The 562,997-nt window shown below is 39.6% G+C and overlaps 1 protein-coding gene across 3 annotated transcripts; it reads right to left on the bottom strand.

The window, feature by feature from the left end:
• Positions 1-92,060: 92,060 nt before the first annotated feature.
• VAV3 (vav guanine nucleotide exchange factor 3) lies at positions 92,061-527,675 on the bottom strand. Of its 3 annotated transcripts, none has more exons than XM_061411006.1 (27): positions 527,169-527,670; positions 438,632-438,748; positions 332,602-332,660; positions 330,124-330,189; positions 325,195-325,303; positions 321,956-322,048; positions 319,326-319,394; positions 316,373-316,476; positions 314,650-314,749; positions 308,975-309,070; positions 305,509-305,577; positions 303,763-303,849; positions 300,468-300,553; positions 298,807-298,939; positions 297,995-298,104; positions 256,433-256,534; positions 256,025-256,125; positions 239,963-239,988; positions 233,229-233,274; positions 181,194-181,330; positions 148,215-148,280; positions 133,788-133,822; positions 124,900-125,016; positions 124,231-124,318; positions 116,698-116,827; positions 94,975-95,126; positions 92,061-94,306 (listed from the first exon to the last, which is right to left on the bottom strand). In XM_061411006.1, exons 1-27 carry the CDS (start codon positions 527,370-527,372, stop codon positions 94,265-94,267), a joined length of 2,544 nt encoding a protein of 847 aa, XP_061266990.1. In that variant the 5' UTR covers positions 527,373-527,670; the 3' UTR covers positions 92,061-94,264. The 3 variants fall into 3 exon arrangements, with proteins under 3 accessions (XP_061266990.1, XP_061266992.1, XP_061266991.1); XM_061411008.1 differs by lacking the exon at positions 527,169-527,670 and adding an exon at positions 446,891-447,141; XM_061411007.1 differs by lacking the exons at positions 92,061-94,306; positions 94,975-95,126 and adding an exon at positions 112,572-113,289 and having other exon boundaries at positions 527,169-527,675.
• Positions 527,676-562,997: the final 35,322 nt, after the last annotated feature.

Genomic DNA, 562,997 nt, shown 5'->3' with positions numbered 1-562,997 from the left:
CCTGGGTGTTCTTTGGAAGGAATGATGCTAAAGCTGAAACTCCAGTACTTTGGCCACCTCATGCGAAGAGTTGACTTATTGGAAAAGACTCTGATGCTGGGAGGGATTGGGGGCAAGAGGAGAAGGGGACGACAGAGGATGAGATGGCTGGATGGCATCACCGACTCGATGGACGTGAGTCTGAGTGAACTCCGGGAGTTGGTGATGGACAGGGAGGCCTGGAGTGCTGCGATTCATGAGGTCGCAAAGAGTCGGACACGACTGAGCGACTGAACGGAACGGAACTGAACTGAATCCTACATTGTCACCAAATATGTAGCAAACATAATGCCTCATGCATCATGTTTCTCCCCTGTCTTCTCCCTGGCTCCAGGGTTTGAAAGAAAGGAGGAGGAGGGCCTCATGGCTAACCAGCCGGCTCCAGAGGAAAGCGCACCCGGATCTTCTTACCTTCATTAGCACAGCCCCTCCCCAGGCACAGACTGGAGTGGTGCGAGGGTGACACTATGCCCGGATCTCTCCCCAAATTGAATTGAGGGAGATAAGAAATAGTGCTGTCTTTATCCTGTGCTTATATGTGTAACTTCTAAGGAAATTAACGTATGAGTTTGTGACAAAAGCCCTTAATCTACATATGGCATTTCCTGTCTTCGGATGTTAACACTCAGTCACTCAGGTGGTGTGATCATTTGGTAGGTCCCAAGAGACTATGCTTTCCGAGTTACTTTGTGCCAGAATGACCCTATTGATGCTAAATAAGGACAAAGTGAAACAGGGAATGCTGCTTTCCGTTTGTAAAACTTCTTTCAACCCAGGCTTTCCAAGCGTGGTACAAACATTAAGAGAAATTATTATCCCCACTCTACATAGAGAAACGTTTGATTTCTTTAGTAATAGCCTCTTTAGCAGTTTCCAGATGTAATTACATTGGTTAGAAATGCCAACTTGTGCAACGAAATTGTCAGCACATTACATGAAACAAATAAAGGAAAACAATACTCCCTAGAACATATCAAGTACAAAAGGAGTTTCCTGCACATCCTGACTCCCACTCTAGCTGGGGGGTAAAACACCAGCATTGCTGTGATGAGGAAATCTGTTGCATCTTTTGGGGGTTATGGTCCAATATTTTAACATTATCATTTGAACACACACGAGTGGGAGGCTCCCTCAGGAGTAAGGAGAAGGCTGCCGCCTGCCCCTCAGACATTCATTCTCTGAGTGAAATAATGAGCAAATAAATTTTTAAGCACCGCTCTGCTCCTGGCGCTGGGTGCATCCACACACCGCATTTCCTTCAGTCACATCACAGCTCATTTTGGAGAACCCTGGGACTGTGACTTGATCTTGGACTCCAGGCTTGGTGTCCTTTCCACCGGCTGCAATGCCAAGGCCAAGAGAGGACTCACTACCTTCCTCCCAAGCAAATCCAGTTCCTCATTTCTTCAGCATCCTCGGGGGACAGAAAGCCAGCCCTCCAGGACTGCAAGGAGCATGGCTGAGTCACTGACGAGCTCAGCTCCTAGGAACATGCTGAGGGGTAGACATGACGGGAGCCTCCTGACTGTCACAGGCCTTCAGCACCCGTCTAGATTCCAGAATCTTTCCTTGCCTAGCAGAAGAGTTGGGAGTGTGGGCTAAGAGGTCCAGTTAGCCGGGTTTGAAGCCACTTTATCCACTTATGAGCTGTGCGACCTTGGTCCCTGACTTAACCTTGTTGTGCCTCAGTTTCTTCACTGATGAATGGGTTTAATAATACCTACCTCACATTGTTGTTATAGGAATTGAATGTATCACTCGGTATTTGGTTACAGAGGTGCTGTTCAATCAGGAGAAACATAATCAAAAGGATGACCATGGAAAGGTTTCAGTACTACTTTGATTTCCCAGTTATAGGCAGAGTTCAACATTCTAAATAAAGCCATAAGCAATGACACCTGGGTTCCTTTGCTTTCCACACCCTCCTTCTTTTTCCCAAGACCTTTTTCTCCTTGATGTTTTAATAGCTGCCTACAGATAATATTAATAAACCAGTCACAGTCTAGATGCTATTCCATCCCTGACCTACTCCTGTCTCTATGAGATGGGAAATTGTTCTCTGAAGACAGAAATATGCTTATGTAAGTGCATGTACACATTCTCATCCCCTTCGGCAATAATGCCTTAAGGAAAAAAATGTGTTTCTCAAGATGTGGCCATAAAACTATTTGGTAGGACCTTATAATCTCAGGGCCAGAAGTAAAAAAAAATAGCACAAAAAGGGAAATTTCCACCAATGTCACAGAACCGCAGCAGCAAAGAAGCTGTTTCCCAAACAACATAATCACTAAGCCACGTGACCTTTGCTGCCATGTGACAAGTGAGAAATCCTCTAAATTAAATCAGTCGGAATGGCGAACCTGAGAGGCGCCCCCTGACTGAGACCTCCGGCGGCAGGGCAGAGGGCCAGGCAGGGAAATCAAGCAGAATTGAAGCTCCCCTGAGAGAGCAGTAAAGAATTGAATTGTTCGAATGGTAGGTGTTTATAAGTTTTGCCAAGTCTCCTCTTGCTGACAGACTGTGTCTTCTCAATTGAGTATTCCACGTATGTTCTGTGCTTCTGCTTCTGTGCTGCGGCCTTGCAAAGTTGTAATGTAATCACAGTTTGTTTCTGTCCTCTGAACCTGTAACAGAAGGTAACTCCCAGCTGTGTGTTTGTGTGTGTGTGTGTGTGTGTGTGTGTGTGTGTGGTGGGATTAAAGATAAAATAGGTTCAGAGGCTCATGATACTCAAATGCACTTCTTTTAAAACAAGGCATTTGAGCAGAGCAGATCTGAACTCCAGATGTAGCCGGGAAGAATAATAAGTGACCCCTCTCTGACCTTATTTACATCTGGCCGAGCTGGAGCTTGGAGGCTGTTCAAAGATAGTTTAAGAGGAGTAAGGCGAAGTCCTCCATGCTTGGCCCTCCCCATCCCCATGTACCATTTTGAGTCTCCAATTTAGTAGAATACTGACTTGGAATGGATCACACCCAAAATCAAATTCCAAGAAAGGATCACATAAGGGTGCATGAGAGGAAGATGACTTTGGATGCGTCTCCCAGCCTAAGATGCAGGGGAGAGGGTGGAGTCCAGCTTGGCATCCTCCTGAGGTACGAGTGCTTTGGGGGAACGGCGCTGGTATAGTCAGGGTTCCAATAAGAAACAGCTGGCACTCTAGGGGGGTAGCTGAGGAGAATCTAATGAAGGGACTGTGATCAAAGATGTGAGCCAGGTTAAGAGAAAAGAGGTGGTGAGGTATCTGGGCTTGGGGAAGCAGTGCCTCCCCTTGTCCAGAAGGGCAAAAGTAGTGAGCCTTCCGCAGAACCTAGGGAGACTGGGGACTTCGGGAGAGGGTGGGCTTTCATAGAGGAACCAACTTCTGCCAACCTGCATGAGAGGATCCCAGGGGACGTTCCAGTTCTTCTCTGACCTTGAGTCTCTGTCACGGCCTCCCACTGGCCAAATTCAGTAGGAATCAAGAGGGCAAAGGAGACTGTATGGTGCATGAAGGTTTATCCAAGGAGAGTGGCGTGCGGGTCTGTAGGGGCAAATGGAGAGCATGTGGCATCATTCTTCTCACTCCTTAAGGGCCCAGCCCATTGGGACAATCTGAATATCCTCACTCAAGCCAAGTGACTTGATTAGGCTTATCCCTGTGAGACTATCAAGGGCTGTTCTGTCTTGTCTCACAGCCCACCAGAATGTTCACAAGTTTATGGTTCTACCAGTAGCACCTGGGACATTTCGCAACACAGCAGCCAGTGAAGAAGGGGCAGTGAAAGCTGTGATCAGCAGGAGTGAACGATCCTGCTGGGGTGGCGTTCTGCAGGGCCAGCACTTTCTGAACCTGGCCTCAAAGGACACGTGCAATCTCCCAGGTCCCCAGAAAGGACATCTTTAGAGCATGACCAGAACCAACATATGAGTGCCCTGGAAGAACCTCTAACATTCTGGTGATGTGAGACTAAGCAAAATCCTGTAGAGAGCCATGTGGTCATACTTTGCGCTTTGTGAGCTACGTGTTCTCTATTGTAAGTATTCAGTTCTCTCATTGTAGCACAAAAACCGCAGACAAGTGAACAAATGAGCATGCTGTGTTCTAGTAAAACTCTACAATAGGTGGTGGGCTGGATCCAACCTTCAAGTAATAGTTTTCTGACTACTGGTTTAGACTACTGAGATTTAGGGGGTTCATATAATCCTGCCCTCATGGGTACCCACAAGATAGTGAGGTTGGGGTCATATCTGTTTTACATATTGGCATTTTTTAATTTCTTTTACATTGTTACCAAATGAAAATAGGATCCGTGTCTTATTGTTCTATTTGTAAGGCCTGCTCAGACAGCCATTTTGCTTTTTTGCATTTCTTTTTCTTGGGGACAGTATTGATCCCTGTCTCCTGTACAGTATCACAAACCTCATTCCATAGTTCATCAGGCACTCTGTGTATCAGATCTAGTCCCTTAAATCTTTTTCTTACTTCCACTTTATAATCATAAGGGATTTGATTTAGGTCATGCCTGAATGGTCTAGTGGTTTTCCCCACTTTATTAAGTTCAAGTCTGATTTTGGCAATAAGGAGTTCATGATCTGAGCCACAGTCAGCTCCTGGTCTTGTTTTTGCTGACTATATAGAGCTTCTCCATCTTTGGCAGCAAAGAATATAATCAATCTGATTTCGGTGTTGACCATCTGGTGATGTCCATGTGTAGAGTCTTCTCTTGTGTTGTTGGAAGAGGGTGTTTGCTATGACCAGTGCATTCTCTTGGCAAAACTGTATTAGCCTTTGCCCTGCTTCATTCCGTATTCCAAGGCAAATTTGCCTGTTACTCCAGGTGTTTGTTGACTTCCTACTTTTGCATACCAGTCCCCTATAATGAAAATGACATCTTTTTTGGGTGTTAGTTCTAAAAGGTCTTATAGGTCTTCATAGGACCATTCAACTTCAGCTTCTTCAGCGTTACTGGTTGGGGCATAGACTTGGATTACCGTGGTATTGAATGGTTTGCCTTGGAAACGAACAGAGATCATTCTGTCATTTTTGAGACTGTATCCAAGTACTGCATTATGGACTCTCTTGTTGACTGTGATGGCTACTCCATTTCTTCTGAGGGATTCCTGCCCACAGTAGTAGATATATTGGTCATCTGAGTTAAATTCACCCATTCCAGCCCATCTTAGTTTGCTGATTCCTAAAATATCGACATTCACTCTTACCATCTCCTGATTGACCACTACCAATTTGCCTTGATTCATGGACCTAACATTCTGGGTTTCTATGCAATATTGCTCTTTATAGCACCGGACCTTGCTTCTATCACCAGTTACATCCACAACTGGGTGTTGTTTTTGCTTTGGCTCCATACCTTCATTCTTTCTGGAGTTATACCTCCACTGATCTCCAGTAGCATATTGGGCACCTACCGACCTGGAGAGTTCATCTTTCAGGTCCTGTCTTTTTGCCTTTTCATACTGTTCACGGGGTTCTCAGGGCAAGAATACTGAAGTGGTTTGCCATTCCCTTCTCCAGTGGACCACATTCTGTCAGACCTTTCCACTATGACCCATCTATCTTGGGTGGCCCCACATGGAATAGCTTAGTTTCATTGAGTTAGACAAGGCTGTGGTCCATGTGATCAGATTGGCTAGTTGTCTGTGATTGTGGTTGCAGTCTGTCTGCCCTCTGATGCTGTGAGAACAAGAGAAGCGAAAAGCAAAGGAGAAAAGGAAAGATATACCCATTTGAATGCAGCGTTCCAAAGAATAGCAAGGAGAGATAAGAAAGCCTTCCTCAGCGATCAATGCAAAGAAATAAAGGAAAACAATAGAATGGGAAAGACTACAGATCTCTTCCAGAAAATTAGACATACCAAGGGAACATTTCATGCAAAGATGGGCTCAATAAAGGACAGAAATGGTATGGACCTAACAGAAGCAGAAAATATTAAGAAGAGGTGGCAAGAATACACAGAAGAAATGTGCAAAAAAGATATTCATGACCCAGATAATCATGATGGTGTCATCACTCACCTAGAACCAGAAATCCTGGAATGTGAAGTCAAGGGGGCCTTAGGAAGCATCACTATGAACAAAGCTAGTGGAGGTGATGGAATTCCAGTTGAACTATTTCAAATCCTAAAAATTGTTGCTGTGAAAGTGCTGCACTCAATATGCCAGCAAGTTTGGAAAACTCAGCAGTGGCCATGGGACTGGAAAAGGTCAGTTCTCATTCCAATTCCAAAGAAAGGCAATGCCAAAGAATGCTCAAACTACCGCACAATTGTACTCATCTCACACGCTAGTAAAGTAATGCTCAAAATTCTCCAAGCCAGGTTTCAGCAATACTTCTTCCAGATGTTCAAGCTGGTTTTAGAAAAGGCAGAGGAACTAGAGATCAAATTGCCAACATCCGCTGGATCATTGAAAAAGTAAGAGAGTTCCAGAAAAACATCTCTTTCTGCTTTATTGACTATGCCAAAGCCTTTAACTGTGTGGATCACAATATACTGTGGAAAATTCTGAAAGAAATGGGAATACCAGACCACCTGACCTGCCTCTTGAGAAACCTGTATGCAGGTCAGGAAGCAATAGTTAGAACTGGACTTGAAACAACAGACTGGTTCCAAATAGGAAAAGGAGTACGTCAAGGCTATATATTGTCACCCTGCTTATTTAACTTCTATGCAGAGTACATCATGAGAAACGCTGGGCTGGAAGAAGCACAAGCTGGAATCAACATTGCCGGGAGAAATATCAATAACCTCAAGTATGCAGATGACACCACCCTTATGGCAGAAAGTGAAGAAGAACTAAAGAGCCTTTGATGAAAGTGAAAGAGGAGAGTGAAAAAGTTGGCTTAAAGCTCAACATTCAGAGAACGAAGATCATGGCATCTGGTCCCATCACTTCATGGAAAATAGATGGGGAAACAGTGGAAACAGGGGCTGACTTTATTTTTGGGGGGCTCCAAAATCACTGCAGATGGTGACTGCAGCCATGAAATTAAAAGATGCTTACTCCTTGGAAGGAAAGTTATGACCAACCTAGACAGCATATTAAAAGCAGAGACATTACTTTGTCAACAGAGGTCTATCTAGTCAAGGCTACGGTTTATCCAGTAGTCATGTATGGATGTGAGAGTTGGACTATAAAGAAAGCTGAGCGCCGAAGAATTGATGCTTTTGAACTGTGGTGTTGGAGAAGACTCTGGAGAGTCCCTTGGACTTCAAGGAAATCTAACTAGTCCATCCTAAGGGATATCAGTGCTGGGTGTTCATTGGAAGGACTGATGTTGAAGCTGAAGCTCCCATAGTTTGGCCACCTGATGTGAAGAGCTAACTGATTTGAAAAGACTCTGATGCTAGGAAAGACTGAGGATGGCAAGAGAAGGGGACGACAGAGGGTGAGATGGTTGGATGGCATCACCGACTCAATGGACATGAGTTTGGTTAAACTCCCGGAGTTGATGATGTACAGGGAGGCCTGGCGTGCTCTGGTTCATGGGGTCGCCAAGAGTCAGACACAACTGAGCGACTGAACTGAACTGAACTTATTGTTCTGGACATCCTTAGTACCCAGGGTTACATAAATGAATGAAGGAGTATCCACAGAAGGATACATTGCAGTTTCATTGAGGTTTCATTGCAGTTCATATTAATTTGAACCTCCTGCCTTGTTCATATATATAAAATATTGAATGATCAGAAGGTAGGTAGAGAAATTGAAGCTCTGTGTGCGTCTTAAATTTCTCATAAACTTGAGACACAGTTTCGTGCGCCGACTGGTACTACTTTACCTTAATGAAGGTAGAATAGGTTAGCTCAAACAAACAACTGTTGACAGTAGGAAAGTAAACAGGATCCTAATTAATGTGTTTGCTAGTGAGACTCCCTGGATAAGTGTTTAACCACAACACGCAAATTAGGTGTTTATTCCTAACATATGCTCAACTTATGGGGTTGGGTATTCTGTGCACTATTTGTCACATATGGCCTTCAAAAACTCCAGAAAAAAAAATTCTTGCAACTCTGTTTGGTTTTATTTAATTTTTACTGGAGTATAGTTGATTTACAATGTTCTGTTAGTTTCAGGTGCATAGCAAAGTGAATCAGCAACTCTATTTTTATGATCTTGTGTAAGTTCCTTTTCTATTTTCCCTCCCTCCCACCCCCAGGGTATTTAGGCGCACCTGCTATCATTAGTGCTCTCATAAAAGGTAAATTTGCAACTGGCTGTGAGACACTAGTCTTAACATGCCAACCACTAGTGCAGATCCAGGACTATATAAATCCGTTTGCATAAGGTGGAGATTGCTGAAGAGGAAGAGAGCAGATAGTGTCAGTGGTAAAGAATCCATCTGCCAATGTAGGAGGCTTGGAAGATACAGGTTTGATCCCTGGGTTGGGAAGATCCCCTGGAGGAGGAAACGGCAGCCCCTCCAGTATTCTTGTCTGGAGAATCCTATGGACAGAGGAACCTAGAGAGCTACAGTACATGGAGTCACAAAAAGTTGGACATGACTGAGTGACCGAGAAAGCACGCACACAGGAGAAAGCTTGACCACCAGCCTCCTTTACAAGTGAAAAGCAAAAGCACGAGTGCCTTCCACGTAGTCTGATGCTTCTTTGTGATGATTCGACTACAGCCAACAAAGCAATGGGAGACTGCTTTTGCATTTTCCTTAAGTAAATGGTAGTTTGATTGGGTTCACTTCAGTCACTCATTCATGACCGACTCTTTGCGACCTCATGAACCACAACACTCCAGGCCTCCCTATCCATCACCAACTCCAGGAGTTTAACCAAACTCATGTCCGTTGAGTCGGTGTCCCCTTCTCCTCCCATCCTCAGTCCTTCCCAGATCAGAGTCCTTTCAAATGAGTCAGCTCTTCACATCAGGTGGCCAAAGTATGGGAACTTCAGCTTCAACATCAGTCCTTCCAATGAACGCCCAGCACTGATACCCCTTAGGATGGACTGGTTGGATCTCCTTGCAGTCCAAGGGACTCTCAAGAGTCTTCTCCAACACCACAGTTCAAAAGCATCAATTCTTCGGCGCTCAGCTTTCTTTATAGTCCAACTCTCACATCCATACATGACTACTGAATAAACCGTAGCCTTGACTGGATAGACCTTTGTTGACAAAGTAATGTCTCTGCTTTTAATATGCTGTCTAGGTTGGTCATAACTTTCCTTCCAAGGAGTAAGCGTCTTTTAATTTCATGGCTGCAGTCACCATCTGCAGTGATTTTGGAGCCCCCCAAAAATAAAGTCAGCTGCTGTTTCCACTGTTTCCCCATCTATTTTCCATGAAGTGATGGGACCAGATGCCATGATCTTCGTTTTCTGAATTAGTTGAGCTTTAAGCCAACTTTTTCACTCTTCTCTTTCAGTTTCATCAAAGGCTCTTTAGTTCTTCTTCACTTTCTGCCATAAGGGTGGTGTCATCTGCATACCTGAGGTTATTGATATTTCTCCTGGCAATCTTGATTGCAGCTTGTGCTTCTTCCAGCCCAGTGTTTCTCATGATGTACTCTGCATAGAAGTTAAATAAGCAGGGTGACAATATACAGCCTTGACGTACTCCTTTTCCTATTTGGAACCAGTCTGTTGCTCCATGTCCAGTTCTAACTGTTGCTCCCTGACCTGCATACAGGTTTCTCAAGAGGCAGGTCAGGTGGTCTGGTATTCCCATCTCTTTCAGAATTTTCCACAGTATATTGTGATCCACACAGTTAAAGGCTTTGGCATAGTCAATAAAGCAGAAAGAGATGTTTTTCTGGAACTCTCTTACTTTTTCAATGATCCAGTGGATGTTGGCAATTTGATCTCTGGTTCCTCTACCTTTTCTAAAACAAGTTTGATCATCTGGAAGTTCACAGTTCACATATTGCTGAAACCTGGCTTGGAGAATTTTGAGCATTACTTTACTAGCATTACTTTACTAGTGCAGTAGTTTGAGCATTCTTTGGCATTGCCTTTCTTTGGGATTGGAATGAGAACTGACCTTTTCCAGTCCCATGGCCACTGCTGAGTTTTCTAAATTTGCTGGCATATTGAGTGCAGCACTTTCACAGCATCATCTTTTAGGATTTGAAAGAGCTCAACTGGAATTCCATCCCCTCCACTAGCTTTGTTCATAGTGATACTTCCTAAGGCCCCCTTGACTTCACATTCCAGAATTTCTGGTTCTAGGTGAGTGATGACACCATCATGATTATCTGGGTCATGAAGATCTTTTTTTTGTACAGTTCTGGGTATTCTTGCCACCTCTTCTTAATATCTTCTGCTTCTGTTAGGTCCATACCATTTCTGTCCTTTATCAAGCCCATCTTTGCATGAAATGTTCCCTTGGTATTTCTAATTTTCTTGAAGAGATCTTTAGTCTTTCCCATTCTATTGTTTTTCTCTATTTCTTTGCATTGGTTGCTGTGGAAGGCTTTCTTATCTCTCCTTGCTATTCTTTGGAACTCTGCATTCAAATGGATATATCTTTCCTTTTCTCCTTTGCTTTTCACTTCTCTTCTTCTCACAGCTATTTGGAAGGCCTCCTCAGACAGCCATTTTGCTTTTTTACATTTCTTTTTCTTGGGAATGGTCTTTCTCCCTCTCTCCTGTACAATGTCATGAACCTCCATCCACAGTTCATCAGGCACTCTATCAGATCTAGTCCCTTAAATCTATATCTCACTTCCACTTTATAATCATAAGGGATTTGATTTAGGTCATACCTGAATGGTCTAGTGGTTTTCCCTACTTCCTTCAATTTAAGTCTGAATTTGGCAATAAGGAGTTCATGGTCTGAGCCACAGTCAGCTCCTGGTCTTGTTTTTGCTGACTGTATAGAGCTTCTCCATCTTTGGCTGCAAAGAATATAATCAATCTGATTGGTGTTGACCCTCAGGTGATGTCCATGTGTAGCGTCTTCTCTTATGTTGTTGGAAGAGGATGTTTGCTATGCATTTGACCATAAAATCTTAAAACAAGAGAGTTCTTAGCCTTCCCACCACAGAAACAAACTTATTGGGGATGGTGGAGTTTAGGAGGCCCAGAGATTCTAGCATATATTTCAGCACGAGTGGCTGGAAGTATCTATGATTGAGCATCACAAAGGAGACGTAACCTCCGTTTCTAGGTCACTGAATTGATTCAGTAAATACATAGTGTGCATTCACCGAATACCCAGCAGAGGTGAATCCAAATCTGAATGCTGTTACTTCATCCAGTCCTTTGTTGAGCCTTCCTACAGATGATTTTGCAAGCTTTTTAGAAGGTATGTAGTTGATAACTGTTTGACAGTCCTCACAGAATCAGAGACAAGGTCCCCGGACACTGACACTCATCTGTGTTTGTGCCACATTTTGCCATGTCTTACCTTGACATGGCTAGCCAATAAGATGCAAAAAAGAAAAATTGTAGTTTATTGATAAGCAATTGGTCAAATATTGTTCTCACTTTTAGGTGAAAACAATTTTTTATCTAAATAAAATATGAATTGCATCTTTTTATTTTTTAAAGGACAGTAGTTAATTCTTCATAAAGCCTGTGGTCCTGGTCCAAGTATTCCTATTGAGATAAATTATAGAATGACTTTCTCTTCTCTCAGTTTTTCCTGCTTCGATCTGGCAGAACCTAGATCTTGCCTTCTGCCCTGTGACCCCGGGTGTATGTCTGTTATTCAGAGCACTAAGTGAAGGTCAACAAGTTACTATAAAAAAACCAGACAAATGAAAGAAATCCTTGCTTCTTCTCAGTGATTGCTGGCCTGAAAGCACAGTGATTCATTTGACACTGGGGGCACAAATTACTGTATGTCAGCCTATGTGTGGCAATACATACAACAAATGGGTGAGACTAAGGGTAATATTCAGTTGTTCAGGTGCAAGTATATTTAAAGTTCTATGAAATAAAAGAGGCACAATCCTTATTCTTCTGCTAAAATTAATTCTTATGAATAGTATGACATGAACACAGACCATGAAAAATACTAGACTTTTAGATCAAACAACTAACATAACTAGAATTGATAGGTGGCAGATCATTATTGAAAGACAAACTTAAATTACTTACTTTCGTGCTGTTTCTCAATTTCTCATTTACTTTGAAGAATACTGTTTTAGTCCTAAATGAGCTAAGAGCATAAATATTAATAGTAGAAGACAGTTTCAGCTGTGGGTCTTGAACCACCAGTGAACAGTATTATTGATACCATTAGCTGTGAATTAAAAGCTCTTTTAGTAAGAAAACTGGCAGATTTTCTGTTCAAATTGACACTATTCCAAGATTACAGGCATAACTGAAATCCTTTCAGTAACACTGTACTAAGATATATCATAGGATCTGAGAAAATGTCTGATACTTAGAGGAAGCATTAAGTCAAACACTGGGAAAAAATACATTCCAACTGCTACAGATGTTTCCAGCAAAACTGTACAGGATTTTCAGCTGATGAAAAATTCAGCATAAAAGGACCATTTGATGAATTAGATTGTATCCTTAAAAAACATCAACAAGGTTTCTGTGTGATGTAATTCTTTGTTTTGTACTTGCTAATAGGGGATAAGATATCAATGTCAGTCCTCATTCAGCTATTATACTCCTCTCAATCATCTTTAAGAGATCCTGTGGGAGAGAAGGAGTTTTTAGATACCATTTTAATCTCTCTTTGGGAAGATGAGGCAGTGGGCTAAAGATATGGATCTGACAAAAGTGTTTGAGAATTAGCTCAAAATCCGATTCTATGATTGCATGAGCTCATTCTAGCTTGAGTGTGTGGCAGAATTAGCAATATTGAATAATATAGTTACACAGCACAAAAACTGTTTGATTTGGGTAGCAGGTTAAGACACTAGAGAGCAGAACTCAGGTGATCAGTCAGGGGGCAAAGATTGCACTAGCAAATCCAGCACATGGAATGTGATTCCTAGTTGCCAAAAAGAAAAAAATAAATAAACACCAAACCTGAAATTAGAAGCAGCAATAACTGAAAGAATGTTGGTTATATATCACCTCCAGCCCTTTTACCCTACATCCATTATTTTTGCAAGTAAAGAAACCAAAGACAAAAGAGGGAAAGTGATTCCTCTGATTGTATTGTTTTCATTCATTTGTTCATTCAATAATTATTTAATGAACACCTATGATGAACAAGGTGCCATGCTAAATAGTAGGCAGAAGTGGATCTGTTGCTGAATCAAACTTGGGTCCGCCTGCCTGCACACAGTAAGGCCAATCTACCGACACTGGATTGTGTTGAAGGAAAGGGCAGCCAGCATTTACTGCAGGGAACCAAGCAAGGAGCTCAGGACAGCTAGTGCTCAAAAGGCTTGAACTCCTCAGTGGCGTTGAGGGCAAGGATTTTAAAGAGAGAGAGAGGGAGAGGGCTGTGGGTGTATGTGATCAACTCATGAACATCCTTCTGTTGGTTAATAGTGAGGTAATTAAGAGTCAACTGTATTATTTCAACCAGTCTAGGGTCTGCGTGATTGTGGGCAGCATACATTCAGTTAACTTCTTCCTTCTGGTGGGGGTTTCAGTATCTGCAAAACAGTTCAAAGGATATGGCTCAGGATATCATGTAGAGCCCCTGAGGGGGAACTAAACGTCCTTGACTTTGTTTAATGACTAAACTATTATTATTTGTCTTGACTGTTTTCCTTTCTTTCTGCATTTTCTCACTCCTCTGATTAAATTTATTTTGGGAACTGGTTGATGGCCAAGGAGGCTAAAGTTTTCTTCATGTAGAAGGCGGGCATGGGGGTATCTGTCCCAGAAAGTGCCCATAGGGTCCTGTTCGGTTACAGATTCAGCTTTGTGTATCCTGAAACTTATGTATTAATAGTTTTAAGAAAATAATGTAAAACTAGGTCAAAAAGTAAGTACTTATGTAGAATAATAGAAAGACACAAATGAAAAATGTATTAAAGTGGACTTCCCAGATAGTGCTAGTGATAAAGACCCTGCCTGCCAATGCAGGAGATGCAAGAGATACAGGTTAGATCCCTGGGTCAGGAAGATCCCTCGGAGAAGGAAATGGCAACCCACTCTAGTATTCTTGCCTGGGAAATAGCATGGACAGAGAAGCCTGGTGGGCTAAAGTCCATGGGGTCTCAAAGACCTCCCTCTATTAATTAACTGCCTATGACACTTTTATAGTATCTTCTGACAATTTTGGCTGCATATTTGTCAATCACATTTTCAATGACAATAATTTTACAATATTTTCTGTAGAAAGGAGAAATGTTAATATCTTAGGCCTTCCTTCAGCATCATTGATCAAAATCTGCTTCTGATAATTGTCAATTTGAAATGATTTTTTTCAGCTTCACAGCTTATTGTTAGTTATGTAATATATTAAATTTCAGAATTATTATCAAATTTGGGAAAACATATATCAAGGAGAGACCTTCTCATTTGATTTAATTCCAGCAATGAGAACAAAACCCCCTATGATTTTATACAGCTAGTGGTTGGAAGAATTTTTCATAAACTAACTTCTGGCACCATATAGTTCAAACCTAGTTTCTTTTCTACTACCCCCTTACTTTCTCTGCTTGAAGCTGTAGTAACACACTCATTTCAAAACACAAGCTCTGGTCCTTCATCATTATATCCCAACTCTCGATGAGTGCACTCAGAAGGCAGTAGGATCCTAGCTGGAAGCTGTTCTTAGACTGGATCAGCAAGCAATAACTTTGTGATATAAAAAAGTGAACGTGAACCACATAAACATCTCTCATTAAACCAGAATTAAATATCTATGCAACTCACCTCTCCCTTGATAAACAAGAAAGATCAGCCCCAAATTATTTATCATCTGCCAAGCAAATTTTCCAAGAATTACAAGAGATCAGCATCTTGTCCGTTATACAACTTCCGTAGCCTCTGGAACCCTGCCACCCATCGATAACCCACCTGTAACTGCCTGGTATTGACCACTCACATCAACAGGCTCTGGGCTGAGGGCTAAACATGCTGTGTTGCATTTCATCCATCTGACAACCTTCTTGTTTTGAGATTCTCAATCTCTTTCCAAATGTAGAAAGTGATGGCTTAAGGAAGTTTAAATGCTTTGTGGAATATACAGATATTAAGTAGTGAAATGGAATTTGCGATAAAGACTTTCTGACTTCAAAGCCTGTTTTGGACTTACTATGGGCTTCCCTCATAGCTCAGTTGGTAAAGACTCTTCCTGCAATGCAAGAGACCTGGATTCAATCCCTGGGTTGGGAAGATCCCCTGGAGAAGGGAAAGGCTACCAACTCCAGTATTCTGGCCTGGAGAATTCCATGGGGTCGCAAAGAGTCAGACACAACTGAGCAACTTTCACTTTCACTTTTCATGTGTCAGGCACAGTTAAGGCTACAGGAGATGTATCAGTAAAGATGATACAGTTCCTGTCCTCACAAAAGAAAGGCTAACAAGGAACAACAATAAAACGCAGGCATGCTGTATATCATGGGTGGTGAGGGCTGTGAGAAACTGCTCATCCCCAGCTCTGAGCATTCTGGTGCACTCTAGACTTTTGTTACTTGAAAGTGAAAGTGTTAGTCACTCAGTTGTACCCGACTCTTTGTGACCCCATGGACTGTAGCTCTCCAGGCTCCTCTGTCCATATGGAATTCTCCAGGCAAGAATACTGAAATGGGTAGCCGTTTCTTCTCCGGGGATCTTCCCGACCCAGGGACTGAACCCAGCTCTCCTGCATTGCAGGTGGATTCTTTACTGTCTGAGCCACCAGATGTTCCCTAAGTATATAAAGACTCACATCTCAGGGCATTTGTGTTTGATGTTTTCTTTCCCTTAGAACAATCTCCTCCTAGTTTCCATATAGTTTATTCCTTATCTTACTGAGGTCTCTGCTCAGATATCCTTTCCTTAAAGAGAACTTTGACCAACTGCCTGCCTTTTCACTATAATCTGCCTCTGCTTTCTTCATATCACTGAGCACTGCCTGTGTGCATGAGTTTACATATGCTTACTCATTTTTCAACACTGACTTTCCCACCAGAATTTCTCCTTCATGAGATCAGGGTTTTGTTGTATTGTCTCTTCTGTCTCCAGGGCTCAGAACAACATCCAGGGCATTGTAAGTGACCAGTGAATATCCGAGAATAAATGGCTGTGCCTCCTGTGTGGTCTGATGTCATGAATGGTCAGTGAGATAGGCTGTCCCTGAAATGCAAAAGTAAAAGAAAGATACAAGTCTCTGTCAACCTGTCTTTCCACTAAAGTCTTTCCATCTACAGTTGTTAAGGGTCCCGGCGAAGCCTCCTGATTCTACAAGACAGTGTTCTTCTTGTTGGTCAGGTAAACTCTCTCCCTGTGAGAGGCCCAGATTTAAGACCCAAACTGGGGTTCTTGGCAGCACATTTGGTCCTCACACAGCTTTAGTTCTTTGCCGTAAGTCACACGTATCTCTTCTTGACAGCGTCTGACTCTTAAGATACACTTATTGTGTTTCTCTGGGAAGCTATTTGTGATATTTAGAACAACTTTATCTACCATGTAATAAAGTAGGCATGTGCTATGGAAAAAAAGGCTAAAGTTAGTCATAAATGCCTACCGGAAGTGGGACTAAGGATTTACTTGACGAAAAAGCTGGCTTACAAACTATTGTTTCTTGGGCCTTATAGTGACATCCTTCTAGTAATAAAACGTTTATCAAAGAGGATGTGTTCCAATGAAACCCTTAAAGACCACAATTCATCAGAGGAGTAATGATCTATAAAGTGGCAGGGTGTGATCCAGCATTAGTGACTAGTAAGTCACTTCCATTTCCCAAAGTTCCCTACGAACAGAGTGGGTTCAGTGAGGCCTGGGTACACAGAAACACCGCTGAAGGTCCACTCCTCAGTATAGGTCTCAGACTCATCCTCTACAGTCATGGCTGCCAAGAATCTGTGTTACAAAACAACAAAATACCTTTACCTTTTAGAACAATGAAGTACTTCATAGACACTGAACGCTCCTGGAATTGTTATTGGTGAAATCTTATCTCTTGGCATTTGACCCAACCCTACTGGGAAAATACATTTACATTCCATAGGCATACATACTGACTTAAAAGCTTCATTTAGGGGAAGGATCTCCATCACCCCACAGCACTAGAGAAACCCTCCCATGCCCTGCAGTGGTCACGTTCTGCCTGTACAAGCTCACAGGCAGAGCCCTTATCTCCCTGGGCTGCACCACATTCAGTCATAAGGATGAAAACAGCTACTGGGCCCTTGTCTGCATTCACACTATTCTTGTGACTGGGCAAGGACTACCTTCTTGATAAAATCCCTGCGTCTTCAGATGTTGCTTTGTTCACCATAACCTCAAATGTGTTTAGACATCAACTGGAATTGAATATTCGGCAAATTCTTTATGATCTAAGACCAGAAATTCTCTAGTGAAGTGAAGTCGCTCAGTCTTGTCCAACTCTTTGTGACCCCATGGACTATAGCCCACCAGGCTCCTCCATCCATGGAATTTTCCAGGCAAGAGTACTGGAGTGGGTTGCCATTTCCTTCTCCAGGGGATCTTTCCTACCCAAGGAGTGAACCCTGGTCTCCCGCATTGCAGGCAAACACTTTACCATCTGAGCCACCAGGGAAGTACCTTCAGTAGAGGAGCACTTCTCTAAGCCCACTCTAAACCCTGAATTTTGCATCCAAAGAGTTCTAAGCAACTCTTATTTACTGAGCCCTTTACCATGTGCTAGAGTGGTTTGAGTATAGCAGGCAAAGGACAGAAAGGTACCAAGTGAGGTCAAACAGGTGGTTAGGAGCCAGATCAAGAAGAAATTGTTCATGAGGATCTGGGACATCTCCTTTTGCACTAGGTCACAAAACTGGTTATTGACAAAGCTGGGACTCAAATCCAGGCCAGTCTGACCCCACTGCCCAAACTTTTAACAATGATGATATACCGCTAACTATAGTAATTACAAGTTGGTTGCCTATAGACATTTCAAAGTTTTATTTGTACTTTATTCTTATTTCTGTTTCCAGTCTATTTTTTCATTTCTTTACATCCCTTCATTGACAAATTTCTTAAATATCTCTCCCCATTGCTTCCCAATTCTCACCATCCTCTTGTTTGCTGTCTTTTAAAATCTGTCCTCTAATCTCAATAATCATTTATGAAACCTCTTTCTCAAAAAGTTCCAGTGTGATTATTGTACTTCAGCTCTAATGGGATTTCTTAGTCCTCATTTGTCTGTGTCTCTACAGTGTTGCATACCCTTTCCATGCAGAAAGTCTATTCTCTTTTAGCTTCTATGACATAGCAACACCCCCTCCTTTTGTCTGCTCTTCTGTTCTGCCCCTAAATGTATGATTGTTGGGTTCTCTTCCCAACACTCTTCTCTAGGTCATCATTTTCTTTACTTCATCACCCACCAAGACGTAGATGATTCCTACCCTCTGAACTCTGTCCTGAATTTGTCAGTTGTAATTGACCCCTGGACCAAATTCTCCTTTCCTTCCCAACTCATTGTTCTTACTACATTTATTATTTCTACCAAAGGCAATTTAATTATTCTAGTGGCTCAGGCTGGAAAACCTACTCATCTTAGACATTCTGCTCACTTCTCACAGCTAACCACCCAACAACCCTGTCTGTCTATTTCTCTTATCATCTCTTATTCCACTGCAAGCATCCTAATTTTTATTCTCATTATCTCTCACCTGGCTTATTGAACATATTTTTCTGCTTTCTTATAAACAGTCATGAGAGCAGTCTTTCAACTATTTAAGTTATGAGCACATATTCCACTCCCCTGAAAAGTGAAAGTGGAAATCTCTCAGTCGTGTCCAACTCTTTGTAACCCCACCAATTGTAGGGCACCAGGCTCCTCTGTCCTTGGGATTCTCTAGGCAAGAATATTGGAGTGGGTTGCCATTTCCTTCCCCAGGAAATCTTCCTGACCCAGGGATTGAACCTGGGTCTTCCACATTGCAGGCAGATTCTTTACCATCTGAGCCACCAGGGAAGCCCCCACTCCCCTACTATAGAACAAACAAACACTCCAGTTCATCCTTACTGCCCTCATAACAAAATCCAGACTCTTAACTGATAATTTGCATAAAAATCAGGACAGGCTATAATCTGCTAAAGTAACAAAATATCCCCAATGTCAGAGCACCTTAGAATAATGCATTTATTTCTCATTCATGCAGTTTGGTATGGCTTCAAATGGCCCTACAAGAATGCTGACCTCCATGTGATACCTCAGTGTTGAATTTTCATGTTAACACATATTTTTGTTTAAATTCTCAGGCTTCAGAGGTAAGGTCATCTAACCAATAAACCTTTTCTGACCCCTAAAGAATATGTTAGGACCCTTGTAATGTGTCTGCATAGACCCTGCATTTTTTGTATTTCCATGAGTTTTTCTTTTTGTACTATAATTGCTTTTTGCATTGTGATCTTACCCTCAGAAAACTGAAATTTCCTTGAAAGTTAATAGCATATCTTATTTATAGTGTCACCCATCTAATAGGTGCTCAGTAAAAACCAGCTGCTGCTGCTACCGCTGCTGCTAAGTCGCTTCAGTCGTGTCCGACTCTGTGTGACCCCATAGATGGCAGCCCACCAGGCTCCCCTGTCCCTGGGATTCTCCAGGCAAGAACACTGGAGTGGGTTGCCATTTCCTTCTCCAATGCAAGAAAGTGAAAAGTGAAAGTGAAGTCGCTCAGTCGTGTCCGACTCTTTGCGACCCCATGGACGGCAGCCTACCAGGCTCCTCCGTCCATGGGATATTCCAGGCAAGAGTACTAGAGTGGGGTGCCTTTGCCTTCTCCGATAAAAACCAGCATTGTTTAACAAATAAAGTCCAGGTTTTTTGGCTTAACCATAATCTGACTCCTACCACCTTATCAGAGTTGTTTGTTATGTGTCTTCATGAACCTTATTTTATCATATAATTCTGTTACTTAATATTTCCACTACATGCCCCACATTTTCCCATCCTTGTGTCTTTGTTTTCACTGCTTCCTTATCCTGGAAGCTTTGCTAACAACATTTTTAAAAATTTTCAAGTCCTACAGATATTTCAAAGACCAGCTCTAAATACAATTCTCTTTGCATCCTGAAATAACGTCTTCCTACTCTGAATACCTGTCAAATTTTACTCATAGCCTATAATACCACTTTATCATACAAAGTGCTCAATAAAGGTTTGTGGGATGAATGTTGAATGTTTTACATAGTATAAAATTCTTTCCATTTCCTCCCCACCTCAGAAACAAGAAGTGGACATCAAAAATCTATGAAATATTCAATACTCTATTCAGTCCCTATTAACAAGCTGCTGGAACAATGACCCTAGAGTGCAGAAATATCTGTGAAACTTTAAATGAATTATCAGCAATCAACATTTTGCCAAGGAAAACCAATAGGTATATCTATTTGTCGTTTTGCCTTATTCTTTCTTCTTGCTGGATTTATTAATGCCCATATCATCAGAGCTATAATAAGCCTTAAAATTAATGTCTGATGTCTTTTGTAGCTTAAGACTTAATTTATTCCTCAAGCCTTAGACTCTGGCACAATTAGGTTTTGATACATGGACATTTCTGCTTACTCGGGACTTAGTACTAAAGGAGTCCACATTTTGAACGGCCTCATAAATATATATTGAATTTAATTTTCTAACATGCAAAACCATTTTCCTGTTGTTTGGATGTTTTTCAGGCTTGGAGTAGAGCAAGTTTCTATAAGTATTTTTGTTGTGTGCCATTAATTAGTTCATAAATCAACGTGTCTTAGAATTGCACAGATTACCCTAAAGCCAATACACTTAGCATCGAAACATTCAACTGCATTCTTCACTCTCACCTAGGTCTTGAAAGGTTTTGTCCTAAGCAATTAATATTTCTAGAGTCTCTTGGACATTAATAAGAAGTTAGTGATACTACAACAGTTTTTACTGAATTTCTTTTTTTAATAAGTTACTATTTTTGTTTTTTTGTTATAAAATTTTATTTATAAAATTATGAGCCACTAATTTTCCAGCGAGTAACAATCAAATGTTATTTTAAGTTACACAATGACCTAAGTTTTCAAAAATAATCACTGGAGAAAAATAGAGAAAATACTGATGGACTAAAAGATAAAAAATTGATGTCTCCCAAGCTTCTCCTACCCAGAAACAACCACAATTAAAATACATATATTTTATTTGATCTCTTGGGCCTTTGTTTTTTCCTCCCTTATTTTTGGTCTAAATGCCTATGTGCTTTGCTACCCACACTCATATGTTGGTTGTTATGCATATTTTTGAAGAGACTGTGAAACTGTGAATTCTCTCACTGGGATAATAGAGGTGAGTTGGAGCAAGACATTGAGAGAATAAGAACTCTCTTACATTGGATATTCTCTATCATTTCCAGTTTCACCCAAGCAACAAACAGGTCTGACTCCATCACGTCCTTCCTTGGTGCACACACTTCCCTCACCTGGGCACACGCGATGACTATGCACGGAGGCCACGCACGCATCTCATCCTTTCCGGGCCTGCTTTTCACTTCTGAATTGATAGCTTCATTGAAAGTAGGTTAACCTAGAGACAGATTTCTTTCTTTTTCTTCACCTCCAGCTCCAAAGCTCTTAAAGAGTTGCTGCTGCTGCTGCTAAGTCGCTTCAGTCGTGTCCGACTCTGTGCGACCCCACAGACGGCAGCCCACCAGGCTCCGCCGTCCCCAGGATTCTCCAGGCAAGAACACTGGAGTGGGTTGCCATTGCCTTCTCCATTGTGTGAAAGTGAAAAGTGAAAGTGAAGTCGCTCAGTCGTGTCCGACTCGTAGCGACCCCATGGACTGCAGCCCACCAGGCTCCTCCATCCATGGGAGTTTCTACCAAAATGATAATCACTGGGTGCTGGTCATTATAAACAAGCATGCATGTGTTCCACATATTGCATCTGCTTAACTACCCCAACTCTCCCTCACCTGCCCTCCTGAAGTATGATTGCATAGAGGATCTTTAAATGGGCCTGAAAAGCTCAATAATTCAAATCAGTTTAATAGAAGCATAGAAGATGAGGCCCATTCTCATTTCAGGTCATCCCCAAAATAGAGGCCCAAGTTTTCTTGACATCTAGGCCCACATAAAATTTACTTTCTAATTTATGAAATAAATTCCCAAACTTATAAAATTTATTCTTTTCTTAGAGAAGGTAAAACTGATATTTTCTCTTCAGTCATTCACTAAGATATATTAAAGTATTCTCATTGAAGATTAAAAACAAGGAGGCAGAAAACAGAAACATTTGAAATAAAGATTTACCAAGTATGAGCCAACAGAAACTTCTTCATGAGAGATACCAGGCAGCATGGCTGCAGTACAGGGTGGGCTGAAAGAGATTCAGATGCAAAACTGAACAGGAGAATAACGAATGAGGAAGAATTGTAGGGGAGCAGAGCAAGGCAGGTTTAGAAGTATTCAAACAGTTGGTCAAACAGAGAGATACATGAGAGTCTTCAGAAAAAAAAAAAAAAAAAAACTGACATACCATGGGAAGGCAAATATTACAGCGCAGGGTGCCATATGTCAATAATTGAAAGAAGAGGAGAAAGAAACTGAAGGGCAGAGTGAAGCAAAGAGACTGATGAAGAAGTAAAAGTGAGAAGGCAGTAGATGGGGGAAATTCCCTAGCATTCTGCACACTTCTATACATGAGAACTGGCTTGGGATGCTGCCCTTCACGTTCTTACCCAGGACTTGAAAGAGAAGCTTCATTAAGGAAGAAAAGCACTGGTCTTGTCTTCAGTTCAACTTAAAGTATAAATTTTCAGTATGGCCTATGAAGAAACCCATGGTGTGGATGCTGTAATGTCTCCTCTTACATTTTTCCATATATTCAGCATCTTTTTTTTAATATATATAATTCTCACTCTTTAGGTAAAAAAGAAATAATTTTCTAGGCCAGAGAGGCCTCCTTAAGTGACAAATCCATATAAAATAAACAAGTAAGGGGAAACATATACTATGACCTATGGAGAATCATGAATCCATTCAGCTAGGCAGCCATTCTTTATTCATTTATTGTCTGTTCTTTATTCTTTGTTGTTGGTATTGTTCAGTCACTAAGTCATGTCTCATTCTTTGCAACCCCATGGACTTCAGCGTGCCAGGCTTGCCTGTCCTTCACCATCTCCCAGAGCTTGCTCAAACTTATGTCCATTGAGTTAGTGATGTTATCCAACCATCTTTGTTCTTTATCAACTCTTATTTATTCATTCTTTTTTAATATTAATTTTCATTTGAGTACAGTTGTGTTAGCTTCTGCTGTACAGCAAAGTGAATCAGTTATACATATATTCCCTCTTTTTAAGATTCTTATCCCATATGCATCATTACAGAGTATTGAGTAGAGTTCCCTGTGCTATATAGTGGTTCTTATTAGTTCTCTATTTCATGTATGTGAGTGAGTGAGTGACTGACTGAAGTCGCTCAGTCGTGTCTGACTCTTTGCGACCCCATGGACTGAAGCACACCAGGCTTTCCTGTCCATCACCAACTCCCGGAACTTGCTCAAATTCATGTCCATCGAGTCGGTGATGCCATCCAACCATCTCATCCCCTGTCATCCCCTTCTCCTCCTGCCCTCAATCTTTCCCATCATCAGAGTCTTTTCCAATGAGTCAGTTCTTCGCATCAGGTGGCCAAAGTATTGGAGTTTCAGCTTCACCTTCAGTCTTCTCCAACACCACAGTTCAGAAGCATCAATTCTTTGGAGCTCAGCTTACTTTATAGTCCAACTCTCACTTCCATACGTGACTACTGGAAAAACCATAGCTTGACTAGACAGACCTTTGTTGGCAAAGTAGTATCTCTGCTTTTTAATGTGGTGTCTAGGTTTTTTAATATGGTATCATAGCTTTCTTCCAAGAAGCAAACATCTTTTAATTTCATGGCTGCAGTCACCAACTGCAGTGATTTTGGAGCCCCCCAAAAATAAAGTCTCTCACTGTTTCTGTTGTTTCCCCATCTATTTGCCATAAAGTGATGGGACCAGATGCCATGATCTTCATTTTTGAATGTAGTTTTAAGCCAGCTTTTTCACTCTCCTCTTTCACTTTCATCAAGAGACTCTTTAGTTCCTCTTCACTTTCTGCCATAAAGGTGGTGCCATCTGCATATCTGAGGTTATTGATATTTCTCCCAGCAATCTTGATTTCAGCTTGTGCTTCATCCAGCCCAGCATTTCTCATGATGTACATCACATGTACATGATGTACATGATGTACATGATGTGCATGTAAGTTAAATAAGCAGGGTGACAATACACAGCCTTGACGTACTCCATTCCCAATTTGGAACCAGTCTGTTATTCCATTATGAGGACCAAAGTTGTCATAATGGGCTTAAGGTGAGATGCCACGAGGCCCTCAGTCTTCTGCCACCACCAACCCCAACTGTCTCTGCTCCAGCCACACAGGCCCCTTGCTGTTGTTCCTCAGAACAAGCTAGGCCTGCTCTTGCATTCAAGCCTTTTCTCTGTTTTCTCTGCCTGGAACACTCCTTTTCCCAAATATTCACATGGAATCCTTCTACACTGCCTTTAAGTCATTGCTTAAAGTCATTTTTTTCATAAGCCTCACCCTGTCCATTATATCCTTTATACTTCAGTGTCACTGAACCCACCCCTGCAATTCCCCTTTTTCTGTTTTTTTTTTTTCCATAGTGCTTATCATCTTCCAAAGTATGTAGTTTGCTTATTTATTATATGTATTATTTATTGATGTCATCTGTCCCCATCTCCTTTGCAAATCTTATTCGAAGACATATCTAAAGTGGCACATAGGAAGTATTTATTAAGTTTTTGTTGAATGGATGAATGAACACATCCCTAAACAGAAGTCAGGGAGATGATTAAGATGGATGCCTGGGAGATCTTATTCATACACTCAGATTCATAGGAGGACTCAAGTCTTTCAATCTGTACTTTTTATAACTAATAGAATTACTTAAATATCTTTGATTCCATTTTTCCCTCATGAAAATAATTTCCAAAGGGGTCCTGCATTCTCTTAGTCCCGCACTGTCTCCTGTAGGAGCCATTTCCCCCAGAGCTGCTGGCATTTCAATGCAATCATCGCACAAATTGGTGCTCATTCCTGCCCCAACCTGAGACAGCAAATGCCTTCAACCTACAGGCAGTCTACCTGCAGATGTACTTCAGTGCTCAGTCAAAGCCAGTACACCTGAGCTTGCCTTGCCAGCAGCATGTTTTGCTGTTCAATCCATGTCAACATTCAGTGCAAGCTCTCCTAACCGGCAAGATTCTGTCTGATAGACCTAGCCTTCCTCCTTCCGGCTTCTGTCTTTTCTTTTATAGAAACATTACTTATTTATAACATATTGTAATAGACAACTATATAACTAAAAGGAAAGCCTACTTCTTTCTCCCTAACAATCCTTACGTAAGATATTAAGGGTGATACTTCCACTTGCAAGATATGGCTGGGAAAGCTGCGTAAGTTTGACAGGAACCAGAGCTGGAAGGGGAAGATCTGGAGAACCTAGAAACCCCTCCATCAGGGTAGATTTGCCAAGCCGTCTCCCCACAGAGCTGGCTCCACATGCCTCGGCCTCCAAAACACTCAACATGCTTCCTCCTTCGTGTGACTGGTGAACATTTGGACGTGGAAAACACTGACCTCTCTGATCTGTTTGACTGTGCCATACCTCACCCTTGCTGGGAAAGGAGCAAAAAAAGCCTTTAATTTTCTTTAATTTGTCATGGTTTTCACTTCCATTTGAATGGTAGGTGTCAGAAGACCTCTGCGTGGTGAAATGTCTTGCCCTTGTCATCACATCCTCTCCACAGTCAACCTCGTGTCCATGAACTACACCTTTAAGTCACTCTGGCAGGAACCCATTTTTCTTGAACTGCCTGGAGATCACTTACTAATTCACCTTTCTTAGCATTATTACAGAGCTGGCTTGTGAGCATTTTTAAGGGAGGGGACATGTGCTTTCAGGATGGTGCTTTGCTCGGCACACAGTAAATAATTATTGACCAACTGCTTAACCACCTAAGTAAGACATTTGTAATCTTGCCACTATGTTGCATGTCTTGAAGGCCCCAGGATCCAAGAGAGTGCGGTCTTTTTTTATATATAATTTTATTTAGTTAGTTTTGGCTGTGCTGGGTCTTCATTGCTATGAAGGCTTTTCTCTAGTTGCGGCGATTGGGGGTTAGTCTCCATTTGCAGTGTGCGGGCTTCTTATTTCGGTGGCTTCTGTTGTTGCCAAGCACAGGCTCTAGGGCACACAGGCTCAGTAGTTGCGGCACATGGGCTCAGTAGCTGTGGCTCCCAAGCTCTAGAGCACAGGCTCAGTAGTTGCGGCACATGGGCTCAGTAGCTGAAGCTCCCAAGCTCTAGAGCACAGGCTCAGTAGTTGCGGTGCATGGGCTTTGTTGCTCCACTGCACGTGGGATCTTCTTGGATCAGGGATTAAACCCATGTCTCCTGCATTAACAGGTGGATTCTTTGCCACTGAGCCACCAGGGAAGCTTGAGAGAATCCGGTCTTACACTAAACCAATCTCAACTATAATTAGGGGCCAGAGAAGGATGCAAGCAATATCTTTATTGCTCTCTTTGGGTTCAGAGGGAAGCCTGAATTTCTCTCCTTTTTCCTTTAGGTCTCTCTGCCCGCCCCCTCCCCCAACCCATGGTCCTGGCTTCATCTAGCTGTGGCCCCCATGGTACAAATCTATGGGATGCATTCCTAGCTTCATTTATACAATTGGAAACTAGGTAGATAAAGACACTCTTCAGCATAAACATCTAAAAGATGGACTTTCATTTGCTAGCATCTATCATCTCTCAAGCATACTATTAAGAGCTATAAATCAATGGAGTTCTGATTATGTGCCAGGCGCTGTCCTAAGCCCTTTACATGTATTATCTCATTTACAGTTCATGAAACCTAAGAGTTGAATGCAATCATTTTTCTGGTGATTTCATAGACTAGAAAGATGAGATGTGAAGAGTTATACAGCTGAGTAGTAAAGAATTCAGAATCCAAACCCAAGCTGTCTAATTCAAGAGCTGGCATGCAGTAGGGTCTAGAGCAGTGGAGAGAGTAAAAGAGCTGACACAGGTAAAGCCCTTAAAACATTGCCTGGAACATGGTGAGACTCAATGTCAATGTGTGGTCCCCATTAGGAAATGGAGCCACATGGTAAACAAAGGTAAGGAGTAGGGGTGAGTGCTGCCACACACTCATTACTCGGAGAGTTTACATAAAAAATGAAGATGAAAAAAAAGTTGCATTGGGAAGATTTCTTTCACTTACCAAATATGTATAGAATTACTACTGATGGCCAGGCCCCATGCTAAGTGGAAAGATTCAAAAGAGACGGAGGAAGACACTGCTAAATGGATAAGTCCATGAAGTGCTGTATGCCTTATTAGAGCCAGATTCATAGAGAAGGAGTGGTTGATTCCTAGACAGGATTTCACATGAGTGCTATTGGCTAGAATAAGGACCTGCAATTTGTAATACAACTGCTGTAACAATAGGGGATGGAAATCAACATTTTCATGAATTCCATCTGCCAAGCCTGGAAGCACCCAGAAGCCACTCACAGATGTCTGAAGGATATTCCTGGTCACATCCTCCCTCATCAGTACAGTGGAAAGCAGACGTTGTTCACTGCCATATGCTTAATGAAGTGTGGAGATTAAATCCAAACATAGTCACATACCTACTTCAGCTTCAGTGACTAAATCATCTCTCTCTCTCTCTTTTTTTTTTTTGTTCCAGAAAGGTCATGTTTGCTCTAGATATAAAGAGGGTGTTAGGCAGTGAACTTGGGTTTATATTTCAGTGTTATTTTGTGTGTATATAAGTACACACAAAATATAGCCCCCAAATGCTAGTAATTTTCTGTCATACACACATCATCACATTTTCCTGCTTGTCAGTACACACTTGATAAGTTGCTTCAGTCGTGTCTGACTCTTTGTCAGTACACTAAGCTAAATTGACTATTTCCCTGTCTAAATTTTTTATTAACAGAGTTCTAATAAGCTCAGGACAATGTGACAGAGTGGAAAGGATGCTGGACCTGGAGTTGGATGGTTTGGCATCCAGTCTCTCCTGTCCCATTACCAGCATCACTTTAACTTGGATTGCTTATCTAGAAGATGGGTTTTATAATAGATACAGAGTGAGTTGCTGCTCTGGAGACTGGAGAGACATAAGATTGGCGTCTGAAAACTCAACTAGTATTGATAGAATTCCACACCATAGATGTGACAGGCATTTGTGGTAGCATGCAAGAGATTCTCTGTGACTTATATGTAGCTTTAGAAAGATCACAAATTCCAATCAGATTGCTCTCAGGGAGGATAAACTTGAACATAATTAAGATTTAGTAGTAGAAAAAAAATCAATACTATTGAACTATTTTTGGAGAAAGATTCTGTGAACAAAGAGATAATCTAGGGCAGGCTGTTTGTTTGGGGGGTAGGAGCAATGGGTCAGTCAAGTATGGCTCATGGACCAAATCCAGCTTGTTGCTTATTTTGGTAAATAAAGTTTTATTGGAACATTTGTTAACATATTGTGATTAGCACTTTTTGTGTTACAATTACAGAGTTGAATAGTTATGGCAGAAATCATATGGTCCACCATACATAAGATATTTACCATCTGGCTTTTTACAGAAATATAGCTTGCTTATCCCTAATATAGAAGGTCAGTCTTTGATGGCTCAGTCTTTGATCTCTTCTGGCTCATCTCCATAATAACCTCTCATTGGTTCCCAAAATGGGGCTATGAGGGGCCATCAAAATCCTCTTCTGTGGGGTATAATTATAAACATCACCTGGTGTGGGCATAGGGAGAGAAACTCCAGAGTTTCCAAGTTTGGAAATGTTTAGGACGAGATGCCTGATGAATCCAACATAAGAAGTTAGGGGACCTACTAGCCACATTCCCACCTTTGAGATGAATGTGTCAAACTATCAGAGCTTAACACCATTTCATATTCAAATATATAATTTCTAGGTCTATTCCACATCCCTAAAGCAATCTTCTAATAATTTGGAGAATGCTGCCCAGAGAGCTGGTCAAGTTGACATCTTCCTGCCCACCTGTCGCCTTGCTCAGTACACATGGATTTTGGCTTGTCTTCGTCAGTGGTTTTTGGGCCTCAGTCCCTGAGGGGGAGACACAGTCTCAGTGTACCAACACATTCAGGGTTCCAAACTCACAGGGTTGTCATAGAGCTTTATAATGAACGTGGACCCAACTTGGTAAACCATAAAGACCCACTGTGCTGCTTTGATTTCCCGTGTGCATATTTAATAGAAGCTGGGGGAGGGAGAGGGGGGGGGACTACTATCCTCTGTGGAAGAGACTTTGTTAATAGCAGAAATAACGTCCTATGGTTTGTTAACACGGTTTAATTGAGGTGGCTGGTAGAAACTCTTATCAACAAGTTTAAATTCTTGTTTAAATGGCTCTTAAATCTATTTTCCTCTCCCTGTTGGCCCCATTCAAAGCCTTCATCGTATTTGACCAGGGCCTGTGACACCTGCTCACCTCCAATCTAACCACTCACCACTCAACCACTGGGTATTAGATTGTTCTACTCAAACATGAAGCTCAGCATGTTGGCGCCATTCAATATTTTCAGTAATGTACTTTTTTAAAGTATTTATGTATTTATTTTTGCCTGTGTTGGTTCTTTGTTGCTGTGCGGGCTTTTCTCTGGTTGTGGTTGTGATGCATGGGCTTCTCATTGCAGTGGCGTCTCTTGTTGCAGAGCATGGGCTCTGGGGCACATGGGCTTCAGTTGTTGCAGCCCCTGGGTTCAGTAGTTGTGGCTCCTGGACTCTAGAGCCCAGGCTTAATAGTTGTGGCACAGGGAATTAGTTGCTCTGTGGCATGCGGGATCTTCCTAGACTAGGGATTGAACCCACGTCTCCTGCATTGGCAGGCAGCTTTCATTGCCACTGAGCCACCAGGGAAGCCCAATAATGTACTTTCAGACTCCAGCACATCCTGGCCCCAACCCTCCAGACCCATCACCAGCCACACCAGCCATATACAGCTACCCTCCACCACGTACAAATTCTGCAACTCAACATTCCCATTAACTCCTTTGCTATGACAGGCTGTTGGTTATTCCCCACAGCTCATTCTTCCCTTTTTCATCTTATTAAAAACACATTCCCCTTCCTCCCTCTCCCCCCTGCAGCTAGACGTGGTTGTATGTCTCTCCTTAAAGTCATTGAAGTGTAGGAGGAAAAGTGTGCAAGTTCTGCCTCACTTGACTCAAATGACCTAGCTCACCCTTGGACCCTCTTCTCTCCATCCTTCCTACGGTTGGAACTTGCCCTTAGCAGCAAGCCAGGTGATACTCCACTAATCCCAGAGGATTGTGGAGCTGCAAGTAAGAAGGATCTTGGTCCCTGAATGACCTGGTGGAGCAAAACTGCCCCATCTGAGTGACTTCCCATTTTTAGACTGTGATGTGAGAGACATATGGACTTATTTCAAGTCACTGTCTTATAGATCTGTTACAGCAGTTAGCCTTTACCCTAATGTGCATGTGTGCTACGCTGCTCCAGTCGTGTCCAAGTCTTTGAGACCCTGTGGACCTAGCCCACTAGGCTCCTCTGTCCATGGGATTCTCCAGGCAAGAATACTGGAGTGGGTTGCCATGCCCTTCTCCTGGAGATCTTCCTGACCCAGGGATCAAACCTGTATCTCTGACATCTCCTGCAGTGGCAGACAGATTCTTTACCACTAGCACCTCCCTACCCTAACACACGCCTTCATATATTCTAACCCTCAGGAAGCCCCATTTCTGTTCACTTGGTAAGCTCTAGGTCTTCCCTGTAGCTCAATTGGTAAAGTTTGCCTGCAATGCAGGAGACTGGAGTTTGATCCCTACATCAGGAAGATCTCCTGGAGAAGGGAATGGCAATCCACTCCAGTATTTCTTGCCCGGAGAATCCCTGGACAGAGGAGACTGGCCGGATACAGTCCATGGAGTCGCAAAGAGTTGGACACGACTGAGCAACTAACACTACACTACTGGTAAGCTCTAGTTCAGCATTTTTGTGAAGAACCACGACACCCTCAGGATGAAGCAGAATGAATTCCTCGCCTATGTACTCCACACAGCATTTACTCGATTAGATCACCAATACCCCCTGAAGGAGGGCACGTCAACCCACTCCAGTGTTCTTGTCCGGAGAATCCCATGGAGAGAGGAGCCTGGTGGGTTATAGTCCATGAGTCACAAAGAGTTGGTTCGGACACAACTGAAGTGACTTAGCACACACTCATTCTGTGGCACACACTCACCTGGCCCTCTGCAGGACACAATAACTACTTACTGATTGGACCCAACCTTTGCTTATCATTATTGCTTCCTTTTGTAGGATCCCAAGGAAGCTGTTACAGAAAGTCAGTCAGGAGACTAAAAGAATAGTGGGGGCGGGGTGTCAGATTGGCTGTTAATTAACACCCATCCATCAAATCATCGAGTAAACAAAGCTACCTTAGATGTATGCACATGTTTAGACAGATGGCTTTACTTCAGTATCTTTCAGTGGATAACATGTCTCACAATTACATGATAGTTATTAAAAACCCATTTCTTCATGTCATTAGATTTTCAAACAGAAACTTTCAAAGGAAACTGCTTCTCTCACTGATTCTATTTCTTTCCCATAGTCACGTTCTCATGGTAAGTATGGCACATATTTCATACAGTAACACAGGCTAGAGAAAGAGCTGAGAACTCAATGGCCTTTAATGATTCAGGATTTAATCATGCAAGCATGTACAATCAATATTTGTTCATCTTAATCTGATTACCAGCTAGTGGTGTTCAGTGCCTCCATCAGCAGGATAACCATATGACACATCTCACAGACTTGCCCTGGACTCTTCTAACAAGCTGATTGGGAGGATTTTAATCAGTTAATGAACTCATCAATGGCATTTTCAGGAGCCAAGGCACCTTCCTGCACTTCCATCCCATGACCATATTTGCCTGACATCTTGTGGCTGCAAGGAACATGACAGTCTATAAACCCAACATCTGTACCCAGTGTGAACAGCATCTTTGAATACTAATGTCAGCATTACAATTAGAACAAATATGAAACTGCCTACAAGATGTGTGACATGTAATTATTTCATCTAATTAAAATGGAAACTAGCCTTTTCTTTTTATATTTATGAGGCAAGTTGGAACGTGTGGTTCAATTCTTCTAAGAGAAGGAATGGGGCATCTATCTGGGCTGTGCAACATCTGGCTTGGATGTCAACTGCCTTGGCCACAGAACATTTCTACTGTGAAAGGCCCACCAAACAGAGTGTGGCACACTCGGCTGAGGAAAGAAAGAGTAACTGTGGTCAGCTCCTCTGGGAAAGAGGATTTCAAGCTGGGATTGCTGGAACAGAGTGAAGACTCCTCTGAAAGAGGGGACTGATAATAGGTTTTATTTTCAATACATACAGTATAAATTTGTGGCTCACAAACTTTATTGTTTAACACTAGAAACATTTTGTTTAAAACCAAGATTAGGGGCTTCCCTGGTGGCTCAGTGTTAAAGAATCTGCCTGCCAAAGAGACACAGTTTCAACCCCTGGTCTGGGAAGATCCCACATGCTGCAGAGCAACTTAGCCTGTGCGCCACAACTATTGACCTGTGCTCTAGAGCCTGGGGACTCCAGCCGCTGAGTCCACGTGCAGCCACCGCTGAAGCCCATGCACCATAATGCCCGTGCTCCGAGACAAGAGAAGCCACGACAGTGAGAAGCCTGTGCGCGGCAACAAAGAGTAGCCCCTGCTCACCACAACTGGAGAAAAGCCCTCACGGCAACAAAGACCCAGAACAGCCAAAAAAAAAACCCCACAAGTTTAATGTGGGGTCCTATAAAGTACAACTGGGGGGAAAAAAGGTGCCTCAATTGAATCTGGGGGTCTGAGCTCTACTGGCTTAGCTTCCTTTACCCACCAGAGAGACACCCCCAAACCCAGACCTTTGAGGGAACAGCTTGGATACTAATGGAAAGATAGCAAGAGTTTAGATTTGAAATCAGAACTCCTAGCTTTGTATCTCAACTCTATCCCTTAGTAGCTGGAGCATCATTTAATAAGTCATTAACCTTTCTAAACCTCAGGTTCTTCATCTGTAAAATAGAGGAAATAATATTTATTCCACAGGGTTATTGGGAACATTAAAAGAGGCAGTAAAAATGAAAGTGCTTTGTAATTACTAGACAAATGATCATGTTGTCATCATTAGGCAGCCGTAATGGGTAGTCACACAACCAAGAGGAACAAGTGCCAGACAGTGCCTCGTATTGTCCTCTTGCCAAGTTCCCTGGGAATCCAGAGGAATCTATTGAAAGTCTTGATTAATGAACATGTCTCTGAATAGCTTCGAAGATCTGAGACACAGTAGAATGCTCTGAACACTGAAATACAGGGTTTCCAAACACATGTTGGTTCGCTATCATCACCTTGCTTGTGAAAGACAACTTTCCCTGAATCTGTTACCCACTCCCACCTTACGTGATAATCAAGTCAGAAGGTGTATACTTGTATGTCTACGAAGAAAGTACAGATACAGAGTCACAGGCTGTAACCTGTCTCTGAGCACACGACAAGTTCATGACTGAGCTGGGACTAGATTCCATTTCTCTTGTCACTTCAGTGATCATCCACCCACCTAGGACAGCCTGTCTTATAAAGGATACTTGTCCATGTCAGAGACGGGAGGCAGGGGAGCTAGTCCTGCCCTGGAAAAACCCAGTGATGGGCAATTCCAGAGTCACTTCTAGGAGCTGGGAGCTGTCTGGGGACAGCAGGATAAAACAGTATAGAAAGGAAGCATTTGCTTCCCTTGAGAATTTAATGAGTGGGAAATGGAATCCATTCTCTCTACTGGGAATAGGCAAGAGATATTTCTAAGTGTGTCCAAGGGAGGAACAATCTTCTCTGATCAGCAGTAGGATATCAGCCCTTGGAGTCCATGACTCTGAATACCCACAGTCCCATGAGGGTGTGATACCAGGTGAGGAGGTGAATCAGGAAATGTTGCTACCATGACAGACAGCTGGCTGTTACCAGTGAGCTAGGATACAGTCAAACACAGAAGACCAGGCTTATCCCAGTCTGAACACAGAATAAATTCTCAAGGAAAAGTGTTTCATTTCCAGTGGAGAACTTTATAAATAAGCTGTCTGATGTGTGATCCTGACCCCCAAAAGAGGCTATAGGCAGAGTCAGCTTAACATCTTCTTTTTAAGCTGAAAATTATATGCTTGTATTGTGCCATTAAAGATAATTTAAGAGAAAGTGGATATTTAATTTAAAGATCCTTTCTGGCAAGGCTGAGCCCTGTCTTAACCAGTATTTGAAGCCATTATATAAACCACCGAAATCAGAACCACAGCAATCTTGTCTATTAATGGTTCAGACTCTTGTGCCTTTTCTCTCATACTCTTTAATGTTTGCTATTTCCTTTATTTGAACAAAAAGAAGAAAAAGCTCAGTCACAGAAATAGAACATGTCACACTTGAATTCAGTAGACTTTTTTTTTTTTTTAAGAGAGACCCTTCCAAGGCAAAATGATAAATGGCTAATAAGAAACAGGGGTGCCTGGGGGCTGGTGAGGAGGGCCTAAGTGCGCACCGGAGAATTCAGGATTTAGTGATAGGGAACTGATGTTTGTACCCTTGAAGAAGGAGCTATCAATTCCCCTTTAAGGAGAACAAGTTGGCTCCCGGTCACTGCTGAAGGTGGAGCTGCAGCTTCCCTAAAACTGCCACACCGAGTGACCTTTGCAGGGAGCCATAGCAAGAACAATGGAGAGGCAACACTCCAAAATTAGTCACCGAGGCTGTTGGATTTGTTTCTGAGCCAGATGTTTTCTGGTTGATCCCTGCCTGGCCCACATGTCCTCCATGAGCAAGAAGAGCACGCAGAGCCAGCGGCCAGCACTTCAGAAGCAGCCACCAGAGCGGCTGCTGGAGTGCTTGGCAGGAGGTTACTGCCTGATTGGTTCTTTACCTTTTCTCTTAGAGATCAAGGGCATTATGCAGACGGCACACCTGCCCACTCCCAGAGCCAGGATCAGGGCAGCCAGGAAGCCTTGATTCTCACTGAGCTCTGGTGAGCTCCAGAGAGCCCCTTAGCGGTGTCCCTGTCCTGCTCCCTCTTTTCATCTCCTTCCCAAGAGGCCCCTGTGGAATTTAGTAAACAGTCATTGCCACGTTCAAAGTGGAGCTCAATCTGGCCAGCAGCTATCTGTTCTCAGAAGCAATATCCATCTGCTGTGTGCTGAGCTGAGGTTGGGAGCAGGGGACTCTGCCACGCTCTTAGTGAAGGGTGGAGGGCAGATTACCATTTCAAAGTGGCAGGTAGAGACAAGAGACTTGAAGGCTTGTTCATTTGGGGAGTTGACTGGGTTTGTCCTTTGTACCAACAAGAACTGCATTGTGGTTGTAAAAGGCGAGTACACCTTCCCCAGCTTCTCACACGGCCAGTAAGGGACGTCTGTTTTGTCTGCCCGCTTCATGCCCTTCATCTGGAATATCTGCCTACCCCTATTCTCAGGCACTTTTCCCATGCTGGACAATCAGAGAACTTTTCTGCAGTTTTCAAACCAAAACTGGGCCAAGAATCAGTCCTACTTGGAGTGGGAGCTGTAGGATGTGGGTTTCATGGCAGAAGCCAGAGTGCCACAAGCGAGGCTGGGTGGACACCAGCAGTGGGCCTGCCCACTCCAGGCCAGAGACTCCTGAGGCCCCAAGGCAGCTCTGCCCTTCCCGCTTAGCTCTCTGATCCCTCTTTCAATTACATAGGATATTCCCATATTCTTGCAGTAAATTACTATTTTTGCCAAAGCAGTTTTGAGTTTCTGTCCTTGAATCGGAGAGTCCTGACAAATAGTGTATGTATGTGTTAGTCTTTCAGTCGTGTCCAGCTCTATGCAACCCCATGGACTGTAGCCCGCCAGGCTCTTCTGTCTATGGAATTCTGCAGGCAAGAATACTGGAGTGAGTTGCCATTTCCTTCTCCAGGGAATCTTCCTGACCCAGAGATTGAACCCAGGCCTCCTTTATTGCAGGCAGACTCTTTATTCTTTGAGCCACCAGGGAAGCCCCTGGATCGCATCAAATGGAAACAGGACAGGACTCTTGAATCACCACACTTTTGAAAGCCAACTCTCTGATAAACCAATTTGCTGAAAATTAATTCCTCAAATAATCTGTTTGCTGGGAGACCTAGTCACAAAGCTGAGTCCAGACTTTGGTTTAGCAGTGCCTTCTCTGAGGCTGTCACTTCAGATTTTAGCTGTAATGTCGTTCAGACTCTTCTAAGTCTGAATGTCAGTTTCCTGTGGATTCACATCTTAAATGTCCAGGATGTTTGGAAGAGTAGAAGTTTTATATAGGCAAATGAAATGTATCCCTTAAATATAATTTGCTGCCTTTCTAATGTGAGACCTTATGCCCTATTTCTGCCAATTTCTTTTCTTCATTTTCTACTGCTCCTGCTTTGCACCCCATCTTTGTCCCACAGAATGGCTGTGACAAACTGTTTGAGACCCAGTTAAAGAATCTATCTGATCAATTTTAGTAGTTTGATCATTCAGCATGTTAGACTTCAGGTGAATTGTGAATAATTTACTTTCAATGACTTGATCAAGATCCCAGTCAAATGCCTTAACATCAACGATAGGCTAGAAAAATGAAACCCAAGAAGGACCTACCTAATCTAGATTTTATTTGCTCCTTTACTCTTCCCGTTCAGTAGACTCATTCATTTACGCCAGTAGGAGAGCTCCCCAACCTCTAAGACAAAGTCTGGACCTCTGATCTGTAGTCTGTGTTCTGGTGCTTTGAGAGGGCCATGGCTCCCACTGGGCTAGGCAATGTGAGTGCATCCCCATTCCCTCCTTATAGCTTGTACTTCTCCTTCACGGTACATCAGTCAGCTGTATTAGTTAATTCTTAGTTGTGGTTATGTATTTACTCTATCCTTCCCCATTAAACTATAAACCCTTGAGTGCAGGAACCAATTCAGTCTGGCATCATCACTGTATCCCAGGTACTTGGCCTGTCAATGGCACCATTTGGGAACCATCCTGTCTTTGTCTTCCAACATGGACTCTGTTGCTGCTCACTTAAACCTTCTGAGTCTCAGAAGCCTGAGGACCAGACCTCAGTCATTCCTGCCCTCTCTAGCAATTCTGGCTCTTCTGATGGCCATGTGATTGGAGAGCCTGGTCTCACCCCCTGGACAAGCCCAACCTTCTGCTTTCACTTATTTGACCTGAGCAACTGTTTCCTTCACCAGTCAGGTCTCTGTCTCAGGGCAAATCTTGTGACTTCTGGATCCAACCAAATGAGGAGGATGAGACACCTGACACCTGTGATCTGCTGTGACAAGAGAAGGGGACTCAGTGGGATGCTTCAGAAAGAGCAGGGACTGCTGCTGTTGAATGAATTGCGGTCAATTTCAGGTTATACCATTTACTTGCTATGTGATGTGTTGTAAAGGAGAGTTAATAAGAACAACTGTTTCACAGGGGCTGTTGTGAAAATAAACACAGGAGCAAATAGAGAATGTCTGGCTCAGAGTAGATGCTCATTAGTATCATCTTCTCCTCGGCCCCTGGTGGGTCACACTTACCAGCTAGCTAAGGAGTCTTCACATTTAGAGTCTCTGCATGAGTGACCTTGGCCCCTAGGACTCTTACCCTTCTCTTGCTTTAAGGAAAAAATTTAAAGCCCTGGAAAAGTGTGAAGGGTTTTTAAATTACCATCTAAAACCACCATATTCCCATCAGTCAACATCAGGCTGAACCCAGAAGTGCTGCCTACAGCTCTCTCCCCAGACCTGGTGAAAGCCGGTGTCCTGACCTCCTCACTGACCAAGGGGGCGCTGCAGCTCCGCAAAATAAGTCTACCTCCTGAGCAGAGCCCAGGTGTCCTGTGCAGCCCCGCTTCTCCAGGCTGCTGCCCATCTGCTTTATCTGACCTTGACCTCTTAATTTAGGGTGTCCAAATTTAGCAAATAAAAATGCAGGGTATATATTTAAATTGCCGACAAACAACAAATACTTATTTCATGTAAGTATGTCCCAATAATATTCATTGTTTATCTGAAATTCACATTTAACTGGGTGCCTTGCATTTTACCTGGCAATATTCAGCTTTGCTTATTTCATTCTCTGATGTGGCTTCCTAACTACCCCCTCCCTTGCTCCTCCACCCCCACCACTATCTCTGTCTCTCTCTATCACACACACACATATGCACAAACACACACACACATGCACACAGACACGCACACTTTCTTAATCCAAGCAGAGCCATGGACAGAGCTCAGTACAATTAATCCTCTCCCCACCCTCATCTGTCTGCTTCAGTCAGGAATTTCTAACCACAGTTCTGTTCTTACTTGTTTATCCCACTGCCAGCCTCAGTTTCACACGTCTGATCATTTACACTGAGTATTAGCCTGGCCCAGGCCCATAACAAACCATGCCCTTGGCTTCATACCAGCAGTTTCTGTAGCCAAAATGGGCACTGTTTTTGCTTATGCACTGAAATGTAAGAGTAATAACTTAGCCCTTTCCATTCCAAGTCCCTGTTTGCATCTCCCTCTAAAAGAGCGGTTACCCAGTAAGCAAGGAGTCGTCCATCATCTTGCGTTGTTTCATTTTCCCCCTCATTTCTAGGCACCAGAAAACTTCTCTGGCCCTCACTTTCTGTCTCTGCTGAACTCTTTGTACTCCTTTCTTAAGGTGTTTCTGTTGTTTTGGCTTGTTTCCGTGAGTCCACACTCTGGAGTGCCTCACAGAGGTGAGAATAAGGAGGGGCAGACTGTATTTGGAATTCTCAAGTTTGAGAATTGGTAAGCCTTGGATCCGGAGAAGGCAATGACACCCCACTCCAGTACTCTTCCCTGGAAAGTCCCATGGACGGAGGAGCCTGGTGGGCTGCAGTCCACGGGGTCGCTAAGAGTCTGACATGACTGAGTGACTTCACTTTCACTTTTCACTTTCATGCATTGGAGGAGGAAATGGCAACCCACTCCAGTGTTCTTGCCGGAGAATCCCACGGACGGGGGAGCATGGTGGGCTGCCATCTATGGGGTCGCACAGAGTCGGACATGACTAAAGCGACTTAGCAGCAGCAGCAGCAGCAAGTTTTGGATCTCGGACCAGAAGAATGCTGAAGTCTGTTCCTGTATCTGTTAGTGTATTCTTTCATTTAACTTCATGATTTCCAGAAGCCATAGATTTCCATCTGAGACTAGAAGAGCTACAGTTCAAATTGTCAGAGATCCCCAAAGCACCAAACAAGCCCCAGGCCCTATGACCTCATGATTCTGAAGGGAAAGAGTGAGAAAAGATCAGAGAATCTGAGCCAGTGCAGCCTGCCAGATGTCAGAGAGAAAGAAACACCTGCTTGAACCACATTGAAGACGAAACAAAACAGTGCTCAAATTAGAGAAAGGAGGGAAACCCTTTGTCACCACACAGGAAATGTTTGGCAACTGAATGAACTTTTGCATCAAGCTCATTTCAGTGAGGGTTACAAATATACACATCAAAAGATTTTTTTTTTCAGAGAGCCCAAGAGAAAGCAGATGTTAATTAGAATGCAACTGTAGCAAGGCAGGCTGAATTTTGTTTGTCCTGCTGTTGCCTTATTAGTTCATCACATCCACTTAGTCAGCACTGCAACCTGTGCAGAAAAGACTGCAAATAGTCTGGTCTATGGAAGCCATGATCAGAGTGTGGTCCTGGGTCACGGGCATTGGCACCACAGAGCAACCTGCTAGAAATGCAGTTTCTGGGGTCCCCCACCAGGCCTGCTGAACTCGAGCCCTGACCTCGAGGGGTTTCTGGTGTAGAGCAGCCACTCACACCGCCTCCATGGTTCATGGTGATTTCTCAGAAGAGCTTATCCTCTCTAAGGCTTTTGGACAAAAGAAATGGCTAGTAGATTGGTTTTGTGGAACCTGGCTTGGTCCCTTCCAAGTTAGACGTTGCTTGCATTAATATCAAAGTCCACGTGGTGTTATTTCCAGATATAGAGAGTTATTTAGTCACCCACAAATAACAAAAGCATTGTTTTTTTACTCCCTCTTGTGTGGAGTTTTTGGAGAGAGGGAACCAGGCTAGAGAGGGAGAGACCCAGATTCCTGTCAGTTGATATGGAGCAACAGTAAAAGAAAACAGGTCTCATGGTGGTTGCTGAACTGCCTTTGTGTATTTCCCTGACCTTCAGCACAACTGACGTACCTGTCAGTTTACTTAAGAAAAGCAAAAGGGAGACAGTGGAAGAACACCTGTGCTGTTCACAAGTTTTTAAAACATTTATACTCCCCACTTGATGGCAAAAGAACTCTAGGTTTCTCCTGAGATGGATTGACATTCAATGTAAATTTGATTAAGTGCATACGACTTCTACGCCATCTACTTTTCCCCTACATACGTCACTATAATATTTCTGGAACACTCTTTACATTAGAAAAAAGACTTGAATTATGATTTTTTCAAAGACCCTTTTTTCAATTAGTGAAAATCAAACACGTTTGAATGAGATTTAAGCTGGCATTCTAGAATGTCTAAATGTCTCTGTTTTCACAGTGGGAGACTTGTGGCTTTGGTCTCTGCCTCAGAGATAGAGAAGTGAGGGTGAGGTTACTATGCTTGAGATCTGGTGCATGACTCATTGCCCCTGACTTGAGCCCCATCTCAGCACATACAGTTTCAATATAGATGATGTTTGCCCTGTTATATGGCTCTTAATTAGAAGCCCATACATTAAAAAATTTTTTTCTTGGGGTATAGTTGTTTTGCTGCATTGTGTTAGTTTCTGGTATATAGCAAGGTGAATCAGCTGTACATATACATACATCCCCTCTTTTTGGATTTCCTTCCCATTTATGTCACCAGAGGCACTGAGTAGAGTCCCCTGTAATACAGTAGGTTCTTCTTAATTATCTATTTTATATATAGTAGTTTGTATATGTCAATCCCAATCTCCCAATTCATCCCACCCCCTCCTCTCCCCTCTTGGTGTCCATACATTTGTTCTCTACATCTGTGTCTCTATTTCTGCTTTGCCAGTAAGATCATCTATACCATTTTTCTAGATTCCATATGTATGCATTGTCCTGTGCTTAGTCACTCAGTTGTGTGCAACTCTTTTCAACACCATGGACTGTACTCTGCCAGGCTCCTCTGTCCATGGGATTCTCCAGGCAAGAATACTGGAGTGGGTGGCCATGCCCTCCTCCAGGGGATCTTCCCAACTCAGACCTCCTGCATTGCAGGTGGATTCTTTACCGTCTGAGCCACCAGGCAAACCCATATATAGTATATGATATTTGATTTTCTCTTTTTGGCTTCTCTCTGTATGACAGACTCTAGGTCCATCCACATCTCTACAAATGACCTAGTTTTGCTCCTTTTCATGGCTGAGTAATTTTCCATTTATATATGCACCACATCTTCTTTATCCATTCCTCTGTTGATGGACATCTAGGTTGAGAAGCCCATACATTTTTAAGCCTTGGGCAACAGTATAGATCTTAAGCAACAATTCTTGGTAGGGCCTGACAATGAATGAGTCATATCATACTCTATGGCCTTCCCAAATATAACTTTGCATTAAAGTATGCTCTCAAGTTCCTAAACCTAAGTACATTTATCAAATACTAAATACACACACAATGATCCCTGAGATTTAGGGTTTTGTCAGTGAAATTGGTAAGATTTTGGTTTTCTGCTTTATACTTACTCTTGTGTCAGAATGTAGGTTCAATCCCTGCATTCTGATCCAAGATCTCCTGGAGAGAGAAATGGCTACCCACTCCAGTGTTGTTGCCTGAAAAATCCCATGGACAGACCTGGCGGGCTCCAGTCCATGGAGTCTCAAAGAGTCAGACACGACTAAGAGAGACTAAGCATGTTGTCAGAAGAAAAAAAAAATAGCTTTAATTTTAAAATAATAAAAGTATTTGGCTTCAAAGTAACTTCCCCCCAATTTTTATTAATTTCTGAAATATTTTAGCATATGTCCACAAATTCTTTGATATTCCTCCTTCCTCCACCCCCAGTGTGAACTGGAATTAATGTCTGTCTTCAAAGAAATAAAGTAGGGAAAAGGAAGGACAGTAACTTTACCATGGTGAGTCCTGGAAGGAACCCCCTTAACCAAGCCACAGTGAGCATCACCAGTAAAAAGTCATGATGACGCCGTGGTGGAAATTTCATTTCACCTCAGTTGCATTCTTCCCTGAAATCCAGAACCCTGGTCTAAACATGATAAAACGTCAGACCACACAAAATACCTGAACAGCAGTCTTCCAAAGTACCAAGGTTGTAGAAAATAAGAAAAGACTGAGAAAATACCACAGGCTGGAAAAGACTGGACAACTGAATGCAATGCTGCATCCTGAACAGGATCCTGGAACAGATAAAGGACATTAATGGAAACAGCAGTGGAATGTGAATAAAATCTGACCAGATGTGAATTTCTGTGCTTTGAAAATGTATATGGGAACTCTCTGTACTGTCCTTACATCGCAAATGATTTCAAAATAAAAAGTTAAAAATATAATGAAGGCTAGGGGCATTTATAAAAACACCATGCCAACCACAACTCATGTATCTAGGCAGCTATTATGTAAGGGCATCGCAGTCCGTCCTTACAGACACAAGAGCTCTCAAAACTTCAAGTATCATTTTTGACCATCTCCCCCTGGAACATCACGTCCCAGGAAGACGTGAAATCGCCCTCTGCTTAAGTAACAGAGGCGCTGGAACAGGAACTCTGCTCTCAGCATTCTCGGCCTGGCTCCATTGTTGAGCACCCCCTCTCACTGACCATCCCACTGTGGCATTCACTGCACCTTTCTGGAGGCTTCCCTAGAAAAGAAAAGGTGCATCTGAATATTCAGCCATTTTACCTCTTCCAAGCAAACTCAACCAGACAATCTGCTTAATTCTCCGGTTGTCATAAACACATGACAAGGACATTTTAAATCCCCCCTTTTTTTCCTGCTTGGTTTTGTTTTTTCCTCCCAGAATGAAAAGAGCTCTTTTACCTCTGAGGGTTTATGTTCCATTATTTCATTGGCATTGATTTCCTTGCCACAGAGCCCAGCTTATTTCAAACGCATGAAATCTGTCCTCACTACACATTGCCACTGGAGTTTATTTCCTATCCTCGTTCCCAGGCATAGCTTCTCTTTTTTGAAAAACAAAGGATGCTGCCAGTACAGCAACCTTGCTCACAACCTATTTCAGGATGACATCTGACCCGGGAGGTTTGCATTTTAGCTCAGCTCTTGCTTGTACTGTCATCACACAAGATTCCCCTCTGAGCAGAATCCCATCCCTCCCCCTGTGGATTGCAGAGGGTGTCATTGAATAGACAAGATCCGCAGCGATGGACACCCAGTGCAGGGCACTTGGGCTTTGGAAACCCCCGGCACTTCATCTTCATGATCATTTGCAAATATTCACCGAGTAGACTCTGATGAGGAGGTGGTGAAAACATAGAACCAAACAAAGGAGAACCTGTTCCATACATTTGGCCATGAATGCTTACTATGTTTCTGAAGCAAGTCAGGAAGAGAGGGAAAGAGTGAGGGGAGATTAATCATGTATTTGATTCCCTAGTCTCTAGCGATTGGAAAGCTATGGGGAAGAAAAAGGATCTGACCCTAAAAAACTGAACCCACAGGAACCTGGTGGATACACACGTGCTCCAAGGAGCTCTGACTTTTTTTTTTTTTTTTTTTTTGGTGGAGACATTAGGATATGCTCAGAAACAGGACTCCTGAGTCATTGTGAGCTAGCCTGGGAGACAAGATCTTTGCTGACAACGTCCATTGAGCCATGTACAGCTATTGAACTCCATGTCTCCAACTCAGCAAGATAGTGCCTATGATTATATAAGAGGGAAACTCATTTGCTGCAAAAACAAAACAAGAACAAAACCATATTTATCTTACTTGCTTGCATGCTTAGTTTACAAATAACATTTCAACATTTCAATTATGGTGTTTTTTTTTTTTTTAATTCCAAGTCAACTCTTTGTTTGCTCAAGTACTCTTCTAGGAGTTGTTCATGTATGATCATTTTTTACAAAATTATAATGATAGCATAAACAGATTTTTGAATTTTGTTGTTTAGTTTTAAATGACAGCATTTTTCTAACCTGCTATAAAATATCCATAATTACCGTTTTTAGTAAATGTATAATATTCTATTTTGCTGGTATACTGTAATTTATTTAACTAGCCCTTCTTGTTTGGTATGAAATGTTTTCCAATATTTTGCTATTATAAACCAGAATTCAATGCATGTGGCTTTTCTCTTTTTTCTGGATAATTTATTTAGGATAATGTCCCAGAGGTTGAATTTAGATGTTAAGGGATACCTTTTAACTTTCATTTTTATAACTCGTAAGTAATTTAAGTTGCTCAGTCATGTCCGACTCTTTGCGACCCCATGGACTGCACAATCCATGGAATTTTCCAGGCCAGAATACTGGAGTGGGTAGCTTTTCCCTTCTCCAGAGGATCTTTCCAACTCAGGGATTGAACCCAGGTCTCCTGCATTACAGGCAGATTCTTTATCAGCTGAGCCACAGGGGAAGCCCAATTTCCCAGAGGTATTACTTATATGTTTCTTTGTCTAAATAAATGAGTCAAGAAGTCTGGAGATAAAAGTGGAGTAGGTAGGCAGCCATGTTTCTGTTGAGCACCAGAGACATCTCCATTTGGCTGTTTCATCAATATTTTAAATTCAACATTTCCACAACTGCAGTTGTCCAATTCCTCCCACCTCCCCAGACGTGCTCCTCCTCCAGTGAACCCCAGCCCCGTGAAGAGCATCACCATCCAGCCACTGCTGAAGCCAGAAGCCGACAAGCCATGCTTGGCTCCTTCTTTTCGGTCACCTCTCCCTCCGTCTAATCACTCATGAAGTGCTGTGGGTTCTGTCTCCTGGGAATCCCCTGAACCTGGTCATTTCTTTAAATATCCACATATACTGTTCTAGTCCAAGCTCCTGCTGTCTCTCACCTGGACCACTGCACTAGCCAAGTAACTAGACCCCGTACCTCTGGTCTTCTACCCTTTGACTCATTCTCATTCTTGTTGCACACAGGCAGATCTTTCTGAAGTATTTCATTCTTGTGCTTAGAATTGTTTTCCCATTTTCCTGTGTATGGTTTTAAACCCCTCATCTGGATTACCAGGGTATGTAGGCTCTGACCCCTTTCAGCCTCTCCAGTTTCATCATGAGTCATTCTCTTCTTGTTTCCTCTACACCAGCCATTCTTGTCTTATTTCTGTTCCTGAAATGTCCCTTATTCCTTCTTGCCCTGGGGCTTACACACATACCTTTCTCAACTTCTGGCCCCCAGCTCCTAATCCTCCTAAATCCTGCCCACCGTTTGTATCACATCTCAAACGTGTCTTCCTCAGGGAGGGCCCTGGCATCAATCACTCCCACCACCAGGACTGTCATACTGAAGCAATGTTCTCTTGTAACACTCTACTCCTCTTCTCCCACCGTGTTAATCTCACCTGTTCAGTTATCAAACATCTGTCTCCTCCCCCAGTTTGTTAGCTCCACGAAGGCGAGAACTGGTTCTTATCTTGGTCACCACTGCGTCCTCAGTGTTCAGCATGCATTTGAGGCATAGTAGGACTCAGAATGGAGAAGGCAATGGCACCCCACTCCAGTACTCTTGCCTGAAAAATCCCATGGACGGAGGAGCCTTGTAGGCTTCAGTCCATATGGTCAGGAAGAGTCAGACACGACTGAGCGACTTCACTTTCACTTTTCACTTTCATGTATTGGAGAAGGAAATGGCAACCCACTCCTGTGTTCCTGCCTGGAGAATCCCAGGGACGGGGGAGCCTGGTGGGCTGCCGTCTATGGGGTCACACAGAGTCGGACACGACTGAAGTGACTTAGCAGCAGCAGCAGCAGGCACTCAGTATATATTTGTTCAATGAATGAACAAATGAATGGATAGCCTAACCATATTCTCAGGCCCTGTTTTAAGATATTTCCCATCACGTTAAACAGGATGTTCCAAGAATCCCACTCCTAAGGATATTGCTTATGATTCACACCTATGCATTTTGTACTAAATGTGCACTAAGCTGTAAGAGGAATATTTTTTATTTTTCTTCTTGCAAGTGGATAGATTATTCATATACCAGCAGACCAGTAACTAGAGGTAAGGCTAATCCTACATATTTTTTCCTCTACCCTGCTTCTCAGACTTGTCTTTTTGGAGAGGAGTGATAAAGCAGATGGATTTAGTTTTTATGTCAGTCATCATCAGCTGAGTGCAGGCTTTCTGTGTGAAAGGAAAGGCTAGCATTAAATTGATTGATGGTTCATTTTTTCCTATTTGCTCCTTGGCCGTTGGAGTGACACCAGGAGGGCTGTCTTGTTAGAGGTGTGTGAGACAATGGCTCTGACAAAGGCCGTTACACACACAGAATTCATTGCTTGTAACTGACCCCTGGAAATGAGCATGTTCACACATCGTCACTTGCATGTTGAGCTGCTTGGGAAAATCTATCCTGCACTTATCCAAGGGCTATAAGAAATTAATATTAGCATGTAATCTCACAAGGAATGTTTGGAATTGTATTTCTCTAACAAATGGGAGATGACAACTAATTAGTGTGAGTGTTAATAATTTTACCTTTGAGTTGTCTTCATTTCTGGCCACACACCAGGTGTGCAAGATATGAAAATACGTGATTTCCATGCACTGCCGGGGCTGTGGGCGGCACAGGTGTTGTGTCCTTGCAGTCTTCAGCCTTAGAGCCTATTGCTGTTATCACTTCCCTTATTAAAACATCCAGCTTTCTGCCCTAGAAGGTGAAGCTCCAGGCAGAAAGAAAGAATTCACCAAGAGGACCCAATATTGTCTACCAGGGTTTATGTCCCCTCTGGGACTTGCTCACAGAAAATTGCCCTGCCACCAGCCTGCCACCGGAAGTGGCTGCACCCTCTTGAATGCTCCTGCACCAGTGGGAACAAAATCTCCTGCCTGTGGCTGTCCTTAGCACAGCTAGGCCTGGCTGGGCCTGTCCAAAAAAAAAAATTTTTTTAAAGTACAAAAGGAGCACACAGGAGGGATAAACAACGAAAAGCAAGAATGATAAAATGTCCTGCTTAGAAAGTACAGATTTCTGAGCCTATCTCGGCCACCTTGCTCTGGAGGCTCAAGGGCCCTTCTCTTTCTGTCATTTTCTCCTAAGGATGATATTGTGCTTTCACCTGAAAAGGGAGCGGTGCGCCTGACTTCCTGGCTTCTCAGAAGCAGTGTCCCTAGCTAGAGATGAGCCTCCGTCCACAGTCTGAGTTCTCCCTTTGTTCCTCCCTTGCAGACAATGTCAACCATCTCATCTTTCTCCTTCCAGCAGGAAATGTGAGTATATGAATAAGACCAACCATTTTTTTGGGATTCTGTTTCTGGGCCAGCATCATGATTAGTTTCTCAGGGTGAGAGGCAGGGGTACAGCGGAGAGGTAATAGGGGAGAGCTTGTTTTGTGACTTACAGGAAAGTGAAAATTCGCAAGAGATGTGGTGCAATTCTGTGGGAGTCGTTAGTAACCAGGTCTCGTGTTTCTCTCTTCCTCTCCCTTTCCCTCACTTTCTTTTTCTTTCTTCTCTCTTTCTCCCCATCTACCTATCATCAGAACTGCTAGTGGGAATGGATACTGATCCAAATGTGACAGTCAGATCATGCCAAACCTACTGGCCTGCTGGAGGGAAACAGTCTAGACCAGCACTGTCCCAATAGGACTCACTGTGATCAGGGAAACGATCTGTATTCAATGACGCTGCCCAAGATGGTAACCACCAGGCTCATGTGGCTACTGAGCGCTTGAAGTGTGTGACCAAGAAAGTAAATTCTAAATTTCATTTCCTTTTAGTGAAACTTAAATAGGCACACATGGCTGGTAGGTAATGTGTTAGTGCAGCTCAAGAGGCTAAATGCGGCAGGGACCCAACGGAAAGTAAGTCCAGCATCTCTGCCACCTAAGTGTAGCCCCACAGCCGCCACCCTGCTTGTCAAGCCGTCTGACCAGTGAGAGAGACCCTTCAGGACCCCCGTGTACATCGTGAGGCCCGCACACCCCCTTGGCGATGTGCTCTCACAGCACTCTGTGGTTTCTCCTCTGGGGCACTTTTCACAGCTGGACTTTAGAAACTCTGTGAGGTTCATTCATTATTTGTTTACTAAATAAGTTTATTTAGTTAATAAATTAAGTTAATAAATTTAGTTAATAAATTAAGCTTAATTTATTAAGCATCTACACCAACTGTCCCAGGCATGGTTTCAGGCATTGGGAGCACAAAGTGAACACTGCAGGCCAAGTCCCTGCTCTCAGGAGCCTGCTTTCTAATTGGTAGAGTCAGACCGGAAAGAATAAATACATGTATTTACTTATCACTTACTAGATTGCAAGGGTTTTATGAGTTTTGTGCCTGGAGCCTGGGATGAAAACCATGTATACATTAGTGACATTACAATATCATTACCTCGGTGTAAAGTGAAAGTGTTAGTTGCTCAGTCATGTCTGACTCTTTGGAACCCTATGGACTGTAGCCCACCAGGCTCCTCCGTCCATGGAATTCTCAAGGCAAGAAATCCGGAGTGCGTTGCCATTTCCTTCTCCAGGGCATCTTTCCGACCCAGGGATAGAATCCGGGTCTCCTGCATCACAAGCAGATTCTTTACTGTTTGAGCTACCAAGGAAGCCCCAGTAATCAATAAATATCTGTGGAATAAACGATTTTCAGGTGAGCGCAGGGGCAGGGGGGTCTTTGCACCTTCTAGTCCACCCTCTGTATGCACTGTTGCCTTCACATTGACCTTGCCTCTCAGTCAGATTGTGTGGGCCGTGCCCACCATGTGAGGAGGCTCACGGTGGTTGTTCTGACCGAGGTAGAAAGGCAGAAGTGGACCTGGAGTATCCTTCAGGTACCGAGCCTCTCTGGATCAATTGGCCCTGCACCTGGTTGATTGCACAGTGGGACACTGTCATGAGAAAGCAAATGGAGGCACACAGAGGAGGCGGCGTCATGGCTCACGCTGACCACTGAGCTCCCCAGGGAAATGGATGCTGACAGCTCGGGGGAGTAGAGGCCAGGGAAGCAATGTAAGAACTCACTCTGCATTTCTGTAACAACAATGATAGGATGGTTTTCCTGGTGGCTCGGTGGTAAAGCATCCGCATGCAGTGCAGGAGCCACAGGAGACATGGGTTTGCTCCCTGGGTTAGGATCCCCTGGAGTAGAGCATGGCAACCCACTCCAGTATTCTTGCCTGGGAAGTCCCATGGACAGAGGAGCCTGGAGGGCTACAGTCCAGGGGGTCACAAAAGAGTTGAATATGACTTGGTGATTAAACAACCAACCCTATCCAGCCATGAGGAAAAAGGTCAGGTATGTTCCGGCCTCCCATTCCCTCTTGTCTTCCTCCTGGGCATGACAACGTCTTCAGCGTGCCTGGGTCTAGAAGGTAATGGGGAGACCTCACGTGGGGGTGAGATCTTTCCATCCTCTGGTTCAGGAAGGATGGAGGGGGGGGGACCCTTTTCCCAGGAGCCTGAGGCAAGCACAAGATTGAGAAGGCAGAGCTGTAGTTACCCTGCCTGGCCTCTCCCTCCTCCAGGAAGAACAAGGTGTTGTGGGTTCTGCTCCTGCTTCACTTCCACCCTGACTCTGTCGGCAGCTGTCCACTGGCAGAAGGATCAGTTCCAGAGGCCAGGCCCAAGGCCACAGGTGACTGTAGAGTGCAGTGATGCATGGTGATTAAACAACAGATTTCAGGGCCATCCCCAACCTGCAAGGGGTCCATGAGTTTACTAGTTATCTGGAGATCGTAATGACCCCAAGAGGTCTGCGCAAATGACCCTCTCTCTGCCACCCCACTCCCAACCAGAAGCAACCAGAGGGTAAGACGCGACTTCCCATGGGACAAAGGTGAATTTGAGACATGCAAGACCAGACAGACCCTGGGAAGTGCCCTCATCACTCAGCACAGGGCTTGTCCTTCAGCCCAAGCTTGGCCCCTGGACTGAGAAGTTCCCAGGCTGCAGTGCAGGGAGGAGGGCGAGGGGATGCTGAGATGGAAGGGAGGCTGGAGTGTTGAAGAGGAGCCAACAATGGAGGTGCCTGGATGCCCTGCGGGGAGAGTCTCCCTAGAGCCTTGTGGATCTCAAAGAAAACCCGGCAAAAAGCAGTGTTTAAAGCTCCCCTTTCTCCTAAGTTTTCACCTACCCTGTAGCTCTCATGGACCCCCACCTTTCCCCTGCCCCATGGCCTCACTGCACCCTGCCATGTGGCCTCCAATCCTCTCCTGTGCTTTGCACCTACTGCCCAGCTGAGTGATTATCAACAGCTTTAGGGTCCCCAAAGGGAGGCTCATCTTCCATTTTATCTCTGTTTCTAGAACCTGCTGCATTATCATGGTGGAGGCCCAGAGCTGGTACCCACACCTGGGGAAGCAGACCAGGTGGAAAGGAAGAGGATGCTGAGGATGGATTGTGGAGCATCCTTCTCTCTTGCTGGAGCCCCACCACCTCAGTTCTCACCATGTGCCCTCTTGTGGGTGCTGAAACAAGGATGAAGATGGAGTGTGGTGGAAGACACACCCCTTCTCTGTGGGCTGCACAGTCATGGATGGCCTCCTCTCAACCCAGATCCTGGACCCCCTTAGCCTCCGACCTTCAGACATCCGATGAGTCCCTGACTTTAAGACCTGCAGGATGATGCTCCTCCCTGTGGAAGAAAGGGTCCAAGGAGGAGCTGGGAGGAGATAGAAACTCAGTTCAACTGGGTGTCAAGGTCAGGGACCCCACCTCTCCTCATATTAAAGAGGAGACTCTGTAAGCAGAGGAGGGAAGCCAGCCAAGTGACCCTTGAGTGGAAATCAGAACAGAAATCTTTTGCCACACAATCCCCATGGGAAATATGACAAAATTAGTAACGAGAATGAGGTCTCCCTCAGAGGATATGAGAATCACTGACTTGAAAATAACCGCAAGGGCATCTAGTCCAGCTGCCACCAGCTGCCTGAAGTTTTCCAATAGATTTTTGGACAAGCAGGCATCAAGCCTCACACAGCAGCTCAGTGCTTTGATTTCCAGCAGAGACCCTCGGTGAGTCAAGATTCCTTTACTCTGGGCTATGTATTTGGCTGCTTTAGTGAACTAGCTTTAAAACATTCCCCAGGACAGGTCATTCTTTTGTTGTTATGGGCTTTTATTCCTGTGAAAGCTCTGAGATCATGATTTCAGAACTGGAAGGAACCTAGTCATTTAATCCAGCCTCCTCATTTGACTTATGAAAACTAAAAGGAGCCTTGAGCCTTGGGCTAGAATTCAGACAGCATCCCCACTGTTGTCCCCCAGCACATCCTCTGAGGTTTCAGCCTCTAGCCCTAGGACCCTCGTGGCAGGACTCAGTAGACTCCTTGTCTTCTGTTACCTGATCCCCTGCAGCCCTGGTCGTGCTGACGCTTCCCTTGTCTTCAAAACCCTCCTCTCTTGGTCTTTGCATCAGCCTTCCTGGTGTCCACTCACCTTTTCAGTCTTCTCAGTTGGACGTTTCTCTACCTGCCCTGTAAATAAATGCAGGTATTCCCTACAGCACGCACTGCGCCCAGCTCTCTCACTCCGAATATTCTGTTAGTTACAATCACCTCCTGCGTATGGATAATTTACCAATATCCATCTTCAACCCACAGCTCTCTCCCCAGCTAGTACTTTATACTCTATAGCTAAAGATCCAGCTATTGACTGATCATCTCCTTGTCAGTGTCTCATAAGCATCTCCACTCAGTATGTTAAAGAATGAATGTAATTCACTATCTGCTCCCTCCAACCCTGTTCCACTCCTGCATTCCCCACCTCCCCAAAACATCCCTCTATCATAATACTCAAACCCAGGAGTTATTCTAGACTCCTCTATTTCCCTTAACTCCTTCCTCCAGTCTGTGCCTACCAGGAAGAAATGATGGAAGGAGTATAGCAAACAATCGCACCAGGATTGAGGAAGGTGGCCTTGCCTCCCAAACTCAAGGGATGTCAAGAATGAAACAAAGAGCAGACTCCTGGTAAGATCAGCAGACACACCTGTGCCCATCATGAGTGGGACAGCCATGGCTTCAGTCTATCCTTAGATGCTTTCCAAAATTCACCTCATTAACATAAACCCAGGTATGAGGTAAAGGGGCTTGTTATGAATAACAGGACATCTGTTTCACTTATATGGCTCTGAAGAGACTTCAGGAACTGAAGACAAGAAATCAAATATTACAACAAAAGATGCTCCCATTCCCCTTACTGCTCAGAAAGTTCCAGAGGTTTTGGAAGCTGTGAGCCAGGTACCATGGAACCAGTATCTATGAGAAATACATTTTGGTCATCTGAATGACCAAATATATATTTTTATAAATCACAATATCTCAAGCTGCTGAGTCTATGCAGCCACTCCCTGATCACTGCCTCCTCCAAACATTTTTCAGCCACTTAAGGTTTATTCACTTTAAAAATAATGTGCTCATATGGGCAGCTTTGCTGCAATACCTGTGCCTTTCACAGCTATTATGCATTCTTATCTACCTTCGGCTTCTATGTCCTCACCTTCCCTTCTCTCATCACTGCTTTATTTATCTTAGGCTTCCTGAAACTGCTCTCACCAGTGGCCTCCATGCTCCTAATTAATTCCAGTGTATACTTTTAGCCCCTGCCTTGCTTGATCTCTTAATAATAGTTGGCACAGCTGGCCATACCCTCCTCTGTACCCTTGGCCTGCTTGACACAATGATTTTTCTCCTAACTTCATGGTAGGCTCTTTTGCCTACGTGACTGAGGCCTTGAAACACTGGAGTCAGGTGGCATTCTGCCCCAGCCCTCCTTCCTTATTCATCCTCAAGTCTTTCCTTGTGACCCCATCCACCCAGGGACTTGGATCACCATCTGTCTGTAAACTAATGGCTCTTTAATCTGTGGCACCTGCTCAGACTTGCTCCTAAGCAGAACTATCACCACGGGGATGTTGCCTGTGTATACGTGACACTCAGCGTGTCAGACGCTGACTCAGAGCCTGCTCCCCGTTCTCACCCTCACCATCACATCACTCAGCATCCCAAACCCCACTTATTCCAACAAGCCTCCCAGAAATGGCATACACCGGCTGTTCAAGGCAGACACTGAAGTTCATTTTTTACCCCTCTCACTTCCTAACCACCCAAATCCTATGCAAACAGGCTCTAAATTCATGTCCTTCCTTCTAATGCGGGCTGCCCCAGGCTGTGACCATCATTTCTCAGCGGCACTCCAGAACACACCTCTCATCACATCTCCCTGTGTCCACTCTTGGCCCCTTTCAATCCATCCTCACACTGCAGCCAGAGAGGACTTTACAAAATGCAGTCAAGTCACCAAGGGGCTGGGTCACTTGACTGCATAAAAGCCTTCAATGGTTCCCATGGTTCAGATAATGCTCCAAACCTCAACATGGCTTGATTTCTGTCCCACAGTGGCACTTCTCAGACCCAACTCGCCAGCTTAATTAAACATTTTCACTTCTTCAAGTGCTTCAGCTCTTTCTAGTGTCTAATTAATTAATTTATATACATTGGCCATTAGACTTAAAGATCCACAAGGTCATGAGTCTGTCTGTTTTGTTCACCACAATATATGTAGCAATAAGCACAGTGCCTGACACCTATTTGGGAAAATATATGATTTGTTCATTCAGAAAATAGTCTTTAAGTGCCTAATGTGTGTCAAGTTTTATTATTGGTTCTTTGTGATATGGAAATAATATTTTTTTAAAAAGGGACAAAGTTCCTTGCCCTTAAGGAGTGTATATTCTAGTACAGAGAGACAGAATAAACACAGTGAGAAAAGTATATATCTGATGGTGATCAATGCCATAGGAAAAAAAAATATGTGGGGAAGGAGGAGGGAAAGAGAAAGAAAAGAAGAGACAGGGAACGAAAGAAAGGAGAGAGGGGTGGGGAGGGAGGGGGAAAACCAAGTAGGTATTTGGAGGACGAATGCTGCAGCAATGGGAGCAGGCAAGTTCAAATGTCCTGGATGGGCGTACACCTTAAGAGTTCATTGGCCAAAAAGAAGGTCTGTGTGGCTGGAGTGGGAAGAGCCAGAGGAGAGCAGTGAAAGATGAGTGCAGAGACACAAGAGACTCCATCACACAGGGCTGGACAGCCTGAGGGAGCTCCATGAAGGTACCTAACGTGGAGCCACTGGGGTACCTTCAGTGAAAGTAAAAGTGAAGTCGCTCAGTCATGTCCGACTCTTTGGGACCCCATGGACTATAGCCCACCGGGCTCCTCCATCCATGGAATTTTCCAGGCAAGAGTACTGGAATGGGTTGCCATTTCCTTCTCCAGGGGATCTTCCTGACCCAGGGATTGAACCTGGGTATCCCACATTGCAGGCAAACACTTTACCATCTGAGCCACCAGGGAAGTACCTTCAGTAGAGGAGCATTAAGGTGGGACAGGGCTTCCAGCAGTCTTACTCAAGATGCTATGTTGGTAATAGACTGAATGGGAGTAAAGATGGGAGCAAGAGTGCCAGGGAGGAGACTCCTGACACCATCCGGATGATAAACTATGACAGCTCCAACCAGGGTGGTAGCAGAGAGGCTGAATGCCATACAGATTTTGAAGATAGAATTGACAAGGTTTACTAATGAGTGGATGTTGCATATGAGGGGAAGAGGAATCAAGAATGATTCTCATGGGTTTTGGCTTGAGCAAATGAAAAGGTAGGATGGCCACTAAGATGGGGAAGACTGTGGAAGTTGTAGGTTTGAACATATTAATTTTAAGCAACCTATTAGACAATTGAGACATTTTGTGCTGATCAGAGTTACATTTTTTTTTAATTAAAATATCACTTGTCAAAATGCCTCATACCTTTTAGCATGAGTCTCATATTTTTCAAGCCCAAGGCTCTGGCCCTATCCCAGACTTTATAGATGTCGTAAAGCTGTTCTAAGGGGATACATTATTTTGGTACCGTCTGTGATGCCAGATCTCCAGAAGTGCTTCTGTCTAGATATTTACTCTGAGCATCGTTTTAAAAATTTAATAAGCAAAACATTCCTGGGTGTGCAGAAGGACTGGAGCTACTCTTCTCTCTAAAGCTTCCCAAACTCAGAGGTATTAGATGAGGTTTTCTTGGCCAAACCATGTGCCAGGTCCTCTGATAAACCATCTGCTAGGAATCTGTCCTTCCCTCACACTGAGCCAAGCGCTCCAGATGGGGTTGTGAAAGGACGCTAGTCTGGATAACGAAGGCGAAGGGAGAACCATGGGCATGTTTTCAAATCATTGCGCCTGGGCCATCAAGGACATCCTGAGATAATGTCCTTTCAGGCCTTCCTGGAGTGGTCAGATCACTGCTGGCCCAAGGATGGAATATTTAAGCCCAGCAAGCCCCTAAAAGAGCCTCTGTGGGTAAATTGGGGGCAGGTGTTGCCCCCGTGAGTAAAGTGAAAAAAAAAGAAGAAAAGATCACAGAACTCCAACCTGCTGAAAGACAAACATTTTACCGCAAATCTACAATATTAAATGACTAGAGAGAACTTTCTTTTCTTAAAATAACTTGCTTGCTAAGGAAAAAGATGTGCACAGTTCTCAGACTCAAAAGTGCATCCAAGGAAAAAAGCCAAGTTCTATAGATAGTGCATAATCCACCTGCAGCCTCTTGTGACAGGCCTTCGGCGATTAAAATTTTCGTGTCTCTATTTGGAATGGATTTTCCCATCTCAAAGAACTCAAGCAGCAAGGGGTCCAGCTGAATTCCTAGGGTGGTTCTAGACAGTGCCTCTTTTGCTATTCTCATATCGAATGGAGGAACAGGAGGAACCTGATGACTGATTTAAGTGTGTGTATTCAGTGGCTCAGTAGTGTCCAACTCCTTGCAACCCCATGGACTGTAACCCACCAGGCTCCTCTGTCCATGGGATTTCCCAGGCAAGAATACTGGAGCAGGTTCCCATTTCCTTTGCCAGAGGATCTTCCTGACCCAGGGATTGAACTCACGTCTTCTATGTCTTCTGCTTGGCAGGCAGATTCTTTACTGCTGAGCCACCAGGGAAGCCCGCCCAGTGTAGGAGTGGCCATCGAATGACAAGCCTGGTTTCTCTAAGAATTAGTTCCCAAGACTGATTAGCAACAAGATTTCCAAACCCTTCAGGGGAAAAGGCAACAGCAATGAAATGAGGATAAAGCTCTTCAAATGTTCAAATGATAACATGCATTTGAACATTTAGGATCACTATAAGTTTACTGTTTAAAACTTCTTTCATTTAGAATAGTTAAGTAATGCACTGGGTAAATAAGAATAGCTGGAGTGATTTTTATTAGTAAATGTATTAAATAACATGATACTCTCTTCTACTTAAATCTCAAAAATCAGTGTAAATAGTTCAGGTAGATTCTGTTTTCATCAGTATCTAGGAGTTCAAGTGGGGAGCCCTCTAGAGCAATGCATAAGAATATCAGAGGGAGTAGTTACTTGTAGAAAACATGCTCGTGTCTCCCAGCCTGGAAACTGATCCACTGCAAGTATAAGGCCCACATCTCTATACCCATAAAGATACCCAGGGGAGCATGGGGATGCTGCAGCTTCACTGGTGCAGATAAATGTTTTGAATGAATCGATGCATATTCACCATGAAGTACATTTGTAAATTTGTCTGTGATGGTAGGTGGCAATGACCCTGTCCTGAAAATCACTCTGGAATCATGCCCACAACACTGACATGCTAATCATGTGTTTTGAGGTCTAACCAGAGAGGCAGCAGGGCATGAGGTTACAGGAGGCTGGGGTCCTGGCTGGGTCACTTGCTAGCTGTGTGACCTTGAGCAAGTGAAGAAAACTTTATGTACCTGATCTATTCACTTATAAAGTGAAGAGTAGTAATTGTATAGCTCTTGGAGGAAAGTAAAGATGGAATGGTTAGTATGTACAGAGCATTTTCTCCAGTTCCCAGCCCATAATAAGGGCTGTATAGTGTTTGCTATCTCAATATCCCTGTCATTGTTGACAGAGATGAGGATTCTATACCGACTCTGGCAAGAAATGGATTAAAAGGATGCAGGCAAACAAGTTGCCAACAGTGTCCCATATCTTCAAATGATGTCACCAGAGGATGCAGGAACCAGGGCAGAACAGGAAGTCACAGCGCAGCTTGGGCACTTTTAGACTCTGCTGTGCAGGGGGAATGAACTGGCCGAGCTTCGTGGCTAGAGAACAAAGAGGGAGTCCAGAGGGCTTTTTGTCTTTTACAGAAGCTGAAACATGGCAGTATCATTCTCTCTTCCAGCATCCTCCACCAAAAAAGAAAACAACTCTAAGGATTTGTGGCACCAATGTGTAAAGTGTAGAAAAACATGAAATTCTCAGCTTTTTCTTAATCTGCTGATGTTCAGGACAAACATAACCCATTTAAAGATTTTGCATTTTAATGATCTTAGTAGCTTGAGCCATATAAAATTGCTGATTTGTGGATCAAAGAAGATAAACTATCAGCAGTTTTCATAGGGGTCAGTTCATAATATGCCCAGGACACTGCTATTCTGTGCAGTACACTTTAATTGTTATTTTTTATGCTTTGTACTCAAGGGAAAATTTATTAAAGGGCATGTTTACAAAGATGTGTAAGAAATAAAAACATTTCAGGGCTGACCTTTGGCTACATAAAGATTGAATTTGCATAAAACTTCCAACCATTTTGTCTAGCTAATACCTGAAACTTCTAAAATTGGAACGGACTTTAGGGAATGAAAACCTTTTCTAAACTTTTTTTTTAATGATGAAACTGAGGTCTGGGACTTCCCTGATGGTCCAGTGGTTAAGACTCCATGCTTCCAAAGCAGGGGATGTGGGTTCAGTTCCTGGTTGGGGAACTAAGATCCTGCATGCCTCGTGGCATGTCCAAAAAAGAAAAGGGAGGAAAAAAAGCAGGTATAGAGAGGATTTTCTCTTGTGAGAAAACTGAATCTCTATTGTCTGAGAATTTGTCAGGGTGTGTTCATAAAGAAGCTACATTCATGGTGTGGATAATACAGGTCTGAGCAGATTTGCTCTGACCACCTTCTTCTTAGCCAGGTTCCTGATTCTGGGTATGATAAAGCTTGGGAGAAAAATCCTTCTGTATCTAAGAACTCTCTGACCCCCTAAATCAAGTGACACTGCCAAGTTACAATCAAGTTACAATGTCCAGGAAAGAAATATTAAAAAAGAAGGTGTTGGGGCATCTATCTTGGTTCCATATTAGGTACCTGATGTTACCCCTGCTTTACAGGAAACAGGTTCAGAGAAGATGCCTGCACCCACACTGTCCGTATTCAGTTCAGTTCAGTCGCTCAGTCACGTCTGCATGCGACCCCATGGACCGCAGCACGCCAGGCCTCCTGTCCATCACCAACTCCCGGAGTTTACTCAAACTCATGTCCATTGAGTCCGTGATGCCATCCAGCCATCTCATCCTCTGTCATACTCTTCTCCTCCCGCCTTCAATCTTTCCCAGCATCAGGGTCTTTTCAAATGAGTCAGTTATTCGTATCAGGTGGCCAAAGTATTGGAGTTTCAGCTTCAGCATCAGTCCTTCCAATGAATATTCAGGACTAATTTCCTTTAGGATGGACTGGTTGGATCTCCTTGCAATCCAAGGGACTCTCAAGAGTCTTCTCCAGCACCACAGTTCAAAAGCATCAATTCTTCGGCACTCAGCTTTCTTTCTAGTCCAACTCTCACATCCATACATGACTACTGGAAAAACCATAGCCTTGACTAGATGGACTTGTGTTGGCAGAGTAATGTCTATATTAGCTTATAAAGAAGGGGCCACCTTCCTGAGGGCTTCCAAATCTCAACTGAGTGTATCTGATTGGGAGAATGGCCACAGGAGAAACCTGGCCTCAAGGAGTTTTGAGAATGCAGTGAGTATTGAAAATCCACCTCCCGAACTGAAAAAGCACAAAATAGAGATCAAGGCAATCCTTGGAGGAGGCACTGTAGGGAATGCGTTATACGAATTGGTTTTGGCATCTTTTCCTGGCCAATAACTGGAGAAGGCGATGGCACCCCACTCCAGTACTATTGCCTGGAAAATCTCATGGACGGAGGAGCCTGCTAGGCTGCAGTCCATGGGGTTGCGAAGAGTCGGACACGACTGAGCGACTTCACTTTCACTTTTCACTTTCATGCATTGGAGAAGGAAATGGCAACCCGCTCCAGTGTTCTTGCCTGGAGAATCCCAGGGACGGGGGAGACTGGTGGGCTGCCATCTATGGGGTCGCACTGAGTCGGACACAACTGAAGTGACTTAGCAGCAGCAGCAGCAGGGCCAATAACAGGGGCATAGCCCCATGGGCTTAAACCAGCCCTGGTTTATTTCTTCAGTTGACAGTTTGGTCATTTCTTTAAGTACAGTTGAGCCTTGAAACACATGGTTTGAACTACAAGCCCACTTACATGTATATGTATATTTTTTCCCCAAAAAATGCTTCCCTGGATTTCTCTAGTGGTCCAATGGCTAAGAATATGCCTTCCAATGCAGAGAGTGCAGGTTCGATCTTTGGCTGGAGAGCTAAGATCCCACATGCCGAGGAGCAACCAATCCTGCACATTGCAACTACTGAACCCATGCACTCTGGAGCCTGTTTGCCACAACTAAGACCTGACAAAGACAAAAATTTTTAAATACATATACACATGGGTAAATTGGGGGGATATTTGTGACAATTTGAAAAAACTTGCAGACAAACCCTGTGGCCTGAAAATATTGAGAAAATTAAGAAAAAGTTATGTATGTGAATGATATTTAACATAAAATTAATAATGTTAGTTTTCTTACTGTTTCATAACTTTGCTTTCAAAAAATTACATTATATGGTTTGCCTCTCTCATAATTGTGAAACTGAGGGTTAAATCCATTTCATTTGCCCTCCCTAATCAAGGAGGATTTACATGTCCTCCTATCGGCACCATAATCTAAGCAATAAGATGTTTTCCTGGGGTTGTTTTGTAGTGATTTGGAGCCAGTTGCGTCTGGTTGGAGCTGAACTGGTTAAGACTGGATAGGACCGCCCACCCTTCAACTGGGCTTGTGCGAGTGACCTTTGCAGGCGCCCCACCTGTAGGCTGGTTACGCCTGCGCAGAATCACCCGTTACTTCACCTTTCTCAAATCATTATCCCTGCATCCCCGGGGCGTCCCACTCCTCAGCCCTCAGTGCTGCTTGATTCCTCCCGCACTCCCTCACCTTCGGAGGAGAGGATTTGTTCTCCCATCTCATGGGTTCACTGCCTTGTGAATAAACCCCCTCTGCTGCAAACCTTGGCGTCTGGGCGTTTTTGGCTTGCTGTGCATCGGGCAAGTGGAACCTGGTTCTATAACAATTGAAGAAACTGCGTATCTTCACAGCTAAGTGTTTTTTGTTTAATGTAACATGTTTCTAGTATGATATTATGAGTATGGCTATAATACTGCATTAATGATTCATTCATTAGTATATAGGCTAAGCTACCATGAAGCTAATCGTATGAATCATACTAGGCTTCCATAATGCATGTTACCATTTCATCATTATCAATGCATGAATCATTACATCTGTAAATACAAGTTTTTCACGTTATTTTTTTCATTTTTGATCCCTTATGTTAGTAATATATGTAACATTGACTGTCTTTTGTATCACAAGACAGTGTTGATGTAGGTACTGACTATCCTTGTGAAGAGGTGACAAATCACAGTACCGATAAATAGAATACAGTTCTCATAAATATACTTTCTTATGATTTTCTTAAAACAGTTTCTCTAGTTTTATTGTAAGAATATAAGTATATAATACATGTAATATATAAAGTATGTGTTAAGTGTTTTATCAGTAAGATTGCTGGTCAAGAATATAAGTATATAATACATGTAATATATAAAGTATGTGTTAAGTGTTTTATCAGTAAGATTGCTGGTCAACAATATGAGTATATAATACATGTAATATATAAAGTATGTTTTAAGTGTTTTATCAGTAAGATTTCTGGTCAACAGACTACCACTAGTTTAGTTTTAAGGGAGTCAATTGACTGTGGGGGGTAGGGAGTTGGGTGAACTAATCCCCACATTGTTCAAGGGAAAACTATGTATGAGAAGGTGCTGGGGTAGATAGGAAGAATACCCTAGCAAAATCGGATATTTTTAGGGGAAATGGGTGCTGGGTAGCCAGCCGACAGATCCCGAGTACCGTAGCGCATGCCACTGTTGGGTACCTATGTTCTGATTTTTCAGTCTTGTGAGTTGGCTGTCTCTACCTCTGTACGCATCTGCGATTGTTTTCCTGGAACAAATTCTTAATGTTGAGTTGCTGGGTCAAAGTAGACGAACGTTTGATTTGGTCTTGATAAGCTTTCTGGAAGAAAGTTTGTTTCCTGGCAGGCCGTGCCTCCTTACGCTGGGAGCTGCACGTGTTCACACGCGACGTGCAGCTGTGTTTTAAGTTTTGCTAATTTGATAGGTAAACGCCTGTGCTCCTCAGATAACACTTCACAGTGGTGCACTAGGGTGTGTGAGGCCACAGGAAAAAAATGTCACATCTTTGTGCAGCTGCAGTTCTTTTAGATTTACAGAAGCTGTTTTATATTTCTTGATACCTGACACAAAATGAAAAATCCATACAAATTTTACTGATAAAACATGAATCTTCAAAGAAATTTCCTGTTTACAATGGGATGTCCCTATCATCTCCTCCTTCCCAAGAGTCTCCCTAATTCCAGAAATTCACCTTCCTCTGCATTTAGTGACCTTGGTAGAAATCTTGAAATAATTGTCCTTCACTGGGAAATCATGAAATCTTGGTAGAAATCTTGAAATAATTGTCCTTCACTGGGATTCTCTGATTATAGTCATTGATTAAATCTGTGAAGATGCAGATAATGCTGACCCTGAGTATAAAAGTCATATTCAGAGGCAAGAAGTAGAAGAAGGAGCAAATGGAAAGAAGATGCTAAAACCTGACATCTGAGGACAAGTAGTTTCAACAAGGATAAAGAAATTACTCCAGAGGTTTAATGCTAGAACCATAGCCTACCAGTTCTAGAGATAGATAGAATCCAAGGCTCCTGCTTTTTTGCCACAGGAAATCCCAGCCTACAATGGCCAGCAGATGGCAGGGAGATGAAGCCTGCCTACTGCATGTCCCACCACCATAGGGAAACCCTTGTTAAAACAAGCCACAGTCTCTTTGTGATTGTTGAATGGTATTTGGTTAAAATGGTATAAATTGTCTTATTCATTGGAATCATGTGGTATTTGGAATACAGTGATATTCAGTGAAAACTCCAGTGGTAAATGGGGAAAACGTAGTATCCAGTTAAACTCATTTAAGAATACCAAGTGTCATTGTGAAGGCATTGTTCATGGGTATTGTGTGCTTCAATTATCCTAATGACCAAACAACTGTTTTCTGGTTTATTCTAAATGTAGGAGTCCCCAAACAATTCAATTTTATTTGATGCAATGCAGCTAAATTAAGTCTGTGTCCTTATAGCTCTTAAAGACAAAATACAGACAGACAGACATTCAAGCCAAGTGATTTTCGTCTGAATGAATACTTAACACATCAGGGTTAGCAAGATAGTAACCAATGGAGCTTGACTACATATTACTGAGTGAAGAGCACCCTTTCAGGTATGTTCATGCAGGAATATGTCTCTAATAACATGTAATAGCATAGTGCTTATGTCTGGGATATGATTACTTTTCTCCCCAGTGAACCTGGATTCAATAGTCTATGTGGACGTTCTCTTTGCCTCTGGATCCACTTTTTACCCTGCCCATAGGCAGCAGATCTTTATGGACAGCACTAAACAGAGGCCCTTGACCTCTGGCCTGTGATAGTTTGTGAGAGGCCCTGGAAGGGATGGAAGGGTAGAAGACATTGAAGCAAAGGTATTTGTTCCCCAGATCTCTCCATTGGGTGTAGGTTGGCAGTGACTCATCTTAGGCCCTCTCCCCAGCTTCCTCCAGCAGTTCGAGTTCCTGAAACCACTCATTACTCTTGCTCCTTTGAGCCCTGTTCTGCATTGCTTCAAGTCCGGAGATGCTTCCCAAAGCTTCAGTGGTATCCTTTAACCCTGCCCTGGGCTCTGTAAACAGTCTCTCCATTAGTCATGTGCCTTATGTTCCTTGCTGGGAGGTGACAAATGCAGCTCTTGTAGATTCTGTCAAGCAGCTTGAAATGTAATTCCATGAAACGCACAGGAAAAGCACTCAATTCCCCCAATCCACCCTCCAAATAGAAATGAGCACTTGACCAACCAAGAATTTATTTGGGTTCTTGAAAATGTTTTTGCTTTCAGAGATGACTCCTTATAAAATGGGTCATCCTGTTCATGACTTGGTGTCCTTTCCAGTTGTACCCCAAGAGATTGATAATTAGCACTGATAACACAAACTTCATCTCTGAGGCCAATGGTATTGCTTTTATTGGAGGAGGTGGGGGGGGTGGGAAGGGAGTGCCTGATAATAAGGGGGAAAAAATCTGACATTCAAGAATAAGTGTTAACACACATTCCGTAAAGAACAATTAGTGTCACTACCACTACACTCCTCACTCTGGTGCAATAAAACATTAAATCCTTGACTGTCCTTCTGATGTCTAGTAACTGAACATGAAAAATCCAAAGTTGCTTGAAATTTTTACAACTAAATACATTCCTTGCCTTTCTCGTAATCAGTCTCAAGAAGCAAAGTAAAATGCTTTCAGATCCTTCTCATATGAGAACTTACAGAGCTACTATGAGAACATGTAGATGGTCAGGGCATTAGATATTGGACATAGTGAAAGTTAGTCATGGAGAATTTTAGGTAGTCAATCTGCCAGTCAGAGAAGTGGAGTCACTATGAATACCATGAGATAAGAGCGAAGACGAGCTAGAGACACCGTGAAGGGGTATCAGGAGGAACTGTATGTAACCTCCCGGGTTCTCCTGTGCTTGTTCAGCACCATTTATCTAACATGACTTTTTCTGGGAGTAATGGCCACTGTTTTCTTTCTTCTAGATCTCAGGCAAGTTCCTTGGTTGACTATCACTTAGAAGCATTCAGAAAAGGGGATTCTAGGCCATGTGTTTCCCAAATTAGCCAAATCAATAAAGCATAATCCAGCCCAGTTCATTCCTGTTCAACTATACATTCCTCATCAAGCAAATTTAACTTCTAAATAAAGACAGTAGAGAAAATAGAAAAACCATGGTTCTTCCTAACATGGTTAACATGGTACAATCATTTGAAAGTGTTCATCCTCTCCTCCAGAAAGGACATATGCAAAATCTCCTATGCTACTTTATCTGCCTTTTGGTGGCATTCATTCCTCTTTGAACTGAGTCACTCCCACTCTGATAGCCTGTAACTTAAATATTGAGATGTGAGGTTAATTGCTATGAATATATCTTATGTTCGATAGTACAAAAACTAGTTAAATATGTCTGTCATTTACATGAATACATTTATATTAAAGCAACAGATTTATCACTATTTTATTCCTCATTTCTGCAACTGGCCATGTGATTATAACTGGTATTTCTAACTTCATCCACTATTTATTCCCTATTCATATAATTTTTCTTAGCTGGTCATAGTTCCTTGATGGGTTCAGTTCAGTTCATTTCACTTGCTCAGTTGTGTCCGACTGTTTGTGACCCCATGAATCGCAGCACGCCAGGCCTCCCTGTCCATCACCAACTTCCGGAATTTACCCAAACTCATGTCCATCGAGTCTGTGATACCATCCAGCCATCTGTCGTCCATCCTCTGTCGTCCCCTTCTCCTCCTGCCCCCAATCCCTCCCAGCATCAGGGTCTTTTCCAGTGAGTCAATTCTTCACATGAGGTGGCCAAAGTATTGGAGTTTCAGCCTCAGCATCAGTCCTTCCAATGAACACCCAGGACTGATCTCCTTTTGGATGGACTGGTTGGATCTCCTTGCAGTCCAAGGGACTCTCACGAGTCTTCTCCTTGATGGGTAGGAGTCTCTAAACTTTATGCATGAAGGGTTTGAACATTTTATACTGTCCTGATGTAGCTTTTCATTAATTTTTATCACAGGTTATATGAATACTAATACACATCTCAGGGGAGCTCTGGTTCTTTTTTATTTACCTTATTATTTTGTATTAGGGTATAGCCAATTAACAAACAATGCTGTGATAGTTTCAAGTGAACATAGAAAGGATTCAGCCATAGGAATACATGTCTCCATTCTCCCCCAAATCCCCCTCCCATCCAGGCTGCCACATAACATTGAGCAATAACTTTTGCTATACAGTAGGTCCTTGTTGGTTATCCACTTTAAATATAGTAGTGTGTACATATCTGTCCTAAACTCTGTAACTATCCCTTTCCCCCATCCTTCCCCCTAGCAACCATAAGTTCATTCTCAAAGTCTGCGAATCTGTTTTTTAAGTTCATTTGTATCATTTCTTTTTAGAGTCCATATATAAAGGATGTCATATAATATTTCTTCTTCTCTGACTTCATTCAGTATGACACTCTCTAGATCCATCCACGTTCATGAAACTTGCATTATTTCAGTCAAAGGGCTGAGCAATATTACATTGTATTAATATACATGTACCACATCTTCTTTATCCATTCCTCTGTCAATAGACGTTTAGGACCTTTGCTTCCACGTCTTGGCTATTGTAAACAGTGCTGCAATGAACACTGGGGTGCTTGTATCCTTTGGATCATGTTTTTCTCCAGATAGATGCTTAGTAATGGGGATATGCATATATGCTTATGCAGGGTCATATGGTAGCTCTGTTTTTAGTCTTTTAAGGAATCTCTATACTGTTTTCCATAGTGGCTCTACCAATTTACATCCCCACCAACAGTGTAGGAGGGTTCCCTTCTCTCCGTACCCTCTCCAGCATTTATTGTTTGTGGATTTTTTTGATGATAGCCATTCTGGCTGGTGTGAGATTATATCCCATTATAGTTTTGATTTGCATTTCTCTAATAATTAGCAATATTAACATTTTTTCATGTGCCTGTTGGACATTTGTATGTCTTCTTTGAAATGTCTGCTTAGGTCTCTGGCCCATTTCTTTTTACTGGGTTATTTGTTTTGATGCTGTTAAGTGTCATGAGCAGTTTGTAAATTTTGGAGACTAATCCCTTGTTGGTCACATCATTTGCAAACATTTTTTCCCAATTTGTGGGTTGTTTTTTCATTTTGCTTATTGTTTCCTTTGCTGTGCAAAAGCTTTCAAGTTTAAGTAGGTCCCATTTGTTTCCTTTTGTCTTTATTTCCATTATTTTGAGAGATAGATATTAAAAAAAAAAACATTACTACAATTTAAGTCAGAGAGTATATTGCTTAAGTTTTTCCTCTAGGAGTTTTATAGTATCTCTGATCTCACATTTAGGTCTTTAGTCCATTTTGAGCATATTTTTGTGTGTAGAGTTAAGGAATGACCTCATTTAATTTCCTTACATGTGGCTGTCTAGTTTTCCCAGCACAATTTGTTGAAGAGACTGTCTTTTCAACATTGTATGCTGCTGCTGCTGCTGCTAAATCACTTCAGTCGTGTCTGACTCTGTGCGACCCCAAACACGGCAGCCCACCAGGCTCCTCCATCCTGGGATTCTCCAGGCAAGAACACTGGAGTGGGTTGCCATTTCCTTCTCCAATGCATGCATGCATGCTAAGTTGCTTCAGTCATGTCTGACTCTGTGCGACCCTATGGACAGCAGCCCACCAGGCTCCTCTGGCCACAGGATTCTCCAGGCAAGAATACTGGAGTGGGTTGCCATTTCCTTCTCCATCCAACATTGTATAGTCTTGTCTCCTTCATCACAGATTAATTGACCATAAGTGCATGGGTTTATTTCTTGATTTTCTGTCCTATTCCATTGATCTATATTTCTGTTTTTGTGCCAGGACCATATTGTTTGGATGAATGTACCTTTGTAGTATAGTCTGAAGTCAAGGAGCCTGATTCTTCCAGCTCTGTTTTACTTTCTCAAGATTGCTTTGGCTATTTGGGGTCTTTTGTGTCTCCATAAAAATTTTGAGGCTTTTTTTTCTGTTCTAGTTCTGTGAAAAATGCCATTGGTAATTTGATAGGGTTTGCATCAAATCTGTAAATTGCCTTGGGTGGTATAGTCATTTTGACAATACTGATTCTTCTAATCCATGAACATGGTATATCTATCCATCTGTTTGTGTCATCTTCAATTTCTTTCAGCAGCATCTTGTAGTTTTTGGAGTCCAGGTTGTCTCCTTAGACACAAACCTAGATTTATTCCTATTTATTTTTATTCTTTTTGATGTGGTGATAAAGGGAATTGCTTCTTGAGTTGTTCTTTCTGGTCTTTCGGTTGGTATTTAGGAATACAACAGATTTCTGTGTATTAATTTTGTAGCCTGCAACTTTACCAAATTTATTGAGTTCTAGTAAGGCAATGGCACCCCACTCCAGTACTTTTGCCTGGAGAATCCCATGGACAGAGGAGCCTGGTGGGCTGCAGTCCATGGGGTCGATAGAGTTGGATAAGACTGAGCAACTTCACTTTCACTTTTCACTTTCATGCATTGGAGAAGGAAATGGCAACCCACTCCAGTGTTCTTGCCTGGAGAATCCCAGGGACAGGGAAACCTGGTGGGCTGCACAGAGTCGAACACGACTGAAGCGACTTAGCAGCAGCAGCAGCAGCAGCAGTTTTCTGGTAGCATCTTTGTATCTTGTATGTATAGTATCATGTCATCTGCAGACAGAGTTTAATTCCTTTTCCAATATGGGTTCCCTTTGCTTCATTTCCTTCTCAGATTGCTGTAGCTAGGATTTCCAAAACTATGTTGAATAAAAGTGGTGAGGGTGGACATCCTTGTCTTGTTTCTGATCTTAGAGGAAATACTTTCAGCTTTTCACCAATGAGTATGTTGTTAGTTGTAGGTTTGTCATTGTAAGTATTATGTTGAAGTATGTCCCCTCTGCTTATTTAACTTGTACGCAGAGTACATCATGAGAAATGCTGGTCTGGAAGAAACACAAGCTGGAATCAAGATTGCCGGGAGAAATATCAATAACCTCAGATATGCAGATGACACCACCCTTATGGCAGAAAGTGAAGAGGAACTCAAAAGTCTCTTGATGAAAGTGAAAGTGGAGAGTGAAAAGTTGGCTTAAAGCTCAACATTCAGAAAACGAAGATCATGGCATCCGGTCCCATCACTTCATGGGAAATAGATGGGGAAACAGTGGAAACAGTGTCAGACTTTATTTTTCTGGGCTCCAAAATCACTGCAGATGGTGACTGCAGCCATGAAATTAAAAGACGCTTACTCCTTGGAAGGAAAGTTATGACCAACCTAGATAGCATATTCAAAAGTAGAGACATTACTTTGCCAACAAAGGTCCGTGTAGTCAAGGCTATGGTTTTTCCTGTGATCATGTGTGGATGTGAGAGTTGGACTGTGAAGAAAGCTGAGCGCCGAAGAATTGATGCTTTTGAACTGTGGTGTTGGAGAAGACTCTTGAGAGTCCCTTGGACTGCACAGAGATCCAATCAGTCCATTCTGAAGGAGATCAGCCCTGGGATTTCTTTGGAGGGAACGATGCTGAAGCTGAAACTCCAATACTTTGGCCACCTCATGCGAAGAGTTGGATCATTGGAAAAGACTGTGATGCTGGGAGGGATTGGGGGCGGGAGGAGAAGGGGACAACAGAGGATGAGATGGCTGGATGGCATCACTGACTCGATGGATGTGGGTCTGGGTGAACTCCAGGAGTTGGTGATGGACAGGGAGGCCTGGCGTGCTGCAATTCATGGGGTCACGAAGAGTCGGACATGACTGAGCGACTGAACTGGACTGAACTGATATTCCCTCTATGCCCACTTTCTGGAAAGTTTTTAATCATAAATAGTTGCTGGATTTTGTCAAAAGCTTTTTCTGCATTTATTGAGATGATCATGTGATTTTTATTCTTCAGTTGATGTGGTGTATTACATTGATTTGTGGGTATTGAAGAATTCTTGCATCCCTGGGATGACTTCCACTTGATCATGTTGTTTGATATTTATAACGTTGTGTTGGATTTGGATTGCTAGTATTTTGTTGAGGATTTTTGCATCTATGTTTGCCCTGTAATTTTCTTTTCTTCTTCTTTTTTTATGGCACCTTTGCCTAGTTTGGTATCAGGGTGATGGTGGACTCATAGAATGAGTTTGGACATTTTCCTTCTTCAACTTTTGGGAACAGTTTCAGAAGGATATGTATGAACTCTTCTCTAATTGTTAGAATTTGCCTGTGAAGCCATAAGGTCCTGGACTTTTCTTTGTTGGGAGATTTTTTTTTTAAATCACAGTTTCAATTTTAGTGCTTGTAATTGGTCTGTTCATATTTTCTATTTCGTCCTGGTTCAGTCTTGGGAGGCTGTATCTTTTTAAGAATATGTCTGTTTCTTTCAGGTTGTCCATTTTGTTGGCACACAGTTGCACATAGTAGTCTCTCATCTTTTGTATTTCTGTGGAGTCAGTGGTAACATCTTTTCATTTCTAATTTCACTGGTTTGAGCACTTGCCCTTCTTTTCTTGGTGAGCCTGGCTAAAGGTTTATCAATTTTATTTTTTCAAAGAACCAGCTTTTAGTTTTCTTAATCTTCACCGTTGTTTTCTTTGTCTCTAGTTCATTTCTTTCTGCTCTAATCTTCTACTAACTTTAGGTTTTTCTTGTTATTCTTTCTCTAGTAGTTTTATGTGTAAGTTAGGTTGTTTGAGATTTTTCTTATTTTCTTGAGGCAAGATTGCATTGCTATAAACTTCCTCGTAGAACTGTTTTTGCTGCGTCTCATAGGTTTGGAATTCTGTGCTTTCGTCTTCATTTGTTTGTAGGTTTTTTTTTTTTTTCTTTGATTTCTTCAGTGATCTATTGGTTATTTAGCAGCATATTGTTTAGCTACCATGTGTTTGTGTTCTTTTATAGCCTTTTCCTTGTAGTTTATTTCTAAAACCATGATGTTGTGATGAGAGAAGATGCTTGATATGATTTCAATTTTCTTAAATTTACCAAGGCTTGTCTTATGGCTCAGCATGTGGTGAATCCTGGAGACTGTTCTGGGTGCAGTTGAGAAGAATGTGTAGTCTGCTGGGTTTGGATTGAATGGTCTATAAATATCAATTAAGTCCAACTTGTCTAAGGTGTCATTTAAGACCTGTGTTTCCTTATTAATTTCCTATCTGGATGATCTGCCCTTTGATGAAGGTAGGGTATTAAAGTCCCCCACTATTATTGTGTTTCTGTCAATTTCTTCCTTTATGGTTTTTAGTATTTACCTTACATAATGAAGTGCCAGAGTAGCTCTAATTCTAGATATATTCTTCCCTGCTGCTGCTGCCAAGTCATGTCAGTCGTGTCTGACTCTGTGCAACCCCATAGAGGCAGCCCACCAGGCTCCCCCATCCCTGGGATTCTCCAGGCAAGAACACTGGAGTGGGTTGCCATTTCCTTCTGCAGTGAATGAAAGTGAAAGTGAGACCCATTGTGAAATAGTAACTTAACTTCCCTTGGTAATCAAGTCTCAGTGTAGTAACCTCATTTTTGCTTGTTAGCTCAGTTGTTTGAAGAGCACAAAGTGGCCAAGTGGTAGCTTCAACTTCCAGCTTAATGGATTTGTTAGGTCCCCAGTGGAAGCATTCTGTCTTAAACTAAGAATGAGTTTAGCTTAAAGCTAAAGGAATGGGAAGCAAAATTTCACTAAAGGGCAATAAGGATAATTGTGAAAGTACTCACACCCATGACATTCCTTAATTACCAGACATGAAAATCTTGACTATGGGAAAAACAACTTATGTTGGTCTCTAATTTGGGGGTATATACTATATACTGGAGGATAGTACCCCAACTTTGTAGTGTTGCTAGCCAGATGGATCAGTAACTGAATCTTTAGTTCTGTCAGGTCAACCGCCTCAGTATGATGGGAAATATGGTAATACCAGTAAAATCTGAACATAGGACCATTGTTGCACTTAATTTGCTACAAAATGAATTCCTTGATCAGAAGCAGAGCTCTGTAGAGTAATGAATAAGACACTCTGCAATTCCATAGATAGTGATTTTGGCAGAAGCACTCTGGGCAAAGAAGAAATCTGTATCCAGTGTAAGCATTTATTCCAAGGAGAACAAAGCACTGCTATTCTATAATGGAAGCCATCCAGAGTAATCAGGTGGCTGGCTGGTTCCCTTGGGGAATGGTACCATATTTGGCAGTCGGGGCTGCTCCTTGTTGGTAGATTGGGAGTTCAGCATAGGCTGTGCTCAGATCAGCCTTGAAGAGTGGAATTCCATGTGGCTGAGCCCATGAATAATAATGCCAATAATCAAGATTTAATCAGGGAACTGGAGCCACTTGACTGTTATTGGATTATTGTTGTTGTTGTTCAGTTACTAAGACATGTCCAACTCTCTGAGACACCATGAACTGTAGCCTACCAGGCTCCTGTGTCCATGAGGTTCTCCAGGCAAGAATACCGGAGTGGGTTGCCAGTTCCTTTTCCAGGGGATCTTCCCAGACCAGGGATTGAACCTGTATTCCCTACTTGGCAGGCAGATTCTTTACCACTGAGCCACCAGGGAAGCCCATGACTGTTATTGGATATCTTATATCAATACAACTGCGGCAAATACTAGACAAGTTACATCCTGAAGGGAATGTCAGAGGAACCAAGTCACGCACCAGCCAGTCCTCCTGAAACACAGGGGCAGGGTGGCAAAGTCCAGGCTTCAAGGGAAATCTAAGTGATCCTATAAGAACTGCAAAAGGGAAATTTTTGATAGTTCTGTGGGAAGCTGTGGCGCCTCTACTCCTGCCTCTGTATCCTCAGCCCAAAGTCTGGTTTTGAATGTAGGAGTTAGGTCTAGTAGTTGGAAAGAAGATCTGGATAAACAATAAAGAAGAAAGATGACAAGCAGTATCCCCTGGGCACTTCTGAATCTGTTCTTCTCCACATTCAGTAAGTTTCCTACATATGAACGAGTTCCATTCCAAGAGCATGTCTGTGAGTCCAGTTTGTTTGTAAGCTAAACAAAGTTAGTCTAGGTACCCAGCTAAGACAATCAGCTATGTATAGTACTGAACTGTAATAGGTTTATAATACTTTTCAAACAAATAATGCATAAAACAAAAAAATAAAACTTTTAAATTTATTTTTTTTATTGGAGGAAAATTGTTTTACAATGAGGTATTGGTTTCTCCCATACAACAACACAAATCAGCCATAATTATACATATATCGCCTCCCTCCTGCCCGCAATCCCATCCCATTAGGTCATCACAGGGCACGAGGCTAGGCTCCTGTGTTATATAGCAACTTCTCACCGCTGTTTCACACGTGGTAGTGTGTATATGTGATGCTACTTTCTGTTTGTCCCACTCTTTCTCCCCCCACTTTCCACAAGTCCATTCTCTATATCTGAATCTTCATTCCTTCCATGAAATAGGCTCTTCAATACTAGTTTTCCAGATTCCATATATATGTGTTAATATACGATGTATGTTTTTCTCTTTCTGACTTACTTCACTCTGTGTAACAGGCTCTAGGTTCATCGACCTCACTACAACTGACTCAAATTCATTCTTTTTTTAATTGCTGAGTAATATTCAATTCCAGGTTCCTATGCAGTGTTGTTCTTTACAGTATCGAACTTTACTTCCATCACCAGTCACATCCACAGCTGGGCGTTGTTTTTGCTTTGGCTCCATCTCTTCATTCTTTCTGGTATTATTTCTCCACTCTTCTCCAGTAGCATATTGGGCACCTACCAACCTAGGGAGTTGATCTTTCAGCGTCATATCTTTTTTCCTTTTCATACTGTTCATGAGGTTCTCAAGGCAAGAATACTGAAGTGGTTTGCCAATGCATTCTCCAGTGCTGTAAAGGACAATATTTCTTTAATTGTTCAATATTTCTTTAAGTGAACAAATAAGCAGTTTTTCTCCAATTAAAAAATTAAATTTAAAAGTTTGGAGTCCAAAATGGCGGTGGCTAAAAGACAAGGAAGGGAAAAGCCAGCGAAAATAGAACAAAGGAAGGTCAAAGGAAGGTCTGAGGACCAGAGTAAAGACTTCAGGTAGAACAAACAGCACTCCTGGTTAAGCCCAATTTGCATAGGGCAGGCCCAGGTAGAGGAAAAAACATATAAAAGGAGGAGCCAAAGCGCTTTCTCCCTCTCTGTCTCTCCCACGTGCATGTGCTCTTTCTCTCTCTCACCCTCTCTCTCTCTCTCTCTCCCTCCCTCCCTCCCTCCCTCCCTCCCCCTCCCCCCACCCACACACTCCTCCACTCTCTTCTCTTCAAGTCTTTGGGTTGGCATGCCCTCATGCTTCAAGGATTGATTCTACTGCTATCTTCTAAATAAAATAGAGCTGTAACACTGAAAAAAAAAGTTTTCTTTTTTTCTTTTATTATGTACTGTTTGTGTGAAAAGTACTATAAACCTATTACAATTCAGTTCAGATGCTGTAAAGAAAAATATTGCAAAGAAATATTGTAAAGAAAAATAGAAAAATAGGTTCATGAATCAAGGTACATTGGAAGTGGTCAAACAGGAGATGGCAAGAGTGAACGTCGACATTCTAGGAATCAGAGAACTAAAATGGACTGGAATGGGTGAATTTAACTCAGATGACCATTATATCTACTACTGTGGGCAGGAATCCCTTAGAAGAAATGGAGTAGCCATCATGGTCAACAAAAGAATCTGAAATTCAGTACTAGGATGCAATCTCAAAAACGACAGAATGATCTCTGTTCATTTCCAAGGCAAACCATTCAGTATCACAGTAATCCAAGTCTATGCCCAGACCAGTAATGCTGAAGAAGCTGAAGTTGAATGGTGCTGTGAAGACCTACAAGACCTTTTAGAACTAATACCCAAAAAAGATGTCCTTTTCATTATAGGGGACTGGAATGCAAAGGTGGGAAGTCAAGAAACACCTGGAGTAACAGGCAAATTTGGCCTTGGTATACAGAATAGTGAAAGAAAGTGAAGTCATTCAGTCGTGTCTGATTCTTAGCGACCCCATGGACTACAGCCCACCAGGCCCTCCATCCATGGGATTTTCCAGGCAAGAGTACTGGAGTGGGGTGCCATTGCCTTCTCCATTAACAGTGGCTAGGCATATGAAGCAAGACTAATAGAGTTTTGCCATGAGAATGCACTGGTCATAGCAAACACCCTCTTCCAACAACACAAGAGAAGACTCTACACATAGACATCACCAGATGGCCAACACCAAATCAGATTGATTATATTTTTTTCAGCCAAAGATGGAGAAACTCTATACACTCAGCAAAAACAAGACCGGGAGCTAACTGTGGCTCAGATCATGAACTTCTTACTGCCAAATTCAGACTTAAATTGAAGAAAGTGGGGGAAACCACTAGACCATTCAGGTATGACCTAAATCAAATCCCTTATAATTATACAGTGGAAGTGAGAAATAGATTTAAGGGCCTAGATCTGATAGACAGAGTGCCTGATGAACTATGGACGGAGGTTCGTGACATTGTACAGGAGACAGGGAGCAAGACCATTTCCAAGAAAAAGAAATGCAAAAAAAGCAAAATGGCTGTCTGAGGAGGCCTTACAAATAGCTTGAAAAGAAGAGAAGTGAAAAGCAAAGGAGAAAAGGAAAGATATACCCATTTGAATGCAGAGTTGCAAAGAATAGCAAGGAGAGATAAGAAAGCCTTCCTCAGCGATCAATGCAAAGAAATAAAGGAAAATAATAGAATGGGAAAGACTAGAGATCTCTTCAAGAAAATTAGAGATACCAAGGGAACATTTCATGCAAAGATGGACTCAATAAAGGACAGATATGGTATGGACCTAACAGAAGCAAAAGATATTAAGAAGAGGTGGCAAGAATACACAGAAGAACTGTACAAAAAAGATCTTCATGACTCAGATAATCACGATGGTATGATCACTGACCTAGAGCCAGACATCCTGGAATGTGAAGTCAAGTGAGCCTTAGGAAGCATCACTATGAACAAAGCTAGTGGAGGTGATGGAATTCCAGGTGAGCTATTTCAAATCCTGAAAGATGATGCTGTGAAAGTGCTGCACTCAATATGCCAGCAAATTTGGAAAACTCAGCAGCGGCTATGGGACTGGAAAAGGTCAGTTTTCATTCCAATCCCATCACTTCATGGCAAATAGATGGACAAACAATGGAAACAGTGACAGACTTTATTTTCTTGGGCTCCAAAATCACTGTAGATGTTGATTGCAGCCATAAAATTAAAAGACGCTTGCTCCTTGGAAGAAAAGCTATGACCAACCTAGACAGCATAGTAAAAAGCAGAGACATTCCTTTGCCAACAAAGGTCTGTCTAGTCAAAGATATGGTTTTAGTCATGTATGGGTGTGAGAGTTGGACCATAAAGAAGGCTGAACACTGAAGAATTGATGCTTTTGAACTGTGGTGTTGGGGAAGACCCTTGAGAGTCCCTTGGACTGCAAGGAGATCCAACCAGTCAATCCTAAAGGAAATCCATCTTGAATATTCATTGGAAGGACTGATGCTGAAGCTGAAACTCCACTACTTTGGCCACCTGATGTGAAGAACTGACTCATTGGAAAAGACCCTGATTTGGGGAATGATTGAAGGCAGGAGAAGAAGGGGATGACAGAGGAAGAGATGGTTGGGTGGCATCACTGACTCGGAGCAAGCTCCAGGAGTTGGTGATGGACAGGGAAGCTTGGCGTGCTGCAGTCCATGGGGTCACAAAGAGTTGGACACGACTGAGAACTAAACCGAATGTTCCATTGTATATATGTACCACATCTTTATCCATTCTTCTGTCAACGGATATCTTAAACCCCAAAATAAAGTATTTTAATCTTATAGTACAGTACTTTGGAAAATACGGTAGTACAGTAGAATAGTTGGCATACAGGAACTGGCATTGAATGAAAAGGCAGGAAGAGTTACTGACTAGGGGAGGTGGGAGATTGTAGAACTTAAGGATTGTCAGCAATAAAAGACAGGTCAGGTTGCAATTTCACTCATGCTGATGATAGCATCTTTGAAAGTTCACAACTTGAAGTTTCTTCAAGTAATGTAGAAGACTTACTGTCTTTGATTGTGAGACCTTCTTCAAGTAATGCCCGTTGTTTTACTTTTACTTCCAAATCTTGTGCTAGTTCTTGTTTTGCAAATTTTACTCCAGGGAGACAAAGGGAATGGCATTCTGGGAAATGTAGTTCCATTTAACCAAATTGATATGGCACAGTCCACCACAGTCCCAGAGGAAAAGACTAATCATTCTTTGTTCATTAATTCAAGCAAGAACTTCATTGTGCCAGTGACACTCTAGGTATTCATTTTGCAGGGCTTAAAACAGCCTTAATGAACTTGAGTAGTGGGATATATAAGTGAATTTCAAACACCTAAATCCATAATTATAAACATGGTAGTGTAATAATGGCAAATGAGCCCATGAGAGAAAATGACAGAGGAGGAAAATGTAAATTCTCAGAAAATGTTTTGCTAAAGAATGATATCTAACCTGAGACCCGGAAAAAAGTTCAAGACAATGTTTCAGAAAACAGAGAAAGATATTTCACAATGTCTTGAGAGGAGTTGAGGACACTTGTTACAGCCTACTCCTCACCTGCCATTTTATCTAGAATCCCAGAATTTTAATTTAACCCTCCACTAAAACTTGCGACGTCAGGGTTACCACCCAGGCCCTAATCCAAGCCTGAATCTAAAGTCTGGTGGTTAACTCACAGTCCTCGTCTCACTTGATCACTCACTCGATCACTCAGCATTACTTGTGCAGCAGATCACCTCCACTTTGAAACATTTTCTTCACCTGGCTTCCATTGTTTGTCTGTCTATTAGGATGTGCCGTGCTCCATGATAGCAGGGCTTTGGCCTGTTCACTGCCATATCTCTAGTGGCATGGACGATGTAAGTGGAGAGTAGACACTAAGTAAGTACTTATTGAATGAATTATACTCTTTTTAAAATTTTTTTACATTCTCTCCCATTGCATGTTGTTATAAGACACTGAGTATAGTTTCCTGTGTTATATAATAGGTCCTTGTTGGTCATCTATTTTATATATTGGAGTGTGTATATTTTAATCTCAAACTCCTAATTTATCCCTCTTGCCACCTCCCCTTTTGTAACCATAAGTTTGTTTCCTGTGTTTGTGAATGTATTTCTGTTTTGTACATATGTTCATTTGTACCATTTTTTTGATCCACATATAAATGATAACATGATATTTGTCTTTCTCTGTCTGGCTTGTCTTAGTATGGTAATCTCTAATATGATAATATGTTGTTGCAAATAGCATTATTTCATTCTTTTTATGGCTGAGTAATATTCCTTTGTATATAGGTACCACATTTTCTTTATCCTTTCATTTGTCAATGAGATGAACACTTAAGTTACTTCCATATCTTGGCTATTGTAAATAATGCTCCTATGAACATTAGGGTCTATATGTCTTTTTGAATTATGTTTTTCTCTGGATCATATAACAGTTCTATTTTTAGCTTTTTAAGGAACCTCTGTACTGTTCTCCATAGTGACTATACCAATTTACATTCCCAGCAACAGTATAGCAATCCCCACACCCTCTCCAGCATTTATTATTTATAGATTTTTTGATGTTGGCCATTCTGACTGGTGTGAGGTGACACCTCATGGTAGTTTTGATTTGCATTTCTCTAATAATTAGTGACATTGAACATCTTTTCATGTGTCTTTTGGTTATGTGCATGTGTTCTTCAGAGAAATGTGTATTTAGATCTTCTGCCTGTTTTTGATTGGGTTATTTGCTTTTTTGATATTGAGGTATTTGTATATTTTATTTTACTTTTTGTTGAAATATAGTTGATTTACAATGTTATTTTCAGATATACAAAAAAGTGATTCAGTTATATATATATAAATGTAAATAGATACTTTTTACATTCTCTTCCATTTCAGCTTATTATAAGATGTTGGGTATAATTACTTGTACTATACAGTGGGTCTTTGTTGATTATTTATCTTATATATAGTAGTATGTATATTTTTATCTCAAACTCCTAATTTATTCCTCTCTTTCCTCTCCACATCCTCTCCAGTATTTATTTGTAGTTTTTTGCTGTTGGCTATTCTGACTGCTGTGAGGTGATATCTCATTGTAGTTTTGATTTGCATTTCTCTAATAATTAGCAGTGCTTAGCATCTTTTCATGTGGCTTTTGGCCATCTGTGTATGTCTTCTTTGGCTAAATGTCCATTTATGTCTTCTGTCCATTTTTTTATTTTTATTTTTTTTATATTAAGCTGAGCTGTTTGTATATTTTGGAGACTAATCACATATCAGTCACATCATTTACAAATATTCTCTTTGATTCTGTAGGTTGTCTTTTTCTTTATGGTTCATTTGCTGTGTGAAACATTTTATTTTAAAATTTAAATTAGGTCCTATTTACTTTTGTTTTTATTTCCATTATTCCAGGAGATAACTGAAAAAGATGTTGCTGGCAATTTATGTCAAAGAGTGTTTTGCTTGTTTCTTTTAAGAGTTTTACAGTATCCAGTCTTATATTTAGATCTGAATTCCATTTTGAGTTTAATTTTGTGTATGGTGCCAAGGAGTGTTCCAATTTCATTTTTTTGTTGTTTGTTTGTTTTTACAAGTAGCTGTTCAGTTATCTCAGCACTATTTATTGAAGAGACTGCTTTTTCTCCGTTGTGTATTGTTGCTCCTTTTGTCATAGAGTAATTGAACATATGTGCAGGCTTATTTCTGGGCTTTCTGTTCCACTGATCTGTATTTCTGTTTTTGTGCCAGTACCATACCACTTTGATGACTGTAGCTTTGTAGTATAATCTGAAGTCAGGGAGCCTGATTCCTCCAGCTCCATTTTTCTTTCTCAGATTGCTTTGGATATTTCAGGGTCATTTGTGTTTCTATACAAATTAAAATTTTTTTTTGTTCTAGTTCTGTGAAAAATGCCACTGTTAACTCGACAGAGATTGCATTGAATTTATAGATTTCCTTGGGTAGTATAGTCATTTTGACAGTAGTCTTCCAATCTAAGAATATGGCATATCTTGCCATTTGTTTCATATCAGATTTCTTTCATCAGTGGCATAGTTGTTGGAGTACAGGTCTTTTGCTTCCTTAGTAGGTATATTCCTAGGTATTTTACTCTCTGTTTTTTAATACTCTGGCTAGGTTTGTCATAGTTTTTCTTCCAAGGAGCTAACGTCTTTTAATTTCATGGCTGCAGTCACTATCTGCAGTGATTTTGGAGTTAATAAAATAAAATAAAATAAAAGTTTGTCACTGTTTCCATTGTTTTCCCATCTGTTTGCCATGAAGTGATGGGACCAGATGCCATGATCTTAAGTTTTATGAGTGTTGAGCTTTAAGCCAACTTTTTCATTCTCCTCTTTCACTTTCACCAAGAGGCTCTTTAGTTCTTCTTCACTTTCTGCCATAAGGGTGGTGTCATCTGCATATCTGAGGTTATTGCTATTTCTCTTGGCAGTCTTGATTTCAGCTTGTTAGTCATCTAGCTTGGCATTTCACATAATATACTCTGCATGTAAGTTAAATAAGCAGGGTGACAGTATACAGCCTTGGGGTGGACGTACTCCTTTCCCTATTTAGAACCAGTCCGTTGTTCCATGTCTCATTGTAACAGTTGCTTCTTGACCTACATATAGGTTTCGCAGGAGGCAGGTAAGGTGGTCTGGTATTCCTCTCTCTTGAAGAATTTTCCACAGTTTGTTATGATCCATACAAAGACTTTAATGTAGTCAATGAGGCAGAAGTCAATGTTTTTCTGGAACTCCCTTGCTCTTTCTATGATCCAATGGGTGTTGGCAATTTGATCTCTAGTATGTCTGCCTTTTCTAAATCCAGCTTGTACATCTGGAAGTTCTTGGTTCACGTATTGTTGAAGCCTCACTTGAAGGATTTTGAGCATTACCTTGCTAGCATGTGAAATGAGTGCAATTGTGCAATAGTTTAAAATTCTTTGCATTGCCCTTCTTTGGGATTGAAATGAAAAGTTTTCCAAATTTGCTGGCATAATGAATGCAGCATTTTCAGCCCATCATCTTTTAGGATTTGAAATAGCTTAGCTGGAATTCCATCACCTCCACTAGCTTTTCTCATAGTAATGCTTTCTAAGGCCCACTTGCCTTCACACTACAGGATGTCTGGTTCTAGGTGGGTGACCATACCATCATGGTTTTCCAATTTCATTAGACATTTTTGTACAGTTCTGTGTATTCTTGCTCCTCTTCTTAATAGCTTCTGCTTCTGTTAGGACCTTGACATTTATGTCCTTTATTCTGCTCATCTTTTCATAAAATGTTCCCTTGGTACCTTTAATTTTCTGGACGGGATCTCTGGTCTTTCCCATTCTTTTGTTTCCCTCTATTTCTTTACGTTGTTCACTTAAGACTTTCTCTCTCCATGCTCTTCTTTGGAACTCTGTGTTCAGATGGGTGTATATTCCTTTTGTCCTTTGCCTTTTGCTTAATTTCTTTTCTCATCTATTTGAAGGCCTCCTCAGATGACCATTTTGCCTTTTTACATTTATCTTTCTTGGGGATAGTTTTGATCACTGCCTCCCATACAGTGTTATGAACCTCTGTCCATAGTTCTTCAGGCACTCTGTCTATCCCTTGAATAGGATCAAGATCTAATCCCTTGAATCTGTTTGTCATTTCCATTGTACAATCGTAAGGGATTTGATTTAGATCATACCCTGAATGGTCTAGTGGTTTTCCCTACTTTCTTCAATTTAAGTCCGAATTTTGCAATAAGGAGTTCATGATATGAGCCACAGTCAGATCAAAAACCCAGTCTTGTTTTTGCTGATTGTATAGAGCTTCTCCATCTTTGGCTGCAAAGAATATAATCAGTCTGATTTCCGTATCAACCATGTGGTGATGTCCATGTGTAGAGTTGTCTCTTATGTTGTTGGAAGAGGGTGTTTGCTATTCCCAGTGCATTCTCTTGGTAAAACTGTCATAGCCATTGTTCTGCTTCATTTTGTACTCTAAGGCCAAACTTGCCTGTTACTCCAGTTATCTCTTGATTTCCTACTTTTGCATTCCAGTCTCCTATGATGAAAAGGACATTTTTTTTTTAATGTTAGTTCTATAAGGTCCTTTAGGTTGGTTTAGTGTATAGTATGCAAGAGATTTGAGTATTAATTTTGCAGCCTGCAACTTTATCAAATTCATTAATGAGCTCTACCAGCTTTCTGGTGGCATCTTCAGGATTTTCTATGTATAGTATCATGTTACCTGCAAACAGTGACAGTTTTACTCATTTTTCAATTTGGATTCATATATTTTTTCTTCTCTTATTGCTGTAGCTATGACTTCCAAAACTGTGTTGAATAAATGTGGTGAGAATGGACATTCTTGTCTTGTTCCTGATCTTAAGAGGATATGCTTTCACCACTGAATATGATGTTAGCCGTGGGTTTGTCATATATGGCCTTTATTACATTGAAGTAGGCTCTCTCCATGCCCACTTTCTGGAGTTTTTATCAGAAATGGATGATGAATTTTACCAAAAGTTTTTTCTGCATCTGTTGAAATGATCATTTCATTTTTATTCAATTTGTTAATGTGGCATATCACACTGATTTGCAGATGTTAAATATCCTTACAGCCCTAAGATAAATCCCCCCTGATCATGGCATGTGATCCTTTTAATGTATTGTTGGGTTTGGTTTCCTAGTAACGTGGAAGATTTTAGAGGAAGTTTTGGGGGAGTCTTGAGGTCAAAGATCAGATTGGAGTAGGTTTAAGAGACACTGGAAAAAGAATTAATGGTAGCAACTTTAACTGTTTTGAGGAACGTTGCTTTAGAGGAGACATAAAACAGACAGTAGCTAAAGGGAGATATGGCGTGTAAAGGAGCTTTATTTTTTTTTTAAGAAATTTATATCTTGATGGGAAGGGTCTGATAAAGAAATAAAACCTGAATTTTCTGAATGGAGAGAGAGAATCACTGGAGTGATGTCTTTGAGGACAGGAGAGGAATGGGATTCTATGCATAAGTGAATTGGTGGGCTTTGAACAGGAGCAGGGATGGTTCATGTAATACCAAAAGAGAAGGATGTTGGTGCAGATGCAGGTACGTGAGTAGTTGTGGAAAAAGCCTATGAATGGCTCCTGTGACGTATCTCCAGTGCTGGTGTCTTTTCTACCCTACCTGTAAATGCTGGAGTGTCCCAGGGCTCAGTCATTGACTTGCTTCTCCTACATTCGTTTGCTAAGATGATCTTATTAAGTCCAATGACTTCAAATATGCTGCTCATTTCCAAATATTTTTATCCTCCCGTAACTTCTCAAACCACAGACTCATACCCAACTTCTTACCTGGTATCTATGCTTAGATGGTGAGCAGGCATTTTAGACTTTATGTATCTACAAGTGAGCAGTTGACTTCTCATCTCCCTTCCCAAAGCATCTGCTCACCCTTCACCATGTATGCATGACACCATGCACTTGCATGACACCATTTAAACCAAAATGTTGACATCAGTCCTAATGATTCTGTTTTTCTCATCATTCCACATTCACACTGTAAATAAGGCTAGCAGTGACTTCAAAATATATCCAAGATCTCAGTACTTTCTTACACATCCTGTGGCATCATCCCAGTATGAGCTACCATTGTTTCTAATCTGGGTTATACGATCATGCTTTTATGATCTCTCTGGTCTCTCTGCATCTACTTTTGTCTCTTTAGTAAAACTTCCACCAATAAGCCAGAATGACTCTTCAGAATGCCACTTTGCTGCTCAAATCTCTTCAATGGATTTTTGAAAAAATAAAATCTAAAGTTCTTTCCATTATCCACAAGGTCCTAGGTGATCTGGTTCAAGATTAGCTTTCTCTCTCATCATCTGCTCACCTTTCCCTTAGCTCACTTTACTCTATAAACAGATCCACCTGCCAAACAAAGCACATCCCACCCCAGGATTCTGCACTGGCTCTTCTTGCTGCCTGCCATGCATTGCCCTGATATTCACATGGCTCCCTCCCTCGCTTCTTCAGGTCTGTGTTCAGATATTCTCCAGAGGGGCCTTCCGTGGCGACCATGTCTAAAGTAACACTTTCTCTATCTCCTTCCTCTGCTCTGATTTTCTTTGCTGTATTTATCACTTACTGAAATTTTCATTTGTATTCATCTGTCTCCCTGTTCTTGCCAATAAAAAGTTAGGCTCCACCAGAACTGAGCGTTGTGGTGTTTTACCACCACATACCTACAACACCCATGCACATAGGTCAGTACTCAATACATGGATTGAATGAATGGGAGCTGTTAAAATTTGAAAACAGAAATGAAGTGATATGATCAGAATTGGATAAAGGCAAAAATAGGAGGAGGCATTGCAGCTGGGGGCTGGGCTCTTACAATAATCTCGGTGAGATAAGGTTGACTTGGTTGACTTGGTGTATGGTAGAAGCAATAGGGCTATTAAAAAGAGACTGATTTAAGTCTTCTCCCACTCAAAGTTGTACACCCCAATTTTGTTCAAGCTTCACTTCTCTGACCCATTTACAGATTTGGTCTCCTGGCAAAATACTTGTCAAATGTCTTGGCACATAATGAGAGAATGCTAAAACTGGAAGTAGGCACAGATATCATTAAATTTGATGCCTTCCTCCTACAGAAGAGAAAACTGAGCTCCAGAGAGAGAGAGATTCCACTCAGAGTCTCTTGTTGGTGAAAGGAGCCAAGACTCAACCTGCTTTGCCTTATTCTCCTGTGCTCTTTCATCTCCCAACTCATTGTATTATAGAACTGTAAGAAAAAAAATGCATGTACTTTTTAACATCTTAAGGACTTTGAAACTGCTGTTTTAAAAATAACTTGCTATGTGATCACAAGTTCAAGTTTGGCTTTTTGCAAAACTTTAATTGTATTTTGGGCTGTGCTAAGAAGTCCCAAGAGAGTATATCAGGTTTTCACTAGAGTCTTTCTATTCAGTGGCTTCAGACAGTGGGGCAGCAAGCAAAGGCATCATTCCAAGGTTGATTCCCTATTTGCTTCATGGTCCTCCTGGATAGCTACTTAATGTCATCTTTAAGGCAGGATCTCAAAAAGCAGACTCTGTGCAATGTTTTAAGGAAAATGCAAAATAAATTGAGTAGTATCAGTAAACCAGCATGAAGAAAAATAAAGAAAATAACTTTTCCACACTAATGTAGATTCATTTCAACACATATTATTAATGTAAATTTTCACCTTCAAAGTGTCCAGGCAACAATATCTCAACATTAAGTGTAATAACTGCTGAGGGCACTTTCCCACCTCTCGACAAAACCTCAGCATGCTTTCCCTCCCTTCTTCATATATTCAGGTCTAATTTGCACAGGATTCAGAAGCACTTCACTCGTTCATGTAAATAGGCTGCTTGTTCCTGATGAGCTCATCACACAAAAGCTTCTTAAGAGCTTTCCTCTCCTTGGCAAGGTAATGTGTGATCCTGACACGCAGAGTGAGAAGAGAAAAGGGGTCATTCACTTGGGACTGATGGCCTGAGAAGCTAAAGAACACATGGGTAGAAGCGGTATTGTTTCTAGTGGCAACTACTTTCACGTCTACCAAAGTTTGTCTGGTTTGTACCCCTTGAACCTGAGCAGTGCAGAATCTGAACAGGTTTGAGAGGTGTGGTTTTGGCCTCCCTTTGGTTCACTTTGGGCTTCCCTGGTGGCTCAGATGGTAAAGAATCTGCCTGCAACCCAGGAGTCCTGGGTTTGATCCCTGGCTTGGGATGATCCCCTGGAGAAGGGAATGGCAACCCACTCCACTATTCTTGCCTGGAGAATTCCATGGACCGAGGAGCCTGGCAGGCTACAATCCATGGAGGGCTCACTTTTTCTTCCCATGCTGCATCCTCTCCCTTCCAGTCTCTGCTGAATCTGTTTATTTTTTAGGAATCTGATAATATAAGGAAGAAAGTTGTTAGGGGTTAAATTGTCTCCTTCCAAAATTCATATGTTGTAGTTCTAACCTCCCAATACCTCAAACTCTGACCTTATTTGGAAATAGGATCCTTGCATAGGTAATTTAGTTGAGGTCATACTGCAGAAGGTTGGGACCCTAACCCACTATGACAGGTATCTTTATAAAAGGGAAATTTGGACACTCACAGGGAGAGTAGCATATGGAAATTCATGTCCCAAACCAAAGAACTACTATTAAACTCTGGGAGAGCCCTGGAACAGATGCTTCTCTGGGGCCTTCTGAGGGAACATGGCTCTGATCACACTTTGATCTTGGATTTCTGCCTCTAGAACTGTAAAGACAAGAAACTCCTACTGTGTAAGCTGCATGGTGTGTAGTATTGTTTTTACAGCAGCCCTTGGCAACAAAGGTCCGTCTAGTCAAGTCTATGGTTTTTCCAGTGGTCATGTATGGATGTGAGAGTTGGACTGAGAAGAAAGCTGAGTGCGGAAGAATTCATGCTTTTGAACTGGGGTGTTGGAGAAGAGTCTTGAGAGTCCCTTGGACTGCAAGGAGATCCAGCCAGTCCATCCTAAAGGAAACCAGTCCTGGGTGTTCATTGGAAGGACTGATGCTGAGGCTGAAACTCCAATACTTTGGCCACCTCATGCGAAGAGTTGACTCATTGGAAAAGATCCTGATGCTGGGAGGGATTGGGGGCAGGAGGAGAAGGGGACGACAGAGGATGAGATGGCTGGATGGCATCACTGACTCAATGGACGTGAGTCTCAATGAACTCCGGGAGTTGGTGATGGACAGGGAGGCCTGGCGTGCTGCTATTCATGGGGTCTCAAGGAGTCGGACATGACTGAGCGACTGAACTGAACTGAATGGAGGAATTTGTTGTTGAGTTGCTAAGTCATGTCTAAGTCTTTTGCGACCCCATGGACTGTAGCCCACAAAGCTCCTCTGTTCACGGAACTTCCTAGGCAAAAATACCGGAGTAAGGTTGCCTATTCCTTCTCCAGGGGATCTTCCCAATCTGGGGATCGAACCTGCATCTCCTTCTTTGGCAGGCAGATTATTTTTCACTGAGCCACCAGGGAAGTCTAATGGAGGAATGGCAGAGTGTTAATTTCCCAGGTTTAGCTCTGTCTCAAGCTATAGCATCCTCTGTGAGCTTCTGAAATATACATGGGATCATGTCATTGCCCAGTATAAAGCCCTCCAATGGCTCTCACCTCCCTTATTACTGGGCCCTCAAGACCAACCCAGTCTGCCCCAAGAAGGTCTCTGACATGATCTCCTATTACTCTTTTCCTTATAACTCTCTGCAACCCCACTGCACCTTGTTTGCATACTCAGTCATGTCTGACTCTTTGCCACTCCATGGACTGTAGCCTGTCAGGCTCCTCTGTCTGTGGGATTATGTCCACAAGAATACTGGACCTTACTATTCTACGAACTCTAAGCACATAGATATTCACACCTTTTTTTCTTCTCTCACTTAAATTTGGTTTTTGTTCAAAACTAATTTCCTTGACCACCCTATGAAGAATAACACTTATTTTGCTTTTTTCCTTCTTCAATAACACCTCTCAGTACCTAATTCCATGTATCTCTTTATTGCTTGTCATCATCTGCAAGCAGGTAAGCTTCTCAGGCGTAGGACCTGGCAGGTTTTTTGTTGTATCCTCAAAGCCTTTGAATGGTGGAATACATCAAAGGAGCTCAATGTATATTTCCTGAATGAACGGAGGATTTGCCCGACACTTGGAGATATTATAATTTTAAAATTTCAGCAGCTATATTTCCACGGCATACTGGGCTGCTGCTTTCACGTTCCTGTTACTGTGGGATTGATTCCACTTCCTATGTGTCTGAAAACACTCCTCCTTCTCTCATCCTTTCCCAGCACAGACTCCAAGGAAAGGCATTTCCTAAAAGAGAAAGGACAGAAAATGAGCACCTCTGAGGAGTCATTCCTCTTATTGTCGCCTATATCCTCTGCAGTCTGGAACACAACAAATAATGGACTTAGGGAATCAACAGGAATCTTTTTTTTAATTTTTTTTTTAAACAAAGAACTAAATTTTAATCAACTAAATTTCACCAAAAGTAACCTATGCTCTTCAGGCGAACCTCCTACTTGGCTTAAAAGATCTTCAGTTTACCCAGTTGCTAAGATGGTCCCCAGTGATCGAGTTGTCCAGGTGTTCAGGCTGCTTATAATCCCTTCCTTCCCCTTGAATGTGAGGTGGTTTAGTAGCTCACTTTCTAAGGAATAGAATAGATCAAGGTGATGGGCTGTCACTTCTGAGATTAAGTATGAAGAGGCTAACTTACACCTTGAGTGCTCTTGCTCTCTCCCTCTTGGATGGTGCAATTTTGGGAAAAGCCAGCTGCCATCTTGTCAGTCAGTCATGTAGAGAGGCCCACGTGACTGAGCTTGAAAGCTGACTGTCCCCCACTTGAGCTGTGAGATGACTGCAGCCCTGGGTGACTGTTTCGAGGGCTTATGGGAGATTATGAGCCAGAGACCCCTACTAATATATTCCCTCCCTGATTCCTGGCCCCCAGAAAATGTGGGAAAAATAGGTGTTTGTTGGCCTCCATAGATAAGGGTTGGATTCATTTGTTACATGGATGTAGACAACTCATATACCATGTGCTGTGTTTGATTTGTGGTCATCAATTTTAAAGGACTGCTAATGTGAAACGTTACCTTAAGATGATTCTTTCAAAGGCAAATATACATACATACAAGAGGTTTTTTTTTCACATCTGAATTTAGCCTGCAATGTTTATTTTTGTATATTAAATGGCCAAAATGCAAATATATGAAAGCTCTGTTTATACATGTTGCTGCATTTAAGCCTCATGTCTGAAATAAGGTGCTTCATCACCCCATCTTAACTAAAGAGAAGCTGAGGAACAAGCAGTGTAAGCAGCTTGCCCAGGGTCATTCAGCCAGTATGTGGTGGAGCCCGACAGTCCAGTTTTAAAGCTGAGGCCTTGACCATTAATCTGTGCTGTTTCTTAGACAAAAAGGTTGATTAGGCTATTAAAATAGGTCAAATTGCTTTAAAAACTAGTTCTAGCTCTTGTTTAGAAGAGTTATTCAACCAGAACAAGAGTTTTCATGATTCAAAGATGCAGTGTTACCAACCTTTGAATTCTCAGAATTAAATGAGATGAGATTTTTAAAAATATTCAAATGAGGAGACAAAACCTAAATGATCATTGGGAAAAAAACAAAAAATTTACCCTCATGGAGGCAAGGACATTCAAATCACTAGAAAATCCAAACGCATTTGCTGATCAGACTTTGAGACATTATTAGATTTATTGACACATTTCAAACACGTCAGTATGTGCTGACAGCAAGAAGTATGAGGATTTTGGCCCAGTTGTGCTGCCTCTTGACCTAGGACGTCAGCAAATGCCCACAGTGTAGATAGAAGCTCCTCTGGAGAAAGGCCTTAGGGATTCTGAGAAATTGGAAGTTCCCGTGCACTTTCATTTCATAGATGAAGGTTGCCCTACCTGCCTTTCAGGGTTGTGCTGCGCCAGATTCAGTGAGACGAAGTCTGAAAAGATTCCAGGAGCTGCAGATCCCAAATGTAGGGATGCTTACTTTTTTTTATCATCAGCAGAAGGAAAACGTACTAAATGCAGATCGTGTGCATTCTGCTTCCTGTGGGCACAGAGCAGTAACAACTGCAGAGTACTGTTGGAGCAGCCCAGGTGGTGTGATGTCCACAGCACACATGCCCAAGCAGTTAATTCAGGAGAGAAAGGTGGTGGTGTCATGACAGCAGCCAAGAGCTGGCCAGTCTCCAGTGCCCCCTCAAGGAGCTGTGGTTTCTGAGGTTCAGTTGCAACCATCCACACAGAACTCAACTGCTAGAGTCAAAGTCAGAGCACATTTAGCATTTCAGCCACAGAACCTAGGGCCAGTGCCTGCCCACAGGTCCCCACGCAGGAGTGCTGGGGACCTGTTCACTCCACGAACATTCCCCGGCTTCTGGCATGTGCCAGTGGATGGGTACTAAGGGTACCATGGTGCATACAGCAGACCCAAAGATCTGCCCCTGTGCCACTTACAGCCACGAAATGATTGTGCAAAGAATTTTGAGTACAGCTGAAAAGAGATTTGACTATCCTAGTTAGTACTAGCATATTCTAAAACCTCTATACGTTGGTGAAGTCGTTTGTTTCTTCTGTGGTTCAGAATAACTTCATAAAACCATGGAGCTTAGATAGAAATAATGGTTTTCAACTGGTTAACCCCTTCATTCTCAGAGACTGTGATTCAGGGGCTCTGTGTGCTTTCCCCAGGCTTGCTCAGCTGGAGAGGGGGCCAGGACTGTGCCAGCAGATGGGGGTCCACTATTCTGGGGTTTACCCCCCACCCCCGGGCTCAACATGCACCCCAGTGTCCATTAGCAGACAGGGCGAGGAGTGATTTGTGTTCATTCTGTTTCTGCTCTGCAGTCTCTCAATGTCTGGGTCACTGTGGTTGTACTGCGCCTAGAAATTCTGGAACTTCCTGACAGAGCCAGTCTAGAGTGCTTCAAGAGTTATTTTTCTGTCACTATTTCCCTGAATACTGTCTAACTGATGGCACCTAACTTGAGAAAGGATTCCGTTTGACCTTTTTTAGGGACTGGTTCATTACTTACAATAAGATACTTTTTAAAGTCTGCCAGACGCTAGAGCATAACATTTCTAATCAGAGCTCAACCAATCCCAGAAAACTAGTTTCAGTGAAAAATGAAGTGACTAATGGACTAAGTCTAAATGATTATGAGATGGGTGATAATCCTATTTTCCTAGTCAAAATAATGTAGAGCTGTTAAATTCAACTTCTGAGGTTGTTTGTGGGTTTGAATATTAATCTTCCTGAACACACACCTTTTTATTCCATCTGTAATTTGAATGCTCAAAATGTGATTATGTGTAAGAAAACATGAGCTTTAGTATTTAAAATGAAAGCTTCCAGTCCATAATCTGGTCCCTAAGCATTTTACAATTCATCAGGGGAAGGGGATCAACATTTCTTGAGTACCTACCGTGTGCCAGGCTCTTTACTGGCATCTTTTTCTTCATATGTTATGATTTATCCTTCAACTCTCTCAGACACTTATAATTATCCCTTTATTACAGAAGATGAAATTGGTGCCCAGAAAGTCACTGGTGGTGCTGGGGTTTGAACCCAGGTGCAACTGCTAAAACTTCTACTCTCTCTGATACCAGATGATTTAACATCATTCCTAGAAAGACTGTCTAATTGAGAATCTGTAGTTTTACCCCTTAATCCAATAAGTGAGCCTGATTTACACTGAAGGAATTCAAAGATTCATATAGCAACTACCCAAATTTGACAGCAAATCCATCTGACAGTGACCACCATAATGACAGTGATAAAAATGGTTCAGTGCAAGCCAGACACAATCACACTTTATATGTACAGTCTCAGTTGAGTCCCACAACCTCCGATCAAGTACCTGCTCTTATTATACTGATTGGCTGAGCCCCTGTGTGGTGAGGATGGGATGGGAACCCAGAGATGCTGGTGTCTGGGGCGACGGTTTATCACTCTTCTGTACAGTTGTCAAATTAAATAGAACAAAGCAAGGCACCTAAAGACTGATTATCAATATATTTTACTTCAATTACTTGATGGAAGACAATATTTTAATGATTTATAAGGGTTATTCCCATGCACCAAGCTCCTCCGTCCATGGGATTTTCAAGGCAAGAGTATTGGAGTGGGTTGCCATTTCCTTCTCCAAACTAATAAATAAAGAGGGAGTTCTTATCATGATTGGTAGTGGTAAGAGTGGTGATGATAAGATACAAGGTCTAAAGTCCCATCAATGATAACATGTTGAAGAGATATCCAAAGGAATCAGCCCTTCAAGCAGTGGGAGTCAGGACTAGGGTAACCCACCATACTATAATGAAATAGGGGAGATTTTGTATTTCTAAGCGCAGTGTGCTGGTGACATCAACCAGACGCTATTACCTTGGAACTGGCCTTTTCTGCTCTCTAGAAGGAATGGGTTTCCCTGCTGTTCTGAGCCAACCTGCCTCCACCACTGGGGACAACCCACAGGTGTGCTCTGCCAAGGGAAACTTGCCTCCAAGTCTCTCTGGCTTAGCACTTCTTCATTTGCTATGGAAAGGTTGAATCAAAGTAGATAAAGGTCAATCTCTGACACCTCTCCCTCTAGGCAATATCTATTTGAGGCTCTCTTTTAGGAGGCAGGAATAGGAGACTGTTTCTGAATTGTGCTCATCTTCAATCATTTAAACCACTCTTTGGTATCACAGCTGCTCAACTATGCAGTCTGACATCCCTAATCTCCCTTTTGTCCCTGTTGACTGCGAAACTGTGGACTGTGGCCCACCAGGCTTCTCTGTCTAATGGGATGTCCCAGGCAAGAATATTGGAGTGGGTTGCCATTTCCATCTCAAGGGGATCTTCCTGACTCAGGGATCGAACCTGTGTCTCCTTCATTGGCAAGCAGATGCTTTACCGCTGAGCCACCAAGGAAACCCTTTTGCCCCTATTAAGTGTGGTGGTACAGGCTCTGGAGTCAGACCACCCAAGCTGGAACTCTCTGACACTTGCCAGCTCTGTAAGGTGGGTCAAGCTACAGCCTCTCAAAATGCCTGTTCCTTTATCTGAAAAGTGGAGATAATATGGGGTTATACCTCGTGGGGTTATTGTAAATTAGAGCACATAAAGCATTTAGAACTGTGTGGCACGTGGTAAGCATGTCAATGATATATTATCTGCAACTATTGCAGATCACAGTTAGGGCTTCTAGTCTTGTGTTTATGATGAGATCTGCACATGTTGAATTATGTATGGAACTGTTCAATGGAAAGACTTCCACTCTCAATCGATGTAATGCAAGTAGTAACTATTTATTATATTGACATATTTACAAAATATTACAAAGTGAAATACCACTCTAATTCACCATATTACACAGGGCTGCATACAGGCAAGACAAAGTATATGGAAAACATTTACTTCTGTCTTTGGTATTAGAAATCTACACAAATCGGCAGCATTTAAAGTTTCCAATATGAAGTATTTAACATAGACAAAGATGTAAATGGTAAGGTCATGAAAAGGGATGCTAATATCCTCTGCTGGGAAACCCCCAGGTCCATGAAATGTAGCAAGAGAGGGAGTCTATTGGCTAAAAAACAACAAAAGAAACAGCACAAGCTACAGTACTTTACACAGGAGTGTTTCAGTTTGTATGAAGCTGCTCTCTGGTAACAGTTGGCAGACAGTAACAGACAAAACATTACCCAGACACAATGTTGCAGATAAGACTTTATGGGAGAGAATCCACTCCAAGAGACACCTTGAGTGTGTAACTTCACTATACAGAACATCTTATAAAACTCAATTTCATGATCATTTACACATATACAAAAACTTAACTGGTTTTAGCAAGTAACTTTTCTAAAACACAATCACAGTTTACATAATTCTGAGGTAAAGGTCCTGAATCTATCCTATTTGAGAAGTCCTAGCCCACGAGGGTCTCTAAAGGGAGAAGTATCCACCAAACATCAAGTTCTGGCCCTCAGTGGGTTGGGGAGAAGGCCAATCGCACCCACCTCATTTTAAAGATGAACCAAGATTTCAGAACTAAATGTTCCTAATTTGGCTCTATGCAGTTAATGCTTCTAATGTTTTCTGTAGATACTGAGTCTTGTCAGAACATGACTTCTGCTATGAAGAAAATATTTCATCAGGAAAGGGCCAAGTTAGTGTCTTAACTTGATTCTCTTGACTGGGCACTCTGTACATCCCAGGAAAAATGTACTTAGACTCCTCATATAAACAGTGAAGACTTGGTCAAATAAATGCACTGCAGACTTATCTTCCCACCAGTTAATACAAACCCGGAAATGGACTCAGATGGGAAGAGCCTCAGTGAGTGCTGGGAGCCCACAGTGGATAAGATCAGAAACAGAAAAGTCTAGTGACTCTCCTTTGTGTCCCGGAAATGCATAAAGGACCTTAATGTGCTTTCCTTCAGAAATCCTCAACGAGGTTGTTTGTGCTACTGTAAATACTCCAGGAACATGTGGGAATCAGCATGTATGTCCCAGGTCTTTTTCATTTGGGCAGGGGAGTCGGGGAGGAGGAAAAGGCATATGTTAATAATGTTGCTTCTCTGAAATGACCTACTATAAATCATAGTCGTTGGTCTGTCTATGTAAACAATGGCACCTTAACTCAGGTTACTTGTAACTACCTAAAAAAACATACCCAGCCCAGATTATCTCATAAAGTGAAGTACTACATTTTCTAAAATAACCCTATGAAATCATGGAGGTTGTAAAGATTTAACATGAAGATATTCTTTTATCCACTTTTTGGCGTATGTCTTCTTATGAAAAAGTTTGCAAATATAATCAGGTTTTCAAATGAATACTTGACTCCTCCCTCCCACCTATGTCACTTACTAAGCCAAGCTGAGCATTTGCCTCTTAAACTTTCACATGAGGAACACCGGTGGTGGTGGGGAGGGGGGGTACAAGTGTTTGCCAGGCACTGAGTCACCTTGCCGGGCAATTTAAGACAAGTAATGCTGGACCTTTTCAGTAAGCTGCCCCACTGGCAGAACTCCCATTTTTCTTCATGCTGAAGAAAGCAAAATTAAACTTCTGCTTCTTTGTACCATCAAAAATTCTGGAGAATGGCACAGGAGAAGAAAGTAAATACACATTAAACATTTACTAATGGCTGGCATTCATGACATCTGACTGGAGAAATAGAAAGAAACATGAACCAATGTGCTTTCAGGGCTTTCTGGGGGAAGAAAGCTTTTGGCTTTGCCCTGGTCCCTGACGATGACAGACGGGCAGGCTGTTTCTTGCATAGCTCTAGGCGAGCCATTAATCTGTCAGTACCAGCATCTTTAGAAATCCCAGCATTAAGACTTAGGAGGGGAAAGAGAGGGAAGATGTTGAATAGCCAGAAAGGCAGCTTTTTAAACACTTCAGTGAGTTCATAATGCTGTACAGGCTGCTGTTAATCCCGTCTCTGAAATTCCTGGTGCAGTGCAACGCTGGACTGGAATTTATTCGTCCTCTTCCACGTACGTGGATGGAAACCAGCCCACCTAAAAAGGAAGAGCAACCAACACAGCAATGTGACTCTATCCAGCACTTCAAAAGGCTCTACAAACAGAGCATTTCATTTTCATAACACCCAGAATTAAGCTGGGGTTTAATGCCCACTGCAGATGAAGAGGATTGGTTTAAACTGCTCCTAAAAGCCCAATAGAGTGAGTGGTAGAAAGGGTGAAATAAAATACGCTTCAACAGTGTTCTAATCTGCGAGGACACAAATATGTAAATTAAGGGGTTCTACTACTTAATGCTCTCTCTTTCTGCTATAGAACAGGATATAAAGACAGAGGTCCTATGCTGCTCTTTCTAATTTAGATCAGTGGCTCTCACAGGTATTTTGTGCTCCACATAAAGCTGATGCTCTAGACTTAAAAAGAGGTTTACAGACTCAAAAGAACTGACATGCTCCTAAACCCTTTTCCCAATAGGAAGCCATCAAATTTGCCTAAGTAAACTTTATTTATGTCAGTATCCTAGCCATGCAATGCATTTTTCTGGAGTCCCTGTTTTCAGTAAGGACCACCACCCATGTGGAGCCAGGACTCTGGGGGGGTGACAACTGTCAGGTGGTGTAGGGGTTCCCCCCCAGCATCATGGGTGCCAGTGGCTGCCCAGCCCCCTTCATTTACATGATGGTCACATTGAGAGGGACGCTCACCCTGCCGTTCACTTCTCCTCTCCACCAGCCGTTCGCACTCATCTTTGTGTAAATCTTCACCACATCTCCTTTCAGCAGGGACAGTTCTCGCATATCTCTGGCACAGAAGTCATACCGAGCAATAGCGATGCCCAGCACCTTTGGACTTAAGACTGTAAAGAAATGATGGGGCGTCAGAATGGCTTTGCACTTTACCAATCATAAGAAGCTAGTCAGATGGATGCTATAGATGCTATCAAGATGCACAGCCGTGATTTCATTACAGACTAGTGATGATGGCAGAGGGGCTTGAAAGCAGCAGAACTGCTGTTTCAATTCAGTCAGCGGTAGTCAGGTTCACAAAGTTTAAAGACTCATTATTCGGTGTTCATGTTCTTCATAGGAACTTCCAAACAGGGACTAGTTTTTGTAGTTTGGTGGGAAAAAAGGTTAATATCTAAGTTACTATCTAGGGTGACAGAATCTCAAATAACTAGCATAAATTTCCTATTGACGGCATAGTAATCCATTTTTAACTAGAACCTCTATGGTAAAAGCTTCACATTTTTATCTTGTAAGCTTCTCAACTAAGACTCAAAACAATCAACATTTTTTTTTTTTTTTGCTCTGAAAGGCTCCTACTGAATCCATGTCATCATTTCTAGTCAAATGGCATCTCCTCCCCACAAATAGCCTTTTTTTTTAGTTAAATTTATTTAGAGACAGTTACGCTTTTATATATAATTTCACTTGTGAAGAAGCTTAAATCATGTTTCATAGAAAAAAATAATAAACACCATCCATGTATCTTCTTTGTTTCAAACAAATCTTATGGAACTGCCCTGGTGGCTCAGATGGTATAGAAAATCTTTACTGAAATACATAACCAAAAACAAGATTCAGCGTGTTCGCCTCCTATACTTAGATTTTTTTTTCAATGGTAGGAGAGGAGCTAACCTCTTCTTTGCCCTCACCTGCCTGTCCTGAAAGGAAAATTCAGTTCAAGCTAGACATCTGTTCGTCTCTGGTGTTTCGGAACACATGTCATATTAACATCTCTACCTATTGCTCCTTGGGGTTATAAAGTATTTTCAATTATATTTTCCGTGATTCTGAGAATCACTCACCTGGGATTGGTGGAACTTTATAAACCTTAAATGGTAGAGAAACTGAAGTATAAGAAAGGAAAAAAAACCATGGGAAGTGCCATACATCATATTTGTAACAGTTCCCAGAGTCTAGGCAGCTACAGTTATGACTGTCACCCTGGAAAAGTGTGCCCTCTTGGAGACTGGGATCTCTGGCCTATTTTCCAGAGCTTTGCAATGATAGAAATTTTTTAGTCTCCAGGTGTCCATCATAAGATAAACGAATGGCAGTGCTGTAGATTTCAGAACTGTAAAGGGAGCAAAAATAGGTCATTTTATTTTACTGTTCGGACACAAACCACTTTAATAGTTTCCTTACTGAAAACCATCCCATTACTGGGGCACTACTCTTAGAGTCGTGCACATAAAAACACCCCAGTGATGGAAAAACCCATCATCAACTTAACTGTGCGACCTTGTACAGTTCTCTTAACCCCTCTGAGCCACATTCTTCTCACCTATAAAATGAAAGGTCTATACCAGATGACTTGTAAGGGCCTTCTAGTACTATATTTTATTATTCCATTGGGGTTTACAGGTTAATTTTTAAAAATCTGTAAGAAAACATACTTTATTCAGTCATCATGTACTCCCCACATGTCACATAAACAGCCCTTACATTCTCTGGCTAATGACAGAAATTAAGACCAGAATGCCCTGCACAAGCAGATGAACAGTCATCCTTCAAAGCAATATGAACTAAATTCTATTCTTATATTTGGAGATAAAGTTGGGATTTTGGTCCTATTTATTTTCTTAATGGAAAGACATGAACACTGGCTTTTCCCAACTAAAACTTCTGATCCTCAAGAAAACTGGTTTTATAAAGCACTTCATTCTCCCTTTATATTTTCACCTCTCAATTCTTTCCAACTGATGAAAGAAAAAATGTCTTGCTGAAATATAACATGAGCACACACATAAAACTGGAGGATGGGAATGTCAAGACAAACGATGACTTGATGACAGAGAAAAGGAGAGTGCATGGTGGGAATGTGACTGGAGGGGCTGCTTGTGAGGAAATGTATCTATATGAGAAGCCATACACAGAAGTCAAAATACTTGCAAACAAAAGCAAGTTGAAAAGACATATAAAAGCAGTAAAGTAGTACCTGACCAGAAAGGAGTGGAAGAAGGGGGGACAAAGCTGTAGTCTGGTGGAGTTACAAAAGAAAACCCACAGAACAAAGAAGGGGCTTAGAGAAGGAAAGAAAAAGAGAGAAGCAAAGAGCATTTAGGTGTTGGCAAAACATATCTTGACACAGCTATTTCATTGTCTATAACCTTAAGAAAATTGTCACATCCAAGTTGAAATATCAAGCTTCATTTTCACCCATTTGTCTCCTATCACCATTTCTAAATGAAGAACAAGCCAGATTTTTACATTTTGATTGACATTAATGCAATTCATTGTGACCCATCCCTTTACAGGTGAACACAGCATACCCCTCCATGCTGCCATCGATGAACCCCTTCCACCCAAGGATGGCCTTCTCTTGATGTAGTGCACAATTCCTACTCTGTCACATCAGTGGAGATGGCGATCATCTAAATTCTTAATGTAATACACTTCACATTATAACTGATATAAAGAAGAGACATAAAGAGCCTATATAGGGTGGCATCAATGAAATATGCAGAACCCATAGAAAATTCAAGAAAATCATTCATAAAATTTGTTAGGAACCACCCTCACCCTCCAAACAAGCATGTGCATGGTAGCTTATTTCCAAAAATAAAATATGTGGAAAAGACAGTAAATATATCCCCCAGTTGTAGGAATGTACAGAAAATATCTATGCTTTTAGATGCTCAAAAACTGCTCAGTGTTTTCTATTCATTTAATTATCATAAAAACTCAGAGGAAGATACCCATTATATTTCTTCTTCATATTTGAGAACAGCCTAGACTCAAACCTACACAGTGTGACTCGAGTCAAGGCTCTTCACTGCTGCCTACTCTGCATCTATCCCTCTGCTTCAGGTACCACCTTAGACAGTTTTAAAACTCTCCCTGCTGATGCCAAGGTACCATTGTAATAGAATAGGAAGTGTGATTGTAAACTTTCTCCCAATATTTATTCTCCCCTTAATCCATGTAATAAGTTATTTGGTTGAGCTATGTTTGCCCAGAGACTCTATTACTAAGTTCTTGCTACTGGGATGGGATATAAGCAAAAATATCATGAGGCATCATTTCTGGGAAGGCAGCTGGCACACAACTCCACCCTTCTCTTGTTCTTTATTCTGCCCTGCTGTCTGGAATGCGATAGTTACCATCCTGGTTCTTGAGAAGGCACACCTCACCTTAAGGATGAACTTGAAAGAATCTGGGTTATTAACATACTCTTGTACCTAAGAATAGCAGTAGCTCATTAAGGGGATGCTTAGATTCCAACCCGGAGAAGGCAATGGCACCCCATTCCAGTACTCTTGCCTGGAAACTCCCATGGATGGAGGAGCCTGGTAGGCTGCAGTCCATGGGGTCGCTGAGGATCGGACACGACTGAGCGACTTCCCTTTCACTTGTCACTTTCATGCATTGGAGAAGGAAATGGCAACCCACCCTGGTGTTCTTGCCTGGAGAATCCCAGGGACGGTGGAGCCTGGTGGGCTGCCATCTCTGGGGTCGTGCAGAGTCGGACACGACTGAAGCAACTTAGCAGCAGCAGCTAGATTCCAACCAAACAGATGGGGCAGAGGAACTGAAAGGAGGGGTTCAGTGGTTCTTGGGTTCATATATAAATTGATGCATGCATGACACTTTTTTAGTAAGTGGCCACCCATATTTAACCTACCCTGAAGTGTATCCTTGTTGATAATCAAGGTTCTCTTCTAGTCCACTGCATGTTCCAAGTTATACTTTTTTTTTTTAATGTGCAGTATGTGCCCATACAACTAATTTTATAATCTATGCAATTGACTTTATATTACCATGCAATGCAACTGGTTTGTTTGATTTTCAGGTCATTTTATATCTATTGTTAAAGAGAGGAAAGGACGCCATCTCTGAATGAGGAAAATGGCACCCTAACTCTACTATTGGCAGAAAATCTGGTGCCAAGATTCCTATCCAGCGTTTGGGAGAACTCTTCATTCTACTCGTTACTTCTGTGTAATGAGGAGAATTTGTTCCTTAAACTGTTTTCTAAGTGTCCATCCTTGATTCTCTCTCTGGGACTATTTATCCATGGAGTAATAAAAAGAAGTGGTATATTCCCAAAATTTCTAATGAAAGTAATTCAAGTCAAGAGTCTGAAAGATAACAAAAGATAACTTAACTCTAGAAGGAAGAAATAAGAAATCAATGAAAACACAACTAAATGGTACTTAAATCTCAAATTTAGGTAGATAGCTCCTCCTCCTATTTGTTGAGCTCATCTTTGCTCACTTAACTGCTCAACTTCCAACAAAAACCAGCACAACACAAAGGAAAGAATATGAAATATGTTCATGTCTTGTTGCTCAGGATCCCTGAGAGCCATAATCTATCAGTGATATTCCTACAACAACTATCATTTTTTCCTGAGATGCTGAACAGCTATTAAATACAGTAGGTTTCATGGCATTAACCATACCATAGGCCTGAGAATCTTCTCAGGAGAGAAACTGATTAACCTCTTACATCCCAATATGTAGCTCTCAGCCAAACATTGTAAGTGCTGGTACGATGCTTTCTAGTTTCCTACACATTGTAGCATGACTTATTGTTGTCACTCTTTCCACATATCAATTTTCACTGCCTTTGGGTCCTAAATTCTTGTATTGATGGCAAAGCAGCATTTGAATGCCTGGAGATAAGAGTGTAAAAGAATGTGTCTCCCTAGGAAAGCATGGACTTAAATCTAGATGTAAGCAATATCAGAATAAAGTATTTGATAAAGATATTTTGTGAAATGGTTTAACCTATAAAACATTTATGCCCACAGTGAGACTATATCCACCTATTTCTACACACACATACAGATAGACATTTTCTACATCATACTCCTCCAACTGTACCAAGACGCTAATGTAAGAATTATTGGTAGGTGCATATCCTGGAATGGAATTGAAACAGCTGAGTAACAGTGACATTCAAATGGGAACATTGAGGGGTTATAACCTCCCATTCCTTTTACTTCCTAGCCTAAAATTCATTCACCACCTAGTACTATAGAGAGCCTGGTGCTAGTATATCACCTTATTCCAGGAAGCTTCTTAAGAACAAGAACTTTTATTCATATCTGTATCCACTGAGATAATATTAAAAATCTATGTTGAGACCTTTTTCATTAAAAGAATCATTTACAAACTGCATGCCTTAGTTTAGGGCCTAACTTTCCTCCTTCCTCAAATACTTTCAACTCCTTATTAGCACAGACGGAGAACATTGCTCAGGGAGACCATCACACCAGGTAGGTCTCTCTGGTTAATTTCATATGATACCTGGCATTCAAATGGGCTAATGTTTATGGAACATTAGCAAATAAGTAGCTCATAGTCTAGGGACTTAATAGTTCTCATTAGGAGTTATTTAAAGTACAGTCGAATATTAACTCTTCGAAGTTAAAACTTGAAATACTGACATTTTCTAATAGAAACAGAAGCTATTGGCATAACCATCATAAACTGACTGGCAAATCACTACTGAATATTATTCAGTTCTGAGACTTGACTGAGAGGACAGAGCCACAGAAGTATGTCAATTAAAAAAGGAACACAATGTTCACAGTAGAATAAAAAGTACTAGTGAACTGGTATTGACACACATGTTTCTGTTGTCAAGGTTAACTTAGCATTGCTTTAAAATGCTATGCTCTCCCTTGATTAGGCTATTCATGTTCATGAGCAAATGAAAATCCACTTGATTTTCAATAACATTTGAAATTTGTACACTGCAGAGACCAAGCTCAATCAACACTTGTCCTTAAGGTATTGATTATCAAATCAAGGTATTTTTGAACTACCACTTAATTATCCATCATTTGTATAACTGAAGATGAGGCTAAGCATTTGGTAATTATTCTCTGGGGCAGGAATTACCTAATGCTGAACCTTTAGTTGGAACAACCACAGGTATTCACACTCATTTATGTTAACAACAAAAAAGTTATCAGTAAAAAATATCAGACAGTTGTACCAATGGTACCATCATCAACACAGCTGTCCCTGAGTTTGGGCCCAGTGGCCTAGAGATTTTCCTGAAGACCTGTGTTCCTATGTGGACCCACTATGAAGGATCCAGGAATTCCTTTTACCAGGATCATCTACAGATGGCCCAGCAACAGAGAACATGTTGAGAATTTAATGAATATTTAAATTTGTGATCCTTAACCTAGTTTTATTTTGGAACCTAGTCATGTCTTCTTAGACTTGCAGCAACATTCATAGACATAGTATCAAATATCTGTTCCCCCAATCTCTCTCAAGTACACAGTGTTTATTCTGTATTTTATATATTGTCACTGAAGAAACTAATTCAGATTGGTTGAATTCTGACAGTAACCTAGCAGGACATTCTGACACATCAGATGTGAGATGGAATAGCAAGAGAATATTCTAAGATGACTGTAAGGTTTTTGGCTTAAGCAACTGGAAGATTGGAGTTTTGGTTTTTTTTTAGGGAAGTACTCAAATGGAGCCTAAATTCTACTCTCGGCACTATCTAAGATGAGTGATTTCTGTGTCTCAGCATCAACTCTCTCTCCACTATATATAATATTGGTTTTACTTAATTGAATGCTGACATCTGGTAAATGGACAAATCTCCTCTAACCTAAAATTCAAAGATATGACAAGGAATACTTAAACTTATTATGAATATAAACAGCTACTTGGTATTCAATACTGCACAATCTAAATATATAAAGCCATTAACGAGAAAAACTGAGTATAATAAGGCCTTATTGTTATGGAAAATGAGATCATTTGACATTTCAGGGGACTTCAGATTATTTATAGGCATCTAGTTTACCAAGATGTGAACTTTATTCTAAATGCTTACTCTTTAAGACAGAGCATCAGACTTCAAAAGAGCTTACAAATTAGTTAAGAGAGAGAGTTGATACTGAGATACAGAAATCACTCATCTTAGTGCTGTGAGTAGAATTTAGGCTCCATTTGAGTACTTCCCTGAAAAAAAAATCTCCAATCTTCCAGTTGTTTAAGCCAAAAACCTTACAGTCATCTTAGAATATTCTCTTGCTATTCTGTCTCACATCTGATGTGTCAGAATGTCCCTCTGGGTCGCCATCATAATACTGGGTTGGCCAAAAAGTTCGTTCAGGTTTTTCCATAAGATATTATATAAAAACCTGAATGAACATTTTGAGCCAGTGAGTGAGTGAAATCGCTCAGTCATGTCTGACTCTTTGTGACCCCGTGGACTGTAACCCACCAGGCTCCTCCGTCCATAAGTTTCTCCAGGCAAGAATACTGGAGTGGGTTGCCATTTCCTTCTCTAGGGGATCTTCCCGACCCAGGAATCAAACCTGGGTCTCCTGCATTGGAGGCAGACACTTTAACCTCTGAGCCACCAGGGAAGCCCCACATTTTAGCTAACCCAATGTATCACCTGTCTGGATGCGTGTTGGTCCAGGCTGCCGAACTGCTGCATAAGCCTCCTGACTGGTCTTCCTGTTTCTACACTGTTGCTGCGCTCATATGCTCAGTCGCTTCAGTCTATTCTTGGCAATCCTATGGACTGTACCCAGGCAGGCTCCCTAGAACAATCCTATTACAGTCAGACCACGTTTCCCCTCTGTTTAAATCCTTCCAATGGCTTCCCATTTGTTCCAGAGTAAAAGCTAAAGTCTTCCACAGCTGCACATAGGCTGATCTGCTGTCTCCATCTCTGCTGCTCTGTTCACACTGCACACGTCATATATATGCCTTCCTTTGCACTGGCTCCTCTGTGCGCACTTCCTTGAGTTTTTATTCAACAGTTACTTTCACAATGAGGCCTACCCCAATGGCCCATAAAAGAGCCATGGACACATGCCAGTTGTGCCATGTGATACAGAGAAAAACCTGAGACTATTGCGGGGGGTGGGGTGGGGAGCGATATACAAGCAAAGAAGTAGTTAGAGGGCACACAGTCCCCTAAATTCCCACCGTCCTACTGTTGACGATGAGCATGGAAGTTCTGCCAATGTCATGGTCAAAGTTCAAGTACCTGCTCTTCAGATGGATTAGGGTATTTATGTGAGTTTATAATAGTAGAAACTCCCCGTTTACTCTGGACCAGATATTTGTGACCCCTTCACCATCCCCCAAATTCATACGTTGAAACTTAATGCCTCATGTGATGGCGCTAGGAAGTGAGGCTTTGCGGAGGTGCTTAGGTCATGAGAATGAAGTCTGCATGAATGGGATTAGTGCTCTTATAAAAGCAATCCCACAGAGCTTCCTCATTCCTTTCCACCAGCTGAGGACACATGGCACCTTCTGTGAACCAGAGAGCAGGTCATTACCAGATACCAAATCTGTCACCATCTTCACCTTGAACTTTCCAACATCCAGAAGCATGAACCATACCTTTCTAGGGTTTATAAGACACTTGGTCTATGGCATTTTGTTACAGCAGCCCAAAGAGACTACAGCACTGGTCATCCAAGTGACCTTGTTAGAAAGGGGAGCTTGTGAAGCCAGCAGCTGTTCTACTATGAAGAAAATTCAAAGCTGCTGAACCAGCTTTCTACTAAACAACCAAAAGGAAGAAAAACTAATCTCTAGTTTTGTTCTTCATCACCTGACCACCTAAGTTAAATTCATAAACCACTCCCAGAACTCCTAAGTAGCATTACACTGTTAAATTATTTTTCCAAAACACTCACCAACTTCTAGTATCAGTTCAGTTCAGTCACTCAGTCATGTCCGACTCTTTGCCACCCTATGGACTGCAGCACGCCAGACTTCCCTGTCCATCACCAACTCCCAGAGCTTGCTCAAACTCATCCTCATCAAGTCAGTGATGCCATCCAACCATCTCATCCTCTGTCATCCCCTTCTCCTCCTGCCTTCAACCTTTCCCAGCATCAGGGTCCTTTCCAATGAGTCAGCTCTTCGCATCAGGTGGCCAAAGTACTGGAACTTCAGCTTCAACATCAGTCCTTCCAATGAATATTCAGGACTGATTTCCTTTAGGATGGACTGGTTGGATCTCCTTGCAGTCCAAGGGACTTTCAAGAGTCTTCTCCAACACCGCAGTTCAAAAGCATCAATTCTTCAGCACTCAGCTTTCTTTATGGTCCAACTTTCACATCCATACATGAGTACTGGAAAAACCATAGCTTTGACTAGACAGACCTTTGTCAGCAAAGTGATGTCTCTGCTTTTTAATATGCTGTCTAGGTTCATCATAACTTTTCTTTCAAGAAGCAAGCGTCTTTTAATTTCATGGCTGCAGTCTCCATCTGCAGTGATTTTGGAGCCCAAGAAAATCAAGCCTGTAACTATTACCATTGTTTTCCCATCTATTTGCCAGAAGTGATGGACTGTATGCCATGATCTTTGTTTTTTGAAAGTTGAGTTTTAAGCCAGCTTCTTCTCTCTCCTTTTTCATTTTCATCAAGAGGCTCTTTAGTTCCTCTTCGCTTTCTGCCGTAAGGGTAGTGTCATGTGCATACCTGAGGTTATCAATATTTCTCCAAGCAGTCCTGATTCCAGCTTGCAGTTCACTCAGCCCAGGATGATGTACTCTACTTATAAGTTAAATAAGCGGGGTGACAATATACAGCCTTGACATAATCCTTTCCCAATTTGGAACCAGTCTGTTGTTCCATGTCCTGTTCTAACTGTTGCTTCTTTACCTGCATACAGATTTCTCAAGAGGAAGGTCAGATAGTCTGGTATTCCCATCTCTTGAAGAATTTTCCACAGTTTGTGGTGATCCACACAGTCAACGGCTTTGGTGTAGTCAATAAAGCAGAAGTATATGTTTTTCTGGAATTCTCTGGCTTTTTCTGTGATCCAGTAGATGCTGGCAATTTGATCTCTGGTTCCTCTGCCTTTTCTAAATCCAGATTGAACATCTGGAAGTTCTTGGTTCATGCACTGTTGAAGCCTATATTGGAGAATTTTGAGCATTACTTTGCTAGCATGTGAGATGAGTACAATTGTGTGGTAGTTTGAGCATTCTATGGCATTGCCTTTCTTTGGGATTGGAATGAAAACTGACCTTTTCCAGTCCTGTGGCTCCTGCTGAGTTTTCCAAATTTGCTGGCATATTGAGTGCAGCACTTTCACAGCATCATCTTTTAGATTTGAAATAGCTCAACTGGAATTCCATCACCTCCACTAGTTTTGTTCATAGTGATGCTTCCTAAGGCCCACTTGACTTCACGTTCCAGGATATCTCACCTTAGGTAAGTGATCACACCATCGTGATTATCTGGGTCATGAAGATCTTTTTTGTACAGTTCTGTGTATTCTTGCCACCTCTTCTTAATATCTTCTGCTTCTGTTAGGTCCATACCATTTCTGTCCTTTATTGAGCCCATCTTTGCATGAAATGTTCCCTTGGTATCTCTAATTTTCTTGAAGAGATCTCTAGTCTTTCCCATTCTGTTGTTTTCCTCTATTTCTTTGCATTGATCACTTAGGAAGGCTTTCTTATCTCTCCTTGTAAAACTCTGCATTGAGATGGATATATCTTTCCTTTTCTCCTTTGCCTTTCGCTTCTCTTCTTTTCACAGCTATTTGTAAGGCCTCTTCAGACAACCATTTTGCCTTTTTGGCCTTTCTTCTAGTAAACTATATAATTTATTTTTATCTGTTATCCACTGTCCCCACTACCATGTGAGTTCCACAAAGGCACAGACTTGTCTTTTTTTTTTCCACCACGGTATATCCCCAGTAATTTGAACAATGCTCATCCTGCAGTAGGCCCTCAATAAAGATCTGTTTTTTCAAATTTATTTTTAATTGGAGGGTAACTGCTTTACAATGTTGTGCTGGTTTCTGCCACGCAACAACGTGAATGAGCCATAAGTATACAGATGTCCCCCTCTCATAAGCCTTCCTCCCACCCCACCCCAACACCCACCCCTCTCGTGTTAACACCGCCCGGGTGTTACCGAGCACCAGGCTGCTTCCCTCGCGATACAGCGGCTCTCTCCTAGCTGTCTGTCTGGCAGGTGGTGGTGTGGATATGTCAGTGCTATGCTCGCAGTTTGTCCCGCCCTCTTCTCCCCACGCCATGACCACAAGTCTGTCCTGTACGTCTGTGTCTATTCCTGCCCTGCAAATAGGCTCATCAGTACCGTTTTTCTGGATTCCATATATATGTGTTAAGATCTGTCAAATGAATGAATGTGGGGACCTGTGGGGCTTAATGGTGAGACTGTAATAGCTAAAGAAGGGATGAGGAAAGAAGTTCTTTAAGAACTTCCCTATGAGGGAGAACAATGAAGAAAAAGAGGGAAAATTAACTGGGAAGATGGAGCTTTGGATAGAAAGACGGAGCTCTGAATAGGAAAAGATTTGAATGAGCAAGTTAGCCAATCCTGAAATGCTTGTGCTCAATTCTTAAAAACTTGAATGTATTCATAGCAGGGTGGCCAGGATGGTGACAAATTTGGCAACCATGTATATGACAAGGGGTTGATAAATCTGAGTAGTTTATTGAAAAAGAAATACGGCAAGGAAGGGAACAAAGCACATCATGTGAAAGGTTATCGTGGTAGAGTCTGCATATAGTGTATTTAACTTGGAGTAGCTTTGAAGAGACAGGCAGGCTTCCCGGGTGGCACTAGTGGTAAAGAATACGCCTGCCAATGCAGGAGACACAAGTTTGATCTCTGGGTCAAAGGAGGGCTCTGGAGGAGGGCGTGACAACCCACTCCAGTATTCTTGCCTGGAGAATTTCGTGGACAAGGAGCCTGGGCGGGGGGGGGGGCGGCTAAAGTCCATAGGGTTTCAAGAGTCAAAGAGATAACTAATGATGATAAATAGCTACAATAAGTCAAGTTTCTGGAACAAAAAATAGTTAGGTGCTTTGTGTAGTTGTGGACATGAAGTCACCTGAGTATAAGCGAAACCTGAAGATGGCCTCTCAGAAATGTCTCAAAAGGTATTTGCTTTAAAAAGCCTCTACCAGGGTTGACGTGAAGTCTGAGAAGCCTCCATCCTAGAATCCCCCTGCATTGCCCTGTTGTTCAGCTGTTAAGCTAGCATGTAACACCCAAGGGGTATGTGTGGTAGAGTGTCTGATGTAAGTGGAGTCTTAAAATATTGACTTAAAGCTGTGAATGAAACGAAACCTTGACCAAGTTTGTATTCAACTTCTCATGCTATGAGGAAAGGTGAGAGTTGCAGAGTTAATACTGGCTCCCTGATGCAGATCTGGAATTCAGCAGGGAAAGCTGGACACTGCTCATAGATACGAGGCAAAAAAGAGCTCTAGCATTGTTCCTCAAAGCTAGGAGCCTAATCCAAATTTTAGCGAGGGGAAAGAAAAAAAAAGAATTCTTCTCGGTTTATGTTTGTTTTAGAAGAGAGAGACCAGAAAAACCAAAGCCTTGGGTCAGGCTGGCACATGAGGATACCATAGTCAGTTGGGGAGCATTACACATACTGAGAGCAGTTTTAACTTTAGAAAATAAGGTTTATAGAAAGAACGGTATACAAAATGAGACATGTTAAAACATATAGACTGCTTTTTGAGCTTTGAAACACGAAAAAAGATAGCATTGAGTGAGGTTACTTGTATCTGTAGAATTTCAGTCTGTAAGCTATAGATTTCTGAAATGACCCTGGGTCCTGGCTGCTGCTGCTGCTGCTACTGCTAAGTCGCTTCAGTCGTGTCTGATTCTGTGCGACCCCAGAGACGGCAGCCCACCAGACTCCCCCGTCCCTGGGATTCTCCAGGCAAGAACACTGGAGCTGGTTGACATTTCTTTCTCCAATGTATGAAAGTGAAAAGTGAATGTGAAGTCGCTCAGTCGTATCCAACTCTTAGTGACGCCATGGACTGCAGCCCACCAGGCTCCTTCATCCATGGGATTTTCCAGGCAAGAGTACTGGAGTGGGGTGCCATTGCCTTCTCCGGGGTCCTGGCTACTAACTGTTAAAGCTATCAAGTTCAGGATAAAAATGCCTTACAGTAGCTAGTAAAGCTCCTGATAAAAGTAAATAAAAAAGGGAAGCCCAACATGACCTAATAATGAAGATGTGCGGCTGTAGTTGATCAGTTGCCCAAGAACAGTAAATTCTGTGGATGTGATAGACATCCTAAGGAAAAGAATATACAAAACGTCAGCAGTATGTTGGACCCACCTTAGCCCAGGAAAAAGTGTGTATTTTGCACTTCTCACATGCCAGACATTGTTCTAAGTACATCACATATTTAACTCTCTTAAAGCAAACGATGCAAACATTACATATGCTGAGACACTATGATACAGAGTTGCAGGATGCGATAAACTAGGGAAACTTGTCACTTTGCTATATCATATAAGCAGCACTTCTGGTACATGTATTTAACCAATGAAACCTTCCCTGGATGCTTCTCATGGGGCTGGCAGTTCATGAGACACTAGGTTGGAGACATTAATATATGTGAAAGGTGTGTGAATAACATAGTATTCTGTTAAAAATTAAATTATTAAATATCAGAATTACTAAGTTCTCATTATGTATCAAGTATATTTTATAATACTTCAGACAATCACTCATGTAGGTTTTTGGGGAAACTTTCATTGGCTAGAAGTACCCTCTCTCGGGAGCACCATGCATTTCACTGTAGGAAAGTCACAAGCCATTGAATACACTTTGCAGTATTAAGGTAATGTTTCCCTTCTAATTCCCTATCCATTGACTACCTGTCTACCCTAATAATGCAAAGTCTTCTGATAACTCCAACAAAAAAAGAAAAAGATGGAAAAATTCAGAGAAAAATTAGTACTGTGAGATTATAGTGAGTTGAAGGGTGCCTCATCCCCACCCATCCCTCCACTGCCCTCAACCTCTGCAAAAGTTATGTCCACCTAAAACCTGTGAATGTGATCTTATTTGGAAAATAGGTTTTTCATCCTGTTTTAGGATGAGCTGTAAATGAAATAAGTTTCTTTATAAAAGAAGAGAAAGGGAGATGGCCCACAGAGGAGAAGGTGATGTGACCACAAGGCAGAGATGGGGAGTGCTGTCTGTAAGCCAGGGGCACCAAGGACTGCCAGCGGCCATCCAGAAACTAGGAGGGAGGCGTGCAGTGAATTGTCCTTCAGGGACTCCAGCAGGAACCAACCCTGCCAACATTTTGATTTCAGACTTGTGGCCTCCAAAACAGTAAGAGTAAATTTCTGTCGATATTAATCCCCTCAATTTATGATAATTTTTATGGCAGTTCAAGAAGCTATTTTATGAGATTAAAACAAATATTTAAATTACCAGCATAAAATTAGATTAAATCAAAGTCACACCCCACATGACCAAGGAAAAAGAAGATGAAAGACTGAGGATAAAATCAGGAGATCAGAATGTGAGTGGGTAAATATGGGTATGTTGAACTACAAGGGCAAGAAGTTAAAAACTCAGTGGATGTTTGAGGAGTTAGTATAAAGGAGATAAATATTATCCACTATTAAGACTGTGACAAAACTAATAGGCTAAGATATTATCAGGATATTTAAAGAGTTATCAGGAATAAGCAAGTTACATTACAGTGAGTTAAATATATATGAATGATACAAATTCTCCAAGTTTCTAAAACACTGGCTAAAATGAAGTTTAAGCACCTTGTCAGATGGCTAATAGAATCACAGAGGTACCTGCATGAAAGGAAAGCAACCGCACTAGGAAGAAGCAGCCTTGGCTCTGGCTTTTACTTTTTCCTGCAAGCTCACTTGTATGGTCCCAAAGACCCAGGAAGCCTTTGTCAATTTTTGAAGAATTGCTATAAGATTTGTCATAGCTTCAAAATGATTGAGCTGTTCTTTATTTGTTTTCAAACCCACTCATCTTTCCCAGTTTTTTCAAATAACATAGTGCTTTAATACCTGCTGTGTTTCCCAAAGACCTGAGGCTCTGACTTCACTCATTTAGCCCTTCCTAAACATGTGTTTTATGAGAGGCGCTGTGCAAAGTGCAATTTGAGAATAAGAAGCAAAGGAACCTGGTTTCCAAGGCTTCAGGGAGCAATACACTTGAAGAAATTGTTAAAACCTATATAAAAACAATACTATTAATATATATTCTATGGAAACTGTGAGATGAAGTATGAATGATTCATAACTCTTATCTTCAACCCCAGCCACTCTTCTTAGTATCAGCTGCCTACTGAACCACTGAGTATGCACAGATACTAAAAATTTGTGCAAAACTGAATATATTACCTTCTCCTTTGTATGTGTTATATCCCTTTTACTTCTTGATCAGGCCATCATTTCACCATTTGGGTCATCTAAAGCAGATATCACACATGTACTATTTCTACCTCAATTCCTTTATCCAGTCAATTCAATCTCCAGATTATATCTAAATCAGCCCATTGTCTTGATTTACTGTCTTTATTCAACTTTTGTCCAAATGTCCATCATCCCTCCCCTGGACATCTGTGGAATTTTCCTCACTCCCTTCTTCTGTCCATGCCTCTCTCCAAGCCATTCTCACAGAGTAGGCAGTGATCTTTCAAAACAATGTAAATCAGTTCATATCATTTTCTGCTTATAATGCTCTACTGCATTTCCATTGTACATATTAGAATCCACTCACTATGTTCTAAACATTTGGCCCCCTTCCAGTTCTTTAAATGTATCAAGTTATTTCCTGTTAATGTCCTTCACACAAACTGCTTCTTCACTCTGGTGTTTTCCTACCCTTCAGTAACCCACACCCTGCCAATTGTCTGTAGATCTTGTAAATTTCACCTAGCTGCCACTTCTTCAAAATGTCCTTCCCTGACCTTCCAGGTTAAACAGGTCCTCTTGCCGTACCCTTTCACCTATGCATCTGCTTCACAAGACTTAGGAGAATTTGGTGGCTCAGATGGTGAAGGATCTGCCTGCAATGCAGGGAGACTGGGGTTTGATCCCTTGGTAGGGAAGATCCCCGGAAGAAGAGAATGGCAATCCACTCCAGTATTCTTGCCTGGAGAATTCCATGGGCAGGGGATCCTGGCAGGCTATAGTTCTTGGTGTCGCAAAGAATAAGACACAACTGAGCCACTAACACACACACACATGAAGTTATTTGTTTTACATTTGTTCGGTGGCATTAATGGTAAAGAACCCATTTCCCAATGCAGGAGACTTGAAGAGATACAGGTTCAATCCCTGTTAGGAAGATCCCCTGGAGGGAGGGCATGGCAACCCACTCCAGTCTTCTTGCCTGGAGAATCCCAAGGACAGAGGAGCCAGGCGGGGCTATAGTCCATAGTGTTGCACAGAGTCAGACACAACTGAAGCGACTTAGCAGCACCACTGTCCATCTTATTCATTGTTATATTTAGCATCCAGAACAGAACTTGGCACATAGTGTTGAATAAAATATTTGTTGATTAAAAGAACGAATGAATGAATAAGTAAATACAGTATGGTCACAGGTAAAGAAGAGATGGTTTCAAGTACAATGTACTCAGTACTCTACACATCCTAAAATCAGTGCACCAAGCTCCCCCTGTTCCTGGAGCAGGTGGAGGAGGAGAATGCTGACATTTTCCTCCAATTCTGTTAGTTCTCTTCAGCTAAAGGCACCATCTCTAAATTTTATTACTTCTAAAATAATTCAGATGTAAAAATTGCAAGAATAGTACAAAGGATTCTAATTTTTTTTCACTCAAACTCCTCAAATGTTAATATTTTACATTTGCTTTAAGCTCTTTAGTTTTCCTGAACTATTTTATAATATGTTTCAGATGTAATGCCTTTTATCTCTAAATATTTCACTCTTGTTGTTTAATTGCTAAGTCCTGTCCGACTCTTTTACCAAGGCTCTTCTGTCCATGGGATTTCCCAGGCAAGAATACTGGAGTTGGTTGCCATTTCCTTCTCGAGGGGATCTTCCCAACTCAGGGACTGAATCCACGTCTCTTGAGTCTCCTGCATTGGCAGGCAAATTCTTTACCAGCTGAGTCACTGGGAAAGACCATTTCAGCGTGTCCTTCCTAAAATCAAAGGGATTTTCTTCTCTTACACATTAACACTACAATTATCAAAAACAAAAAATTACTAATCTAGAAACATTCAAAATGTGTTAATTGTCCCATATGTGTCCTTTATAGTAAAAAAGAAAAAAAGGAAAATACTTCCAGGTACAAGATTCTACCTGTTGTGTCCAGCTGTCATGTTTCATTAGTCTCCTTCAGTCTAAAACAATTCTGCACTCTTTCTCTGTCTTTCATGACACCGATATTTTTGAAGAGTAGAGGCCAATTATTTTGTAGAATGTCATTGAATTTGGGTTTGTCTGATGTTTCCTCATGATTAGATTCCATCTGTGGACCCTGGAGGGCAGGAATACCACCAAAGGTGGGCAGCCTCCTGAAGGGCAGCCTTCTCAGGAGCATCACATTAGGAGGTACATGATATCAAGTTGTCCCATCATTGGTGATGCTAATTTTGATCACTTTTATGGTTTTTCTGTCCCTTTTGTAATTAACAAGTTCTTGTGATGAGAAACTTTGAGACCATGTAAATATAGAGGTAACCAACAATTTTTAAAACATTAACCAACTCTTTGGCCCAACTAATCTTCCATTTACTTGGGAAATACCTAAGGTCTATTAATAAGTTATGAAATAGCTAACTGTGCCACTTTCCCAAGTATAATGGTCCATTACCATTCTACCTTACCTCCTTTTTTCACGTGTACAAAGAAAGAAACCTAGGAGCTGCTTTTGAAAGAACATAATAAAATATCTAATCTCATTCCTTATTCATCAGATGAGAAAGCTGGGGCCCAGACAGGCTAAGTGACTTGCCTAAGGTCAGACAGCTTACTCAGTAGCAGCCCTGAAAATAATTAAGCGCTCACTGTAGAGCAAGAAAGGCAAAAGTCAACTCAGTATATACAAGCCCTAAGGGTACACCTGCAGCAGTCTAAGGCAGTTTTTCTGTGACCATTTTTGGAAAGTAATGAGATTCTTACAGAGATCCACAGGACCGGGCAGAACATCTTCCACGGGGCCACTGCATGAGGGGTCTCTAGGGAAGCACAAGAGCTCACTGCTGTGCCCGAGTTCTCTTTGTTCTCTTCCTTCCTCTCTCCATCTCTAGCGGAAACACTCAAGTCATTGCAAAGGCAGAAACAGTCTCACAGTCCTAGGACACAGCATTGCCTACTCCTCACCTAGAAATGCTAATATGCTCCTTGCTCAATACTCTGGATATCTGTTTAATTCTAAGTAGTATCTTTATATATGTTATTTTGAAATTACATGAGGTAGGCCTGTCATAATCTTACCATATTTTACACATTTGAGAATAGTTTTTAATTTGCCTAAGAACATTCTAACCTAGGGGCTTCTGAGATGGCACTAGTGGTAAAGAACACGGCTGCCAATGTAGGAGAGATAAGAGGCACAAGTCTGAGGCCTGGGTCAGGAAGATCCCCTAAAGGAGGGCATGGCAACCCACTCCAGTATTCTTGCCTGAAAAATCCCATGGGCTATAGTCCATAGGGTTGCAAAGAGTCAGATATGACTGAAGCAACTTAGCAGACATGCATGCATTCTAACCTAGGCTAATACAGAAGCAAGCAGCCTCTTCCACAATGCCTCAGGTCTTTCTTTTCCAGGGTGACTATGTATTTAAGAGAAAAATAATAATAAGTAGCAGGCACCGGGAGCTGGAGCTCCAATCTTACCCAGAACATGGGTACTCCTTGTCTGTGGCTTGTCTGCTCTGCTTTCTCCGTTACTCAGAAGGAATGGAGACACCATGCCCTGTCCAAGCCAATGTCCCCTAGTATTTACTACTTCTTCATAAAAGTTATTCTGAGATGATATTTGGCAGTACACCCAAAGCTATGAACCAGAGGTAATGACTCTAAAGACATCCTACACAAACTTTCTATACAGAGTATGTAGTTTCCTCTCTACCACTTCTTGAAAGGCACATGTATAAAAACAGAAGCAATGCTTTAAATAAGAGTCCATCTTTAATCAGGACTTGGCATAAAATGAGCAAGGGATATTTTAAAAAATCATAAAAACAAAGATGTAAGTTGCTATGAGTTAAAACTGGTAATTCAACTATTAGAAATACATGGAAATGTTTGCTGTGTTAGAAGATGAGGGCCTGGTACTAGTGGGGCGAGCATCAGCCACAGTGGAAGTGCAGAATCAGCAGTAGCTCAGCTGACTTCTGTGTGTGTTTACCATGTTATCAGCACTCTGTGCAACGCTGTATGTATAGCACCTCATTTAATCTTCAGAATGATCTTAGTGTTCTTCTCATTCCATACAAAGTTAGCATCAAGCGAATAAAACATTGGGATAATATAAATCTAATCTAAGATTGTAATCCCGCTCTATGGTAACAACTGAATAATCCTGGAGTGTAAGATCTTGGAGACCATGGAGAAATTATTGCTGACTGACGCACCAACTCACACCCTCACTGCTTTCTGGTCACTTTGGGAGTGAGATCTTTGCTTCTCATCCTGTATAGAAATAGGACTTGTCAGAGCCTCCTCATTAAAGTATACGCTCCATAAGGTCAGGGCCTTTGTATTCTCGACTACTATTTCCCATACCTAGAACACTGCCTTGTCTGTGGTAGGTGATTATTATATGTTGAAGGAATCAATAACTGAATAATATGTGAACAAAGGCTAGCTGTAACAAAGATTAAATTTTAAATGAATGATTCTCTTTTACTTCTCAATTATAAACTGGTTCTTATATCATGACTTGCCAGAGTCTCTTAAAAAGACTGGGCTTACAATGTTTGAACTCATGACTCTAAAAATCTTCCTGTGGCTGGCATGGATGTTCATAATCATGCTGTTGGATATGCTTTAAAAGACAAGAAGAATCTGTATCTCCATCCCTAGTGACTAAACAAGTTTAAGCGTTAAATATTTAGTTAAACACTAAACAAAAATTTAAACTAGGCAACTTCATTTGCTGTTAACAGTATTCTCTGAGCAACTACGCGTGTCAAGCACAGGGAGTGCCGGTGCTTTCCCTGACTGCCAGCCCCTCTCACCTGGACTTTCTAAAACTGAGTGAGTGACTCAAACAGGATTTGTAGTGTAGCCGACCTCCTTGGCAACTTTTATTATCTTCTGCTACCAGGAAGGCAAACTAAAAGAACTGAAAATTATACTTTTCATGTAGGGAAAATGTCATAAGCCTGGTAAATTTTTAAGGAATTTTGTAGAAAATTTGGTGTTTTTTTTTCCCTTTTTGAGGGAAAAGGTCCATTTCTGAATTAGCAAAAATTATGTCCTATATGAGTGTCTAAGGTAATTGGGTAACAGAGGGCTAAAAGCATAGAAAGATAAATTTTAATGTGTTTTCAGTTTCAACAAAAAAGTGTGCTCTGACTACTCTCATTGGACAAGCCTGTTCATTTATCACTGATCTCTGTGAACAGAACAGCTATTAAGTTATTCAAATTAAAAAAAAAAAACCTGTCAGTTGATGTGACAAATTACTTGTATATTTACTTTATGGAAGTGCTATGAAATTTTACTGGTGGTGTTACTGCCCTGAGCATTATTTGTTTCCCTTTCAGTTTCTGCTTTTAGGGAAAAAAAGGTAAAATTATATTACCTGACGCAAATTCTTTTTCAAACACTCTAGATATTCTCATTTTGATTAGGCTAAACATTCTGAGGGCAATAAAATTGTATTCCTTTTTCTCTAAAACAGTTTATTAATACTTTTAAATGCTATTAAAATAAGGGAATGAAAGCAGTTTATTCACAGCATTTTTTTCAGTGTTCTCTTTATACACTATATCTACTCACAGGAAGATTATATGACAGTAAATGATGAGAAAAGTTTTTGACTTGAACTCGCATTCAAATTATAATTGGGGACATATGTATAATTATGGCTGATTAGCATTGTTGTATGGCAGAAACCGACACAACAGCATTAGAACAATTTTCCTCCAATTAAATTTAAAGATGCTTTTGGTTTGTATGTTAATCTCTGTGATTATGTGTGGCACAGTGCTCATTCCAAAAGTGCCTAATGTATACCTTTAAATATTGGAATCGGGAAATGTGCTTTTGGTTACTTCAGAGTTCCAAAAGTAATCATTGAACTGGAATCGATAAGCAGACTTGGGGTACAAAGTTAGATGGAGTCTTGCTTAAATCCTGTTAATAAAACAGGATTGTGACCATAAACATGTGTCAGTTAAAAAAGAGTTTGGCTAATATAAAAGTCATGGAAAAGTACAAAACTTACATATCAACATACCCTTCATTTCTGATGGATTTGACACAAACATGATTTTTAATTTGGCACAAAGAACTAAATCTAGGCATGTTCATAAACCTGTTGGTCCATCTGATTCTACTTTGCTCTAGAAAAAATAATTCTTTGTTAAATTCATCAGCGTATAAATTGGTTCTGTTTCAAAATTTGGAATGAAGATGTTCAATGTTATCATGCCTTCAGTCCTTAGGTGTCAGCAATTGTATTCTAAATTACAATACTCACAGCTGATGCCTGCTCTATTACCCCTCTGTCCAGTTGAATGTTCTGGCTCCTTGTATGGAAACTGCAGAGTTGTATCCAAGGTTCTGAATCCTTCTTTAAGAGAATGATGCTTGTAGTACTCCACAAGTTCCTTTAGGAGAAAAGAATCAAACACACAAACTCCTTGACACATAATGATATGCAATGAAGGGATAATCAACTTAATGCTAAATTTTCCATAAGCCCCCTGGTGCCTCAGTGGTAAGGAATCTGCCAGCCAAAGAGGAGATGCAGGTTCGACTCTAGCCTGCCACAGGCTTCCCTGGGTCAGGAAGATCCCTTGGAGAAGGAAATAGCAACCCCTTCCAATATTCTTGCCTGGAAAATCCCATGGATAGAGAAGCCTGGCGGGCTATAGTCCATGGGGTCGCAAAGAGCTGGACACAACTTAGTGACTAAACAACATATTACAGTAAGTAAATGGTAACCTCTCCCTGCTTCCTGGTGTACAATACACCCAACTAGTAATTGTCCTTGTTACCCAGGCCATTTATAATGTGAGTTACCCCCCATTGTTACTCAATATCCTGTTAGTCTTCAGTCGGATGTAGTAAGTAAAAAGAAGCCATAATAAACCTCAAACTCAGAACAGAAATTCTTGTTCTTACTTATGAAATACTTTATTTTTGTTTAGGGAGGCAAGGGCTGTTTTATGAATATATAGTAATCTATAGTTTCCTGCATTTTCTTTCAACATAGCAGAAAAACAAACTTGATCCTAAATATGCTTTTCCACTGTAAACCAAAGTTGTTAAACCATAAATATCGCTTTCTTGACATTGCTTCTGGCTTACGAGGAAGTGTTAGTGACCTTCTCTTAGCTCTGTATGTCACCTCGTACTCACAGAAGTCAATAATGTAGTTCTTTCCAATTTTCTCTTATACCTAATTTGCCTTAAATACATCCAAGCCTAATATAATAACCACCCACCATCTTTCATACTGCGATCTCAGAATATTTCTTTTGCGATGTCAGTTTCACAGATTCTGCACAAATCTTAATCCCTCTACTTTAAACAGAAAATTAATAATGGTTAATTCATAATATAAAATGCATATTATCACTAGATGAGTACCAGTTATGTTTCTTAGAAAAACCTGAAATGAAAAGAAATGCAAAATAACTTTTAACCTAATTATTCAGTGCTTATTCTACAGCACTATTATTTAAAACTGTATAAAAGCAACTCATTTCTTAAAAAAAAATCACACTGTCATCAACTCAGCCCTTCCATTCAGTGCTCATGTTCAAAGTCCCCCAAACAAATCAATCGAGTCAAAAATCACCTGAAAGAAGAGAAAGAGAATCATCGATTTATTTATTATTTATGACCAAATTTGGATAAGTTGTGGGATACATGGTGTGGGGTGTTCCAGGGATCACAGAGATTATGAAGATAAGGTTCCTAAGCATACACACCGTGGAAGGAAAGAGAAAGGTTATGGGAGTTTGAAGGCAAGAAGGAAAGAGAGCCTCCTTTTCAGAGTCCAGAGGGAAGGAAGAGGGACGAGTTCATGAGAGGAGGTAGCTTGGCTTAAATTGAATAAAAGTATAATTTCAAAAGCCAAGAAGGATGAAAGGATTGTTTTAAGTAGAGCAGACAGGCTGGGAACAGACAAAGATAACAAAGACCATCTTCATAAACTAAAACCAGCATGGTTTGGTTCAAGTACTGGATAAAGCAAATGGAGAGGCTTTACCTTTCACATCTGTAAAATGGGATAATAAACCATTTCACAGACTATAGCAAAGAAGGGATAAAGTATCTAGTACCTGTGAATAATCATGAGAGCTACCATGATCACATGTGCTACATAGTTTTATATAGTGTGTGTGTGTATATATATATATAGTTTTATATAGTATATGTATAGTTTTCTATAGTTTCTTACAATCTTCAGACAAGAAACAAGAGATGGGTCTTTTCCCCACTGATGCTCAAGGCTCAGTGAGATTAATCAGCTTGGGCAAGGTTGTATAACTGGTGTCTGGCTCCAAAGTTTCTGCTCCCAACTACATTGTACTATTACCAAATAGTAACCTGGTAAATGTAAATATGCAAAACGGGAAGCAGAGGGAAGGAGCATTTTCTAAGTATCTTCTTGTTTTCTTAGACCCAAGATGATATGGTTTTACACATGCTATAACTTGAATTTTTTTTTCTTCCATTCTTTCTTCTTTGCTTGGGCCCAGATTATAAGTGTACTTGCTGAAGCAAAGGAGTAGAATCTGACCACCTTAAAAGAAAAAAAGCTAAAATATCAGAAGTTTTCAGTTCAGTTCAGTCACTCAGTCATGTCCAACTCTTTGCAACCCCATGGACTGCAGCACACCAGGCTTCCCTATCCATCACCAACTCCCAGAGTTTACTCAAACTCGTGTCCATTGAGTCGGTGATGCCATCCAACCATCTCATCCTCTGTCATCCGCTTCTCCTCCTGCCTTCAATCTTTCCCAGTATCAGGGTCTTTTCAAATGAGTCAGTTCTTCGCATCAGGTGGTCGAATATTGGAGTTTCAGCTTCAGCATAGTCCTTCCAAAGAATATTCAGGACTGATTTCCTTTAGGATGGAATGGTTGGATCCCCTTGCTGTCCAAGGGACTCTCAAGGGTCTTTTCCAACACCACAGTTCAAAAACATGAATTCTTTGGCACTCAATTTTCTTTATAGTCCAACTCTCACATCCATACATGACTACTGGAAAAACCATAACTTTGACTAGATGGACCTTTGTTGGCAAAGGAATGTCTCTTCTTTTTAATATGCTGTCTAGGTTGGTCATAACTTTTCTTCCAAGGAGCAAGCATCTTTTAATTTCATGGCCGCAGTCACCATCTGCAGTGATTTTGGAGCTCCAAAAATAAAGTCTGTCACTGTTTCTATTGTTTCTCCATCTATTTGCCATGAAGTGATGGGACCAGATGCCATGATCTTAGTTTTCTGAATGAGTTTTAAACCAACTTTTTCACTCTCCTCTTTCACTTTCATCAAGAGGCTCTTTAGTTCTTCACTTTCTGCCATAAGGGTGGTGTCATCTGGATATCTGAGTTTATTGATATTTCTCCCAGCAGTCTTGATTCCAGCTTGTGTTTCATCCAGCCTGGCATTTTGCATGATGTACTCTGCATTAAGTTAAATAAGCAGGGTGACAATATACAGCCTTGATGTACTCCTTTCCCTATTTGGAACCAGTCTGTTGTTCCACGTCCAGTTCTAACTTTGCTTCCTGACCTGCATACAGATTTCTCAAGAGGCAGGTCAGGTGGTCTGGTATTCCCATCTCTGAAGAATTTTTCAGAGAGTTTGTTGTGATCCACACAGTCAAAGGCTTTGGTGTAGTCAATAAAGCAGAAGTAGATGTTTTTCTGGAACTCTCTTACTTTTTCGATGATCCAGCGGATGTTGGCAATTTGGTCTCTGGTTCCTCTGCCTTTTCTAAATCCAGCTTGAACATCTGGAAGTTCATGGTTCATGTACTGTTGAAGCCTGGCTTAGAGAATTTTGAGCATTACTTTACTAGTGTGTGAGATGACTACAATTGTGCGGTAGTTTGAGCATTCTTTGGCATTGCCTTTCTTTGGGATTGGAATGAAAACTGACCTTTTCCAGTCCTGTGGCCACTGCTGAGTTTTCCAAATTTGCTGGCATACTGAGTGCAGCACTTTCACAGCATCATCTTTCAGGATTTGGAATAGCTCACCTGGAATTCCATCCCCTCCTACAGCTTTGTTCGTAGTGACACTTCCTACGGCATTAGAAGTTTATATCCCCAAAATGGCTTCACTGATCAGAATACAGCGTTTATATTATGGTGGTTTTAACATGGTTTGCGAAGGCAAGGTCTGGAATTAAATTCTGCTCAGAGACCAATATTATCATTTAAGTTTTTTATTTATTTTTTTTTTTATTATTTTTTTCTAAATTTTTAAAAGAAAATCCATCCTGAACCCTCCTCCCTCATTTAAGTTTTTTAAATGCAAAATTTTGTAAGGTCTCTGAAAGAATCATACAGTGTATCATTTGCATCAGCAACACACTTCTCTTAGTTTTATTATTGAACTGAGTGTGTTCTTTAGAAAAAAATGTGAAAATAAACCTGAAAGTAATCATAAGCCAATAACTTTGAACTTTAATGTAACTGAAATTGTTATAAATGTTATCAGTAATTTGTTATAAGTAACATGAATTTTATGCATGATATATCATGAGTAGTATGAATTAAAGTTTATGAGAAGTTGGGTAGAAAACACAGAATTACCATACTGAAAAGGACTTGTTAATCATTTAATACCTATCCACCTCCAGATTTTATGGGAGCAAAAATGACTTTTCCAAGGCCTAGGGCTGTATGGCTTGGTAAGCTGCAAACACTTCAGTAAGCATCAAAGACATCTGAGTTCCATTTTTACCGTCTTATGAGGGTAGATCTTCCTACATGTTTCTACTAGGTGGAATTAAATAGTGCCACTGTGCAGCTCTTCTAATTCATGCCTTTCTGCTTTCTATATTTTAGTCTAATCCGCCCCCGCTTTAGCAGTCATTGACCTTCAGGTACTACAAGTAAATAAGAAGACGCTAAACAAAAGAAATCACTAAGCTTTCCTTATCTCACACTGACACAGTGGTGTCAACAATTCAAGTCTCTCTGAAAAATAATGAGTGAGAGCCAGTTATTCCAATTACCAAGGAAACGGGCAATGGAGATGATTTATAAACAGCATTTGGACATGGATTGTCTGGCATACATGAAAATTAGAACAAAATTAATGCCTTGTAATCTGGATACAGAAATTCCTTTAGAATTTAAATGTAATGACTAGAAAAACAAAGATTTCGATTAACCAAGCCACTGAAACCAGAGGGGGTGAAAAAAGGTTAGGTTATAACAACCTGAGGTCAGTCTTCTTGAGAAACTGGCTGATTTAAAACAAATTCTGGATTTTGTTTGCATTTTACACCCTTTCCCAATTAAATTTAATCCTAGAGTGTCATTAGATAAATGAATATTACGTAGGTGATATAATGTTACCAGTCACCATGGGAGGAAACTGAACTATACTTAAGAAATAACTCAATTCCTAGACCAAGATATAACGGCAACTGGGTTATCTCCCAACAACACAAAAGGCATGATAAAAGGTAACTCCTTAAAGTTGCAGAGGGAAGCCCCTAGCTCCCAGAGAGAAGTGCCTATTAACCCTTTATCTTCTTCCAGAGGGGCTGGTACTCAGATAGGAGCCATTCCTTCCAATCAGGTATCCAGGTGTGGCATTTCCTAGTTTAGGGTCTAAGTATAGATTTATTTGAGGCTTTGGTACAGATAGATTTACTAATTTGAGAATTTTTTCAGAACTGAGTCCTTTTAGAATTCTGCAGAATCACAGCGATTTCACACAGTGAGGCCTCAATATGAATTTGTTGAAGAAATGAACAGAAACAAAGAAGAGGTAGGTCCAGGAGAGTTCAGTGGTCTCTTCAGCATTTTTTTACAGTGATTTTCTTCCTGACAGAAGTATTTATCTAAGACTGAGATTTTTTAGCCTCTTGTCTGTCTTTTCACAATCATATCCATTTGCTTATTTTTGTTTTCAGTTTCATTGTAGTTTTGCAATTAATTCTTAATCCCCTCCCTTTAACTATCTGTATTATGTACTTCCTTACAAAAGATCCCCTGATATGGAGGGAAAAAACACATGTATATGTCTCCAGCAGTGACATTTCTGATGTCTTACACACACCATGTAATAAGCTCTGTTAGCTTATGTGAACTCTTTTACTTCCCTTTCTGGAACATCACTGAAAAAACTTTTACCGCTCTCAGATACAAATTACTTGAAATCTTGGTCTTTATGGCGTATATTATAATCACAGCTTTCCATGCACATAGGAACCTGAGGATCTATGATCACTAATCCAGATCATGGTGTTATCTACTGGCTTTTCACATCTAACCTTAGAGGATGAAGAACTTTCTTGAGCTGAATCCAGGTGACACAAAGTTGAATTGATTGGTTCTTGCCAGTGATTATTCCTTTCATCCTCTTGTGATGGGAGTCCCTTTTGTTGCTTTCAAAGTCAGCAAAGCTGGTAGTCAACTTTGGCCCTACAGCATTTTTTTTAAAGTCTCATATTAACCATGATACCACAGAGCAGCCTCATTACCAAGCACCCTACGTTCTGCAGGTGAGAGTCAAGCTGGTGTGTCTTTGCAGTGATGTGGAGACGCCCTGTGCATGCTTTGTTCATGTCTCAGCTGGGGCTGTCACTCATTATTTGTGCATCCACTTGCCACCTACCTGCTAGGTTTTCCTTTCAGGAAGAAACCTCCTCAGGTCCTGTTCTCTCTGTGCACAGCTTGCTTGCTCCAGCAGAATATAACTCGCTGCCAGCAAGGAGAATGCCTGGATCTTGGCTGCCAATTTGACAGGGTTTGCATTTTCCAGGACACATCCTTAGGATGCTGCCCATCCTTAGCTTTTGAATTGGGAATGTGATATTTATGTCAAGACAGGTTTCCGTACTTTTCTTTTGACTCAGTTCAATTCAGTTCAGTCCCTCAGTCACAAGATGCTTCAATTTCTTTAAAATGCTGATTCCTGTCTTGATCCAGTTCTAAATTTTTGGGTAAGACTTTTAAGCTGGACTATTTTGTAAGACTGTCTTACACTAAGTTTTAACTTTAGTGTTAACATCTGCAAAGTGCTCTGAGATGTTTTCCAGATGGATGCAGTATGTATCATTTGATTGATGGTTCAGTCAATGACTGGTCCTTCCCAATGTTACTCATAGTACTTAACAGAGCTCTACAAAGGCATCTTATGTCCTATATCCAAATTCTTCATTATCTTAAGAGACTCTCCAACTTGAGAAACAGGCCTGAGACTACTTTTCAGGAAATAAGAACTTTTTTCTTTACTGTTAACAGTGCACATGTAATGATATGTATGTATTGTTTATGTGACAATACATAATATTCTTGTATGCTAAGTTGCACTTTTAAAAATCAGAATCATCTTTATATGAAGCAACTTGGTAACAATATACTGTTTCAATTTAAATATAAAATTGCTATGAAATCACTGTCCTATGGTAAAAGTGTGATCTTGTTAATGTTTAATTGTCGAAGGTAATGAAGAAGAACTGTAGCACAAGTCACTTAGACTAGAAAATACAAAAAGGTTTTCCATTTGACAGTATATTGTATTTTGCATGAAATGAACCTGAATGTGTCTATGGTTCTAAGAATCATATAGTGTGGACCCTGAAATATTATCTTAAACTTGCAAACTTAGTTTACAATGAAAAATATGTTTAGAGTAATATAAAACTTAACTAGAATTCTTAAAATTTTCAGGATTCTGCTGCAAAAAAGATATTATTCTCTTTAAATGTGTCAGCAAGCAAAATTTCCAAGAAACTATAGAACTAAACTGACCTTTCCAATAAGAGAAAACTAAGGACCACAGATTGAAAAGAACTAATCAATGCTTACCATTAAACTTTTAAACTTTCTATTTTCCGCAATGTGAAAAAAGCCATCTCTTGTTAAAATCTTGATGTGCTTTGCTTCATTATTGTACCTGTGGGCAATGGATAACTTATGAATATAAATGTGTTTTTAATCAGTAGAAATCAATAATTACCAGAGGGCATGCCCCAATAACATTATAGGAATTAATTCCGAAGACAAAATATATACCTGTGCCAATACACTGGTGACAGCTAATTAACAAAATACATTCACTAGATTGGTTGAAGATACAACCAATTTTTTTTTTTTTTACAACCAATTTTTGAAGTGAGATTGGGGGGCAGTAGATTTGACCAATCATTCTGCCCAATTTATTTATAAGATCAGTTTGAGAATACAGAAAACAAAATAAAATCTGTTAATTTATAATTCTTAGGATTTACTAGAAACATACATGCATCAAGTCACCAAAGCACAGTGTTATGAAAGAAATCTGGTATGCCAATTAGCAGCCTATAACACTTAATACCATTTTTTTCTAACAGATATTTTCAAGTATTAATGAACTGTCTAGAGAGATGATGCATTATTTCTGCTGCAATTAGAACCTTGGTTTCAGCTTCAGTGTTGTACACGTCAGATGATCTATGCAATTATGAAAACAGGAAGGCTATTTCTTGTCCTACTTACTTAATGCTAATTGCGTATTCTCCTGACTCTCTGGTCCTGTGTCTCACAAGGTAAGTACTGTTTACCCTGTTAATAAGTTCAGTCTCTGCCTGCAGTCTTTCCATGGCTCCAGCATACCTTTGAGAAACAAGGACACAGAAAATTTAGGTAATGTACCTGAAAGAGAACAGAGGCTAAAAATAAGTATCTGTCAGGATTTTAATTTAGTGGCAGATCTGAACTGTTTTTACTGCTATACTAATTCAAAAAATAATGCAGGAAAATGTCCTTTAAATACATTCAAACAAAGATACTTTAGTCTCTACAAAGATTACAACAGTGAAGTGAACAATGCCAAACACACTAAACATTTATCAATAAATAAATGGAACAAAGGGAGGAATTTAGTGGGTATTGGGTCAGAGAGGGACTTCCCTGGTGGCTCAGACGGTAAAGCGTCTGTCTACAACGCGGGAGACTGGGGGTTCGATCCCTGGGTTGGGAAGATCCCCTGGAGAAGGAAATGGCAATCCACTCCAGGACTATTGCCTGGAAAATCCCATGGACAGAGGAGCCTGGTAGGCTAGCGTCCATGGGAGAGGGCTGTGGAAAGTTTAGTGTCAAGAAGGAAAAAGGCTTTAGGGAAGGATGGCCTATGTAAGACACACTCAGACATAGACACGTGCACACGTATACACACATTCCTCCAAAATTTCACATTTTCTAGGTAAAACAGTATGAAATAACATCTCCTTTGAGTATTAAGAAAATTTAGGGACAATTTAAATTATTTTCAAATAATTATTTTTTAGATATAAGATTAATTCTTAGTCCACAATTTTGATAACCAATTTTCTTAAGAAACTACTAGTAGCAAATAGAATTTTTAAAAGATATTTTCAAAACCAAAATTCTGTTGTTCCCAAACTCTGCTGGCTTAAGCATATAAAAATTCCACAACATTAAAAGGGACAAATTCAATGTTAAAATATTCTTATGATTGGTCTGTTCACATACTTTCCATTTATTCCTGGTTCAGTTCAAGGAGACTGAATTTGTTTTTGAAGATCTTTTTTCTTCCCCTCCTCTTTTGTTCTCTCCTCTTGTCATTTTATGTCTATCTTTAGTGATGTGTTTGGATTGCTTTGTTTTTTTAACTGTGTGTTTCAATTGTAGATTTTTGGTTTGTGGTTCCCAGGAGGTTTCTTTTTTTTTTTTTGGAGTGGTAATGTAGGGGATTTCTTTGGAGGGAATGATGCTGAAGCTGAAACTCCAGTACTTTGGCCACCTCATGCAAAGAGCTGACTCATTGGAAAAGACTGATGCTGGGAGGGGTTGAGGGCACGAGGAGAAGGGGACGCCAGAGTATGAGATGGCTGATGGCATCACTAACTCGATGGACTTGAGTCTGAGTGAACTCCGGGAGTTTGTGATGGACAGGGAGGCCTGGCGTGCTGCGATTCATGGGGTTGCAGAGAGTCGGACACGACTGAGCGACTGAATTGAACTGAATGTAGTTTATTTTAAGTTAAAATATATGTTGTTGTTCTTGTTTAGTTGCTAAGTTGTGTCTGACTGTTTGCAACCTCATGGACTATAGCCCACCAGGCTCTGCTGTCCGTGGAATTTTCCAGGCAAGAATACTGGAGTGGGTTGCCATTTCCTTCTCCAGGGAATCTTTTTGACTCAGGGATCAAAGCTGCATTTCCTGCATTGGCAGGTGGATTCTTTACCACTGAACCACCATGGGTACAGCATTTAAAAATTTTTATTTTATATTGGAGTATATTTGATTAACAGTGTTGTTTAGTTTCATCTGACAGCAGAGTGACTCAGTTATATATATATGTGTGTGTATGTATTCTGTTTCAAAATTATTTTCTCATTTAGGTTATTACAGAGATCAAGCAGAGTTCTCTACGCTATACAGTAGATCCTTGTTGATTATCTATTTTCAATATAGCAGTGTGTACATGTCAGTCCCAAACTCCCAATCTATCCCTCCTGCCTGACCTTTCCTCTCAGTAACCCTAAGTTCTCTAAGTCTGTGAGTCTGTTTGTTTTGTGAATAAGTTCATTTGTATTATTTTTTAAGACTCTGTATGTAAACTGATGTCATATATTTGTCTTTCTCTGTCTCACTTCACTTAGTGTGATCATCTCCAAGTCCATCCATGTTGCTGCAGATAGCATTATTTCATTCTTTTTCTATGGCTGAGTTATTTCATTCTTTTTATGGCTAAGTTATACCTTTTGTATATATGTACCATATCTTTATCCATTCATCCATCACTGGAGTTATGGGTTGCTTCCATGTCTTAGCTATTGTAAACAGCATGGCAATGAACATTGGGATGCATGTATCCTTTTGAACCATGGTTTTCTCCAAGTATATGCCCAGGTGTGGGACTGCTGGATCATATGGTAGCTTTATTTTTAGTTTTGTAAGGAAGCTAAATACTGTTCTCTATAGTGACCGCACCAATTTACATTCCCACCAACAGTGTAGGAGGGTTCACCTTTCTCCACACCATCTGGAGCACTTATTGTTTGTAGATTTTTTGATGTTGGTCATAATGACTGGCGTGAGGAGGTGATTCCTCATTGTAGTTTTGATTTGCATTTCTCTAATAATTAGCAGTGTTCAGCATCTTTTCATGAACTTCTCGGCTGTATCTCATGTGAATTCATGTCCTTCTACCCTGCCATCCTGTCTTCTCCCATTATGTATCTCCCATGACATTTTGATATAGCAGTCTACAAATATACACACTTGTTTTATGTTGCTGATCCCTTAATTTCAAGTTCATCTCCAGTATCCTGCATTTGTATTCTCCTCTTCTCAAAACTGCTGGTTTTGATATCATATTTGTATATGGATGATATCCTATGTTTAGGAAAATCTCTCTTACCAGTGAGATTTCACATTTGTAGTTTTCTTGATTCTAGCTGTGGCCTTTTCTTTTCCACCTACAGAAGCTCCTTTAGCATTTGTTGCAAAGGTGGTCTGGTGGTGCTGAATTCTCTTAGTTTTTGCTTCTCTGTGAAACTTCTGATTTCTCCATTGAAACTGACTGAGAGCCTTCCTGGATAGAGTATTCTTGGTTGTAGGTTTTTCCCTTTCATCAGATGACATATATTGTGCCTCCCTCTGGTCTGCAGAATTTCTGCTTAAAAATCAGCAGATAACCTTATCAGGGTTCCCCTGTATGTTATTTGTTGCTTTTCCCTTGTTGACTTTAATATTTTTTTCTTTGTCTTTTATTTTTGTCTGTTTGATTAATACATGTTAAAATATTCCTCCTTGGTTTATCTTGTATGGAAGGAATGCTGCACTTCCTGAATTTGAGTAAATTTCTCATGTTAGGAAAGTATTTGGCTATAATCTTTTCAGATATTTTCTCAGGCCCTCCTTCTCTCTCTTAGCCTTCTGAGTTTTTATCAATTTCAGATCCCAGGACAGAAAACCACTGTTTCTCCACTTACACTCATGCCATCATAGTGCTGCCCCTCACTCTCCTTTCTGAAACTGCCCCAAAGCCTAGCCATCATCTGACCCAGTTTTGTCATGTTGTCACATTCGAAGAACATCCAACATCAACAAACAAGTCCTCAAGTTTTTGTTTGCTCAAGCTTCTTTGTCTCTACCCAAATTTTCTTTTCCAAATTCTCCAAACGAATTATAAACCCCGCAGTGATACCTGTTCAGCACCATGTACTGTACCTATTAATTCTTTCTATGGAGACATCTATTTTCCCCAAACCCTCCACCCTCTTGGTCTAATCGCCACTGCTTTCTCTCCAGGCCTGCTGAATTAGTGTAGTCCTGGAATCCCTTCACTCCCATTTCCTAGATTTTGTATCTCCCTCTTTCCTGGTTTACTAGCTAATTCCTCAGATCTTAAACGAATATATGGGATGTAATACTTAGAAGGTCTCATATCTATGATATTTGTATTTTACTTAATAATCCTTAATTCACAATTTGGCTGGATAAATAATTCTAGGTGACAAATCATTGTCTTCTCAAATTTTAAGGCACTGTTCTGCTTTTCTAACTTCCAATTCAATGCCATTCTGATTTCTGAGTCTTTATCTTTTTTTTTTCCCTCTCTGGAAACTCAAATTCATTGCTCTATATAGCAAAGTTCATAATAATAAGCCTTCCGGTTATATGCTCTACTAGAAAGTTGAGTGTTGTCCTGGGCTCTCAGGAGCATCTTTGATGTAGAGTCATATAGCCTTCAGTTCTAAAAAATTTGGGGTTTTATCTTTTTATGTATATATAATTGTTGTTAGTTTCTCTTTCTCAAGTTCCTATTAAATGAAGGCCGGACTTCTCAGGTCAGTTGTCTGCTCTACCTTTTCTCTATTATCTCTCTTTGATTTTCTAGAGGATTTATTCAACTTTATTTTCCAATTTCTCTACTCAATACTTAGAGAACTCTTTTTCATTCTCAATCTCTGTCTCTTTTATAAAACATCCAGCTCACTTGTATGGATATATTATCTCTTAATTCTGAGAATATAAATTAAAGGCTTCTCTCTCCTGCCCATGCTAATGTTTGTAATTCTTCCAAGTTTCTTTTTGACATTTATTTTTTTCTTTACTTCAAGGCTTTTCTCAAATGTCAGGTTACTCTTTGTTGTCTGCTCACATTTTGCTGTATGGCTCAGGAAACTTAAACAGGGCTCTGTATCAACCTAGAGGGATGGGATGGGGAGGGAGATGGGAGGAAGGTTCAAAAGGGAGGGGATATATGTATACCTATGACTGGTTCATGTTGAGGTTTGACAGAAAACAACAAAATTCTGTAAAGCAATTATCCTTCAATTAAAAAAAAAAAGAAAGTGAGAAAGGCATCCAAGAACTGACTGGGAGTTCTGTGTGGGGGCAGTATGGGAGGCTCACTGGGTTGGAATCTGATCATGTGGGAAGAAGCTGATGATGGGGCTGGATTTTAGGTTTTTAATTCTGAGTCTATTCCATTTCTTTAGAGAAAAATCTTCCCAATTCCTATCTGGATGGAAGAAGAGAGTAGTCCATGTGTGTAAGACACAGCTGTCGCAGTACTGTAATTGAGCTGTATAAAGGAACTGAGGATCATCATCAGTCTGTATACTGACTTTCCTTAATTTGACTGATCTGTTTTCAGTATAGCATCTCTGCCAATTTTTGCTGGGCCTGCTCTTTCCAAGTCTAGGCCTCATATGGCTCAATTTTTCCAAGTAATATACCCTCTAATTCATGTCTCTTGCTAAGGGAGGGAAAGTTAAGTTGTCTGACTTCTTGGACGATGAGGCAGGGACAGTGGTATCTGCATCCTTTTCTCCATAAGGATTTTCAGACAGTTCCCCAGATGTGAGCCCCATGTCTCACCCCAGTCTTCATGACACCCAAAAACACAGACTGAAGATTCATGGCTTATAAAAGAGACAAAGTTTACCTTACGGGAACAGCTTTAAAATGTGAAAATAACAAGGATATTTAACTCCTTAATGACTTGAGAAAGTGAAAGTCGCTCAGTCCTGTCTGACTCTTTGTGACCCCATGGACTATCCAGTTCATGTAATTAATTCTTCAGGCCAGAATACCGGAGTGGGCAGCCTTTCCCTTTTCCAGGGGATCTTCCCAACCCAGGGATAGATCCCAGGTCTCCCGCACTGCAGGTGGATTCTTTACCAGCTGAGCCACAAGGGAAGATCAGAAACACTGGAGTAGGCAGTCTATCCCTTCTCCAGGAGATCTTCCTGACCCAGGAATCAAACTGGGGTCTCCTTCATTGCAGGCAGATTCTTTACCAACTAAGACTAAGCTATCAGGGAAGCCCTCTTAATGACTTGAAAACCACAGTGTAATTTTTCTCTAAACAGTTTAGTTTTTCTAAAATTGAAGGTTTCATTTTCTGATATGGTTGATGATTTTGTTCGTTAGCAGAAAGCATTTCACATGAAACTGCCTGCTTAGTGTGAAGAAACTGTCCCAAGTTTCTTAGAAAAGAAAAAGTAATTTTGAAATTCTATTACCTTTATTTCTTACTGTTTTCAAGGGTGTTCCTTCATCTAAACATCTTGATTTTTTTTTATCATTAGAAACAATACTATTTGGTCATAATTTCAATAGAATTTTACATATTGGCAAGGGTACATTTTAAAAGAAAGGATTCAAAAGCTAATCTCCTGTGTTCTGAATGGTTCCCAGGTATCAAATCAGTTTATTTCATAAAATCTATCTTGTGTGTGGCATTCATATTTCTCTAATGTCATTAGTTTTGTAACTATTATGCCTTCTTATATAGATATAGTAAAAGAAAAGAGAAGGAAATATTAGCACGCTTTCATGATTTCACCAGTTCTTGATGCTTTACAGTTTGATTATCCATGCTATCAGTTCTGTTCCAAAATTAATTTGTCAGGGTTACAGTCTTTAATTCCATGAAAACTAAGACCTCAAATTTGTCTTAAAAAAGGTAAACATATAGCAAAGATTTGTAGTTCTATCACAGACCTGCTATAATTTCTCAGCAGGCTCAGTGTTAAAGCCAGGGAAGGATGTCAGAGAAAATAGACAATGATTACACAAAGCAGATGTGGCCGGGGAGGAAGAGTAAGACTGCTGAGAAAAGGATCCCATACTATGGACAATGTTTTCCTACAGTAACCTGACATTTTTCATGCTTTGGTTATATAACAGAAAATGATCAGTTTAAAATATCAAGAAACTCAGGTGTTACCTACACTTTCAAACTGAACTAGTACTTACTATATACTCTCAGAATACCTCATTTATATTCATACCCTGATTTCTAATTTGTATGCATATATTTTAATATCAAGAAAATGAAAATAGATGCAGTCATTTTAAGAGGAGGTTAGCCATATCACTAACAGAAACAAGGAAACAATAGATAATGATTATTACTTTTTAGACATTATGAGTTTAAGAGAAAATGACATCTTCAACCAGAAAAATTGTTTAGAATAGTTATAATCAAACATATGATGCTAATTAACATATTTTGGGTACTTACTATGTACTTAGTATTATACACATTTTATTTCATCTTTCCAACATCTGTATAAGGAACAATGCAAAGAAGTAGAGGAAAACTATAGAATGGGAAAGAATAGAGATCTCTTTAAGAAAATTGGAGATATCAAGGTAATATTTCATACAAGGATGGGCATGATAAAGGACAGAAATGATAAGGATCTAATAGAAACATAAGAGATTAAGAAAAGGTGGCAAGAATACATAGAAGAATTATACAAAAAAGGTCTTAATGACCCAGATAACCACAATGATGTGGTCACTCACCTAGAGCCAGACATCCTAGAGTGGGCAGTCAAGTGGACCTAGGAAGCATTACTACAAACAAAGCTAGTGGAGGTGATGGAATTCCAGCTGAGCTATCTCAAACCCTAAAAGATGATGCCGTGAAAGTGCTACATTCAATATGTCAGCAAATTTGGAAAATCCAGCAGTGGCCACAGGACTGGAAAAGGTCAGTTTTCATTCCAATGCCAAAGAGTATTCAAACTACCTTACAATTACGCTCATTTCACAAGCTAACAAGGTTATACTCTTATGCTCAAAATCCTTTAAGCTACGCTTCAACAGTACATGAACCAAGAACTTCCAGATGTTCAAGCTGGGTTTAGAAAAGGTGGAGGAACCATCAAATGCCAACATCATGGAGAAAGCAAGGGAATTCCAGAAAAACATCTACTTCTGCTTCATTGACTACACTAAAGCCTTTGACTGTGTAAATCACATCAAACTGTGAAAAGTTCTTAGAGATGGGAATACCAGACCACCTTATCTATCTTCAGAGAAACGTGTATGCATGTCAACAAGCAACAGTTAGAACTGGACATGTAACACTGTACTGGTTCAAAACTGGGAAAGGAGTACATCAAAGCTGTATATTGTCACCCTGCTTATTTAACTTATATGTAAAGTATATCACATGAAATGTTGGGCTGCCTGAATCACAAGCCAGAATCAAGATTGCTAGGAGAAATATCAACAACTTCAGATATAAAGATGCTACCACTTTAATGGCAGAAAGTGAAGAGGAACTGAAGAGCTTCTTGATGAGAGTGAGAGAAGAGAGGGAAAAAACTAGCTTAAAACTCAACATTCAAAAAACAAAGATCATGGCATCTGGTCCCATCGTAGCAAATAGATGGAGGAAAAGTATAGTCAAAGCTATGGTTTTTCCAGTAGTCAGGTATGGATGTGAGAGTTGGACCATAAAAAAGGCTGAAAATTGAAGAATTGATGCTTTTGCATCGTGGTGCTGGAGAAGACTTTTGAGAGTTCCTTGGACTGTGAGCAGATCAAAACAGTCTATCCTAAAAGAAATTAACCCTAAATGTTCATTAGAAGGACTGATGATGGAGCTGAAGCTCCAATACTCCGGCCACCTGATGCAAAGAGCCAACTCATTGGTAAAGACTCTAATGCTGGGAAAGATTGAGGGCAGGAGGAGGTGGCTACAGAGAATGACACTGATTCAATGGACATGTATTTGAGCAAACTCTGGGAGATAGTGAAGGACAGGAAAGCCTGGTGTGCTGTAGTCCGTGGGGCTGCAAAAGTCAGACACGACTTAGCAACTAAACAACAACAATCCTTTCTGGGCTAAGTTTTTGTTTCAGACAATGAAATTATACATTCCGCCCCCCCAAGTACTTGCACTTGTACTCACATGCACCACTCTCTGATAAAGATATGGAAAAGCTCAGTAGTATATAAATTCATTATGGTGTTCTGTTACATGTGAAAACATCTTTAGCCAGGACAAACAGAAATGGAATGTAGTTTACTACTCCCACATTTAAGCCGTCCTTGAGCTAAAGGTATGGTATTTCAACTCAGCGACATAAACATTTTTAATACTTACCAGGGTTGGCAAGAATAATCTACTGGTTTGGGCACCTAGGATATAAAAAGGCAAAAATAGATTAATATTACTTAAGGGAAGCTTTTAGAAATCAATCATTAATTCAGTTCAGCTAACTCAGCTCTATAAAAGCCTAAATAGCACAGTCCTAGAACTATCATTGGCAATATTATATAGTGCGAATCACAGTATATTTAGATAAGTAGAAAATAATTCATTTCACTTTAATTCTTTCATTCATTTTATTGCCACTTTACCTCTCAAGAAAGAGATAACAAGAAAATATGAATTGGAATCTTTCGGTATTAATTTTCAAGGCAGTTTAATCTTTTCATAGAAAGTTAAAATGAAAATGTTAGGAAAACCTAATAGCACTCTGCTTTCCCAAGACATTGGAAAATCAGGCAAAATAAACAATATACACTAGATATAGACTCTTATTATGTAACATAAATTTTAAACTCTAGTTTAGAAGTCTACCAACTGGAAGACCTGTTTTTTTAATGAAATGTCATGGGAAATATTCAGTTTTACCTTTTTTTCCTATGTAGCTTTACAAAAGAAAAAAACTACATTTTCTATGCAAATAAAAAGAAAACTTCCAGTTGCTAACTGCAAGTAGAAAATGAACAAAGTCAAAGAAGGCACACTAATATTCATAAAATAACAAATTATATGCATACTACTTAATCTTCATGAATCACCTGAATCTTTGATGTATGTATTCTATAGTATTTACATTGAGTCCATTTACATTAGGTGATTAAAAATGCTGTTACTCTCAAGTGTAACTGAAGTATGGTCAATATGAATATATCTGTGCTATGTCCATTTTCATAATGGGCTATTACTGTTTTGACCTTCCAGGTTAAGAGTTATAATTTAAAAACTATCCTTCTGGTCAGAACATCTCTAAAGTTATCAATACTTAAATATGTTATCCTATGGAACATTTCATGCAAAGATGGGCTCGATAAAGGACAGAAATGGTATAGACCTAACAGAAGCAGAAGATATTAAGAGGAGGTGGCAAGAATACACAGAAGAACTGTACAAAAAAGAGCTTCACGACCCAGATAATCATGATGGTGTGATCACTCACCTAGAGCCAGATATCCTGGAATGTGAAGTCAAGTGGGCCTTAGAAAGCATCACTACAAACAAAGCTAGTGGAGGCGATGGAATTCCAGTTGAGCTATTTCAAATCCTGGAAGGTGATGCTGTGAAAGTGCTGCACTCAATATGCCAGCAAATTTGGAAAACTCAGCAGTGGCCACAGGACTGGAAAAGGTCAGTTTTCATTCCAGTCCCAAAGAAAGGCAATGCCAAAGAATGCTCAAACTACCGTACAATTGCACTCATCTCACACGCTAGTAAAGTAATGCTCAAAAGTCTCCAAGCCAGGCTTCAGCAGTACATGAACCATGAACTTCCAGATGTTCAAGCTGGTTTTAGAAAAGGCAGGGGAACCAGAGATCAAATTGCCAACATGCGCTGGATCATGGAAAACGCAAAAGAGTTCCAGAAAAACATCTCTTTCTGCTTTACTGACTATGCCAAAGCCTTTGACTGTGTGGATCTCAATAAACTGTGGAAAATTCTTCAAGAGATGGGAATACCAGATCACCTGACCTGCCTCTTGAGAAAACTATATGCAGGTCAGGAAGCAACGGTTAGAACTGGACATGAAACAACAGAATGGTTCCAAATGGAGTACATCAAGGCTGTATATTGTCACCCTGCTTATTTAACTTATATGCAGAGCACATCGTAAGAAACACTGGGCTGGAAGAAGCACAAGCTGGAATCAAGATTGCCGGGAGAAATATCAATAACCTCAGATATGCAGGTGACACCACCCTTATGGCAGAAAGTAAAGAGGAACTAAAAAGCCTCTTGATGAAAGTGAAAGAGGAGAGTGAAAAAGTTGGCTTAAAGCTCAACATTCAGAAAATGAAGATCATGGCATCTGGTCCCATCACTTCATGGGAAATAGATGGGGAAACAGTGGAAACAGTGTCAGACTTTATGTTTTTGGGCTCCAAAATCACTGCAGATGGTGATTGCAGCCATGAAATGAAAAGACGCTTACTTCTTGGAAGGAAAGTTATGACCAACCTAGATAGCATATTCAAAAGCAGAGACATTACTTTGCCAACAAAGGTCCGTCTAGTCAAGGCTATGGTTTATCCAGTGGTCATGTATGGACGTGAGAGTTGGACTCTGAAGAAAGCTGAGTGCCGAAGAATTGATGCTTTTGAACTGTGGTGTTGGAGAAGACTCTTGAGAGTCCCTTGGACTGCAAGGAGATCCAACCAGTCCATTCTAAAGGAGACCAGTCCTGGGTGTTCATTGGAAGGAGTGATGTTGAAGCTGAAGCTCCAATACTCTGGCCACCTCATGGGAAGAGTTGACTCATTGGAAAAGACTCTGATGCTGGGAGGGATTGGGGGCAGAAGGAGAAGGGGACGACAGAGGATGAGATGGCTGGATGGCATCACCGACTCGATGGACGTGAGTTTGAGTGAACTCCAGGAGTTGGTGATGGACAGGGAGGCCTGGCATGCTGCGATTCATGGGGTCGCAAAGAATCGGACAGGACTGAGCGACAGAACTGAACTGATGGATTACATTTTAAGCTTCAGCACCATGAAAGATCCTGATATAAAGCAAATAGTATTGAAAGTAAATGACACTTCCTGTCATTCAAATCCTGTAAATATTTTCTTATACGATTTTATTTTCACAAATAGAAATCAATCTTTGTTTCTGTTTTGATAAGATATAGATGGCCTCTAAAGTCTGAAAGGGAAAAAATTTTTTTTCCTCCTTCCCTCTACCTCTTTGTATTCTTTAAATGTATGCTTATTCATAACACAGTCTCTCTTTCTGGGAACAACAACGAAAAGAGAAAAAGAGGAGGGAGGGAGGAGGTAAATAGCTTCAACATATTTTGGCTGTGTATTTTCTTGGCTGGGAAGGAGCCATAAAAGTTAAGGGTAACATAAAATTCTAAAGCAGAATGGGCATCTGATGCTCTTCACTCCTGATGTGTCCGCCTGGATCTTATTCTTTCTACAGTGAGTGCATTCTGATGTCTGATGAGCCAGCTATGTGTTTCTCAGCTATGATCCCCTTCATGAGAGTAGAATCCTGTCCTTTTTAATCTCACATGAGCCCTCCCCCTTTCTTTCATGTATACTTTGGGCCTTTGGATGAATATCTCACATAGAAAAGCTATAAATAATTTTTTTAATAGTTTTCCCCCAATGCCTTTTTATGCCTTCATCATAGGCTGTTTCCATTGTTAAACTTCTGCTACAGATATAGAATTTTTAAAAAGTTTTATTGGAAATACTGCATGCATGTGAAATTATACATAAGCTACACTCTTCTTCCTAAGTACATCTTGTAAAAGCTAGATGAGACAGAAGTGAACTTAATGTGTTTGTTAGGCTAGAGATGTCATTATTTCATCCTTACTAAAGAAAGACAGTTTTCTAGATAGATTAGGTTTCTAATTTTCTTCAAAACTTTGAACATATTATTCTTACTGTTTCAAATATTGAAATCTCACTGTATAAAATTTCAATTTGTTTCTATTTTATAGTTCCTGTTTGCTGAGGTTTCCTGTCCATTCATTATAAACATATAGTTAACCCTTGGACAAACTGAGTTTAAACTGCAGGGGTCCACTTACTTGTGCATTTTTTCCAATAGTAAATACTACCATACTATACGATTTGCATTTGGTTGAATCCGTGAAGGTAGAACCACAGATATGGAGGAAGTGTAGATATAGAGGGCTGACTATATGTTATAGATAGATTTTCCACTGCTTGGAGGGTCAGGGCCCTAACCTCTGCACGTTTCTAGAGCCAACTCTATTTTCCTTTTTGTCCTTGAGCACAATTATAATAGTTATTTAAAAAATCCTTTCCTGCAGGTTCCATCATTTGGGACATCTGAGGGTTGTTATCCTTTAATTGCCTTTTCTGCTGAGTGTGGTTCATATTTTCCTGTTTGTTTGTATACTCATTATTTAGTATCTTGGACAATTTGAATGAGAATGTTGTAGAGGCTCTGAATTCAGTTATGCTCTTACAAAGAGTGTGATATTTCTTAAAGTAGGCAGTTAATTTGTTTGAACCCCAACTGCAACCTCTGTCTTTCCTGTCCTAAGATTTCCTATCTCCCTTTCCAGCTTGTGTTTATTTCAAACTCTACATTCTGCCACTTTAAACCAGTAATACTGTGAGGTTTCTATTATATCTGAATTTTAACCACCCTGCATGGTGCATATATACATACACACACAGAATCATATATATGTGTGTGTGTGTGTGTGTGTGTGTGTGTGTGTATGAGACTACAGAGTTTGTAGTTATTTTCTGTGGGAGGATTGATCCAATAGGAGCTACCTGACAGTGACCAGAACTAGAAGCTCTCACTGTTGTTTGTTACGTTTAATCATCAACCCTTGATAGTTTTATCTCAGGTTCATTTTAATATTTTCACTTTGTCTTTGATGTTCTGAAGTTTCACTAAAATGTATCTAGGTATTCATTAACTTTAATATACACTTATCTTTATCATAAATCCTGGAAAATTCTAAGCCATTATTTGAACATTGCTTTCCCACAATTATCTATAGTGTTTCAATAAGATGCATTTGAACTTTATCACTCCATTATCTTACATTCTCCATATCTTAATCTTTCTGGATTGTTCACTGAGAAATTTCTTCAGATTTTTCTTCTAATTTTCTACTCGAGTCTAATAAATTTTGTAATATTTCCATTAAGGTTCTCATTTCAATTAGTGTACTTGATTCAAGTATGCCCAAACATTAAATATCCTCTCAGACTTTTATTCCCCCTTTACTTTTTTTTCTCTACAATATTGTATTGGTTTTGCCATACATCAACATGAATCCACCACGGGTATACATGTGTTCCCCATCCTGAACCCTCCTCCCACCTCCCTCCCCGTACCATCCCTCTGGGTCATCCCAGTGCACCAGGCCCAAGCTTCCTGTATCCTGCATCGAACCTGGGCTGGTGATTCATTTCTTACATGATATTATACATGTTTTAATGCCATTCTCCCAAATCATCCCCTGCCTCCCTCTCCCACAGAATCCAAAAGACTGTTCTATACATCTGTGTCTCTTTTGCTGTCTCGCATATAGGGTTATCATTACCATCTTTCTAAATTCATATATATGTGTTAGTATACTGTATTGGTGCTTTTCTTTCCAGCTTACTTCACTCTGTATAATAGGCTCCAGTTTCATCCACCTCATTAGAACTGATTCAAATGTATTCTTTTTAATGGCTGAGTAATACTCCATTGTGTATATGTACCACAGCTTTCTTATCTGCTTCCATGTCCTGGCTATTATAAACAGTGCTGCGATGAACATTGGGGTACACGTGTCTCTTTCAATTCTGGTTTCCTCGATGTGTATGCCCAGCAGTGGGATTGCTGGGCTGTATGCCAGTTCTATTTCCAGTTTTTTAAGGAATCTCCACACTGTTCTCCATAGTGACTGTACTAGTTTGCATTCCCACCAACAGTGTAAGAGGGTTCCCTTTTCTCCACATCCTCTCCAGCATTTATTGCTTGTAGACTTTTGGATCGCAGCCATTCTGACTGGCGTGAAATGGTACCTCATTGTGGTTTTGATTTGCATTTCTCTGATAATGAGTGATGCTGAGCATCTTTTCATGTGTTTGTTAGCCATATGTATGTCTTCTTTGGAGAAATGTCTATTTAGTTCTTTGGCCCATTTTTTGATTGGGTCGTTTATTTTTCTGGAATTGAGCTGCAGGAGTTGCTTGTATATTTTTGAGATTAGTTGTTTGTCAGTTGCTTCATTTGCTATTATTTTCTCCCATTCTATCGGCTGTCTTTTCACCATGCTTATCATTTCTTTTGTTGTGCAGAAGCTTTTAATTTTAATTAGATCCCATTTGTTTATTTTTGCTTTTATTTCCGATATTCTGGGAGGTGGGTCATAGAGGATCCTGCTGTGATGTATGTCGGAGAGTGTTTTGCCTATGTTCTCCTCTAAGAGTTTTATAGTTTCTGGTCTTATGTTTAGATCTTTAATCCATTTAGAGTTTATTTTTGTGTATGGTGTTACAAAGTGTTCTAATTTCATTCTTTTACAAGTGGTTGATCAGTTTTCCCAGCACCACTTGTTAAAGAGATTGTCTTTTCTCCATTGCATATTCTTGCCTCCTTTGTCAAAGATAAGGTGTCCATAGGTACGTGGATTTATCTCTGGGCTTTCTATTTTGTTCCATTGATCTATATTTCTGTTGTTGTGCCAGTACCATACTGTCTTGATGACTGTGGCTTTGTAGTAGAGCCTGAAGTCAGGCAGGTTGATTCCTCCAGTTCCATTCTTCTTACTCAAGATTGCTTTGGCTATTCGAGGTTTTTTTGTATTTCCATACAAATTGTGGAATTATTTGTTCTAGCTCTGTGAAAAATACCATTGGTAGCTTGATAGGGATTGCATTGGGATATAGATTGCTTTGGGAAGTATACTCATTTTCACTATATTGATTCTTCTGATCAATGAACATGATATATTTCTCCATCTATTAGTGTCCTCTTTGATTTCTTTCACCAGTGTTTTATAGTTTTCTATATACAGGTCTTTTGTTTCTTTAGGTAGATACATTCCTAAGTATTTTATTCTTTTCGTTGCAATGGTGAATGGAATTGTTTCCTTAATTTCTCTTTCTATTTTCTCATTATTAGTGTATAGGAATGCAAGGGATTTCTGTGTGTTGGTTTTATATTCTGCAACTTTACTATATTCATTGATTACCTCTAGTAATTTTCTGGTGGAGTCTTTAGGGTTTTCCATGTAGAGGATCATGTCATCTGCAAACAGTGAGAGTTTTACTTCTTCTTTTCCAATTTGGATTCCTTTTATTTCTTTTTCTGCTCTGATTGCTGTGGCCAAAACTTCCAAAACTATGTTGAATAGTAGTGGTGAGAGTGGACACCCTTGTCTTGTTCCTAACTTCAGGGGAAATGCTTTCAATTTTTCACCATTGAGGATAATGTTTGCTGTGGGTTTGTCATATATAGCTTTTATTATGTTGAGGTATGTTCCTTCTATTCCTGCTTTATGGAGAGTTTTTATCATAAATAGATGTTGAATTTTGTCAAAGGCTTTCTCTGCATCTACTGAGATAATCATATGGCTTTTATTTTTCAACTTGTTAATGTGGTGTATTACACTGATTTGTGGATATTGAAGAATCCTTACATCCCTGGGATAAAGCCTACTTGGTAATGGAGTATGCCCCTTTAATTTCTTCAACCATATTAAATATACAGTTTTGAACTTAGTATCTGATAATTGAATTATCTGCTATCCTTGTGAATATAATTCCTCATGTTATTGTTTTGTTGATTTTTCCTTAAGATGCGTTTATTTCCTCATAAATGTAATGATTTCAAATTGTGAATTTATAATCCCTGTAACTTTATCTGTAGAAATTGTTTGCGGTACGAATCTAGAGAGATGGGTACTTGCATTGAGAAAATAAGTCAATGTGTAATCATCTTATGTTTCTTTTAAATTTTTATTTTATATTTGAGTATTATTGATTAACAATGTTGTGTTAGTTTCATGTGTACAGCAAAGTGATCCAGTTATACACGCATCTATTCTTTTTAAAATTCTTTTCCCATTTAGGTTGTTATGAGTATTGAGCAGAGTTCCCTGTGCTATACAGTATAATCCTGTTGCTTATTTATTTTAAAAGTAACAGTGTGTATATATCAATCCCAAACTCCCAATTATACCTCCCCATCCCACCCTTTCCCATGGTAAACGTAAGTTTGTTTTCTAATTCTGTGAGTCTGTTCCTGTTTTGTAACTAAATTCTTTTTTTCTTCCCTTAGAGTCTACATATAAGCAATATCATTGATATTTGTCTTTCTGTGTCTGACTTAATATGATTATCTTCAGGTTGATCCATGTTGCTGTAAATAGCATTATTACATTTTTTTAATGACTATGAAATATTCCATTGCATATATGTGCCACATCTTCTTTGTCCATTCCTCTGTCAGTGGACAGTTCGGTTGCTTCCATGTTCTGGCTCTTGCAAACAGTGCTGCAATGAACATTGGGATGCATGTATCTTTTTGAACCATGGTTTTCTCTGGATATATGCCCAGGAGTGGGATTGCTTGGTATGGTAACTCCATTTTTAGGTTTTTAAGGAACCTCCATACATAATTCCATAATGGCTGCAACAATATCCATAGTGTAGGAGGGTTCCCTTTTTCTCCACACCCTCTCCAGCATTTATTATTTGTAGACTTTGATGATGGCCATTCTTACTGGTGTGAGGTGATATCTCATTGTATGATAGTTTTGATTTGCATTCCTCTTAATAATTACTGATGTTGAGCATCTTTGATTTGCATTTCTCTAATAGTGATGCTGTGTCTTTGGGCCATCTATATGTCTTCTTTGCAGAAATGAGTACTAGATCTTCTGCTTATTGATAGATTAGGTTGTTGTTTGATATTGAGCTGCATGAACTATTTGTAAATTTTGGAGATTAATCTTTTGTCAGTCAAATCATTTGCAAATATTTTCTCCCATTCTATGGGTTACCTTCTCATTTTTTTAAGATTTCCTTGGCTGTGCAGATGCTTTTGAATTTAATTAGGTTCCATTTGCTTATTTTTGTTTCTATTTCCATTACTCTAAGAGGATCAAAAAAGTTGTTGCTGTGATTTGTGCTAAGGAGTATTTTGCCTATGTTTTCCACTAAGAGTTTTATAGTATTCAGTCTTACATTTGAGTTTTAACCCATTTTAAATGGGTTATTTTTATGTATAGTTTAGAGAATATTCTAATTTCATTCTTTTACATGTAGCTTTCCAGTTTTCCCAGTACCACTTATTGAAGAGACTTTCTCCTCACCACTGAATATTCTGGTCTCCTTTGTCATAGAATAGGTGACCATAGCTGAGCGGGGTTATCTCTAGACTTTATGTCCTTTTACAGTAATCTATAATTTTGTTTTTGTGCTAGTACCAAGCTGTTCTGATTTCTGTAGCTTTATAGTAAATAGTCTGGAGTCAGGGAGCCTGATTCCTCCGACTCTTTTTCTTTACCAAGATTGCTTTAGCTATTCAGGGTCTTTTGTGTTTTCATACAAATTAAATTTTTTTTGTCCTAATTATATGAAAAATGCCATTGGTAATTTGATAGGGATTGCACTGAATCTGTAGTTTGCCTTGAGTAGTATAGTCATTTTAACAATATTGATTATTTCAGTCTAAGAACATGGTATATCTTTCCATCTGTTTGTCATCTTTGATTTCTTTCATCAGGTCTTATAATTTTTGGAGTATAGGCTTTTGCCTCCTTAGATATGTTTCTTCCAAAGCATTTTATTCTTTTTGATGCAATGGTAAATGGAACTGTTTTTTAAATTTCTCTTCCTATTCTTTTGTTATTAGTGTATGGAAATGCAGTAGATTTCTGTGTATTAATTTTGTATCCTGCAACTTTACCAAATTCACTGATGAGCTCTAGCAGTCTTCTGGTAGCATCATTAGCATTTTCACCATACAATATCATGTCATCTGCAAATAGTGACAATTTTACTTCTTCTTTCCCAATTTGGATTCCTTTTATTTCTTTTTCTTTTCTTTTTTTTTTAAATTTAATTTAATTTTATTTTTTAACTTTACAATATTGTATTGGTTCTTTTTCTTTTCTGACTGCTGTGGTTAGGACTTCCAAAACTGTGTAGAATACAAGTGTCAAAAATGATATCCTTGCCGTATTCCTGATCTTAGAGGAAATGCTTTCAGTTTTTCCCCACTGAGTATGATGCTAGCTTCAGGTTTATCATATATGGCCTTTATTATGTTGAAATATGTTCCATCAGTGACCACTTTCTGGAAAGTTTTTATCATAAATGGGTGTTGACTTTTTCAAAGGCTTTTTCTGCATCTATTGAGATGATCATATGGTTTTTATTCAATTTGTTTATGTAGTGTATCACACTGATTTGTGCATATTTAAAAACTCTTGCATTCCTGGGATTAATCCCACTTGACCATGCTATATGATACTTCTAATATATTATTGGAGTCAGTTTGCTAGTATTTTGTTGAGGGATTTTATGTCTGTGTTCATCAGTGACATTGCCTCTTTTTGCAGCATTTTTGTCTAACTTTATCAGGGTAATGGTGGCTTCATAGAATGAACTTGGGAGTATTCCTCCCTCTGCAATTTTTGGAAGGGTTTCAGAAGGATAGGTATTAACTCTTCTCTAAATGTTTGGTAAGATTTGCCTGTGAAGCCATCTGTTCCTGGCCTTTTGTTTACTGGGAGTTTTTGTTTTTGTTTTTTAAATCACAGTTTCAATTTCAGTACTTGTGATTTGTCTGTTCATATTTTCTCTTTCTTCCTGGTTCAGTCTAAGGATATTGTACCTTCCTAAGGATTTGTCCATTTCTTCTTGGTTGTCCATTTTGTTGGCATTTCATTATCCTTTGTATTTCTGTGCTGTCTGTTGTAACTTCTCCTTTTACATTTTTAATTTTATTGATTTGAACCCTTCCCCATTTTTGTTGCTGAGTCTGGCTAGAGGTTTATTAATTTTGTTTATCTTTCTAAAGAGCAAGGTTTTAGTTTCACTGATCTTTTATATTGTTTCTTCATCTCTATTTCTTCTATTTCTTCATCTCTGATATTTATGATTTTTTCCTTCTAAAAGGAAACTTTGAGTTTTGTTTTTTCCTCTTTTCCTAGATGCTCTAGGCGTAAGATTAGGTTGTTTGAGATTTTTCTTGTTTCCTGAAGTAAGATTGTATTGCTATGAACTTTTGTCTTAGGACTACTTTTGCTTCATCTCATAGTTTGAACATCATGCTTTCATTTTTGTTTGTCACTGTATATTTTTATTTCCTCTTTAATTTCTTCAGAAATCCAATGGTTGTTTACTAGCATATTGTTTAGCTTCCAAGTGTTGTGTTTTTTACAGTTGTTTTCGCCTGGTAATTTATTTCTTATCTCATAGTCCTGTGATCAGAAAAAATGCTTGATATGATTTCAGTTTTCTTAAACTTACCTAGGCTCTCCTTGTGGCCCAGCATGTTATAAATATGGAGAATGTTTCATGTGCACTTAAGAAGAATGTATATCCTGATGATTTTAGATGGAATGCTCTATAAATATCAATTAAGTCCCTTGGTTGACTCTGTCATTTAAGGCTTGTGCTTCCTTATTGATTTTCTGTGTAGATGATCTTTCCATTGATGAAAGTGGGGTGTTAAGTCCCCCAACTATTAATGTGTTACTGTTGGTTTCTCCTTTTATGGCTGTTAGTATTTGCCTCATATATTGACATCCTCCTATCCTGGGTGCATGTATATTTACAATTGTTTTATCTTCTTGGATTGATCCTTGATCATTGTGTCCTTCTTTGCTCTTATAATAGTCTTTGTTTTAAAGCCTTATTTTGTTTGATACGAGTATAGCTACTCCAGTTTTCTTCTGATTCCCTTTGTATGGAAAAAAATATGTCCATCCCCTTAATTTCAGTCTGTATGTGTCCCTAGATCTGAAGTGAGTCTTTTAAAAGCAGCATGTATATGGGTTTTGTTTTTGTATCCATTCAGCCAGTCTACATCTTTTGGTTGGAATATTTAATCTGTTTATGTTTAAGGTAATTATCAATAAATATGTATGCTCTACTGTTTCTAGCTTACAATTATTTAGGTCACAAAGGTACTATGACTTCCAACCCCTCACATGTGTGGTCTTTGGATTTAAAGTTAAGAATTCTTTAGAGGACAGTATGGTACTGGCACAAAAGCAGAAATATAGACCAATAAAACAAGACAGAAAGCCCAGAGATAAATCCATGCACCTATGGGCACCTTGTCTTTGACAAAGGAGACAAGAATACACAATGGAGAAAAGATAGTCTCTTCAATAAGTGGTGATGGGAAAGCTGCACAGCTACATGTAAAAGAATGAAATTAGAATACTTTCTAACATGACACACAAAGATAAACTCAAAATGGATTAAAGACCTAAATATAAAAATTCTTAGGGGAGAGAAAAAAAATTTTTTTTTCCTTTCCAACCAAATGCTTTCTTTTTCTTTCTAATCAAGGCCCAAGCAAAGATAAGCATATCATCTTCTGTAAGATCGTTTTCTTCTCATTCACCTACTGAAGGCTCTGGAATTCAGAGATACCCAAGTCTACCTTGTGCTGTAGCTCCAGGCTTTGTCTCCAAGTATCATATTGGCAGAAGTAATAAAACTGTCTCTTTTATGTTCTTCCTGTGTTTTCCCTCCTTCTAAATATTTACCTTAATTTGACCTACAACCAACAAATGAATCTATAATATCACTAAGTAAAACAGTAAAATTTTAATAGCTATTTATTAATTTTAAGCTATAAAAACAATTATATTTAGTTGGTAATCCAACTCATAATTGTGTGTTCCTACAACTCTTTATCAGCTTAAAATCCTAAGCATATTTCTTTTTCCAGTAACCAGTTCACCAAATACCATTCACTATGATCCTACAAGCTGATTCAATTAGTATCTGCCACTGATAACTGCCTACATTGAGTTAGGGATTTTGTTTGTTTTTTCACTCCTTTGCTCATTCATACAACAAAAATATGTTAAATACCTGCTCTGTGATAGACTATTCCTAAAATAAAACTTCAAATGCTCATTTTATGCTATATTCAAGGAGCTGTGGAAGGTAAACAGTATGTGGGACATGAAATGCTTAGTAGTTTTGATTTGATGTCTTTGCTGTGCTTAGTTGCTCAGTTGTGTCTGACTCTTTGCAACCCCACGGACTGTGGCCCATCAGGGCTCTAGTCCCTGGGGATTCTCCTGGCAAGAATAATGGAGTGGGTTGCCTTGCCCTCTTCCAGGGGATCTTCCCAACCCAGGGATCAAACCCAGGTATCCCACATTGCAGGCATATTCTTTACCATCTGAGCCACCAGGGAAACCCAGTTGATGTCTTTAGGTTTCCAAATCTTAATTTTCGGCTACATGCCTACATATAAATATCATTTCTTTAAGCATAGGAAGACTTAATGATGTTCATATAAATGACAGAAAACTGGCTAAACAATCATTTTTGCTTATCTAATAAAATGAATGGTATCAAGCTTCAGTGATTTTTTTCAAGATATAACAGGCTAAATAATATATGAAATTGGATCATAGAGCCAACAGAAATAGCAAGACCTTTTTTTATATTCATTTTGCTTTTGAAATTTAATTAATCTTGAATGAGTTGAGTAAATTATTCTTCAGATTACATCTGAGGTCAAGGATGGCAGACATTCCCATTATTAATTAATATTAAAAAGAATGTTCAGTTTAGAAATCTCAGAAGGACCAAAATTTGGCAAGCAAGATAGTTCAAGGTTTTTATTCCCTCCAAACCATTAATTGCATTATATTAGTATCAGGAAAAAAATTTCATTTACTTAGAGTTAAAAACTTAAAGTTTCATATAAAAATCTACTCTAAACATCAAATTCTGATGATTAAATATTATGCTAAATAGAAATTTATAAATTTCATGAAGCATTAGGGAGTACATTTTATGTGACATTCATCCATAATAATATTTGAGTAAATATTCACTCTTCTTGTATTTGCCTAATGTGTTTGATGTTTTCAGACAATATCATTATGACACTAAATAAACAGTTATGACAAACTAGAGCACAGAAAAATGTATAATAGTAAGATATTTCACTGGAGAATCTGTGGACTTTCATGCTTTCTAGCATGCTTTCAAACACACTAGTTGAAGTGCAATATCTCTGTAACTCAAAGTGACTGGAAATAGATTAGATCCTCACCTTGGCTTCCCTGATAGCTCAGTTGGTAAAGAGTCCACCTGCAATGCAGGAGACACTGGTTCAATTCCTGGGTTGGGAAGATCCCCTGGAGAAGGGATAGGCTACCCACTCCAGTATTCTGGCCTGGAGAATTACATGGACTGTGTAATCTATGGGGGTCGCAAAGACTTGGACATGACTGAGCGACTTTCGCTTTTAATTCTTACCTCAGAGGGAAAAGGGAAATTAGTACAATATATGTGATAGGTAGCTTTAGTTTATTCCTTCTAAAACCTGGTAAAATTTTTAGTTTTGTTCCAACAAACAAAAAAATACTAAAAAGTTCCTCTTTCATATATTCCGTTAACATTTAAAAATGTTTTCTGATAATGGAGTTATGATTTTGGTATGTAATATTATTAATAAGAAAATATAAGTTAATGAGGGACCAGACCAATATCCTTTGTACATTCTTGTATAATTAACTACAGCATCAAAAAATAAAGTAGAAAGAAATAAAATACTCATACTTACACATGGGCAAGGCTTGACAGCATCACTCGGAAAAAATCCAACCTCTCCAGATGTTAGATTTCTACCCTAAATTAGGAAAAAAAAATGCCAATGTTGAGAACAAATTTACCATAACGATAATCCTGTAATGGTAGATAAATCTTCAGAATTACTTCCACATTGTACCGAATCCTAGCATTAACTTACGATAGCTCAGGAAGGGAAACATAAGCAGAAAGGTTGTAAAATTGTTAAAACTAATAATGTAACTATACACCTAAAGCAACTAGAAAAAGAAGAAATGAAGCACCCCAGGGTTAGTAGAAGGAAAGAAATCATAAAAATTAGGGCAGAAATAAATGCAAAAGAAACAAAGGAGACCATAGCCAAAATCAACAAAGCTAAAAGCTGGTTCTTTGAGAAGATAAATAAAATAGACGAACCATTAGCCAGACTCATCAAGAAACAAAGCGAGAAGAATCAAATCAACAAAATTAGAAATGAAGAAGGAGAAATCACAACAGACAACACAGAAATACAAAAGATCATAAAACACTACTATCAGCAACTATATGCCAATAAAGTGGAAAACTTGGAAGAAATGGACAAATTCTTAGAAAAGTATAACTTTCCAAAACTGAACCAGGGAGAAATAGAAAATATTAACAGAACCATCACAAGCACGGAAATCGAAACTGTAATCAGAAATCTTCCAGCAAACAAAAGCCCAGGACCAGACGGCTTCACAGCTGAATTCTACCAAAAATTTAAAGAAGAGCTAACACCTATCCTACACAAACACTTCCAGAAAATTGCAGAGGAAGGCAAAGTTCCAAACTCATTCTATGAGGCCACAATCACCCTAATACCAAAACCAAAGATGCCACACACACACACACACAAACTACAGGCCAATATCACTGATGAACATAGATGGAAAAATCCTTAACAAAATTCTAGCAAACAGAACATCAAAACAACAACATATTAAAAAGATCATACATCATGACCAAGTGGGTTTTATCCCAGGAATGCAAGGACTCTTCAATATTTGCAAATCAATCAATATGATACACCACATTAACAATGTGAAAGATAAAAACCATATGATTATCTCAAAAGATGCAGAGAAAGCCTTTGACAAAATTCAACATCCATTTATGATAAAAACCCTCCAGAAAGCAGGCACAGAAGGAACATACCTCAACATAATAAAAGCCATACATGATAAACCCACAGCAAACATTATCCTCAATGGTGAAAAACTGAAAGCATTTCCCGTAAAGTCAGGAACAAGAGAAGGGTGCCCACTCTCACCACTACTATTTAACGTAGCTTTGGAAGTTTTGCCACAGCAATCAGAAAAGAAAAAGAATAAAAGGAACCAGATTGGAAAAGAAGAAGTAAAACTCTGTTTGCAGATGACATGATCTTCTATGTAGAAAACCATAAAGACTCCACCAGAAAATTACTAGAGCCAATCAATGAATATAGTAAAGTTGCAGGACATACAATTAACAGAGAAATTCCATGCATTCCTATACACTAACAATGAGAAAACAGAGAGAAAAATTAAGGAAACAATTCCATTCACGATTGCAACGAAAAAAATAATATACTTAGGAATAAATCTACCTAAAGAAACAAAAGATCTATATATATAAAACTACAAAACACTGATGAAAGAAATCAAAGATGACAAAAATAGATAGAGAAATATACCATGTTCATAGATCAGAAGAATCAATATAGTGAAAATGAGTATACTTCCCAAAGCAATCTATAGATTCAATGCAATCCCTACCAACGGTGTTTTTCAGAGAACTAGAACAAATAATTTCACAATTTGTATGGAAATACAAAAAAAAAACTTGAATAGCCAATGCAATCTTGAGAAAGAATAATGGAACTGGAGGAATCAACCTACCTGACTTCAGGCTATACTACAAAGCAACAGTCATTAAGACAGTATGGTACTGGCACAAACAAAGAAACATAGATCAATGGAACAAAATAGAAAGCCCAGAGATAAATCCACACACCTATGGACACCTTATCTTTGACAAAGGAGGCAAGAATATGCAATGGAGAAAAGACGATCTCTTGCACACATGGTGCTGGGAAAACTGATCAACCACTTGTAAAAGAATGAAACTAGAACACTTCCTAACACCATACACAAAAATAAACTCAAAATGGATTAAAGATCTAAATGTAAGACCAGAAACTATAAAACTCCTAGAGGAAAACATAGGCAAAACACTCTCTGACATAAATCATAGCACAATCCTCTATGACCCACCTCCCAGAGTAATGGAAATAAAAGCAAAAATAAACAAATGGGACCTAATTAAACTTAAAAACTTTTGCACAACGAAGGAAACTATAAGCATGGTGAAAAGACAGCCTTCAGAATGGGAGAAAATAAGCAAATGAAGCAACTGACAAAGAATTAATCTCAAAAATAGAAAAGCAGCTCATGCAGCTCATTTCCACTTGATCTTAGCCAAAAGGCCGAGAAGTGATGCAGCTCAATTCCAGAAAAATAAGCGACCCAATCAAAAAAATGGGCCAAAGAACTAAATAGACAGTTGTCCAAAGAAGACATACATATGGCTAACAAACACATGAAAAGATGCTCAGCATCACTCATTATCAGAGAAATGCAAATCAAAACCATAATGAGGTACCATCTCATGACAGTCAGAATGGCTGCTATCAAAAAGTCTACAAACAATAAATGCTGGAGAGTGTGCAGAGAAAAAGGAACCCTCTTATACTGTTGGTGGGAATGCAAACTAGTACAGTCACTATGGAGAACAGTGTGGAGATTCCTTAAAAAACTGGAAATAGAACTGGCATACGACCCAGCAATCCCACTGCTGGACACACACACCAAGGAAACCAGAATTGAAAGAGACACGTGTACCCCAGTGTTCATTGCAGCACTGTTTACAATAGCCAGGACATGGAAGCAATCTAGATGTCCTTCAGCAGATGAATGGATAAGAAAACTGTGGTACGTATACACAGTGGAATATTCAGTTCAGTTCAGTCACTCAGTCGTGTCCAACTCTTTGCGACACCATGAATTGCAGCATGCCAGGCCTCCCTGTCCATCACCAACTCCCAGAGTTCACTCAAACTCATGTCCATCGAGTCGGTGATGCCATCCAGCCATCTCATCCTCTGTAGTCCCCTTCTCCTCCTGCCCCCAATCCCTCCCAGCATCAGAAATCTTTTCCAATGAGTCAACTCTTCGCATGAGGTGGCCAAAGTATTGGAGTTTCAGCCTCAGTCCCTCCAAAGAACACCCAGGACTGATCTCCTTTAAAATGGACTGGTTGGACCTCCTTATAGTCCAAGGGACCCTCAAGAGTCTTATCCAACACCACAGTTCAAAAGCATCAATTCATTGGTGCTCAGCTTTCTTCACAGTCCAACTCTCACATCCATACATGACCACTGGAAAAACCATAGCCTTGACTAGATGGACCTTTGATGGCAAAGTAATGTCTCTGGTTTTGAATATGCTACCTAGGTTGGTCATAACTTTCCTTCCAAGGAGTAAGTGTCTTTTAATTCCATGGCTGCAGTCACCATCTGCAGTGATTTTGGAGCCCAAAAACATAAAGTATGACACTGTTTCCACTGTTTCCCCATCTATTTCCCATGAAGTGATGGGACCAGATGCCATGATCTTAGTTTTCTTAATGTTGAGCTTTAAGCCAACTTTTTCACTCTCTTTCACTTTCATCAAGAGGCTTTTTAGTTCCTCTTTACTTTCTACCATAAGGTTGGTGTCATCTGCATATATGAAGTTATTGATATTTCTCCTGGCAATCTTGATTCCAGCTTGTCCTTCTTCCAGCCCAGCATTTCTCATGATGTACTCTGCATATAAGTTAAATAAGCAGGGTGACAATATACAGCCTTGACGTACTCCTTTTCCTATTTGGAACCAGTTTGTTGTGCCATGACCAGTTCTAACCGTTGCTTCCTGAACTGCATACAGGTTTCTCAAGAGGCAGGTCAGATGGTCTGGTATTCCCATCTCTTTCAGAATTTTCCACAGTTTATTGTGATCCACACAGTCAAAGGCTTTGGCATAGTCAATAAAGCAGAAATAGATGTTTTTCTGGAACTCTCTTCCTTTTTCCATGATCCAGCGCATGTTGGCAATTTGATCTCTGGTTCCTCTGCCTTTTCTAAAACCAGCTTGAACATCTGGATGTTCACGGTTCACATATTGCTGAAGCCTGGCTTGGAGAATTTTGAGCATTACTTTACTAGTGAGATGAGTGCAATTGTGTGGTAGTTTGAGCATTCTTTGGCATTGCCTTTCTTTGGGATTGGGATGAATACTGACCTTTTCCAGTCCTGTGGCTCCTGCTGAGTTTTCCAAATTTGCTGGCATATTGAGTGCAGCACTTTCACAGCAGCATCTTTCAGGATTTGAAATAGCTCCACTGGAATTCCATCACCTCCACTAGATTTGTTCGCAGTGATGCTTCCTAAGGCCCACTTGACTTCCCATTCCAGGATGTCTGGCTCTAGATGAGTGATCACACCATCGTGATTATCTTGGTTGTGAAGATCTTTTTTGTACAGTTCTTCTGTGTATTCTTGCCACCTCTTTTTAATATCTTATGCTTCTGTTAGGTCCATACCATTTCTGTCCTTTATCGAGCCCATCTTTGCATGAAATGTTCCCTTGGTATCTCTAATTTTCTTGAAGAGATCTCTAGTCTTTCCCATTCTATTATTTTCTTCTATTTCTTTGCACTGATCACTGAGAAAGGCTTTCTTATCTCTCCTTGCTATTCTTTGGAACTCTGCATTCAGATGCTTATGTCTTTCCTTTTCTACTTTGCTTTTCCCTTCTCTTCTTTTCACAGCTATTTGTAAGGCCTCCCCAGACAGCCATTTTGCTTTTTTGCATTTCTTTTCCATGGGATATTACTCAGCTACTAAAAAGAATGCATTGAATCAGTTCTAATGAGGTGGATGAGACTGAAGCCTATTATACAGAGTGAAGTCAGAAAGAAAAATACCAGTACAGTATATGAATGCATATATATGGAATTTAGAAAGATAGTAATGATGACCCTATATGTGAGACAGTAAAAGAGACAGAGATGTAAAGAAAAGACTTTTGGACTCTGGGAAAAGGCGAGGGTGGGATGATTTGAGAGAATAGCATTGAAATATGCATATTATCATATGTAAAACAGATCGTCAGTCCAGGTTCAATGCATGAGACAGAGTGTTCAGGGCTGGTGAACTGGGATGACCCTGAGGGATGGGATGGGGAAGGAGGTGGGACAGAGGGTCAGGATGGGGAACACATGTACACTCATGGCTGATTCATGTGAATGTATGGCAAAAAACACTACAATATTGTAAAGTAATTAGCCTCCAATTAAAATAAAGAAATATAGTGCCATTAAAAAATAATAAAATAAAATTGTTAAACCTTATATGTGGCTTCAGATTATGATTATAAAATAGGAATTCAGGTTTGACTTTCCAATCTACTATTCAATTTTGTTAGCTTCACACCCCTCAATCCTACAGTAGAGATAATACATGCATACTGTATCTTTCAGATTTACATTTGTAAATACAAGCAGATCACATTGGTTTTGTTCAATAATTATTCATAATTAATTAGGAATTAGATTTCACTGGTATTTGTATCCCTAACAGAACTCATGGGAATGTTCCTCAAATAGGATGAGACATTGCAAGACCCATGGAAATGGAAACAGATATGATGTTTTAGATGATTTTCAAATTTAGAAGAGACAGGATACTGATTAAGGCAAGAGGACAGTTAAGATTTTGAGGAATGGATTGTAATTCAAAATAGCATTGTAAATAAGAAAGAGAAATTAACAATAAGAAAAGAATTTATTCTTGGAGGCCACTAGTCAAATTCCTCTTTAAAATAATCTCATGACACAATTATTTCCCCTTTCTAGAAAAACAAACCATACGCAAAACATACTGCAGTAATCATAACATGTAATTAAAATGTTCTTGTGAGATTATTTCTCCTTGTCCAGATATTGGGCTTCTTTTTATTTGCTATTTAACAATTGCTTGCTTCTCAGTACCTCATATGAGTAAGCTGCATTATAATCGGATGCTACATGCTCTATTATTTTTGACAAAGAAGAGTAACAAAAAAAACAATCAGAAAAAGATCTCCGTCTTGAAGTAGTATCCCTTTGTTCTTACAGATCTTGGCAACGAGTTTGTAGAGAAAATTTTAAAAAGTAGGAACCCACAGTTAAAGACAATGAGGAGGAGGAAGATGAAGAGAAAAGAGAAGATGAGGGAAGGAGAGTGGAAGGGAGAAAGGGTAAGTGGAGCAGAAAAGGGGAATAATTAGAGGTATGGGGAGAAAAGAGAAGAGGAAAGGGTTGGATTAAAATAGAGGGAGATGAATTACATAACCAAGCAAAGAGAAGATACTAGTTGCGGCAAGGTTCTCAAACTGCAATTGCACTCGCATATTAGGGAAAAGGTAAGTGAACACGTGGAATATTTATTCATTCAGTCAACAAATACAGTATCTAATGTTTGGTTAGACCATGAGAAAAATTCATAAGACAGTTTTTGTTTTCCCCTATATTTTCAGAAACTATGTATACACATAATACAAAGTAGAAAGGGCTAAATTGAAGAAGGAAATGGCAACCCACTCTAGTACTCTTGCCTGGAAAATTCCATGGATGGAGGAGCCTGGTAGGCTACAGTCCATGGGGTCACAAAGAGTTGGACACGACTGAGCAACTTCACTTTGTTTCTTTCTATGGTTCCTTTTGGAGAAGGAAATGACAACCCACTCCAGTGTTCTTGCCTGGAGAATCTCGTGGACAGAGGGGCCTGGTGGGCTGCAATCTATGGGGTCCCAAAGAGTCAGACACGACTAAGCAAGTAACATACATGCACACACAAACAAAAGGGCTAAATACTGTTAAAAAGGTACAGGAAAGGCTGTGGAAATTCAAAAGACAGATTGAGTACTCAGGGTTTTCCTGAAAGCTACATGGAAAAGGGGACATAGGAATGTAAAATATTCAGGGTTTAAACAAACAGAGATGGAAAAGGAGAATATTCTGAAAACAAAATACATCATGAGAAAGGCCTGGGGCTAAGAAATTATAACATGTGCACAGGAAATGCAAATCATTCCCTTTAAGCGGAGTCTAATAATGAGTAACACTTATTATACCCCTACTGTATGCTAAACACTGATCTGAGTGTTTCATTTAGTCCTTAAAATACTCCTTTGTGGTAGGTCCAACTACTATCCCTATTTTAAAGGTGAGAGAAATGAGACACAGAGGAGTTAAATGATTTACTCGTGATCACAGAGCTAGCAAGCGACAGAAGTGAAGTGAAGTGGCTCAGTCGTGTCCAACTCTTTGCGACCCCATAGACTGTAGCCTACAAGGCTCCTCTGTCCATGGAATTTTCCAGGCAAGAGTACTGGAGCGGGTTGCCATTTCCTTCTCCAGGGTATCTTCCCGACTCAGGGATCAACCCAGGTCTCCTGCATTGCAGGCAGACGCTTTACCGTCTGAGCCACCAGGGAAGCCCTGGTGAAGGAAGCAAGTGACAGAACCAGAATTCAAATTCAGAAGCTCTAACTTGAGAGCTTTGCACTGCTGCTCCCTGCATCATGAGACTCACAAAGGGGCACAGTAGAAAGAAAGCTAAGGAACCAGCTTGACTATGATATCTGAAATTTATCACTGGCCACAGGGTCTCAGTAAAGGGATTATATATTTTAGAATAACTAATATGACATCAATATGCAGCTGGCTTGTAGATGGGCATGGCTTGGTAGGTGAGAATGTCACTTAAAAAATTGTGTCATAGAAAGGGGACAGGCCTGCAGGAAGGGTAACAGGTGCTAGCGATATCATTTAACTGCAGTGTTCAGGACTTGCCTGTGGATTAGATAGGGGAAGAGTAGACAATGGGAGTTAAAGACTTGGGGGAAAGTCAAGGAGGTGATTATGTAATCCATCTGGATAACACAGAGTTAGATGGCAATCATACAGAGGGGAAATTTAAAATCATAGAAGCAAGAATGTTGTGGAAGAAAATGTAGAGAGAAGAAATCAGAGCTTACAGAAATCAGTCTAACTAAAAAGCAGGAAGGAACCATCAGGGGGGAGGAGATCAGAAAAAGAACAGAGCTTACTCTACTGAATTCAGAATTTAGAAAAAACAATGATGTTCTGTGACAATGCATTTAACACTAGTAGATATCTTCTTGGAGAAGGAATTTTTCACTAAGCAGACTACTAAGGTCATTCTGAATTTTTCTCTTAATGAAATGTGCTAGCAGTACAGGTTACATTTCCTTAATGGTCACAGGCATCTCTTCAATCAAAAACAAGTGAGATAATTTAACACACCTTAACAGATGAATAAAGTTACATTTCCTCACTAACTTCTACGAGATGTCAGTTTTAGCTACATGAAATAATATGTACTGTACTTAACGATTCTCTACTTATTAAGGGAGTAGCCATCCTAAAACATTTGGAAGATTGAAAAATAAAGTAGTGTGTAGGTGGGGTATTTTTGGTTCCCTGGTGGTTGTGCGTGGGCTGTACATTGATAATTCATTAATATTAATGGGTGGAGCAGCTGCCAATCCCCTATGCATGGCTGGAACTGAGGATTATAGCTATGAAATCAACCATTTTCAAAGCCATTGATTTTGTGCACTTCATATGATGATCTACTTATGAAATTTTTACTAACCTTGATAAGAGACATGTAGCTGAATTTCCTCCTTCTTTTCCTATGCGGGCATTTTATTCTGGGTCAGATAATTGACTTGTCATTCCTTTTATGCCTATTACAAATGCCAGAGATAGGGAGTCATCTTCTAGTTAATCTCCTGTCTGGTATTTGTTGTGGTGAGTTCCTTAACATCTTCAAGGTCAACTTGAAAACATTTACAGTTATATGTCATCTGATGTATCACACAGTGCTATCTTTATATGCATTCATTTTACAGGGCATTCTCTGCATTATGTGATGGGACTTTTGTAAATCTAACAGTACACATTGGGCCATTCTAGTGAAAATATTCTCTTTGGAAAGTACCTAAGAAAATAGGCTATAGGCTGTATATGGTAAGAAAAGAGGCACCTTTATAACTTTCATTAAATAAATTGGTGCAGACACAAAACAATATTAAATTATGATTCATAAAATATGCCTTTTCCTGAAAAACAAATTGCTTCCTGTATAAAAATGGATCAAAACTAAAATTGATGACTCTCTCTGATATGCCTGATCACAAGTATAAATGCATATTCAGACATTTATTTCTGACTTTCGCTTATAACTGTTTTTTCATTTTACTTCAAAAGGAAACTACAGTGAATCATAATGAATTAAAACTACTTAGAAATGCTTAGAAGTGATATTTACAATCTACTTCTATGGAGAAAAGTGTTAATGTATGCTAGGATGGCAGAGCTAAAATTGCATTTTTTAAACTCATAGACAAAATGGCTGAAAATGATAGAGAATATCCTCCAGAAGTCTTAATCGTAAATTGCTTGGCTCCTAACTTTGTACAAAGGAGAAAGAATTGCTTTAAGAAAAATACAGAGTGTATTTTCCCTGTGGCTCATTTATCGCCTTAATACCACCTGGATTGGAGCTTTAATGCACTCCTGGAAATAGCACTGAACAATTTGAAACAGATTTGGAAAGCTGAACGTAAAAGGGATAGATTAATGGTTATTTATGAAAGATTGGAATTTCTCCCAAGTTACAATGCCCTAAGCACTTTCAACGTATGCATGATGGTGGTGTAGAGATTACTAGGCGATTCATCACCCATGGATAAGGAAGGGCCAGAGCAACTGTCACCCTGGCCAGTCACTGTCAGAAATACACACTCTGGTGGGGGTGGGGAGAGACGTACAGGGTGCCCACGAATTATGGGAATAGAGGTGAATATATAAATTAGTTTATTGACTGGATGGATAGCTTTTAGCAAGCACTATTTTGGGAATTATTCTGACAGGCTTTTTTTTTTTTTTTCCCTTCCCCTTCATTTTTTTGAGTACCTGAGATGGAACTAAAGGACCAGAAAAGGAGAGAAGACCACAACAAAGAACCTGTCTGAAGCTGGTCTTTGGTAAGAAGCAATCTCTGATCCTAGCTGCTTCCACACCAGTGTTATCAGGTAGATATACAGAATCAGACAGCAGGGACGTGGCATCGGAAGAGCTCATTCTCATCCCAGTTCTACTATATGAATCTGCCCCACTGCAGGCAAGGCTCAGTGGTAAAACAAGGATGATGATAAGCTCTACCACACAGGCCTCACCAGGGTGTTCTAAGGTTCAAAGAACTAATGTTTGTGAAAGCACTTGGTAAGTGCTAAAAAAAAAAAAAAAAAACACCTTTCTTTTTTCCCCTACACTATTGCTTTTTGATTTATCTCAGTTTTTTTAATTTTAAATTTTCATTGTTTAGTTGACCTATTCACATTAAAACAGAAATGCCTGGTTCTGTGTTTAACCCCATCTTCCTTATTTATATTTATGCAAGTTTGCTAAGCCACACGGAGAAGGCATTGACACCTCACTCCAGTGTTCTTGCCTGGAGAATCCCAGGGACGGGAAGCCTGGTGGGCTGCCATCCATGGGGTCGCACAGAGTCAGACACGACTGAAGCGACTTAGCAGCAGCAGCAGCAGCCAAGCCACAAGTGACACACTTTCATGTGTTTTAACCTGAACAGGAAACAGTGACATTGCAGAGAATCCAGATCTTAATCTCAATGCTTTCTTGCAATTATACACATTTTTTTTCATTGTTAATTGCTTCTTATTTGATGAGTAAGATAAGTTACATATTTTCCTACCAGTGATCACCTTGAAAATGTGCCAAACATAATTGCACATGGTTATACTGAATGATCATGATGTGAATTCCAAAATATTCATGCACACACATAGAACAACAAAACCATAAACCAGGTGCTTTTAAAATTTCTCAGTCAGAACAGGGTCTTTTACTTTTGTCCAATGTATAAACAGTAAACATGAAGTTTTTCAGAAGGCTGTACGAAATTCATTCCTGGAATAATTCTTCTGTAGGTAAGTGGCTGTGATAGGCTTAGAATTCTGAATAACTCTAAAAAAAAACCCTTGCATCTTGATCTAGGATCTTTGAAATTAAATTTATCCTCAATTTATAAGAGTTTATAATTGCATCAAGTTATCAAAATATATGACAAAAGCTTCTTTAATATTTGATGGTTTTACCAATGCACACAAAATTGCTTATGTTTATTGTTTATGCTTATTGCTTATTTCTCTCTGAAATTTTGGTAGACAAAAGTGTCAAAAACTTAAAAAATTTGTGAAATGTATGTTAAGAAAAAATTCACTAAAAAGCCATAAACTATATTTCTAAACTTATTAGATGTGAGATGACTATAACAGAAGAATGAGACATGAGACTGCAGTGCATTTTTCTTGTTATCCAGAAGATAACATTTTCTGATGTTCCTGAATTCTGCCAGCAGGGAAGGGAACACTCTAGCTATGTGTATCTTGAGTCCCCCGCCCCACCCTGCCACCCTGCCAAAGTCTCACTGGGTAGCTTACACAGTGTGATCCTGAATCAAAATATTATAACTGATGAAAGAATTATCAGCAAGCAAAAACTGATCTGCATATAAGTCAGTAAGATCACAAGTAGTTACTCAATACAAAATCTGAAAAGAAAAACAGGATTTTACCACATCTTGGAAGAAATCCTATTTGGGAGAGGCCACATAAGCCTCCCAAATAAATCAGCATTAGCAAGGTTCAAAATATAGGAATTTGTTTTTCTAATCCTAACAGATAACTGCACAGAAAGCAATGGCAACCCACTCCAGTAGTCTTGCTTGGAAAATCCCATGGGTGGAGGAGCCTAATAGGCTGTAGTCCATGGGGTAGCGAAGAGTCGGACATGACTGAGCGACTTCACTTTAACTTTCATGCATTGGAGAAGGAAATGGCAACCCACTCCGGTGTTTCTGCCTGGAGAATCCCAGGGACGGCAGAGCCTGGTGGGCTGTCGTCTATGGGGTCGCACAGAGTTGGACACGACTGATGCGACTTAGCAGCAGCAGATAACTGATGAATATTTTCCTATCCTTGGTGATTACTTAAAATTAAAATCACAAAAGAAGTATTCTGAGTAATAGCACCATACAGATTATATGCTCATGACAGCATTAGGCATCTTTAAAGAAATACTATTTTACAGTGAACAGTTAGTACTTTAATGAAAAGTATATTGGCTTCTTAATATTTATACTATGCTAGGTACCAGGAGATTAAAAATGAATAATATGACTACTGTCTCAAGGATCCCATTCAGGTTGTATCTTAACCAGCTTTTGATTTGGTTATTTCTATAGCAATTTGTAGAATTTTGGAATAGAAGAAATAAAACATGTATGGTAATAATTTGATATGTATAGAAAGTCAGAAGCACAGTATTCTCTTCCTGGCTTTCAGATCTTTGGTAAGTCATTTAATCATTCTTGGCTTCAATAGTCTCACCTATAAAATGACAGACTTTGACCCACGGATTTCTGAGGTCGCTTTTACTACCAAACATTTTTATTTATATGATCACTTTTACCAAGTCCCTGCAGTTTTCCAGTCAGTTGCTATTACCAAGAGATATCTGACCCACAAATTCTTAATTAGGGATACTATGTGTCAGTAATTGAATCTGGTTATACTTATTTATACTTATAAATATTGTCCTTATTTAAGAAGCCAATATACTTTTCATTAAAGTATTAATTCTATTCATTGATAAATAGTATTTCTTTAAAGATGCCTAATGCTGTCATGAGCATATAATCTGTATTGTGCTATTACTCAGAATACTTCTTTTGTGATTTTAATTTTAAGTAATCACCAAGTTTTCAGTTTTCATTCCAGTCCCAAAGAAAGGCAATGCCAAAGAATGCTCAAACTACTGCACAATTGCACTCATCTCACATGCTAGCAAAGTAATGCTCAAAATTCTCCAAGCCAGGCTTCAACAGTACATGAACTGTGAACTTCCAGATGTTCAAGCTAGATTTAGAAAAGGTAGAGGAACCTGAGCTCAAATTGCCAACATCCGCTGGATCATGGAAAAAGCAAGAGAGTTCCAGAAAAACATCTACTTCTGCTTTATTGACTACGCCAAAGCTACAGTCTTTGACTGTGTAGATCACAACAAACCATGGAAAATTCTTCAAGAGGTGGGAATACCGGACCACCTGACCTGCCTCCTAAGAAATATGTATGCAGGTCAAGAAGCAACAGTTAGAACTGGACATGGAACAAACAACAGACTGGTTCCAAATTGGGAAAGAGTACGTCAAGGCTGTATATAGTCACCCTGCTTATTTAACTTATATGCAGAGTACATCATGAGAAATGCTGGGCTAGATGAAGCATAAGCTGGAATCAAGATTGCCAGGAGAAATATCAGTAACCTCAGATATGCAGATGATACCACCCTTATGGCAGAAAGCAAAGAAGAACTAAAGAGCCTTTTGATGAAAGTGCAAGAGGAGAGTGAAAAACTTGGCTTAAAACTCAACATTCAGAAAACTTAAGATCATGGCATCTGGTCCCATCACTTCATGGCAAATAGATTGGGAAACAGTGAGAGACTTGATTTTTTGGGGCTCTAAAATCACTGCAGATGGTGACTGCAGCCATGAAATTAAAAGATGCTTGCTCCTTGGAAGAAAAGCTATGACCAATCTAGACAGCATATTAAAAAGAAGAGATGTTACTTTGTCAACAAAGGTCCGTCTAGTCAAAACTATGGTTTTTCCAGTAGTCATGTAAGGATGTGAGACTTGGACTATAAAGAAAGCTGAGCACCGGATAATTGATGCTTTTGAACTGTGGTGTTGGAGAAGACTCCTGAGAGTCCCTTGGACAGCAAGGAGATCCAACCAGTCTATCCTAAAGGAAATCAGTCCTGAATATTCATTGGAAGGACTGATGTTGAAGCTGAAACTCCAAAACTTTGGCCACCTGATGTGAAGAACTGACTCATTTGAAAAGACCCTGATGCTGGGAAAGATTGAGGGCATAAGGAGAAGGGGACGAGACAGGATGAGATGTCTGGATGGCATCACCGATTTAATGGACAGGAAGGCCTGGCGTGCTGCAGTCCATGGGGTCGCAAGGAGTTGGACACAACAGAGTGACTGAACTGAACTGAACTGATTTATAGAAGAGGAGGACAGATGGTTCAGGTCCTTAATGACTTTCATTCTGACTCAGTTTGAAGTCCTGTTTTCTAGGGTATATAGTATTGACTTGAGAAGAATAACATTCCTTTATTCAGATTACAATGAATAATTAAAATTCAATATATGTTATAATTTGATAAATGGCCCAAAGCCTTAAGGGCATGCATACTCCATGGAAACCCCTCACAGTATCAAATCAGTTGCAGATTGATGGCCTACTAAAGGTATTCTGTTATTGACACAAACTTATAGTAATTATGACAGAGCATAGTTTCTATGATGGTAAAATAATGTAAAAAACAGATTTCCTCAAACTTTTTCTTTAATAATGTTGTTCTCTATATGGAAAAGAAGCAGTAATACTTCACCATTGGCACTTCTCCTTAGACAGTAGAGTCCTTCTCAGGTTACATTATAACCTATATTGTGCCCTGTACCAAATGTAGGTTATACTGGAAACCATGGGAAAAGAACCAATAAGAACTCTTAACCAAAAATGCCCATCTTGAGAGTTAACAATTAGAACCTCACCCACTTTGTCAGGAGGTTTGGCAGTTCCCACAATACCGTCTGTATACTTGGAAACATTCCTGCAAACTCAGTTTATGATCTATTCAATCAAAGCCAGTTGGCAGTCACCCAGGGAAAATGTTTCTTACAGCCCTTTACTAATGTCTATTATCTCCTATAATCATCTCTCCCGGGCCTCCCTTGTTTTATTACAGACCCACTCTGCCTTTTTCTACTTTTCTGTAATTAGGGACCCTGATTTAACTCAATATTTTGAGGTAAACACCTGTCAAAATAAGGGTCCCATAATTACAGGACATATTTCTACCAAATCAGCCTCTACTCATCACACAGCTTCTAATCCTCACATTATAATTTCACTTCTGCCTTGGTTTCTCCTGGTTTTACACAAGGGATGAGCAAGTGATAAGAGGCAGTGGAGAAGCAAAGCCAAGGTCACCTGAAGAACACCCTGAAACTGTTCCAGTACTGCCTAACAAGGTATCACTGCCATCTTTAAACCAAGTTTCAGATTCCACAAAGAAATGCCCTCGAGAAGGAATCTGACCTCAGAACAGCAGTTCCCAGAGATGTTTACTCTCTGGTTCATAATGCCAAAGCAATGAGTCTTTTGATATTAGGATTCAACTTTTCTTAACAAAGGAGATTTGAATCTCTTAAAAAATACTTCTTTTGTGTTCTATTTGCCTCTGACTATGATCCAGCCTGACATTTCAATTTTGGATCAGGAGAAAAAAAATGCATAGTTTTAGAAAATTCTATTATAGTTAATATTCTTGTGTGGTCTTGAAGGAATCAGAAAGTCTCTTTCTAATTAAGGGCAAAGGAAAATAATCTTTTGACATGATCTGACAACTAAAATTGCAGGCACAGGTGCTGAGAAGAAAGATCCACTAACTCCACTCCCCTTACCTCCCTTCTTCAGACCTCAGAGGGTGTCTGGGTCAGGTTCTATGTTATGGGTCAGGTTCTATGTTACAGTACAGATGGCTTAAGAACAAAAGCTCTATGGAGAACAGTGTGGAGGTTCCTTAAAAAACTGGAAATAGAACTGGCATATGGCCCAGCAATCCCACTGTTGGGCATACACACCGAGGAAACCAGAATTGAAAGAGACATGTGTACCCCAGTGGTCATCACAGCACTGTTTATAATAGCCAGGACATGGAAGCAACCTAGATGTCCATCGGCAGATGAATGGATAAGAAAGCTGTGGTACATATACACAATGGAATATTACTCAGCCATTAAAAAGAATGCATTTGAATCAGTTCTAATGAGGTGTTTGAGACTGGAGCCTATTATACAGAGCAAAGTAAGTCAGAAAGAAAAACACCAATACAGTATAATAATGCATATATATGGAATTTAGAAAGATGGTAATGATGACCTATATGTGAGACAGCAAAAGAGACACAGATGTAAAGAAAAGACTTTTGGACTCAGTGGGAGAAGCCGAGGGTGGGATACTCTGAGAGAATAGCACTGAAATGTGTAGTACCGTATTGTGAAACCTATTGCCAGTCCAGGTTCGATGCATGAGATAGGCTGGTGCACTGGAATGACCCTGAGGGATGGGATGGAGGGGTGTGGTGGGAGGAGGGTTCAGCATGGGGGACCTATGGCTGATTCATGTGAATGTATGGCAAAAACCACTACAATATTGTAAAGTAATTAGCCTCCAATTAAAATAAATTAATTTACAAAAAAAAAAAAAAAGAACAAAAGGTCAACAGTTCCCACAAGTAAGCACACCATTCCCTAGGCAAAGTCTGTTTTCTTCCCACTCTCCTTGACGTATCCAAGGCCTTCCTGGTCCAAACCTGCTGTGAAGAAAGAGCTCATCATTTTATCCTGTTTATATTAACTGTCTCCTGCAGAATTTATCATTTGTGCTTTTGTCTAATTATGGAGTTAAACATTTAATATCTATTAAAAGAATTTCAAGAATTGGGTGTCAAAATTGGGAGAGCAGAGTGGTCTTCTATGAACCTGTGTGTATTAGGAGGACTCTTCATATTAAATATGGGGAAGATGAAATTTAAAAAATTTTTTCAAAACCAAACTGATAAGCATTTTTTCATTTCTGAAAAGTGAAGCATATCTTTCAGAATCACTAACAATTATACAGAAATATACTTTTTCTCCTTTTCAATTTTCTTTCAAGTCCCTGTGATTTTTACAGTAGCAATACCTTTATAAGTCACTTAAAGTATTAACATTCCCATTATTAAAGTAAAAAATTTAGGACACAAGGTTAAATGGTTTTACGACTATTGAGAGAACAAAGATAAATTTAAATCTGAAAAGATGAATGAATATTTTTCATATAACAGTATAAAGTGTAATTTAAGTTAATAACGTATGCACTATGGAAATAAGAGCTCTAAACAGTTATTCATTCTAAACCCATGGACTGAAGACCTCTTTTATTTGAGGCACTAGAGATGAGAATATGAAAACCATGGTTCTTATCTTTCTGGGAGAGATCTATCTGGGCAGGGAGAAGGATAAATAAACCACTAGGATACAGTATTGGAGAAGGCAATGGCACCCCACTCCAATACTCTTGCCTGGAAAATCCCATGGACGGAGGAGCCTGGTGAGTTGCTGTCCATGGGGTCGCTAAGAGTCGGACACGACTGAGCGACTTCACTTTCACTTTTCACTTACATGCATTGGAGAAGGAAATGGCAACCCACTCCAGTGTTCTTGCCTGGAGAATCCCAGGGACAGGGGAGCCTGGTGGGCTGCCGTCTCTGGGGTCGCACAGAGTAGGACACAACTGAAGCGACTTAGCAGCAGCAGCAGCAGCAGGATACAGTATGATGAGTTACAAGATAGAAGAAGCCGTTTTGGTTCAGAGAAGGTGACCCACCAAATTGAGTACTGATGGTAATGAAATATTATCTAAGTGAATGGGGGTAAAAAGGAAATTTCAGGCAGAAGGTAAAATATGACCGAAGGTTTGAGAAAGGATGTCTTCTATGAAAAAGATCCCTTCAACTGAACCCTCCATTTTTTTTTTCAGGTTAGAACAAGAGAAAAATGAACTTGTGAAAAAATATTGCCTGGACTGTTGTATGTTTGAACACTAAATATAGCAGCCATGTGGGAAGCAAAATTTCTTGACCAAGTAAACTAAGACAAGGGTCAAGGTGCTGCAGTCACTGCCACCCTGTCTTCAGGGCTCAGAGAGGGGTAAGGGGCATTTAACACCTGTTGCCCATAGCCAATCCCACTCCAGGCTCCTTGCCTCCAGTCTCAGTCTGAGTAGAAATGCTTCCCTTCTCTTGAGAATTTCCCGAAGCTCAACTTATTTTCTGACCTTTTCTTCTTTCCTTTGAGGCAAAGAGCTAAAACAACTTAAAAAGCAAAAACTACATAGAGCAATGTTTTGTTTCCTGCTTGTTCTACCAAAACAGAACTAAACTGCCTTTAAAAAATGTGTTTTCCTTAAAGGTGTTAAAAATTACAAGGGACTCTCCTAAAACAAAGGATGGTCTAACATATAGAACTGAAGTAGCAGACCAGAAGTCTGGAAGAGAGTCTAATTTTAATTCTGCAAATGCCATCCTGTAAATGGATAATGAGTTTGGCCCTTTAAAAACCACAGTTAAAACTTACCTTCTTTATGCAGATTTCTGTGAATTAATCAGAATGAGTGTAAAAACATTTTCACTCCTTAGAATAAAGATCATGTAGATGCAAGATTTGTAAGTGTGAAGTATCACAACTATTTTCTAGGTTATTTAACTTTCATTGTGGATAAAAATATATATTTTTGGCACACTGATTACAGTTCTACTGCTTATAATTGCCTTTTGGTTCCAATTAGCTTACAAAATTCTCCCTGTGGAACACTTGGGTATTCATAAATGACAATGAAGCAAATAAAACCCCATGATATAGGACACAGAATAAAGCTTAAGACAATGAGAATCCTAAGAAGAAAACACATAAAAAGCACTGTATTGTAATGGATGCCATAGATGGCATGGCAGGACTTTTACTTGCCTATTTCTCACTCTTTAATTTGTATCTTTTCTGGGAAAATAAAGGTCCCAATATGAAAAATCTCTTTCAGCCTGAAGGATGTGCTCAGTTATTAAGCCTTTATTATCACATACTGCAACAAGTTTATCGTCAGCCCAATCAGGAGCAGGATTGTTCCATATGTTACACTCAGTAGAGACTGTGCCTTACACCTGCACTAGAGAACAGACCCTAAATGACCAACTTCCTACTTTATATTCATTTCACTTGAAGATAATTTTATAGAACTTTCAAGGAAAGAAAAAGAGGAAAAAACAACAACAACAAAGAAAAGGCTGTGAAAATGGATCCCTTCAATGCAAAGACTGAACAGAGAACATTTTTATAGCTCAGTGGCAACTCATTGTTTGAAAGAAGTTATAATGAAAATGCCAACAGCCCACTCACTTCAATAGCACTAGAAATTACTGTTGTTATAATAATAATACAGACTAGACTAATAGCTATTCAAACAAAAAGTTCCTGATAGATAGTGGAGGATAATTTGTATTCTTTGGACATAGAGTATGTAGAAAACATGACAGTCTACAATAAAATCCAACTTTCTACACTAATGAGTGAAGCAACTCACTTGAAAAAAAAAAAAAAGATGAAAAGACAGTTTAGAAAGCATAATTTCTTGAAGATTTCCAAATAAGCCAAAGCACTTAACTAGTAAAAAAGAAAAAAGAAGACATTTTGGGAATTCAAATGCAAAGCCAATGTAACATCCCAATAGAGATTATAGATTAATATCTTCAACGTTTAACTCTAGACATATTTATAACAAAATGATTTAATTCACAAAAACTTAAAAATGGAAACCAGCTACCTTACCTTATCCTGAGTTTTCACCATTATACAGATCACTAAGGACACAGGGTTAGAAACCAGTCATCTATTAGACCCAACAGGAGGAAAGAGTTTTTTTCAGGAATTTAAAAAATATGTTACTCTAGACTCATGCCACTGAGTAAGTATGCAATTCAGGCCAGTGTCCTACAGTACCTCTCACATGTACGGCCTATAAAACAAAAGCTGATTTTAGCATGACAGTCTTAAGGCATTGCAAGGTCTGAAGTGCCTTCTGAATCAGAAAACAATATTATGTAAAGTTAGTATGAAGGTTGTGGCAAGTATATTTTCACAGTACACAAATTCTTTGAAACTACACCCTCCATTTGGTAACTGTCAGAGTCAAAACACTCGAGTTCATTTTAACACCATATGTAAGTTAGCTTACTATAAATGACCCAATAGTTCACTGGGGATAATACCCTAACTACCATAGAATCTTACAAATTAGATCATCTGGTCAGTGGTTCATATTAAATTTATCTGGGATTCTAAACAATGTATTCATGCCTGGGCTCAACCTAGACTATTATTGACTATTGTGTATTAGCTCAATACACACCTGCTCAACTGAACTAAATGGGCTAATTGTTTTCTTCTGTTCTAGACATTAGCCTTTCTCGTTACTATCATATGTCCTCCCCTCAACAGAAATACACACACATTTTGTCATCCAGTGGTTCTCATTTCTCCTGAGAGTTTCCAAAGCCATTATACCATCATATTAGAAACACTTAATGTTTCCAGGCTGCTGAAAGGAAATGACAATAATGCCTTTCTTATCATCGGGAGAGCCTGGCGGGCTGTCGTCTGTGGGGTCACACAGAGTCGGACACGACTGAAGTGACTTAGCAGCACAGAGAACAACAGAAGGTAATACAATTTAGTAAGAGAACTCTGGGCCTTCCAGTTTGTCCCTCCATCCTAACAATAAAGAAGCTGAATGGGCTGAAAAATAAACAACTCTTCTTGAATCCTTAAGAGAGGGGAGGGCAAAGGACAAGCTTGGTCCCCAACACTAGACAGGCAGACAAGCAAATGCAAGAAGTCACCACTTAGAGCAGAGACTCACCAGCAGAAACTACTGCAAGATCCAGTGCCAGGGCAGAAAGACCTGCACTTAGCTGATAATTCGGGCTTCCCAGGTGGCTCAGTGGTAGAGAATCCACCTCCCTACACAAGAGATGCAGGCGATCCCTGGGTAGGAAAGATAACCTGAAGTAGGCAATGGCAACCCACTCCAATATTCTTACCTGGGAAACTCCACTGGCAGAGGAGCCTGGTGGGCTGCAGTTCATGGAGACACAAAGAGAGTTGGACACAACTGAGCGACTGAGCACGTTTGACAAATTGCTGGTGGCTCACTGTTGACAACCCTAAGAGTTAAAAAAAACTCGAGGAGCCCAGTCACTGGGGTAACCCCATCATATTTTAAAAACTTACTTTAGGAAGCTCAACCAGATTCCCACAGAATTATGGGAGAAAAATTCCTCTTGGCTTCATGCAGAGGGAGGGCAAGAGGCATTCCCCTCTTAACAATGCCTGCCCTCAGAGGAAACTAGTCAACCAGCATACAACCTGCTAGGGTATTAGCAGAGCCTAGCTGACCTGGGGAAGAAAAATACTCAACTCCAGTCCTCTATAGCCATTCTGTTCCACCTTAGCAGGGATAAAGAAACCTTATGAATGTGTATGCATGTACCTACACACACACACACATTTGTGAAGTTTATCATCCAGAGCAAAAGCTCACTAAAAAATGAGATCTAATCATAGGGCTGGAAGAAGCACAAGCTGGAATCAAGATTGCCGGGAGAAATACCAATAACCTCAGATATGCAGATGACACCACCCTTATGGCAGAAAGTGAAGAAGAACTAAAAAGCCTGTTGATGAAAGTGAAAGAGGAGAGTGAAAAAGTTGGCTTAAAGCTCAACATTCAGAAAATGAAGATCATGGCATCTGGTCCCATCACTTCATGGGAAATAGATGGGGAAACAGGGGAAACAGTGTCAGACTATTTTTGGGGGGGCTCCAAAATCACTGCAGATGGTGACTGCAGTCATGAAATCAAAAGACTCTTACTCCTTGGAAGAAAAGTTATGACCAACCTAGATAGTATATTAAAAAGCAGAGACATTACTTTGCCAACAAAGGTCCGTCTAGTCAAGGCTATGGTTTTTCCAGTGGTCATGTACTGATGTGAGAGTTGGACTATAAAGAAAGCTGAGCGCCGAAGAATTGATGCTTTTGAACTGTGGTGTTGGAGAAGACTCTTTAGAGTCACTTGGACTGCAAGGAGATCCAACCAGGCCATTCTGAAGGAGATCAGCCCTGGGATTTCTTTGGAAGGAATGATGCTAAAGCTGAAACTCCAGTACTTTGGCCACCTCACGCGAAGAGTTGACTCATTGGAAAAGACTTTGATGCTGGGAGGGATTGGGGGCAGGAGGAGAAGGGGACGACAGAGGATGAGATGGCTGGATGGCATCACCAACTCGATGGACATGAGTTTGAGTGAACTCCGGGAGTTGGTGATGGACAGGGAGGCCTGGCATGCTGCAATTCATGGGGGTCGCAAAGAGTCGGACACGACTGAACTGAACTGAACTGAATTGTAGGACTATAGAATATTTCCCCTCCCTCCCCTCCTCACAACTGCACTGAAGGCCTATTTACAGCACTTCCCTTCACCCAGTGCATTACACTTGACTACCCAAGAAAAAAACTGCAAGACCTACCACAAGGCTATTGAACCTCACAGTGTCTTAGTTCGCTCATTTATAAAATGGGGAAAATAATAGTATTAATTTTATAGAATTTTTGTTCACACTGTATGTGTTAATATACATAAAGTATGCTTAGAACTCTTTTACATTAAAAAAAGGTATAGTGACCATTAGTCATTAGTGCTATTGTTGTCATTATTATTGCAACAAGAGGGAATTCTGTCCAAATCAGCTGGAAACAGAGCTAGGAGAACAAAAGTAGGTGGGACTTGAAAGCCTTCACAAAGAAGGCTCCTACTGAGCTAAAGCTGTGGCAGGAAGGGGTGCCCTGTAGGGACAGAGGGCACACAACACGTGGGCCACCACGAAAGATGAGATCAGAGAAGCAGGCCGGTACTGAACATGGATCCTCAGGTTCACAAACACTTCCATTCCAACCAAGAAATGTGGATCAGTATGGTCGAAGGAAGACACAGGAAGACTTTAGCAAGGGATTATGTAATTAACTGCATTTGAACTTTCCTGTGGTGGGAAGGGAACAGGAAGACAAATTCTGGAGGTGACAAGACTGGTTAGAAGGTGATCTCAGATGTCAGGCGACAGCTGATTGGAGAGTAGAGAGTGACAGAGATGGAGAGAGGAAGAAATGCACTGAGAGCTAGTCAGAGGATAAAACGAAGAGTATCTGATGACTAAAGAGGTATGGAGCGGGGCAAGAGAAAGGAACGAATAGAGAATATACCAAGATGCCCGTCTTGAGTATAGCATGGTAGATGGATTGGATGGTTATGTCATGAATCAATAAGGATATTGAACACTTGAACAACACTACCAATGACTTGGACTTAATTGGCATTTGTAGAACATCCCAGCCCAAAAAGTAGAATACACTTTCTTTTCAGTTTTACACCGAACATCTCTCAAGATAGACCACTTTTGGGGCCATAAAATAATTCTTAATAAATTAAAAATGATTTAAGTCATACAAACTATTTCCTCTTGCTGTTTAGTTGCTAAGTTGTATCTGACTCTTTTGTGACTCCATGGACTATAGTCCACCAGGCTCCTCTGTCCATGGGATTATCCTAGGCAAGAATACTAGAGTGGGTTGCCATTTCCTTCTCCAGGGGATCCTCCTGACCTAGGAACTGAACCCATGTCTCCTGCATTGGTAGGCAGATTCTTTACTACTGAGCCACCAGGGAGGCCCCATTTTCTCTTATGATACAGAGTTAAATTATAAATTAAAAACAAATGTATCTGGGAAATCCCAAATACCTGGAAACTGAATAATGCACCTCTAAATAACCCATAAAAAGGAAGTGAAAGTGAAATCAGAAAATATTCTGAATTAATTTAAAATAAAAATACCAAATAAACATACCAAAATTTGGAGGCAGGCAGCAAAAGTAGTACTTAGAAAATTAAAGTGCTAAATGTCTATATTAGGAAGAGTTATCAAATCAATGAGCAAGTATTCTATCTTAGGAAACTAGAAAATTAAGAGCAAATTAAGTTCAAAATCATAAGAAGAAAGGATGTAATAGACTAGTTCCAGGTATGTTTGCTGTAAGCATTTTTGTTGTAAACATTTTTGCCATATGACTAACTGGTCATAGGCAACTCTGCGACAAAGATAATATAATTGGTTGACAGTTTCTGGTTTGGCTGTTTCGTTTTAACTGGTTGAGATGTGTTAAGCTTTTCTAACACATCAGCAACTGTTAATGATGACCCTGTCCAGCTGACAAATGATGCTGATTTGCCCCAAGAGTTGCTTCCTATTTTGAAACACACTACATTGGAGGAGAAAGAGGCTGAGGATCTCAAAGGTAAAGAGTTGAAACCACATTTCCCCTAGAAATTTGGAATGTCTGCCAACAGACATGTGACAATATACCAAGAACAAGCAACAGTTCAGAGGCTTTCACGATACAATATAAACCTCAGGTACACCAAACAGGCATCCTATTGTTTGGAAACTGATATCACTCCTAACAAAGGAAGAAATTTTAATGAAAAAAGAAAAAGTGTGATGCCAAACAAGGGGACAAATCAACAAATATATATATATATATATATACACGCACACACACATATATACACACACACATACATACATGAATATAATGAACAAAAGAATGCAAGCAAGTGCTTAGGGACAGCTCACAACATAAAATCAGTTATTTGCACTGTATGGTCATGAGTCTACTACACACATTTTATTTTTCATTATTTCATGTTTTATGGCAAGGGTACCTTATGGCCAATTAGTTATGAGGCAAAATGATTGTGGCAAAGATGCTTAAGGCAAAAATACTAGACACAAACCAGACCAGAGCTGAAATCAATGAAATGGGAAACAGAAAAATAACAGAGAGAACCAGTGAAGCCAATTGCTGGTTCTACGAAAAGATCAACAAAATTCATAAAAGTTACAGGCATACCTTATTATTGTACTTCACTTTATTGTGCTTTGCAGATACTGTGTTTTTTTTTTTTTTTTTACAAATAGAAGGTTTATGGCAACCCTATGTCAAACAATTCATTCGGTGCCATTTTTCCAACACCATTTGCTCATTTCATGCATCTGTGTCACATTTTGATAATTCTCTTAATATTTCCAATTTTTCCATTATTATTAGATTTGTCTGGTGATCTGTAATCAGTGACCTTTGATGTTACTACTGTGACTTACTGAAGGCTTAGATGATACCATTTTTTAGCAGTAAAATAATTAAGGTTTGATTAAGATATGAACACTTTTTTAAACACAATGCTAATGCACACTTAACAGCCTATAGTGTTATATAAACATAACTTTTATATACACTGGGGAACTAAAGACTTTGTGTGACTTGCTTTATCACAGTGGTCTGGACCAAACCTGCAATGTCTCCAAGGAATGCCTGTAGTTAGGCTGACCAGAAATAAACAAGTCACAGATTGTCAACTGCAGAAATGAGAGAGATGACACTGCATATTCTATACACAAAATAGCAAAGCTCCCTCGAATGAAATGCATAACCAAAAAGACATGTATTTACTAAAGAAGTTGAATTTGTAATTTTAAAAAATCTTGGAGTTGAATTTGTAATTAAAAAAAAATCTTCCTACAAAGGAAACTCCAGGCCTAGATAGTTTTCCTGGTAAATTCTACAAAACACTTCATGAGGAAATAACAGTAATGATTCTTTCAGAAAATTTAAGACAACAGTTCTCAATTCATTTTTTGAGTGTTAAACTATTACCAAACCCAGACAAAGACATTACCAAAACATAACAATAAAAAGGACAATATATCATTATTAACTGGGGTTTATCTCAGGAAAGCAAGATTAACATCTGAAAACCAATGTAATTCACCATATTAACAAAAAAGAAGAAGTATAAAATCATTTCAGTTGATTTAGGAAGGGCATTTAACAAAATCTAACATCCAACTTATGCAGGAGAACTATACAAAAAAAGTCTTAATGACTCGAATAACCCTGATGGTATGGTCACTCACCTAGAGCCAGACATCCTGGAATGTGAAGACATCTTGGCCTTAGGAAGCATTACTACAGACAAAGCTGGTGGAGCTGACAGAATTCCAACTGAACTATTAAAATTTAAAACACTAAAAGATGATGTTGTTAAAGTGTTGTACTACATATGTGAGCAAATTTGGAAAACTCAGCAGTGCCCACGGGACTGGAAAAGGTCAGTTTTTATCCCAATCTCAAGAAAGGCAATGCCTAACAATGTTCAAATTACCATACAATTTCACTCATTTCACATGCTAGCAAGGTTATGCTCAAAATTTTTCAAACTAGTATTCAGCAGTACATGAACCATGAACTTCCAGATGTGCAAGCTGGATTTTGAAGAGGCAGACAAACCAGAGAACAAATTGCCAACATTCATTGGATCATCAAGAAAGCAAAGGAATTCCAGGAAAACATCTATTTTTCTTTCATTGACTATGTAAAAGCCTTTGACTGTGTGGACCACTACAAACTGTGCGAAATTCTTAAGAGAGACTGGAATACCAGACCACGTTACCTGTCTCCTGGGAAACCTGTATGTGGGTGAAGAGGCAATAGTTAGAACCAGACATGGAACAACAGACTGGTTCAAAATTGGGAAAGAAGTATGTCAAGGCTATATATTATCCCCCTACTTATTTAACTTATATGCAGACTACATCATGTGAAATGCCACCTGGTTGAATCACAAGCTGGAATTAAGATTGCCAGGAGAAATGTCATCAGTTTCAAATATGCAGATGACATCAGTCTAAAGGCAGAAAGGGAAGAGGAACTAAAGAGCCCCTTGATGAGGGTGAAAGAGGAGAGAAAGTAAAAAAGCTGGCTTAAAATTCAACATTCAAAAACTGAAGATCATAGCATCTAGCTCCAACACTTCATGGCAAATAGAAGAGGAATAAGTGGAAGCAGTGACAGATTTTATTTTCTTGGGCTCCAAAATCACTGCAGACAGTCTGCAGCCATGAAATTAAATGACAACTGCTCCTTGGAAGAAAAGCTCTGACATAATGTATTAAAAAGCAGAGATATTAATTTGCCAACAAGGTCCATATAGTCAAAGCTATGATTTTTCCAGTAGTCATGTATGGATGTGAGAGCTGGACCATGAAGAACGCTGAGGGCTGAAGAATTGGTGTTTTTGAATTGAATTGTGGTGTTGGAGAAAACTCTGGAGAGTCCTGTGGATAGGATATCAAACCAGTCAATCCTTAATATTCACTGGAAGGACGGATGCTAAAGCTCTAATACTTTGGCTAGAAAGTATTATAGCCTAATACTTTTCACTGGAAAAGATCCTGGTGCTGAGAAAGACTGAAGGCAAAGAAGAAGGAAGTGGCAGAGGATGAGATGGTTGGATAGCATTACTGACTTGATAGACATGAATCTGAGGAAACTCCAAGGGAGTACAGAGGAGTCTGGCAGGCTACAATCCATGGGGTCTAAAAGAGTCAGACATGACTTAGTAACTGAACTGCAACAACAAACAACAACATCAAACATTCATTACTGATAAAAACTTTCAGCAAACCAGGACTAGAAGGAAATGTCCTCAGCCTCATAAAGCACATCTACAAAAACTGCAGATAACCCAATATCTAACGGTAAAGGACTTCATGCTTTCTTCCTAAGATAAAAAATAAAGCAAGGATTGGGATTTCCCTGGTGGTCCAGTGGCTAAGACTCTGCCTTCCAATGCAGGGGGCACAGGTTCAATCCATTATCAGGAAAGTAAGATCCCACATGCCACACAGTGCAGTAAATAAATAAATAGATAGAGAAATAAAGCAGGGATGCACATTTTTTTAAAACTACCTCCATTCAACACATGTTGAAGCTGAAACTCCAATACTTTGGCCACCTGACGCGAAGAGCTGACTCATTTGGAAAGACCCTGATGCTGGGAAAGATTGAGGGCAGGAGGAGAAGGGGACGACAAAGGATGAGTTGGTTGGATGGCATCACCGACTCAATGGACATGGATTTGGGTGGACTCTGGGAGTTGGTGATGGACAGGGGAGGCCTGGCATGCTGCAATTCATGGGGTCGCAGAGTCGGACACGACTGAGTGACTGAACTGAGCTGAACTGATTCAACACATGGAAGAAGACATAGAAGGTAGCCACATGGCAAAGGAAGAAAAACTTGTTTATTCATTTATAACCTGATTGTCTTTTTTAAAAAATCTGCTGGGATCTATAGAAAAAAAGCTACTAAAACTAATGTTCTACAAGGTTTTAGGATAAAAGATCAATTTACAAAAATCAATTTATTTATATGTATTAGCAATAAACAGTAGAAATTCAAATTTTAAAACTACCATTTATAATTGCATCAAAATGATATATGAAATAATCATAGATAAATATGACACAGTGGATACATATCTTCTGCTCTGACAATGACAAAACTGCTGAGAATCTAAAGACCTAAATAAACAGAGAGACATACTACGAACAGTAGTCAGAAAATTCAATGTTGTTAAAATGCCAGTTCTCCAGTACTGATCTACAAATACAATCCAAATCAAAATACAAGTAAGCTTTTGTTGGTGAAATTTTCAAGACATTCTAAAATTTATATGAAATGTGAAGCACCTAAGATAGCCACAACATCTTTGGACAAAAGAAAACACGTGGAGGACTAACACTAATTTCAAGACTTACTAGTAATTGCAAAAATCAAAATATCATTATAATGGTATACAGATGAAGAAAGCGACCAGTAGAACAAAGATACCAGAAACAGAGCTACACAGATACAAATGGTTTTCTACAAAATGCAAAGGCAATCCAGTGAAGAAATGATTTTCAACATATGGTGCTGGTGATAAGAATCCCTGGTCGCATAGTGGATAAGAATCCATCTGCCAGTGCGAGGGACATGGGTTTGATTCCTGATCCAGGAAGATTCTACGTGCAGAGCAACTAAGGCTGTGCACCACAGCTTCTGGGCTCACATGCTGCTATCACTGAAGCCTGCTGCTCTAGGGCCCACGAGCTGCAGCTACTGAACCCCACTTGCCCTGGAGTCCATACACTGCAATAACTGAGCCCGAATGCTGCAACTACTGAAGTCTGTGCTCTGCAACAAGAGAAAACACCACAGTGAGAAGCCTGTGTATTGCGATAAAGAGTAGCCCGTGCTCACCAAAACTAGAGAAAGCCTTTGCAAAGCAATGAAGACCCGGCACAGCCAAATAAATAAATAAAATCATTTTAAAAGAACAAACAAATGATGCTGGAACACACTGAATCCAGAAGCAGAAAAAAAAAATCTCTTTAATTATCATATATAAAAATAGCTCAACATCATAAACCTAAATATAAAACTTAAGACTATAAAGCTTCTAGAAGAAAACACAGGGAAACATCTTTGTAACCTTGGGGAAGGCAAGGATTTCTTAGATATTTACAATGCTCATAGTGTGATTCACAAAGGAACAAATTAACAAATTGGGCAACATCAAAAGTAAACACTTCTGCTCTATGAATAACATTATTAAGGTAATAAAAAGGCAAGCCAAAGGGTAGGAGAAAATATATGGAAAGAATCTAATTTATCAAGGATTTGTATCCAAAATATATGAGACTCTCAAAATTCAATGATTAAAAGCACACAACTCATTAAAAAATTTGACAAAATATTAGAACATCAGTGAAGTTATATGTGTGGTAAATAAGCACAGAAAAAGATGCTTAATATCAGTAGCCAGGGAAATGTAAATGAAAATCACAATAAGGTACTACACATCTGTTAACCAAATCTAGGAAGACTGACCATACGCAAAACTGGTAAGGATACGCAGCACCTAAAAGTATCTTATACAGCTGGTGGAACTGTAACAGGATAAAGTTACTTAGAAAAACAGTTTGGTAGTCTCTTAAAAAAAATAAACATATATCTAATTATGATCTTTCAGTATTCAGTATTGTAGGGCTTCCCCATGCTCAGATTGTAAAGAATCTGCCTGCAGTGCAGGAGAACGGGGTTCGATCCTTGGGTCAAGAAGATCCCCTAGAGAAAGAAATGGCAACCCACTCCAGTATTCTTGCCTGAGAAATCCCATGGACAGAGGGGCATGATGGGCTACAATCTATGGGGTCGCAAAGAGTCGGTGACGACTGAGTGACTAACACTTTGACTTTCAGTATTTACCTAAGAAAAACGAAAAGTATGTGTTCCTACAAAGACTTATACTTTAATGTTCACAGCACCTTGTTTGTAACAGCCCCAAACAGTAATAACCTGAAAGCCCCTCAACAGGCTAATGGATAAATTGTGCTATACCCATACCTAGAATAATCAACAACAATAAAAAGAACTTATTTCACTGGGCATTATGTCACTCAAGTTTTTCCATGTTTTTGCATATGGCAGCATTTCCCTCTTTTCAAAGACTGGATAGTATTGCCCTATGTTATATAACACATTTTAATTTACTCAGTCATCCATTGATGAATATTTAGGTTGCTTCCAAGTCTTGGCTATACTCACATAAGGAATCAAAAATTGTCAAATTCAAAGAAGCAGAGAGTAGGATAGGGGTAGCCAAAGCCTGGGGGAAGGAGGAAATGCAGAAGACGTAATCAAAGGATACACGTTTCAGTCATGGAACATGAATAAGTCCTAAAATTCTACTATACAACACCGAGTTTACAGTTAGTAATACTGTACTATATACTTAAATATTTGCAAAGAAGGTAGACCTTATGTTAATGCTGTTAATCATAAAATAAATAAATAGGATAGGAGAAAACTTTTAGAAGTGATGGATATGTTTATGGCATAAATTGTGGTAATAGTTTCAAGAATATATACTTATCTCCAAACTCAAGCTGCATGCATTAAACATGTACAGCTTTTTATATATCAATCAAACCACAATAAAGTTCTTTTAAAAAATGATAGAATTATTGTGGCTTCCCTCATAGCTCAGTTGGTAAAGAATCCACCTGCAGTACAGGAGACCCTGGTTCGACTCCTGGGTCAGGAAGATCCCCTGGAGAAGGGAAAGGCTACCCACTCCAGTATTCTTGGGCTTCCCTTATGGCTCAGCTGGTAAAGAATCCACCTGCAATGCGGGAGACCTGGGTTCAATCCCTGGGTTGGGAAGATCCCCTGGAGAAGGGAAAGGCTACCCACTCTAGTATTCTGGCCTGGAGAATTCCATGGACTGTATAGTCCATAGGGTCACAAAGAGTCAGATGACTGAGGGACTTTCACTTTCATTTCACTATTGTTAAACAAAGCAACATGGTTTAATCTCAAGATAATTATGTTAAGTGAAAGAAGCCATACAAAAAAGAATATGTACTATATTATGTCCTATATAAAATTCTGAAAAATGTAAACTCATAGTCTGAAAGCAGAACTGTGGTTGCCTGGTGGTGTTGAGGAAGGGCATGAGGGAGAAGGTTACAAAGGGCATAAGGGAGACTAGGGGTATGGGGAAGAGGTTACAAAGCAGCAAACAAAAACTCTGGGGCTGATCTCATCATCTTGATTGTAACAGTGCTTTCACTGATATGTACATGTGACAAAACTTATCCAATTCAACTGCACTTTCAATATGTGCATTTAATTATATATTGCAAAGTTGTTTTTAATGGCATTAGTAATCCAAGTAGGAATAGTTTCTGCAGGATACTGCATTACAAATAGGACATAAGGAGGCAGAGACTGAGGGCAGACTACTTTCTTAAGAAGCACATCAGCTTTGGGAACAGGAAAAGAAGATGAGAGGGAGTGGAAGACTGACATAACCAGACAAAAAGTGGAGTTACATGTGCTTTAAGCTGGGAGGAGCCTGAGCATATTTATAAGCTGTAGAAAAGGAGCCAGTGGAGAGAATGAAATTGAAAATGTAGCGGTCAAGAGCCAACCGACGTAATGTGAGGACGGAATATACAAGAAAAAGATAAGTCTTGAGTAAGACAAATCTTATGTATACACAAGCAGGCATGTTTTGTGGTTGCGTTGGGAAATGTAGGAGTGGATAGAAGAGTTAGAATCTGAGTCTGTCATTCTCTTCCTTTTTTGGCAAGAATTAGGTATGAGAAGTGTAGGATACTGAAGAAGGTTGCTGGAACTCTAGAAAAGCCACTGGCTATAGAAATTGATATGTGGTTGGAGTTAGCTGTTCAACTTAGGGGCATTCTTCTGAAACAAGATGGCAGACAATAAGATGCTTTTGTGCAAACAAAGTAGCTACCATTTACACATGTACATGATGGATTATTATCCAACAATCCTTTTCTGCTCTCTGTTTACCCCTAGAAAACTTCACTCATGTGCTAAGCTTTCTGTTGATTCCACTCTTTTCTCCTTTGATTCACAATAGACTTTTAACACTCTTTAAGTTTGTTGGGAGGTATTTCTAACATATACATGAAAATACAGAACAATTTAATGAACAGCAATTTTGACCATCCACCTCTATTCGATCATTACACTCTACCATATTTACCTCATTAAACAAAACCCTTGAACCAAAGCAGGCTAACTGGACAAGAGAGTTCATCACCAGCAAACATCAACATACTCGCTCACTTGTCACATTATTTTGTAAATAATACCCAGAGCAAATACTCTGATAATTTCAGGTATTACTGTGGGTAGATACAATTGGCCAGCAATGGCCTCTGGAAAACTAGTTGGTAGTTCCCCTGAAGTAAAGTGCTAATATGTTAGAACTGTGTGAATTAGATCATACCCAAAGTCTTGGGTTTGGAAAAAATGCTGTCAACGCATGGATTTTTAATATAAATGATAATTCTGATTCAGAGCACAGATACTATTTTCTTTAGTGTTTGTTAACACTCATTGCCACTTCAGCATTGGTAAATTTGAGGGTGGTTAATAAAAAATATTTTTCTTCACGTCATGTAAAATTTCTGAAGCTGAAAGTATGCAATCAGTTCTAAAGACAAGAGCTTTGGTCTCTAAGAAGTAATAAATCATCTGTGAAATCTAAAACACTGTAATGTGAACATTACCTGCCAAAAAAGACTGTGTGCATCTCCTCTCAGAAGTTCAACTGTATCCCCTGCCTGAATGTGTAATGGGGGTCCTTCATGAAGAGCGGGGGGCGGCGTTCCACTGTAGCTTCTAATAGCCTGCATCTTTGGTAAACCTGAAAATAAACAACACAACTCTTAGGATTATGAAAATAATAAAGTGTGAAATCCAAATGTATTTCTTAAAAAAAAAAAACAACAAAGCCATTAGGAACATTAAAGAGTTTTAATAGCACCAAGCCCAAGGAAACATACGAGGTAACCACAATGGAATGCTTTTCAAGTTTCTCATTATTTGAGATGGTAATAAAATAAGACACATATTTATCCCCTGATTCCTTATACATTTTTCCTCTCCCTCACCATCAATCTCTTTTTAGTTGAAAAAATATTTCTCTTTCAGCTGATGCCTACTTCATAAAAAACACATCAAGTATAGTTTAATGGAAAAGAATCAATTTTTTCATCAATTCTGTCCTTTCTGCCTATTACTTTCCTCTTGGGCATTGGCTGATTTCATCACGAAGGAAGCCCACCCTTTCTGTGTATGTATCACATTGCCCAGTATAAGGCTCATATCTTAAGGTTATCTTTGTAATTCAAAACAAAAACGGTGATGGATGTGCCACTGCAGTCCTTAAGACATTTATATGGAGAAATTCTTCAGGCTCAAATTTAGGCTTGCAAAACGACACAATAAAGGGAATGTGTCTAAGCCAATAGTATCAACAGTACTTGAAATACTGATCCAGGCCTTTTGTTGTATTTCTTGGAATTTCATTTTTGTGAACAGCAGCTTCAGTTGCACCCAGGCCTGACTGCACCGACACGGCTTCCAAATGCACTACATCCCAGTCCCCTTTTCATCTGGAGGTGAAACTGCTCCTGCCAACAAGGCTGATTGTGCAAAACACGGTATCTGTTGCACACTGAAGGATTTAAGCTATTGTTTATTACACTTCAAGACTTTTTATTCTAATGATTAAACACAAAGACGCTATAACTGGCTGAAATTGTGGCACTCAATAGAGGAGGATGAATGACCGTCATTCAGTTCTAAGTGTCCAGGTTACCTCAAAAGGACCTCTGTGTCTATATGAAATGCTCCAGCAAAAGGTTGAATAAAGTCCCCCAAATCATTTCTTAATAACCACCCAGCAGGGGGTGAGGAGAAAACAAGTGTGGCTATAAACTAAACAGAACTGACAAGTTTTATTCAGCACTTCCTTATCAGCCCAGTCCATCAGAAGACAGAAGGGCTGAAAAGCAATGCACCCTCCACCCCATTTAACAGCTGTAACTGTCGAGACATGTTTTGAGTTGCCACATCTCCCCTTTGCTTCAGTTCTTGTGCCACAGAACCCCGAAGCGATGACTTTGATCCCACATCTCTCATGGAGTTTCCCCACCAGATGGTAGAAGGCGGTGGCACCCTTAAACAAACAGCAGACATTGTCTTTTCCAAAATGAGAGAACTCTTCTCGGTTAAGTGTTTATCAGACTCACTCTTAACATACTATACCTGAGTGTGTGTGCGTGTGTGTTAGTCACTCAGTTGTGTTCAACTCTGCGGCCACATGCACTGTAGCCCACCAGGCTCCTCTGTCCATGGGATTCTCCAGACAAGAATACTGGCGTGGGTTGCCATTCCCTCCTCCAGGGGATCTTCCCAACCCAGAGATTAAACCCAGGTTTTCTGTATTGCACGCAAATTCTTTATTATCTGAGCCACCAGGGACACCCGTATTTGACTACAGAAAGCTTATTTTACATTTTTTATTAAGATACTGTGGTTAACATAAAATGAGACCTAACCATCCCATGCATACCAAAACAGATTTAGAAGTTTAATAGATGGAAGAGGATGCTAAAATAGAATTTTTCAAATGCAGCATAGTTTGCATGATAATTATTCCATGTTGAGGGGCCAGAGTAAGCCTTGGTGTGCAGTAAGCCTTGGTTTTACTGAGCATTTCTAGGGCAAGAAAGGCATTTTGTTCAGTAGGCTCCCTTGATAATTTTGTTTTTATGTCAATTTTTAAATAAAGGCTGAAGACAAAAAGAAGAGTTTTTAAACCTGAAAGAGCTGATGTGGCCTTAAATACCGGGATCAGTTGAATGACAGGAAGGGCCCTGGCCTTCACTGCAATTGTCTCTGTAGACAAAGATCCACAGGGACAAAAAGAAGCAGTGCCATGTGAGAAATGGTGGGAACAGCAATTCTCTTATTGCCAATGTGCCCAAGTTACTCATTCTCAAGAAGAAATGATTGAAAATGCATAGACTTAAAAAAAATATGGAACACTTCATGAATTTGTGTGTCATAAGAAAAATTAAGTTTGATGACATTTCACCAACCAAATATAGGTTATGGATTAAAATCCAGAATGCCCAGGCTATACAAAAAGGCTGTGAAATAGGTATGGAGCAATGTTGAATTATTTATGCTTTTCAATGGACTAAAATGTTGACAACATATGACCTAGTAAAATCATAATATTTAAAACTGAAAATAGTACATATATTAACATACTTCAGTCAAATAATGAGACCTAAGTACTAGTCTTAGGATTTACTTGACTAAGCAGTCTTTGGAATGATGGACTTGGTTTTCATAGTCTTGTTTATTCCTTATTTTTTCATTTACTCTATTTTTTCTGCTATTACTTTCTTCTTGGTTATGAGCTTCATTTGAGGAGTTGATTGAGTAGCACACAAGCACAGAGTATGTTGCTGATCTCATTCCTTAGACAAAAATTGTGTGACCCTTGCCAAGAATATGGTTGAGCCCAGGTAACAGTCAAAGGAGATTGCTACTAGCCTGAATTCAGCCATACCTGATTTGTCAGATATGTTTACTTGACTCATATGCTTTTCAGTGGGATGAGTTATAAATTTATAGTATAATGGAATTTATATTTTTGGTCACTTGTTAGGATCATCTTTGGCTATTTATTTCCCGTTGGCCAGCATATCCCATTTCAGGGTGACCTGTCAAGGCTACAGGGCAATAGAGATTGAAAAGGTGAAAGGAGTGAAGCCAGGGCACAGTGACACCATGAATTCTGACAGTTTGCCCCTCGCCTCTGATGCCTGCACGAGGAGGGGTTCTACGGTACTAGTGGGACGAATGGTTGCTTTCCAAAAGGCCCTTTTGTATTCCTTTCTTTTATTAAAAAAACAAGACAGTGACATTGCCAAAAAAGGTGAAAATAATCACATTAACTGATAGATAAAAATGCAATTAAAATAAGAGAGGGAGTGGGTTAAACTTCATGTCCGCACTCAGCCATCAGTATAATTGTTGACATAATCTACTGCCGCAGCAGGCGTTCACACCTTGTAAATGAGATCAAGAATGGAGGAGAAACTAGATTTATAGATGTTCATATTTAGAATAGTCATTTAGTGTTAATTTAGTACAGGTTGTCTTCTCCCCTTATAAAATATTCCTGACAGGTTTTAACCTCTGTTTAAAAATGTCCAGGACAGAACATTCACTACCCACGTCCCCGTGACAACTCAGTCATTGTTGCATATAGTTTATTAACAAGCTCTATCTGAAACTTACTCAGAACTTTCTCTAACTTCTCTCCATTGACCTGCCTCTTTCCATCTGGAATTACACTGAAGAAGGCAAATCTCCTTTTTATAGACTAGACTTTCAAAATTTGTTCAGGCTTAAAATCCCTAGTTTCTTATTTGAAAAAAAAAAAGAAATTCTTATTTTCCTTTGGTTATCCACCCTTCGAGGGATTCTGAGATGCAACATGTATAAAACTACAAAAGCAGAACTGTAATTTCCCTCACTGATATGGACCCATCAGAAATAAGTGGCTAAATGTTATTCTAAAAAAAAACTGATTAAAACATATAAATTCCATTACATGATAAACTTATAACTCACTGCAGAAAGCTGCTTTATTCTTCTCAGGTAAATATGGATGTAATAGTTGTTTACTTTCTATTCTAGAACTGAATTTCTAATGGATATGTTGGTATAATTACAAGGCTGCTTATCAAAATCTGAAAAGTTATATTGAAACTACCTTCAGATATTAAATGCAAAATGATCATATGTAATGCCAACATACACAGTTGAGCAATCGTGGGGTTTTCCAAAACTTTATATAATCAATAATCTTTATCCAAGGGGATATCATTAAAATGGCTGAGACAAAATAGATCTCTGTCCAAATGTTTAGTTATTTCAGCTTATTTTATTCCCTTCAACATATGCTTTGCTATATGGCTAACTGTGTCCTTAATATAATACATAACTTGTAGACAATTGTGCCCTTTAACTTTTGTTCATATTGGCAATGGCTGTCTGGGGAGGCCTTACAAATAGCTGTGAAAAGAAGAGAAGCAAAAAGCAAAGGAGAAAAGGAAAGATATAAGTATCTGAATGCAGAGTTCCAAAGAATAGCAAGGAGAGATAAGAAAGGCTTCCTCAGTGATCAATGCAAAGAAATAGAGGAAAACAACAGAATGGGAAAGACTAGAGATCTCTACAAGAAAATTAGAGATACCAAGGGACCATTTCATGCAAAGATGGGCTCAATAAAGGACAGAAATGGTATGGACTTAACAGAAGCAGAAGATATTAAGAAGAGGTGGCAAGAATACACAGAAGAACTGTACAAAAAAGATCTTCACGACCAAGATAATCACGATGGTATGATCACTCATCTAGAGCCAGACATCCTGGAATGGGAAGTCAAGTGGGCCTTAGAAAGCATCACTACGAACAAAGCTAGTGGAGGTGATGGAATTCTAGTTGAGCTATTTCAAATCCTGGAAGATGATGCTGTGAAAGTGCTGCACTCAATATGCCAGCAAATTTGGAAAACTCAGCAGTGGCCACAGGACTGGAAAAGGTCAGTTTTCATTCCAGTCCCAAAGAAAGGCAATGCCAAAGAATGCTCAAACTACCACACAATTGCACTCATCTCACACGCTAGTAAAGTAATGCTCAAAATTCTCCGAGCCAGGCTTCAGCAATACGTGAACCGTGAACTTCCAGATGTTCAAGCTGGTTTTAGAAAAGGCAGAGGAACCAGAGATCAAATTGCCAACATCTGCTGGATCATGGAAAAAGCAAGAGAGTTCCAGAAAAACATCTATTTCTGCTTTATTGACTATGCCAAAGCCTTTGACTGTGTGGATCACAACAAACTGTGGAAAATTCTGAAAGAGATGGGAATACCAGACCACCTGACTTGCCTCTGGAGAAACCTGTATGCAGATCAGGAAGCAACAGTTAGAACTGGACATGGAACAAGAGACTGGTTCCAAATAGGAAAAGGAGTACGTCAAGGCTATATATTGTCACCCTGCTTATTTAACTTATATGCAGAGTACATCATGAGAAACGCTGGACTGAAAGAAACACAAGCTGGAATCAAGACTGCCGGGAGAAATATCAATAACCTCAGATATGCAGATGACACCACCCTTATGGCAGAAAGTGAAGAGGAACTAAAAAGCCTCTTGATGAAAGTGAAAGTGGACAATGAAAAAGTTTGCTTAAAGCTCAACATTCAGAAAATGAAGATCATGGCATCTGGTCCCATCACTTCATGGGAAATAGATGGGGAAACAGTGGAAACAGTGTCAGACTTTATTTTTTGGGGGCTCCAAAATCACTGCAGATGGTGATTGCAGCCATGATATTAAAAGACTCTTACTCCTTGGAAGGAAAGTTATGACCAACCTAGATAGCATATTAAAAAGCAGAGACATTACTTTGCCTACAAAGGTTCGTCTAGTCAAGGTTATGGTTTTTGCTGTGGTCATGTATGGATGTGAGAGTTGGACTGTGAAGAAGGCTGAGCACCGAACAATTGATGCTTTTAAACTGTGGTGTTGGAGAAGACTCTTGAGAGTCACTTGGACTGCAAGGAGATCCAACCAGTCCATTTTGAAGGAGATCAGCCCTGGGATTTCTTTGGAAGGAATGATGCTAAACCTGAAACTCCAATACTTTGGCCACCTCATGGGAAGAGTTGACTCATTGGAAAAGACTCTGATGCTGGGAGGGATTGGGGGCAGGAAGAGAAGGGGACGACAGAGGATGAGATGGCTGGATGGCATCACTGACTCGATGGACATGAGTCTGAGTGAACTCTGGGAGTTGGTGATTGACAGGGAGGCCTGGTGTGCTGCGATTCATGGGGTCACAAAGAGTTGGACGTGACTGAACTGAACTGAAAATGAGACAAGGACCCCACATCATCCTTATGCAGGAAGAATTAGCAAAGAGAAGAATCAGAAATATTAAAATGATGGTTTTACTCCAGTATTGTCACACGGTTCTGGTTAAATAAAACTGAAGCCAATGTAATTATGTGGAACACTAGAGTTTTCTAAAACAATACAGAAGTATTTTTAAAAAGGGGATCTGAAGCAAGATTTCCTTTCAAATCTGAATTCAATACCAGTAAGAGTGACATATGCCAAGAAAGGATTTCAAGTGTAGTTTTTTAAAAAGAAGTTAATTCTAGGTAGAGTTCTATTGGAAAGTTGCTAGATATAAACTATTTCACTGGTAATTTTCACGTAAAGCCTCAATGAACTTAGCCTACTGTACCTTTATCAGCCACTGTGGCTTCTGAGAAGAATGACTGCCACAGCAGAGATCAATATCTATTCAGGAGGCTGATATGACTGCCCTAATGCAATGGGCTTCCCCAGGGCCATAACTTAGAGCTGAGAGTTGTGTACTAGATAAATGAGCTGTCCATAACGTGCTGGCCTTTCACCTCTGAGGCCTAATTTAAAATCTAAACACTTGCACATTTAAAAAATAACTAGTTTTGCAGGATGTCAGAGGATATGGTTGGTTTATTCTGGGAAACTGATCACAAGCATAAAATATTCATTCATTCCTAAATGTCTCAAGCACTCCTAAGTGCAGGGCATGGTGGTCTGAGAAGGGAGGAAGGCCAAGCTTCCCACCCACAAAAAGCCTATAGTCCACTGAATACACAGGTAAACTAACACAACAATACAATCAGGCACAGGCTCTTGGTCAAGGGGAACTTTTTCCAAATATGCCCATTAATAAAAATTTGAGGCAACTGTTTTGGTAAGTCTTCAATTGTTCTTGTTGTTCTTTAGTCACTAAGTTATGTCCAACTCTTTGTGACCCCATGGACTGTAGCCTGCCATGGTCCTCTGTCCGTGGGATTTCCCAGGCAAGAATACTGGAGTGGGTTGCCATTTGCTTCCCTAGGGGATCGTCCCAACCCAGGGATCGAACCCATATCTCCTACACTGGCAGGAAGATTCTTTCCCACTGAGCCGTAGGACCCCGAAATAAGTATTTTATCTTTGCTGTACGTGTCCTAAGTGAAGAGGGAATCACATTCTCCTGGGGACAGGTGCAAGCAGCATGACTAACATCTGTACTGTCTGGTATCTTGCCAACTAAATCCTCTTTGCCATCTAGGCTCTTCCTGACACAAGTTTACAATCTACCAGCAGGTCTGACGATCAGGTTGAGTCAACTGAGCTTCTGGCAAGTGAGGCAGACTGGGATACTGGACTTCCCCTGCCCGTCACATCTTCCAGGGCTCTTCCCAGTGAAGCAATGACTTTCATTCATTTACTGCTCTTTACGGAGGAACAAAAGGAGCCTTATCATGGAAACCATCTGTTACAGCAGAAGTAGATGATTTGGTGGAGAAAAAAACCTGGAAACTGGTCTAAAGAACTAATTGTTCACAGAGGGAACACACCCTATCAATGATTTTGAAAATTTTCACTCAGAGAATCCTGCTTTACTTTTGTGAACAATGATGAGTCAAATGAAGGAGACAGCACTGCCACTGCTCATATAAAAACAAGCATCCAATAGGGAACCTTTTTTCCAACTTTATAAACACTGACTAGTCACTCCTTGGCACTATTTACTGGTGTATTAGTAAATGAAGGGTGAAAGATATAATACTGCCTTTTGCAAACCTCTTCCATTTATTAAAAAGATTTTAAAGACTACCAATTATAACAGAACTGTAAAATTTCATGTGTTATTCTAAAATTCATGCAAATTTAACACTCTGTTCTATTGAATCAGTACGTTTTAGTGGCCAAAAATATTAGGTTTCCCCAAAATCATTAAATAAAATCAAAGCTCTAAAAGCACATGCCAATTTGTTAGACCCCTAGAAAACAATCTCTAATAGGGGTAGAAAGACACTCATTTGAGGAACAGTCTCAGCCAGGTCAGGATCTTCTTTAAAAACAGAAAAATAACACAGTTACACAATTTCAAGCTAAGAGCTCTGTCGCCTAGACCAACCACCTCAGTTTCTACCTTATAAAACTCTTAGACTGGCCTCCTAATTCAGTCCTCTAGGCTGTAGCTAGTCATTCTCTGCAACCTACAGGGAACAAGACCATTCAGGTATGACCTAAATCAAATACCGTACGATTATACAGTGGAAGTGACAAACAGATTCAGGGATTAGATCTGATAGAGTGTCTGAAGAACTATGGACAGAGGTTCGTGACATTGTATAGGAGGCAATGATCAAAACCATCCCCAAGAAGAAGAAATGCAAAAAAGCAGAATGGTTGTTTGAGGAGGCCTTACAAATAGCTAAGAAGAGAAGAGACGTGAAAGGCAAAGGAGAAAAGGAAAGATATATCCATCTGAATGCAGAGTTCCAAAGAATAGCAAGGAAAGATAAGAAAGCCTTGCTCAGTGATCAATGCAAAGAAATGGAGGAAAACAACAGAACGAGAAAGACGAGAGATCTCTTCAAGAAAATCAGAGATACCAAGGGAATGTTTCATGCAAAGATGGGGACAATAAAGGACAGAAACAGTACGGACTTAACAGAAGCAGAAGATATTAAGAAGAGGTGGCAAGAATACACAGAAGAACTATACAAAAAAGTCTTAATGACCCAGATAATCACAATGGTGTGATCACTCACCTAGAGCCAGACATCATGGAATGTGAAGTCAAGTGGGCCTTAGGAAGCATCAGTATGAACAAAGCTAGTGAAGTGATGGAATTCCAGTTGAGCTATTTAAAATCTTAAAAGCCTATGTTCTCCTCTAGGAGTTTTATAGTTTCTGGTCTTACGTTTAGATCTTTAATCCATTTTGAGTTTATTTTTGTGTATGGTGTTAGAAAGTGTTCTAGTTTCATTCTTTTACAAGTGGTTGACCAGATTGCCAGGACATGGAAGCAACCTAGATGTCCATCAGCAGATGAATGGATAAGAAAGCTATGGTACATATACACAATGGAGTATTACTCAGCCATTAAAAAGAATACATTTGAATCAGTTCTAATGAGGTGGATGAAACTGGAGCCTATTATACAGAGTGAAGTAAGCCAGAAAGAAAAACACCAATACAGTATACTAAGGCATATATATGGAATTTAGAAAGATGGTAACAATAACCCTGTGTACGAGACAGCAAAAGAGACACTGATGTATAGAACAGTCTTATGGACTCTGTGGGAGAGGGAGAGGGTGGGAAGATTTGGGAGAATGGCATTGAAACATGTAAAATATCATGTATGAAATGAGTTGCCAGTCCAGGTTCGATGCACGATACTGGATGCTTGGGGCTAGTGCACTGGGACGACCCAGAGGGATGGTATGGGGAGGGAGGAGGGAGGAGGGTTCAGGATGGGGAACACATGTATACCTGTGGCGGATTCATTTTGATATTTGGCAAAACTAAGACAATTATGTAAAGTTTAAAAATAAAATAAAATGTAAAAAATAAATAAATAAATAAAATCTTAAAAGATGATGCTGTGAAAGTGCTGAGCCTAGTATGTATGTCAGCAAATTTGGAAAACTCAGCAGTGGCCACAGGACTGGAAAGGTCAGTTTTCATTCCAATACCAAAGAAAAGCAATGCCCCAAAATGTTCAAACTACTGCACAATTGCACTCATCTCATACGCTAACAAACTAATGCCCTAAATTCTCCAAGCTACGCTTCAACAGTATGTGAACCGAGAACTTCCAGATGTTCAAGCTGGATTTAGAAAAGGGAGAGGAACCAGAGATCAAATTCCCAACATCCGTTGGATCATAGAAAAAGCAAGAGAATTCTATAAAAACATCTACTTCTGATTCCTTGACTACACTAAAGCCTTTGACTGTATGGATCACAACAAACTGTGGAAAATTCTTCAAGAGGTGAGAAAACCAGACCACCTTACCTGCCTCCTGAGAAACCTGTATGCAGATCAAGAAGCAATGGTTAGACCCAGACATGGAACAATGTACTGGTTCAAAATTGGGAAAGGAGTACGTCAAGTCTGTATTATTTTCACCCTGCTTAGTAACTTATATGCAGAGTACATTATGTGAAACGCTGGGCTGGATGAAGCCCAAGCTGGAATCAAGACTGCCGGGAGAAATATCAATCACCTCAGATATGCAGATGACACCACCCTTATGGCAGAAAGCAAAGAACTAAAGAGCCTCTTGATGAAAGTGAAAGAGGAGAGTGAAAAAGTTGGCTTAAAACTCAACATTTAAAAAACTAAGATCATAGCATCTGGTCCCATTACTTCATGGCAAAGAGATGGGGAAACAATGGACACAGTGACAGACTTGATTTTCTTAGGCTCCAAAATCACTGCAGATGGTGACTACACCCATGAAATTAAAAGACACTTGCTCCTCAGAAGAAAAGTTATGACCAACCTAGACAGCATATTAAAAAGCAGAAACATTCCTTTGCCAACAAAGGCCCGTATGGTTAAAGCTATGGTTTTTCCAGTAGTCATGTATGGTTGTGAGAGTTGGACCATAAAGAAAGCTGAGTGCCGAAGAACTGATGCTTTTCAACTGTGGTGCTAGAGAAGACTCTTGAGTCCCTTGGACTGCAAAGAGATCAAACCAGTCCATCCTAAAGGAAATCAGTCCTAAATACTTATTGGAAGGGCTGAAGCTGAAGCTCCAATACTTTGGCAACCTGATGTGAAGAACTGACTCACTAGGAAAGATCCTGATGCTAGGAAAGATTGAAGGCAGGAGGAGAAGAGGATGAGAGAGGATGAGATGGTTGGATGGCATCACTGACTCGATGAACATGCATTTGAGCAAGTTCTGGGAGTTGGTGATAGACAGGGAGGCCTGGGTGCTATAGTCCATGGGGTCGCCAGGAGTCCAACACTGAACTGATGAACTGAGAGAATAGGTCTCCAGATATCAACTGATAGGTATTTGTGGTATTTGGGGATCATCCGAATCCCTGCTGGGTATAAAGTGTTGTTATCCTGAGGAGCAGAAAAAGAGGAGAGGAGCTCTCTTCAAGTAAGGAAAGGACTGAGAGCTCCCAGTGGGGTTGGGTGTGTTGTTTTGTGCTGGTCTCAGCTTTGATAGCTCAGTTGGTAAAGAATCACCTGCAGTGCAGGAGACCCCGGTTTGATTCCTGGTTTGGATGATCCCCTGGAGAAGGGATAGGCTACCCACTCCAGTATTCTTGGGCTTCCCTTATGACTCAGCTGGTAAAGAATCCGCGTGCAATGTGGGAGACCTGGGTTCAATCCCTGGCTGGGAAGATCCCCTGGAGAAGGGAAAGGCTACCCACTCCAGTATTCTAGCCTGGAGAATTCCATGGACTGTATAGTCCATGGGGTCACAAAGAGTCAGACACGACTGAGTGATTTGCATTTGCACAGTTTATCAATGGAGTTGAGGCTTCAAACTGCCCCAGGCTCAGATTAATCTTATAATTCACTTGAGGACAAAACATGTATGCTTAAAAAAAAAAAAAAAAGTGTCTTCTGTGTTCCTCTTGTTCCCTTAGATGCAAAGGACGTTGTAAATTCTCAATATATGAAGATTTACAAATTGCATCCAGACACATATATTCATTGTATAAAAACTTTTATGCCAGATTTCCCTTAAATTAAAACTTTCCCAGTATGCATTTTAATTGATTTGCATGAGTTTGAATAATTAGTTACGACTTTGATATACTGAGAAACTGCTTCACTTGTGTTCTATACCTGGCTCCTTCAAAGAGATCCCCAGAAGTCCTATACAAATAACCTAGCAGTTTGCAGACCAGCAGTTTTATTCTAAAAAATTCTAAAAATTTATTCTAAAAATCTCTATAAAGAAGGTTTCCCAGGTGACACTAGTGGTAAACAACCCCCTGCCAATGCAGGATATGCAAGAGATGTACATTCAATCCCTGGATCAGGAAGATCCCCTGGCGTGGGAATGGCAAACCACTCTAGTATTCTTGTCTGGAGAATCCCATGGACAGAGGAGCCTGGTGGGCTACACTCCATGGCATCACAAAGAGTTGGACACCACTGAAGCCACTTAACACACTACATATGAGACCTCTCTAAGATTTACTAAATTAGGAAGCAAGTAGTAACTCCCACCTTTGTAGGTGAAGAGAGAGCCTTGAACTCAACTTAAAAAAAAAAAAAAAAAAAACATTATCCTTGACAGACTATGGAACTCCTAGTGCCTGACATGTCCCCATGCAGTTCTCTGGGTTTATGGACAAGTGATCTCATGTAGTTCTTTTTACAGTAAGTTATTATCACATAAGCCACATCATTTTGCTATTCTGACCACACCCAAGTGGCTCAGGGATGGTGATTAAAGCCCAGGTTGCAATGAATAGGCTGAACAGGTGAGACCCCAGTTGCTGAAAAGGAGGCTTGAAGGGAGACTGTCCAAGGAGGCAGACCTCAGTGAAGGATGAGAAATAGGACAGCCCATTTGCTCTTACAACACAAAAGCAGGAGACACATACAAGTCAGCAGGGAACAATGGTTTCTGACTTCAGAGAAGAGGTGATTGGAATTACTCGTTTCCAGAACTGTTGGTCCTGAGAGATTCTTACAAAGCCTGGTGTATTTTCCCCCTTTGTGGAAAGTACTGAGATCTGGAGTAAAGCTCTCTTGGGCTGTTTTCTTACCCTCCAAGCAGAAACCTCCATCCCACAAACATCTCTGCATGTTTCTTTTCTGCAACCACATATACACTATCAAGTGTAAATAGTGAGAAGTTGCTGTATATCACAGGGAGCCCAGCCTGCTGCTCTGTGATGACTTAGAAGGGTGGAATGAGGGGGAGGCTCAAGACAGAGGGGATATAAATATATATAATTTTGACTGATTTGCACTGATATACAGTAGAGACCACCACAACATTGTAAAGCAATTATCCTCCAATAAAACAAGAATCCAATCCTTAAAGGATATCTAAGGAATAACATAAAGTAAAAGTAAAATGATTAAGGGCAGCTGAAATAACCTAGTTTCCATTCCATGTTCTATGAGTTCATTCATTTATTCAACAAATTTTTACAGATTATTCATCATGTGCAGCTAGCTACTGGCTTAGCCACTGGGCTTGCAACTATAAATAAGAATGAGCTCATAAAGCTTGTATTTTAGTGGAAAAGATAAACATAAAAACCAATGAACAAATGAAATAATAACAGAGAAGTTTCATAAGAGTTTAGGGAAAAGTACTGGATTAGAGAGTAACGAAAATCTGTGTGTGTGCAGGGAGGAGTCCATTTCTTTAGAAGGTGATCGGGACAAACATAAGACCTCAGGAGAAGGCAGTGATTTTTTGCGGCTGGGGTGGGTGGAGATGGTTAGAGGGTGGAAGGTAGTAATTTAACAATCAACTGAAACAATAAAGATGAAGACTCAGGAGTAAGCTTGAAGAGAAAGAAAAATGGCTAGTAACATTGCATGAAATCAACTGATAAAACTGATACACGCAGTCTTGAGGATCTAGCCCATTTCATCACTCCTTTCACACACGCATCCTGTTGAATTATTTGAAATTCATTAGATAGGTGAAGTTCGCATTAACATGGTGTCCTTTCTTCCTGGCATATACTTGCTGTTGTCTGCACACCCATCTTACATCCCATGGCGGGGTAGGAATGGGGGAATCTAACTTACTTCTCTCATTTTTTAAATATGACTTCTGCTAAGAAACATACTAACAATCTCCCAAGTGTGAGTTAAGTGCCCCAAACATATACTCCCTTAGACACTCAAGCTTCCTGCTTCAGTACCATTTATTACACCAAAATTATTTATCTAGCTAGTATAAAATATAAATACTAGACAATAAGCATCTTCTTGTGTACTGTATTTGTAGAGTTTATGTATTAGAATATGATCACTTTGGTGACGAAGATTGTCTTCTTTATCTTTATGAACTCTTTTGGAAGAAACAAGGGAAAAGTTAGCTATCCTCTCCCCAAAGCCACTCTTCCAAATACACACACACTGAATTATACCCCCAAACAGCTCCCTAGTCAGCCATTTCTTCCCATTTTATTTCTTCCTCCCATTCAAACCTAATGTTTCAAGCTAGCCTTTCCTCACTTCCCACTGCACTCAGAATTAAATCTGACCTTCTGGCCTCTGCCCACAAAATCATGTATTTTGAGGCTGCTGATAACTCTTCAATCTCATCCTGTTCCAACCTCATACTTGCTCACTGTTTTCCATCTTGCTGACCTTTTTATAGCTACTTAAGAGTCGGACCCGACTGAGCGACTTCACTTTCACTTTTCACTTTCATGCACTGGAGAAGGAAATGGCAAACCACTCCAGTATTCTTGCCTGGAGAATTTCAGGGACGGAGGAGCCTGGTGGGCTGCCATCTATGGCATCGCACAGCGTCAGACATGACTGACGCGACTTAGCAGCAGCAGCAAACACTGAGCAAATGGGTCCAGTCAAGACAGTCTACATGAGGAACCCTAATTTCTATTTCCACAGCTATTCGTTTGTTGTATGTCTGCTCTCTTCATTTTCTTTATTTTTGTACTTGCCTGTTTGTATGATAAACACAATTTTCATAATATAATTTAGTTTTAATAATAAAAATATTCAGTTTTTATTGAATAAACTACCACTTCATCTTTAGTTGTGACTTGATTTTAAATTGTATTTGTTTGTGCTTTTATCTATAGCAATATGCTACCTATAACTGAAATTTTGCAGAAATAAAATGATTTTAAGGTAAAAAACTGCTAATATATTTCTTAAAAGCCCTTAATAATGACTCTCTTAATAATTCATAGTCATCCTGAGTATCTTTAAATTAGATGACTTGCATCATTTATGGGAAAAATATTTTATCCCTATGCTATCAATTGGTTAATCAGCATAAAAATAACACAATTTCTAACATACAAAATAGCACATACTTTCTCAAACACTCTGCCCTAGCTTATTCTTTCCCCAGTTCTTTTCCATTATTCTCTTTTCTCTTGACCTCCCACCTTCCTGCAATTCTTTTCTTGAGTAGAGAGCATATTCAGTTGCATGCCCAAATATTCTGATGTGTGCAGACAGGGTTCATTGATTTATAAGTTAAAATGAAGAGCATGTACTTCCAGCATGAAGAGCTGGAATTTCTGACTGGAAGTTTCAGAAAAAACAAATGACTCTGGACCATCATTTCGATGTGCTGATCATCTTTTTAAGAAGTCAGGGGGCCAGGTAGGTCAGAAACCAACAATCAACATAGCTACATAAAAATGTACATACATTGAACAATCTCTTTACCTTTCTTATTGACATTCTTGCATAATAAATTAGTAAAATAAAATAGGAAAAAGGACAATTAGAAGAGCTATCTCCTTCTCCTAAAATGGCACTATGCTGAAATTAATAACTTGTAAGAACTTCTAATCTGCCTAGTCTTTATAAACTATTCTAGTCCATTTTCAAATTCTGAAAATCCACAGCCATGACAATATCTGGGAACTCTGAGGCTTAGTCTCTCCCCTGTTGTTTACCTTGATTTTTTTTCCTTTTAAAATTTTTCCTGAAATAAAATTCAGTTCAGATAGAACCATATAGTTACAAGTGTATGAATTCAGATGTGAACTGAGTATAAATGTATCTGTTTGAAATCAAACGAAGAGATAATTATTACTCGAAGCAGCACTGTTTCATAGGAGCAGGCTGGATTTGTACCTTCACTTTAATGTTGTAGAATTGCTTTTGTTTGGGCTTCCCTTGTGGCTTGGCTGGTTAAAAAAAAAAAAAAAAATCCACCTGCAATGTGGAAGACCTGGGTTCAATCCCTGGGTTGGGAACAGCTATCCACTAGCCTAGAGAATTGCATGGACTATAAAGTCCATGGGGTTGCAAAGAATCAGACACGACTGAGCGACTTTTACTTCACTTTTGACTGGAGCTACAGATCAACAACCACCATAGTGGAGTGGGTTGCCATTTCCTTCTCCAATATCTACATAAGATTGTAAATAAAATGAAACCATTGTCCCCTTCTCAGGAACATTCCTTCTTAACGCTATAACAAGAAGAGAGAGCTTCCCTTGTAGCTCAGTCAGTAAAGAATCTGCCTGCAATGCAGGAGACCTGGGTTTGATTCCTGAGTCAGGAAGATCCCCTGGAAAAGGAAATGGCAACCCACTCCAGTACTCTTGCCTAGAGAATCCCATGGACAGAGGAGCCTGGCAGGCTACAGTCCGTGGTCTCTCAAGAGTTAGACACAACTTAATGACTAAACCACCATAACAAGGAAAGGGAGAAATCACACCAAGTTGCATATTCTTTTGAAATGATAATGTTCTAGCAGTGGAAACACTGCAAACTAGCAAGGGATATTATTCTATCAAAGAAGGGTCATAGGATAATTTAGTGAAACATTTTCATTGACATATAAAACAACTCAAGTCCAGTTGCTTATAGCTAGCTACAAGAAAAAAAAAAGGTGTTTTTTCCAACAGCAATTTGTCACCCAGGGAAGGTGACTAAAAAAATAAAAGGGAAGATTATGGAAAGGTCATATATGATTATTTCAGATTTAAATACTTATAATTAATAAATCACTGTCTTTTCCCAAGAAAGCTGCGAAAGAATCAGATTCAAAATGTTCCAATGAGAATGATAATTATGTGCAATAGAAGACCCTTCAAACTGTTATAAGAAGTTCAGGGATTTCCTTTAAAATTTTCTGTAGCCCTGAAGTTACCACACTGAGAGTATATATTCTGTCTCCTTCCTATAAATTGACAGAGAGTAATAAAAGAAATTAAGATATTAGCCTATAAACTTTTGTCCTGTATAATTTTTCTATTTAAAGTATTTCAAATACATGTAGAATGCTAATTTTAGAAATACTGGGAGGTTTTTTTGGCCCTTCAAAATCTTAGGTTTTTTCTCCCTCTCCTATCAATTCAAAAGCCATTACTTCTCTTACCAGTCTTTATTTTCTTCTGTTCTTACTTTCCTTAGTCATATTCTCTCCTTAAATTGTTAGCTTCCTATCTTTTATCTCCTACATAAAGAGCTTCTTTCATCAACCATAAATACCAAAATTACGTTATGGTTTCAACTTGTTCAAATTAAGCATGATAGGCTATGTAGGGTTAGACACCATTGCTTCTAATCATCTGAAAAATGGTTAAAATTAAATGAAACCTATATCCTAAGGGTATAATAAAAATATAAAGTAATAATTATTAAAATGTAAACTGTGGACTATAGAGAAAAATATAAATGTTAAAATAATATTATGCTCCAAAGCTGTAAATCATCTGGTAGGAAGTTATAGCTAAAAACAGGATTGTGCAAAGGAAAGACACATTTAGACAGAGTGTTCTGTTTTGCCTCACTTCTCACAAGATCAGAGACATTGAACACAAAGTTCACATGCAGTTACAGTTTCCAAAAACATCTCAATACAACATATACTAATATGGCTCATAACCCTAAAACAAAACCACTGATTTCTCATTAACTTTATGTATCATGAAAAATATACTCCTAAAGATGACCCTCTCCTGAGTTCTTGGACACAGTCTTGATCATTTCACTTCGATTTTTCTTGCTTCTCAATTAAGACAAACTCCTGCAGAATAATGAACAAAACTTCTCTTTCCTTGCCAATATCCCAGTGTTCATCCCAAGATAGAAATGTGATGCGCACTGGGTTGAATCATAGGAACTGGCTCCCCTTGACTGTTATTTAAGTACAAAAAGGCAGTTTCCTATGGCTTAACCTAAATGTGCCAAAATGATTCTTTCAAGGCACATGTATTGACTATCTAATATTAACGAAGTTGCAGCAAAAAGCCCTGCTTAAGCTCAAATATGACTCGAAGCAGGCAGAATTTTGGGTAGAAAAAATACTTCACGTAAATTTGTACTTGGGCATTGCCTCTGTGGAGCAACATTAATCAGTAACATTGTTCAATAAATTCAATAAACATTTGTTCAGGCCCTTGTTCCCATCTACCCTGGAGTCATAACTCTTGAAATACCTAGTTACAGGATTATGTTCAGGTTTCAAGAATAAGGATATCCTATTTTGCCCTTTGAAGCTACAGAGTATAATTTGAGACAGCATAGTCCCTATTATTTCCTGCAAAAAATTTTTCCCTCTATATAGAAAATAAAATTTTTAATCTATTACAAAACCATAAAATAATTTGTCTTCAGAGCAGAGACTGCTTAAATCATTCATCCTTGCTTTATTAACTTCAAGCACAGTGCTTGGCATGAGGTAAAAACTTGGTAATAAGTAATTTAATTTTCAGGAGAAATTCTTTTGTGTTAACTTTAAAACAGACATATATGGTAAAACCAAATTAATATTTCTTCTTCCTCTTTTCTTCAAGGATTTAATAATTTATTATATTTGTTCTTAAAATCACTTTGATTGAACTAAGAAATAGAAATTGTGGCACTAATTTCTGCATTTTAGTAATCAAATTGAATTAAACATCCAAGGGCTGCCCAGGTGGTGCAGTAGTAAAGAACCTGCCTGCCAACGCAGGAGATACAGAGATGTGGGTTCGATCCGTGGGTGGGGAAGATTCCCTGGAATAGGAAAAGGCAACCCACTGCAGAATTCTTGCCTGGAAAATTCCATGGACAGAGGAGCCTGGTGGGCGACAGTCCATGGGGTCACAAGGAGTCATGTGACTTAGCACACTTATATCTCTGTCTCTCTTAATTAAACATCCAAGAAGGCATGGTAAACACAAAGCTAAAAAAAAAAATCCAGCATGTCCACCTAAGCAACTGAAACAGTGCCTTCCTTGCCAAATTCTAAGATGTCTCTAGGGACTATTTCATCAAATAAACCCACAAGCTACTTCTCCAGAATACCACGTATATTAAGCTTTCTGCCATCTTCCAAATTGTTTGCCCTTTCTCTATCTCCTAAATAGAAAGATTCTTATAGAACATATCTTTTTGTCAAATTTCACCAAGACTAAATAAAATGATTTCACACAAAAGTGAGAAAGTAAGTTTAAAAATGCTTTGAAAAGTTACAAGTACTATTCCATTTATACAGTACTTTGGAATCTACAGATATTTAAAACATATTCATGGACAATTTTGGTAGATTGCCTGACTCACAGGTGGTCTCATTTAGTCGTGAATGTGAGAGGCATTAGAGATTTAATAATGAGTAAGGGATGAGGGTCCTTTCCTTGAGGAGTCTGACATATTGTAGGGATAAGGAGAAACACATACCCTCCTACACAGTGACCTGCTGTGATTGTGACAGACGTATTGACATTGAAGTGCTCAGCAGAAGCACCTCAGCCAGAGAGTTCAGAAGACTTTAGAGGAGAGTAGACTAAGCTGAAATTAAAGTGTAAGTCGGCATCAGCCAGACACAGGAGGTGAGTGTATAAACCACATCCCATTTAAAGAGGCTCAAATGACTTTCTTCAGCAGGACTTTTCATTTCAGCTACAGGAGCAAAGACAGGCTCATTCAGAAAATGGCACAAGAAGGGTTCAAACATTGGACCATAGAAACTAAGCTTATCTGGCAAAGCAGGTAACACAGAAAGGACTGATGTAACAGAGGGGCCAAGGGTTGAGGAGAAAGAATATTTGAATTTAATGTTTTAGAAATGGAACAACTCAGGGTGATGACAAGTCCCCAGGTGGGGCTGACATGGAGCAGGGACAGAGGTCCTCAAGATGAAAACAATAATGTCAGGTGAAGTGAGGAGGCTCAGGTTTGAATGAGTCATCAATCAATATACTGTGAGTCACCCAGGTTGAAGGCAATATGCTCTCTGTGTGAGAGATAAAATCATGGAGAGAAGCCCATAAGAGAGCACAGTACATGTAATGCTCACAAACACAGACTTTGTATTAAACAAGTTTAAGGTTGAATGCCATAAACAGTCCATTTCCAGGTCTGGGAAATGGGTATATTGACACTTGCTGCTGCTACTGAGATGCTCAGTCATATCCAACTCTTTGTGACCCCATGGACTGTAGCCTGTCAGGGTCCTCTGTCCATGGAATTTTTCAGGCAAGAATACTGGAGTAGTTTGCCATTTCCTCCTCCAGGGGATTTTCCTAATCCAGGGATCAAACCCAGGTCTCCTGCATTAGCAGGCAGATTCTCTACCACTGTGCCACCTGGGAAGCCCATACTGATACCACTAATGATCTTTGTGAAATAATTATTTCTTTGTGAAATAATTGCCAAATAGATTCATGGGATTCAAATGACAAATAGATAAAAGGGATTAGATGTGACAGAGTGCCTGAAGAACTATGGATGGAGGTTCATGACATTGTACAGGAGGCAGTGATCAAGTCCATCCCCAAGAAAAAGAAATACAAAAAGGGAAAATGGTTGCTTGAAGAGGCCTTACAAATAGCTGAGAAGAGAACAGATGGAAAAGGCTAAGAGAAAAGGAAAGATATAAGCATCTGAATGCAGAGTTTCAAAGAATAGCAAGGAGAGGTAAGAAAGCCTTGCTCAGTGATCAATGCAAAGAAATAGAGGAAAACAATAGAATGGGAAAGACTAGAGATCTCTTCAAGAAAATTAGAGATACCAAGGGAACTTTTCATGGAAAGATGGTTACAATAAAGAACAGAAATGGTATGGACCTAACAGAAGCAGAAGATATTAAGAAGAGGTGGCAAGAATACACAGAACTATTTACACAAAAGATCTTCATGACCCAGATAATCACAATGGTGTGACCACTTACCTAGAGCCAGACATCCTGGAATTTGAAGTCAAGTGGGCCTTAGGAAGCATCACTATGAACAAAGCTAGTGGAGGTGATGGAATTCTAGTTGAGCTATTTCAAATCCTAAAAGATGATACTGTGAAAGTGCTGCACTCAATATGCCAGAAAATTGGGAAAACTCAGCAAATTTGGAAAACTCAGGACTGGAAAAGGTCAGTTTTCATTCCAATCCCCAAAAAAGGCAATGCCAAAGAATGCTCAAAGTACCACACAATTGCAGTCATCTCACACACTAATAAAGTAATACTCAAAATTCTCCAAGCCCGGCTTCAGCAGTACATGAATCATGAACTTCCAGATGTTCAAGGTGGATTTAGAAAAGGCAGAGGAACCAGAGATCAAATTGCCAACATCTGTTGGATCATTAAAAAGCAAGAGAGTTCCAGAAAAACAGCTGCTTTATTGACTATGCCAAAACCTTTGACTGTATGTATGGATCACAACAAACTGTGGAAAATTCTGAAAGAGATGGGAATACCAGACCACCTGACCTGCCTCCTGAGAAATCTTTATGCAGGTCAAGAAGCAACAGTTAGAACTGGACATGGAACAACAGACTGGTTTCAAATGAGGAAAGGAGTACATCGAGGCTGTATATTGTCACCCTGTTTATTTAACTTATACGCAGAGTACATCATGCAAAATGCCAGGCTGGATGAAACACAAGCCAGAATCAAAATTGCCGGGAGAAATATCAATAAACTCAAAATGCAGATGACACCAGCCTTATGGCAGAAAGCAAAGAGGAACTAAAGAGCTTCTTGATGAAAAGTGGAAGAGGAGAGTGAAAAAGTTGGCTTAAAACTCAACATTCAAAAAACTAAGACCATGGCATCCGGTCCCATCACTTCAGGGCAAATAGACGGGGAAACAATGGAAATAGTGACAGACTCGATTTTTCGGGGCTCCAAAATCACTGCAGATGGTGACTGCAGCCATGAAATTAAAAGATGCTTGCTACTTGGAAGAAAAGTTAAGACCAACCTAGACAGCATATTAAAAAGCAGAGACATCACTTTGCTGACAAAGGTCTGTTTAGTCAAAGTTATGGTTTTTCCAGTAGTCATGTATGGTTGTGAGAGTTGGACTATAAAGAAAGCCAAGTGCTGAAGAAGTGATGCTTTTGAACTGTGGTGTTGGAGAAGACTCTTGAGAGTCCCTTGGACTGCAAGGAGATCCAACCAGTCCATCCTAAAGGAAATCAATCCTGAATATTCATTGGGGAACTGATGCTGAAGCTGAAACTCCAATACTTTGGCCACTTGATGCAAAGAACTGACTCATTTGAAAAGACCCTGATGCTGGGAAATATTGAAGGCAGGAAGAGAAGGGGACAACAGAGGATGAGATGGTTGGATGGCATCACTGACTCAATGGACATGAGATTGAGTAGGCTCCGGGAGTTGGTGATGGACAGGGAAGCCTGGCGTGCTGCAGTTCATGGTGTCGCAAACAGCTGGATACACTGACTGACTGAACTGAACTGAGCACATTGCCTGCCACATCGTCTTTAAATGTTTGACTCTTAACTTGTTCTATGTAATCATTTTTCTGTAATAAGTTTTTTCATTCACCTAGTTTACCCACATAACTTATATCCAATATTCCTATGCCTCAAAATGTTGCAAAAATAAGAAAATATCTTTAATATTAACATCAAGCAATCTTCATGCAGAATACTTTTAATTTCAATGTAATTACTAAAAAGTACAGTAATTAAAATTTTGTAGTATTAGTGCTAGGACAGAAAAATAGACAAATGGAACCAAGTAAAGAGCCTAGAAATATATGTACCCAGAAGAAACAAAGATGAAGTATGAAAAGCAAAGCTGTAATAAAACTTTTAGAAGACAATATATTAAACCATTCTTATGATATTAGATGGAGAAGGGTTTCTTATGCAAGACAGAAAAAGCACATAATGAAAGATCACTAAATTTGTTTTCACTAAATTTAAAAACTAAAATAGATATCACTAAAGAAACAGATGCATACAGTTGATGTAACCAAAGGATTAGCAGCCCAAATAAAGAACTCCTAAAAATGAGAAGAAAGAATATAAGCACAAAAAAATATGAAAAGACTATGAATAGGTAACTCACAGACGTGAAAAACTGAATTATCTTACACATGTGGTAAGATGGTTATTGTCAGGTTCCGGTATTTATTTCAGGGGTGGGGATGCAAAATTTAAAACAGTGAAGTAGCAATCTATAGTCTCCACATTGGGAAAATCTTACAAATCATTAACATTAAGCATTGTTGAAGTTTAAGGAAATAGGAACTTTCTAAACAGGATCTAACAAATAGCAAATATCTATTTAATAGATATTTAAAGAGTAAATAGTTAATAGCTATTTACTCTTAATAGTAAGTATATCTGCAGCTATCATATAATTTTTGGTATGTTTGAAACATTTCCCAAGTGCATTTTAAAATTTTATTTAAAGTACTTTGGTCTAATAAAATATCACTGTGAAGAGTTTCAAATGACCTTAAAAGTAGTTTATCCTGTATTTATCATGAATGCTATAAGTAACACAGAAAAACCCCTGTATTTTCAGTGACTATAAACTAGCAAACACAACTTGCAACACACTGCAATAGCACTGTTGCTACTCTGAATTTTAACAAATCTTTACCATCTGAACATATCTGCACTTGTTGATATGATACTATGAATGACAGTATAAAGTACTAAAGCATTCCTGATGGCTTAGTACAGCAGGACAGTACAGGTACAATGGCAGTACCTCCGTTCCCGAATGGAGGCTCCTGTTACACAGAAGTTCTCACTCCCTGCTCCAGCCGCAGCGCCTCTTCTCTGTGCGCCCTTTGCCTGCCTGTGACAGTCCTTCAGTAACGCTCTCAACAAGGGTGCCCAGAGAACAGAAGCTGAGGAAATGTTACTTCCAGATAGAAGCCTAACCTCCAGCCTCATCATAACCTGTCATACATTTTTCAGAAAAGAATCAATTCTATTTCTTGAATAATTAATGCAACAAAACAATTTAACAAAGGTCAGGTGAATACAGCAGAAAGGTGACATATATAAGTGAATTTCTCATGTATAAAGCCAGGGCCAAAAAAGAAGAACTATTTTTTTTTTTTTTAAGAATTTTTTTTTTAAGCAGAATTTCAAATTTCAAAGGCTGTATTCTCTTATTGTCCCTTTCTGGCTACCTCAGGTAGTAATGAGTATTACAGAGAGGGTGGCTAAGAAAGAATTGTCATACACAGGCTTAAATCCTTCTTGACATTTTGTCCTCAGACTGGCCTCTGGGCATATATCCACTTTGACACCACAGTGGTTCCTAAAACCTGAATACATTACTTTTGATCTCACCATGACACTGCTCCAGAGGTCACCTGCAGTTCCACACAGCTACAAGAGGCTGCACAAAAAACAATTCAATGCAAAGATTGCAACAAAGACAGTGTTTTCTGGGATTCACAGAATACATCTAACGATGGAAGGTCTATTAACTGTAAATGTGGAAACAGCTGAAAATTAAAACGGCATTTTCACACTTGGTATTCAGTGATATCTGCAGGTGTTTCACAGGGACCATTGAAAATGTATGTCCAGCAACTTAAACACTCAATGACTTTATTAGTACAGTCACACATGAGAAACTGCTGATTGATTGCAATTAGTACAGCTATTCAGGAGAACCATAACTGGAAAATCTATAGTTTGGGTCCTAATTTTTATTCTGGAATAGAATTTACATGAGGACACAAGGATTTCATTAAATGTCATTTTCTCTCAGTTCTCCTATTTGGCACAATACTTCAACATGTCTTTTTTAGTAGAAAAACACCCCTGTTCAAACAAATGGCTTCAATAAAGTTATTAGCATGTAAATATAGAACATAGCATTATAAACATACAGATAGAGAATAAAAAGTTTAATTTGTTACTTAAAAGCTATACATACATAGAAAATGAGAATGAGAATTAGATAAATTCATCAAAGGAATTCACTTGTATAATAAATAACGGGCTAACAGATGATCCTGTCAAAAAGAAGAACCACTAACATTTCTAAGCATCTTACACATTCCAATATTTTACAACATTCATAAAGAAAACCACCAGGGATTCAGAAGTTTCTTCTTTAAGTATTCAGGAGAACTGACAATGTGATTAATCTTTAATGAGGAAGCGTTTATTTTTTATGTAACTATAACTACATATAAGTACTAAATACAAAAAAAATTTTCTATTTCTATATAACATTCTTGGAACCTATAGAAATGTATTCCAAATTAATCTTTATGTTAATTTATTTTTTTTTTTTTAGTAAATACTTACTAAGTAACTACTATGTATCACCTACTATGTAGGTCTTAAGGATACATGATTATCTGTTCTTTGTTTTCTGTTGAAGGTTTAAACATACAACTAGTTTTCTGTAAAATATTTTGACTAGGAAATGAAGCCTCCAATGAGGTGGGGGAGGGGGGGAAGGTCTGAACCAGACCTTTCCTATGGCCCATCTTCACAAGCTTAATTGACAAATATCCAGAAAAACAAATTTAAAAGGGCAAACATTTATCCTCTCTTCTTTACCTCTATACAAAGGAAAGCTTCTAAAATGCCACCACATATGAGAGAAAGCTCTCCAACTGAATTAAAATTCCTTGGCATCTGAAAAGTATTCCCACAGATTATCTGATTCATCTTTAATTTACTCACTTCTTTCCCCACTCCATGTTTTATCTCCCTGTGTTTTTTCTCTCTTTAATTTCAGGCTATAGCATGTTGAAAACTCTGCAATGCTTAAAAAGGGGTAATTCCTTTCCTTGAAGGCCTCTTTCATGCAGCTATTATTCTTTGAATAACAGCATTGATGGTGAACCTCAGTTTCAAGTTGCTAAACTTAAAGATTTCTTTTTGCTGGGCTGTTGTATAATTGTTATTTTCATGTTAATTATCTCCAGTGAATACAAAGGCATGTTGAGGTTAATCTCCCTTGGCTTTAAAACAAGGTAACTAGAAAAGGAAATAATGCATGTGCCAGTTTTTGTAGACATCCATCTTTCTCTTCACAGAAAGACAGAAATATACATCAGGTCACCACAGTGACCTGACTTTACAGCTTCCCTCTCTAACACACGGCGACTCTCACTTTACATCCACTTACCCCTTTATGAAACACATCACTCACTGTGACTGTAAAGTGAAGCAGACCTCAGGAGGTAATTTATTTGTCGGTACTTTGGCTTTCGGTTTCCGTTTGTTCATCTTTTCCTAAGGTATCCATTTATCCTTGTATTTATTCATTTAAAAAAAATTCCAAATGCTTACTTCATGTTTAGAATGGGAGTAATAAATAAGAGGGGAATGTCCTTCCCCTATAAAACTTGGAATCTAACAGGGAAAAAGATAATTATACAGTTATGAGACATTTTGAGTTTTCTGCTAGAAAAATTGCAAAGGCTGTTGGAAAAGAGAAGAGGGCATTATCTCATCAGGGTTTAGAGCAGGAACCTATGATAGGAAAAAAGTCCCCATTATTATGAGAGCTTGTCAGCAGGACTGAAGTTTATGTAATGTGATGCAGATGAAATGTTTTATATAAGAAATGGGACTTTTAAAAGTGCTCTTATTAAAATTATAAAAATTTATAGAATTTTAAATAACAATTTAAAGTTCATTTCTAAAACATAATTAGCATTATCTTTCAAACATTCATTCCAGTACACTTAATGATATGAAAAAACTGGAAACAATCTAAATGAATAGCAATAGGGAATTGGTTAAATTAAATTTAGGGTACATCCATATAATTGAATAGCAAGCTTAAATTTTAAAATAATATTACAGATAACTGCCTAATGGTATTGAATCATGTTCAAATATGTGTTGAAAACACAGCAGGTTGCAAACAGCAGTGTCATAGTAGAACTCATTTCTTTGACAGAAAAAAAAAGAAAAACAGTATAGAGAAGAACAGTAAAAAAGTCAACAAAGACACATACCACAATGTCAATAATTTTATATTTGGATTAGACAAATTTGAGAACCTACTGCTTATATAAATTTTCTATAGTTAACATCTGTTTCTTGTATAAATTTTTTTTTAAGTTTTCTTGTTGTTAATGAAATCCTTCCATGACACACAAGTTGCCTGAGAAATAAAGACCCAAAATCCTTGTGGTGACCATAAACCCAGGCCCAGCCCAGCTCCCTCCTACTCCGCTGATCCAATTGCCAGCCTCCAGGGCCATCACTAGTCAATACTGTATCCACAATGTGACTCATGGTTAGCACCCTCTCAGCACAGGTTTGGCAGGCAGAGAGCACATTTGTACTTAGAAAAAGCTCTCCTGAGATGCCCTGGGAAGACACTTTCCCATACCAGGACCTGCAAGACTCTGAGGAACGGGGGGCTTGGAGCTCCCTTCATCACTAGGCTCTTATAAGAAGTGTACCAACGCCGTGCCACACTTGTGTTCCCACTGACACATCCAAAATACACACAACTTTCCTCAGACAAGTGGATCAAGCACTGTCACAATGAGGTCAATGCTAATACTTCTGTGATCACTCTGATCCCTGTGGGTGCCAGCTCCAGGATGCCTTCCTAGCCCTCCCCCAACCCCCACTGCTGGCAATTAGATGCTCCCCTCTGTTTCACTGTGATTCCACAACGTTTTAAATTAATGTTACAGAAATGATTGCATTGACTGTAAACTTCATATTATTATTTTGTTTCATCACCAGTGGAATATATGTAATAACCAGGTGGCTCAGTGGTAAGGATCCACCTGCCAATGCAGGAGAGGCAGGGGACACAGGTTTGATTCTTGGGTTGGGAAGATCCCCTGGAGAAGGAAATGGCAACCCACTCCAGTATTCTTGCCTGGTGAATCCCGTGGACAGAGGAGACTGGCAGGCTACAGTCCATGGGGTCGCAAAGAGTCAGACACGACTGAGCATGCAGTGGAATATAAACTTCACAAGATCTGGGACCATGAATTATTAAGTTGTCTGTCCTTAGTGTGGGGATTGGTGCTCAATAGTCTCTCAACAACTGTCTGTTGAATAAATTAAAGGCTGTGTAAATGTTCACCATTAGAGAAAAAAATTAAGAATACTTTTAATAAAAGTTTCAAAAGGTACTTCTTGACTAATTCTGCTTGTAGAAATAGCAACATAGGACCATTTAGTATGTACGATGTGTGCTGCCAAATTCTCTATTTCAACTGAGTCAGGACTTTGAGACTCTGAGAATACAGAACAAAGATCATAAACCTGGAGTTCTAGTCTATATCTAATATACTCTGGGACTCAGCAACACCCTGTTTCTCCAACTGGATCCACCAAGAAAAATAAAACTGGACCCGAGACTGATTGGGAGAAATACTTCTTTCTCCTAAATGACACATAATTGTTTAGATTTTTCCAGTCATTATGTGTTTGTAAGCAAAAAATTAAACAGCTCTGAGAGCAAGTGAAATTATAACTCACAGTGTGACTAACTGCTTACATGGTGTGTGCTCAGTGTGCTCAGACGCTCAGTCGTGTCCAACTCTTTGTGACCTCAGATACTGTAGCCCCCGACCAGGCTCCTCTGTCGGGGAGCTAGACATAGATAGCAAAAATACTAGAGTGGTGAGCCATTTCCTTCTCCTGGGAATCTTCCTGACCCAGGAATTGAACCCACATCTCTTATGTCTCTTGCCCTGGCAGGCAGATTCTTTACCACTAGTGCCACTTGGGACAGATCTGAAATTTTAAAACCAGAGCACTGTGTTTAAAGTGATTGTGCCATTAAAAAAAAAAAAAAAAAAAAACTGCTTTTTTTCCCCAAAATTGAATCCCCTTTGTAAAATGAGACTGTCAATGAAGTTATATGCCCACAGCATTATCAATACAAATGCATCTGTACCCTTTCTCCAATTAAAATTATATTTAAGAATATGACACAGTGTTTTTTAAAAAAAAAGGTTACAGCTAAGGCCGAAATATTAGAGAAGCTCAGAAATCAGGTACAGGAGCATACCTTCTCAATTTCCACTCTACTTGGTTTGGATTTTTCCTTAAAGAATTTCTGTAGGGGAAAAAAGCATCTGCCTGATGTAGGGAAGACAAGGTCAGTGGGGCATCAGTTATCTTAGACCTACACAGAGCATCTCTAGAGTCTAAAGGCTGCTGTTCTTCAAATGATCAATGCTATGAATGGAGACCCACTAGTTCTGTCTCCTACTTCATTCAAAGCACTGAGAGTTGAATGGATTTTATTCAAGGCCACTGGTCCTCAAGTTTCTTATATCCCCAATCCAACCAGACTGACAGGTTATGTGACTAGGTTTTAGCAAGAACATTTACTAATCAAATGAAAACTCCACAATCTACTGTGCTTTAGAGAAAAATGCTAACAGAAGCATATTCTCTGTGAGTCCAGTGGGTAGAAAAGACATATTAGTCATGAAAGTAATGGGCAAAGACATGAAGCTAAGTGTTTCTAACTCTATCCAACCCCTGTTTAAAATTCTGGCAGTTAAAAAGCACTTGGAGAATGAGATGGATGTCAGCCACAAAGCAGGAATTCCCCAGCATGGAATGAGATGCCCAATATTTGCAGCAATGTCCTACACATCTGCTCCTATCTGCTGACGGTGGTTTGTCTTCCTAAAGCTTCCCTGGGTTTGCAATCACTGTTCTTTATGAACTTGATCATATTTTAAATATGCCTAGGAATTCATGTTTTAATGAGATCTGTGGTAACTGGTGTATAAACCAGGGAATGCATTTATAATCAGGACGTGTGTTACTGCAGCCCAGTCAGTCAGGAGTCAGGGGAAGCCTCTGGGGAGGCAGTAATTACCTAATGCAAAGTTCACTCAATGACTTTAAAATATACTTTCCATTTATGTATATTCAAATAGCATTTTAATATATGAACTTTTATATTGTTGACTAGTCTTGTGTGAATTGGAGTTACAAAGAGGCTTTTGTAATGAAAAGCAAGGTTGGGAAATGCATTGTCCTAAATCAAATATTTCTGGGAGATAAAATTCCTAACAAAATAAATATATATAATATTCCATTAGAGAGGTTTTGAAAATATCTTTGGAATTTTTTTTTCTGTAACCTCTACAGGTTAAGCTTAAACTTTTCTCTAGGTTTTGAACTTTAGGCACATTTGGAATGAGCATACACATAGTGGGAAAAAAACACAATTGTATAAATTCCTCTTTCACCAGACTTATTAAACTTAGAAGAATGTGAGAGGCAAAACTACATGCAACTTGATTCAAGATAATTGCCAATAAAGTGGTCAGAGTTTCAAAAAAATGCCAATTTGCAGAATGAAGAGTTTACTAGGATTTTATCTCTGCTGAAAAATTGGATTGTCTTGCTTTTCTGTACCAGCAAATTCCCTACTATAATTCCAGCAAATAATGTTACAGTGATATTCTATCTAGCTATTATGGACCCTAAATGAAACTCCTATTGTTTCAATTTGGCTCTGAGTGGTTGATATTAGAAACAAATGATTTCACTTGAAGACTCTTGTAAAACTTATCAAAATATCACTTTATATACAAGCCTATGTTCCATCAATATATTGCTATGGGCTTAGAATCTTTTATTCTCTGTTCTTCTGGTCTGGAAAAAATATTACAGCCAGTGTAGACTCACTAATATTCAATATAATACTTTTTAATATTTACATACACTAATCTGAAAACTAAACATTTAATAAAAATAGGACTGCTGGCCTCAATGACAAACCATGTTTGTAATTTCCAAAGTGCACATCAGTGTTAAAGAAAGAACATACACCACTTTGCCAAAGAGGTTAGAGACTTTGCACACCAGAAATCAGTGTACACTTTCATAAAGTTGAGCATACAATTCAGTTCAACATAGTTTTACTGAACATCAACTATGTTCCAGATACTATGGGTGTAAGTATGAAAAAGATGAAGTTATCTAGTAATAGCTATGAATTAGGGCACTTATGAAAATTTTAGAAAGTAGACATGTACCCAGATAATTTCCAGAAACTTTAAAAGTACTATGTCAGGATCGTCATGGGGGAGGAACCCACAGAGCACATCAGCTGTAAGATACTGCTAGAGGAGCTTCTTGGATTGAGTTTAGGTAGATAAATGAAATAAAGATGAATAAGACTGAACCAGACAGAGAAGAGGGGTAAGGTTATTTTGGCCAGAAGCAAGAGCAGGAGCCAAGGTACAGAGGCAAGAAAGAATTCTGTACATGTAGAAAATGACCACATAGATCTCTTGCTACTGCCAAAGAGAAGAGGAGAAGGAATGAGCTCAGTAGAAAGCAGGCCTTGGGAGGCTTGTACATAGTGTCTTGTAGGCTGGTTCTGAGGATGCGCTGAACAGCTGAAGCAGGGGGCCATGCTCTCCTCTAGGTTAATCATTTTTCTGATAGTATGGAGGAGGCAATAAAGGAAGTTAGGATTAAAAGCAAGAGAAGCAGCTAAGAGACTATTATAGTAGTTAATAAACTGATTGCTGCTGCTGCTGCTAAGTCACTTCAGTCGTGTCTCACTCTGTGCAACCCCATAGACAGCAGCCCACCAGGCTCCTCCGTCCCTGGGACTCTCCAGGCAAGAACACTGGAGTGGATTGCCATTGCCTTCTCCGAATAAACTGATTAATGATTTACAAAATACCTGTGGGGGTGTATCTGAGGAAGGTTGAAGGAAAGTTGGGAGGTTGAGAATATTTCACACCAGGTCACCTAATAAGGGGCAGGGTGGGGAGGAGCATTGTCTAAGGAGAATTTTTAAACTGTAATAAAAATAAACTGACTAAAAGTCTGCTTGATTTTTCTTATCACCACGAGCCAGTAATTCTAAGCAAAGTCAGTGATAAAATAACTCCCCACCTCTAGGGGGACCATTCCCACAGCACCAACCTCCTTGGGGCATCATAGCTAAACACATCTGTGCAAGGGGTCCTGCACTAAAATTCCCTGGGAGCTGGAAAGATAAAGACCAGGTACTCGCGGGAAAGAACTATCCGTCTAGCAGGGGAGAGAAGGCACATACCCTGAGAACCATAATCCACAAACAGACTTTCTACAAATCGGTGCTTCTCCAGTCACACCACAGGATGGTGGTGGGAGCCAAGCCCATCTCCTATCCCCTGCCTGCACCTGGCCATCCCTGCTGAGCACAGGGCCTGTGTCTTTCAGTTCACCTCTGAGATCCCAGTGTCCTGACCTGATCCAGAAGGAGGGTGCAATCCTCGTTTTCTTGCCTTAGTGAGCACTGCAGGGTAGAAAGCAAAGGCTTTCAGAAATCACTGATTCTCCCAGCTCTGTGTAAAACCTGTTACTGAAGAGATGATGCCAGGTGTGTTCTAGAGGGGAGGAGAAGGAAGGGTCAGCTTTTGAGAACACCAAGAGAGAAAGGAGGAAGTTCCCCAGATGGAAATAGGGACGAATGTGTGTGGATTCCAGAGCACCCAGGAAATGCTAACTGCCCTGTGGCTTCTCCAGGGAGAAAGAAAGCTGCATGCACGCCTACAAAGGTTGGCCCTAAGCCTCAGACACCCGCTAGATCAGGAATAGACAGTCTTCAAACATCAAGAAGACAAATAAGGGCTTAAGGTTGGAATTAAGCCTATTTAAAAAAAAAATTTTAATGGTGTCATCTCTTACACTCCTAAATTTATGGACTAGAGTTTCCACCAGCTACCTTAACATGAATGTCTTTCTGGAGACACAGAAGAGCACTCAGCGTCCTCTAAGACAGTTGACTGTCCCCAGCTTCTTATCCTGAAAATGCTGCACTACCTGCCTGGTACTGTCAGCTCTGTTTAAATATTAATCTACAGCCTTTTAAATATTATAATTAACTCTACATATGATACACTTCTACCATTATCTCCTGGTAACTGAAGAATCTCTTACTTTTAAAAATAATACATAGTACTTATCATGTGTTAGGCCCTAAGAGCTTAATACATATTAACTCATTTACGTCTAAGGATAATCCAAAGAAGTGAGTCTTATTATGATCCTCGTTTTAAAGAAGAGAAAGTGAAGGCACAGAGGGGTTAAGTGACTTGAGCAGGGTCACAGAGCTGATACATAGTGGATTCTGCATCAAAACCCAGGTAGACTAGCTCTGTTCTGTGTACCATTAATTTCCCCCAAAACATTATAAACCAGACACGTGGGAGCAGGCAGCATGTACTGCGCCTCTGCTCTCATGGGACTGGATTCTTAAAAGCAGAACAAACAAGACCACAGCATCGACACCGGCCTCAGGAGTCTGAAGCCTGGGCCCTGCCTCTGCAGGCCTCAGCTCGCCTTCCCCACCTGCCCAGATCTGCATCCTGAAGACAGTGGTGAAGACAATGGTGATGATTTATCCACTGCACACAAAGAACCTGACACGGGGCTAATGCTCTACGCATCCCTCCTCACAGTGAATCCACATATAGTAATTCAGGAAGGTGGATAGCAGTACCACCCCTGCTTGACAGAAGACAGAATGAGGCAAAGGAGGTTGAGCGGCGTCCCAAAGGTGCACCGCTAAGTGGCGGAGCTAAGCCCTGAGCCCAGGGTAACGCCAACAACCAAGCCTAATTTCTTAACCACTTATACTGTCTGGCCTCCCACACACTGCACTTAAGAGCATGTCTGTGATGGAGCAACCACATGGGAAATATCATCCAACAAGGTCTCCGTATTTGCCTGGGAAATGCGATGCAATATCTGCACAAAATAGTGTAAACAGAATTATTACAAGTAATATTACCATAATTGAAGAGTGAGACCCTTGACCGATGAGAGTTTAGGATTAAACACACACACAGACATGACGAACAATAAAGCACAAGATGGGAAAACATAATCAACTTCTATAAATTATTTAAAATACCCAAATCCTATTTTCTACACAAAAACTAATGAAGATATTAAGGGAAAAGGCAGTATGTATAGAGAATAAACAGAAGCAGCATTTATTATATTTGTTTGGGGTCATTTCCTGACATTTTGCTCTGATTTTATTATCTAATCCTATTAAAATCAAAGCAAAGACACAGTAATGAAAGCTCTAGAAGGCTGTAGGGAGTGAGCTCTCTTCCCTGCCTGGAAATGTGGTGACCTTAGGTTGGCAGAGACCTGAGGGGCCATCCCTGTGCCTCCCTGCCTTGCTCATCCTCACCCAGCTGGTGGTCCTCTTTCATCTAGGACCCAAACTTCATCCATGCACCAGCAAAACTCCCCTTACCCGGAAGCCCTCATATCAAGGTCATACTCCTCCTTCCTCTTGAAATTAGCTACTCAGAATGCATATCCTTCATTCTGACCACGATTCTGCTCTCAGCCTACTTCCTTCCCCTGAGAGCTGGGTATGATCCATGGCTGAGGCCATCCCGGCTACAACATAAGTCTCCTTGAAAAAAAAAAAGTGTACTCAGTGTCTCCCCCATACCACCCCCTGCTTCCCACAACAAGAATCCTAATATTTAAAAATATTTAATAGTTTTACTGGTTATGAAAGAACATATGTAACATTTGTATAAAACAGTGACTGAAAACTCAGCTTTAATCTTTATTTTTAATTTGTATAAACTTGAAACCATGCCTTAAACTCTCAGGGCAGCTTCCTCATCTGTAAAATGGGCATAAAATCTACCTTACAGGTTTTGCTGTAAGACAAGATATACAAAATTCTAGCACATGAATAAATATCACTAACATCCACCCCAGGGTGAAAGTATGTATCGTATATGTTAAGAATTAAAGTTATGGTGTACAGTGACATGTATCAGCAAATTTTCCCTCTTTGTATTAAGAGCAGGAAACACTGGAAGCAAGGTCCTGGAATCTACATTTGTGCAGACTGGGCAAGAGAAAAGTAACTGTTCTAGAAAAAATTTACTCGCAAAGGAAGGTAAGTGGTTCTGTAGGAATTTCTAAGGTTTAATATTAACTTTTATATTTTTAAGTAAAGCCTACAATTGGGCATGCTACACAGGAAACACAATTTTCGGCTTTTAGCTGGCAGTGCCTTATTCTGGAAGCATCCTGTAACAGTTAGTTCCCAAGCTCCTTATTGCAAAATGTTTGTTTGAATTCTCTTCAACTCTTTTGTAATAAGGGTGTGGCATTCAGGATTTCTGCAGGAGTCAGTGCTGACTATGCAGAGAAGATCTCCCAGGGAGAAAAGTCAAGAGCTGATAAGAAGGTCAAGAAGAACACAGGGAAAAAAAGAAGAGTGAAGCTGGTGCTCTTTAAAACTGAAGACAGAAAAATTCTTGCCTATAACTTAATTCTACTTCACCTTACAAAAAACTCCTGCTATTCTACTCTGCTCAACCTCTTCTTTCCAAACTACTTTATTTTCAAAAATGAACTAAGCCTTGCTACGTGTCCATATGATTACTTCTTGATCCTTGACTGTTTTATGGGGACAAAAAGAGCTATCTGCTCTTTTACATTTACATAATATTATCACAAATTAAATAACAGCCAAATTAAAATAGCTCTGCTATTGCTGCTGGACACGACGCTTGCCTCTCTCCTGGGGCTTTCCAAAGTCTCACGGCTGCATCTTCAACCGTAACTTTAGAATGCCTTGTCTTTCAGCTTTTAACAATGCTTCTAATAGCAGAGGCCATAGAAATGAACAAGAAAGGGCAAGTCTTCTGACAGAGACAAGTAAGGAAACAACTTGTTTTCTGAAGTATCTGAAAACTTCAGCATCCATCCATTTCTATCCCCTGACACTTGGTAGCCAAGGGGCTGTAAATGAAAGTAGACAGGAGCCACTTTTTCTTCCATGTAAGATTTTTTTTTCTATTTATGATTGTTTGAATTAGTGTGTTTCTCTTCTCACATGTGGTTTGTATTATTCCTTTATTTTTTTAAAAAAGATTGTCATCATTTTCATCTACTAGCTAAGTATACTGTACTCAATTTTTCTTAATTATAAATAATTTTTAAAATTAAGAGACTGGAAAAAATAAATATGTAAAGACATACTAACAAAGAAAGAACAGTAAAATTTCCAGTAAATGGTGATTTTAAAATTGCATAGAGGATGAAATAACTACATGAAGAAGTGAAGTGAAGTCGCTCAGTCATGTCCGACTCTTTGCGACCCCATGGACTGTAGCCTACCAGGCTCCTTGGTCCACGGGATTTTCCAGGCAAGAGTACTGGAGTGGGTTGCCACTTCCTTCTCCAGGAGATCTTCCCGACCCAGGGATTGAACCTGATCTCTCACATTGTAGGCAGACGCTTTACCGTCTGAGCTACCAGTGAAGCCCGAAATAACTACATGGCTGACCCCAAAATTCCATCAAAACTACTAATCAGCTATATGATCCTAACACTGATAGACTGAAATATATGGCCAAATAATGAAGATTTCATTATTTGGCACTTATTTTTTGTTTTATTAAACAAGTTTACATACTATGATTAAGTTCAATTTTCTATATTAAGGCATTATCTCATTTGTGGCAATTGATAATCCTGTGATGTAAATAAGACAACTATCTCTACCCCCATTTTACAGATGAAAAAACTGAGGTTATTCTCTTGCCCACCAAAGATTTCCACCAAAGCCTGGATTGAAATCCATCTTTTCAAACTTCAAGGCCATACTGCTTCTTACCAGTGATAGAATTTCTGTCACTGTGGTTATTGGCTAGTTACCTGTGCCAAGCACTGTGACTGAAGTGCTTTGCATGTTATGACCACATAGGCAGGAAGTAACAGAGCCAGGAATCTGTATCCAGACGTCTCTGATTCAGAACCCTAGACTCAGTCAATATACTTCACTGCTATATACTATGCATGGGCATCCTCAAAGCACGTTAAATTTACATAACATTATCACAAATTAAATAATAGCCAAATTAAAACCTTTTAAAAATGAAGACTGAAAAATAGAGGAATTTTTTTGCCTTTCAGAAATGTTATTGAAAAAATTGGCAAGAGACATGAAGTATGTTTGTTCTTGTGCTTCAATGATGATTAATGAACTCTGTTTTGGAGAAGCAAGATCTGTACTTGGCATTAATATTATAAACTTTTCTTATCCCAGTAGTTTCTCTTTAGGTGGGAAAACTGGTTACATAAGGCAGTGATTAATGAGATGCCACAAATGTTGACTTAGTCCCAGACAGGGATTTTTTTCTCTCTCAAATCTAAACGCTTTACCAAAATTAATTTTAAGGCACACTACAAATATGAGTAAAGTGCGGATTCAAGTTGAAAATACATCATATGTTCAACCTGAGTCCATATGCTTTTTTCCAATTTCTTCCTGTTTTGCTAGGAAAAAAAAATCTTTGAACAGTCTGAGATTCCAAGAAGGTATTGCCATTTTGTTTTTTCAAAACCATTGGCCAGATTCTGTTCTTGAATACTGTTTGAATTTAAATGGGAGATTCAAAACTTTAAAATATGAGATCCCTAAAGCATGGCAATATAGTTTTTAAATGGTGAGCTTCTTCTTCTGGGAATTAACAGTTATAATATTAGCAATACGATAGTAGGTGAATTGGGGAAACACATGAATACTTTCATTATTCATCTATTTAATCCTTACTATGTGCTCTAAATCAAGTGAAGGAAGAATTCTTAGTCCCAAGAAGTAAAGTTCTGCCTGAATAAAGGCATCAAATGATTCCTATGGGCCATTTGAACTATTAAGAAGTTACGAGCAAAACTTCTGGTATCTGGACATCCACAGGCATGTTTCCTGAACAGATCATTAGAAGCAACATGCCAGGTAGGAAATTGAAGTCATTATTCTACTTGCTTACAATTGGGCCCCCCAAGACAGGCTATTTATTAAACACCTAATTTTTCATGGCAACATATAAAACTTCCTGAATTCTCTAAAACAAAGAATTTCTACATTGCTTTGGAAATGAGGATATATCTATGACATTTTTCAAATTAAGCAGAAGTGAATTTTTCTTACTTTGATGATAAATTATTAAAACTAAAGATCTTTTAAAATAATAGGTTTATTAGGCTTAGCCCCAGAAGCCACTGTGTAAATTAAGATGAGAAAAACTGCAAAATTAAGGAGGATATATTTACAAGGAGAAAAGAGATCAATGGAAGGTGGGAGAGACTCTGAACTCAATAGCCATGAAATATTTTTTCCTTCTACCTCTAAAGAAAGTTTAGGAGAGGCAATCCTAGTCTGTAATCCAACAAAAAAGCCTAAATTATCTCAATATTAAATACCTATATATCTTCAAAATATTATTCCCTTATTACATATACATAGTATATACTATGACAAACTTGGTACAATATAACAGGATCTGAGCAAAATAAATGTATAAAAAGTAAACAATGCAATATGGTTGTTTGACAACATATAAAAAAGGTAAATTTAAGTTTTGTAAAATATTGTACTGTAAATCCTTAAAAATATTTTGATGTATGTCTTGAAACTCCACACAGAATTTTCATTACTTAAATAAATATAAGTTAAATAATGTTACATAAATTAAACAATAAGATGAAGTAAATATTTAACAAAATTCAGAATGGGAGAATTTTCTAAGCATAAAAGCAACAAAAAAAAAACCATAAATAAAATATCAATAACTATGATCACATGAAAATTTAAAACTTTATACAGGAAGAAATAATAAATCAGAAAAAATTGGATAAATATGACCTTTGCTGGAGCAACCCTTTTGTCTCCATTCATGTTCTGTCGCCACCCCCTACTCAGTCCCCCCAGCTACTCACTTCCTGATGTTCACGTATCTAAGGTATGTGTCCCTTTAAGCATAGCCCCTGATCTCAAATCATACGTATTATCTTTGCTCTACCACACGGTGTTTTGTGTGTGGGGAAATACATCCTGTTCATCCTTGTAAACTTCACACAAAGCCTGTATACTTGTCAAATGGTTGAACAAACAAATGAATAAACAAATATGCTCATGAAACAATAAAAGCAGGACACTAAGTTGAAAATACAGACATTTTATAAACATGGCTACACATAAAGAAAATCAGTATTAGAAAAAGTGTATAACGAAACAAAAGTGTGAAGGGTCATTACCTAAGTGAGGGGATTACAGGCAATTTGTCCAGGAAACTCTTGTATGCCTCCTTATGTTTTCTGAATTTTTTAAAAATAAAGTTTTCAAAGTGTAAAACTCTTTCAACTGAAGAGTAGTTCCTTTACATTAACATATTCATTTCAGTTGTATATCACTGTGATTGAGCATTTTTACAGGTTACACTTCATTAAAATTGCTATAAAATAATGGCTATAACTCCCTATGCTACATAGTATATCCTTGTTGCTTACCTATTTTATATATAGTAGTTTGTATTTCTAAATCCCATACCCCTAATTTGTCCACCTCCCCTTCCTTATCACCTTTGGTAACCACTGTATCTGTGAGTCTACTCTGGTTTGTGTATACATCCATTTATATTTTAGATTCCACATGTCAGTGATATCATACAACGTTTGCCTTTGCCTGACTTATCTCACTAAGCATAATATTCTCTAGATCCATCCACATTGCTGCAAGTGGCAGAATTTCATTCTTTTTTAAGGTCAAGTAATATTCATTTGTATGCTGCAGGCTGATTCTTTACCATCTGAGCCTCCGGGGAAGCCCGTATTAATATCACTGCTTCCTTTTCCATTCATCAGTTGACAAGCACTTGAGTTGATTCGATAGTCTGGCTATTGTAAATAGTGCTTCTGTGAACATTGGGGTGCATGTACCTTTTCAAATTAGTGCTTTTGTTTTCCAGATATATGCTAAGGCCTGGGACTGCTGGATCCTATGGTAGTTCTATTTTTAGTTTTTAGGGCACCTCCATACTGTTCCCCATAGTGGTTGCAGCAATTTACATTCCCAACAACAGTGTATAAGGGTTAGAACTCTGATTTACCTAAGTTTCAGTGTCATCAAACGAACAAAACAAGCATGTGCTACTTCACCTTTAAATTTAAAAATCATCAAATCAATATAAAAAGTAGGAAATATCATGACATGAAAAATATGATTTGTCACTACTACAGTTATACAAAAGACAACATTCCAAAATAATGTGAATGCAGTTTTTCAGAATTGCATGCTATTACAAAAATCACACATCAAGTTAAACAGTTAACTCCTTAAAATGGCTGTCTTAAAAAAAATCAATTGCATTCAAGTTTGATATTTAGACTGCCAGAAATCATTCTTTCCATTTCAAACCTGTTAAGCAGAGTGAATTCTGCTGGGTGTCATCCACCCAGCATGTTTCAGTGCCAGTGTCCACAGTTGTTTGTTTCAGAATCGCTAATTATCTGTCTTATCTTCTGCTAAGGATTCTTCTGGTGCTAAGTTTTAATCGTCCAAATTAATTGAAATACTGTAGCAATTTCAGATTAACATTTTCAAAATTAACAATGCAGAAAATAAAATCACCCATAAATCTGCTTTGTAACAGCAGCCACTAATGAACTCTGCAAAACAGACCAGATCACATTGCTAATTTGCACTGAACTACATGGCTAAACTTTAGGAAATAAGCTTTTCTCTGTCCAAAGGTTGGCACAAACAGGGTACCCAGAAGATCTCTGGATCCAAACCTCAATTACGTCTTGGTACCAGCCAGGTGCTGTGTGACCTTGGGTAAATTACTTAACCTCTCAGAGCTTTGGTTCCCTCCACCGTTAATGAACAGTATCTCCTTCCTAGAATTCGTAACAGACAGACAGACTCCAAGATGAATCCCAACAATTCTTGCCTCTTTGTATTCACATGCTTGTTTAATACCCTCCCCTGACAGTAGGCAAGACCTGAGACTTCTTCTGGCTGACAGAAAGGTGATGGGATGTTATTTTCATGATCATGTCATAGAAGACTTAATTTTCCATCCTTCTCGGAGATTCCATCACCTTATTGGCTTATACACTTTGAGGAAACAAGCAGCCATACTGGGGAGGCCTCGGGCTAAGAACTGAGGACAGTCTCTGGCCAACAGCAAGCTGGGGGCTGAAGATGTCAGTTCTAGAGCCCATAAGGACCTGAATCCTGCCAAGAAGTACATAAGGAAGCTGGGACTGACTTGAGTCTTCAGATGAGATATTGCCTTAGCTAACATCCTGAGTGAGGTCTTATGAGAAACTCTGAAGCAGAGGACCCAGTTAAAAAAAAAACAAAACACATGCCCAGACTTCTGACCCACAGAAAGTGTGGAATTAAATAAACATGTGCTATTTGTATGGTAACTTGTTACACAGCAATAGAAAATCAATACTACTGATTACAGAAGCCCAAGTGAAGACGGCGTGTTTAAGTATTAGTAACAAGTACCACCACCACTATCACTTACAGGGCGCTTACTGTGTGCTGATAAATTTATCTTACTGATAAATGCCTTACCTATTATCTCATTTAATCTTTACAGTGACAGCAGAAGGACTTGTTACTATTACCCCACATTTTAGAGATGATAAAACAGGTTTATGGGTCCAAGAGTATACAACTAGTAAGTGGAGGGGCAGGACACAAACCCACATCTACGCCTCTGCAGAGTGCTCAGGCTACACGGTGGCCCAGGGCTACCTCTGCAGATTAGAAGTGCTCATGCGAGTAAAGTACCCAATACAGTCAGCCTCCCCATCTGTGGATGCGGAACCCACAGACAGGGTGGCCCGACTGTGCTGCGCCATTTTCCATAAGGCACTTGAGCATACACAGATTTTAGTTATCTGTGGAGGATCCCAGAACCAATCCCCTGTGGATACCAAGGGACATGACTGTATAGACAAAACTAGAAGAGTCTTCCTTCTCCTTCCTTCCCCATGACCCTTTATTCCCAGAGAGCCAGGTTAGGGCCTAAACTTAATGACTGAAGGATGGCAACATCTGGCTCTCTAGCACTCTCATCCTGACCCTCCAGGGTGAAGAGCACCTTTCCTCTCACCTGCCTCCACAGAACATGCCATGTAAGATCTTGTTTCTTTAGTTCTCTATAATTTGATGGGCCAATCTACATTAACATGTACGTAGGTAATAGTGGAATAAAGGATTATCTCCTTATGGAAACAGTAGCTCTATCTAAAAGAGAATATCACCTCAATATTTTAGATGTAAAGTCAGGGTTAGAAGAAGATACTGTGATGCAAGAACACTTGTTACCTTGCAAACTAAAGCTATGAGTAGTAGTGGTTAAGTCACTTGGTTGTGTCTGACTCTTTGCAACCCCCATGGACTGTAGCCCACCAGGCTCCTCTGTCCATGGGATTCTCCAGGCAAGAATACTAGAGCAGGTTGTCATTCCCTTCTCCAGGGGATCTTCCTGACCCAGGAATCGAACCCAGGTCTCCTCCATTGCAGGCAGATTCTTTACTGTCTGAGCTACAGGGAAGCCCAATATGAAGATGGAAGTACTGGGGGTTGAACCCAGGGCCTCACGCATGCTAAGAATGAGCTCTATCACTGAGCTATTCCCCTAGAAATGAGGCTTTTTCAAGAATCTCCAGTTTGCATTTTAGGTACATTCCTCAGGGTTTATTTTGTCTGATACTATTGATAAAAATCAGTCAAATAGAAGAGGCTACAGATGGAAAAAGGCCAAGGCAGGATAGGTGGAAAACCCAGCCACAATATGCCCAATGAGGAAAATGTCTGAAATTCACAATAACAGACACAATAACAGACCTACATTATAATCAGCTCAAACAAAGCTTCTCACTTTCCTGTCCCCATTCTTTTGTAAGCATAGCTGTTTTTTCTTACTGAAAACAAATTCAAGTGAACAGACTGAGTCAGCCTCTCTCCCCAGGCTGGAGGTGCACACAGACACCTGGTGGCTCATCACAGGTACCCTGGCTGCAGCCATGGCCTCAGAGATGAGCAGAGATCTGGGCCAGGCCAGTCAGACTCCTTGGGAATTTTGTTGGATTTATTGAGGGAAAGGTATTCCATTTTTTCTGGGATTACTAGCTGTGGGGAACGAAGAGTTGCTAGTGGCCAACTTTGCTTCCAAATGAGACAAGCCTGCCTGAGGTGCCTGACAACAGAAAATCAACAGAGAAAAAAGGAAAACAGACACAAGGAGAAATGAAACTTGATGATATCATTTGAGCCCCTGGATCTAACTCTACCTGAAGCCAAACACACTCAACTTTAGTTACTGAAGTCAGTAAATCCTCTATTCTCTTTTGTCCCTTAAACTATAGCTCCTTCTCTTATGAAGGGCTCACATCCTGATAAACCCATTGTAAGCCGAAAACATCATAAGTTGAAAATGCATTTAATACACCTAAGCTATTGAACATCATAGGTTAGTCTAGCCTACCTTAAATGTGCTCAGAATATTTATATTAGCCAATAGTTTGGCAAAATCATCTAACACAAAACCTATTTCACAATAACGTGTTGAACATCTCATGTAATTCATTGACTACTAGACTGAAAGTGAAACAGAATAGTGTAAGTGTCTCAATTGTTTAGTCTGTGATCGTGTGGCTGTCTGGAAGTTGAGCTCACTGCCTCTGCCCAGCATCAACGAGAGTATCATGGCACACCTCACTAGCTGGGTAAAGAACAAAATTCAACATTGGAAGTATGGTTTCTACTGAATGCATGACGGTTTCACATCACTGTTGTAAAGTGGAAAAATTATAAGTAGAACCATCTTATTATGTCTATAGTCTACAATGAGTTTATTCCACTTGACAAATGAGCATACTGGGTGATACAGCATTGACGTCAGCATTTGAGAATATCAAACCTACTAAGAGACTGATAGCTTTATTTAAATATCTGTAGTTCTATATAAATGCACTTTGATTGATGTACTTGTCAGTTATCTGTCTCCTTGTCTTGTGCCCTTCTTTATTCCACAATGTGTCTCCCCTATCTTGCCATTCTGGTCAATGAAACCATTCATAACCAGCTACATCCACTTTGGTGGGTTCTCATACACCACACAATATTCCTGTTCGACAGCTATATGTTTGTATGGCCTATCTCTTCAACAAAACTCCAAGGTCCTCAAAGACAGGAAAACTTCCATACATTTCTAATATTGCTGCAGAAAAAAATGAATCTCAAAAGAAAAGGTATCTGTAAAAAAAATTTTTTAAACCTAACATAAGCTTTTCTTTTCATTCAAATTAAAAAATTTAAAAATTGACTTGACTGGAATACACAAAAAGGTAAATAACTGCCAATATGAGTCATTTTGACAGAGATTCCACAAATTGCATTCCAGTGTTCTAATTAATGTGATAACCTTTCTCATTATTTGTGTTTAGAAGGACTATAAAATTATAAATGATTATGATACTAAGGATTCCTTTATCAATGTCCTCTTTCCTTGTATCAGGCAGATATTACTTGTATCAAATATTACTGTTTGAAGCCAATACTTTTGACTCAACTGCTTCCCTTCATTTACCTTACTTCAGACTAAAGTTCTGGAACAAGATTACCTGGTTCTCAGAAGTTGTTGGTTCATAAGAAATTTGTGACGTTTCTTTGCCTACTTAGCATTACATGGCATGTTCTTTTCCTTCTGAAATGGGATAGTATTTGATTACAAGGGCCACAGGTTTACCAAAAAAGTTCAGGCCATACCTGATCTTCTAAGTAAAGAATGATTTCTTAATGATAAATGTTAAAAAGCAGATCACCAGGTTCAACACTTCCTTTTCAGAATATTTTTCTAAATACGTAATAGATACACACTTTATTTTCTAGGACGTAACTACTGTCATAGAGCTTCCCTGGTGGTTCAGACAATGAAGCGTCTGCCTGCAATGCGGGAGACCTGGGTTCATTCCCTGGGTCAGGACAATCCCCTGGAGAAGGAAATGGCAACCCACTCCAGTACTCTTGCCTGGAAAATTCCACGGATAGAAGAACCTGGTAGCCTACAGTCCATGGGATTGCAAGGAGTCGCACATGACTGAGCAACTTCACTTTAACTACTGTCATGATAGAAATTATGAGTTAGAAAGTGCATAAATGATCCAGAAGTAGGTTCTATATATACCACTCCAAATGTTTTGTAATTTCAATAATCACATAACTAATGCTGTATTACCCACCTAAAGTGCCCTGTAAAAATATTCAAACATTCCCTTTGCCCTTTTTTCCTTCGCTGGAGGTACCTGAGCCATGGAAATGACTGGGCTTTTGCTTTGCCCAAAGGTGTGGGCAAACCTGCCAGATAACAGCAATCATGACCCTTTGTGAGTTTGGAATGAGCTTTCAAAGGGAAAAATAAGTCCTCCCCAAACCAAAAAAAGATGTGAAGAAGGAACTGTAATATACGTTTTAGAAAAACATCATCATGGTAAAGGGAAAAAGAAAGGCAGTCCTGAAAATAACTACATGGCGATCAAATGCCTTGTGCAAAACTAGTCTTATTGTCTGTGGTTTAACAGAAGCATGAGAAAACCAGCTATTTAAAAACCAGAGCAGGCTCCCAGCACTCATGCACAATTTGGATTTCTCATTTCTCTGCAGTGAATCTGAATCACTGGGTCCTATTGTCCCAGTTTTTCCCCAAGTTCATTCTTTCAATGTGAAATATATTTTTACACATTTACAATTATGCTCCCAATATTTAGATGAGGATTTATGTTTGATGAGAAATTCTTTTTAGAGGTGACAGAAAAGACAGAAGTGGGTATGACTGATTATTATGGAACTATAGTAATCTACAGACATTTTATTATTTATTTACTATAGACAAATGCTTCCCTGGTGGTTCAATTGGTAAAGTTGCCTGCAAAGCAGGAGACCTGGGTTTGATCCCTGGGTTGGAAGATCCCCTGGAGGAGGGCATGGCAACGCACTCTAGTATTCTTTCCTGGAGAATTCACATGGACAGAGGAGCCTGGCAGGCTGCAGTCCATGGGATTGGAAAGAGTCGGACACGGCTGAGCAACTAAGCACACATACACAAAATTTCACTTAAAACCTTTAACAGTATACATTTGTCTCCTTCCAAAAAAAAAAGGAAAATGCATTTTTAGATCAGTACTTCAAAAAAAAAATCCTGGGCTGCTATTTTTCTCATCAGTGTTTTCTATTTGGTAATCAAGAAGATAAAATTTCTCTATTGAGAAACCGGCATCATGTTTAAAAGCAAACCTAAAGGAAATCAACAATTATGTTTAGATTTGGAATGAGTTTACCAATACTTTGAAATTAAAACATTAACAGAAAATGTATTAAACTGTAATTCAGTGCAAAAAAACAGCATGAAAAAAATTTTATATAAATGAAAACATATAGCCAACTCAGCTCAAAAGCAATCTTAACCTATATTTTCTCCTTTTGCTTTCTGGCACCGATGATATAATTAGATCTTTTTATATGTTTACCAGACTATTTCCTAATTGTTTTTATGACACTATGCCATACCGTAATGAATCAGAGTATAAAAAAGATACTAAAATAGTGTGTGTATATATATATATACACTCTCATCTGCATGCATTTATGCAATCAAGACTTTGTGCCTGTATCTATTCCTTCCTTAGGCAGAATATAAATTGTGGGAGGGGCCGTGTTTTATAATCAATGATATGGCTGGTGTTTATTGTATAAGACACAAAGTTGGTAATATAAAAAAGATTTCTTGAATCCCTTTCTTCATACAGGAACAAATTGGAATGGCATTATTTATCAGTCTTATCCACCTGTAAGAGAAAATGACCATCTTTGAAGATGTCTGCTCGGAAGCAGTAAAACATCTCTTCAGTGAATGAAAAAAGACAATGTTTCTAAGCCGTTTTTTCCTCTTTGTAATTAAGAGGTTAACAATGAGTGCATGAGATGCAAGAGTTCACCAAAAGAACTCTATTCATTAACTACTCAAAGCTATCACAAATCACATATGTAACTTAAGATCAGAAGGAAAATGTTACTCCAAAACAAAGCTATGGTTATTCCAGTAGTCATGTATGGATGTGAGAGTTGGACTGTGAAGATGCTGAGTGCTGAAGAATTGATGCTTTTGAACTATTGTGTTGCAGAAGACTCTTGAGAGACCCTTGGACTGCAAGGAGATCCAATCAATCAATCCTAAAGGAACTCAGTCATGAATATTCATTGGAAGGACTGATGCTGAAGCTGAAACTCCAATACTGTGGCCACCTGATGTGAAGAACTGACTCATTGGAAAAGAACCTGATACTGGGAAAGATTGAAGGCAGGAGAAGAAAGGGATGACAGAAGATGAGATGGTTGGATGGCATCACTGATGCAATGGACATGAGTTTGAGTAGGCTCCTGGAGTTGGTGATGGACAGGAAAGCCTGGTGTGCTGCAGTCCTTGGGGTCGCAAAGAGTCAGACACAACTGAGTGACTGAACTGAACTGAAACATTTCCCATCTCCCTCTAATCTTTAGGCAGTGTGACAAAGAACAAAGGACTGACTTTTTAAAAAGCTAGTGACTGTGCACTTAAATATAAGATGCTATGAGTTCCACAAATATGAGATAATTTTTCAATAGTCTAAAACCATGGAGTTGACTAAAGGAACACATGTCCTGGTATACAGAGTTACCACATGCGAACTAAAATTTTTATCTTCTATACTCAAAAGGAAAATTTAAAGCTCAGTATTAAAATTTAATTGGTAACTATGACCTTGGGTGCCACTTTAGGTGAAAAATATTATACTAGTGCTCAGATTTTCTTGAGATTTATGATCTCATGTTCTTGAAAAAGCCTAGCACCTCCGTGTTCCTGAAATAATTGATCTGTCTCTTACAAGTGCTATTTTCCTGAAACCAACATCTGTCTCAGGAAGAAAAGTACAATCTGATGAAAATACTCTGCTATATTTAAAAAACCAAAGAACTACCAGAATCTGCATCTATTGCATTACTAATAATAAATGCAGTCAAGACCATAAATTGATAAAATTTCTTAGCACATAATAGAAGATAAGAAAAAGTAAACTAAACTGCAAAGCCATATTTGTAAATACTACCTGTAAAATTAACTATAATAATAAAAAGTGAATATTTTAAATGTGCAAAAAAGACACAATGCAAATCTGTATCTCACATCTTTCATCGTTTGAACAGAACTCCACCTCAGCAGGTAAAGACCTGCCTGCCAATGCAGGAGACATGAGTTCCATTCCTGGGTCGGGAAGACCCCCTGGAGGAGGAAACGGCAACCCATTTTGGTATTCTTGCTGAAAAATCCTATGGACAGAGGACCCTGGTGGGTTACAGTCCAAAGAGTCACAAAGAGTTGGACATGACTGAGCACAGCACCATAATATACACCTTTAACCTAGTGAGTTTTTCTTTGTTTATTACAATCACAAACATTACTATAATTCACCATCAGTGTCTCAACTACCACTGTTGATTGTGTCTCTTATTAAAGATAAGCAAAATATCATGGAAGCCATCAGATAAGTAGGCAATGATAGCAAATCTGAAAATGACTGTGATAATGTAACTTCTAGCTTCACTGAGGATTCAACATAAAATTCTGGATTTCTTTATAAAGAAGTAACTGGCAAATACTTTTGATTCTCCTACACATGACAAAATGTTCAATGTTAAATAATACACTCTAACACAAACTCATCTTTTAACAATACTTTTCACGTATACAGTAGAATGTACACAATATTTTATTACAATGTAAAGCTCACAACTTTGTAAGTAGGTACTATTATTAATATCCTTTTACAAATCAGTAAAATACAGCACAGAGAAGAACCAAATTGCCAAACATCAACAGCAAGTAAACAGCTAAGCTTGGTCCCCACCCTAGGCAATGTGGCTCAAGACCATGCTTCCTCTTACTGGACTATTCCATATTCTTTGGGATACTGGTCCAATTTATCAGCAGGAGGATTTTTTTTTTAACATGTTCATAGCAATTTTATTTGTAAGAATGAAAAACTGAGAGCAACCCAACTGTCATCAATAGGAGAATGGATAAACGCAATAAACACATTGTGTTATATCAATACACATGGAACACGAAGGAATAAACTTGTGATTAAAATACAGATGAACTCCAAATTAATCAGTCTAAGTGACAGAAATGAGACAAAACAGAGTACATACTGTATAATTCCATTCATACAAAAATTTTTTAATGTGAACAAGCCAATAAGAAAGGAAACAGATTCTTATTGTCATGGTATAGAGAACAGGAAGTACAGGAATAAAGAAAGAATAAAGAGGTATTAGGAAATTTTGGTGGGCAGGAGGAATTTAAAAAACAAAGGAGTTGGTGCATGCAGAAGAAGTATATAGTCATTCATTAATTCATTTAACAAATACCTATTAAGCATCTCCTAAAACTACGAGCAAGCCCCTGTGTCCTTATCCTTTGACGTAAAAGGCTTTTGCTTTAGTTTCCCAGGGCTCCTCTGAATCTCAAAGGCTGACTCAAGAGTTAATGAGTAGGAAATGTGAAGGCCCAGAAACAAAGAATAACTGTTGGGTTGGGGAACTGCTAACAATGTGGACTATAAATCTGCCACGTGACAGAATTACTGAACTCAAAGTTCTCTGAAAGATACAGAAAAAGGCCTGACACACATTCCTAAGTTGTTTTTACAGGAAGCAGATACCCTCCAGATGAAAACACTGACCACAAGAACACAGATCCTACACTGGTTAAATCAGAAAGCTGATGATATTTGAAACTTCAACTTGATGCCAGCCTATCTGAGAATTACGCACAAGCTGACCACACACTCTGCAGCCTCCTCCCTCACAACTGCTTTTAATATCTCTTTCCTGAAAGCCATTTGGGAGTTCGGGTCTTTTGAGCATGAGCTGCCTGTTATCCTTGCTTGGGGTCTGCCATAAACACTGTACTTTACTTCAACAGAGTCTGGTGTCAGCAGATCGGCTTTAAAACTAATACAATTATGTAAAGTTTAAAAATAAAATAAAATTAGGAAAAAAGAAAAAAACACTCTAGTGTGAGTGGACTAAAGTTGGTTCCATAAGACTACTATCCAAAGAACTATGCATTAAGTTCCTTTCTAAAACAAACAGTCTAATGTACCCTTGTATATAGCTCTGAAATTTGGATCTGGTGAAGTGGTTACATCTGTCCTCCAAAAATTTTTTAAACAATTTTTTAACCATTTTTTTCCTACAAGTCACCCTAAGTGAGTCCCTGGAAAGCAGTCTATGTGCTAACACTTTGGAAAATAAAATAGCTAAAAGACAAAAGATAAAAGGACCTTTCAACCCTTTTACCTATCAGTAAAAACACTGATAGCAAATAATACTCTTGGGAAGCAGTTTATTCATGCTTAGGAAATCTCAAGCCTTACAGGGAAAAATGATTATTACATTAGTATCTAGAACAGGGAAGATCATCAACTATTTGCTTTCTTTTCAAAAGTGAGAAAAAATGAGAAAGCACTCAAATATATGTAATGGAAAGCTATATATATATATTTTCCCCCCAAAAAAAACATAGCATATGGCACCACTTCTTTTGTATTTGTAAGTTTATTCTTCATGACATTCTAAAAACTTTGGACAAATAGAAATACCAGAAGAGTTACACCTATAGAAAGCATCACCTTTAGGATTAAGATACTTTACTACTGGTCCACTTTGCCATATTTATCATCAGTAAATTCATTACATCTACCTTTGAATAATTTAAGGGCTCCTAAAAATTTTAGCTATAAAGTACATTGTTAATAGTCAAAAATGTGCTCCTACTGACACACTATAAATGTAGAAGTGCATTTCGTTGGGGGAAAACAGATTAGATAAAAATGCCCATAGAAGAAAAGGAAATATTTTAAAATAATATTTATAAAGTTTAGACAACTTACAGAAACAGAAATACTATAACTTGTACAACATAAAGAAAAATATTATGTTCACAGTCATATACTCCTACTAAATTGAGCAGAAGTCACTTTAAAATATTATTGCTGAGTCTTTTCTACAAAGAGTATTGTCATGGGAAAGTCAGAACCAATAAAAAAGTAAGCCAGATCCCCTATTTTTTTTTAAATGGCCTTAATTTTGCTTTGTACTTAAAAGATTTAAACTGATCTCAGGACATAAGTGAGGCAATTTCTAGCCAGAGGCAACAAAGCTCCTATAAACCTTTTCAAACAGCTCATAAACTGGCATGGCTACCAGGGGTGTGGTTTCAGTTAAAAGCTATAATGCTTTGAAAGCTAAACTTTATAACTAGGTGAACACTGTTTACAATGGGAAAACAAAACACATAATCTAGATTATTTTCCAGCAAGATTACTCTATATTTCATGTTCCACTTGATTTATTATCAAGTTCATATATTGGAAATCCTCTAGCCATGAACGTCTTTACCCACAATAATATGACCATATATAACAAATCTTTGATAACTTAATTGTGGAAGGCACTGCTTAATGGATGAAAAATAATTATATGAAAATAATGACAGGGTCAACCTCATGATACTAAACGAGAAACAACTGAACGCTCTCTGCAGACAAAAACTGGTCTCTGGAGAAGGCACCTGTTCACAAAGTCCTTAAACTCATTCTTCTATGATAAAATAGTATAGATATAGAATAAAGAAAAGTATTTTCCCAAATGGGGAGAGTACAAAGTTGTCTAGTTTATGACCTCTCTCACCCCCTCAGAGCAAGCTGTTTTTTTAAGTGCCAGTTTGCTGGTTGATTTTTTCCAGGTTTGGGAGGAAACAGGGAAAGGGTGTTGGAACTGTGAGCATTAACCAAGTACCCTGAGGCTGTTCAGTAAGCAAATAACCAGCTCAACTGCTGACTGGAAAGACTGTGGCACTGATGGTTACTTATCACATGACACTGTCTTAGGTAAATGATTTACACAGCAGACGGTCACCTCCTGGTCACACATTATATACCAAACTCCAAAGAACAAAGGCCAACAATCTGCCTGACTTTCCACTGCAATTCCCACACACTTTCACAATCACTTCACTAAAGAAATAATTATAGATGTTTAATCACACACCTGGATCCACTGGTCTATGGGTTCTTCGGAGTCCATTGGTCCGTTTCTGTGCAGAAAGACAAAACAAAGACTTTATGTTATCAAACTGCATTATTTTGCGACACTCTGGAAGTCCAATACATGTTGCACGACCTCCATTTACTCCTGTAAAACAGGTAACTAATAAGGACCTACTGCATAGCACAAGGAACTCAATACTCTGTAATGCCCGATGTGGGAAAAGAATCTAAAAAAGAGTGGATATTTGTGTACAGAAGAAACTAACACAACATTGTAAATCAGCTACACTCCATTACAAATTAAAAAAAAAAGACTATTACTAAATTTGATCAAAACACTCAGTTCCAGTTTCTTTTTACAATTTTTGTTTCTCTAATGTCTTCTACTTGCTAAATCATTGATATGACACTATGGGAAAGAAATACTTTTCATTCACCATCTCTGAGGATTATGACTCACTTTTTTAAGTCATAAAACAGGAATTATGAAAACAAAGCCTAGGTAGCCATTTTTGCTTAGAAAATGCTCCCAGCAAAGAGTTTTAATCTCCAAAATTCTAATGCAGCTTTTTTCAAGCCTGACAGACCACAGACTGGAGAAAGTATACAACCTCCAAACAAAGATCTCAAGCTCTTATTTTGAGCTTGGTATGGTAGTTTAATTATGAGATTTATGGTAGTTTAATTATGGATCAGTGATATCTGAATACTTTAAGAAACAAAACAGACATGCAGCTTGTAAACCATGAAAGTAAATTCTTATTACAGAAAATGAATCCATAAGAAAAATTGTGATTACAAAAATTATAGATAAGATGCAAAACAAAAGAGGTTTTAAATCTTTGAAAATGTGTGGTTACATATTTGATTTTATAAGCATTAAATTCATTCCTACCCAATAACTATCGCAATCTCACTAATTAATAAGAACTTCATTTTCACTTTTGTTATATAACTGAATGCAATGCTCAGTCTATAATTACAATATAATTCAGATTTTCACAAGAGCAATTTTCTTTCTACATGTGTTGGGGTTTGTGCCTCTGTATGGAGCCCTGGTTTCATTCAGAGCAGAATTGGTTTTGCCAAGCTCACATTAACTATGGGTTTTTCTTAGGGTTCCCCCTGTTGCTTCTGTTCATAAGTTAAATGGGCCTCAAAGCAGATGTCAAGGTTTCTCAGGTAAAAGCAAATTGGAGAATTATTAAAAATATAAACTTTGCTTTTAACCCAATTACTTTTTAAATGCATTTGTTAAAGCCTAATACTATCATTAAGTCAGCATCGAAGCTACACTGAACAAGCTGGATGGCTGTACTGGGCAGAGAAAAGAAAACTAGTATTAAGAGAGCCTCTCCTTACTCAACGTGAGTGAGAAGAAAACACCACACTGGGCTTCTTAATAGCCAAGCACAAAAAGGGAAAACATGGCAAGTTACAGGCTCATATCCAATAACTTGGAACAAAACGGCCTTCAAAAAAACTTCTAAAATTTTATAAAATGTTTGGACCTCTCTATATAAATGACTATATTTTAAACAGGAAAATATATATTGATGAATGTCTCATGGGTGTTTACTGTCTACATTTCCCTTCATTTGCTTAATGTACAACAGACACTGTCTTTAGACTACTCTTATTCTTCCTACTGTCAAAGTGCTTGGAAGGCCAGAAAGGAATTCACTTTTTGGGTCTTATTCCTACTATCCCAAAGCCAGAACTATTTAAAATATTAACTTAGAAAGTGAAAAAGAGAATTTGAGTTGAAGAGCAACTCTGTAGCACCCTGAAGTTAAGATTAAAATAGGGAACACAGAACAATTATTTAGAGTATGGATTCTAGAATCTGACTGCGTAAGTTAAAATTCAGACCCTCCCTGTCACTTGGCATCTGACTGGAGAAAGTTAAAGTCTCTATGCCTATTTCTTCATCTATAAAATGGGGATATTAATACCACCTACTTCATAGCATTTGTGGTGACAAACATGTTAATTCATGCTAAGTGCTTGGAACAGTTCCTGACACACAGTAAGGACTACTAAGTCAAAGCTTATTATTATTGTCATTATTATTAATTTCATGATATTTTGAATGTTGAAGCTCAGTTCAGTTCAGTTGCTCAATCGTGTCTGACTCTTTGCAACCCCATGAACTGCAGCACTCCAGGCCTTCCTGTCCATCACCAACACCCAAACCCATGTCCATTGAGTCAGTGGTACCATCCAACCGTCTCATCCTCTGTTGTCCCCTTCTCTTCCTGCCCTCTTCAGGGCATTAGGGTCTATTCCAATCAGTCAGCTCTTCACATCAGGTGGCCAAAGTATTGGAGTTTCAGCTTCAACATCACTCCTTCCAATGAACACCCAGGACTCATCTCCTTTAGGATGGACTGGTTGGATCTCGTCGCAGTTCAAGGACTCTCAAGAGTCTTCTCCAACACCACAGTTCAAAAGCATCAATTCTTCTGTGCTCAGCTTTCTTTATAGTCCAACTCTCACATCCATACATGACCACTGGAAAAACCATAGCCTTGACTAGATGGACCATTGTTGACAAAGCAATGTCTCTGCTTTTTATATGCTGTCTAGGTTGGTCATAACTTTCCTTCCAAGGAGTAAGCATCTTTTAATTTCATGGCTTCAATCACCATTTGCAGTGATTTTGGAACCCAGAAAAACAAAGTCAGCCACTGTTTCCACTGTTTCCCCATCTATTTCCCATGAAGTGATGGGACCAGATGCCATGATCTTCGTTTTCTGAATGTTGAGCTTTAAGCCAACTTTTTCACTCTCTTCTTTCACTTTCATCAAGAGGCTCTTTAGTTCTTCTTCACTTTCTGTCATAAGGGTGGTGTCATCTGCATATCCGAGGTGATTGACCATTCTCCTGGCAATCTTGATTCCAGCTTGTGCTTCCTCCAGCCCAGCGTTTCTCATGATGTATTCGGCATATAAGTTAAATAAGCAGGGTGACAATATACAGCCTTGACGTACTCCTTTTCCTATTTGGAACCAGTCTATTGTTTCATGTCCACTTCTAACTGTTGCTTCCTGACCTGAATACAGATTTTTTATTTGGCAGGTCAGGTGGTCTGGTATTCCCATCTCTTTCAGAATTTTCCTCAGTTTATTGAGATCCACACAGTCAAAGGCTTTGGAATAGTCAATAAAGCAGAAATAGATGTTTTTCTGGAACTCTCTTCCTTTTTCCATGATCCAGTGGATGTTGGCAATTTGATTTCTGGTTCCTCTGCCTTTTCTAAAATCAGCTTGAACATCAGGAAGTTCATGGTTCACATATTGCTGAAGCCTGGCTTGGAGAATTTTAAGCATTGCTTTACTAGCATGTGAGATGAGTGCAATTGTGCAGTAGTTTGAGCATTCTTTGGCATTGCCTTTCTTTGGGATTGGAATGAAAACTGACCTTTTCCAGTCCTATGGCCACTGCTGAGTTTTCCAAATTTGCTGGCATACTGAGTGCAGCACTTTCACAGCATCATCTTTCAGGATTTGAAACAGCTCACCTGGAATTCCATCCCCTTCTACAGCTTTGTTCGTAGTGATGCTTCCTAAGGCCCACTTGACTTCACATTCCAGGATGTCTGGCTCTAGGTGAGTGATCACACCATCGTGATTATCTGGGTTGTGAAAATCTTTTTTGTACAGTTCTCCTGTGTATTCTTGCCACCTCTTCTTAATAAGATCAGGTAAATGATAAATTTTTTCTATTAAAGTACTGTACTACTACTATATTTTAGGTTTTTCCTCCTGCAAGTTGTTGGAAAACAGTGACCCTGAAAGCAAACTTTTCTACAGGAAAAGTAGGCAGTGGAACAAAACTATGATTTGGTACATTGAAAAAAAAGAGAGAACGAGAAAATTTTAGCAATTTAGATCAAGTGCATTTTGAGAGTTTGAGATTTATTACAGTTTTAAAAGCACCTAAAAATATTTTATATATTCTAAAAAATTTTGAAATGTTTAGAACACATTTACACAATTTCAAAAGGCAAATTTCAATTGTTCTTCTGTCATATACCATCCAAAATACTCCTCTCCCCAGCATATATTCTCAAAACCCTATATTCTCAAAAGTGTGAGACAGAGCTGGACAAGACCCATCTCAGGAGGAAGAGAGGGGTCCATCAAGTAGCCACCCTAGGAGCTCTCGGTGATCCCCCCCCCCATGAGATCAGGACGATCAGTCTTCAGAACATTCTCAAACTTCTTTTGATTTACCAAGAAGTGGGAGGTGGGAGGGAGGGGACAACAAACCAACCTAATTTTATATCTAGCTTCATTATCTATTACCTTGCCTTTCTCGAAAAGTAATATCTGTATTGCCCAAGAACCTCCCTTCTTGTCTCTTCTGGGAGAAACCTAATTCTCTCTGTTGATTTTACAAACAAAACAAGGAAAGATTCATTTGCTATATGAAACTGGCTTTGGTTCCTCTACTTAAAAGGCAGAAAAACCTACATTAAGGAATAGATCGGAAGTATACATACATACACTAAATACTGATAGACATGTAATGATGACCTTGCTTTCTAGCGCTAGAAGTTGCTTCTGAAGGTCCACTCCAAAATGGGAATCTGGAAGAACATCCCAGGTTAGGAAGATGGATCCTGTGGCTATTGAAAACTGACCTACCTTGAGAATAACGTATAAATTAAAAACTCATAATCATTGTTATTGAAAGGGGAAGAGAATAGGACAAATTGGTCCATGGAGGAAAAAGAAGACCTTCAACAGAGAGGGGGAAGAAATCACGGAGCTTACAAAAGGGTTTCATTGTTTACTTTCGGAAAGACTCCCAAACATCACATAAGCATCTGTGTTAAGAGTGAATACACCTTTCACAAAGTCGTAGTGGGGAGGTATGGAGTGAAAGATGTTTCTTCACATTCTTTTTCTACAGTTTTTCCTTATGCTAAGCTAAAGTTTCCAAATAGGTTGGCCAGTATAAGATTTCACTATAATTATCCATTCAAAGTAGAGATTATTAGCAGAATCACACATTAAATAAAAATTACACTTATAATCAAAAGTTAAGCAAGTCACTAAAACACAGATGCTACATTAAAAAAAATCAATGTGAAAATGAATTCTTTTCATAATAGCCTTAATGTGTAATTTTTAAGAGTATTAAATGCCTGGAGAGCATTTTTTTGTATCGTTATTTTGTACCAGTGTGAAAATTATTAACCACTTATTATTAGCACACTTTCTTTTCTGTAAATATGCCCGTTTCTCATTACTTAAATAAAATCAAGTGAAATCATCTTCCCTGGGGGGCGGAAAATACATCTAACAGTATAAATGTAAAGTAATATTGAGTTACAGTTCAAAGCTCTACAAGAATATCTGTCTCAATAATCTAATAATAGTGTGAGAGAAGAAAAAGAAGGCTACTTTCTAAGATCTTCACTCGCACTGCTGGAAGAACCCTTATAGTCCTGATGAAAAATCTTACCTGTCAACTAAACACTAAAAAAAGTTTACATTAATTATTTTAGCCCTAGCAGAACTTACATGACCTATTTTTAAAATATTATTATCCTGTTATGCATTCCTTGAGCTAGATTCTAAAGTCTAAAATATAGCTGACAGATAACACTGAAAGGGTACACGTGAATTTTCTCACATCACATTCTTGGTTCCCAATATGCACAAATTACGTGCTGATGCAAAAAAGTGAAAGCAGTTACCTGTTGTTTGACTTATTGCTGTACTTTTCATTATTTTTAGCAACTATGTAAATACCACTCTATTAAAAACATGCTAATATTATACCACTCTTAATCAGATATAATTGTATATGCTAAAATGCTTTGATAAAGAAAGTACTTGTCTTTATACTGAAATTCTCAGATTATTGTATTTCTGGTTCATATTATTAATCACAGAACTTTTACATTTTAGTTTTCTTTGTAAGGATTTTTTGGGGAGGTCAGGTAAGAAATATATTACTTTTGGCTGAAGGCAAGACACTAGTTGCCTATTATCTGCCACATTTTTCATTCTTTTCTATTTTCTTACAAGCGCTTTATTCTGAGAGGTGACAGGGATCTCGTACTTCTAAGCCATCAGACCTCAGAATCTGTTAAACCAAAGGAAATGTTCTCAGATTCTGATTTGATCAAGAAGACATGAAACAAATCATGATTTTGCTCAGGTGGAAAACTGGCAGAAACATACAGGTACATCTTAGAAGAATGCTGGAACTTCTTAGTCCTAGTGAGTGTCAGGTAGCGACCTTGTTTTATCCTAAGATGAGGGCCACCCTTTCTCCTGTCCCAGCAGGATCAAAAAGATTTATTCCAAGGGAATGCCTTCAGATGCATTAAGTTTTATAAGCCTCAGGGTTTGTGGAATTCTGTAGCTGCAAACAAAGAGAAAGGTACCTCCACCAGATTAGTGCTACAACATTGCTACAGTATCTATTTGAAATTTACCTGAATAAATGAGTACCTAAGATTCTGAAATGCGCATCTTACACACATTCTGAGATGAAATATTCACATTTTTCCTCTAAGATCTTCAGATGGTATCTGAAAACTTCTCTTATTTAACCTGTGCATTTCACTCAAAAGCACTTGATTACTCGCTCTAGATCTGTTGCTATCCATTTTAAAAGGTACATTTAACTTTTTAGGCGTTTGAGCCTGCTTTAGTTAGCAAACAATCTGAAATGCAAAAGTTATATAAGAAAAATGTAAACGTTAATCTTACCTCGGATGGTTTGAGCGTCCCTTGTTCTGAAACAAATGTAAAAATTGGCATTGTCAGTGAAGTTGTTTTGTTTAGTTAGCAACCTTAGCTTGTTCTCTGCAGCGTGGTAGAACACTACTGCTTTGTTTTCCTAATGATACCTGTTAATATATTTCCAAGGTCCCTCAGGCTGGGCTAGTAATTGTTTTGCAACCAGGTTCTCTTGCCTTATTGGCTGTCAGGGAAGTGACTCATAGTACTAAATGACTTCTAGGTTAAGCTTAACTTTTTCAATTGTTTATTAAGCAATTTCAATCCAACCACATAAAGCTCCTTGAAACAGGGACTTGCACCAAGTTTATGTACATAAGAGAAAGCTAGGCGGGAGCCTTTCTTTCAACATACCCAGTTTTAAGAATCTAAACACAACACATTACAAACATATTACAACTGCCTATATTACAATTACTATAACAATTGCAAAGTTAACACATACAATTTGCATATGAATTTTGCATTAAGTGGCTGTTTCTTTTAGTTTTATTTGGGGGGAGGGATACAGATCGATTTAAAGATGAAAATTAAAAATGGACAAGATTCAATCCCAATGCTAATTTTCTTTACATCCCAGTTTACCTGTTTAGAAATAGAAATGACAAACTCCATTACATTTCAATTCCTGAAAATGACTAACAGTTAGGAAGGGCCCTGAGATATGCAAGAGAGTAACTTGGCAGAGGGCAAAGGGTATCTCTGAGAGGAAAGACACACTACACGTGGAAAAGCTGGTGGGGAATATTTTTGTCTCCTTCCCCCATATCCAGGAGTACTTTTGCATATTATAATTTCTCCAGACTGTAAAAAAACATCTCATCGTTTTGAGCCTATGCTATATTTTTGCCAACCAAAATGATCCTCTGAAGAAGGATCTGAGAAGAGAAGACACTGATGGGAACATCAGGAGAGAAAGGGTAGTTCTAAAAGAGGGCTCTGTAGACTGAATGAACCTCTAATAGAGGTTCCAAGAAGCCTCAGATCCAGAGTTCAAGGGGAAAAGTACCAGAACACCTGAGTAGCTGTCAGATTGCTTTACACAGGAAGACTGCCTAGGGCATGGAACAGGAGGTTTGGGGCCCTTCTGTTTTTTAAAGGACTATACCTGATTAATGGAACTGAAGAGGCATGAGCAAAAAGTCACCTTTCTGGAGAAAAGCAAAGCCTGCATTTCTTTTTCAATGTCAACTCTATCATCCTAACTTTCCTACATAACTGCTATGAAGGCATCTTTGCCAGGTCTGAAGCTGGCCTTTACAAAGGACAAAAAGCTATTTCCCTTCTCCTCTCTGCTAGAAATAGGCAAAGTTTCAAAAGAAAGATTGCCTAAGAGAAGTTGTGTAGGGAGAGGGTCTATGAAAGTGCCATTTGGCTGGATACTGTGCCCAAACTGAGAACCCAGGTTAGGTGAACTCAGGTTCCTAACAGACAAGTTGTGATACCTGTTACACTGGTTTAACCAGAAAGACCTATAAGCCAGAAAAGCCCTACACTACTTTCTTCTTCTACTGTGAGTTAGAGAAAGAGCCTGAACTGGAAATCGCAGACAGCAAGAAGCACCAAAAAGGAGGAGAGTTTAAATTTTCCATCCAAGCAGCTGAGGAAAGCTTTGCTATTTCCAGATGACCTCTCAATGGGAAAAGCTCCTGTCTTTCAGGGTCGGTGTTTAAAAATGAGAGTGCATCTTAATTTTAATTCAGAAATATTTTTTTCTGACACTGCACAGAATTGTTGTTATGTCCTGGTGAAGTTGATCTGTTACAATATGTTTAAATATATTTTATTTTTAGCATAAAACCTAGGATAGCCCACATGGCAGTAGTTGGCACATCACGTTCCAGTAGTGCTCTGGGTTTCCTCAGGAAGACGAATGACTGTATCTAAAGAGATGGGAATACCAGACCACCTGACCTGCCTCTTGAGAAACCTGTATGCAGGTCAGGAAGCAACAGTTAGAACTGGACATGGAACAACAGACTGGTTCCAAATAGGAAAAGGAGTACGTCAAGGCTGTATATTGTCACCCTGCTTATTTAACTTATATGCAGAGCACATCATGAGAAACACTGGGCTGGAAGAAGCACAAGGCTGGAATCAAGATTGCCGGGAGAAATATCAATAACCTCAGATATGCAGATGACACCACCCTTATGGCAGAAAGTGAAGAGGAACTAAAAAGTCTCTTAATGAAGGTGAAAGAGGAGAGTGAAAAAGTTGGATTAAAACTCAACATTCAGAAAACAAAGATCATGGCATCTGGTCCCATCACTTCATGGGAAATAGATGGGGAAACAGTGGAAACAGTGTCAGACTTTATTTTTGGGGCTCCAAAATCACTGCAGGTGGTGACTGCAGCCATGAAATTAAAAGATGCTTACTCCTTGGAAGGAAAGTTATGACCAACCTAGATAGCATATTCAAAAGCAGAGACATTACTTTGCCAACAAAGGTCCGTCTAGTCAAGGCTATGGTTTTTCCAGTGGTCATGTATGGATGCGAGAGTTGGACTCTGAAGAAAGCTGAGCGCCAAAGAATTGATGCTTTTGAACTGTGGTGTTGGAGAAGACTCTTGAGAGTCCCTTGGACTGCAAGGAGATCCAACCAGTCCATTCTGAAAGAGATCAGCCCTGGGATTTCTTTGGAAGGAATGATGCTAAAGCTGAAACTCCAGTACTTAGGCCACCTCACTCGAAGAGTTGACTCATTGGAAAAGACTCTGATGCTGGGAGGGATTGGGGGCAGGAGGAGAAGGGGACGACAGAGGATGAGATGGCTGGATGGCATCACTGACTCGATGGACATGAGTCTGAGTGAACTCCGGGAGTTGGTGATGGACACCGACAGAGGCCTGGCATGCTGCGATTCATGCAGTCGTAAAGAGTTGGACACGACTGAGCGACTGAACTGAACTGAACTGAAGGTGATGATCTAGCTATGCATACACCTGCACATCTTTACCTAGAAAACAAATCCAGGGAACAGAAGCTCCTCATGTACAGGCCCTTTCTGTCTTGCTGCTTGGTTCAAGCCAGCCAGCTGCAGGCATGAGTGAGCACTGAGCACAAAACACAAAGCAGGTAAGGTCCAGGCAAGGTATGAGTGGACTGGTCAAGTAAGGAAAAAACTAGACTGGCTACCACCATACGCAACACTCCCTCCTTAATTCTCCTGCTGCCTCTTATCTCCTGTTTTCCTTCTTTGCATCTCATCAAGCTTTCCTCCTAATTCTTATTGAATGTACCTGCTCTTCACAAAGGCTCCTCTGTGTAACCCAGATTGGAAAGTGGACAAGGGGCTTCGTGCTGGATACAACTCCAACTCTGAGGGCCTGAGTCTTTAATGGGGACTTACCCTTTCCTTGCCCCCACTCCCTGTCCTCCTGGCCACCACAGCACCCCCGCCCTCCCCACTGCCATCCAGAAAAGAGGCTCATTTCTTCCATGGACTTGGCATAGTGCAGTTCACACTGTGATCTGCTCATGCTGGGCAGAGCACATAAATAGTGGCTCTTAAAAGTCTGAGGTTTTATTTAGTCATATTTCATGGCAGGGTTCTGTAAATATTCTGAGGAGAGGGCAAAAGCCAAAGGACTAGAAATAACTCTTAGAATCTGTGCTGAATTCAGAAATTCTTAACCAGGCTCCTTTTATTTATACATTTGTACTTGTTCCAGTGGTTGTGCCATCAGCCTGACTGGCCCCTTTACAAACACGATCTAAATTCTGATAACCATATGAAGGCAGCAGCTATAAATTTTACAAAAATAACAGTGATGAGAGAGCAGAAAACCCAACTGCAACACACTGTTTCATACATGTTTAAAGTAAAAGTCAATTCTGGACGGGAAAATAGAATAACAACCTCTTCTGATGATGTATTCTATGGAAAAGTTGCTCTGATTTTGAAATCTACAACACCGTCCTTCATTTCCTCTTGATATGTACCCAAAGTTACTTTGGCGGGCACTCGGAGCTCTAAAACACTCTCTGTGCGTAACAGTTCCACATCAGGATGAGGATAATAAGAGCTGATGACTATCAGATTTATTTGGCTGAACTCTGACCAAATAGAAAGATGGGTGCTTGAGATATGACAAAAGATCTCTCTTTTACTGTCTCTTTTTCTTCTGGAAATTTCCTTAGAATGGTAATTCAATTCTTCAAGTTTCCAAAAGTTTCTAATCCTCAACTTGCCCTTACCCTGCAGCCGATTTCTCAGGCTCCTATTGATCAAACTATAAAATGTTCTTACCCTTTCAAGAACCTTTCTAGATGGTGACTCATGGGCCCTGAAGGGGTTTATACCTTGTGTTCTTTCATCATGTCCCAACTGGCTTAATGTAATTCAGAGCAGGGCTGTTACTGAGGTGCTTGGAGCCTGAGCAGAACTCCATCTTCAGCCCAAGCACAGTGCACGTATTTTATAAGACAAATGATTTTCACTGAGACTTTAGACTCCTATCATTCATTTGTTTAAACATAAATTTCAGTCCTATTATATTTGTTTTCTAATACAAGTGGCTCTCAATGCATACATTATTACACAACCAGCTTTGTCTCTTGTCTGAAGTTCTATTTCTTAAGACTAAACAAATTGGTGCCCAGTAAGATCATTTGTCTCAAAAGGGATCACAGGAAAGTAATTACCAGGAGAGCCTTTGAGGTTCTTCATCATCGTGGCTAATATTCTATTTTTATGAAACACTAAAACTGAAAGGCAGTAGGACTGATCAAATTTTGGAGGAAGTTGCACAAACCCTATTTTTACCACTCAGATCTACAGCAATATTCTGAAAAAACAAAAACATAACTAATACTTGGAAAGATGCTTTGATTTTAAGTCTTTTCAGGAGCTCTAACAAGGACCCAACCATATAAGAGTTTTCAGTTCACTCTAACAATTATTAATGTAAGATTGGTGGTGGTGGTTTAGTCCCTAAGTCATATCTGACTCTTGCAACCTCACGGACTGTAACCTGTCAGGCTCCTCTGTCCATGGAATTTCCCAGGCAAGAATACTGGAATGGGTTGCCATCTCTATCATTAAATTGACCCAAATAATTAAATGGAAGGAATAATAACTAGAATATAAAATTGTCTCAATAAGTTAAAAAAGATAACTAATTTATATAAAAGACTTTAAATAATGTTAAATAGAACCAAAGTCATTTTTTGGTTATGAAATCAATGATTAAACTTCAGTTTATGTGAAAGTCATGTGATAAAATGCCTAGTGGTAGAAGGATAAAATAAAATTATATTCTAAAATTTATCTCATGATAAAACACTGCAGTGTGCTGTGCTTAGTCGCTCAGTTGTGTCCAACTATTTGTGACCCTATGGACTGTAGCCACCAGGCTCCTCTGTCCGTGGGGATTCTCTAGGCAAGAATACTAGAGTGGGTTGCCATGCCCTGGTCCAGGGGATCTTCACAATCCAGGGATTGAAGCCAGATCTGCCGCATTGCAGGCAGATTCTTAACCATCTGAACCACCAGGGATGCCCAAGAATACTGGAGTGGGTAGCTTACCCCATTTCTCCAGGGGATCTTCCTGACCCAGGAAACAAACTAGGGTCTCCTGCACTGCAGTGGATTCTTCACCAGCTAAGTTAGCAGGGAAGCCCAAATACTGCAATACTATTTATAAAAGAGCTATTTCAGATGGCAATTTGGGGTGCAGGTTCTAGGTAACAATCTTGCAGGTTTAAGCCATGATGACACCAAGGCTACTTTTAGGGATGGCTGCAGCAGCAGCAGCAACCTGGCCTAGATAAAAGAGTGATTAAACAGATAAGCAAATGGGGATCTGCTTCAGTTAAATATTAGAGCATCTGAGGCTTGCATTCCCCCTAAAGGAAAAGACGAATTAAACCAAAGTCATCTGCTCCAGCAATATTTGCCTTCCAATGTTACTTTCTTTGTTTAAAACAAGAGAATGTAAAGCAAGCCATGTTGATCAACATCAAGTTAAGAAGGGGACAAGAGGAGTTTAGCCATATACTGCAACAAGGGAAACACACAAAGGCCCCCAAAGGTTGCATCTAGGGCTAGACCTGCATGGTAGCATACTGTGAGAAAGAAACGCCACTCTAGAATTACATCAGTTTTGCAGTGACTTGTTGAGAAAGTCTCACACAATGGAGTTCATACTTATTCATTATTAAGGTTGGAAAGTTTTGGCAGCATACCTCAGAATCCATGTACGTGTTGATCTGAGGTTGCCATGGTGAATGTGAAGAAGTCAACTCAAGTTCAGCAAAAAAAGAGATTAGAACTGCCTTCTCTTTATATCTATGCAAATCCTCAAATGTTAAGACATACACTAATCACCCAACCTTCAAATTTGTTTCCAAGTCGTACAGTTTGTCTCAGAAAAAAAATAAACTTAAAGGACCCTTTTAAACACTTGAAATGTACTTGAGTTAATAATCTATCATAGTCAAATATTAATACGAATAAATTACTTTTAGAAATGAACTGCATTTTTGCCAACTATTATTTTGAGGATGAATGAAGACTACACAAATTTAAGGGATATAGAGTATGAAATATAAAAGGTTTCTGAACCCAGGGAAGACAACATCCAAAGAAGACATAATTTCCACAGACACAAAAAAAGAAGCGTCTAAGAGCTATTTCAAATGCTTAATGGTTAGTATCTTTACCACATCCAACACTATCAAGGATTGTAGTTCGGTTAAAATATTCCTATTTAGGAAGGAGTAACAACATGATGGTCAACACCTTGACTTTGGACTGGATATTAAAGGATAGATACAAAAGATGAGAAACACATTTCCTGTGGTGAATGTGCATTTCCTTTCTACTAAAGGAAATAACAAGGGGAGGAGGGAATTCTCTGACAGTCCAGTGGTTAGGACACTGCAAATTCACTGCCGAGGATCTGGGAACAAGATCCCATAAGCCACATGATATGGTCAAGATAAAATAGAATAAAATGCTACAAACTTTCATTAAAAAAAAGGCTGATTAGAGGATGGGTACTCATTGTGAAAAACTCTTACAAAATAAAATTAAAATTAAAATGGTCAGAGACAGTAGTGCTCACCAAAAAGTTCATGGGTTCCACTACTTGTCCAGCTTCCCTTGTAATTAAGTTGAGGCCATGTGACTGGTTTTAACCAATGGACTTCTAATGCTAAAAAATGGAATTGTCACTTCCAGTTCAAAGGTCTTAAAAGCATCAAGCCCAGGAGTCACATGTTGAATTCACGGTCATAAGATGGAACTAGCTTGGATCCCTAAGCCATTACTTATAAGGCAAGGACCCACAACAAATACCACATGTGTGAAAAACAAACTTTTATGTGTTTAAACCATTGGGATTTGGGGTTTTTGGTTGCCACGATACAGCCTAACCTTGGCAAAGACATAAAACCGATACACAACCTAATTAGAGAACAATTTTTTTTTAAGATAAGAGAACAATTTAATGCAGACAACTATTAGATGGGTAGAGTAAGGTTAAAAGATTGGCAGAGATTGGAGAGGAAGTATTAATAAAAGAGGGTAATCTTGGAACTGTAGGGAGAAAATGGAGCACATCTCAGGGAGAGGAAACACTAAGAGCCAAGCAAAAATTCTAAAAATTGGGACCAAATGGAACAGGAAGTAAATTCCTCCAGAAATAGAGATATTTTTGTCATTAGGTGTCCCATGAGCCTGGTTGTCTTCTTGCTACTTATTAACCTAACCCAATGTCCCTTGTTAAAGGCTTAGTGATCAATGCTCAGGGTGTGAATTTTAACTTGAATAAATACTATAAAGGAATGCAAAAGTCTACTCAGTTTTCCAGATCAGGTTTTTATTCCACTTATCCCACAATCACTCAAGCTCTACTCTCTCCAAGGATAGAACCAGGAATTGTCCAATCCCCTACAGCCTCTTACTTCTGCTTCTAAGACCACAGTGATTTTTAGGGCCCGGAAATCTTGGTATACTGCAGTTCTACTCATTATTCTATCTATCTGTTGGTCTACCCACCTACTTATCTATTCATCATGGTCTCCCAGAGATCAGAACATCAATTCAGCATAGTTCTTATCAGTGAGAGGCTCACTGTCTAATTGAATTTTGAACATTATTCTGTGAGGAATAGAAGATATACTGAGAAAATAAGGGATACATCAGCCTTGATTTTAATAAAGATCACATTGCAAAGTGTATAGTGAAGGAAAACTAACAGCAGGGAGGAGATTTTGTAGTTAATCTATAGCAATACCATATACACAGATTTTCTAGAGACTGAGGAGGAGAACTAAGAAGAATAGGTAAGTGAATGAAGATGAGAGGCTGTTAAGTCAAGGCTGACCCCCAGCTTTGGGTGACTGTATGAGTGGTAGATCTTTAAGACAAAAAATAGGAGGAAGTTAGCAGTGATGACTACTGAGATTGGTTTTAGATATCTGAAACTGGAGGTCACTGCAGGATACCCAGGAAGGGATACATTAGAAGATGAAGATTTGGAATTCAAAGCTCAGGAGAGAGGCCTTAAGTGGACATGGAGCCTTATCTACCTGGGTTGCAGATTATGGGTAATGCCAGAAAAATTAATCAGATATACAAAGGATGTGAAGAATGATTAACAGTGACAGATGATAGAGAAGAATCAAGTTGAATAAGGCCAGCAATGTGATGACCAGTGGAAATGTCAATTGCAAGGTGGAAGACTCTTTAGCCTTCATTTAGGCCCTTGGGTCATTTTGTACAACTTGTAACTCTTTCCAACTGACCACTCCCTTAGCTATAAACATGCCCAGTGTTGAATGAAAGGCTCCACTTTTTAAACTGTCTTCCAACCCAACTATATCCAACTTGTTTACAACAACTTAGCCATTCCTACTAGCCATGATTTTCTGAACCACAATCGATTCTTGAGTAACAATGAACCTAGTGGAATCTCTTTTTGTCTCCTGAAGAGAATATGGACTATTAACCAATGAAGCCATAAAGCTCTATAAAACCGGGGGTCAATTCAAATCACCTATGATTTATTTTACAGAGAGACTTGGAATCTTTAAGTTTGCCTTAAATCAGTACTATTCACTTGCTTTAAATTTGGTTGTTGGGATGATTTCTCCCAAAGTCAAGTTCTCTCCTCTGTACAAAAGCCCCATTCAAGTAAACCATGTCTCCAGCCTCTGATATGTCTCATCCTGCCTCCTGCCCTTCTCCCGTACACCCGTTTTGCTCCAATCACATCACTCATGGAAAATTAATTATACTCATGGAAAATTAATTGCAAGCAATTACTCCTGGCTGTCAAAACAAAGAACTGTGCAAAAACTTAAACCAATATTGGGAACTGGGTTTCTCTGCAGACTAGGAAACAGCCCATAAAGTCTAGTTTGCCCGTGTCCTCAAAATACCACCTATTTTACCACACACAGATCTGCCAAGCTCAAACTTAAAATCTACCCATGACTACAGCCTACACCAGAACAGGAAGGGGTGAGGCTGAGGAGAGGATGTCAGGAGACTTCCAACTTTCAGAGGGTATCTGTTTGGCCAGTGAGGGAGAAAAGGCTGCTGAGGAACAGATCTCTTTATTTCTAAGGGCTACCCAGCAAATCCTAACCTGAAGGCAAAGAAAGGGAAGACTCTTCCATACCACTAATTACCTGACTGTGGGCATTCAGTGCCACCAGTCTCTTAAAAATCTTGGACAGGAAAGGACAGAAAGAGGAGAGAAAAAGAATGAGGACAAGATATGAAAAACAGAAGGAGAATGGAGGGCAATTTAAGGATGCAGGCAAAGAATCAAGAGAACACAAGACTTATGTTCAAAACTCCAAGAAGTGCTATTTCCTGGTGGTCCAGTGGTTAAGAATCCACTATTCAGTGCAGGGGTATGCATTCCTTCCCAAAAAATAGCTTCTTATCATAACACCTTGGATGAAAATACTGAGTTTTCATTGTATCCAGGCACTTTGCTATGCATCAACATTATTTCATATGATCCCTACAATAATCCTCTAATTTCATTTTTACGGATGAATAAATGAGATGTTTACACACTTTCCCCAAGTTCATGCAGCTAGTTAAGAGCTGAGCCAGATTTTTAATCATCTCTGCTTGACTCACAACCACTCTCCTACACTATTCCCTTTAGACTGCAAGAACCTTGCCAACTATGGGATCACTTTCTACTCCTCATAGACTGAAACTCAGAAGACAGGGCTATGGGACTGACAAAAATCCACTCACCTACTACGAGCAAATAACATGTTAATTGTCCTCAAAGGGGATAAAGGACAGAACACATAAAGATGAAACCACAGAAATATTAAGTGATAAGCTGCATCGGGTAGGCAGTTAAATAGTAATAATGTGCTGGTGTGCTGCGCACACTGCACCCAGTCGTATCTGACTCTCTGCGACCCCACGGACTGTACCCCACCAGCTGCCTCTGTCCATGGAATTTTCCAGGCAAGAATACTGGAGTGGGTCACGATTTCCTCTCCAGGGGATCTTTCTGACCCAGGGATTGAATCCCTGTCTCCTGTGCATCTCCTGCATGGCAGGCAGATTCTTTTAAGGACAGGACAGATAAAGATGGACCCACACACAAATATAAGTGATAAATTGCATCAGGTAGGCAATTAAAGGGCTTCCCTGGTAAAGAATCTGCCTGCCATGCAGGAGACCCTGGTTCAATTTCTGGGTCAGGAAGATCCCCTGGAGAAAGGATAGGCTAACCACTCCAGTATTCTAGGACTTCCCTGGTGGCTCAGATGGTAAAGAATATGCCAGCAATGTGGGAGTCCTGGGTTCAGTCCCTGGGTTGGGAAAATCCCCTGGAGGAGGGCATGGCAACACACCCAGCATTCTTGCCTGAAGAATCCCCATGGACAGAGGAGCCTGGTGGGCTACAGACCATGGTGCCTCAAAAAGTCAGACACAACTGAGCAACTACATACAGCACAGGCAATTAAATAATAATAAATGTATGTAACAGACTGAAAGTGAAGGGCTGGAAAAAGATTTTCCATGCAAATAGGGACCAAAAGAAAGCAGGAGTAGCAATACTCATATCAGATAAAATAGACTTTAAAACAAAGGCTGTGAAAAGAGACAAAGAAGGTCACTACATAATGATCAAAGGATCAGCACCCAACACGGGAGCACCACAGTACGTAAGACAAATGCTAACAAGTATGAAAGGAGAAATTAACAATAACACAATAATAGTGGGAGACTTTAATACCCCACTTACACCTATGGATAGATCAACTAAACAGAAAATATACAATAGACCAGTTAGACCTAATTGATATCTATAGGACATTTCATCCCAAAACAATGAATTTCACACATGGAACCTTCTCCAGGATAGATCACATCCTGGGCCAAGCCTTGGTAAATTTCCAAGCATCTGACCACAATGCAGTAAGATTAGATCTCAATTACAGGAGAAAAACTATTAAAAATTCCAACATCTGAACAACACGCTGCTGAATAACCAACAAATCACAGAAGAAATCAATAGAAACGAATGAAAATGAAAACTGTGGGACACGGTAAAAGCAGTCCTAAGGGGAAAGTTCATAGCAATACAGGCACACCTCAAGAAACAAGAAAAAGTCAAATAAATAACCTAACTCTACACCTAAAGCAACTAGAAAAGGAAGAAATGAAGAACCCCAGGGTTAGTAGAAGGAAAGAAATCTTAAAAATTAGAGCAGAAATAAATGCAAAAGAAACAAAAGAGACCATAGCAAAAATCAACAAAACCAAAAGCTGGTTCTTTGAAAGGATAAATAAAATTGACAAACCATTAGCCAGACTCATCAAGAAACAAAGGGAGAAAAATCTGGAGAGATCACAACAGACAACACAGAAATACAAAGGATCATAAGAGACTACTATCAACAATTATATGCCAATAAAATGGACAACGTGGAAGAAATGGACAAATTCTTAGAAAAGTACAACTTTCCAAAACTGGACCAGGAAGAAATAGAAAATCTTAACAGACCCATCACAAGCATGGAAATTGAAACTGTAATCAAAAATCTTCCAGCAAACAAAAGAGACGGCTTCACAGCTGAATTCTACCAAAAATTTAGAGAAGAGCTAACACCTATCCTGCTCAAACTCTTCCAGAAAATTGCAGAGGAAGGTAAACTTCCAAACTCATTCTATGAGGCCACCATCACCCTAATACCAAAACCTGACAAAGATGCCACAAAAAAAGAAAACTACAGGCCAATATCACTGATGAACATAGATGCAAAAATCCTTAACAAAATTCTAGCAATCAGAATCCAACAACACATTAAAAAGATCATACACCATGCAAGTGGGCTTTATCCCAGGGATGCAAGGATTCTTCAATATCCGCAAATCAATCAATGTAATACACCACATTAACAAATTGAAAAATAAAAACCATATGATTATCTCAATAGATGCAGAGAAAGCCTTTGACAAAATTCAACATCCATTTATGATAAAAACTCTCCAGAAAGCAGGAATAGAAGGAACATACCTCAACATAATAAAAGCTATATATGACAAACCCACTGCAAACATTATCCTCAATGGTGAAAAATTGAAAGCATTTCCTCTAAAGTCAGGAACAAGACAAGGGTGCCCACTTTCACCATTACTATTCAACATAGTTTTGGAAGTTTTGGCCACAGCAATCAGAGCAGAAAAAGAAATAAAAGGAATCCAAATTGGAAAAGAAGAAGTAAAACTCTCACTATTTGCAGATGACATGATCCTGTGCATAGAAAACCCTAAAGACTCCACCAGAAAATTACTAGAACTAATCAATGACTATAGTAAAGTTGCAGGATATAAAATCAACACACAGAAATCCCTTGCATTCCTATACACTAATAATGAGAAAACAGAAAGAGAAATTAAGGAAACAATTCCATTCACCATTGCAACAGAAAGAATAAAATACTTAGGAATATATCTACCTAAAGAAACTAAAGACCTATATATAGAAAACTATAAAACACTGGTGAAAGAAATCAAAGAGGACACTAATAGATGGAGAAATATACCATGTTCATGGATTGGAAGAATCAATATAGTGAAAATGAGTATACTACCCAAAGCAATTTATAGATTCAATGCAATCCCTATCAAGCTACCAACAGTATTCTTCACAGAGCTAGAACAAATAATTTCACAATTTGTATGGAAATACAAAAAACCTCGAATAGCCAAAGCGATCTTGAGAAAGAAGAATGGAACTGGAGGAATCAACCTACCTGACTTCAGGCTCTACTACAAAGCCACAGTTATCAAGACAGTATGGTACTGGCACAAAGACAGAAATATTGATCAATGGAACAAAATAGAAAGCCCAGAGATAAATCCACGCACATATGGACACCTTATCTTTGACAAAGGAGGCAAGAATATACAATGGATTAAAGACAATCTCTTTAACAAGTGGTGCTGGGAAATCTGGTCAACCACTTGTAAAAGAATGAAACCCACTTTCTAACACCATACACAAAAATAAACTCAAAATGGATTAAAGATCTAAACGTAAGACCAGAAACTATAAAACTCCTAGAGGAGAACATAGGCAAAACACTCTCCGACATACATCACAGCAGGATCCTCTATGACCCACCTCCCAGAATATTGGAAATAAAAGCAAAAATAAACAAATGGGACCTAATAAACTTAAAAGCTTCTGCACATCAAAGGAAACTATTAGCAAGGTGAAAAGACAGCCTTCAGAATGGGAGAAAATAATAGCAAATGAAGCAACTACTCAAAAATATACAAGCAACTCCTACAGCTCAACTCCAGAAAAATAAATGACCCAATCAAAAAATGGGCCAAAGAACTAAATAGACATTTCTCCAAAGAAGACATACAGATGGCTAACAAACACATGAAAAGATGCTCAACATCACTCATTATCAGAGAAATGCAAATCAAAACCACTATGAGGTACCATTTCACACCAGTCAGAATGGCTGCGATCCAAAAGTCTACAAATAATAAATGCTGGAGAGGGTGTGGAGAAAAGGGAACCCTCTTACACTGTTGGTGGGAATGCAAACTAGTACAGCCACTATGGAGAACAGTGTGGAGATTCCTTAAAAAACTGGAAATAGAACTGCCTTATGATCCAGCAATCCCACTGCTGGGCATACACACTGAGGAAACCAGAAGGGAAAGAGACACGTGTACCCCAATGTTCATCGCAGCACTGTTTATAATAGCCAGGACATGGAAGCAACCTAGATGTCCATCAGCAGATGAATGGATAAGAAAGCTGTGGTACATATACACAATGGAGTATTACTCAGCCATTAAAAAGAATACATTTGAATCAGTTCTAATGAGGTGGATGAAACTGGAGCCTATTATACAGAGTGAAGTAAGCCAGAAGGAAAAACATACAGTATACTAACGCATATATATGGAATTTAGAAAGATGGTAACAATAACCCTGTGTACGAGACAGCAAAAGAGACACTGATGTATAGAACAGTCTTATGGACTCTGTGGGAGAGAGAGGGTGGGAAGATTTGGGAGAATGGCATTGAAACATGTAAAATATCATGTCGAGTTGCCAGTCCAGCGATGCACGATACTGGATGCTTGGGGCTAGTGCACTGGGACGACCCAGAGGGATGGTATGGGGAGGGAGGAGGGAGGAGGGTTCAGGATGGGGAACACATGTACCTGTGGTGGATTCATTTTGATGTTTGGCAAAACTAATACAATTATGTAAAGTTTAAAAATTAAATAAAATTAAAAAAAAAAAAATGTATGTACTATTTCTATTTTATACCTTTGTAAACTGTTTCTGACCTTCAGAAACATTAGCAAGTGCTAATCTTGTCTCCTTTACCTACAGACCTTGAGCCAATTAACTGCATAAGCACAGTGACTCCCATCAGCACCTGGGCACTGCTCTTCTGAGGATGCAATCAGTCCAAGCAGGCAGGGCAGGCACAGTGCAGGTGCTCAACTAATGCCAGGCTCTTTCTCCAAGCACTGCCCAAGCCTGGCGTAGAGAGTGGCTCGAGGAGCCTCGCAAATACGTCTATGGAAGGAGCCGAATGAGAGGAATGCGCCGTGATCTCCATTTTCTAATAGGATTCACAAGTTTTGTATGATTGCCTATTTTCTGAACTGGGCTCTGAAATGAGCTATTATTCTCTGTTTCACTCTTCTTCACATTATCCAAAATAATTCAATGTCCACCTTTCCCTTTGGGAAAATCAAAGGTTGACACAGCTACCTTTTGAACTCAGGCTGTTAAAGATCCCTTTCTTCTGTTCAAAAAGTTTTACTGATTTTGAAAGGTCTTATTGATAAAACACAGAGAAACTCAGGGGAAAAGGACAAAGAGAAAGAAGAAGAAAGAGAAATAATAAAGAGGCCAGCAAAGAAAGAGAAGGAAAAGAGCCCAAGAGGGGCAGAGAGAGGCAAAAGGCTACTGAATGCATAATTGCCAACAGTGTTAGAAACTGTCTCAGGTTACAATCATAGAGCATTATTTTTAAAAACCAAGGGGAAAACATTTACACAAAATCCAAAGGATGTACATTCTTTGTTAAAGGCTGGAAAATGACAATGTATTCAATTCATTAATTCATGAATTAGTCTGTGCACTGTTTACTCCTGGCAGCCTTAGCCTTTTGGAGATGAATATTTAAGAGAAAAGGGGAGAAATTCAAAAACCAAAGACAGAAAAAGAACCATTTCTTCCTGTTTTGTTTTCCAACTCTGTTTGTGTGCTGCAGCTATGTTTGTATAGTGTTGGCGAGATTTAGGGGAAGGGGTGAATGGAACAGGTGGTAGGGAACCTCCCAAGTCCCTCTTGAAGCCCTCCGTCGCTCAGCTAGGTATAAAAGTCACAAGAATTTCAAACCATTTTCTAATTGTGCTCATAAACAATAGTGTCAAAAGCCGATATGTTATAATAAACACATATTTAGAGTAAATTAGGCCTTAATTATGTTGAGCAAGTTTTATGTTCTCATTAAAAGCCCAATCACAGCAATAAACATGACTTACCAGCGGAATTAACTCTGCTGCAATTGTCTACTCTTCCCAAACATTCTTTGTGTGCTCTGGCACCACACTTAACACACAAATAACCTTGAAAAAATGTTCCCCTGCAAGGGAAAATCAGAGAGTGATAGGTTAAAAGGTGCAAAATTCTGCCTCTAGAAAACCATTAGCGCCAGGAAGCAGAACAAGAGAACACAGCACTATGCAGGGTCCCCTTCAAGCCAATGGAGAGAACCTTCCTGGGTTCTGAAGGAACGGTCCAGGCACAAGGCCAAGGAAAGATCTGATGGATCCAAACTGGTAAGGCATATACCCATTAGAAAACATTCTGACTGGGACCCTAGGGAAGCCGAAACATTTGGCAATTACACCAGTTCCTTTAAACTGAAAACCAAGACCACGCCAACTGACCTCAGGAGCATCTGGCAGACTCTGCAGGATGTAACCCGGGTGAAGGTGTGCATCTTGAACTCGTGGAAGTTGGAGTCTGCATAGTCTGGTCTTATGTTGGATCTAGACAAAAGGAAAGAGGTAACATCCTCAAGAAAGCTTCACAACACAGCATCAGTCTAAGTTCATCAATTTTACACTGGGTAGAGAGGTGATTCAGACAAACAGGCTATTAAATACACAATGTTTTCTAAGCCAAATGCTTTGCATTAAAATAGGTACCAAAATCTGACTGTGTGAGAACCAGCAACATATAGACTGAAGCAACCGAATCCGGCTCAGAATTGCATGTTCCCAGGGAACTTTACAGACTGGCCACGTAGGTCAACCTGCCAGGAAAAACACAAAGCCTGAGGGATATTCACGCTGTGTGATGATTTCTTTTTTCTCTAGCCACATCACCAAAATAGAAACTAGCTGCAGGGGGCAGGAGGGAGGGGAAGGGGTGCTGCATTTCCACAGAGTTCCTGTCGAAATAGGTACGTGGATTATGTAATGATCTATAAAAGTGAATACAAATTTCCCAAAAGAGTTCAAACAAAGCATCAGTCTGATCATTAAAAATGTCTTCCTTAAAAACAACCCAGAGTTCTGGCAATCTAAATAAAAGGTAAACAAAATTACTTTATCATTTATATTCTCTGTATATTATACACATATACAAAAAAAAAAAAAATACTAAGCATACTGCAAAATGACATTCACTGTGCATTTACTCTGTGCCGATACTGTGATAAAACACAATGTGCTCATTACACCTCACTTAACCTTCACACCAATCCTAACTGTGTGGCACTAATCAATTCACTAGTTTACAAACAGGGAAATAGAGGCTTGCGTGCGTGCATCTGAAGTCGTTTCAGTTGTGTTTGGCTCTTTGCAACCCCATGGACTGTAGCCTGCCAAGCTCCTCTGTCCATAGGATTCTCCAGGCAAGAATACTGGAGTGGGTTGTCGTGCCCTCCTCCAGGGAATCTTTCCAACCCAAGGACTGAATTCATGTCTTGTATGTCTCCTGCACCGGCAGGCAGGTTCTTAACCACTAGCATCCCATGGGAAGCCCCAACAAAAGTTTACATTAAAGGAAAAGGCAGAGCTGGGAACTCCAACCCAGGTCTGTGCTCTTAGCCACCAAAATTGTAGTGCAAGGAGGAATTCAACAGTATTCACCTTCATATAATTAGATTTTTGTGTTAATAAGTATATGGGAAACTGTTAAGTTTAGTCATTTCCAGAGGACTTTTTATATTATTCTTAATTTGTCCATGTTACCAAAGAAAGCAGAAAAATTATGAAAGGATAAATTAAAAATGAATACAGATCAGAGGGACCCCTAGAAAGCTAAGATGAGGCTGAGATGTTACATGATCTGCGAGACTGTAGGAAAAGTTTGAGATGAGCCAGGATTTCCCCTTTTATAGAACACAGCGACTCTCAAGCACACACAGCCTTGGCATAATGAAGCATAACACAGGCGGGCAACCAGGCATCAATCTCTGAGGTACCAGGAGAAGCCTTACGAAAAAACATTCACAAAGGCAATTGGAGTAGCAGGCAGTGATGCAGAAGTGTCAGCAAGGTCAGCCTTGCAATCCATCTGCTGAATATAACCGTGCTAAAAATGAAATCAAATATTAGTGCCATCTGGGATTTCTCTGCTCTGTGCTTCTGGCGACCTCACTTTTTAGGAAAGTGTTCCACTGCGTGCTGCAAAGGACGGCCATTTCCATGGAGGCATTTTTGTGTTGCTGATTAAAAATTACAGAGTGTTTCTTCAGGAAGGGAAACATTGAAGAAAAGATAATGATCTAGAAACAAAATTCTTTTCACATTGTTTCTTGAGTCCATACAGCCAGGCATTGATATGAGCGTGGAAACCCGTTTCCTCAGCCAGGGAGGCCCACTGTCCACCTCTCTCTGAGCACCAAGGTGACGCAGTGACAGAAGAACTCTCAAACAGCAACTTGGGTCTGGCAAACTTGAAGAATTCATCAGCCTGGAGTTTCAGAATACAAGTAGGTCTCCTTCAGGCAGGAACTCAAGTAAATAGATACAAAATAGCTAAGAATTTAATTAATTTTAGAAGTCTACCTAGAACATCTTTCTCTTAGGGTCAGCCCAAGTCATATGTGTGTGTTGTGTGTGTGTGTGTTTACCATTTGCATTTAACATTTTCACCAACTAACTAGGAATAAGCTGACTTTTCAGAAGATAAAAGCTGAGAGCAAGATTACACTGAAAGGTTAAAAAGAAAAATCTTACATAAAGAAAAAAAATAGAAAATATTGTTGACAGTAGTTGCTGTAAGTTAAGCGAGACTTGAAGATGTATGGTAGAATGGTAGAAAGAACGGTTGGAAATTTGGGGCTAGTTTTTAACTTAACTGCATATTATTTTAAAATTTTTAAATCAAACACTAAAGAATAAAAGTTAACTCTATGACCCTGCTACTGAGGCACTACAGAATATAAAAGCATGGTTGAGAGCAGGAATCTGAAATCAGACCACCTGGGCTTACATCCTAACATGCAAATCACTAACAGGGTGACCTTGGGCAAGTTAATAGTACAAAGCAGGAATACTAATAAAATCAAACTCGGAAAGGAAGGCAACTTACGTGAAGTGCTTAGGACGTTGCCTAGCCCAGAGCTAGTGTTCAGTGAGTCTTGGCTCTAATTTATAAATTGCTGATTCTAATTCCACATAATAATGATGTAATCAGGACAATGCTTTTATGAGCCTTGGGACTGAATCTCTAGAGGGTCCCCATTCTCCTAGGAATTTCACTGCAGGACGGTTGTATGTTCAGTGTCCTTGGGACCAGGAATCCATATGTAATGATTTAAGCACATTAAGAAATAGGGTTACTCAGGAAAGGATATGTATGTAAAAAGTCCAGGGAATTAGATGAAGTCATATCAAACACCAACTAAAGATAAGAGAGATGTCAATACACATGGGGATGCAGAAACCAAAGACAGTAACTTAGCTGAATGGGAAAGCTGGAAAGGTAGGCTGAAGCAGAAGAGGATAAAGAAACATCAGGTTTATAGATGTGATAACACAAGGACAGAAATGATCAAAAGTAGAATGTATTGCTGCTGCTGCTGCTAAGTCACTTCAGTCGTGTCCAACTGTGTGTGACCCCATAGACGGCAGCCTGCCAGGCTCCCCCGTCCCTGGGATTCTCCAGGCAAGAACACTGGAGTGGGTTGCCATTTCCTTCTCCAATGCATGAAAGTGAAAAGTGAAAGTGAAGTCACTCAGTCGTGTCCGACTCTTAGCGACCACATGGACTGCAGTCCACCAGGCTCCTCCATCCATGGGATTTTCCAGGCAAGAGTACTGGAGTGGGGTGCCATTGCCTTACACCTCTAATGTACCAGGCACAGTAATTGACTCTTCATATATTTTTTTCACATTTACTTCTCACAATAAACCTATAAAGTAGAGTGATTCATTCACTTCACACTTAAAAGCACCTACATGTAGACAGGCCCTGAAGCAGGAATAGAAAGAAGAATCCCTGAGCTGGAGACCAGTGGGTGAAAAGGGGGGATGTAGGAGTGAGCAAGAGTGGCTGGCAGGGCCAAGGAAAGAGTTGATGTCTTCAACAGGGATTGACGCCACATTTTCACTAAGTTGCTTCAGTCGTGTCTGACTCTTTGTGACCTTATGAACTGTAGCTCGCCAGGCTCCTCTGCCCATGGGATTCTTCAGGCAAGAATACTGGAGTGGGTTGCCATTTCCATCTCCAGACATCACATTTAGTTGACCCTTCAAAATCTCTATGACTACTATGTAGAGAATTCCTTGCAGTGCAGCAAAGGTGGACAGAGCAAGCCCAAGTACGGGGTTGCGCTGACTGCAGATGAGAACTGGACTTGTAATAGGTCAGCTCACTTGCCTGGTCATACAGCTAGAGAAAAAGGATTCCATTTAAGTAACTTGCTTTGATATACTACAGTTTACTTACGAGAACTTGGGTGGAATCTCATAGATTCCATTTCTTTTGCTTCATTTCAGTTCAGTTCAGTTCAGTTGCTCAGTCGTGTCTGACTCTTTGCGATCCCATGAATCACAGCACGCCAGGCCTCCCTGTCCATCACCAACTCCTGGAGTTCACTCAAACTCATGTCCATCGAATCGGTGATGCCATCTAGCCATCTCATCCTCTGTCGTCCCCTTCTCCTCCTGCCCCCAATCCCTCCCAGCATCAGAGTCTTTTCCAATGAGTCAATTCTTTACATGAGGTGGCCAAAGTATTGGAGTTTCAGCTTTAGCATCAGTCCTTCCAATGAACACCCAGGACTGATCTCCTTTAGGATGGACTGGTTGGATCTCCTTGCTGTCCAAAGGACTCTCAAGAGTCTTCTCCAACACCACAGGTCAAAAACATCACTTCTTCGGCACTCATCTTTCTTTAGGGCCTATTATTAATACAAGTAGGCTTCCCTTGTTTAATCAGTTAATCAAATATTTATAGAGAAAGGCATACTGATGCTCTTGTGGCTCCTATAACCTTTCATGATCTTCTCTGACTGTCATCTTGTCCTCTGGCTCCATGTGGTAGCCAAGTTGAGGACCATACACCTCGCCTAGCCTGGGCAATCCTCTCCATCCTGCAGATCTGCATTTCAACCTCAGGCATCTCAAATGCAGCACACACAAAACTCAACCCCACACCTTTCCTAACATACCTGACTCTTTAAAAAAAAAAAAAATACAAAGCCTTGTTTGGAGGGCTGATCTTTAATAGATAACAGCAATGGAGCTGCTAAGTATGAAATCCTGATATAACACATCTGATTCCAATCAAATTCTGATTTCAGTCTATTACCATTCACTCCTTTCAGGAGAGAAACTCAAAGAGGCATAATGAATTTTTCCCTTTCCCTGACATTCTCTACATTTTCATTTTCTCTTAACCTCTCCTCTGCTCCAATTCCCTCTTCCCTGACACCCTGACCAACTTCTACTGATTCAACTTTAAAAATACTTCCTCTAAAATGCAGGTTCCATTCTCTCTTCTCACTTCCTAATTCAAATCCTCAGTATCTCCCAACTAAATTGTGACAATGACCTTCTTAATTATTCCATCTCCTACTTTCTCTATTTAAGGCCATCTTTCCTACTATTTCCAGAATCACTTTTAAGAATGAAAATATGATATGTCACTCCCTCCTTTGAATACATCTGCTGATTCCTAATGCCGATGGGGATAAAGATAAATCTTCTAACAATGGCATGAAGAGTTTTTAAGCTCTAGTGTTAGCTACCACTCACCTGCCCCTTCTTTCCCAAACACTCACAGTTCAGTTCAGTTCAGTCACTCAGTCGTGTCCAACTCTCTGCAACCCCATGAATCGCAGCACGCCAGGCCTCCCTGTCCATCACCAACTCCCAGAGTTCACTCAAACTCATGTCCATCGAGTTGGTGGTGCCATCCAGCCATCTCATCCTCTGTCATCCCCTTTTCCTCCTGCCCCCAATCCCTTCCAGCATCAGAGTCTTTTCCAATGAGTCAACTCTTCACATGAGGTGGCCAAAGTACTGGAGTTTCAGCTTTAGCATCATTCCTTCCAAAGAACACCCAGGGCTGATCTCCTTACAGTCCAAGGGACTCTAAAGAGTCTTCTCCAACACCACAGTTCAAAAGCATTAATTCTTCAGCGCTCAGCTTTCTTCACAGTCCAACTCTTGCATCCATACATGACCACTGGAAAAACCATAGCCTTGACTAGACGGACCTTTGTTGGCAAAGTAATGTCTCTGCTTTTGAATATGCTATCTAGGCTGGTCATAACTTTCCTTCCAAGGAGTAAGAGTCTTTTAATTTCATGGCTGCAATCACCATCTGCAGTGATTTTGGAGCCCAAAAAAATAAAGTCTGACACTGCTTCCACTGTTTCCCCATCTATTTCCCATGAAGTGATGGGACCAGATGCCATGATCTTCGTTTTCTGAATGTTAAGCTTTAAACCAACTTTTTCATTCTCGTCTTTCACTTTCATCAAGAGGCTTTTTAGTTCCTCTTCACTTTCTGCCATAAGGGTGGTGTCATCTGCATATCTGAGGTGATTGATATTTCTCCCGGCAATCTTGATTCCACCTTGTGCTTCTTCCAGCCCAGCGTTTCTCATGATGTACTCTGCATATAAGTTAAATAAGCAGGGTGACAATATACAGCTTGTATATTGTCCTAATATGTCCAAATATTTCCTATTTGGAACCAGTCTGTTGTGCCATGTTCAGTTCTAACTGTTGCTTCCTGACCTGCATATAGGTTTCTCAAGAGGCAGGTCAGGTGGTCTGGTATTCCCATCGCTTTCAGAATTTTCCACAGTTTATTGTGATCCACACAGTCAAAGGCTTTGTCATAGTCAATAAACAGAAATAGATGTTTTTCTGGAACTCTCTTGCTTTTTTGATGATCCAGCAGATGTTGGCAATTTGATTTCTGGTTCCTCTGCCTTTTCTAAAACCAGCTTGAACATCTGGAACAAGCCATACACTATAAACATGCAGATCTTATCCAATTTCTCAGTCATATTCTTGTCTATAATCCTGGATTTTATAATCCATTCACTCTAAATGTTTCCCCTAACTTACAACTGCTAATTTACCTGGTTACTAACTTAGGACCCGATTTTAAAAAACGAGACTCCTTGGAATATTTTCTTTGGGTCCACATGATTAAGATAGTGATTATCAGTATCATCTGGATTCTCAAAGTACTTTTTTGGTTTTCTAGTACAATATTACCTTGTATTCGAACCGCTAATTATCTGCTTCCAACAATCAGAAACCTGTTCAATGCTATTTATGTCTATATTACCAAGACTTAGCTCAATGTTTCCTATCTATATGTATTAAGCTTACAGCATTGAATAAATTAACAAATATTCCTATCTATATATTAAGTATTCTGCTACTTAAAGGGAAGAACTAAAAAAAGTAAAAGTATAGTTGTCATACCCTCAGAAAGATATCCACTGAGTTAGAGAAGCAAAAACTCATATCCATGAAATAACAAAACTTATAATTAAGGATCAAAAAAATAAAAAGCGAAAATCAATTAGTGGCTAAACAATAAGAGAAAATCAATAGTGTTTCATGGATAAAGGAAAGGGAGAAAATGGCATAATTTTGGGGAGAAAACAAGGTTGAAAGCTCAACAATGAATATCAAGTGTTCATAGAACAACAGCAGATACACCATCTGTGACATTGTAATAGTTAATATTATGTCTCAAGCTGACTGGTCCATGGTTGCCCAAATTTTTGGTCAAACATCATCCTGGGTGAAGATATTTTTGGACAAAATTAACACTTAAGTCTGAGACTGAGTAAAGCAATTGCCCTCCCTAGTGAAAGTGGGCCTCATCCAATCAGTTACAGGCCCAAATAAAATAGAAAGGCTGGCCCTCCCGCAAGTGACAATTATTTCTGCCTGACTACCTTTGAACTGGGACACAGACACTTTTGCCTTCAGACTCAAGCTTAAACAATGGCTTTGTCTGGGTCTCAAGTCTTCAGGTCATAGGAAAGACCCATGCCATCAGCTCTGCTAGTGGCTTTTGAAGTCATACTGGACAATACATCTTTGGCTCTCCTGAGTCTCCAGCTTGCTGACTTACCCTAGAAATCTTGGGGCTTGCCAACCTCCCTACATGCATAAGCGAATTCCTTATGACATATAATACACACACACACACACACACACACACACATACATACATACATACACACACACACACACCCCATTTGTTTTGTTTCTATGAAGAAATCTAATACAGAGACACTAGAAAGTAACATTAGATAGGACTGCTGTTCTTGTTCAGTTGCTAAATTGTGTCCAGCTCTATGTGCCTCCACGGATTGCAGCATATCAGGCTCCTCTGTCCTCACTATCTCCCAGAGTTTGCTCAAATTTATGTCCATTGAGTCAGTGATGCTATCCAAGCATCTCATCCTCTGCCACCCCCTTCTCCTTTTGCCTTCAATCTTTCCAAGCATCAGAGTCTTTGCCAATGATTTGGCTCTTTGCATTAGGTGGCCAAAGTATTGCAACTTCAGCTTCAGCATCGGTCCTTCCAGTGAATATTCAGGGTTAATTTCCTCTAGAATTGATGGGTTTCTAGGTCCAAGAGACACGGACTTGCAGTCCAGGAGATTCTCAAGAGCCTTCTCCAGCACCAGAATTCAGAAGCATCAATTCTTCAGTGCTCAGGCTTTTTTAGGTCCAACTCTCACATCTGTACGTGACTACGGAAAAAACCATAGCTTTCTCACAAACTGATGTCTCTGCTTTTTAATACGTTATCTAGGATTGTCATGGTTTCCCTTCCAAGGAACAAGTGTCTTTTAATTTCATGGCTGAAGTCACCATCTGCAGTGATTTTGGAGCCCAAGAAAATAAAGTCTGTCACTGTTTCCACTGTATCCCCATCTATTTCCCATGAAGTGATGGGAATGGATGTCATGGCTTTAGTTTTTTAAATGGTGAGTTTCAAACCAGCTTTTTCACTCTCTCCTTTCACCCTCCTCAGGAGGCTCTTTAGTTCCGCTTCATCTTCTGACATTAATGTGGTATCATCTGCATATCTGAGGTGGTAGATAGGATTACTGGGCCCAATTATCAAAGGAGGGGATAGAAACAATACTAAAGTTCAAATTTGTCAGCCTCCATAATATTTTCCTTGACACCCATAAGCCGACTTAATATGAACCACCGAGGCTTTTCACTAATTTTGTGCAACCCCTAAAAGAAATCATCACTTAGCATAAAAATTGCTTGTCTGCAGGTCCATCTTCCTGCTGGCCTATGTGGTGCTTGAAAGCAGGGGAACTGACTTCTCCTTTTTAACTTGTCTCACCTTTACAGTTACCAAACATTCGACTAGGAAAATGAACTGCCAGGCATTTATGGTTGAAGGAAATCAGAAAAATATGCTTTTCCTATAGCATTTAATTTACTTTTCAGAAGGCTGCCTTTGCCGCATTGTCAGATGGAAATTTGGACAGAGTACAGTAGATATAAAGACATTTTTACTATGCCAAAAAATTTTATCTCCCATATAAAATAAAGCTGAAGAAAAACATAATGCTTAACCGAATTTCACTTAAATGCTATAATTTATGTTTATTCACCTACAACCTCTCCTTTGTGAGAAAACATTTAATCTTTTTATAACAACTACAATTCAGTTCATAGATACAAATATATTTCAGTAGAAAAGTATGACAGTGGAATTAGTAATATCAGTTCGGTTCAGTCACTCAGTCATGTCCAATACTTCGTGACCTCATGGACTACATCATGCCAGGCTTCCTGTCCATCACCAACTCCCAGAGCTTGCTCAAACTCATGTCCATTGAGTCGGTGATGCCATCCATCTCATCCTCTGTCGTCCCCTTCTCCTCCTGCCTTCAATCTTTCCCAGTATCGGGGTCTTTTCCAATAAGTCAGTTCTTCCCATCAGGGGCCAAAGTACTAGGCTTCAACTTCAGCATCAGTACTTCCAAAGAATATTCAGGACTGATTTCCTTTAGGATGGACTGGTTGGATCTCCTTGCAGTCCAAGGGACTCTCAAGAGTCTTCTCCAACAACACAGTTCAAAAGCATCAATTTTTCAGCACTCAGCTTTCTTTATGGTCCAACTTCCACTTCCATACATAACTACTGGAAAAACCACATCTTTGACTAGACAGACCTTTGTTGGCAAAGGAATGTCTCTGCTTTTTGATAGGCTGTCTACGTTGGTCATAACTTTCCTTCCAAGGAGGAAGCGTCTTTTAATTTCATGGCTGCAGTCACCATCTGCAATGATTTTGGAGCCCCCAAAAATAAAGTCTGTCACTGTTTCCATTGTTTCCCCACCTATTTGTCATGAAGTGATGGGACCAGATGCCATGATCTTAATTTTTTGAATGGTGAGTTTTAAGCAGCTTTTTCACTCTCCTTTTTCACTTTCATCAAGAGGCTCTTTAGTTCCTCTTCACCTTCTGCCATTAGGGTGGTGTCATCTGCATATCTGAGGTTATTGATATTTCTCCCAGCAATCTTGATTCCAGCTTGTGCTTCATCCAGCCAGGCATTTCGTATGACATACTCTGCATAGACGTTAAATAAGCAGGGTGACAATATACAGCCTTGACGTACTCCTTTCCCAATTAGAAACCAGTCTGTTGTTCCATGTCCAGTTCCAACAGTTGCTTCTTGACCTGCATACAGATTTCTCAGGAGGCAAGTAGGGTGGTCTGGTATTCCCATCTCTTGAAGAATTTTCCACAGTTTGTTGTGATCCACACAGCCAAAGGCTTTGGTGTAGTCAATGAAGCAGAAGTAGTAATATATTAGTAATATAGCCAGCTATTACTAGTAGAATTAGTAATACAGCCAGCTATTACTTTAAAATTTTATATATTTAAACTTAATATTTTCCTCAATTTTAACTATAAACTATTACCTTTTAGTAATCTAGTTTTAGAACATAGGAAGTAAATATTGGCAAATTAAATAATCTACAATGATCCTGAGTTATTAGAGAGGAAGATGAGAATCATCTTATGACATCATTCTCTCTCATGCCTTGTCAGTATTTCCAAATCAAGTATTCAGTTAGCATCTGGGTACCCTCTCCAAATGAAAAAAAAAAAAAAAACACCAGTATAGGCACTGTGACAGTTATGTAAAACACAAAATAGATTATTTTATCATACTGTATTAAAAGTTGAGCAAGAGAGCTGGAAGTATAAGTTAATACTTTGAAAAATACTTGTCTGAATGTAGCAGGCATTTCTGTGTACCAAAAATACATGGAAAAGTAAAAATATATACAAACTGAGCTACATGTGGCAATATTGCTGAAATTCAGAGAATATACATTTTGATAAACAAATGCCAGGCATAAATTATACTGTAAATGTCCTATAAGAAAATGCTGAACAATCTTACTTATTCTATGTATTATTCTACCAAATTATTTTATTTTCTGACATCACAAGATGACATATTGCATCATGCATCGTTCTATGAACCTCTATTTAATTAATAAATTAAGAATTTATTTATAATTTAATACATTTAAGTAAATCAATTTACTTAATAATTTATGCAATTAAATTATCAAAGGCAATAAATTTCTATGTTCTCTAAATTTTTAAAATATATATATATAACATATATGTATAAAACAATTTCTCTGATTAATAAAGACCTGAAAAGGCAATGGACCATCTCAATGGATGTCCAAAAAAGGCTTTAATAAAATGTATCATGAGCTTCTTAAGAAACTCTATGTGAACCAGATGCTAAACTAGATGTTAAGGGATGCATTCATAACACAATAAAGAATATTACACTAGGAGAATTGAAAACATATGCAAAATGCTGTCTCAATCACTAAAGGTTCCTGAAGTCAACTGTACTACTCAACACTTGTCTAGATCTGATCAATATGACAAAAATAATAAACATGAAAGATAAATATTATAAAAAAAAATACACAGAATTATCATTTGGAAGTGATACTATTCAGACTACTAGGAAAAGCCAAGAGAATAAACTCAAAACTAATGAAACTAATCAGAGAAAAAGACATACCAGATGGTATCTGAAGAAATTCACCTGTAAGATTCCAGTCTTGTCCACCAGTAAAATGCAGTAATGTGTGTAGTGTTTTTACCTGGCAAAATTCCTCAAGTCTCATAGTTCAAGGATTTGGGGGGGTTGGTCCCACAGGAACTGAATGCCAGCAAAGTCAACCACAATCACTAAAAATTCCCTGAAGGAAAGCAGGTGCTCATCATGAACCACATGGATTGTTTCTTTAAAAGAAGTTTAGGCAGCCTAGCACAATGAAATTCAGTACCTCTGACAAACCAAATAACCTTACCACTTAGCACCGCAGGGACACGGAACATTTCAAAACCCAAAAATGTTTCAGAACTTTCCAGATGCCAGTCAAGGTCTAAGCCTGAAACAAACCCTTTAAAAGATATCAAACTCAAGCCTGCCATGTTAAATCTTTCCTGAACAAAAATGTCTAAGAAAAATCATAGCATAAAATGTTCAGGTTCTGGATGAATAAAATTTAAAAATTAACTGAGGGAAATAAAAAAAAAATTCAAGTTAATAAAAGCTACATACCAATTTCCTGAATAAGAATCTTGCATATTTTATTATAAATACACTTTCCTCAAGTTAATTTATAAATTTAAAACAATTCCTTTCTTTCAAAATATAAACACAAACACAAATATACAATGAGAATTTTCTGAACCTGACAAATGATTATAAAATTCAACTGGAAGAATAAATGCGTGAGACTAGTTGGGAAAGTTTTAAAACTAAAATGAATTATTTTAGAGGCTATGTGGAAAGCCATCATCCCCTAAGAGATATTAACATTTTTTAAAGCTGTTATTAAATCTGTATGGGACTGATAACAGAACAGAAAGATCAATAATAAAGTCTTCAAGGCGATCATGCACGTGCAAAAACTCAGTATGCAATTTTTGTAGCAGGCTGTTCATTTATTTGTCTATTCAAAACAAATAAATAAATAAAACTTAGAATCTGATACCAGGTGGTGGGACACAATGGTGAGTAAAAAAGAGTAAAGTCTCTGCCTATTTGGGGAAAAGAAATAACTAAATAACTCTACAAACAATTGTGAAATGGCAGGAATAACAAGTGCCACAGAGAAAAACCATGTTAGGAAGACTTACAACTTGGAATGTGACCTTGTCAAAAGATTATCACAAAGGGCTTTCCTACAGAAACAATGCTTGAGCTGACATCTAAAGGTGATAGAGAGTTCAGATGATGAAAAGGAAAAAGAGGAACGTTCCAGACAGAGAAAAACTAACATTATAAATATGTTTCAGAAAATATATTTACAGCTTTTTAAAAATGTTAAGGAAAGACATTTCTATCACCCATTTTATAATGAAATAAAGTTTAGGCAATTCAAGAGTTATAGTATTTATTTCATAAATGTGTATTATATGCCTGTAATGGGCTGTGAATACAGTCAGTAATAAGAAATAGTAACATAGACAGTGAGCTGCCCTCATGGAGCTTAAGTGTCAAGTATATCTATAAGTCTATATTTCAATGTAAAATTTAGAGAGAAACCTGAAATTTGTTCTAAGCAAAAAAAAAAAAAAAACAAGTACTTGAAGAAAATATTGATGACTACTTACAGAGTCTTTAAAGGTAGAAAATAAAGATGGCTGGATTTATTTATTTGTAAAACTCAAAATTTTCCTTGAATAAACAATAATAAAAATTAAAAGAAAAAGCAAGTAAATAGCTGTAATTTGCATGATAAAAGATTAACATCCTTGAGATATGTAAGAGCCCTTGAAACCTATAAGAAAAAAAATGAACATTCCAATTGAAAAATTAGCAAAGAGATTAACAGGAAGATTTATTTTAAAAGAAATTAAAACAATCAAATATGTGAAACAGGTTTAAGCTGCTAGTGACCAAAAGAAATGCAAATTTAAGTAAGATATCATTTCACATATCAAACTGGCAAAAGAGAATAAAGGAAAAGAAAAAAGATAACACCTATCATGCAGGAAGCTACAGAAATATCTGAAAACTTACAGATGTATTAATCTTCTGACATAAAATTCTGCTTATTAGAAATAATCATGAAGGGCTCCCTAGAACATATTTAATAATTAAAATTGGCATTGATTTAATTAAAAATAATGAAATAGGTAAATTATAGCATATCTATAGTTGGAATATTAGAAATGATAAAGTGGACATAAATATTAACCAAGAAAGATATCTGCAATATATTAAAGGAGAACAACTTGATACCAGATACATCCAGAATCATGATTAAGACATAACTGCTCATTAACATACATATGTGAAAACATAAACAAAGAGAGGCATTCGGAATTATAAATGATTTTTTAAATTTTAGAATATCTGTGTTATCTAAATACTTTACAATGAACATACATTATCCAATTTATTCCATCTACTCTTTCCAGAGACAAAAAGAATCAAATACAACCACAACAATCCATACAAGCTTTAAAACAAGTTAAGCAACTTGACTCAAATACACAGGTAATAAGTCAGTGAACAGAATCTGATTCTAAGATTTGTCTCAAAGCCTGTGTGTTTAATCACTATGCTAAAAATATCACAAGGCAATTAAAAAGTAAAGACAAACTGAATTAAATGTTTTCAGCATATATGAAAATATTTTTGATACAAAAGAAACCATTACAAATCAGTGATAATACAATGATAAACTGATCCATAGAAAACTTGACAAAGGATATGAACAAGGAATTCATAAAGAAAAACAATTCGTTGACAAGCCTATTCAGCCTCAATAGTAACTCTAGAGTGGTGGATGTTCTAGAACATGGGAAGGCTACAGCAGACACACTGTTCGGAAACCATCATTCCTGGACCCTGATTGCCTTGTTCTCCCCTACTCACCCCTCTTAGGGATGTGATCTTTCTGATGCTGCATTTACTCTAAGAACCAACAGAACTCATCATTTTTAAACACTCCCATGAATGGGAGCACACAGACTATTAGTGTTCAATATGGAAGGCAGCCCCAAGTACAGAAGGCTAGTACTGCTGCATGACTTGAAGGTCCCGGAACAGGCAAAATGCTGCCCCACACAGGTGAAGAGAGTGACAGCTGTGGGCACAGGAAAAGCTAGCTGAACTATGGTACACTTCTTCCTGCTCTAACCTCTGTCAGATCTTCTATCTTTGATTAATTACAAAGGATTCTATTTTTTTTTTTTTTTTTTTTGGCTAAAATAGAGCCTATGTGAAAAGTTTGGTTTAAAAAAAAAAGAAAATTAAAATAATATTATTTCTTACAATAGTGAATAACTGTTAACAAGCAGTGCCCAATGATAAGGTACTAGGTAAATATATTGTGATACTTTCAAATAATGGAAAAATAGCCATTTAATCATTTTGGAGAAGCATTTTCACAAAAAAACATAAGCACAGATGTATTCTTGAAACAGTGTACATGTACATATGTGTGTGTATCTGTATGTATGGATCTGTTACCATAAAAAATGATATAACACATACAGGAAAAGAAGAATTAGAACCAAAATAGAGTCTCATAGCCTCATGTAATGTTCCTTCATTGTACTTGTAACAATTTCCTTTTTTACATTTCTTCCTATGATCATTTGATTAATGCTTATCTCTGCCCCGCTCCCCCCTCAAAGACTTTTAAGCTCTGTGGGGCTGGGGTTATGTCAGATTTTGCTTATCATTGTATCTCAGGCATTATATGCAGTGCCTAACATAAACAGACATTCAACAAATGTGTCGGTGTTTAGTGGAGTATCTAAAGGAGATTAAATATGTTAAAAGTAAAATAAAGTTAGTATACACATGTATCCCAAAATATAATTAATTGTTAAACACGTTACAAGTGTAGCTCTATCCTTCCTAGCAACCAAAGAAAAGGGGAAAACAGAATCTCTTGAAATATAATTGTATAAATTTTCCTGGCACCAAAGTGTAAGAAAAATTTCTCTGATATGTTTTTATAAAAGGGACTCTGTGTGAGATACATAGACAATGTCTTCAATAACACCATTATAAATACAGTTGTATACCTGCTCCTTTTAGCCCTCCCTGATATGGGTCATGGAGAAGGCAATGGCACCCCACTCCAGTACTCTTGCCTGGAAAATCCCATGGGCGGAGGAGCCTGGTAGGCTGCAGTCCATTGGGTCGCTAAGAGTCAGACACAACTGAGCGACTTCACTTTCAGTTTTCACTTTTATGCATTGGAGAAGGAAATGGCATCCCACTCCAGTGTTCTTGCCTGGAGAATCCCAGGGACGGGGAGTCTGGTGGGCTGCCGTCTATGGGGTTGCACAGAGTCGGACACAACTGAAGCGACTTAGCAGCAGCAGCAGCAGATATGAGTCAAGGGCATAATGCAGAAGTACTGCTCCTATTCTATCTATGTATCATCACTTAACAGCCATCATCTCCCCTAAAGTCAGATACCAACTTTGGCTAACCAAATATCTTTCAAATTTGAGTTAGTAACTCCAAAGATAAAAATTATCTGTAGATAAACATTTATGCCAAATATTCAAATACTAGACCTGGAGGGGTAACAGTCCTCATCATTTGGAAGAAATGTCTAAAATAGATGAAAGGCTGTTATCTTAATTGATACTCGTTTACATAAATCAATTCTCCATGAGGGATAAAGACAGATTGGATATAAAATACACAAATCCCAGAGTTCAAAAAAGACTAGAGTTGTGTGAAATAGAAACACCATCCCCCACAAGCAGGAAAGATCTCTCTTCTCCCTGGACATAGCATCTCATGTGATGAAGTGTCTCGTACACCCTTAGAATCACCCATTAAACACTCCAGGATGTTCCAATAGAGCATCCAGGTTGTGTGTGTGTGTGTGTGTGTGTGTTTGATCAAGTTTCAAGCACTTTCTGAGGTCTCCAGTTTTGCATAAGCATACTTCAACCAAGTAAAGTCTTAGACAAAAATCAAAATAAGGTCAATCCTTTTTTACCTCAAATTTAGGCTTTCCTGTAAGATATAACTTTAAAAATCTCATTAGACAGTATTTTTTCCCTTTGTTAATAAGAAAAAAATTCAGAATAAAGTCCAAATTTTATTTTTAAAATAGTCTACAATGTGAAATTAAGGCCACAAAATAGGTAATGGATAAGTACAAAAGATGTTATTCATACAATCTTTCAGTAACTATTATAAATCTTTATCTGTTTTTTAACAATTTGTCCTCACAACATGGTACCATACTAATAACACTTCTGGCTATTTGAAAAGGGCAAAAAAAAAAAAAAAAAGAAAGAAAGAAAAACAGATCCTTCAAAAACCAATGTAAAAAAAAAGCAGAGTCCAGAAGGAACATCTTCACCTACTCCTAAGGATTCAAAAAAGTAACAAAAACAAAAAAAGAGATTTATAAATCATTTGCAAATCTTATTCTTTGTATTCCAAATCACGTACAGTCTTTTATCTAGGGAAATGAATAAATACTTTCAAAATCCCAATAAAAATAAGATAATGCTTGGCTCTGAAAAATAGTATTTTCTTACCTATTATAAATACCACTTCCTTATTTCATTCAATGTTGATTTTATAATAATTTTAAATATGCATCCATCACAGAATTTCTGTGACATCTCAAAGAAACTATTGAATGAAATATAAAGTCAGTTAAATCCATAATAAATTTAAAGTGGAAAAATTGTCAGACTACATATAATTTTGTCTTTGTTATAAACTTGATGTGTGGCTTATGGCACATCTTTCTATTTTTGGTCTCCTCACCAATCAAGAACTCTGTCTGTCATCCCTGCTATGGAAGGAAGGCCGTGGTGCAGGAGTGGGGGAGGAAGAGGGTCAACCATTTGTTGCTCCTTGTTTCATCGATCACTCAATGTTGTTCTCAAAATAAAGTGAAAGCGCATATATGTACATCTTACTAAATTTTACTTATTAAATAGTGAAATGCATTATGTAAATGCTGGAGGCTACGTCTACCACTAGTGTTAGTATTGTCATAAGTAACAAAGATACAGCAGAAAACCCTGAGGTCTCATAAAGATAGAACAAAAAAATGGTGACCCTACCCATCACCATCTCCTGAATCAAGGGGAATAAAGCTCTTCTTGTTATAGACAGTTAATAAGCATATTAAAACTTATTTGTTCACATATTCAGCAGATTAACTGACTACCTATGACATGCCAGGCACTTAACACTGGGCACACAACGCTAAATTTATCTGACCCCTACAATCATGGAAATGGCAACCCACTCCAATATTCTTGCCTGGAAAATCCCATGGGTGGAGGAGCCTAGTAGGCCACAGTCTGTGGGGTCACAAAGAGTCGGACACGACTGAGTGACTTCACTTCACTTGCAATCATGGACCTGAAGTTAATTTGGATTGCCTTGCCTTACTTCAATTTTTCCATAAAAATAGATTGTTTATACTCTTGGGGGAGGGGGACAAGGAGAGAGAAAGGAGAACAGCCAAAACATCTCCCACTGTTAGCGATTCCATGCAAGGGATAGGCCCTAGAGAATTGGGCTTTTCTCATTCTCTGGTCCCGTAGGTCTATAACATAATAAAAAGATTCAAGATAACATCTATTAGGAATGCTGAGTGGGCACGGTAAATTTAAGTTCTTGTAGTACATTTTATATTAAGTCTGATAATACAAGTCTGTTGCTGAACTAACATGTTTTAGAAGCATACGGTGATAGAGATGATACTGCTATGAAGTAGTATCAGAAACAATAGAAGGAAATTGAAAAGGTATCACAAGAACTTGCCCTACAAATTCTATGATGATTGTATATTAAAAAAAATTTTTAATCAACACTACATCCTATGCATACAAAGTTTCTGTTTTACAATAAACTCCATGTGTGGAAGTTCAGCATAAATTGATCAGGATTTCAGTATAAATTTTGCATCAATTGAGGCTACTAACTTTATCAAAACCAAAATCATTATTCAACAAAAGGACTCTAAAATGTTAAATACACCTATTAAAGAAAAAGATTATTAACATTACTGTGACATAACAGACAACTAAAAGAGATTTTTTTTAAAGTGGCTGGTAATATTCTAGGCCTGTGGGACACACAGGTTATGAAGATACACATCCTCGCCAAACTCGCCATAAGATTGTAGAGAAAGACTCACACACGCTGACTTGTGAAGCAGGTAAGAACTTGATGAAGGGGTTTCCCTGGGGGCGCAGTGGTAAAGAATCTGCCTGTTAGTGCAGGAGACATGAGTTTGATCCTTGATTTGGGAAGATCTCACATTCCATGAAGCAGCTAAGCTGCTACACCACGAATATTGAGGCTGTGCTCTAGAACCCAGGAGCCACAGCCACTGAGCCCTCATGCAGCAACTACTGAAGTCTGAGCCTGACATCAGACTTCGTAAATAAAGCAGGAACCTCAAGCTAATTCTCAGCTTCCCCCAGCCACAGAGACGCTGAGAGCTACTGCTTATGCAACCTGTTCTGTCTCTAAGTAGTTTGGTGGTGTGTATACGTGTGCACACGTGTGCCAAGTCACTTCAATCGCGTCTGACTCTTTGCAATCCCATAAATCAAAGCGCACCAGGCTCCTCTGTCTATGGGATTCTCCAGGCGAGAATACTGGAGGGGTTTGCCATGATGTCCTCCAGGGGATCTTCCTGACCTAGGGAGCGAACCTGCATTTCTTGTGTCTCCTGCACTGGCAGGTGGCTTCTTTATCACTAGGCACCACCTGGGAAATCCCAGTTTGGTGGTGGTGTTTCCCAAATGTTTCTGAAAAAAAAAAATCCTATCCTGAGATTACTATCTGGGTGTCTAAAAGAAATGACAGTGAAAGAGGGTTTTGAGATAGCCTGTTGCTGTTTTCAGGTGTGCTTAGAATATGCAGTGAAGTCTGAACCCAGACTCATTCTCTCCACTGGGAAGTATTAGATTAATCCTCTATTCCTGACTTTCTGTTGAATGTTGTTTTTTTTTTTTTTCCCTTCAAAACTAATTACATTAGAGAAACTAGAGTAAAATATTCTGCAAAGCACACCTTTCTGACTATCCTTGTCAATTAACTTCAAATTGTCCTGTGATTTGGGATTCTCAGTCCTACAGTCCCTATCCATTCTAAAATAATTTAAACTCCCAAATGAGGCCCAAAGCACACAGAATAGTAAAACTCAAGTGGCTACTTCCCAAACAAAAATTGGAACAGTCTCACTGGCTGGAAATAAATGAATGTGCCAGTCTAGCTCAAAAAAAAGAAAGACATAACCACTCTCCAAAAAATATTAAGACACTCTAGCAAATGGATTCAATGTCAAAAAAACAAACAAAAATCATTTGGGGGCTACTATGCTCTGGCCAATGTGTAATAAAAATACAGTTAAACCCTTGAACTTAGGGTTGCTTTGAGGATAAAAGAGGACCCGCCTGAGCCAACAGAGCCCTCTAAGCCCCAACACTGGGTGAAGATCCAAGGTTCACAGAAGCATCAGCACAAATTTCTTCCTGTAAGGATTCCCTCAGTGGGCCTTGCCTTGGGCTCCCAGCCACAAGCATCATGAGCCCAAATTACTGCCATCCTCTCCAACTCAGTCCCAGACTTGTGTCTGTGCCCTTCAGGGTTGCTTCCCACACAGACTGGCAGAGGTGAGCACCCTATAAAAATGCTGCAACCTTCAGCTCAGCCTTTAAGTCCGTTCTCCGCCGTGTGCCACCTCCTCCATTTGGAGCCCTCCTGCTTGCGCTGGTTTACACCTAGATTCTCCCTTTGGGCCCGATCCCTCCACAGACTGCCAGCTCAGTGAGACAGTTAACTTGGTTTTGGTTTCTTTATACTCCCAGAGATTGCCTTTTAGCCTCATGCATGCAAGCCTGTGGGAAACAACCATTCAGGTTCTCAGCCACTGTATGCCACCCTGAGCCAGAACCCTGGCCTGCGTTCATCTGGGAGGAAAAATCAAAACTATCAGCATCAGCAGCCTCTTAGGATCTGGAGCATCATGATAGCTGCTTTCAATATATTTTCTCATTTAAAGTCACAACAACTCTGAAATAAGCACTATTAACTCCATTTGTAGATTATGAAACAGGTTCAGAGAGCTTAAGTAACTTTTTGAGGGTCACCTAACTAGAAAAGTGTCATGATTTAAATGTTGTCCAGTGATTCCAAAATTAACGCTTCCAACTCTATTTTGTATGACTTTCAGTTCAACATAAGAGAGAAATTTCAGGAGTCTTGGTCTCTGGGGAACTTGCATGTGGCCCATCCTTGGGATCACAGTCAGAAAGGAAGCACCAGTCTATTAGGTGTTTTTAGCAGGACACAGCCCTCAGCTTAGGCTTGTAGTCACACCAAATCCCCTAAGCTCAGAGCTCCAACCATGGAATGTCTGCATTTTTACCACCTCACCCCATATGCCATGCCAGTTCCCAGGAGGCATTCAGTATCACAAGTGGTTTCAGAGTAATGTGTCCAGTTTGTAAGCCAAAGCTTTGTTAGACCACATAGGGCACCAAGCAGCTTGGCAGGCCAGCCTACAAGCTAGTGGACCTAACGCCCCCTTGAACCTGAGGGTACACTGGCACAATTAAACACCGCTGTCAGTCACACTATACAGTGAAGTTGCTCAGTCGTATCTGACTCTTTGCAACCCATGGACTGCAGCGCACCAGGCTCCTCTGTCCATGGGATTTTCCAGTCAAGGATACTGGAGTGCTTTGCCATTTCCTTCTCCAGGGGATCTTTCCAACCCAGGGATCAAACCCTGGTCTCCTGTACTGCAGGCTGACTCTTTACAGAGAGGGGCTTATTCCTTTCCCATCCCCAAAAGAATCTGGGATCATGTGTCCCATTTTTCCATCTTTCTGTGTGTGGCATCATGTTTATGGATAAACCATAGTGGAGAGGAATCTATTAAAAAAGAAGATAAATATATGTGTATATATATATATATCTTTAGTTTGTAACATTACACACACACATATATATAACTGAATCACTTTGCTATACAACAGAAAGTAACACAACATTGTAAACCAACTATACTCCCAACACTGTGAAATGTTTATTGTAACAGATAAATAAAATAACAGCATTTACCATTTTATGATTTCCTAGTTGAGACTCAGAAAAGTTAAAGAACTTGGTCAAGCTCATGAAGCTACTAATGGGCTGAGTTCTGATTTGACTTATAAAAACTACCCAACACTCAGATCAGATCAGATCAGTCGCTCAGTCATGTCCGACTCTTTGCGACCCCATGAATCGCAGCACGCCACGCCTCCCTGTTCATCACCAACTCCCGGAGTTCACACAGACTCACGTCCATCGAGTCAGTGATGCCATCCAGCCATCTCATCCTCTGTCGTCCCCTTCTCCTCTTACCCCCAATCCCTCCCAGCATCAGAGTCTTTTCCAATGAGTCAACTCTTCGTATGAGGTGGCCTAAGTACTGGAGTTTCAGCTTTAGCGTCAGTCCTTCCAAAGAACACCCAGGACTGACCTCCTTCAGGATGGACTGGTTGGATCTCCTTGCAGTCCAAGGGACTCTCAAGAGTCTTCTCCAACACCACAGTTCAAAAGCATCAATTCTTCGGCACTCAGCCTTCTTCACAGTCCAACTCTCACATCCATACATGACCACAGGAAAAACCATAGCCTTGACTAGATGGACCTTTGTTGGCAAAGTAATGTCTCTGCTTTTGAATATGCTATCTAGGTTAGTCATAACTTTCCTTCCAAGGAGTAAGCGTCTTTTAATTTCATGGCTGCAGTCACCATCTGCAGTGATTTTGGAGCCCCGAAAAAGAAAGTCTGACACTGTTTCCACTGTTTCCCCATCTATTTCCCATGAAGTGGTGGGACCGGATGCCATGATCTTCATTTTCTGAATGTTGAGCTTTAAGCCAACTTTTTCACTCTCCACTAAAGGATTTAAAAACTACTACATAGGCCAACTGAAGTATCTTAAACCAGAAAATAACATCTCCAGAAGTACTGTCCCATCATAAGCTCAAAGGAAGCTATCTCACATCAGTCTCAGCTCTAAACCATCCTTCCTGGTCGTGAATATCCTTGTTTCTTCCCTCCACTCCAATACTGTCTACTGCTGTAACTTGGTCCTCACCTTTTAAGACCTTCCCAGATCACAGAAGCCTTACATGATCTGTCCATTATCTAAAATCATGTGGAACTTACTCTTTTATTTTTACTCTGATGATCCAGTCATTCTTTTATTCAACAACTATTTATTAAATGTCTAATGTATTCAAAGAACTATATAAGGTTAAAAAAAAAAAAAAGGTGCATGGCCCCTGGTCTAAAGGTCCTTTCAAACTAGGATGAAGATAAAGGCATTAAAAGAAGCAGATCTAATAAAGCATTCCCCAAAGGTGCAAGATATGGTGGAGAATAAAGAAAAGATTAGTTAATTCTAGTACAGGTTGGGATGAGAGAGGGCATGAGGGCATGAAAAGAGAGCAACTGCCTTAGATCTGAGTCTTGAAAGATGAAAAGGGGTTCCCTGGCAGAGCTCAGGAGGAAATAGGTCCCAGGCCAGTAAAGAACACTGTGATCAAAGGCCCAGAGGAACAAAGGAGCCGAGCATGTTCTGGCAGCTCCCAGGAACTCAGCCTGGTTGCAGCACTGGATATGGTCAAAAATGAGGCTGAACCTGGGCATGAGCCAGACTGCAGATGCCATCTGTGCCTTCTCCAGGAATCTGATCTTATTCTGTGGACACTGAGAGACCACTAAAGGACTGTACATAGACAACCCGATTACATTATCTGCACATTAGAAAGAAAACCAGCATCCAAGCGGTGGAGAGGGTGAGACCAGAGGCAGAGAGACACCTTCGGTAGAAAAATCTGAAGACCTAAGCTAAGACAATGACATTAGAGTGAAAACAGGAATCCAATGAAAGATAATTCCAACAGTAGAGAAGCACGCTACATTGGAAATGGGCAAGTTAGAAAGGTTACCCTTGCAAAGCCCACTGGGCACTTTAGAGGCTGTGCTAGAAACTGGGAGACCAGATAAGAGGCTAACGGTAGTTTAAAAGACGTGATCAAGACTTTGCCATATTTTCTCTCCTCTTGCTTCCACATTACTGGTGTCATCACTGGGCAGGGTCTTAAACTCACAACTGGTTTTCTCAGTCAAAGATTGCGGATACCTAAACTGAGCTTTTCTTAAGCTCAGCTGGTGAAAAGTAAACTAACTAAATGACATAAAGTGAAGAAAAGCAAGGGAGGAAGACTGGAAGAGGTTGACAAGATCCTCAGGGTTGACTGACCAGACCAAACTTTAAGAACGCTGGTCATACTGGGCAGATTTCAACAGCCCCTCAGAGCCTGCTTCAACTATCTGGTTATCATACAGGAATGTATTCAGTCAATGACAGTTTTTATTGACACACAATTCCTTTTCCTTATATCAAGCAACAAGATAACTATATTATCCTGGGAAGTATAGCAACTCTGATAGATGAAGGCAAACCCAAAACTCCTTTGAATTTAGGTTACTGCTGGACAAAACAAAACAAAAAATTCTCAAATGAAAGATTTTAATATTATGCTATCAATATCCCTCTCTCAGAAATAAATGATGATGTGTGACAGACTACCTTCAGGGCGGTTGAAAAAAAAATCAATGATCTTTTAAAAATCTGAGCTCTGATATTTGCAAAGTGCTTTTGGTTCAGATGAGAAAAAGCAGTAGAGGAATACACCAACGCATAAATAAATCAATCTATTTTAAAAAAAGAATAAATTGCTCACAGAAGATAAACAAATCACTCCAAAGCAGAATTTTATTAAACTCTGCTCAGATCCGATTCTTACACGAGCCACAATTCTCCCAGAAAGTCTCTCTGAGGTCTGATTGTAAAGATGCACACACATCCTTCCCACGGAGCAGTGCTGACCACTAACGGCCAGTTGGCTCACTTCAGTTTCACCAGTCAATCTCAGAACTGCCTTTGAAGAAGTCATCGATTAAAGTAATCAATCAATTCTCTACGTAATAATGCTCTGGCTTCTTGTGATTTTAATATCAAAAAGCCTTCCTCACTAAAAATGAAGAGTAATCAAGATTCCTGATCACACACGATCTGTGCTTTTTGATCAAGTTAATTTCTTTGACTTTGCAAGATGATATTTTCTTCTGAATCAGCACAGACTATCAACTTCATTTCTTTATTGAGATTTTGAATGTAAGCAATGCCTTCACTTATAATTAAACTAATTACACTACTTTTGAGTATTCATGATCATCATTATAGTTCCATAGATGGAATAAAGCCCACTTAGCAAATTTTCCTGATGGTTCACATGATAAGCACATGGAATTTAAAGCATATCATCACCATCAGGGCATGAAAGCACCAATCTTCCCAGAGCGACCACATTATCATTGTCCAGTATGTACCTCCACACATGTTCTTGTAAATACCCAGGCACTCACAGAGTAGTAACTGTCTGATGCAGTTTGGAGAAGCAAAAGAGAACAAGCACAATAGAAAAATGTCATAATTATTGTGCAGTTGTGTGGAAATAAAAGAATATGAGATTCCACTATTATTTCTGTATCACAATTAGCCTTCACACTTCCTACCTTCTTTTGCCCTTCACAAGCCTTCAACATATTCAACAAAGAAGCTGCAGAGAGTCATACATAGAGGAATTTTCTGATAATGCAGGAAAATAATAGGTCACAAATGTCCCCTTTAACTAGTGAATGAATTACGTCCCACAAAAGGAAAGAGTCCTGCCTGGGTTCCCCTGTAAAGTCAGTGGTAGGACTCGGGCCCCACCTTATCTATCTCCTCTTTGTCCAGCACTCTGAATTCCACGTAAATGTCTTCTCCATTTGGTTTCCTATTCTGTTTCTAGGATGATTAATATGGTCTCCAACTTAATTCTCAGAATCTTTAAGCCTTCTTTTCTATTCATCATCAACATTTTCCTCAGATGCCTTACCTTTCCTCCAAATTATTAACAAATATTACCAAAGCATAAATTAAGCGTTTGGCACTTAACCTCTAAACACCTTTATGAAATCTGGTTTATTGGCAATTTTTTTACATAAATGTGAATTCTCACTTTCCAAATGAATTTTAAAACCAATGGCAAACAGTCTACTAACAAACAATTAAAATTAATATTTGACTATTTCCCCAGTGAGTCAGATATTCAGATTGTCAACCTATCTAGCATATTCAAAATGGCCAGCTAGCCATATTTTAAATTAAACATAAGCCCACAGGATGTAGCCTTTGTGGGCTTTGCACGTTTAGATTTATCAATATCAAGAGTCAATACAAACCTAATACTAACACACTCAATCTCTTATGTTGAAATTTTATAAAACCAAAGATTCTCTTAAAGCAGCAATACCCTTTTAGAATCATTTTTTAAACCCCAAATAAACTTAATCTAAGGGGAGTTTCACTATAATTGAATAAGGACTTGCAAGTTGGACTGTGCAACACATTAAACAATTAAACAAGCAAGAAGTTTAATTAAATTTCTAATTCACTTTGGGTTTTGCTCTATCCTGCAATTACAAGGTTGATTCATACTGGTATCAAGTGTTCAGGAGTCAGGAGCCCTGCTCAAAGTAAATCTGCAGTGTCAGTGGTGAGCAGTGCATTAATGCCAGACAGTATGATAGTGGGTCCCTGTGCTGATACCCCTGGATGCTGGCTGAGTTTTCTCCTCTACCCTAGGCCTACAGGTCCCTACACAGGGGACAGGCAGCTTTTCATGACACAGATATTGGAGAAAGAGGTAGACTCACCCTATTTATGAAAAAGGAACATACAGATGAAAGGCTTACCTTGGAAGAAAAGTCACCAGGAATTAAAGGACCTGGGGGCTGGTCTAATTCCTCTATTTGCTATTCCTGTGGTTTGAGGCAAGTTCCTCTACAGGCAAAGTTACTCCGGGTCCAAATGGATTTAGACTTTGTAGTCTAAAGCCACCCAGTACACAGATACTAAGGGGGAAAAAATCTGCTAACTGCTCTCTGTAAAACTGCTGAGGTTAGAGGGGAATGGGTATTGTTCCTGACCTTGTGCCTCCAAATATAGGGCTCTTTATTACACTGACCTAAAGAAAAACCTTTGCAAGGAGAGTCTCATATATGTGTGGTACATGTTGTACATGAATTTGTATATGGAGAAATGTGCATAGGAGAAAAGCACAGAACGTCCCCAAATCAGCTGCACTGAAGGAACGGCTTAGCACAGAACTACTTATCAATTTGTTCAAGTCTAATGCCACAAGCAAAAGGAAGGCTTAGCTATATAACCAGATTAAAAAGTGTCTGAAAAACAAGATACACCAATGCAAGACTAGGGTTCAACATACAGAATCATCATTGTCACCAGGCATCATTTTAATCTTGATATTTCCTATCTTGAAGGGGCTAGAGTAGTTTCTAATTCATCATTTCTGGTTTCCATGGTAAGTGGAAAATCTATTAGGTTGCTCTACAATGTTTCTTCTAATAAATCTAAGCCCTGCAAAACAGTGAAGTTTTTTCCTCAATCTGAAAGATGTTTAGGTCATGATAATTGGAAAATGCAATTCAAATCCCTATCACAATTAAATCGGCCAGGAATAGTTTTGCCTTAGTAAACTACATATGACCTCAGTTCTGTTTTGTTATGTATGAAACAGTATTTTCAAGCTATCTAGTTTTTAAAATGCACTGACAGCAACAGCTTTAATTTAAAATGCCAGTGTTCAATATGTCAAAACTCAAATATTCTCTGAGAAGGAGCTTTAATGCACATATATTATTAATGCACTATCAGAGAACAGATCCCTGAGTTGATTCTGACCAATGAGTCATTAGTCAAAGACTACATAAAGCAAATTTGGTGTATGATAGTAGATGAGAGAATTTTATTTCTTGTTGCCTTTACTATCCAAGGAGAAAAGAAACAAGGAAAGATATAGGAATTCTGCAATTGAAGGTTGGGAGATAGAAAAACTGGGTTTAATAAAACATCAGGTTTATTCTGAACTAGCCACTGGGTGAGAAACTCTTTGGAGGAAAGAATGGGGGAAAGCAGGTCGTTGGGCATGGACCTGGTGGGCTCAAAGGATCTTGGCCTCAATCACAAGCTGTGTGGCTCAGGCAGGTTACTCTTTAGTTTCCTTACTTATACAGAGATAACTGCTCCCCTCATGAGTTTTAGGAAGATTTATGAGGCAAATACCAAAACCATAGCATTGTGCTTGGAATAGAATGTTTATGTCAGCAAATGTTAATTCTCTTCTGGAATTGACACAAAGAAAGGCTGAAAGAATAATAAAAAATACAGAACTTTTTTGTTTGTTTACTATAACAAAACTTTATTAAATAATACAGTATTACTTTTATGAATTTTAAAATTTATAAGGCTCATTAGAGCATTGGTGACTTTTGAAATCATTTTCCTTTTCTCAAAGGGCTACATGCTCTGTACAGATAGTGATGTTGCAAATATAAAAACGCAAATAGGATTAAACAATTAAACTAAACCCATTGACCACTAGAATAATCACTTCTGAGGCAAATAATCTGAGCTCCCAAATTTCAGTGTTTTCTTGGAGAAAGATGTTTAGAAGAAAGCCCACTATTCTAATAAGCAGTAGACAGGTCAAACACAGGATTCAGATAACTTCAAATCTGGCTCTCCCCAGGAAGAAGAAGCTATTCAATGTTAGTCCAAAGTTTATCCTGAAGGAGAAAAATGACAGTGTTTTCACACTGCGTTCATACCTCCAGTGACTTATGTAATTCATAGCCAGTGTTACCTAAGTACCAAACACACACACACACATTGATTTAGAACTCAATCCACCCTGATAACTGGCCAGAATTTAGGCTCAGACCATGAGCCTTCTCCTTCCCAATTCCTTTACCTCTAAAAAGGGGATTTAAACTTTGAGACTACAATCACATTATTTACATTATTTTTAAACACCATCAAATAGAATAAAGACTCTGTCTAAATTTACTAGGCTCAATCCTATAATACGGTGACCAAAAATCTTGCTATTAATTAACCTGCAAATCAAAACAATTTATTATATTCTAAGGAAATTCTTTGAAGCCCAAATCATCCTTACTAACTGCTAATAATATTCAATGTTGTTTTTTATTTGATTCTGCCAATTCTTATCTAATGGCATCAGTAGAAAGTACAAAGTAATTGAGTTCTAAATCATATTTTTCATCGAGTGCATGAATATACTACACAAGGATGCCTCTTGCCTATAAAACAAACTGATGAAAACTTTTATCTTTGGAGAATACCAGTAGGTATTCTTCGGAGAAGGCAATGGCACCCCACTCCAGTACTCTCGCCTGGAAAATCCCATGGACGGAGGAGCCTGGTAGGCTGCAGTCCATGGGGTCGCTAGGAGTCGGACACGACTGAGCGACTTCACTTTCACTTTTCACTTTCATGCATTGGAGAAGGAAATGGCAACCCACTCCAGTGTTCTTGCCTAGAGAATCCCAGGGGCGGGGGAGCCTGGTGGGCTGACGTCTATGGGGTCACACAGAGTCGGACACGACTGAAGCAACTTAGCAGCAGCAGCAGTAGGTATTCTTGCTATCAAAGAGACAGCATGGTGCAGGGGGAAAGCTCTGGACTGAGATTCAAGACCAGTCTCTGCCAATTACTAACTGAAAAAACACACACAAAATACTTAATCTCTTCTCTATTTTCTGTCTCTATTTTAAAGATAATACCTTCCTGGCTATCTTACAAAACTCTTTAAGGATCAAATGAGGTATTATCCAAAACACTTTGGGAACTACAGAGCACCATATAAGAGTAAAGAATTATCCCTCTGTGCTACCAGACTCTAAATGGCCTAACATGAAGGTATTAAAACCTGAAATCTTCCTTATAATACTCAGAGTAAAAAAAAAAAAAAAAAAAATTGCCAAGCATAATTGAATCAGAAGTCCCCAAATTGATTTCTAAACACCCTGAAAATTAAAATTGTCTCATTTACCTTTTTGTGGGCATATTAGCAGCTAATGTCATATCTTTCTCATAATATTAGATTGAAATTAAACATTAGATTCAGGGTATCCCAGGGAGTGCTAGTGGTAAAAAACCCACCTGCCAATGCAGGAGACATAAGAGATGTGGGTTTGATCCCTGAGTGGGGAAGATCCCCTGGAAGAGGGCATGGCAACCTGCTCCAGTTTTCTTCCTTGGAGAATCCTATGGACACGGGAGCCTGGTGGGCTCCAGCCCATAGGGTCACAAACGGCCGGACATGACTGAGGTGACTTAGCATGCACACAAACATTCAACTTACCCACACCTTTACCTGACCAGATTAGCATTCTACTAACCAGTGAAATAACTTCCCCAAATTAAGTTTCTTTTCATTTATTCAAAGGGAAAGTATATTTAAAACATGGACTTGGTGAACAGACATATTTCAATTTGTTATAAAACAGCAGTCTCTACAGTCAAAGTTAAATGAAGATAGAGCAAATATTTCTACAGGTAGTAAGTTCCTCAACACAATTAGAAAAGTTGCAGGAAAGGCTGAGGTGTAGGAATATAGAAACATTAAACACCTCTTCAGAGTGTTTATGAGTTCATAAAATGTTATGCTTTTTTAAGATCATGACTATTACAAACAGGTATTTAGGATAAATAGGAGAAAAATCATCCTGAACAAATTATTTTTTCTAAATTATGTACCAGTGGTAAATGGTATTCTTCCTAATTATTTTAAGCAAAAAATGCACATACTTACCCTACAACAGCTTACTTTTCCTAAATTAAAAGGAAAAATCTTCAGTTGCAAATGCCTTCTTTACATCCCCAGAGGGCCAATAACTCTTTCAAAATTTGCCTGAGAGCATCACATGGACTGGAGTTTTCTATGATCAAATGTCTAATTTCATTCTTCTCACATCAAAATAATGTGTATAAACTCTTTCATGTACCTTGCAATTTATCACTGCTTTGCATTGACGTTATAATGCTGACTTGAAAATATAAACTTTGCTAGAATAAAAACTCAATGAGAGAAAAGAGTTTGTCTTACTCATCATTATATTCTTGGTGCCTAGAATAGTTTCTGGGCATGTATGGGATGCTCAATAAATACATGAAAAAAATGAATGAATACAGATATATAGTATTCAGTCTCATTCAGTAATTGTTTCAAGTATGATATATAGTATTCAGTCTCATTCAGTAATTGTTTCAAGTATGACTATCTCTCCAACTAGACTGCTATTGCTTACTATTTCATGAAGAGGAAAACTGAAGTTTCTCTCATGGCTCTCATTTGTGAGGATGGCCAGCCTTCAACGGCAACTTATTTTACATTATGTAGTCCCAGGTAATAATGCCTATGATCTAACAGTCTCTTATCAAGAAATATCTTAAAAGTACCAGAGGATCTTCCTGACCCAGGGATTGAACCCTGCTTCACAGGTGGATACTATACTGTCTGAGCCACCAGGGAAGCCCTCAAAAGTAGCACGTGTGACATTAACTGTACTATTAGGTTTAGACTTATAAATTAAAGCTTGCTTACTATTACAGAATACACTGATTATGGTCTTTTCTTAGAGGAAGCTATATACAAGCTGACTCATTACAACAAAGTTCCAAAACAAACTATTCTTTGTGTTCATTTCTATTTAACCCAGACAATCTGGAGACAGTGGTGACCGCCAGTGCCCAGCTAAACTCTCCTGCTTGCAGTGCTATTGTTCTCATACACAAAGAAGAAAACACACACATGCACAATAGATCAAAGGCTCTGCTATAAAAGCTCAGGGACACCAACACACTAATTCAGCTTAATTTTATTTGCATTTAGTTTTAACCAGAGTAATGCTTATTTGTTGATGGAAATGTTGGCATCTATCCTTCATTCTTCCTTCTGCCTATGGCTTCTCCTTCCTTATAAGCATGCTCAGGAATGCCAGAAAAATGTCAAATAAGTATTAAATATAAGCAGAGAAACAGGAGAGAGGCTGGTCTCCATGAGGTAATAACAGAACAAGAATACTATTTAATATTTACTAATGCTTTGTCATGCATGAAATGCCTTTGCATGTTTCTGGGTCCAACAGGCTACTGAAAGACTCCATTTTATGACAGCTGTGATTTTTCTGAGCACTGTCCCATGTCCTACTTCCTTTTTATTGCTGTCAGGAAGCTGCGGTTTAGTTCCCTATACTGACTTAACTGCCAATTTTGAAAGGTTATAGACAATACATTAGATTCAGCGAGAGCTGTGCTGCCTTCAACTTGGGAGATTAATGTGAATAGGTCAGTAGCGGGAGGCTCAGCACAGCCTGGGGACGATGGATCATGTCAGTGTGGATTTCATATTCATAAACAAATTCTCCATATTAAAAACTGGTAACAAAAGCCTTTTAAGAAGAAAAGAATAAAAGGTTGTTTTTAGAGTGAATAATTTCTCCAGAGACCAAAAAAGCATGTGAGCAGACAAATTTGGAGATGCTTTATAAGCGGATACTTTGGTAATTGTGCTTGTAAGGTTGTGTACGTGCTCAGCTGCTCAATCATGTCGGACTCTGCGACCCCCATGGACTGTGGCCAGCCAGGGTCCTCTGCCCATGGAATCTTCCAGGCAAGAATGCTAGAGTGGGTTGCCAGTTCCTCTTCCAGGGGATCTTCCCGACCCAGGGATCAAACCTGTGTCTCCTGTATTGGCAGGCGGATTCTTTACCACTGAGCCACCTGGGAAGTGCCATGCCTGTAAGGTTACCAGTTTCCAAATAGAGAGAGATGGGGTTTAAACACCAAGAAAATACCAAAGCGGGTGTTATCATAGTCAGTTGTCACCCCTACAAACAGCTCGCCCAGAGGGCTCACCCTTGGGTCAACTCTTGACACCACCACAGCTTTCCTTCACATTTTCTCATCTTCCTCAGTGAGCTCTCCAAAGAGGGAATTTTGGAATACATATCAGGCACAAGTGGCACTCCTAGTAAGAAGAAAATGCTCCAAGAGCACAAAGAATCATCACTGACTAGAAAACAATCCTTGTTGATGGGGTCAACTACTGAGTAAAGACCAACTCACCTTGTTGATGCTACTGGCCTGGATTCTTGGGAGCTCACAGTCCTTTCTGATAAACCACATAATACAGCTTAATGAAACCAGATACCTGAATAGCATTTTTTATATTCAATTGAACAGTACAAAATAATGCCAAATGTGTATTAATAGAATTCATCCAGGTGTTTTTGTTCTGGTTTTGGGGGAGTAGAGAATGTTTTGTAGCTAAATCGTCATGATAACCTAAACAAGAATTAGGTTCTACTGAGAAAATCATACTTCTACAAAAAGCCACTGTGTGGCACCCACACAGCCGAGATCTTTTTGTGGTAACACATACTCACTACATTCCCTAGGCCTAAATATCATCACCTCTGTGCTGTAAGACAAGGGTCACTAACTACAGCCCATGATCGCTCTTGCTGGAATATACCACACTCATTCACTTATATATTATCTATGGCTGTGTTATTACTACAGTGATGGAACTGAGGAGTTGTGACAGATAGCACATGGTCCACAAAGCTGAAAACATTTACTTTCTGGCCTCTGTTCCAAGAGATGAAATTCACAGTCTCAACAGACACTTATTTTTATATTTAAGAAGAACCCAACAGATCTCTTAATGAAGAGAACAAAGAAGAGGAGGGAGAGGAAAGGAAAGGAAGAAGAGAGAGAATCAGTATTATTATTATCCTAGTAATGTAGTAATGATGATGTAGCAGTAGTCAGAGTAGCAGCAGTTTGGACTTGCTATAGAATTCTCCTATTTAGCTTTGTGTAGATATTGGAGGAATCTTCAATGGATAAAAATATAAACAAAGTCAGTCTTTTGTATTTGCACAATAGAATGTCAAATCTGCTGCCAAACCTTTGATATCCCAACATGGGCCTCTCATCAATCAACAACAAAGGCCACTTCTCTTGGGACACTCACCAGATCTCTTAATCCTGAACTGATGTGCAAAGTACCCCAGTTTTATTCCTCCAAATCCCACAATGGTTAGTGGAGGGCTGTCTCTGACCTGTAGCCACTCCTCACAGGAGAAGCAGTGTGGTCAGGCGTCATGGTCCGTTGTGGGGAGCAGCATATGGTGGGGAGGGTCACACTCCAGGTGCCACAGAGGGGGTTAAAGAGACCAGGGAAATGGCAGAGGGAACAGGCACAAGAAAAGAGTCTCCCTTGTGATACCCATCAGGATCATGAAATGTACATGGTGACTGGACTTTAGGTGCAAAACGGAAAAGGAGTGAAGCCTCTCTTCTGAGTCTGACAGGTGGGAAAAAATTGTGCAGGTCACAAGGAATCAGGAGTGGGGACAGAGAGAAATACAAGGAAGCGGCTGGCTTTGAGCACCTCAGATCTTAAAACTGGTTCAAGTTCTATACCCCCTGTGTCTCCTAGAGGCAAGAAGGCCTCCAATAGCACATGACTCGCATATTGCTCTGCAGTTTCTAATAGAAGTATAGATCAGATCAATATTACTTGAAAGAATATGGGCGATGTGAAAATCAGCCATTCTCCTCGGTTCTCTAAGTTCCATTCACGCATCGAGTCAGACTACCAAAAAAGCACACATCCAGAAGGACAAAAAGAAAGCCTGGAAGCATCAGGTTAAGTGTCTATACAACTGCCTTCAAAAAACAGCAACCTCATTTTTGAAGGCTTACTTAAGGAAAAAATGACATATGACATCAACTTCTAGAACGTCAAAAACTCTAATGCTGCTGGTAGAGAACATGTTTTTCAGTGTCTCTTACCTAAGAATCCACATTGGAATTATCATACTAGTAACATTAGAATTACCATATTAGAAAAGCTTTACCTTTACTAGGATGATAATTCTACTAGTCAATTCTACTAGTGAAGACTATTAAAGTCTTTATCATATTAGTAAAAGTCTCTTTCCCTTGAGGACTGTTGTGATATTTTGTCCGACAGTAAGAATTTCCTAATTCATTGAGTCTTTGTGTTTTTTTTTTTTAATTGCCTCTGTTCTCAGGAAACTTAATAAAATTTCAGATTTACAGTAAGAACTATGATTATCCACCATGTGCCAGGCATGATCATGGGTGAGAAAAACAGTGACAAGATCCCTGCCCTCTTGGTGTTTTTAGCCCACTAGAACAGCCATGAAATAGACAGATTGAATAGTAATGCCATGAATCCAAGGGCCCAGTTAACTCAGCCTTGGGACATGCAATATAAACACAGGGCAACCAAATTAGACCAAATGGCAACTTCATTCTTTTCTTAACATTTCAAAGAACACCAAAAGGACTATGATTCACAGTCTACGGAAATGCATTTCAAAAGTCCCTTTTCCGCTCACCAAAACTCTCAGAATCCATAGCTATTCCAGAGCCTCACTCACCCAAAACCTAAAACTTTCCATTCCCAGACCCATGAGGCTTTCTTTTCCCTTCTCCCAGCATTATCCATTGTAATTCAATTTAGCTTCTCTTCTAATAAGCAATAAAAAAATCCTTACTTTTTAGGAGGAGACAATATAGGCAAAATAGGGCAGGGAGGTAATAGACATCTTTAACAAGGAGGAGATTTCAGGTCTACAAATGCTACACTTAGATAGTTTTTGTCTGACCATATAATTATGATTGTGAGAGAAGACTAGTGGGGGATAAGGTTATTCATTTACCATAGTGGTCAGAAGAGATCTCTCTCACAAAGTGACATTTAAAGCCAAGATCGGTAGGATAAAGAAGCAGCTACTCAAGGAGCTAGAGGAAAGACTATCCTAGTAAGAAAACCTCACGGTTGAATGCCTGAGGTCTGTGCATATTCTCCAAAAACTGAAAAACACATTCAATCTGGCTATAGGAAACAGGTGTGAGTTGTGGCTGAAGAGATGGGTGGTATAAAACACCATGCAGGGCCTTCTGAGGTCCTGGTAAAAATTTTGATAGTATACGAAGTGCCATAAATAACTAACAATGGATCTTAAGTAGGGCAGGACACAGCAGATTACCCTGGAAGCTTCTTGAAAAGCGGACTGATAAGGAGCTGTCAGGGAATGCAGAAGCTAATCAGAGACACGGAAGGCTTAAACCAGGGAGGTAAGGGTGAAGACTAAAAGCAAGAGGTCAACTTGCATCTGCAGAGACTGATGAGAAATTGACTACATGTGGAGGGAAAAGGCAAATCTTGACCTTCCATCTAATTATACATGAATAGATGGGATTGGGAGGAAGAGACTATTTGGATAGAAATATCAAGAGTTCAGTCTTGAAATTCAATCCATTATATATTAACTGAACATTATTGCATTTAGAAGCTACAGTAATTAAATTCAACTGCAATAGCTCTCTCAGTGCTATATGTCCAGGGCTTCCAACGGTGTCTGGCAACAAGGCAAAGTGCTCAATAAATACTTGGAGAATAAATGCAATTTCCTTTGATAATTACCCCTCTGGTATTCAGAATATCTGAGCAATACCTTTAGATTAAAACAAATTATATGGGACAAAATATAATTTTCTACTTAAAATGTGAAAAACATATGCATTGCTTTCATAGTCAAACTCCAAAAGGTGAATTTCAAGAAAATGTTCTTGTTTAGTGGAGTCAGAATTTGAGGAAAATGCTTTGAAACACTGTTCTGTGTGACCTCTGATTATTTAAATTTTTCTTTTTAATTCCGTGGCATGTGTGCTTTTCATGGTGAGTGACCTCAAATTCCTTCTGGAAGTAAATGGGGAATAAATTAGAAGGACATACTGTGGCTCAGATTAAACTCTACTGGTGGAGTTTCATGGATGGAGTTCCACCCCTGCTCCCACCCCACACAGGAGAACACTGCCTTTCCGGGGTTCATCCTGGGAAATGAAACTTGGGGGCTGTCCCACACAGACGACAATGAAGCCTGGTCCCAGAGCCTCTCCCCAGCTCCGGAATTTCCATACGCCCTCTTCCTTCACTTCTCCTCACTCCCGTTAGTCTTAGCATTTGACAGATATATACCGTGGGCTCATGTATTAGCAGACATTACTGGTCCCTATGCCATTTTTCCTTAGATGAGCTATGTGGCACTGTGCCTGGCATATGGCACACAGTGAAGAAATCTTAGATCGTATGGTGATCATGTCATATGCATCTTCCAGGGGGCTTTTCTTATTCAAGGGAGTAAACCTAAATTGCTAGAATTTCAAAAATTGGGTCAAGCCAGAAGAAATTGCAGGCCAAAGCACCTTTCCGTTCCCTTCAATTAAATATTACAGAGGCTGGTTCAGAATCTACCACTTGCTACCATATGCAATGCATTTTCCCTCATTCTACTTTTTCTTTCTTTAACTTTTCCTTTTAAAAGTCTTCTATTATTGAATTCTTTTATATCATATTTTACCCAACTTGGACTTATTTCTGGAACATGTAAGGACACCGTGTGATCCTCCGATTCCTAGTCACAGTGAAAAAAAAAAAAAGAAAAAAAGAAAGAAACCTGGCTCCAGTTTTAGATAACAGGATTTGAGTCCGGGTGCTTATTTTAGCACTTCCTGGATAAAGAAAATGCTGTGAACTATGATCCTGAACCCTATTGTAAATGATATAGCATTGAACTTGTACAAATGTGCTGAAATACTCCAGTGATTGCTCGTTTCCTGAGCTACAAAATGAGTATGACAGGGTTTATTAATGTAAATCTAACAGGAGAAAACATTAAAAACATTTGATTTAAGGGATTTGGGGAAAACACGTCCAGAGCTTCCTAACAACTTTTATTTATCTATTTACTTATTTATGGCTGTGCTAGGTCTTCGTTGCTGTGCACAGTCTCTCTAGCTGCAGTGCACAGGCTTTGCGCTGCAGCGGCTGCTCTTGCGGTGGAGCGCAGCCTCTAGAGCACTGGGCTCAGTAGTTGTGGTGCACGGGCTTAGTTGCCCCACGGCATGTGGGATCTTCCCGGACCAGGGATCGAATCAGTGTCTTCTGTATTGGCAGGTGGATTCTTTACCAGTGCATCACCAAGCAAGTTCAGCTTTCTAACAATATTTTTAACATGGCTATGGGCAATGTTCACATTCGCACTTACTGACATTATTAGGAAAACTAGCTTAAGCTAATAAATACATTTGCCATCCTAATGCACACATAACTAAGTGAAACTGTGTGAGAGAGTGACAGAAAGTCCTTTTGGAAATAAGAATAAATAATGTGTATCAATCAGGCTTTTAAAGATCTAAATGTATTTCTTAGAGTGGGATCCTAAGAACTATAGCTCTCGAACATTATTTGACTCAAAAACTGTTTCACCAATCTCAAGAGCAATCGGCCCTGCTACCACTTCTCACAGGAGAAAAAGAGAAAAAAAGATTTCCTTCTTCCTGCCCTATCCAAGTGGGTCACTGCTGCTTTTCTCTCTGTGAAGTCTTTCTTCCGGAGGTTTGCCAAGTTCTGCTGTGGTCCACTGCGTATTTTAAATGTTGGAAGTGGCTATGGCCAAAGAAGGTCAGAAAATACGACTTCTGAGTGGGCTTGGGGGAGTGCTAGGGAAAGACAGATGCTGCGATTTAGGTCAGCTCTGGGGAGATGATTTGTGTTTACCAGATACTTACTGTTTATTGGTGTTCGTGCTTTTCTATGATCCTTTTTAATATTCTAAATTAAGAGCAGTATTTTAAACTCCCCAAAGGTGATTTGCAATTTTTTAAAATAAAAATGATCCAATCATCCTATAAACAGCAGAGCTGCCATCTTCTGTAAATAGAACTGGCAAGCATTTCATCAGTCTTAAAATATCACCTCCTTTGATTTCCTGCAACCCCCCAACAAACGCCTCCCTCCCCCAAGTTCCTTAAAACAATACTGCAGAATGCTGTAGGGGACTTACAGGATCCCTGTTAATGCCAAAGATACTTGAAGAAATGGTCTGCGTCAAGACACAAGGCTTGCTATTTAACATGTATTATCAGGAAGGCTGCAGGGCTTCTTAGTTTTCTTTTATTCTCCATGGCTTACAGAATAAGAGTACTAGAACTTTAGATAATGGGTACAATAGAAAAATTTGAGCCATAAGCAAAAATTTAAGCCCAGACTTACCTAGATTATTCTACATTTCTGACGGGGCACAAGACCTGTCTTACAAAGCTGGGAGCAGGGCCTTCCTGCATAACAAGCTTCAAAAGAGAAGGGAGGAAATAAAATAATGGAACATTCTGATGCTCGAATAAAATCCTAATTTTATTTTGCTTAATTTTAATTCACATGCCATATGCAGCATAATCTCTGCTTAAGGAAGCCCTCAACTTCGAGCAATTCTCAAGAAAAGGTATCATCTGCATGGGCAGCCAGGGATACTCTGAAATGCAAATAGTCACGATGGATGTTTAATTACATTGCTGAGGTGCTTGGATGCCGCTCACAATAAAGACGTCCACCCAGCTTCCCTGTGTGTGATGCAGCCATCTTGCTTGTGGTAGAACAATTTAAACCTCTCCAAGCCCTTCCTGCATGTATACACCTTTACGGCAGGGACTGAGAGTGGCCTGCAAGTACCCACTTCTCCTTACTTTCATAATAGGAGAACCTTGGTTCATAGCCAAGCATACTCCCGCTCAGAATGAAGACTGCATTCTCTTTTTTTTTTTTTTAGTTTTTCTTTTTTTTTATTTAAATTTATTTAATATATATGGAGTTTAGAAAGATGGTAACGATAACCCTGTATGTGAGACAGCAAAAGAGACACAGATGTATAGAACAGTCATTTGGACTCTGTGGAAGACTGCATTTTCTAGACTCCCTTGTCAGATACGGCCACAAGACTAAGTTCTGATCAGTATTATGTAACAAAAGTTGGCGGTGTTTCTTCACAGGATCCTTGAAAGTAGGGATCACCTTTTGCTGCCTAGAATGTAGATTTTATAGCTGGAGTTCCAGCTGTCTTGGACAACAAGGTGTGAACATTGAGGACAAAAGCCATGCAGACAATGGCAGAGCAGGAAGATCTGAGCCTGGCTTCCCGACAATACCCAGAGAGCCAGTATCCCACCCCTGTCCACCTACCCCAGATTCCCTTCCATGAAAACAGAGATAAGCATCCGTCTTGTTGAGGCTCTTGTACCCTGAGTTTAGATGTCTGATTTACGGCAAGTGAACAAAATATTAAGTGATACACCTGTCAATACAGTCCAAGGAGCCTGCCGACTCGATAACAAATTTAACTTTTCTCCTCTGCAGAAATTCCTTCACTCATGTAAAGATTAAACAAGTAGAACCCATAAGAAAATACCAGCATAGCATCCTTCCCACAAGAGCAAAGGGGCGTTAAGGTCAATTCTGCCTTTGCACATAATCAGCAACCCCACATCCTGTCACCCCAGTCCCAACTGATCAAGTCCAAATACTGCCTATCACTTTAAACCTCTCTAAAACAGCACACTTGGTTATGATGTAGCCCACAGCTCAACAGAGAATGGGCAGAGGTCACCAACTACATCACTCGTGCTCCGAACCAGAGAGGTCCCTATACAATAGTCATTTTATGGATGTGTGCAAATACTAGGCTCTTTTAATTACTATAATCAATAACAATACATTAAAAAAAAAACTATAATAGTATACTGAAATATGTATTCTGATATTGTAAGTCCCTAGGGGTACAGGGATACGAAATACAAAGCAATATTAAATAACAGTGATAACAACAGATAATGCTTGCTATTCACACCATATCCTGCTGTTGTACTATCTGGCCACCATACTGCTTGACACATAGTATCTGGAATTCAAAATATCATTATTCTTATTTTACCAAGGAGGAAACTGAGCCTCTGAGAGGTTAAATAAATCGGCTAAGACTATGCAGCCAGTTCCTGACAAGGGTTATTGCTGAACCCAGAATTGCCTATAAGGTTAAAATTATTTTAGCTGTACAATCTCATCTTTCAGAATTTTAGAGATAATAATGCAAGGAAAATTTCTATTTTTCTCACTTAAGCACTGCAATAAAATATTCTAATCTTATCTCCATTTTATATCAATATAAGCATTTCCAAAAACAAAGGAAAGGAAAAAGCAAACAAAAAATCCAATAGAATTTGTCTGCAAAAGGTAAATTATGTTAGAATACAAATGAAGCAAATCACAAAAGTGCTTTTCCTTAATTTCACCTTCTGCTACCAGTTTCAATTTCAGGGTGACCTATATGTTTCCATAACAAGGGTCATTATACACCTTTTAATGCATGAACCTCAAAACTGAAAGAAAACTCCTATAATGACATATTCTTGTATAATTACATCTCTGTATGCCATTCCCTTTGAAACAGGTCTGATTTGTTTCCTACCTCTTTGTTGAGTCTCCACTTTAATAAAAGGAAAAAGCACTGAGAGAAATTAGGCCCTGAAAGCATTCATTGAATATGTCAAGCAATTTACCCAGAATGCAAAAAAGAAATAAGTTAAAAACAAACAGGAGGAACAAACAAATCTGTTTAAAATGAGATTTTTGCATGTATGAATATGTGTGTGTGTGTGTGTATGTATCTGGGGGTATTTCTACTTAAAGATACATACAAAACATGGCAATTACATTAAAAGTTTATCAGTAGAATAATTAAAATTTTCAGAAGCTGCTGAAAGCTAAGGAATCAAAATACACCCATGAGAAGAAAGTCAAACAGAAGGCTGGAGCTCCCTCTTTCTTTTTTTTGAAGAAATTCACCAAGACATCTCTCCTAGGAGACCAAAGTTCTCCAGCTGACAGCCCAGCAGCATAGCGCTCACGATCAGTGTTTTCACAACCTCTGTACACATGCTACAAACGTAGTGCATTTCTCGGTAGCTCATTGTTCATAAGAGACTTATGCAGTAGAAAAAAAGCACTTTTAAAAGTAGGAATACTCACAAAGCCATTTCAAACTGTTCCAGCCATTTTTTCTTTAAATCTTTTGTTTTGCAATAAAATTCTAACCCATTTTGTCCTTGGATATGGATGAGGTAGAAGCCATAAGACCACTGTTAAAATTAATATTCCTCAGGTTAATAGGTATCATTCATTAATAACATTGTGTTTTTCAAATCACTAAAATACCACCATAATCATCTACAAAACCTCTCATACGATTATCATCAAACTCTGAACAATCAAGATTATTGTAGTCAACTTCTTATCTATAACAATTGCTATGCCAAGTGCATTTTTCTGCCATGTTCATCAAGGCATTAGAGAGGATCATATCACCTGTGGCACTGTCTAATTATTTCTCAAAGAGGCTTGTCTCTAATTAATCTCTAGAAACAAGAAGACCTGGATCAATGAGCCACCTCTCACATTACTGTAGCTCAGTTGGTAAAGAATCCACCTGCAATGCAGGAGACGCTGGTTTGATTCCTGGGTCAGGAAGATTCCCTGGAGAAGGGATAGGCTACCCACTCCAATATTCTTGGGCTTCCCTTGTGACTCAGCTGGTAAAGAATCTACTTGCAATGTGGGTGATCTGGGTTCAATCCCTGGGTTGGGAAGATCCCCTGAGGAAGGGAAAGGCTACCCACTCCAGTATTCTGGCCTGGAGAATTCCACAGACTGTATAGCCCATGGGGTCACAAAGAGTCGGACACGACCAGGTGACTTTCTTTTTCACATTACTGTATTAGCATACGTTCCTTGGATAGTCAAAGTTATGAGTAAATTACAGTTGTTCACTTCCAAGAATTTACCTTTTTATTTTCTTTATCAGTTGTAGGATTGTTGGCTATTTTGTACTGCTGAAGATCTATTATTTCCTTCATTTCATAGTTATCACCTTTCCTTTTACATACAATCACTGCCAAATCAAATAAGAAGATATGCCTGAAAGAAAGAGAGCAAGAGAGATTGATTTATTTAAATAGCTTGGAAGAACATGTGTTAATTCTTCCCAAGTAAAGTTTAATTTATCCCGTGAGTTAAAGACAAAGACAATGCTGCACACTGAAAGAATGAGCCGCATGTCCTGGCACTGCCCTTTACTAAATGATAACCCTGCTGTACCTCAGTTTCCACAGTTACAAAACAGGCAAAATTTTAACAAGAATAATATGCACACTGCAGGGTTGCTGCCAGGAACAATTAAGTCATAAAGCGCTGTTCATGAACCAGTACTTTTTTCTTCCAGTTTAAAAGATAAACACCCATGGGAAAATATTAATGGCAACAATAGTGGTTAATGTCTACCCTTGTTACTAGGTGTGGGCTAGACTGCCTTGAGGAGCATTCATCCCTTCCACAAAGATGGCTCACTTAATTTAAATCCCCAGGACCACCTCCTGAGGTAGGTATCATCACCGTCATTTTATTGAGGAGGAAGCCGAGGCTCGGAGAAGTCGGGTAACTTTCTCAGGATCACACTGCTAGTGGCTGCAAAGCAGGACTCACTCCTGGGTCTACTTGTGGAACCTGTGCTTTGCCCTGTAGACTGCTCCTATGCTTTAACGGACAACTTGAAATACAACTGAATGGTGCATGACCCTAATGTGAGCCACAGAAATCATGGTTAAATTTACACCTTGATATTTCTCTTCTATCTTATGAAAAGCAATGTAATTGAGGGAGAAAACAAATGTTATAAATCCCATCATCCAATACCAACACTTGTATCTTTTTGAAAACTCTCGGTCAGTGATTAACACATATACACTGTGATAATGAGACATTCACACAGCCTTATTACTTGCATCACTTTCAAAGATTGTTTTCTGGGACAGGCTAAAAGGATGTGTCTCTCCTGAGACCTACCTTTAGAGCCTGGGTGTCAAGGTGGATGCAAGAGGGATGCTGCCCCCTACTGGTCAACTTTCTATTATCCTAAAGTTCCAGAAAATGGCCATTTCAATCAAATACATCAGTTTAACAACCACATACATATAGATAATTAGGGACACCAGGCAAGCTGACTAATCTTTAAGGAACACACCTACATATTTCCCTCAAGAAAATCTCACTTAAATGGCCCTTATTTGGACCTCATTCTCAAGACATGTTGTATTACTTTTAGTTCTTTATAATGCATACCAAAAAGTAAAATTAAACAATTGTGTTTTCATGGTATCTATTATTATTTTATTGCTACTCTCATTTTAATGTGTACTTTTTTACTCTAGCTGACATTCTAGATTTTTCTTTTCCTTCTGAAGAACTCAAACTTAGGGAAATCAACAGATACCAGAACAAAGAAGGAAATACCTAACATGTCCATAGAAATTAAAAAGCAATAGATTGGTCTCTTCCTTTATTTTTATTCCTTTATTTCACTCCTTTATCCTAAAGGAAACGTACTTAAGATTTTCTCAATCTCCTGATACTAATAACTGTTTTCTAAATAAGTACTGATCCTTCTCACCTTTCTTGTTTTGTATGTTTGTCTAGAGTGGTTATTCGAATTTCACCATCTCCCTGAGGTCGTCCAAAAAGCAAAACAGGTTGGTTCTAAAATAGAAAATGTACATGTCTCAGTTTTTCATAATCACATAAAGACAGAAATAAATATTAGTGAGGATATTTTCTAGGCACAACTTCCTTAGAGCAAATTTTATCATTTGACCTTTTGAGCACATTTACTCTAAAAAGCTCAGGTCTGTATGATATACTTTCAAAAACAACCTGTCCATGTTCATCCCAGCAGGCATACTGAAGACATTAATTAATTTTACTTACAACCCTGATAGAGAAGTTAGCTACCAAAAGAGAGGATTAACTGGAATAATGCAAATCACAAGAAAGTTACAACTGATACTTCCTGAGCATCCACTGTGGGCTAGCCAGTGGAATGGAATATGTACAGGACAGAATGTTATAGACCCTGCCCTCATGAAACATACTGCCCACGGGGTGACAAATATTCACCCAAGTATATAATCACAAACATGTGATTGCATGAAGGAAGAGCAGAAGCATGCGTAGCTGGAGGACCTAATTTGGTCTAGGGAGTCAAGGATGGCTTCCTTGAAGCTAAGATCTCAAAAATGAAAAGTCCTGACTTAATGATTAAAAATAATAAGCCATTTCCCAATAGGCAGACAATGAGAAGTTTTAAGTATTTATGAGCACCTAATCTACAAGATGCTAAAGGATAAAAGAACTGACTGAAAATATCAATAACATCGATGAGATTACATTCTAATAAAAAAGATATGTAATTAACTGTACTACAAAAGAGTATAAAGATTAATGCTTCCTAATAGGTAAGACAATCATAAAAAAGGTCAAAGTTAGGGTCTCATACTTCCTGATTTCAAAACTTACTACAAAACTATGGTAATCCAAACAGTGTGGAACTGGCCTAAACACAGACATCTAAACTAATGTAATACAACAGAACGTCCAGAAATAAGGCCTCATATAAAGGTCAAATGATTTTTGACCAAAGTGCCAACACCATTTGGTGGGGGATAGGAGAGCCTTTTCAACAAACAGTGCTGGGGAAACTGGATATGCACAGGCAGAAGAATGGAGTCAGGCCCTTATACTGTTTTCAAAAGCTAACTCAAAATGAATCAAAGAGCTACAAATACAAGACTTAAAGAAGAAAACATAGGGGAAAAGGTTTATGACATTGGATTTAGTAACGACTTCTTAGGACACCAGAGGCACAGGCAACAAAAGGAAAGGTGGACTTCATCAAAATTTAAAATTTTGTGCAAATAACACTGTTAACAGAGTACAAAGGCAACCCACAGAATGGGAGAAAATATTTACAAACAAAAGTGTGATGAGTTTGATATCTAATAATTCATAAAGACAGAACGTAGAATGGTGGTTGCCTGGGGCTGGGAAGAAGGCAGGATGAAGAACTAGTGTACAATTTAAAAGGGCAAATTTAATATATTTTACCACAATGAAAACAGCTATCTGGGCAATGTGCTATAGAATTACAAAGAAAGGGGGAAATGGCAGATTAGGGAGAGAATCTTTTTTTTTTTTTTAATTGGACATCAAAGAAATTCGATAGGAAATTATGAAAAAAGATATTCTGGGCTTTGACAACATTATAATAAAGGCCTGACTATAACAATGTATGGCAGGGACTTCTCAGGCAGTCCAGTGGTTAAGACTCCACCCTTCCAATACAGGTGGCAGAAGTTCAATTCCTGGTCGGGAACTATTAATAAGATCCCACATGCCGTGCCACCACACACACAAGAAACGAAACCAAAAACAAGGCAGGGCAAATCGGAGACCTTACAATGCAGCAGGACAGCTGGAACGTAAAGTATGTGGGCCGTTATTAGCTGGATAAGTTTAGGAATACAGATTAAGGTCAAATCATTGAGGACCTTAAATATCCATGTTAAGGAATGTTGACTGAATCCTGAAGGTAACAAAATCCTGACAAGTTTGGGAAAGCAAGCGAATGGAGAAATCCACATTTTGGAAACACAGCTATGTGAAGAGGTAATTAGAGGCTACTGTGATTGGAAAGGTGGCAGATGGAGTCCTGAAAAGGGGAAAGGGCTGTACGTGTGGAAAGACAGACACAGACCAAAGCTGTTGCAGAGAAAGAAGCAATAAAACTGCCCCACCAAGGAACGTATCTTAAATCCACTCATTTATCTGTTTTCTCTACCCACAGCCTTAACCAGACTTCCATCATCTCTCTCTTGAAACCACCTCAACAACTTGCTGACTGGTCTGCCTGATGAAAGAGTTTTCTTGACACATAAATCAGACTGCAAAACCCTCTGGTAAGAGCCTTTCACTAGCTTCCTGCTGCAATCCCTCAGAGCCTTGTCCTCCAAGGCTGCGGGGTACAGTTCTCCGGTCCTCCTCCATCACTTCAGGGCCCATCCTTCTTCCTTTCACTCTCAATTTCCAGCCTCTCTTGTCTTGCAGCAGCTTCTTTTTTGTAATTTTTACTTTTTGGCTATGCCATACAGCATGTGGGGTCTTAGTTCCCCACCCCCTGGACTGAAGGACTGAACCCGTACCCTCTCTAGTGGAAGCACAGAGTCTTAACCACTGGACCACCAGGAAAGTCTCCTGGCTCTTGCCCATTTCTGGGCATTTCACTTGCGATGGCTCCTGCCTGGAATCCTCTCTGTACAGACCTTCATGCCACTGGCTTCTTCTCATCCTTCATGCTCAAATGAGAAATGCCTCAGAAGGACTTTTCCTGAGCATCTTATCTAAACTAGGACTCCCCTCACTAGCCTCTGTTGCAGCAACCTGTTCACAGCATTCATCTCAATAGAGCAGTTTTAAACTCTCTTTTTACTGTCTCTTCACCCATGAGATCATGTTGCTCATAGTTACAGCCCCAGCCCCAAGCAAAACATCTGGCACACAGCAGTCACCCAGTAACTATACATAAAATGAATATATTAACAGGGCTCTACCATGAGTATGTATGGGGGTGAGGATAAGAAGAGAAAAAAATGGATCCAGTGTTTAGAGTTGGGACTACTAGGGGCAGAGGTATCACAATGTGATTAGGGACAAGCGATGGCAGAAGGTCCCTGGAGAGCAATGTGTCACAGATGCCACTGAACATTCATCCCTGTGGACTCTGTCAAACAGAAGTCAGAAAAAACCTAGAATAACAGAAACTTGAAGGTAAATTATTTTTTCTTCAAAAACAACTCCTAGAATGTCCCCCAAGCTGTGGGTTAGAGAAGCTGGATGGAATGATAATTACATACCAAATTTTCTATAGATAGCTGAAACTGTTTAATTTCACGAAGGGTCTCATTATCTCTTTTCACTTCATTCACATATTGTGCCAAGTCCTAAAGAATAAAGAGAAGGGGAGAAAAAGAAGGCACGATAAGATCAGACAAGAGATGAGCACTGTTTGAAAAGAAACACATCATTAATTTCATTAGTGATAAAAGTTACCGCCATAACTTTTCAACGACAATGAAATGAAAGCCCAGTCAATCAAAGCTGCATCTCTAAAGCAATTTAAAACCGTCTGGAGTACAGCTGGGAAGACTGAAGCCCTGTCCTTTACCACACCCTTGAGGAGAGGGAAGATCAAACACTAAACAAACAAAATAAGCTGCCATGCAGAACAACAAAAAGGAAACCAGGTCGGGAGCATGTAAATTTCAAACGCTGACCTTGAGGGAGTCACACTTGTACTTGAGTTAGGAGGACAATCATGAAGGATTAGACAGGACAGAAAAGTAACTAAAAGTGAGACAATGAATCCAGCAAGGCTGTTGTCTGTAACCAATTAAGTGTCTTAGTTTTGGGGAGCATTAAGTCAGTGGTGCCAGGTCAATTTCAAAGAGTTAATAAAGGGGAAGGAAAGAAGAGGAGAGAAACCAGGGCGGGAGAAAAGGAATGAAAGAGCACAAACAACGCTGGTCTTGCTTTTCCACATGCCTTTACCTATTTTGAAACATCTTTTCTCATATTTGAGGAAACATTAGCTAATCTTTCCATACTGTAACCAGCTATTTTTATTATAGGTGCTCCAGATTTTTCCTGTTTTCTGGGTTCTTTTTCTTTTTTCCCCTATCCTCTTATATTCATCGGCAACAGCAGGAACAGAACTCACACAAAAAGCAGTTCCTAAGTTTGTTCTAAATGAAAGCCCAATTTTTCATAGAATATCTCTGTAAGAGATTTCTTTAAAAAACTGGAAACTTGATATCTCTTTTTTAATAATAATAAATAATCGTGTGCTGCTTCCTGGCATGGTATTCAAGTCACCTAAACAGCAGAGCTAACACTGAGATTCGCACAGGGACACGGGTAAGCATTATGCATTGCTTTGAGTAGAGTCATGTTGGCATTTTGTCTCCAGAACAAATACTTGGGTATGTTGTAAATTGGGGCAAATATTATTTCTTGCAAAGTCTAAGTCCAGCATAGCATGGAAATTGGGGTTTTATGCATTGCCCACTATGTTCAAAATGTCTGCGTTTATCTACTTGTATCGAAAGTTCTTAATTTTCAGATTTACCAGAAATAGAAACCCAGATTGATCCACTTTACTGACGTACAACATCCATGAAGATAAACGTGGCAGACATCCTCACTTGAGGAAAACAAGTCACACCAGTGTTCTGAAGTCATCAGCTAACCTGCTGCTTGCATAAGTCAACAGTTTTCTACCAGTAGCCATAAAAAGAATGTGAAATAAAACCTTTCTATTTAATCATTCCTGGTGATTATGGAAGGGAACATGCTTTCATAAACAACAAAAGTTATTTTAATATACCTCTTGGTTTTAGTTTTTGTCCAATAATTAAATCCATCTAAGGATATCAATTTCAGTTAAAAATATCCAGCTCTCCCCACTAACAATAAAACTACATAAACACTTATAGATATTATAATCCCTATTAGCATATCATACATATGTATTAGCAGTTTGTAGTCACTGCTTTCCAGTAAGAATGAGAAATACAAACAAGTTAATGATGCATTCCTCTTACCTTCATTGCATCAAGAGCCAGTTTCAGATTTGCCTTCTCCATAGGATCAGTGGTATGTTTGACCAGCTCCTATTTGGAAGATACGGTTTAGTACTACTTTCATCAAATTAAAACAAAAACTAAGGAAAACACTTTATAAATAAACCATTTTATCATTATTTGCACCATAAAGTGATAAATCTGACATACCCAGGCTCTGTTTTCATCATAAATTTCAAACTGTAAGAAGATCAACTAGACATCAGAAGAACACGAGATGACGGTCAGAACGTTTTCCTTTCAAAGTTGAACTTGAATTCTATCCCCCATTATCACACTGACACTCTTGCCAGATGTTAGGAAAGATCCCCTCCTGACAACTGACAGATGCTTTTCATTCATCATCCAACTTGCCTTCATTACTATTTTTAATTCTGATGGCTATTATGTCTCAGGGCATTATGCTCTTCTGTTTGCTGCTATTACTGTTACTTGTTCAGTTCACTTCAGTCGCTCAGTCGTGTCTGACTCTTTGTGACCCCATGAACCGCAGCACGCCAGGCCTCCCTGTCGATCACCAACTCCCAGAGTTCACTCAAACTCGTGTCTATCGACTCAGTGATGCCATCCAGCCATCTCATCCTCTGTCGTCCCCTTCTCCTCCTGCCCCCAATCCCTCCCAGCATCAGAGTCTTTTCCAATGAGTCAACTCTTCACATGAGGTGGCCAAAGTACTGGAGTTTCAGCTTCAGCATCCTGTTACTTGTTAGTTCATCTTAAATGTCAGCCTATTCATCAGTCTTTCAAGTTTCTTCTTTCTTTGTCTGCACCTTAGAAATCAGTTATTGTTCCTTAGATTTTCACCTTGGTCTTCTGTTATTCTTACTTTACATACTCTATGAATTCTATCACAACCATTGCCATCGCATCACCTACTACCTAGTGGGACTGTTCACTCTCAAACGAATGTGCTCAATCCAGAATTCACGCCTGAGTCCCAGACGCAAATGTCCTATTTTAAATAGTTCTACTGGGTATCTCACAAGACCCTCAAGTCTAGCATGTCCAAATGTAATGAACCTTCACCCACATTCCTACTCTTGTTCCTGTTTATATTTTACTGAATGTTGGCACCTTTATCACTTAAGCCAAAACCTAACAGGTACCCCTGACTCTTCCCTCTCTCTCTCTCTCTCACTAAGTTCTGTTGATGCTAACTTTATCCTTCTCCTTGCAACCACCCCCACTGCCACTACCTTGGTTCAAGTCACTGCTCTTTTTCAAACAGGCTTCTGTTTCATCTTCCACCTTGCAGTCTTTCCTCACTACTCTATTCACTATTGACTATTCTATTATTTCCTTGCTAATCTATTCACTCTACTGACATCAGAGTTGAATCTCTAAATGTAAGTTAGATCCTGTTATTTGAACTTCTGGGAAACCCACAAAAGCTTCAGGCTGTCATCCATTCTTCATAGATGCCTCATGATATATGAATTCTGCAAACCTCCCTCAACTTCTCTCCTCACTTCCATTCAAACAACCTGTGTCCTATTTCCACTAAATTAATTGCAATTCTCAAAACACGTTCTAATATCTGATCCCATTAGGCATGGTGTTTTCTCTCCTCTAAAGCCCTTTCTCTCTAATCCACCTGTCAAACCGTTATTCTTCCTTCAAAGCTCAACTCAAGAATAGCTCCTCTCTGAAGCTTTCTACGACAGAGGCCTCTATTCAAGCCATAATTAACTAGGTCTTTATTTGTACCACCTTTGTACATACTTATCACATTGTATTGTATTTGGCAAATTACTTTTCATTTTCCCTATCTAAACAGTGAGATTTGTCAGTGTGAGGAGGGCAGTTTTATATTGTTGAGAGTCTCACACTATAATGTGGAACATGGAAGCCATTCAGAAGTCTTTGCTGAATTCAAAACCATTAGTGTTTCTAGTAAACAGAACCTATAAACATCAAATCTGTTAAGTATAATAAACTTGTCACACTTATATTCATTTCTATTTTTGTTTTTCCTCTATTAAATAATAAAAGTAAAGTGTTATCAAAGTTTGAAATCCCACAATAAAATATTTTAATTTTATAAATCTGTGATTGCAAATCATAAGGCATTTCAAAAATTATTTACCCACTAAAACACAGTAGTAAGTAGAAAATGTTCAATTCACACCACATGTACTCAACATATTTCTAAACAGTAAACAAACTAATTCTACTCTATATTATTTTGAGATGGAAAAACATTTCTAGAATTTTTATCTAAGTGTGGTATCCCAGATAAAACTTTCCCTACTTAAAAAAAAACATCATGAAACTAAATATACTTTTGAAATTTAAAATATCAAACAACCCAAGAGAAGTTAAGGTAAAAAAAAAGTTTGCTGATTTTCTAAAAGGTATGGTCATATTTTATACTTTTATGTCTAAAATCTTTTAAGTGACCAAAATAGGTATTTCTTGAAAACTGTACCTTTTAAGTTCTTCAATCAATATTTGACCATCCCAAAGTTACAAAATAAATTATCATTTTCTTCTGTGATATGTTTTTAGTTTCATGATATCTCAGAAACTGACTGCCTAAGTCTTCCTTATTATTTTTTCATAAAATGCAATTTGATTAAGTTTCTTTGAGTTTAGGTCTCATAAATGTTTTAATGCATTTTTAAGGAATAATCAGGGTTGGAATTTTTCTGATTTCTCAGTAGAACAAAAATAGAAATGACTAATAATTTTGCAGCTACAGTTCAAGAAATTTAATATACAAGATGTATAAAGCACAGCAAATTCAGAATTATATTCACATACAGGTAGTAGATCTTTTTAAAATGACATTTCACAAGCATCAGCAGAGATGACAGACTAATACAGTAAGACATTTCTTTGGAGCAGAACTAATGAGTCTCCTGGTACAGCTATCAAATTAAATTTATAAGACTCTCCACCCTCATTAGAGGACTAACCATGGAAACCATAAGCTTTGGGGTTATAACAAGAATCACTTCAAAATAAATGTAGTCTTATTATAATTTAGTATAGCAGAAAGCAACACAGAATGTGACACAATTCTCTTTCATTTATGGTTATAAGGCCCAAGTTCTAACACAATTAACCTGCCAAAACTCAAGTGTATCACAACATTGAGATTCTATCAATGATTACTGCTAACGACAGAAGACTTGGTTGTTGAAGGGATATTTGTATTTGTTTTGTGTGTTTTTTAATTTAAAAAATTTTTTGGAGCCACTTCTGTTTGCAAGACATAAAACATAGCTTTATGAAAGATACAGAATTACCTTCACATAAAAGGAGGAAAACTTTTCCAGCTGTTCTATTATTTCCCATTTAGCCATCCTCATAATTGAAAAATGTAAGGGGAAAGGGCTCCAAATATCACGTTTCTGAGCATAATTGATGCTTCATTAATGTTTGGTTGAATTAATGAATGAACAAACAATTTTAAGTTACATACCTGAAGGAGAAGGTGATACTTCAAAACACGCTGCATAGGAACCACAAGCAAATCTCGAAGAGTAAATTTCCCATTGTTTGCTCTTTTAGAACATTCCTAATGAAATATATTTTTTTAATTTAACTTTGTTAGTTTTACCAAACGAAGTCATAATACAAACATTAAAAGATGCAAAAGCCATAAGCAAAACTGCTATTATACAATAAATATTTTGCTCTTTTCCTTAATGATCCCCCTTTTTTAAAAAAAAAAGGAAGTATCATCAAAGAAAAACCAAAACAAACAAACAAAACTTGCATCATTTCAGCTCTAAATAAGAATATATACATAGACCCATTCTACACATGGAAATTATTTTCTCTAGTGGTCCTTCAGCATCTTCTTCCACTTAGCACTTAACCTTTCACCAGTCTCTCCAAGCAGGCCTATGGATCAGGAATCAAGAACAAGTCGCATTCATCAGACCCATTATGTGCCTTCCCCACCATCATGACTTTGGTTCATTTGGTTCTCACCAACTGCCATGTGCTTTCTCTAATTTCCAGCAAAATCCACCACCGTCTTGAAGAGCTTTACTTCTAGGGTGTTAGTCTCAATCAAAACTGTTCTATCTCTCTGTGCTTTGTGGGTCTTTTCATTATTGTCATTAAATATATAATATCTTTCCTAATATATTTTTATATAGGAGCGATAAGAACACTTTCCTCAGTCAGGAAGAAATAGAGGAAAACAATAGAATGGGAAAGAACAGAGATCTCTTCAAGAAAATTAGAGATATCAAGGGAACTTTTCATTCAAAGATGGGCACAATAAAGGACAGAAATAGTAGGGACCTTACAGAAGCAGAAGATATTAAGAAGAGGTGGCAAGAATACACAGAAGAACTGTACAAAAAAGATATTCACAACCCAGATAATCACAATGGTGTGATCACTCACCTAGAGCCAGATATCCTGGAATGTGAAGTCAAGTGGGCCTTAGGAAGCATCACTACGAACAAAGCTAGTGGAGGTGATGGAATTCCAATTGAGCTATTTCAAATCCTAAAAGATGATGCTGTGAAAGTGCTTCAATCAATATGCCAGAAAATTTGCAAACTCAGCAGTGGCCACAGGACTGGAAAAGGTCAGTTTTCATTCCAATCCCAAAGAAAGGCAATGCAAAAGAATGCTCAAACTACCGCACAATTGCAGTCATCTCACACACTAGAAAAATAATGCTCAAAATTCTCCAAGCCAGGCTTCTACAGTATATGAACCGTGATCTTCCAGATGTTCAAGCTGGATTTAGAAAAGGCAGTAGAATCATTGCCAACATCTGTTGGATCATCAGAAAAACAAGAGAGTTCCAGAAAAACATCTACTTGCTTTATTGACTATGCCAAAGCCTTTGACTGTATGGATCATGATATACTGTGGAAAATTCTGAAAGAGATAAGAATACCAGACCACCTGACCTGCATCCTGAGAAATCTGTATGCAGGTCAAGAAGCAACAGTTAGAACTGGACATGGAACAAACAATAGACTGGTTCCAAATCAGGAAAGGAGTACGTCAAGGCTGTATATTGTCACCCTGCTTATTTAACTTACATGCAGAGTACATCATGAGAAATGTTGAAATGGATGAAGCACTAGCTGGAATCAAGATTGCCGGGAGAAATATCAATAACCTCAGATATGCAGATGACACCACACTAATGGCAGAAAGCGAAAAAGTAAAGAGCCTCTTGATGAAAGTGAAAGAAGAGAGTGAAAAAGTTGGTTTAAAATTCAGCATTCAGAAAACTAAGATCATGGCATCTGGTCCCATCACTTCATAGCAAATTGATGGGAACACAATGGAAACGGTGACAGACTAATTTTTTGGGCTCCAACATCATGGCAGATGGTGACTACAGCCATGAAATTAAAAGATGCTTGCTCCTTGGAAGAAAAGCTATGACCAACCTAGACAGCTTATTAAAAAGCAGAGACCTTACTTTGCCAACAGAGGTCTGTCTAGTCAAATCTATGGTTTGTCCAGTAGTCATGTATGGATGTGAGAGTTGGACTGTGAAGAAAGCTGAGCGCCGAAGAATTGACGCTTTTGAACTGTGGTGTTGAAGACTCTTGAGAGTCCCTTGGACTGGAGATCCAACCATCCATCCTAAAGGAAATCAGTCCTGAATATTCATTGGAAGGACTGATGCTGAAGCTGAAACTCCAATACTTTGGCCACCTGATACAAAGAACTGACTAATTTGAAAAGACCCTGATGCTAGCAAAGATTGTAGGCAGGATGAGAAGGGGATGACAGAGGATGAGATGGTTGGATGGCATCGCCGACTCAATGGACATGAGTTTGACTACCTCTGGAAGTTGGCAATGGACAGGGAGGCCTGGCATGCTGCAGACCATGGGTTCGCAAAGAGTCAGAACTGAGTGACTACACTGAATATATTTTAATACCTCTTAAGAATTTGTTAGTTGAAATGCATTAAATCGAATGACTGACTCCAAAAATTTGCTAAAATATAAACCCACTACTGAATTCAAAGTTTTTAAAGCCGCCAATATTATTTTTTTAATCTCACACTCAACTTTCTTAAAAGTTTACTGAAAAATAGTATTAACTGGCTCATTCTTTTGATGTTAACTACAACTTTAAGGAGAGTACTTTGAATTTGTAGTGTCAAAGCCTGAATTTAAATCAAGTTTGGCAACTTTTGACTGTATGACCTTGAACAGGTTGATTTTCTGATTTTACTGTCACTCACATATTCATGATTTCATTCAAAAAAAAAAAGCAAGGTGCCATAAAAATATTTTTATTTGTGAGCAACCTAGTAAGTCCAAAATCCTAAGACAATTACATAACCAAGACCAAGGAACTTTCCAGTTCATGGAAGGAGTTGTATTTAAGACCATACTCTTGTTTCCATTTTGCCCATACTTAGCTTTTCCAGAACATGGAAGATATATTATCAGGACTACGGAAACAAACACCAGTAGCTCCAATGACCATATTGAGTTTGTGTGTTTGACTAGAGTTCTCAGGCAGGAACTGGGGACACATCCTGACATGTTAGCTTATGTCTTGTAAATTGCTGCGGTTCACTGGATGGATAACTATTTCACTGATTTCTTGCTTCCATAGCTTGTAACAAGTTCTGGATCATAAGTCTCAAATAGGAGGTCAAAGTGCTAATATTATTGTAATGAATGGGTCTCATTTTGCCAGCTGCATTTTAAGTTCCTTGGAAACTGAGGTTGTATCTTACACTTGTTATGTTATGCCATCTTAACACAGTGTTAAGAATGAAAATGATATACATTTAAAATTCACTTTATGTATGGAAATCAGTTTAAAACTTTTGGGGTAAAATTAATTCAAGTTCTAAGTTATAGGCTCAAGAAGTAAAGAATCTAACACTGCTGGCATTAACTACAGTTGGGGGGCTGAGACCCCATAAAGGTAAAATGTTTATTAGTATTGAAAGTAAATAAAGGGTAGAAATGATTCTTCCACAACATCCAGTCAAGTGCTTGGCCTCAACTCTTAATCCTAATAGAAAAGAAATTGGAATAGGGATGAGCTACCTTTTAGAGCAAGGTAATGGGACTCCATTACCCTTCACCCCATGTTACTTTGGTTCTACAATAAGGGTGAAAAAAGGCAGAAATCATCAAGAATAAAAATAACCACAAAACAGAAAACATGAGGGAGGCACAAAGAAACCAATTATAAAGGAGCTTTCCCGCTCCCATGCTGGGACTTGCAGAAGACTGTTTTAGCAAAGACTATGTTTTGAAGGCTTATAGTAAGTATTTGATTAAATATTTCCAAATCAGGCCCATGGTTAGAAATAGGGGCATTTCAGTTGGGGAAAAGACAACCAGCATCACCTCACACTCAGCCTTCAAATTCAGTCTGAGGGTCTCTCTTTCCCTAAGATTTACAATGACTATAGAAACTATAACTCTAGAGATTGAAGGTGTGCTTATTGGGCAGGATTTTGACAGTGACTCTGAAAAGAAGGGAGAGTAACATTCAAAAATAATGTTGAGAATATAATGAAGGTTTGACTGTCCACTTGCTGACTCTTCTCTTGAATGAAAATTATGTATCTTTATTTTAAAAATACTGCCTTAATGGTAGCTTCATTAGGTAATCACTGTGTAAGTTGTAAAGTTTTAACTTGACCATCATATTTTAATTTGACTCAAGATGTCCTACAGTTTTAAACTTATGAGGCTCGGTGCTCTGGTGCACTGGGATGACCCAGAGGGATGGTATGGGGAGGGAGGTGGGAGAGGGGTTCAGGATGGGGAACACGTGTTCACCTGAGGCGGATGCACGTTAATGTATGGCAAAACCAATACAATATTGTAAAGTAAAAATAATAATAATAATTAAAAAAAAAAAAAAAAAGAGGAGCAGAAGCCCTTTGAGCTAATAAGGTGGTAAGGATGTCATTCAGTGGTGACTCAAAACATCTCCAAACACAAGATCCACATCATCAAGGGATTATAAGAGGTAAGAAAGGATCTATGATATAAAATTAGTACAGTTACCTGGTAGCCTGTTGATGTGCAAAGTTTCTCACCAATAGCTCCCCTTTGTGGGAATTATCAGTTAGGAAATCAGACCAGATATGCTCAACAGTGAAGGGGCTCTCATTTGAAAATCCTCTATTTTTCCTTGTTTATCACCTGACCTTGTGGTTAAACCCAACAATCAGCAGCAAGGAGGATATGAGAGGGCCAACCAAGCCACCCACAGTCACCCAAGAATGGATTATACATCTCTACCTGAACTTTAAGAAGATCCAAACATATGGATAATATATTTGAAATGACAATTCATATAACACAGAAATAATCATTTTTCAAAAGTTTTTTGAAATTGCAAATCCTTCTTATGGGGGAAAAAAAGATGTACAAAAAAAAAAAAAATGACAACACAGTTTCCAGACTTATTTTCCATTATTACCAGGTTCTTTGTTCATACTGATCTACTTGCCATTTCTCAACCTTTCCTGACTCTTCTGGTCAAGACATACCAATTCTTACAGAATTCTCTACAAGGAATCTCATCTATCAAGACCTACCCCATTCATTAGTGACCTAATTCAAATGCCACCTCTTTAGATAAATCTTCTATAGTCTAACCATACTGAAGTAATTACTCAGTCTTACTCATGGAGCCCTGGCAAAGAGTGCTTACTACTTAATCTCACCATATGTGTATGTGTCTTGTCTTACTTCTTATGGGCAATATCCATGCCCTTTTTATACACCTGCCCATAAATATCTTATATTTTTAATAAACAATTTAAATCTATGTATAGATTATCTCACATATATCTTACTCACCCTGTACCTTTTACTTCCCTGGGTAAATTACTCATAATCTCTCTGAACCTTGGCTTCCTTATTCATAAGATAAGAAAATTAATTGTATGTATCTGACAGTCATGAGGGCCTAAAGAGATAATCCATGTAAAAAAGCCATAAATCTATGTTACTACTGTTATTATTACTGCCACATTATTATTTTAGAGGGCTATCTAATATTTTATGAAATCACACTTAGAATTCATGGAAATTTACAGTTGCAATGATCACAAGAAGAAATATATTGTTTTAGTTTATATTACTCTATGACACATACAAACAAAAAATAGACAGGCACCTCTAATTTCAGTCTGACATCTTCTTTTGTCTTAGAAATGTAGTCTAAACTAGAGATGGCCGACTCCACTCCACTGCAGTACTGCCCGTAAATAACCAACCTGAAAGGAAAAGATAGAGAAAGGAAGCTGAGGACAAAAAGGCAAGATTAGAGTAGAAGAGGAAATCCATCTACTTTAATCCACAGTTAGATACAACCAAAGCAAATCTCACTCACCCTGCACTTCTTACTTTCTAGGTAACCCTGGACAGATTGCTCAGAACCTCAGTTTTCTCGTTTCATGAAACACACACCACACTTACAGCATTCTTACCTAGAAAACCCTACGGACAGATGAGCCTGCGGGCTAAGTCCACGGGGTCACAAAGAGTCAGACACAACTTAGTGACTGAGCACGTGCACACGTTCAGTCCCAGAATTAGGGTCACTCATATTTATGGTATTAAAAGTGACTATTTTTAATTTCCAAATTTGAATGGAATTGATTCCATGTACATTGTCATAGCAGGTGGATTTTACAAATTTAATGACTGTTCATATTGTTGGAGTGGGCTTTCCAGGTGTGCTAGTGGTGAAGAAACTGCCTGCCAATGCAGGAGACACAAGAGATTCAGGTTCTATCCCTGGTCAGGAAGATCTCCTAGAGTAGCAAATGGGAATCCACTCCAGTATTCTTGTCTGGAGAATTCCATGGACAGAGGAGCCTGGAGGGCTGCAGCCCATGGGGTTGCAGAGAGTCAGACCCTTAGCATGCACACACACACACTATTGGAGTACATATATACATCAAAAACAAAATTAAAGTTTCTGTTCAAGTTTCTATTAGAGATCAACTTTTACACTGTTTATGCTCACTCAGGAACAGTTTTATTTTCTACTACAATCTCACTGTAATCACTAGTTAAAGCTCCACTCATTAATAAACTTCCTACTCCTTCCCACTTTTTAATTAAGGAAAATACATTATCTGAAAAGTGGGAATGCGAGGCCTGAGCTGTGCTGGGTAGGAGACCATTCATACTGCATGGGGTCTGAGTCTACTTCAGGAAGGGTATCTCTGGAGTGACACCAATTTTTGCAGAGAGTCTGGTTAATTTATTGTTTCTTGTAGCTCTCTGGTGGAAAAAAATACCACATTAATATTTATCTAATGTTGATGCAAAGCAATTAATTAGCCACTTCTGGGTACTATGAACTATAGGGCTTGATTTAAAAAGAGAGTGTTATATTTTAAGCAAAATTCCTTGGTACTTCTAATTCATGTGAATTGCTCAGAAGATTTTTTTCAAACTCCGAAAGAGAAATTGACTTTGCCTGTGAATCTAATACTCCAAAATAGAGAATTATAAGCTATTAGAGTTGGAAAAAGCAGTAAGTACCAACTAATGTACCCCTAACATTTACGGACTAAGAAAAGGAGGCTCAGAGAGTTAAGATGACCTCCTGAAGTCTATGTACAGGACTCAAGAGTGATAGGTGTGTACAAGAACCTACACTTTCTGGTTTTCAATGTAAAACTTGAACTCTTTTTTTCTTTTTCTTTTTTCCTGGTATATATAGAGAGAGCTCAACCACCACCCTGAGATTAACTGTCCCATGTTCTAATTACTTTGCACATAGTATCTTAATGAACCATATTTACAGCTGTTTATGAGAAACTTTAATACTAACCCTGACTGTAATTACAAACTAATAGCCACGAAGTTTAAAACCCAAAAGTTACCTTTCCTTGTAGTTAATGAAAACTTGATACAAGTTCTGGTCATTTTTATTCACAATGGAATCATGAATCTCTTGCATTAGGTTCCGATGAACTTTCACAAGTTCCTTAGAAAAGAAAACAACAGCAAGAGAAATTAGGAATCAGAACCCCAAAAAAACAAACCATCACCTGGAGCCCAGCATCCCTATTATTGCCAGACTTGCCACTCAAGGATATGCTGAATGCCCTCAATATATAAACCTGCTCCCATCAGTAAAAAGAGGAAGAAGAGGAGGGGAAGAAAAGGGAGGGGAGAGAAAAGAGGAAGAAAAGAGAAGGGGAAACGGAAAGGTAAGGAGGGCAGGAGAAGAGGAGAGGGGAAGGGAAGGAGAGAGGGAGAGAAGAGAGAGGCCATGTACATGGGAAATAGCCATTTCAGATCTGACTCAAAATGTCAGTGTCCTGTGGAAAGAGAAATTATCTCACTAGTTATTAAAGGGTAATTTATTCCTTGTATTAAAATATGTACAGTTCATTTTCATTTTATAATCACTTTAAAATTTTAAATAAAACTATCCAAATGCTTAATGTTTTATTGACAGGATAAAGTAATGATTCATGTCCTTGGGACATGAAAATGTAGATTTGTACTTGTGTCAATTAGTGGTGTCCTGGAGCTAAGCTAACAATCATCAGACTAAATTACTTGAAACCAGACAGCTAATGGCATAAATAAGCAGCAAATACATTGTAGTAGGCCGTTTAATAGGGCAACTCAAAACTCAAGAATTTCACATTTTTCCTGATAAGCAAGTCATTTTCAGTTAGACGGTAAAATGCATACCACAGCTGGGAAACGACGAGATTCAAGTCAAAGTGTCAATTCTCCCACCACCTCTTCCCATGTAGCCTGCAGCGTACATTGACTGCAGGGCATACCTTTCCTCAGCAGGTATAAGTATAGCACAAATATGTTGGTCTCATCACTATTTTTTTCCTCTATCACTTTTTTGAGGAGCATGGAAAAGCCATTAGAGTAAGGACTGTCAAACAGGTCCTAAGTTCTGTTGACTGCATATAACTGGTTTGATACTTATCTTCCTAGAATGTGTGGCTTGTTTTTTTTGTTAATTTATTTTTTATTGAAGTATAGTTGATTTACAATGTTGTGTTACCTTTAGGTATATAGCACAGTGATTCAGTTATACACACACACACACACACACACACACACACACGTATATATATTCTTTTACAGATTCTTTTCCTTTACAGATTATCCCAAAATACTGAATATAGTTTTCTGTGCTATACAGTAGGTCCTTGTTGGTTATCTGTTTTCTCTTTTTTTATTATTTATTTATTTTAGATGGAGGCTAATTACTATACAATATTGTATTGGTTTTGCCATACATTGACATGAATCTGCCACAGGTGTACATGTATTCCCCATCCTAAATCCCCTCCCACCTTCCTCCCCATCCCATCCCTCAGGGTCATCCCAGTGCACCAGCCCTGAGCACCCTGTCTCATGCATTGAACCTGGACTGGCAATCTGTTTCACATATGATAATATACATGTTTCAGTGCTATTCTCTCAAATCACCCCACCCTCGCCCTCTCCCACAGAGTCCAAAAGACTGTTCTATACATCTGTGTCTCTTTTGCTGTCTCGCATACAGGGTTATCGTTACCATCTTTCTAAATCCCATATATACGCGTTAGTATACTGTATTGGTGTTTTTCTTTCTGGCTTACTTCACTCTGTATAATAGGCTCCAGTTTCATCCACCTCATTAGAACTGATTCAAATGTATTCTTTTTAATGGCTGAGTAAGACTCCATTGTGTATATGTACCACAGCTTTCTTATCCATTGGTTTTCTGATAGACATCTAGGTTGCTTCCATGTCCTGGCTATAATAAACAGTGCAGTGATGAACATTGGGGTACACGTGTCTCTTTCAATTCTGGTTTCCTCGGTGTGTATGCCCAGCAGTGGGATTGCTGGGTCATATGGCAGTTCTATTTCCAGTTTTTTAAGGAACCTCATGTGTGGCTTGTTTCATGCTAAACATTCATTTGATAATCGTGAGCTTTTTCTTCCTTCTGTGTTACAAATCAATAAGAATGCCTTCATGTGGCCATAATCAGGGACAAGGACAACATGCCACAGTTCATCAATTCGTGCACAGCAACGCTAAATATAAAGGAATCAAAATATTAGGGACCTCACAGGTGATACAAGCAAGCCTGTACATCAAAGCTTATGTACTGTATATAAAAGTTATATGTTAAAACCAAGGCCAATTCCAGAGGACTAAGAAGTTGAATCTTGCCTAGCAAGACCGCATACAGTATTGCACTTGGCTTGCTTCTAGGCTTCTTGGTAAATATTCTTTTAGGATTGTAAGGTACCCTGAAATTTGTAATGATTGTATAAATGTGAAGAAAAGTTCTTCACATCTTATCATTAAAATAGATTATTTTATTAGAAGGAAACGGTGTATTTCAGAAATGGAAGTTTATTATGTTACAACTAGAAGCAGAAAACACCAAAAAGCAGAGAACAGGGAACTGTAGGAATGGCAGTAAGTGGAAGAGCGGGATGAAGCCAGGACGGTGTCTGTAAGATGGGGTGGAGGGGCTGGAGAACGAGAGAGCAAGGAGTGGGGCAGAAGGGAACTCCCATGAGACAAAGAGGCTGTAACACCAGGGATTCACTGGGGCTACCTTGTCATGACAAACAATTAAGTACATGAGTCTTATCCATTTGTGTTCAGCATACATTTTGATTGATTTTTGGTTGACAATATGACATGGCAGTTATTTCCAGAAAATAAGACTATAAGAACTCAGGAGGCAGAAAATTGGGTTAAATTTCTTAGAGAATATAATGTTCAAGTAGAGAGCCACTATGTAAATAAAGATTTTATAGAAGTGTAGCTCCATTTTTACTAGCGATTTTTACTTACAGGAATGTTGATGAATACTGAATCAAATTCTGCTGCTGTCAGAAATCTTTTCAATGGTGCCATGAAATACTACCAGGAGAGAAGAGAGAGGTAATAATTAATCACAACTTATCCTAATCCATATGACAGTTTTTCATCAAGGAGCAATAAATATTTATTGAAAATTAATCAGTTTTTTGAATACCAAGAAAAAAGCAGAAACTATTTTCTCTGTCATAAAGATTCAACATTTGAACAGAGATATAAGACATAAATACAGGTTAACGTATTTAAAATATGAAATAAAAGATTTGGCCTATAAATGCTTCTAAAATTAAGAAAAGAAAAAAAAAAAAAAGAAGAGAGAATGCCATTGGCTGAATTGGCAAACAATGGCAACATTTTGGAGATATATTTGAGGACTAATATAAAATATCCTTCACATGCTTTGTGGAGATTCTAGATCTCTGAGATAAATAATCTGCTTATGCAATTTAGGGACCACTCCCTTTCATTCCTTGGGAATTCTAGTTCCTGGCCTATCATATCTCTGGTCCATTGCTACTCCATCTTTCTTTTTGACCATTTCAGTAACTATGTAGATGATCCTTCCAATAGCCTGGCCTCTTGGTTCCTTGAACTCCAACAATCTGTGCCCCATTCTAGCTGAGCTCCTCTTGTGGTCATAGCCCAAGACCCTGCCATTACCAACCACTGCATATGCTCCCGAGAATTAATTTGAAGCAAGCAACTCTCTGACTTCTACCCTCCCACATTTACAGCTCTTCCTCCAAAGGCTTCTCCAGCCTACTGGGTCTGCCCATCCCCTGATCATCCCACAGTTCCTCATATCCTCACTTCCCTTCTTACCCAGTGTACATTCCATGAGCCATCATCAGAATCACTGTCCTGCAAATACCCTTACTCTCTCTTCTTTTTTTTCTGGAAAAATGAAAACCCGGTTAAATCTAGCTTTCCATATATTTTGTGCCTGTACCTAAGAAGTTAAAAAGAAGCTATATTGATAGCTAGTTCAAAATACAATCACAAAACTCAACTGAACCTTCACACTATATAATCCCAGCACATTTACCCTCTCATTGTCTTAAACAACTCTTTCACACCTTCATCTATTTTTTTTTAACTTGCAAACTGTCTGCTGGTTCTCATTCTCCTAGCCTCCAAATGTGGAAGTCACCAGAAGTGATCTTAAACCTCTTCTCTATCAGCATTTATTCCCTTGGCGGTTTCCTCTAGTGCCAAGGCCTTAAACACCATTGCATAATGATAATGGCCCAGTTTATACATCAGTTCAACTTTTCCACCAGATGTCAGACACATATATCTAACTTCTTCCTCAACACATCCCGTTGGAAGCTAATAGGTATTGCAAATTCAGCAGGTCCCAGCAGACTCATGATCACACACCTATCCTTTCCCATCTCAGTCACCATCGTCATCATGCTAAAAACCTAGTGTACTTGATTGCTCTTCTCCATACACCCTTTACCTAACTCATCATCAAATCCACTGGGCTCTACTTTCAAAGTTTATTCAGAATCTGACTACTCTCTACCACCTTTACCAATACTATCACTTTCTGTCAACTTTATTATTGCAATATTCTTCTAACATTTCCCCCAATTTCCACCCTTGCCTGACAAGAGTCAGAATGAGCTATTAAAAACTTGCATTAGATCCCATTACTTTTGCTACTCAAAACACTTCAGCTTTTAGCCGGGTGTTCCCATATGCCTCCTGTGCCTTGGGCGCTCACCAGGTTTCCAATCTCACCGCTCCCCTGCACTCAGTCTGCCTCAGCCTCCTGGCCTGCTGCTGTTCCTTGAAGTACACTGAACACTGTCCCATGTGAGGGCCCTTCTCCCAGGGATTGTCCGCTCTGGGATGTTAACATGGCTCACTCCTCAATTCACTCAGCTGTCTGCTTAAATACGACCTGACCATAGAGGCTTTCCATTACCACTCTACATAAGATAACACCAGCTTCCCCCATCTCTCACTATCCCCTTCCTCTGCCTTATTTTTCTTCAGAGGACTTATCACCACCTGACATACTTACTTGCCTAAATTATAAACCCTCCCATGAGAGTCAGGAGAACTACAGAGTTTTGTTGTGTTGGTGGCTATACCCTCAGTCCCTAAATTAGGGCCATTCAGACACTAAGAAATCAATAAATCATTGTGGGATTGTGGGATGAATAAATCTGCTTTGAGATCTTTAAATCAAAAATTATATTGAATATCAGAATACACAGACACTGCAGAAACATTGAGCCTAAGGCATTAACTATACAAAGCAGTACAGCAAGTCCCTGACATACAAATGAGTTCCATTCTGAAACCACATGAGTAAATTCAATTTAAGTTCAACAGTTAGCCTAGGTACCCACCTAACACAATCAACCACATAGTACTTTACTATAATAGGTTTATAATACCTTTCACACAAATAATATACACATTAAAAAAAATTTTTTTTAATCTTATAGTGCAGTACCTCAAAAAGTACAGTCCAACAGCTGGCATATAGGGACTGTCACATACACTCACATCTTTGAAAGTTCACAACATGAAGGTTCATATGTAGGTGACTTACTGTGCTTGAAAATTGAGAATACCTAATGACTTACTTTTTCTATTGACTCCAGTGTTTCTGTATATTTTTCTTCTGTCTGCTTAATTTCTGCTAGGCAGCAACTTCGTATATCATTTTCTGGACATTTCTACAATTAGAATTTTCAAATTAAAATTATTTAATCAAATTCATATATTAATCTCTTCAGTAGAAGACAGAAATAAAAATTATTTAATTTTTAAGCATTCCATTCCAACATAATGATTTCTTTTTTGTTTGTTTTTGTTCTTTTGTTTCATTTAGGCCATGCTGCACAGCTTGTGGGATCTTAATCCGCTGACCACGGATGGAACCCGTGTACTCTTCAGTGGAAGCATGGAGTTCTAACCACTGGACCACCAGGGAATTCCCAGGCCTTCCATTCTAATAACACAAATAACTTAAAGATACATTGAACTGCATTTGTGAAGCATCTTTGCTTTTAAAGGGCTTCCCTGGTGGCTCAGATGGTAAAGAACCTGCCTGCAATGCAGGAGACCCAGCTTCAATCTCTGAGTCAGGAAGATCCCCTAGAGGAAGCGCATCGCAACCCACTCCACTATTCTTGCCTGGAAAATTACATGGACAGAGGAACCTGACGGGCTGCGTGGTGTCACAAAAAGTTGGACACGACTGAATGACTAACACACTTTGCTTTTAAAAAAATTTTGAACAATGTAAATGTAAAAGTTTGAGATAATTAAAAATATACTTTGAGTATACTCTCTTTAAACCGAAGCATCTATTTTACTATAAATGTAACTCAATCTGGAAACATCATGAATGGTCTAATAGCATTTTCTTAATGTACAGCATACTTTACAAGTGCTATAGAAAAACTCCCCAAAATCATAAAACAATATTTGGTAAGTAAAAAAAAATCTTAAAATATTTTTTCAAGAGTTCACATCTTGGTGTTTGGTTTTTACTAAGTGTTTAAGACTAGAGGCAGAAGAACATGGTAGGAAGATCAAAGGTTTGGGGATCAGATAGCATTGGGTTCAAGGACCAGTTTTACTGTCATTTAGCTGGTCATTGTGAAGAAGTTACCTAATTTCTCTGTCTCGATTTTCTCATCTGTAAAACAAAATTACAGTAGCCAGCCCAAGGATCTGTAAATGAGACAACCCATGCGGAGCGCCTAACACCCTGAGGAGCGCACTGGACATGCCCTGTGCCTTCTGCCATCATCACCGCTCACCCTGGGCGACACGGACAGCCCAGCACCATCAGCGCAGTGAAGACAGTCCTGGGGAAAGAGAGTGAGGAATCTGCTGGTGCCCAAAGCAGCTGATAATTTAAGGGGGCACAGACAATACTTTGTCACCTAAAACACTTAAAATGCTGCCACAGGTGTCCAGTCAGCTGGTACAGCAGGTTAAAGCACACATTTATGACATTTACCAAACACAGGCCAGCCAATCTGTTTTCATTCCACAGAAGCTGCTGCTCCCTACCTGGGCATCAGACAACTTGTCAGCCTTTTATTAAATGCAAGAGGTCAAAGAGAGCTGAGCGAATTCATCAAAGTACTGAAGAAACCTAAACTACACCTAGCTCATGAAGAAAGACTTTTGTGTAAAAAAAAAAAAAAGACCATGTTCATAAAAGTTTAAGCAACTGACTTTTTCTTTTCTATTTCAAATTACAGATGAGAAAATCATTCAAAGTAACTCTGAATGTTTTACATATTTTCATGCAGATAGTTTTGTGGGCTCATATTAACTATGGTAATATCGGAAACTAAGTTTATAAAATAGCAAAAAAATATTAGGGGATGTATAATGAAACAAAAGAAAGAAAAATACCTTATATCAACTCCTAACAAATAGGAAGAAATATTCTTTAACATATACTTTAGGCCACATCAAATTTAAAGTAGATTTATCTGCTTTGTAAGAGATTTCCTTTCATAACAGTATAATTTTATGATTCCCTGAAATTATGCTCTATTGCCACTCTGCTTTATTTAGCTGGGTCGCACGCCCTTTACCTCTCAGACTTGATTTTTCTACTAGTAAAATGAAAGGATTAGACCAGAGATTCCCTATAGATGTTCTGAACTGCACAATGTCTCATTTTGTGCACTTCAGTTGTGTCCAACACTTTGCAACTCTATGGACTGTAGCCCACTAGGCTCCTCTGTCCATGGAATTCTCCAGGCAACAATGCTGGAGTGGGTTGCCACGCCCTCCTCCAGGGCATCTTATGGACCCAGGGATTGAACTCACAGCTCTTGTGTCTACTGCTTGGGCAGACATGTTCTTTACCACTAGCATTACCTGGGAAGCCCAACACCATGTTCCTATGCCTCTAAATGTAATAGTATGTCATGGTTATACTGCTGCTGCTGCTAAGTTGCTTCAGTCGTGTCTGACTCTGTGTGACCCCATAGATGGCAGCCCACCAGGCTCCCCCGTCCCTGGGATTATCCAGGCAAGAACACTGGAGTGGGTTGCCATTTCCTTCTCCAATGCATCAAAGTGAAAAGTGACAGTGAAGTCTCTCAGTCGTGCCCGACCCTCAGCGACCCCATGGACTGCAGCCTTCCAGGCTCCCCGTCCATGGGATTTTCCAGGCAGGAGTACTGGAGTGGGATGCCATTGCCTCCTTCGCATGGTTATACAGTTATACATAAAAAGGGATGGCTCTGATGGTAAAGCATCTGCCTGTAATGTGGGAGACCTGGATTCAATCCCTAGGTCAGGAAGATCCCCTGGAGAAGGGAATGGCTACTCACTCCAGTATTCCTGCCTGGAGAATTCCATGGACAGAGGAGCCTGACAGGCTACAGTCCATGGGAGTCACAAAGAGTCTGACACGACTGAGCGACTAACACTTTCTAAACATAAAAAAGAAAACAATAAATGATTCCAGCAGAAGTTACTAAATAATTTTAACTATTATATTAATTACAATCATTTCATTACAATTGCAATTAATATACTTATTACATGAATATTATTTTATGTTATTAATTATAATTATATTAGTTAGCCATTCAAATAATCACTTTCCTAATAAAATAATTCAGACTAATAAGTCATGGTTATATAGTTAAAAGCAAGATAAAAAAAAAAGGCGACTCCAGCAGATGTTAGACTAATTGTAACTATTGTATTTATTATAATTTTAATTTTAGCATAAATATTGTATTAATTATAATTATTATATTAATTAGTCCTTCAAGTAATCACTTTGCTTATAAAATACTCAGAGTAACTTAAAAAAGTCCTAGCCAAGTCAAAGTCCTACCGACTGCTGTGCTTCCTCCGCCTTCATCAGGTCCTCATACACCTCGCCACCTTCATCCTCCCCGTATACACAGTCGTACAGACCCTCTTCATCTTCCACGTGGGTTTCACTGAAACAAAGGGTACAACATAAATGTCATTTTCTATCATGCAGTAAATACAATAGTGAGAAACAGGTTACTGGATTTTAGTGGAAAATCCGGATCAACTAGAGTGGAATGAGTGAAAGGCTCACATTCCAGTTCTGTCCCTCCTGATAAGAACAATGACAAACAACAGAATCCGACAGTGGTGGTAATGACCTAACACCCACTGGGCCTCTCCTACACCACTCTGCATGGATTATCCTCGTTTGCCCAGGCCCAGCATTTACTGTGTTAACAGGTAGGCATGTTGCTTGGTCAGTCATAGTGACAAGCATTTTGAGAGAACAAAAGATTCTTTGACTTGCCCAGAATGACACAGCTCATCACAGGGCAAAGCTAGGATTTAAAATTCAGGCTATCTTACACCCTGAGTATTTTAACTGCTTTATTATTGTTATTGTTGTTCAGTTGCTAAGTTGTATCCAACTCTTTGTGGATCCATGGACTGCAGCACACCGGGTTCCTCTGTCCTCCACGACCTCCCAGAATGTGCTCTTCATGTCCATTGAGTGAGTGATGCTATCTAACTATCCTCCTCTCTTCCTGCTCTATTTTACTGCCTCCCGCTGTTCATATGTCAAGGCCTCATGGGAATTCCCTGGTGGTCCAGTGGTTAGGACCAGGCATTTTCACCACCCTAGCCCCAGGTTCATTTCCTGGTTGGGAAATTAAGATCTCACATGCCTTGGCCAAAAAACAAAAGTCTCAGTTTCATCATCTGTATTAAAGGATATACTATGGAGAAGACAGGGGAGTTGGGAAGGAGTTACTCTGTTATAAATAATCTCTTTAGAGCGGTAATTTATGTTGATTATAATCATCAATATCTAGTGCAATAGTTTTCAAACCATGTTCCTTCAAGGCCACGCAAAGGATACCCATAGGTTCCCTTTGAGTCAGATTCCTTTTTTATCTGTTTTATTTGTATTTTGCTTAAAGAAAAGGTCCCAAGGCTACAAGACATTTTTAAAAGCCTTTTAAATTCTTCTGCTAGTCTCCCAGCAGTGGAAAATAATCTCTACTTTTAAAGCTTCCATGAATGCTTCCACAGTGACTGATTGATGTATCGTCCCTAAACTCTTCATGTGAGACAGTAAACCTGTTCAGTCAAAGCAGAAACAGCCGCTTCTACCTGTCACCCATTCTATCACTACTCAAGAGTTTTTCCTTTCCGTTCAAGAGCTCCATAAATAGCTTCTACTAACAAACAATGCCAAAGAACTGAGATTAATAAATTAAGGTATGTTAGAAAGAAGCATTAACCTCTCTTGGAAAAGAAATTCCACTCCTCCAATACTGCCAGCCCTTAGCATTTCTCTTGGGCCTGTGCAGATAGAACATTATAAATTGATACGTACAAAAATAAAAACATTGTAAGTATAAATGTCACTGTGCAACTCAGAGCATTTTTCAAAGTAGGGGCAATCACAAGGTTGTCTGTGTTTGTCAGGAAGAGTTATTTGGAGGCATTTGACAGAAAGGAACTGTCAAATACCCAGAAGAAAGAAAGGCACCTTAAGGGAGAGCAATACAGAGAACTCTGCTCTGAGAAAACTCATTCCAAGATGACTTGTCCTCCTGTCTACCCACCTACCTGATTTCTGCTAAGAACCTACTGATTGCCAGACCCAGAAGATACAGAAGAATGCCTAGATCCAGAAGATCCAAGGGCTCTCCCATAGTCTAATGTGGAAAACAGCACAGAAACACAGAATTCTATGATTCAGAGGAAAGAGTGAGCAATACTCTGACTAAGGAAGTCAGGGAAAGATTCACAGAAGATATTACATCCGAACTGGATCTGCAGTGTATTTATTTACTCAACATGTATCTGGGGAATAAATACCATGTTTCAGGAGATATAGCTGCAGATGAGGCAGACACAGTTGCTGCCCTCAGGGATGACACACTGAGTGAGAAGACGGGATGAGTATTCAGACAAAGGATGCCAAGCTGTGTGAAGGCAGGCAGGTGTGCAGAGCCTGGTGATGTGAAGGGTGGAGTCCCGCCCAGGTGAGTGAGGGGAGATCCAGAGAAGAAGGGCTGAACCAATCTGAGAAAAGCCTTGTCCTCTGTGAGGTGAAACTTACCTGGGCAACTGGGGACCATAGCGGGGTTATAGAGGGGTCGTGTGGAGAGTGAAGAAGTCAGACAGGGAGATGGGTGGGAGGTGATGAGCACCGTAACTAGGGTAAAGGCAGGTGAGGAGAGAAACATCGAGACTGTGTGACGTCCAACCAAGCAGACTTGGTGACCAATCTGGCTTAGGGAGAGGGAGGAAGGGGTGAAGGATGCTTTTCAGCTTTCTGCTCTGGAAAACTAGGGAGACGGTGAGTCCTATCGGCAGTTCCAGAATTTCCATACTGAGGGGCTTAGGCAGGCAGCCTCCTCTGAGAACAGTGGGGCAGTTCAACTGGTTTGAGCACTTTCCATAACCCATCAAAGGATAAGAAGGTTTGATGAGGTCATGAAGGAACTGAGATTTAAAAACAAGATAAAGGAGTAGGTTCTATATCAAAGGGGATCCTGTTCAGAAGGAAGACAGGCTGTGAAATCCATTTCCTGCCTCAGACCCCCCAACTCGCCCTCCACCAAACAAAAACAACAAAACAAAAAGCAAACAAACAAAAACTGACATCATCTTGCTTAATCCTTGCTATTGACTATTTCCCATGAGAGCAGAGGCATATATGTATAAATCCACACAGATTTTTCTCTAAGAATTGCAGAAGGGACACATATGCACCCACACACATTGCGACTGGGCTGGAACAGTCTGGGTTTTGTTATTCAATCCCATAGTAAAACTGTTTCTTGCTAACAGTTTGGCCAATACTTTCTGATTGGCATAAAATGAAGAGGGGAGATGAAGGAAGGAGCTGTGATTTTTCAAATGGCCAGTAGATCACCAGCCATCCACATTCGCTTTCCTGTGTCCAGGCCATCTATATACGGTTACATCTGACACTCTGGTCATGAAGGCTGGAGGAGCAAGGACACTGTACAGGTTGGCCATCGCACATGCTCCCCATACCGTCCTGCGTCAGCTTCTCTCCACCTCAGGAGAGAGTGCTTCCCCCTTCCGGGGGCCTCCCTTCAGGCGATTCACCCCCAAAGGTGACAGTGAAGTATGTGAAGCCACAGAGCTCATCACAAAGCCAAGACTGAAGATCAAGACCTTATGGCAAACTCAAATGCAACAGCTTGTAGGGTGCTTGTAGGAGTCAATGCAGTGAGCTAGAACAAGAACTGCATGGGTTCAAACCCAAAGACTACTATTTACTAGCAATACGATCTTTGGCAAGTTACTTAGCTTTTCAAGACTCAGTTTTCTCATTTGTAAACTGTGGTGATACTAGTAACAACTTCAGAATGTGGTGTTACATGAGAGAGTGCGTGGAAACATGGTTATAACAGGCTTCTAGGAACTGATAGATGTTTCCTGATGGACAGCTCAAGCCTGAAATATCACGCCTGCAAGAGGTAGATGCTCAATGCAGCTTTGGCCTATTTATTCAGAAAACAGATATTTATTGAGGGCCTACTAGATACTAGACACTGTTTGTTTTCTTTTTTTTTTCAGATTTCACAAATAATTTTATTTTTTTATTATTTTTTTAAATTTTATTTTTAAACTTTACAATATTGTATTGGTTTTGCCAAATATTGAAATGACTCTGCCACAGGTATACATGTGTTCCCCATCCTGAACCCTCCTCCCTCCCCATACCATCCCTCTGGGTCGTCCCAGTGCACCAGCCCCAAGCATCCACTGTTTAAAGTGCTAGGAAAATAGCCAAGAACAAGGTAAAGTCCCTGATCTCGTGAAGTCGGTACTCTGATGAGATGGACGGTCCATGAAGCAAACCGAGACTACCTCAGACAGAGGCGAGTACCATAAAAACACAGGGCAAGGGAAGTGGTGTGACAATTTTAGGTAGGGTAGTCAGGAAGGCTTTGCTGGGAGGGCCATCTGAGTGAAAACTTGAATGGTGAGGGGTCAGCCCCAAGGGCGGAAGGCACAGCAAGGGTAAAAGTCCTAGAGTAAGAACAAGCTCCTTGTGCTGGAGTTATCAGGATGGATAAGTGGATGAATTTCCATAGGACCTGAATCTCTCCTGGAGCAGAATCTATGTCTTACTACAATTCTCTGCAAACATACCTGATCTTTGGCATCAGTTCCCTGAGGGGTGAGGATCACATTTTATATTTATTTGTAATCTGCACAAGTCACTCAATCAGCAGGAGATAATCAGCTGCAAAGACCTTTAGCCTCTGCTGACTATTTAATAATATGGCCCAAAAGGATTCTCTGTTCAGAATCAACACCCTCTGATGAAACATCCCTGAATAACCCCCTCCCACACTAATCTCATCTGCCCTTGAACTTGCAGAGCAAGCATTATCTGTCCTATAAGTCTGATGGTAGATTCTACTTCTCTCTCTGATTGTTTCTTATTTTCCTGATTCCAGGTTCGTCTACTACCTCTACAATGCCTTTGAGAAACTTCCAAATGTTAACTTCATCGCCGTCTGTTTCTTTACTCTCCATAGAGACTCACACAATGCAAGATACACAACAGGAATTAAAAGCTACTTGAAGTACATTTTCTTGTGAACATTTCCATCAGGAGTTTGAGGTTAATTCTTACATGTCTTAATCACTAAGCCATGGTTCCCCTTTAGATAGCTACTTTAACACCTATGGTTAAAATTCACAAAGGATGCAAAAATTGGCACTGGTGTTAATTTTGCTGAAATTTTGCTGAAAACGCTCAACATACTCTATTAAATCAGGCAGGCCTTTGTAGATGTCATCATCATTAATGCTTTCTTCTGTCGGGAAGGGCCTAGGAGAGAGGGAAGAAAAGAGTGAATGAGCAACAAGGAGGTGGACATTTACCACTCACTAAACACTAAAGTTCAACTGCAGCCAAAGTGGTCAGGTCAGTCACCGTGTTTCACATGACATCTGGGGTTCCTCCCAAAGTGTGGGACCCTGTGGCTGTGTCAGGGTCCCCCAGGAAAGCTGTGGCACCTGCTACCCCCAAACCCCTGCAGCAATCACTGCTGGTCACTACAGTCACGTGAGTGGTTGCAGACGTGCTAAGGTGCTCACCGTTTCCCACCAGCCACACACTTGCAGGCTCGCCTCACTGCCCACTGCAGCTTCCCAGTTCAGAGTGGGCCCTTATCTTCCACACTGTCTCTTTGCACTTAAGAGAATCTGATCTGACAAATAATTTGGTAACAATCCTCCAAGCATGACTCAGTTTACTAGTATCCATAAAAAAATTAGAAGTAAAAAATGTCATGTCCTCTATATATGATCATTGACTCTGATATACTTTTCTACTCAGACCATAAACTATATAAGTCATATTTTTGTATTTTCATCTATTGGACAAATGAGTCAAACAGGCCTCAGGGAGAGTATGATGTTTTCTTTGTCCCCTGGTCAAAGAAAATCACTTTAATTTATGCCCTGTTCCTAGCTATTGACTCCCTTGTTTGCCTCACGCTTTGATCTTTGTTCATAACAACAACATAATGCCCTAAATTCACATCTAACAAAATCACAGTGATTATACTATGGTGCCAAAAGTTTTACGCCTTCTTTACATACAGGCAGTATGTCATATGTTTCATAAAAACAAGAGGACCCATCAAAATAACAAATAAGCACTAAATAATTATATTTAGTATAGGGAAAATATTTCACATTGGTTTATAGATTAACTTAATACTTAGGACATTTAAGGAACATACATTTTTCAAATAAGTTAAAATGTGTGAGAAATGCCAGTTTCAAAATCCTTTTTTAAAATAAATATCTTGACATATTTTATTATATTCTTATATACGAGTCCATTGCAGTAAAAACAAATTATAAATAAGAGTAATTAAAAAGAAAAAAAAAACTTCTATGTATCCTTTCAGAATGAACCATATAAATACGGTTAATTAACACATAAAAATAAAAACATGCTATTTAAAAATCTTCTGCTTGCATATAACAAAATATATGCTGACATGGAAAGAGAATCATAAATTGAAGAGGCAATGACAGGGTATGCAACGTTTATCCAACCTATAGACTCCCTCTGTAGAAAGCTGTCAAATTCATGGTCCATTTCTGAGAAAGGGTCTGTGGGGCATCCTCCCCAAGGTCACTGTGCTTTGTACCCAAGGACTGGGCTGCCCAGCCACAGCTGATTAAACCTGTAGACATGATTGTATCCCCTCTGTTACAATCTGAACGAGAACAGAAAATTGGAAGCAACAGAAGACGAGACAGAGGTTCACAGAGCCCCATAACAGCTAGAGACAATTATAGACTCCTGAGGAAATCACATGAGAAATGAGATCCATTCCATTTCCATATGGCCTGGCTGTGTGACTGCTGAAACTGCTTTTCTGTTGTTTCTAACATCATTAACAATACAACTTTCTAACTGAACTCACTTGAATATGCTGTATTTTAAACAGAAAAGGCCCAACACATGTATCTCCATTTCCATACTTATTGACTGCATAATATTTCACTGCATGGAAAAAGTAGAATTTAACCAATTTACAGTTGACCTTTGAACAAGAGGGTCTGACCTGCACAGGTCCACTTGTAAACTGACTTTTTTCAGTAGTACATACTATACAATCCATGGTTGGTTGAAACCCCTGATGCAGAGGAACAGAGGGTGCAAAATATTAACTGTAAGTTATACTCAAATTTTCAAATGTGTGGACAGTGGGTGCCCGTAATGCCCACACTATTCAAGGGTCAACTATAATTCCAAGATTGCATTTGGTACCAAACCTTCAGTATATCTCCTTGTACATACATATTTTGGTTGTCTGATTAATTCTTAAAATGCCTGAAAGTTGTGACTCCTTCTTATGGCTTATAGGATACAAATGTACTACAACATCTTTTAAAATATTTATTTAAGCATTTGCCTTAATGAATCACCTGTATAGAAATGTTAGAGGAAGTTAAAAACATAAATAAATAAATAAACGTATCTGATTGTCACCAGTAAATTGAGAACAGTATTTAGACAAGGTGCTTTATTCAACTCTACGAAGAAGTTCTTACTTGCTCAACAAATTTCAAATGTCTATTGAGTACTTCTATACTAGGTATTCTGAGTGAATGAGATGGAGTCCCTGTGTGCAAAGTGCTTTACAAACAGTTACTATTTGATAAACAATCACCTCACTGAACTGAACAGGACACACGAACCACAGAGAAACCAGCTTACCTGATTCCTGTGGCCAACGCTATAGGTGTGCGAGAAAGTCGCGATAACGTTTCTATTACCTGAGAAAAGAGGACAGGGATTATTAGACATGCATTTCATAAAAAAAATTATTTTCAAAAACTAGTTTTACTAGCTAATATTAACAACAGCAGCAGAAATGTAATTTGTAGATACCACAAAAAATGCAGAACGGGAAGAGCCATAACTGAGAAGCATAAACATCCGGGTTGTAATTTTGTCCCTTGCTTTAACTTTACGATGCGAAGCAAATGACTAACCATTTGGTTTGCCATTTCTTGACCAGGAAAAACAAGGAGTTAGGCAAGGGAGTCCTAAAGGTCTCATATTTCCACTTCTACATGATCTCAAAGACCCTGTGCACTCTTGCACTGTCCAAAACAGTAGCCACTAGACACAGAGAGGCTGTTTAAATGTAAATGAATTCACATTTTTAAAACAAAAAATCAAGTTCCTTAGTTGGACCAGCTACCCTGCAAGCGCTCAGGAGCCCATGTGCCTAGTGGCTACTGCACTGGCTGATACAGACATGAAACACGCCCACTATGACAGTGAGTTCCAGTGAACAGCACTGCTCTGTAGCCCGGTAGTTCACAGGGCAGGCTCTCAAGCCAGACCGTGTGACTGCTAATCTTGACTTCACCATTTATTGGCCATATATCCTTAGACAAACTACTTAAATTCTTTGGGCTTCCATTTTATCATCTGGATACAGCTTACAATGATTTAGATTACTAATAATCCTTACCTTATTAAAAGAATTAAAAAGATAATGCATGTAAATTATTTATAGGGTGGCTATTCTTACAAATGCCAACTTTAAGAAAATTATCTTATTCTAATTCTAGAAAAAGATCTTCCTACATTACCTTAATTATCTGTATCTGTTTCAAAAATTCTTTATAAATATCTTCAGTACTTCACCCTCCGTGTGCTCTGACAGAGCTTTAGCATTAGCACCTAGAAACTGTATCTTCCTTCCTACGTTTGTACCTAACGGCATCTCTTTCAAAGACTTAGTGAGGAAGTCCGTGAGCTAAAATGTATTTTTCTCATGAAACCACAGAGAAAACATAAATTGTTTTAAATTTATGTTTAAATTTAAACATAAATGGAAAGATAATAAATTGTCTTAACTCTCTAAACAAAATGGGAAGAGGTTCTACTACACAGTCTGTTCACAATGAGGAAAAAAAAAAGAAAGAGAAAAGGTAAAAATGTATCTCTGGGTGGAGGTAATCTTTGAATTCCTCAGTTCAAAGATGGAAATGTAAAGTTTCCAGTACTAGGCTATTCATAAGGGTACTAGCCACACATACACTTCCGTATCACCTACTTCAGGAGGCAGGATGTTGCTGTGGTTACAAACTGTGAGCTGAGAACACTTGCAGGGCTTACGCACCCGCCTTTATCACGTGGATAACAACAACACATCTCACAGAATTACTGAAAATTAAATGAGACGATGCCTATCAAATGCTTGACACAATAAATGTGAGCTGTTAATAATACACAAAATAAACTTATTATATACACATGAAATTTAATCAAAACCTTTTATGCAATTTCTTCCTGGTTTAACTGCTGAGGAGCAAACAAATACAAAAATAAAACACCCAGGTAACACTTGATATCCATAATAAATATTCCAGAATAAAGATAAAGCATCTTCAGTGAGTCTATAAATTCAGAAGACCATAAACAAATAATAAATTTACCAGAATAAATAGATTTCATGATAAAAATAGTCATTGGCTAAATTTCCAAAAATATGTATTCTTTAGGGAAAAGGCTAGCTATTGGAGAATTCCAGGATAATCTGTGAAGTAATATTGAAACTCATGAATTAACTACATTGGTGAATTTTAGCCCGAGCCTTATCCTGATATAGAACTGTTCTAAAGTTATGGGGTGAAGTCTGCTTCAAATTTGTTTTTTTCACAGCAGTATCACTACTCAATAAGAAGAGAAATAGTAACAGCATTGGTATAGCTACGTGTTCTACTACTTCTGTTATTTATTTTAACACAAATGGTAAAACACCAAATTTACAGCCTGTTCCCATCCCACAAGACTGTATGTAGTTTGATTTTTTTCATACAATTGTCCACCAGAGGGAGCCAAACGATAGTCTATCATTTCACTGAGGCATTGAATGTAAGTATAAACATTTCTGAAAATTAACAAGCTGAAACCAATTCCTGTTATTTACTTAGACGGACTACTTATTGCTAAGGATAGAAAAATAACAAAGATATAATGTCCATAGATGAGACAGAAGGATAATATGTATCACGTCTTAAAGTGACTCTGAGGACTATCACACAGTTTTGTGTCTATCGTTATACATCAGGCCCATCCACCAACTCTAAGTTTATTCAAAGCAAATAATGTTTGCTCAATGTAGTGTTTTTAGAACAGTGTGCATTCTGTAAAGGTGGGGTGTATCCAGATTTGGAATAGACAAGTACACAAGTTAATGCCAAATCCTCAAGCCGTCCATGTGGAGAATGACCTACTGTTAGAAACATCCATCCAAGTATATTTACAAAAGAAAATATCCCCTAGGGCAGTAAGAAGACTGACCTTGAAATTGGCCTTGAAATGTCTTAATTTCTAAATTGTTGCCTCAAATAGTGTGACATATGGACATTAATTCTCAGAACGGAGGTGTAACAAGTTAGAATATTTGCAGGTTAATAGGCTGACAACCAACTACTAAATCCACATCATGGATTTTCTTTCCCTACCTACATCCATCCTTTGTTTGATAAGAAGAGTAGCATTTATAAAGAAAAGGAAAAAATTCCAGATAATAGGAATAAGAGTGACTTGTCAGGAAGGTGGGAGAGGTGGGCAGGGCTTCTGTGTGTATGCTTTAAAAGGGTGAGCTAGATTCCAAAATCCATGAAGGATCATTGGACAAGTTTAAGGAAGAGAGCAGGGTCAAAACTGCATCTTTAGAATGTCACTCAGCAACGTGAAGGTCAGACTGGAGTAGGAGGACACTGGATAGAGACAGGGGCCAGAGATCCACAAAGGGGAGGGTTCTCAATCATCCAGGTAAGAAATGGGAGGTCTCAGCTAAGACAGCAGCAGGGGAGCTAGAGAAGAGGCAGAAACGGTGACCTATTTAGGAACAGAGGCCGAGGCACTGGGGAAGCTGCAGGAGGAGGAAGCACCCAGGACCATCTGGACTGGCTGCTACAGTGTGGAGGGGCCGGCTCCACCACTGCCCACCCTCAAGCTCCAGGATGCTCCAGAGCAGGAAGTTCTTGTTCTCTGTTTCCTCCAAACACCTGAGTATGTTCATCCTGAACTCAGCCTGGCTGATTCCCACCCAGAGCCTTCTCTGACCATCTCCCTGCTCCAGACTGGGTTCTTTCTGTCCCCACAGGACCCTGGACATCACTCTGCCCTAGCACCTACCACCTTGTTTAAAAATTTATCTACTATTTAAAATATTTCAGAAGGACTCATATTTGTCAGCTGAAATAATACAGAAACACATAAAAGTTGCACCCCCCAACCCATACACACACAAAGCTCTCTCACTTTCTGCCTAAAGGAAACCCAAGGTAAGAATCTGGTGTGATTCTTGAAGAATTTTTTTTTATGATCATTATTTTAGCTAATGTGTTTCTATTATACAGATTTTTCTACAAACATGCTTTTGTCATTTAAAAAAATATCACAGATAGTGGTGTCAACACATAAGATCTTCTTTATTCATTTTAATGTTGTACCACATTCCAATGTCATATAACAAAATGACTTAACCATTCCCTTGCTGGTGAGTTTTTTCAACACTTTGCTACAGCAATGCTGTAATTAGCATTCTTGCCAAATACCTTTTCAATCGTGTGCAGGTACGTCTATAGGAAGGATTCCAAGATGGGACAGACTAAGGTATAACCATCACTCTTCAAAAAATTTGCACAAATTCACATCACACCTGAAGAGTGTGTAAGAATATAACAAGGCAGGGACTTCCCTGATGATCCAGTGGTTAAGAACCTGCCTTGCAATGCAGCAGACGCGGGTCAGATCCCTGTTTCAGGACATCCTACATGCTGTGGAGCAACTAAGCCTGAGCACCACAACTACTGAGCTTGAGCACCACAACTACTAAGCCCAAGCACCACAACTACTAAGCCTGCACATCATAACTAAGACCCAAATAAATATTTTTTTAAAAAGAACATAACAAGGCATTCTAATGACCTGTTCATTTGTCTGTCCTCCCCATCCAACAATGGAGAATACCTTAAGGGCAAGGAAGTTGCTTCTTCACTGTTCTATTCCCATCACCGAGCTCACAGCCAGGTTCCTACAACCACTTAACACAAAAATATTTGTTGCTGAAATGAATGACTAATACTTACCTTGCAAAACTGTTGTGAGGATTAGGGATAATATGTGTAAAGATATGTAAAGAGATTAGCCTGCCACAAGTGAGGAATGAATGAATAATTGAAGAGGTCCATTATGAAAATTAAATATTGAGTATGAGAAAGAGTTGCTTATCTCCTCAAACCTAGAGACAACATACACAGTGGCACTCCCCCATCAAAATTTCCCCCTAATGATAATTTTTATCTAGCTTGAGCTCTTTATTTTTTCCATCCACCCCCATTAGTCAGTCTAAAAGCCGTGAAATAAAAAGTCTACACAAACAGAATGGCAACACTGTATACTAATAAAGCCACCCATTTTAACCCTTCTCTTCATGAGTCCTTCTGGCTAATTCTCCCCCTCTGCTAATCTAGCACATTTAGTGCTATTGATATTGCAATTTGTGAGGAAAACAAGTCAACCGTGCAGAACCAGTTTGTCACAGCTCCTTTCAAAGTCCTTTCAAAGCCCTGACTTATGGAAGCTGTGGACATAGAGAAGAACAAGAGCAACCATGGGGACCAGCACACAGGTCTGCTATGGATTTACCTCCTTCAGTTATCTACTCTGAACCTTTCTCTCTTAACTCTCTCCCAGAGCAATGAGAAGGCTCTGAAGATTCCTGAACAGGAAGCTGGATGCAACGGGAATTCCTGGGGAAGTGTTCCATCCAGGAAGGGAGGTTCTGAAAGGGCAATCAGGTGGCTGCAGGCTTTAACCCCATGCGGCAGACAAGCTGAGCAGTCCCAGAAGGTTCTGCAGCATGAAGCTGCCGCCTCGCAGCTGAAGCCACAGACAGGGACGCTGCATCATGGTTCCTACAGGCTCAGAGCAAGGGCCCTGTGAGGTCACGGAGGAAAAACCCAGGCCCCAGAGGACACAGGTGGGAGTGTGGGCCTGGCCGTGCTTAGCTGGGTAATTCAAACAGAAGGACAGGCCTGCAGACTAGCTCAGGGCAACAGAAGCAGCCCAGAGATCTGGTTTTACCCAAGCACACTATTCTCTGACCCAACCAGACGCTGAGTTTCAGAATAACAAAGTATCTCACCTTCTCCTAAGAAATCAACAGAACTCATTACCTTAAGTTTCTTTGCAATTCTCATCTCATACAGTGAATTACCCCATTAGGATACAGTGTGGCTCAGGGCCATTTCCAGCAACGTGTTTGCATCTTTCTCTCCTAAAATACCTGCTGTTGCTTTGAATATCATAATTACCGAGCACTTCTTCTGTGGGGAAAGCAAAGCAGTACAACCACATAAAATGAATAAAATATTATTTCTGTATATCAAGAAAGTTACAAACTATGGGAAATACATCTGCATTTTTCAAAAGAGTAGAGTATCTATATGGGTTCAAGTGGATCCAAATTATCTTGTGCAGGTCTTGATACTAATCATAAATGCAAGGATTATTCTATATACGTTATTCTGAGGTCTCAAACATAAAGTGCTATAAAGAAAAGGAACTTCTCTTTAGGAAAGCAATATACTAGACTGGTTATGATGCAAGCCTAAGACTCATGTTTTCTGGATTCTAAATCCCAGCTCCACCTCTCACTAGCTGGGCGTCCACTTAGGACCATCCCATATTCTCACTGCTATTTCCTAATGCCATCGTTGCCACCATCATCATTGGTAAAGAAAGATTTGATCTTTGCAAAGTACTTTCAAAAATTAAATGTGACATTTTCCTCAAGTTATTATATGATACAAAAGAAAACTTTCCAAAGGCTGGGAATATATTTAATAAATTATGTTGTACATTCCAGTACATGATAGCCAATGTTTGTTAATAGCTGCCAACAGTTGCTAAACTGGTCTAATTATAACACTTTGCTCTTTAAAAATGAGGGCTGTGGATGTAAATGTTTTTCTTTTATTTAGTGTTCATTTTCTGCTTCTGTGTAATTAATGTTTAATCAAAATAATCAAATAAAAATACCAACTCCTGTCATACAGAAGTATTTCTAAGAGCCTGAAAACAACTCCATGTGACCTTGCTAGAGTGAATTTTAGTCAAAAGCAAGCAAACAAATGTTCCCACCCAGTCTGCTCATGAAACACTAGTAGGACCAGAATCACATACAGCTCATATGGAATTAAAACAGCTCTGAGAATTGGCAGTACGGAGGGAGGGGCTCAGAGATCATCTCCTCTCAGTCCCCATTATCTCCATACTCACTGCCTCAAATAAATATAAATACCTATAAACTTTTTCATAGAGGAAAACACAGGCAGAACACTCTATGACATAAAGATGACAGCAAGATCCTCTATGACCCACCTCCCAGGGTAAAGAAAATAAAAATAAATAAACAAGTGGGACCTAATTAAAGTTAAAAGCTTTTGCACAGCCAAGGAAACTATACACAAGGTAAAGAAATAACCCTCAGAATGGGAGAAAATATTAGCAAATGAAACAACTGACAAAGGATTACTTTCCAAAACATACAAGCAGCTCTTGCAACTTGACGCCAGAAAAACAACCCAATCAAAGAGCGGGCAGAAGACCTAAACAGACATTTCTCCAAAGAAGACATGGCTAACAAACACATGCAAAGATGCTCAATACCGCTCATTATTAGAGAAACGCAAATCAAGACTACAATGAGATATCACCTCACACTGGTCAGAATGGCCATCATTAAAAAATCTGGAGAGGGTGTAGAGAAAAGGGAATACATTCTGGAGAGGGTATGGAGAAAGGGGAACCCTCTTGCACTGTTGGTGGGAATGTAAACTGATACAGCCACTACGGAGGACAGCATGGAGATTCCTTTTTAAAAAAACAGGAATAAAACTATTGTATGACCCAACAATCCCACAACTGGGCACATACCCAGAGGAAACCATAACTGAAAAAAACACATGAATCTCAATGTTAATTGCAGCATTATTTACAATAGCTAGGACATGAGAGCAACCTAGATGTCCACGACAGATGAATGGATAAAGAAGCTGCTGTACATATATACAATGGAATGTCAGCCATAAAACTGAATGCATTTGAGGCAGATCTAAGGAGGTGGATGAACCTAGAGCCTGCTATACAGAGTGAAGTAATTCAGAAAGCGAAAAACAAATATTGTCTATAAACGCTTATATAGAGAGAGCCTAGAAGGATGGTACTGATGAACCTATCTGCAGGGCAGTGATGGGGATGCAGACACAGAGAACAGACGTGTGGATGCGGAGGCGTGGGGGTTCAAGGGAGGAGAGGGCGGGACGAATGGAGAGGACGGACTGGGAGAGTAGCATGGAAACACACACTACCATATGTAAAAAGGACAGCCAGTGGGACCTGCTGAGTGACTCAACAGAACTCAAACGGGGGCTCTGTGACAATCTAGAAGGGTGGGATGGGGTGGCAGGGAGGGTCATATATACATATATATATATATATATATATAGCTGATTCATGTTGATGTATGGCAGAAACCAACACAACATTGTAAAGCAATTATCCTTCAATTAAAAAAAATTTTTTTTTTAAATCCATGTAACTAGAGTACATGTGTCATTTAATCACAATTTCAGGACAAGTCCTTTGGCTGGATTGCCACCCCCAACCATATGGCAATCCTCCCAACTCCATCCTATAAAGAAATTCTGGAGTCATCACCACAGTCTAGTCAACTGATCCTTAATTACTTTTAAGTCACAAACTGCTTTGAGAGCCTGATGAAAGCTCTTGGTTCTTTCCTGGGGTTGGAGGGGTGGGGGGACCCTATATACAAATACACACATACACATTAAATATATAATTCTACCAAATTCTGAAATCCAGGGACCTCTTGAAGACCATTCAAGAATTTCCTAGATTTTCACTCAAACTCCTTCTTTGCCTATAAGAAAACCAAGGTGCAGAAAAATTAACTAGCTTGTCCAAGGTCAAAGAACCAATAGCAGCAGAACCCAGGTCCCTTATCCTCTACCCAGGCTACTGATCTTTCCAATTCACTCTCTTGTCTATGAATCTCCTGCATTTACTCCCTGAACATCTACAGAATACTCACTACGAGCTAGACACCCGATCAATTTGTATACTGAGGATAACAAAATGGAGATAATTCCTATACAGAGTGAAGTAAGCCAGAAAGAAAAACACCAATACAGTACACTAACACATATATAGAATTTAGAAAGATGGTAACAGTATACGAGACAGCAAAAAAGACACTGATGTACAGAACAGTCTTTTGGACTCTGTGGGAGAGGGAGAGGGTGGGATGATTTGGGAGAATGGCATTGAAACATGTATAATATCATATATGAAACGAGTCGCCAGTCCAGGTTCGAGGCACGATACTGGATGCTTGGGGCTGGTGCACTGGGATGACCCAGAGGGATGGTACGTGGAGGGAGGAGGGTTCAGGATGGGGAACACGTGTATACCTGTGGTGGATTCATGTTGATATATGGCAAAACCAATACAATATTGTAAAGTTAAAAAAAAAAAAAAAGAAAAAAGAAAACCCACCAGCTGTCAGGAAAGACCACAAGGATGATTAGTGAAAACAAAGACCTAGTGTTTCAAAGCACATCCACAACCCAGAGGAGAGAGAGGTCAGCTCTCCCCTTCAACCTGAAGGATAAAGTAAGGGAGGCTCAAAGTTCAGTTCAGTTCAGTCGCTCAGTCGTGTCCGACTCTTTGCGACGCCGTGAATCACAGCACGCCAGGCCTCCCTGTCCATCACCAACTCCCGGAGTTCACCCAGACTCACGTCCATCGAGTCAGTGATGCCATCCAGCCATCTCATCCTCTGTCGTCCCCTTCTTCTCCTGCCCCCAATCCCTCCATGCTAAAGCTGAAACTCCAGCACTTTGGCCATCTCATGTGAAGAGTTGACTCATTGGAAAAGGGAGGCTCAAAAGTTGACCCTAAAAGAGGGGACCCAAGGCTGAACCTTGAAAGGCAAAAGAGAATTTCTTGGACTGTCTGCATGTTAAGTGAGGGATGATGGGTGAGAAACACCACCCTCTGACCCCATCCCCTCCATCGTCACCTGTTCCAATGAGAACATTTGCACCTTACTCTCTGAGAAGATCTTAGTAGTTGCCATTTCCTGAATCATAGTTTCCTTATTTGGTAGACAGTGAATAATTTTCAGGTTCTAAGAGACAAGGTCACTAAGCAAATTTTTTTCTAAACCAAACAGACCAGCTCTTGTCTTGTGAGGCATTTCCACACCGCTGTCATCTTGCTGTCTCTACATTCTTGGTCTCCACACTCTGCATCAGAAGACCCAGCAGAGCATCTTCTCTTCAAGCCTGTTTCTGCTCCCTATTCCCAAGGAGCCCACAGTCTCACTCCTCTCCCTCATCTGCCCAGACACCCAGGAAACTTTCCAGAATGGCACTTCTCCTTCACACCCTATCCTAGCAACCCACCCTTTTAAATGTCTCTCAGTCCGACTCTTTCTCTCTCCTAGTGCTCCTGCCTTAGTCCAGGCCTTATTTCTTGCCTTGATTATTGGAACAGCCTTCCAGTTCGTTTCCATGCCTTCAACTTCACTCCCTTCAAACTCATCTTCTGCTTCGTGACCATAGAGGCCGTGTGAGTTTCAGAACTGTCCATCTGAGTACACCACCATCACCACTATGCACACCTTAAAATTCCTGAATGTGAGCCCTCGTGCAGGGATCAAGTCATTTAGCTGCACACTCAGCAGCCTTCACTTGAGCTGGTCTGCTCCCTTTCAGCCTTATTCTGCCTACTCACTTCATATTTCCTGTTCAGCCCTGTCCAATCACTTTGCCTGCTGTGCTCTAGATAGATTCCGGAACCATACACATAAATTCTAGCAGGTCGTAAAATTCACTTTACTATAATTCACAGAGATAGTTTCAAAATGAACACTTTCAAACTCAAGCGCTGGCAGGAGAAAAGCAAACTGGTATCAGCCATGCTAATTTTCTCACACCAAGTAAACAGAATTTACAACTTTTCTTACACACCATTCTAACCATCCCCTGGGTCCAAATACCAAACCAGATGAAACCTGAAATTCATCAGTGCAGAGTTAGGTGTCTGAAGCACGACTCTCTAGTTAGATGCAAACATAAATACTGCTTCTCCTATATTTACAATGGTCTGTTAGGATATGTTGAACTTAGTATGCGAATAATAAAGAATTCAATTATTTGTATGCAACTAAAAAATAGTTTTGAAAACATAATTGTATTTGCAAATTATTTCCTGCCTTAACACAGAGACACAATCTACAAATATTATGTGACACTTTTAACATGTTCACTACCACAACAGAGAGTTTAGCTGTGGACCCTGTAGGTAAACACTGATTACTCACTGCACAGTTATAGTAATGACTAGTTCAGCATTTGAGGTTGTAGCAGTGTCATTACCAGTTCACTGAGAACCCACTGTGGCTTTCACACAACTCACTTTAAACAGACATGTCCTATGTGTTAGTATCAGGCCGGAGAAGAAGAAGTTTTTGTGATCAGAAATAGACTGGGAGAGTTCTGTGTTACTTAAGGGACTTGGAAATAGAATGAATTTTCAAAACTGCTCACAAATCATTCAGCTGGGTCAAAGTTAACATATTTTCCAAACCCGGCTCACTTTCAAAGTCATGCAGAGATCTCTCCTCTTTGGCTTCCTGCTTCCAGCATGCTGCCCACATGGCTATTCCTTCTTTAGAGGATGAAACTGACTGCCTGGAGTGCAGGAACAAACAGGCAACACCGCCAGGATGACAGGTCCGATTGTGGAGTGGAACATATCCCTTTCTGCCAGCCTGGAGATGCCCTCATCTTTATCCCAGACCCAGGTCTGCTCCAGAAATGTCTGCAAAAGTTATCCTCATATTTCAAATCACCTAACAGAAACTGCACCTCTGCCTACAGGGCTAGGTGAACAAAACAACAGTCCTTAAATGGGGCTTTGTTTTGGCTGGTTTGGTAACACTGGTCATTTCATACTGGTTAGGAGTATTTGTTTTCATATGCACTTGAACAGTTAAAAAGCAGGTAAACTCATTCTTTATTATGTTATAAATAGTTTTCTAACCAGAGGTGATAAACAGAAATATGCAAGCCACACAAATAACTTTAAAATTCTAAGAAGCTGCATTAGAAAAAATTAAAAAGAATACAGAAATATGTAATCAAGACACAAAAGCAAGACTCTTATATATATATATATATATATTTTAATTCTAAATCTTCAAAATTTGGAATGTATCTTACAGTTAGGCATATATAATTCAACAAAGGCATATTTGAGAGCCCAAGAGTCACATGTAGTTAATGGCTATAAACAAGTGTTAGCCATTCAGTCGTGTGCAACTCTTTGCAACTCCATGGACTATAGAACACCAGGCTCCTCTGTCCATTGAATTCTCCAGGCAAGAATACTGGAGTAAGCAGCCATTCCCTCCTCCAGAGGATCTTCCTGACCCAGGGATCAAACTCATGTCTCCTGTATTGCAAGCAGATTCTTTATAGTCTGAGCCACCGGGGAAGCCCAATGGCTATAGACAAAGTCCAGACAAAAACCTTCTGAGTGCTCACAGTATTAAGGAGAAGGAATCAAGTCCATAGTGAAGAAAAGGACGGGCCAAACCTGTCACTTTACAGATGCAGCTGGTAACTATGAGTGATACAGCCCCATCAGACTCCCCAGCTTGATGTGCTCAAAACCCAGCCAGAGCCTACACTTCTGGAGGCCCGGGGCCCATTTTAACAGAACGAGGAGAGTGCTAAAGAGACCAGGCAAGGGAGTGGGGAGCCCTGGGGGAGGAGGAAACTGCTCCTCCACGCAGACCTTCTCTAGTTCACATTTTCCTGCCATCTCTAAGTGCCAAGTGTTTAATCATTCTCTCCCCCTGTCAATCTGACAGTCACCCATCAGGACATTCATCACCTACCCCAGGCCCTGCCCTACGAGACTCACTGAAAGCTGGGCAAGCCCTCTACCCCCAATGTGCTCACAGCAGGGTTCGGAGACAGAAAAGCAATCACAGAGATGCAGATAAACCATTACACAGCTGATAAGAGTTGTGGAGGGATGGTGCACAGCACCTGTGAGAGTGCAAGGACAGTCCTTGTCCCAGACTCCAGGGGATGCTTCTTTTAGGAGCAGACATAGGAGTTGCAATCTGAATTTCTAATAAACTTATTTTTAATTTTTATTGGAGTATACTTGATTTACAATGTTGTGTTAGTTTCAGGTATACAATAAAGTGAATCAGTTATACCTATACATATATCTACTCATTTTTAGATTCTTTTGAGCAGACACTCCATTCCAGCATTTTTCAGGCAAAAGCATTAATGTTATCAGTGTGTGTGATAGCCTAAATGTTTGCATCCCCCCAAAATTAATATTTTTAAAACGAATCCCCAATGTGATGGTACTGGGCAACGGGGTCTCTGAAAAGTGAATGGGTCCTGAAGGCTAATGGGATTGGTGCCCTTATAAAAAAAAGACCCCAGAGAGCTCACACTCCTCTTCCTCCACATGAGGACACAGCAAAGAGATGCCTATGAACCAGCAAACAAGCCTCACCAGACACTGAATCAGCTGGCATCTTGATCTTGGACTTCTCAGCCTCCAGAACCATGAGAAATTTCTGTTGTTTAAAGCAGAAATTTAAACAATTGGTCTATGGCATATGGTCACAGTATCCCAGAAGGACTAAGAAAATCTCTTAACATCTTCGCTTCTTTCCATTTATTTTTCTTTCTCATGAACAGGGAAGACAGTGAGTTCCAGAGATCCATAAATTTATCTGTTTGTAAGCCAGTCCCCACTGTGGTAAGAATGGGCTCCCAAATGTCTGCCTCCAACAGGAACTTCTCCCATGCAAGCAAAGTAATGCTCAAAATTCTCCAAGCTAGGCTTCAACAGTACGTGAACCAAGAACTTCCAGATGTTCGAGTTGGATTTAGAAAAGGCAGAGGAACCAGAGATCAAATTGCCAACATCTGCTGGATCACAGAAAAACCAAGAGTTCCAGAAAAACATCTACTTCTGCTTCACTGACTACGCTAAAGCCTTTGACTATGTGGATCACAACAAACTGCAGAAAATTCTTAAAGAGACGGGAATACCAGACCACCTTACCTGCATCCTGAGATATCTGTATGCAGGTCAAGAAGCAACAGTTAGAACCATACATGGAACAACAGACTGGTTCCAAATTGGGAAAAGAGTACATCAAGGCTGTATATTGTCACCCTGCTTATTTAATGCATATGCAGAGTACATCATGCAAAATGTCAGACTGGATGAAGCACAAGCTGGAACCAATATTGCAGGGAGAAATATCAATAACCTCAGATATGCAGATGACACCACCCTGATGGCAGAAAGCAAAGAGGAACTAAAGAGCCTCTTGATGAAAGTGAAAGAGGAGAGTGAAAAAGCTGACTTAAAACTCATTATTCAAAAAACTAAGATCATGGCATCCAGTCCCATCACTTCATGGAGAATTGATAGGGAAACAATGGAAACAGTGACAGACTTTATTTTCTTGGGCTCCAAAATCACTGCAGATAGTGACTGCAGCTATGAAATGAAAAGATGCTTGCTCCTTGTAAAAAAAGCCAAGGCCAACCTAGACAGCATATTAAAATGCAGAGACATTCCTTTGTCGACAACGGTCCGTAGAGTCAAAGCTATGATTTTTCCAGTAGTCATGTATGGATGTGAGAGTGGGACCATAAAGAAAGCTGAGTGCCAAAGAATTGATGCTTATGAACTGTGGTGTTGGAGAAGACTCTTGAGAGTCCCTTGGACAGTGAGGAGATCAAACAGTCAATCCTAAAGAAAATCAGTACTGAATATTCATTGGAAGGACTGATGCTGAAGGTGAAGCTCCAATACTTTGTCCACCTGATGCAAAGAACTGACTCAATGGAAAAGACCCTGACACTGGGAAAGACTGAAGGTGGGAGAAGGGGACGACAGAGGATGAGATGGTTGGACGGTATCCCTGACTCTATGGACATGAGTTTGAGCAAGCTCTGGGAGTTGGTGATGGACATGGAATCTTTGCACGCTGCAGTCCATGCGGTCACAAAAACTCAGACAGTTGACTGAGTGACTGAACTCAACTGAATCAGACTTGACAAATTACAGTGCAATTTCCCTTGCATCCTTAGGTGGGTTAGATCCAGACTGCCAATGGCCACAGAGAAGTTAGGACTCCATCTGACAGGTCATAGAGTTAGGCAAGTTGTTTAAGCAGTGCATAACATGTTTGGATTTGCTTTCTAGGATAATTGTGCTGGCTGTTCAACAGATTAAAAGAGAAAGATACGGCTGGAAGAGAGACTAGAGAAGGGAGACTAAAAGTTCAGGTGACAAAGCACATAGCAAGGCTCAGGGCACGTAGCTGTGCAGGAGGGAATGCATCCAAGGGTATTCCAGAATACATCCAAGTAAGGTAAGACAGCTACGCAAATGTGCTTCTCAGATGGCTCAGATCCATGTTTCTCAACACTGGCTGAAAGTCAGAAACACCTGAAGCTTTTGAAAAACACTGATATCCAGACCTCCGTTTCACAAAATATGACTCAAACAGCCTGCGATGGGGTTCTAGCATCAGGACTTCTAAAAAACTTCCCAAGTGATTACAATACATGTGCATGCTAAGTCGCTTCAGCCACGTCCAACTCTTTTGCGACCCTACGGACTGTAACCCACCAGGCTCCTCTGTCCATGGGATTCTCCAGGCATGAATACTAGAGTGGATTGTCATTTTCTACTCCAGGGGATCATCCCGGACAGGGATTAAACCTGTGTCTCTTTAATCTCCTCCTTTGCCAGGAGGGTTGTTTACCTCTAGCTCCACCTGGGAAGGCTGGGATGAAAACCACTCACTTGGATAAAGGACACTTTTTTGAATCCCTAAAGTCAAACAGAAACAGTTAGTTTTTAATCTTTAATTTAGCAAACAAATATTTTTTGTAATTTCTATTGACTTTTAATTTACATACCACACAATTCATTTGCTCTACTTGGACAATTCAAAGATTTTTCGTAGGTTTACAGAGAGTTGTGTAACTATCACCACAGGCCATAGAGGTTTTATTTATTTATTTTTTGGCCACAAGGCATGTGGGATCTTAGTTCCCTGATCAGGGACTGAACCTGTGCCCCCTACACTGGAAGTGCGGAATCTCAACTGCTGGATAGCCAGGGAAGTCCCTAACAAGTAAGTAGTAAGTGCTTAAAACAGGCACTAAATTTAGTGCTTAGTTTCATTTACTCTCATAAAATCTATGACTTCTGTGATATTACTACTACCTAACAAGTAAGTAGTAAGTGCTTAAAACAGGCACTAAATTTAGTGCTTAGTTTCATTTACTCTCATAAAATCTATGAGTTCTGTGAAATAAGAACCCTCTAAGGGTCAGAGGTACCCCACTCCAGTACTCTTGCCTGGAAAATCCCACGGACGGAGGAGCCTGGTAGGCTGCAGTCCATGGAGTGGCTAAGAGTCGGACACGACTGAGTGACTTCACTTTCACTTCTCATTTTCATGCACTGGAGAAGGCAATGGCAACCCACTCCGGTGTTCTTGCCTGGAGAATCCCAGGGATGGGGGAGCCTGGTGGGCTGCTGTCTATGGGGTCGCACAGAGTAGGACACGAATGAAGCGACTTAGCAGCAGCAGCAGCAGCAGCAGCAAGGGTCAGAGGTAGAATGAGTTCTAAGAATATGACAAGCCAATAGCAGAACCTAGATGGAAACCCAGGGCTGAATACTCAGATCTGCTAAAAGTGGATAATGCTGCCAGCACTTCTAGAGTTGGACCTTTGATCGTGATATGTTTCTTAATTCTCATGTATCTTGATCCCCAAGGGGTGTAACCACCTCAGAAGCTAAATGTTGCTCCATGCTCCACTGAACCCTCAGTGTGTCTAACACCATGTGAACAACGGTAGCATCAAAACTCAGCTTATACTAAACTCACCATCACACTGCTGAAGCAAAGGTGGGCTACCTTTCCGTATTTTGTTGAAATATTTAGAAACCTTGATGTTTTTACAGAAAACATTTTTCAAGGTAAAAAGTACTACGGAAATATAAACCTTGCACATTTATAGCGTAAAACAATTCTTTTAATAGTACAGTTCAAATTCATATGAAAATATAAATACGTCATAACTGTAACTTCCTGCGTCTTTTTGCTTGAATAATAAACAAACAGGAAACACACTATTAACATAACCTTCTATGAAAGCCCATGTAAATTTCAACAACAAAGATATTAATATTTACTAAACCAGGAGTACCTTATTATGCAGTCATGCTAATGGCTTATGAAAATTTATTAGTTTGTTTGCTCTATAACATTTGGGTACAAATTTATATATAATAAATTATCCATGAAAATATGTATGATCCTAATTAATTCTAACTTATTTCCACATCTCATTTGTTTGAAACTCAGAGCACAGTGTTCAGCTACAGAAATAATTAATTTATACGTAAAATTTTCTTGTACCATCAGCTTGAATACAAGAGGAGCAGTTAACAAGACAGAACCCATGTATGACTGTTCAAAGCTAGAGCGCATCAGCTTATGTTCCTCCATCTGGCCGGCAATTAAGTAGACCATAAGGAAACACTGTATTCTAATTTCTATAAGGGTTATTTCTCTGTTTAGAAGTATAAATATTTATATGGATTTAAAGTTACCTTGGCCAAAAAATACAACAGTAGTAAACAACTGAGTACTATTATATATTATACATACTCAAGTGCACACATACACACCCATGCACGCCATGCCTATCTCTGTACAGAGCACTTTATTAAATGCTCTGCTGCTGCTGCTGCTAAGTCGCTTCAGTCGTGTCTGACTCTGTGCGACCCCATAGACGGCAGCCCACCAGGCTCCACTGTCCAGGGATTCTCCAGGCAAGAACACTGGAGTGGGTTGCCATTTCCTTCTCCAATGCATCAAAGTGAAAAGTGAAAGTGAAGTCGCTCAGTCATGTCTGACTCTTACCGACCCCATGGACTGCGGCCCACCAGGGTCCTCCATCCATGGGATTTTCCAGGCAAGAGTACTGGAGTGGGGTGCCATTGGCTTCTCTCTTCTTAGATTCTAAAGATATTTAGAAGATATTAAAGATATTAAAAGATATTAAATGCTCACAAGAACTCTATGAGGAAGATAATGTCATCATCTTCATTTTAGAGACAGCTAAACTGAAGAATAGAGAGGCTGAAGAGACCACACTCCAGAGGCTGCAAGCAGTAAAGCCAACACTTGCACACAAGGGACCTGACGGAACGTGTGCTCTCTGGACCACCACACGTGCCGCTTCCCATGTGAAAGCCCTGGTGCTGCATGGTGTGAGAGCAGAGAGAGATGGAAGACGTGGTCCTTGGGGTCTAGAAGCAAGAGCCCTGCCTGGTGAAACTAAGAAAGCCCACACATACTCAGACCCACATGCTGGAAATTAAAAGCCATGAAAATCAAGACAGCTCATGATTACTGCTTGATAAATCACACAGCCAACTAAGGAAGGGAGGTACCTGTGCTATAACTCACTACCCTTTTCATACTTATTATAACGTCTCACATTTGAAATGTTCAGTTCAGTTCAGTTGCTCAGCCGCGTCTGACTCTTAGCGACCCCATGAACCGCAGCACACCAGGCGTCCCTGTCCATCACCAACTCCCGGAGTTCACCCAAACCCATGTCCATCAAGTCGGTGATGCCATCCAACCATCTCATCCTCTGTCGTCCACTTCTCCTCCTGCCCCCAATCTTTCCCATGAGCAGGGTCTTTTCAAATGAGTCAGCTCTTCGCTGGAGTTTCAGCTTCAACATCAGTCCTTCCAATGAACATCCAGGACTAATCTCCTTTAGGATGGACTGGTTGGATCTCCTTGCAGTTGAAGGGACTCCCCAGAGTCTTCTCCAACACCACAGTTCAAAAGCACCAATTCTTCAGTGCTCAGCTTTCTTCACAGTCCATCTCTCACATCCATACATGACCACTGGAAAAACCATAGCCTTGACTAGACGGACCTTTGTTGGCCAAGTAATGTCTCTGCTTTTTAATAAGCTATCTAGGTTGGTCATAACTTTCCTTCCAAGGAGTAAGCGTCTTTTAATTTCATGGCTGCAATCACCATCTGCAGTGATTTTGGAGCCCAGAAAAATAAAGTCAGCCACTGTTTCCACTGTTTCCCCATCTATTTCCCATGAAGTGATGGGACCAGATGCCATGATCTTAGTTTTCTGGATGTTGAGCTTTAAGCCAACTTTTTCACTCTCCTCTTTCACTTACATCAAGAGGCTCTTTAGTTCTTCTTCACTTTCTGCCATAAGGGTGGTGTCATTTGCATATCTGAGGTTCTTGATATTTCTCCCGGCAATCTTGATTCCAGCTTGTGCTTCTTCCAGCCCATCATTTCTCATGATGTACTCTGCATATAAATTAAATAAGCAGGGTGACAATATACAGCCTTGACATACTCCTTTTCCTATTTGGAACCAGTCTGTTGTTCCATGTCCAGTTCTAACTGTAGCTGCCTGACCTGCATATAGGTTTCTCAAGAGGCAGGTTGGTGGTCTGGTATTCCCATCTCTTTCAGAATTTTCCACAGTTTATTGTGATCGACACAGTCAATGGCTTTGGCATAGTCAATAAAGCAGAAATAGATGCTTTTTTGGAACTCTTGCTTTTTCGATGATCCAGCAGATGTTAGCAATTTGATCTCTGGTTCCTCTGCCTTTTCTAAAACCAGCTTGAACATCTGGAAGTTCATGGTTCACATATTGCTGAAGCCTGGCTTGGAGAATTTTGAGCATTACTTTACTAGCGTGTGAGATGAGTGCAATTGTGCAGTAGTTTGAGCATTCTTTGGCATTGCCTTTCTTTGGGATTGGAATGAAAACTGACCTTTTCCAGTCCTGTGGCCACTGCTGAGTTTTCCAAATTTGCTGGCATATTGAGGGCAGCACTTTCACAGCATCATCTTTCAGGATTTGAAATAGCTCAACTGGAATTCCATCACCTCCACTAGCTTTGTTCATAGTGATGCTTTCTAAGGCCCACTTGACTTCTCATTCCAGGATGTCTGGCTCTAGGTGAGTGATCACACCATCGTGATTCTTGGTCGTGAAGATCTTTTGTGTACAATTCTTCTGTGTATTCTTGCCACCTCTTCTTAATATCTTCTGCTTCTGTTAGGTCCCTACCATTTCTGTCCTTTATTGTGCCCATCTTTGCATGAAAAGTTCCCTAGGTATCTCTAATTTTCTTGAAGAGATCTCTAGTCTTTCCCATTCTACTGTTTTCCTCTTTTTTTTGCATTGATCGCTGAGGAAGGCTTTCTTATCTCTCCTTGCTATTATGTATCTGTTTATTATTTGTCTCCCTGAACTACAGTATAAGGTGCATTAAAGCAGTGGGTCTGTCAGCCCTGTTCACTGCAGTATCTACAGAACCTAGAAAGCACACTGATGGTCAATAACGATATCTGAACAAGGGAATGACTGAGGTGCATTGACAGTAGAAGGAAATATTTAGAGATGGATTCAAGATGAGGGGTTTTGAAACAGGACTGAAGAGGCTAGTTGGAGAAAGACAGTATTAAATGCTTGGCCAAGGAGGCAGTTTATTTATGGGAAGACAATAAAGGTTACTGAGCTGGAGAATGAACTGTCAAAAAACAGTGTGTTAACAATACTGATCTGGGAGCTGCACGAGACAGCTCAGAGGAAGAAGCTTGAACCTAGCAAGCTGTTTCAACACTCGCCCAGCTCAGAACTGATGAGCTTGGGAGATGGCAGGGGAAATGGATATGGTAAGCATCAAGCAAATGGGATCTACCTGACTTGTGCACTACTGGATACACCAAATCCCAGAGAAGCAGGTCTAGCTGGAGCAAACCTCAGACAATCTGATCTGACTCTAGTTCATTACACTATAAAAGATGCACTGGAGACAGGGTTAAATCCAGGCACTTTTTAGAAATACGATTCTGTTCCAGTGGTTTTGACAAAGGCTGAAATAGCTGACCCAGAACTGTCTTGAATCTCAGAGACCCATGTGACTGGGGGATTTCACATCAAGGCTGCTGACCTGGACCTGTGTCAGGCTGGATTCACAAAGCTCAGGCCTGCTCAGAAATAGCCTCCTACTGAGGGATTTGCAACTATTTGTGGGGTATGTACACATTCGTGCGTGTGTGTGATCACACATGGACCAGTACTAATAAAGGAAGATTTTAAAGGAAATTTGATTCACAGTTCCCCCCCACCCCCCGCCTTCATCTTGCTTTTCCTTCCCAGCCTTTGCTAAGGATCAAGTGCAATCACCATACATTAAGTTCTCCTTCCCACCTAAATTACGCTGAATTTAATCAGATCTTTGAAAGTCACTTGATTATGATTTAAGAAGAAAAAAGCTGAAGATTAACTTGTGTTTTTATGGTTTAATTTCACTTTGAGATTCCTTCTGTATTTCATTCCAGGTGCTTACTGATGTTTTCTTTAGGAGTAACTTTAGCTGAATTACCTAAATAGCTATTTTTGAAGCAGTACAGCAGTATCTGCTGCATTAGAACTCTGATGTATGTGGGCTTTAAGTCCTGAAAGGGATTTCACCTGAAGAGTCTCGGAAGATTTTCTTTCTGGAACTGGGATACTTTACAATGAGCAAGGAGTACTTTTTAGTCATTAGTGCCTCTGAGCTATGGGTCAATCCAGGATAATCTGAATTTCCCTCAGAGTCTGAGTATTTCCTAAGAACTGGCAGAAAGAAAACCATCCTCTCAAAGGCTATAGAAACGGAGTTCAGCCCTGGTGGGCAAAACGACACCAGCGAGCATGCAGGGCGTTACTCTGGTGCTCCCAGTCCTAATTTTTCCTCTGACGCAGTTTTTCATTCGATATTTTGTTTCCGCTTAACTTCAGATAAACCTGGAATGGGTACGGTTTGCTTACAGGACAAAAAGAGAGGAAGAAAGTCAATAAAGTTCACAACTCTCTCACCAGAGTTCTTTGGGAGTCATTAGTCCTCTCTTCTGAAGCTGTTGCTCAGTGATTCTTTCCAGCCAACCTTTGAAAACAGACTCAGACACGGGATATACCAGACACGTGCTGCCTAGCAGCTGGACAGTGCTTGGTTTCACCTGCCAAGCAGATTTGCCTCCTGGCAGTCCCCAGGAATGGGAAAGAACTTCCAAATGAGAAAGTATTTATATACAGAGGAAATTATTGAGATAATTCATGTCTAAATAACTTCATAAACATCTTTTAAACCCTGCCACAATAGCATCCTTAACATATCCACTGTGCTGTACCAAAATTCCTAGCCAAATTAGTGCAATTTCTTGGCTAGAACAAGGCAGGCTGAATCTACCCTATACTGGCTTCTATGCAATGATAGAGTGTACTCTAATAGGATGTTTATGTCTTAATATTATCGTCTTATTTTTATAATCTTCTGTCTTAAACACCACCCCCAAATGAATATCCAGTCAAAATATGGCATATTTAAGAGGTTTGAAAATCTGGATCATCTTTTAAGGTTATTTCCCAGAGAATGCTTGACAGCACCCTGAATTAAGAGAATAAAACTCTAGAGTGGCAGCCCAGATTCAAATATTTATATCCAGTTATAAAAACCTGCTAAGTCGTGGGTCTTTTAACACTGTAAAGAGAGGAAACCTGAGCTGATATAAAGAGCCCTAAATGAAGTAGAACATTATACTTTGTCCAAAGGGGCATTTTGAATTGGATATTTCAAAGCAGCTATTCTGACAAGGCCAGATCAAAAGAGCTGTGCTTATTTGGAAGCAATGAACAGAAAGATACTCCTGACGCCTGATTAAATCCCTGATTCCTGCACTGATCCTCACATCTCATTCCCAACTCCCATCTCATCAAATCCTAATTCTCAGAATTGAAGACAGGGTAAACGTTCAAGAATGGGCAACTGATCACTTGATTCAAAACAAAACAGGACAGCTTCATGTTATTTTTTTCAGGCCATATCAAAAAATCTGTGGCATCAAATGGCTTATCAAATGGCTCCTACACAATGGCTTTGGTAATATGACTGCCTAAAAACATCATGCCAAGAGAATGGGACTCCACAGAGATTTTGATTCCAGCTGTGACTTGATGTGAGACCATGGACAGACCAAGTGGTTTCTCTGGACCCTAAGGCCTCATCTCTAAAATGATGGGCTAGTTGGATCTCTAACCTCAACTCTACCCATCTAAGCTGCCACACCCTACCTCCTAAAGAGTAAGCCAACAGTGGCACAGTCTTGCCTTTTTTTTTTTTTTTTAAAGTATGGTTGACTTACAATAGTATCTTAGTTTTAGGTATACTGCAAAGTGATTCAGTTTTGTTTTTTTCAGATTATTTCCATTATAGGTTATTACAAGATATTGAGTATAGTTCCTTATGCTATATAGTAAATCCTATTTTATAAACAGTGTTTATCTGGTAATCCTATATTCCTAATCTATCCCTCTCACCTCCCTCACACCTTTGGTAACCAAAAGTTTGTTTTCTGTGTCTGCTATCACTTACTTTTTAATGGATCAATCCTCCTAGAAAAAAGACATGTATACTCATGGCAGTGTACTGGACTGTTCACACATGTTACATAATTTGATGCAAATGATTCAGTGGAAAGACTCTATATATTTTTTTCTACTAAAATATAAATATTAGAATCCCTCAATATAAGATGGGTATAATTTTTGAACCCTAAATTCATTTAAATATGAATCTGGTCTTGATCTAAATTAGGATCAAAGATTTATAAAATCACATTATGTTTCCAGGTGAAGGGAGAAAAGAACTTTACAAAATAAATTCCTAGGAATCATGGCAGAGTCAGTAATTTTTATAGTAGTCTCATCAGTGGAGTTTGAAAGATACATGTATATTGTTGTGGCTTTTTAAAGTATATTATATAAATTTACCATACAGCTGCTGCTGCTGCTGCTGCTAAGTCACTTCAGTCGTGTCCGACTCTGTGTGACCCCATAGATGGCAGCCCACCAGGCTCCCCCGTCCCTGGGATTCTCCAGGCAAGAACACTGGGGTGGGTTGCCATTTCCTTCTCCAATGCATGAAAGTGAAAAGTGAAAGTGAAGTCACTCAGTCGTGTCCGACTCTTAGACTCTTAACGACCCCATGGACTGCAGCCTACCAGGCTCCTCCATCCATGGGATTTTCCAGGCAAGAGTACTGGAGTGGGGTGCCTTTGCCTTCTCCATACCATATAGCAGCCTCCCTTATAAGTGCACACTGATTAGACATTTTTGCCCCAATATATTTGATTCATATCTCTTACCTTCTTTTCACAAAATATTAAATAGTTCGATTCAATCATATTTATCTGCTCTTTGGGTCTGATGAGTAAAACAACTTTAAAAGATTATTATTAGCTACCACTTTTCAGAGCTAACTGTGTACCAGGAACTCTACAAAATAAACTGTGAGGTGGGAATTATGCCAACTTTACACAGTGTGGATCAGCACCAGAGAAATTACGTACACAGTGTAACAACCAGTGGAATTCACATCCAGCTCTCTAGCTCTCTTGTATAATAACACCAGGTTGCCCTACAGTAATTCTCAAGCTTGAAGAAGCTACTGTTTGTTAGTTTTCACTTCATCCTTCACTTAACACATATGCTGAACATCTGCACGTCACAAATTCCAGTAAGTGTCAGGGAAGAAAAGGAGTGATAATCTTTTTTCTCAAGGAATTCCCAATAATGTGGAAAAGGGAGAGACACGCACATCAACACTGCAGTCAAATGTTAAGCTCTGTGAACAAGGTACTCACAGGGCTCAAACAGCACAACAGTCAAGACCGCTTGGCTCTATGGGTCAGGGGAGGCATTCCAGTGAGTTGCATTGGAATAGAGTTTTAAAAAATGATTATAGAGATTTGCTACATGAGCAACGACATTAAGACCAAAGAACAGCAGAGACAGTAAAGAGCAGAGAACTTAGGGAAACGACATTATGTCTCAGTGATGGCACTGTTTCCAGGTCGGGGTAAAAGTGAATGGAGAAGGGAGATACCATGTTAAAAAGAATTTTTAATCTTAGCTTTTATATAGAGCTGAAGTTCGCATACCTTATCCTGCATCAGTATTACATGGAGGACTTGTTAAAACACAGATGCTAAGCCTCATCTCTGCAGTTTCCATTTCAGCAGACCTGGGTGATGTCTGAAAATTTGCATTTCTGATAAGTTCTAAGATGTCAGAGACTGTCAGACTAAGGACCACTTTTTAAGAACCACTGATAATAGAGGGTGAAGCCATGGGGAGATTAATGCCAGAAAACAGCTTTTAAAGTTATTCCCCGAAGCTCTTTCTCTGCTTTCCCCTAAATGTTAATCTAGACAAGTTCTTGATTTAAATGCAGGTCTATTTGATGTAAACAGTATTGTGGAAGAAACACAAATCAACAGAGGAATAAGGAATGCATTTTTTAGTGTTCACTCCAATTCTACCTTCTAAGAAAAGTAAGGTTCTATAAAGACATCTCTTGCCTTCCCACTGCTTAAGCAAGAGTAAAAGGCCTAGGCAGAAATAGGAAAGGGTCCTCTGAGACTTAGCTACTGTATCAAGGTGGGAAGCAAGGTAGCCCCTGCTCCCAGGCTTCCCACCCAACCCCAGGCCAAAGGTTACCCATGCGCCCTGTAAACAGGATATTCAAGGGCATACACTGAACTGTCAGTTTATCAGTGACCTTCTGGTAAGTGGAGACGTTATACATTTCACTTTTGCTTTTATTTTTTAACATTTCTACATGGCGTGAAGGTTTACTAATAGGTCTACATAAACTTTTATTTGAAAAAAAATTTAATGCAAAGATACTTTCAGAATAATACAACAAACAGAAACGGTTTTCAAACTCTCTTAAACTCTCTGGTCAACTCTCAAACTTTCAAACTCTCTGTTCTGTGGTGCCTGCTTTTGGCTCAATAAAATGTTATCAGAAGCTCAGAACTTAAAACTGATGAAAGAAGAGCTGGCCAGGAAAGCGTGATATGCTAGAGATCTAAAAATTCTTTGAATAACAGCAACTTTACTATTTCTTGAGATAATTACAGTACTTTGAAAGTACTTTGACTTAGGATTGGATTTTACTTTAATTTTTTCCTTTAAGTCATACTTGTACCTTATACATATTAGCATATGTTGAAAACTCAATTAATTGTGCAAAATTTCCTGATTCAAAATCAGTTTATTTGCCTTTTCTGTTTCTGGTGTTCACTCAACAAAAAAGAAAACAAACATGTCAGGTTCTGTCAGACTGAAAAAATCTAAAACTGTAATAACACAAAGACAACTTTCATTGTTCTCCATTTAATTTTTTAGATCCAAATTTGTTACAATGGTATCTGAACTAAGCATAAAACAAGCCACGCGCGCGTGCACACACACAAATGTGGGGGAAAACTGTCTGGCATAAATACAGACTAATATGTAAAGTAATAGAGTAATTTACTTTCCACTAATAATAGCTTCTATTACTTTCAGCACTTGAAGATAGGAACATATTTTGGAATATTTGGTACAGTTTTCCTTGCTGTGAAAATACTAATATTTCTAATTTGAACCCTAAATTATAAGGGATGGGAAACAATTCTAACTATTCATTGTATTTTTTTTCCCCAAATGAGGTTTTATTCATTCTAACACTGTAGAGCAAACCTGATATAACCACAAATGTGACAAAACATAGTGGATTTTTTTTTTCTACTGCTCAGCAGTGTCACTCAAAAAAGCACTACTTTAAAGCCACTGAAACTCTTGGTTTCTAGGTGTCAAAATGATCAAATCAGAGTGCTTTTCCAAGAGAGATTTATTTCAAAAGTGCAAATGCTAATGCTTTCTTCTCTATCCTTTCTCAAACAGATATTTGGAAGGGGAGAGCTAGAAACTACAGTAACTTTCTTTCCATTACAGTCAGACTCAAGAGTTTAGAACTTAACTCTGCAGTTTCTCTTCTTACATAATGGAGACTGTTACTAACCCCTACACTAAAACACAATCTGATTTGTCTTCAGCTCTTATACATTGAAGCAGGGTTGTGAAGAGAATCACATGAGATCTGATTATGTAGTGCAGAGATCTGATTCCACATAACACCTCTGCTCCTCCAAGAGGCAAGCCAGAAGGACCCTTCTGGCCAGAGAAGCAGCCAGAAGGATAATGGTGCTGGAGGGCCATTACACAGGGGCTTGTAAACAGTGCAGGCAGCAAACCAAGAAGGGCGCCCCCTAGCGATGAACAGTGCACAACTGGCTGGATGGCCTAGCCCCACCACTCTTCATGCCCACTCTACAACTACCTGCCTAGCTAGCTAGCTAAGTCGTTTCAGTCGTGTCCGACTCTGTGCGACCCCGTAGACGGCAGCCCACCAGGCTCCTGCGTCCATGGGATTCTCCAGGCAAGAGTACTGGAGTGGGTTGCCACTGCCTTCTTCAATGCATTAAAGCTTTTCACTTGAAACTGAAAGTGAAGTCGCCCAGTCGTGTCCGACTCTTAGCGACCCCAGGGACTGCACCCTAGCTAAGCTCTGCAAAAGCCGGAGACCAATGCCGGCGAGTGGGAACAGTTGATCAGTGGTGTCCGACTCTGAGACCCCATGCACTGTACCCAAGTAAATCCTTGGCCTTTTGACTTTGCCTTGAAAAAGCATTAAATGTAACTTAGGTTTAAAAAAATGTTTCTTTAAAACAAATTAAAAATGCTTTTTGGGTTTTCTTTTCCCTCTTTTGTAGGGAATGTACAATATATTTCAGTGTCCGAGTCCAGGACCTAGAGGAACAGAAACTGAACAATGTTATGGTTCCCCTAAGAAATTTATACATTTACCAAAAAAAGGAGTGTCAGGATTTAATAACTGACATAAATGTAGTGCTCAGATGATCAGGCGAGACATAATGTGGGCTATTTTCACACACTTAAATGATGATGATTGATTTCAGAATCCAAATGCTTGTTTAGAAAAATGCTTTCACCATACATATTTAATTAGGTCTCAAAATGGAGATAATTTACACAGTGTCCTGGGAGGCTTAGCTGACACAGGATTTCTGAAAGTTTTGATGCTAAAATGTCCATCTTTAGTAGAAATATGGAAGACAGATGGGCTAAGCAATGCTAATGCTTAGATAATGCTCAAGAACAAGGGCCATTATTGAACACAGGAATCACAGACATGAATGACAAGGACATGCACGGGAGGCTATTAGACCTATGAAGAGAGAAGGTGCTTTTAATGAAAAGTGATTAGAAAAAAAAGAAAAGTGATTAGAAGAGACAAAAGCAGTGATGCACAGAAGACAGAAAATTTCAAATTACTTTAAAAACTCTAAACATTATTTTCTTACAATATGGTATTTTTGTTAGCATATTTTTTTCATGACTATTGGAAAAAAGAAATTATGCTAAGTGTAAAACAAAGAAATACTCTGTCATTTTAATGAAATTGGAGGTCACTTTTGGCCCTTGCTCTCACACCTTACAGTGAGGGCACTTCAGGATCCAAATCAGCTGCCCCTTGGACTCCCCTGGTGGTTCAGTGGTTAGAAATCCATCTGCCAATGCAGGGGACACAGGTTCGATCCCTGGTCCGGGAAGATTCCACGTGCTGCGGAGCAACTAAGCCCTTGCACCACAATCACTGAGCTGCATGCCCTGAAATCCATGCTCCACAACAAGAGAAGTCACCGCAGCGAGAAGCCCACACACTGAGAAGGGCCCTGCTCACTGCAACGAGAGAAAGCCCACGTGTGGCAAAGAAAACCCAGTACAGCAAAAAAAAATTCACGAATTTAAAAAACCCAGCCTCCTCTATAAGTCACCCTCAAATCCAAATTACTATGACATAGGACTTCCCTGCTGGTACAGTGGATAAGGATCCACCTGACAATGCAGGAGATGTGGGGTGCCCTGGTGTGGGAAGGTTCCAGATGCCACGGAGCTACTGAGCCTGTGCACCACAACTACTGAATCTGGGCTCTGCAACTTCTGAGCCTGCGTTCTAGAGCCTGTGAGTCCAACTACTGAAGCTTCAACTACTGAAGCCCATGTGCCCAGAGCCCATGCTCCCACATGGGCACATTATCCCACAACTAGAGAAGCCTTTGCTCACTGCAACTAAAGCCTGGTTGCAACAACGAAGATCCAGTGCTATCAAAAATAAAAATTAATTAAAAAAACTATGACATAGGGCACAAGAAACTAGATCTATTCCAATTTCAGTTGTTGCTTCAATGACCCACAGCATACTCTGTATTTTTAAACATGTATATGTAAAATGATATACATATTATATGATTGTTTTAGGGCTACCCAGTACTCTATAGAGGAAGAGGTTATAATATATTTAATCAATATCCTATTGTTGAACACATGAGGATTTACCCCAACTTATCACAATTATAAAACAATGATTAAAAAAATGAATACATTTGAATCTAAATATTTGTCCATTTGTCTAATTATTTCCTGGCAATTATTCCTCGAAGTGAAGTTTCTGGGCCAAAGGCTAAGAATATTTACTTTTAAAGTCCCAGATGTATTATACTGCTAAACCATGGAGGATTTCTTTCTTTGTAGTGTCCCTACAAATAAGTTATTCAAACAGCTCACACGGATGAGTAGAACTTGCCCAAAGAGAAGGAGACTGTTGTATTACCAATCGTGCCTTTGATCCCTAAGAAGCATTCTGAGGTGCTCCTGTGATTTTTTTCGCCCCTTCAAGCCATTCTTGTGTTATTCTTGGCAACTGAAAAAATAAGCGACACCATACAATCCTTTTCTTAGAACTATTTCCTGAAGGTTTCCTTTGTCCACTGTCAATTCAGCAATGTTCTGTGGTGGGGTCATTACTATAATTAGACACAAGCTAAGAGTCTGGGAAATGAACACTACCTAACTTCCAAGGAAAAGAAGAACATGGAATGAGTGAAAGATTTAACACGTCCAACAAGGGCAATCACATCTCTGGGCAGTAAACAGCACTGCTGGGTCAGTGCCAGGTTTTGCAAGTGCCTGAATGACAACGTGGCACAGGCATGATCTGGTTCCTTGGGATCCTTAATACCTCTTTAATTTATAGACAAGTCAATCACAAATATTTTATGAGCATTTACAATATGCAAGACCTTGTTTCTAACAAATATTATAAAGGAAACAAAAAAAAAATCTATAAACCAAGGAGCTTATAAAGTAGGGTAAGGGACCAGAAAAACATTCAAAATTCATTAAAAGAGGAGAGAAGATATTTAAACATTCCAAAACAGTAACATAAAAGTCATTAAGCAAAGACACAATTTGTGCAATTACTGTAGATTACAATCATTTTGTGGACACATCTTGTTTTTTCTTAGAACACCAAATTTGAAATTGGGTTACAATTCTTTCCCAAATAACCCCAACATTATGAAACTGAGAACAACAGAAACAATTTACAAAACATCTTTTTATACATTAGAACAAATAAAACTATTTGTAAAGTATTTGATGATTTCAATTTCCTAGAGAAACACTACTAGAAAGATTTTAAGAACACTCGTTGCAGCATAATTTATTGTTATAGAAAACGACATGTCACAGTAAAAACACCTTTTCAATTGCTAAATGTTTCTAGAAGCTTCTTTTTTTTTAAATAAAGACTGTATTTTCTGTCATAAGTTCTCCCCTTTTAGCAAACATTTTGTCACACAAGAAAAAGGTGATACAATTATGCTGATAAATTGCTGCTGACAGGACAAACTCTAGAGACTCCAAAAGCAGCAGCCTGGACGGGATCCTCAGCCCCACCATAGGCTGCAGCCTTTGGGAGTCTGGGAGCGGCCACTACAGAAAGATGGGCGGTGCTGTTCTTATGGGAGAGCTCAAGGCTCTCCCTCAGCCCACTTCCTACCCCTTCAGAACCGCTAGAGAACAGAACAGAAATACACAGAAAAGGGTGGCAGCGGAGCTGCGTGTTTTCTTCTCAGAACCAGAAGAAAATGACATTCTTGCACAGAGAACTAAGCCAGTCAGACTTTCCAGTCATACTTTCAATTTCACATACTCTTATTTGCACCTCTAACTAAAGAAATTAGGATCGTTGTGTAAACTGGTATAACCCAAGGAAATTTTATGATTTCATAAAAGTTCATAAAGTAGTCTGATTTGAATGCTGTTTCAATCATTGTATTTATATGACAAGACTAAAATATATTTTCCTATACTTTTATGCTTTTTCAGTTAGTGAATCTATGGGATAGTTTATTTTCTTTTCCTCAGTACTTCAGCTGGACAATTTATCTTTCTGTCATCAAATAGGTAATCATGTTACAGCAAAGGCCCCAAACACATTTTTTCCATTCATCCGGATGTCCTGAGATCATCCCACAATGTGCAGTAAGAATACAGCAAGAAAAATGAGTGAAAAACAGGAACACTAGGCAAAAGGGCCAGATGTCAGGGAAGGAAGATGAACAATGAGGGAAAGGCAGCATGAGAACCACCAGGACAGAAAAAAATTTAAAGAAAAAAAAAAGGGAAATGTAAAAAGCCCAAAAGTAATTTTAAGAAACAGGAAATAGATTAGAAAAAAACAGTATTCTCAAAAAGGTCTTTCCATTTCAGGAATATGTATATAGTTCAACTTTTAAAAGCCCCTTCCTAACTTATGAATGCTGTCTGAATTAACAGATGATTTAATTTTCGTCTAAGACAGACAGTGAAGGCCACAGAAAGATGAAAGAAATAAAACTGATAAGGTTTGGGGTTTGTTTTTGTTTTTCCTTCCTTTTTAAATCTCATTTCATGTTCAGGAAGCAAGGTCTTAATCGTTCTAAAGCTGTTCAGAAGATGAATAAATATCTTGAAATGATGCCCTAAGGCTCCTTCTCTGCTTTATATTCACAGATGACTTGGACAAAGGAGCAGGGGCCTGGCAGTCAGACCCACATAGGATGTGGTACTGAGCCTGATGACTCACCTGCACAAATAAAGAAGTAGGCTGACATTTTATTTAAAAATAGAATGACACCTTGGCAAAGACTCATATAGAAAGCAAAGTAGACAAAAATCTGACCAGGCATAAACACTCAATAAGAGAGAACTGGCTGAATATGATCTGATTTGTTTTAAAAAATCAATTACTTCCTCACCATACACCAGAGAAATTCTAGGTCATTAAAGATTTTCAGAAATGTTTACCATAAGATTAAAAATATCTCATGATGGGGAGAAATCATAATGGAACATTTCAACAGACTAGGATTCATAAAAACGTAAAACTATCACAATAACAAAATAATCACAAACAAAATCAAACATATTAAAGACAGTTAATGCTTCTGCTATCCAAACAACTCTCACAAATCAATTAGAATACTATTAAAACTACAAAGAAAAATGAAAAGGAGCAAGTCTAAAGAGAAGAAATTTATGATGGCTGTTAACATACTGTGAATCAGGGCTCCTCTGAAAAATGTCTTCTAAAATGACTTCTAAAAGAGATTTCCATGAAACAAGAATAATTCACAGATTAAATAATATGGACTGAAATTTTATTCTGTTTTAAGGTTTTTTCAAGTTGCAATAAGAACACATGAGTGTACATCATCATTTTCTATAAGTAGATAGATCCAACCACCATGCTATATCTCATACCAAAATGTTTCCCATTATAAAAGCCATTGTCACCTCTTCCCCTGGAAGCAAGCACAAAATTTTAAAATGGCAAATATAAAATTAAGCAAATTCACATATTCTTAGAATATTACATTTAAAAAGAAATATTAGGCTCCCATGGTGGTTTAGTGGTAAACAATCCACCTGCCAGTGCAGAAGATATGGGTTCGACCTCTGGTCCAGGAAGATCCCACATGCCATGAAGCAACTAAGCTTGTGTACCGCAACTACTGAGGCTGTGCTCAAGAGCCTGGGGACCACCAACTACTGAAGCCCTTGGGGCTGGAGCCGATGCTCTGAAACAAGAGAAGTCACTGCAGTAAGAAGCCTCCACGCCTCAACTAGAGAGTAGACATCGCTCTCTGTACCTAGAGAAAGCCACGCAGCAACAAAGACCCAGCACAGCCAAAAATACAGTTTTAAAAAATGAAAAGAAATATTAAAATAGTATCATTAACAGAAGTTTAGAGGAAGGCACAGCTCTAGAAGTTTTGACTTGCAGGAAGTTACTTAGCACAATAGCTGAATACACTAAATTACAGTTCTGTTCGATGCTGCTGGCAAAAATGACACTCTGGTGCATAAACAGGATCTGTGTACGGTGAGTAAGAATCTCAATGTAAAGGTACCACAATGAAATATAGAAAGTGCGAAATCCTCTAATAGATACAAAGAAAAATCCTAGGAAAAACAACCTGTCAACTTTTTTGTGTGTTACATGTATTTTATTACCTAAAATATTCTGATAACCATTGTACTTTTTCTTTATTATTTCTTATATGGATTTCCAAAGAACAGGAATAGTGGACAATAATTTTATGTACCTAGTCAATATTCAACATGAAGAGTTGCAGCTCAGGTTATATATACAGCACTATTTTTTAGGTGCTCAGCGTAAACTTCCATATGGAGAATAACACACACAGAGCTCAAAAGTCCAAGCATTGATTAATCCAGAGCTGCTAAATCAGATTCCTTTCCCGCAGTATCATTAAAATATATAACACTAACGCAAAGAGTCAGACATGACTGAGCGACTGAACTGAACTAGAACATACATCCAAGGCTATACATTTTCCATTCAATTAATAATAGTCAATAATCTATTATGAGTCTAAAATCAAGAACAGAATAAATGTAAGTACATGTCATGATTCTTCACCTTAAGGACTTGGGGTAGGGGGGCATGGAGGGATATATGAATATGAGAATTAAAACACCTTATGGAATTAGACAACATCAATAAATAATTAACTATGAGTACTGATTATAAATAGGTGTGCTCATTTGCTCAGCTGTGTCCAACTCTTCATGACCCCATGGACTGTAGCCCACCAGGCTCCTCTGTCCATGGGATTCTCCAGGAAAGAATACTGGAGTGGGTTGCCATTTCCTACTCCAGGGTATCTTCCTGAACCAGGGATCAAACCCACATTTCTTGTGTCTTCTGCATTGGTAGGTAGATCCTTTACCAGTGTGCCATGTGGAATCCTAACATAGAATAGTAAAAAAGAAAAATCGGTAAGAAAGTCCGGAATGATACGGGGACTTCATAGAAAAGGAGAGATAAACTACATTCCAGAAAAGGCAGAATCTAGATATTTGAAAGAACAGGGATCATACTCTAGACAGGAGACAGCACCAGCAAGAGCAAACGCCCACCCAGGTACTCTCTTTCATCAGCCACCAACAGGATCCAAGTTGGTTAATCACTTATTAAAGGTCACTGACTCCTGAATCAGCCAATGGTTAACCATAATTATTTTGAGCAATGAACAGGCATGAGGAGAACAGCACTATGAAATAGTATTCTGGTAGGAATCTGCAGGAAGGATCCAAGAGAAGAAACTGGTATTGGAGAGACAGGGGAAAGAAATTATGGATAAAATTCATCCTTAAGGTCCTGAAGACTCACACTTGGGTGATGCCCCCACCAGGGAAGCCCTAGGAGACCTGAACTTGACTTAAAGCATCAGTAGAATTTGGTGATAATTGTTTCCAGATGATGAATGAGAGAGAATGCCAAAGTTTCTATCCCATCTCAGTTTTCTTATTATAAAGAGAAAATACTCAATAAATTATCACCTAAACATGATAAGATGCTACAGTGTTTATCTGTCTTTCTGTTCACCTATTGCGTATCTGAATCACCTTCCTATATCTGAAGAATGCCTGCCTATCTTAGGAGGAAGAGCCCACCTCCTACTCGATGAATAAAAATGTCCCAGACACACATCTCAGCCTCCACTGCAATTATGGCCTAGGCTCATGACCTACTTTCTGCCTCAGACTCTGACTAGAAAGTTTAGAAAAATAAAAAAAGCAAGGCATGTAGACACACTATCATGCCAATTGGTGGCAGAATCTAAATCAGGGCTCCAGCAGCAATGGATGGAGACAAGCATCAAGTTAAACGGACAGTGCCCTCGGCCAGCTCGTCACCAGGTAAGTTCAATGGTGTTATTTTAGGTACAAATCCTGGCTGTCTGCTTCTAAGGCCCTCCCAGAGATTCTGTGAACAACTCAATGTGCTTTAACTGACTTTCTTTTCTGTTTGTCATCCAGAGTCTGATTCTGTGGCTTACAACTCAGAGTCCTGATTGACAGAGGTGCTACTGAAAATAGCCTGTGAAACAGTAGTAAAAACACTTTTAAGAAGATGAGATATTCATAATGAATTTCAAGCACTGCCTACAAATAATCAGGGCACTATCTATTTAAGATACAAAATATAAAGATAACTCCAAACCCTGGCTTCTTCCACAGGCGTAACAGGCACTTATTCCATTGGCTGACAGACAGGCAATGAGATGTACTGACAACAAGAATGTGGGCTTTAGAATCTGATGATGCTCAAGTAACGACTTGAAAATTTACTGACAGACTGACTTTGGGCAAGTAATTTCCCTTCTCTGAGCCTGTTTTTCTCATATTTAAAGTTAAAATAACCATGTCAATTCCACAAAGTGATTGCTGGGATTAAATGAAATAGTTGATGTATCTGGTGCCAAGTATATAGTGGTATTCAATTTAAAAACTGTCAGTCTCTTAACTGACTTATGCTGGCCACACACAGTCTTTCACACACAGTCCTCCTTCCCTGACCCAGGTTATACAATCTTGTCTCTATTCCTGATTCTTCAGACCTCCCAGCATTGTAACATCAGTCACTTCAAAACTTCACTCCAGTATCAAATGGGCCTGCCTATAGAAACTCGTTGGCATTTAGGCCTAATGCTTTCTCTTTTAACTCCTTCACTTTGTCCTGCTTTGAGTCATAAGAACATCAACCTGACAGTCCAAGTGTTTAAAGTAATATATTCTCATTTCAGGTACTTTGGAAAGCATAGGAAAGTGTACAAAAGAAGAAATATTATGAAATTTTACATTTGGAAGAAATCTAAATGAATGACTATTCAAACACTCTCATTTTTGAAATTAGCAAACTGAAGCACAGAGAGGGTCAAAAATGGTTCCAAGCCCACAGGGATCATTTCAAACACAAACAACCTATACTGAGCATCCGTAAGTGGCAGCACCAGTGAACAGAGCCAGTGCCATCTTCAGTCAGCTCTCCTGACTCCAGTCGAGAGGCTGATGCTTCCTACCTCCCACCAAAACCACATAGCAATAGCCTTTCAATAAGAGGTGCTAAATCTTGAAGAGAAAGTACGAGCTTCTAGGGCAGAGAAGGGCATTTGGCATAACTAGAGGCATGAGTGTACCCGTGTACCGCAGGTCTGCAGACAGTGAACCATCAGGCATAGAGAGGCTCGAGTGGTGGAAAATACAAGACATGGAAATAGCCAAGCCAGTGAGGATCAAACTATGAGGATCTTTCAAGGATGCTTTAGGGACTGTGAGTCTTTTTCTCTGTAGCAGGGGGAGACATCAAAGGCTCATGAGGAGCAGAGGAGGGGTAGGATCAGAACCGAGTTTCAAAATTACGCCAACTGGAGGGGAGACAGAGAGAAGAAAGGAAGGTGAGGTGAGTGACCACTGGTGGCTAGGTAACTGGACAGGACTCCTTTCCACAAGCTAAGGCTGAGGAGAGGGAGACAGGAAGGAAAGAGTGGCTGGCAGAACTCAAGGTAGCTCTGAAAACAGGACAGTGCAACCTCTCTCAGAGCTACCAGGCACCCACAACTGTGCTAAGGCCACACACTAAAGATAAAGAACAGGAAGGAAAAGAAAAAGACAAAAAACTCAGATGAGCAAGTGGCTTTTAAAGAAGAAAAGCGCAATTTACTGTTCCGAGTTCATTTTCTGGACTCAACATTGCAATTTCATCTAACAACTAATGATTTAGGAGACCAGATCCCCAAGGAGCACCCCCACAAGCTCTGGACAGTGTTCACACGGAGGCAATTAATTCAGCAAGGGTAACAGGGAGCACGCTAGTCATTAAATGGCACAGGGGGACTCCTGACCAGGCCAACGGCTCTGAGGAGGCTGCCACGTGGACCACGCTTTAGAAGATGAGGGGAGCAGGGCAGGCTCATCTGGACCTTGTGATGGAAGCAACCCTCTCACAGAACTGATGTGAAAGCCATGACGATTTAGTAGATCATAAAAACACCCAAAGGCACTCCCAGAGGAAAGCATATCTGCCTCCCTGTTTAATCTTGTAGTCTCAAAGGACCCAACACCAATCAATCAGGATCCATCTGGAATGCGGTTGCATTCTCTGGGACCTCAAGTAACTACAGCGGAATCGCACCCAGAGCATGTTGTGCCATAAAATGCTGATCGTGCTTTCAGTAATAACTAGCCAGGAATCACACAGACACAAGTTTATTTGCTTCCTTTAAGGGAACAAGACTAGATAAGCAACATGACATGTCGTACACTGGTATTATCTAGAACAGTTAACAAAATGTACTAGAACTATATATACCACCAGACATCCATCTCAAAAACATATTTTCAAAAAAGCGGCATCATGTCATTTATGTAAACAACGTACGTATGTAAAACACAGAACTAGCATAGAAAGTATTTGTAAGTACACACAAGTAGTAAAAATAAAAGTACAGGATAAAATCACAAAATGAAGGCTGAGGACATTCCATGAGGCCAGGTCCCCAGGCAGCCGACTATTTAGTTTCCTTCTAAAACTTACTCTTGTCACTTCACTTTCATCATTAGGGAAAAAGTTAAAAAGGTGTTTACTCCATAGGCCTCCACTCAAGTACCTGACTTCTCTAAGAAATTTGAATCTTTTAGTGAAACTATGTATGGAGTTTTGAACAATCAAATTTTATAATATCAGAATTTTTTAAAATCACTTATTAATGTATAGATTATATTCTGTTATATTAGTGATTTTTATTGAAATTAAATTGATTTACAATATTACATTAGTTTCAGGTCTACAGCATAGCAACTCAATATTTATACACTATATTAAACTTAAAGTATATTACATTTAAAGTTATTAAAAAATAATGGTTATATTTCCCTGTGTTGTACAATAGACCCTAGTGACCTCTGTTTTTAACTCAAACTTCAGGGGAAAAAAATAGGCTATAAAGTTTTCTGAACCTTTGATACAGACCTCCTCCAGCTGAAAGAGCAAAACATACTTCATCAAGAAGCTAAATACTTTGTCTTTAACAATTTTTCTTTCTCCTTCAAAATGTATTACTATTAACTTCTTACAAACACAGACTACTACTTCTCTTAGTATCACACAAATTGGCTATATATAAATACTTCCTTCAGTGTATCTATTAATCCCAAATGACTAATTTATTCTTCTTTTGAGAAAAAAAAATCATAGGCAGTATGGAAGTTTTAGCTGTATATGTAACATTTTTATACCAAAAAAAGAAAATGATATGAAAAAATAGAATATAGTATTTCTTAAATCTTGATGATGAGACTATAGATGCCTCAAATTATATTTTTCAAAGTAATGGAAATATTATTTTTAAGTTTTAAGTGGAAAAATATGAGGGTGGGGGAATTTGTTAAGTAGCTTTTTGTAGTGCCTTTAAAAATATGTATACTGCCCAAAGACTTCCTCTAAACTGTCTTATCATCATATAAGTATGATGAGTGTAGGATTAAACTCTATGTCAACACTCACAACAACAACTGCCGTGTCCTTTTCTCAAGTCTGGGGTTGCCAAATCTAACCTTCATTTCTCTGATAACCAATTTAAAAAAATCTTTCTAATCCAATATACTTCGAATAAAAAAACAGTAGTCTAGGCCCTTTCTAATTTACAATGAGGAGACAATGTTCCTTAACAGAAGGAAAATAATGCAAACGTCCTAATGACTTAGATGACTAAAAGAATAAAAAAAAACAGTATAAATCTACTATCTATAAGTCATTCTTTGGGAGGTACCTCTTTAGCTCATAAGCTGTCTCTGGAGAAATACAATGTAAAGAAACAAATTTCTACTTTAGACTTCTATGGATGAAGGTCTAACAGAAGCATATTAATCATAGCATTCAAATTTCCTAAAATAATCATTTCTGATGCAAATCAAAACTACAATGAAGTGTTACCTCATACCAGTCAGAATGGCCATTATCAAAAAGTCTACAAATAATAAATGCTGGAGAGAATGTGGAGGAAAGGGACCCTTCTGAACTGTTCGAATGTCAGGAATGTAAATCAGTGTAGCCACTAAGGAAAACAGTATGGAGATTGCTTAAACGAAGAACAGAGTCACTACATGATCCAGAAATCCCACTCCTAGGCATATATCTGGAGAAAACTCTAATTTGAAAAGATACATGCTCCCCAATGTTCATAGCAGCATTATTTATAATTGCCAAGACATGGAAGCTACCTAAATGTTCATCAATAGATGAATGGATAAAAAAGATGTGGTTTGTATGTGTGTGTGTGTGTGCGTGTGTGTGTGTGTGTGTACACACACACATAAACACAGTGGAATACTACCCAGTCATAGAAAAGGAAATAATGCCATTTGCAGCAATGTGATGGACCTAGGGTGAAGACTAGACTTCATACTAAGTGAAATATATATATCACTTATATACGGAATCTGAAAAATTATACAGATTAAATTATTTACAAAACAGACTCACAGAAAGAGCAAATAAAGAGTTGGGGGGATAAATGACTAATTTGGGATTAATATATATACATTACTATATATAAAATAGATAATGAGGGTCTACCATGTAGCACAGGGAACTACATTCAATATCTTGTAATAATCTAAATGGAAAAGAATCTGAAAAAGAATATATGTGAATCACTTTGCTGTACATGCAAAACTCATACAACATTGTAAATCAATTATAGTTCAATAAAAATGATAATCATTTCTGTTATTACACTCTTAGAACATAAAGTTCTGAAGACAAAGAGCTTTCAGACATCTGAAGAGAAATAAAAATGTTATATAGCATGTGTATTCACTGATGTGGCGAATAAGCATAAATTGTGAGGAAATGTGATGAATACTAAAATCTGATGAAGAATAAGAAAAACAATGTTCATTCCAATGAGCCAACATGGGAAGGAAAGATAATAAACAAAAGTATAAAACAATTATAGATTGCTGCTACAAAGAAACTTTTCTTGCTGCGAGGTCAGTGAAGTATTAAAAAACCATCTAAGACAGACAGGGCCTCTCCTAGGAGGTGACATTGAAGAGTGACATAAGTTTCAAAAGAAGGGGCCATCCAGGTAAAGATCGAAAAGGGATGTTCCAGGAAGAGGACTGGCAAATGAAAAGACTCAGAGTTGGGAGAGTGCCATTGATGTATTCCAAGAGATAGCAGGACAGCTTATGTGTCCACAGATTGGATGAGAGGAAGTGAGATGAGGTTGAAGGGATATACAGGGGACAGTTCATCCACAGAGGAGACACTGGAGAGCTTCTAGCCAGGGAGAGCACAGCCTGAGATACAGTTCTAGAACAGCACATTGGCTGTTTATGGAAATGGACTGGAGAAAGAGGGAGCAGAAGTGGGAAATGGAAAGTTAAGAGGCTACTGTAATAGTCCAGGCAAAAGATGGTATTAGCTTGGAGTCGCTGCTAGTAAAGAGAGATTCATTCCTCCCACAGTAAGTATTTTTTGAACACCTACTGTGTAGTAGACACTGTTTGAAGTGGTAGAGATATAGTGAACCGCTAGGCTAACAAGATCTTTGTTCTTGTTAAGATGATATTCTCAAAGAAGACAAAAAATAACTAAATAAACCACAAATTTTTAGATGCTTTGAAGACAAAAAATAACCAAGTGGAACTTATAGGAAGGACTATGGGAATGAGGATCCAGAGAGACTATTCAGTCTAGGAAGTCAGAAAAGTTCACCTTTTACTGAGATCTGATTGACGAGAAAGTGCCTAGAAGTACAAAGGAGGTGGAGAAGGAGTGTGGACAGAATACTGCCTAACATTCCAGTAAACACTGCAGCCACCCACATCCCCACCCTGAAGGGAAACCAGGATAGAGAAATCAGGAAGCATTACTTCAAATACTGGCCCTAAGTAGTTAAGATCCGTATCTCTGAAGTAATTTCAGTGACTCAGCATCTTGTACCTTCCCATACAAATTCCCTGATAGCTCAGAGGGTAAAGAATCCTCCTGCAACGCAGGAGACCCCAGTTCGATTCCTGGGTTGGGAGGATCTGCTGAGAAGGGATAGGCTACCCATTCCAGTATTCTTGGGCTTCTCTTGTGGCTCAGCTGCTAAAGAATCTCTCTTTCCAATGCAGGAAATCGGGGTTCGATCCCTGGGTTGGAAAGATCCCCTGGAGAAGGGAACAGCTACCCATTCCAGTATTCTGGCCTAGAAAATTCCATGGACTGTATAGACCATGGGGTCTCAAAGAGTTGGACACGACTGAGCGACTTTCACTGACTGACACTGACATACATAGAAAAAACTAAAATAATTAACTTGAGATGCCTGGTTTTGTCATTAGCAGTAATCTTTTGATGTTCAAGTACATGTTGTTGCTTTTCCCACCAAAGAAAAACAAACAAAAAACTCTCCTACATATCTCCTCCCTTAACTCTTTACAGTGGTTTCCCAGAGCTATCTGAGAGGCTGTCTGACACTGGGTTATATAGTTCTCAGTAAGGTGCCCAAATAAAACTTAGCTCATAGTTTTTGGGCTTCCCTGGTGGCTCAGATGGTAAAGAATCTGGCTGCAATGCAGGAGACCTGGATTCGATCCCCAGGTTGGAAAGATCCTTGGACAAGGGAATGGCTACCCACTCCAGTATTCCTGCCTGAAGAATTCCATGGACAGAGGAGCCTGGCAGGCTAGAGTCCATAGTGTCTCAAAGAGTCGGACACGACTGAGTGACTAACACTTGCTTTCACTTTCATAGATTTTAGGCTGTGAGGTTTCATTCTTCAGCCAACAGATGGAACACATTTTTGATGAATCTTGCATATAGAATCAGCCACACTGGCTTCCACAAGTGGTGAGAGAAATGAAGGAATCAGAATACTAATGCCCAGGATTATGATGTGAGAAGTTGCAGGACAATGGTGCCATTTTAAAAAATGAAATGTTGGGGGAAAGTATCCACATGAATTTAAGAAAATCGTTATAGAGATGGTAAGTAAAGCCATGGGAATGGATAAAACTGCCAAAGTACCCTGTGCAGCATGAAAGAAGGATAGGGCTTAGAAGAAGGCCTGAAGTCTCCAAATTTCAGGGAGTAAGTAGTGGAAGAGAGTCCCTTGATGAGGGTAAAAAGGACAGTGAAAAAGCTGGCTTAAAACTCAACATTCAAAAAACTAAGATAATGGCATCTGGTCCCATCAGTTCATGGCAAATAGATGGAGAACAAGTGGAAACAGTGACAGATTTTATTTTCTTGAGCTCCAAAATCACTGCAGATGGTAACTGCAGCCATAAAATTAAAATATACTTCCTCCTTTGAAGGAAAGCTATGGCAAGGCTTGACAGCATATTAAAAAGCAGAGACATTATTTTGCTGACAAAGATCCATATAGTCAGAGCTATAGTTTTTCGTAGTCATGTATGGATGTGAGAGTTGAACCACAAAGAAAGCTGAGCACCAAAGAATTCATGACTTTATTTATTTTGGGGGGCTCCAAAATCACTGTAGATGGTGACTGCAGCCATGAAATTAAAAGATGCTTACTCCTTGGAAGAAAAGTTATGACCAACCTAGACAGCATTTTAAAAAGCAGAGACATTACTTTGCCAACAAAGGTCTGTCTAGTCAAGGCCATGGTTTTTCCAGTGGTCATGTATGGATGTGAGAGTTGGACTGTGAAGAAAGCTGAGCACCGAAGAATTGATGCTTTTGAACTGTGGTGTTGAAGAAGACTCTTGAGAGTCCCTTGAACTGCAAGGAGATCCAACCAGTCCATCCTAAAGGAAAACAGTCCTGAATAGTCATTGGAAGGACTGATGCTGAAGCTGAAACTCCAATACTTTGGCCACCTGATGTGAAGAACTGACTCATTGGAAAAGACCCTGAAGCTGGGAAAGATTGAAGACAGAAGGAGAAAGGGATGACAGAGGATGGGATGGTTGGATGGCATCACTGACTCAATGGACATGAGTTTGAGTAAGCTCCAGGAGATGGTGACGGACAGGGGAGCCTGGCGTGCTGCAGTCCATGGGGTCTCAAAGAGTCCGACACAACTTAGCAACTGAACAATAAGAAGTGGAAGAGAAACCAAGAAAAGAGGCAGAGGGATGGCTGGTGGGGCAGAATTAAAGCCAAGAGAATGTCTGTTATAAACAGTTTCTCCTCAAAACTCCTATTTTGACGCTCCAACTACCAACATGGTTGTATGAAAGCATTTGGAGATAGGGTCTCAGAGTCAGTAATTAAGGTTCAGTGAAGTCCTATGTCAGTAATTAAGGTTAAATAAAGACCCATAGTCAGTCTCTCCCATCAGGAAGCTTCCATAAACCTCTTATCCATATCTCTCAGAGGGCAGACAGAATGAAAACCATAATCACAGAAAACTAATCTAACTGATCATGTGGATCACAGCCTTGTCTAACTCAATGAAACTATGAGCCACGCCGTGTAGGGCCACCCAAGACAGATGGGTCATGATGGAGACTTCTGACAAAACGTGGTCCCCTGGAGAAGGGAATGGCAAACCACTTCAGTATTCTTGCCTTGAGAACCCCATGAACAGTATGAAAATGCAAAAAGATAGGACACTGAAAGATGAACTCCTCGGGTCAGTAGGTGCCTAATATACTACTGGAGAAGAGTGGAAAAATAATACCAGAAAGAATGAAGAGACAGAGCCAAAGCAAAAACAACAGCCAGTTGTGGATGTGACTGGCGACGGAAGTAAAGTCCATTGCTAAAAAAGCAATATTGCATAGGAACCTGGAATGTTAGGTCCCTGAAACAAGGTAAACTGGAAGTGGTCAAACAGAAGATGGCAAGAGTGAACACTGACATTTTAGGAATCAGGGAACTAAAATGGACTGGAATGGGCGATTTTAACTCAGATGACCATTATATCTACTACTGTGGGCAAGAATCCCTCAGAAGAAATGGTGTGGCCATCATAGTCAACAAAAGAGTCTGAAATGCAGTCCTTGGGTGCAATCTCATAAATGACAGAATGATCTCTTTTCACTTCCAAGGCAAACCATTCAATATCACAGTAATCCAAGTCTATGCCTCAACGAGTAATGCTGAAGAAGCTGAAGTTCAACGGTTCTATGAAGACCTACAAGACCTTCAAGAACTAACACCCAAAAAAGATGTCCTTTTCATCTTTCATCACAGGGGACTGGAATGTAAAAGTAGACAGTCGAGATACCTAAGTAACAGGCAAATGTGGCCTTGGAGTTCAAAATGAAGCAAGGCAAAGGCTAACAGAGTTTTTCCAAGAGAACCCACTGGTCATAGCAAACACCCTCTTCCAACAACACAATAGATGACTCTACACATGGACATCACCAGATGGTCAATACTGATATCAGATTGTTTATATTCTTTGCAGTCCAAAATGGAGAAGTTCTGTAGTCAGCAAGAATAAAACTTGGTGGTGAATGTGGCTCAGATCATGAACACCTTATTGCAAAATTCAGACTTAAATTGAAGAAAGTAAGGAAAACCACGAGACCATTCAGGTATGACCTAAATCAAATTTCTTATGATTATACAGTGGAAGCGACAAATAGATTCAAAGGATTAGACCTGATAGAGTGCCTGAAGAACGATGGACAGAGGTTTGTGACATTGTACAGAAGGGAATGATCAAGACCATCCCCAAGAAAAAGAAATGCAGAAAGGCAAAATGGTTGTCTGAAGAAGCCTTACAAATAACTGAGAAAAGAAGAGAAGCAAAAGGTAAAGGAGAAAAGGAAAGATATACTCATTTGAATGCAGAGTTCCAAAGAGAAGCAAGGAGAGATAAGAAAGCCTTCCTCAGTGATCAATGCAAAGAGATAGAGGAAAACAATAAAATGGGAAAGACTAGAGATCTCTTCAAGAAAATTAGTGATACCAAGGGAATATTTCATGCAAAGATGGGCACAATAAAGGACAGAAATGGTATGGACCTAACTGAAGCAGAAGATATTAAGAAGAGGTGGCAAGAATACACAGAAGATCTAAACAAAAAAGATCTTAATGACCCAGATAACCACAGTGGTGTGATCACTCACCTACAGCCAGACATCCTGAAATGCAAAGTCAAGTGGGCCTCAGGAAGCATCACTCTGAACAAAGCTAGTGGAGGTGATGGAATTCCAGTGGAGCTATTTCAAATCCTGAAAGATGATGCTGTGAAAGTGCTGCACTCAATATGTCAGCACATCTGGAAAACTCAGCAGTGGCCACAGGACTTGAAAAGGTCAGTTTTCATTCCAATCCCAAAGAAAGGCAATGCCAAAGAATGCTCAAACTACCTCACAATTGCACTCATCTCACACACTAGCAAAGTAATGCTCAAAATTCTCCAAGCCAGGCTTCAACAATACATGAAACAAGAACTTCCAGATGTTCAAGCTGAATTTAGAAAAGGCAGAGGAACCAGAGATAAAATTCCCAACATCTGTTGGGTCATAAAAAAGCAAGAAAGTTCCAGAAGACCATCTACTTCTGCTTTATTGACTATGCCAAAGCCTTTGACTCTGTGGATCACCACAAACTGGAAAACTCTTAAAGAGATGGGAATACCAGATCACCTTACCTGCCTCCTGAGAAATCTATATGCAAATCAAGAAGCAACAGTTAGAACTGTACATGGAACAACAGACCGCTTCTAAATAGAGAAAGGAGTATGTCAAGGTTGCATATTATCATCCTGCTTATTTAACTTATATACAGAGTGCATCATGCAAAATGCCAGACTGGTGAAGCACAAGCTGGAATCAAGATTGCCAGGAGGAATATCAATAACCTCAGATATGCAGATGACACCACTCTTAAGGCAGTAAGTGAAGAACTAAAGAGTCTCTTGATGAAAGTGGAAGTGGAGAGTGAAAAAGTTGGCTTAAAACTCAACATTCAGAAAACGAAGATCATGGCATCTGGTCCATCACTTCATGACAAATAGGTGGGGAAACAAGGGAAAGAGTGAGAGACTTTATTTTAGTGGGCTCCAAAATCACTGCAGGTGGTGACTGCAGCCATGAAATTAAGATGCTTACTCCTTGGAAGAAAAGTTATGCCCAGCCTAGACAGCATATTAAAAAGCAGAGACATAACTTTGCCAACAAAGGTCCATCTAGTCAAAGCTTTGATTTTTCTAATAGTTATGTATGGATGTGAGAATTGACTTAAAGAAAACTGAGCACTGAAGAATTGATGGTTTTGAACTATGATGTTGGAGAAGACTCTTGAGATTCCCTTGGACTGCAAGGAGATCCAACCAGTCCATCCTAAAGGAAATCAGTCCTGAATATTCATTGGAAGGACTGATGCTGAAGCTGAAACTCCAATACTTTGGTCTACTGTCCTACACATCCAAACATAATTCACTTATTTTCCACCAAAATAAAATACCTTCTCTCAAAATGTCACAGGTCTAAATCTTTGTCAACTTTCAAAGCTCACTTAAATGTCACCTGCTATCTGAATCTCTCTTCTTGTTTCTGGCCAAGGCTGACTCTCCCTTCTGGAACTTAAGTTATGTCTTTCTCAGGACACTTATCAAACATTGCTTTATAATGCTGTCAATTATGTCCAATCCTATACAACCAGGTTAGAATAAGTAAGCTGGAGGGAAGGAATCTTTTCTTGTAATCTTTCTATTCATTAAAACAACAATAATAAATGATATGCTAAAGGGATATTTCTTGTTAATAAAATGTAAGGCTAATGGTAACAAGATCTCAAACTATAAATATTTACCTTGCTATTGTCTTGAAGTTAGTAGGTGTTACCTGATGAGTTTCATTCATGTGAAATATTAGGTATTTTCAAATGTAATTGTAATGTATGTGTGTATATGTGTGTGTGCGGGCGCTCAGTCATGTCCGATTCTGTGACTCCATGGACTGTAGCCTGCCACGTCCCTCTGTCCATGGGATTTCCCAGGCAAGAATATTAGAGTGTGTTGCCATTTCCTATTCCAGGGGATCTTCCAGACCCAGGGGTCGAGCCTGCATCTCCTGTGTCTCCTGCATTGGCAAGTGGATTCTTTACCACTCCACCACCTGGGATACCAATACACATGTTTAAAGCTAAATACTTATTTCTCTTCACACCATTGCTTACTAGCTTTATAAAGTCATTAACCCTTCTCAGTTTCAGTGGTAAAGAGATAATACAAATATGAGCCCTTCTGCCTAACAGTTTATAGTAGGGCTCAATGCAATAACTGAAGTGTAAGTGTTCAGATAAACTGAAAACACCATATAAGATATAAGGATGTTTTTTTCATTATTGCTCTAGTGTGCTGCAACTCTGCAAACAACCTGCTGATTGATGTGAATGTGAATGCTTCTCAGGAAGAATCTCATTCCAACCTCGGTGAGAGATCAAGGGCTTTTCTGGGCACTTAAGCTTTATGATACTCAACAGACAGGTCAACTGATCACTCCAGCCAAAGAGCTCTCACAAAAGGCCTTGTTACAGAGGTTATGAAGGTGAAGTCTTTGAGATAATGTCTTCATCAATCAAATTGATTTTCCTGATAAGATATGAAACCAATATTAATATAAAAAAAGAAGCAGATGGAAAATAAATGTCACAATGCTAGCCTGGTCTATTTTTTTTTGGATAAGTAACAGCATCTAAGCACAAAATAGTCACAGTTTTCTAGTTTTTTGTATTAAAAGTGTTAGTTTTCATTGTAACTATGATTTGCTCTATAAATAGTATATCTTTAGAAAAATGAACATATTAATGACCTAACACAGTCTACTATAATTTCTCATATACAACCCCTCATAATATTTTTGTCTTCTAATATTTTAACATAAAGTTTTAGTTTTATCTATTTTTTCCTATTATGAATCATACACGATGACATTCAGTCAAGGCTTCTCTAAGCAAAATAAACTTTTCTGTGACTAAGTCAAAGATGAAAACTTCTTAGCAGGAAAGCTATGACAAACCTAGACAGTGTGTTAAAAAGCAGAGACATCACTCTGCCAACAAAGGTCCATATAGTCAAGGCTATGGTCTTCCCAGTGGTCACATATGGTTGTGCAAGCTGGACTGTGAAGAAGGCAGAGTACCAAAGAATTAATGCCTTAGAACTGTGGTGCTAGAGAAGACTCTGAGAGTCCCTTGGACAGCACGGAGATCAAATCGGTCAATCTTAAGGGAAATCAACCCTGAATACTCATTGGAAGGACTGATGCTGAAGCTCTAATACTTAAGCCACCTGCTGCAAACAACCAACTCACTGGAAAAGTCCCTGATGCTGGGAAAGACTGATGGCAGAAGGAGAAGAGAGCATCAGATTATGAGATGGCTGGATGGCATCACCAATGCAATAAATATGAACTTGGGCAAACTTCAGGAAATGATGAGGGACAGGGAGGTCTGGTGCGCTGCAGTCCATGGGGTCACGACGGCAGCTGAACAACAAGCCAAAGCTAAAATGAAAGAACGGCCTGCCGTAGTAGAAAAGGAAAGGAAAGCACTATGTCACACTTATTCTTCGTGCCTTCCTTTAAACTCCTCTCTCTGTTCTCCAGATGTGAGTTTATAGAAATAACCTACAAATGAAGTTAGCGCTCCCTGCACTACACATTTTCAACTTATCAACACACTGATCATTTCTACCCAGTGAAGGAATGTGAATGGGATCCAGTACATTCTGTAGGATTTACAACTGGCTGAAAAATCACACTTGAGAAATAATGATTAAAGGATTGATATATGGAGAGAAATCTCTAGAAAGTAGATCACCATGGCCACAGTTGCCCAAATCAGTCAGGATCAAAGAACTCTTCTTACATAATCTAGGTCATAGCCACAGAATCCTTTCCAGCAATGTTCCATAGAACTCTTATCAACAGATCCTACCTAGCAAATGAGTTAAAACATATTTGAAGTCCCTGGATTAGATTTTCTGAGGGATACATCCTTGCCCTCATCCAATCTTAGATTTCATTTGATTTAAAATCGAATCATTGATTTTATTTGAGACACCCTTATGATTTCTGTCAAGACTAATATTTTTAAAGGGTCTCAGTGGAAAATCAGAAGAAAAAAAATTTTTAACAAGTCAGAAGAAAAAAAATTTTAATATCTTGATTTATTCAAGGCCAGTACTGTTCTGGACTAACTGGGGCCTTTAGACTAAATTGGAAAGGTCCTATGAATTGTATATCCATCCACCTATTGTCTGGGATATGAGAGTCAACAAAGAACTAGACTGGACATATCCCAAGACAGCCAGTCACAAACTTCTGGGTACTCTGGGCAGAGTTTTATATATTCCTGAGTCAAAATGGTTTTGGTCAGCTTGAAGAACTAAACAGTGCAGCAAGATTGATTCTGCCATTTAGCTTTTCTCTGCAATACCTGGTACTTGAAAATTAGTCCTCAAACTCTTTCCAAGGGCTCCCATTCACCCATCCCTGGGTTACTCTTGGGTTATTCTTGGGGAAGAACAGCAAAGTGGTTTCTGTCTTTCAGGAGTACATGATTCGGTGATATAGTGGCCACATACCATCTGAGTAAATATCTAGTCTGTAAGGCAGAAGGTCTGGGATCTAAACCTGGTTGCATCCCTAACTGGGTGAGTATATCAGTTTTCTGTGACTGTTATAACAAATTACCACAAATGTAGTGACTTAAATCAGCTCATATTTATTATCTTACATCTCTGACCCATGTTGGTGGGTCTCACTGGACTGCTGAAGGTGTCAGTGGCCCTTTTTAGAGGCTCTAGTAAAGAACCCATTTCTTCATCATTTCCAGCTTTACTGACTCAAGGCCCTCTTCTCACATCTTCAAAGTCAGCAACGTTGCATCTCTCTCTGACTCAGATGGGAAAGGTTCTTTGCTTTTAAGAAGCCATGTGATTATCTTGGGCCACCTAAATAATGCAAAATACCTCCCCACCTCAAGGTACTTAATCATATCTGCAAAATCTCTTTGGCCGTGTAAGAGAACGTATTCAGAGTTTCTAGGAACTCGGACATGGACCACTTTAAGAGGCCATAATTCTGCCTACCACTCCCTGAGCAGCCTTGGGAACACAAGTTTACCCCCTCAGTGATAGGCCCGCAGAATCCAAAGCCCCTTTCAGCCCTATTTTAAAACACAGGCATGTCCATATGAAGAATCCTAACAGGCAGCTTCGCACATCACAAATTATAGATGCTGGAGAGCAGCAGACACACTGCCCTCCCTTCTAGTCATGATCCATCTGCCCTGATGAGCTAATTACACAGTGAAATGTTAGTAAAATAGACGAAGTGATTTGTGAAAAGAATGACAATAGGACATTTGCTACTTGCATTTGCTACCCTCCAGAGCAAGTGAAAGAGGGTGACAGTGATGCTTACTCCAACACTATTGTGTTTTAAATCAGGGTTGACTTCTTGTGTGATACTGTCAAAGTCAAACGATTGTCCCTCAACCATCTGTTCCATTATTTACACGGAGCTTTCTGTGGTCTTCTCTCCTAAGCTGCATTCTGCTAGCAAGCCACATAAAAATGCAAAGTCACTTCATGCTTTACATTAAAGTGCTTTAGAATTAATTCTGAGCATAAAATCTAGGAGTAAGGTTATTTATACCAACGTATTTTTACCTCAAGCACAAAGCACACCATTAAGGACTAACAGCATTTTAGTTTCTTGGTGGGCATTTCCTTTACAGAAACCACAGTCCTGTACAGTATTTCCTGTAAAATAACCACATCATTCTTTTTTCTCAACGTGGGGACATTTGGCAGCTGAAGTTGCAAGTAACCTACTGAAGTTTTCTATTTACTGTGGCCCTATATACTCACCCAAACATCAACTGCACATATGAGAACAAAATTAGAAATTTTAAAATACTGATTTTTAAATCTTAAAAAGAATTTTCATAATGCCAAAGTATGGCTTACAATTTTTCTCTCATATAGTTATGGAATGTGCTTAATGTCAACATAGATCATGTTGTTTCTCCACATCATTTAATCAGAACAAACAAGGGGCCCGTCATGCAACCCTTTTTGAAGGAGATTTAAGGATCTCAGACTTAAGAGATCTGTTATTTCACACACTCTGTACAGGTTTTATTTCATTTAAAGGATAAGAATTTAAGTGCAACTGTGTATGGAAGCACTTCTTGTTAATGTAGCAGAACTACTTTTAACTCCTTCACCAAAGATAACAGCCTCCTTTCAAGGTAAGTGTTGTGGTCCAGGCGTGGGTTGGAAAAGAATTTCCAGCCATGAGACAGAATGAGAGGGAAATACAGTTTATTAGAGTGGGAGATGCTGTTAGAAGAGTGGGCCATCTCCAGAGAGAACCGACACTGAACAGGGGCCCTTGGTCCACTTTTATACCCAGGTCCAAGGAGTGGGATAGGGCTCTTGCAGGTCATTTGCTGATTGAATGGGGCTCATATACTGGTGGGGAGTATACTCCTGTGTGGAGTAGGACAGGAGACAGGCTATACTGCCCAGGAGGACCTGAAATCCGTTAACAGTTACAACACGGGGGACGGAAGGACGATAAGGGTCTGGTTTTTCTGTTCCTACATTCTAAGGCCCTCCTTGGTTTTATCTACTCTTTCGTCCTTGGGTTACTACAGGAGGTAAGTTCCTCTTGACAGTGGATGTAGCTTCAAGAGGACCATTCTAAGGACAGGAACGTACAGCCACATAAAGCTAGAAAGTCCTCACGTTCAAAATGAATTAAAATCGTTACTTCTCACCACCTTCTACATTTCATTATACAGACTCACCTATAAGGTGGCCAAAACAGCTACAGACACAAATTTAAAACATATGTATATCTATGACTGATTCATGTTGACGTTTGACAGAAAACAATAAAATCCTATAAAGCAATTATCCCTCAATTAAAAAATAAATACATTTAAAAAATATATATGTGAACATACTTAAGTTTCAAGTATCGACCAGAAAATAGCTAATCAGATAATCCATGACAGATTTTAAAAAGCAAAGGGAAAGAAAAAATAAAAGCTATACCCGAATATCAAGAAAGGGAAGGCACAGGAGTACTAAAAGGATTAAGGCAAGACTGTATTTAGGAAGAGGTGCTGCAATTCATGGAGTTGCAGAGTCGGACATGACTGAGCGACTGAACTGAACTGAACTGAATCCAGTGGTTTTCTTCCGTAAGATGGAGAAAATATCTAGAATACAAGAGAAACAATGACTGATCGTAGGACTGGGGGGATTTCCCAGATCTTATCTTAAACTTCAAACCTCACAGTTCATTATTTTTGGAGTGGGTTAAATTTAGTATTAAAATGCCCTTTCTTCTAATCAGCTTCTGTTCCTTTCGGCTGTTAAAACCATGGTCAGAGAAACCTGACAAGCATAAGCTCCAGAACCCAGAGTTTCTCAAGCACAGGAGAACATTCACTGTTCTGTAAATAAGATCAAATTAAATAAACACTCCTTTAAGTAGTCTAAGAAAATTGCAAAATCAAGCAAGGAAGGCTTTCTCTGTATACAAGGTTACATCTTTGTAAATTCAAACTAGGTTACCTCAAAGCAAGTGGTAGTAACTTTCACTTAAAATCTTTACTCAAGAGAAGGAATGCTCAGATGTAGGGACTGACCACAAATATTTCTAATAAGAACTTGCTAAAATAGTGGATAGATGGCAGAGAAAGTTTTGGTGGTTTTTTTTTTTAAAGACCATTAGGACTTCTTTTCAGTATATAGTCTTTTAAATCATTCTTATCTGGAATACAATATGAGGAAAATAATACTTTTAAAATGTATTGAAATCCTTCTCAACAGAATAATACCAATTTGATATTACCAACTTGAGATGAACAGAATTGAGTGAATTGAAACTGTTTTAGTATGATTTATGAGAAAAATGAGTTATAAATTATGAAATGAGTTATAAATTAAAAAGTTATTATGAGAAAAACGAGTTTTATGAGTTTTAAAAGCTGAAATGCAACAGAGCAAACATAAGCAGAGCTCACATGTAAATAAACATTAATAAGTAGAAATTATCTTTCCATATATATTACAACTTATTCCCAATCTTTTCCTTTCAGATCAGTCTTTCCTCTCCCTATTCCAAATCATTTCTGACCTTAATAGCTTATCTCAAGCTTTGCTCCATCTAGAAGCTCTTACACAGCTTACTCCCCACCCTGCTTAGTTCTCAGCCCTTTGGGTCATTCTATTCATTAGGGTACTTGGTTATATTTTTCCTTACATATTTATGGGCAAGTTTCATCCAATGAGATGAACTTGAGATGAACAATGAGAACTGAAACTTGTTCAGAGCAGATCTTACACTTTAAATCTCTATTTTTAGGGTATTCTAGCCCCCACCATCATGATGGTATAGTTGGCCCTGCTGCTGCTGCTGCTAAGTCGCTTTAGTCGTGTCCGACTCTGTGCGACCCCACAGATGGCAGCCCACTAGGCTCCTCTGTCCCTGGAATTCTCCAGGCAAGAACACTGGAGTGGGTTGCCATTTCCTTCTCCAATGCATGAAAGTGAAAAGTGAAAGTGAAGTCACTCAGTCGTGCCCGACTCTTAGCGACCCCATAGACTGGAGCCCACCAGGCTCCTCCACCCATGGGATTTTCCAGGCAAGAGTACTGGAGTGGGGTGCCATTGCCTTCTCCGATAGTTGGCCCTAGTACACTCCAAATAGATTCAGACTGGTTTTAGAAATATTTCAACCACAGTTTCAACCAAAATTTTATCCACAACTCAGTGGGTGGTTCTGCTGAGTTTAAGTATATAAAATCCCCCCTCAGCTGGAAAAGCTCCTAGAGGAACCGTGACCCAGCACTGATGTGAAATCTAAACCAGTCTGGCCTATAACATCTATCCAGTCCTGATGAGCTTGTTAAATCGGATCAGAGGATTAGGTTAAAAACAACCAGATGAGGCCAGAGGCAGTCATCCACATATAAAGTAAAGTGTTCTGATCTGGCAAGTAACCATGAAAGTGGGGGTGAAGGGCAACAAGGGTACTGACTAAATCAGAGGTAAGTGTGCAATGCTGGGATACAATAATAAATATATATTTGAACCTCATTCCCAGTTCGTGGCACAGAGCTCTTAAAACCATTGTAATTTTCTGAGTGAAAGGGATGCAATGAACATCTTTTGTTATAATATTCGATCTTTGACTCCTGGCCCTGACAGAGCTTCTTAATCCCTTGGCTCTCAAATGTGACAAAATCACCTTCTGTGCTAATTAAGTAAGGATCCTTTTGGGATCCTCAGTCAGTTCAGTTCAGTTTTGGGATCCTAGACAACTTCAGAATGGAAGCTGGTGGCCAGAAAGACCAAATTTTGATTAGAAAATCAAAATTTCAGCTCTACCCTCAACCTTAAGGGGAGAAGGCTGAAGAATGGGTTATTACTCAGTCGTGCCTACATGATGAGACGCCCATAAAAAGTCCTAATGGTAGGGTGCAAAGAGCTTCTGGGTTGGTGAACACATCCACGCACCAGAAGGGTGGCATATCCCACTGCACAGGAACAGAAGCTCCCATACTCAGGACTCTGCCAGACCTTACCCTGTATACTGCTTCATCTGGTGATACATTTGTAATGCATCCTTTAGAATAATCTCTATAATAAGCCAGCAACAGTAAATACAGTGTTTCCCTGAATTTGTATCTAGAAAACTGTTAAACTTGAGGACGGAGTTGGGAAACCCTCGATTTTGTAGCCAAACTGAACAGGAGTGTGGCCATCCAATCTTGCCACGTACTTAAAGTGGGCGCAGTCCTGTGGGACTCAGTCCATAAGCTGTGGGGTCTGCACTAACTCCTAATAGTGTTCGAAGTGAGCTGAACTGTACAACATCCAGTTGGTGTCAAGAGTATATGAATTTGTTGGTGTGGTGCAGGGAGAGAAGAGAAACACATCTGAGGTCAGAAGTGCTCAGAGTAAAAACAACTCAAAGAAAAAAAGAATGGACTGGGGAGAGTTATCAACTCTCTCTGGACAGTTCCCTCCTTTGGAAAATGACATCAGAATTTTAAGATACCTCAGCTCTCCTTCGGCTTCTAAATTCAATGCCTCAGGAGGCAGAGCACTCACTGAGAACACATAGGTGCTGACATTGTCACTAGAGCATCAACAGAGCCGTATGAATTTGAAAAACAGAAACACCTTCAAAGATGATGGAAACCCACAGGTCTGGTCATTAATCTGTGAAAAGTAACTAGTAACCTAGTGTCAATCTGAGGCAGTCTTACCAAGGACTTTCTCTTTTATCACGACAGCGTTTTCAACTTTATAGTTTTTCATTTTTATCTGAATTTTTATACACAAGAATTTACAAAGCAAACCTTAACAAATAATTTTTTTAAATAAACTCTTTCAACTGACCAATCCACAGGATGTAACACATTAAGTGTCTTTTAACACCTTGCTAGAAATAGCTCTCCTTATCTCTATCATCCAGCTAATTTATATTTTCTAGAAGGTGTTTTATGGTCCAACCATTCATAGTTAAGCCACAGCAACTTCAAAAAAAAAAAAAAAAGATCATAGAAAATTTATGACCCTGAAATTATACTGAGAAAATAATGAAGTTATGTGAATGCACTCATGTCCTTTTTCTGATTTACAGAAGGTATATCAACTATTTTCACCATTCACAGAAAGTTTTTAGTTAAATAATTACTAAGAACACATGATGTCTTCCGTTCAGTTGCTCAGTCATGTCCAACTCTTTGCAACCCCATGGACTGCAGGACGCCAGGCTTCCCTGCCAATCACCAACTCCTGGTGCTTACTCAAACTCATGTCCATCAAGTCAGTGATGCCATCCAACCATCTCATCCTCTGTCGTCCCCTTATCCTGCCCTCAATCTTTCCCAGAATCAGGGTATTTTACAATGAGTCAGTTCTTCACATCAGGTGGCCAAAGTATTGGAGTTTCAGCTTCAGCATCAGTCCTTCCAATGACTATTCAGGACTGATTTCCTTTAGGATGGACTGATTGGGTCTCCTTGCAGTCCTAGGGAGTCTCAAGAGTCTTCTGCAACACCACAGTTAAAAAGCATCAATTCTTTGGTGCTCAGCTTTCTTTATGGTCCAACTCTCACATCCATACTAAAAATAAAAAGTAAAAAAATCTTTTCCAAATCTAAAATATTATGGTTCTATGATCAGACCTGAACCCTCACTTTAAAAGAAACAGCTCAATTCCTGATTACATATGCCTGACTACTCAATGGAAAATACAAATAAAACTGTTGAAAGTGTTAGTCACTCAGTAATGTCTGACTCTTAGCAACCACATGGAGCCCCCCAGGCTCCTCTGACCATGGGATTCTCCATTCAAGAACACTGGAGTGGGTAGCCATTCCCTTCTCCAGGGGATCTTTCCAATAAAGAGCTTGAACCCAGATCTCCTTCATTGCAGGCAGATTCTTTACCAAGTGAGCCATCAGGAAAACACAAATAAACAAAAACTGACACGCTTTTCATTCAATTACTATTAACAGAGCCAGCACTTCCAAAAGCTGAATTTATGATGGTCACTGCTAGATGATGGTTATCTGCCATATTTTGTCAGCTTGTAATTTTCACTATTAAAAGGTTTCTAAAACTTTGAAATGAAAGTGAAAACCTAATGAGAAATGCACAGAACTCTTAAGTATCTAGAAAATCATAGAAAAAAATCATGTAGATGAAAGAATTGTGTGCATTAAGCATTAGCATTTACATTAGCAGGGCCTACTATGGGCAGGTAAGAATACAAGAAAGATTTGACAGAGACCCTCTACATTATTTAAAATTATTTTAATTATCAAATTTATATGCAAATTGTCTTATAGCAATGACACTTGGCAGAAAACCAAGAAGGTAGGCAAAGAGCTAGAATATGATCAAAGTTAACTGACTGTTATTAATGGAAATAAAATACAATTCCAATCACATATTAGGTTTCTGACACTATAAATTAAGTCATTTGATTAACACAGAATGAAAAACTTTCAAATAATTACTCAAACAAAAACATTCCAAAATTCCTAGGTTGGAGAAAAAGAAGCAACTTTTGCCCTTGAATAGCCTAAGATACAATCTGCTTAATAGTTGGAAGAAACCTGAAAAAGGACAAAAAAAATCCCTAGTAAACTTCCAATCTCTTGGACAACTATACATTACAAACTCCTGATCATCAGAAATTAAACTCAGACCCAAACAGCACTTTCTCTTATCAATTTAGCTCAACACATTTAGTGCCAATTATATTCCAGGCACCACATTAAGTACAAAAATGAATTTAAGACCGTGGAGGAACTGGAGTTCGTTGCTGATGATGTTTATATTTGTGCCAAGTCTGACTTTGGCTGGACCTTCAGCAGCATGATTCAAGGTTGACTTATTTGTAGGTCTGTTTATATAATATACAGTTAGCACAATACTATTTGAAATGGTACTTGATGAATATTTATACTGCTATGAAACCAAGGGTTCAGCTTAGGTTCAACACATTTGTACTATGAATCTATGGCATGTTTAAGTCTGTTGATGTGCAGAACACAAAAGGAAAAATGGTGAGGTTCTTCTCCTCTGCTAATCCCAGTGTTATTAAAGCTCTCCCAGTTTTGCCTATCTGGACCATCCCTACCTCCTTTAGAGCTCATTTCTAGCATTAACTAGCCTGGTAATTCCTTGGAGCCAAACATAGTAAGCCCCACCTCCTTTCGGATTCCTTCAGTTCAGTTCAGTTCAGTTTCTCAGTTGTGTCCGACTCTTTGTGACCCCATGGACTCAGGCTTCCCTGTCCATCACCAACTCCCAGAGTTTGTTCAAACTCATGTCCATTGAGTTGGTGATGCCATCCATCTATCACATCCTCTGTTGTCCCCTTCTCCTCCTGCCTTCAATCTTTCCCAGCATCAGGGTCTCTTCTAAGAATCAATTCTTCGCATGAGGTGGCCAAAGTATTGGAGCTTCAGCATCAGTCCTTCCAATGAATATTCAGGACTCATTTCCTTTAGGATGGACTGGTTGGATCTCCTTGCAGTCCAAAGGACTCTCAAAAGTCTTCTCCAACACCACAGTTCAAAAGCATCAATTCTTTTGGTGCTCAGCTTTCTTTATAGTTCAACTCTCACATCCATACATGACTACTGGAGAAACAATAGCTTTGACTAGATGGACCTTTGTTGGCAAAGGAATGTCTCCACTTTTAATATGCTGTCTAGGTTGGTCATAGCTTTTCTTCCAAGGAACAAGCATCTTTTAATTTAATGACTGCAGTCACTATCTGCAGTGATTTTGGAGTCCAAGAAAATAAAGCATTTTGTAAACCTCTATTACCACTTTTGCATCTTCTCTTTCACAGAGAAGATCTTGAGTTCCTCAAGAACAGAAACTGACTCCGCATTATATTTCATCAATATTTGGCACTAAACTCAAAACTAGGGAGCCCTCAATACTGAAAGAAAAGATAAACCAATTAATTAGGGTTTTTAATAACTGTGACAGGATTTGGACTCTATAATTACTATGCAAATATTATCCATTACAAAATATTTAACACTATATAGTATTACCATTTTATATAATGATAACAGCCTAAAAACACTACTACTTTAATCTTAAGAAGAAATAAAGCTCCATGGGAAAGAAATAGAGAACGTGAAAAACATAAGAAAGTTAAATCCCTAGTTATTACATTAGTCAACAGGTCTTTTTAAATTAGTAAATTTAAAATAATAATATATTAAAAATACAATGGTGAAAAAAATAACAAAATGAATAGGTAAAAATAATTAAAAGTAGTTACTTCTGAGGAAGTAGGATAAGGTGACAGAGAGTGATAAAAAGAACTACTGTTTTCTAAGTGTTTGAGTTTTTAAAATATAATAGGTACCATGTAGCCTAGTTCAAGTTCCTCTTGATATGTAAAACACAAACTATGGACCTTAAATACAGTCTACCATTTCAGATTTATTATTTATTGAGGCTGTCTTGCCCTCTTCCCATTGAGAATCATAAGCATTAAAAATTAACCCTGAACCTAATATATTCAATAGCTTAACTCCTGAGTGGATTCTAGGATGCCTAGAATTAATTTCATAGTAAACTTAGTACTTAGCAATTAAGTAGTTCATATGAAAGTCTATTATCAAATATTAAAGGAAAATAATGAAGAGGCTAATTTCTATGAGTTCACCCAATCAATTGAAATTCCCTACTGTTCTTAGTGTCTGATCAAACATGAAATCAAGCAATAAAACCCAACAATGCATGACAGCATTTCCTTGCCTGTTAAAGAAATACAATGTTTAGACTCCAGGAATGTTTCTGAGAACACAGGGAATCTATGAAATTTAATATTCAATAAATTTTTAAACATACTCCATGTACATAGTACATGCCAGGTATCAGGGGAAATTTCAAAACTGGAGTTGGACCAATACTACTATTAAGTTGCCTTTATCTCTTTTCCTACACTTCTCACTTATAACTGAAACCAGGAAATTTTTAAGCTTTATTTACATATGACTAATACTTAACTACCAATATTCTATATTTATTCACTCCAAAAGCTCACACTCTTTTGCAAAATAAATAAAGTTCTGAATATTCAGGAATCAACTGCAGAATGTGTTTACTACTTGTAGTCAGTGCCCATTACCTGGCCAGCATTTTGTAGCCCCATCAAGCCGTAACAGTGAGAGTGAAAGTTGCTCAGTCGTGTCCAGCTCTTTGCGACTATACAGTCCATGGAATTCTCTAGGCCAGGATACTGGATTGAGTAGCCTTTCCCTTCTCTAGGGGATCTTCCCAACCCAGGGATCGAAGCCAGGTCTCCCGCATTGTGGGTGGATTCTTTACTGAAATTTAAATAATTCCACTGTCTTTGTTATTTTGAAACTAGCAAAGGTATGGTGAGCTGCTCAGATAACAATGATGGTTTCAAAAGACGATGCTGGAATTATCAGTGGATTTTAATTAATTGTTCCGTTTCAGCTCTTCTCTGACCACAGTGAATAATGAAACACTGGCTATGACAGTGCCTACTTGCAAGCATTTTGTTCATCAAGTTCACACCTCAGGTTCACCTCACACGTGAAACAATATCAGATTTCAACAAACCATAATGAACTTTTTGTTCTTTTTCAAAAGTAAAACAGTAGTGTGGAGATTTTAAAACTACAGGAAAATGTAATGCAGAACACTTTTTAAACACTTGTGATACCACAGCCCCAGGGTTATAATTATAGTCAACATTTAGAGTAAATTCCTCTTGTCCCTTCACTATGCACTTGTGTGTGGGCACGTATAAACCCGTTTTAAAATAGCATCATTATGTACATATTCAAAACAAGTAGCTTTTAAAGGGAATTAAATGCATGTCACAACCATCTATGATTCAAACACCACATATTCACACTGTAAATGTTTTTCATATGCAACGCCTCTGATGTTATCAAGTCAAAAATTAGCTATTTTAGGGAATGGCTCTCACACTTTTAAACCACTGGACCCCATGTAATACTCTAAAGCAGTAGTTTTAAAAGTGTTCCATTGCAGAAAATCAGTAAGGACATGGTACTAACAAATAGCTTGCTCCTATAGGCATTTATGAAATATTCAACCCAAGACAGTAGAATATACATTATTCCCAAGTTCACATGGAGCTGGACCACATTTTGAGCCATGAAACATACTTTAAATTTTAAAGAAAAGAAAGTATACAAAGTATGTTCTCAGATAACATGGTAATTTTAACCGAAAGATAGTTGGAAAACTCCCAAATACCTGGCAATCTGACAGTAATAAGTAACCTGTGGATCAAAGAAGTCTCTCAAGTAAAATTTAAAATATTTTAACTACAAGATGATGAAACCATAAAATCAAAAATTGTGGAATGGAGCAAGCACAGGCTTAAAGGGCAACTTTATATAGCATGGAATGCATGTATTAGAAGAAAAGAAAGATCTAAAATAAAAAACTTAAGCTTTTACCTTAGGAACAATGGAAAGAAGAAAAGTTTACTCCTGAGCAAACAAACGAAGAGATATAATAAAAATTAGAGCAGAAATCAATGATATCAAAAATAGAAAATCAATAGAGAAAAACAACAAAACCAAAAGCTGGTTCTTTGAAAAGCTGAATAAAACTGATAAACCTCTAGCTAGGCTAAACAAAAAGAGAGAGAGAGATGAGACAAATTACAGTATCAGAAAAGAAGGAGAGGTCATTACCACTGATCTGATGAACATTAAAAGGATAATAAAGGAATACCATAAACAATGGTATACCCATAGATTTGACCATTTAAACCTAAGGGACCAAATCTTTGAAAGGCATAAATGTCAAAACTTACAGCTGTAGAACACTGTAAATGTTTTGCTATTCAGGAAGTGGGTGTAATTGTTTTACATTCAGTCTATGAACAGCTGCTGCTTCAGTACACTAGAAGGCACTGGGGTCATTTTTCGTTTCCTATGAAATTACATATATTTTAAGGAAGTTGTACAAGGACCATTTTTTATTGGAAGCACTTAAAGACAAAGGTATTGAAAGACTAGACAATCAAAAAATGATAACACCGTGCCCTTTTTCTCTCTAGTTCCTATACTTTGACAGATACTCATTTTTCTCTAAACCATAAACGCTGCTGCTTTCCAGGGTACTTGACCATTGGCACATAGGCCAAGTGTCTTGCTTTGATGACACTTCACTGTCTATTTATATTTCATAGAATCTCTATAATCCATCAGTGAAATGCTCCTAAGTCAAAATTCTTTACAACATTGTCCCAAGGAGAGTTAAAAAAGTAGCTAAAGTTGAGTCAGGGGTTCTGGTCAAGGCAGAAGAGGAAAAGGGAACCCAGGAATAGAGAATAACACGTACAGAGAAATAGAAGAGGAGAAATCACTGAACATATTTTAAAAAAAATCCAACTGTGCAGTTGGTAACAGCACAGGATACAAATATGACACATTACAGATATCCCAAAAAGCCACAGTGAAGAATAGAAAATTCTGAGCAAGGAACTAATATGTTCAGAGATGCTTTTCAACATTCGTGGTGGTAGTCATTTGTCAAGCAACTTGAAGAGAAAGGCTAGAGGCAGAGAAATGATGACAAAGCTACCATCACAGTCCTTACTATCAGAAGTGAAAGGTAGAGTAACTCTGATGGCAGTGTGATGGGGAAGAGCGTGGGTACCAGAGGAAGACCATATAGGGTGATGATGATGCGGGAGCATCTGTGTATACGGCAGCAGTGAATTCCATGTGTCTGAAATCTTTCACTCACACTATCAGAAAATACCAGGCACCTTCTACATGCCAGGGAATGTTCTAAGATGTAGTAACATAGCAGTGAATACAATAAAGCTCTTGTGCTAAGAGGGGAAACATTCTTGTGTGTGTGTGTGTGTGTGTGCGCGTGTGTGTGTTAGGGAAAAGGGGTGATAAATAAAGACAATTTATAAAGTATATATGATACGTCAGATGTAACAAGAATTATTGAGATGGCTACACAAATATAAAAGGCAAAGGAATTGTCAGAGAGGCAAGGGGAAATGATAGAGGTTGCTATTCTGTTTCAAATGTTCACAGGAGGCAACTGTAATGAGGACATTTAAACAGACCTAAAGTGAGAGAATGACCCTTTTCTACTATATCCCTACTGTGGTAAATTTACTTCAGAAGTAAAAGTATCAGTAAGGTTTGCTATAGACTAAACTGTAATTATGCTCCAATTTAAAATAGGTATTACTAACATATAAGATCGCAAAATAAAAACATTAAATAAGACATATTTCATCTGGGCCAAGAGGTATAATATACTGCCACATACAGAAATATATTTTAGGTGTTAGATATTATTTTCATCCATTACCCTGAAATGACAAGATGACTATCCCATTTTCTAAATCTGAACTAATATTACTGAACACTTGAAATGAAGCTAGGTTAAACTGAGACATGCTGTAAGTATAAATGCAAACAGAACAGGGAAAAAAAGAATATAAAATGTCTCATGAATGCTTTCTGTATGATTTTATGTTGAAATAATACTTGGATGAATTGGAGTTAATAAAATATATTATTAAAATTAAATTGACTCATTTCTTTACTTTTTTAATGTGATGACTAGAAAATTTAAAACTACATGCACAGCTTGCATTTGTGGCTCATATTTCTGTCAGATAGCCCTGTTCCAGACAGTTTCATTACTTATTAATCAACTTTTCTATACTTACACTGCTCATGCTGCAAATCACTTAAAAACAAACATCCATTTCTCAAGAATATGAAATCAGAGAACACTGAAAAACAATTTCTAGAAAATGTTTTTTCTTAATATGTGTATTGTCTACCCAATACCTCCCTCTTCTTCTGAAAACAGAACCCCTCTTCTTTCAGACACTATTTAGTCCAGAAGAAGCTATCAGGAAATACTGGGCACCTTCTAAGTGTCAGGGACTGTTCTAAGATGCAGGGATACAGCAACCAAGAGAAAATGCCCAAGTTCTACTGAGTCCACCAGCCTGGACATGGATGAGTGGCCAAGGAGGGGAGTGGGGGATGGGATGGCTGAATCAAAGGACCCCACACTGTTGGCCAGATCTGCGTGGTCTGGGTGGATAGCTGACCCAAACTGGGTCAATTACAACTTTTCCCACTGACTTCTGCTCTTTCTGAATCACTGTTTTAGATGTGTCTCTGGTAGACAGCATACATTTGGGTCTTTCCCTGAGAACTGAATTGGAAATATTTTCAGTATTTTTACCCAGAGGGTAGACTTTCTCTTTTAGCAGTAGTTTCACATTAACCTCGGACCAAATCTTCTCTCCTACATTTTTTTTTTTAAACCATTCTTGTTCATGGTAACGGTTTGAGGCAAGAGTATGAGACATAGCTTAATGAGATTCTGGTGTTTTTTTTTTTCCTCTTTCACTTAAGAGTTAATTTGAGATTTGGGTATCCTCAATCCTTGTGTTTTTATCTTTTTCTTCTTGCTGCTCTGTATTGTTTGGAAGACATATTGGGAGAGTGCACAGATTCAGGCAGCTGGTATTATCTGTGTATCTAGAAGTTTTTCCCACTGATTTTTTTTTTTTTTTTTTTTAATTAACAACTGCAGCTGTAAAAAAGTCTTCCAAATGGAGAAGTTGTGAAATACCAAGATAAAGATCTACTAGTGGCCATCCACCATGTTGAAGAATCGAGTTAACAATAAGAGCTAAAGCCAGCACACTGAGGAAAAAAAGTATACATAAAAGACGGTGAGGCGGGGAATTTCCTGGCTATCCAGTGGTTAGGATCCCTTGCTTCCCCTGAAGGGTGTCCAAGTTCACCCCCTGGTTGGGAAACTGAGATTCTACATGCTACGCAGCATGGCAAAGGGAAAAAAAAGACAGTGAGAGAGAGAATGGTATTTGAAATCTTGGCTCCAGCTGTTCCTGAAGCCTATGTCTACTCTGTATTTCCCAATAGTTTGGTTGTTGCAATTTACAGTGGAATCTATGAGGCAATAAATTCTCCACAATGTGCCTATCCTAGGGCATAATGCTCTGGAGTCAGCAATTTGGATTCTAATCCTGGCTCTAAAACTTGCAATTCTAAGTTGCCTTTAACCTCTTTGTGCCTCAGGTTTGTCATATATAAAATGGGAACGATAAAAGTACCTACCTAATAAAGCTGTTATTAAAATCTGACAGGATAATATATATGAAAGTAATACAACTACATAGTTAACATTTGATAAATGTTAACTCTTAGTACTAACAGTAATACAAATTAGATTTCTATCATTTACAACTTTAACAGTCCTCACTAATACAATACAGAGTTAGACCACCGTCCTTCAGAAATATTTTTTTAGTATGGGAAAAAGACACATTTGTGTATATGTATGTTTTGGGGGAGGTGGTTTCATTAACTAGTGATCTGCCGCAGGAGTGAAGAGGCATCTTTGCAGCGACATGGATGGACCTAGAGACTGTCATACTGAGTGAAGTCAGTCAGAGAGAAAGACAAATATCATATAGTACCACTTATATGCGGAATCGTAAAAAAGGCTACAAATGAACTTATCTACAAAACACAAAGAGAGCTAAAGACGGAGAAAATAAACTTATGGCTGAAAGTGAAAAGTGAAAGTAAAGTCACTCAGTCGTGTCCGACTCTCTGCGACCCCATGGACTATAGCCTACCAGGCTCCTGGGTAGGCTATGGCAACTGGAGGATAAAGGGAAGAAGGAATAAGTTGGAAGACTGGAACTGACACAAACACACCATTATGTATATAAAATAGGCAACTAATAAGGACTTACTATATAGCACAGAGAACTCTACTCAGTACTCTGTTAATGGCCTATATGGGAAAAGAATCTAAAAAAGAGTAGATTTATGTATATGGAAAATAGGTTCACTTGGCCGTATACCTGAAACTAACACAACATTGTAAATCAACTATACCCAATAAAAAAATTTTTTTTAAAGAAAAGAATGAAGAAGCATATCCAAAACTCTACACTAGCAAGGAGATGCAGAAGGGTTTGGGACATAGAAAGCCAAGCCTCATCCCACATTGTCTGCACCAAATTTCTTCACCTATCTCTCTCCCTACAATAGATAAATTATAAAATGATAAATTCAGACACCAGGAAACATTTTGTCAGAGGAGTCTTGTGAATTCTGGTAAATAATCTTAGGGTGAAACATACCCCCACAGAAGGTAGAGACTTCTGCTGTGGAGGTTGAAAGAAGAGGATTCTTCCTGGAAGAAGGAGAAGAGAAAGAACTTTAACAAAGGAACAGGCTGGGAACTGAGGCGTATTTGTGATGGGACTGTCTTTTAAAAAGGTTTCAATTTTTTTTTAAGTTTTCTTTTTCTGAACTTGGAGAATTGTCAGATTAATCAACTATTTTTGTAAAGTTTTGCTTCCTAACTACAATTCCTTCCTGTTATCTACCAGCATCTAACAAAGTCTATCACAAATATATTTCTTTTTGGATAGCTGCATAGTACAAGACCAGGTAAACATGTCCTTGGCATACACAGCAGCAGAACTTGGAGAAGAGTTCTCCTAGAACTCTAGGAGGTGACCAGTAGCACAAGTAGAAAGGGCCCAGTGTGCAGCTGGGAACAAGGTAGAGCTGGATGAAGTACAGAGAAGTAGCTGTCACGTGGGAACTGAGCAGACCTTCATTCCCAAAGCAGAAGGAAACTGGGGAAAGGAGGTAAGGAGGGAGGGGCTGGCTTGGCTTCCATGCATTTTCGATCATCAGTATAAATCTGGCCTCAAATAGATTTTTCTAAAATGGTCACTCCCATATTTATTCAGTTTTAATTCAATTATAACAATTAGCCCACCCTGACTAGGAAAACACTAAGGGGAAAAAAAAGCCAGTTTTATATTTAAGTAGTGAATTTTTATTTTGTCTTTAATTTTAAATGTTCTTTACCATCAACCGAGAATGAATTTAATACATTTTAGATTTAGGCTCTGGGAAAGATATTTATTTACATGAGGGAGAAAAGTCACAATGCCCTCTACATTTGTTAAGAGTTCTTTTAAATAAACAGGAAGTCAAAGGAAAATAGAAGTGCTCCCACAGGATGCTGTCCCCAAAGGGAACAGGCTCTGAAAGATAATTCCTCCCAAACCAAGATGTTCCTGGAACTAAACAGATAATAGATGACTTTTTTTTTTAATGTATCTAATGTCACCATCAGGTAACATCAGCTAAATGTCTTTCAACACATACATGAATCTACCCACTCAATAAATGAAATGTGTAATCAAATCAATATAGTATTTTTATACAATATTTAGAGAAATATGAACAAATTGCTTCCATTTTATTTACTTGTTTTAAAAAAACATTTTCTAATAGTTTCAGATTTTACTAGATATAATGAAACAGAAATATGATATTCAATTACACTACAGTGATTTTTTTTTTTTAATTTGCAAGTCTCAATGAGGTAGAGCTGACTGCTGGAAAGGCCATGCCTAAGGGGCACAAATGAATTATTATACCTTCAACTAGGGATTCTGGTGCTAGGCAACTTATGCCAGGGGAATGACTACCAGAGGTGAACCATTTATTAAAATAAAACTCGGGATTGCACCTATACCTTTAATACAAAGTTTTGATAGAAGTATAGAAGTGTTTCTCCCCATAGGAATAATGGAATTCTGAATTTTGTACTTCTCTCTTTTTTGTTTTTTATTCCTAAGAATGCACCATCTTCAAAAAGTAATTTTAATTCAATTATATTTCTGAAAGACCTTCCAAAATCCTCCTATATTTTGAAAATAAAATTCCTTTCTTATTAAAAAAAAAAAAAAAAAGCAATTCTAAGGTTTTGTACATACCATGAGAAATCCTGACCAAAAAACGATGCACCAGAAACCACTTCAGACATGACAGAACAAAAGAATATTTTGACTCCAGGACAAGATGGTGACATAGGAGTCTCCTGAATTTCCCTTCTCCCACAGATGCACCAAATATACAGCTATACATGGAGAAACTCCCTCTAAGAGCAATCTAGAGAAGAGCTCAGTGATTCCTATCTACTGGGTGACTGATAGAAACGAGTAGAAAAGGCTGAGAAACACTCTTATCATGAATCTCACCATTGACATAGCACCATACAATCAGAAAGAAACCCCCACCCCATTCTCCCTGAGGAGTAAAGGCCTCATATCTAGCAACTGATTTTTAAGGAACGCTCTCCAAATCATTTAGCTCTGAAGGCCAATAAGACTTGTGTTCATGAATTTCAGAGAACCACAGCAGACAAAATAGCAGTTGTTAACAAGTGCACCAGTATTTGCCACAGCCATCCTCCCAGGACTCAGCACAAAGAGAGCAGGCAAAAAATGCCCATCTCCAAGTCTTTGTCTGAAAGAAGTCTGACTGCATACTTTACAAGCTGCTGACTCAAGGTCTAACTTCTCAGTAACACTCATCCAGGTGCCATCCTTGCTGCTGCTGCTGCTAAGTCACTTCAGTCGTGTCCGACTCTGTGCGACCCCACAGACAGCAGCCCACCAGGCTCCCCCATCCCTGGGATTCTCCAGGCAAGAACACTGGAGTTGGTTGCCATTTCCTTCTCCAACGCATGAAAGAGAAAAGTGAAGGTGAAGTCGCTCAGTCGTGTCCGACTCTTAGCAACCCCATGGACTACAGCCTACCAGGCTCCTCCATCCGTGGATTTTCCAGGAAAAAGTACTGGAGTGGGGTGCCATTGCCATCCTTGCTAGAGCCCAAAAGAAACAGCAGACACTTCCCCTATATTCTCCCTCTAACTCATTGCAACAATAAATCCAAGTCACCAGTGCCTCAATGGAGGGAGCTTATACAAAAATCTACCACCCCAACTTTTTGAGCTGCCACCCAAGACACAGGCCATACTTAAGGTGATGAAAGAGAAAAACCTACAACCCAGATTACTGTACCCAGCAAGGATCTCATTCGAATATGAAGGAGAAATCAAAAGCTTTACAGACAAGCAAAAGCTGAGAGAATTCAGCACCACCAAACCAGCTCTTCAACAAATGCTAAAGGATCTTCTCTAGACAGGAAACACAAACACATAAAGGGTGTATAAACCCAAACCCAAAACAACACAGTAAATGGCAACAGGACCATACTTATCAATAATTACCTTAAATGTAAATGGGTTGAATGCCCCAACCAAAAGACAAAGACTGGCTGAATGGATACAAAAACAAGACCCCTATATATGCTGTCTACAAGAGACCCAGCTCAAAACAAGGCACACATACAGACTGAAAGTGAAGGGCTGGAAAAAGATATTCCACACAAATAGAGACCAAAAGAAAGCAGGAGTAGCAATACTCATATCAGATAAAATAAACTTTGAAATAAAGGCTGTGAAAAGAGACAAAGAAGGACACTACATAATGATCAAAGGATCAATCCAAGAAGAACATATAAGAATTATAAATATATATGTGCTCCGTAATATGTAAGGCAAATGCTAACAAGAATGAAAGGGGAAATTAACAATAACACAGTAATAGTGAGAGACTCTAATACGCCACTCACACCTATGGATAGATCAACTAAACAGAAAATTAACAAGGAAACACAAACTTTAAATGATACAATGGACCAGTTAGACCTAATTGATATCTATGGGACATTTCACCCCAAAACAATGAATTTCACCTTTTTCTCAAGTGCACATGGAACCTTCTCCAGGATAGATCACATCCTGGGCCATAAATCTAGCCTTGGTAAATTCAAACAAATTGAAATCATTCCAAGCATCTTTTCTGACCACAATGCAGTAAGATTAGATCTCAATTACAGGAGAAAAACTATTAAAAATGCCAATATATGGAGGCTGAACAATATGCTTCTCAATGACCAACAAATCACAGAAGAAATCAAAATATGCATAGAAATGAATGAAAATGAAAACACCACAACCCAAAACCTGTGGGACACTGTAAAAGCAGTGCTAAGGGGAAGGTTCATAGCAATACAGACTTACTTCAAGAAACAAGAAAAAAGTCAAATAAATAACCTAACTCTATACCTAAAGCAACTAGAAAAGGAAGAAATGAAGAACCCAGGGTTAATAGAAGGAAAGAAATCTTAAAAATTAGGGCAGAAATAAATGCAAAAGAAACAAAAGAGACCATGGCAAAAATCAACAAAGCTAAAAGCCAGTTCTTTGAGAAGATAGATAAAATTGACAAACCACTAGCCAGACTCATCAAGAAACAAAGGGAGAAGAATCAAATCAACAAAATTAGAAATGAAAGTGGAGAGATCACAACAGACAACACAGAAATACAAAGGATCATAAGAGACTACTATCAGCAACTATATGCCAATAAAATGGACATCTTGGGAGAAATGGACAAATTATTAGAAAAGTATAACTTTCCAAAACTGAACCAGAAAGAAATAGAAAATCTTAACAGACCCATCACAAGCACAGAAATCGAAACTGTAATCAGAAATCTTCCAGCAAACAAAAGCTCAGGACCAGACGGCTTCACAGCTGAATCCTATCAAAAAGTTAGAGAATAGCTAACACCTATCCTACTCAAACTCTTCCAGAAAATTGCAGAGGAAGGTACACTTCCAAACACATTCTATGAGGCCACCATCACCCTAATACCAAAACCTGAAAAAGATGCCACAAAAAAAGAAAACTACAGGCCAATATCACTGATGAACATAGATGCAAAAATCCTTAACAAAATTCTAGCAAACAGAATCCAACAACAAATTAAAAAGATCATACATAATGACCAAATGGGCTTTATCCCAGGGATGCAAGATTCTTTAATATCCACACATCAATCAATGTAATACACCACATTAAGAAATTGAAAGATAAAAACCATATGATTATCTCATTAGATGCAGAGAAAGCCTTTGACAAAATTCAACATCCATTTATGATAAAAATCCTCCAGAAAGCAGGCATAGAAGGAACATACCTCAACATAATAAAAGCTATATATGACAAACCCACAGCAAACATTATCCTCAATGGTGAAAAGTTGAAAGCATTTCCCATAAAGTCAGGAACAAGACAAGTGTGCCCACTCTCACCACTACTATTCAACATAGTTTTGGAAGTTTTGGCCACAACAATCAGAGCAGAAAAAGAAATAAAAGGAATCCAGATTGGAAAAGAAGAAGTAAAACTCTCACTGTTGACTCCACCAGAAAATTACTAGAGCTAATCAATGAATATAGTAAACTTGCAGGATATAAAATCAATACACAGAAATCCCTTGCATTCCTATACACTAACAATGAGAAAACAGAAAGAGAAATTAAGGAAACAATTCCATTCATGACTGCAATGAAAAGAATAAAACACTCAGGAATATATCTACCTAAAGAAACAAAAGATCTATATATAGAAAATTATAAAACACTGATGAAAGAAATCAAAGATGACACAAATAGATGGAGAAATATACCATGTTCATGGATCAGAAGAATCAATATACTGAAAATGAGTATACCACCCAAAGCAATCTATAGATTCAATGCAATCCCTATCAAGCTACCAACGGTATTTTTCAGAGAACTAGAACAAATAATTTCACAATTTGTATGGAAATATAAAAAACCTGATAATGGGAACTAAAGAGACATTTCTCAAAAGAAGAAATGCAGATGGTTAACAAACACATGAAAAGATGCTCAACATCACTCATTATCAGAGAAATGCAAATCAAAACCACAGTGAGGTACCATTTCATGCCACTCAGAATGGCTGCTATCCAAAAGTCTACAAACAATAAATGCTGGAGAGGGTGTGAAGAAAAGGGAACCCTCTTACACTGTTGGTGAGAATGCAAACTAGTACAACCACTATGGAGAACAGTGTGGAGATCCCTTAAAAAACTGGAAATAGAACTGCCATATGACCCAGAAATCCCACTGCTGGGCATATACACCAAGGAGACCAGAATTGAAAGAGACACATGTACCCCAATGTTCACTGCAGCACTGTTCGTAATAGCCAGGACATGGAAGCAACCTAGATGTCCATCAGCAGACAAATGGATAAGAAACCTGTGGTACATATACACAATGGAATATTACTCAGCCATTAAAAAGAGTACATTTGAATCAGTTCTAATGAGGTAGATGAAACTGAAGCCTATTTACACAATTACTAAACAGAGTAAAGTAAGCCAGAAAGAAAAACAGCAATACACTATACTAACACATATATATGGAATTTAGAAAAATGGTAACAATAACCCTACATGTGAGACAGCAAAAGAGACACAGATGTATAGAACACTCTATTGGACTCTGTGGGAGAAGGCGAGGGTGGGATGATTTGAGAGAATAGCATTGAAACATGTATATTATCATATGTGAAACAGATTGCCAGTCTAGGTTCAATGCACGAGACCGGGTGCTCAGGGCTGGTACACTGGGATGACCCAGAGGGATGGGATGCGGAGGGAGGTGGGAGGGTGGTTCAGGATAGGGAACACATGTACACCCAATGGCTGACTCATGTCAATGTATGACAAAACCACTACAATATTGTAAAGTAATTAGCCTCCATTTAAAATAAATAAGTTTAAAAAAAAAAAAAAAAAGAGCAGTAAAACTCACAACCAGAACAGCCAAAAGAATAAAGAATGAAAGGGAACAGTATTAAGGGACTTACGGAACAATATCAAGTAGACCAACATTTGTGTTGTATAGGTCCTAGAAGAAGAAAGAGAGAAAGGGGCAGACAGCTTATTTGAAGAAATAATGGCTGAAAATTTCCCAACTGGGGAAGGAAACAGATGTCTAGATTCAGAAAACCCAGAGAATCACAAATAAGATGAACCCAAAGAAACCCATACCAAGACACTAGATAATTAAAGTGTTCAACATTAAACAAAAAGAGAAATTTGACAATTTGCAAGTGAATAGCAAATTGTTATGAACAAGGGAATACCAATAGGACTATGAGCAGATTTTTCAGCAGAAACATTGCAGGCCAGAAGACAGTGATAGGATGATATTCAAAGTTCTCAGGGAAAAAGACTGCCAATCAAGAATACTCTACCCTACAGAGCTGTCCTTCAGAATTAAAGGAGCAATAGAGAGGTCCCAGACAAACAAAAGCTGATAGTAGTTCATCACCACTAGACCAGCCCTAAAATAAACTTTAGAGGGAGTTCTTCAAGCTGAAACAAAAAGATACTAATCAGTAACATGAAAATATATGAAAGAATAAAACTCACTAGTAAAGTACATACAATCTTCAGAATACTCTATATCCTAATAGTGATGGGAAAATCACTTATAACTCTAACATACAGTTAAAAGGCCAAGTACAAAAGTCACCTACAACTACAATAATATTTTTAACAGAAACACAATGTAAAAAGATATAAATTATATTATTAAGAATATAGAATGTGGAGGGAGTACAATAATGTAAGGTTTTTGTTTGTGTCCAATATTACATTATAATCAGCTTAATATACACTGTTAGAACTTTAAGATGTTATAAGAAAGTCTCTGGTAACCACAAGTTCAATTCAGTTCAGTTGTTCAGTAGTGTCTGACTCTTTGCAAGCCCATGGATGGCAGCACACCAGGCTTCCCTATCCATTACCAACTCCCAGAGCTTGCTCACACTCATGTCCATTGAGTCAGTGATGCCATCCAACCATCTCATCCTCTGTCGTCCCCTTCTCCTCCTGCCTTCAATCTTTCCCAGCATCAGGGTCTTTTGCAGTGAGTCAGTTCTTCCCATCAGGTGGCCAAAGTATTGGAGCTTTAGCTTCAGTATCAGTCCTTGTAATGAATATTCAGTACTGATTTCCTTTCAGATGGACTGGTTGGATCTCCTTGCAGTCCAAGGGACTCTCAAGAGTCTTCTCCAACACCACAATTCAAAAGCATCAATTCTTCAGCACTCAGCTATCTTTATGGTCCAACTCTCACATCCATACATGACTACTGGAAAAACCATAGCTTTGACTACATGGACCTTTGTTGGCAAAGTAATGTCTCTGCTTCTTAACATGCTGTCTAGGTTGGTCATAGCTTTTCTTCCAAGGAGCAAGCGTCTTTTAATTTCATGGCTACAGTCCCCATCTGCAGTGATTCTGGAGCCCAAAAAAATAAAGTCTGTCACTGTTTCTATGTTTCCCCATCTACTTGCCATGAAGTGATGGGATCAGATGCCATGATCTTAGTTTTCTGAATGTTGAGTTTTCAGCCAATTTTGTCACTCTCTTCTTTCACTTTCTTTCACTTTGTATCCCTTTACCAGCTTCTGTGTCCCCCACTAACTCCATTCCCTGTTAAACTACTATTCTGCTCTCTGATTCCATGAGTTTGACTTTTTATTTTCACTTCCCCCTGCTCCGGATTCCCTAAATAAGTGATACCATCTAATATTTGTCTTTCTCTAACTTATTTAATTTAGCTTGACACCCTCCAGATTCATTTGTGTTGTTTCAAATGGAAGCATTTTCTTCTTTTTTAAGTTTGAAAAATATTCCATTCTCTCTGAATTTTACCTCATCCTTGTCTCTTTCTTATTTTATATATATATATATATATATATAAAATAAATATTTATGTGTGTATAGAGTGGTATGTCTGTGTGTGTGTGTTACAGAGAGAGAGACTGATGCAATCCCACTTGTTTACTTTTAGTTTTATTGTTTTTGACCTCATTCCAAAAAATTGTTTCCAAGACTAATGTTGATGAGGTTCTTCCCTAAGCTTTCTTCTAGGAGTTTTGTGATATCAGGCCAATGTTCAAGTCTTTAATCCATTTTGAGTTAATTTTTGTAAATGGTGTAAGATGGGGGTCTAGTTTTATTCTTTTGTGTATGGATATCCCATTTCCCCAGCACCGTTTATTGAAGATACTACCTTTTCTCCATTTAATATTCTTGATGCCTTTGTTGAAAATTAATCGACCAAACATCTGTAGGTTTATTTCTCATCTCTCTGTTCTGTTCCACTGATTTATATGTATGTTTTTATGCCAGTACCATACTATTTTGATTATTGTAACTTTGTAATATAGTTCAAAATGAAGAAGAGTTATGTCCCCAGGTTTTTCCTTCTGTCTCAAGGTTGCATTGGTTATTTAGGGTCTTTTGTATCAGTAGTTCCATATAAATTTTAGGATGAAAAAATTTTCTTAAAATGCCTTTTGTATTTTCTTAGGAATTATATTAAATACATAGATCGCTTTGGATAGCGTGTACATTGTAACAATATTTTTCTAATTTTTGAACATATGTATTTTAAATTTATTTTTTTTCATTTTTTCACCAATATTTTATTTTTTTTAGTTGTATAGCTCTTTTACCTCACTGGGTAAATTTATCCTTAACTATTTTATTTTTTTAATGCAATTGTAAATGGGATTTTTCAAACTTTATCTTTTCAGTGGTTCACTGCTAGTGTATAAAAATGCAATTGATTTTGCATCCTGCAACTCTGTATTCATGTATTAGTTCTAAGAGTTTTTTATTAAAGTTTTTAGTATTTTCTATATGTAATATTTTGTCATCTGCAAACAGATGTACTTCTTCCTTTCCAATGTGGATGCCTTCCATTTCTTTTTCTTGACTGATTAGTAATATTGACTGACTTTCAGTAATATTTTTAATAAAACTGGTGAGAGTCAGTCATTCTTGTCTTGTTCCTGATCTTGATGAATTTTGGATATAAACTACATGTTAAATAAATGGAACTGACAAATACATACAGAACATTTCATCCAACAGTGACAGAACACACATTCTTTTGTTGGGATGATATACTCATTATTGAAAGTGAATACTGAAATTCTTTATACTATTTTTGTATTGTTGTCTGTTTCTCCCTACAGATCTGTTAATACTTAGTTTATATTTAGGTGTTCCAGTGTTGGGTACATAAATCAATTTATCATATATCCTTTGATAAATTGATCCCTTTATTATATGTGGCCTTGTTTGTCTCATTACAGTTTTTGACTGAAAGTCTATTTTGTCTGATAAAAGTAAATATACTTCAACTTTCTTTTATTAGGTTGGTACAAAGACCTGGTTTTGGACTTTGAATTTTAAATCATTATAACTATGCTCAAACACATTTTTATTAATCACAATGGGAGCCATTAAAATCACATTTTTGCCAATGAAAAATAAGTTTATTTATTCCTGTAGCATAAAAATTCATGCTTCAGGGTTCAACAAACTCCTGGAAAGCATTTTCTTCCTCCTGTTGGTTGTGGAAGCATTTTCCCTACAAAAACTTGTCAAGATACTTGAAGAAGTGCTAGTCAGTTGGCAAGAGGTCAGGTGAATATGATGAATGAGGCAAAATTTTGTAGCCCAGTTCATTCAACTTTTGAAGTGTTGGTTTTGCAGTGTGTGGTTGGGCGTCGTCATGGAGAAGAATTGCACCCGTTCTGTTGATCAATACTGGCTGCAGGCATTGCCATTTTTGGTTCAACTCATTGATTTGCTGAGTATACTTCTCAGATGTAATGGTTTCACCAGGATTCAGAAAACTGTGGTGGATTGGATGGGTAACAGACCACCAAACAGTGACTGTGACCTTTTTTTGGTGCAAGTTTGACTCTGAGAATTGCTTTGGTGCTTCTTCTCAGTCCAGCCACTGAGCTGGGCTTTGCTGGTTGTTGCATAAAATCCACTTTTCATCACATGTCATAATCCAATTGAAAAACAGTTCATTGTTGTTACGTAGAATAAGAGAAGACAACACTTCAAAACAGTGACTTTTTTTTATTTGTGGTCTGTTCATGAGGCACCCACTTATTGAGCTTTTCACCTTTCCAATTTGCTTCAATTGCTAAATGCCCATGGAATGGTCGACATTGAGCGCTTCAGCAACTTCCCATGTATTTGTAAGAGGATCAGCTTCAATGATGGCCATTTTCAAGTTCGTTGTCAACTTCAATATGAAACGACAAAGTTCAACAATGCAAATCCTCAGTTATTTTTGCACCAACGTAATAGTTTTTATTTGCATGTAATACCTTTTTCCATCTCTTCATATTCAGTCTACATGTGTTCTTAAAGCTGAAGTGAGTCTCGTAGGCAGCATATAATTGGGTCTATATACTTTAATTCATTTAACCACTCTCTTTTTTAATATTTATATTTATTTATTTCGTTGCACCAAGTCTTAGTTGCAGCATGCAGAGTCTTGGATCTTTGTTATGACTCGTGGGCTTTTTAGTAGCAGCATGGGCATACACATTCTTAGTTGTGATGGACAGGGAAGCCTGGAGCGCTGCAGTCCACGGAGTCACAAAGAGTTGGACATGACTGAGTGACTGCATTGAACTGAAAGGGGTACAAATTCAGTTGTCAGAAAAATTAAATTAGGTGTAAGGCTCCAAGGCATGACACAGTGATTATAAATTTTATAACTGAAATGAGCTGAGTAAAACTTAAGTGTTTTCACCAAAAATAACATAACATAAAATAAATATGTGTGGCAAAGATGTGTTTACTTGATGGTGGGTATGTGTGTATGTGTATATGGTATACACACATATAAAATCAATATGTTGTACACTTTAAATATATAACAATTTTATTTGTCAGTTATACCTCATTTTTTAAAAAAAGAATACACATCACACATGGTATACACACATATAAAATCAATATGTTGTACACTTTAAATATATAACAATTTTATTTGTCAGTTATACCTCATTTTTTAAAAAAAGAATACACATCACCACACAAATGCTATGAGGAGGGCACTGGATCACTAATATTTCATTCCACCTTTATCAAATTTCAGAATTTTCATTTGGAACTAAAGATTTAGTAATCTCATGGACAAAAATTAAGCCTTGTAGTTTGTTCTTCAAATTTGTGTTTATTTTTCCCATCACTTTCAATGACTTTCAGGATTTTTACTGGTTGTTTGTATTAAAAATTGTCTGCAAGTGTATGCACATTAGTGTGGTTCTGTGTGGGTAACAATTGGCTGAGTCCTTGGAGCATTCTTCTTTTTTCATCTGTGAACTGCATAAAGAAGTGGTTAAGAGCTCGTATTCTGAAATGTGACCACGTGTGTTGCAATCCCTGCTCATGTGGCCATGGCAAGTTACCCAACCATCATTTGTAAAACTGAAGTAATAAAATACCTGGTAGTCTTGCCTGGAGAATCTCATGGACGGAGGAGCCTGGTAGGCTGCAGTCCATGCTGAGGGTCGGACACGACTGAGTGACTTCACTTTCACTTTTCACTTTCATGCACTGGAGAAGGAAATGGCAACCCACTCCAGTGTTCTTGCCTGGAAAGTCCCAGGGATCGGGGAGCCTGGTGGGCTGCCATCTATGGGGTCGCACAGAGTCGGACACGACTGAAGTGACTTAGCAGCAGTAGTATTAAATTCAACAACCTATGCTATGCTGAAATACAGGAGAAACACGTTTTCCATTGTAATCAAATTTACTCTTTATGGAAAATAAAACTTTTTAACACTGTATTTGCCCTAAGTATCACATTTTGTCAGAGTCTGCAATGTGCCTTTTATTAGGGGTGCTTTTGAGGTTCATCAGTCAGTCAGTTCAGTCGCTCAGTTGTGTCCGACTCTTTGCGACCCCATGAATCGCAGCACGCCAGGCCTCCCTGTCCATCACCAACTCCCAGAGTTCACTCAGACTCACGTCCATTGAGTCAGTGATGCCATCCAGCCATCTCATCCTCTGTCGTCCCCTTGTCCTCCTGTCCCCAATCCCTCCCAGCATCAGAGTCTTTTCCAATGAGTCAACTCTTCGCATGAGGTGGCCAAAGTACTGGAGTTTCAGCTTCACCATCATTCCTTACAAAGAAATAAGTTTTCCTAAATTACATAGGAAAACCTACCAACATTTTCTCTGAGTTCTTGTTATAACATTTAGAAAGTTCTTTACCATTCTACACGCAAAAAGAAAATCATCTATATTGCAGCTACTTCTTTTAACACATCATTGTTTTGAAAAACCACAGTTATTCTTCATGACAAAGAAGACACAAACCATCCAAGAGAAGCTAGAGAAAACAAAAAAAACTTACTAATCAGGAGCAATGGAATTCATGCAATATTCTTATTCTTAAATATAATCCTATGTTAGGGCTAACTCTACAACCTGGTTAAAGTAAAAGGAGAAACAATCTTTTAACTCCCTCATTAAAAAGTAACTAAACATTCCACAGAAGCATCAGTAACTTACACAGTAAATTTCCATGTGATCAACAGCTACTCTTATACTCAGATGAGATTGTAAAGTGGGGAGGGGGTGGGGGAAACTGTATAATATGTTTATCCAAAGTAGACTACTGCTAAGAGTGAAAAGGCACTATTAATAATGATGCTGGGTCAAACGCATAAACCAAATTCACCCTGGGCAAAGACAGGTGTATGATTACCAACCACTATGTCAAAGAAGATCCTCACCTTTAGATCTTTCAACAAATGGCTTCAACAATAAATAATTCTTTTGTTTTCCGTGAGTTTTACAATCCTATAGTTGTGTTGCCAGAATCTATGACAGTCAGGATATTCACTCATTGTCTCCAAGAGCTCATCTGCCACTCACTTTTCATCTACCTGCAGTTGCGTCTCCTGCCACCCCACTCTCCTGAAACTGTCCTAAAAGTGGTCTGTGTTGTGTTGTGTGCTTCAGTCGCTAAGCCGTGTCTGACTCGTGCGATCCCATGGACTATGACAGCCAGGCTCCTCTGTCCATGGGATTCTCCAGGCAAGAATACTGGAGTGGGTCGGTCGCCATTTCCTTCTCCAGGGGATCTTCCTGACCCAGGAATTGAACCCGCGTCTCCTGCATTGCAGGCAGATGATTTACCAACTGAGCTATGAAGTTACTCCTAAATCTAACAGCATTTTTCTGCAATTTTCCTGCAACATGTGATTATAGTGACTTCTCTGCCACCTTGAAAGTATCTTCCCCCTGCCATGTGAATTGTGAATACCGATATGGCTCATCTCTCAGGTGTGTGAGATGAAAAAGGTAGAAACCTACTGAAAAAAAATGATGTAAAAGGGTAACACTAATTTCTGTAACAAACAAACCCCAAAACTTCAATGTTTTAACATATTAAGAGTTTATTTTTGTTCACATAATAATTTAATCAATTTTCCTGGTCAGCAGGCAACTTTCCCCTACATAGTGATTCAGGGACCCTGAACCCATCTATTCTGTGGCTTCCCCATTCTCTAAGGCCTCAAGGACCTTTGTATTTAGTTGGTGGAAAGGAAAAAACAAACGCACATGGAGGACAGCAGTTAGAAGGTTCTATGGGCCAGACCTGGAGATGATATATTCTACATACATACATGTAGTCACATGGCCACATTGAACTGCAAGAAAAGTTGGGAAATGCCATATAGATATGTTCCCAAAAGAAGAAACAGGTTTGGTGAATAGCATGACAGTGTTTGTCACAAACAAGGCTTTTCATGAAATCCACAGTATCTTAAAACTCTATTTACATGAAAAAAAAAAAAATCCTTAAAAGCAGGAGCAGGAATTGTGTTATTGCTAGAACCTACACCAAATCTTTGTGTTTCAACCATGCCTGACTCTCCTGTTATGACTGGTAGGTGACTCACCATGGGCTAAGGAACGTGAAGAAAAATAATTCATCTCAATGACTATAAAACCAGAAAGGATAAAAAAGAGGACTCAAGAGCAAGTTTCCCAGGGACTTCTCTGCTGGTCCAGTGGCTAAGACTCCACTCCCAATGCAGGGGGCCCAGGTTCCATCCCTGTGAAGGGAATTGGGTCCTGAATGCCACAAATAAGAGCCCACATATACAACTAAAGATCCTGCATGCTGCAACTAAGACCCAGCACAGCCAAATGAGGGAGGAGGTCCCAAATAGCATAAAGTGCTTACTTGTTCCTTTGCCTCTAGGGGCACCTGCTGAGCCCAGAGAGGGCACAGGCTATAAGAGAGGAGGAAAGTGCTGAGAGAGCGAAGAAGAGCAGCCTCTGTCCACTTCTGCCCACAGCACAGTGTGACTCTGCTGCCCTGAGAGCTGCAGATGACTCATCTGGGCCTCAAAGGCTTCACTGGTGGTATCCATCAGCCTTTCCCGACTGGGGTCACAAAAGCACCTAGGGAGTAAGGGACAAACAGCCTGGAGCATCAACCTATGAGCACATGCACAAGCAAGCTCACAGGTGACACTGATGATACCCAGTAGAGCAGGTAAAGAGCAAGATGAGCAAGATGACAGATGGACACAGAAAACCTTGTAATCAACCAAAGAATGGCCATGAATTCTTCTCCATGTTTTGATATTAACAAACAGTCTCAGATGTATCTTTTTGAAAAACAAATGCTAAAGTGACAGGACTACTAACTAAAATATTCAACAATCTGAACAAGATTAGCCTAGCTGATTTTGTTTAATAGGGAACAACTATCACTTTCAAATTTTCTGCATGATCAAGGGAAATAGAATTAAGTACAGGGAACGTCTATAAACATCTTATGTCATCATTATCCCCATGAGCAGCCATGAGGTTTATCTTCAAAAAATAATAAATCATCACTAGATTTGTTTTTAGTAGATCTGCTCAAAGACCATGACACAAGTACATGAAAAGGAAAGCTATAAATTCATTTGCATGTGATTTTTATATATCTGCATAGGCCTGGCGTGCTGTGATTCATGGGGTCACAAAGAGTCGGACAAACTGAACGAAACTGAAAAAGATTTCAAAGACCTATAGCATATTCTTTATTGACTTTCAGGGTTTGTTTCACCACCACCCTTTGAAACAGAGTAATGTTTTGATACTTGCAAAATGAAATGTGCTATTTTAAAAAAATGCCAGTTATGGACTACTTTAGGTGTTACCAATGGTGAATATGGGGAACAGCAAAAAGTTCTTATCCTAAATTCCTATATTAGAATATTTTTTCTTTTCCAGAAAAAAAAAAAAAAGCCTAGAAAAAAATTCAACTCCCTATCATTGACATCACAAATCATTAATCTTGAAAACTAAAATCTGATTAGGGCAGACATAATATTAAGCAATAATTACAAATGTATATTCATTTATCAACATAGCAATACAATTTCACAAAGAATTAGGGAGATGAGTACAGACCTTATGTTAATTAGCACACATACCTACTTAAAAGTAAGCCTAATTCATGGTAACTTGGATTTCCAAGTAAAGAATCAACACTGAATTTCTGTTGACTAGGCAAGAAATAATTTAACAAATGAGAAGGAAAACAATCATAAGAGACAGAACTGGGGAACTCTTTATTACGCCAAACCCAGGTCTTCTGACTAATTCCAAGAATTTTCTTTTTCTATTACAGAAAGAGAAGCAATACTGTTACTGTTTCCAAGTTCCCTTTTATGTAAAAGAACAGCCATACTCCTCACAACATATACTCTTTGGGTTCTAGTTTTACCAAAAAAATTAAAAGAGGCCATGTAGAAAATATGAACTCCATCATCTACATTGACAGCTCTCATTTTAAAATAATCGTCTTTTCTTCATAAGCTATCCAGAGTCAAAATATTATGCTTAAACCACACAAACTGTAATTTTTGTCAAATACCAGCAATTTCATATGGTTCAGCTTATATATAATACGGGCTTTCCAGGTGGCACTAATGATAAAGAACCTGCCCCCCAGTGTAGGAGACATAAGAGACACAGGTTCAATTCCTGGGTCGGGAAGATCCCCTGGAGGAGGGCATCATAACCCACTCCAGTATTCTTGCCTGGAGAATCCCATAGACAGTGGAGACTTGCGGGCTACAGTCCATAGGGTCGCAAAGAGTTGGACACAACTGAAGTGACTTTGCACATATATAATATGGTTCAAGATAGGTCATGAATTATGGCCACTGATTAATACTGACCAATCAGTAGTAAATGTTTATGTACTTTACGTCACATCACTCTGGTATTTGGTTCCTCAGAAGATTAAATGTATAACTTAGATCTCAAATTGGTACAAATACAAACTGTACTGAAAAGAGAGCTTTCATTTGAGGAGAAACAAACAATAAGTAAACAAAAATAACTGCCTCTGTTCAATTATATTTAAACATGTATTTCATCAGCTAACATTTTTTGAGCACACATTCACATGTCAGGCAATATAGTGAAGGCCTTACATACAACATTACCTATTTTAATCTCCTCAGAAACTACAAAATAGACAAATAGGTTTTCTTGATTAATTAGTTGATGTTGTTGACATACTGCCTGCCTTCATGTTCACTTAGATCAAATTTGTAGAATGAATAAACTCACATATATATAAATAAATGCACTAAGAGAAGCTATATACAAAGATAAAGACTGCCTTGTTATTATTAAATTGCTAATGTGTTACTTTTATTCTTTTCTCACCCCCACCCCCACAAAAAAGTCCATCTCCTTTGGCATGTAATAGTAATTTAGTATCATTTCTATTTTTTAAACTATTCTTATTAGAAATCCTAAATAATAATCCCTAAACTAGGAAGTTTGAATTTCATTGAATCTTTTAAAAGTTAGTAACATATTTTCCATCATAATGAATAGTGCAGGTTCAGGAAGAGTAGAAGATAGTAAGTATAGAAGAGATATTTCAGTACATTTTAAACTGTTGTTTCATTGTTGTAAAACTTCTTGTGAGTATTCTGAAGGCTATTCTTTTTTTTTTTTTTGCGGGGGAGGTTTATTTCTTTGTTTTGATTTTTCATTTGTGTTTTTGGCAAATCTGGGCTTTTTTTTTTTTTTCCTGCAACAAAACTAAAAGCTTTTTTCATTAAATATTCAGAAAGAATGCATAATATAAGGGGGGGGATTATTGACTAACTGTGCCTAATTCTTGTCTCAAAAAATCTTTGCCAAATACTATGCTGCACTTCCTAAAGATGGAATGAAGAATGCTTTCCAGATTCCTTTTAGATCAGCTGGTGCTAGAAAAAGAAAGAATGTGAAACAAGGTTGTATGGATTACATAGGAAATTTGACATTGAAAAGGAAAGGATACAACTATTACCTTATATTCTTAACAAGACCCAAATTAGGAACAGGTTTTATGTATTTAACAAATGCCATGTAATATAATACAGGGAGAGAAAGTGTTATCCTGAACAAGTCACAGGCACACTGGCCCTATAGTGAAGAAAACAAGGCTTAGAAAACTTTATGACTTTAAAATTTAGGGAATTCTTGTCAATTCAGTAACTCTTAATATTAAAGATATAATAATTATAAAATTTAAATTAAAGGGGGAAATCCATTCAGTTATGAGAAAATTCCCTTGTTTCCTTTCCATTTCTTTGCTACTACAGGTATAAAACTTAAACATATCTTTATTTTGAGACTGATATATACCATTAAAATATAGGATTTTTAAAAAATATTCTCTTTTCTTATAATCTATTCCCCAAAATTGTTGCTTTTGAAATATTAACTAATACATTCTTTAAAACCAAAATCCAAGAAAAACTTAAATATAATACCATGCAAGGAAAAGAAAAAAAAAACAAAAAAACAGTGAATCTCTAGATCAGAACATCCTGGAAATATGAGTCATACCTATAATATTTGCGTCAACTCTCTGTGGAAATAAAATCCCATGGGCAGGAATATGACATCTAACTCTCTAAATGTTCTTGAAATTATAGGCTTATTTCATCACACAGGACTGTATCAAAATGCTGATATTTTCAACAGAGTCTAAATGGTTTAAATGTTTTCTAGATAATACTTTTTGAGCCAGATGAAAATCGTAGAACTCAAGCACCTATGACTCTCTCTCAAGGATTCTTGAGTCTCTTGACAAAACAGCATGTTTACTGATCAATCTATTTGTCTGCAAGAATATATTCAGTGTGCTGAAACTCTATATAAAATCATACTGATTAATTCCGGATGATTGTTTCAGAGCTTGGTACATAGTAGTCCTAAAATACTTAAAATTGTTTAACATTATTGGTGCTAAGCTATTTGATTCTTTCAAAAACATTTACTGAGCCCCTCCTTTAATGAATGCAGTCAAGGCTTTTTAAAGTGCCCTAGATAACAGAAAATTCAAGCCTGTCTCTAAACTCAAAAAATAAAAAACCACTGTAGTTTTAGTCCAATAAAAATCCACCACAAATGATCATCACCTTTAGTAAGTTATCAAGAAATTAAACACAAAACATGTATAAAACATTTTTCTTTAAAAGACAACAATTAAATACACTGATGCAATCCTGGTTCAAAAATCAACCATCTATAAAAGATATTTCAGGGATACCTTGAAATTTGAGTATGGTCCACACATAAAGAGAGAGATGGTCTAGCGGCATTAGGGAAGTATTATTTATATTATGTGTGATAAAGATTATTATGGATATATAGGAAAATAGCCTTATCCTATAAGGGCTTCCCTCATAGCTCGGTTGGTAAAGAATCAGCCCGCAATACAGGAGACCTGGGTTCGATTCCTGGGTCAGGAAGATCCCCTGGAGACGGAAATAGCAACCCACTTCAGTATTCTTGCCTGGAGAATCCCATGGACAGAGGAGTCTGGCAGGCTATAGTCCATGGGGTCGCAAGAGTCGGACATGACTTAGCAACTAAAGAGAGAGGGAGCTATAAAATGAAGTATTTAGGAGACGAATGATATTTACCTATAATTTACTTTGACATGGTTCAGTAAAAATAGCAAGTTCTGTACATATAACAGTACTAAATAAAGCAAATATGGTCAAATGTTAACAACTTTTGAATAGTGGATATATGAGGGGTTACTGTCATGGTCTTTCTACATTTCTGTATGAATGATTATTTCTATATATATTTTTTAATTTGTGGGCTTTTTTCTTTTCCCCAAACTCCAACAGGCATAAAGGTTTAAGGCTAATTCAAAAGCTCACTTTTTTAATTAATTGGATTTTTTGTTTTCTTGACTTCAGGATAGCTGAGAGATAAGCTGAGAGATAAATGTAATCCTCAAACTAGTTAGTATGATGATAGTGTTCCTTCCTCAAAACAGCTTCTAATCTCTTTCAACTTTCAATGTTCTAATCTTTAACTGCTCTGTTTTATAACTGCTGTCGTGGTAAGATGTCTCAACTTATTCTTAAACATGAGCAAGTTTTAAACCAAAAGGAAGGACTTGAGGATATCATGTTTATTTTGTTTTAAGAAGAAAAGAGAGGAGCATGAAAACAATCTTTACACATTTGAAGGATTTTTCTACATAACATTTGTAAGTTAATTCTATGCTGCTCCAAGATCAATGACTAGAAAATTTAGGAAGATAATGATTTATCATTAGTGATGATTTTCTAAGTAGCTCATTATCTGTAACTGGAACTATTGCCACTTAGGCAATTTCTAGAAGAGAGTAAATGTACAGAAGAAGGGAAAAATCTGTAGAAGCGAGTAAAACTGTAGGCCAAGAACAGAATAGGAAAAAGGATATAATATATATATATGTTTGATTGCTTACTTATCTACCTAAATACCTATTTACTTACGAAAATCTTAGGGGCAGTCTACTGACCAAAATCTAAGTTACAACAAATGAGAAAAAGCATTAGTGATCTTTTTTAAACAAATGCTTATTAATATCATCTCCTTTTATATTTCATAGTAGTTTCACTACAATGCTCCAAAATTTTCAAGCTCCCTAAGAAATTGTATTTTATCATCTGGAACTAATAAACATTTTTCAGAAATCTACCCAATCCAATTGGATTTACCCAATTCAACGCCAATGCTATCAGTCATCAAAACTTGACCGAGACTGACCACTACAAATGGTACACTATATCCTCCCATAACATAATACAACCACTCTAAGATCATCGTCTAAGATGAATTATGAGTAGGCAACTACTTTAAAAAGACAACCTCAAGAGTAGAAATTATCTATAAGCTACCTGCCCACTCTGAAGCAGCAAGCATCATTCTATACCATTTACATAGAAATATAGGATGAAAGTAGCAAGATAAAGCCTTCCTAGGGTCACCAAGCATATTTAGAGAAAAAGATTGTGTGACACATGCACACAGTGTCAGGGAGAACACTCCAGAAGATTTAAATGCCATTCATTCTTTCTAACCTGATGATTTTTGACTGCTCTATGCATTGACTCGTCCCAACCCTGTGTGCATGTATATATTCAGTCATGTACCACTCTTTGCAGCCCCACGGACTGTAGCCCACCAGGCTCCTCTGACCATGGAATTTTCCAGGCAAGAATACTGAAGTGGGTTGCCATTTCCTACCCCAGGGGATCTTCTCCTCGAACACTACATTGATTCAGAGGATTTTCCCATCCAGAGGGCACTATAACTGAGGCAAACCAGAGAAAGGCCTACGTTCCATTAATATTTCTCCAGTGCAGTCCTCCAAAGACACGGGTGCTTTAGATGGAAAACAAGTGACTCAGAAACTAAAACGTCCAGAGGAAGCTTGCGTGGCCGGGCGCCACACAGCTGCAGTGACTGCCAAGCAGTGTTTCCTGCATCTTCTGGTGTTCATCATGCTCCCAATGCGCACTTCCTCTGCTAATCCTGTACAGATGAGAGCATCCATCCCGCCATCCTGCCCCCCACCACTCCACTCACTGAGCAGGGATAGCTCATTTCTACAGATGAGCACAAGCCATTAAAAAACTGGGAGAAATCAAGATGTAAAGTGACATTCTCCTTTCCTAGAGGATCCTGTTTATAGGAGCTACATGGACTCAGTTAAGGACTAAAGGCCAAGAGTTCTGCATCACTGCTGCTTGTATAGACCAGTAAATTGGCTATTTTAATATCATGCACTGGGGTTAACCAATTCTCCTTGTGGATTTCTCAACTGTAATACTCACAATAATAATTTCTTGAAAGCAAACTTAGACTCAATGAACTCCATATATAACTTGCAAAAACTGTTCCTGACTTCTAAACCAATGTGACAGGGTTAAGGACCTCTGAACACAAGTAAGACAGCATATGGCCCAATAGCTAAGCTAGGAATAGGAATGTGAATATGTGAAAATGAATCAGCATGCATTTGCCATAGCCCTGGAAATACACTTTTCCATGAAAGCTTATTACAAAAAAATAAATTTAATATTTAAAAGAAATCATGACCTAGCTATTGTAAAATGTTCTGCAACAGACACTAGGGTACGCACATCCCTTGTAATTATGGTTTTCTCAAGGTGTATGCCCAGTAGTGGGATTCTTGGGTCATATGGTAGTTCTATCCCTAATTTTTTAAGGAATCTCCATACTGTCTTCCATAGTGGCTGTATCAACTTACAGGCCCACCAACAATGCAAGAGGGTTTCCTTTTCTCCACATCCTCTCCAGCATTTATTATTTGTAGATTTTTAAATCTACAAATAGCCATTCTGACCAGTGTGAGGTGATATCTCATCGTAGTTCTGACTTGCATTTCTTTAATGAGTGATGTTGAGTATCTTTTCATGTGTTTGTTGGTCACTTGCATGTATTCTTTGGAGAAATGTCTGTTTCAGTCTCCTGCCCATTTTTCAATTGGATTGCTTGTTTTTCTGCTATTGAGCTGCATGAGCTGCTTGTATATTCTGGAGATTAATTGTCAGTTGTTTCACTTGCAATTTTTTCCTCTCATTCTGAGGGTTGTTTTTTAATCCTGTCTATTAAAAAAAAAAAAAGAATCGGTGCAAAAGCTTTTAAGTCCCATTTGTTTACTTTTGTTTTTCTTTCCATTACTCTAGGAGGTGTGAGTCAAAGGGGATCTTGCTGTGATGTATGTCAAAAAGTGTACTGCCTATGTTTTCCTCTAAGAGTTTTATAGTTTCTGACCTTGGATTTAAATCTTTCATCCATTTTGAGTTTATTTTTGTGTATGGTGTTAGAAAGTGTTCTAGTTTCATTCTTTACATGGAAGCAACCTAGATGTCCATTAACAGATGAATGGATACAGAAATTGTGGTACATATATATAATGGAATATTATTCAGCTACAAAAAAAGAATGCATTTGAGTCAGTCCTAATGAGGTAGATGAACCTTGAGTCTATTGTACACAGTAAAGTCAGAAAGAGAAAGACAAACATCATATATTAATGTACATACATGGAATCTAGAAAGATGGTACTAATGAACGTATTTGTAGGGCAGATAAAAAGGACAGACATGTGAGCAGAGTGGGAGAAGGAGAGGGTGAGATGAACTGAAAAAGTAGCATGGAAACATACATTACCATATATAAAACAGACAGCCAGTAGCAATTTGCTATATAACAAAAAAATTTTTTTTTTTTTGCTGTATAACACAGGGAGCTCAACCCAGGTCTCTGTGACAACCCAGAGGGGTGGGATGGCGTGGGAGATGGGAGGGAGGTTCAAGAGGGAGGGGACAAAAGTACACCTGTGGCTGATTCATGTTGATGTATGGCAGAAATCAGCACAATATTGTAAAGCAATTATCCTACAATAAGATTTTTTTTTAAAAAGAAAGAAATCATGATACCACAAAAGGTTTTTAAATGTTCTACCAGAGACTAAACCTCCACTAGATAATCAGCAAGTACAAATAAAATCAAAAGTGGAATATAGGGAAATTTTTAAATGGTCAAATATAGTAAAAACCTTTGAAAAATAAGACACACAAAATACCTGCTGGATTACAAAATATATCTACAGAAAGTTAGTCAGAAATGCCATTAGATTTTTAATATTTCATAATAAATATAAATCGAGTATGACCTTTAAAATTTGATGATTTGGGAGAATGGCATTGAAACATATATAATATCATATAAGAAATGAATCACCAGTCCAGGTTCAATGCAGGATACAGGATGCTTGGGGCTGGTGCACTGGGATGACCCAGAGGGATGGTACAGGGAGGGAGGTGGGAGGAGGTTCAGGATGGGGAACACGTGTACACCCATGGAGGATGCATGCTGATGTATGGCAAAACCAATACAATATTGTAAAGTAATTAGCCTCTAAAAAAATAATAAATAAAATTTAAAAAGAAAAAAAATAAATAAAATTTGTGAATCATGATGTTGTACACCTGAAAAAAAAATAAAATTTGTGAATCATGATGTTGTACACCAGTTGATTTGTTGTATCACAAATAACTGTACCTCAAAAGAATAAAAATTTAAAAATAAAGAAATTCCATTAGCATTCTCTTGCATTAAACCCACATCACAGCAGGAGTTGCACCTGCTCCTGCTCCACTGTTTCCCTCTTGCAAAGAATTCTACTTCCTCTCCAGTCATCCAGGAGCAGCTCAGGAGTCTCTCTTCTCTATCCTTACCCTTACTGAAATTAAAGTAGACCTTAACAAAAAACAAAAACCTAAGCCTAGGTGTTTTCAGAGAGGATTACACAACTAAGAATCATTAAAGCAAAACATTACTTTATGAAATACTATGTGAACATATTAATTTACCAATAAATGGCATTTTAGAATTAGAAGGGATTTTAGATTTGAGGAAAGGTTAAGTTAAAGGACTGGAAGGGGACTAGAATCCAGTTAAAATGTGCTTTATAAATAACATAAAACTCAGTGTGAACAACAGGTGTCCTTCTTCCAGAGGGTCTTCAGTGCTTCATAGAGGTCCTTCTTTCCATCCTGTCTAATGTGGCTTTGTAACTAAGAAGGACCCTATGTGGCTTTCATGGGAAAGACCCCTACCCTCATCCTCTGCTTTAGCTCCTCTCTGAAGTACCTAGATAACAGTATCTGATGCAAAAATCTCCACCAAATGGAAGACAGTAACTACTCCACAAACTTGAGCATGTAGCCCCCAGCCCTACTGAAGTCTAAAGAGTAGTGTTGTCAAACCCTGTGACACCACCCTATTACCACACCATCAACCAATTAGAGAACTGTGCACAGCCCTGGGACTCCCCTCCCCTACTATGCACTTAAAAAACACTTTCCTGAAAACTGTTGAGGAATTCAGAGTGTTCTGACCACTAGCTGCCAGGACTCTTTGCTTGACAACCTGCAATAAACGCTGCACTTTCCTCCACCACAACTCTGTCAGTAGACTAGCCCGAGGACAGATGAGCAGACCCGAGTTTGGTTCTCCTTTGGTTCATAACAGCTTCCTCCAATGGGTCCATCATTTTACTCTGTTTATCTCCTAATGGCACTTATCACTGGGTATAGTTATCTTGTTTATTTATGCTTTACTTGTTTTGTTTTTTGAACTCAAATAGCATCTTCAGGGAAGGGAACCACCTGTCCATACTGGTTAAGCAGCACTGGCTCCTTAAGCTCCTTTAGCTCCTCTCTGAAGTACCTAGATAACAATATCTGATGCACATTTCCTGAGTTGTTTTACAGATGCAAAAATCTCCACCAAATGGAAGACAGTAACTACTCCATGAACTTGAGCATGTAGCCCCCAGCCCTACTGAAGTCTAATGAGTAATGATATCAAACCCTGTGACAATGAAGTAATGAAGCTCAGGTTCTTCATGTCTCAGCACAGAAGGAATTATGTAAAGAGGAAAAGTGCTAGAGAGAAGTAGATTTATTAATATCCTTTGTAAAGAGTATACGAGAAAATTAGAAAGCATCACTTAGAAAGCATGACTACGAACAAAGCTAGTGGAAGTGATGGAATTCCAGTGGAGCTATTTCAAATCCTGAAAGATGATGCTGTGAAAGTGTTGCACTCAATATGCCAGCAAACTTGAAAAACTCAGCAGTGGCCACAGGACTGGAAAAGGTCAATTTTCATTCCAATCACAAAGAAAGGCAATGCCAAAGAATGCTCAAACTACCGCACAATTGCACTCATCTCACACGCTAGTAAAGTAATGCTCAAAATTCTCCAAGCCAGGTTTCAGCAATATGTGAACCGTGAACTTCCAGATGTTCAAGCTGGTTTTAGAAAAGGCAGAGGAACCAGAGATCAAATTGCCAACATCCGCTGGATCATGGAAAAAGCAAGAGAGTTCCAGAAAAACATCTATTTCGGCTTTATTGACTATGCCAAAGCCTTTGACTGTGTGGATCACAATAAACTGTGGAAAATTCTTCAAGAGATGGGAATACCAGACCACCTGATCTGCCTCTTGAGAAACCTGTATGCAGGTCAGGAAGCAACAGTTAGAACTGGACATGGAACAACAGACTGGTTCCAAATAGGAAAAGGAGTATGTCAAGGCTGTATATTGTCACCGTTTATTTAACTTATATGCAGAGTACGTCATGAGAAATGCTGGACTGGAAGAAACACAAGCTGGAATCAAGATTGCTGGGAGAAATATCAATAACCTCAGATATGCAGATGACACCACCCTTATGGCAGAAAGTGAAGAGGAACTCAAAAGCCTCTTGATGAAAGTGAAAGTGGAGAGTGAAAAAGTTGGCTTAAAGCTCAACATTCAGAAAACGAAGGTCATGGCATCCGGTCCCATCACTTCATGGCAAATAGATGGGGAAACAGTGGAAATAGTGTCAGACTTTATGTTTTTGGGCTCCAAAATCACTGCAGATAGTGACTACAGCCATGAAATTAAAAGACGCTTACTCCTTGGAAGGAAAGTTATGTCCAACCTAGATAGCATATTCAAAAGCAGAGACATTACTTTGCCAGCAAAGGTCCGTCTAGTCAAGGCTATGGTTTTTCCTGTGGTCATGTATGAATGTGAGAGTTGGACTGTGAAGAAGGCTGAGAGCCGAAGAACTGATGCTTTTGAACTGTGGTTCTGGGAGTTGGTGATGGACAGGGAGGCCTGGCATGCTGCAATTCATGGGGTCGCAAAGAGTCAGACATGACTGAGTGACTGATCTGATCTGATACAAAAAAATGAGGCATGAGAGAATGATCATGTTCCAGGTCTCAGGACATAAGACCTTGGGATGGATAGGAGGGTCCTTGGCTTCACAAAGAGTAAGCCACAGTGAAGAGAAAGCAGAGACACACATTCCGTAGACAGAATGGGATCTGTCTCAGGAGGCAAGAGTGCCCTGAGGTGTAGAGGTGTTGAGTTTAATGGGCTGGGTAATTTCATAGCCAGAGTGGGAAAATTATTCTAGCTACTTGGGGAAAAAGTGGGGATGTCTAGGACTTAGGTTACCAATTTTGGGCCTTTTATGGTCTGTCATAAATGTCCTGGTTCCTGTGGTGTGTATGACACAACTAATGTATTACAGTGAGCAAATAACGCAGCTCAAGTCCACTGGAAGTCAAATCTTCACCACCTTGGGCCTAGTAGGTTCTAGTAAGTTTTTGTTGTGTCCTCAATGGCTGTGTCAGTCCTTCAGTGGCTGTGCCCTGCCCCCTTCCCTCCTGTCTTAGACACGTGCGGGCAGAGGAAGTATGCAGCTATTTGCAGAATGAAGGAATGATGGGTGAATTGCTTAGGAGAAGTTTTTTGAGCCTCTGCCTGACACTGTGCCAACTGCCTACCACAGACTCTGACTCACACTCCTCATTACAATCCTGTGAGGTAGGGATCACCATCTGGGCCATGGTATAGTTCAAAACATGGAGCCTCTGAGGAGCTGAGCAACCTTTTCACACTGGGAGCTATGGGTGGGGAGGGTAAAATCCAGCTTTAATTGAATTCAAAGTCTCAGGAGCTGAGGAAGGGAATATATTTCATGTGCCAAGGCCACACTTCTTTAGGACAGAAAAGGAGGATGAAGGTCCAGCCGGGATGGAGGGAATGGGCAAAAGCAAATCAGCAGTGTCTGCCCAGGAGCACTCAGTACATCCAAGAATCAACAAAAGTCCAAGGTCTGGATAAAGCAGTGCCTGTATGATTTTGAGCTGTCACTGGATATCAGAGGGTAAGGGAAATGAAAACCAGGCAAAGAAAATAGTGTTCAGTTCAGTTCAGTTGCTCAGTCGTATCCGACTCTTTGCGACCCCATGAATCGCAGCACACCAGGCCTCCCTGTCCATCACCAACTCCCGGAGTTCACTCAAACTCATGTCCATTGAGTCGGTGATGCCATCCAGCCATCTCATCCTCTGTCGTCCCCTTCTCCTCCTGCCCCCAGTCCCTCCCAGCATCAGAGTCTTTTCCAATGAGTCAACTCTTCGCATGAGGTGGCCAAAGTACTGGAGTTTCAGCTTTAGCATCATTCCTTCCAAAGAAATCCCAGGGCTTATCTCCTTCACAATGACTAGCTGGATCTCCTTGGAGTCCAAGGGACTCTCAAGAGTCTTCTCCAACACCACAGTTCAAAAGCATCAATTCTTCGGCACTCAGCTTTCTTCATAGTGCAACTCTCACATCCATACATGACCACAGGAAAAACCATAGCCTTGACTAGACGGACCTTTGTTGGCAAAGTAATGTCTCTGCTTTTGAATATGCTATCTAGGTTGATCATAACTTTCCTTCCAAGGAGTAAGCGTCTTTTAATTTCATGGCTGCAGTCACCATCTGCAGTGATTTGGAGCCCCAAAAAGTAAAATATTAATTTGGAAAATGAAAGCAACTTAGATAATTTGGTGGGACTGAAACAAGGAGGGTAATGGGGCTAGGAAAGCAAGAAATAAGGTTAGAAAGGCAGATAAGGGGCCTGACCATGAATGTCCTTGTGCGGTTCCTAAAGGGGTTTGTATTTTGCCCTGTTACAAGCAACAGAGACCCACTCTCCAGTTTTAAACTCCTGAGCAACATGATCAGCTTTGCATGTTTGTAATATTACTCTGAAAATGAGTCTGTAATGATTCAAACCTAAAGGCAGGTCTGGGAGACTATTTCAATAATCCCTGTAATGAGGGCCTTAGCTGTTTACTTCCTGGCAGAGTGAACAAAGGAATAGCTGTATCCAAATAGAAATAGGTTAGAAGAGGGAAGACGGAGTAGGCAATGGCACCCCACTCCAGTACTCTTGCCTGGAAAACCCCATGGATGGAAGAGCTTGGTGGGCTGCAGTTCATGGGGTCGCTGGGAGTAAGACACGACTGAGCGATTTCACTTGGACTTTTCACTTTCATGCATTGGAGAAAGAAATGGCAACCCACTCCAGTGTTCTTGCCTGGAGAACCCCAGGGACGGGGGAGCCTGATGGGCTGCCATCTATGGGGTCGCACAGAGTCGGACACGACTGAAGTGACTTAGCAGAAGAGGGAAGAAAAGTAGTCCAGTTTGAACATAGTGAATTTGACATGATCATAAGATGCCTAAAGTGCTACCTACATACACATTTGAGAAATCCTAGGTTAAAGTTTTTACTGTTTTCCTCACTTTAGGACTTTCCAGTGCCTCCACTATGCTATATCCCACATGTAAAGGAATGATGTAAGATGCAGTGTTTACCATACTTAATCAAACAAGAATATTTACCCCAGCCTATTAACAGTTCTCAGGACAATGGGGTTACTTGGAAAATGCTGTTCTAGAAGTTTCTAACTATATTAAGATTAAAAAACAGTGAAGAGTTTTTTGAACTGGCTCAAAAGTAATTAGAAAGCAGACCAAAAAAAAAAAAAAAAATGTAGCCTGAATAATCACTAAGGTATAAAGAATAAGACTTGCATGGCTCAGGTTCTTAATAGATCGTAAGAATAAGGAAACCTGCCTAGTATTCAGGACCCCTGTGAAATATACTATCGAAGTGAAATAGATAGGTTGAAGTTGCTTAAAAAGTCAGCTCTGTCCAAAAACAAAGGAGAAAAATACTGTAAATGATGCAGAAATAGTGTTAATAGCCAATCAGACATACACATTAGGCAAGGCTAAAAGCTATTTCCTCATCTCTGCTTAAGTAGACCCAAATGAGGCTCTTGAACAAGCTTTCTTTGTTCAGGAAGGAATCACTGGAGAGCTCTCCCTCCATCATGTAATTCAGGCAAGCCATCTACTGAAGGGGGTAAAAGGAGGTCTTTGTGGGTGGACAGAGGTTGACTCTTCACAGTATCCCTGCTGGGCTGAGTTTGCTGGAGGCTTGCTGATTTTCAGGAAAAAGTCCAGGGCCACCTTGGAGGACAGAGACCAGAGATCCTGAATGCTGTTCTGAGGATGAAAGTTGGTACTCCCCTTGGGGCTGAATAAGGAAGCCCTGACCCAAAGACTACTAGCAGGAAAGGATATATCAGCAGCTCTTGGACAGAACTCACTGCACAGATAGGGAAATCTGGCTTGGCCAGGCTCAATGCAGAGGTGAGAATGCTGGGGGGCAGCTGGAAGCAGGTCTGGGTGGGGCAGGGGCTGCTGAGCAGGGCATGCCAGCATCAGAGCTGAGAAAAGCACCACACAGGGCCTGTCTTCATAGCCAGGCTGGCAGGCCATCAACTGAAAGTTGAGTTTCTCGTGGTGATCCAAAGCAATACTGAATAGGGCCCAATGGCCCACAAAAGCCCCAGAGACTCCTGAATAATTTAGGATGGCAAATACTTCAAGAGAGAAATGTCAAACTTCTAATTAGAGTAGGCGTTCAAAAAAATAATTTAGAAAGAGAGATTGTAATTGAATACCAAAATGAATCATGCTGGGTACATAGGGATATGAGAAAAAATGTTTCTAGTTGTTGATCTACATGGATGCACTAGCCAGCCAATAAGGATCTTTCAAACCATACCAAGGTGAGGTCCCTGAGGCCACCCACACTCAAGAAAAGCTCAAGAGACTTTGGAAGGATTTTCTTGTAACTGGGAAAGCCAGGAGATATATAGGCAGTAGGCAACCATTACAGATATTCAAGTATCAGGTTTAATTGTGTTGGGATACAATGGAAACCAGACTGTGAAGGGTGAGCTTCCTAACACACACACACACACACACACACACACACACACACACGACTGAAGAGGGAAAGGAGATGTGGAGATTAGCCAGTCATCCAGGCACAGTGCTGAGAGCTGGCCTGGGCTATCAGTACAGACTGAGCAAGAAGAGGTCCTTGTACCTTTCTTTCTATATACACCCTGAAGTATGCAAGGCAGGATGGGAAGGTTGAAAAAGTAAAAACACACAAACTTACAGGACACAGCCTGAAAAACTACTCTCATAAGACATGATAAGGCATTACACATGGGACAGAAATTTGAGCTCACAATACAAAGACAATGATCTATGGGGATGGGAGTGTACAATAAAGCCTCTTGAAGCAGACAGTAGAGATAGTTGCCAATTTCTACAAGACCAATCATTTTAAAGCCTTTTTCCATCAAGTTAACTATGTATTCCTTGGTTTTCTCAGTAAGCTCAAATTTATTTTTAAATGGCAATGTATTTAAAGTGCTGAAGAACCAAATCACTTCATAACCTAAACCTGATGTAGCTGCTAATTTGATTTATATCATAAAGAAGAGGAAAAAAAAATGTGATGAGTGTTACGGTATCAACTATCTTCAGTGGAAGTGTCATTACAGATCTCTCAACTAACTCTATGCATAAACACACACCACACACATAAGAAACATATTCATAGAACAAAACTCCAGGAAAACATAAGGTATAAATAAGTGTATGTGTGCATACACACTCACATATGTATATCATAATCTGAGCCAGAAAGAATCAAGCTAGAGTTTCCAAAAAATGCCGACTCATCTTTTTAACTTTACACATATGCACAATCAGAACTGTGAATGATCTATGATCTATCCAAACTACCAGTTTCCGAATGGACTGACATTCATTCAACTGATCATTTGTTGAGAAACATGCCAGACATTTTACACCAATTAACCCTACTCTCACAATAATTCTGTTTGATAGAAATGATCCCATTTATAGATGAGGAAACTGACAATTAGAAGAATGAAGTGATACCTAAGTGGTCACACAGAATCCTACAGGGTTTGACTTTCTGGACTAGTTTGTTTTGTTTTCAAATTAATAATTATCTCTAAGCCCTATTCACTTCCAGATGAAGGGTTTCACAATCTCTTTAAGTCTTTATTACCCTGATGTTTTAAGGTTATCTTCAAATCACTCTGTAGGGTCCAAATATATATACATATACTCAGCTGGAGGGCCTCAGGAGGATGAGAGTTCTCATCTACAGAGGCATCATGCCTATTTTCTTGACCTTGTAAAGTATAGACAAACATGGGAAGGATGTCTGAAGACTCAGAGCCTCTTCCAAACCTGAGGAGTATCTATGATACTCCTTAGGTCACTGGTAAGGAAAAGAAAGCATTAACCACAACGTTAGGACAGTCCTTCTGTTTAATTATTTACATGCTACAAAACAGAGATGTTCTAGGGCTGTCTGCATATCTCCCTTCTGTATATGAGGGAAGATGTAGACACTACAGAATGGTTTCCAAGTTGTGTGGAATGCTGGTAACAGAAAAAAGGGTAAACTATCTACACAACTGAAATCATGTGACGAACACAACCAGGTGATATTGTTGTTGCTCAGTCACTCAGTCCTTTCCGACTCCGTGACTCCATGGAATGCAGCACACCAGGCTTCCCCATCCTTCACTATGTCCCGGAGATTGCTCAGTCTCAGCTCTATTGAGTGGGTGATGCCATTCAACCATCTTATCCTCTGTTACCCCCTTCTTCTCCTGCCCTCAATCCTTCCCAGCATCAGGGTCTTTTCCAGTGAGCTTGCTCTTCACATTAGGTGGCCAAAGTACTGGAGCTTCAGCATCAGTAAATGAACATTCATGTTTGATTTCCTTTAGGATTGACTGGTTTGATCTCCTTGCAGTCCAAGGGCCTCTCAAGCATCTTCTCCAGCACCACAGTTTGAAAGCATCAATTCTTTGGCACTCAGCCTTCTTTATGGTCCAATTCTCACTTCTGTACATGACTATTGGAAAAATCATAGCTTTGACTATATGGACCTTTGTCAGCCATAGGTACACCCATATGAATGTTGTTTTAGGCCAGCTTTTTCACTCTTCTCTTTCACTTTCCTCAAGAGGCTCTTTAGTTCCTCTTTGCTTTCTGCCATAAGGTAGTGTCATCTGCATATCTGAGGTTATTGATATTTCTCCAAGAAATCTTGATTCCAGCTTGTGCATCATCCAGCCTGGCATTTCCTATTATGTACTCTGCATACAAGTTAAATAAGCAGGGTAACATTATACAGCCTTGACACACTCCTTTCCCAATTTGGAACCAGTCCATTGTTTCATGTTCGGTTCTAACTGTTACTTCTTGACCTGCATACACGATTTTCAAGAGGCAAGTAAGGTGGTCTGGTATTCCCATCTCTTTAAGAATTTTCCACAGTTTTTTGTGATCCACACAATCAAAGGCTTTGGCATAGTCAAAGAAGCAGAAACGGATGTTTTTCTAGAATTCTTTTGCTTTTTCTATGATCCAATGGATGTTGGCAATTTGATCTCTGATTCCTCTGCCTTTCCTAAATCTAACTTGAACATCTGGAAGCTCTCGGTCCACATTCTGTTGAGCCTAGCTTGAAGGACTTGGAGCATTACCTTGCTAGCATACAAGATGAATACAATTGTGTGGTAGTTAAGAGTATATTTCTCTCACTCCTGGTTGAAAGAACTAAAGAAAGCAGGCCTGAGGAACAAGAAAAAAAAAAGGAAGACTATTTTGGCTCATGTCACAGAAAAATCCAGATACATGTACCTGTCTCGGGGTACAGCACGAGTGCAGGCTCACATGATGCCACTAGGATCCTCCTTAGCTCTGCTCTCTCTGAACTGGGTTTGTTTTGAAAGTTCATGTGGTTCCCAGATGGTTGCAGCTCCTCCAAGCCTCGTATCCACACTTTTCTGTGGCAGGCAGAGAGCAAAACAAAGCTGGTCCTGCCAATGTCTCAACACAACACATGATACAGGTCTAAACTGAGTGACTTGCCCCATCCCTGAACTCATCACTACGGCCAAAAGGATGGGATAGTCTAACTGATTAAACCACCCAAGCTACATGATCAGAAAAGGAAAAAGGGTGGTTTCTCAAATAAGATCTGATGCCCCAGAAGGAGGGAGAAAGACAGCCATGCAGGATGAAATAGATTAACACTATACCACAGTAGAAAGAACAGAGTTTATTCACTAATATTGCTCCTCCAATATCACTAATTCTTGCATTCACAATTCCAACCGAGAGTGCAGAGATGGGGTGAGAGGTGGGAGGGAGGTTTAAGAGGGAGGGGACATATGTATACCTACGGCTGATTCCTGTTGATGTATGGTAGAAACCAACACAATATTGTAAGCAATTGTCCTTCAAATTAAAACAAATATGCTTTTTAAAAAACAGAAAAAAAAATTCCATCCCTGTGTTTACTATTGAATCTGAAACCCATTAACACTAGTAATGATAGTTGTAATAATAGTAACAATAAGAGTAAGAACAGCTAATATTTACTGAGTACTGCATACTTTGGACCGAGATACTGTTTTTAAGCACTTAACATATATCATTTCATTTCTCACCTAAACTCAATTTATAGATCAGGAAGTTCAGTTCATTCATTCAGTCATGTCCAACTCTTTGTGACCCCATGGACCACAGCACTCCAGGTTTCCCTGTCCATCACCAACTCCCGGAGCTTACTCAAACTCATGTCCATTAAGTCGGTGATGCCATCCAACCATCTCATCCTCTGTTGTCCCCTACTCCCACCTTCAATCTTTCCCAGCATCACAGTCTTTTCCAATGAATCAGTTCTTTGCATCAGGTGGCCAAGTATTGGAGCTTCAGCTTCAGTTCTTCCAGTGAATATTCAGGACTGATTTCCTTTAGGATGGACTGGTTAGATATCCTTGAAGACCAAGGGACTCTCAAGAGTCTTCTCCAACACCACAGTTAAAAAGCATCAGTTCTTCAGCACTCAGCTTTCTTTATAGTCCAAGTCTCACATCCATACATGACTACCAGAAAAACCATGGCTTTGACTAGATGGACCTTTGTTGGCAAAGTAATGTCTCTGCTTTTTAAAAGCTGCCTAGGTTGGCCATAGCTTTTCTTCCAAGAAGCAGGTGTCTTTTAATTTCATGGCTGCAATCACCATCTGCAGTGATTTTGGGGCTCAAAAAAATAAAGTCTCTCACTGTTTCCATTGTTTCCCCATCTATTTGCCATGAAGTGATGGGACTGGATGCCATGATCTTAGTTTTCTGAATGTTGAGTTTTAAGCCAACTTTTTCACTCTCCTCTTTCACTTTCATCAAGAGGCTCTTTAGTTCTTCTTCTCTTTCTGCTATAAGTGTGGTGTCATCTGCATATCTGAGGTTACTGATATTTCTCCTGGCAATCTTGATTCCAGCTTGTGCTTCATCCAGCCTGGCATTTCATATGATGTACTCTGCATATAAGTTAATATGCAGGGCGACAATATGTGCAGCCTTGACATACTCCTTTCCGGATTTGGAACCAGTCTGTGGTTCTATGTCCAATTCTAACTGTTGCTTCTTGACCTGCATACAGATTTCTCAGGAGGCAGGTAAGGACTGGGGAAACAGACTCTTGGAGGGCACAAACAAAACCTCATGCACACCAGGACCCAGGAGAAAGGAGCAGTGACCCCCACAAGAGACTGACCCAGACTTGCCTGTGACTGTCCAGGAGTCTCTGGCAGAGGCATGGGTCGGCGGTGGCCTGGTGCAGGGTCAGGGGCAATTGAGTGCAGCAGTGCGTGCACGGGACCTTTTGAAGGAGGTCACCATTATCTTCATAGATAAGGAAACTGAAGCTCAAATACGTTAAGTAGCCTTGCACAAGATCAGATATTATACAGAATGTAACCAGAATGCAAACTGCAATCCAATTCAGAAACAACATTCTTCTACAAAAATATGACACTACCTTTTCTCAATAATTTTTAAACCTGAATCCCCAACCCACCCTTAAGCTAATGCTCTAAATTCCTATAGAAAGTGCCTGTCCTAAACTTGAACATACAGAAACTACCCTATCACTATTAAAATCAACTGGAACCACCTTCAGCCAGTGTGATTCTGTGATTCAAGAAAACTTATCACCTTACACTTGCCATGTGCTTTATAACACTTGAAACAACAGACATGACATCTGTGGGTAGAGGGAAGCAGGCCCTTATATCCACCCAGAGCTGTCAAGGGAAGGAACTGACTTCATCACTCATGTGGACAGCAGCAGCCGCCTGATTTCTGTTACTCACTAGAAATGGTCTCATTAAAGAAAAATCCCATGTGTTTCCGCATTATAAATGTGCCAACAGACAGCTCAGTAGGAGATATTTCCAAACAACAAAAGTGTTCATCAGAAAATGACAATCTGAACAGAGGAACTGAAAATCCGTTATATGTAGCATGGAAGTGAGCCAGTTTACAGATCCTGTTGCAACATAAAAAATAATATAATTAATAATTTCTAACATTCCTGGGGAGAAAGGATTTTTTAAATAACATTTCTGAAGCAAAGGTGTCAACTAACAAAATTTACTTTTTTTTTCTTGCTGTTACTAGAAAGCCAGAGAAGGATCCAATCTTTTTAAAAAGAAAGTAAATAACTTTTCACAAAAACACATAAACATAGGCAGAAATAGGTGGTGAAAAGTGAAAGTGTTAGTCGCTCAGTCGTGTCCAACTCTTAGTGACCCTATGGACTGCAGCCCACCAGGCTCCTCTGTCCCTGGAATTCTCTAGGCAAGAATACTGAAGAGGGTTGCCATTTCCTTCTCCAGGGGATATTCCTGACTCAGGGATTGAACCCAGGTCTCCCACATTGCAGGCAGATTCTTTACTCTCTGAACCACCAGGGCACATAAGCTCCGCCAACCTGAGAGCAGAAAGAAGACTCAGCAGGGTCAGGCCAGGACTCTACCTCTGACAGGAACCTTGTTCAGCACAGCTGACCCTTGAACAACAGTGGGGAGGGGGTTGTCAGGGCACGGACCCTCACCACAGTCGAATTTACAGTCAGCCCTCCATATACACGTTTCCTCCATATCCACAATTCTGCACCTGTGGATTCAACCAACATAGGTCGTGTAGTACTTACTGAAAATAATCTGCTGTAAGTGGACCCAAGTAGTTCAAACCCTTGCTATTCAAGAGCCAACTATATTTAACAACCCTCAAAGTCAGAATGAACCTTAAGACCTCTCTCTGCTGACTCATGAATGAGTTCAAGTTACTCAACTCATTGTACAGCCCTGTGTGATTTTATAACCAATGTACTGAAAGTGTTCAGAACTATTCTAATTTTTGTTGACATGTAAGTTTGAACTAATACTCTATTTTCAGTGAGTTAAGAGCTCAATACTAGAAATTAAAGGTAACGCTGAAAGGCTAAATTATCATAAGCCCCTCTAGAGTACCCAAAATGTATGCTCTTCACTATCTCATAAGCGAAAAGGAAAATTACTTATTCGTGTGAACACACGCGGTATCCTAAATCTAGAACTCATGCAGTATCTTAAATGATTCCTCTCTTTCTAAAGATAAAGCATAATTAATTCCAAGTGACAAAGTGCTTGTGCTTTTTTATTTAATACGTTCCTTTGGTTTTTCTCCTGTGAGTTCATCCTTTTCCTTAAGCAAGCATCAGCACAGCACTGAGACCCAAGATATAGGCACAAACAAGAAAAGCAGAAGGCTGGGAAGTCAGAATTCTGAGCTCCAGATCTTGCTCGATCCCCAAGTAAAGCAACCTTGAAATCACTATTTAACCTCCCCACCCGCCAGTTTCCTTATTGGAAAAGCCGGAACATTTGCTTCCTTCCTTCACCAAGACTATTATGAGAATCAAATAAGCTCAGTGATCTGAAGCAATCCCCAAGCTTCAAAATGCTATTAAAAAAAAAAATAAAAAACAAAAAAACAATAGGTACTGTTATTGCAATTAATACATTTCTAGGTGAAAAGGTACCAAACACGCATGGATCCTAGATTCACTATTAGTATGAATGAAGGTAGACAGGAAGCACACAGAAAGAGATTTTTTATGTTAATGAAAAATTTTAATCACACTTCAAGGAACAGAGAGACACAAACTAACCTGTCTAAATCCTGTTAAAATTGATAACCACAATACAAGAAATTACTTTGTCTCTAAATTAACCCTCTATTCATGTTTCTTAAAGATGTTAAACTTCATCAACTGTCCAAGTTTCACCACTTAAAATCTAGGATCTGCAAATGGGTATAGTAATAGGAACTTCATATTTATTGTGTGCTGAGTCACTCAGTCGTGCCTGACTCTTTGGGAACCTTTGGACTGCAGCCTTCCAGGCTCCTCTGTGCATGGGATTTTTCAGGCAAAAATACTGGAGTGGGTTGCCATTTCTTCCTCAAGGGATCTTCCCGACCCAGGGATTGAATCTATGTCTCCTATGTCTTCTGCATTGCTGGCGGATTATTTATCCACTGAGCCATTGGGAAAGCCCTGTATTTTCACAGCGGGATTGATATGAGAATTGAGTTTATACCTGCAAAGCACTTAGGACAGTGCCGGCCAGGGTACTGGCTCCGGGAAGATTTGTTCTCCTGTGCAGCAGTGGAGAACCATTCATATCTGGGGGCAAACCACTGCTCAAAACTCTACCAGATGAAATGTGGATTTCAGACACAGGTTTGCTCATCTGTACAAGGAGGAAAATATTACAGGTGCTTACACCTCACATGAAGGTTAAAAAATGTATTTGAAGATTGGAAAGATACCTGCTACATCCAAAGCGTTCAGTAAGTGGTGGCATTGGTGGTTTTGCTTAGAATAATAATGTCTAATAGTAGTAATACTGGTAAATTATTGAACAATCCCTTAAATTCTTGAACTTTCAGTGATTTATTTAGCTTAAATAACAGTTCTGAAATAACAGTTGCATGAATCTTGGCAGTAGAAAAATTGTATGTGATTTTAAAATGGTAAACATAGGAATAAGTTCTCATCTGCAACCTCAAGTTTAATTCTGCTTCAGATTTATCACTGCCAAAATATTTTAAAAAGTAAGAACTATAATAATGCTTGAAAAACATATGGTTAATTCCTTTACATTTAACTTTCTATAACCTTAGCTCTCCTACAAAGCTTGCATTGTCTAATTAATCTAGTGTGCAACATTATTCCACTAAAACAAAGCCATGCATTTCTAAACAATTTTTATGACTTCCCAGTCTTTGTCAACACCATTTCTGTTTGTGCAAATGCCAAAAAAAAAAAAAAAGACTGACTTTCTGAAAATCTTTTAAAAGTCAAGACTTTTCTTTCATTTTTCATTTCCCCAATTCATTTTCATTTTTCATTTCCCCAAAAAAGAGGAAGAAAATAAAGGAAAACAGAAGAAGATTAAAAAAAAATAAGAATAGCAAAAGATATCTTTATAAACTGATAAGGCATTTTTCTGGGGCAAACAAACTACAGAACTACCCACTTCACCAGGTGTTCTATCTGATTTCTCTCCATCTTCATGGCTAAAGACAAACGTGCCACCACCTCTTTACAAAAGGAGCCTTTGCTTTCAGTTCCTTATAATTGTCATCATACGTTATCCTCTAACACACTGCTGGACCTCAAGACAACTAAATCACAGCTGGCCAGAGAAAAGAGGAATTCTAGAAACCATGTCCTTATACCTATTTCCTTTTGCACATACTACTAAGCGGGCAGGTGGCCTGATGATGGAGGAGACTGCTGACGTTCAGAAGATCACAAAGTGACCAAGAGCAAACCCAAGCCCTCTCTCTCCCTGGACAGGGGGGCTTTCCGATATTTGCTGCATGTCAGCATTAAATTTCTTACATTTCTGTTTCAACTTTGTACTATTTATTCCCATTGCCAAGCAAACCAATCTGCTGCTTGGTTTTTATTTTATAATCAAATACTACAATGTAAAAATCAAAGGAAGTACCACTCTCAAACAGCCTTTTGATGAGATACTAGCATGTGAATTATCAGAGTAAGAGCAAATTTCTCAGTATTGTTTAGGTTTTTCCCTGCTTCTGTATTTTCATAATGCAATTACATCAACAGGGGTTACCTAACTGCCCTTATGCTTAATCACTTCAAAATAAATGAATGTAACTTTTGATAGGATGATTCCTATCCTTTTTCTTTCCATTCTTTTGAAAGGTTGTCAACTATTATACACAAATGCTTGGTGTACATACAATAAGAGCAAATATTAAAACCAATTTACACCTAGTAGCGAATGGACTTGCGGACACAGTGGGGGAAGGTAAGTGCGGGAAGATCTGAGGAAAGTAGCACTGACATATGTACACTCTCATGTATAAAACAGCTACTGGGAAGCTGCTATATACCACAGGAAGCCCCGGTTGACGCTCTGATGACCCAGACGCATGGGTGGGGGGAGGGGAGAGAGGCTCAAGAACAAGGGAATATATAGATGATTACGACTGATTTGCACTGCTGTACAGTGGAAATCAACACAACATTGTAAAGCAGTTTTCCACCAATTACAAAAGAAAAGGAAAAAAAAACCAATCTATATATGACAAATACCACTGAAATCTAAAAATCTAACATGTATCTGCTGAAATCAAGGCAACAACAGTTATTCAACAGCCTCAGACATTTCAGTAATTGCATGTCCTCTGCAAGTCACTGACCCAAGTGTCAAGACAGACAACAGAATATTCTCAGCTTCCAAATGTTAGGTGTCCTTCAGTTTCGGAGAAGTCTGGAAGGAAAGAATACTGGTCCTCAGTTATGAGAGCCCAGCAAACTATCTAAAAGAAGGAAAACAGTAATCCTGCTTTCTGAGATAACCAACAGGAAAAGTTATATCTGGATAAAAGATTTCCCTTGTACTGCTTTAAATAAAAAAACAATAATAATAATAATTCTACTATCATTTGTACATTTGTTCTTTTTTTTTTTTTTGGCTAAGCCACCTATATGTAAAATTTAACTACATAATGCCCACACCACTTCAGTCACATGTCCTACTTCAAGATAAACAACAGTATTTGATAATGTGTTCTCAAGTTTAAAAATACATTAAAAAAAAAAAAGTAATTACCTTTCCGAAGTCACGGACATCAAACAGGTCAAATGCCTCGAACAGTTCACTCTTTCTCATTCCAAACGTCTCACAACAGGCCGTGAGGAATGTCCTTATGTTCTTCAAACAGAGAAACTGAGGAATGGGAAATAGCTATTAGTATATAGTGAATCATTCTAAATGCTACCTATCCTCTGTCACACCCAGAATGCTGAGGAAATACCAAGCAAGAATCCATCTGCTCTTGCTGGTGTTTTCCGTTACCCTGTCGGTAATATTTAATGATTACCCACTCTCTCCCAGGCACCGTGACACAGCGGTGAACAAGGTAGACAAAAGTCTGCCCTCATGATCAGATCAGATCAGATCAGATCAGTCGCTCAGTCATGTCCGACTCTTTGCGACCCCATGAATCACAGCACGCCAGGCCTCCCTGTCCATCACCAACACCCGGAGTTCACTCAGACTCACGTCCATCGAGTCAGTGATGCCATCCAGCCATCTCATCCTCTGTCATCCCATTCTCCTCTTGCCCCCAATCCCTCCCAGCATCAGAGTCTTTTCCAATGAGTCAACTCCTTGCATGAGGTGGCCAAAGTACTGGGGTTTCAGCTTTAGCATCATTTCTTCCAAAGAACACCCAGGACTGATCTCCTTCAGAATGGACTGGATGGATCTCCTTGCAGTCCCTGGGACTCTCAAGAGTCTTCTCCAACACCACAGCTCAAAAGCATCAATTCTTCAGCACTCAGCCTTCTTCACAGTCCAACTCTCACATCCATACATGACCACAGGAAAAACCATAGCCTTGACTAGACGGACCTTTGTTGGCAAAGTAATGTCTCTGCTTTTGAATATGCTATCTAGGTTGGTCATAACTTTCCTTCCAAGGAGTAAGCTTCTTTTAATTTCATGGCTGCAGTTACCATCTGTACTTACAGTCAAATAAGAGGAGACAAGAACCAACTCAGCAACAAAAACAAAAAAGTAACTATGTTTATTTTTTCATGGTGGTAAGTGCAATAGAGAAAACTAAAGCCAGGAGAAGGGATCAGGAGTGCTGGGATGGGTGGAGGGAGCCTCAGTGAGATGGTTAGAGAAGGAGTCAGTGGGAAGAGGACGGATAAGCAGGGAAGCTGTGAAGGTGGGGAAGGAGCAACCATGCAGAATTATAGGACAGAGTATTCAGCCTTAAGTAGCATCCTATGTCAAGGTCCTGAGGTGGAAGCTTCTGAGGTTATGTCTGAGGAAGGGGCCAAGATGAACAGAGCAGAATGGATGACAAAGAGAAAGGCAGGAGGTGAGCTGGAAAGGCAGTGAAGTCAGATGAAAAAGGATCCTACTGGACAGGCTTTTACTCTGACTGAGATGGGAAGTCACTGGATACTTTGGGACAGAACTGGGATTTGATCTGATATTTTAAAGGGTTCTTTTTTCTTTCTTTTAAAAAGATTTTATTAAAGTATAGTTGATTAACAATATTATATTAGTTTTCAGGTGTATAACATACTGATTCAAATTTTTTATAGATTATACTCTATTTAAAGTTTGTTGGCTATATTCTGTGTTCTGTACACTATATCCTTGTAGCTTATTTTTTTTCTAATAATACTTAACTCTATATTAAAAATACTAATACCACTATTCAACAAATGATCAATATAAAACATTTAAACAAAATTAGTTTTGGTAGTTTTGGTACTAAGTCTTTGAAAACTAATATGTATTGTATACTTACAGCATATCTCAATTCAGTTGTTATTTTTTGTGGGGGGAGGGGTTGTGCTACATGGTTTGTGGGATCTTAGTTCCCCAAAAAGGGACTGAACCCATGCTCTTGGCAGTGAAAGGATCCTAACCACTGGACCACCAGGGAATTCCTAGCATATCTCCGTTCAGACGAGCCCCATTTCAAGTGCTCCACAGTCATCTGTGGTCAGTTGCTGTCATAATGAACAGCATGGTGCTAAAGTTTCAGTTGTAGGTTTGTAAACAGGCCCCTCTCTTTTATTCAAAATATGCACAGACCTATCAAGTACAAACTTCTCACCTGAGCTTTTAAGGTCCTCTGTTATGTGCCCCACTATGCAATCAGGCTGGTCTCCTCCTTGGTGCTCGTTACTCCATGCTCATTCCTGCCTCTATGCTTGAACTTTGCCATTCCTCTATCCAGTAACCCTCTCTCTTTTCCCTTTTCTGTTCTAACACCCAACCCAGCTACTGTTCCATCTCCTCCTGGACTACAGCAGTTTCTACTGCTCTTTTTTCAGAGCTTTTTTTTTTTTTTTTTTTAATACAGATCAAAAGGGTTTAGAGCAAGGTTAGAGAGAGTAACACTGGATAGGAAGCTATCACAATAATCTGGCTGAGAGACACCCATGGGAAGATGAGGTGTTCAATTTTGACTTAAACTGGAGATGCCTATTGGTCATGCATGGAACATGGGGCAGCAGACAACTGGATATACGGATCTGGAGTTCAGGGCACAGGTGTGTGCTTCAGACATAAACCTGAAAGTCTTTGGAGTATACAAAACATTTTTAACCATGATATCATCTGAGATGACTTTGAGAGAAAGAAGAGGAGAGGAAAGGATCTGGGGTCAGGTCATCTTAGATCAGGAAAAGAAAAGGAGCCTGCAAAGGGGCTTAGAAAGAGGGAACCAGTGATGAAGGAGACCAACCAAGTAAAGAGGCTTTCCCTGAAGCCAAGTAAAGAAGGTGTTTCTAGAAAGAAGGAGTGATAATCTGTGTCAGCTGCTGCTGCTACTCAAGTAATATTTGACCAGATGTTTTCCTTGAAATCTGGCTGTATGATGCTAACAGGTGCACCCTGACAAAAGCAGGTTCCATGTGGAAGATAGGGGTGGGGAAATGCTGTATGGAGCAGCTTCAAGACACAATAGGAAGACAGAAAGTAAAGACAGAATGTATCAATAGATTCTGAGGAGTTTTGCTGCACAAGAAAACAGAGGATTGAGGAGGTAGTAAGCAAGAAAGACAGGTCAAGGAAGGGCTTTTTAACAATGGAAGCTGTTTACAACGTGTTTCTAGAAAGAGAGAGGCACAGTCACCCAAATGAAGTCCTTGAGTGGGCAAAGGAAAAGGGTCTGATGCTCAGGCACAGAAGCTGACCCTGGAGAACACACTCAGCTCATCGACACCAACAGGGACAAGAGGTAAGGCAGCCACCATCACAACTTAAACAACCAACAGAATTTACTTTCAGCATCTAAGATTCAGATCCAACTAAGCAAAGGACACACATACTCCGAAAGTGAATTTCGGAAATAGCTGCAATGGCACACATTAAAAAGAAAGTTATTAACCTCCAATAGTTGAGAAATCTATTAGCCTATTATTGCATCTTTGCTTTTTTTTTTTTTTTTAAGCACTGTCAACATTTTATTTTGTTTTTGTTTTCCATCTTGGTTTGTTTTTTAATTTCCAGAAAGCACATTTTACTTTTTCTACTTTGGAAACATTCAGGTTTTGCATGGGCTTAACCCAGACATAGTTTTACCCTTTACAGGAATCCTTCTTGAGGCTTAAATATTTCAGGAGGGGTTAAAACCACAGGGGAAACATCATAAACCCTTTGAAGCACAAAAGCAGCAGCCAATCTGCACATTCAGTTACTGCTTTCATTTTTAAAAATTCATAAGAGACCTTTATGACACAGAATCACTCTGCATGTAGCTCTTCCACATAGAATTGCTTATTTACAGATTAAAAGCCTTACATTCTGCCAAGATAGACAATAATTACTCTCTTGAGGATTATGCAACGGCGCTCTTGCAATATTTTTTACATAATTAAGTGCCCAACTCATAGCTCACCAAGGAACAAAGCATAATTGCACATGCTACCCTCTGAAGATTTCGCACCAAACTCAAAATTTCCCCCGTGTCGGAAAAACTACAGTAGAGCTCCATTCAAGGGCTTTGATCATTAATTCAGAAAACTATTACTGAAAGCAAAAAAGAAAAGAAATACAGTCATTACTGAATGCATTACAAGAGATTATTTAAAAACAGAACTTTCCCTGACTTCTGAAATCAATCTTAACCTTATTTGCCCCTTAAATAATTTAATTCCACAAATATTTACTGGATTTGAAGAAAATCACCGGTACGCTCTGCATTTCCAGGCAGTCATCAAGTTTGGTCACCCTTTTATTTATGTATTTTTTCAGTCAACAGTTTTTGAATGCCTACAATGTTCCAGACACTGGGGATACTGAAAACGAATAAAACAAGCTTCTCTATTAATCGCGGCTGGAGATTTTCATAGTTACCACCAAACTGGCTAGTAACACTAGGATCACACTTCTGCTAATGGCTCTGTGCAAGTGCAGAACAAAGTTGAGGGATGGAGGAAGCAGGCCCTAATGTCATCACAGAAGCCCTGGATAGAGCTGGGCCTGCCAGCCCACCCACCCCAGACTTTTGCTTTGTTTTCCTATGTTGAACTCTTTCCTTTCCAGTTTTTTTGGTTTTTAATTTTTTCTTTTTTTATTTCAAACCTAAAGAAGAATTGAAAGAACAGTACAATGAACATTCCTTTTACTCAACAACTATAACATACTGCCATAGGGGCTTTTGTGTGCCAGCCATTTCTCTATTTATTCATAAAAATTTGTATGTGAAAATAAGTTCAGACATCATGGCACTTCAATCGTAAATAACCCTGCATGCATTTGCTAGGAATAAGGATACTTTCCTAAATATGTATAATACCGCTATGGGCCTCAGAAAATTAACAATAATTCCATATTATTCCATATCCATCCCATATCCAAATTTCATCAATTGCCTACCCAATGTCTTTTTAAACTGCTTCCCCAAACACACACCTAGTCTAGGGTCCAATTCAATTTTATCCATTATATTTTATTTTTTGCAGTATTTTTAATCTAAAATTTTTTCTTTTTTTTTATTTCCGTGACACTGATTTTAGAAGAGTCCAGACCCAGATATGTTATAGAATGTCCCACATTCTGGATGTGTCTAATTATTTCTTCATGGTATCATTGAATTAATTCCCCCATCACTTATATCTCCTATGAACCAAAGCTACATCAAGATACAAGTTAACCAGTTTGGGAAAAAATATTTTATACTGTGAACTTCCTATTTCATCATATCAAAAGACACAAAATGTTAGGGTAACCCATTATTATTGACATTAGGCTTGATCACTTGGTTAAGATGGTTACTGCCACATGTATCTACTCTAAAGGTACAGGTTCTCTTTTATATCAATAAATCCTGAGAGCGATAATTTGTTACCATGAGGCTGTTTTTTTCCCAATAATTTTTCATCACTTTTCATCCACTGATAACCCTTGCTTTAATTATTCCATTTGGGACAGCAAAATTCTATCTTTCCTTCCACATTTATTGGCTGGTATTCTCACTGAAAAACAAGCTTCCCCTGCCCTTCTCCCTTCCTTTTTTTGAAATCTTTGCTTGTGTAATAATTAATTGCGATCATTATTCTTTTGGATGTTCAGATTGTCCTGAATTTGGCCACTGGGGGTCTCTTCAAACTGGCTTCTGTGACCTTTTGACATGACTCCATTAGTGTTTGTTTTATTATATCAAACTGTCCTAGGCCCACCTCATGTTTTCTCTGCCCAAGTTCTATAATCAGCCACTTCTCCAAACAGTTCCTTTTCAAGTTTTATAGTAAATGGTATTTAGAGAACAAGTCTGAGCATCAGGCTGTTCCCAAATTACATGAGCCAATTACATCAAATGAACCTGTAACTCCACCCTTTGCTTAAGCAATGTATCACCAGCAACAGGAAGAGTTAATCTAAACAAATCCTATCATTTTCTTTGTGGCATGCCTAATAAGCCAACTCTTATCTCACACTGTTAAGAAAGAAAAAACTTGAGTTCACTGAAGACCAGTGAATACAAGAGTTTCTTTATGCTTGGAGATGTTACTGGTCTTCGAAACACTGACAGTCCTTTGTATTTAGCAGCTCAAAACCTCTGCCTTCAGACCTGGTGTATGATGGGCAAAGACAAATACATTTCATTAGTTCGTTTCATAACCATACTTTATGTTTGACCAAAAATTATATAACTTTGCTAAGTTTTTAGTACAAGTGTTAGTCCCTCAGTCATGTTCGACTCTTTGTGACTCCATGGACTCACTGCAGCCCGCCAGGCTCCTACAATCCATGGAATTCACCAGGCAAAAATACTAGAGTGGGTTAGCCATTCCCTTCTCCAGGGGATCTTCCCAACACTGACATCAAACTCAGGTCTCCTGCACTACAGGCAGATTCTTTATCATCTGAAGCCCATAAAAGAGAACTTTAGGGCTTTTCAGAATTTAGGATGAGGACTTTTAAAACCAGAACTAAATAACTCAAGGATTTTTAAAATATTAAATATATCCACGCATGATTATTACAGAAATCAAGGATAGGCAAAAGGTTTCAATAGCGTTTTATCATTTAACACATATTAATGAGGTGCCTTTTATGTACTAGGTATCATAAAACTTCAAAAATGTCCCCCAGTTGGGTACTTATTTATTAAACACATATTAATTGAATGAAATTGCCAAGAACTGAGTATTTTTTAAAAAGCAAGTATGATCCAAACTCTGCCGCCAAAAGAGATCAGGCAGAGCATACAAACAAGGAAACGTGTAGTTACATGACAACATGGCAAATGCTATGAAGAAGTCATTCAGAGGTCCCTCAGGAGTCCTGGCGGAGAAGGTGATGACACCCCACTCCAGTACTCTTGCCTGGAAAATCTCATGGATGGAGGAGCCTGGTGGGCTGTAGTCCATGGGGTTGCAAAGAGTCGGACGCGACTGAGCGACTTCCCTTTCACTTTTCACTTTCATGCATTGGAGAAGGGAATGGCAACCCACTCCAGTGTTCTTGCCTGGAGAATCCCAGGGACAGGGGAGCCTGGTGGGCTGCTGTCTATGGGGTCACACAGAGTCGAACACGACTGAAGTGACTTAGCAGCAGCAGCAGCAGGAGTCCTGGAGTGTCAGAGACAGCTTTCTGGAGTAAGTGATCCACGAGACCCTGCAGGGTGAGTGGGAGTCAGTCACAAAAAAGAAAGGAGTGCTCAGTGTTCAGGGAGGGGAAGGGAACCTGCCAGACTCAGAGTGTGAGGATGTCCAGGTAAACAAACAGGAAGGGGATGAATATGAGATAAGACAAAGAATGGACTGGTGAGGGCAATGGAAGGGGTTCAGAATGGACACAGCTCTCTAGGGAGCAGTGAGAGCAGGGCTGGACAGAGGAGCTGGGACTCACAGAGCAAGCCCAATGGATGCAGGCTTTATCTAGAAGAAACGTTGAGGTTTTACATACGAGAGTGCAATCCTCAGTTATTCTTGAGTGTTTGCTATATACCAAATTCTATGCTAAATGCTTACACCTTCTAATCTTCCACATTAACTCAATCAGGGAAGGTTTTTTTCTTTCATATATACTGAGGCTTAGATGTTTAAACAGGTTTATGCAACTGCATATGCCAAAGTAACACAGTTGTAACTCAAAACCAGACTTTCTGGCTACAGAGCCTATATCCTTAACTGCTATGTTATACTAGCTCCATCGTGTAGTGTGGAGAATTAACTATTTTTGTTTTCTCTTTATTAGGGAGATTGTGTGAGGCAGATGAGATAAGAACAGGACAGTGTCATGTTCACATAAGGAAAAAATCACAGTGATTTGGATTAGAATAGTAGAAGCAGAAAGGGAAACAACTCTAGAATGTAATATGGAAAGGAAATACCTGGTAATTGACTGAATATAGGAGTGGAGTGGAGAGAGTAAAGGAGAAAAGAGTTCAGATTCACAATCATAGCTCCATCCTCGGCACTGCAAAGACAGAGAAGGGATTCACTGAAAATGGTCACTTAGCAAATTAGGGAACAGGAAACAGGTGCCAAGAATTGAGTCAATTAAACTTATTTTCATCTGGAAAGTCCTGGTATGGAGATATTCCACAGCCCCTCTCTCAGGTATATTCTGTGACAAGTGACACATTCTAATGATACAGTCCCTGGTCTTCGGCCGCAATGCTCTCACCCTCTCTTCAGAAACGCATCAACAGCTTACTTATTTACTACAGGTTGAAAAGCACTCGATAAAGATGCAGAAAACCCTCAGAGAGGAAGCTAAGACCAACCATGTCTAAGACACCCTGAAAATCATACATCAGGCCAGAGCTCTCTAGACAGTTTCCTAACCAACAGCTATCACAACAGATGAAGCTAAGTTGCTTTTTACCTTTGTGGCTCTTGTTAGCACTTCAATGCTATTGATACTGATGTTACAGAAAGAAAACATTTAAAGGTCGTGCTGCTAAAATTCACAGTAAAAGGCTTCAAGACTCTCTTCTCCCTCTACTCTTTTTATAAAGTGTATGGTTTCCTTTTCCTCTATGTATGTAGAAACCACTTTGACTCTTCTCAATGATACAAATGCAAACAGGATTGCTTCCCTTTTTCTTATCTGAAAAAATAAGCATGTACTTCTCTAAAACTGTTAGCAATATTGGACTAGTGTTAACTGAGGCTGCGTAACAGGAAAAGCCTCCACAGCTTATTATGAAATAAGTTATTTTGATCTCAACTGAGAAATGGTGTCTTGTGGGAAGGTCAACAATTTCTAACACAGCTTCATAATCACATAGACATGTTGACATATTGTCATTTTCATAGGAACCATCAGTAGCCAGGTCAGCAGATAAAGTAAGACCTTTCCAGGGTCTCATTTCTTTGTGGGACACTCATTATCTCATTTGAAGGAAAGTCTGAATTTGAGCATTTGGCATAAGTTGAATTATGAGTGGTCCTTAACAGGCTGATGGACAGTTCTGAAGACACAAGAGAGACCACAATGAAGCCCATCCACAAATATTAAGGTAAAAGCAGAGTTTTCCTTCTGGGCTGTCTCAGCTTAGACTTAGTCAGGTCTCTGCCTAGTACCCTTGTCATTCTTCCTCCCAACCCCCACCCCCCATTTAGAGAACTGGCAGGCTGGAAGGGAAACCATAATAAATTAAGTTTCTCTCCTACTGGGATTTTCTATTTCTGTCCGTTTTACCATATCCTCTCCTCTCTCCCACTACATCTGTCTTTTAAGATTAGGTCAACTAAATCTTACATCTTCTGGAAATTTTTTTTTAAAGAGAAGAATAATTTTTACTTCTATGAGGACTTTATTTATCCCTTTTGCTCATGAGTCAGTAGGTCCCCACAGAAGGGGCATCATTCCCATTGTTCTTTGAAGACCATACTTACAGATGAGTTCTGAATAATTATTAAGTAATTACACTGCACTTGGCATCAGTTCAGGACTGCACAATATCTTCCATTTTCCTCTTGATCCTATTATTACAGATAAATGAAAACCCTAAAGGACACTCAGGCAGAAGGCCAAAAATGGAGGAGGGCCATTTCACATCTTCAGTTTTGTGTTCAAATCTCTAAACTAAGACTGCCCTATTTTCAGTAAACTAAAAGCCAATTATTTCCGTTTTGATTATATGCCAGGCTGCAATTCATTTTTAGAAAATAAGTTTTTTAATTTCTTAATCACAAATATAGTAATTTAGGAACATTGAAATTTACAGAGTTTTTGTTTTTGTTTTATTTTCTCCATGATGAGGCACTTTAACGGATTATATATAAGTACTGAAATGATTAAGATCATATGTGTAGGGCTAACTTGTAAAAACATGTACATCCTACATATTCTGTAGCATCAGACTCATACCTGTGATAATAACTATCTGGACTACATCTGTTTGCCCAACCAATGATACATGAGAGAAACATTTTTGAGAGCATAGACTACATTTATTTCATCTATGTATCTCCACAGCTTTTTTCTTTCAGTTTTTTAAATTGGACGATAACTGCTTTACAATGTTGTATTGGCTTCTGCCATACATCAGTATGAATTAGTCACAGGTATACATATGTCCCTCTTGAATCCCCCTCTGATCTCCCATCCTATCCCTTCCACCTCATCTCCCACCTCTAGGTTGTCACAGACCTCTGCATTGAGTTCCCTGGGTCACACAGCAAATGCCCACTTGCGATCTGTTTTACATATGGTAATGTATATGTTTCCATGCTATTCTTTCAAATCATTCTACCCTCTCCTTCCCCCACTGTTCTCTATGTCTGCATCTCCACTGCTGCCCTGCAAACAGGTTTATCAGTACTGTCTTGCTAGATTCCATCAGTTCAGTTCAGTCGCTCAGTCGTGTCCGACTCTTTGTGACCCCATGAATCGCAGCACACCAGGCCTCCCTGTCCAACACCAATTCCCGGAGTTCACACAAACTCACGTCCATCAAGTCGGTGATGCCATCCAGCCATCTCATCCTTTGTCGTCCCCTTTTCCCCCTACCCCCAATCCTTCCTAGCAGCAGAGTCTTTTCCAATGAGTCAAGTCTTCGCATGAGGTGGCCAAAGTACTGGAGTTTCAGCTTTAGCATCATTCCTTCCAAAGAACACCCAGGACTGATCTCCTTTAGAATGGACTGGTGGGATCTCCTTGCAGTCCATGGGACTCTCAAGAGTTTTCTCCAACACCACAGTTAAAAAGCATCAATTCTTTGGCACTCAGCTTTCTTCGCAGTCCAACTCTCACATCCATACATGACTACTGGAAAAACCATAGCCTTGACCAGACGGACCTTTGTTGGCAAAGTAATGTCTCTGCTAGATTCCATACACATGCATTAATATACAATATTTGTCTTTCCCTTTCTGACTTACTTCACTCTGTATAATAGGCCCTAGGTTCATCCACCTCATTAGTACTGACTCAAATGCATTCTTTTTTCTAGCTGAGTAATATTTAATTAAATATATGTACGACAGTTTCTGTATCCATTTACCTGTCGATGGACACCTAGGTTACTTCCATATCCTAGTTATTGTAAAAAGTGCTGCAATGAACATTGGGGTACAAGGGTCTCTTTCAATTATGGTTTTCTCAGGGTATATGCCCGGTAGTGGGATTACTGAGTCATATGATATTTCTATCCCTAGTTTTCTAAAGAATCTCCATACTGTTCTCCACAGTGGCTGTATCCATCTACATACTCACCAACAATGTAAGAGGGTTCCCTTTTCTCCACATCCTCTCCAGCATTTACTGCTTATAGGTTTTTTAATGATGGCCATTCTGACTGGTGTGAGGTGATACCTCATTGTAGTTTTGATTTGCACTTCTCTCATAATAATCAATGCTGAGCATCTTTTCACATGTTCATTGGCTATCTCCATGTCTTCTTTGGTCTGTTTAGGTCTTCGGCCCATTTTTTTGATTGGGTTGTTTGTTTTTCTGGTATTGAGCTACATGAACTGCTTGTATATTTTGGAAGTTAATTCTTTGTCAGTTGTTTCATTTGCAATTATTTTCTCCCATTATGAGGGCTGTCTTTTAATCTTGTTTATAGTTTCCTTTGGTGTGCAGAAGCTTTTAACTTTAATTAAGTCCCATTTGTTTACTTTTGTTTTTATTTCCATTACTCTAAGAGGTCCCCACTTTCATAATGGACATATTTCTTAATAAATTGATGAATGTATGATGATGCAATTTTATCTGCATAAAATAATAAACAATCATCATTCCTTGGTAACCAATGAACTCATATGGAAATTTACATTAAATTGTCACCATATCCTCTTACTTATGTTAATATATCAATGTCTTCATTATTAAATTACCTCAAAAGTCCTTTTAGAAGTTGGTGATTTTAATAAATATAAATCAAATAAAGACTTTAAATTAGTAAGCAGTTATGTTCATAAGCATCATCTGGTTTGCCAGCCCAGATGATGGTGTGTATTCAGGGGTGGTCTGCTAACTAGTTTTCAGGGTCCCTGGCCAGCTGTCACCATCACACACACACACAAGCCCTCTGCTGCTTTCAACAGCTTGTCTTCATCAGAAGAGGCACTGTATCCCTCTCCTTTGGCAGGAACTTAGACTTTTAGTTTCAAAGGCTTACTGTCAACCCTAGCATTAGTCTTTGTACCCAGAAACAAAAAGGTTAATAAACAACATCTTTAATCCTCCTTGTGTGTTTCTAGTCTTTGCACTAGAAAATCACGGCCGGGATGTGCAGAGGTCAAAATTAGCCTATTTTACTATTGTCCATTAACCTGCTAACGAAAGCAGTACATGCTACTGCCTCTAAAGAGAACCCCCAATCACATTTTCACCTGGAACACATCTAGCCTGAAGCACACAAAGAATGGCCCAGTCTGCATTCCAGAGAAGCCTGTCTTGCAAGGTTCCTTATTATGAGTACAGAAAAATAGGCATTTCCTTCTGCACAGGCGATTAAGAGACAGTAGCTGTAAGTCAGGATTTTGGTGGGAGCAGTCATAGCGGAAGCAGCAGGGATAGCAGTACCATTAGAATGGAAGTTGTGGTTGTGGTGCAAGTAGCAGTGGCAACGGAATCAGCTGAACAGCCAAGAAAGCCACGCCCTGTGAAGCGGGAAGTGAGAGCCACTGCGACTGGGTTACCCCAGAAGGCTGGCAGCCGAGGTGGGTGCTCAATGAAATCAACATTCGTGAATGAGGGAAAGTCTTGGGGTGACACAAATTAGCACTGCGTTTAGAGATGAGCCTTGAGAATGCATGCATCCAAGAGAATGGGAACACAGTTTAGTGTGGGTCTGATCAAAAACAAAAAGCTGTATGCCAACAGAAACAAGGACATCTAACTGCAAGCACCACCCCGTACAGCCAACCACCTGGATGCAACCACAGAGCACTCCACACTTCACCCAAGCACGACTGATAAGTCCCCACGGAGCCCCCAGCTCTCCACTCGCTCCCTGGCATGGCCAAAGCAGGACTGAGTAGCCGGAGATGCAACAGGGAAGGAAAGAGTGGAAGGGCGAGTGAGCCTACATCTCTCCCTCCTCACTCACTCTACCCTGGACTCTTTGCACTGGGTACTGTTATAATTGCGATTTACAGATGCGGCAACTGAGGCTCAGGGAGTGAAATAATTGGCTCTACGTCCCATGGTCAGTAAGTCGGAGAGCAGATTTCGCAGCCAGGTTGTGGCTCCAAAGACCATGCCTCTAACAGCTATGACCTTCTGTCTCCTACATAGCAGACTGTGTCCCAAGTCAGGGAACTGGGAGCCACGGCTCCAGCTCTCCAAGAGAAGACAGTCCTGTGAAGCAGAGAAACATGCACAAAAAGCGTACTGCAACCCTCGAGTAGTTAAGAAGTCCAGAGGCAAGCACTGGCTTAGTAAGAGCACAAGGGAAGTGCTCCATTCCATGAAGGGGGCAAGCTGAGATTCATTCCTCCAAGGAAGTAGCAGAATTGAGTGTCAGAGAAGGAAAACAATGTCATGAGAAATGGTATGGTTAGAAGCAAAGGCCTGGCCTCTTGGAGGAATGCATAAAAATCACATGGCCTCCACAGCGAGTACAAGCAAGAGAGCACTAGGGATGAATGAGACTTGGAAAGTCGGTACAGACCAGATCCCAGCTGGATCTTGGAACTCATTTCTCCAAAAGAACATGGCAATGCCTCATAATAATGTATGTAACTCTACAGTGAGTAAAACTATATGTCCCAGATGTAGCACAAAGCACATCCATGAAGAATCTTAGTTAATACACAGCAAGGGGCTTCCCAGGTAGTACAGTGCTAAGAACCCACCTGCCAATGCAGGAGATGCAAGAAACTCAGGTTCAATCCCTGGGTCAGGAAGATCCCTTGGAGAAGGTGAGCCACTCCAGTATTCTTGCCTAGGAAATTTCATGGGCAGAGGAATCTGGCAGGCTACAGTCCACAGGGTCACAAAGAGTCAGACAAGACTGAGCATGAATACGTGCATATAGTCCTACAAGGTAAACACTGTATTCCATTCTATCCATAAGAAATTGAGACAAAATAATCTAAGATCCTGGCAGCTAACAAGTAACAGAACCAGATCCGAGCACCGTCAGGACTCTTCCCTGCCACACAGTGTGGCCTCCGTATTGCTTGTGTTGTGAGGCTCTACAGCAAGGTGAGGACCTGACTACAGGCCCCTAGACAGGAGAAAGAAATGACAACCTGCTGGGAGCGAGCTCCGCCCGTGGCAACGGTCATGAGGAAGGAGGCTTGGCATACACAAAGGCAGGATCGAGCCTCAGGAGTTCCCCTGGAAATTCTTGAGCATCTACCCCCCAAACCAGAGTCTGCCTACTTTCTGCTTTGTGCTTTCACCTACATCTCTGACTTTACGGGGGGCTGGTCCCCCACTACCTCTCTCTGAAACAAGAGTTAGCTTACAGCTCCAGTTAATAATTTCTGGGTGTGACAATGTTTCAACCTACAAACTCCTTTGGAAATCCTCTAGCCTGCCTGAATAGGTTTTTCCGGCCACATGTGATTGCTCAGAGCCTCCCAACTGTGAGAGGCATGAGATGTTCTAAACTGTCTAAATACAGATTCCTTTGAGCAGTTAAAAGATTGATTAGAAATTGTATTGGTAAAGGGTTTTTCACTTGTTGGGCCAATGTTTGCTGCTAAGTCTCCATATCCCTTACCTGCTGTGTCCCTGGCAGTGTATTGATTAATATAATTGGTGTAAATAGTAGCTTTAATGTTTGTAACCTGGGACCCTTGAGTTAATTCTTTTTCTTGTTATAGCCCACCACACCTTTGCTCTGTAGGAATGCAACTTTATCTAATGCTTTTGGAGGGTGGCGCTTGACTTATCACCTTTAGAGAAAAATAAGTTTTCTGAAGAAAAGGTCTTAAAATGTTAACAGGCCTCCGGGCCAGAAGATGATGCAAATCACCTAAACTTTTGCATATGATAAGTTTGCAGGAAGAAAGCCTGGCTTACTGCATGACTCTACCCCTTCCCCCATTATCCTCTATGCATAACTTAAGGTATAAAAACTACTTTGGAAAATAAAGTGTGGGCCTTATTCACCGAAACTTGGTCTCCCCATGTCGTTCTTTCTCTCACCTTCTGGCTGAATTATTCAGCCTCTTTTCTCCACTGAATTTCCTCACTGAGCTATCCTTATTTCAGCCTCTTTTCTTCACTGAATTTTCCTACTGAGCTATCCTTATTCTATTACTCTTTATATCCTTAATTAAAGTTTAATTAAGCAGTTGTTTCCTGATCCTCGCCGATGCCGTCCCCGCTTCGAATTCCCTGGATCCACCGGGGCTGGACCCCGGCAACAACCTACTCCAGTGTTCTTGCCTGGGAAATCCCATGGACAGAGGAGCCTAGTGAGCTACAGTCCATGGGGTTGCAAGAGTTGGACATGACTTAGCGACTAAACCATCACCACCACAGGCCCCTACAACTTAAGCAGACTTGGGACTGCCCCAAATAAAGCCTAGGATGACATTACTCCACAGGAGAGTATTATAGTCACTTCAACTGTTGGACTTCCTTTATCCTCCTTTGCCCCAAAAGTTTTAAGAAATCTAAGAGGAAGACTGAGTTGGGTTCTGCACAGTGGATGATTCTGAAGATGGGCTCTGTACAGTGGATGATTTCCAAAAATGCGTTTGTCTTCCTACAAATCTCATTCATCTCAGCTTCTGTAGTCTTGTACTTTCTCCCAACTCTGCCCATGCTGGACATTCTGTCACACTGTTCCCTAGAGTTCACATCCCCCTAATACGCATCCCAGACATCACACTTTTGTATCAGCCACTGACTGCACTGCACCAGTATTCAGTATAAACTAAAATTTAAAAAAAACAAACAAACAAAAACATACCTATTCTTGGGGAAAACTTTTAAAAAAATGAGAATTTTAAAAATACAACAAAAATGTACCTGAAAGCATTACATTAATAAAAGTACTACCAGCTATATTTTTTCAAAAGCAAGAAAATAAGCTCAAGTTACCTTCCTTAAATACAATCTATTAAGTTAAAAAAGAAACAGATAGCATATTTGTGATTTCCGCCCCCGCCTTGGCTGTGACCAGGGATTGAACTTGGGCCATGGCAATGAAACTGCCAAATTCTAACCACTAGACCAACAGGGAACTCCTGTTAGTGCTTTTTCCTGTGCAAAAAAACTTTCCCTGCAGGAGCACCCACAATGCAAGGCTGTGGACCAAATCCACACTTGGTCGATGTCAGAGCAGCAGCCTGGGGCCCCGCCTGCCCTTCAGTGTGGGGCGCTACAAGCCCAGCCCGTGAGCAGCAGTCACAGTGCCTGCCAGGTAACACAGTTCAGGAAAGCTGTGGGAAGCTGATTTCTAACTGATCACTTCAATCACGGGCTGAATTTAGTACAGCTGACCCTTGAACAACACAGGTTTGAAGCACATGTGTCCACTTATACAGGGATTTTTTTTTTTTTTTTCCTAATAGTAAAAACTACAGTACTACATCATAAATGGCTGGTTGAACCTGAGGGTGGGGAGGAACCCCAGACCCAGAGGAATACCCGAAGATAACAAGGAAACTCCCGTAAGGAGGAACCTTGGATAAACAGAGCTGAATAGAAGTCACATATGTATTTTGACTGCAGGGAGGGTCAGCATCCCAATCCCTGAATTGTTCAACAGCCAACTGAACACTTTTTTGACTATACTGACCTACCAAGTGAAAGTTGTTAAAAGAGAAATATCAAGTACACTCTTACAAATTTAGTTTGAAATGTTCTTCCAATGCCACAATGCTGTTGTTCAGTCCCTAAGTTGTGTCCAACTCTTTGCAACCCAATGGACTGCGGCACACCAGGCTTCCCTGTTCATCACTATCTCCTGGAGTTTGCTCAAACTCTTGTCCATTGAGTCAGTGATGCCATCCAACCATCTCATTCTCTGTTGCTTCATTCTCCTCCTGCCCTCAATCTCTCCCAGCATCAAGGTCTTTTCCAATGAGTCTGCTCTTCATAACAGATAGCCAAAATATTGGAACTTCAGCATCAGTCCTTCCAGTGATTATTCAGTGTTTCCTTTAGGATTGACTGGTTTGATCTCCTTGCAGTCCAAGGGACTCTCAAGAGTCTTCTCCAGCACCACAATTTGAAAGGATCAATTCTTCAGCACTCAGCCTTTTTTACAGGCCACCTCTCACAATCATACATGACTACTGGAAAAACCATAGCTTTGACTAGATGGGCCTTTGTTGGCAAACTAATGTCTGTGTTTCTATGTTTGTCAGGGCTTTCCTTCCAAGAAGCAATCATCTAATTTCATGGCTGCAGTCACCATCCACAGTGATTCTGGAGCCCAAGAAGAGAAAATCTGTCACTGCTTCTACTTTTTCCCCTTCTATTTGCCATGAAGTGATGGGACTGCATGCCATTATCTTAGTTTTTTGAATGTTGAATATTAAGCCAGGTTTTTCACTTTCCTCTTTCACCCACATCAAGAGGCTCTTTAGTTCCTCTGCCAATACAGTGGTATCATCTGCATATCTCCCAGGAATCTTGACTCCAGCTTGTGACTCACTGCCACAATAAGTGCCTCCCAAATCCCCATATTTGAATATCCAAACTACATCCGTCATTTTGCTTTTCACACGGAAAATTATTTTTAATATTTTACCAGGCTCAAGTCTCAATTTTCATTTCAAAACCTTTGCTGTTCACATGAAGCTGGGGGCACGAGATACTCCAAGGCACACACCACCCATAGCTTAGATACTCAACTTTCTGATGTCCCATGATCCCCACTTTTCTTGACCTCCTTATCAGAATGATAAACATTTTAATTTTTCCAGCATATTTTTAATTTTTTTCAGTTCATTTTCTACTTTGTCCTTTCTCTGTGTTAACAACAAAGTGGGAAAGCAATATTGTTAAATTTGAAACAATTACTAATTTTATAAAATACCAGATTATCTGGGTTCTAGTCAGTCCATTAACTTCAAAATTTTCAGAGGCTTTTTTTGCTCAAATATCTTTAGGAGTATATTTAAGAACTCTGCTAATTTCTGTACATAAAGTACATATAATTTCTGTATATAAAATATAATGACTAATGGCCACTTTATAATTTTGTGTGTTATTCACCCAATCATGTCTGACTCTGCAGCCCCATGGACTTTAGCCCACTAGGCTCCTCAGTCCATGGAATTCTCCAGACAAAAATACTGGATTGGGTAGACATTCCCTTTTGCATGGGATCTTCTTGACCCAGAGATTGAACGCAGGTCTCCTGAATTACAGGCAGATTCTTTACTGTCTGAGCCACCAGGGAAGCCCGTATAATCCTAGCAACATTATTATACCTACTGGCATAATTAAGTAACATGGAAAACACTGTTATTAACCATATAGTGTCATACTTTGTTGAAATTAGACATCTATAGTGCAACTAAAAATGAAGGGTGACACATTTCCCCAAGTAATTTCAACTTCAGAAAAGAGGCATTTTCTCTAAAATTAACCCCCAAAATGTTTAAACTGCCATTCAGATCAGCAGCTTATTTAGCTCTAGACTGCTGCAGTCCATGGTGTCGCAAAGAGTCGGACACGACTGAGCAACTTCCCTGTCACTTTTCACTTTCATGCATTGGAGAAGGAAATGGCAACCCACTCCAGTGTTCTTGCCTGGAGAATCCCAGGGACGGGGGAGCCTGGTGGGCTGCCGTCTATGGGGTCACACAGAGTCGGACACGACTGAAGCGACTTAGCAGCAGTAGCAGCAGCAAGCAACCTACTCCCCTTCCTCCTTCCCTCACTCCAGAGGATAACAGCACTTTCATTTTTCTGAGTGTCTTTCAGCAGGCTTCTTCTGCACACTGAACAGCTTGGAATAAATCTGAATAACTGAATAACCTTGAAACAAAATTATTCTCATATAGATCACTGGGTTGTTTTGTTTTGTTTTTTGCCTAATTACATTCTATTTCTGCCCACATTTCTAACCTAATTGTTCTTCTATGTACACCCACACCCCTTCTAATTTAGCATCATCCCCAAATTCTCTGTGTCACTTTGAATTTTATTACCCGACAGAGAGACGTCTTTATGCTCCAGATTTTGGCTCGTCCCATGATTTCACAATAATTTTTTATTAAAATAAAGTTATAGCTTTTCTAAGTTAAATAAGAATACATAGACTCTGCACTAAAATCATGATATTATCAAGAACTGAATTACAGGTCAGATCAAATCTGACCTATATATGTTATCTGTATGTTTACACACATGCATGCACATATGTGATTTTTTTTCCAATAAGTAGCACTGCTTCAATATAGTATTTCATTCTGGAAATATTAACCAAGCAGAAATACATCTTAATTAGGTGCAGAAAATGTTCCTTGGTCTTTCCTTTTTCCCACTTTTTTCTTAGCCTCCCAGTAAACTCTATTATCTCTAAATCCAAGAGATTTGTGCTCTGTTTAGAAAACCTGTTACAACCAATCACCAGCACTTCTCACCACACCTTTCTTGAACTCCATATCAAATTAACAGTGTTTTATTACCAAGGTCAATACAAAAATCTAAAAGGAAAAAAATTAATGGATGTGTTAATCCAGTTGTTAATTCCCACAGTTGGATACCTTTAGTCTTCTTTGAGTCAAATCTCCCAGTGAACTTAACTTTTGCAAACTCAAATCTGCGCCCAATTTAGCCTTTTTTCTACCAAAGATTTAAAAATACTTTCAGGTCACACAATTTACACAGACTGTACTACATCATTCTAGAATTGTCTTCTAAGTAAACGTTCATAGGTTTTCTTCAGCGTCAGTTACCCACTGCCACCCTAATCCTAAAAGGAAGTTGTAGATTGGGTGTTTTGTTTTGTTTTGTTTTAATATAACACCAACTGAAATGCTATTGTATGATTTTTGAACAGTTATTTGTAAATGTAGTTCCTCCTACCTAAAATGGGATTTCCATAAAGGACCACTGTCCTGATTTACTATGGATAATCTTTAAGCCCTATTGTCCTGCTTTAATTATTGACCATGTTATTATCATTTAAAAAAAGTTGTTTGTACAATAAATTACATCATCATTTTTCTTCCTCTTCCTAGAACATCCCTCACTCTTTACAATACCACACTCATATGTTAAGGCTTCCCTGGCAACTCCAGGTAGAGCTGATCATTCTCTCCTCTTGTTATATCACTTTAATCATATATCTTTCATAAAATGTACCATATTGTATAGTAAGAAGACCTTTTTATTCATTATTATTTCCCAAACATAGACTAACACAACACACACACACACATATACTTACACAGGACTGCACACATTCACTCATACACACCATACACACTGTATACAAAGGGTAATAATACTGGATACCAAAAGGAATAAGAACTAGGAACAAAAGACCTGGGTGTAAATCCTAGCCCTGTCATCAAGAATTACGTGATTGTGTGGACTTCACATATTTATCATTATTAAGCAATCACTTAACCCATATGAGTCTTGGTTTCTCCATTTATAAAATGGGGATAATCATACTTCCCTATAGGTCTGCTGTATAAGGTGAGATAATCTATGAGAAATCAAAGTTCATTAATTCATTTCATCTATGAAGCACCAACTGAGTGCCCATTAAGTGAGAGGCATCATCAAGGACAGGCTGATGCCAAAGACACAGGCTGATATAAGGATAGATGCCAAAATAGAAGAGAATATAGACAAGCCCCTTCTCCCAGGGAGTTCATAGTTCAGGGACTAGCACTTAACCCTAAGGAATTATAGAAATGTAAGCATCATTACTATTCTCTTTACCTTCCTGTAAACTCTATCTATACATATATAAAGAATGAAATAAAGGCACTGAATATGGATTCATTAAAAATTATAAGGATCCCATGAGATTCTTTTCTGAGTGATTATTTTTTCCTTGAATTTCTGCAAATCAAGTATTAGGCTTTTCATTTGATACTCAAGCTCTTGAGTTTACAGAAGACAAAGATAATCTTTTCTTGGCCTAGTCTTTCCCCATTTTGTTTTTCCAGATTTATTAAGATATAATTGACATAACTTATTTAAGTTTAAAAAAAAAAAAAAAACTTGGTCAAGTTGCTAAAAGCTCTAGCATCACCTTGCGAATAATACTTATCAGTCAGATGTTCATACTGTCAGTTATCCTATCATGGAACATTTTCATTTTTAGCACTATAATTTATTTTAGAACTTACTTCATCTGCAAGATTCTATAAAAATTTTAAATAATTTTTCTATTAATATTTTACTAGACTAAATTTTAAATGTTTGCTTTTTAAAATTTGACTTTTATATGTCTAGAAGAACACTTTTCCCAGGAGTACTCATCTCCAACTTTATAATAAAAACCAAAGGATAAAAGTTTGCTTAACAGTAATCTCTTTCTGCAGAACCCATGTGTTCTTCTGAGCAAGGTTATCTGGAACATCTTTATTAAAAACATCAAAGGCCAAATATGGCATTCTTCTTATTCACCATATTCACCTTTTTCCCTAAGTAGGTGTCGGTCTTCATTATATCCCCCAACAAGATCACAAAATGACAAAGTTCCCACATGAGGTAAATGTCAAGACTGCCTCCTGCAAAAACAGCACATCACAATTTACCAAGAACACACATCAGGTCCTATACAGGAAGTCTCCAGCCCCAGGAAAGGAAGGAGCAGCAAAGCCAGGCGACACACAGGTGGAACGCCTGCTGACTCAGCCCTGCAGCACTGCTCACGTGAAGAGCCAAACTATTTTCCGTAACTGATCAGATATGGACGTTCCTTAACATTTTAGGCAGAAATAGTCACTAGAGCCGACACTCCAAATAATAGTATATTAAACGTCTGTTCCTTTAAAGAAAATTTGACACAGAGATAATTCGGAAGAAAAATCCCATTCAGTAGTTCCTACTGCAGAGTGAATTTGAAAATTATAAAAATGTAATGTGTAGAACTTAAAGAAAAAAAGAAAAACTAGAAGGAGAAAAAAACAAATTTAAACAGGCACCAATTTATTAAGTAAAACGTCCTTTTATGATAGTTTTTTTTTTTTTTTTCCTGGCTGCAGAAAATTTCAGCATAAGTTCTCAGACATCCTAACTAATACAAGCTTAAATCTCATTATAAGCAAATTGTTACAAATCTCATCAAGTAAGAAATTTTATTATAATGAAATTAAGTGTTTAGAATAACAAAGTGATTCCTAGAGCTTGTCAGGCAGCCCACAAGAAAAGAGGAAGGGGAAAAAGAAAAAGACAGGGGAGGGAGAAGATGGGGAAATCTGGTTGCATTATTATTTATATAATTAAAAATTAAGGACAATAAATGCTTCCCTATTAACTGTACATTTTTAAAATGACAGATGTCAAATACTACATGGTTTTACCAGCAAACTACATAATAGTGATGATAGACATCTTTAATTTCAAACAATTCACTCATAATTTAACACAGTAATCAAATGTACCTTCTCAAAAATCTCCTCTCAATGTAAGATAACTCATATTCCTGGTGTTCTAGTTGCCTAAGCTGCCCAGTCCACTACACAAGACAGTTATATTTGTTCCAATACAGAAGATTTCATTTACATTATTTTAATGTATTTACCACTGATTCAAGTGCCTTTCCCCCTCCATAGCCCAAACCTCCCATAAAGCTACCACCAACCCAAATGCCTAGGGGTTGGGGTGGGGGGGGGGGTGCGGAATCAAGAGAAAGGGACTGAGTTGACCCAGTCAGTTTGAAACATGTAGGAAAAAAAAAGAGCTATGGAGAGGCAGGGGAAGCAGGTACTTGAACACAGGTCCAGAGTGACTGTAAGAACTTAAGGCTTCAAGATTTCAGAGACTTAGACCCTTCAGTTTTACCCTCAGGATGCAAGCTGGGAGCTAAAGCCAAACTGATTTCCTCAAAAGCAAAGAAGACCACAGCTAACATCTGCTTTCTACCTATACTATCTGTACCTATAAAGGTATTTAATTCACATGGCTTATCATCTATCATTGTAAAAATAACACAGGAATAATATGAGTAGAACTAACATTTACACAGGTCTATGTGCCAGGCACTACTCTAAGCATCAGTGTGTGTACACACACACACACACACACACACACTCATTCAATCCTCCCATCAATCCTTTGGGTTAACTACCTCCATTTTACAGATGAAGAAACAGAGGCAGATAAAGGTTAAACTCTTGTCCAAGACTGACACACAGAGAATAAGTAGAGAGCAAGGGTTCAAAGGTAGGCACCATGGCTTCAAAATCACTACTCATAACTACATTATCCTAACAGCACAGGAAGGAAAGCTTCAGGTGCTCGCCTACTTCACTGACTGCTGTATACTTCTAAAAGATCATAAAAGAGTAACATTATTTACATTTCATTAAATAGTAATCTCATTGATTATGTGTCCTATTTGCTCAAAAATGAATTACATAAGACTTTTGCACAACTGTTAAATTTTATATCTGATAAATATGAATCACATGGAAATATACAAACAACTATCATTATAGTGCATATGAAGCTCACAGCAATTTACCCACAAAGTGATTCAGCAGAGAAGTGCTATTGCATAGAGAGATGAGTAGTGAGGTAACATTGGAAATGCCAGGCATTTGCTCCAGTGGGGATCCATCTCACCTGGGACTCCAGACAGGAAGTGGGTCTCCCTGCTAGAGCAGGGGCCTCACACTCCCCCATGGCCACAGCTCACCAAGACTCTGACTCCACCTGGACAGCACAGGCATATAATGTTCAGGTCAGAGAGCCAGGGAACTGCAAACTCACACAGCCGTTTCTACAAACTCTTAGAAGGCAACCTGCATTTGGCAGAATGTACCGGATATAAATCAAGTATTAAAAAGAAATCAATTGCTAAAGCTCTCTCTCCACTTAGAGACTTAGACTTCATTTGAAGAGGTCCTTAAGAACTGGCTTTTGGAAAAAGACAAGCATGCAGAGTGCCCCCATCCCTTTCTCCATTCAAAAACTATGCTTCTTCCAATATCATCAAGATTACCACTGTCTTCACTCATCAAATTAACTGCACAGCAGCCCATATTACCAATTTTATGTCTGATACACTGGATATAGTCTATTTAGTGTACTGCATTGCTTTTATTGTTCAGTGTTAATCAATGAAAAAGACGTTTATAAACTTTAAGCTATCTGCTCACAAATTTGCTCCCACATAATCTTTATCTACTATAAAGTCCTTTAGTTCCTTAAGTATAAAATCTCCTACCACAGAGAAACCTGTGAACCCCAGCCTAACATTCTAGAATGGAGGAGGAGGTATTGGGGGCATGAGCTTCTATTTGGTGTCTATAATCTTATCTTTAAAAAGGCTGGTATTCAGTTATTAGTCAGGGATACAATCTCTAAAAACCTGTGTTTATAAGAATGTCAGATTCTATGTATAACATGTTTCCAGATCTATTGTATAACCCACTGTTTGTATTAAGTATTAGAGAGGGACTCGGACGCATTTGCAATGTAGTCGACCATTTAGGCCATATGGGACGAAAGAATGTCATTTTCAAGTTTGACTCTTAACACTGATCAGATCCTCAAAAGGCCCCTCCCCAGAAACAGACAGGAAGAGAGATTCACTCTGTTCAAGTGCTTGGCACTCAACAAATATAGAGGGAGAAAAACAGCCTGACCCAAAGAAATCTAAAACCTGTAGTAAAGTTTAAGCCAGTACACAAAGGGCCATAACACAAGGAACAGGAAGCAGCTGTGACAACTGCCCCAAAGTGCTAAAGACCCAAAGCCACCACAGAAGTACTGAGAGCTCTCATAGCAGGGCCTGGGGCTGTTTGTGCATCTCTGTTGCCTAGAGAGACACAGTGATAAATATATGTTTAATGTGCTCAATTAATAAATCCCTTTGAATATTTCACCAACAACATAAGGAAATGGGACTGTGTCTTAAAAGATCAGATCTTCTTTGCACGGGAAGCCCTATGAACTGGAAAAGCAGAGAAAGGGTGAAGGCAAAGCAGAGAAACGAGAAGGCGAGGCGAATGTGAGAAGAAAGAGGGAGGGGGTAGCAGCAATGTGGACAACGGATGGCAGGAGGCGCGTGGAAAACTGAGAAAGCTGAGGAAAGGCAGGAGGTGCAGCAGGCAGGGGCTGCCGCCACACTAATGAAGATCCCACAGCCCCAGCTACGTCTGGAGGCCTTTATCCTATGGGACAGCGAGTCACATCATTTGACCCTGTGCCCCACATCATGTGCACACATCCTGCTTATTGCACAACAGCTCAGTAAGTGCAGATCATGATGGTTCTTCAGAACTGCTTATCTAAGCTCTCCTGGTGGTACTTCTAGCGTTCAGAATTACACACTTCCCACACTGATGCTGTGAGAATCAGTCCTCTCTATTACGAAATGAAGGTGACAGAAGACATTTTCAATAATTATACTACAGCCCTTCCTTGCGAGAATTGTCCCCAAGCATTTTCCCACACTGGTCAATAAAATCCGAAGTCTCAGAATCACTATTTTTTTAAAAATGCCACATTTTAGATTTTTTTCACTAAAAAGAAAAAAAAAAAGTTAAAAATATGAGTAAATAAGCCCTTACCTAACTTGGAATCTATTAAGTATTATGTGTTTCTTTTTTAATTTTTATTTATTTTTATTTTTGGCTGTGTTGCGTCTTTGTTTCTGTATGGGCTTTTCTCTAGCTGCGGTGAGTAGAGGCTACTCTCCAGTGGCAGTGCACAGGTTACTAACTGCAGATCCTTCTCTTGTTGCGAGGCATGGGCTCTCGGGCATGTGGGCTCAGGACTTGCGACTCCCTGGCTCTAGAGCACAGGCTCAGCAGTTGTGGTGCACGGGCTTACTGCTCCACGTTGTGTGGGATCTTCCTGGACCAGGGATCAAACCTATGTCTCTCTCCTGCATTGGCAGGCAGATTCTTTACCACTGAGCCAACAGGGAAGATCTCAAGTGATTTTTAGATAAAAGAGATTTTATTACTCTTATGAATAAAAATGTCAGTACAATTTGAGAAAAAACTGATAAAAATCACTGGTGTTATTAAGTTAAAAAAGCAAAAAAGCAGATAAGACTCAATACCTGTAGAATGACCTCATTTTGTAAAATATGTGTGAGAGGGTGTGAGCACGTGAACACATATATATGTAACACGTGTGTGTGTATATATATATACATGTATACTTGTATCAATAAATTTAATAATGGCTATCTCTGGGTAGTGAGATTTCAATTTATCTCCACTTTCCTCATAAATATAAATAACTTTTATAAGCAGATGCATTCTTCATCTGTAAGTTTGAAAATAAAGCTGATTTAACTCTGGAAAAATAAATATGAGAAAAAAATAACATGAGAAAATAATATTTATCATCAACTCCTTGAAGAAATAATGAGTTTCCACCATCACCAGTGACCTTCTGAGTAAACTATGGTTCTCCCCCGCCAACCCCATACACAAGCCTGGTAGACAGGGATCTCTTTATATGTACATTTAATACATCAGTTTACACTAACAATGTAAAGATGGTTTTTCCTAAGAAAAGATTTCAACTTCTAGGGTCCCTACAGGGCAATAGGAAATCATCAGTTGATTCCTGACTTATTATGTTTTATTATACTTAACAACTCAGATACTTCACAGCACTGCAAATTTTGCTGGTATCTAAAATATATTTCCTGTAAAATACACCTACAGAAAATACATCTTCCATAAACTAACTAAATGTGCATACATTAGATTATATATGAATATAAATAACTGAATGTTACATTTTGACATGTCCTATAATAAAGAAACACGCACAAAACACCTTTTAAGCTGTTCTACACAGTGTAGATCAATTTAAAAACCGGCCTTAGTAATGGGAAGATTCTTCATCCTAACAGAAAATTAGTATATCAACATTTCAATCCAAGAAAGGATACACTCAGGCCATGTGTCAAATGCCCTCTGAGGACTGAGGATACAGAGATGAATGGGCTGCAAGGCCTACCCTCAAGAAGCTTATTATCCATCAGGGAAACAAATACACCAACAAATACAAGTTCACTAAGACAGTTCAAGTAATATGGTGAAGATGATGGAAGGAGTTACATGGTTCTCTAAGGGCACAGGGAATACAACGGTTATTCCATCTAGACGGTGGGGTTGGGAAAGTTTCCTAGGGAACTTTTTTCAATCCAATTATTATTTCTAACAAATGAATTACAAAGACATCTATTTCTTTCACTATGGACTCAGAAAGACAGAGTGTCAAGAGCACAGTTACAGAGATAAATTAAGACAAAGAACCTAGAGGTGAGCTGACAGAGGTAAGCAGCCATCAAACACTGCATATCACTTCCTAGCACTTAAGTTTTGCGAAAGTCCTGAGCAAGGCATAGTTCCCTCCTCGAGAACTGCACAGCCCACTGGAAGAGAGACACAGGGACAAATCATTACAACACAATTTGCTGATGGCTATAAGAGCGGTGTGTCTCAGCCATGGGAACAGTTAACAGTTGATGACACAACTACACGGTGAGGGTTCAGGGAAGGTTGAAGAAACAAGGAGCCATGTGTGGGCTTGGAGGACAGTAGAGTTCACTAGATGAACTTTCTGCAGCAGTAGGATGTACCTGGGCTCAACAAGATCCTTTGTGCTGTTACTTCATCATCCTTGCTGCTGCTAAGTCACTTTAGTTGTGTCCGACTCTGTGCGACCCCAGAGATAGCAGCCCACCAGGCTCCCCCATCCCTGGGATTCTCCAGGCAAGAACACTGGAGTGGGTTGCCATTTCCTTCTGCAATTCATCATCCTTAGCTCATTCTATAAAACCCGTATTGTTCCCATTTTTTAGCTAAGGTACATGTGGTTAAACAGGTGAAATAACTTGTCCAAAGTCAAACTAATAATAACAGGTGAGGTTGGGTTATAAAAGCAGACCAAAAGTCTCACTTGGCTCCTTTGGTTTTTCCCAGACAGCTAAGCACAAAACATAAGGCTTACTTTGATCGGTATCCTGGCTGGTTTCAACCTAATTTCTTCAGGAGTCTCCTTTAGGTCTTTCAACAGTTCAGTCTCCATAAAATTTCTATTTCTTCTACAGATTCATACATTTTCAGCATGCTTATTATGTATCAGCAGGCATTTGTAGCTCACTAAAATTATCCCTACTTCCTCCACTTTTCAAGAAACTTCAACCTGCTCTGGACACACTACAAAGTAAAACTCAACTCTTGATATTTCCAGTAATTGAAACAAACATTTATCTATGGATAGACATCCATTTGTTACATAGTATGTAATCTGAGGTACTTAGGCAACCCACTAAAAATGAACAGGGTATATGAAGTGAAAATATGATACAGTGTAGTCACAAAGTAACACTAGCTACAATGTATGGAAGAGATAAAAGTTACCCAAACTGGCCCACCGTTGCATGCAAATTTAATATCTTCCCTACATCCTTCTGGAAAAAATGTCTTTGCTAATGGCTGAAAGTCATCAGTACAGTATCTAACAGTTGGTTTTAGATCATCACCATTAATAGAGAGAGGTGAGAAGTTTTCTTTTCCACACAAACAGTGAAATGTCACACCTTATAAAGCCCTCACATTGAAGTAGCCACACTGTATCAGACCCACATCCAATCTGTTGTCAAGACAAGTCTCTAAACTGTGAGAGCATAAGAGCTGATGAGTACAGTCTTGTTACAGAAAGACCAGTGCCTCTAAACCACAAAGACTGCTAACACATGTAGTGTGATTGACACCATTTTTCTAAATGACCTTATAATATGGTCTGCTGTAACAGCTATCTTCACCATGACATAAAGAAGAGATGGCTCAGTTAACAGAGGTTACAATATCACAGTTGCAATAGGACTTTGTGGTCTCTGGGAACTTAACAGTCTTATATCTCACACGCAGCTATTTATGGTGGTGTTGTGTAATTAAAACTCCCAGGAAAATGGTCCAGAAGTTCTCCATTCATTCAGTCTTACGTTATTAATAAATTTTTTCTGTCTTGTGTTTTATGTAAATACAATTTCTATAAAGCCATCCACTGTATAGCAGAGACTCGGTAATAACTGTCACCCACTTACACATAAAATCAACCAATTTCCAATAAAATTAGTGATGCTGTACTTAGTAAAGACTACGAGTCTATAAATACATATAAGTCAGACCATCAGAGGAAAATACAGCTATAAAAACTGATGATATGATAAGGGAAACATCATTTATATTGCTGGGCACCCAGGCAATGTATCTGACAATTTACCGAGGGCAAGTAATTTACCGAGGGCAAGTAATTTACTGAGGGCAAGTAATTTCCAGTCTTTCTCTCATAATGTATTAACTGTAAGATTATTAAAATAATCTATGGTTCCCAGGATATTTCAAACTTTAAGAAATCACAGGAATACTCCACATCTGTTAGACACTGCCGGAACTACTGTCTCAAATTAGTATGCACTTCCATTAGAACACATTGCATTCCTTTCAATGACACACCTTTTCAGCAGTCACTGCAATTTAAAAAAATAATACAGGTGCCCCTTGAACTGGAGAAGGAAATGGCAACCCACTCCAGTATTCTTGCCTGGAGAATCCCAGGGACGGAGGAGCCTGGTGGGCTGCTGTCTATGGGGTCGCATAGAGTCCGACATGACTGAAGCAACTTAGCAGCAGCAGCAGCCCCTTGAACAAAGTGAGGGTTAGGGGCCGGCCCCTCAGTGCAGCAGAAGTCAGATTATCACTTTACAGTCAGCCCTCTGTGTCCATGGTTCCGTATCCATGGACTCAACCAACCATGGACTGTGTAGTACTGTAGCACATATTTGGTGAAAAAAGATCTGCACATAAGTGGTCTCACACAGTTCAAACCTGTGTTATTCAAAAGGCAACTGTGCAGCACATCAACCAGTGTGGAATAGGAAATGAGGATATGGGGATGAGTAACTTTATTCTAAGATCTGAGAAACTGTGGAGTGGCCAGCAGGTATATATATCTCATTAGAAAGTAGTTGTGAGTATACAAGAAATAAAAATAAAATTTATTTTTCCTTTCCATTTATGTGTATCCTTTTTCCCCCCAACAACTATTATGTTGTCTAAAGCTAACTACTTTAAAACAAAAATGCTAAGGTTGTTGTTGTTGTTGTTGTTGTTTTTTTTTTTCATTTTTGCTATTTTGACCCAGGGGTGAATCGGGGGTGGCGGTGGGGGGTGGGGGGGATCATAGATACTCCGATGTGTTACAAACTGAGTCTCAGAACCTCTGTTCCTCTGTTGTAGATGGATTCTTACCTTCCAAGCCAAAGAACAGGAGGCCATGAAGGTCTCTAGGGGTTTCACCCAGTTTTCTGAGCTCAGTTTCTAAAATGATTGATGGGGAATCCCCTGTCAGTTCAGTGATAAGGACTGTGCTTTACTGAGAGAGCAGGTTCGATCCCTGGTTAGGGTACTAAGATCCCAAAAGCCACACAGCATGGCCCCAAAATAAATAAATTTTAAAAGTAAAGAATAAAATGGTTGCTAAAAAGGTCGCTTGTGATTGAATGTATGCCATCATTTTACATTATCAGTATAACAGATGGCAATTTAACTGTTACCATAGTTCCCACCCTTGCGATGATTTTGCTCATTGTCCATTCTGTGGCATTTGTCTAAACATGATGATTAATACGATGTATAATTTTTATTTCACATTCAAAAAGAATAAATTGCATTCTTTTTGGTAACATCCTCCCTCCTGCCTTTTCAACAACTGTCAAGTATAGAGGTACTACCTAGATAACAATTTCACAAAGGGGTAGATGAATTTGCTCTATAGTATGCATTCAGTCTGTAAGTAGACTGTTAAGACTGGCTTCTGTTTCCTACACATTTGAGAATAACCTGAGGTCCTACATGTTCAAACCATCAAGAAAATATTTATGCAATGATGCTAAAAAAAACTTATGAAATTACGCCAAGTATATATCACCTGCCATGAGATTATAAATCTTATTATACAGAAGGCAGTAGGATGCCCATGAAGTTAAAATTAAGAAAAAAACCTTCACTAACGCATTTATAGAATCTCCTGAAATGAGGCAACTTGTCTATGTATAGCCATGATCATGTTTACCCTACCAAATAAAAAACTTATTAATAACTTCCCAGCCCTAGATACTGATATTATTGTATCAAGAGATAAATCACAATGGCTAACATGACTGCATTAGTAAACTAGTCTTAGGTTAAAAATGTAAAAGCAGAACCAAAATGAAATCATCTACTGGTGTGAAATAGTTTCACTGACAAGGCAAAGCTTGAGGGGACGGCCTTCCTTCTCAACAGAGTCAATTAATACACCAAAAGGAAAGATAAATCAAAATTAAGGTGTGGAAATGTGCTGCTAAGAAAAAAAGGAAGGTAGCAGGATATTTGATCTAAAAAATATCTGAACAGTTGGCCTATAAGAAAAAGGATCTCAGGTCTTTCAGAAGAATCTGCAGCTGTATCAAAGGTGTGATCAAAGTGGACCAAGTCATGTTTGAAGTAATAAATGGAAAACAAAGTTTGAAAAACAAATACCATCTTTGCCAGAGATGTGTATTCACGCCCTAATCAGTCCCAACGTGATGGGCAGGGATGAGAGCAGGAAGGAATATGGGTTAATAGTGAGGGCTTGAGAGGCAGAAAGGTGCTGGTATGACCCCCACCACTGTTGCTTATAAGTTGTGGGATGCCAGGCAAATGACAGTCTCTCTCTCTAACCTCTAATGGAAATAACACCAGTCTCACAGAGTGGTGTGAAGAAGGCAATCACCTCATCACAGAGGCTAAAGCAGAGCCTGCATCTTTATGACTATGTCACAGCTTCAAATAGAAACTGACAGAACTGATTCCTCTCCTCGTGGGCTTCCCAGGTGGTGCTAGTGGTAAAGAACTCACCTGCCAATGCAGGAGACACGAGAGACATGGGTTCGATCCCTGGGTCGGGAAGATTCCTCTACTTTAAGTTTGTTCAAAACCTCCCTCTATCTACCAAATATTCCTATCTTAACTTCCCCCAGCTGTCTCAAACTAAGCATAGCGAAAACAGAACTCATATTTCATGAGAAAACTTTGTGTTAAAGCAGAAAATTAACTTGCCTCATCCTCCCATTCTTATGACCTTAAAACACACTCTTTCAGGACTGCATTATCTAACCAAAGTCATGCAGTAATAAACATCAATGTAGTTATTTGGGAGCCCAGAAAATTCACAATTAGAAATGTTGGTATTCACTCTCTATAATTAACATTTATAAAATACTTTACTAAGTTCAGACTTCAAATGTAATTCATAGAAGGGAAAGTTAGCATTATCACACCAATCAAATGCCAGGAGTCCTTGTCCATCCCAATCTCTAGGGGCAGAAAAAGAGCAAGCCCACACCTGCCTCCTTGGCCTAGCATAAGGCAGAGAGCACTCTCACAGAACGCAGTGTGCGCCATGATGAGCCACACGCCACATTCGTAACTCCTGAGTCAGCGTTTGTGTGCTTCATGTCAGATTACCTAAGCAGATATTCACAGTAACTTTATGAGGAAGATCACATTTTCCCCATTTAACACATAAGGGAACTAAAGCTCAGAGAATGAGGGAACTGACTCAAGATCATATAGCACTCGGACAGTGCTGAGATTTGAAACTTCAGAATCTGATTTTATTTGCAGTTTAATTTTTGTTGTTTCTTTAAACAAATTATCAATGGTATAAAACTGTAGAATAGAATCCTCAACCTCAGAGCCCTTTTCCATTTAACCTTGCTCTTAACCACCATATATAGTCCCTACCTCTGCCCTTGAAATACTCAGAGGGCCGTCCTGTTAGGAGCCATGAACACAATGCCTGGGGCAAGGGAACTGATCAAGAGCCTACAGAAAATAGGAGGCTGAAGGGTGAAAAAGAAGTAGTGCTTCCAAATGGTTGAAAGAAAATTTCTATATTGAAGTTATCTTAAATGTGACACATATCACAGAATCCAATGACAACTGCTCAAGTGAACAGTCAAGAAAGTTTAGTTATATTTGAAAACAGTTTTTAAATTAAACTTTTCTTACTCTAAAAGAATCCCCCAATATACATAACAGTTGTAGAGAATTATAGCCAATTATAAATTAAATGTGCTATTTATAGCCAAATAATCAAACCCACAATTATGATGATGATCATTATTGTGAACATTTATTGAGCAATTACCATGTACAAGCACTATACTCAGCACACTACATGAATTCTTTAATTTAATCCTCATAATTCCATGATAAAAGCTCAATTATACTCACTTAACAGATGAGGAAATGAACTTGGAGAGATTAAAAGGATTGCCCAAGATCACACAGCCATTAAGTGGTGTCAATGGAATTTACATCCAGGCCTATCTAATTCCATAGCCTTACCAATACCCAATCTAAATCTTTCTATGCACAGTTAAGAAACAAGCAAAGATCAACATCCTCCCTGGGTCATGGGCTATTAAATCACTTACAGAAAAATAAACAACAAAACCCCCTCTTCTCAGGTGTTGAGGAAAGCAAGGCCACACATTCTACTCCAAGACGAAAGCTTCATACTGCCCTTCAGAACTGTTAGTCAATCCATGCAAAATGTTACACGATATTTGTTTTTAAAGCAAAGAAGAACTAAAGAGCCTCTTGATGAAAGTGAAAGAGGAGAGTGAAAAAGTTGGCGTAAAGCTCAACATTCAGAAAACTAAGATCATGGCATCCGGTCCCTTCACTTCATGGCAAATACATGAGGAAACAATGGAAACAATAATAGACTTTATGGGGGGGGGGGCCTCCAAAATCACTGCAGACGGTAATTGTAGCCATGAAATTCAAAGACGTTTGCTCCCTGGAAGAAAAGTTATGACCAACCTAGACAGCATATTAAAAAGCAGAGACATTACTTTGCCAACAAAGGTCCCTCTAGTCAAAGTTATGGTTTTTCCAGTAGTCATGTATGGATATGAGAGTTGGATTATAAAGAAAGCTGAGTGCCGAAGAACTGATGCTTTTGAACTGTGGTGTTGGAGAAGACTCTTCACAGTCCCTTGGACAGCAAGGAGAGGCACCCAGTCCATCCTAAAGGAAATCAGTCCTGAATATTCATTGGAAGTACTGATGTTGAAACTCCAATAACTTTGGCCATGCTGGGAAAAATTGAAGGCAGGAAGAGAAGGTTATGACAGTGGATGAGATGGCTGGATGGCATCACTGACTCAATGGACATGAGTTTGAGTAAACTCTGGGAGTTGGTGATGAACAGGGAGGCCTAGGGTGCTGCAGTCCATGGGGTTGCAAAGAGTTGGACATGACTCAGCGACTCGACTGAACTGAACTGAAGCTACATGATTAGAAATCCCAGATTAGCACTGTGGTGCGGGTCTCCCTGGTGGCTCAGATGGTAAAGCATCTGCCTGTAATGCAGGAGACCTGAGTTCAATCCCGATTCCTGCGTCGGGAAGATCCCCTGGAGGAGGGAATAGTGACCCACTCCAGTATTCTTGCCTGGAGAATCCCAGGGACAGAGGAGTCTTGTGGGTCTTGTCCATGGGGTAGCAAAGACTTGGACATGACTGAGAGACTAACTTTCATAGTGGCAGCTGACAGCAAGGGAAAAGTAAGAACTACAGTAATTGAAGGTCACAGTACTGACCCTGATTCCAGAAAAAAGTCAAACTCAATTCAGTATATTGTCTACAAATCACAATAAATTTAAATAAATTTAAATATATGCAATATTAAAAAGTATTTATCTCAATTAGAAAAGTTTTTAATTTTGGCTTTTGAAGGGTAGGCTTGAGTCACACGAAATTTTCTCAGGCAGAATCTAACTACTTAACCCCAAGCAAATACAAGGATACTCAATTGCTTATTGCCCTAAAAATAAAGCAGACTCTCTTCTTCTCCCAACTTCTACAACACAGTGGCAGCACACAAAAATATAATTCATCATAATCAGTCAGAGTGAGGAGAAGGCAATGGCACCCCACTCCAGTACCCTTGCCTGGAAAATGCCATGGACGGAGGAGCCTGGTAGGCTGCAGTCCATAGGGTGGCGAAGAGTCGGACACGACTGAGCGACTTCACTTTCACTTTTCACTTTCATGCATTGGAGAAGGAAATGGCAACCCACTACAGTGTTCTTGCCTGGAGAATCCAGGGACAGGGGAGCCTGGTGGGCTGCCATCTATGAGGTCACGCAGAGTCGGACACAACTGAAGTGACTTAGCAGTAGCAGTCAGAATGAAGGTTTTTAACAGATTTTTCTGATTATAAAAGGAATATGAGCCAAGCATATAAAAGTCCAAAAATATAAAGAAATGGAAATTAGAAAATAAAATTACCTATAATCCTACTAACATTAACATCTATATCTGTATATTGCATTTTTTAGTTTGTTTTATTGTTCTTATGAGCTACATATAAAACGTAAGTTTAATAGAAGTAACTTGCAGACAAAGAAATAAGGAGTTGAACACAAGGGGAAAATTGAAGATTACAGTGGATCTGCCAAGTAGACATTTCTAATGGAATAAAAATGCTGTGCCTCGCAGGAACACCACTGCAGGACAAGAGTCTCTGAAGGCTCTGTAACAAGGATACTGCACTCTCTGAAAACTGCTTCAACTAACTTAAAATCCTCAAAATGCTTAAGATAAATCAATAAAACCTATATCTAATAATTTAAAGGTTCATTTGGTTTCTTCACTATCTTTTAAGGAAAAAATGTTCTGAGTCTCAGAACAACAGGGTTCCATGGAGATAGCTGCTGCACACTCTTATCAGCTCGGTGCAAATTAACTGTTAGTTGGCTGGTCAAGTGAGTGTGAAAGGGTTCTGTTACAGTCAACCAACAGAGACGTAATACCGAGGAGGGAACAAAACAAAACCTATCAGCCTGAGTTTAAATACTCGCTAACCCACAAATATAGCAGACAACTGGACAGGTCCTTTGGATTCCTCTTTTCTTCAGTATATTGTCTAGAAGCAAATGCTACCTATTTGCTGCAAATGACACTAGTTTAGACAAAAATGTAGTCAACCTTGAATGTTGGTAAGAGCTATCAAGTGCCATTATAGAGTACTAAGGTAAGACAGCCTCTGGGACTAAAGAGTGAGGAGTTTGGAAGTTGTTTTGCTTTGTTTTCCATTTTTCTATGAAGAATGAAAGCGTGTGAAATCTGTGGAAAATACTGAAAACATACCTAAAACTATCATGTTCTGAAAAGCAAATGTTTCACAAAAATCTATTTTTTTCCACAGAAATAACCACCTCAAGAACAGACTGATATTTTCAAAAGAGAACCAATCCATCAATTTAAATAAATAAATAAAACTGTTGATTTTTTGTTTTGTTTTCTAATTCTCTTAAAACCTCAGGTTTTAGGGAATTATCTGGTAGCCCAGTGGTTAGGATTCCAAGCTTCCACTGCAGCAGGCACAGTTGGGCATGATTCCTGGTCGGGGGAACAAGAACCCACAAGGCACAGCCAAAAACAAAACAAAACAAAACACATAAAAAAAACAAACGAACAGTACAAGAAAGCACCTCAGGCTTTAAAAATGCATAAGGATATACCACCAAGTGCAGATAGTGACTAATGTTTAATATCTGCATCACCAAAATTTTTCCCCAAACAATCCTATACCTAAAGCTTGAGCTTGTCCCCTTATTTCCCAACAGGTCTTAGCAGTTAAAATCCCAAAAAGCACGTGTTGACAGTGAACAGGACCTTGGGACTCTGACCTGCTGGGACAAACTGTAGAGAGAAAGATCAAACTAGGTTTCCACTGAGGTTGTTTCTGAACCAATCTTTCTAGCTGTAGAACCTCCACTGCCCTCCTCCCTGTCTCACATGATGAACAGTAACCACCACAGACCTTAGGTCAAATTCTTATTTTGCTAAGATTTTATCTTCCCCAAATATCCACCAGCTCCTCCAGGCAGAGACTAGAGATCTGCATCCACACTGAGAAAGACACCACAGGGTCCCTCCCAAAGTACCAAGTGCACACGAGGCAACTGCAAACTTGATTGACCCTCAGGAGCTGAGTTTCTTTAGCAAATCCCTTTGTGAAAAGGTTGTCTCAACTACTCAGCTCTACGTGAACTGAGAAATCTCAGCCACACTTCCCACTTGGTAAAGTGGCATTATGCTTAGAATTAAGTCAACATGTCTCTTTCTCGTTTCTCTCCAGGGCTAAAATCAAGACTTCAGTGTCATGTTTGTCCACCTCTAAGCTAACCTATTACTGGGCTTCCCTGGTGGCTCAGAGGTTAAAGCATCAGCCTGCAATGTGGGAGACCTGTGTTTGATCCCTGGATTGGGAAGACCCCTGGAGAAGGAAATGGCAACCCACTCCAGTATTCTTGCCTGGTGAATCCCATGGATGGAGGAGCCTGGTGGGCTACAGTCCACGGGGTCGCAAAGAGTCAGACATGACTGAGCGACTTCAATTTCTTCTCCTGTAGGTTTGTTGTTGTTCACTTGTTCAGTCAAGTCTAATTCTTTGTAACCCCATGAACTGCAGCACACTAGGCTTCCCTGTGCTTCACTATCTCCCAGAGTTTACTCAAACTCATGTCCATTGAGTCAGTGATGCCATCCAACCATCTCATTCTCTGTTGCCCCCTTATCCTCTTGCCCTTTCCCAGCATCTTTCCCAGCATCAGGGTCTTTTCCAGTGAGTTGGCTCTTCGCATCACATGGCCAAAGTATTGGAGCTTTAGCAACAGTTAAAATCTATAAATAAATTATACCTCTCAAGAACATAGGACTTCCCACTAGTGGTAGACAATCTGCCTGCCAACACAAGAGATGCAAGAGACACGGCTTCTAACACTGGGTCAGGAAGATCCCACGGAGTAGGAAACGGCAACCCACTCCAGTATTCTTACCTGGAAAATTCCACGGACAGAGGAGCTTGGTGGGCTTCTGTCCATGGGGCTACTGAGCACACACAAGAACACAAACAGAAGACTGCCTTTTCTTTGCACCGTCTATATATACTGTCTACAGAAATCCATGTCTTTTTTTAAATACTTTAAAATCCTAATCATTTTAAAAATGCTTTTGGCATCTGACTGTACAAACCCAAAGCAAAGGACATGTTTAAGATGAATTTCACAAGCTGCATGTCCCTAGAGAGACATCAGAGGGCCATGGATCAGCTTCAGTGTGAACTATCCGGTTTGATGGTCCTTTGCTATTTCCTTGTGCCCAGGTGTACAAAAAAATCAAGAGTATAAAAGTGAAATTACACTGCCAACCACTCACAGAAATGGCAAAAAAAGAAAAAAATTTATGCTACAAATTTTAATCAGATAACTAGGGAAAAAAAACGTTTTCCTAACCTGTAGCAAAAACTCAACTCATGAGCCAAAAAAGAGGAACTGCACTTGACCTTAAAAAGTACTCGAAGATTTCCAAGACTAGATCTCAAAGATAATTAAGGTTTCTTTATCATTCATGAAATACATGACAGCACAAAAGGATCTCTCTTTCTCAAAATAATGACATATGAATTCTCTGGCCCAAAGCTGTCAACGTGGTTATCCACTAACCTATTCACAATAACCCTTAACCTACAGACGACACCACCCTGATGGCAGAAAGTGAAGAAGAACTAAAAAGCCTCTTGATGAAAGTGAAAGAGGAGAGTGAAAAAGTTGGCTTAAAACTCAACATTCAGAAAACTAAGATCATGGCATCCAGTACCATCCCTTCATGGGAAATAGATGGGGAAAGAGTGGAAACAGTGTCAGACTTTATTTTGGGGGGCTCCAAAATCACTGCAGGTGGTGACTGCAGCCATGAAATTAAAAGACACTTACTCCTTGGAAGGAAAGTTATGACCAACCTAGATAGCATATTAAAAAGCAGAGACATTACTTTGCCAACAAAGGTCTGTCTAGTCAAGGCTATGGTTTTTCCAGTGGTCATGTATGGATGTGAGAGTTGGACTGTGAAGAAGGCTGAGCGCCGAAGAATTGATACTTTTGAACTGTGGTGTTGGAGAAGACTCTTGAGAGTCCCTTGGACTGCAAGGAGATCCAACCAGTCCATTCTAAAGGAGATCAGTCCTGGGTGTTTTTTGGAAGGAATGATGCTAAAGCTGAAACTCCAGTACTTTGGCCACCTCATGCGAAGAGTTGACTCATTGGAAAGGACTCTGATGCTGGGAGGGATTGGGGTCAGGAGAAGAAGGGGACGACAGAGGATGAGATGGCTGGATGGCATCACCGACTCGATGGACATGAGTTTGAGTGAACTCCGGGAGTTGGTGATGGACAGGGAGGCCTGGTGTGCTGCGATTCATGGGGTTGCAAAGAGTCGGACACAACTGGGCAACTGAACTGAAGGAGAACAGAAACTGAAGGAAGCACTAACAAAACCTTTACAACTGCCACAGCTTAGTTTTTTGCCACATAATTTTTAAGACTTCAGGTTGTTTCATAAATAACTACAAATGGCCTCCGGTACCATCACTTCATGGCAAATAGATGGGGAAAAGCAGAAAGAGTGGCAGATTTTATATTTTGGGGCTCCAAAATCACTGAGGACTGTGACTGCAGCCATGAAATTAAAAGATGCTTGCTACTAGGAAGAAAAGCTATGACAAACCTAGACAGTGTATTAAAAAGCAGAGACATCACTTTGCCAACAAAGATCCATATGGTCAAAGATATGGTTTTTCCAGTTGTCATGTATGGATGTACCATAAAGAAGGCTGAGCACCAAAGAACTGATATTTTTGAACTGTGGTGTTGGAGAAGACTCTTGAGAGTCCTTTGGACTACAAGGAGATCAAACCAGTCAATCCTAAAGGAAAACAACCCAGAATATTCATTGGAAGGACTGATACTGAAGCTGAAGCTTCAGTGACTTTGGCCAACTGATGAGAAGAGCCAACTCACTGGAAAAGACCCTAATGATGGGAAAGACTGAAGGCAAAAGGAGAAGAGGGTAACAAAGGATGAGATGGATGGAAGGCATCACCAACTCAATGGACATGAGTTTGAACAAACTCTGGGAGATAGTGACGGACAGGGAAATCTGACGTGCTGCAGCTCAAGGGGTCGTCTAAGAGTCAGAGATGACTTAGCAACTGAACAACAACAAATGTCTATACACGTACAAACAGAGAGATAGCGATGACAATGATGATGATGATGGTGAGGAGGAAGAGAAGGTAAATACAAATACTGATGATTTTTATAGTTACCATAAATACTGGTAATTTTATGATTACCAAATAGCTAATTAGTAGTGAAATTCTAGAAGCAGAAAACCAGTCTGACTGTGCAGGCAGAGCCAGAAATATCAGAAGTGCATGCTGGGCAAGATTCAAAGGGCAGCTGACACAAGAACCTCAATTTTATGTTGCAATAGTGATGTGCAATCAACAGTCCTGGGCCCTGCCCTCTGGACCTTGCAGCCCAGTTGCTGCAGTCCCTCCTGTGTGCACTGGACTCACATGAGCTGTCTTTGGGTCCCAGTTCCAGCTATCTGCTACAGAGGCAAAATATTTGAGCCCTAGTGCCATCACTCCACAATAAGGATAAAGGGATTCCTCTCCCATAAAATTATTGTGATGATGAAGTGTGCTAATACGTCCATGAAAACACTCTGTAACCCTTCATGCACAACACAAACAGAATGTGTCTCTGTTTTACTAGGGAAGACATTGTCCCCTCCAGCCGCCTTTCTCCAGGATGTCAAAGTGTTTGGACAGCACTGAGACTTTCAGATATAACCAGGAAGTACAACCTATAATTAAAGTTACTTCAACCAGCATGTGAGCACTTAGTAAGCACAGTCATATGTTCAGCACTGTACTAGACACTGTGGGAGACAGAAAAAACGGAAACAAGATTTAGTCCTTTAACTCCAGAAATTAAGTTTCACTGGTGAAACAAAACCAGTACATGTGAAACAGCAACAAGGCGTAGAGGCCAGCACGTGACTAAGGGGCTAAACTTGTAGGTAGTACTTATTTTAGAACCCAAAAGGAAGGGAAGTGTTTTTAATTTTAATTGACCAAAGTTTACAGAAGGCGTTTCAGCAGGGATATAGAGTCCAAATACAGGTACAAAGGCAGGAATGTATCTGTGAGTCTGATTAGAGATTATCTCAAGTAGCAAGTGGTAAAAAAGCAAAAATTCTTCAGAGTATAGGGAACATAAACACCAAGAAAAAATTCCAAATACAATTCAACGGGCCTAAAATTAAGACTAAATAGACCTGAAGGTCACAGAAAAATATCACCATGAAAATTTCTGCAAGGGTAAGAGTTGCAAAAGCAAAGAAGCTGATGCTGATTGGGAAAGTTTAATGAGACGCAAAACCTCCATCTGTAATAGGTTTATTTGCAAATCTAAATTCCTTGGCCGATTTTTAAATGCAAACTCCAAAACACAAGAATGGGAAGAAACAGATGTAATTTCTGATAAGCCAGAATAGACGTAAGGTATGACTGTCTCACATGCGGCTTACCAGACTGGAAGCAGCACGTATTTCAGAAGGATCTGGAGATAAGATAGACACATGTTCCAATCCTATGTGAACCTGAATTAATTACTGGGTCTCTGTTCCTCAGTTCCCTCATCTACAGAGTAAAACAGCACATATTCCAGAGTTATCGTGAGGTTCAAAGTTAGAAAAAAATTTCTGAAAACTTTCAGCAGTATCTAAATGTTAATTAAATGAGAATAAAATTGAGCACATTTTGTGAGCTGACGAAGACTCTGAGGACAAGGGCTGTGTTGCATCCTCCAGTGCAAACCTAAAACCCAGCTCAGTCTCTCACATCTACAGGATGGCTGCTGCTGCTGCTGCTGCTGCTGCTAAGTTGCTTCAGTCGTGTCCGACTCTGTGCGACGCCATAGGCGGCAGCCCACCAGGCTCCCCCGTCCTTGGGATTCTCCAGGCAAGAATACTGGAGTGGGTTGCCATTTCCTTCCCCAATGCATGAAAGTGAAAAGGGAAAGTGAAGTCGCTCAGTCCTGTCTGACTCTTCGCCACCCCGTGGACTGCAGCCTACCAGGCTCCTTCGTCAATGGGATTTTCCAGGCAAGAGTACTGGAGTGGGATGCCATTGCCTTCTCCAACAGGATGGCAGCACATTTCAAATAATTGAATGAGTGTCAAATTTCATGCAATGGATTTCTGGAGCACACCCATTATGTTCTGTGCACTAAGCAGGTCTTGGGTCTAGTGCATGTGTATGCTCAGTTGTGTCTGGCCCTATGGACTATAGCCTACCAGGCTCCTCTGTCCACAGGATTTTCCAGGCAAGAATACTGGAATGAGTTGCCATTTCCTTCTCCAGGGGATCTTCCCGACCCAGGGATCAAACCCAGATCTCCTACACTGCAGGTGGATTCTTTACCACTGAGCCACCAGAGAAGTCCTCAATTACAACCATCAGTTCAGTTCAGTTCAGTTCAGTCACTCAGTCGCATCCGACTCTTTGCTACCCCATGAAGTGCAGCACGCCAGGCCTCCCTGTCCATCACCATATCCCAGAGTTCACTCAAACTCACGTCCATCTAGTCAGTGATGTCATCCAGCCATCTCATCCTCTGTCATCCCCTTGTCCTCCTGCCCCCAATCCCTCCCAGCATCAGAGTCTTTTCCAATGAGTCAACTCTTCACATAAGGTGGCCAAAGTATTGGAGTTTCAGCCTCAGCATCAGTCCTTCCAAAGAACACCCAGGACTGATCTAGAAGGAGTCAAAAAAGAAAGCACAGGGCTGGGGAAGTCCAGAGCAAGGACAGGAGCATTTAACCTAGTCTACATGCTCAGAGAGGAGCAAACAACAGTTATCAATTACTTCTGTAATTTCCCAGTAACCAAAGCTATTACAATTTAAATGCCTATTGATTTAAACACAGATTTTTTTTCAAATATTGATTTGGACATCACATTAAAGGGAGGAGGGGAGAGGGACGTTGTACAAAATAAGTCAGATGGAAGAAAAAGTTTTTCAAGTAAGTTCAAGCGACATCAACGTATCCCACCTACAATACACAAAAGTAACGGAAGCAGGGTGTTTACCCACAATCAACATTTTACCAGAAAACCCACAATTACTATAAGTCATCTGCCTCTGTAGTTACAGATTTTTCTTAAGAGGGCACTTATCCCTAAAGCATAAAGATATATGAATCTCTCTTATTTCAAATACATTCCAAGTAATGCTTCTGATTTTGAAGCTATAGTTTTAAAACCCAAGCCGAGTATGAACTTCCAAAATTAATAAGTATCTGAGTTCCTCCCCTCTGTAAAACATCAATAAGCCACTGAAGAAAATGCCTTAAAATAATATCCAACTATCAAAAAATTTACAATCCATATAGGAAAAAAATACTTATAGGAGTTCAATAAATAAATGCAAACTACAAAGATATCACGAGACACAATCCCCTGTCTATTCTGATACAAGCCCTAGTTTCAGGCAGTCTTTGCCTTTTTCAAAAAGAATATTTATTTATGTATGCTACTCTACTCTTAGTTGTGGGCTTCCCTGGTGGCTCACATGGTAAAGAACCTGCCTGTAGTATGGGAGACCTGGGTTCAATCCCTAGGTTAGGAAGATTCCCCTGGAGGAGGGCATGGCAACCCACTCCAGTATTCTTGCCTGGAGAATCCGCATGGACAGAGGAGCCAGGTGGGCTACAGTCCATGGGGTCACAAAGAGCTGGACACTACTGAGCAACTAAGCACAAGCACAGGCTTAGTCGTGGCACATGTGCTTTCTAGTTGTAGGGCATGGGCTCAGTAGTTGCGGTGGGCGGGCCCAGCTGCCTGGTGGCATGTAATGTCTTCATTCCCCTGAGTCCCCTGCATTGCAAGGCAGATTCTTAACCAGTGAACCACCAGGGAAGTCTCACCTTTGTCTTTTTAGTTCACTTGTGCAAGTGTCTGGAACAGCGTCTGTCTCAGCAGGCAGCAACTGAGTGAATGAAATTCACACAGTGAGCTGGGAGAGCAATGTCACAACAAAGGGTTCAGGAACATTTTCATGGAAAAAAAGAATCAGGGGCCTAAAATGACAGAATCTAGACAATAAAGAAAAGGTGATGGGGGAGGGGAGCGGGTGGAGAAGAGTATCCGGCACTAAGACCAGCTGAGGAGCTGGAAAGTGTGAATGTGACTAGAAATTCAAGCAGAACACCCCCAGGCTAGAAATGTTAGCAAGGATAAGACTGTCCAAAAATTTAAATGTCAAATTGAAGTGCACAGACCTGACCACTTTAGCTACAGAAAATCACCACAGCTTCTCGAGAGAAGGACAGTGTGGTCACCACCTGCCCACTGGAAGAGTCTTGTGTGGGTAGGAGTACATGGCACTACTGCCGTCATTCACAAAAGAGCTGAGAATGTGGACCAGGTGGGGCAGAAGTAGCCTGGATGAAAACAATGAGGAAGCTCAAAACTGCTAACAACCCTCCCATGACTCACTGGAAATTACAACCTTTGGGAGACTACTTACTCAGCATTTACCATGTGCCATGTGTACCACACTAAACACTTTTATGCATACGTTGACGTAATTCTCAAAAATAACTCCAAAATAATACGAATTTTATGATAAAACTAAGATTCAAGGAAATTAAGTAACTGCAAGGAGTCCAGCTGTAGTCTGACTCAGAGCTCACTAATCTGAATGAACCACTGTGCTCTAAGTTAGAAAGGGATGCGAGAGATATTTTTTAATTATGAGGTTATTATTTTTAAATCCAAGTTGACTAGAAGAAAGATGATACCATTAATAAAAACAGAGAACACAAGAAAGACACAGATTCAGACATCACGTTTGAGGTCACGATACACAGCTAAGAACTGTCTAGCAGGCACTTGGGAATGAAGGAAGTCCAAGATCAAAAGTGGAATGTGTATTAGGGTTAGGATGTATAGACAGACCCAGGAATTAACTTTTAAAAGATAATAACAGAATAACATTGAATTATTTTATCAACAAATATTTTGTGAGCATCTTTCCTATGCCAAGCATAAGGCTAACTTTCAGTTCAGTTCAGTTGCTCAGTCGTGTCCGGCTCCTTGTGACCCCATGAATTGCAGCACTCCAGGCCCCACTCCAGTACTCTTGCCTGGAAAATCCCATGGATGGAGGAGCCTGGTAGGCTGCAGTCCATGGGGTCGCTAAGAGTCGGACACGACTAAGCGACTTCACTTTCACTTTTCATTTTCATGCACTGGAGAAGGAAATTGGCAACCCACTCCAGTATTCTTGCCTGGAGAATCCCAGGAACCAGGGAGCCCGTCGGGCTGCCGTGTATGGGGTCGCACAGAGTCGGACACAACTGAAGTGACTTAGCAGCAGCAGCAGGCCTCCCTGTCCATCACCAACTCCCGGAGCTTACACAAACTCATGTCCATCGAGTCAGTGACGCCATCCAGCCATCTCATCCTCTGTCGTCCCCTTCTCCTCCTGCCCCCAATCCCTCCCAGCATCAGAGTCTTTTCCAATGAGTCAACTCTTCACATGAGGTGGCCAAAGTACTGGAGTTTCAGCTTTAGCATCATTCCTTCCAAAAAACACCCAGGACTGATCTCCTTTAGAATGGAGTAGTTGGATCTCCTTGCAGTCCAAGGGACTCTCAAGAGTCTTCTCCAACACCACAGTTCAAAAGTATCAATTCTTCAGCGCTCAGCCTTCTTCACAGTCCAACTCTCACATCCATACATGACCACAGGAAACCATAGCCTTGACTAGACGGACCTTTGTTGGCAAAGTAATGTCTCTGCTTTTGAATATGCCATCTAGGCTGGTCATAACTTTCCTTTCAAGGAGTAAGCGTCTTTTAATTTCATGGCTGCAGTCACCATCTGCAGTGATTTTGGAACCCAGAAAAATAAAGTCTGACACTGTTTCCACTGTCTCCCCATCTATTTCCCATGAAGTGATGGGACCGGATGCCATGATCTTCGTTTTCTGAATGTTGAGCTAAGTAAAACCAAAAGTTTCTGCTTTCATGTAGCTTAAATGGCTGAAAGATGGGAGCTAATAAGAGCTGAATATACACAGTGTAAATCACCTTTTACACGATTAAATGTGGTTAAATATATACATGCAGAATGAGAAAGCACAGGAAGAAAAGGACACCAGACTGGAAAGTAAAATAGTACAAAGTAAAATGAGAAAAAAACCAATCCTATGATTTCAACAAAGCAACTGAAATAGAAGCCACAGTGTGGGTTATAATGAATTAAGTAACAGCAGACCTGGTAAATGGGACCGACATGGTAAATGTGACTATGGAACTCAGAAGGTCTCTACCAATCTGAGTGGAACTAAACAAATCCTGAGCTTTCTGTGAGGATATAATGTTTCAAAAATGTAAGCCTAGACTGTTACAAACCAAACCAGGGTAAACAAAGAAGAGGAAGTTCAGGATAAAAGGTACAAGATACAGGAGAAACGAAGTATATTTCAGTACATCCCATTTCAGAAGTATTTTCTTGGTGTATCTGAATTAGAGTAATTGGATATTTTAATAGGAAAAAGAAACTACTACAGGAAAACAAACCATAAAGTAGAAAGTTATTTCAAGTATATTTGTAAATGTATTTCCACTGTTACATGTGCCATATGAAGAAATATCAAAATAACAAAAATATCAAATTATCCATATATATTAATGAACTGGATAGTTTAACTCAAGTTATTCTCCAGTTTATGTTTTAGTTAAAATTTATAGAAATAATAAACCATTAGATATTGGCTACAACAAAATACATTTATATTCAAGTAAAAACAAATCACTGACTTGAAATATACTATTTGTCCTAAAAATGAAACTTACATTTACCTTCAGATGACAATATATTTTCATCAAACAGTAATGTATTTTTGTGGAGAAAATTTAATATAACTATTGCTGAAATCAAATTCACTATGGATTATTATTCTACTCATCAATTTAAGCATACAATTTCATCACTAGAGGCAAGGAATATAAAACATATCAAATCTAGACTAATTCTATTACATGGTCCAATGAATCTATTTTAATGCTATTTCCATGTAGCAGATCAACTCTAAAAGTTTATCTTTTAGCCTATTCTTAATATAAATTAGGTAGTTGTCTATAATCCTGGGTAAATCAGACATCCTTAAGGACAAAGTGCCTAAGAAATTATCTTTTCTGGTCCCACTGTGTTAAAGATGAGAAACCAAGACTAGAGGAGGTTAAATGGCTTTCTCAAGTTGACAAATCTCATTTTAAATAGATGCATGGGGGAAGGTGTACATTATGCATTTCCTCCAACTATTATAACATACTTTATATGCATATTTTAAAATAGTTATACATGCAAACATAGTTATTAACATATTTATACAAAGACATATAGAATCTTTATCTCCATAAATGCGTGAAACAGCTTATTAACATTTAAATCAGTTTATGAACCACATTAAACCATGTGGTACCTTAATAACAACAGACATAAAATTAAGAAAAACAGAATCAATGTCTCAGAAACAGAACTCAGAAAACACAAATATTTGATACTTAATAAGGGTAACCAAAAAAAGGGGGGGGCGGGGAATCAGTGAGGGAAGAAATTGATCCTGGTTTTCATCAGATAGCTTATTTATGAAATAATTTCTTGAAATCACTTGAATAAAGGGGGAGAGGGTTCAGTGATAATCTTTTCTTTAATAATGGCTGCTCTTATGTCCATATTGCAGAAGCAGGCTTAAGGTCTTTAGCCTGCATTTAAACCAAACAGAAAACTGCCATGCTTTCCTTTCAGAACACTTTGCATAAACTTCAAGACCTACAGCAAAGGCAGAGGGGATTCCCTGCTGAATCAGGCTCAGGTGTGTGATTAAAACAGTAACAGTACTGATACAGTGTTAGCATTATAGGAATTTATTCAACTGATGCCCATTTAACAGATGAGACACTAGATAAAATGCATAGGAGTTCACTGCTAAACCACCAAAAACATAGGTATAAACATGGCCCTCCACTGTGAAAACTCTAAGACAAACAGACATAAAATTCTTCCCCACTAGGTAATGAGCAAAAAAGAGCTATTAAAAGATAAATGATAAAGCCATACCTGGGAGAACAGTCAGCTATAAATTAACAATGCCCTTGCTACCATTTAAGGGTAGTAAACATGTCCACCAACTATTGACTTGGAAGGAGACAGTATTTTGCGCAAATGCTATAAATGGTAGCTATGACACGGTGATCTTTAAAAACTGATATATCTCTGGATAATCTACTATTAAAACAGAAAAAATTCTGCCCAATTAGTTGAACTTTCCAAACTATTTCTCTTTAAGAAGCTCCCCACCTATTCTTTACATTTCACTGTAAAATTATATATTTTTCAAAGAAATTATTTTTAAAAAATTTTAAATGAATGCAAAGAAAAAGCAAACATTTCCCTCTCCGCTAGTCAGAAGGAATCCATCTTTTACTGAATTTCCTCACAAGTTGTTTGTACTTCTTAGAGTGATGATCATGTGTTCCCCTCAGGATTATGTCTGTGTGTGCATATGTGTGCCTTATTTCACTTCCAGCTTTTAAACTAGCTGAGAACAGATAAGAGCCTTATCTACATTTTCTTCTCCACACAATATCTTATATTGCATTTTACATGCATATAAATAATAAAATGCTTATATCTTTGAATAAATATTTTATTTCATAGATACCATCAAAAACCATTATTGCTGGCTTCCGTCTCCACTGCAATTCACCTTCACACTGTTCTTTAAAGGATTATTCTAAAACAAAACTCCAATTATATTATTCCCTTCCTTAAAATCCTTCAGAGGCATCTTACTTCCAAAAGGATCAAGTTTATAGGCATGCCACATACGGCTATTATAATCCCATCTCCTCTCTTATCACTGCCACAAACCCACAGTTGGGCTTCAGGAAGCCTGCGTTGTTCCTCCATGTCTTTGCTCTCTTCTCCTGGTCTATCAGGCACATTCCTATATATCAGTACTCAAATCCAGTCTTTAGACTTCACAATGCACTTTCCTCAAACACACTGCATACTACTAAGCATGTGCCTGTCCTATGGCACTTCTATTATTACAAAGGGCAGGGAGCTGGGAAGGTAAATATGGCTTTTCGCCCCCTCTAAGTTGTAAAAGGATCATTAGGTGATAAAAGCTAGAAACCACCTGCAAGAACGTTTGCTAATCCCAGAACTTAAGAGTAAGACCTGGCACCAATGAAGTCCCAGAAGACAGTAGAAAAGTTTATTCTACTCAAGCATGAGGCCTGCCTGACAACTGACCACCATACTATAGCCAATATAGTGGGCTTAGGGATGCATTTAATTTAAAGCACTTGGGGAAAAAAAATCTTAAATAGAGGATGAAGCACAAGCTGGAATCAAGAATGCCGAGAGAAATATCAATAACCTCCGATATGCAGATGACACCACCCTTATGGCAGAAAGAGAAGAAGAACTAAAGAGCCTCTTGATGAAAAGGAAAGAGGAGAGTGAAAAAGTTGGCTTAAAGCTCAACATTCAGAAGACAAAGATCATGGCATCTGGTCCCATCACTTCATGGCAAATAGATGGAGAAACAATGGAAACAGTAGAGACTTTATTTTGGGTGTAGTCAAGATTGCCCGGAGAAAATCACTACAGATGGTGACTGCAGCCATGAAATTAAAAGAGACACTTGCTCCTTGGAAGAAAAGTTATGACCAACCTAGACAACTTATTAAAAAGCAGAGACATTACTTTGCCAACAAAAGTCCATCTAGTCAAAGCTATGGTTTTTCCAGTAGTCATGTATGGATGTGAGAGCTGGGCTATAAAGAAAGCTGAGTGCTCAGGAACTGATGCTTTTGAACTGTGGTGTTGGAGAAGACTCTTGAGTGTCCCTTGGATAGCAAGGAGATCCAACCAGTCCATCCTAAAGGAAATCAGTCCTGAATATTCATTGGAAGGACTGATGCTGAAGCTGAAACTCCAATACTTTGGCCACCTGATGTGAAGAGCTGACTCACTAGAAAAGACCCTGATGCTGGGAAAGATTGAAGGCGGGCGGAGAAGGGGACGACAGAGGATGAGATGGTTGGATGGCATCACCGACTCAATGGACCTGAGTTTGTGTAAGCTCTGGGAGTTGGTGATGGACAGGGAAGCCTGGCGTGCTGCAGTCCATGGGGCTGCAAAGAGTTGGACACGGCTGAGCGACTGAACTGAACTGATGATGGTAAATGTTTAGACACATAAAGTAATTCCTTTAATTTTCCAAATACTTAGCTTCTAAAGTAAACTTATCTAATATGCTAGAAGAATTTGCAAACAGGAGGCACTGGATTTATGGTTTTATTTTCTTAATCTACAAAAACTCGGAGTTAAAAGCATAAAGAAAACAGAAATACTAGTGCTGTTCCTTGCTACAATACTAGTTAACAATGCAAAATCATAACCTAGTTATTTCACATCTTAGCTTTTTGTATGTAAGCCAGCAGGCTACACCAGCAGGCTACAGTCCATGGGGTTGCAAAAGATTCGGACACGACTGAGTGACTATGCACACTGCCTTGTACCTTGCTCTCAAACATGACCCATAGAATAAAGGTTAAGGCCTTCGGAGGTTTCAGTAATTACAAAATGCACAGATTCAATTATTTATCTTCTTGATCTGTCAAAACTGCATTTGGAAGAAGGACCATTTCTTCATCTATCACCTCATGCCCCACTCTAGCCAGAGGGCTGACCATTCATTCCAATGGGCTACTCAACCTCACACATACCTCAAGTGCCCCAATAACAAGTTGTAATCATGACACATTTATACATCTAACTGCCAAAAAACAAACAACTAAACAACAACAAAAGGAAAAAACTTCCACAGGGCTAGAAATTAATGTCTTCTTTTCTATCTCAGGATCCAGGGGAAAAAAAAAGAAAATAATCACTTAATTATCCCAGAGAGTAGGACATCAAGGGATACTTTAAGGCAAATTTTACTAAATTAAGTTAAAAACTGAAAGTGTATTATCTAACAGAAATCACCATATGCTGAGCACACTGTGGGGTCTGTGTCTTTCACCATTTAAAGATGTATATGACTATTTATAAAAGATATATTGTATATAATTATATTAGCCTAATTTGGGGTTCTTACAATATAGCCTAGAAAGTGGTGATTTTCTTTTTACTTTCTTTTTTCTTTACTTTTATTTTTTTAAATTTTTACAAGGTTGTGTTGGTTTCTGCCATAAAACAACACGAATCAGCCACAAGTATACATATATCCTCTCCCTCTTGAGACTCTTTCCTCCTCCCCTCCCACGCCTCTAGGTCATCACGGAGCACCAGACTGGGCTCCCTGGGTTATAACACAACTTCACACCAGTTATCCATTTTACACGTCGATGCTACTTTTTCCATTCATCCCACTCTCTTCTTCCCCGACTGTGTCCACAAGTCCATTTTATACATCTGCGTTTCCTTTCCTTCCTTGCAAATACACTAATCAATCAGTTCAGTCGCTCAGTCCTGTCCAACTCTTTGCAACCCCATGGACTGCAGCACGCCAGGCCTCCCAGTCCATCACCAACTCCTGGAGTTTACTCAAATTCATGCTCATTGAGTCAGTGATGCTATCCAGCCATCTCATCTTATGTAGTCCATCCCCTTCTCCTCCCACCTTCAATCTTTCCCAGCATCAGGGTATTTTCAAATGAGTCAGCTCATCGCAACAGGTGGCCAAACAGCTTCAACATCAGTCCTTTCAATGACTATTCAGGATTGATCTCCTTTAGGATGGATTGGTTGGATCTCCTTGCAGTCCAAGGGACTCTCAAGAGTCTTCTTCAACACCACAGTTCAAAAGCATCAATTCTACAGTGCTCAGCTTTCTTTATAGTCCAACTCTCACTACATGACTACTGGAAAAACCATAACCTTGACTAGACGAACCTTTGTTGGCAAAGTAATGTCTCTGCTTTTGAATATGCTATCTAGGTTGGTAATAACTTTCCTTCCAAGGAGTAACCGTCTTTTAATTTCATGGCTGCAGTGATTTTGGAACCCAGAAAAATAAAGTCTGACACTGTTTCCACTGTTTCCCCAACTATTTCCCATGAAGTGATGGGACCGGATGCCATGATCTTAGTTTTCTGAATGTTGAGCTTTAAGCCAACTTTTTCACTCTCCACTTTCACTTTCATCAAGAGGCTTTTGAGTTCCTCTTCACTTTCTGCCATAAGGGTGGCGTCATCTGCATATCTGAGGTTATTGATATTTCTCCCGGCAATCTTGATTCCAGCTTGTGTTTCTTCCAGTCCAGCGTTTCTCATGATGTACTCTGCATATAAGTTAAATAAACAGGGTGACAATATACAGCCTGAGTGATATTCCATTGTATATATGTGTACCACATCTTCTTTATCCATTCATCTATCAATGGACATCAGGTTGCTTCCATGCGTTTGCTATTGTAAATGGTGCTGCAAGAAAATCATGATTTTCTAAGCATCACTGGCAACTCAGTTTTTAAGACCTTTGAGAAAAATTTTATAAATTTTTTTAATTCAGTATAAGAACTGAATTTAAATCAGTTCCTACACTGATTTAATACCCATGTCTAAATAATAATTGAACTATTAAAAAATTTAACCACATATAGAATTTTGAGGAGATTCCCTGGTGGTCCAGTGGTTAGAACTCTGAGCTTTCACTGCCGAGGGCCCAGGTTCAATCCCTGGTGGTAGAACTAAGATCCCACAAGCACAAAGCAAGGCCGAAAAAAAAACAATTTTGACAGTTATTAAAAGATAAATATCAGCTTGATAACCAGTTTTACCCTCCAGTCGATATTATGTCAAAAACTATTAACTAATAAAGCTTTTTTTAATGCTGATTCTCTGTATGGCTGCTGCTGCTGCTAAGTCACTTCAGTCGTGTCCAACTCTGTGTGATCCCACAGATGGCAGCCACCAGGCTCCCCCGTCCCTGGGATTCTCCAGGCAAGAAAGCTGGAGTGGGTTGCCATTTCCTTCTCCAATGCATGAAAGTGAAAAGTGAAAGGGAAGTCGCTCAGTTGTGTCCGTCTCTGTATGGCTAATAGGTCTCTAAGATCGCATAAAAATTGCCTTATCAGCAAAAAAGGAATTATGTCTCCTTGCTATCTCCCAGCTTCTGCCATCTTCTCAACATATTACCACCAAAACATCTGCAGCATTTGAATTTCTGATCATGCATGTACAATATACACTAAGAAAATTTAAGAAGCTGTAAAAGCTTATATATGACCACATTCATTTTATTGACAGTAGTTATAAATACTGCCTGCATACCTATTTGGAAAGTTGAGGCTATGATGAAAGTGTTGATCCTGTTCCTTTACAGGTTCCATGAGGGTGGGAGGAATAGGGCCACATGTTCCTTAAGAATACTTATTGTATTAATTATTAAATAGTATTGAATAATGGAAGAAAATTGAGAAGAACAGTTGGAGAAACTCCTGGCAAATACTGTGTGAGATAGTAATACACCTAGAGTTACAGGACAAAGCCACTCTTAATTCTATACCAAACAAAAGAAGTACATATGCCCACTAAATTACATGTACTGATATTCAAAGCCATATTAGTAACATCAAAAATTGTTAACAGTAAAATAGATACATTGTGGTATATTCATAATATGAAAAAAATGTACTAGTTTAAGAAACAATGTGGATAAACCTCTAAACATAATATTGAGTGAAGATGTCAAACACAAAATAGTACATTATGTATGATTCTATTCCTATAAAGTTTAAAATAAGAAACAAGAAAAACTACAATGTTGAAGATGACATTAGAAGTACCTTTGAGGACTAAAGAGACAAAAGAGGGATTTGAGGGTGCTGGTAATATTCTCTGCTAATAATAGAGGTGAGTTCGTAAAAATTTAGTGAACTCTATATTTATATACAGAAAAGTGTACAAATCATATTATGCTGTAACTACAAAACTAAATTTGTACTCCCGTGTTCATAGCAGTATTATTTGCAATGGTCAAAAAGTAAAAACAACCCAAGCATCCATCAGCAGATAGATGGATAAATAAAATGTGGTATATATATTCATAATTAAATATTATTTAGTCTTAAAAAAAGGAAATTCTGACACTTGCTACCTGTGGATATAACTTTCAAGGCTAAGTGAAATACGCCAATCACAAAAGGACAACTATTGTATTATTCCAGTAATGTGGGGTACCTCAAGTAGTCAAATTCAAAGGGAGAAAAAATAGAATGGTAGTTTCCATGGGGGAGGAATGAGGGGGTTTTGTCTCATGAGTACAAAGTTTCAGTGCTGCAAGATGAAAAGAGTTCCAGACAGGCACGGTGGCCGTGAGAGCTGCATGACAATACAGATAGAGTTGATGCCACAGAACTGCACACTGAAAAATAGTTAAAATGGTAAGCTTTATGTTATGTATCTTTTACCAAAATTTTAAAAACTGATGTAAAAAAATAGTTCCTGGAATCACTAAGGGATTCCCACTGGCCAAACATAGGACAGTTAGAGTGCCGAAAAGAACAATGACTACTTCAATGATGACACACTTAATGTATAAAAACCCACTGATTCAGAATGAGACAACAAAATAGAAAGACGCCTCACTTCCCATTTCCAGGCCAAAAAGAATGCACTGGTCATTACTTGAAATAAGTAGGGCATCAACTCCTTACTCTGGAAATTGGGCATCAATGGGAAAGAACCATTTTTCCTGCCTTTCCCATATAAATTACACTTCAGAGTTACCAAATACCTAAGATAAAGAATATTCTTCTTTCTTTACTGAAATATTCCAGTCAAAAATGTGGAAGAAATAATGACAATTTTTTAAAAACAAAACTTCGCAAATCAATAAAATAATTGCTTTGGGCAAAGATTAATAATCAATGACACGATTGATGAAAAGGTGACAAAAAACTCTACAATATAGGAATGAGACTGCCATCACCTGAATCCACTGATCAGTCTTAGCACGTCTACAAGCGGCACAACCAGACATGATTCGTCTCTCAGATGATTTTACATGAAGTGCACTGCACCATCGTCGGAAAAACAGGGACACATGAATCTATTCAAACCGCTGGAGCTAATACTCAGTTTAAAAGAATTCTATATTGTAAAGTAATTAGCCTCCAATTAAAATAAATAAATTTAAAAAAAAAGAATTCTAGTCAATAAAGGAACAAGTCAATACCACCATGAAGAAGCAAAACAAACCAGAATGAGGGATATTCTACAAGACAAGTGACCACGTTTATTTACCATGTCGCCTACTTGGAGAAAGGGTAAGAGACTTAGGACAAGTAAAATCCAAATGCAAAGTACAGGTTGTACTTGAATTCTTATTTGGACTAATTAAAAAAAAAATGAGACAATATAAGAAGTCTGAATGTAGACCATATGTGAGATTATACTGAGGCACTGTTCTTTTTGCTAGATGTGATCATGGCATTCTGGCTAGTTATGAAAATGCTAAAACATTGAAAGGTGCGTGTCAAAGCATGCAATGAATGTCTTAGGCAATAAAAAATAACAACAAAAAAGACATATCACTGAAGAATATATGGTTACTTCGAGGATTCCCCTGGTGGTCCAGTGGTTAAGAATCCACCTGCCAATGCAACGGACACAGGTTCAATCCCTGGCTCAGGAAGATCCCACACGCCACAGGGCACTGAGCCTGTGTGCAACAACTACTGAAGCCTACACACTCCAGAGGCCCTGTTCCGCAAAGAGAAGCTACTGTAACGAGAAGCCTTGCACCGCAGGTGGAGAGTAGCCCTGCTCACCGCAGAGAGAGACCGTGCAGCGCAGCAAAGACCCAGCGCAGCCAGAACGTAACCAACTTTTTAAAAAGAATATATGGCAACTTTAATAACTGGTGAAGTCAAGTGATGTGTTCTGGGAGATCATGTGCTCTCTTTGAAGTTTCTCATTAAAAATAATTTTAGATTATTTAGTCGATGCAGACTATGCTAATACATATATCAGATTGTCCATCAACTTCAAAACAAAAAATTAAAATAGTCTAATAAAGAATTACAGTCAGATACTTCATTTTATAAATAAGGACACTGAAGCCCAGAGAGCCTCACTGGTCTGCTGGAAATCCTACAACTATCAGTAACAATCAGCACCTGAACAACTAACACTGCACCAGGGAAACCCAAATTCCATGCCTCAGATTTGCGGGGTTGCTAAAAGAAAAGTGGGAGGAATTCTCAGTAATTTAACTCTCATACTATTTTATTTCAAATATGTACTTTTGAACAGTAAGCACTGTCCATGCGCAACTCATTTGAGAAATAGCTCTATATATTAATATTTATCTGTTTATGTATTAATATTTATCTATTTATATATTAATAATATAAATCTATCACATGCTTAAATATTTTTCTCACAGTCAGCCGGTACAGCACATAAGACTGTGATGCTCACTTAGGCAATGACAATCTACGTGGTTCATGGCTCTGGGCATTCCTGGTGCTTAAACTATGTTTTCATCAGGGTTCAGTGACCTATACCACAGTGACCTCTGGTTCATTTACTCTACCTGCTATTATGTTATGTGTTAGCAATGATTGTAATGCATCATAACAACTCCAAAGATATGCAAACTGTAGTACTAGAAATGCCCCACAGGTACCAAAGTAGATGTTAAGAGATAACTTTTCAGAGTTCAAAGCAAATGACAATGCAGCTGAAGAAACTGATATGGTGAGTTGGGCAGCATCATGGAGGGACTGGCAGAAGGTCTCTGTCTGGGAGGAAGGGAAGGAGGGGAGGGAGGGAGAGAGGCAAAGAAGACAGAGGCGAGAAGGAGAGAAGGAGGGAGGGAGGGCAGAGAGTGAGGGGAGGGAGGGAAGGACAGTCACCTGCAGAGACAGAACCCGAAAAATATGCAAAGACATGTTGGATTTGAGGTGATTTGAAAGGAAACAAAACAGTAACCATGACACATGCCTTGGGAAACCCAGTTCTATGAGGTCTGTGCTGTGAAGACTTGTAAAGTACTCTGAGGTAGAGCTGAATGATGGCCCCCAAAGAACCCACATCCTAATCTCTATAACCTATGAACATGACCTTGTGGAAAAGGAACTCTGCAGATGTGATTAAATAAAGGATCTTTAGTTGGTGAAATCATCTTGGACTAGCCGAGTGGTCCTAAATGCAATTAGGAGAAGGGGACAGCACACGATGAGATGATTAGATGGCATCACCTATTGGATGGACATGAATTTGAGGAAACTCCTGGAGATCGTGGAGGACAGAGGAGCCTGGTATGCTGCAGTCCATGGGGTCGCAAAGAGTCAGACACAACTTAGCAATTGAACAATAACAACAAATGCAATTACAAGTGTTCTTATAAACCACAGAAGAAAAGGGAGTGTGAAGATGGAAGCAGACATTGAAATGACGTGCTTTGAAGGTGGAGCATGGGGCCACAGGGCAAAGAATACAGGCAGCCACCGGAAACTGAAGAAGTCAGGGAAACGGATTCTGCCCTTGAAGCCCCTAGAAAGAATTAGCCCTGAGGACATCTTGCCTTTAGCCCAGTGAAACTGATCCCGGACTTCTGGCCTTCAGAACTGCAAGATGATCAGTTTGGGTTGTTTTAAGCCAATAAATGTGTAGTAATTTGTTACATCAGCAACAGGAAGCTAACATATACTCCAATGATGAGGAACACATCCCCACAATAAACAGAATATGACTGTATAAAAGAAATGTATAACAAAGTAATGAAAAGCATATGGATATATTTAAAAACCTCTTAACATTTTTAGGCTTAAATGAAAATAGAATCAACAGTTTTTTCCCAGCATGTTTATTTGGGGTGGGACGATGTGTTTTGTTCGTCTTGATTTGTTGATCCTACTCACACTGGAGTGGGTGTAAGAGGTTTGTTTTGTTGGCAGTGGTATGGCAGTGGTACTTCCCTAAAAGACAGTCTCTCTCCAGAAACCACTTGGTTTTCCTCTACCTTCATCAGCAAAGAACATCTTAGGCCCAGGGTTCTTTAAAATCTACTTGTTTCAAATTCTGAATACAAATGTCCTCAGAGTCAGTTCCTTAATTAGCTCACTTCCAAATTTAGAGATTAAGAGGAGGGGAGAGAAGGAGGGCTCATCTACCCATTCCCGCAACCACATTTGCAACACTTCAGATTTTAACTGAAGCATAAAATTTGAATCTCATTACTTAATACAGGGGAAAAAAATAAAATATACTATCAGTAAATAAAGAAATGTTCCTGTACACATCGCTACATTTAAAATACATTAAACATCAAGGACCTTCTGTATAGCACAGGGAACTCTGTTCAATACCCTGTAATAACCTAAATGGGAAAAGAATTTGAAAAAGAATAGATTACATGTATACGTATAACTGAATCACTTTGCTGTACACCTGAAATTAATACAACCTGTTAATCAACTATACTCCAATATAAATTTTTTTTTAATTTATTTCTTTTAAGGCACTTCCCTGGCAGTCCAGTGGTTAAGATTTCACCTTTCACTGCAGGGAGAACAGGTTCAATCCCTGGTCAGGGAGCTAAGTGCCTCATGGCCAAAAAACATAAAACAAAAACATATTATAACAAATTCAATAAAGACTTCAAAAATGGTCTACATTAAAAAAAAATCTTTTAAAACATTTTAATTAAAAAACATTTTGTAAATATTCCTTTAGTCATAGGTAAGGAGGAATGTTACATTTTCTTCCTTGGCCTTTAGCATAAGCCTGGCTCACACAATGATCGGATTAAAATCTGACAGCTCCACCAAGCTGTCTTGTTTGAATGGCAAATACAAAATGGTTTTGACCGTTATCTTTATGACCATACTCAGAAGCCTCCACTTCTTAATTTCAATTCAATAAACTTTGATTTCCTCAAGGGAATTAAAAAGGGGCCTATATGCTTATCTTGGGGTAGTAACAACTCCATAGTTTCATTTAAAATATGTAAAAAAAAAAAAACAAAAAGTTTAGTCACTCAGTCATGTCTTTTTGCAACCCCATGGACTATAGCCTGCCAGGCTCCTCTGTCCATGCAATTTTCCAGGCAAGAAAACTGGAGTGGGTAGCCATTTCCTTCTCCAGCGGATCTTCCTGAGCCAAGGATCAAACCCAGGTCTCCTGCATTGCAGATTCTTTATCATCCAAGCCATCATAGATACCTTTTAATACTGGTAAGGATAAACTCTTTAAAAGTACTCTGTAAAATGGCTACATATAAATGTTGCAAAAACTTTAGACTTTCCCAGACGTCATCTCTAGAATAGAAACAAATATACCTCTACTAAGCTTAAAGTTATACATTCTTTAAGGTGATAGGAAAGAATACTGAAAAAAAGGTTGATCTGAGAACAGAGTATTTTCCCACTCTTCCCTGCCCTAAAACACACACAGAACTGAACAGATTCCATATCTTTCATGTGTGGAATTATTTTTCTGAGCCATTACTGCTGCTGCTGCTGCTAAGTCACTCCAGTTGTGTCCGACTCTTAGGGACCCCACGGACTGTAGCCTACCAGGCTCCTCCGTCCATGGGATTTGCAAGACAAGAGTACTGGAGTGCATTGCCATTACTAGTGAATCATAGAAACAATTACTTAAGAATTTCTAATTATTTCAGGCAAAGAAAAGACATCAGGAGGAATGGTTCCTAAGAAAAGTAAACTTCTAACAAAAAGTCAAAAACAGAAAGTTTTGTTAAAAATAATACCCATCTTACACACAGACACACACACATACAACCTGCATTCTTAAATAAAGAAAACCTGATTGGCATATTGAAATCTATACATATTATTAAAGGGTTAATAAAGATACTTTTAATAAAAAAAAAAAAAAGAAGGAAAAAGAAAACCTGCATTCCCAAAACAAGTTGTGACAAAAACTTAACCACTTAAATTATGCGCTGTTTTTAGAATTTCCAAATATTACATTCAGGAAATTTCAGACTTAATACATCCTCTTTGAAGAATTTTATAAATCATTATATTATTATTAAGATAAAACCATTACGCTAAATAAAATATAGCTGTGCACCAAGGCACATGAGAGGAGAAATATTGCAAGAAAGAAACTCCTAAAAAAACCTAACTACAAGAATGTCTATAGCTTTGAATAGACCACAGGAGGGTGACACCTTTTCAGGGCACTTAAAAGTTTGTCTCAGATCCCATTGAGTACTAGTAATAATAGCTTCGAAATTTCCTCCATCTCTTTCTGCCATATGATATATTCACCTCTCATAGATTAAGCTAACTGATGGAGCCAGGTTACAGTTGGCAAATATCAGTATTAGCCAATTGGTCAATGAGATGGTTGGAAGGATTCTACTTTCAAGATAATTCCCTAAGGGTTTCTCCATGGGCAAGAACAGCTGCACAATTCAAGACTCCTACAGCTCTGCAAAGCAAAGCATTTACTTGTAATTCATTCATTCATTTTAAAGCAATTATGTCAAATGTGATTTAATTCCATTCATGTCAAACACTGAGCTCTTCCTAAGGGAAAAAAACCCTAGAAAAGCAAAGAACGTATACTTCAAGCAACAGTTAAAATGCAGAGCAATGAGGCTTCAGTTCAGTTCAGTCACTCAGTCATGTCCGACTCTGCAGCCCCATGGACTGCAGCATGCCAGGCTTCCCTGTCCATCACCAACTCCTGGAGCCTTATTCAAACTCACCTCCATTGAGCTGGTGATACCATCCAACCATCTCATCCTCTGTCGTCCCCTTCTCCTCCTGCCTTCAATCTTTCCCAGTATCAGGGTCTTTTCAAATGAGTCAGTTCTTCACATCAGGTGGCCAAAGTATTGGAGTTTCAGCTTCCACATCAGTCCTTCCAATGAATATTCAGGACTGATTTCCTTTAGGATGAACTGGTTGGATCTCCTTGCTGTCCAATGGACTCTCAAGAGTCTTCTCCAACACCACAGTTCAAAAGCATCAGTTCATCAGCTTTCTTTATAATCAAACTGTCATATCCATATATGACTACTGGAAAAACCATAGCTTTGAGTAGAGGGGCCTTTGTTGGCAATGTAATGTCTCTGCTTTTTAATATACTCTCTAGGTTAGTCATACCTTCTCTTCCAAGGAGCAAGAGTCTTTTAATTTCATGCCTGCAATCACCATCTGCAGTGATTTTGGAGTCCAAAAAACTAAAGTCTGTCACTGTTTCCACTGTTCCCCCATCTATTTGCCATGAAGTGATGGGACCAGATGCCATGATCTTAGTTTTCTGAATGTTGAGCTTTAAGCCAACTTTTTCACTCTCCTCTTTCACTTTCACCAAGAGGTTCTCTAGTTCTTCTTCACTTTCTACCATAAGGGTGGTGTCATCTGCATATCTGAGGTTATTGATATTTCTCCCAGCAATCTTGATTCCAGCTTGTGCTTCATCCAGCCCGGCATTTCACATGATGTCCTCTGCACATAAGTTAAATAAACAGGGTGACAATATACAGCTGGACATACTCCTTTCCCAATTTGGAACCAGTCTGTTCTTCCATGTCCAGTTATAACTTGCTTCTTGACCTGCATACAAATTTCTCAGGAGGCAGGTCTGATGGTCTGGTATTCCCATCTCTTTAAGAATTTTCTACAGTTTGTTATGATCCACAGAGTTAAAGGCCTTGGCATAGTCAATGAGGCTTAGGAAGGAGGTAAAACATAACCCTTCCCTGGTGGCTCAGTGGCAAAGAACCTGCCTGACAATGCAGGAGATGCAGATTCAATCCCTGAGTCGGGACGATCCCCTGGAGAAGGAAATGGCTATCCACTCCAGTATCCTTGCCTGGGAAATCCCATGGACAGAGGAACCTGGTGGGCGACAGTCCAGGGGGTCACAGAAGAGTCAGACATGACTTAGCAACTAAACAACAACAACAAAACATGTTTCGACAGAAGTCGAGCGGCAGCATCCACAGTGCAGAGACCACTGTGGTCTCTCCTACAACATTCGGGGCAGCAAGACACTCAAGGAACAAGGGTAACAGAGAAGGAAGCGTATGACAAACACATAAAGCTGGTCCTCATTCACAGAGATTAGGGATACATTTCCACGTCAGAATAAAGAGGACAAACATTTTGTCCATTCATTCACTCAAGTTACCGAAATGAATAAGAAATCATCTGTTCATTGAAGAGGTTCACAGATTAACTGTGGAGAGAGAGGGGACAACAGGGCATGGTGAGTGCTACGACAAAGAAGGTAAGCTAGTAGAGCAGACAGAAGAGGCATTTCTAAAACTGTGTGGCGTCCCCCAAGGCCATCACCCGTGTGAGTTCCAAAGTCATCTGGGAGTTAACCAGCAGATCTGATGGAGAAGATGTGCCTTTCCTAAGAGCGGCAGATGCAGGGACAAGGAGATGAAGCATAACGTGGCCTGTTCAGGCCAAGGTCTGATGGAAAGGACAGGGGTAGGGAAGGAGACGAGCGATGAAGCCAACACGGTGGGCAGGGCTTTGTTGAATTAAAATATTGGAGATTTTCATCCTGAAGATATTGAAAGATTTCATTCAAGAAATCTCAAAAACCATATATATTTTAAGAAAAGACACTGTACCCAGAGGCTGTAGAACCAAGAAGCAGCAGGAAGACCACGTGAGAAAAGAAACAAGTCTCTGAAACTACAGCAACATCAGAGAAGCAGAAACATCAAAAAGGTGAAAATATCTGAATTCCGCTGTTGCTAAATCTGAAGCAAGTTGACAGATAAAGGAGAGTTTTGTTTTTTTAATATGTGAAAGGCGAGGGCACATCAGTTCTATGATTTGGGGGCGGAGGGAATAACTGAAGTCGCTAGACCGGAAGAACTCTTTTAATGTGAACTGCTGTCAAAAATATCCTGAAAGTATACAAACAATGTTTAAATACCTGGAAAATAATCTAACTAATCAACAAATGCCTTAAGGCAACTTACATTTCTGAATGCTAACGGGAAACCTCTACGACTTAAATTTGAGGAAACTGCATTTAGCCAATGGTGAACTGTGCTTCGGATTAGAAATAGAAGAGGATTAGCTTAGAATCGAAAGGTAAATCAGATTCCAGGTCTAATTTTTAGACTATAAATCAGCGATCTAGATTCTAACACTAACCAATTTTTCTTAGAGAATTTTTAAAAACAGAACAATCTGGAGAAACAGCAGTGACACTATATGCAAATTCATTCATTAGCTCTGCTTTGCAACTTGTGCTTTTGGTTGTTTCATTCATTTGCTTAATTGACTGTAAGGAAACCAAAACCGGCCAAATGAGTCATGGATGAGTCACAGCTCACCTCCTGGAGCAGCCACAAGCCCGACTACAGCTCACTGCACCAAGCCTGAATTTCAAGTTGAAGAAGAATGTTGGGGAGGGGGCTGGAGGGAGCCATGGCTGTGGAGGATGTCAAAGAAATTGTTGGGGGAACAAGGACATCTTCAGAGCAGGCTTCCCTGCACATCCTTTCCAGGCTGGAATTTATGGGCTTACATCTCATCCCTAATCACAGATGAAATATACCTGCATCCAACCTGCTCGTTTTCCAACTGATCCTGTGACACACGGTCATTTGTTAAAAAGAAGGGACAACTCAAAGTGCATCTCTGATGCTGCCTTCAGACTTCCAAACGCTGTGGGAAACGGGAGGACCAGAGTGACTACCCAGATTGCCACGCCTTACAAATGGATAGGTAGAAGATACCCAGCAAGGGGGACACAGAGTCCATACAGCCTCTCTCCCACCCTGAATAAAAGTTCCATCATTCATACTATAATCCTGTTTTAATAAATAACATACAGGTGACCCACAAAATCACAGTATCTGGATATTTGAAAAACAGATATCACAAAATATATATGATGATTTAAAAAAAAAAGAAAAAGAAAAACACCACCGAGCTAGAGGCAGGGATGAAATCAGTGCGTGACACACTGTTTCCTGACATATTGACTCAGGAATGCTCCTGCCTTTGCTAGTGAGTGTGGCCAGTGACTGCAGCAGATGTAAACATCAGCACAGAAGTTGTTCACACTTCCATCTCTGCTTGCCAAATACTAACATCATTTCCTTCCTGCTGGACTCAACATTTTCTTCTTGAGGAAAATGACCATATAAGTCTTAACACTGGCTGGTATCCTCTACCATTTGAGTTAAGCAAAATGCATCCAACAAATGTATGTCAAATGAGAAATGAGTAGGAAAAACCTACAACTATTTCTCGGCTGTTTACACCTCCCGATCACCGTGCTAATACAACACTGCTGCTCTTGCTGTTCAGTCACTCAGCTGTGTCCAACTCTTTGCAACCCCATGGACTGCAGCATGCCACACTTCCCTGACTTTCACCATCTCCTGGAGCTTGCTCAAACTCATATCCATTGAACGAGTGATGCCATCCAAACATTTCGTTCTCTGTTGCCCCTTTCTCCTCCTGCCTTCTATCTTTCCCAGTATCAGGGTCTTTTCCAATGAGCCGACTCTTCACATCAGGGGGCCAAGGTATTGAAGCTTCAGCATGAATCCTTCCAATGAATCCTCAGGGTTGAATTTCTTTAGGATTGACTGGTTTGATCTCTTTGCAGACCAAGGGACTCTCAGGAGTCTTCATCAACACCACAGTTCAAAAGTATCACTTCTTTGGAGCTCAGCTTTCTTTATAGTCCAGCTCTCACATCCATACATGACTATTGGAAAAACCATAGCTTCACTAGATGGACCTTTGTCGGCAAAGTAATGTCTATGCTTTGTTATACGCTGTCTAGGTTTGTCATAGCTTTTCTTCCAAGGAGCAAACATCTTTTAATTTCATGGCTGCAGTCACCATCCACATATATATCATTATCCTACTTTCAAGCATTATAGCCAAAATGCTCTTTAATTTCACCATAAGGTTTTCAGGGGCCAATACAACAATTTCACAAAATGTAAAGAGATTCATGTTTTTAAAATACCTATATTTTACTAACACCCATACAGGTAAGCCTCAATTTACTAAAAACTTTTAAATATACTCCATTAAAGTTTCTAGTCTTTAGAATTTAGGATACATTCTCCCAATAAGGCTAAGTCGGTCATGCTCTTAGGCCAGCAGCCAGGAGCTCTCACTTCAAAATAAAGAAACTGAAAGTAAAATCATTTTGGCATTACTTCCTTGCTTTCAACATGATAGAATGCACTTATCATATCAGATCACGGCTGTCATCTTCTTGGCATTTCTGGTATGGATCTAAGCCCTAACCCTCATGGGAAGCCAAGGACTACAACTGTTCCAGACCCCTCAAATATGAAGGGACTGGGAAACAGAGAGAGAAGAATGGAAACAGGGAAATAATAATACTAAAGAATGGGAGAGGGGCTTCCCCAGCAGTCCAGTGGTTAAGTACCCACCTGCTAATGCAAGGGACTCGGGTTCAATCTCTGATCCGGGAGAATTCCACACACCTCAGAGCAACTAAGACCATGCCCCACAACTACTACAGAGCCCCAGGCACCTAGGGGTTGTGCTCTGCAACAAGAGAAGCCACTGCAGCAAGCAGCCAGTGTATTGCAATGAAGAGTTGGCTCCTGCTCACTACAACTAGAGAAAGTCCACTTGCAGCAATGAAGACCCAGTGCAACCAAAAATTTAAAACGTATAAGCAAATAATTTTTAAAAAAGAAGGAGATCCCTGAGCCAGAAGAACAGCCGGTCAACTTAAAGCAACACTTCTCCATTCTATCCTTCAGACCCAGGGCCAAGGGAACCCCTGCCAAGGGAGGCTGAGGAGGGAAAGAGCTGCCAGACAGTACCACAAAGGCCAGAGGCCCTCTGGAATCTACTAAGGGAGCATACTAAAACATCAGGGATAGCTGGGGAGACAGAGGGCGAATTCCCAAAAGACTGAAATATCTGTTCCCTGCACAAGCAGGGGTGTGGACAGAAAAGGGAAGGAACAGGAGAAAGGGAAGAAGTGCCACTGCCTTCTTTATACATCTAGAAATGTGCAACGGTGGCAGCCCCAGCCCCTCGGGCCCTAATTGTGGAAACTTTCTTTCCCAACCTGCATAGGCAAAGACTCTTAGCTGCAGTGGCTCTTTGAGTCCCACGTTTCTGGCACTCACTCACTCACATACCGAATGAACGTGGGCTCTGCCTAGTACAGTCAGCCATCTCCACAGTCTTTCATAAGAAGGAATGCTTTGTCTTGGGCCTTAGCATCTGTTGCAACTGCCTTTTCGGTGTCATGGCTTCAGGCTGTGAGAAGCGCCTTCTTAGGAGAATCATGTTGGTCCCCACATTTCTTCCAACTCAACTTGAGCAGATTCCAATGCTGTTTCCACTGTTTCTGAAGCCACATCCCTGGAGTTCTGAGGACTGGCATCTAGAGGCACCAGAGAGGTCCCTACACATTTTAATGACCAGATCCTCAGTATCTTTCTCTTTCTTTCTTTCCCTTTTTTGCCACAAGTCAGGCCCCATCAACGCAATGAACATGAACTTGGGCAAATTCCGGGAGATGGTGAGGAACAGGGAGGCCTGGCGTGCTACAGTCCATGGGGTCGCAAAGAGTCAGACATGACTGGGCAACTGAACAACGAGCAACAGCAGGCCTCATACTTAATTTTTCTCTGTTGATTCCATTTTCTTTTGAGAAAGATTCAGAGGCCCTGCCTTTCTTTCTTTTCCACTTTAGAGCTATCACTGTTGGGCAGAAATGAATGGTTTACTTCCCAAGTCAGATACTCCTATCAGGCCACCTCTAGCCAGGTCTGGGCTGGCTCCTAAAACGCACCTTCAACTCCCCTGTTCTTCCATAAAGAACCCGAGCAGGAGCCGTCAGGGCATAAGTGATCCTTGCAGGCCCAATTAAACTTGGTTCCTTTACCTTGAGACTCACTCACTGAACTCTTCAGTACTTTGTAACTCTCTCTTAAAAGCAAACTTGCTGTAACCACTTGGTGTTACTATTCCAGGGCCATCTCAAGGCAAAGGGCAGAAGAATGCTTTAAATGCCTCAGAAGGTGCTCCCTCATGAGCACAAGTAAAGCCTGGCTTGGATCCACCAGGAAAACAAAGTCAGTTGCATTTCAACCTCTGCTGGCAAAAATCTTTATGCAATACACAAAACCACACCCAGCTCTGAGCTATGAAAATCTACTTTCCAACTGCTCCTATTTCAGACTCTAGCTGAATCCTTCAAAGGGCACTTTGCGTTATTTTCTGAATCTTTGTGAAAACCTTTCAGAAATTGTTCCAGTCTTTGTCTTTTTTTTCTCTTTTTAAACTCTATTTCTACAGCCCTACTACCCTTTCTAATTTGTGCTATTAGAAGGAATCTCCTTTCCTTTTTGTATCTGTCTATCAAATGAGCGACTGAACTGAACTGAACTGATCCTGAGGTAAGACCTCCCTTTTCCCTTCATATCTCTCACAAGATGTGAATCTTTTGCCTGGCTTACTTAGTCCTTTCAGACTACCACTGCTCCTTTTCTGATGACTGAAGTTACAGTCAGCTCAGTTCTGTCCAACTCTTTGTGACCCCATGGACTGTAATCTGCCAGGCTCCTCAGTCCACAGAATTCTCCAGGCAAGAACACTGAAGTGGGTTGCCAGATGATACCAAAGCATATTTTTCCAAGCCACTCTAGTTCCTCCTTGATTCTCTAAGAAAACCTAATCTTTTTGAATCTGAGTGTCACAGGCACAGGCCTTTGTGATTACAAACATCTTAAGATTACAGACATCTTAATGTCTGGGTTTGCAATAATTTCACTGACTCACTGGTCTATCTAAACCCAAGAATGCAGAACATACTTCCTAAGTAAGGATATTCCCCTTCCTTTGTGTTTGCTTAAGAAATTCTTTAACTCTTCTATAGGTGAAGCCACAGTTCTATGAGCCAATGGCAGGAACTTAAGTAACAAACCGAAGTCATGTTTGACAGAGCAGAGGAACTTGTTAAAGTGTCAGAACACTGCTTCTGTCCCGCTGAGCACCATGAGCCTCAGCTCCCTCTGGGGCTGTCTCTGCAGCCTGCCCCGCTGCAGAGATGGCACTTTCCTGGTCTGCTTGAGGTGTGTATGTGGGAGGGTGGTGGTGTTGAGGTTGGTCATATGATGGTGTTGGTGGTGATTTAATTGCTAAGTCATGTCTGACTCTTTGCGACCCCATGGACTGTAGCCCCACTGGGCTTCTCTGTCTATGGGAATTCTCCAGGAAAGAATTCTGGAGTGGGTTGCCATTTCCTTCTCCAGGGGATCTTCCAGATCCAGGGTCAAATCCGGGTCTCCTGGCTGCAGGTGGTCTCCTGCATTGCAGGCAGATTCTTCACCAACTGAGCTCCCAGGGAAGCCCGTGGCCATATGATGATAGGTGGTCTATTAAGATCTTGGATAAACTGCAAAATTACCTTAGTCTCTCCAGAGCCCTCCTCTGTCCTGGAATGAAATTAACTAAATGTGGTGAGGCCACTTTATCACTTTCTACCTTGGCCTCATTCTCACAGTTTAGAGGAGGAAGCTCACACAGTAGCCCTCGTGAAACCTCATCACTACTGGTCTGAAGTACTGGCCTGCAGCTTTGACTGAAACACAGTGAAAGCAGCAAATGCTATTCCGCCCCAAATAACTAAAAAGATCCAACCCCTCCCCCAGCCTCACCTGCAACTAAAGTCCAAGCTGAACCCACAAAACCCAAGTGCAACATACAAGTGCCTCAGCTCACCCACAGAGCCCAGCAAGGACCATGAATCTTGCACTTGGCGAGGCCTAAGCCCCATCACCAATAGCTGAGTCTAGTGGAGTCACTGGTCTATGCACTGGGCCATCACAAGCTTCACAGTCCCCCAAGGGCAAAGCAATAAATGTTTCCCTTTCTACTGAGGGAAAAACTTAAATGAGCAGTAGATACCACAGAAACAGAAATAAGATGTAAATGGGAACTATTCATTGATAAAAGCTAATATACACTGGAAAGTGTGGCTGAAGCATGCAAGTTCTCCTCCTGTTCCCCTCCACCTCCAAAAAATACTGTAAGCCTCCCCCTCCTTGAGGCCAGCAGCTGCTCTGTTTAGTCTACCCAATATATGAGAGGACAACAGAAAAACATCACCCTCTCTGCAAGTAAGCAGGTCTCAAAGAGCAGAACCAGAAGAGGCTGAGTCACATAGAGCCATGTGTTCCTCTAACACGTTAACAGAAGTTCTTCCACAGGGAAACAAAGTATAGGAAAGGAGATGATCGTGCAAAATAGACCCCTCCTATAACTTCAGCTGTTTGTTATACATTCCGCACCTAATTAGAGTTTGAATTTAGTATGAGTTCAACCAACTGAAAGAATGAACTCTGCTTCTGAATGAACAAAATATGGCTTTACACTTGCGGAAGTTAATAGCATCATATTAAATAGCTTGCACTCCTAAGAGATACAAGCCAAAACGGTAGGAGGTCTCAATTGCAAGGAAACAGACCGAATATAATCCAATCTCTTAGGAATGTTCATCTTCGGCATCAAGTCCTTCTGCTGTTTGGCTCAAGATGGTTCTGTGCCAAGCCTCCCAGATGGCTCAGGTAATGCTATTACAGGTCTTGGATGAAGATGTTGGCAAAGATGAAAGATTGCCAGATATTAAACTAAGTTTGACACAAGAATGTGCCCTCTTCTCTTCGGACTTGCCCTCACTGACATGAAAGATTATATAAGAAAAAAAGCAGGCAAAATCTTAATTACAAGATACATGCGAGTTTTATAAAGGCCCTTGGAAAACCCCTAGACATTTAATTCCATAGAGCAATTTGAAATCACAAACGCTTTTAACAAATTAGACCTAAGATTCTTCTCTGTTGTGATCATTGCTAATAATAAGTTACTATTTATACATTCCTAAAGATTTACTGAGTGCTCCATGCTAGGCTCTGTGCTGGTCCCCAGGAATTTAGCAGTGAATAAAATCTCACTGGGCCCTGCCATCACAAGGCTTAGGTCTACTGGGGAAAAAAAAACCAGTCTTTAAGCAAAGATCTCTACCAATGATGAGCTGCACAACAGGAAAACTTAAAACCCAAGAAACAAGACAAATGGCAAGTTTCAAATCTAGAAGAAAAAGAAGTGGTGACAAATTCTGGTAGTGGAAAAATATTTACCAACATGGCTATAATAGAATGAGCAAGAAAGAGGGAGACTGAGGATGGAAGGGAAGATCACAGGGGACCCTATTCAGGGTTCTGGACTTCACCCTCAGAGCATGGGAAGCTTTCTAAGAGTAATGAAAGGGTTCATGTGATCAGATTTAAGGATCCTTTTTTCAAGGTTGAAGACAGTAGGAGAATGCACTGGCATAGACAGACCATCAGAGTATACACCAAGTTGGAGGAGGCAGAGGGCCAGGTGAGAGCGGACGGGAGTTGGGGAGGAACACAAATGGACTCAAGACAGATGGTGAAGGGTGAGCACTCAACACCTTCCACAGACAAATACTTGACAGTTACCGTGAGGCAGCTACTTATAGCGATGAAGAACCCACCTGCCAATGCAAGAGACACAAGAGACGTGAGTTTGATCCCAAGGTCAGGAAGATCCCCTGGAGGACAGCATGGCAAGCCACTCCAGTATTCTTGCCTGGAGGATCTCATGGACAGAGGGTCCTGGCAGGCTACAGTCCATGGGATCGCAAAGAGTTGGACATAACAACTTAGCACAGCTCACAGCACAGCTACTTATCACCCATTTTACAGGTGAAAAAACAGACTTAGTCAGGTCAAGTCATTTGCTCATTTAGCAATAAGCAGCTGATATATGAATCAAATCTAAATGACACCAAAGTCCTTGTTTTCAACGAAGACTTTGAAGTCTCGCCCTTTCTTTGTCCATTAGAAATATTTCTCTACAAACCATCTGACAGTATGTTAATAAGAACTGCAAGAATGTTTTATATCCTTTGACCTGAAAACTTCATTTTGGAAAATAAAGCTGAAGGAAATAATCCAAGCAGGGAAAGAGGAATAATCTGTACAAGGGCATTTATAATCATACCATTTATAAAAGAAAAGAACTGGAATTATAGCCAAGCTCCCAGGATATACCATAATGGAAAAGAATATTTTAAAAAGAATGCTTATGTATAAAACTAAGTCACTTTGTTACATAGCATATTAGCACAACACTGGCAAATCAACTGTACTTCAATAAAACATAAATTTAAAAACATAGATGAAACTAAGAGAGAGAGAGAGATCTGTAAGTAACCCAAGTGACAATTATGTAAACAGGAGAGGACTCATCATCATGTTCACAGCTACATACTACTCCAGTATTACTTTCTATGTGATCCTGAAAAAGGATTCAGTCCTTGCTCAAGTTCTTCAGCTGTAATGATTAAGTTATCTTAATGAATTTCTCAAGCATCTAGGGAAACTGGCATTAATAATACCAACCATAACTGCATTTAGTTGAAGAACTGTTATTACCTCTCTCTAATGTGCATATTGAAATGCAGAGACATTACTTTGCCAACAAAGGTCCCTCTAGTCAAGGCTATGGTTTTTTCTGTGATCGTGTATGGATGTGAGAGTTGGACTGTGAAGAAGGCTGAGTGCCTAAGAATTGATGCTTTTGAACTGTGGTGTTGGAGAAGACTCTTGAGAGTCCCTTGGACTGCAAGGAGATCCAACCAGTCCATTCTGAAGGAGATCAGCCCTGGGATTTCTTTGGAAGGAATGATGCTAAAGCTGAAACTCCAGTACTTTGGCCACCTCATGTAAAGAGTTGACTCATTGGAAAAGACTCTGATGCTGGGAGGGATTGGGGGCAGGAGAAGGGGATGACAGAGGATGAGATGGCTGGATGGCATCACTGACTCGATGGACATGAGTTTGAGTGAACTCCGGGAGTTGGTGATGGACAGGGAGGCCTGGCGTGCTGCGATTCATGGGGTCACAAAGAGTCCGACACAACTGAGCAACTGAACTGAACTGAATGTGCAAAGCTCTGAGGAAGGAACCTGTCATATATCATCTCACCTAACAAATACCCTAACAACATACAGAGTAGAGGGTGCTGTTCTCTACAGGCAGCTGAGAGAATAGAGAGGCCAAAGAGCTGCCCTAGACCCTACAGCTAATCAATACCACATCCAAAATCAGGACTCTAAAACCCATGTTCTCTTCACTATAAATGCCACTCCCTGATTATCAGAGGAAATGGAGGTTCAGAGAAACTGAACAAACTAAGACTCAGAGATCAGAAAGCTGGTTACTGACAGCACGAGAATTTCAATGAAGGCCTCCCAATTTCAATATAGACCTCTTGTTATATCACAGTTGTCATATGAGAAATCACCGATAGATAGATAAAACTATACATATTAAATCACGTTTAAGCCACAATATTCTAAAGCTTGGATTCAACCGACCTAAAGAAAACATCTGCAGAAAGACAGAATACAACAGAAAATAAAAATTTGCAAAGGCTAACCAAAGGTTATCCACTCAAAAAGCTGTAGGAAAAGCCCTGTATCAAGAAAAGATTACACGGGGTGGGAGACAGAGGACCTCCCATTATTACTAAGTGCCTACTATGTCCTAGTACTGTGCTGGCTGTTTTGCCCAACAGAATTTACTTGCTCTTTGCACCACTCTGCAGGAAGAATCTTACTTTACAAGAAAGACAACTAAGATGGTGAGAGATTACGGGATTTGCCTATAGCCACAGCCCAGGTGGTATGGTGTGAACCCAGGCCAATCTGATACTAAAGTTCATATTTTTTCAATAAACCACACTGTCTCCCACTGCAACACAATTGGTAGAATTATATTTTTTTGCATTCTGTGATTAAAATGAAGGACAGAATAATATCTGGCATTCTTGTCCAAGCAACATTAAGGCTAATGTTATTAAATAGTCATGCAACAGCCATTCATACGAGCACTCACTCTGTACCATGTATGACTTGGGAACATAAAGTTCCCAAATGGTCCCCAATCCCATGGAACTCAGAGTCTAGGAGAAATAACGCTTTTGTGCCACCATTAATGAATATCCATATTCTTGGCAATTTGGGACACATCTGTGATATCTCTTTTGAAATGGCAAAAGCTCAGCTCTCTTAGGAGCTGAGTAATTCTGGATGGCTAAATTTCTGGATAGAATTTGCTCTTTGAAGCATGAGATCTTTGACTTCACAACTTTTCTTATTTAATCATTTCTCAATGCTTTTGTCAATTCTCTCAGGACATTCTGAGTTTCAAAGCCTGAGATCTTGTGCTCCCCATTCTCACTGATTCCCCTTTACTATTCTGTCCAATGAATGGACTGATAGATGGATGGGAGTGAATAAGATCTTCATAATAAGTACCTCACATAAGCAATTCTGAACTCAGTCACTTTCCAATCTTAGAGAGTTTTTCTGGTTTGTTTTTAAGGAATAATACAATTTAAACTTATCTTGAAGTTCTGGGTCATTATTAGCATTGTGATCTGAGAAAAAAAATAATGTGCTATGATTCAGGAAACCAAGTAAACTTGGGAAAACTGATGCATATATTAGGGGTCTTAGACTGATCATTTTTAAAATGAAGGAGCTGAACTACAATTACCTCTGAGGCGTCTTCCAGCTCCACAACCGTATAACTTTGAAAAATAAAATCAGTTACTATAATGGTCGATTCACACAGAACCATCCTTCCCCTGAGCCTTATGCAGTATGTGAATTAGTTTGGCTGCATTCTCCATAGTCCATGATGCACATGGTTTCTGAGTTCCTGAGTCCATGATTTACAGTTTTGACTCCTGGCCTAACTTTCAGTTCTCTTTTCTCATTTTAACTTGCAACTTGTAATTTCCTTGAACTTGGAGGGGGAAAAAAAAGGCTTAATGAAAGGAATGGAATCTACATTTATTGAGTATCTTCCAAGTGCCAAATAAAATATGCATGACTTTAATTAATTTAATCCTTACAACACTGCAAATAGGTATTATCTCTATTTAATAAATGTGGAAACCCAAGATCAGAGTTATTAAGTTGCCTAAGGTTGTAAGTAGCAAAGCTAGGGTTCAAAGCCAGGCTGATGGCTCCAAGGCCCACGTGCTTTCTACTACACAATGCCACGTATTAGAATAGGGAGTAAATTAAAGGTCCTCAGCCTTGAAGTCAGAATCTAGGAACTCTTCCTAATGATTACATAAATTACATTTAGCTTATTGCAAGTACATGGAGTTTAAGAAATTCATTTTCCCTCTTCTTCTGTAGAGAAGTAAGGGCTTTATTAGTATTATTTATTATTATTTTTAAGTGCACTTTTTTACTTAGCTTATTTTATATAAAACCCAGGAGGGCTTTAGGTAGTTATCAAATAAGCGAGGATACCAAAAAGCTTAGTGCTAGCTAGGTGAGAATTTATATATATCATTTAAACCGGTGAATCATTTACTAAACATTGAAGGGAAAAATTAAATCCTTTACCAAATTTTACTACTTTTCTCTTAACTAAGGTCATTAAATATAACCATATATTTTAAAAGATTAAGCTTTACTATCAGGGCTGCTGCATCAATATGCTCAAGAATCCAGCTTCGTGTTCTAGAATTTATCAGGATGAAACAGATAAACAATAATTATATCACATTCTTTCCTTAAACACTGTCTCTGGAGGCACCAAAATCTTTCATGTAGGTGCTCATCCTGAGCTCCAGAAATCTCAGTACCTACTTCCTCTTCACTGCAGATGAATGACTTATATTCCACTGAATCTCCAAGTATAGTTTATGGGCAAATGCAAGGTTCTATTTTCAAGTACTCTGTCATTCAACTTCAAAAAGTTGAAGTCAAGCATTTCTTGTGTGGCTGACTACGAACTAAGCTAACAAACTTTAACTAGCCAACAAATGCTTTTTCATATGTGCAAGTCAAATGCCAGGGAATTTAATAATCATCTGCTAAATCTGCACTTTGGAGTATCAGTAAGTGATCAATAATTCTAGATCTACTTTCCTTTGTTAGGCACCACATATGTGATTAAGTGGAAGTTGCACTAATTGAAAGATAACATTACCATTAAAAAAAGGCTCACTAAAATAAGCAGACACTGTGAACTGTTTACAAGGGGGGACATGCAGCCTCAGTCCTGCTGGGAAATGACAAAAATGACTTGGGAGCTTCTGGTTTGTCGGTTGATGTTCACTCAAACACACCACTGGGTTCTGCAGACCACAAACCAAAAGAAGTACTGCTCATGTAGAGTGCTAAACTTCTCAGAATCAAAGTTTTCATAACACCTGGTTCCCTCGGGGATTTTCATTGATTAAATATTCCCTTCGAGACCCCAATTCCTCTCTTGGGAGTCAGAAGGCCAAAAACTGTACACACGTACTTGGAAAGTTCGCGACAATCACTCCCTCTCGTAACAGTGATAATGGTCACCATCACAGGGAGTGGATACGATGGACTGGGCCAAGGACGAGTTCAGGAGGGTTGGGTGGTCATGGTGAGAGCCAGGTGAACTTGCAGGGACTGGGGGAAAGTCGGGGACTCAGGGAGTCTGTCTTTAGCAGACTGGAGTCTGAAGTGGGAATGAGAGGAAGCCAGAACATGAGGTATTTCAAAGCGGTGAGAAAAGAAGCATCAGGCCACAGTGAAGCTGGACAGTGAACGCAGGCTGCGGTGCTGACTTCAGCAGCTCTCTTCAGCTCACATGCGAGAACAGGAAAGCCTATGGAGCAGGGGGCTCCAGGAAAGCCCCTCTGAGGTCACAGAAGGCGAAGAGAGTCTGGGTGAAAGCGGCTGGCTGCAGATCCAGACCGGACTGAGGAGTACACGGCCAGGGGCAAATGGACCAGGGAAGGAGGAGTGGTCAATCAACTAAAGAGCACAGGGAGGATGAAGAAGGGTTCAGACAGGTGTGAGGGCGGGAGAGGTGGCCAGCCAGGAGGTTAGAGGGAGAGCGAGCAGGCCTCCACATCCTCTGTCTCTCACACACACACCCCACCCAGTTTTCTTTCACAAACCTTCTTCCTCTCTAGTAACCACTCGCATCTGTCCTCTTCCTGGTCTCGTCTCGTCTCGTCTCACCCAGTTGCGTGCACTTTTGCACTGACCTTGTGGCATCCAGTGACTTACCTTCTGTCTGCATTTTTGCAAAGGCCTCCCTCCAAGATCAAACCTGCTTTCTCCCAGCCCCTCAAAAGCAGAAACTCCCTATAATTTACCTGTATGCCTTCAGTGCCCTGCACACAGGGGGAGGCACTAGATAAATGTCTATGAAAAGAAATACCATGAGCCAGGCACACACGCAATCCACTTTGTGCCATTAATGTCATGCCCTGCACATCAGCAAATTAACAGTGCATCCAAAAGAGCATCACTCACCTACCAGATATTTGCCATGTCCATCATTCTAACTCACGAATCCCTTCCCATCCCTGTCTTATAAGGGCACGTCCGAGGTAAAATCCATGCTCTAGACTGAAAGCAACACAGGGTCAGGGACTGACTTTTATTCACCTTCGAATCCTAAGCATCTACTACAAAGCCCAATATTTAGCAGACAAAGGGATAATTTGATTCATCAATCAGTCATATGTACAAATTCCCATGAAAACAGAACCAAACAGAAAGCAGAAGAGCTCTGAAATTACCAAAAAGCAAATAATCCACAAACTAGATAATCAGACTCTAAAATGACTGAAAACTGCTTTTACTATGTTAAATGCTTCTATTTTAAACACAGAAAACTTCAGTACCAACATAATAATGTCACTTTACGTTTTCAGAGTAGGCCTTGCTTTCTCCGAGCTCCTGCAATTCACCATCCATCAGCTAAGCTAAGCACCAGGAATAGGAAACTTCACTGAATTTGGAATTAGGACAGCTGGACTCAAGTCCTGTCTTTACCACTTCCTGTCTGTGACCTTGAGAAAAGTCCTTCAGCCACTGCACATCTCAATTTCCTTCTCTGCAAAGCAGAGATAAGATCTTGTTCTTCCTGCCTCTTAGACCTAAGAGGATCAAGGAGGTAAGGGGAGGAGGAAGGAAATAAAATCTTGCTGAATACTTACTATACCCAGACATTTTACATATATTACTGAATTCTCACCACAATCCTGCAAAGTAGATTTTTACTATTTCTAGCCTATTATAGGAGGAAATTGAGACTCAGCAAGGAAACTAACAATTTTATGAACTTGGGAAAAGTTAAGTGCCAGAGGTAGGATTCAAATATTTCTGGCTGGTCCCAAAGCTCTCCTTGTGAAAGATTAAATGAAATCTAAGTATGTGTAAAAAAATTTAGCTGCTTTTTACCAATTACCATATATGTAAGTATTTTCTATCATTGCTTTAAGTATGGAAGGTGGAGACAAAGAGAAGCAGCTATTTGCTAAGGCCACATGTCAGAGACAGAGATGGGGCCAGAACCTGGGTCTCCTGACTTGTGGCCTGAAGTCTCTTCATTAAACCACCCCACCCCACACCCCCAGGAAAAGGCTCCTGACATTACTAGGCACAGAGGCATGATGCTTGTTTTTTCAGACCAGCTGTTACAGATCTATTTTAGGACAAGCACTTTGAAAATCATGGAAGGTGAGTATCAAGTGTTTCATTAAATATTCCATATTAATTGACCCTTTAGAGAACTCCCATGTGAGCAGCATATGCTGCCGGCTTCCTGTTAAGCAAGCCACTGAGAAGCTGACTACACTTCTTGCAACACATATTTTGAAAGCACATTCAGACAGCAGCACAAAGTACAATTTGAAAACAGTTTTCCATGAAAATCAGAAGTAGCTACTACTTCTCTGGCCATGCTTCTGTCCATTAAATGCTCATGACTGGGGAAAGGCAGAACGTAAATTTGTGACTGTCCTTAATTCCAAGCAGGGTTTGTGTTAACAGGGGGAAAAGAAACAAGAGTGGGATATAATATTCCAAATAACAGCTAACAATAGATGTCTGTGAATTTATAAGAAGAATGGTTATAATATGGAGGGTGGGGGAAGGGGGGAGGAATAATCATGTGAAAACATGCCATGTAAACAATGGTATTCTGCCCAGGGAAATGTGAGCAGTCCTGACCCCACTCAAGAGCAGGGCATTAAACTACATCCTGAGAACCAGCTGTCACAAGGCACGGTGTTAAAAGGCCAGAAAGGACCTGCTATACACTCATTGTCTCCTTTCCTCTTGTTACCTTTCCTCAGTTTTCTGCCTTTGTTTCCTTTCCCCATCAAATACCTGTCAAAAGCCTCTCTCCCATTTTACACTGATACATGTGAAAAATATGGATAAAACCATCCAGTTGATACATTCAATTGTTGTTTAGTCACTAAGTCCTGTCTGATTCTCTTGCAACTCCATGGACTATAGACTGCCAGGCTCCTCTGTCCATGGGATTTCCCAAGCAAGAATACTACAGCTGGTTACCATTTCCTTCTCCTGGGGACCTTCTGGACCCAGGGATCAAACTTGCATCTCCCACATTGGCAGCCGGATTCTTTACCTTTGAGCCACCAGGGAACCCCGATTCAATACCCTAAACCAAAGTTGCTACTCACCATGCAAATTCATATGGTGGTGCTATGTTCAAGAGCCACAGAATCAATCAGAACATTCTTCCGCAGGAATGCCACAAGAGCAAAAGACAGAGGAAAAAAAGAAAAATTCCTCATAGCTCACTTTCAAATTTGCCAATAGCCTTGCAATTGGGATCGCAGTTCACTTTAAATGTTTTCATTCTAATCTTGCCTCTATCATGAACTACTTGTTAGGACAAGTTACTAACTCTTCTTAGCCTTGAAGAGTATCACGAGGATGAACAGCAGTGTCCCTCTCCTGGTGCTGTGATGACTGGCTGAGATAATGTGAGCAGTGTTAATACATTGCCTGGCATGTTTCTGCAAAAGCAGTAGTAATAATCATCGTAAACGTAGTTAACATTTATTGAGCATTTGTTATGTGCCAAACACAGGGATAATTAGTTCATTTGGTCCTTTCAACCACTCTAGTTCAAAAGAACGCTAGGTAGGGTCTTTTATTAAGTCTGTTTTGGAGATGAAGAAGTTGAAGGACAGACAGGTTCAGGCACTTTCTGGTAGTCACTCAGGGGGAAAGCAGCAGTATGTAGCAGAGTAATGTTATCTGCTACTGTTAGTAATGCTGCTTAAGGAACAGATGTTTCTGGTTTGTAATGACATAGTGCTCAGCACATAGTATTACATTTTATACAGGTGTGTTTGACAAGGTAGTAAAGAGTGAGTTTCATAAATACATCAATAAGTTTCACTAATGCCTACTTATGTATGCAAGAAACGTATGAGTCCCTGGGTCAAATTCTAGAGATGCATATAAATGAAAAAGCCTATGATAGCCTCAAGCAGGCTCACAGCATGGAAGGGATAAAGATAAGAAAAAGCTTGCAAAACAGTGCCAGGAATGCTGCCCTCCACCCCTGTACACTGTACAGTGTGGCACAAAGCAGTAAGTAAGCCACACACGTGGGAGGGGTAGGGTGACCCTCACTGCAAAGTGCCCTTGAACCAAATCTTCACTCAGACTAATGAGAAAGGGCATTTCACGTGGAGAAATGGGCAAACGCAAAGGCAGAGAGACATTTAACAGCACAGTTCATTTGAGAAGCCACAGAAAGGTCAGGAGCAGAGTTGAGAAAGCTTTCAGACATGAAGCAGTACAGCCCATGGGCCCCTAAGTGCTTACTGAGGAGCCTGGATTTTATCCCATGGTCCATAGGAAACCATTAAACAGTTATAAGGAGGCAGACGGCAGACCTGCCCTAGTTGTTCAGGTTAAGCTTTAGGAGTCCTTACTCACTCTCCGTCACTCCCGACGGTCATGGGCAAGTCTTTGTGTCTCTATCTTGAAAACGCATCCTGTGCATGCCAACAGAAAGATCCAGGAGACCATAAAAGACATAGGAAAGCACACAGATAGGGTGAAGGAGGGCTGGCCTTTGCTAAGAGCACTGATAATTCATCCACAGAACACGAGAGAAAGCATCGTCTACGGGTTAGATGCAGGAAGGTGGGAGCCTGAAGAAACTCTCCTCTGACTGTGTCTGTTTTCTCAGAGGAGTAGGAAGCAAGATCACCAAGTTGAGAGGAAGAATGGATATGGAGGTTCAAGAAGAAAAGGTACCAAATAGGCACCTGGGAGAGTCAGAGACTGAATGGTCTAGGGAGGTTTTCCAATTGGTCTCAGTACCCCGTTATACTCCTAACAACATAATTATTGAGAATCCTCAGTAGCTTTTGTGTTTGGGAGTTTATCTATCAACACCTAACATATTGGAACTTTAAAACGGAGAAATCTTTAACATATACACAAACATACAACCACAGCAATGACAGCAGCATGTAGCTTGGGGAAAACTCCACTATACACCTGTGAGAAAATGAGAGTGAGAAAAGGCAAATAATGTCTTAATATTATTTTTAAAAGTTTGACCTTAGGGAAAAACTAAAAGCATTTGAGGGGCTATCAGAAGTCTCCCTCATAACTCAGTTGGTAAAGAACCCACCTGCAATTCAGGAGGCCCTGGTTTGATTCCTAGGTTGGGAAGATCCACTAGAGAAGGAATAGGCTACCCACTCCATTATTCTTGGGCTTCCCTTGTGACTCAGCTGGTAAAGAATCCGCCTGCAATGCAGGAGACCTGGGTTCAGTCCCTGGGTTGGGAAGATCCCCTGGAGAAGGGAAAGGCTACCCACTCCAGTATTCTGGCCTGGAGAATTCCATGGACTGTATAGTCCATGCAATCACAAAGAGTCGGACACGACTGAGTGACTTTAACTTTCACAGAAGTCTCCAGATCATACTTTGAGAATGTGTGGTCTAGAGAAATGTAATCAGGTGGCTGAGTCACCTACCTGAGGACAGGGATGTGGAATTTAAAGTTAGTGCACGTAGGAGGCATAGGTTTTCCTCCACTGGGTTCAGCAGCTGAGCTACAGGTAGAAAGTGGAGAGCTGGATTTAACCAGGGTTGTATTTTAAACAGATTGAATATCCCTACCCAAGAGAAGCTAAGGAAGTAGCTACAATGGCCATGGTATTTAAGATGAGCAGGAAGGAAATGAAGACATGAAGGCAGTGAAGAGGTGGTAGGACCAAGAGTTCAAAAGATTACTGAATTTTAGGTATTAGTAGAATAATCCAAAAAGGAAGGATTAGTAAGAGAGTAGGATGCTTGAAACAGAATACGGAAGGTAACTGGTAACAACTTCAAACTCAACATCCAAACTGTCTATATGCCCTTCTCTCTGAAATCTGCACCTCCTCTCTATTCCCCTAGTCACTCAAGCCTAAAACCTGAGGCTCATCCTGGATACTTTCCACTCTCACTGCATCTAAGTGGTCCCAAATCTGATCCATTACAACTCTTCATCATCTCTCATCTTTCTTGCTCCTCCCTGTGCCTTCACTCCAGCCCCTTCTCATCCAGCGGCCTCACCTACGCTTGACTGAACTTCAGGAGGAGTTCTTCTCACACTCAGCTCCATCCTGCCCAATTCACCCTTCTCTCTGCTGTGGAAGAACTTTCCATGGTGAACTCTGATCATGTGATCTTCATGCATCCATCTATTCATGAAGAAACTATAACCCCAGAGATGGGGACATAAAATAGGCAGATATAGGCTATCATCATGAACACCAGGTCCATCAGAGTATGAAAAGGAGGTAATAACACAGTGTCATGAAATAATACAGAGGATACACACAAAAAAAGGCAACAAAATAGAAAACTCAAAAATTCTCAAGGTGTTTATAGAGAAGCCAGTGAAAAAAGTTAAGAAAGAACATAAAAAATACAAAAGAACCAGAAGAGTGTAGTGTAGTGAGAATTAGAATTTCAGGACAGAAGGAAAGTTAATAACACAAATTGCCACTGCAGGTTTAAGGGGAAAAAAAAAAGAGTATGTTGTATTTGAAACTTAGGATCCTATTAGCGGTGATCTATACTGGATCAACCCTATTTGCATTACAAATATGATATAATTTTCTCCATCTTAGGAAAAAAAAAAAAAAGGCACTGTCTCATTTTCTTCACCCTGACAGACACAGGATTGTACCTTACCAGTAAAGCTTTGGCACGCCAATCCTTTATCCCAGGCTCTGGTTCCTAGAGAGCCCAGGTTAAGCCATCAAGTATGCAGACAGACAAAGTGCTTAAGATGCCTGAGCTACTTCACATGAAAAGATCTTGATTGGTGTCAAATTTAAAATTATGCTGGCCAAAAGAATAAGCCAACAAATGGCAAAGAGGTTACTGACTCCTGAGAAGAAAGACTAAATAATGACATTATTCTGAACTGACTGGCTAAAAATGTACCGGCACACCACTCTTTTTGGACAAGGGTAGCCCTTTTTTCCCCCTCAACCATATAACCCAGTAATCTTCACACAGCAGTAACCTGGCCATAGGGATGCAGACTTGCATTTGGAAAGCACATCTTAATATAATTATGGTTTTCAAACAATGTACAGTTATGTATAGCAGAAATAAACTTCTCTTTAAGCAGTAACAGCCATAAAAACCCAACTGTGTAGGTGAAAAAGACAATCATTGTAATATCAGTTGTAAATTAACTAAATACTAATTGAAAAAAAAAAAAAAACCCAACTGTGTGTTAGGAGCTTTGAAGGAAATCCTGGGGACAAAAGTGAATTAAGAAATGCTACATTACCAATGCTTAGTACTCGGTGAAAAATATTATGTTGGGGAAAAAAACATGGACATCAATGACTGAATTGAAATGATATTCAGCAGAGTAGCCATCAGAATGAAAAGTTTTAGGAACACATTAAATATATTTCATATGTGTATGTGTTAGTCGCTTAGTCATTTCTGACTCTTTGCGATCCCAAGGACTGTAGCCCACCAGGCTCCTCTGTCCAAGTCTCCAGGCAAGAATACTGGAGTGGGCTGCCATTCCCTTCTCCAGGGAACCTTCCCAACCCAGGGATCGAATCAGGTCTCCCACACAACGGGCAGATTTGTTACAATCTGAGCCACCGTGGTGTAACGGCAACCCACTCCAGTTTTCTTACCTGGAAAATTCCATGGACAGAGTAGCCTGGTAGGCCACAGTCCATGGGGCCACAAAAAGTCAGACATGACTGAGCAACTAACACTTTCTGGTTACATATATTTCACTTTTTTTTTTTTTTTATATACATACACATCTTTTCCACACATACACATATATACAACTGTGCCATATGATAAAATTTGTCTAAATCTAAAAGAGCTCTTGTAATTGGTATTACATAAAAATTCTATATGATAAGAAAATAACCCTTTTGATCTCTTTTCCGCTAGTAGCCACTATCCCATTTATCTGCTCTCTCTACAGCAAAATTACCCCCAAGCACATGACTATCCTTGTGGTCTAGATCCCCTATTTGTCCTTCTTCTCCAGTGGAGTGTTTGCCCATCACACCCCAAATCTGTTTCTACCAAGGTCACTCAAGAATTTCATATTGCTTAATAGTCCATCTTCAATCCTGTTTTCACTTGAACAACATTTACGTATCTAATCAGTCCTCCTAGAAGCACTTTATTCACCTGATTTGCTCAAACCACATTCTGCTGGCTTCCCCTCCTACCCTGTGGCCATTTTCTCTCAACTCCTCTACAGGGTCTCATCTCTCTACCCTTGACACATGGGCAAGCCCCAGGGCTCACACCTCTGACCTTTTCTTTGGACACTACTCCCTACGTGATACCATACACTGCCAGGATTTTAAATACCATCTATACTCTGATGACTCTTAACTTTATCTCTCCAACTTCTGAAGTTGCCTGCTCAGCATCTACAAGCCTGATGGACATTTCAGACAAAACTAATTCCACATTATCCTCCCCCTCTCTCCACCTCCCATCTTCTCCACATCATCCTCCCCTTCTCTCCACCTCCCATCTTCTCCATCTCAGTCAATGAAGAACCCATCAGTTCAGTTCCCCAGGCCAGAAACCCTGGAGCCATTCTTGGCTCCTTTCATACCTGCCATCTGATGCTGTCAATAAGTCCTTGCCGGCTCTACCTCTAAAATATACCTAAGGCTGGATTCTTTCTCACCCTCTGCCCTGCTATCACTCTGGTCAAAGCCACCATCATCACTGCTGGAATGACTGCCCGAGCCTGACTCTTCCATCCTGGCTGCTCTGCCATCTACTTTCAACACGGCAGCCAGAATGACCCTACTGAAATTAAATCAGGCCATGTGATTCCTATTTTGCTCAGGGTGAAGTCTTAAGTCCTCCACAGCCCACAAGTGCTAAAAATCTAGTTGCCATCTTCTCTTTGACCTCATCCCTACCACTCCTTCCCATACTTACTCTCCTCTAGCCGTTGGCCTTCTGGACGTTCCTCCAGTTTACCTGCCATTTAAATACCCCTCACGACCTTAGCACGTGGGTGTTCCTTCTGCCAGGAACTTGCTTCTTCCAAACATCCACATTTTTGCCTTCTCGCACTCCCTTCAGGTCCTGCTCAGTTGTCAGATCCTCAAAGGAAGCCTTTCTTGACTACCTTCCATAAAATCAAATCACATTTCCCTCTAGACCCTTACCCAGGCTCACACCTCTTCAGAGCCATCACATTATATAGCCGTTTATTTATTGTTCCTCACTAAAATATAAGTCCTTTTAGGGCAGGGATTCTATTAATAGAGTTTACTGCTCCAAGCCAGTACCTAAAACAGTGTCTGGCACATAGTAGGAACAAAGTATTTGTTGAAGGAACCCTTGAAAACTGAATGAGTCATTTTAAGAAAATTCAAAGTTTACCTATACTGTATACAGTGGTCAGTAAATTTATCAAATGTGTTATTACCATCCTAAGACAAAGCAAAATTACAAAATAATAAGACTAGAGAAACTGCCTGCAATGCAGGAGAACTAGGTTCAATTCCTGTGTTGGGATGATCCCCTGGAGAAGGAAATGGCAACCCACTCCAATATTCTAGCCTGAAGAATCCCATGGACTGAGGACCCTGATGGGCTATAGTCCATGTGGTCACAAAGAATCGGATACAACCGAGTGACTAACCCTAAGATTAAGATAATTTCACTGACATTACATCCGTGGTTGATTACAGGCATTTATGGAGACCTTCCTAACCACCAAAAGTGACATCAAGCCCAAAACCCAGGCTTCCATAAAGCACCTCCCCAGTACAAATAGCACAGGAAGGCTCTTCTCTTCCAGAATCATGTAGATCCTTGGTATCCTATCTGGAACACTGCTTTGGATGAAAAGTAAGTCTGTCTAATATATACAGAGATCAGATTTCACAGATTGTGTGGATTTTCATGGATCATCTGGGTTTTATTTAACTTTTATTCTTTATAATAAAAGGAATATGTTAAGTATGTAACTGTGATTAATATTTAGCACTTTAATAAAATAAAATCTAAATCAGAGTTAAAAAAAAAACCCTATATTGAACTGAAGAATATTCTCTTCTTTCAATACAAGACCCCCAAAAGGCCGATGTCCATAGTCAAAAACAATTACTAAGTAAGAGAATCTAGATCCCATTTATAATTTTATTTTGGAGGACAGTTGATTAGGACTCCAAGATTCAGACCTAAAATTGTTTAATTATTTGAGGGTTATCATTTTTTAACACATATAAGGTAGAAGACTAAATAAGAAGAGTGGATGAAACCACATTCATTGGAGATAAACATTACTAAAAGAGGCTACTCATTTTAGCCTTTCTGAAATATTAAAAACAAGCAATAAACAAGATACTGATACACTAGAATTTCTAGTGTCAATATCTGTTCATAACAGTCTCAAATACCACAAAACTCTGAAGTGAGAGTCTCCAGTTATTTCCTGGCTTAGAAGATCAGGTGCTAAAAGAGTCTATTTCAAATTAATATCTTCAACAAAACTTAAGCCAGGTAGACAGAATGAGTCTTAGATACAGCAAAAGCCACAAGAACTAGTAATAGCAACTCTAAATTCAGAAGAGTAAGGTCTGCTGGGACATATGTCAGAGTTTCACTGAGTTATTAGATTATTCACTATAGTGTATGAATTGAGCTGACAGATTAGGAGCCTTATAACCAGAAGCAGATGGACCCTTCACCAAGAAAGACAGGAGTAGTTAGAGGCAGAAATGTCAGCCCAAAGGAACTTGTAGACCTTGCAATTGATAGAATTTTGAGTGTAACCTTTTACCCTTAATGTGACAATAGCAAAAAAAAAAAAAAATGTTTTAAGTAATTTTGCTAAAAGTGAACACCTATTAAGTGCATAGTATCTGCCAGGCACAGAAGATGTATTAAGTATGTCAATGAATTATTTAATGAAAACACTACTAAGTTTCATTTAAAGATTTAAGGACAACTTACATAATACAAGATCACCTGTGCAGCACTCAGCTGTTCAGCAACCTTCTCTCTGCAATGTGGCCAAGAATCAGGAAGACAGCAGAAAGAGACATCACCGTATTCAGGTACTAGCCTTCCATGGTTCATTTTTGGAAGAAGTCCAGACTCACAGAAAATTGTTGTTTAGTCACTAAGTCATGTCCATAGAAAATTACTGCAGAGAATTTGGACCCAGGAAGCTCAGGGTTAAGAACCCCAAAGCACAACAGCCTAAGGAAGCTCATTCAACTGTTCAGCTCATTATAACATGGTGACTTATCTGATAGAATAGTGTAGTAATTCCTTTAGGGCAAGGATCCTGAAGTGTTCACTGTTGTATTCCCAGTAGGGAATAGAGTTCTTAGAGCAGTGTACGAGGCCAATTTTCATTAATGATGCTTATAATGACGATTCTTGGTCGTCAGAAATATTAAATTACATCTACTATATTCTACAAGGAGAACAAAGAGCAAAAACACATTTGAAAAATTTTTCATCCATTGTTAATATTGAAGTAAAGGTTAGAAAGTTGAAACAGAGAGAACATCAACTGTCAAAAACACTTGATTATTGAGAACCACTTAATGAACAACCCCCAAGGGTTCAGTTGCAGGATACATACCACACTACCTGCTGGTGGACCGAAACATCCTAAGGCCATAGGCCAGGTGGAAAATGGGGATCTTCAGACTGGATAATCAGTTGCAGCTCCCTTGAGAACTCTGTGCAAAGCAGCAACTTCCAGCTTAATGGAAGTCTGTTAAATCCTTGGACAGGATATTCCGAACTGTGACAACTCTTAAGGGGTTCATGGAGTTAGCCAACACCACCCCAGAATATGGGAAAGTATGAAATAAATTATCTCATTTCTAAAACCATATGGTTCTCACCACTTACAAGCCTGTTCTTTCTTGGGAACCACTAACCAGCAGGTTGAAGGTAGACAGGCAAGGTACGCAGAACTGGAGGTGCAGACGGGCCCTGATGAAACGCTGACATCCAGAAGAGAGGAATGTGCGTGCTCTAACTTTAAAAACATAATTATTACATTATATCGAGTCTGCATTATATAAAGTTCTGCTGTAAAAGGCACTGTTCTGGTTGCTAAATAGCTGAGGCTCTGTATCATTCAGGATTAGTGCTGCTAAAGTGTATCATGTAGGGAACTGTTTCCTCTCCCTTTCAAGCTGAAAGTGTTTTTTTAAACTCTGAAAGTGGCTTTTTCTCTAAAATAGAAAATAGATGTACTGAATTGTGTTTAACAGCTTTCTGCATAAAAACTTTCTGACAGGACCAAGAAACTACCATTCCACTGTGTAGCGACTTACAAGTTTAGGATGCACACAGCCTTCCAGAGTTGCATTTTTTTTTTTTTTTTAAAGTCCTCAAAGAGGCACCTCCAGGAAGGGCTCCAGCCACCGAAGCCAAGAGTGCACCATACCACCTGAGCAAGCACTGAATGAAGGCAGGCGGAATCTGGAGCGAAACTTCTCGTTTCCTGCCGCTGTTGAGAGAGGCTGGACTGGCTCCTTCTCACATGGCTTAAGACGAGCTATAAACACAACCATGAAGCTTGCCAGCTGGCCCCAAGCTCAGGGGCTTTCAGGGTAGCCGCTACGTTGTGCTCCCTTTTCCGCCCTTTGGCCAGTGTCATTCCTGTACAGATAACGGTACCGGAACGCCCTCCACTTCCTAGAGTCCTCATTTATGTCATGCTTCCTCTTTCAAGAAAACATGGGGACGAAATGCAAGCAAAAGAACTAAAGGCACAATTACCCCCATCAGCTCCTTCCATGCCTCCCCATCGTTATTAAAAAAGAGCTAGACCAAACTCTTTTTGTTGCGCCCAACACACACACACACCCATCCACCCACTCACCCCCAGTAGGTGAAGGGCACCTTAGGACAGCTTGTTCTTTCCCGCCTCACAGAAAGCCCTTAAGAAATCCTCATACCATCTTAGGACACAGGGCTCTGGCATTCAACTAAAGATCTAAACCATGTCAAGCCAAGGTACAAGAAGCCGAGGCGGACCACAAAGCAGAAGGCAGGGCAAACAGAGCGTACCTAGATGTTTGCATTTACACAAAGACATTAGCCGGCTGATTAATGGGAGATGCCGGCTGGAGGCGGAGGCGACCGCGCCGGCCTCGTTACCTGGGACATCTGCGGCCTCAGGTTGATCTCCTTCAGGTTGATGGAGTGCGCCCGGAGGTTGTTGAGCAGCTGGCAGAGCAGGACTCCATCGCGGAGGGTCTGGGCCAGGTCAAACACCTGCGCCGAGTCCCAGGTCACCCGGTGGTTGGCGGGCAGCACCTTGCAGTGGATGAGCCACTGGGCGCATTGCTTCCACGGCTCCATGCCCGACGGCGCCTGGACGCTGCCCGGCCGGGGCAGGCAGCGGAGATGCAGCCGCCGCCGTTCCTCCGCTCCGCCGACGCCAGCCGCGGCCGGCCCCTTGCCTGCGACGGTGCGAAGGAGCAAGCGCCGCGGCGGGCGGATCCCGGGCCCCGCGCCGGGCTCGGCTCCGATCCCGGCCCGGGTCCGCCGCCTCCTGGCCGCCGCCGCCGCTAGTCCCGCGCGCTCTTCGTGCGCTCCCGCCGGCTCGGCGGCGGCAGTCGCACACAGGCTTCCGACTTGCGAGCCCGGCGCCGGGCGACTGAGCATGCCCAGCGCGCGGGCCGGTCTCGCTGCCGTCTGCGAGTCCCCAGAGGCGCGGGTGGGAGAGCGCGCGCCGCCCTGGCCCAGGGTCGACGGCCCGAGCGGGGAGGAGAAGGGAGGGGAGCGGGGCAGCGAAGGGGATCCCTCAAGGCGCCCCCGCCCACCACAAGCCCTCAGGTCGGTGGAGCTCGCACAGCCCCAGGCATCCGGAGATCTCCTGCATGGGAAGAGTGTGTCTAAACAGTGTAATTCGGTGGGGGCTTCTATTAGGACCTCCAAAACACAATTTTTAAGGGGTCCGAGAGGAGCGAAGGATTCATTGGGGCATCCGGACTCCCCAAAGAGATGAAAAGAAAAAATAAATAAATAAGGCGGCACAGGGCATCTTGAGAACGCAACACTGAAAGTTACCCCTCACCCCTTCCACCTTCTAAATTCTCTTCCTACAGATAACTCATGTTCCTCAAAGTTAGTTGCTCGTGAGGATGTTTTGCCACAATAAAAGCGTGTATCTGGAGACGCCTGCCGAACCCACCCCCACCCCTCCCCGCAGCTTATTTCAACGCGATGTGTTTTTCACTTATAGATGGTTTCCCTTTCCCGTCTTGGGCTCGGAACTGTTTGGCGTCGCAGTCCTGGCCCTTTCACTAAAAGCACAAAACCTGCGGGAGAGAAATAGGCCTGTGAAACGCCCACCGAGCCACGGCGGCCGCACTACGCATGCGTCGGCGACGGGCCGGTTTTGAGCGCGTAGGGAACGCTAGTTCTCAGCAGCACGGGTTGCGATAAGTTTTGAAACCTTTCGTAAAAGGTGGAACGTGAACCCAGAACTCGAGAGCTGGCTGAGCAGTGCATTCGCATTTCTTAAATTTTGGGGGACTCTTAACTGCCCCCTTTTACTCCTATTGCCCCTCAAAATAAAAAATGGTGTTTAAATTATTTATCATAATTTATTACCACTTGAACTTTCGCACTTCTGCGTAAATGTGGTCCTGTATCTCTGTTTCGATATATATTCTTCACATTTTTTAAAATAAAAATAAAATATGAAAGCCGGTAGGATTTTAGATCATTTTTTATTTTACTATTATATTTCTGTAGCTCAGATGTTCTATTATGAACCAAATTAATTTTATAAGCAGGTCAAAATGTTATTCTTAAAAGTGTATCTGCTCTGTTAAGGACAAGCACTGCTTTTCCACTAGCCTGTGACAAGCACAGCACACTGTACACTGAGCGTTAAACAATAAATCGGCCTGAGGATTTCCTTTCCTCCCAAGCATCCTTTCCCAGCAACTTCCTCTTGTGTTCAAATCAGATTGCATCAACGGTACAGTGTTTCCTAACCTGTAATCTTGGCAAATAAATCATACAAAAGTTTATTGCTTCACACCTGAAACTAACACAGCATGGTAAGTCAATTATGCTAAATGTTAAAAAAACATTTTTTTAATAAACTTTATATATCATCTTTAGAAACACAATCCAGCACATCTGAATCATTATGTAACAAAAGGTCCGGCATAAGGAGAAATTTAAATTAGAAAGGAAGTTTCGTTAAAAAGGAAGAAATAACTAACAAAAATATAAATTTTGTTTCAGGTAGCATCAGATCAACTTTGGGTGTTTAGGACATTTTCAAAGCCCAAAGTATATGTATCAGAAAGGAGAACTGGGTTTAGAGTCTCAGCACTCCTAGGTTCTAGCAACATGCCCTTGGGAAAATGATTTAATTCCTCTACATCTATAAAATGGGGAAAATAATATTCAGCTCACAGGTCATTCAGATCAAATGATACAATGCCTTGCTATTCAAGATACAGTCTATGGAGTGACAGCATCACCCAGGAGCTTATTAGAAATGTAGACTCTTGGGCCCTACTCCTACACCGAATGAATCAAAGCTTACATTTTAAAAAGACCTCCAGGTGACATATATTTACATTAAAGTCTGAGAAGCACTGATACAATGCCTAAGACATGTGACGCCTAACAGTAAGAACTCAATAAGCATTAACTAATAGCTCTTAGGTCACAAAAAGGCAGCAATGACCTAATAAATTCTATTAAACTTTTTATAATCATATATATTAATATATAAACATATATTAATATACATATGCATATATTAAAAATATGACTTCGAAACATTCATTGTTGTTGTTCAGTTGCCAAGTCGTGTCCAGCTCTTTGCGACCCCGTGGACTGTAGCCCACCAGGCTCCTCTGTCCACGGGATTCTCCAGGAAAGAATACTGGAGTCAGTTGCCATGCCCCCCTCCAGGGGATCTTCCCACCCCAGGGATCAAACCCAGGTCTCTTAGTCTTCTGCATTGGCAGACGGGTTCTTTACCACTAGCACCACCTCGGAAGGCTGAAATATTAATAATACCTCTCAAATACAGTAAACCAGAGATTGGAGAGAAGAGCAAGAAGAAAATATACTGAAGGCCTAGAAAAGAAGGAGGCTAGTGGAAGTGCAAGGTCCTTCCAATAAACAAGGAGCTCAGTAGAAAAAGATGAGTCATGTGGGAGACATTAGTATCAGAAATTCAGATGAGAACAAAAATGGCAATGGGTTTTTTTGAGCTGTCAGTTTTGGTCCATGAGCTGAGTGGTAGAAGACTAGAATCTGTCAGTGGCATCTCCCTGTCAGTTTGCTGCTGCTGCTAAGTCGCTTCAGTGGTGTCCGAATCTGTGCGACCCAATAGACAGCAGCCCACGAGGCTCCCCCATCCCTGGGATTCTCCAGGCAAGAACGCTGGAGTGGGTTGCCATTTCCTTCTCCAATGCATGAAAGTGAAAAGTGAAAGTGAAGTCGCTCAGTCGTGTCCGACTCCTAGCGACCCCATGGACTGCAGCCTACCAGGCTTCTCCGTCCAGGGGTTTTCCAGGCAAGAGTACTGGAGTGGGGTGCCATTGCCTTCTCCGCTTGTCAGTTTAGGGCCCCAGTGTTCCAATGAAGGCCATTCTTGCACAGGTGAAATGAGACCCAGGACTCAGTGGTCCCATTGCCCTGCAGGCTACCTGAGTACCTGAAGCTCGTCCACACGCTACTGAATGCCAGGCCCTCTATTGGGCACTTTACATACATTATCTGCAAGTTAGAGGAAATCACCACCACCACCACCACTGATGAAGAACCAAGATCAAAGGCATTTATCACCTTGCTCCTGGTTACACATCTCAGAAAGAGCCTGAGTTTGGCCTCTACAACTACGCTATTTCTATTCGAAGCTATTCCCCACTGTAATATTAATAATTAGTGAATTTAATTATTGGTTTAAATGTCTTTCTCCCCGCTAGAATGAAACACCTTGAAGGCAGGAGTGATAACTTATCCCAGAATCAGCCTTTGTGCTTGGCACACCACAAGCACTCAGTAAATAATAGTTAAGTAAACAAATGAGCTATGTGGCACCTTTTTACTCCTGGGCTCTCTCTTCGTGGTAGAGCAAAAAGATTAGGAAGTATTCCCCCTGATGTTAGTTTCACCAGATATCAGGGCCCCATAAAGGGAAGGTCCACTCCTTCTGATAGGGACAGACTAAAAGGATAAAGCAGGTGATTAAGTAGTTAATTCCACTAGGGGATTGTAAGTAAAAATATATGGGAGACCCCTGTAAATTAATGGTTACTCAAGAAAGCAAGTTTGCTTAGCAACATAACCACGTAGCAGAGGCAGAAGACATGCCCCCAAACAATAAAACAATGGTGACATGAGACCCACATCCTGCCCAGGGAGCTCAGTAAGTTCATGGTCCCTAGAACACGCTCTCTGCACACATAAAAAACAATAATTTGTAGACCTAGCTTGACCATGTAGAGACAAGAAAATCCCCCTGCTCAACCTGAAAAGGGAACTGAGATGGAGGCAGGATGTCTGCCTAAGAAAGACAAAGTATCTCTCCCCCTCCCCACTTTTCCTTTGATTATTAAACTATAGCCCAGTAAGTTCTCGAGTGTAGCATTTCTTGCCCACCCACGTGTAAACCTCACAGGCATCCTATTCTAATAAATCACTTCTCAGCTATCACTTTGCCTCTTGCTGAATTCTTGTCTCTGTTGAGACATAAAGGACTATGGTGCGGGAGCCCTTTAGAGTCCCTAAAATGACACCAAATGGTTTCACTGCCTGTGGGTCTTGCCACCGTTTCTGGATCCTCCCGCAGAACAGACCTATTCTTCTCCTGCATGGCTCTGCGGTTTGGATCTTTGCCTCGGTGCTATACTTTATAAACAAGTGGGAAATGGGACAGGTGGCTTTTTGAGCTCTAGGAAAGGTAAGACAATAAATGATGGATACCACATTCTAGGTCTTGTCCCATGTTCAAAATTACACCATAATCAGAAAAGTAAGGATTAGAGAATTCACTGGTTTATGCCTCAACCCTCGTGTACCAAACCACTGAAGGAAACCTGGTGAGAGCCACGTAAATCCACTGCTTGCTAGAATTGGTGCTATCACTCAATCTTTACCATTTTTTCTTCTTATTCTTTCAACCTGAGTTTAGAAAAGCACTAAGCTATCTACTACCAAGAAATTCAGAAACACAAATTTCTTATTCCTTATTTATTTCTTATTTTATGATGCAAAAGAAGTACGTCATTTTGAAGCTCTAGGAAAGAATTTTTTTAGGAAATAATTTAAAAAGCAAAAATGTAAGTATTGTATACTGCAAACTGAAATACAGCCTGTTAGGTTAACTTTCTTCAACTACAATCAAATGTTGATTGGTTTCACATAAACATTAGGGATGCAGGCTTTAAGTTTCTAGTAATTTGATACTGTTTTAAAAATAAATACCAGAAAGTCATTGTGAAGATAGGATGGTGGTAGATGGGACTTCTATAACAATCACTTTTTAATAAATGTTCTCAAATCAGTGTGAATTTAAAGATTTTTAGGTACAACTGAGCAGGATCTTGTTAGGATCTCAGGATTTTTTCTCTTCTGACATGTTTAAGTCTTGATAATGATAACAACAACAATGACAATAATGGCCCTTTTTCAAAATGTCACTTAGCATCTAACAAAAGAAATTCACTAGAAATAATTTATGACACAAATAGGTTCCAAAGCAGCAGCTTAAAAAGGAGGGTAAGAACATGACTGTCATTGTGTTACAAGGGATGAGCTAATAGCTAACCAATGTGCAAATACATGAAATTTATTTCATTTGTAAAATTGTTCCCCCTTTCTCTGTAGGGAAAACACACACACACACACACACATACACACACATGTTTAATTCACCACATTAATTGATCCTCAGCTGGATCTTCTCAGAATCTGGTTCACATTAAACATGCTGTACCCCTCAACCCCTGCTTAGACATTCGTCCATTGTCAGACAATAGCAGTGACTCGTGTATACATTGTGTTTTAAAAATGACTGAGAAGGGCAAACTTACAGGGAAAAGATAAATAGTTATGTATTCCTGTGAGCAACTATAGGCCTTAATCTAATTTGTGAAACACTCCCATTTTATTTGCATGTTGATATAAACAAATTGTGGAAGAAGGTGAATGTTAAAATCCATAAGGAAACTTTTGTGGGAAGTCCTTGCTGCTCCTGTTTCCACAGAATTCTATGCATATCTCAAACATTACACTAAGTTCCTTGTAGAAAAATCATCTCTTTGACACCAAAACCACCACCATCTTCCCTGGACCCCTACCCTTGTACCTTGCTGTGGGCTCCTTGGGAACAGAGATTGTAACTAATTCATGTCACATCTCCAATGTCTAGCACCTAGTAGGAGATAGAGGGAGGGAGGGAGGGATAAATGAAATGAAGAAGATGCAAATCATGGGATGACAGTAATCCTGGGAGAGAAGAGGAGCAAGGCTTAAGTTCCCGTTACCATTTCCACATTTCACTGAAATTTATTCCTACCACCAACAGTGTCCTTAGGAAAATAAAGCAATGCTGCCAGACTGATTGGCTTTATCCACATGAAGAAAGTGCAGGAGTTTTAAAAAGCCAACTGATTTTCATTTAAATTTTCTCTAACAATCGAAATCTATTTATAAAAAAAATAATAATAATAATTGAGCTTGCCTGGTGGCTCAGACGGTAAAGAATCTGCCTGTAATGCAGGAGACCTGGGTTCAATCCCTGGATTGGGAATATCCCTGGGAGGAGGGCTGGCAACCCACTCTAATATTCTTGCCTGGAGAATCCCCACAGAGGAGCCTGGCGGGCTACAGTCCACGGGGTCGCAGAGTCGGACATGACTGAGCGACTAAGCACATCCCAAAATTGGGAAGTGCCTGGAAAAGGTAACATTTAGTTCAGTTGATACCTCATGTCGGATATAAGACAGTGACAACAACAGCTGTTATTTGTTGAGAGCTTATTGTGAGCACTAACAGGCAGCTATTGAACTTTCTACGCATACTTTTATTTGATTCACATAACCTCTCTGAGGTAAGTACAATTATTTTCCTCATTTTATGGATGAGGAAACTGAGACAAAGAAAACTCAGTTAGCTTTCCTAAATGCAAGCAGCTGGTAAGCAGCAGAACCAGCACCGAAGCCCAAACATCCTAATGCCAAGATCTACCTGAGAGCCACACAACCACACGTGATGCCGCTCTGCCTCCCTGGAGATTTATAGAGAGAGATTCCCAAGAGCAGACTGCAACGGGATGACTTTACATAACCAGCTTTAAATGCTACACACCTGTGCAAGTTTATGAATAAATACTCTTTTAATATTTCCATGAATGACATTCCCCCCTACTGCTGTTCACCTATCAGGAAAAGAATCTAAATCTGTTTGGTAAAGCAATATTGTTTTAACTCTTTATTTTTAAATATTCCTTTTAAAGGGGTTTCCCTGGTGGGTTAGTCAGTAAAGAATCCACCTGCAATGCAGGAGATCCGTGTTCGACCCCTGGGTCAGGAAGATACCCTGGAGATGGAAATGGCAACATACTCCAGTATTCTTGCCTGCAGAATTCCACAAATAGAGGAGCCTGGTGGGCTGCAGTCCATAGGGTCACAAGAGTCAGATACAACGTAAAGACAAAACCACCACCATTCCATTAAAAAATGTTTTTAATGTTAAGCATTCCAGTTATTCCTGTCTTTATAACCCTTTTGTTTTATTTTGTTGTGTCTTGTTATGTTTCAGACTAACACGAGGTTTTGAAATGGTGTGCTTTAGAAATCTTGCGGGGATCTTTTTTGATCATTAGACTCATTCTGACAACATGGGAGTGATTTCATAAAAAATGTAAACCTGCTTTTCTGGGAAGTGACAGGAGAAATCTAAAAAGCACCAAAATGGAGACAATGTGCCTCATTCACCTTCCACATGTGCACACACAGGCAGAAAGGCACTCACATTCCTGTATTTGTAGACCATTTAGGTTCCATCCTGTCACTGTGGCATTAGGTTCCCTGTAAAATCTGAACCGGGTGTTTATTGCTCAGACAAACACAACAGGGAGACACTGGCGGCACTGAAAGAAGGCTGTGCATATCTGGTCAGAAGGAAGACACAGTGATCATTTCTGTTTCAGACCATTTGGTTTGTTGCTGGCTGTAACTTTTAAGTTGTTCTTACAGAAATTTCCTAGATTTTTGAAATAACTCATGTGTTCTGCTAACTTTGTTTCCTTCCTCCCCTCCACTGACATTTTTCAGGAACTAAAATTCGGGGCTTTTTAGTTCAGAGTATAGTGTTAGGGTGTAAGGAAGAGGTGAGTCTACAGAGGGTGGTTCTTAGAGAACAGGAATAATTTAGATTATTTTAGAGAGTGAAGAGGATGAAATTGGTAGACCTGAAGAAAATAGGATAGTTACTTTTTATACACACATACACACACACACACACACACATATGTAGGAGAAGGAAATGGCAGCCCACTCCAGTATTCTTGCCTGGAAATCCCATGGATAGAGGAGCCTGGTGGGCTACAGTCCACACAGTTACAAAGAGTCAGACAAAACTGAGTGACTTTCACTTCACTCACTATAGTGAGTGAAGTGAAAGTCGCTCAGTCTATACATACATACACATATGTATATATGTGGGCTACAGTCCACACATACATAATACACATATACATGCATATATGGATATGGATATATATATGTATGTATATATGTATATATGTGGGCTACAGTCCACACAGTTGCAGAGTCAGACATGACTGAGCGACTTTCACTTCACTGTCTATAGTGAGTGATCGTATATATACATACTCACTATATATATATACACACACACACATTCTATATATACACATAATACATATATGTGTGTGTGTGTGTGTGTGTGTGTATACATATTTTCCCCCCTTTGGCTGCACCACACAGCATGTGGGATCTTACTTCCCTGACCCACACCCTCTACATGAGAATGGTGATTCTTAACCACTAGACCACCAGGGAAGTCCTTACTTTTTGTACATTTTAAATGTCATTACAACATATGAAGAACAATCATTCCAAAAAAGGGAGAGGGGGAGGTTATTATCCATTAAAAATAAATCTGTCAATATATCAAATCTGATTTACCTACTGCATGAAATAAATACGTAGCATTTTCTAAGTGCAAAGGCACTCTGTTGAATTTTATGTGAGGTTACAGAATAAAAGTGACACAGGATTCCATTCTAAATCTCTGAAAAGTTGGCCAACACTACAAGGCAAGGATGTGGAAGATGGCACAAAGACCTCAGATTTTTCTGTATGGTGCAGTTTTTATATTGAATGTCAACTGCTTATAGAGGTTGAAACTAGAAGAAACTTATGAACAGCACCGAATAGAAGGATTGCTAGATAAAACAAACATACACCTTTTTCTTGATGTCTGCCATAGGCCTAGAAGAGCAGCCAGCTAAATGAAGTCTATTATCTTCTAGAGTCCTGATATCTCCACATTCATGTCCCTTTCCCTCTGTCTCCTTAATCACTTTAATTATCAGGAACCAGGAATAGCTTTTGGGTGCCCCCAGGCCCAAAAATGTTCACACTGATGCCATTCGAAGAAGCAAAAAGAGTTGACAGCGTTAATTAAAAACTCCTAAGTGCTGAAAATTCTAATGGAGGTAAATCATTACAAAACCCCCATCCTCCTATACCAGCACAAATCTCCCAAGCTATCCCGCTTCAGCACTAAATGGTTCAACTTTCTCACAAAACAATGGGAGAGGGCCTGCTCCTGGCTGCTAGGGAAGACAGGTGATCAATACCAGCACGAGGGCTGTGGTCACCCAGCCTCTCTTCCTCCCACTGATGGGGAATTGAGTTACTTGAATCAAAGTGAATGAGATTTTACTGCTGACTGTCTATCAGTGCCTTTCATTTTGATCTCTTATTTGAAAGTGCCTGGGAAGATGTAGCCACTGGCTGAAATTTCTCTTTACAGCTGCATGCTGTGATCTGCATGTGGATGGTGGATAACTGCGGCCCCACATCGCATTGAAGTTACCGGTTGAATTTTTGGAAAAGGAAAAGGAGATGGATGCTGCTGTCCTAAAGCCAGTGGGTCTCCAGCACTAGAACGAGGATGAACAGAAAGGTCTTTCCTCACTATGACATCTGGTTCAGACGTTTTATGGCAGATACCTGCCTCATCATTGCTTTTCCATTCTCATAACATCTCTTACATTTGGAGATTAAAAGTTCTTTAGTAACACCTTCCGGAGTGTATACAAAAGATTAAAAAGTGTTTATCTTTAAAGAACCAGAAACTGGTATCAGTGAGGAAAAGATTCATACATCTTTTACATTATAATCTAATTATTGTCGAAGTCAGCTTTAACTACCCTTTTCCACTTCTCTGAATTTAAAGACAGAGATAATATCTTGCTGTTTACAAAAACAGATTCAAAGGCGACACAAGGTTAAAGATGTTGCCTGTGTGTGATCTGTTTTTCCCCTCTAGATTTTCTACCCAAAAGTTCTCCACAATATTCTCAGACTCTGCAGATACACTGGAGACAATCCAAGCCCTGAATTCCACTTTTTCAAAGGATCTTTCAGGAATGAGCTAAGCAGTGGTCCGTCTGCAGCTGGATCAAAAACTAAACTGGCATCTCATTCAAGTTACACACTGTGGCAAAGTTACACACTGAGAGCAGCTGTTAAAGTAGCATTGCCTGTGGGTTCAGTTCCTCCATCAGCCGTGCAAGCTTCGCTATGCTCCATGGCCACAAAACGTGGTTCTAAACAAAGCCAGATCAGCACCGGATGCATGTGATAAGTGAGTGGGAGGATCCAGCTAGGTTGAAGCATCTCCCTCTGCCCACTTCAGACTCTTGCAAACCCAGGTAAAGGCCGCCTCCTTGGGAGGTCCTTCCCTGGTAATGAAAGAAAACCTCATCCTTGCCTCACCACCACCGCCATTTACCCTTCCCCACCTGTGTTATTTCTACCTTGTCTTATAGTAGTCCTTAAGAGGAGTCCTTAAGGAAAGACAGTGTCTAGATCATCCAGGAATTTCCAAAACTCACTATTTATTGAATGAATGAATAAATGAATGAGTGGCCTAAGACCTATTCCTATAGACAATACTGCCTCTAGTCATAAGCTACAAAAAGTTTGCGTATGATTTCCAGCATTCTTGTGCATATTTAACCTTATGTTGCCTAGGTTTTACATTATTTAACAGTTTTCTCTAAAAAAAATTGGAGTGTAAGAAGCAGTCTAAGCAGTGTAAGAAGGAGTGAAGAGAAAGTTTTAGGAAGTAGTGGTGGCTGAAGACAGAGGACAAATATAGCCTAGAAATGAGCCATCCAATTAAAGAGCAAAACTACTCCGAAAGTGCTAAAGAAGACAAAATATTTAGTGCAACTCTGGTGGTAAATGTTATCTATTTACTTAAGCAATTATTGTAAACAAAAATGTCATTAAAATAAAGATATGTCTAATAGAAGTCTCAGAATTTTTTTCAATAAACCTAAATCATACTTTGCTCTAGAAAGTGTTGTTTTTCAAAGTGATTTTCTCCATAATATCTGAACTATACAAAATTTGTGTGAGAGAGATAAGCCCTTCCAGCTGTGAAATTAGCTTAGTCACTAGCCTAGTGAGCCCATCCATGAAATACCCTGGTTATTCGCAATTTGTCATCTCTGAGCTCTTTAAATTAAATGTGGTTACAGTTCATTCCCAGAAGAGGTCAAATCACTTAGCAGAACTTAAAAAAAACAAAAGAGGATGTGTCAGTACTATCCTTAATCAAATTCTTTCACTTTTTAAATTCTTTTTTACTCTTGGCCTTGGTTACCTAAATTCATCTTCAGGGTTATAAATGATCATTGGCCATTTATCAGAGCAGGAGTCTCTCTTGAAGGGTGTAGGCATCTGTAAATTTAAACATATACTGGGCTTCGATTTTGAGCCAGGAGCTGAACTACATGCTTTTACACATCTTATTTCACACACAATAGACCTGTGGAGATTTTGTGTCCCAATTTTACAGATTAGGAAGAGGTTCCTAGAGGTAAAACAATGTTTATATCAATCTGCTATTAAAAAAAAACATACCTGTGGCAGATTCATGTTGATGTATGGCAAAACCAATACAATATTGTAAAGTAATTAGCCTCCAATTAAAATAAATAAATTTATATTAACACACACACATAAACAAGATTCCTGAATCTACCTCAAGCCACTAAATCAGAATGTATGAGGTCAACATAGGAATCTATTTAATCAAAAATTTTGCATTTTTTTAAACTAGTGCTCTAGAATGAGGATGATGACCTTTTATTATGAAAATGTTCAAATTTAGAAGTATAAAGAACTTTTACTAAATCCCCATGCACCCATCATCCAATTTCAACAGTTATCAACACCAAAGGAGTGGGTATCTTTTTAATTGTTCAAACTTTGCCCTGTGATGCTATAATTTCTATGTTCATTGAATGAAATATCCAGGTGGTCCTTTAAAATAAAATTTGAGAACCAGTGGGGTTTCATGACGTTCTTATTGTCACTTAGCTGGGGAGCAGCAGAACTGAGAAGCAAATCTAAATGATACAACTTCAAATAGTGTTTGTTTTCCTCCATTAAACCATAGCTGGTATGCATCAAGTCCCTAAATATTTCTCGACCTCCTTTATACTTATATAGCACTAGATTGAGGACCAAAACATGTCTAAAGAAATAAATACATATTATTGTTTTTAAAATATGTATAGTGGAGAATATTAAATAGACATACTTAACAGTTAAATTATATTTCAAAATGTTCTGTAACCAAAAATAATGATGTAGATAATAAGCACATTAACATATCAGAAAGTAGAAGATCAAAGAAGAATGAAATTATTTAAAAGTCTTTACAGAAGAGATTAAGACTTGATCTGAACATTTAGCAAGAAAAGACTTTACAAGTAAAGAGTAACATGTGAAAAACACAGCATTCAAAAAAAACAAATTATTTTTGGAGGACTAAGGAATAAAAAAAAAAAAGGCTGGCTGGACCAGAGAGATCATATCAGGAAGTTGTCCTGGATTGTCTGAGCAGCTGGATCACGGAGGTTCTCAAAGGAGAGACAGAACAGAGGTAACAGGAAGCCACTGAGAATTTTTGAATAGGAGAGAAATACGATCAAAGTGATAATTCAGAAAGAAAACTCTAGCCACAGTATGTTTGGAAAAGATGAACTTGGGAGTTCGAGGTGACCAGAGAAGAAGTTATTGCACTGAATCAGGCACAAGATGAAAAGGATCAAGACTTGAGAGATGGCTATGGAGCATTTTATGGAGTCAGCAGAACTTGGTGGGGATAACAGGGAGGCAAGAGTTAAGAATGTCTCTGAGATTTTGTAACTGAGTCATTTAGAAGAACTACGAAATATCAGAATGAGTTTTACTGAAGACATCAGAGATAGGAGATTACTGTTTGGGTCAGAATGAGGGTAGGAAGGCTAGGGTTGAGCATAGGGAATGGTTGAAACAGTGATAAATAGGAAATCAAAGGAAAGGCTCATTGGAAACCAATAGTGAGATTAAGAGATCTGCTCAGAGTGAGGGAACAAGAGGAAAAGAAGAGCCAGAGAAGAAATGGTTAGTGGCACTATGGACATCCCAGTGACCTGTCACTGAATTACCCCAGGCCGGGTGGGTGCCCACCAGAGCACTACTTCAACTTAGTCCCCGTGTGGATGCCCTTTATAAAACTACCCCTGAGTGGTCCTAAACAGGTAGAAAGCCCTGCCGTATAGTTTCTGTAGTGACTTCCAGATAATCAAGCTAGGATCAACCCTTATTCAATATATCTGACTTATAGAGCATTAAAAATATCTTTTAAAACTTGGACTATAGAGGATAAAATGAATTACAAGGTAATCAAATGTGAACAGACCAATCACGACTAATGAAATTGAAACTGTTATTAAAAATCTTCCTACAAACAAAAATCCAGGATCAGATGGCTTCAGGCTTCAGATGGAATCAGATGAATTCTATCAAATGTTTAAAGGAGCACTAACACCCATCCTTATCAAACTCTTCCAAAAAATTGCAGAGGGAGGAACCCTCCAAAACTCATTCTATGAGGCCACTTATCACCCTAATACCAAAATCAGACAAAGACATCACAAAAGAAGAAAATTACAAGTCAATATCACTTATGAACATAGATGCAAAAATCCTCAACAAAATGCTAGCAAACAGAATCCAATAGCATATTAAAAGGATCATATGCCATGATTAAGTGAGATTTATCCCAGTCTTGCAAACATTCTTCAATGTACACAAATCAATGTGACACACCATATTAACAAACTGAATAATAAAAATCATATGATCATCTCAATAAATGCAGAAAAAGCTTTTGACAAAATTCAACACTCATTTATGATAAAAAGAAACTCTCCAGAAAGCAGGCACAGAAGGAACCAACCTCACATAATAAAGGCCATGTACTAAAAACCCATAGCAAACATCATTCTCAGTGGTGAGAAACTGAAAGCATTTCCTCTCAGATCAATAAAAGACAATGATATCCACTCTTGCCACTATTATCCAACATTGTTTTGGAAATCACAGCCATGGCAATCAGAGAATAAAAAGAAATGAAAAGAATTCAAATTAGAAAAGAAATAACATTATCACTGTTTGGAGATGGCATGATACTATACATAGAAAATCCTAAAGATGTCACCAGAAAACTACTAGAACCAATCAATGAACTAGGTAAAGTTGCAGGATACAAAATTGATACAAATAAATCTCTTTCAACAAAAGACTAGAAAAGTAAATTAAGGAAGCAATCCCATTTACAATTGCAACAAAAAGAATAAAATACCTAGGAATAAACCTACCTAAGGAGGCAAAAGACCCGTATTCAGAAAACTGTAAGATACTGATGAAAAAAACGAAAGACGATACAAACAGATGGAGAGATTATACCATGTTCTTGGACTGGAATAATCAATGTTGTGAAAATGATGATACTACCCAAAGCAATCTACAGATTCATTGTAGTCCCTATTGATCATGACCTTTTCTAATGCTCACAATTCAGTGGCAAAGACAGACAAAATCTTTATCTTCATGGAGTTTACAGTCTCCCTCTGACTTTGCTCAGTGACTAATGATTTATGAGTATTCTCATCCAAAATAAAGCAAACTGTTTCTAACTGTGTCAATTGTATGTGCTATCTCTGCCATTGCCTTTTTGGTTATGTGCACATTTGAACTCTGGTTTCACATTTGAACTCAAAGCTGTATTTTCTTGTCTACCTGCCAAGAATACCATCAGACCTTCTGATTTCAAAGGCATCCATATTCAGTTATATTGCAAGGGGTCAGTAGTTGATCTGGCTTCCCAGGTGGCTAAGTGGCAAAGGATCTGCCTGCTAATGAAGGAGATGTGGGTTCACTCCATGAATTGGGAAGATTCCCCTTCCCCTGGAGAGGAAATGGCAACCCACTCAAGTATTCTTGCCTGGGAAATCCCGTGGACAGAGGAGCCTGGTGCACTACAGTCCATAGGGTCACAAAGAGTTGAACATGACTTAGTGACTAAACAATTACATCACATCCCCAGTCCCCTGAGCAGCCTCTCTTTCTGCTGAAACTGAAGGTACCAACTACTCCCTGATCTTCCATTGCTATTACACTTCTGTATTCAATCCTCATTTCCAAGTTCCTGTGACCCTTGTGGTTCTCATTCTGTCACCTGCTGGGAACAAATAGTCTGGCCCTCTGAGGCCTGAGTATGGTGCTACTAGGAAGAGCAACACCCTCCACTCTAGAAACAGCCTTCCCCCATTTGTACGTCTTTCTAAACCCTTGGTAAATCCTGAGTCCATAGAAGGAATTTTAAAATCAATGATTCTGACCACAAGAAGCAGAAAAAAGTCTTTCTTTCTTTCCTCCAACATCCAAGTTGCATTGTATCTCAGAGATTAAGACAGAAGGAAATTTCAAGAAGGATGGGGTGTGAGACTCAGAGAACTGGGCTTGCTGGTTCCAGCTTCACTTTTCCGCCCGTTTATTAAAAGCTAGAGCAAATACTTTTTTAGGCTCCTTTAGAAAACCAAACAAATTTTGTCATTTTTGTCACTTTTCCTGGATTTAATTTATCCAGGAAAATTGGTTTTTTCAAGAAAAATGCAGTGCTTAAAAGAATATCTATTTAGCAGATTCAAAGGACAATATATAGAAAATCTATCAACAAGAAAGTCCTACAGTATAGTACTGGGAATTATGTTCAGTATGTTGTAACAAACAATAAACTAATGGAAAAAAATCTGAAAAAGAATATATATATGAAACTGAATTACTTTGCTGTATACCTGAAGCTAATACAGCACTGTAAATCAACTACAGTGTTAGTAGATCAGTGGTGCCCAACTCTCTGTGATCCCATGGACTGTAACCTGCCAGGCTCCTCTGTCCACGGAATTCTCCTGGCAAGAATACTGGAGTGGATAGCCAGCCATTCCCTTCTCCAGGGGATCTTCCTGACCCAGGGATTGAACCCAGGTCTCCTGCATTGCAGGCAGATTCTTTGCCATCTAAGCCGCCAGTGAAGCCCAAAATCAACTATGCTTCAATTAATAAATAATTTTTATAAAAAATATTGCATGTCTACCTGGCCTTGTTAGTACATTAAAAGAGAATATTTCACTTCAGCGAGAATGCATCTTCAATCATATACTTTTGGAAACAAGATTTCCATTTTTTTTCTAATCATAAATGATTAGAATATTTCACCACTAATATTGTCACCACTCATTTAGGGTAGCTTCCCTGTCGAGTTATCTACTCATTCTTTTATTTTCTTCTAAACAACATTCACTATAAAAATATAGAGTTTTTCTAATTAATAAATGTGAAATCAATCCTGAAAAAAAGAATATTGTTTTATGCTGCAAAGATAATAGGACTAACATCCAAGTTAAATAATTCTCAGATAGATGTTTCAAAGGGACCACTGTTTCAAGTGGCACCCATGAAAAGTAAATGGTTTGCTTTACTAAGGCTCCTAAGGGAGAAAGATTGTCCACAGACATGAGGTTCATCATCGGAAGTAAACACTGTTCTATAGCTGAAGCTTTGTTCTTTTTCTGAGTTTTAAGGAGACTCAGAAGCTTAAATCTTTTATTAAAAATGTATAAGGCAATTGTTACTATCTTATTTCATTTTCAGTTTTCTTCTTCTCTTATCTTTCATGAATTTTGTATGATGAGGAAACAATTTCTCTGCTATTAAAAAATGCTTTTAACAAGAGAGAGATGTTAGCTATAATAGGAAGGGATCAAATGATGGATTTAATTTCAGTGTAGAAAGGAGAGTTTTCCTCAATGGTCAAGAAAAGAAAAGTAAGACATTTTAATACACAATCAATTTTGTAGTTCTCATGGCTTCACAACAGTTAGGCTCCCATCAAACACATATTTTCATGTAAGAAGTTCAGAGCATGAGGTAAAAAAGATTTTTTTTCTTCCCATAGAGAAATAACAGCACCCAAATTCCCAACAACACATGCTGAATGAAAGCTTTCATGTTAATATGGATTAACTTATCTTGACTTATTTTAGCACAGAATTTGTAACTTCAATTAAACATGGAATACATATTCAATTATAAAGTATTTTAAGCTCTGAGGCTTCTAGTAGAAGTAATAAATTAATCCTGTAGAACCAAATTACACATTCCTATCTTCTATTTCAAAAGATAAAATGTATCAGAAATTCAACAGAGGATTATGAAGAATTATCAGGATATAGAAAAAATCATTCATTAACATACTCTAAATAAAAGTGAATTTTGCAGTTTCTAGATGAATAGTTACCAATTCTTAATAAAATTAATATCAATTCTTAATAAAATAACATGCATAATATCTAAAGTTCTGAATCTCTGGGAATGAAAAATGTTCTTCCTTCAAAGTAAGCTGGTTTCGAGCAATAGCCCATCCAAACCTACTAATTTTAAGAGCGAACTTTAACACAGTTGACATTCGTTTTCTACATTCAGAGAAATTGTAGACTCAAAATCATCATCTGCACCCTATTTCTGCCTTCCCCACCAAGAACTGATCCAGTAAGTTTCTGCCAAAATGACTCTTCTCAATTTTCCATTTCAGTCACACAGCTGGTTATGACTTAAGAAAGCATGGTACTGAATGTTTCATGTGCCTCCCCACACATACACACCATTCACGTGGTATCTAGTTATCAAAGCAATGTTGTAAATTCTAGCAAGTGTCAGCCAATATGTGGAAGATCAATATCATTGTAACACTAGACCAAAGGCAGAGAATTAGGGTTCTAACACTAACTGCCCCACATCTGCCTATGTGACCTGAGATAGTCTGGTTTTCTTTGACCTAGTAATTAAGTGAGTTGCTGCTGCTACGTCGCTTTAGTTGTGTCCGACTCTGTGCGACCCCATAGACGGCAGCCCACCAGGCTTCCCGTCCCTGGGATTCTCCAGGCAAGAACACTGAAGTGGGTTGCCATTTCCTTCTCCAATGCATGAAAGTGAAAAGTGAAAGTGAAGTCGCTCAGTCGTGTCCGACTCTAGCAACCCCATGGACTGCAGCCTACCAGGCTCCTCCATCCATGGGATTTTCTAGGCAAGAGTACTGGAGTGGGGTGCCATTGCCTTCTCCGAATTAAGTGAGTAGAACTAGATTATTTCTAAATTTGCTTCCAACTGAAAATTCTGATTCTTAAGGTACCCACATTCTTTCCCAGTCCATCAGACTCAAAAATATGAGATTTAACTACATCATTTTCATCTAAGCTATCATCAAGCACCTTTTTTTGATTGGTTGGCTTTTCATCTCATTTGGACCATAGGCATGATCCATAACCTTGTTAATTCATTCTCCCCATGGTACATATCCACTTCTCAACATCTTTCCTAACTGTGAATATTCAGGGGTTCCCTATAGCCTATTAGAGATTCTTCATAAGAGATGACAATATGATACATTTCGAGAAATAATTTGGCTCCAATTCATCAATCAAACCTTATTTTCCAATACAGTAGAGACACTGGTTCATTTCCTTCCGGCCTTTAGTTTGCCATGGTGTCTCGTCTTGAAACTACTCCATTCTGACACCCAAAGCTAGCCAGTTATAATTCATATAAAATATGTGTAAATTCCTACATATATTCAAAATTCTTTATTCAAGTACTCAAGACCTGCTGCCTTCAACTAAAGAGAGGCAGCATAGCACAGTGGTTTTAAGTGCCTTTGCTGAAGTCAGATCGCCTAGATCCAACTCTTGGATCTGCCACTCGCTAATTCTGCAACTTTGAATATGTGAAACAACCTCTCTGGTCCATACAGTGGGGACATATTAACACCTGTGGATTGAATTGTGGTGAGGTTAACAAGTTAATATGTATGAGCACCTGGAATAGTGACAGTAGATAGTCTAAAAGTGTTTGTGACTACTATCACACCAGCCCTCTGTAGCACGCTTGGTCAGGAACATGTATTTAGGCATAATATATATACATGTAAAATTGGGGTGTAGTTGCCTTACAGTGTTATGTCAATTTCTTCAGCTGTACAATGAAGTGAATCAAATATATGTATGATATATCCCCTCCCTTGTGAGCCTCCCTCCCACCCCACTCCCATCCCATCCATTCAGATCATCACAGAGCACCAGACTGAGCCCCCTGCTCTATATGGTAGGTTCCCACTAGCTATCTGTTTTACACATGGCAGTGCATATATAGGCACATATATTTAAACTGTCATCTGCTACTCATTTCTCTTTCTCTTGACTAATTATAAAGAGAAGAGGGGAAGACTTCCCTTGGTGGTCCAATGACTGAGACTCTGTGCTCCCAATGCAGTGGGCCTGGGTTTGATCTATGGTCAGGGAACTAGATTCCACATGCCAAAACTAAGACCCAGTGCAGCTAAATAAATAAATACTTTTAAAAAGAGAGAGAGAGAAGAGGAGAACAAGAGTGATGCCATTCTCTCCATGGGCACAGACTGCTGTTCAAACTTCCGGTATCCACAACCAGAGTGAGAACTATGAATCTATAGAGGAAAGCTATAATGATGATTAAAGGGTTGAAAAATGATGATTATAAGGAAAGACTAAAGAGCCAGAACTAGTCATCCCCAAAAGAACATTAAAGGTTATTTAAATAAAATCCTTTAGAATACAAAGGGCCCTTGAAAGCCCGCTGGGAATTGTTTACTGTCCATTTTCAACTTTCCCTCCCCATGATTGTGTTCCTGCCATGTCTCATTCTGTTCCTTTTCCCTGGCTTACCTCAATCATGCGCCAGACACTCATATACATCATGTTCACTACTACTCTGGAAGAGGGATTTTATCAAGCTTTCTATTGAAGCTTTGATGATTAAATAGATTACCCACTGTCACACAACTGATCCAGTAAGTAGCAGAACCAGAATTCAAATCAGACTCTGATGCTAACAGCCAAGATCAGCCCATGACACATGCCATCACTGCTATTTCCCCTTAGACTTCCTTATGCCTTATGCCCATCTCTCCTCCCAACTCTTTCTGCTTTGCACATTAATAGGCACATAAAAAATATTCATAAGAGCTTGCTGCTTCAGAGGAAAGTACCAAGAGTTTTAACTACTGCAATAATTCAAGACGTTGGGCAATCTTTTTTGAATGAGCAACATTAATACAGTAACCAGAGAAGGCAATGGCACCCCACTCCAGTACTCTTGCCTGGAAAATCCCATGGACGGAGGGGCCTAGTGGGCTGCAGTCCATGGGGTTGCTAAGAGTCAGACACGACTGAGCGACTTCACTTTCACTTTTCACTTTCATGCATTGGAGAAGGAAATGGCAACCCACTCCAGTGTTCTCGCCTGGAGAATCCCAGGGACGGGGGTGCCTGGTGGGCTTCCGTCAATGGGGTCGCACAGAGTTGGACACAACTGAAGCGACTTAGCAGCAGCAGCAGTATAGTAACAGATTAGTTAACTGGTTCTCCCGTGTATGAGCTAGATTAAGATTCCAAGGGGAAGGCATCTGGCTTGACAACTTGTGGAGTGATTTTTGGAACCAAAGCTTTTCTGTTCATAGAAAATCCAAGTGGTTGAAAATTCCTTAGCCAATAAAACGAAATGGCTGCAAATGTCACCAACTTATAAAACCACATTTACTCTACTAGGGGCTGATAGAGATAATTAATCAGGAAACTTAAAATCTAAGCATTTTAATCCCCTTAACACACAAGAGAAACTAACGGATAATCTGATTATGCTCACAACTCAGGCAAAGGTTAGTGGGTCTGTGAACTATAGAACTCTCTCAGTAAATCAAATTTTTGTAAACTTTGCCCAAGTTTCAAGAAAATCTATGTAACAATTACAGAAGATTACCCATCTAAAAGTATTCTATTATTTCATTTAATGACCACAAAATGAATAAGATATGGTGGAAATCTTGACACTTTTTTATGATATGTGAAATCTGCTCTGAGTCTACTAATGTCTTTAAAAGAAACAAGTAAACATCCCAATACAGGAGCTTCAGATAAAATGAAAAGCTTCCTTTATTCCATCAATGTATGCTGATTTGTTCTTTGCTCTTATGAGATTGCTGGATGGCATCACCGACTTGATGGACGTGAGTTTGAGTGAACTCCAGGAGTTGGTGATGGACAGGGAGGCCTAGCGTGCTGCGATTCATGGGGTCGCAAAGAGTTGGACATGACTGAGCGACTGAACTGAGCTGAACTTCCTTAAAACTGAAATTAAACAGACATATATAAACTCAGGAGAATCCTACCAGGCACTATAGATCTGACCCTGTTAAAAGATTTTCTTCGAGTGGAACATAAGTTTTAACCATCTTACTGTCATGTAATCAATAAAGAAACTCGACGATGTCTTTTACTACTGCAACTCTCAAATATTTTTCCCCTGTGCAATTATTTAAATCATATACAAAAGTATATATACATATATAAAAGAAAGTTAAATATATATATATACACAAAAGTAATATATAATCAATCCAGAAAGTTAAATATGTGTGTGTGTGTGTGTGTGTATGTATATATATATATATATATATAAAATAAATAACCAGGAATTCCATCTCCAAGACTTTTAACATTTTGGTGTGCATTCTGTCCATTTTTTCTAATGTTATATATATTTTAAAAAATTAAAGTGCCTGCTTACTGTACACACTATTTTAGAATATTTTTTTCATTCAGCATTTTATTAAAATTTTCTGATATTTATATAATCTATTGTTCATTTTATAAACTCTCTTGTTTCATTTAATACAACATACAAGTAGTTGTATTTTGTATTTCTAATGCGTGCAAAAAAGTGAACAAGTTATTTGGAAACACAATTAGTTTACCAATATCAAGATACTCTAGTTTTTTATAACCACTCTATCTTGCTCTTAGATTCAAGGGTACTCTGCTTTAAGCAAACCCACATATCATAAGATGGAAAAAAACATTATATAGTCAACTAGAAGGAAAATACTTTTTAAGTAGTACAGCAGGCCAGCCTGGAGCAAGAGTACAAATGGAAGCCACATATAATATATCTAAATATTTAAAAGCTATAAACCAAACCAACAAACTGCCGAATAAAGTATGTTGTACACTTCTACCTTGATAAAAGTACTTCCAAAATCATCTGAGAGTCAGGTAGGATGAAGAACTCCCAGAACAACACGGAGGAACAGGGAGATCGGCCTGGCCTCTGTCCACAGCCTATGCGTGCTTCTCCTTCTCCTTGCATCCCTGGCTCTGTCTTACCCGACCAGAGACTCATGCACATGCATGTGGACACTTCAGTCCTGTCTACAACTCTGCCCTCAACTGCTGTCCCTTGGCCACCCACCAGGCCTGGGAGGGTGTGCTCAGTAGCGCATCAGCCTTTGAGATGGGAGGAGGGGCAAGAGGAACAGAGCTGTGCAGGTCTTTGGAAGCCAGCTGAAGGGAGAAATGGTAGGGAATTGGGCAATCTTAGGTACCAAAAGCATAGTGTAAAATAAGGGGGGTGCAGATTCTCACTGAGACATCCCCCAGCCCTGTGACTTTCTGCTCTGATGTACATGTGTTGCGGTGTAGGGTGTGGAGTGCAGACCCTGGATGGACCTTCTACACCACAGGGCCCAAGGGCCTCTTCTGCCTGTGACTGAGGGCAGTACCAGGGCAAGCCCACCTTTTGGAGAAGATTTTCTTTTACAAGCTTGTTTGAAGTAGATACTAAGACCCTGAAGGACAAACTCTGGCAAGAGAAGATCTAAAAGAGGGAGAATGATTAAAAGTCTGAAGGCAGAGCACATGTGATTAGATAGTAAAACCTTCTGGTTCTCATGAATCACTTGATGGTAAGGAGAATTTTTGTCCCAAAATGGAAACCCATGAAAGAGTTTGAACCTAGTTGACTTAGGGTTATAGTAGATTGACAGACAGAATGTGCCAAGAGGAAATAAGTTCTCTGGAACTTTCAAAACCCTAAAGAAATGTCTGAATTCTTGAAGACCATAAAAATAGTGGGCCTTGGGAGGGAGAATGTTAAATTGACATTATCTGACTCAATGAGGGACAGAGACATGACAGCTGACATCTTGGTAATATCTATATGAAAATCTGTAATTGAATAAATAAAGTGTGAGTGCTTTTTCACTTTGCAAATACAGTTTATGATTATTTTTAAGTGAATGGTTTAGGGCTTTTAAATGATTATAAAATGGGTGACAAAATAAACATATTTCAAAAGATCACATGTACAAATACCAAAATCAGAGATCAACACAGCTCTGAATTCCCTTGTGCTATATACAAAATCCAAAACTCCCTCTCCCTCCCCCTGTTTAGGACACCAGAATTCTTCAGTTGAAGCTAAGGTTTTCAAATAAAGTTCAAGAAGGAGTTTTCAAGATTTAACACCAGTGTAAAAACCATCTACATTTCCATGCAATGAGCTGTCTGTGTCTAACAAGTTTTTAGGGGTACTATTTCCTTTCACAGAACAAAGCAGTAAATCAAAGTGATGAGTTAGCTCCATATAGTGAAGCAGGAAGCACAATGTACTGTTCACTCCCTTTAATATACTGAATACCTTGTGATTTTAGCCAAAACAGACCTGACTTCTCTAGTAGCAATGGCTAGGACTTGTTCCCAATAGCTTCTGGCCCTGCAACTACAGATCCTATGAAAGAGCTCTTAAATGAAGTGTACGTGAAAGTTGCTCAGTCGTGTCTGACTCTTTGTGACCCCCGTGGACTATAAAGACTATATGAACTATAGAGTCCATGGAATTCTCTAGGCCAGAATACTGGCGTGGGTAACCGTTCCATTCTCCAGGGGATCTTTCCAACCCTGGGATCCAACCTAGGTCTCCTGCATTGCAGGCAGATTCTTTACCAAGTGAGCCACCAGGGAAACCCAAGAATACTGGAGTGGGTAGCCTATCCCTTCTCCAGTGGATCTTTCCAATCCAGGAGTTGAACTGGAGTCCCCTGCATTGCAGGCAGATTCTTTACCAGATGAGCTACCAGGGAAGCCCTGAGCTCTTAGGAAATACAACTTATTACCAAAAGGAAAAAATTCAGGAAGCACCAAACCCTTCCTAGTCAAGACTTTTCAATTCAAGTACTATTGTCAGTAGTTTTTGGTTCTGATAATTACTTTGGATCCTTTATGACCTCTGTGCATCTATATTGACCCCATTTTGCCTTAACTATTTCCCATTATGATCATTCAAATTCACTGAGCATCTGTTATGTGCCAAGGATCACTACCTAGTGTGGGAGACAGTCCAAATGCACGCTTATAAACAAAAGAGCACCAGGGTAGGAGTTCTTTCATGGTCCAATGGTTAAGAATTCACCTGCCAATGAAGGCAACACAGGTTCAATCCCTGATCCAGGAAGATCCCACATGCTGTGGGGCAACTGAGCCCATGCACCCTAAAGCTCGTGCTCTGCAACAAGAGAAGCCACTGCAGTGAGAAGCCCACCCACCACAGCTAGAGAATAGCCCCTCTCGCTACAGCTAGAGAAAGTCATCTCGTAGAAATGAAGACCCAGCACAGGCAAAATAAATTAATTTTGAGAAAGAGCACCAGGGTAGAGGTAAAGTCAATTGCTACAGAAGCACAGAGGGAGGGAGGGACCAGCTGCCTGGGGTATGGTAGGGGAAGAGGTGGGAAGAGAATATTTCACTGGGTTGGAGACATAGGTGGACAGGCGTTAAAATAATAAAATGGCACACACGAAAGCTCAGACGCTGAAAGGTACTCAACAAACTCAGAGACCAGTAAGTTGTATGGAGAGGCCAATATATTGTGTGTAAGAAGTGAGGGAATTCTCTTCAGTGGGACAATCAGCATAATGTAAAACTGGTGTAAATTAAAAAAAAATACCCTAGAACTGGAGGCATTGTGTTGTAAGGCTTCAAATTTTGAGATCAGCTTCCTGGATTCTTAGAAACTAAAGTAGAAAGTTGCTACATTTTTTAATGAAAGGTTTTTAGTAGAGTATTTTTTTTAAGTTTTACTTTGGTAGAGTTTTATTTCTATGCAATGAACAATTGACAGACCTCTGTATTTTTCTCTCTCTTCCTGGCACATAGTATTATGTATAGTTTTGAAGCAATGATGATGCTTACAACGGCTTATTTACCTTGATCTCTTAAATTATAAACACTACAAAATGTCAAAATTGTGAGAACTGATACAACTTTGCTTTAAAGGGGTACTAGACTGGAACTTGTCCTATTATATTTAAGGAAGACTTGGAGTGTTTACTGATGGTCATGATTTTAATATTTCTGAAGGCTGTTAAGGTGGCCTGGGTATGTATTGAAAGCTAAACTTTAAAAACAATTTTTTTTAACAAATAACTATTTTAAATAAATCCTATTTCAACACAGTGGGGGAAAAAATGAGGGGAAAGAATTGTGTGAAGCTAATGGTTGAAGGAGAGGATAGAAGACAGACAGAGCCAGGCTGTAAAAGGTCAGCAGGGAAATCCACAGCTCCCCCCCACCCAAGAAAGTTGTACTCAAAGCCCACACTTGAGGGATGAAATCACTGTAATAATGAGATTCTTCTGACATCTTGCCAGTGAGACCCTTAGTAGAATTAAGAGTTTATGCTGAATTTTATTTTCTAAGGAATTGTGTTAGAACATGATTCTGTAGGCATCTCTGAGGAGCCAACAGACTGCATGCTGTTCCTAAGACCTCGAGAGGCCTGGCTTCACAGAGGAAGAAAGTTGAACACACCAAAATGTTATGAAGACCTTTGTATAACTAACCTGGGAACACAGGGACCATGTGATAACAGAGACAGAGAGGTCCAGGGCCAGGCTCCTGGGAGAGACTTCAGGAAGGGCAGTCACCTAGTAGTGTTTTTAGCATAAGGCCATGTTTGCCTGAGGGACAAATACTAATGTAAACAGTGAGAATGTGCGTGGGCACTCTTGAGAGATGCAGAGGCTCAGCCTTAAGTATGTCAGCATAAACATCCGAAAGCTGTATCCAGACTGAAAGTGAAAGTTGCTCAGTCATGTCCAACTCTTTGCAACCCCATGGACTATACAGTCCATGGAATTCTCCAGGCCAGAATACTGGAGTGGATAGCCATTCCCTTCTCCAAGGAATCTTCCCAACCCAGGGATCGAACCCAGGTCTCCCACATTGCAGATGGATTCTTTACCAGCTGAGCCACAAGGGAAGCCAGGATTCAAAACCCCTCTTCATGCAGCCTTGGAGCACTTGGGTTCTTACACCTCCCTGCTCTGTAACACACACAGCGGAACACAGATGCCACTGTGTGGTTCTACCAGCAATCTAAATATTCAAATACAAAAGTCTGAGTGTAAACCATAACTCATTGGCAACTTTCATTTTTAGAGAAAATGGTTTATTTTTACTGCCCAAGTTGAATTATAAGCTATAAAGAAACTGAAACTAAAAAAAGGTTTCTAGAGATGCTTTGTTGTTGTAGTTTATTTGCTCAGTCGTGTTTCTTCTGTGACCCCATGGACCATTGCCCACCTGGCTCTTCTATCCATGGGATTTCCCAGGCAAGAATACTGGAGTAGGTTTCCATTTCCTCCTCCAGGGGATCTTCCCAACCCAGAGATGGGACCCAAGTCTCCTACACTGGCTGGTGGATTCTTTACCATTGAGCCACCTGGGAAGCCCAGGAGAGATGCTTTAGATGGTGACAAAGGTACCTCTATTTTCCTTTGGTGGACATTTGCTTTTTGTGCCTGAGCAGCATTCACTTTCTCTTCTAGCCGATCCTTTAGGACATGTCCTACACAGCCTTGGTGGATGGTCAACAAAGGTGTCCTACCAAGGGCGTGTGGGTCCAGCTACAGTAGTCTTCTTCCCCAAAAGCAGAGTGACAGAAGAGCAAGAAATGACTGAATTTAAATTCAAGAAATGATTGAATCTAAACCATTTCTCACCCTTCCTCTCTCTCTGCTCTTCTTCTCCTCCACTTTTTCTCTAGAATCTCTTGCCACCCACCCCTCCGCTCCCCATCCCTCTGTCTCTCTCCCTCATTTTCATTGTGATAAGTTAACCAGGCTTGGTCTCTTGCTTGAAACCAAAGACTCCTAGAGAATATATTGCAGTCCACACATCTCAGTGACCTCGTGAACCTAAGGGAATGATCAGAAGGGCAACCACAAGGGAAAGAGACGAGAAACTTGGACACTAAGTTCACAGCTGTATATAAGTTCACAATGGCACCCCACTCCAGTACTCTTGCCTGGAAAATCCCATGGATGGAGGAGCCTGGTAGGCTGTAGTCCATGGGGTTGCTGAGTCGGACACGACTGAGCGACTTCACTTTCACTTTTCACTTTCATGTATTGGAGAAGGCCATGGCAACCCACTCCAGTGTTCTTGCTTGGAGAATCCCAGGGACGGGGGAGCCTGGTGGGCTGCCGTCTATGGGGTCGCACAGAGTCGGACACAACTGAAGCGGCTTAGCTTAGCTTAGAATTTCCAAGTTGTTTCAAAATGGTGTAAGAGGAGGAGGCAGGTGGTAAAGATGGGGTGTGGAATGGAAAATTCTGCAAGCATAAGCCAATAGAGGCTCTCTTGAGTGCTAATCCAGGTTCTAAGAAGCACCCTGGGCAAGGCATGCATTCAGGTGAGTGAGGGCAGCACCATGGACCAGCTGAGTCACCACTGACACAGGGGTAAGGGCAGCAGCAAGAAGGTGGAGTGTATCCTCCAAGCTGGTATTATGGAATCATTCAGAGCAATATCAGAGCCCCCTGAACAACCAGCTGGAGCCAAAAAGGAAGGCATAGTGTGCTGCAGCATGTGTGGAAGCTGAGAGTCGCTTGCTCAGCCGTGGCAGGAGCCTTCCTATCGTTTCTGACTTAGTGTCCAACTAGCAATTTTTCCAGGAAATGGAAGAGTTCTGAGAGCAATGCAGGTGCCTCAGAGGCTCTTCTGAATCACAGCACTCTTCCATTTCCCCTGCACTGGAAGTAGACTCAGTATACTCAGACTTTGTATACTCAAACCCACAAAGAGCAGGTTCCCCTAGTACCTCACAGTTTAGAGTCTTTGTTTATAAGGGAGAGTAACACAGCACAGAGCCCAGGACTTAAGTCCTGCCTCCTCTGCCTTATCTGTATAGTTCAGAGGAGCACAAAGCCATCTCAGAGCATTTTTCTGGGGATAAATGAGATGGTGCATATTATGTCTTTAGCACAGAGACCCACACATAGTAAGTGCTCAACAATGGGAGGGAAAGTGCCAGCAAAGAGGCTCAGTGATGCAACCAGGAGCAGCTCCAATCCCTTCATTGTTCTTTTCAAAGTCCTGTGAACATTCTGCATAAGAAAAAAGCCTGCTGCTGGGTCCTGCACTCCCAGAGACCATAAAGTCTAGCCCTAGAAGTCTCCACTGCAGGTGGAGAGGTCAGGAGGGGGTTTGGCTCTTGCTTCAAGAGGGGGGAAGGGGAGCATCTGGCAGCAAAGTCCCTTGAGGCCAAGTGGCAGCTGACTCACACAAATGGCATTTGGATCGAGGTGGAAGGAATAAGAGAGGAGCCTGCCCCTGCCTCCCGGAAATGGGCTCCTCTCTCATCATCACAGCTGCCATCTTTCATCACCCAGGCCTCCCCCAGATGTGGCAGCCAACTCACTCACTGAATCCCCTCCCACACCAGGACATGTCAAGACTTCACTGCCTGCCCAGCACTCCTCTGGTCCCGTGTATAACAGACAGAGCAACAGCAGAAGATGTAGGGATTGGAGGAGGATTAAGACCTGTTTTGTTTTGTTTTTTAATGTAGCTGAACAACAATATACATCTGACATTTAGGTAGTTTGACTATCAGGACAAGAGAAAGTACCCTTTGAGAAGACAAAGATCCATGTTCACAGAGACAAATCAAAAGTTGTAACAAATAACGGTGCAGAAAAACAAAATCCTTCCACTTGTATGGTTGCTTCCAGGGAGTCGTGGTTGGGACACTGTTGGCTCCAGCATCAGTGAATCAGTGAGACAGTGAGGTTTGTGATGGACACTGAGAATTAAATGGTTTTATGCAAAGTCACACTATAATCACAGGGGGAAAAACCCTAAACTTGTTTTGCGTATTTGCACTACATTTTTTTTTTAATACAGAAATTTCCAATTTTTTTTTCTATTTTTATGTCCAATTGTTTTTGCATCAGTAAAATCCCATTTGGAAATTGTTCTACCATCACACTGTCTCTTTGGAAATGGTCCATGGGAAATTAGTAGTGCTGAATTCTCATTTCCCTCTAAAAAGTTCCCTGGAGGAACTTAAGCTCTCATTTCCAGTGGCTTCATATCTGTACTCCAATAACAACGTTCTCATTTGATGCACAGATTTTTTAAAGTACTATTATTTATTAGGAGTCCCAAATCCTGTGCTAAGCATTACAGGCATTGTCTAATTTTGTAGATTAGCCTCAGAGAAGTTAGAAGTTAGTTGCAGAGCACAGGAGCTCAGACTCAAATCCATCCTAGTTCTTTGCATTCGTTATGTGACCTTGATAGAATTAGAAGAGCATGTTTCACAGTCTCAGGTTTTCTATTACTGACTCTATGTCTACAGTAACTAGCAAATATGAGGTGTTCAATAAATCTTTAGTCTTCATCACTGTTTTTACTTCTCTTGGTAACTTCTGAACTTTATCTCCTCTTAGTGTATTCCATCACAAGCTAACCAAAGGAAGCATTCAGCATCTATAATTCTCTCTCTAGAATTTGAGGAGTAAGTTTAGAGTATAAAATAGGAGTTATACAAACCATAAAATGAACTTTTTGATTGATTACTGAGAGAAGTAATTGGGATTCACATTATTATTTTGTTGTCATAGATTTCTTCACAGCTTTTCAGTATTCTCAAAGTCAAGGAGGGTAAACGATGAAGGGAAATAGCTGGATTACTAAGGATGCAACCCTAATGGGAAGAACCAGATGGTCTCATGGACCACAAGTGAGTAGAATTCAGGTGTCAGCCATCTAGATATTGTCAGCCATCTAGATAGCCATCCATGTAGCTGTACTTTCTCATTCCAGATTCCAACACTGTCATCAGAGATTCTCCCCACATCACCTCAGCCCAAACCCCAGGGCAATCCTGTGAGGATGGAAATCTTGTTAGCCCTGTTTGACAGATGTGGTGACTAGCTTAAAGGAGTCAAGCAGTTTCCCTAAGATCACTGAGCCACAGAGTGGCAGAGCTGGGCTACAATCAGTTTCCTCTGAGCTCTTAGACTGTTAACTAATACTGTTTCCAGCAAAACCTTAGCCTGTTAAAAAAAGTTACCCTTCAGGAACCTTCCTGGCTGAGATGGGCAATGACCTACAGAGACTGCGTTTCTGATCCAAATCAAACCTAGGCTGAAGGAGACAAAGGAAGAGCCAAAAACAATGATCCATTGCCTACCTTTGTGAAAGATGATGGTAATTCTAGGTCAAAGTCTAATGAACGGATGTCCGCATAGTAATTAGCACTGCAGGGCACCTCGGCTGGCAGTCTTGGCAGAGCAGCTGTGGATCGTCATAGAAACGGACTCCTCACTCCTGCAGAGGAATCCACTTGGCTGACCCAGGACAGAGCAGGCTTCTGCCAAGGACCCCCCTTTCCCCCAAGATGGAATCCTGCCCCTCCAACATCTCCCCAAAGAGAAGCAAGTCACATAGGGAAGGTCACAAGAAGATGGGGAAGCTGTGCTTCTTAGCAAAAAAAAAAAAAAAAAAAAAATTAATCCTTCATCTAGTTGCTTTGAAACTTGAACTGGCAGCTCACAGTTGCCCCCAGGGACAGCATCTCAACTCTGCTAAGGAAAATTTAAGTAGAATCAAACTTGGTTCAATATATCCCTTTTTGTAAGATTCATCATTTATAGTCGTGTCTGACTCTGTGCAACCCCATAGACAACAGTCCACTAGGCTCCTCTGTCCCTGGGATTCTCCAGGCAAGAATACTGGAGTGGGCTGCCATTTCCTTCTCCAATATATCACATATATGATAACATATAAAACTAGTGTTAAATTTTTACTATTATTTATAGTATATGGCATTATGTTATAAATCTACCTTTTATTGGGGAAATTAGGTGAAGGAACCAAAATATAGAAAACACCTAGCATGAACTGAGCATTTTATTTAAACTGCACAGCTCTATGAGAAATTTATTATTAAATCTTCACTGTATATGAAAATAATGAGAGTCAGAGACATTAAATAATCAGACCTACATCTCAGACTGTATACAGCTGGGATTCAAAGCCAAGCCTGCCTGATTCCAAAACCTCTGCTTTTTCTACTACAAAATTTCACACACATTTGTTTTACTTTGCATATGTCTACATCTGGGATTACTCTGCAATACATAAATTACAGAAAAATTCCAAAATTCAAACTAGTTGGAACCCAATTTACTAGAATTTTGATCCTTCTTATTAGTCATCTGTTTTACATATAGTAGTAAGTGTACATCAATTACAATTTCTCAATTTGTCCCTCCCTCCTTTTCATAGGGCTTCCCAGGAGATGGTAGTGGTAAAGAAGCCAATGCAGGAACCACAAGATATGTGGGTCTGATGCCTGGGTGGGGAAGATTCCCTGGAGTAGGAAATGGCAACCCACTCCAGTATTCTTGCCTCAAAAATCCCATAGACAGAGGAGGCTGGTGGCCTATAGTCCATGGGGCCACAAAGAGTCAGGCACAACTGAGCAAATGAGCACCCTTACTCTCAGTAACCATAGGTTTGTTTTCTATATCTGTGCCTATTTCTATTTTGTAAATAAGTTCATTTGTACCATTTTTTAGATTCCATATGGCACCCCACTCCAATACTCTTGCTTGGAAAATCCCATGGATGGAGGAGCCTGGTGGGCTGCAGTCCATGGGGTGGCTAACCGTCGGACACGACTGAGCGACTTCACTTTCACTTCTCACTTTCATGCATTGGAGAAGGAAATGGCAACCCACTCCAGTGTTCTCGCCTGGAGAATCCCAGGGACGGGGGAGCCTTGTGGGCTGCCATCTGTGGGGTTGCACAGAGTCAGACATGACTGAAGTGACTTAGCATAAGCAATATCATATATTTGTCTTTCTCTGACTTACTTTGCTCAGCATGACAATCTCTAAGCCCATTCATGTTGCTACAAATGGCATTATTTTGTTCTTTTTTATGGTTGAGTAATATTCCATTGTACATATGTACCACATCTTCTTTATCCATTCCTCTGTTGATGGACATTTGGGCTGCTTCCATGTATTGGCTATAGTAAATAGTGCTGCAATGAACATTGGGATGATGTATCTTTTCAAATTATAGTTTTCCTACCCAGGGAGATTCTAAATTATTGAAGAAGGATTCCATTAAGTTCAGAATATACTACTTAGGCAGCAGTATATTCTAATGAATTTTCCCAAGTTTTTTTGGTAGCAAGCTGAAAGAAATGTAATGGGGGGAGGCAGGAGGGCTATCTAGAAAACTACATTAGTTTCTTGATCATACAATTAGTCTACGTAACTAGATCCCTTTTAAAAGAAACCCTCATTTTCTTCCCAAATGAGGGAAGGCCCAAATTTGACCATGTGGATGAAAATATGTGCCATTGGGTGATGAAGCAAAATGACCAGGTTCAAATCCCAACTCTATCACCAGTCAGCCTCTGGACCACTAGCAAGGCTTAAATCTTTGGGCATCATATTTCCCATTAATGAACTGATGAGTTAGAATAAGATGATCTCTAAGTCTCCTTGGGCTTCCTTTGTGGCTCAGCTGGTAAAGAATCCATCTGCAATGCAGGAGACCAAGGTTCGATTCCTGGATTGGGAAGATCCCCTGGAGAAGGGAATGGCTTACCCACTCCAGTATTCTGGCTGAGAGAATTTAATGGACTCTATAGTCATGGCATCCGGTCCCACCACTTCATAGGAAATAGATGGGGAAACAGTGGAAACAGTGTCAGACTTTATTTTTCTGGGCTCCAAAATCACTGCAGATGGTGACTGCAGCCATGAAATTAAAAGATGCTTACTCCTTGGAAGGAAAGTTATGACCAACCTAGACAGCATATTCAAAAGCAGAGACATTACTTTGCCAACAAAGGTTCGTCTAGTCAAGGCTATGGTTTTTCCAGTGGTCATGTATGGATGTGAGAGTTGGACTGTGAAGAAGGCTGAGTGCCGAAGAATTGATGCTTTTGAACTGTGGTGTTGGAGACGACTCTTGAGAGTCCCTTGGACTGCAAGGAGATCCAACCAGTCCATTCTGAAGGAGATCAGCCCTGGGATTTCTTTGGAAGGAATGATGCTAAAGCTGAAACTCCAATACTTTGGCCACCTCATGTGAAGAGTTGACTCATTGGAAAAGACTCTGATGCTGGGAGGGATTGGGGGCAGGAGGAGAAGGGGACTACAGAGGATGAGATGGCTGGATGGCATCACTGACTCGATGGACGTGAGTCTGAGTGAACTCCGGGAGTTGGTGATGGACAGGGAGGCCTGGTGTGCTGCGATTCATGGGGTCGCAAAGAGTTAGACATGACTGAGCGACTGATCTGATCTGATCTGATAGTCCATGGAGTCACAAAGAGTTGGACATGACTGAGCAACTTTCACATTAGGACACACAAGTCTCCATCTAGGGGTATGCATTCATGCATTCATTCATTCATTCAATAAATATTGATACTTTTATAAACAGAATGTTCCAGTGTTTGATGATCCCATCTTGACATTATGACCATCATCAGTGTTACATAATTACACTTCAAGTATCTACCTAAACTAGGCATAATGAATACAAACAAATGACTGTCCTTCACAAGGAGCTCACAAGAGGAAGCATGACATATACAACTGTAGAAGGTAGCCCAATGGTTGGTATGAGGAAGAAGCATTACAGGGATTCCCAAGAATTATTTAAATTTCTTTCATTATTTCAGTAGTTATGCTAATACAAAGATGTTGATTTATGGAGGATTCCTTAGCTTCTGCATTGGACATGGGATTGTATTTGATCTTTCCTCTGCATTTCACCCTCATTGTGGAAAAACACAGATATCCAGAAAAATAACTAAATGCAATCAAAGACAAATGGCTACATGCACACAGCAAGTCTTCATAGGAAAATATGAACAATTGCATGCTAAACAGTCAAAAATTCGCCTTCAATTTGGTATTCTAGTAAATGCCTGCTATGTGCTTCTGCTGAGAGGGCATAGAGATAGAAGAGAATAAACCCTGTCCCCTAGGACGTCACCATTCACTCAGGAAGACAAAGATGTAAACAGTTCCAATAGGTGTAATGACAGTGGTACTAACAACACGGCTTCTGGATGATCAAAAGGAGAGATTTAATGCTGCTTGAAGAATCTAGGAAGACTTCTCAGAAAAGACAGGGCTTCATCTGAGCTCTCAAGAGAGAGGACTTTGCAGAGTGTTGTGTGAACAAAAGCAAGAAGGCCTACTCTTTCAAGTCTAAGCAATCTGTGCCAAGACCCGTCTGCGCCAGAGTAAGTAAATCCACATGATTGCAGCATTAGGAGCTTGAGGGAGCTAGAGGCAGTTTAAATCCAAATCCACAGGGCTTCCACCAATACTGAGTAGCAACTAAGAGCATGAGATTGAGGGCCAGACCTCCCAAGTGTGAATCCTGGTTCTAGGCGACCTTAGGCAAGGTACTTAGCCTTTGGTTCTATTGTTAAGTATTAAATGACTTAACATGTGGAAGTGCTTAAGCTTGCCTGGCACTTAGTAAGGGCCATAGAAATGTTTGCTATTCAATATACAATGAAAAGTCCCAGGAGGAAATGAAATTAGCATGTGAGCTAAGTGGTCTACTTATAGTTATCCTTACTGTGCAGTGGCTATATTAAGGAGCTGGAAAAGGACTCTGTGGTTGTAACTGTGTTGCAAAGTTTAGAGGAATATATATTTAATCTACATACCTATTAATGACAGTCCCTCAGCCCTGGGAGCTCTCAGCTTGTTCAGATTCCAAAGGCATACCACGAAGGATGGTTCACATTCTCAGGAACTCCCAGGATTTGGAGGGGATATTTCCTTTCATTAAAACAGTCAGGGTCAGGACTCGCTTTAATATGGAATGACTGTCCTATTTCTTATTCACTCTTTCATGAGTTTTATTATAGTTTGCTTAGAAAACACTAGTGTATTGGAAAATAAAGATTAGGGTCATAGAAAAGAATGTAGAATGTCTAGCCAGACGGGCACACATGATTCTTTCAAAAGATGCCAAGGACATTTTCCTCTTAGGAGAACCAGGAGCAACAGGCTTAAGAGAGTTCTAGAGACTGTGTGTATTAATTATAAAGACTATTCTTTGTTTCTCTGTTCTACTGC

The sequence above is a fragment of the Bos javanicus genome, chromosome 3 (assembly GCF_032452875.1).
Source record: "Bos javanicus breed banteng chromosome 3, ARS-OSU_banteng_1.0, whole genome shotgun sequence".
In the NCBI taxonomy this organism is placed as follows: Eukaryota; Metazoa; Chordata; class Mammalia; order Artiodactyla; family Bovidae; genus Bos; species Bos javanicus.
This window is presented reverse-complemented; position numbering and strand designations above follow the sequence as displayed.

Excerpts from the sequence above, each read along its gene's own strand:
- VAV3 (XM_061411006.1), bottom strand. The coding sequence starts at position 527,372 with ATGGAGCCGTGGAAGCAATGCGCCCAGTGGCTCATCCACTGCAAGGTG. Across the intron at positions 239,989-256,024 it reads CAGCAGAGTTAATTCCGCTG|AACAAGGGACGCTCAAACCA; the intron begins GTAAGTCATGTT and ends CATTTGTTTCAG. Across the intron at positions 95,127-116,697 it reads TAATAGAGCAGGCATCAGCT|TCTTAAGTCCAAAGGTGCTG; the intron begins GTGAGTATTGTA and ends ATTTCTTTACAG.